The 576,716-nt window shown below is 45.0% G+C and overlaps 5 protein-coding genes and 3 pseudogenes across 23 annotated transcripts in view; 5 read left to right on the top strand and 3 right to left on the bottom strand.

Annotated features, from left to right (window-relative positions):
- The window catches only part of EZR (ezrin), a 54,016-nt gene extending 32,952 nt beyond the window's left edge, over window positions 1-21,064 (top strand). The window contains exons 5-14 of one of the 2 annotated variants that reach the window (XM_034963169.3): window positions 1,244-1,518; window positions 2,104-2,187; window positions 3,160-3,306; window positions 10,338-10,434; window positions 15,415-15,578; window positions 15,927-16,057; window positions 16,877-17,037; window positions 17,403-17,495; window positions 19,303-19,554; window positions 19,737-21,064. In XM_034963169.3, coding sequence (XP_034819060.1) covers window positions 1,244-1,518; window positions 2,104-2,187; window positions 3,160-3,306; window positions 10,338-10,434; window positions 15,415-15,578; window positions 15,927-16,057; window positions 16,877-17,037; window positions 17,403-17,495; window positions 19,303-19,554; window positions 19,737-19,901 — 1,569 coding nt within the window. In that variant the 3' untranslated portion in view covers window positions 19,902-21,064. The remainder of the gene's footprint in view (window positions 1-1,243; window positions 1,519-2,103; window positions 2,188-3,159; window positions 3,307-10,337; window positions 10,435-15,414; window positions 15,579-15,926; window positions 16,058-16,876; window positions 17,038-17,402; window positions 17,496-19,302; window positions 19,555-19,736) is intronic. The other variant, XM_008959500.4, reaches the window with a different exon arrangement.
- Window positions 21,065-21,942: 878 nt separating this feature from the next.
- On the bottom strand, window positions 21,943-139,135 carry SYTL3 (synaptotagmin like 3). Of its 9 annotated transcripts, XM_055114285.2 has the most exons (20): window positions 137,925-138,344; window positions 131,318-131,407; window positions 126,795-126,930; window positions 121,785-121,901; window positions 120,358-120,420; window positions 119,792-120,197; window positions 117,556-117,774; window positions 100,280-100,344; window positions 79,392-79,443; window positions 78,285-78,354; window positions 72,801-72,879; window positions 68,444-68,568; window positions 61,013-61,147; window positions 41,086-41,264; window positions 34,752-34,854; window positions 29,414-29,584; window positions 26,066-26,171; window positions 24,635-24,737; window positions 23,305-23,510; window positions 21,943-22,319 (listed from the first exon to the last, which is right to left on the bottom strand). In XM_055114285.2, exons 6-20 carry the CDS (start codon window positions 119,899-119,901, stop codon window positions 22,210-22,212), a joined length of 1,833 nt encoding a protein of 610 aa, XP_054970260.1. In that variant the 5' UTR covers window positions 119,902-120,197; window positions 120,358-120,420; window positions 121,785-121,901; window positions 126,795-126,930; window positions 131,318-131,407; window positions 137,925-138,344; the 3' UTR covers window positions 21,943-22,209. The 9 variants fall into 9 exon arrangements, with proteins under 9 accessions (XP_054970260.1, XP_054970259.1, XP_054970258.1 ...); XM_055114284.2 differs by lacking the exon at window positions 126,795-126,930 and having other exon boundaries at window positions 137,925-138,372; XM_055114283.2 differs by lacking the exon at window positions 126,795-126,930 and having other exon boundaries at window positions 138,016-138,369.
- Window positions 56,516-60,911, top strand: LOC106634923 (archaemetzincin-2-like; annotated as a pseudogene).
- DYNLT1 (dynein light chain Tctex-type 1) lies at window positions 138,382-146,639 on the top strand. 2 transcript variants are annotated; one of them, XM_008959498.4, is made up of 5 exons: window positions 138,382-138,478; window positions 141,795-141,836; window positions 145,213-145,336; window positions 145,904-145,981; window positions 146,211-146,639. In XM_008959498.4, exons 1-5 carry the CDS (start codon window positions 138,452-138,454, stop codon window positions 146,279-146,281), a joined length of 342 nt encoding a protein of 113 aa, XP_008957746.1. In that variant the 5' UTR covers window positions 138,382-138,451; the 3' UTR covers window positions 146,282-146,639. The 2 variants fall into 2 exon arrangements, with proteins under 2 accessions (XP_008957746.1, XP_008957747.1); XM_008959499.4 differs by lacking the exon at window positions 146,211-146,639 and having other exon boundaries at window positions 145,924-145,979.
- A 1,057-nt stretch (window positions 146,640-147,696) lies between these two features.
- On the bottom strand, window positions 147,697-245,820 carry TMEM181 (transmembrane protein 181). 4 transcript variants are annotated; one of them, XM_034963157.3, is made up of 18 exons: window positions 245,083-245,217; window positions 228,987-229,769; window positions 208,691-208,794; window positions 202,386-202,441; window positions 199,312-199,402; window positions 197,919-198,040; window positions 193,556-193,666; window positions 177,963-178,043; window positions 175,840-175,939; window positions 174,720-174,850; window positions 174,433-174,524; window positions 159,539-159,596; window positions 157,944-158,046; window positions 157,396-157,447; window positions 154,628-154,710; window positions 153,299-153,388; window positions 151,734-151,800; window positions 147,697-151,313 (listed from the first exon to the last, which is right to left on the bottom strand). In XM_034963157.3, exons 2-18 carry the CDS (start codon window positions 229,223-229,225, stop codon window positions 151,235-151,237), a joined length of 1,659 nt encoding a protein of 552 aa, XP_034819048.1. In that variant the 5' UTR covers window positions 229,226-229,769; window positions 245,083-245,217; the 3' UTR covers window positions 147,697-151,234. The 4 variants fall into 4 exon arrangements, with proteins under 4 accessions (XP_034819048.1, XP_034819049.1, XP_008957742.1 ...); XM_034963158.3 differs by lacking the exon at window positions 228,987-229,769 and having other exon boundaries at window positions 245,083-245,820; XM_008959494.6 differs by lacking the exons at window positions 228,987-229,769; window positions 245,083-245,217 and adding an exon at window positions 221,747-221,914.
- On the top strand, window positions 160,588-173,824 carry LOC103784215 (putative deoxyribonuclease TATDN2; annotated as a pseudogene).
- A 23,993-nt stretch (window positions 245,821-269,813) lies between the features above and the next one.
- On the bottom strand, window positions 269,814-542,183 carry TULP4 (TUB like protein 4). 6 transcript variants are annotated; one of them, XM_034963152.3, is made up of 16 exons: window positions 542,026-542,183; window positions 530,314-530,467; window positions 465,252-467,470; window positions 367,883-368,011; window positions 351,186-351,347; window positions 332,007-332,187; window positions 328,928-329,062; window positions 319,793-319,959; window positions 301,584-301,808; window positions 300,273-300,507; window positions 291,826-291,970; window positions 287,927-288,071; window positions 286,799-286,892; window positions 282,832-282,975; window positions 277,455-279,955; window positions 269,814-275,047 (listed from the first exon to the last, which is right to left on the bottom strand). In XM_034963152.3, exons 3-16 carry the CDS (start codon window positions 465,501-465,503, stop codon window positions 274,931-274,933), a joined length of 4,632 nt encoding a protein of 1,543 aa, XP_034819043.2. In that variant the 5' UTR covers window positions 465,504-467,470; window positions 530,314-530,467; window positions 542,026-542,183; the 3' UTR covers window positions 269,814-274,930. The 6 variants fall into 6 exon arrangements, with proteins under 6 accessions (XP_034819043.2, XP_054970256.2, XP_034819042.2 ...); XM_055114281.2 differs by lacking the exon at window positions 530,314-530,467 and adding an exon at window positions 469,037-469,154 and having other exon boundaries at window positions 542,026-542,181; XM_034963151.3 differs by lacking the exon at window positions 530,314-530,467 and having other exon boundaries at window positions 542,026-542,181.
- LOC100994674 (signal recognition particle subunit SRP72-like) lies at window positions 471,635-541,166 on the top strand (annotated as a pseudogene).
- Window positions 542,184-576,716: the final 34,533 nt, after the last annotated feature.

Genomic DNA, 576,716 nt, shown 5'->3' with positions numbered 1-576,716 from the left:
TGTGAATCATCCACCATCTTGTAAGAACCTGTTATTGCTTTGTTTGAACCTGTGACAGATTATCTTCCAACTTTAAAGATTGGATAATTCCATTAACCAACCAAAAAGAAAAGTAGTAAGATAAACATTTTCTTCAAACTCTGAAAATTATCTTTTTTTTTTTGAAACCCCCACTGTCCTCCCAAGTCACAGCAACAAGTTAAAAAGATGATGGGAGGTGGGGAAGAGTGGAGGAGCAGGAGGAATTCTTAACAGTAAGTTTTGGGGTCCAGGGCCCGATTGGCATGTGGCCCCATTCCAGGTCACTGGGGTCATTTCCAAATTTGAGTTCTCCAGGATTGATAGCATCATCCCATGAGGACTGGGGCTTAGTGAGGCAGTAGCTTTGATTTCCAGCTGAGCACAAGAGTGTGATAGTACTTGTTTGTTTTTTGTTGTTGTTGTTTTGAGATGGAGTCTTGCTCTGTCACCCAGGCTGGGGTGCAGTGGCACGATCTTGGCTCACTGCAACCTCCACCTCCCGGGTTCAAGCGATTCTCCTGCCTCAGCCTCCCAAGTAGCTGGGACTACACAGCTGCATGCCATCATGCCCGGCTAATTTTTTTGTATTTTTAGTAGAGATGGGGTTTCACCATGTTGGTCAGGCTAGTCTCGAACTCCTGACCTCGTGGTCCGCCCACCTCAGCCTCCCAAAGTGCTGGGATTACAGTCGTGAGCCACCATGCCCGGCCTGTTTTTTTGTTTTTGTTTGTTTGTTTGTTGTTTTTTAAGAAGAGACAGGGTCTTGCTCTGTCACCCAGGCTGGAGTGCAGTGGCGCCATCATAGCTCACTGCAGTCTCGAACTCCTGAGCTCCAGGGTTCCTCCTGCTCAGCTTCTTGAGTAACTGGGACTATAAGCATGCATCACCATCCCCAGCTAACTTTTTTTTTTTTTTAATGTTGTAGAGATGGGATCTCTTCTACGTTGCCCAGGCTGGTCTTAAACTCCTGGGCTCAAGTGATCCTCCTGCCTTGGCCTCCCAAAGCACTGGGATTATAGGCATGAGCCACCATGTCTGGCCTGTGGTAGCACTTTTGACTAACCTTTTTTTGTCTGGAGTGCTAAAAAGATGACTTTAAGAATAAACATCTCCTGAAAACTGGCTTGAGGGGCCCCATTGAGTCTTGGTTAGAAGCCTGTGTTGGAGACAGTGGGCCTTCGTCTTCCGGATTTGTGTGGAGAGTGTGGCTTGTTTTGTGCAGGTGTCTGCCCAGGAGGTCAGGAAGGAGAATCCCCTCCAGTTCAAGTTCCGGGCCAAGTTCTACCCTGAAGATGTGGCTGAGGAGCTCATCCAGGACATCACCCAGAAACTTTTCTTCCTCCAAGTGAAGGAGGGAATCCTTAGCGATGAGATCTACTGCCCCCCTGAGACTGCCGTGCTCTTGGGGTCCTACGCTGTGCAGGCCAAGTTTGGGGACTACAACAAAGAAGTGCACAAGTCTGGGTACCTCAGCTCTGAGCGGCTGATCCCTCAAAGGTGAGCACAGGATGACCCGGCCTGGGCAGGAGCGGTCATGCCGTCCTCGGCAGGGAGAAGTGATTGCCTTAGAAGCACAGTTTAAAAACACAAGGACTTCGCCAGTGTCAAGTGCTCCTTCATGCTAGTCATTAAGTCACTGACCAGCGACCTGAAACATAGCCAGGGAAGGCGAGCTGCCATTCCTCATGGAAACTAAAGTGTGGCCGTGTCCTGTGGGAACGCAGCAGCATAGCAAACTTCTCGACCTGACTGCTCAGCTCCTCCTGGGGTATGATAGGTTGCCCCTGTGAAATCTGTTTTTATTTAGTAATGGTCACAAAAATTACCCCATTTGGAAGAAGAGGCCACTTAAAATACCTCTTAGTTTTTCCAGCAGAACTGAGTTCTTGTTCAAAATGCTAAGTCTTCCAGATTAACTGTCATAAATAGAAATGCTGCACATCAGGAAATAGAAACCAAAGCTCTTTGGGATTGATTGATTTGAATGGAAAGTAACGGTTTGAATGTGGGTGGTAAGTGGGCCTCCTTCCTTGCCTGTCACATTCCTTAAGGATGACAGTGCTGTTTCCTTTTGCATTCCAGAGTGATGGACCAGCACAAACTTACCAGGGACCAGTGGGAGGACCGGATCCAGGTGTGGCATGCGGAACACCGTGGGATGCTCAAGTGAGTGCTGTGCCCTGCTGTTGGGATCTCACCATCTCCGTGCGCTCCAGCGTGTCTTTTCCTGTGACTCTAGTTAATGCTTTAAAGGGCTCTGTGTCAGGCCTTGTGAAGACCTTGAGGGAACCGAGTTAAAAGTGGGGTTTTCTTAGGGAAGAGGTTTTTTTTAAACAAAGCCAGGTGTCTTGCCTGGGGAAAGAAGCAGTTTAGCTCAAGCCTTCAGGTTCTAAAAGCTTACACCCTCCCTTTGTAGAAAGTGTTGTGTCTAAACTTCATCTTAGTCAGAGGGGCATTGTTCACCTGCATTTTATTCTGTCAAAGAGATGCTGGTTTGCTCATTATATGAAGGTACTTGTCTTACAAAGTGTATATAAATGAAAAAGGATCCCAAGTGAGAAATGCTGATGTCAGAGAACCTGGACGTGGGGCTGTTAATGTAAGACGTGGCCGAGCCACCTGATTCTGGGTGTTCTCGTCCTAGAGCCTTGTCTCTGGCCTAGTCTTGCGAGTCTGCATTATTTCAGCCTCTGAAGTTTGTTTGAGGTTTGAGCCTCAGATTTTGTGCTTCAGGGTTTCCTGTCTGGCCCAAGCATCCTTTATGGAAGGAAAACAACTCAAAGCCTATGAGGAGGGTTGTGGGAAGACATGTGTGGGCAAGAGAAAAAGGAGGATTGTGCTGAGTGATAAAACTTAAAAACCTGTCAGAGAAACCAGTGTGAATCAGTTCTTCTTCAAAGTGTGGGGTTTGGTGGTGAGGCTCCAGGGCAGCACGGAGCCCACCCCAGGCATAGCTTCTGGGCTGTATGGGTCCCCTCCTCACCGGTCGGCTGCCCGGCCCCTGCCTGCCTGCACGCAGCACACAGCGTTGAGCCCATCCTACACAAGGCGCCTTAATTTAAAAATACTGGAAAGGTTTTACTGTTCTAGATATTGAGTGCTACCAGTGACTCTGCCTGTTTCACTCTCCCCAATTAGAGATAATGCTATGTTGGAATACCTGAAGATTGCTCAGGACCTGGAAATGTATGGAATCAACTATTTCGAGATAAAAAACAAGAAAGGAACAGACCTTTGGCTTGGAGTTGATGCCCTTGGACTGAATATTTATGAGAAAGATGATAAGTGAGTTGAAGTTCACAGTTATCTTCAGTAGGTAGGGTGGTGGGCCTGGAAACAATGGCAAAATGGCAAATTTGTGGGTTATTTTTGAAGTATTTATTTAGCAACTTACTATCCCAAAGTAGGAATCTTTTTAAAGGGCTTTTGGACTGCTGTGGCCCTCTCAAAGGGTGGTCCAGAGGTGTGAGTTATCCTCTCTCATGGTGGGCGGGGCCAATAGTGGGCTCAGGCCTGGTAGAGGAAGGCAGAATAGAGCAGAGGCTGCTTCTCCTCCCCCTGCCTCTGAGATTCCACCCCAGCTGCCTGCAGGTACCAGCACATCCATCCATAGCTACTTCGCAGGCAGCCCAGCCAGTGCTCGACTCCTGGCTCGAGGTTTGTGCTAATCCAACCAAGAATATTGATGGTGTGATGAGAGACTTGAAAAGCTGTAAACAATAGCCTGTATGTGTAGACACTTGAGCTAAATGCTGGGAGTCTGCAGGAGATATCTTAATTGCCTCGCATTAGTTACGTTGTTTGTTGAGTGAGGGCCTGTAAGCAAGCTGGGTAGAGCAGCAGAGCCAGGCCTCTCCACAGGGACAGACAGTTCCGCTTTCAGATACAGGGCATTTGCCTTCTTTCTGCTGAGGATAAACAGGGAAAGTCATCCTAGTTCATGAGGGCAAGTTTCCCATGGTGAGTCCGCGACATCAGCATAATCCTAGATTCTGGATTGATCTGATCAGAAGCTACCTGAATTTAAGAGGCAGAAGGAAACTACCTCTGGAAAGAGAAGGGAGAGGCTCCTGACTGCCTCCTGACTACCGTCTCTGCCCTGATTGTCCACAGTCAGCCTGATTGCTCTGCAGGGCTCCCCGAAACAAATCATCTGATGGCCACCAGGTTCAGGGGCCTGGCAGAGAAGGTGCCAGGGCAAGAATGCTCCTGGGGTCTTTTTGCCAAGCCCTGCCTTTTGGCCTGGGTTCCTGCTTTCCACGTAAAGAGCAGAGTGGCCCAGAGTTCCTGGATGTACCGGTTTCCTTCCCAGCCTCATGCTGTTCCTTGAAATGACAGCTCTCCCCATTTCCCACTTGAGGCTCACCCATCTCATCTGTTCTCAGATGTTTTTGTTCTCAGCATCCCCACATCTCAGGTTCCCCAAAAATCCTCTCTGGAGTTCTCAAAGGGAGTGGTGCTGCTTTCCACAAATAACCTGCACAAGTCCATCTCCATTTGCAACCACGCGGATTCCTGCCAGACCCCAGGGCACAGATCTATTTCACTTGGGCAAGTCAGGGACCTGTGCCAGCCGTGCCCAACCTCCTCTCACCTCCGGGGCCCACGTGGTGATACTGCACAGGGAGGGAGGCAGGCGCTGTCACAGGAGCTCCTCAGAGAACCTGGAAATGAGATATTGAGGACTCTCGGTTCGCTCCTACTCCAAGTGTGCTGGATGCAGCATTGGTAAAGAAGCACGGAAAAGCCAGGCACAGCGGCTCACACCTGGAATCCCAGCACTCTGGGAGGCCGAGGCAGGCGAATCCCTTGAGCTCAGGAGTCTCGCCCAGCCTGGGGAACATGGCGAAACCCCGTCTCTACCAAAATTTAAAAAATTAGCTGGCTATGGTGGTGCATGCCTGTGGTCTCAGTCAGGTGGCTGAGGGGAGGATCACTTGAGCCTGGGAGGCAGAGGTTGTAGTAAGCCGAGATTGCGCCACTGCACTCTAGCCTGGGTGACAGAGCGAGACCGTGTCTCAAAAAAAATTTTAAAGAAGTGGGGAAAGTGAGTAGATACAGGAACTTGGAACCAGGACACCATCTTTCCGGGAGACCCTAGAGCTGAAGCCGTGGCTATTAAGACAGCCATGCCAAGGAGCAGTGCACAAAGTCCTCGTGGGAACGTATGTGGGAAACTGCCTCTGCCTTGGAAATCTCTTCAATGACCAGATTTTGTAACGTGGCCAGGCCAGGGCTGTCCAAACAGGTTTTTCAACCTGCAGGAAAACAGCCATGGGCAGGAACTTGCTGATGTCAGCTTGTAACTGCCCCAGCCCACGTAAGTGTCCATTTCTTCCAAGTAAAAATGTGAGCTGTGTGCCCTATTTAGTACTGTTTTTGCGCTCTGCTCCCCCTCCCCCACCATTGAGCGATGAACCTGGCAACTCTCTCAGATGGTTCTTTCCCCACAGAGCATGCTGGGGTGTTGGGCAGGCTCACTTTCTGCCTCTCTTCTCCCCATTCCTGAAGGCACACCCCTCTCTTCATGAAAAAAGCATTTATGTAGATATTCAGTCATTTAATAGGCCCAAATTCTTTCCCTTTTGAACAAATATTGACAACTTGGTAGCAGCATAAGCAGGAGACTGTCCTGAAGTCTGAGGAGTGCTGAGAACTCGCCAGTTGTTGCGCTGTTACCTCTCTCGGTAGAACTAGAATTAGATATGCCTGAAACATTGTTCAGGTGAGAAAGCTGATCTATTGAATATGGAAATTGAGCTCTAAGAGATTTATACTCTGCAAGTAAAGTCTCTATTAAAACACCTGTTTTAGTATTAAATAGGGTCTGGCTGGGAAATCTGTCTCTTGGGGTTCCCTTTTCATTGTACACATAAGTATTAAGTGGGAGCATGTAGGACTATTTGTCATCTTTCTTTAAACCCTTAGCTTGGAATAGGTGGGAGTATAAAGAGGGCAAAAACAGGTAAGCGCCCTCCTGACAGGCATTGTAAGCTTGTGAACAGAGAAAGTTCAGTTTAGCTGGGTTACAATTTGAAACCTGACACTCGGACCAAAAACAAAAACTAACAAAAACTAGAGGAACCTGATCTTTAGTCCTGTAAAAGCACTTTTTTCCCCTTAGCTTCATCCCTCTTTGGGCAGATTTCATCATAGAAGTCCTTCTGTAGGTAGGAGTTTCTGGAAGTGCACTAGGTCCAGGGCTTCCACCTTAAAGGGAAAGGGTGCACGGGGAGCTTGGGAACTGAAACAGGAACCACAGAACATGTCTCTTCTTTAAATTCCTTGCGGATAGGTACTCAGGGCTTCGCTTGCTTTCTCACGTCTCTTTCCGTATGCACTCCACTGTCACCCTCTGGCCCTCTAACACATTTCCAAGAAAATTGCAGGCATCCATATCCTTCCTCAAAATGAAAGTGCATATGATATACTAGACGTTGGTTATGTTTTGTTCTTTTGATGTAAAATTTAAATACAATGAAATGTAATCTTAAGTGTTCATTTGTTGAGTTCTGACAAATATGCCTGAAAAATGCAAAATCTTAAGACATGTAGAACATTATCACACTCAGCTACATATTTTGGATTTACATTTTTTAATCATTCTTGCTTTTTTTTTTTTTTTTTTGAGATGGAATCTCACTGTGTCACCCAGGGTGGAGTGCAATGGCACATTCTCAGCTCACTGTAACCTCTGCCTCCTGGGTTCAAGCGGTTCTCCTGCCTCAGCCTCCCGAGTAGCCAGGATTACAGGCACATGCCACCACTCCTGGCTAATTTTTGTATTTTTAGTAGAGACGGGGGCGTTTCACTGTGTTGGCCAGGCTGGTCTCAAACTCCTGACCTCAAATGATCTGCCCACCTTGGCTTCCCAAAGTGCTGGGATTACAGGTGTAAGCCACCATGCCTGGCCCATTCTTGCATTTTAAAGTCATTTCAGGCTGGGCATGGTGGCTCATACCTGTAATCCCAGCACTTTGGGAGGCTAAAACAGGTAGATCCCTTGAGCTCAGGAGTTCAAGACCAGCCTGGGCTGGTCTTTGCCAACATGGCAAAACCCCGTCTCCACCAAAAGTACAAAAAATTAGCTGGGCGTGGTGGTGCATGCCTGTGGTCCTAGCTACTTGGGAGGCTGAGGTGGGAGGATCACTTGAGCCCGGGAGGTGGAGGCTGCAGTGAGCCAAGATTGTGCCACTGCACTCTAGCCTGGGTGACAGAGTAAGACCCCATCTCAATTTAAAATATATATATTATTTCAAACTTTAAAAAGATTCTAAAAATAGTACAAATAATTCCCATATACCCTTCACTTAGCTTCCTCAAACATTAACACCTTATGTAACCGTAGTCCAAATACCAAGATAAGAAAATTAACAGTAGTAGTCTCTAGACCTCATTCCCATTTTAATCAGTTGTCTCACTGATGTCCTATTTCTGCCCCGGGACCCTCTCTGGAGCCACACAGTTAGTTGTTAGACCTCCCTGTCTCCTTCGATGTGGGATAGTTCCAGTCTTTTTTTGTCATGACCTTGGTATTTTTGAACAGTACTGGCCGTTGACTTTGGAAAGCCCTTCAGCTTGGATTGTCTGGTGTTTTCTCATTATTTGGAGTTTTACATTTTTGGTGAGAATAAAGTGCTGTTTTGCCCTTCCAGGACCTCTTTCAAGGTGGCACATGTGGTCGGTATATCTTATCTTAGGTGGTGCTAATTTTGATTATTAGTTAAGGTGGTGTCTGCCAGGTTTCTCCACTGTAAAATCACTATCCTTCCCTTTACAATTGGTCAGTATATTTGGGGGAGATAATTTTAAACTATGTAGATGTCCTAGTTCTAGCTACCATTGATGAGATTACTGTGGTATTTGAGAAATTGTGATTTTTAAAAACTTTTTACGTGTATTAATTGGAATTCTATAAGGAGCCAATTTCTGTTCTCCATTTATTCAGTTATATTAATATGGACTCATGGATATGTGTTTCGGTCTTTGGGTTATGATCTATGAGTATGTATCTTCTTGCTCAGGTTGTTTGAGATTTGGCCTTTAGGAGCACCTTGAAGTGTGAGCCCTGCGTTCTTTGCAGGCTTCCTTACTCTCTGGCTCCTCGAGATGCACCAGGTTCATCCTTTGTGTTCCCTGTTCTAGTCCTGGAATCAGCCATTTCTCCAAAGGCCTCTGTCTGGTCCCTGTTATTGGAGAATCACGCTTTTTTAATGTGTGGCCTAAGCAAGGACACTTATAAACCCTGTGGCCACCTTCTTTGTAGACCCTGTTCATGTCCTATATGTGATCTCTTAGGAAAAAGGAAATCCTTGGGCTTTAATTTTCCAACTTTGGTCAAGAATTAAAAGTTCTTTAACTCAAAAGTGAGTCATAATTTTCATGTTTAACCTTTTTGTTTTGATACTGCAATTATGCTTATGAGTGGCTATGAATTGTTATATGAGGTTTCAAAGTCCTAAGAGGAAAAACTTTCTAGGCACACCAGAGAGCCAGAAGCCTAAATTTTCTAAGGTCAGAACCTGTTTTGAGAGTCCTGTGTAGAGACAGGAGCCGGAGACGGGATCCCAGCCCCTTGAAGTTTCAGGATGCGGCACGCTGGCTCACAGTGCTGTGTGCTGTGGGCGGAGCCTCCGGAGCTTGGATCCTAGCTCCTCTGTTGGTGCCAGCAGGCTGCTCTTGTGTTTTGGGAGAAAGTGCTCCAGAAGCAACACATGCCTACCTGATGCCACTGTCAACAGCCTTTCAGTGTAAGGAGGACATAGGCTGAAGTCAGTAGCAGGGCAAGGTGGTATCTGGAGTTCCCCTTTAATGCTCTGAAACCTGTAAAGAAAATTACATCTCGAAGATCAAAGAACAAACTCATTGCATGTTTGTTTGAATGCCAGGTGTGTTTTTTTTTAATGGGGATTGGTGATTCTAGAGCATAGCACTGTAAAAGAAAGTATGTATACAAAAGCTTTGACATTTAGAACCATGGTCTGGCCAGTGTCCTGCCATCATTCCTGCAGGCACACCATGACTGACTGCGCTATTCCCCAGAAGGGCCATGTCAGGCTTACATGTTTGCCCTCAGCCTACAGAGTCCACCCCACTGCCTTGATCTAGTTGATGTGGTCATAACGAAACCTGTATTGCTCGTCAGTATTGAAGCTGTTGGTAGGCCATAGATTGCTTGACCTTCCTGCTACTTCTAAAATGAAGGTTTTTGTGGGATGTTGGAAAGGACTGCTTTGGAGGGCAGCATTGTTGGATGGTGGTTTTGAGGATTTGTCGTTATTTCCAGAATGGCATTATCCCTGGTAAAATGTGTTGGAAGAATAGGGTGGGAAGTGTCAGGTGAGCCGAGCAATGTGGTCTTGAAGTCACATGATGAACTTGGGAATGCTAATAAAAGCCAGAGTCTGGCCAGTCATGGCATTGCATTGGTTAAGTAGGATTAGCCCTGTGGGGCCTTCATTAGGGCCGTTAGTTTGAAGGCTGTCCTGGAAGTTAGAGAGTGACATGGGAAGATGTCTGTCCAGCCAGGAGAACACACACTGGAATGAGAACCAGAGGAGCAGAATGCATAGCAAGGCCTTTGTCCGTTTCTCTTGGCAAGCTCTGTTGAGTATGGCACGTCTAGGAACGTGATGGGATCTTGGCCCTCCCTGTTGGTTTCATAGAACTAAATGATCAGTAACTTAAATAACATTCAGCGAACAGTCTGTAGCAGAAGAGCCTGTATGTTAAGAGAGGCCTCAAGGGAAAGGGAGGCAGCCCCGGGGAACTGTGTGTTTTGAAAGGTGGGTCTGAACCGTGGAGTTTGGGGCTGGATTTGACAGCTCTTGGATGCGGAGTTAAGGACTGTGTTGACATGGGAGGAGAGGAAATTAATCAGATCAGCAGACTGAAAGTAGGGCTGCTCCAGCACACAGCTTGAGAGTGGGCTCTGGCAGGATGAGAGGTAGGTGAGTGTGGTGATGTGATGTGGGAATGAACAGCAGAAGATACCTGAGGGGGAGGGTCAAGGTACCTGGGTAGGAATTTCAGTTGACCTCGAGATCACCAGCCTGGGTAATCATAGGTGCCCTAGACTGAGGAAAAACCAAAGGAAATGGGAACAGATTAAGGTTGCAGATGCCTTGCAGCCAACCACTTGGCTTAACCTAGGACAGGTGGGAACTATTTGATAATAGCATATAACACATTGTGCCTCTTGGGTTAGCTTCATATTATTTTAATTGAACTAATAAGAATTGATTTGCGAATCTCTTTTAGCCAATCCAAGAACGTATGTATACATCTAACCATCCACTTTTTCTTTTTAACCTCAGGTTAACCCCAAAGATTGGCTTTCCTTGGAGTGAAATCAGGAACATCTCTTTCAATGACAAAAAGTTTGTCATTAAACCCATCGACAAGAAGGCACCTGTAAGTTCCAAAGGATTCTATTCAGGGGCTACTGTTTTTCATTCTTATACTTGTCAGGGTAATGGACAAGTTATACTGTGACGAGTAGCCAGTGATAGTCCAAACTCCTCATGAGGTTACATTGAGGGCCAGAGATCCTGTGGGCCAGGCAATTGCTGCAGGGGAGACCACTTAACTTTTCAAATGATTCTCATTCCTTATGAAGAAAAGGGCAGTTCTGAGCCATTGGCCAAATGATAAGCATTTCCCAAAATGCTGTGTTTTTGGTGTGGAGAGCCAGCCTGTCTCCTTGACCACCTGGGTGCAGGGACTCTCCCCAGCACCTGACGGACAGTGGGACCTGCGAGTCTCAAGGGCCAGATTTGCCTTTCAGAGCTGTCCTGGAACTTATCCAAGATAGGGACAGTCAGACTTGCACCCAAGCATTGCTGGTCCCCAAGGTTTCATCGGGGCTTCACCCACTTCTGTTGTCAGAGGTGTGCATCCTCACACAGGTGACACTGGCAGGCAGTCATTTTGGGAGGACATGGTAAGAAGGTGACACTTCATGTCCTGAAATCTGATAGTATTGATTGTAATAGCTGCAAAGACCAGTGCATTATGTAAATTTGGTTTTATTTATTCTGCTGACATTTAAACTTTTGTTAACTCAGAATATTTGAGACATACGCACATAACTGTAGCATTGTAGAATGGGTAAGGATTCTGTTATCTAATCAGAAATCTGGTTCTCTAAAAAATTGCCACCTGAAGAAATTCTGTTACCACCTTAGAGCCTGTTCTGAATTTTACGAAAATTATAGATTGGAAAGGACTTTGTGTTCTCATGTAATTTTTGTTCCTTAGTTACAGTGTTAAGCTTGGAGAGGCAAACATGGGCTGTGGTCCATACCTTGGTTGTCTTATTAACCCTTTTGGGACTAGGTACTGCTTAGCAATGGTAAATCCACTTAGAACAGTATGTGGTGTTACTTGGGGTGAAGATGACTTCACCCCACATACTTCTCCCCACATACAGGTTTGTCTAGCATAATTTAAAATCAGCAGGTCTTGACAATTTTGTGAAAGTATTTTCTTCTTTGTTAAAAACGTCTTGGCCAGGCGCAGTGGCTCACGCCTGTAATCCCAGGACCTTGGGAGGCTGAGATGGCCGAATCACGAGGTCAGGAATTCGAGACCAGCCTGGCCAACACAGTGAAACCCCCATCTCTACTAAAAATACAAAAATTATCTGGGCGTGGTGGTGGGCGCCTGTAATCTCAGCTACTCGGGAGGCTGAGGCAGGAGAATCGCTTGAACCCAGGAAGTGGAGGTTGCAGTGAGCTGAGATCGCCACTGCACTCCAGCCTGGGTGACAGAGCTAGACTCCGTCTCAAAAAAAAAAAAAAAAAAAAAAAAGGGCTCCTGCTGTTTGCAAACTCTTGGCTGCTACTCTGTGGGTAGTTGCACAGTTATTTAAAATTAAACACGTATTGAATGCAGACTCTAAGGCTCCATGGCAGCAGTTCATATTATGCAACAGCATGAATGGAGGGTCATAGCATCTTCATGTCACTTGGGTAGTAAGATTGGCACAATTTAGAAGAGCAAGAAAATGCTGAAATCTCTTCATCAGTAGGCTACTACGTACTCTGTGACACTACTGCCTTTTCAGAACACTTTTATTAAAAATTTGACTAGAGCAGAAGCTCTGGACTAGACTGTTTCAGAATGTTTGTGCGTGTGTGTGTGTGTGTTTGATGATAAGTCCATCTCTTGAAAAGCTGAAGAATATTTTCATAATAAGCCCCAAGCAGAAGCCATTGTAACACATCTCGTGCATGTGCCTTTATTATAGAGTAGCCTCATGTGAAGCTATCTTGTAAGCAAAAGAAACATTCGCTGGTGGCACGCTGTCCCAGGCACTCTTCCAGGGCTGTGTGCACCATCAACAAGGCAAAGCTCCTGCCCTGGTGAGCCTACGTTTACGTGAAGGAAAGGGTTAAAAAGGCAACTGAGATGCTTCCTGGTAGTAAATTTAACAGTACAGCTGTGATTAAAAACTAAGCCGGATCAGAAGATGGGGGTGAGATTCCTTTAGGCAGGTTGGGCAGGAGCCACACTGAGGAGGCAGCATTTGCCTTGAGTGGGCACTGCTGGTTTGAGGAGGTGGAGTTCTGTCACCCCCACAGCACCCCAGGGATGCTCGAGGCACTGCCCCACCTCAGTCTGTAAACTTTGGGCAGAAGAAGTTCAAGTTTTCAACATTGAACTTTCATGTAAAAAAGAAGAGGCCCAAAGTTTGAGGCGGTGGGATTCCTTATGTTGTGTTGACTTTCACGGGTCATCTTCACCCCAGGCGGTTTCTGCTGTGAACTCACAAATGAGTCTTTGTCCAGTTCTCACCCAACAACTGGCGTCTCCTTTTTAAAAGCCAGCTTCTCTTCCCTGCCAAGGTGCATACAGCAGTTTCGGGCCACACTTTGGCTCTTTAGATGGGACCTCGTATACAGCTGACACGGCCTGCCCAGGTGACACTATGAGGGGCTGAGGCGGCTGCCTTTTCCCTTTCAAAAGGGCGTTTTGTTTCTGTGGCCTTGTGGAAAAGGCAGAAGGCTCTCAGGCATCTGAAATTTGGAGAAAGTAAGCAGCGTTTCCGCTCTGACTCCTCGGCCGCTTCCCCCACGTGACCTTCCCAGGAGCCCCGCTGCCTTTTTGCCTCCCGCGGCTGCCTCCTGCCATCTCTGCGGCCAGATGAGCCTTGGGATTGGCCTCTTGTGGGAGAGTTTCCTGGCATCCTGGGGACTTGAAAAGGGGCTCTTTTACCTTCTCTCCTTCTGTATTTGTAGGGTCTTGGGTTTATTTTTCTTGAACTTTCCTTGTGCCTGGTTTGCATTTTTACCTTGCTGGTCCTCGGCCAGTTTAAAAACCCTGTTCCAGGTCTTGTCGTGTTGTGGTTCTGCATCAGGTTAGGGACTTGGATTTAGAAACATTTCAATATGAGTCTTTGTTTTAACTTGAAGTGAGAAACCGGCTTCCTTCAAAGGCACTGGGAGAGATTTCCTGCCAGGCACCGTCCTCCCTCACCCACTGGCAGTGGACTCCCCGAATTCTGGTTCCCGTTGCTGGCAGGACCCGTCTTCTGCAGGGAAAGGGAGAGAGGGAGACATTGTTATGTTAACCTGAAGTTACCATTGAGGTTTTTCATTGATCCCCCCACTCATGCACCCCCACAACCCCATAAAGGGGAGTTGGTGCTAATCAGCGTTTTCTGAGTCAGGGCCTATTTGGTAGAGTCCTCCGAAGCTGTAATGCAGGATTGTTTCCTCTTGTGTAATAAGGGATAGGTGGGTCATAAAAATGCCGATTGCTCCCAGCTCCACAGACTCCTCCCTGGGAAACCCAGTGACTTAACAGCAAGGGTGTGAAACCCCAAAGACAGCCCCACCCAGGAAGTTCATGGGCTCTCAGGGCTTGGCATCACCTCTCACCCCAGGATTTCTGGAACAGATGAAAAGACTGAAGCTAAATAGATTCTTCTCGGATGTGTTGATGATCCCGCTCAGCCGGTTCCTCGTTAGGTCTCAGAAGTTGCTGTGGGATATATCGCACTGTGTTTTTGTTGTAGCCACCCTGTCCCTCTGTTCCAAATGGTCAGAAGCTGGATGCTAGGGGCCCTGAGGTTAAGAGGAAGCTGACAGAGTCACTGAAAAATAACTTTTCATGGGAGTTTCTAAACCATATTCTTCTGTCTTGTAAGCTAATCACAGCAGTAGCAAGGAGTTGGGACCAAGATTGTCAGCTGTGTCCCAAATGTTTCCAGTCATGGTCACGAGTTTCCCGAAGGCTGTGATTCTGCCTTGTTTTCCAGGAGGCTCCTCTGGTTGCGGTCTTGCAAGGCACTAGCAATTGGAGTGACTGCTGTGTGTGTCAGCCAGCTCTTCCTGCGCCGAGTACCTCCTGAACGTCACCGATAAGGCGGGGACGCCAGCATCTAATGGGACTGCTGGGAGGATTGAGTCCCATATCTGAAGTCCCTTGAGATACCGGCATCCCCGCCTTATGGTTGAAGGCGCTGAGCCTGGTGAAGGGATGTGCTCAAGGCTGTGGAGCTCGCACGTGGCTGTCTGTGCTGCACGAGCTGGCAGTGCCTGGCAGGTACTGCACACCTCAAATACCCTGGGAAGATAAGAGATGAGTGAATGTGTGGCCCCTGCCCTTGGGAGCTGATGGCCTCATAGGAGTGAGATGCTGAAAGGAGTCACCGGAGTGAAGTGACAGTGCCACTGCGGCGAGTACCTGTAGCTGGTGTGGCAGGAGCAGGGCTGGACAGCTTTGAGGAGAGAGAACCGAGTGCACAGCGGAGGCTGGGCCCAGAGCTGGAAGGTCTCTGTGTGGGTTGGGCCCAGGCCCTGGAGCTCCCAGGCTGGCAGTGATGGGTCGGGGTGGTGACCCAGTCAGTGTAGCAAGAACACTGTGGGAGGGGAGGCTGTGGCAGAGGAGACAGGAAGCCCAAATAGAAGCAGAGGCAGTCCAGGCAAGCATCGGGGATGGGGAGCAGCAGTGAGGCTGGAGAGGACATCATGAAAGGTGGCTACCTGGAAGAGCAGGCAGCTCTGAGACTTGAAAGGTTTCCCAAGGCTGAGAGTTCTCGCCTTGGAAAAGCTTTGCAGTTAACGTGCAGTGGCATTTCAGTGTGCATGCAGCATGTCCCTACCCACACATAACTGCACACACACGCGGCACCTGCCCTTCCTCCACCCGTCCCAGAGAATGCACTTTCCCAGTGCTACATACCCACACATAACCGCACACACACGCAGCACGTGCCCTTCCTCCATCTGTCCTGGAGAATGCACATTCCCAGTGCCGAGATGCTGCCATCCCTGTTCTGCTACATTTGTTCTTTTAGAAAAGTTCCGGACCTTTGTGAAGGATGGTTTGGGAGAAGAAAACCAAACGAAGGAGCTTGAGTCCAGGTGGCCCTGTTCTGTTTTGTAGGACTTTGTGTTTTATGCCCCACGTCTGAGAATCAACAAGCGGATCCTGCAGCTCTGCATGGGCAACCATGAGCTGTATATGCGCCGCAGGAAGCCTGACACCATCGAGGTGCAGCAGATGAAGGCCCAGGCCCGGGAGGAGAAGCATCAGAAGCAGCTGGAGCGGTGAGCGCGGGAGGCCAGAGTTGGGGGGCCTGTGTTCTCCCAACTCGGCCACTGGCAGCCAGTGCCTGTCAGGTGACTGTGGAGCTGATGGGGAGAGAGTGGTGGAATGGAACCCAGTCACCACGCTGGGATCTTCAAGGCCTTTGTCTCTGGGCGGTTGCTGTGGTGCTGAGCCTGGTGTCAGCCCTGGAGCGGCTGCTCTGTCAGGCAGCTCAGGCTGGCAGTAGGCCAGGGTGGCCCTCAGGATACCAAGTCCATCCTGGAGCTTCAAGTACCCATGAAGTGTGTTGACCCCTCACTTTCCTGCCAGAGTCTAAATCTCCCTGTGCCTCTTTTTCCCTGCACCAGGCAACAGCTGGAAACAGAGAAGAAAAGGAGAGAAACCGTGGAGAGAGAGAAAGAGCAGATGATGCGCGAGAAGGAGGAGCTGATGCTGCGGCTGCAGGACTATGAGGAGAAGACAAAGAAGGCAGAGAGAGGTCAGGCGCCCTGGGGCTGGCACTCTACACTGGGTCATGCATTTCCACCGAGGGGCAGGGGCCACACCCACCCACCCACTCACCGTGAAGGAAACCAAGAACGTGTCCCACAGCGCAGACTCACAACCGAAATGATAAAATGGTTATTTGGTTTGGAAAACAGTTCTGTACTTATTTAACTTTGGTGCTAATTGTTCTAAGACTTTGTATTTTAAAATTTCCCTAGTCTTTTGCGGTAAGTGCTCAATCACCCAGTTTCCCCGATGAGGACAGTAAGGTTTGGTGCGGTACAGTGATTTGCCCACAGTCCCCCAGCCCATGAATGACAGGGCCATGCTGCACTGCCCTCGACCTCTAGACTAAAACCCAAAGGCGTGTTCAGAGCCAGACTTCCCAGCACAGCTCCAGTCAACAACCCCAGCAGCTGGGCCGATTACACAAGGCGCCACAGATGCTGTATTCACTGGCAGCCCTTATAGCACACATGGGAAGGGTGTTCTGTGTTCTGAGTGGAGTGTGGACCACCAGCACAGCGGGCGGCTGACCTGGGGAGAGTAGCGCCAAGAGGGTTGAGTCAGGCATGCCAGAGAGAGGGCGCCTGGCTGGCGTTGGACGGGTTTCTAGCCATCTTGAGGAAGTTGTCATGGATACAGCAGCAATGAGCTCCGTGAAGTGCTTTCCTCCAGGGTCACTGGAAGACATCCCCTCAACCTGTGACTTGGTCTAGGGCTCTGTGGCTTTGGGGGTGGGAATGGAAAGCGAGGGCTCCTAGGTCCCTGGGCTGAGGGCTTGAGTGGCTCTGGCTTTGTGTGTCTGCAGAGCTCTCGGAGCAGATTCAGAGGGCCCTGCAGCTGGAGGAGGAGAGGAAGCGGGCACAGGAGGAGGCCGAGCGCCTAGAGGCTGACCGTATGGCTGCACTGCGGGCTAAGGAGGAGCTGGAGAGACAGGCGGTGGATCAGATAAAGAGCCAGGAGCAGCTGGTAGGAATGGCCTGAGTTTCAAGATGCTGAATTATAGAGAGGCTGCTTCTGAGGATGGAAAATGTGACACCTGCCTTGTAATAATTGTCATGACTGGAAGCTGTAAACTGATCTGCTGGGGGGCTGAAGGCAGCTGGTGGGGAAGGGGCTGGGCTGTTGCCAGGGTCACCCATTGAAGGTGGGTGTGGGCATCCAGGAAGAGATGCCAGGGGTGCACAATGGACCCTGCTGGCCATGGAGTGGGGGTGGCGGGGACTCAGGTGTCACGTTGGAGACTGCTTGCCAACACACATGAACACTCATTCACAACTGGACTCTGTTGAAAGGATATCAGAACTGACGTGAGCTTGGCATTCCCTTCCCAGGCTGCGGAGCTTGCAGAATACACTGCCAAGATTGCCCTCCTGGAAGAGGCGCGGAGGCGCAAGGAGGATGAAGTTGAAGAGTGGCAGCACAGGGTGAGTCTGCACGGGGGACACCTCCGCACGGCCACAGCACCTGTTGCCCAGTTGCCTGCAGTGGGGCCCTTCTGCAGGTTGGGTGGGTTGGGGGAGAGGTCTGGCTCAAGCTCAGACCACTGGAAGCTTCTGGGATGTCTCATGATCCTCTGCCAATACCAGCTGTACTATTGAAGTAGACATCCCCAAAGAGATGGGTTTGACTTTGTACACGAGTCAGTGCAGCTGCTGGATTCATAGAGGGAGGACCTCTGATTGACTTTCACCCACTTTGCTCCCTCCACCCCGAACTGTTCAGTGCTGATCTGACAGCCCCCGGTCAGGAACTGGTTTTAAATCTAATTATATATGTGCCCCTTGCAATGGGGTCGCAGTGCCTGAAACATGACCTCCTGCAGCTAGTATATACAGCGGGCACCATGGAAAGATCCAGCTCCTTGGACGTCTCCAGGCTGGAGTGAGAGCTGGGCTCTGCTGCTCATCAGCTATTTGGGGGCTAGTAGCATCACTTCTTCAAGCTTCATTTTCCTCATTGTAGAATGGGGGCAATACCCAACTCATAAGGTTGCTCTGCAGATGCGAGGTCCCATGCCCAGGACCTAGCACAGAGGTTTAGTCAGCTGTAGCTCTCATTGTGGGATGCACACAGAGCTTGTCGCTCCGTCTGGGATCCCCTGTGCCCTCCAGGAAGGCACAGCCCCTGAGAAGATCTGGGGATGGTTCCCATTGGAGACTGCACACCAGGCTTTAAGCAGCTCCTCTCCTTCACAGACCCGCTGGCCCGTCCTTCCCCCACTGTGGCTTCTCCATCTGTGGAGGTGCCTTCTGGGGACGTGTCTCCCGGCTGTCCAGGGCCGCTTCTACCTAGTACCTCCTTGCCTCTGTTCCAGCCCCCATTCCTGCTGCCGATCTGTATTAGGCTGTTCTCACACGGCTATAAAGAACAACCTGAGACTGGGTAGTTAAAGAAAAGAGGTTTAATTGACTCACAGTCCCACATGGCTGGGGGAGGCCTCAGGAAATTTACAATCGTGGCAGAAGGCGAAGGGGAAGCAGGCACCTCTTACATGAGGGCAGAAGAGAGAAAAGCAAAGGGGGGTAATGCCAAACACTGAAACCATCAGCTCTTGCTCAGAACCCACCCACTAGCACGAGAACAGCATAGGGGAAACCACCCCGTAATCCAGTCACCTCCCACCAGGTAATGCCCCCCACCCCCAGCATGTGGGGATTACAGTTGGAGATGAGATTTGGGTGGGGACACAGCCATATCACCATCCCAAGTTGCAAGCGGAAGACTTTGGTTCTTAGGTTTTTGGAGAAAGTACCTGTTAAGTGAGGAGAGCTGGCTACAAAGCAGATCCACACTAAGCTCGACTCTAGGGCTGGGATGGAGGCGGGTGGGACTGGGTGTGTGTGAAGCTGTTGGAAGGACTGCAAGTGGCGAGCAGGAGAGCACTTGATAATGACTGTGGCATGAAGGGAGGCTAGGAACAGAGCCCGTTACTCATGCTAACAGGATTTTTTTTCTAAAAATTATATAATGTCTAGAGTTACAGGTAAAAAAAGAAATGGTAGTTTTAAAACTGCCCAGGTTCCAGCATCACAGTTCCTCTTCCTGTCTTGGATGCAGAGGGTTGTAAACCCCCCATGCACCCTGAGGGTGCTCCTCTTCGAAGCCACAGCCCAGCACAGTTCAGTGCTGCCTTAGCCTGGCAGGACAGAGGGAGGCGACAGTCTGTTCTCATAGCCAGGAGGATAGGACTTCTGGGTGAGAAGTCCTCTCTTATTAATTTGCTTTCCAAAGGCCAAAGAAGCCCAGGATGACCTGGTGAAGACCAAGGAGGAGCTGCACCTGGTGATGACAGCACCCCCGCCCCCACCGCCCCCTGTGTACGAGCCGGTGAGCTACCATGTCCAGGAGAGCTTGCAGGATGAGGGCGCAGAGCCCACGGGCTACAGCGCGGAGCTGTCTAGTGAGGGCATCCGGGATGACCGCAATGAGGAGAAGCGCATCACTGAGGCAGAGAAGAACGAGCGTGTGCAGCGGCAGCTGCTGGTGAGGCCCAAGGGGCTCTGTCTTCAGGGAGCCTGCCTCGCTTTTGGAGCAGACAGGCTTGGGGAGGGCAGTGATGTGAGCCAGCCCCACCCAGCACCCCTCTTGCCCTTCCTGTTTTCCTAGGGGACGGGCCGGGCCATATGGGGAGGAAGGGACTTGACCAATGCTGCTTAATGTTACAGACGCTGAGCAGTGAGCTGTCCCAGGCCCGAGATGAGAATAAGAGGACCCACAATGACATCATCCACAACGAGAACATGAGGCAAGGCCGGGACAAGTACAAGACGCTGCGGCAGATCCGGCAGGGCAACACCAAGCAGCGCATCGACGAGTTCGAGGCCCTGTAACGGCCAGGCCAGGACCAAGGGCAGAGGGGCGCTCATAGCGGGCGCTGCCAGCCCTGCCACGCTTGTGTCTTTAGTGCTCCAAGTCTAGGAACTCCCTCAGATCCCAGTTCCTTTAAAAAGCAGTTACCCAACAGAAACATTCTGGGCTGGGAACCAGGGAGGCGCCCTGGTTTGTTTTCCCCAGTTGTATCATAGTGCCAAGCAGGCCTGATTCTCGCGATTATTCTCGAATCACCTCCTGTGTTGTGCTGGGAGCAGGACTGATTGAATTACGGAAAATGCCTGTAAAGTCTGAGTAAGAAACTTCATGCTGGCCTGTGTGATACAAGAGTCAGCATCATTAAAGGAAACGTGGCAGGACTTCCATCTGTGCCATACTTGTTCTGTATTTGAAATGAGCTCAAATTGATTTTTTAATTTCTATGAAGGATCCATCTTTGTATATTTACATGCTTAGAGGGGTGAAAATTATTTTGGAAATTGAGTCTGAAGCACTCTCGCACACACAGTGATTCCCTCCTCCCGTCACTCCACGCAGCTGGCAGAGAGCACAGTGATCACCAGCGTGAGTGGTGGAGGAGGACACTTGGATTTTTTTTTAGTTTTTTTTTTTTTTTTTTTTTTTGCTTAACAGAATACATTGTTGTACTTATACACCTTATTAATGATCAGCTATATACTATTTATATACAAGTGATAATACAGATTTGTAACATTAGTTTTAAAAAGGGAAAGTTTTGTTCTGTATATTTTGTTACCTTTTACAGAATAAAAGAATTACGTATGAAAAACCCTCTAAACCATGGCACTTGATGTGATGTGGCAGGAGGGCAGTGGTGAAGCTGGACCTGCCTGCTGCAGTCACGTGTAAACAGGATTATTATTAGTGTTTTATACATGTAATGGACTATGCACACTTTTAAATTTGTCAGATTCACACATGCCACTATGAGCTTTCAGACTCCAGCTGTGAAGAGACTGCTTGTGTTTGTTTGCAGTCTCTGCCATGGCCTTGGCAGGCTGCTGGAAGGCAGCTTGTGGAGGCCATTGGTTCTGCCCACTCATTCTTTCTCGTGCACTGCTTTCTCCTTCACAGCTAAGATGCCATGTGCAGGTGGATTCCATGCCGCAGACATGAAATAAAAGCTTTGCAAAGGCACGAAGCAGCACGGGTGTGTGCTTGTGTGTGGGGTGGGAGGGCTACCGCCGACTCGCCTGGGCTCTATGCTGTCCTCTGGCCAGGTTTTGTGAGGGGCCGTGGTGTCCCTGGGGGTACACTGGTAAGTTGTACTTACCAACCCAAGACATGGTGCTCCATGGGTCACCTAACCTCCTCGAGATGGTTTCCACAGGAGAGAAAGACTGCTCCAACACTCATCAGGCTCCTCTAAAATGCTCCTCATGGCCGGGCACAGTGGCTCACACCTGTAATCCCAGCACTTTGGGAGGCCGAGGTGGTCGGATCACGAGGTCAGGAGATCGAGACCATCCTGGCCAACATGGTGAAACCCCATCTTTACTAAAAATACGAAAATTAGCCTGGTGTGGTGGTGCATGCCTATAATCCCAGCTACTTGGGAGGCTGGGGCAGGAGAATTGCTAGAACCCGGGAGGCGGAGCTTGCAGCAAGCCAAGATCGTGCCACCGCACTCCAACCTGGTGACGGGGAGACTCTGTCTCAAAAAATAAAGTGCTGCTCACAGCAAAGCTGTGACTCCCCCCCCCCCCCCCCCCCCTTGAGACAGGGTCTTCCTTTGGCCCAGGCTGGAGCACAGTTGCATGGTCGGGGCTTACTGCAGCCTCAACCTCCTGGGCTCAATCCTCCCAGCTCAGCCTCCTGAGTAACTGGGACTACAGGTGTGCACCACCACACCTGGATAATTTTTGGTTTTTTTGTAGATAGGGTATCTATGTTGCCTGGGCTGATCTCACACTTCTGAGCTCAAGCCATCCACTGCAGCCTCCCAAAGTTGCTGGGATTACAGGGGGGAGTTACCATGCCCACCAGCCGGCCTTTTACCTCATTTGATAAGCACTGGAGGACATGGATAACAACGTTTATTAAAATCTGGCCATTTTCTACATCTCAAAGAGGAGATAACCCACCAGAGGCTTAGGTAACATAATTGTGTTTAACGTAAATATACACACATACCAATAGGCGGTTAAGCCATGGGACAGGGCCACAGACGGAGACTGCTCAAGGTCAAAGGGGTCTCCAGCTGGGACCCTGCACCTGGTTCGTAGCCCCTCTGCAGACGCACAGTGCCTCACGCCTGCTGCAACCTGGAACCTTGAGGCCTTCATGTCAGTGCAGGACAAGGGTCATGTCTGTCCATAGATTGGGGCTGGAAAGGACTTTCTGCCACTGGAGCTTCGATTGTGAGCATGCATCCCCGCCAACAGCTGTGTCTCCCTCTGTAAGAGAGGAAGACAATTTAGCCATGGTCGGGGAGGGCACCACTTCATCCCCTCTCAGCCCTTTAAAAATGATGACCAGCCAGAAGTTTTTCACCTCAAGTCCACATTAAAAGGCCAACCACTGATGACAGACGCCGCCACCACCACTCCCACCCCAACAAAGCTGGTGTTGAGACTGGGATTCACCCAGGCACCCTCTGCTCTGCGAGGCTCTAACAGCCCGGAGTTCTGTAGTTTGAAAGTGAGGCGAGGACTCTGGTTTGGTGGGCTGGGTCTTCACCAAGGGAGTGGATAGTTGCACACCAGCATGGCTAGCTGGGTGGGGCCATCTCAGACTGGGGGCTGGGCTTGCCCATGGGAAGGGATTCTTAGAGGAAGACAGTATGCTTTGGACAAAATATCTCTGAAAAGCAATGGAGCAGTGAAGCTTATTTCTCTTCAGTCACTGGTTCTCAGTTGGAGGTCCTTGGAGATGTGTGCAGGTGTTTTTGGTTGTCATCATGTCAGGGACACTGCTGGCAGCCAGAAGCAGTGCCAGGCACAGAACCTCACAGCAGAGGGCTGTCCACCTACCATGCCGGAGGCGCCCTGCCGAGCGGCTCTGGACAGCATTGCTGTTTTGACCACTTTTGATGAAGTACTTTCTGAATTGCCATTTGTTTAAGAAGATATTTTCATTTAAGAAAATAATCCTTTTATGATTGACGCCAGAAACAAAAGCAAATACTGTACCTAGCCCGTTTGGAGGCCTATAATTTTTGTTTCTTTAGCAGATCTAAATCTGATTTAAATTGTCAAAATACTTGGCTGTATTATGGCTCAGCTGTAGAGTAAAAACTAGACTTAGGCATTTCCAATTAAGGCAGGCTAGGCAATTTCAAAACCAGTTAAGTCACTGCCCTGGTGGAAGCATTTTCTTTGCACGGTACCCATTAGGATAATCACAAAGTATAAACGTTTGGGCTCAATGTCTCAGACTTACTTGAACCAAGTCTGGTTCCTCCAAGCAAGCGGTCGTTCATTCCAAAGAGGGCCTGGTCCCAGACGGTTAACTCCAAGCTCGACTGCCTCAGCTGAGCTGGGGTTACGCCACTGAAGACAAATGAGTGTTTCCACTGGGGGCAAGCCTGCTTCCTCAGGACTGGTGACTTCAGTCTCAGTTTTTGTTGGTCTGGCAGAGTGAGACAGCTGAAGAGGGAACACAAACCCTGCAATCACTGCCATCCACACGGCCTTCTCTCCTGAGGCCTGTGCGTCAGTGCAGACCGGAAGCACTAAGAAAAGTGCCAAGTCCACAACATCCACACCCTCCCCAGTGAAGCAGGGTGGGAACCACAGGACTCGGCACATTTCCCTTAGGGCCGAATTCTGCATCAGGCATGAAGGGCGAGCTGCATGCTGAGGCCTCGTGGCCCTCATCTTCATCTTTCCTCCTTGGGGTGCCTCCCACCATGACTGCAGATACACGTTATCTCCTTTTAACCCTGTTCTCAGGCAAATCAACTCAGACAAGCTTGTCCAAGGCCATGCAGATAAGCAACAAGATTAGAACATAAGCTCAGTTCTTTTTTTGAGACGGAGTTTTGCTCTGTCGCCCAGGCTGGAGTGAAGTGGCGCGATCTCAGCTCACTGCAACCTCCTCCCCCCAGGTTCAAGGAAGACTCCTATCTCAGCCTCCAGAGCAGCTGGGATTATAGGTGCCCGCCACCACACCCAGCTAATTTTTGTATTTTTAGTAGAGATGGGGTTTCATCATGTTGGCCAGGCTAGTTTTGAACTCCTGACCTCGGGTGATCCACCTGCCTCAGCCTCCCAAATTGCTGGGATTACAGGCACGAGCCACTGCGTCCAGCCTGAGTTCTATCTTGACCGTCATTTTTCTCTATGTCACTGACGGGGAGTTTGCAATTCAATGTAATAATGGTATTTGCCTTACTTTTAGAGGGGCCAATGCACCTGTACTGAATGAGAATGAAATGTGGACAGTCATGCGTTTTACTGTTGGTCCAAGAGGAGATGTTAAGCTCAGGAAATATTTACTGACCACACTACATTTTCATGCTTGATTTCAAAACTGGCTTCCTGATATCACAGAACTGAGAAGATTAGGGTTTCGAGTACTCCAGCATGTACACATCCCGTGAATTTTTGGAAATCAGGGTCTTTAATATGTGTTATGTTAGATTTTCATAGGAAAGCTAAAATAAGACATTTTAAGTGGCTTACGTTTTTTAGTGTTTGCTGCAGGTTCTGGGCCATGTTGTGATGTATACTAGATCATCAATAAATATTTGATTACATCGAATACCTACCCCTTAACAAATGAGTTCAAGGTGCCATCTGGCCGCACAGGTAAATTCTTGGCTCCTAGCACTACCAAACAAAGTTGACCATGAAGTGATGGCTGATCTGTCCCTGGAAGGAAAGCCAGTATTCACTGTCAAACCATGTCTCCTGATATGTTAGTATGCAGTACCACCACCCCAAAACCGAGAGCTCAGCTAGAGAATCTGCTACAGCCCTCAGACCCCGAGAGAGCAGATGGGAGTGGTGCAGTGGGCTCTGCTGGCCCTGCCCACAGGCTGTGGCGCTGCCCACACCGTGCCACTCTGTGGTCAGGTGGAGGACAGGATGGAGGGATTACTAAGATCCTAGCAAAGAGTAAAGAGGAACGCAAGGAGAGGGAAGATGCCGAAGTTTGAGTCTAGTTGTAGCCAGAAGTTTGGGGGAAAGTGAGAGCCCCGAGACCCTGTCTAGGAGGTTGGGATGGCCATGGGGCACTTGCTGCTGGTCTGCTGGTGACCCCGTGAACTTGGGTAGCAGAATTTCCTTTTCTAGCCAAATAAGGAGTCAGCAAAATACACAACAGAAATGTGCATTCTGGGCCGGGCGCGGTGGCTCACGCCTGTAATCCCAGCACTTTGGGAGGCCAAGGTGGGCGGATCACGAGGTCAGGAGATCGAGACCATCCTGGCTAACATGGTGAAACCCCGTCTCTACTTAAAGAAAAAAAACAAAAAATTAGCCGGGCATGGTGGCAGGTGCCTGTAGTCCCAGGTACTCGGGAGGCTGAGGCAGGAGAATGGCATGAATCAGGGAGGCGAAGCTTGCAGTGAGCCAAGATCGGGCCACTGCACTCCAGCCTGGGTGACAGCGCAAAACTCCGTCTCAAAAAAAAAAAAAAAAGAAATGTGCATTCTCCCAGTCCTCCTTCCCCGCCCTCCTCCTCCTCCACCCTCCTGCTTTCCACATGCCCCACGTTATTGAAGGAGTAAAATCTCCATAGGGTCCCTGAGGACCCTCCTTCCTGACCTACTTCTTTTGCTGGGCAGCGGCTACCCACATGCCTGGGGGCGGGGATTTATCTCGTCTGAGCCCTGCAGGTACCAGTGCTCTTGGCTCCACATTGTCATGGAGCCTCTGCTCTTCAGGAGGGGCCACGGTTTCCCCAGAGACCATCCAATCTGCCCCTGGGAGGAAGGCCTAGGGCAGCATCCTTAGAGGAGCGTAGAGAGGGCATCAGAGGCCTCGTCTGCTTCTGGTCACCCGTTTCCCCCACTACGGGCTCCAGAGAACCTCTCCCGGGCTCACTGCATCGCTCAGAAAGAAGAGCTGCTGGAGCTGGGCACGGGGGCCGTAGAAAGGAAATGCTAGAAAACCTTCATCCCACCTCAGTCTGCCTGCAGCACCAGGCTCTGCAGACAATGACACAGACAATGTCCAGGGAGCTGGAGGCCACTGACCTTCTTGAGCCTCTTGGAGTTTTCTGGGCCGTGAAGGGAGAACCAGCTTAGCCCGGACTGTGAGCTCTCCATTACTCTGAGGAACGCTGTCTTCGTATTTCTCCGCCTGGGGACAAGAGGCAGAGCTTAGGGACAGGATTCCCCAAGTCCCAAGAACCTTCTGGGTTCCTCTGGTTGTCTCAGCTTCGTCCACAGATGCTTCCCCCTGGCCCCTGCAAGGCCCTGGGTGGAGCAGGTGTGTCCGTGGCAGGACTGGTCTTCCTTCCATCTATGGTTTCACTCCCACCCTCCCCAACCCCAGCATGGGGAGGAACAGCTTGGCCACCCCAGCGAACCAGAGCCAGATGAGCCTGAGGAAGTGAAGGGACTCAAGGGCACTGCACACTCCCTAAGACATTTCTACGAAAACCCAGACACAGCCTGAGTTTGAAAAACAGAAATGAACTCAAGCCTCCACCCCATCCACCCCACCCAGGTCAGTAGAGATTCACGCTGCCCTTCCATGCCAAGGACTGGCACAGACACTGGGGACAGCATGGGGTGTAGTCTCTGTCCAGAGCCACAGGGGGTGGCCCCTCAGGGTGTGGTGAGTCTGAGGACACCTCCCTGCCCACCAAGGCACTTCTGTCATGAGTGGTTTTACCAGAAAGTGAGTGAAGAGAGGGCCGGGAAAGAGATGAGCCTGAAATCCACACCATCCTTCTCCCAGTGGGGTGGGAGGAGAGTATTGGGAAGAGTCTAGAGCAGGGTGTGTCCAGTCTTTTGGCTTCCCTGGGCCACACTGGAAGAATTGTCTTGGGCCACACATAAAATACACTAACAACAGCTGATGAGCTTAAAAAAAAATCACAAAAAAACTCATGTTTTAAGGAAGTTTATGAATTTGTGTTGGGTTGCATTCAATGCCATCCTGAGGCCAAGCATGGTGACTCATGCCTGTAATCCCAGCACTTTGGAAGGCCAAGGTGGGTGGATCACCTGAGGTCAGGAGTTCAAGACCAGCCTGGCCAACATGATGAAACCCCATGTCTACCAAAAATACAAAAAAATTAGCCGGGTGTGGTGACGGGCGCCTATAATCCCAGCTACTAGGGAGGCTGAGGCAGAGAATCACTTGAACCCAGGGGACAGAGGTTGCAGTGAGCCAAGATCACGCCACTTCACTCCAGCCTGGACGACAGAGCAAAACTCCGTCTCAAAACAAACAACAACAACCAAAAAACAGAGCCGTCCCGGGCTGCAGGTTGGACAAGTTTGGTCTTGACACATCCGGTCCACCATGGCTCCTGCCAGCACTGAGAAGCAGCCCTCTCAGTTACCCTCAGAGGCCTCAGGACTCCTGGGAGCCCGCGTGGGCCAGCCCCTGTCTTCCTGGCCCTCGGGTGCCAGATGAGATATGGCTGCCTCCAGCCTCAGCGGCCAGAAACCGAGGCAGAACAGAACCCAGGGGCAGGCCTGTGGGCGGACTCCCCACCCTACTGGCTTTAGGAGGGATGCCTTTCAGCTCTGTGCCATCTGCTCCTCACCCACTCGCCAGAGCAGGCTCAGTCTGATGAGGCCTGGTGGCCGCCTGTCCTATGCCAAGCCCTGTGCTTGTTCCAGGCCTTGTCTTCGAGCTGATGACAGAGGTGTGGGAGAGGCAGGGTGCACGGGGGATTCAGCCTCGGACAGAAGGAGTTCAGGCTGGAAACTCAGGGCGTCCCGGAGGAGCCAATGCTGTTCTGAGAGATGACAGAGTGGGGGTGAGAGGAAGGCACGGAAGGCATGGAAGCCAGATGCTTCACCCACCCGCAACGTGGCTGGGGCAGGAGCAAAGGGACACTGAGGCTAAAGATCAGGCCCAGAGACGGCAGGCGTCCTGAGCTCCGGGTCCTGGAAGGGAGGCCACTTCTGGTAGGGGTAATCAGGAATGGCTTCCTGGAGGAGGTGGGTTTTGGGTCGTCTTGGGCTGACCTTGGATAGGGGATGCATTCTAGGTAGGCACTGGGAAGGGGAGGTCTAAGCCCGGACTCTAGCTTGGGGGAGTCAGCACAGGCAGTGGGAGAGTGGGCATTGCCTGGAGGAGCAGGGAGGGGGCAGGTGGCTCACCAGGAGGCCTCAGCTGAAACCTGAGAAGCTTCCAGGCAGAGATAATGCGAATCCCAGCTGCGCTGGCTCCGGAGAGGAAAAGAAGCCAGATGGCCCTTGTGCCTTATGTCCAGGTCGGAGCAGAAGGCTGGGCCTGCTGTGGGCCCTTGGCTGAGGGGAATAAGTCCATCCCGCTGGGTTTTTTTTTTTTTTTTTTTTTTTTTTGAGACAGAGTCTCACTCTGTTGCCAGGCTGAAGTGCAGTGGTGCAATCTCGACTCATTGCAACCTCTGCCTCCCAGATTCAAGTGATTCTTCTGCCTCAGCCTCCAGAGTAGCTGGGACTACAGGCGTGCACCACCACACCCAGCTAATTTTTGTATTTTTAGAGAGACGGGGTTTCACTGTGTTAGCCAGGATGGTCTCAATCTCCTGACCTGTGATCTGCCCGCCTCGGCCTCCCAAAGTGCTGGGATTACAGGCAAGAGCCACCGTGCCTAGCCTCCCCACTGGGGTTTTTAAAGAGATGGCAGAAGCCCACGTTTTTCATCCCTCGTGGTCTCACATGAACTCTCTTCCAGTCCGGGATCTGGACACAGCAAAGTACAAAGCAGCGTCTCCAAGAAATGCTAACCTCTCTCCCAGGCCTCTCCTCCTACCTGCATAGCCTGGGGGACACGGATCCTAAATGGAGTCCATCAGCTCCTCTGACCCACCCCCAGCCCATGTGCTATCTATCTCCCGCTGTGCAATTCCAAACCAGGAGCTGGAGCCCCACATCCCAGCCAGGGCGGCCTCTGCCTTCCTCACAGCATCGGGTCCAGCCATTTGTCACCTATTACTGTTAGTTATTGTCACCTATTATTGAGAGTGCCTGGGGTTGAAAGGTTAGAAACAACACACTGTAGCCCCCTGGGGGACCGCATAGCTGCGGGCGGTGCCCCCAGGGAAAGGCATGGCCAGCTTCCAGCAGGTCAGCCACCAACAAAGGGAGGCCTCTGCCAGGGGAAGCCACAGGACCTGATCCAGTCTGGTCTGTGTATGATGCTGAGGCGGGGGCTGTTCGGGTACCTCAACAGAGCTGAGCCAGTTAAAACAAACCCTCCGCCCACCCCACCCACAAGAAAGTAACTATTTCAAAGTCACAGCGCCAGGCCGGCGAACACACACTGTCTTGGGTCCAAGTCTTGCCAGGTACGTTTTCTCTTCTGGGATCTCTCTGAAAAGTTATTTATTTATCACAGTGGGGATGGAGGGCACTCAGTCCAAAACCAGACATCACCTTGGCCCGGAGTGGATGCCAGCGGAAGGACTGTGTTGTGCTGTCTTCAAAGTCCCACGTGGCCAGAGGAATGATCACTTCTCCAAGAAACACTCTCCGGGCCAGAGTGCCCAGATGCCACACCGAGACCTGCAGCTGCCGGGTCACCAGCTGGGCAGGGGCCACCTGATACTGCAGAGGCAAAGAAGAGATGGTCAGCTGGGCTACCGGGGCCCGCACTCCTAGGATCCCCATCTCTGGACCCCACCTCCCAGGGCCCCACTTCCCGGGGCCTGGCGCAGGCCTCCCTCCCACAGGCTGAGTCCAAGATGCGGATGCAGCCAGGGACCTGATGTGGTTAGGGTGGGTCAAGGTGCTTACAGCCAGGGTGGGGCGGGGGGGTCCTCTCTCTGCTCAAAAACCCCTCCCCCTACTCCCCAGGTGCCCAGTGCTCTGCCTGGGGACAGGCAAGGGTAGCCCTGGTAGCCTCCCACCCCCAATTCTTAGAACAAGACAAGGATGAAAGTCCTTGTCCAGCTCACGCCTACTAGAAATCAAGCCAAAGTCTATGCTCACACAGGATTTGAACTTGCATCTAAACACTGCACCCAGCCAGGCTTGGCCAAAAATAATGATAACAGGCCCAAAAATACTAAAAAAAAAAAAAAAAAATTTTTTTTTGAGACAGGATCTCGCTCTGTCACCAGGCTGGAGTGCAGTGGCACGATCTTGGCTCACTGCAACCTCTGCCTCCTGGGTTCAAGCGATTCTCCTGTCTTAGCCTCCTGAGTAGCTGGGACTATAGACGCCCAACACCACGCCCGGCTCGTTTTTTTGTATTTTTAGTAGAGACAGGGTTTCACCACGTTGGCCAGGTTGGTCTCGAACTCCTGACCTCAAATGATCCACCTGCCTCGGCCTCCCAAATTGCTGGGATTACAGGCGTGAGCCACTGCACCAGCCTGTATTTATTTATTTTTTTTTTAAAGCAAAGCATGAACTCCCCCCTCCTCCATTCCCCGCAACACCACGTGTTTGCCCTGGAGGGACGGTGCCTGTGTTCAGGCATGCAGGGCCTGTGCTGGCTTGGCAGAGGCCAACACGATGTTCTTACTGTCCACACAGGGGGCTCCCAACACACCCAAGAGTGACGAGGGAACCCCTTCCCCAGCCAAGCATGGGTTCTGCCCCATAGAGACTAGAGGCCGAAGGCCCCTGAGTGGCACCCAGCCCTTCCCAAGGTGTGGCTGACTCCACCTCAGCCTCTGAGGGCCTCACTTTAAGCTTATTAGTTGGATTTTCTCAATAATGAACAAACCCTACAAGTTATTGAACACTTATTTATTTCATACCAGGCTTTTCAGATGCATTGATCTTTTTAGCTTTCACACGCACCCTATGAGGTCAGTATAATTCAAACCATGTTGCAGATGAAAAAAAAGAAGCTTGGAAATTCAGTGACCCTCCCTCCCTTGGTCTGGTAGCCAACACTGCAGGCCAGATTCACGTGCACTGACTGTGTCCAGGCCCGAGTCTCGCTGCTGACCTCTGTGGCCCATGCTGCCCTCACTCCGGCGCTTGTTTGGGGTTTGAATGGTGACTCCTCGTGACACGGCTGTTGCTGTGAGGCTGGACACTTGCACCCATTTGCAGCAGCTGTGGCGGTTTGTTTGCTTTGGGGTTCATCTCCTCATGCCCACCTTTACCCATCTTTCCAATCGAGGAACGAGATGGAATAAAACAGGAACTGAGACACGGTAATTTCCCTCCTTCAGCCTCTGCAAACAGAGGGGAGGCGCAGCAGGGCCGTCCCCTGCTCTGTTGGGGGCTGCCTGTAGGCTCTGTCCACACTTCTGACGTCTGCAGGCCAGGCACACATGGCTTGGCTGGCCAGGTTAGCTTCCTCAGTTCATTCCTCCTTTTCCTCCCCGCTGGGGTGGCTTGTGGCCATGGAGATGGGCATTTCTTGGGTCACATTCCCTTTTCTCCTGCCTTTGGGTAACTTTTAGCCAGTTTTCCCTCAAGTCTATGGGTCCATATCTTTTTTGGGGGGACAGGATCTCACTCTGTCACCTAGACTGGAGTGCAGCAGTGCCATCTCAGCTCACTGCAGCCTGCACCTCCCAGGCTCAAGCGATCCTCTCACCTCAGCTTCCCAAGTAGTTGGGACTACAGGTAGGCGTCGCCATGCCCGGCTAATCTTTTAATTTCTTGTAGAGATGGGGTCTCTCTACATTGCCCAGGCTGGCCTCGAACTCCTGGGCTCAGGCCCTCCACCCGTCTCAGCCTCTCAAAGTTCTGGGATTACAAGCGTGAGCCTCCACACCCAGCCCATGGGTCCATTTCCGACTCTGCCCCACATTCAATCTCTGTCTATAAACTCTGGATTGATGTGATTATTCCCCATATTCCAGCTACACTCCTTATCAGTTAGTCCAGGCAGCTGGCCAGCTGCATCTGCTGCCCTCTGAGAAATGAAGCGGTTACTGGAACGCCACGCCACTTAGCAGGGTCGGGCTTGGGCCCCCCGGCAGCTCTCTCATCTCCAGCTGTGTGTGGGCGACGCTCAGCCACTTCTCCTGGGTCCTTACCCATTGCTCGCCCCTTTCTATCAATAGGACTACTCCCTGCTACATACAGAATCTACCTTTGCTTTGTTTTGTTTTGTTTGTTGAGACAGAGTCTCGCTCTGTTGCCCAGGCTGGAGTGCAGTGGTGCGATCTCGGCTCACTGCAAGCTCCGCCTTCCAGGTTCACGCCATTCTCCTGCCTCAGCCTCCCGAGTAGCTGGGACTACAGGTGCCCGCCACTGTGCCCAGCTAATTTTTTGTATTTTTAGTAGAGACGGGGTTTCACCGTGTTAGCCAGGATGGTCTCGATCTCCTGACCTCGTGATCCGCCTGCCTCGGCCTCCCAAAGTGCTGGGATTACAGGCGTGAGCCACCGCACCCGGCCTAGAATCTACCTTTTCAAACCAGACCTATTTTCCATAGCCCTGTTAGGTCCACAAGGCTTGCTCCAGGCTCAGCTGGGAATGAGGTGTAAGGATCACTTGAGAGCAGGGCCAGGCAATGACCAATGTCACCGAGTGAGATCACTTCATCCTCTCCAGGCCCCCAGGACAGTGGTGTCAAATGGGGTACAAGTCTCCCTGGGTCCAGAAAGGCTTGCTAAGAAGTACTCTGCTCAGAAAAATTTGAGGATCAATTTCTAGATCCTCACATTTGATGTGCACTTCTCTCAAAACTGGCTGGAGACAGTCCTCACAGCCTCATCCACCCGAATCGTACTCTGATGGCTCACCCCAGGTCGCACAAAGCCTGGGTGCCGCACAAAGGTGTGATTGTGATTGGAAATACTGGCTTTTAGCGAGACTTTTAATGCTGGATCGGCCTCCCCGGCTTCCCATCCTTCGCTTCTTATGCGTATTTCTATTAAGGATGAGGCTGGCCGGTGTTGGGATATTTTGCATTTAGGATCAATTAGAGATGCCGATTATTTTAATTGTAACTGGAAAGTTTCCCAGGACTATAAAATATTCACAATATACTAGATAAGACCCAGGGATAAAAATTTTAAGTGATATCTTTGAGATTCTGTGTACATTTTAAGGTAGGTAACCTTTTAACTCCAATTATATAACCACATTTTTTTTTTTTTTTTGAGACGGAGTCTCGCTCTGTCACCCAGGCTGGAGTGTAGTGGCGCTATCTCAGCTCACTGCAAGCTCTGCCTCCCAGGTTCACGCCATTCTCCTGCCTCAGTCTCCCAAGTAGCTGGGACTACAGGCGCCCGCCACCACGCCCGGCTAATTTTTTGTATTTTTAGTAGAGACGGGGTTTCACCGTGTTAGCCACGATGGTCTCGATCTCCTGACCTCATGATCCACCCGCCTCAGCCTCCCAAGGTGCTGGGATTACAGGTGTGAGCCACGGCACCCAGCCCAGAATCTGCATTTTAAAAAAATCCCCAGGTCCAAGTACAGCTGCATCTTAGAAAATAAGAAATTTAGGCCTGGCGTGGTGGCTCAGGCCTGTAATCTCAGCATTTTGGGAGGCCGGGGTGGGCAGATTACCTGAGGTCAGGAGTTCAAGACCAGCCTGGTCAACATGGTGAAACCCCATCTCTACTAAAAACACAAAAAAATTTGCCGGCCATCGTGGTGGGTACCTTTAATCCCAGCTACTCAGGAGGCTGAGGCAGGAGAATCGCTTGAACCTGGGAGGTGGAGGTTGCAGTGAGCCAAGATAATACACTGCACTCCAGCCTGGGCGACCAAGAGTGAAACTCCATCTCAAAAAAAAAAAAAGAAAATAAGAAATGTTTTAAAAATGTAAATCCCCATGGGATGTTATGCACACAAATTTTGAGAACCGCCAGTCCTTTGTGGCTTTGAGCTGTATTTCTAAGGACTCTGTAGGTCTCAGTTTCCCCATGGGTAAATGAGGATTCTAATAATTACCCCAGGCTGTATATAAAGCACTTGGCCACAGTAGGGACCCAGGAAACAAGGGCTATTATTATTTAATGAACTCAAGGCTCTGTGCCAGCTGCCCAGATGGCCCCTGGCTGGCAGCTCACAGACACCCCCTACTTGCCAAGAAAGGCAAACAAAGCCCTCTCCTGTCACAGGCATGAGACGAGGGGACCTCTGGCTGCCCAGCCCCGGCGGGGTAGCCTCTGCAGCTCTGGGCTACCCCCCTCACCCTGCACCAAGATTGGGGCCACCACAGCCAGCTAGCTCTCTGCAGATACCAGACCTCAGCTGCAGCCTTCCACCCGACATCAGAGCGCGTGGCCCCATCTCTGCCCTCAACCATCAATCACATTTCTTAGTATCATAGAAAGTGAAAATCCAAACAATTCCTTTGTAAGATTTTTCATAAAAGGATTCATTTAAAAAAAATAAAATTAGAAGAAACCTGAGTTTGTCAGAAATACAATAAACGGGCACTTTTACAAAGACAGTAACTCAGGAGTTTAATTTTCAGGGCACTCTGTCTGAGAGCACCTCTTTGATAGAAACATTCACTAAGACAAACTAATTTTTTAAATTATCCTGTGCCCCGGTGTTAGCCCGAGACAAAGAGGCAGCCAGGTTCTTTTTCACCATCTTCTCAGAAATCATTAATCAAAAGCCATTCCTGAGTCTGGCAGACTCTGCACTTTTCCTGTACAAAGGCTGACATTTATTTTCTACCAACTTAGCACTGATTGACAGAGCCGCAAAGAAACATATAGGTGTCTGTATTATATCTAACTGAGTCAAGAGTTTGAAAGCACCATCCACTGGACTCTGCCCCAGGCGCTCCACCCGGGCTGGGGAGGACTCTGCACAGGAATATCTGTCCAGCAAGTACCTTCAAGGTCTCCTGAAAGGTCGGGTCCACCGTGTTCCTTTGGACTCCAGTCTTGCGCTTTCCCTGGGAGGATCTGTCGGGCAACAGGTAGGTCTTCACATACCTAGGGGCCAAACACAGCGGGGACAGAGTGAGAACTCAGGGAAAGGGGTGGATAAAGAGTTTGGGGGCAGCAGAGAACCCACATGCCAGCGTTTTCTTTACCAGGCTTCCTGCTGGAATTTTTGGGTTGATAGAAAGGACTTAATAGCCTAATAGTGAGCAACGTTAGTGCTGGGTGGGCAGCTTCTGATCCATGCAGTCTATGGTCAAATGCTAGCCACATAACCCTCTGGAATATTCCTGGGGGTGTGAAGCTCGTCCTGCCTTCCTCAGGCCCTACTCCATTTGGCAAAGACCATGGAACCAGAGATTCTCTCGCCTGCCTGGATGTCAAGGCCATGAGCCGGATTCCCGTCCCTTCTGCCACCCACCACCTGCAAAAGAAAAAAAAGTGGAAGTAGAAAGCATATGCCTCGCACTGTGCTGTTTCCTTGCAGGGGCCTCAAAGACTCTGCTCCTCCCAACCGCTGAGAAGTGGGATTCTGCTGAGTCTAGAGGTCGCACGCAGCATGACAGATGTCTCCATCTGCACTCACCCAGCCCCTGAAATCCAGGCGGAGAGGAAGACATGTCCTGTCCTGTTCTAGGCTGACCCCTCCATACAGGCCCCTATGCTGCCCTTCATGGCTCCTCTGGCAGCCCCAGTGATGGCAATGACCCCCCGCCCCCCACCAGCAGCAGCCCAAGCCCCCTCTCCACAGGCTAGAAACAGGCTCTACTTTCCAAAGTAAAAAATCACAGTGAGCCTCCTCTATCTGTGCCCTTCTTTAGCCCCAGTCTTGGGTCTCTTCTTCCCCTTAGGTTAAGCTTTTTGTGAAAATACTCGAAATCGGCCAGGAGGCCAGGCGCAGAAGCTCACACCTATAATCCCAGCACTTTGGGAGGAGGAAGTGGACGGATCACCTGAGGTCAGGAGTTCCAGACCAGCCTGGCCAGCATGGTGAAACCCTGTCTCTACTAAAAATACAAAAATTAGCCAGGCATGATGCCATGCACCTGTAATCCCAGCTACTCAGGAGGCTGAGGCAGGAGAATCACTTGTACCTGGTAGATGGAGGTTGCAGTGAGCCGAGATCGCGCCACTGCACTCCAGCCTGGGCAATAAAGCAAAATTCCATCTCAAAAAAGAAAAACAAAACAACCCAAAAACTGGCCAGGCACCTGGCTCAGGGAGGATTCCATAAGCCAGGAATTTGAGACCAGCGTGGGCAATACACAGGGAGAACTCATCTCCACGAAAAATTTAAAAGTCAACTGGGTGTGGTGGTGTGCACCTGTAGTCCCAGCCACTCGATGCCCGAAGTTGGAGGATCACCTGAGCCCAGGAGGTCAAGGCTGAAGTGAGCCATGATAACATCACTGCATTCCAGCCTAGACAGCAAAGCAAGACTCTGTCTCAAAAAATCAAACCAAAACAAAAAATCCCTCAAAACTCCATCTCTAATTCTTCACAGTTCATTTACTCTTAAGTTACTGAGCATTACACATTCATGCAATCTCATATATGTAAAACAGAATATATAAAATATACCTATACGGCTGGAAGCATTATAATAAAGTGCACACCCATGTACCCGCCCCCCCAGCTTAGGAAACAGAACATAACCAGTGACTTCCCTATCATAATCCTGCCTGTAACCAGGTAATAACCATATTGGATTTTATATTTATCACCCCCTTGGTTTTCTTTATGGTTTCACCATTTTGATGTGTCTCCTTAAACAATGTACTGCTTAGTTTTCCCTGTTTTTGAACTTTTATATAAATGGGATCATTCTGTATACATTCTTCCATAATTTGCTTCTTTTCACTCAATATTATGTTTGGGATTCATCTATGTTGCTGTAACTGCCGCTCATTCATCTCTAATCCTACGTATCATTCCATTGAATGAATACACAAGTCATTTATCCTGTTGATGAACATTTGTCTTATGCCCTAGTTTTTCCCTCTGCTCATGGTGCACATGTGCAAGCACTTCTCTTGGCATATAACCAGGAGTGATAGGGTATATGCCCCTTCAACTCTTCTAGATGATGCCAAATTACCAATTCAATCTCTTTAATAGATATAGAGTTATTCAGGTTTTCTATTTCATTTCATGTCAGTTTTGGCAATTTGTGTCTCTTGAGAATGTGTCGATTTCATTTCAGCCAGGTGTGGTGGCTCATGCCTGTAATCCCAGCATTTTGGGAGGCCAAGGTGGAAGGATTGCATGAGCCCAGGAGTTTGAGACCAGCTTGGGCAACATAGTGGGACCTCATCACTACTGAAAATTTTTTTTAATTGGCTGGGCACGGTGGTGTGCACCTGTGATCCCAGCTACTTGGGAGGCTAAGGCAGTAGGACCAGTTGAGCTCAGGAGTTTGAGACCAGCCTGGGCAACATAGTGAGACCTCGTTTCTAACAAAAAAAAAAAGAGAAAGAAAAGAAGGTGTTCATTTCATCTAAGTTGTTAAATTTATTAGCACAAAGTTTTACATAATATCCCCTTATTATATATTTTTTCTTTTTTTTTTTTTTTTTTTCCAGACAGAGTCTCACTTGGTTGCCCAGGCTGGAGTACAGTGGCACAATCTTAGCTCACAATCACAGCCCTCCCGGGCTGAGGTGATTCTCCCACCTCAGCCTCCCAAGTAGCTGGGACTACAGGTGTGTGCCACCACACCTGGCTAATTTCTATTTTTTATTATTATTTAATGAGAGGGAGTCTCACTCTGTCACCCAGGCTGGAGTGCAGTGGCATGATCTTGGCTCACTGCAACCTCTGCCTCCTGGGTTCAAACAATTCTCCTGCCTCAGCCTCCTGTGTAGCTGGGATTACAGGCACATGCCACCATGCCTGGCTGATTTTCTCTGTATTTTTAGTAGAGACGGGGTTTCACCATGTTGGCAAGGCTGGTCTTGAACTCCTGACCCTCAGGTGATCCACCCTTCTCGGCTTCCCAAAGTGCTGGGCTTGCAGCCATGAGCCCCCAGCCTGACCCCCTTATTATACTTGAATGTCTGCAAGTGCTGTCATGTTGTCTCTTCTTTCATTCCTATACTGGTATTTGAGTATTCTCTATTTTTTTTTTTTCAGGCGGAGTTTTGCTCTTGTTGCCAAGGCTGGAGTGCAATGGTGTGACCTCAGCTCACCGCAACGTCCACCTCCCTGGTTCAAGGGATTCTCCTGCCTCAGCCTCCCTAGTAGCTGGGATTACAGGTGCCTACCACCATGCCCGGCTAATTTTTGTATTTTTAGTAAAGATGGGGTTTCACCATGTTGGCCAGGCTGTTCTCAAACTCCTGACCTCAGGTGATTCACCTGCCTTGGCCTCCCAGAGTGCTGGGATTATAGTTGTGAGCCACAGCATCCAGCCTTTTTCTAGCATTTTAAGGTGGAGGTTTAAATAATTCATTTTAAGTCTTTTTCTTTTAAATATAAGCACTGCTTTAACTGCATTCCTCAAATTTTGAAATTTAAAAGTCAGGAAATACTTTTGGGGCAAAGACTATTCCAGTTTTCCTGAGGTAGACGGTACAGGAAGAGTAATAATAAAAGCTAAGACTAGAACAATAGGAGAGATTCTGTTACAAAGGAACCACAAGTGCTATAGAAATGTGTACTTAATTTGGTACTAAAGAGCTACTAAAAATTTCAGAGCAGAAGAGAGTTTGATTAAATTAACAATTGATTTCTTTTCCCATCATCACTCTTTAGCTGGTAATTAAAACAGTATGCCAGAAGTTCCCCATGTAAGAAAAAAGAAAGGCAAAACTGAGGCCCCTGCCTTAAACTATATATAGAAAATCAATTCCACTTGTAATGTGAACAGATCTAAGTGTGGGAAAAAAAGAAAACAAAAAACGATAAGAAGAAACCAGAGAACGTATTTAAACCCTTGGGTGCCACAGGAATTCTTCTACAGACACAAAAAGCAGAGAGTTTAAAGGAAAAGCTTGATACATTTGATATTAAACTTTCTACAAGAAAAGTCATAATAAACAAGTTAGAAAACAAGTTACAGCTAGGATGGATAAAATATGTACAATACATATAACTAATAAATAATTTTTAAACCTTTTTAAATTAGGTTTAACAAAAAACCTCTGGTAAATAAATAAAACAATAAACAATCCAATAGAAAAATGGGAGGCCAGGTGCAGTGGCTCATGGCTGTAATCCCAGAGCTTTGGGAGGCTGAGGTGTGAGGATGGCTTGAGCCCAGGAGTTTGAGACCAGCCTTGGCAACAGAACAAAACCCTGTCTCTACAAAAATAAGTTAAAAAATCTAGCTGGAAAAAAAAAGTTACAAGTTTAGCCTCCTACATAGCTGAGACTACAGGCATGTGCCTCCCAGCTACTCAGGAGGCTAAGGCAGGGAGATCGCTTGAGCCCGCAGTGAACTGTGATTGTGCCATTGCACTCCACTCCTGTAGTCCCAGCTACTCAGGAGGCTGAAGTGAGAGGATTCCTTGAGCCTACTAGGACTTTGAGGCTGCAGTGAGCTATAGTGGCACCACTGCGCTCCAAGCTGGGTGACAAAGCAAGACCCTGTCTCTTAAAAAAAAATTAATTTTAATTAACTTTTAAAAAGAAAAATGGGCAAAAGATATGAATAGAAAACTCACAAAAGAATAAGCCTGGCCAGGCACAGTGGTTCATGCCTGTAATCCCAGCACTCTGGGAGGCCAAGGCGGGTGGATCACTTCAGGTCAGGAGTTCAAGACCAGCCTGGCCAACACGGGGAAACCCCGTCTCTACTAAAGATACAAAAATTAGCCAGGTGTGGTGGCAGGCACCTGTAATCCCAGCTACTCAGGAGGCTGAGGCAGGAGAATTGCTTGAACCCAGGAGGCAGAGGTTGCAGTGAGCTGACATTGTGCCAATACACTCCAGCCTGGGCAACAGAGCAAGACTCCGTCTCAAAAAAATAAAATAAAATAAACCTAAGTGGCAAATGCATATATAAAAAGTGGCTCAAAAGGCTGGGCTCACACCTGTAATCTCAGCATTTTGGGAGGCTGAGGTGGGAGAACTGCTTGAGTCCGAGAGTTCAAGATCAGGTTGAGCAACATAGTGAGACCCTGTCTCTCTTTTTTTTTTTTTTTAAACAAGTTGCTCATCTTTGTTAGTAATAAGGGAAATGCACATTAAAATAATAGTGCTGGCCGGGTGTGGTGGCTCATGCCTGTAATCCCAGCACTTTGGGAGGCCAAGGTGGGTGGATCACGAGGTCAGGAATTCGAGACCAGCCTGGCCAATATGGTGAAACCCCGTCTCTACTAAAAATACAAAAATTAGCTGGGCGTGGTGGTGTGTGCCTGTAGTCCCAGATGCTCAGGAGACTGAGGCAGGAGAATCACTTGAACCCGGGAGGCGGAGGTTGCAGTGAGCCGAGATTGTGCCACCGCACTCCAGTCTGGGTGACAGAGCAAGACTCCACCTCAAAATAATAATATTATTATTATTATTATTATAATGGTGCCACACCTTTTCATATCTGTCAGTGAGAATAACATTTTAAATCTCTTTATGGATTGTGTGAGTCAAGATTTTAATTTTGTATTTCCTGCGTGGAAAGCCAAATTTTTCAACATCATTTATTGAAGTCCACTTTTCCCCACTGATCTGTAATAGCTCCACAACTGAATGTTTATGTCCACCCCGCTCACCAATTCATAGTTGAAGCCTGACCTACAATGTGATGGTATTAGGAGGTAGGGTCTCTGGGAAGTGATTAGGTCATGAGGGTGCAGCCCTCATGAACAAGATTAGTGCCCTCGTAAAAGAGGCCCGAGAGAGCTGCCTCGTCCCTTCTACCATGTGGGGACACGAGAAAACAGTCATCTAAGAACCAGAAAGGGGGCCCTCACTAGATACCAAATCTACCAGCAGCTTGAGCTTTGACTTCCCAGCCTCCAGAACTGTGAGATATGTATTTGTCTTGTTTATAAGCCACCTGGTCTATGGTATTCTGTCACAGCAGCCGAAATGGACTAAGACACTCCTTGATCATGTAAGTTTTCATATACACTAAGGTCTGTATCTGGACTTTTGATTCTACTGTCCTGACTTGTTCTGTCCTTGTATCAATGACACATTGTTTGCATTGCTACAGCTTTATAATAATTCTTGAAGTGAGCCTTTTCATTTTTTTTTTAATAATTGTCTTGGTTATTCTTAGACTTTTTCATATACATTTTGGAATCAATATGTCTTATGTTAAACTTAAAAAAAACAACTTACGGATTGCACTTTTTCTTCTTTTCTTCTCCATAGGCAAGGTTCTTACAGGCCTTGATGCGTATTTCTAAAGAATGGGTTTTGAAGCAATAACGAATGGCAAATTCTATTTCTCCAGTGACATTAGCATTGTCAAAATTGCCCATCTCTGTACAGGTGCTATCAATGCTAATTAAACTTCCCTGAAATCAAGAATAACAGATATAATAAGTTACTTCAGTTAATTCATTTTTTTGATGTTCTGGTTTCAAGACAGCACATAAATAAAAACTCATACAGCATGTATCCTGACTCACATTAAGTTAATAATGCACCAGCTTGTACTTTGCCAAAATAAGTTGCCACATGTTCTATCTCAAGGAGATAGAGAATCCTCAGAAGGCCCTCTCTTGCCTAGATACAGTTTTTGCCTAGCAATAAAGGTTACACGATCTCATTCTTTAACACAAATTGCTTGGAGCGAAATGGACTAGCTCCTATGCAATTCTGCAAGATCACTCCCAGGAGGCCAAGATAATATCCGTGGCAGGACAGCTATGCGGAAAGCGGCACAGTCTGGGGCTAAGTGGCTGCGACTGGGAATCAGATAGACCTGGACTCAAATGCTAGTGCTGCCACTCATTAGCTGTGGCAAAGTCTAACTGGAAAAAACCATACTGATCTCACAGGGCTATGGTGAGGAATAAATAGAATAAAGCAAGTAAAGTGTGCACCCAATGGTAACAGTAAATTGTATCTAAATTTTTCTGGTTACCTAAAATGAAAAATAAAACTATCATCACAGTCTAGGGTACTCCAAGCTTATACGATGTAGATAAGAAGAGGCTAATGAATGTTATTAATTAGCACAAAATTCCTGGGCCTAAAAGATACAATCAGCCACCTTATCACTATTAAACGTGCTTAAATACTTTGCATGCAACCAATCTCTGTGCTGCCTTTATAGGAAGAGAAGCCTAACTGATTTCTACTTCCAATTCCCAACTAGCTCCTCCACACTATAAAACATCCTGAAAAGAAACTAAGAAACAAGCATGGGAGTGCCGGGTGCGGTGGCTCACGCCTGTAATCCCAGCACTTCGGGAGGCCGAGGCAGGCGGATCACAAGGTCAGGAGATCGAGACCATCCTGGCTAACAAGGTGAAACCCCGTCTCTACTAAAAATACAAAAAAAGAAAAAAAAAATTAGCCAGGCATGGTGGCGTCCCAGCTACTCCAGAGGCTGAGGCAGGAGAATGGCGTGAACCCGGGAGGCGGAGCTTGCAGTGAGTGGAGAGCGCCCCACTGCACTCCAGTCTGGGCGACTGAGCAAGACTCCGTCTAAAAAAAAAAAAAAAAGAAAAGAAAAAGAAAAAAAGAAACAAGCCTGGGGGCAGAAAGTCAGAACCACAAGGGAAAGATAAAATCGAAAAAAAAACAACTGACACCAGGTGCAGTGGCTCACCCTTGTAATCCCAGCACTTTGGGAGGCCAAGGAGGATGGATCACTGGAGGTCAGGAGTTCAAGACCAGCCTGGCCAACATGGTGAAACCCCATCTCTACTAAAATACAAAAATTAGCCAGGCAAGTGGCACGTACCTGTAATCCCAGCTACTTGGGAGGCTGAGGCATAAGAATTGCTTTAACCTGGGAGGCGGAGGTTGCAGTGAACTGAGATTGCATCACTGCACTCCAGCCTGGGCGTCAGAGTGAGGCCCCATCTCAAAACAAACAAATAAACAAAAAACAATACCAACAAGTCATCAGACAGGCTGGAACCTTGAACTGATGAATGCCAAGAACAAAACAAGCTTCACCACATCCAGTCACTGGCTCTGAAAAATCTCACCTGCAAGCACCATTCCACTGTTAAAATGGAAAACAATGTAAAATTTTTACACACTCAAAAAGGCACAGGCCAGGCACAGTGGCTCATGCCTGTAATCCCAGCACTTTGGGAGGCAGAGGCAGGCAGATCACTTGAAGTCAGGAGGTTGAGACCGGCCTGGCCAACATGGTAAAACCCCATCTCTACCAAAAAAAAAAAAAAAAAGCATGGACTGGTGCACCAGCATGAGTGAGTGAGGTATGAGAAGTGAAGATAGAAGAGAATGGATAGAGGAGCTTGGCAAAAGGTGTGAGCAGCCTGAGAGAAGAACCAGGTAGATGAACGGAGAGGCTAATGAATAATAACAGCATTTGTCATGGGACTCAGCTTCAGGCTATGTCAGACTAAATGGTGTTACACACACTTTTCTGCTGAGAACAATTAGAAAGCTGAATTAAACAACCAAACTATTTCAAGACATTGTAGAGCTGCCAAGACCACCAGGATGCAAGGGACCAAGATGCTGAGGAGAAGCACATGGAAGTAAGCCTGACATCCGGAGCTGCCTTTCACTTCAAGGCATAGGTCCCTGTGTAAGCAACACAGGACTTCTGATTCTATTCTACTGACCTGCTTGACTCTCCTTGCATCAGGAGCACATTGAATTATTACCGCTGCACGTCCAAGGGCTGGACGGCCAAGATGTCAATCGAAATGAAATGGCAAAGAAACTCAGAAGCTGAGCAGAGTTTTCAGCAGTCTAACGGGACTGGGGGGCAAAATCAGCATTCAAGGCTACGAAGTCATGGGGAACCTGAGGAGCTAAGGTCCCAGAGACAGGGCAAATCCACGAGTACCCAGATGCTGCCTTTTCCTCAAGGCGTTTGCTGAACTGGAAGCTGTGGCTGAGGGGCCGAGAAGCTTAAGAATGTTTCCAGCTGGCTGGACGCAGTGGCTCACACCTGTAATCCCAGCACTTTGGGAGGCCGAGGCGGGCAGATCATGAGGTCAGCAGATCTAGACTATCCTGGCTAGCACAGTGAAACCCCATCTCTACTAAAAATAAAAAAATTAGCTGGGCATGGTAGCACACACCTGTAGTCCCAGCTACTCAGGAGGCTGAGGCAGGAGAATCACTTGAATCCAGGAGGCGGAGGTTGCAGTGAGCCAAGATCGCACCACTGCACTCCAGCTTGAGTGATAGAGCGAGACTCCATCTCAAAAAAAAAAAAAAAAAAAAAAAAAATGCTTCCAGCAGTTTCATCTTACTAGAGAGGAAAAAACTGGCCTTCAGGCTTATCACAGGGAAGGGGCTTGGTAAATATCCAGACCTTCAGCTGGGATCCTCCAAAGACTTCCTTACTAGGAGGAAGAGTCATCTGGAAATGGACCTGTCTTCATCAATGGAAACCCAGTTTTGAATCAGCTCAGCCCCAGACTAGATAAAGATTCTTTGCCTCCACTCTGTGTGTTAAGAGCAAAAGTAAATTCTCTATGAAGCATAATAAAAGTGCAAAAATAATTGCAGTTTTTGCATTGTTGGAATTTGCCATTTGATATTGGAATACATTCTTGAATAAATGTGGTTATGTTATACATCATTTTAATGGGCATTTCTCGCTTTTTTTTTTTTTGCTAATAATGGATTATTTGCGTTTATGTTTATTTTAGACCATGGAAATGATGTTAGACAAAAAGCAAATTTGAGCAGTTTTCTTATTCGAGTTCAAAATGGATCATAAAGCAGCAGAGACAATCCGCAACATCCACAATGCATTTGGCCCAGCAAAACATACAGTGCAGTGGGGGCTCAAGAAATTTTGCAAAGGCGATGAGAACCTTGAAGATGAGGAGTGTAGTGGCGACCATCGGAAGATGACAACAACCAATTGAGAGCAATCATCGAAGCTGCTCCCACAACTACACGAGAAGTTGCTGAATAACTCAACACTGACCATTCTATGATTGTTCGGCCTTGGAAGCAAATTGGAAAGGTGAAAAAGCTCGATAAGTGGGTGCCTCATGAGCTGAGTAAAAGTCAAAAAAATCATCATTTTGAAGGGTTGTCTTCTCTTATTCTGCACAACAACAAACCATTTCTCAATCAGATTGTGATGTGTGACAAAAAGTAGATTTTATATGACAACCAGCAATGACCAGCTTAGTGGTTGGACTGAGAAGAAACTCCAAAGCACTTCCCAAAGCCAAACTTGCACCAAAGGTCCTGGTCACTGTTTGGTGGTCTGCTGTCAGTCTGATCCACCACAGTTTTCTGAATCCCAGCGAAACCATTACATCTGAGAAGTATGCTCAACAAATTGATGAGATGCACCAAAAATTGAAACGCCTGCAGCCAGCATTGATCAACAGAAGGAGCCCAATTCTTCTCCATGACAACGCCCTACTGCATGTCACACAACCAACAATTCAAAAGTTGAACAAGGCCAGACATGGTGGCTCACGCTTGTAGTCCCAGCACTTTGGGAGGCCAAGGCAGGTGGATCACCTGAGGTCAGGAGTTCGAGACCAGCTGGCCAACATGGTGAAACCCTGTCTCTACTAAAAACACAAAAATTAGCTGAACACGGTGGTGCACACCTGTGTAATCCCAGCTACTTGGGAGGCTGAGGCAGGAGAATCACTTGAACCTAGGAGGCAGAAGTTGCAGTGAGCTGAGATAGCACCACTGCACTCCAGCCTGGGCAACAGAGCGAGACTCCATCTCAAAGCAAAAAACAAAAACAAAAGTTGAACAAATCAGGCTACAAAGTTTTGCCTCATCCGCCATATTCACTTGACCTCTTGCCAACAGACTACTACTTCTTCAAGCATCGTGAGAACTTTGTGCAGGGAAAACACAACCAGAAGGATGCAGAAAATGCTTTCCAAGAGTTCATTGAATCCCAAAGCACAGATTTTTATGGTACAGGAATAAACAAACTCATTTCTCTTTGGCAAAAATGTGTTGATTGTAATGGATCCTACTTTTATTAATAAAGATGTGTTTGAGCCAAGTTATAATTATATAAAATTCACGGTCCAACCACAAGGACTTTTCTAGCAACCTAATATTTTTGAATCTCAAATTATCCCAGTTTTTCATACTCAATGTCCAGCATTCAGTAAGAAATTGCCATGCATATCAGGACTAAAAAGTAAGCAAGTGTCCCAGTTTCCTTAGGACTAAGGAATTTCCTGGGATGCAAGACTTGAACTGCTAAAACCAGGCGAGTCCTGAGTAAACTGGGATGGTTGGTCATCCTAAGTCTAAGATCCAAGAGTAAGTGACCAAAAACAAAGAGGAAAAAATGCACAATAAAAATAGACTCATGGGTGATCCTGATACTGGCACTGAAAGATATAAACTTTAAAATAACTGTAACTAATATGTTCAAGAAAAGATACGAAAAGAATATATTTCTCCAGAGAACCAGAATATATAATAAAGAATCAAATAGAAATTTCTCCAGAGGACTAGAATTTATAATAATTAATCAAATAGAAATTAAGGCCTTGGCTGGGCATGGTGGCTCACACCTGCAATCCCAACACTTTGGGAGACCGAAGCAGGCAGATCATCTGAGGTCAGGAATTTGAGACTAGCCTGGCCAACATGGTGAAACCTGAATCTACTAAAAATACAAAAATTAGCCTGGTGTGATGGTGCACACCTATAATCCCAGCTACTCAGGAGGATGAGGCAGGAGAATTGCTTGAACCCAGGAAGCAGATGTTGCAGTGAGCCGAGATCACACCACTGCCCTCCAGCCTAGGTGACAGAGTGAGACTTCAACTCAAAAAAAAAAAAAAAAAAAAAGTAAGTTGCCTAAAAAGTAAGGCAACTGAAATGAAGAACTCCACAAATTAAATTAACATAAGATCAGACTAAGCTGAAGGGAGGACTGGTAAACTGGAAGATGGGTCAATGGAAAATATTTGGAGTGAAGCACAGAGGAGAAAAAATGAATGAAAAATAAAGAGTATAAGAGACATACAGTGCCAAATACCATGGTTCATGCCTGTAACCCCAGTGCTTTGGGAGGCCAAGGTGGGAGGACTGCTTGAGGCCAGGAGTTCATGACCAGTCTGCACAACATAGTGAGTGGGTGCTCCTGCTAAGCCCAAGAGTTCTGGGATGCAGTGAGCTAGGGCTGTGCCACTGCATTCCAGCCTGGGAAATAGAATGAGACCCCCATCTCAGAAAGATGGGAGAGGGAGAGAAAGAGACAGAGAGACATAGAGGGAGAGAGACATACAGGACATAATGAAAAAGTATATGTTTGGACTCTCATATAGAGAAAAATCGGGCAGAAGGTATATTTGAAGAGATAATGGTTAAGAATTTCTAAAGACTAACAAGAGACAATAAACCACAGATTTAAGAGGAAAAATATTTTTTAAAAAAACTATACATAGGTACATCATAATAAAATTGCTTAAAATCAAAGACAAAGAGAAAATCTTAATGGTAGAGAAAAAAGGATCTGTTACCTATGATAGAATCAACAGTAAGATTTAACCATTTTACTGCCCACCAGAAATGATAGAAGCCAGACTTGTTTAATCCAAAAAGAATGATGAAAAGAAGGGGATAGAGACAGTAACACAGGAGGAAAAAGTAGTTACAATAAACTAGAACAGATTACATACTACAAAAAAAGTCAATGACTGGATTTTTAAAAACATCTGACTGTGCTATTTAGATGAGACACAGCTGAAATATGAATGTACAGAAGGGCAGGAAGAGACGGCGCCTTCTTTTGCAGGGAGCCAGACAGGGAGGGCTGTGTGAGCGGGAGGGGAAAGGTGGGAATGCCAAGTGCAGACAACTAATAAAAGCTTAGCTGAGGGGCTAGGCGCAGTGGCTCACGCCTGTAATCCCAGCACTTTGGGAGGCCAAGGCAGGTGGATCACTAGAGATCAAGAGTTCGAGACCAGCCTGGCCAACATGGCGAAACCCTGTCTCCACTAAAAATACAAAAATTAGCTGGGCACGGTGGCACACACCTGTCATCTCAGCTACTTGGTAGGCTGAGGTGGGAGAATCACTTGAACCCGGGAGGTGGAGGTTGCAGTGAGCTGAGATAGCACCACTGTACTCCAGCCTGGGCAGCTGAGCGAGACTCTATCTCAAAACAAAACAAAACAAAATAAAAAGATTAGCTGAGGTGGGGAGAGAAAAGTGGTAGCTGGAGGGGAATGGAAGGTTTAGTGAAGGTGTTTTATTACAGGAGACTTGAATGTGTTTCAGGGTCCAGGTAAGTAGAGGCTGAATGCGTAAGAGAGAGGAAGGACAAGTAATAGAATAAGGAACAGAGAAGGCAGGGGAGGGCAGGATCCCAAGTATTGCTGCAGGCATCAGCTTCTTCTATTGCGGGTGGGGAAAGGAGAGTCACTTGGGTGCAAATGCGGTTGGTTAATTTTGGTATCAGGAGGATTGGGAAATTTCAAACTGATTCTTTTCTTTCTTGGTAGAGTAAAAAGGGAGATTTGAGAGTGAGGAGGAAGAGCAGGTTTGAAAAGACTGGAGGAGGTGTGAAATGTTTGTTGTGGAGAGCAAAAAAACTGTGTTAATCAGGCAAAGACATCAGGATTGCTGGGCAGTGCTGGGCACAGTGGACTTGGGAACACAACAGGGCAGACCTAATCTCCAGCATGCAGGTGTGAGTGTCCTGGGGTTAGGGCTGCCCTGCCATGCACTTTGCTCCTTGGGTGTGCAGCTGTTGGTGTGCAGGTAGAAAGAAAGGGCACAGCTGGGCTTGTCCAGGTTGGCACCCAGAATTATAAAGCATCCAGGAAGCATTGTCATTACTCATCATTTTATAAGTAGATAAACGAAGGTCAAGGCAGGTTGAGTCATGCCCCAAATTGCATCACACATCAGAAGCGGACCTGGAAGTGGACCAGGGCTCCTAAATCTCTGGGCCATAATGTATGCTCATGTCTCTGAGTAGTTCAGCCGCTGTGTCTGCTGAGCAGGGACGGGGAGGATACACCCTCATAATGAAAGGAGAGCAGAGCACGTCCATCCATCAAATGCGTTCCTTCCCAGGCGACTCATGGCTCCACCACCATCGCCCTGGCAGGGCTCCTGGTTCTGCTCTCTCTGGAGCCAGAACAGAGCCTTTGAGCAGGTTACAAGCTGAATGCAGCAAATGGAGTCAACCAAAAGATTCTGGCCCAGAAGAGCAACCCAAAACTCAGCCTGACTTTTATTAAAGCCATTGGCACAGTCTGGGTTTGAAAGAAAGTCAATCTGGGTAACGGCAAAGGAAAAACTCAAGGCAGGCAGGGAGCCTTCTGCCAGTGACTTTCTCTGAAGGTCACAAATGTATCTCCTGTAACTGCAAGCTAAGTTTCATGCCCTTTTATTTCACAAGGGCAGAAAACTCAGAGTCAACCGAAGCCACAGCTAAATTAAAAATAATAAATCCTGATAAGAACACACTGAGAACATTTTTGCAAAGTGGGTAAGATGGTGAGTGATGAGGCCACACAGCAGCCTTCCAGTGCCTGGCCCTGACACTTAGTGGCTGTGTGATCTTGACCAATTGTCTTACCCTCCAGAGCCTCAGCTTCCTCATCTGTAAAATGGGGATCTATTTCATAGGGTCATGGTGAGGTTCAATTAATTAACACACGGAAAAAGACTTAGAACCATGCCTATGCATGGTAAGCTTAGTGATTATCAGCCTTTTAAAAATGCCACAAAATGTGGATGCCCTTTGTAAGCTAAGCAAATCATTTGATTTTTCGTTGTTTTTTTTTTTTGCCATGAAATGTATAACAAGAGAGTACATATAACATATAGGATTAAACAATTATAAAATTAACATCCACACGCCCACTCTCAGCTTAAGAAAAATAACATCGCCAGGACTTCAGAAGTGCCCCAGAACTCCTCCTCCCTTATCAAATCCCCTCTCATTCCTGTCTCCAGGAAACACTATTTCAAACTGTCTGTTAATCATCCTTGATTTTGATGTTTGGTTTTTTTTAATTTTTTTTTTTTTTTTTTTTGAGACAGAGTCTCGCTCTTGTCACCCAGGCTGGAGTACAATGGCACGATCTTGGCTCACTGCCACCTCTACTTCCCAGGTTCAAGCAATTCTCCTGCCTCAGCCTCCCAAGTAGGTGGGATTACAGGCACCTGCCACCATGCCTGGCTAATGTTTGTATTTTCCGTAGAATGGGGTTTCACCATGTTGGTCAGGCTGGTCTCAAACTCCTGACCTCAGGTGATCTGCCTGCCTTGGCCTCCCAAAGTGCTGGGATTACAGGCATAAGCTACTGCATCCAGCCAATGGTTTTATTATATATGAATATATCCCCCAAACAATCTACTGTTTAGTTTTACCTGATTTTGAAATTTATACAGTTAGAATAATACTGTGTGCACATTCTCCATAATTTAACTTTCTCTTGACATTTTGGTTGTTGACAGTTTTTCTTTTTTTTTTTTTTTGAGACAGGAGTCTCCCTTTGTCGCCCAGGCTGGAGTGCAGTGGCGTGATCTTGGCTCACTGCAAACTCTGCCTCCCGGGTTCACGCCATTCTCCTGCCTCAGCCTCCCGAGTAGCTGGGATTACAGGCACCCGCCACAACGCCCGGATAATTTTTTGTATTTTTAATAGAGATGTGGTTTCGCTATGTTGGCCAGAATGGTCTCGAACTCCTGACCTTGTGATCTACCCGCCTTGACCTCCCAAAGGCTGGGATCACAGGCATGAGCCACCGCGCCCGGCCGTTGTTGACAGTTTTTCAAAATTAAAACAATTATAAACAATGCTGTCTGGGACATCTCTGTATGCACATTTTGGCCAACATTCATGATAATTTTTAAAGAGTAGTTCCTGTGACTGAAGTTCTTCAACTGAAGAGGACAAGTAAAGGCTTTTGACATCTATTGCTAATTGCCCTCTAGAAAAGTTGTAACAGTTTCTGCTCACCCTGCAGTTTGTAAGAACGCCTGCTACCCTACACCTTACCAACACTGAGCTCTATCATTTTTAAAATTTACTAAAGTGGTCCCAAAATAACAGCTTGCTTTAATTTTGCACTGATTTGCCTACTTGGGAGGTTAAATGATTTTCCCTATTTGTTGTCTAGATCTGGCTTTATACTTCTGTAATAAGTGGAATTTTAATAAGCTGGGTTTTTTGTTTTTACTCCAATCCTTGTTTCTCAGAGAATGTAAATATTTCTCAGAAGGGAAGGCAACACCTTTAGCAAGAAGCAATAATCAGTGGTTTGTTTGGTGGGAGTTCAGTTTCCTCAAATAAATGCTGCTTCAGCCTAAAGGGAACAGGTTATGATTAAATGCATAGTAACATGATTATAAATTTTAAGGGCACAAATCAGAGAAAACTTCAGAAAAATGGGTGAGAATAGACAGCCCTACTGAATTTGCACTATGATTTAGTTAGGCATAGTTAATAATTATAAAATTAACATCATCTGTGTGTGTATGTGTAAAATCTGATTAATACTCAAAGTTAATGAGTATATGGGGAATTGCATAATCTCATATGCCACTGATGGGGCTGTTAAAAACAATTTTTTGTTTTCCAACAAAAAGTCCCTAAGCAGCAAAGGGACTAAGGTGGATTTGCTCACCCCACCTCTCCCTAGGCTAGCATCCTGGTTCCCTGCTTCTACGTGTGGACTGGCCCCGAGTGAGTGAGGCTGAACCAGGCAGCATGGGTCAGGAAAACTGCTCAATGTAAGAGTACAAAACGCCTGTGGGATAGTGTGAAAAGCCTGGACTCCCCAGTATGGACTCCCCAGTCCCCTGGTTTGAATCAGAGTTCTACAGTCAGCTCAGGACTTCAGCAAGTCGCTTTAACCTCTGTGAACCTCAGGTTCCTCATTTGTGAAATGGGATAACAGCACCTTCCATAACAAGATCTTTGTGAGAATGACTGAGCTGTGAAGCACCTGCCTTGGGCTTTCAATAAATGGTAACTGTGATTAGGATTAACCCAATCACTCAACAAACATTTATTGAGGCCATTTAAGTGTTGGATACAGCTCTTGGGAATTAGAGTCTAGTGGGGAGGTGACACAGACAATACCCAACAGATGAGCCAACCCTATAGCATGTCGGGGTGGTGAGGACATGGATTAACATAGAGCAGGTGGGGGGAGCGGGGCAGGGGGAGCTCCCTGAGAAGGTGGCTTGGAACAAAGCCTTAAAGGAAGGGACTGCATGACTTGTGATGTCTGGAGAGGGAAGGGTACAGAAATGCCTGGAGGTGGGATGTGTCTGGGGGTCCCAGCACCAGTCAGTGGCCCTGCAGCTGAGTGGAATGAGTGATGGGGTAGGTGAGAGCTGGTGAGGTCGGACCAGAGTGGTGGGCAGGTCACACAGAATCCCACAGGCCGTCACGGGGTGGATCCAAGCTCACGTACTTGGCTATGTGTTGGTTTCTAGGGCTACAAGGATGTGATTCCGGCCCTTGAAGGAGCTTAGAGTCCAATCTAGTGGGACCCTGGGCAGATTAGTAGAAACTGGCCCACTGGCTGTCTATGAAGGCACAGTCTCATCCCAACCCCTCCACCCCTATTATAAGTAAAATGTTTATTTAGAAACAGAATGCATTTAGAAACTATAGCATTTAGACAAACAGGTTTTTTTTAGCAAGGCAATTTTACTTTTTGCAGAAAGGGTGCTTCTTTTTTTTTTTTTTTTGAGACAGGGTCTCGCTCTGTTGCCCAGGCTGGAGTGCAGTGGTGCAATCTTGGCTCACTGCAAGCTCTGCCTCCTGGGTTCACGCCATTCTCCTGCCTCAGCCTCCCGAGTAGCTGGGACTACAGGTGCCCGCCATCACGCCCAGCTAATTTTTTTGTATTTTTAGTAGAGACGGGGTTTCACTGTGTTAGCCAGGATGGTCTCGATCTCCTGACCTCGTGATCCGCCCGCTTCGGCCTCCCAAAGTGCTGGGATTACAGGCGTGAGCCACTGCGCCTGGCTGAAAGGGTGCTTCTTGCAGATGGAACAATGGTGAGAGCACACCTGAACAATGGAGGGAAGCAATTTTTATCCTTTACACAGCTTGGCCTTGCTACGGCGTCTTGTTTCCACTGGCTGGAGCCAGACTTTACAATTTAAATTAAAACCTGACTGGCTAATAACTTAAAACTTTTTAAAACAGGTATAGGTGGCCAGGCATGGTGGCTCACGCCTGTCATCCCAGCACTTTGGGAGGCCGAGGAGGGTGGATCATGAGGTCAGGAGACCGAGACCATCCTGGCTAACACAGTGAAACCCCGTCTCTACTGAAAATACAAAAAAATTAGCTGGGCTTGGTGGCGGGCGCCTGTGGTTCCAGTTACTAGGAAGGCTGAGGCAGGAGAATGGTGTGAACCTGGGAGGCGGAGCTTGCAGTGAGCTGAGGTTGGGCCACTGCACTCGAGCCTGGGTGACAGAGCGAGACTCCGTCTCAAAAAATAAAAAATAAAAAACAAAAAAAGTATAGACAATAGAGAATAAAGGAAAAGAGAAAGTTGCTTGTGAAAGGACTTAGAAAAGTAATAATATTTCCAAATAAGGAAGGGGCATAGGCTGCGAGCTGTATGTGCCTGTGAACATATTCAGCACAAATATCTTCATTAAAGTACAAGAACACAGAACGTACTTATTACTCTATATCTAACAGCTACATAGGATAGGGCTTAACAAAGAGTTATTAGCACAAAGCAAGAAGGCTTGAAGGAAGTTAGTCTTTAAAAGAAATTATTATTTTTAACATTATTATTATTACCAGAAAGGAAACTGAAGAGGAAACTTTTTACTTTCTACAATTCCCTCCTGTTGATTTTATAGTGTTTTTTTCCCTTTTTAAACTTTTTAAAGATGTTTTGGCTTAGCTGTTTTGCTTGAGTTTTTAAAAGAAAGAGTTTTTTTGGTTGATGAAATGCCAGGGTAAAAGGGATAGCCAGTTGAACTACAGCATAAGTACTGCTTTAATTATTTGGCAGAGTGTCTAGTAAAGGTTTTTTACAATACTAACATACGTTCACTTGGGGATGAATAAGGATGGACTGATGGGTTAGCTCTTGGAAGTGCCTGACGTTACTGCATCCTATTAAGTCTTTAAGGTACGCCAAATTTTTCCTTCGTCATTGGAGACATGAGGTAAAACTGGTCTTGGAAGATGGAGGCTGGATGGCCCTTGAGGGCTGACCTGCAGGGTACTGCACTTTAGGAAACAGCAGAGAGAGTCTGGCATAGTTTACTATCCTAGGCTGTGGGATTTTGAAAAGGACCCACTATGCAGTCTACGTCTTGTCGATTAGAGGACTGTCCGAGTGGTAAGGGGACAAGCTGGGCCTCTGGCCTACCATGCGCACACGTGTAACAGTCGCTTTTATTTAGAGTGCGGATGGAATATTTAATCCATTTTAGCCAGGCATTTATATTTTGATACCTTGTCTTCATTGCTATTGTTTGCCTTAGGTTTTTCACCTTTACTATAGAGACTTCAGTCTTGTCCTTGTGCTTGGGAGGAGTGATTGATGGAATGGTTGAAGGAGATTGACAGCTAGAAGGAGTAATTCTTTTGGTGAAATGGATATATGGATTTAAGGACTGACAAAGACCTATGGAAGCAGTCTATTTTAAACCTTTAGTGTTGTATAGGACATTAGACTAAGCAGAACATAGAGATTTTGTTTCAGAAGGACAAGAGTCTGATTTTTACTAATACAGCTACTATTCTCTGGATTACTAGTATTCTTAAAGGAACTTACTATGTCTTCCTAATTTGAGGAAGTCCAAGAGGGACAGAGATATTTTTCTGAAGTAGTAAGCTGTTTTTGGTTATGTAAATCTTTATAAGGCATAATTAAACAGGCATTAAAAGTAATAACTTGAGGTGAGTTAGATTTAGTTATGTTGGCCAGGCGCGGTGGCTCACGCCTGTAATCCCAGCACTTTGGAAGGCCAAGGTGGGTGGATCATGAGGTCAGGAGATCAAGATCATCCCGGCTAACACGGTGAAACCCCGTCTCTACTAAAAATACAAAAAATTAGCCAGGCATGGTGGTGGGCGCCTGTAGTCCCAGCTACTCGGGAGGCTGAGGCAGGAGAATGGCGTGAACCCGGGAGGCAGAACTTGCAGTGAGCTGAGATTGCACCCCTGCACTCCAGCCTGGGTGACAGAGCGAGACACCATCTCAACAACAACAACAACAAAAATTAGTTGTAAGATGGGAAGTAAAGGGAAGAAAAGAAAAGGAGAGATAACTTTGGAACAATGGCCCATGATTCTGAAGGTGATGATGCTTTTTTGACTTGGGTATGATGTGTCCATCCTTTTTTTGCTGTGCAAAGGCAGTCTTGGTGGTTAGCAGCACAAGGTAGGGTCCTTCCTAGGCTGGCTTGAGTTTTTTTTCTTTTTATTTTTTGATGAGGACGTGGTCCCCAGGCTGGTGCTGGTGTGCTGGAAATTCTAGGGGTAGTACCTGTGCTAAAAGACTTTTAGTTTTTTTGTTTTGTTTTTTTTTTTGAGATGGAGTTTTGTTCTGTGGCCCAGGCTGGAGTACAATAGTGTGATCTCAGCTCACTGCAACCTCCGCCTCCCGGGTTCAAGCTATTCTCCTGCCTCAGCCTCCCGAGTAGCTGGGATTACAGGCGCCCGCCACCATGCCCAGCTAATTTTTTGTATTTTTAGTAGAGACATGGTTTCACTATGTTGGCCAGGATGGTCTCGATCTCCTGACCTCGTGATCCACCTGCCTCAGCCTCCCGAAGTGCTGGGATTACAGGCGTGAGCCACCACGCCCGGCCCGAATACCTTTTTTACTACTGGAGGTTTGTGTGATGTTTAATCTCCCCCCTAATGGGGACTTTTCACCTCTTTTTAACCTTTAAGACATCCTGACTAAGGAATACTTCACCGCCCCACCCCGACCCGCCCCCTGGCGGCTTTTCTTTCTTCAGTCCTAAGGAATGCTTTACCGCCCCTGCGGTTTCTCTTACCTTGGTATGTCCTAACCAAGGAATGCTTTACCGTCCCGCGGCTTTTCTTTCCTTAGTCCTGACCACCAAGGAAATATTTTACCAGCTCCTCCGGTATTTCCTTCCTTGTCTTATGCATGAGGTTACCTGGTCCACGTGGTATGTGAGGACCCTTTACTCCAGGTTACTGGCTGCTTTCTTTCCGCGTTGCTGAGAGTCCAGGTTTATTCGTCACACGGGGTGGGTCTCGATTCCTTACCCCAGAGGCCACCGCAACGAGGCAGTGGGGCGCCTCCTCATGAGAGAGCACTAGAGACCGCCCCTGGAGGAGTGTATCCCCGTACGGGCCACCATTTTGTTATAAGTAAAATGTCTATTTAGAAACAGAATGCTTGTTCCTTAGTACTATAAGGAAAAATTAGCATTTAGACAAAAAGTGTTTTTAGCAGGGCAATTTTACTTTCTGCAGAAAGGGTGCTTCTCACAGATGGAACAATGACGACAGTACACCTGAACAATGGAGGGAAGCAATTTTTATCCTTTACGCAGCTTGTCCCTGCTACTGTGTTTTGTCTCCATTGGCTGGAGCCAGACCTTACAACCTAAAACCTGACTGGCTAATAATCTAAAACTTTTAAAAATAGATATAGGCAATAGAGAACAAAGGAAAAGAGGAAGTTGCTTGCAAAAGGACTTAGAAAAGTAGTATTTCCAAATAAGGAAGGGGCATAGGCTGCAAGCTGGAACGTGCCTGTGAGCACATTCAGCACAAATATAAGTACAAGGACATAGAATGTACTTATTCCTTTGTATCTAACAGCTACATAGGATAGGGCTTAACAAAGAGTTATTAGCACAAAGCAAGGAGGCTTGAAGAAAGTCTTTAAAAGAAGTTATTATTTTTAACATTTATTATTATCCTTTAACAAAAAAAAGGAAACTTAAAAAAAAAATGTTGGCCAGGTACAGTAGCTTACATATGTAATCCCAGCACTTTGGGAGGCCAAGGCGAGTGGATCACAAGGTCAGGAGATCAAGACCATCCTGGCTAACATGGTGAAACCCTGTCTCTACTAAAAATACAAAAGATTAGCTGGGCGTGGTGGCGGGCGCCTGTAGTCCCAGCTACTCAGGAGGCTGAGGCAGGAGAATGGCGTGAACCAGAGAGGCGGAGCTTGCAGTGAGCCGAGATGGCACCACTGCACTCCAGCCTAGGTGACAGAGCGAGACTCCGTCTCAAAAAAAAAAAAAAAAAAAAAAGTAAAGTACAGTACAGTATACTTGAAAAGGGGCTAAGCAGGCAGCTTGAAAGATCCAAGTATCCACATGTTGAAATGTAATTGCCAATGTGATAGTATGAAGAGGTGGGGCCTCTGGGAACTGAATAAGTCATGAGGGTGGGGCTCTAGTGAATGGGATTCAGGCCTTTATAAGAGGCTGCACACAGCACTGGACCCTCTTGCCCTTCCATCCTTTTCACCATGTGAGGAAGACACTTAGAGCCATCTATGAGGAACAGACCACCAGACACCAGTCCTGTCCATGCCTTGAGATCCTGAACTTCCCAGTGTCTAGGACCATGAAAAATAAATTTCTATTGTTTATAAATTACCCAGCCTGTGATATTTTGTTATAGCAACATGGATGGACTAACACAAGTGTTAATTGAAGCATTATGGCCCCTCACCCAAGAATCCATCTATTATACCATGCGTCACAATTCTAGGCAAAAAGTAAACACTCAATGTTTTTTGTTTGTTTGTTTTTTGAGACAGAGTCTCGCTCTGTCGCCCAGGCTGGAGTGCAGTGGCGTGATCTTGGTTCACAGAAAGCCCCACCTCCCAGGTTCACTCCAACCTCCTGCCTCAGCCTCCTGCGTAGCTGGGACTACAGGCGCCTGCCATCACGTCTGGCTAATTTTTTGTGTTTTATTTATTTATATTTTTTTAGTAGAGACGAGGTTTCACCATGTTAGCCACCCAGGCTGGAGTGCAGTGGCGCCACCGCGCCCGGCTAATTTTTTGTATTTTTAGTAGAGAAGGGGTTTCACCTTGTTAGCCAGGATGGTCTCGATCTCCTGACCTCATGATCCACCTGCCTTGGCCTCCCAAAGTGCTGGGATTACAGGCATGAGCCACCGTGCCCGGCCTTAATGTTTTTTAATAAACAAATGAATGAACGAATGAATTAAAATGCCTACCTATACACAGAGAATACATTTAAAACATCACAAAGCAATCTTGAAAAAGAAGAACCAAATTGGAAGACTTATAATATCCAACTTCAAGACTTACTACAAAGATACAGTACTCAGGATAGTGTGGTCTTGGCATAAGGACAGACGAAGAGATCACTGGAGTAGAACAGAGAGTCCATAAGGAGATCCACACTTATGTGGACATTTGATTTCCAACCAAGATGCCAAAGTCACTGTGGGATACAACAGTCTTTTTTTTTTTTTTTTAACAAATGGTACTAGGTTGACTAAATACCCATATGGAAAAAAATGAGCCCCAATCTCTACCTTACACCATTCACTCACACACAAAAATAGTAATGAGCTGGAGCACAGCCCTGAAGGTAAAAGCTAAACTTTTCTAAATTTCTAGATGAAAACATGGGAGAATATCTTCATGACTTGCAGTTGGACGAGACACAGACTTAACCGTAAAAGAACATGCTGCCAAATCAGACTTCATCAAAATTATAAACACACAAAATCAAAAGACACCAATATTTATTATTACTCCTATATGTATGAAAATGTTCATCATAAGATGTAAAAAAGAAAACCACTCTCAAAGTATAGCAAGGGTTTCCCCAAATCCCAACCTAAGTAAAATATCACTTCCAAGTTCTATTGTCACATTCCAGTTTCTCTCACAAGGCGACAGCTCATCCCTCCCCTTGTCTACTGATGTCATAACCATGCCGCACATATCAAGAGTAGTTGGGGCTGGGGACAGTGGCTCATGCCTGTAATCCCAGCTACTCGGGAGGCTGAGGCAGGAGAATTGCTTGAACCTGGGAGGCGGAGGTCACAGTGAGCTGAGATCGTGCCACTGCACTCCAGCCTGGGCAACAGAGGGAGACTTCATCTCAAAAAAAAAAAAAGAGTACTTGGATGAGGCACGCACATGAGAACGGCCATGGGAGGTGGGCGGGTGGCCTCGAGGCCTGGTGGGTGAAGATTCCCTCCACAACACTTTTCCGGCCAGGCCCAGCTATGTCCATCCTTATAAGGTAAAAACCTCAGAAGGATGCCTTCTTCCTAATAAAGCCTCATGGCCGAACACCTGTTTGACCCATTTAAAGGGAAGAATGAAAGTTCTAGGCCAGGTGCGGTGGCTCATGCCTGTAATCTCAGCACTTTGGGAGGTCGAGGCAGGCAGATCACTTGAGGTCAAGAGTTCGAGACCAGCCTGGCCAACGTGGTGAAACTCGTCTCTACTAAAAATACAAAAATTAGCCAGACGTGGTGGTGGGCGCCTGTAATCCCAGCTACTCAGGAGACAGGCATGACAATCGTTTGAACCGGGAGGCGGAGGCTGCAGTGAGCTGAGATGGCACCAGCCTGCACTCTGGCCTGTGCAACACAGTAAGACTCCATCTCAAAAAATAACTAAATAAATAAAATTAAAATAAAGAAAGTTCAGCTGGGCACGGTGGCTCACGCCTGTAATCCCAGCACTTTGGGAGGCCGAGGCACGTGGATCACGAGGTCAGGAGATCGAGACCATCCTGGCTAACATGGTGAAACCCCGTCTCTACTAAAAATACAAAAAAATTAGCCGGGTGTGGTGGCGGGCGCCTGTAGTGCCAGCTACTTGGGAGGCTGAGGTAGGAGAATGGCGTGAACCTGGGAGGCGGAGCTTGTAGTGAGCCAAGATCGCGCCACTGCACTCTAGCCTAGGTGACAGAGCAATACTCTGTCTCAAAAAAAAAAAAAAGAAAGTTCAACCTAGGAACACGATGTTAACAGAAGAGATCTGTCATTATGCAAACAGTATGGCACTCTGAACAGACACTGAAAACATCTCCATCTCAAAGAACCCAGGCCTTGTGTCACAGTATGGGAAATTAGATGCTGGGGAAAACAGTGCTGAATGAACGAAGGCTTCCAGCCAGCCAGTGATCTCTTTGGACCCATTACTTTGCATTCCCAATCATATTAGATCACTTCCCATCCAGAGGCTCCCCAAGACTTTGAACAGTTCTTCAGTGGCCCTTACAGAAAGACACTCTCTCCAGACAAATGAGTATTTATATTCAGTCCGCTGGATCTCTAGGAAACACCAGAATTATCAATGAAGAATCTATGAAATGGCTCAAGGCCTATTGGGAGGCATAATTCTATGGCTTGAGAGCAAACCTCCTAGAACTGGTTCCTGTTTCTGCAATGAGGTGTTCCTTTAGAGCCAATGATAATTCACAAACAAAGCCTACAAGTTCATGCAGGGGACATCTTGAAGTTCTTAAAAAAGAAGAAACCTGAAGATGCCTGTGTCATGGGGATAACAATGATTGATCTTTACCCAGAGACTCCTGAAATTTTGCCTTTGGACAGGCCTCTTTCACAGATGGTGTAGGGATATTCAGCTTTGCTAAGTATGGCAGTGATTTTTATAGCTTGTGCTATGAAGGCAAAGGGAGGAAGTGACAGAAAACATCTTCAACTGACTATTCAATTTTTGATAACTATTACATTCTGGAAAGAACTAATGTTTCACTACATTGATCCTGTAAGATTTTAACACATGAGATTGAACACACACGTGGACTGCGACACTGTCAGTGGCTTGCATGCCTAACGCAGCTCCAACCACTTGGAAGAAGCTGACCAGCGCCCTCCTGCCCTATCTGTTTACACGAGTTGCAGAATGCTGCGTTATAGAAAGCTACAGAGCACTGGTGGAGTGGATTGATAATGAATCTGCTGACACACCTGGAGTAACTCCAAAACACAGGCCTGAGGATAACGCAACTTTACTAAAACCTGTGGAAGCCTTTAAGGAATGGAAGGATGGATAATAAAATGCCTTGCTGTTCTCCAAAAATAAGGACCTTCAAATAGGAGTAATTGAAATAAGGACTTGTACATTATGCTTTCCAAAAAAACAAAAAACAAAAAACAAAAAAAGAGCATTGGAATGAGACTCACATGTCTAAAACCTCCAGAGAATATGGTACTAGGTGCCGGACTGGATGGGAGATTCTGTTGCTTCAAAATAGGGTTAGTAGAGCATTTGGGATCCTCTTGATTGAGAGGTTTCAGAATATCTGGTGCACTGACCTTCTGGAGAAGGAAAAACAAAAATTAATATTATAGTCTCCATCCCAGTTTGGTTTTGTTCAAATGTGGTGACTTCAGCAAGCATCTATGACTTGATGTTACTAACATGCAAACTTCTAAGTAGGAGGACACATCTGCATTTGGTAAATGCGTGCACGTGCACACACACACACACGCACACACACACCACACACGCGCATGCACGCACACAGGGCCCAGAGACAGACAACATCCAGCTTTGGGATAGTCATGAACAGTCATGGGTAGATTACTCGTGGATTAGTAAAAGTCTTAAGTCCAAATTTTAGCCTTAATAAATGGTCCTGGCATTTAATCACTTGATATATAATAATTAGCCTGATAAGCAGAGTTTTAGCTCTAAGATGCTTATAAAAAGGGAAAAATCAAAATATGTCTCTAAATTTTCTAAAAATACTTTGCTAACAGTTGATGCTTTTTTAATTTTTTCTTTCTTTTTTTGAGACGGAGTCTTGCTCTGTCACCCACACTGGAGGCTGCAGTGCAGTGGCACAATCTTGGCTCACTGCAGCCTCCATCTCTCAGGTTCAAGCAATTCTCCTGCCTCAACCTCCCAAGTAGCTGGGACTACAGGCATGTGCCACCACACCTGGCTAATTTTTGTATTTTTAGTAGAGATGGGGTTTCACCATGTTGGTCAGGCTGACCTCAAACTCCTGACCTCAAGTGATCCACATGCCTCAGCCTTCCAAAGTGCTGGGATTACAGGCGTGAGCCACCACACACAGCCAAGCTGACATTTCTATGATGTATACAGTTGTGTTTTCCAATATGGTAGTCACTAGCCACACATGACTACTTAAATTAATTGAAATCAAACAAAATTAACTTCTCAGTTGCGCTAGACCCATTTCAAATGCTCCATGGCCACATGCAGCCCTGGGCATTGTGTGGACAGCTCACATAAAGATCATTCCCATCCCTGCAGAAAAGTTCCATTGGAACACAATGGGCAAGGTGGGAAAACCTCTTAATGACTGAAAATATACAGTTTCCAAGTGAAGACTTTAGTTTTTGGTGCTGGGTTGAAAGCTGAACTCAGAAATACAACAGTTGCCCCACAGTCATAATTTTCAGGAAGAAAATACTAAGTGAGAATATGATAGAACAAATATGATAGAACAAATGAAGGAAAGGGATTACCTCCAAATTATTTATGCTTTCCACCCCCAGAATGCCAACTTAATTCCTACAGACATTTATTTATTAAGCAACACTATATTCACGCCACTATGCTAAATTCTGGGGGCTGGAAGAGTAGAAGGGGAGGAAGAGAGAAGAAAGAGGAGAAGATGAAACATCCATCCTCCAAGGGCTCACTAGCTAGTAGGAAGACAGAGACACCATTCAAATGGAAGCACCAGCCAGGTCAATGGGAAAGAGGCCAGGGAGAGTTTCTCCAGCACGCAGGCCTCTGGGATGGTCTTCAGCGAGGCTGCAATCACCCGAGAGGATGCTGAGGCTGGCTGGGGTAAGCCTGAGAGGGAAGGCCTTCCACCTGGAGCAGCTGGTGACGGTTAAACAGAAAGCACATCCTAGACCTACAGACACGTAGACACGTGGACACAGATCGCAAACACACAGGGGATGTGTGATGTTGTCTGAGGGGACACTAAAGGTGTGACAGAAGTGTCAATCAAAGCTACAGCGGAGGAGCCAGAGGCTGGAAGAGCCAGAAGATCCAATGGGAGGGTTCAAGAATGAAGGTGTGCCAGAGGAAAAAGTAGGCGAAAAAGCTTACCTGCAGTTAAAGAAAGGCACATTTTAAATAACTGCCCATTATATTGGCAAATGTTAAAAATTATAAAGTTGAGTTTTACTAGAAGAAAGTCCTGGAGATGGATGGTGGTGACAGGTGCACAACATTAGCAATGTTTTCAATGCCGCGAACTATACACTTAAAACGGCATAGATGGTAAGTCTTATGTGTATTTTACTATAATAAACATTTCAAGGAAAAAAAAGGTACAAAGTTGAATGTTGGCAAGAGTGCTGGAAAACACGTGACTCTGCCTTGCCAGTGGTCAGGTAAACGGAGTCAACGTCAGTGGAGGGCAACTTGGCAGCATGAACTAAAAGCCTTAAAAAGTAGCTGTTAGGCTGGGCGTGGTGGCTCACACCTGTAATCCTAGCACTTTGGGAGGCTGAGGCAGGTGGATCACGAGGTCAGGAGATTGAGACCTGGCTAACACGGTGAAACGCTGTCTCTACTAAAAATATAAAAATTAGCACGTGCCTGTAGTCCTAGCTACACAGGAGGCTGAGGCAGGAGAATCACTTGAACCCAGGAGGCAGAGGTTGCAGTGAGTCGAGATCATGACACTGCACTCCAGCCTGGGCGACAGAGCAAGACTCTGTCTCAAAAAAGAAAAAAAAAAAAAGAGTAGCTGTTAAAAAGAATAACTGGCCAGGCATGGTGGCTCACACTTGTAATCCCGGCACTTTGGGAAGCCGAGGCTGGCAGATCACCTGAGGTTAGAAGTTCAAGACCAGCATGGCCAAAATGGAGAAACCCTGTCTCTACTAAAAATACAAAAATTAGCTGGGTGTGGTGGCAGGCGCCTGTAGTCCTAGCTACTGAGGAGGCTGAGATAGGAGAATGGCTTGAACCTGGGAGGCGGAGGTTGCAGTGAGCCCAGACTGCTCGCTCGCTGTCTGGGTGACAGAGCGAGACTCCATCTTAAAAAAAAAAAAAAAAAAAAAAAAAACCCAGAAAAGAGAGAAAATCTTTTTCCTCCACCTCTGTCCTCAGTTCCCCTCCCCAGAGATAGCCCCTCCTGATGGTTTTTAGGCATCCTTCCTGTTTAACAGGTGCATGTTTTTATGGCCAATATAGGTCAATACCGTACATTCATAACATATACAATAAAATCCCAGTGGAATGCACAGGAGAGGAGAGGTAAGAATTCACTTCTTGAAGAATTCTGGCCCAGATGCTTAAGTCAGCATGTTTGAAGGGGTGTTTTCAGAACATGTGGTTCAAACTTAACAGAGAAGTGGTGTGGAAAAGATCCCGAGCTGTTTTCTCAGTTAACATCCCCGAGTCACCGCGTGATTTTAAGGTGGGAGGATCACTTGAGTCCAGGAATTCAAGACCAGTCTGGGCAACATGGTAAAACCCTATCTCTAGAAAAAATACAAAAATTAGCTGGGCAGAGTGGTGTACTCCTGTAGTCCCAGCTACTCGGGGGTGCTGAAGTGGGAGGATCACCTGAGCCCAGGAGGTAGAAGCTACAATGAGCTGTGTTTGCACCACTACATTCCAGCCTGGGTGACAAAGTAAGACCCTGTCTCGAAAAAACAAACAAACAAACAAACAAAAAACAAAAAAACAAAAAAAGAAAGTTATCTACTACTTCTGTGCCTCAGTGTAGCCACTTGCAAGGTGGGCACCAGCATCCTCTACTTCCAAAGCAGGGCCACCGTGTTCTATAATTAATATTGATGAAATATTAATAATCTGATGAAAATGAGAGGAATTTTGGTGAGCTCCCCAGCTAAGGCATGTGTAATTGCAGTCTGATGAATGTTCTATTTAAAGACGTACTCCTGGGCCAGGCGCAGTGGCTCACACCTGTAATCCCAGCCCTTTGGGAGGCTAAGGCAGGCGGATCGATTGAGCTCAGGAGTTTGAGACTAGCCTAGGCAACACAGCAAAACCCCATTTCTACTAAAAATCCAAAAATTAGCCAGGTGTGGTGGTACATGCCTGTAATCCTATCCACTCAAGAGGCTGAGGCATGAGAATCACTTGAACTGGGGAGGGAGAGGTTGCAGTGAGCCAAGATTGTGCCATCGTACTCCAGCCTGGGCAACAGAATGAGACTCTGTCTCAAAAATAAATAAAAATAAATAAAGTGTACTCCTTATATTTCAACCCAATAGTTATTTAGCATTTATAGATCATACTATCATTGCTGAGTACTTTATAAACATTTGGCTAAATTGTCCCTTATAACAGCCATATCTGGCTGGGCGTGGTGGCTCACACCTGTAATCCTAGCACTTTGGGAGGCCTAGGTGGGAGGATTGCTTGAGTCCAGGAGTTTGAGACCAGCCTGGGCAACATCTCTACTAAAAATAAAAATTAAAAAAAAATCAGCCAGGCATGGTGCCATATCCCTGTAGTCTCAGCTACTTGGGAGGCTGAGGTGGGAGGATCACTTAAGCCTTCGAGATCGAGACTACAGTGACCCACGATAGCACCACTGCACTCCAGCCTGGGCAAGACAGCGAGACTTGGTCTCAAAATGAAACAAAGAAACCACCCCAGCCACAACCTCAATTAAGGTGAGGAGAGAGAAGGCCTGCAGAAAGTTGGAAGCGTTCCTGCCAAGAGCATGGCTGAGAAGTGGACACACGCATAACAATGTCTACTTGGATCGGCTCTCTCCCCACCGTCTCCCCTGCACCCCACCACTTCTATCCCTGAGCTCCCTTAGCCCTTCAGACAACCCTGGCCAGGCTCTGGGCCATGTGCACGTGCAGCAGGGGAGGGGGTGTGCCGAGGACCCACGGGCCATCCTCATGCAGAACGCCACAAGCCCAGCCTGTGGTGCATGGGATGAGCCACCACACAGCACATCACGGTGCAAATGGGAAATGCGTCTCACCTCTGGGGCGTGGACAGGGTGTGGTTGGTCTCTGGAGCAGGTTCCACCTAGCTCTTGGTCATCTCTTTGCCCCAGTGTCCCCGTCTTTAGTAAAGACAGGAACAGTACCAACTTCATAGGGCTGTCTTAAGGATTACAAAGGCTAAATACCTCTGAAGGGCATTACGCTGAGAACAATGCCAGGCATCTGGTTAACCCCAAGTCAATGTTAGCCTCTGAGTGGTTTCCTGTGACTCAAGCAAGCAAGAGAATTACTCATGCTTCCACACGCCCCTTCCTGAACCCTCTTTCTTCAGCGGTCCTCATTTGTCCTTCTTATGGGAACATAGAGTTTAGAATTCAGAGTCAAATCCCAGGTCTGCTCCTGGCTCTAGCTCTCATTCACTATGTGACATTAGGCACGTTGGTCAACCTCTCACTAAAACTCAGGCTTTTTTTTTTTTTTTTTTTTTGAGACAGAGTTTCACTCTTGTCGCCCAGGCTGGAGCGTAACAGTACGATCTCGGCTTACTGCAATCTCTGCCTCCTAGGTTCAAGCAAAGATTCTCCTGCCTCGGCCTCCTGAGTAGTTGGGATTACAGGCACCCGCCATGAGCCTGGCTAATTTGTGTATTTTTAGTAGAGACAGGGTTTTACCATGTTGGCTAGGCTGCTCTCGAACGCCTGACCTCAGGTGATCCACCCACTTCAGCCTCCCAGAGTGCTGGGATTACAGGCATGAGCCATGGTGCCCGGCCAATTTTTAAAATTTTTAATTTATTATTATTTGAGACAGGGTTTCACTCTGTCACCCAGGCTGGAGTGCAGTGGTGCAACCATGGCTCACTGCAGACTTGACCTCCCGGGCTCAAGCGATCCTCCCTCCTCAGTCTCCCTAGTAGCTGGGATTATAGACATGTGACACCACACCCGGCTAATATTTGTATTTTTGTAGAGACAGGGTTTTCTCATGTTGCCCAGGCTGGTCTCCAACTCCTTGGCTCAAGCAATCTGCCCACTTCGGCTTCCCAAAGTGCTGGGATTACCGGCATGAGCCACCAGGCTCGGCCGATCTTTATCATGGGAGTAACAATGTCTACCACGGTATTTTTGTGAGAATTAAATGTGATGAAGTAGGTAAGAAACAATGCTGCCACCACGTGTGGCTCACAGGGCTTCATATGGCTGCTAACCCTCCCCTCCACCTGTTTCACTAGGAGAAGGAGTGATCCCCGGAGGGAGTTCGGAGGGAGCTTCTGTAGACTCCGGGAAGCTGACAGGAGCTGACACTTGTGTTATAGAATTTCAAACACCTGCCAAATACATTTCAAACTGTCTAGACACCTCGCTCCTAAAGTGTGGTCTGAGAACTTCACAGCATAGACTTCGCCAGATCCCAGGAGTTCACCAAAAATGCATCTGCAGTTCCTCATCTCACGTCCACCCCGCAGCTACTGATTTGGAATCTGCATTTTAAGAGCCCCAGTGACCCCTATACTCATAAGAGCTGGGAATCACTGCCTCAGAGTTCAGTCCTCTTTTGGCTATACAACCTTTGGCAGGTGACTTAATCTAAACCTCCATTTCTTTACATGTAAAACGAGGCTGCATGCAATACCTACCCTAGATGGTGGTTATGAAGATAAAATGAGATAGCCTAGTTAAGCTATTAGTACAGAGTCCAGCACATCATAGTCAATGCTGGCAATTTAGATAAAATATTTAGATGACTTAGATAGCAAATCAAGATACTACATTATCTCATTAGATGTTTACAAAACCTTGTGCTGTGGGCAGAACAGGTATTATCATCTTCATTTTACAGAGGGGCACACTGGGCTGGAGCGGGAGGCAGGACATGAACTCTCAAGAGGCTGTGTGCAAGTTCCAGCAGGAGAGGGGGGCTGACCTCACACCCTCGCCTAAAGGACAGTCTGTCTGGGGACAGCCTGAGTGGAGTCCACAGCAGCAGAGAAGGGACACCAGTTCTGTCCAGCCTACCAGGGCAGTCACATCAACACTGCAAGCAACAGCTGGTGGCACCTGCCCAGCCAAGGCACCTCAGCTGAACTAGAATGCGGGTTTTCCCATTCTAAGGTTGGCTCTCTCTCATACCCGAAGCGTTCACTCCAGGCTGGGTTAGTCCTGGTGGGAAGGTGGAATAATTATTTCCCTAGAAGCCTTTACTAAGGGAGCTCTCACTTGTGGTGTGGACAGCGGGGGAAGAGCGCCCCCACAGGCTTGCTCGCGCCTTTACGTTTTCAATAGTTTCCATCCGAGGCCAGGACAGATTTTAACCAAAGGCTGCTGGTCTTGCAGACTCCAGGGCTAACCCGGCAGGTGTGGGCCCTGCAGGAAGCCCTTGGGCTTTGGCGCAGGCTTGAAGCCAGCAGGGAGCTCTGTGGACACAGAGGAGCCTCAGGGGCTTGTGATTAGGTGGAAGCCTTTCCTTGTGCTGAACAGTTTTCCAGACTGACCTTCAATCCTGACCTGCCTTGGGCCAGCCCTGCCCAAATAGAGGCGCTGACTGGTAATTATGTTTTTCTGATGGCTTACTGTTTTTCTATAAAACCAAAGAAAACATAAATCTACAGAGAAGGCAGGCTAGAAAGTTCTGGAAGACAACATGAAGGTGATCAGCGTGGAGGCCTTGTGGGGCTCAGGGTACCCTGGTGGTGACGTTGACCGCAGTGTCAGACTGGCTCCGTCTCTCTGTCTGCCCCGCACACTGCCTGGGGCCCGTGGCAAGAAGATGCTTCTCAGAAGTCATATCATTCTGGGATTTGGAGAGCTCTAAAAGGCAAACACAAGGGTTGATGGGTGGGAACAAGCAGCTTTGCTGAGACTTGTGGGAGCCTCTTCTGGGGTTCACTGAACCCACAGACAGTGGGTCCCAAGGTCTTAAGAGGGCAAAGTGCACGGAGGAGCAAGGGCGGCACATTCCCCCACCAAGTGCAGAGGTGTTGGAAAGGTGAGCAGACAGTGTGCTGGGTCAGGGCAGGAGAGGGCTGGCTTCCTTCAAGGTCCCGCTGTGGCCACCCAGGCCATGGTCAGGGTGAGAGGTGAAGGGAAATCATCCACCCAAGCTCCTCTGCGTTCCAGGTCGCACATATGTGTGTGCACTCATCCAAACACGAAGACGGCAGCCTACCAAACAAGCCGGCTTTCTAGGGGTTCCTTACAAAGATGTTACAACTTAACACCATTTCTTGTGACTTTTTGAAGCGAGGTAAAAATAAGATTTGGGGTGTCCTCATAACAATTATAATAAACAAACCCTGGAAAGATGACTGTAAACAAATTTGTTTCATTTTTACAGTATAATAGTGGTCTAGAATAAAGATGAATAAAGTTTGAAGGAAGGAAGCCACATACAGAAGTGAGAGAACCACCTTGAAGATAGTTTCATCCTCTGAAGATGGTTTCATTTTCCGTTGAGAAACCCACTCCTCCAAATGGGGACCTTAAAACTGTCTCTAGAGCTGTGCTGTCTGGCAGAGAGACAATGCAAGTCACACACACAATTTTAAATTTTATAGTAGCCACATTAAAAAAGTTAAAAAAAAAAAAAAACAGGTAAAATTAACTCTATCTACTTACTTATTTTTGAAATAGAGTCTCACTCTGTTGCCCAGAATGGAGTGCAATGATGTGATCTTGGCTCACTGCAACCTCCGCCTCCTGGGTTCAAGTGATTCTCGTGCATCAGCCTCCCAAGTAGCTGGGATTACAGGTGTGTGTCACCACGCCCGGCTAATTTTTGTATTAGCCATGGTTTCACCATGTTGGCCAGGCTGGTCTCGAACTCCTGAGCTCAACAGATCCACCCACCTTGGCCTCCCAAAGTGCTGGGATTACAGGCTTAAGCCACCATGCCTGGCCAAATTAATTTTAATTCTATATTTAGTTTAACACAATATATCCAAAATATTAAAAAATGTCATCAATATTAAAGTTATCCATGAAATATTTTACTTTTGTTGGATTCCAAGTCTCAGAAACCCAGTGTGTTCACTTTGGTAGTGCATCTTGCAGTCCTATTTCAGGGGCTCAAGAGCAACACGTGGTTAGAGGCCACTGCAATGGACACTGTGGCTCTCAACCCCCCGGCTGGCTTTGGATCCACCTCCTTGGGATGTTATTGCATGAATCCTCTATCCTCTCACTATTTATTCGTTCTCTCCTGCCTACACTGCCCAAGAATGAGTCTTGCAGTATCTCTTTCATCTAGAGAGGGAACGGCTGGGGTGTCCAGCTTTTCCACCAGGATGCCTCCTAGCCTCCTCTGATAGCAATGCCGTCCCCATGTCCTCAAGGTGACCATCAAGAAACACTGGGGGATCTTTCTAAGGCCAGCAGCTCGCAAGGCACTAGTACGCACCAGGTCCTCAAAGTGGACAAAGTAAAGGACACGCTCAGATGGCCCATCCCAGTCTGGACTGTGAGGCTGTGAGGGGCTCTAATTTCTAAGCCCTTAGGAGGAACTGGTCCCCCAGCAATCTTAGTGCCCATCCCAAAGCCTGGGCCTATTTGGGCCATTGAAAGTTCACAGATGAGGGGAGAGGACAAGCCTTCTTGAGAAATTTGGGCTCTAAGAAATAGGCTTATAGGTCAGTATTATTAGGGGACAAAGGATAAGGAAGAGAAAGAAATGCAGATTGCTTCTGGGCAAGACCAGTTTTCTCATTTCCTCTTCCCCTTTCTAAGGGGGACTACAGTGCTGACATCTTCTAGAAACGTACTGATAATAGACAGAGCTGCGGCCACTCATTTCCTCCCGCTGGTTTGACTTCATTGGGCAGCATCAGCAGCTAGAGGTTGTAATTCTGGGTCACCTTTCAAAACCCCTCAGGGGCAAAGCCGCCCTTCAGCACCTGGGCCAGTGAAGAGTCTGGGGCCCTCTACAGTCCCTCCCCGAGGACCTCAGGTGCCAATCTTCCTCCCCTCAGAATGAGGCTTCCCTCTGCACCCACTTCCGTGGGGAAACAGGCAGCCAATAAGATAATAGGAGCACAAGAAGAGGAGCTCAAAATCCAAAGAAATAGGAGTCAGCGCCTACAGGACGCTAAGTGTCCTGTGGCAGAGACGGGAGAAGGGCGTGTGTGTGGTCACGTGTCCTGTTCCTGCAGAACCAGGGGAAGCACTCGGGAAAGGTCAGAGGCCAAGCGCCACTCCCAGCAGCCAGAAAGCTGGGGTTTTCTATCTCTGCCTCTGGGCGGGGGGTGGGGGTGGTGGGGGGGGTATGGGGGGTGCTGGGTGCGTGTGTGTGTATGTGTGTGTGTGTGTGTGTGTGTGTGTGTGTGTTATGCGGTTTCAGTCTGCTTTCCATATCTGAGAAGGGATGCTTGCTGCTTTGCTCTTGTGAATTCCCCCACACCTCGCCCAGGGACTAGCTCTAGTTGTCCACCTGGGTATTACACTGGCTAGCCTCAAGTGCTCAAGTGTGTGAGCAGGTACACAGGCCAGGCTCTGGGGTGGCCACCTGACAGCTATGAGCATATCCAATGAACCTGTGTGCAGGGCTGGGAGCATCTAGGAAGGTGCATGTGTGCTGACGTGTGTGTCCCACCTCTCTGGATTTCGGTGGCTGGGGGATGACAGGGTTGGGGCTAACTCCAAGGCACTGATTCTACAGTGGCAGTGGTGGAAGACAATTCACAGAAGCCACATAGATTTGGAGAAGGGCTGTGCACCTAGAAAGACATACAGGGAAGGTGAACTAGCACCCACCCATACATGACAAATACCAGGGGGTGGGTGGGAAAATAGCACCCACAAGAGAACAAGAGAAGAGGCAGCCGGGACAGCTGGAAAACACGTTCCAGGCCAAGGGGCACACAGCAGGGGTTACTGTCAGAGAGCCCAGCAGGGTGGAAACAGTGATTTTTAAGCCACCAAACGCTCTTGGCAAACAGGCCCATGAAATTCAGCTGCTTCCTCCCTAAGAAAGGAACAGACCATTGCATGAGACGATTGTTTCTGCTCATCTGAAGAGCAGTGCTTTGATGTCCATTGTCATCGTGTGACAGCTGAGACAGGGCTCATGAGGAATACGGACAACTAATTAAAGTCATATAAAGAGACTGTCTCAGAGTCAAGTGCAGCACTGAGACCATCCGCATGCAACTGCAGAAAAGGGGATGATGAAGAGAAGCTGAGCAGAAACACAGTGAAAGAGAAATCCATGCCTAAGGACCCTTGAGCACACTAAGGACATTTTCTAAACACCTGACCAGCCCTGGGCATCTTAGGAGGCATGAAAAGGAGTCTGTCCTCTGGGACTTGAATTTTAAGATAAACAGAGAAAAAGTATCTGAGCAGAAAGAACATCGAAAGACACAAGATTGCAAGTGGAGGTGGTCCTAGGTTACATGCATCTGCAAATCACAGGATTACTGCTAACTGAAGAAAATACATTTACCAAGGAGAAGAGGAGAAAGGCAAGTAATTCCATGCAGACAATAGATAGATAATTGGGCCCTACTGGCCTGAAAGGTTCTGGTTTTAGATTCCCTGAAATTGCATCTTTTTTTTTTTTTCTTTTTCTTTTTTGAGACGGAGTCTTGCTCTGTTGCTCAGGCTGGAGTCCAGTGGCGTGATCTTGGCTCACTGCAACCTCCGCCTCCTGGGTTCAAGTGATTCTCCTGCCTCAGCTTCCCCAGTAGCTGGGATTACAGGCACCCACCACCATGCCTGGCTAATTTTTGTATTTTTAGTGGAGACAGGGTTTCACCATGTTGGCCAGATGGTCTCGAACTCCTGACCTCAAGTGATCCACCCACCTTGGCCTCCCAAAGTGCTTGGATTACAGGTCTGAGCCACCATTTCTCTTCCTATGAGGAACCAGAGGCCTGCTTTGTTGGGAAAGAGATGAAGGGCCAGGTGCTGTGGCTTTCCCCAGGGTCCAGAGACAAAGTGAGTGGCCTAAGGGACAGTGTCAACCGAGGTCACCGGCCAGGCCCTGGCCAGTGGGCTCGGCTGGCCTGGAAGGTAGTGGGAAAACACATCATGAAGCATGCACTTACTTTTCACGTGGGTAGCAAGAGACAGAAACAAATTTTCCACGGACTTATTAAATCCTCTAAACTGACCAAATTCCTGTAACTAAAACAGAGACAGAAGGAGAGAATGAGAATTATGCTTGATGACTTGTGTTTGCCTCAGCAGTGTCCAGGCTGCCAACCCCAAAACACTGGCATGTGGGTGTGTGCGAGTGAGTGTGGGCGTGGTGCTGGGGGTGCAGGTGGGCATGGGTGTGTGCGTGCAGGCCTGGAGGCGGACAGCAGTCTTCCCGAGGGGTAGGCATCTTCTTCATTCAGCGTCTCTCCCTACTTTTGCTATTCACATTGAAGGAGCATTATCAGTGGGTTGTTGACAAGATGACAAGTACCCCTGGGAAATGATGACTGGCATTTCATTGGCTCAAAGACTGTACTCAAGTAAATTACTGCTTGTTTAACCTCTTTTCTCCAATGGCCCCACCCCAACTCCATGCAGAAGTGGCAGAATGTGGGTGGCACAGGGGATGAGGATGGTAAAAGCCACAAGGTGACCAGGCGAGAGCTGAGGGGCTCCACTTCCCAAAGCAGAAGAAAAAAAAGATAAAACAACAGAAAGGAGTTCACTTCCTTCTCCAAGTCTCATTCATTCATCCATCCATCCACTCATCTAGCCACCAAACATCCATCCATCTTACATTACCACCCATCCAATCATCCATCTGTCCAATAAATACATCATGAGCACGTAGGTACTGGAACGACTCTGGATAATTTGAAATTTCCAGGAGAAAGTAGAGCAGGATTTTGAAGGTCACCCAGTCTCAGTTTGAAACTGAAAAAGAGGCCAGACGCGGTGGCTCACGCCTGCAATCCCAGCACTTTGGGAGCCCAAGGCGGGCGGATCACGAGGTCAGGAGATCGAGACCATCCTGGCTAACACGTGAAACCCCGTCTCTACTAAAAATACAAAAAAAAAAATTAGCTGGGCAAGGTGGCGGGCACCTGTAATCCCAGCTACTTGGTAGGCTGAGGCAGGAGAATGGTGTGAACCCGGGAGGCAGAGCTTGCAATGAGTCGAGATCATGCCACTGGTCTCCAGCCTGGGCAATAGAGCGAGACTCTGTCTCAAAAAAAAAAAAAAGAAAGAAAGAAAAGAAAAAGAATGTATGTGATTCTTCTCTCTTATCAGCATTATATATTTTTGGGTTTGGATCATAATCTCAAAGACACAGTCTCAAATGCTATAATCCTAAACGATGAAAGATCAAAATCCCTAAAGTCTAAATCCCTAAAGATGAAAATCCCTGAAGTCCAAATCCCTAACATCTAAAATCCCCAAAATCACAATTATGGGATAGTTGCATCATGTTAGGGAGACCTATTACTTTGTTACTGCCTTTATTAAATTAAGTATGACTTAAGGAGAGCCTGTGGGTACAGGTTGACAAGGGGTGGACTCGTGGACTTAATTAATGACACCTTAATTGTAGGCATCCACTTGATTGGCTTCAGGAATACCTAGAAGCCTGGTAAGGCATTATTCTGGGTGTGTCTGTGAGGGTGTTTCCAGAGGAGATTAGTGTGTGAGTCTGAGTGGATTCGGTTAGAAAGATCTGCCCTCAATATTGGCAGGCACCACCCACTCAACCAGGGGCCCAAGGAGAACAAATACAGCAAATGAATTGGTCTCTGAGAGCTGGAACAGACTTTTCTTCTGCTGCCTTGGACATCAGAACCCAGGCTGATTGGCCATTGGACTCCAGGACTTAGACCAGAGGCTCCCTGGGTCCTGAGGCTTTCAGCTTTGAACTGAGAGTTACATTGTCAGAGGTATGTGAACCAGAGCAACTCCATCTTGAATAGGAGCTGGGTAAAATGAGGCCGAGACCTACTGGGCTGCATTCCCAGATGGTTAAGGCATTCTAAGTCACAGGATGAGATGGGAGGTCAGCCCAATATACAGGTCATAAAGACCTTGCTGATAAAACAGGTTGCAGTAAAGAAGACAGCTAAAATCCACCAAAACCAAGATGGCAACAAGAGTGACCTCTGGTCGTCCTCACTGCTACACTCCCACCAGTGCCATGACAGTTTACAAATGCCATGGCAACATCAGGAAGTTACCCTACATGCTCTAAAAAGGGGAGGCATGAATAATCCACCCCTTGTTGAGCATATCATTGAGAAATAGCCATAAAAATGGGCAACCAGCAGCCCTCAGGGCTGTTCTGTCTATGGAGTAGCCGTTCTTTATGCCTTTACTTTCCTAATAAACTTGCTTTCACTTTACTCTATGGACTCGCCCTGCATTCTTTCTTCCGCGAGATTCAAGAACCGTCTCTTGGGGTCTGTTTCCTGTAACAACACCATCAGCTTTCCTGGTGCCGACACCTTGGGACTTGGACTGAGTCACGCTACTGGTATCCCAGGGTCTGTTTGCAGATGGCTTGTGGAGAGACTTCTCAGCTGCCGTGATCACGTGAGCCAATTCCCCTAGTAAGACTCCTCTCATGTATCTATATACATATCCTATTAGCTGTGTCTATCTGGAGAACCCTAATACAGATTTGGTATTGAGGAAGCCACCTATCATTCCTTCTTATTGTATTCCTTACAACACAACAGAAGAGATCTGTGAAACGGTTCCTTCACCAAAAAGCCTGTGATATGAGTATAAGGTTATTTAATAATGAATGGTAAAAGTTTAAAAGCTAATTAGTATTGGTGTTGCAAAAGTAGGAAATGGCTTAATTGCAACGACTGGAGCAAGAACCAGCCTTTCAAATGGACAGCATGTGCTTACAAAATGCGTGGACCTGGCTGGGCGAGGTGGCTCACGCCTGTAACCCCAGCGCTTTGGGAGGCCGAGGTAGGCAGATCACGAGGTCAGGAGGTCAAAAGCAGCCTGGCCAATAGTGAAACCCCGTCTCTACTGAAGATACAAAACAAATTAGCTGGGCCTGGTGGCACATGCCTGTAATCTCAGCTACTCAGGAGGTTGAGGCAGGAGAATCGCTTGAACCCGGGAGGTGGAGGGTGTGATGAGCCAAGATTGCGCCATTGCACTCCAGCCTGGACAAGAGTGAAACTCCATCTCAAAAAAAGCAAAAAGCAAAAAAAAAAAAAAAGCTTAGACCACAACCACTCTCCAAATACAAGTGCAGAAAGTGTTTCAAAGATCTTAGAAGTAAAAACACAGGCAAAAAAAAAATACAAGAAATCTCCGCTGCCAAATTATTTAGTTTAGTTGTGTATGAATTCTGCCCCTTCACACACAGCACAGTTTGCTATGCTGTGTAGTTCACGTTCTCATCATGTCCCATGCTGGAGGTAAAAATTGCAGAGACTTTTAGAGTTTTAATTTGTGTTATGCATTTTTTTTTTTTTGAAAACTGACTCCATGCTTCAAAGTACGTCATCACACCATGACTCTGACGTGTACATAAAGATGTTGATATTTCCTAAGGGAAGAGATCTCCTTTTTGTACATCTGTATTTGCAAAAGATAAAATTTCTTGAGATCTCAGCTGTTTGGGTGACTGTACATGCAATGGTGACCCATGGCGGTTTTTGATCCATCTCATCAAATGACTGTTTGAAAAATATTGTTGTTCATGACAATATTTCAGTTACAAAGCTGGATGCACACAATACCAGCCATAGTAATGTGTATTTCTACACTTCCCTTTCTGATGTATTTCTTTATGAATATGGTTCATCTGTTCATAATTGTTATACCCATGTGACTGTCATTAGTATATCTGAGTGTTTATGCTTGCAAAAATATGCATGCTGTTTTTGCCTATTTATTGTGTAAAGTGGCCAGTGAAGTGTTCTGTCATGGTTTTTGTTTTTAGTTTGTTTGTTTAGAGACAGTCGCGCTCTGTTGCCCAGGCTGGAATGCACTGGCGCAATCATGGCTCACTGCAGCCTTGGCCTCCTGGGCTCAAGGGATCCTCTTCCCTCAGCCTCCTGAGTAGCTGAGCCTACAGGCATGTGCTACCACATCCAGCTAATTTTTTTATTTTTTGTAGAGATAGGGTCTTGCTATGTTGCCCAGGCTGTTGTCATGTTTTTACATGTTTCTCAAATCCCCTTTAAAATTTTTAAATAAATTTCTTCAAAATCATTTTTAGATTTTCTAGAATTATATTTTTGGGATTTTGATCTTTCAGGATTCCAGCATTCAGGATGATAGCACTCAGGACTATGTCTCCTGGGATTATGATCAGCTCCCATATTCTCCCATATATACCTACCCCCTTTAATTTATAGAATAATGAAGATAACCAAGACATTTCATGGCACTTTACAGTTTTCCAAGTACCAACACACACATTATTTTGTTAATTTCTCACAACAGCCATACAAATATAGACGATATATACAAATATAGACGCTCCCTGACTTACGATGGTTTGACTTACAATTTTCTGACTTGATGATGGTGTGAAAGCAATATATATTCAGTAGAAACCGTACTTTGCATTTTGATCTTTTCTATTTTGTATTATTAATAACATTTTTATTATTATAAAATAGGCTCTGTATTAAATGATTCTGCCCAACTGTAGGCTAACGCAAGTGTTCGGAGCACATTTAAGGCAGGCTAGGCTATGCTATGATGTTTGGTAGGTTAGGTGTGTATTAAATACAATTTATTTTTTTTGAGATGGAGTCTTGCTCTGTTGCCCAGGCTGGAGGGCAGTGGCACTTGGCTCACTGCAACCTCCACCTCTAAGGCTCAAGCAATTCTCCTGCCTCAGCCTCCAGAGTAGCTGGGACTACAGGTGCCTGCCACCATGCCCAGCTAATTTTTGTATTTTTAGTAGAGACAGGGTTTCACCATGTTGGCCAGTCTGGTCTCGAATTCCTATCCTCAAGTGACCCACCTCGGCCTCCCAAAGTGCTGGCGTGAGCCACCGCGCCTAGCTAAATATATTTTTGACTTACAGTATTTTCAATTTACTATGGGCGTATTGGGATATAACCTCATCATAAGTCAAGCAGCACCTGTATAATTATTTCCACCTCTCAGGTGGGAAACCCAGGTAACTGCCCCAAGATTGCACAGCTAATTTCTCTGGACAGAAATAGTGCTGGTCCACTGTACATCAGAGCCTGCAAACACTCAAAAGAGACACTCCCACTCTCGCACACACGTTAACCAATCTTATTTCCCCTTAGACCCCAGAGACTCTACACACACGCCCAGCACACAGCAGAGTTGGGGAAGGGGGCCGATGCCATGCCAAGAGTAAAGAGACCTCGGGTGCAGGCAGAAAGGGTCGCTGATGACACAGAGGGTCCCGCGACCAGAACGAGGAGAGAAGCTCTGCCCAGCCCGAGGGCCCTCGCTCCCCGCCCCGCTTTGTGACCCGCTCCAGGCACAGTCAGATCCCTTTGCTGGGAGGTTCCGTGCCCAGCCTCAGCCTCGAAAGCTCCCCTGCTTCCTCTCCTTCTATTCCCTGACCCCTACTAGAGAAGTGCCCAGAATGGATACGTTACCCTGCCAGGACTGCGGCTGCACTGGCTCTCGCTGACAGGAGGTGGAGTAGGAGGAACCACAGAAATTTTGCTGCCAAGGAAAACACAGGCATAAGAAATGGGTTGTGAACCATGCAAGCCATTAGTTTTACAAATACACAAAATCTGCCATTATTCTATAATTCTAGTTCTCCGCCTTTTTTTAAACTGCCTCACTTTTTGGAAAAATAGCCAGCAGCCCTGCTTGGACCTGCTGCTCTACGAGGGGCATGATTTCCTGGTATCTATATGAGGGCGATGCTGCCTAAAGTCTGGGTACTCCGCCCCGCTCAGTCATGTGTTCTGAAACAGCCTGGGTGCTCCGGCCTGGACCTGCCACCTGGCTGCGGGGAAACCCCTGGTTCCCATCTGCGCTCCCGTGTCCTCTTAGCACAAACCACACCAGCAGAAGTGCCAAAAATGTTGTGGATGTGAGAATCAACCACGAAGCAAACTGGAAGCTTGTGCTAAAAGAAATGGGAAAGAATAGGGGAGGAAAAAAATGAAAAAGTCTCGATACTGGAAAATTTCACCATGGGCCAAACAAAATAGCAGCTGGTGGGGAGCTTTCAGAAACACTTTCATAAATTGAGTGTAATCAGGTGTGTGAATTATGGCCAGCTTCATGACTGCTCAGTTTTTAGAATTTTGTGCAAAGAAGTTCACATCTCTCAGGCCATTATTCAATTCTATCAATGTTTATTTCACCAGTATCTCTAACGTGCCAGGCGCTGGGTAGGGTGTTAGAGATAGGCATGATTAATCAAAGCACATGCTTGCTTTAGAATTTCACTTAAGTGCAATTAAACATAATATTTAGTTTCCTTATAACACTTCAGGAGAATTTAAGAAGTAGAGCTGAATGTCTAGTGAGAAAATACTATGCTAGCTAGAAGGTTTCTCATGAGAATCTGGAAACATCTCTGCTTTAATCTTTTTCAGGAACTTTATCTTTAAAAGAAAAAAAAAAAAGAGTCACATTCCAAAGCAGTGACATGTGAAAGTCAAGAGACCTATAAGTTCTTGCAGAGTGTCCTCTGCGCTCCTGCCCCGGAGGGCCGGGGACGGTCTGTCCTTTGTAACACTCACCTCAGCTTCTGATAAGATTGCAAGAGCTGCCCTCCAACTGTCTCATGTTTGCCTGCGAGAGATATCCATAGAGGGCGTTTATTATTAAGAATAGCACTTAGCTGATGTAAATACAGGAAATAGTAGATTAAAATTATTTTCTCTAGTATCATTTCTTGTGATTAAAAAGTAAGAGATCATTTTGAGGTGATAGAAATGTTCCAAAATTAGAGTGTAGAGATGGTTGTACAACTTTGTAAATTTACTCAAAATCATTGCATTGTAGACTGAAAAGATACATTTTATGTTATGGAAATTATACTCTCCTAAAGTCATTTAAACATACACACACATTATGAAACCGTAATTGTTGGGAATGACTACTTTTATTAAAAGTTGATATTGGATTAGATTTTCTAAATCTTCCATTCGTCCTTTGGAAACATTTCATAATGGAATGAATCTATTCCCGTAAGTTTGCCTTGTGATGAAGATTAAATTAATCTTTTAAAAACTGTAATCTACTTATTTCTAGTTACAGAGGCTAATAATTTCCTAAATAAGACTGCATCTGATATAGTACTCTTTTTGTTTCAAGAAAAGAGGTTTTTATGATGTGTTAAGACGCCAGAAATAAAACTCAGCATGTTCCCAGTTCTGTGAACACAGTGTTCCCTGGCCAAATGCATAGGAAGAGACCAGTCCTCGCCCAGCAGGGGGCTGGGAAGGAAGCAGCATTCTCCTGCTAAGGGAGGTTCCCAGAGGGCTCCACTCTGCCCAATACACAGACCAGAACACCGGGCCTGCCACCCTGGGAGGCAGTCTAGCTCCTGTGCCGAAGCTTGGGGGATTTCAGCCATTCCAAAAAAAACATTTACATATGGAAACATCACTTCCATAAGACCCACTGAAGGACACGGACAGTAAGAAAATCAGATGGGCTGGCCTTTGGGAGGGCAAATAGCATGTGATGTTAAGCTCTCAACACCGAGCCCCAAGCCTCAAAGGAAGAAGGCAGCCCCTAGGTCAGGGTCCTTAGCCAGGCTGGCCATAGCCAGTGCAGGAGTCTTTGAAATCATGGCTAAAGTTCCGAGTCCACCTGCCTGTGTGCATTTTCTGGGGTTCATCTGGGGGACATCTGGCTTTCACAGGATTCTATAAGGCACCTGTGACCCTTCCCCTCCCCATTAAGAAATACTTCCCTAAGACAGAATGAAAAGGTACAACACAGTCTTGCCTGAAGCCCGAGCACTCAACTAGTAGGACCAGCTGGTCAGGGACCAAAGCTGGCACCTGCAGGAGCCCCGAGAGAAAACATCCAGGTCCAAGCAAAAAACAGCCTGACTGCAGTGTGCTGGCCACGGAAGCAAGAGAAAAACAGCCACGCTGCTCATCCTGCCCATCCTGGGGCGAGCACAGACCTGGGAGACAGCTAGCGCACAGCAGTCTGCGGGCGGCGATGTACCACAGGGTGCTCCTGTCTCTGGATCCCCCTGCCCCATGTGGCCTTAGAGCCATCACTGTCACCCTGTTCCTGGGTCCCCCATGCCCTACGTGGCCTTACAGCCCTCACCTATCACCCTGTCCCCAGGTCTATGTGACCTTACAGCCCTCACTGTCACCCTGTCCCCAGGTCTATGTGACCTTACAGCCCTCACTGTCACCCTGTCCCCAGGTCTACGTGACCTTACAGCCCTCACTGTCACCCTGCCCGAGTCCCTCCTGCTCTACATGACCTTCCAGATCTCACCTGTTACCCTGCCCCGAGGTCCCCCCCACTGCTCTATGTGACCTTACAGCCCTCAGTGTTACCCTGCCCCGGGTTCTTCCTGTCCTACGTGGCTTTACAGCCCTGTCAGCCTGTCCCCAGGTCCCTCCTGTCCTTCGTGGCCTTACAGCCCTGTCACCCTGTCCCCAGGTCCCTCCTGCCCTATGTGACCTTACAGCCCTCACTGTCACCCTGTCCCCAGGTCCCTCCTGCTCTATGTGACCTTACAGCCCTCAGTGTTACCCTGCCCCGGGTTCCTCCTGTCCTACGTGGCCTTACAGCCCTGTCAGCCTGTCCCCAGGTCCCTCCTGCCCTATGTGACCTTACGGCCCTCAGTGTTACCCTGCCCCGGGTCCCTCCTGCCCTATGTGGCCTTACAGCCCTCACTGTCACCCTGTCCCCAGGTCCCTCCTGCCCTTCGTGGCCTTACAGCCCTCACTGTCACCCTGCCCCGGGTCCCTCCTGCCCTTCATGACCTTACAGCCCTCACTGTCACCCTGCCCCGGGTCCCTCCTGCCCTATGTGGCCTTACAGCCCTCACTGTCACTCTGTCCCTGGTTGTGGCAACAGTATCCTGAGGCACAGTCACCAAAAAGCCACATCCCTCTTAGAGAATCTGAGGCTATCACACTACCACCTGGAACCCTTCAGTGACTCCCTATGGCGTGGTCTGAAGTCCAGGCCCACGTTGCTTCCGGGGTGCCCCACCCTTCGGGGTCACCCCTCTGCCTGCAGGCCTTGCCCTTTCACTCCAGCAAACCAATTGTCCCTTATTGCCCTGCCTACCCGGTGAGGCCGGCCCTGCCTGCACGATTACTGTCACCCCCACCTCGTCTCCTCGTGCTATCCCCCACGGGCAGTTCTGCCCCAGGTCCACATCTCAGACCCCAGCTAGGAAACCTCCGCTTCGGCCCAGGTCGCAAATCCCCCGCGTCCCTGCTGCAGCTCCTGCACGGACCGGGCGTGCACGTGGCTTTCTGCTGCCCCCTGCCGGCTGCAGCGACGCGGGGCACAGGCGGGGCCTGGGTTAAGGCTGGAGAGGGAACGTTGCACTCTGCTGGCCCTGGGGAGGGGCCCGTCACAGCTGCTCAATTCCGCCCTATGACAGCAGCCACAGATAGTAATAAAGGGCAGGCATGCCCGTTCCCACGAAACTTCATGGGCACTGAAATTTGAATGTGTCACAAAGATTATTCTTTTGTTTTTTTTTTAACCATTTAAAAATGTAAAACCCAGCCAGGTGTGGTGACTCACATCTGTAATCCCAGCACTTTGGGAGGCTGAGGCAGGCGGATCACTTGAGGCCAGAAGTTCGAGACTAGCCTGGCCAACATGATGAAACCTCGTCTCTACTAAAAATACAAAGATTAGCCTAGCCAGGCATGAGGTTACACGCTTGTAATCGCAGCTACTCGGGAGGCTGAACTCAAGAGGCAAAGGTTGCAGTGAGCCCAGATTACACCACTGCACTCCAGCCTGGGAGACAGAACGAGACTCCATCTCAAAATAATAATAATAATAATAATAATAATAATATAAAACCCACTCTTAGTTCACAGGACATATGAAAGCATGCAGGGGGACCCGCAGGTCCCAGTCTGCCCCCTGCCTCACTGCCCCAGTTGTGGGCTGTTGCTCTCAGCAGGGCAGGGGTTGCTAGAGACACAGAGCCCCAGGCAGCCTCCAGCCTGCAGAGCCCCAATCCCATTGGAGCAAGATCCGGGCAGATTTGAGAACTCAAGGAAGTTGGAGCAGCACTGCCCTGTGTGGCTTTTACCAGCCCACTGTTGACTATCATTTCACTTCTTCTCTTTGATTCCTCAGTTGTTTCTTCCTAGAAGCTTCCTTAAAGAGCCCTGAATTTTGACCTCTTGTTAACATGTCAGTATTCGCGCAAGGAGCTGTGAGATGCTCACAGACAGGCATCCCTCGAGAGGCAGGTGTTTTGGACCAAGGGCCCCCACCACCCTGCCCGGTCTGGCTGGCGAGTGACTTTAGCAGGGATACCCGTCTTTGCCAGAGACAGGAACAGCTGCGGGCCAGGGCCCAGGTCTGAGGCTGCCAGGGCTTGTCTCAGGCACACGGCTGGTTGGCAGCCGTGTCTGCCAGGCACGGCGCGGAGCATTTTGCACACATTTGCTGCTCGGGTGGTTGCCAGGTGTCATCCCAATTTTTTTTTTTTTTAAGACAGAGTCTCGCTCTGTCGCCCAGGCTGGAGTGCAGTGGCACGATCTTGGCTCACTGCAACCTCCGCCTCCCGGGTTCGAGTGATTCTCCTGCCTCGGCCTCCCGAGTAGCTGGAACTACAGGCGCCTGCCACCACACCTGGCTAATTTTTTGTATTTTTAGTAGAGATGGGGTTTCACCGTATTAGCCAGGACGGTCTCGATATCCTGACCTTGTGATTCGCCCGCCTCGGCCTCCCAAGGTGCTGGGATTACAGGCGTGAGCCACTGTGCCAGGCCCCCAATTTTATAAATGAAAAGCAAGGCTCAGGGATAAGGTGTCATGGGCCCAAAGTCACAACGTCTACAAGTGACAAAGCGGATTTTGTACCACAACTTGCCTAAAAAGCCTGCAGGAAGTCAGAAAGTGTACAAATATAACTTAGGGTGGGGAGGGGGTGGGGACAAGACCAAAATGGGGATAGCCGAGGGCTGTACAGACACGGGGTCACCACTCTGCTTCTATTCGAACATTTTCCTAATACAAAGCCGGGGGGGGGGAAACGACCACCTGGAAACCAACAACCATGTCCCAGAAAGCTGAGTAACTTCTTTTTCCCCTCTCTTGTTTTTGAGACGGGGTTTTACTCTGTCACTCAGGCTGGAGTGCAGTGCTGTGATCATAGCTCACTGTAGCCTCTCACTCCAGGGCTCAAGTGATCCTCCCACCTCAGCCTCCTCCAGGAGGCAGAAGGGACCACTTGAGGCCAGGAGTTTGAGACCAGCCTGGGTAACTTAGTGAGAATATGTCCTACAAAAAAAAAAAAAAAATTTTTTTTTTTTTTTTTTTTTTTTTTTGAGACAGAGTCTCACTCTTGTTGCCCAGGCTGGAGTACAATAGCGCCATCTTGGTTCACTGCAACCTCCGCCTCCCGGGTTCAAGCGATTCTCCTGCCTCAGCCTCCCAAGTAGCTGGGATTACAGGCGTGAGTTACCACACCCAGCTAATTTTTTTTCTACAAAAAAATTTTTAAATGAGCTGGGCATGGTGGCATGTGCCTGCAGTGATCCTCCCATCCAGCTACTCAGGAGGCTGAGGTGGGAGGATAGCTTGAGCCCAGGAGTGACAGGCTACAGTGAGCTATAATCGCAGCACTGCACTCCAGCCTGAGTGACAGAGTAAAACCCTGTCTCAAAAACAAGAGGGGAAGGGGGAATCTAGACACACAGGCAGATGTGCACAGAGGGGAGACAATGTGGAGACAGCCCCGTGACCATCAGGGCAGAGACTGGGGTAATTGCTGAGATCCACCAGAAGCAGGAAGAGGGAGGCAGCGTTCTACCCTAGCACCAGCAGAGGAAGCATGGCCCCACTGACACCTCAATTTCGGCCTCCCAGCCTCCAGAACTGGGAGATGATACATTTCTGTTGTTGGAGGATCCCCAGGTTGTGGCACTCTGTTACTGCAGCCCCAGGAGGCAAATCCAGAGGCCGCGGGTGCTTGAGTGACTACCTGCCTCTCCACTGTCCCCTTCTGCCACCCCCATCCCCTTCGCTCAGCCCCAGTCAAACAGAGCCTCCCAGCTGCCTGTGCCCACTCCAGGCCTTGTGCCTCTCCCCACGCCTCCTCCCCCCCAGAACAGCTCTTCATCTACACCCCAGCTCACACTCCTTCATGACCCTCTCCCCATGGCTCCTCCCCCCAGACAGCCCTTCATCTACACCCCAGCTCACACTCCTCCATGACCCTCTTCCCACGGCTCCTCCCCCCAGACAGCCCTTCATCTACACCCCAGCTCACACTCCTCCATGACCCTCTCCCCATGGCTCCTCCCCCCAGACAGTCCTTCATCTACACCCCAGCTCACACTCCTTCATCTACACCCCAGCTCACCTCCTTCATCTACACCCCAGCTCACACTCCTCCATGACCCTCTCCCCATGGCTCCTCCCCCCAGACAGTCCTTCATCTACACCCCAGCTCACACTCCTCCATGACCCTCTCCCCACGGCTCCTCCCCCCAGACAGCCTTCATCTACAACCCAGCTCACACTCCTCCATGACCCTCTCCCCACGGCTCCTCCCCCCTAGACAGCCTTCATCTACACCCCAGCTCACACTCCTCCATGACCCTCTTCCCACGGCTCCTCCCCACTAGACAGCCTTCACATCTACACCCCAGCTCACACTCCTTCATCTACACCCCAGCTCACCTCCTTCATCTACACCCCAGCTCACCTCCTTCATCTACACCCCAGCTCACACTCCTCCATGACCCTCTTCCCACGGCTCCTCCCCCCTAGACAGCCCTTCATCTACACCCCAGCTCACACTCCTCCATGACCCTCTTCCCATGGCTCCTCCCCCCTAGACAGCCTTCATCTACACCCCAGCTCACACTCCTCCATGACCCTCTCCCCATGGCTCCTCCCCCCAGACAGTCCTTCATCTACACCCCAGCTCACACTCCTCCATGACCCTCTTCCCACGGCTCCTCCCCCCTAGACAGCCTTCATCTACACCCCAGCTCACACTCCTCCATGACCCTCTTCCCACGGCTCCTCCCCCCTAGACAGCCTTCATCTACACCCCAGCTCACACTCCTCCATGACCCTCTCCCCACGGCTCCTCCCCCCTAGACAGCCTTCATCTACACCCCAGCTCACACTCCTCCATGACCCTCTTCCCATGGCTCCTCCCCCCTAGACAGCCTTCATCTACACCCCAGCTCACACTCCTCCATGACCCTCTCCCCATGGCTCCTCCCCCCAGACAGTCCTTCATCTACACCCCAGTTCACACTCCTTCATCTACACCCCAGCTCACACTCCTTCATCTACACCCCAGCTCACACTCCTTCATCTACACCCCAGCTCACCTCCTCCATGACCCTTCTAAGAGTTCATTCATAGGGATTCCATGACTGTCCTCACCAGGCTGGCCCCATTGTGGTTACTGTGCACGCCTGCACTAAAACTCCTCTGACTCCACTGTAATCAATATGCATCTGTCTCTCCCCTTTTTGAGGACATGGCCTCATCTTCTGCATCTCGCTGTTCCTGGTACCCAGAAGAGGGCTTGCCATATAAGAGGTGGTGGTTATAAATACAACAACAGGCCAGGTGCGGTGGCTCATGCCTGTAATCCCAGCACTTTGGGAGGCCGAGGAGGGTGGATCACGAGGTCAGGAGATCAAGACCATCCTGGCTAACACAGTGAAACCCCGTCTCTGCTAAAAGTACAAAAAATTAGCCGGCCATGGTGGCGGGCACCTGTAGTCCCAGCTACTCAGGAGGCTGAGGCAGGAGAATGGCGTGAACCCGGGAGGCGGAGCTTGCAGTGAGCCAAGATCGCTCCACTGCACTCCAGCCTGGGCGACAGAGCGAGACTCCGTCTCAAAAAAAAAAAAAAAAAAGAAAATATAAAATAAGTGTTATAAAAATAAGTGTTGGCCAGGTGCAGTGGCTCACACCTGTAATCCCAGCACTTTGGGAGGCCGAGGCAGGCAGATCACGAGGTCAGGAGATGGAGACTGTACTGGCCAACATGGTGAAACCCCGTCTCTACTAAAATACAAAAAAAAAAAAAAAAATTAGTCAGGTGTGGTGGCATGCACCTGTAGTCCCAGCTACTCAGGAGGCTGAGACACGGGAATCGCTTGAACCCTGGAGGCAGAAATTGCAGTCAGCCGAGATAGCACCACTGTACTCCAGCCTGGCAACAGAGTGAGACTTCATCTCAAAAAAAAAGTGTTAATAAAATAAGTGTTAGTGTGGTTGTGAAAAAATTGGAACCCTTGTGCATTGCTAGTGGGGAAGTATAATAAAATAGGGCAGCAGATGCTGAAAATTCCATGGCAGTTCCTCAATAAATTAAACATAGAATTACCATTTGATCCAGTAATGCCACTTCTGAGTATAAACACAAAAGGATTTAAAGCAGGAACTCTAATAAATATTTGTACACCAATGTTCCCGGCAGCATTATTCACAATGGTCAAGAGGTGGAAACAACCCAAATGTCCATCAGCGGATGAATGGATAAACAAAGCATGGTATATCCATGACACAGAATACTATTCATCCACAAAAAGGAATGAAATTCTGATACATGCTCTACAACATGAATGAACCCTGAGGACATTTTGCTAAGTGAAATAAGCCAGATACAAAAGAACAAATACATTATGATTCCACTTATATGTGGTACCTAGAGTAGTCAAATTCATACAGACAGAATGTAGGACAGTGGGGGAAGGGGAGGATGGAGAGTTATTGTTTAATGGGTACAGGGTTTCAATATAGCAGAATGAAAAAGCTCTAGAAACAGATGGTGGTGATGTTTGCACAACAATGCAAATATACTTAATGCCAATGAACTTAATGCTTAAAAGTGGCTAAAATGGCAAATTTTATATTGTGCATATTTTGCCACAATTTTAAAAATGAACATGAAGTTATTAAATTCAAAATTATTTCCTATTTAAGTATATATGTGTCTGCTCTTTTAAAAAATTATTCATATGAAGAGGTAGTTTAACAGCAGCAAATTACTCCCTAAAAACTAGTCTAATGAGTAATTTTGTCTAAACATATGAACACATGAATCCTTCATTCAGAAATCCCTTCAGTTCAATTACTTCACCTTGGTTTCCATGCTATTCATTGAAATAGGAAAAATAATGATGGGCATGAAAACGTTGTTGTATTTTATCAACTGATCTTCTAGAGTAGAGGTCAGCAAACTTTTTCTGTAAATTTTTTGGTAGAAAATTTCAGGCTTTGCCGGCCATAAGGTCTCTGTTGCAACTATTCAACCTGTTGCAAAAGCAGCCATGGATATGAGAATGAGTGAACATGGCCTTGTTCCAATAAAACTTTATTTACAAAAGCAGGGTGATGGGCCAGATTTGGCTTGCAGGCTGTTGTTTGCCAACTCCCAAAAGAGCAGGGAGTATTTAGTAAAATAAAATATTGACGAACCTGATAACCAGCCCACCTAATCATGGTTCTTCCTCCATTCCAAAAACAGTGAATCAAAACCCAATGAAGCATGTAAGTAGTGGAGTAGTCGTGACAATTCAGGACCAAGAAGTAGGCTGCCTAAAGTGACCTCATTATCAAGGAGTGATGGACAGGGCTCAGAAGACATCAGGAGACATACAGACAAAGAAGCAGTCCTGGAAGGAACGCAGGTGCTCAGAAAGCATCGGAGAAACTCCAGCCATCCAGTTAAGATACTTGAGATACAAAAAATGTCTAGGTTAAATTCATGTATTCAAAGTGACTTGGACCTTCTAATCAATTCAATTTTTGTGTTGCTACTATGTGCAAAGCCAAAGGCATCATGAAATAAAAAATGAATAAAATCAGCCAGGTGCAGTGGCTCATGCCTGTAACCCCAGCATTTTGGGAGGCCGAGGTGGGCAGATCACTTGAGCCCAGGAGTTCAGGACCAGCCTGGGCAATATGGCAAAACCCCATCTCTACTAAAAATAGAAAAACTAACCAGGCGTGGTGGCGTGCACCTGTGGTCCCAGTTACTTGGGAGGCTGAGAGGGAGGATTGCTTGATCCTAGGAGGCGGAGGTTGTAGCGAGCCAATATCACTCCACTGCACTCCAGCCTGGGTGACAGAGAGAAACTTCATCTCAAAAAAAGAAAAAAAAAAAAAGAATAAAATCAAGAGCCTGTCTCAGGAAGATTATTATCTAGAAACACAGGGAGAAAGCAAAAAATTTTGAAGGGCAAGGTCTTATTACATTAATCATAAAATCTGATTTGATAGTCTTGGCTCTACTTAGTTTAAATGGACCTGTCTAAAAATCTCTGAGACACAACAAGCAATCCAATCTGCTGGGAAAACACTACCAAGACACACACTTCTTTTAGTGGTGATGTGTTTATCTTTCCTCTTAAGGAGAGTAGTAACAAAATATTCAAGAATAGGATCCACCTTTCCTTTAAAATAAAAGCAGGCCAGGCACAGTGGCTTACGCCTACAGTCTTAGCAATTTGGGAGGCCAAGGCAGGTGGATCACTTGAACTCAGGAGTTCGAGACCAGCCTGGGCAACATGGCAAAACCCTGTATCTACAAAAAAAAAAAAGAAAAAAAGAAAAAGAAAGGCTGGATGCAGTGGCACATCTGTAATCCCAGCACTTTTGGAGGCCGGCGCAGGTGGATCACTTGAGCTCAGGAGTTCGAGACCAGCCTGGGCAACACGGCAAAACCCTGTCTCTACCAAAAAGAAAGAAAGAAAGAAAACGAAAAGAAAGAAAGGCTGGATTCAGTGGCACACCTGTAATCCCAGCACTTTTGGAAGCCGAGGCAGGTGGATCATTTGAGGTCAGGAGTTTGACACCAGCTTGGCCAACATAGTGAAACCCCATCTCTACTAAAAATGCAAAAGTCAGCTGGGTGTAGTGGCATGCACCTGTAATCTCCACTACTCAGGAGGCTGAGATAGGAGAATCGCTTGAAGGGAGGCAGAGGTTGCAGTGAGCCAAGATCGCACCACTGCACTCCAGCCTGGGTGACAGAGTGAGACTCCATGTCAGCAGAACAAAACAAAACAAATTAGCCAGGTGTAGTGGTGCATGCCTGTGATCCCAGCTACTTGGGGGGCTGAAGTGGGAGAATTTCTTGAGCCAAAGAACTTGAGGCTGCAGTGAGCCAAGATCCCGCCACTGTGCTCCAGGTTAGGTGACAAAATGAGACGCTGTCTCAAAAAAATAAAACAAAAGTCTATGTAAAATTTTTAAAATTTTTATCTGGGAAATAAACATGACTTCATAAAGACATCCTCTTAGGAGTATAAGCACACATAAACTACGGACTCCATTTGTAATTCAAAGAAAGCTTTACAGAATCATCCTTGTGGAATCCATTTGATGAATTGCAGGGATGAGGGGTGTTTACTGAGCAAACCAACGGAGAGGAGAGGCAGGCAGGGCACTGGGATAGAGTCAGCTACGTATTGACTGGCACCTGCTTCTTTTTTTTTCTTTTTTTTGAGACGGAGTCTCGCTCTGTCGCCCAGGCTGGAGTGCAGTGGCACGATCTCGGCTTACTGCAACCTCCACCTCCCAGGTTCATGCCATTCTCCTGCCTCAGCCTGCCGAGTGGCTGGGACCACAGGCGCCCACCACCACGCCCGTCTCATTTTTTGTATTTTTTTTTTTTTTTTTTTTTAGTAGAGACGGGATTTCACCACGTTAGCCAAGATGGTCTCCATCTCCTGATCTCGTGATCCGCCCTCCTTGGCCTCCCAAAGTGCTGGGATTACAGGCGTGAGCCACCGCGCCCGGCCTGGCACCTGCTTCTTTTAACTCATGAGCCTGAGTGTTTCAAGCCCACACAGCCAATCTGATGCCGTCCTCATAACCCTGTGATGGGACAGATCATGTCTAAACTGCCCAGGCAGAAGAATACAACTTGGAAAAGTCACTTGAAGAACTCAATCACGTTTACTGCTGGGAGGGAGGGATAAAGGTCATTTTCCTTCATAATTATAAGATACAATAATTAACCTGGTTAGTTACATGATGAATCATTGAGAGCGTTATCAAAGGCTATGTTAAGCCTTAGCCTTTCTAAATTATTTTATTTCCCTATTAGAAATACAGTGAAAGTCTGAGTAGACTGCTTATCTGTTACATTTAACCATTTTTTTTTCTTTTTTTCTTTTTTCTTTTTTTTTTTTGAGACAGAGTCTCGCTCTGTCGCCCAGGCTGGAGTGCAGTGACACAATCTGGGCTCACTGCAAGCTCCAGTTCCCAAGTTCCCACCGTTCTCCTGCCTCAGCCTCCCAAGTAGCTGGGACTACAGGCGCCCACCACCACGCCCGGCTAATTTTTGTGTATTTTTAGTAGAGACGGGGTTTCACCGTGTTAGCCAGGATGGTCTCGATCTCCTGACCTCGTGATCCGCCCGCCTCGGCCTCCCAAAGTGCTGGAATTACAGGCATTAAGAAATTACAACTATTTCTTAACTTAAGAAAGTTTAATATTGGCCGGGCGCGGTGGCTCACGCCTGTAATCCCAGCACTTTGGGAGGCCGAGGCGGGCGGATCACGAGGTCAGGAGATCGAGACCATCCTGGCTAACACGGTGAAACCCCGTCTCTACTAAAAATACAAAAAATTAGCCAGGCGTGGTGACAGGTGCCCGTAGTCCCAGCTACTCAGGAGGCTGAGGCAGGAGAATGGCGTGAACCCGGGAGGCGGAGCTTGCAGAGAGCCGAGATCACATCACTGCACTCCAGCCTGGGCGACAGAGCGAGACTCCGTCTCAAAAAAGAAAAAAAAAAGTTTAATATTAATATTGTCATCGTTTGGCTTTTAAGCTTGTACATCAAGTAACAGAATGTCATGGTTGTTAAAAAAAAGAAAAAAAGTAAAAGATGTGCATTTACAGGGAGGAGCCAGAAGAGGGCATCATTTCTATACGCTTAGCAGATGACAAAAGAGGAGGGATGAATTTTCAGCTTGTTTTCTAGTTATTAGTGATCTAAAAAAGTTCTATCATAATTGTTTACTAATTTTGTTACTTTACTTAAAGTACATTAAAAAGTTACTTGGGGAACTGTTAAACAGTCACTTTTTTATTTTTTCTTTTGAGATGGAGTCTCAGTTGCTGCCCAGGCTGGATGCAGTGGCATGATCTTGGCTCACTGCAACCTCCGCCTCCCGGGTTCAAGCGATTCTCCTGCCTCAACCCCCCGAGCAGCTGGGATTACAAGCGTGTGTCACCATGTCCAGCTAATTTTTGTATTTTTATTAGAGACAGCGTTTCACCATGTTGACCAGGCTGGCCTCAAACTCCTGGCCTCAAATGATCCTCCCACCTCATCCTCCCAAAGTGCTGGGATTACAGGCATGAGCCACAGCCCTTAGCCAAACATTCACTCTTGAACCCCATCTGGCCCCACCAAATTAGAACCTGTGTGTGTGAGGCCAGGAAGGTTGAATTTGAATCAGTTTGCAGCTGATCCTGGAGCGTGGGTCCAGGAACCACATTAAAAACCCTCTGCACGGATTGCCAAATGCCCGTGGATGGAGGCACAGAAGGTGATGACGCCAGGTTGTCCTGGGGAGCTTCCTAAAGGCAAGAGAGCCTATGAAGGTCTGGGTGCTTTGATAATTCGAATGCACTACAGATGAACCACCACGGTGGCATCAAAGAAATTATTTTAAGACCACAAAACTAAATATCAAGTTATGAAATTTTAGGGGAAAAAGCCAGCCTATAATCAGAAAAATTTTAAAATAAATCAAAATATTTAAAATTTTTTGTACTATCGCTCTACAAAATGAAGAACTGAGGCTCATTTTTTCTTGTTTTTAAATTGTTTTAATAGTTGAAAAAATAGCACAACACATATTACCACAATTTATTATTCTTCACTGGATTCTTATAGCTTGTCTACTTCCAAGGAAATCTGGGGGGCATTTTATCTTAAATTGCACATATCCAATAAGATCATCAAAAGAGAAATGAGTAAAAGCTAATAAAAAGGAAACTGGGTGCAGAGGGTGTAATGATTCCTGGAATTACTGCAACTGAATGTTACATTTAGCTTTAGGTTTCCCCGTGCCAAAAAGGGAAGGAAGTCTACATTTGTAAGGTGCCTACTCAGTGCTGGGCACTGACAAGGGACACTACTCCCTCTAACAGCACTTTTTGTGGCCAAATGAGCAGATCCCTGCTCAATTTATTTATTCACTTATTCCTTTACTCATAGCTCCTGCTCTCAAACATTCAAAATCTGGCTAGGGCCAAATTGCCAAGAGTTGCAGGTGAAGGAGAGGGCACCGTGTGCCCTCTATGAGACAGCACCCGCTGGAGCGCAGGGCTGGGCACAAGGAGAGTGGTGCCCCACGCTGTGCCAATCAGTGGCCCTGGGTTACAACGCAATGGGAAAGGGAATGGTTATGTAACAAATGGTACCAGGAACATCAAGGATTGGGAGGAAAAAAAATTAGATAGGGCCTCCTGATGATTGTAAAGAGTTAACATGGTGGCTCAGGCCTATAATCCCAGCACTTTGGGAGGCCAAGGCAGGCGAATCACTTGAGGCCAGGAGTTCAAGACCAGGCTGGCCAACATAATGAAACCCCGTCTCTACTAAAAATACAAAAATCAGCCGAGCATGGTGACATGTGCCTATAATCCCAGCTACTTGGGAGGCTGAGGCAGAAGAATCGCTTGAACCCAGGCGGTGGAGGTTGCAGTGAGCCAAGATTGCACCATGGTACTCCAGCCTGGGTGACAGAGTGAGACTCTGTCTCAAGGGGAAAAAAAAAAAAAAAGTTAAGTAAAAATTAGAAGAAAATTAATGTGGATATTTAACCTATCACAGGATAAGGAAGAAGTCTCGAAGCATAAAAGCAAAAGAAATTATACAGGAAAAGGAGATTTGCCTACAAGCAAACAAAAAACTTCTTTGTGTTAAAAACAAAATTATAAAGAAGGCCATGTACTAGGAAGATAACATGCAACTAACATGATTGAAAAGGACTAATCGCCTTCACATACCAAGAACATCTACAGAAGGTTGAAAAGTGGAAGATACTCAATCTTATTCGTGATGAGATGAATTCAAATCAAAACGATGAGAAAACCATTTTGCATGACCAATGTTGTTTTGCCAAACTGATAAAGTTATCTGTTGGTTTGCATGTTGGTTTATTTTTAAGGATAATTCCACACCCTTTCTAAAGGAGGCAACATTCCTAACCTTCATCTTGTTCTCTTTCTAGAAATATTCAGAGATGTGCCAAAGAGATATCTACAAGGATATTCTTTGCATTATTCTCATTTTAATAACATTATAAACTTTCAAAAATGCAACAGAAAACTGGAAATCCCCTAACTATCCAACAATAGTTATTTGGTTAAACAAATGATGACACATTCCTATGACGGGGTGAGATACACTCATCAGAAATCATATAGCCAACGATATTTATGGACACTGAAAATGTTCCTTATAAATTATTACATGAAGAAACATTAGGATAAAACTGTACATACAATTTGATTTCAATTATGTAAATATATTAGCCTGACTCATGTGAAATTGCCTCTACTCAATAATTTTTTGCCTAAAAATACCAATTTCTTATGGTTCAACCTAAATACTTTTAAAAAGTCTATGTATATGTGTGTATACACACACATATATCCACACATACAGATATGCACCCACAAGCATAGATACATACACTCACAAAAGAACAGAAATAATATATACTAAAATGTCAAGAATTGTTCTCTGGGTGAAGCTGCTGTATTTTTAACATTGCTCTTTATGATTTTCTTCATTTTCTAGGTTTTAATTTTTTAATTTCATTTAATTTTTTAAGAGACAGGATCTCACTATGCTGCCCAGGCTGGTCTTGAACTCCTGGGCTCAAGTGATCCTCCTGCCTTGACCTCCAAAAATGCTGGGGTTACAGGCATGAGCCACTGAGCCTAGCATCTAGTTTATTACATGAATGTAATTTGAAATCATGCTTCAAAACTCAGAATGTAATGGGGGCCAGAGTGTGGGAAGAAGGAAATTTGTGTACCCTGCCAGCCTGTTGTAAATAAGCACACACTCCCAGAGGGTAATTTGGCAAAACATCAAAAGCCTTTCAAGTATTCATACACTTGACCAATCATTCTTCTAAGAATTTATCCCCCAAAAATAAACAGACATGTCAAGATACCTGTACAAGACGTTCATCACAGAGTTATCTATAACATGAAAAATCAAATATGGTGATATACTCACAGACACTCGGGAACAGGTTAAATAAACTACAGTGCATATATTTGGTGTATTTTATGGAGTCATCAATACATTTTGGAAGAAGTCTTAATAACATAGGAAAATGTTTATACCAAGTTGAATTGTAAAAGCAAAATAAAACCACATAGAGTCTGATCACAATACATTTGAAATTGGATAAGTCTATCTGTGCACACACATATACACAGGCTCACCTAGAGAGAAGGCTGGGAGTGTGCAGGTGTGTACAAGTGCATGTAATTTACACTAATTTGAGACTGTGGTAGTATTTCCATTGCATCTACATACTATTCTGTGTTTCCCAAATGCTTGCAACGTTTGCATTACTTCTGTAATCAGAAAGTAAGTAACTTCCTTTCAAAGAGAAAAGGAAGCTCCCTCTCTTCACAGAATAGAAGATGGACCAAGGGGGAAGCAGATTGGGTCAGTGGGAACCAGTTAGGAGCTGCTACGTTGGAAGTGAGAATGAAGGGCAGAGGAAGATTCCAGAGACTCAGGAGGCAGAAATGTCAGGATTTGCTGACTGACCAGATGTAGCGGCCGAATGAGGAACAAAGGAGTCCAGTTTGATTCTCAGATCTGTGGATTTGGAGACAGAGTGAGAGGTGTCGCCATTCTCCCAAGACAAGGAACACAGGATTTGGTAGCACACAGACGGTCCCAGTGATTCTTGCTTCCTGATATTCAGACCCTTTGTCCCCTCTGACTAGGGCTGACCTGTGGGACCCATAGGGCATAGCAGAAATGACAGGGTGTGGCTTCTGAAGCTAGACCATAAAAGATATTGTGGGGCTCTGCTTTTCTCTCTCTTGGATCACGTGCCCTGGGAGAAGCCAGCCGCCATGTCATGAGGACACTCAAGCAGCCCTGTGGAGATATCCCCACGGTGAGGAACCAAGTCCTCCTCCCAACACCAGCAGTCACTGGCCAGGTATGAGGGTAAGCCTCAAGAGCACAGATCCCCCAGCCCCAGGCGAGCCTTCCACTGAAGACAGAAACTGTCAAAGAATGTTACTTGATTTATGTCACTAGGTTTGAGGGGAATTTGCTATACAGCAATAGATAACCAGTGCGTGGAAAGAGGCACAGACTGGAGCTGTCTGTACACTTTTGTGGTTTAAACCACCATCTAGTTTTTCTAACTTCTGCTCAGGATATAGAGGGCTGGAAAGAGTATTGCCGGTACCATGACAACAAAAACACTAGAGAACATGCAAAACCACTTTTTCCGGAACACATCAGAGAATTGAGGTTGCAGTTGCCTCCCTATTAGGGTCCAATGGGGGCTTCCAGAGGGAGACCAGGGCCAGGAGGAGGGAGAAGGGGCTCACGCCTTCCTTCCGACCTGTGTCTGGCCAGCATCAGCTCAACAGGGTCGGAGGGTGTCTGCCTCCTGCAGCTGCTAGCTCTGTTCTCTCACTATTCCCTTTTTACCTCCAATTCCTGTCAACCAATCCCTAAAGTAAATTCTTATTCAAATAACCAGACAGTTTCTATTTCCCTAAGTGGATCTTAACTGCTACAGCACAAATTCAATTCAACACCTCAATGACTGCACCTGGTTCTCTTTTAGCGCCACAAATAGGAGCGTGGTGGAATTCCTGCCTGTCCACCTAAACCTCTGTCACCTGATCCTTGTTACCTTTCCTGACTCACCCACTGCAAACTCCACCCAACCTGGTCTGGCTCATAGCACTACTTGTGTGCTCCTAACCTGGCATTTTCCCCCATAGTTCCATGCCTCTTACCCCAACTCTACTGAAACAGGACAATGGGAAAATGAGGCACCTTGGCATTTGAGGAAGCATTGTAGAGAAGGAGGGAAAGTTGGGGCTTTTCTGGTGTTTATTTTGTACATTGATAGAAACGACATCAGCAAAAAAGAGTGACTTATGCTTAGGTTGATCTTCCTGACCCTGGTTTGTTTGTCCTTACTGATGTTTTTATTCTTGAAGTTACAAGGCAAGAAAGAAAACCCTAAGACACCAGTCTCACCTCTTTCCTAATTCCCTTTTTATCTTAAGTCACCTTGATAACATACTTCTCCTACTCACTCAGGAGACATGAAGTGCTGAAAAGATGACAAGATGGTAACGTGTGTGCACACACACACACATACATTCATGCACATATGAAAACTACTTACCTGAAATAATGATGCTAGAACGTCCAACGATGTAGAAAACGTTTTCAGTGAAGCAGATGTCTGCACTGAGTTGGCATTGAGAAATGACAAACTTCACCTCCTACAGCACTACTGTTTATAAGCTAGGAATTGATGTGGAAAAGGGTAGAATCTACCTTCTGAAGAAGGCTCCAGCCCACCAACAAAAAGGTTTTGTTTTTGTTTGTTTGTTTGTTTTTGAGATGGAGTTTCACTCTCGTTGCCCAGGCTGGAGTGCAATGGCATGATCTCGGCTCACAGCAACCTCCGCCTCCCAGGTTTAAGCAATTCTCCTGCCTCAGTCTCCCGAGTAGCTGGGATTACAGGCAGGTGCCACCATGCCCGGCTAATTTTGTATTTTTAGTAGAGACGGGGTTTCTCCATGTTGGTCAGGCTGGTCTCGAACTCCCAATCTCAGGTGATCTGCCCACCTCGGCCTCCCAAAGTGCTGGGATTACAGGTGTGAGCCACCGGGCCCGGTCAAAAAAGTATTTTAAAGAAACACAAAAGTGGCCGAGTGAAGTGTCTCATACCTGTAATCCCAGCACTTTGGGAGGCCAAGGTGGGCAGATCACTTGAGGTCAGGAGTTCAAGACCAGTCAACAAGGTGAAACTCCATCTCTACTAAAAATACAAAAATTAGCCAGACATGGGGCGTGTGCCTGTAATCCCAGCTACTCAGGAGGCTGAGGCAGGAGAATCCCTTGAACCCAGGAGGGGGAGTTTACAGTGAGCTGAGATCATGCTACCGCACTCCAGCCTGGATGACAGAACGAGACTCCATCTAAAAAAAAAAAAAAAAAAAAAAAAAAAGAGAGAGAGAGAGAAACATAAAAGCAATAAAAACAGAAAAAAGTCCTGTGCCGCAGCTGCTTTGCCAAGGTCACACATTCCACATGGGATGATGGCACCCCTAAGGGGACAAAGATTGGTAGCAAATCTTAGCTATTTCAACAGTCTGTGGCTCTCCAAAAGGCCTCAGTACATAGATATATGATATGTGTGATATCAAAATGTTATGGTAGCAACTTTGAAAAAGTCTCTAAAAAGGCTATGTGGGGTAGGGGAGAGGGTGGCGGTAAGAAGCTGTTGAGAAACACTGGCTTAGAGGAAACAGCAACCCTGCTTCATTCCATTGCCTGACATGACACTTAGTATTAGTTTTTTCCTCCAGGTTTCCAATAAACTTGGCAGAAGCAGCATTTTTTTTTTTAAGAAGAGCCAGGAATATAAACCATGGGATAATTTAGTACCAACCAAATCTACACCTGGGCAAATCCACCCTTTATAAAAGCTGAATATCAACCCAAATGAATGGCTTCCTTTACTGCCAACAAACTTTTGGGTGAGGTTCTATGGCTTATTTCCCTACCTGCAAATTGCCACTTTTTCTAGAAAAGAGCCACCGCTGCCCTCTGAGTCAGGCTGTGAGTCTAGGTCCCCATGATCACATCACAGAGGAGGGGTGCTGCCCGCATCCCTGATACAGTCAGATGTGGTTCCCACAGCACCTGCCCGCACTCCACCGTGACGGAGCCTGTGTGCGCCTTTGTCCTGATGCCTCATCACAGCTCTTCCGTGATCAAAGCAAAAATCGTTCTCTCCACAGTTCCAGGTCCCAGCTACTAATTACACCGGCACACCATACATTGCAAATACTTTTGAAAAAGAAAATAAACTTTTAATGTAAAAAACACAAGCCTCCTTTAAAGCATCAGGCCTAGAGAGACACTGAAATGAGCCCGCAATCACGTCCCCCAACTTGGGCTAATCATTTCAAAGCCACTTGCTCTATGGACTCTAGATTGAGTGTCACCACCAATAGCCATACATTATCCTAACAATGCCACACACTGGACACCATCACCCACAGCCTATAGCTCAGCAATGGATAGCCAATCATGAATCAATGGTATTTCCGTAAACCCACGAGAATTCCTGAAAACCAGCTTTTGTAATCGCCCCTCTCCTGATTCACCCTTCTCTCCTTTGTTCTCCAGAGCCCTTGAAAGTGTTTCCTGGGCTGCAGACCTCAGCCTTGGCCCAGATAAACTCTCCAACTATATTAGTTTTGCCTCAGTTTCCTTCTTTAGGTCAACATCTCATTATAAGACATTCACAGTATATGGACAAAATGCTTCCACCCATATTACTGCAACATGCGCTCACTCCACAACCATCAACCTCTGCTCAGTTCAAACGCTCTTCACTCACTGTGGTCCTCACTGATTCAATCATCTTGCTCAAGTATTATAAACAAGGTATTGTGCTTTGGTGCAATACGGGCTAACAAGATTTTAAAATCACAGTTACTGCTTGTAGAGAAACAGAAGTGCACAAACAATGCTACAATATAAGGAACTTTGCAACAATTACAGAAGAGAATTACAAACCCAGCACTGATGGTGTTTCAGAGGAGGGGACATCACGCCTAGAAGCAGGAAGCCAGGCAAACCTTGTGGTGCACGAGCCTTAAAGAATGGGGCCAACCTGGCTGGGCCCAGTGGCTCACGCCTGTAATCCCAGCACCTTGGGAGGCCGAGGCGGGCAGATCACGAGGTCAGGAGATCGAGACCATCCTGGCCAACATGGTGAAACCCCGTCTCTACTAAAAATAGAAAAATTAGCCGACTGTGGTGGCACGTGCCTGTAATCCCAGGTACTCGGGAGGCTGAGGCAGGAGAATCGCTTAAACCTAGGAGATGGAGGTTGCAGTGAGCCGAGATTGTGCCACTGCACTCCAGCCTGGCGACAGAGCAAGACTTCGCCTCAAAAAAAAAAAAAAAAAGGAATAGGGCCAACCTCAGAGGTGGAAATGCAGCGGAGGGAAGAGTAGCGAGCGGAGGGAATGAGCAGCGTGAATTACAGTGAGAGCATCAGCAAATGGAACGGCAAGACATAGGGGCCCGCAGACTACACCCATCATGTTGCTTATATTCCAAAGTCTTAACATCAAATATTTTAAAACTAGGAATAGATCATTTTACTTTACTAAAAAAGTAAAGAGCATTTACCTCCAGTTGGAAATTTCTTGGCTCGTTCCTCATAGAACCATTCTCCAGTTTTTATTTTGACATTCCTGAAAAAATGAGCAGAAAGGAAGCTTCAGAGAGAGAAGATATGAATAGTGCTATATTTACCCCTTTTAAGGGTTAGGTAAGGTCACAAAATATTAGTCTTGCAATGGACCTCAGCAATCAATTTCCTGGCTTAAACACTTAAATTTACAGATTCCCCATAGAGGCGAAGTGATTTCAGTATCAGCAGCAAAGCCGTGCAACTCCCACCGCCATGTGTTTTATCTTGCATGTCATACGTACGTTCAATGTATAATATGTGAATATGGGCCAGGTGTGGTGGCTCATGCCTGTAATCCCAGCACTTTGGGAGGCCGAGGCAGGCGGATCATGAGGTCAGGAGATCAAGACCATCCTGGCTAACACGGTGAAACCCCGTCTGTACTAAAAATACAAAAAATTAGACGGGCATGGTGGCGGGCACCTGTAGTCCCAGCTACTCGGGAGGCTGAGGCAGGAGAATGGCGTGAACCCGGGAGGCGGAGCTTGCAGTGAGCTGAGATCACGCCACTGCACTCCAGCCTGGGCAACAGAGCCAGACTCCGTCTCAAAAAAAAATAAATAAAAGTGAATGTTAAGCATATTAACATATACTTGTGCCCAGCACGAATCCAGTACTTAATATTTTGTGAACAAATACAAAAAGAGAAACAAAATTATTATCATCAAAATGACCAATGTATCAGCCAGGCGCGGTGGCTCACGCCTGTAATCCCAGTACTTTGGGAGGCCGAGGTGGGTGGATCACTTGAGGTCAGGACCAGCCTGGCCAACATGGCAAAACCCTGTCTCTACTAAAAACACAAAATTAGCCAGGCATGGTGGCACATGCCTGTAATCCCAGCTACTCCGGAGGCTGAGGCAGGAGAATTTTCGCTTCAACCTGGGAGACGGAAGTTGCAGTGAGCCGAGATTGCACCATTGCACTCCAGCCTGGGTGACAGAGCAGGCCTCCATCTCAACATCACCACAAATGACCAATGTATCATGTCAACTGTGGGACGCTCTTGGCACGAGTGATGGGCTACAGGAAAACTCGATGTTATGCATTGGGCTTGGAGGGAGATCAGCTGTAGGTTAAGCTAAGGTTAGTTTGTGTTTACGACATTCTCCAAGAGCCCACAGAGCAGGGTTACCTGAGAAGATTCTTGGGAGGACCTGAAGTATGGCATATGGGATCAATGTGTGTTGATGGAGATTTGGGGGCTTAAATCTGAGTGGACAACTTGTTTTTGTTGTTGTTGTTGTTGTTGTTTTTCTGGTGGCCCAGGCTGGAGTGCAGTGGCACGATCTCAAGTCACTTCAATCTCCCCCTCGTGGGTTCAAGCGATTCTCCTGCCTCAGCCTCCAGAGTAGCTGGGACTACAGGTGCCCGCCACCACACCCAGCTAATTTTTGTATTTTTAATAGAGATGGGTTTTTGCCATGTCAGCCAAGCTGGTCTCGAACTCCTGACCTCAGGCGATCCACCTGAGCAGACCACTTGTGAATCAGGGGAAAGGAGCCCTGTTTGGCCCACTGGTCTGACAGCAGCTCCCTACGGCAGGACTTTAACTCCTACCATCTTAGTCACATGCATGACAGCACAGAGGGCACTCGAGACGCTAACTGCTCCAAACTGACGTCCTAACATGGGTTTTCCTCTTGGTTTTCTGGGGGAATCCATACTCAACCTCAATCTCAGAAAGGCAGAATTGTTAATATCCTTTTAGGATATAAAAAGGCAAACATGTAAATATTATAAGATCTTCACATCCTTAAAATAATGTGCCACAAAACTGGCCAATTCCTTTGTTATGCAAATTTAAGAAAAAAATTAAAACTTCAACTCATGACTAATTCTCTTCTACAAATTACAGTATTGACTGAAATAAATTCTTCATTAGGTTCTTTCAGGCTATATATGAACTCAAGTGGATTTTTTAAAAAATTAATGCTTGCTAATGTAAGTAAAATCACAAATATATGCCAATCTGCACGTTTTTCAAAATATGCTATCTTTCTCTATGAAGTGCTAGTAATTGTCAGAAGACATCAACTAACTTTCTCTCCTTCATCTGGTTAGACACTACTATTTTCTGATTAGTACATAAATGATTACTACCAATACTTAGTGACCAGAACAAGGAAAATATAGAAAGAGCATTTAAGAATTTCATAATTTTTTTTGAGACAGGGTCTGGCTCTGTTGTTGAGGCTGGAGTGCAGTGGCGCGATCTCGGCTCATTGCAATCCCTGCCTCCCGGGCTCAAGCGATCCTCCCACCTCAGTCTCCTGAGTAGCTGACACTAAAGGCATGTGCCACCACACGTGGCTGATTTTTGTGGGTTTTTTTTTTGTTTTTTTTTGTAGAGACGGGGTTTTGCTATGTTGCCCAGGCTGGTCTCAGACTCCTGAGCTCAAGCGATCCACCTGCCTTGGCCTCCCAAAGTGCTGGGATTACAGGCATGGGCCACAGCATCTGGCCTACAACAGAATTTTGGTAATCAGTCATTACCATTCAGAGCCAAAAATATATAAAGTGTACAACTGTGATATGTCTCTACAGAGACAGGGAAAAGTTTGCATCCATAAAGTCAGAAACTCAATTATCTAATCCCCTACATCAACACAAAACACCTTAAGGCAGTCTCAGCCTCTAGGCAGAAGTTGTCCCCTGGAGCACTTGTGGGAAGCAGAACATAAAAAATCAGGGCAAGTCTAGAGGGAGTCATGGGTGGTAAATTCCCATGCCTTTGAAGGGCTGCACCTCTCCATATTCAATTTCTAAAGATGCCTCTTCAGTCCTGGCAAACAGAACAAGGTCTAATCCTTAGAGGAGGGGACAGGAAAGCAAATCCAAAGGGCAGGAATTACAAGGCCCCCGCCTGATAAACGCACCTTACTTGCAGAATTGCCTTTCTGGTGAGTGACCCATTTCAGCTCATCTCCTCTCTCACATGCTCCAGCCCGTTACCATTGGGCCCAAAATATCCATATCTGAGATGCTACAGTCGACTGAGCTAATCAGACAGAGGGACAACATCGATAAGTAAACACACACACAGGCAGACATACAATCACAGAAAATGAAAAACAGCTAAGGCGAGGGAAGAGCAAAAGGTGAAAGCACCTAAGTGAATGAACATTACAAATCATTGAAAGGACTCCAGCCCTGGTTTCAGAACCTACACAAGTAGTAGACAAATTAAAATCCTAGTCACCCAGCGCGAATCATCTAATAGAACCATCTAATCTCATTTAATTCCAACTGATTACTTGTGCAGTTTAAACAGGAGCTAATTTGGCATATAGAGATTCGGGCACAAACTCGAGGATCTCTTGGGCCTATCTGTGATTAAAGAATAAAGTAAAAATACCACAGTATTTTTATCCCTAAACCATATGACAACCAGCACTTTTTGCATTTGAGGCTGTTTGCTTTGAATACTAGGTTTGGCCCGGGTGTCCATTACCCTTTCTTGCAAAATCAGCGGCTTCATAAGCAATTATTCCACAATATCTTTTGTAAGGACTCCCTGTCTGCACTAATCCCAAGACTTTTTTTTTTTTCTTTGAGACAGGGTCTCATTCTATCGCCCAGGCTGGAGTGCAGTGGCATAATCTCGGCTCACTGCAGCCTCAACCTCCCAGGTTCAAGTGATCCTCCCTCCTCAACCTCCCAAGTAGCTGGGACTACAGGCATGCACCACCATGCCTGGCTAAGTTTTGTATTTTTTGTAGAGACAGGGTTTCACTATGTTGGCCAGGCTGGTCTCGAACTCCTGGCCTCAAGTGATCTGCCTGCCTTGGCCTCCCAAAGTGCTGGGATTACAGGTGTGAGCCACCACACCCGGCCTAATCCCAAGTTTACAAAGGAGGACCACTCACTGCCCTTAGAGTCTATGATAGAGGTGATAGATCCTGTAGTCTCTGTCGATGTTAGGGCCAACACAGGGTAGTGTGATTCATTAGTAACCAAAGAAAGCATCTAGCACTTCTTCCCAGGTGATTAAATCAGAATGAGGTTATGAAAGTTTCTTGGAAGATTTATGAGTTCAGCAATAAATTTGTGCCCTTAAACTTTTCAGAATCATGACTTACTTCTTTAAAAATTTTTTCAATCAGCCCATAAATATATCTCAAAAGGCAAAAGCCTAGGGTGGTGGGGAGGGCCGAAGCTATAGAATCAGGAGACCTGACGCATGACTGACCTTCACATTAACTACATGAGGATCACTAGAATTACAAATGCCAAGCACTGGATGCCTTGATGGCTCTTAATAAACTTCTGGGGTTTTCAGCATCCACTTTCACAGCCCTGAATTCTGTTAATGCTGTCATTTCATTATCAAAGGAGAAATAACTGTTGAAAAACACTTTGCAAATTCTAGCACACAAACGTTCAATAAGATTAATGGAGGACCCTACCAGAAAATATTTTGACCTCATTACTAACACCAAGCAGTGAGCCAAACACACGTGTTGTAATGCATTTTGCATCTAAATTGCTTGCATCTGCAGGTGGCTAAGCTACTGCATCTACCCTGTATGTTCCAAGAAAAGTCAGCATGATGTCCCTAGAGTTGCTTAATGTATTTTCACCATTCAACTGACAAGAAGTAGAAAATTGGTCTGCACAGCCAGGATTCTTCAAATCCCTAAAGAAGCACATCTCCTGTGCAGAACTGCTCTCCAACCAGTACCCCAGTGGCAAGGAGGTCTCCAGAGAGTCCTTTAGACACATGAACTACAAAAACTTCAAGAAGTCGCATTGGTGGGACACATCTGTAATCTCAGCACTTTCGGAGGCCGAGGCGAGAGGACTGCTTGGATGCAGGAGTTCCAGACCAGCCTGAGCAACATCCCTACCAAAAATACAAGAATTAGCCAGACATGGTGGTGCACGCCAGTAGTCCCAGCTCCTCAGGAGGCTGAAGCGGGAGGACTGCTTGAGCCCAGGAGGTGGAATTTACAGTGAGCCAAGATTGTACCACTGCACTCCAGTCTGGGCAACAGTGTGAGACTGTATCTCAAATAAAATTAAAACAACAACAACAACAAAAGCAGCAGCAGCAGAAGCTGCATATTGTAAAACTGAGATCAACCTAATTTTTTCATGATAGTTTGTCCAACTGCTCAGTAACTCCCAGCTAAATTAGTCCTATGCAAGCATATAGTTGGATTTTTACTTTTTTATTTCAAATAGTCTTTTTTTTTTTTTTTTTTTTTTTTGAGACAGAGTTTCATTCTTGTCACCCAGGCTGGAGTGCAATGACATGATCTCGGCTCACTGCAACGTCTGCCTCCCAGGTTCAAGTGATTCTCCCGCCTCAGCCTCCCGAGTAGCTGGGGTTACAGGCACCCACCACCACAACCGGCTTTCTTTTTTTTTATTATACTTTAAGTTTTAGGGTACATGTGCACAACGTGCAGATGTGTTACATATGTATACATGTGCCATGATGTTGTGCTGCACCCATTAACTCGTCATTTAGCATTAGGTATATCTCCTAATGCTATCCCTCCCGGCTCCCCACAACATTCCCTGGTGTGTGATGTTCCCCTTCCTGTGTCCATGTGTTCTCATTGTTCAATTCCCACCTATGAGTGAGAAACATGCGGTGTTTGGTTTTTCGTCCTTGAGATAGTTTGCTGAGAATGATGGTTCCCAGCTTCATCCATGTCCCTACAAAGGACATGAACTCATCATTTTTTATGGCTGCATAGTATTCCATGGTGTATATGTGCCACATTTTCTTAATCCAGTCTATCATTGTTGGACATTTGGGTTGGTTCCAAGTCTTTGCTATTGTGAGTAGTGCCGTGATAAACATATGTGTGCATGTGTCTTTATAGCAGCATGATTTATAATCCTTTGGGTATATATCCAGTAATGGGATTGCTGGGTCAAATGGTATTTCTAGTTCTAGATCCTTGAGGAATCGCCACACTGTCTTCCACAATGGTTGAACTAGTTTACAGTCCCACCAACAGTGTAAAAGTGTTCCTATTTCTCCACATCCTCTCCAGCACCTGTTGTTTCCTGACTTTTTAATGATCGCCATTCTAACTGGTGTGAGATGGTATCTCATTGTGGTTTTGATTTGCATTTCTCTGATGGCCAGTGATGATGAGCATTTTTTCATGTGTTTTTTTGGCTGCATAGATGTCTTCTTTTGAGAAGTGTCTGTTCATATCCTTCGCCCACTTGTTGATAGGGTTGTTTGTTTTTTTCTTGTAAATTTGTTCGAGTTCATTGTAGATTCCGGATATTAGCCCTTTGTCAGATGAGTAGGTTGCAAAAATTTTCTCTCATTCTGTAGGTTGCCTGTTCACTCTGATGGTGGTTTCTTTTGCTGTGCAGAAGCTCTTTAGTTTAATTAGATCCCATTTGTCAATTTTGGCTTTTGTTGCCATTGCTTTTGGTGTTTTAGACATGAAGTCCTTGATCATGCCTATATCCTGAATGGTATTGCCTAGGTTTTCTTCTAGGGTTTTTATGATTTTAGGTCTAACATTTAAGTCTTTAATCCATGTTGAATTAATTTTTGTATAAGGTGTAAGGAAGGGATCCAGTTTCAGCTTTCTACATATGGCTAGCCAGTTTTCCCAGCACCATTTATCAAATAGGGAATCCTTTCCCCATTGCTTGTTTTTGTCAGGTTTGTCAAAGATCAGATAGTTGTAGATATGCAGCATTATTTCTGAGGGCTCTGTTCTGTTCCATTGGTCTATATCTCTGTTTTGGTAACAGTACCATGTTGTTTTGGTTACTGTAGCCTTGTAGTATAGTTTGAAGTCAGGTAGCGTGATGCCTCCAGCTTTGTTCTTTTGGCTTAGGATTGACTCGGCAATGCAGGCTCTTTTTTGGTTCCATATGAACTTTAAAGTAGTTTTTTCCAATTCTGTGAAGAAAGTCATTGGTAGCTTGATGGGGATATAAATTACCTTGGGCAGTATGGCCATTTTCACAATACTGATTCTTCCTATCCATGAGATGGAGTCTCGCTCTGTTGCCCAGGCTGGGGTGCAGTGGCGCCATCTTGGCTCATTGCAAGCTCCGCCTCCCGGGTTCAGGCCATTCTCCTGCCTCAGCCTCCTGAGCAGCTGGGACTACAGGTGTCCACCACCGCGCCTGGCTAATTTATTTTTGTATTTTTAGTAGAGACAGGGTTTCACCATGTTAGCCAGGATGGTCTCGATCTCCTGACCTCATGATCCGCCCATCTTGGCCTCCCAAAGTGCTGGGATTACAGGCATGAGCCACTGCGCCCGGCCATTTTTGTGTTTTTAGTAGAGATGGGATTTCATCATGTCAGCCAGGCTGGTCTCGAACTCCCAACCTCAGGTGATCCACCCACCTCGGCCTCCCAAAGTGCTGGGATTATTAGTGTGAGCCACTGTGACCGGCCCTACTTCAACTAGTCTTGCATCTAAAATGGTTCATAGTTACAAAGCAAAATACTCGTTTTTTTCCACCAGCTCAATTGATCTGATTTCCACATCCTTACAGGAAAAAAAAGACTGATCATTGTGATTGAATCCTAGGTAACTATCAAAGGAGTCAGAGAATCAAGATGAAGATAAAGAAAGGGTTTTTATCAAGCTGTTACCAACACTTCTTACAAAACACGAATAACTCTCCCTTGCTTAACCTCAGAGAGAAGGCAGGTGCCCCCCTCTGTCACATCCAGTGCTATATTCACAGCTACAAGCTCTGGCCGGGCACATTACAGCCCCAGTGAATGAATGAATATCCTCCCCTCTGCAGGGGGGCATCCTTAGAATTAAAGAGATAAGGTGGGATCCAAAATAGGTGTAGCCTTGTAGCAGTGTGCACTGAAATTGAGTAGGTGTCACGCCCTCTAACTGTGTCGGGCAGGGCCACACACTGAGGGCCCAAGCAGAAACTATAAATGAGGGAAGGGGGTTGGGAGGGGAGACAACAGGGAGGGGTGGGAACTTGCTTAACCAGAGGATACACACCCATTTTAAAGCACTAAAATGATCAATATTAAACACTGCGCAGGTCAGAACAAACAAGGTCTGTGCCCCGTCTGTCGTCTGTTGATGTCAAGTTTGTGACTCCTGGTCTGTTATATCAGATAACCAGTCAATGAAATTAAGAAAAATTCTACTGCAGCTGGACAGAGCTGTACTCAAGGCCTTGACGATAAAAATGGTTAGATGCTGTGCCCCGACCTGTCCTCTCCCTGTAGACCTAAGAAGGGGGATCCACCACGACAGAGGGGCGACAAGAAGGCCGAAAGCAGGAGCACACGCTGTCTGTGGGCAACCGCTCAACCTGGCTTTCTAAAGAGACAACCAAGAGCTTCCGATAACATGCCATAGTCAGGGTACATGGAGTCCAGAAGACCAGGCCAGCAGCCTCTGTGACCGTGCATCACCGTGGAATCAGAGGGAACTTTCAGAAAGCAGTCAGCCTCCAAAAACATCTAAGACCCACCTCTGAGAAAAAGACACAGCAAGATAGAAGGAAGAGCCAGGATGAAGAGACGGTGGGACTACAATAAGGGAATATTTCATAAACTAACAGAGCCAAAGCAGAATGAACTGTTTCATCAGCAGAAAAGAGCAGAAATGGCAGGCTAGAAAGTTGAATCTGTGAGGCTGACTTGGCAGAGACACTTGCCAGAATGTGAAAGAGAAAGAAAAAGACATTAAATGTTGAGGGAGAAGATTATCATCATCATCATTATTATTATTATTATTTTGAGACACAGTCTCGCTATGTTGCCCAGGGTGGACTGCGGTGGTGCGATCTCGGCTCATTGCAACCTCCAACTCTCAGGTTCCAGCGATTCTCCTGCCTCAGCCTCCGGAGTAGCTGGGATTACAGGCATGTGCCACCACATCCAACTAATTTTTGTATTTTTAGTAGAGACAGGGTTTCACCATGTTGGCCAAGCTGGACTTGAATTCCTGACCTCAAGTGATCCGCCCAGCTCGGCCTCCCAAAGTGCTGGGATAACAGGTGTGAGCCACCACGCCCGGCCCGAGGAAGAAGATTATTAATACAAAGAGAAAAGGAAGCCAATTTATGCCTTCAAAGCTGTTCCTGGTGGGGCGCGGTGGCTCACACCTTTAATCCCAGCACTTTGGGAGGCTGAGGCAGTGGATCACGAGGTCAGGAGATTGGGACCATCCTGGCTAACATGGTGAAACCCCGTCTCTACTAAAAATACAAAAAATTAGGGGGGCGTGGTGGCCAGCGCCTGTAGTCCCAGCTACTCGGGAGCCTGAGACAGGAGAATGGCGGGAACCTGGGAGGTGGAGCTGGCAGTGAGCCGGGATCGCCCCACTGCACTCTAGCCTGGGCAACAGAGCAAGACTCCGTCTCAAAAAAAAAAAAAAAAATGCTGTTCCCAAAGAAGCTGTGTAAGTGGCATGAAAGCATCTTGAGAACAATCAGACTTGACTGAGGAAAGCATGACTGAGTTAAACCGAAATAAAAACCCAGGAGACCCAAGAGGGAGCAGCTCAAAAGAACGGCCCTTAATCCACAAAAACATCATTCCCAGACACATATTAGAAACTGTTTTTAATAAAAAGGATACAGAAAAAAAAAATAACTGGGCATGGTGGCTCACACCTGCAATCCTAGCACTTCGAGAGGCCAAGGCAGGGGGGTCACTTGAAGCTAGGAGTTCAAGACCAGCCCAGACAACATAGTAAGACCTTGTCTTAAAACATATCTATATCAGCCAGATGTGGTGGTGCGTACTTGGAGTCCCAGCTATTTGGGAGGCTGAGGCAGGAAGGTATCTTGAACCCAGGCGTTGGAGGCTTCAGTGAGCTATGATCACGCCCTGTACTCTAGCCTGGGTGACGGAGTGACACCCTGTCTCTAAAAAAACTAACTAGGTGAGGTGAGGTGGCTCACGCCTGAAATTCCAGCAGTTTGAGAGGCCGAGACGGGCAGATCACTTGAGGCCAGGAGTTTGAGACCAGCCTGACCAACAAGGTGAAACCCCTATCTCTACAAAAAAATACAAAAAATTAGCTGGGTGTGGTAACACACACCTGTAATCTCAGCTACTAGGGAAACTGAGGCAGGAGACTCACTTGAACCCAGGAGGCGGAGGTTGCAGTGAGCTGATATCGTGCCACTGCACTCCAGCCTGGGCGACAGAGTGAGACTCAGTCTCAAAAAAAAAATTAAATTAAAAAAATTAAAAACCAACTAAATAAAAAGTTTTAAGAGAGAATAAGGCTGCAGTCTCTGCCAAAAAAAAAAAAAAAAAGAAGAAGAAACGAAAAAACCAGTATGTTTCTTCTACATAAAAATCAGGAGATAAACAATGAAATAAAAATAAAACTAGCATCAGCTGTCTCCATAATGTTAAATTCCAAAAGGCAACATGGCTGCATATACTGAGTAAACAGTGGCAACCCAGGACTTAAAACCCAGTGAAATCATTCCTCATGAAGGAAGACCACGGAAAGCAACTCTCAAATACGCAATGACGTGGAAAATACACCACTCACAGTCCTCTCCTGGGGAAAAACTTCTTTTTTTTTGAGACAGTCTTGCTCTGTCGCCCAGGCTGGAGTGCAGTGGTGCAATCTCGGCTCACTGCAACCTCCGCCTCCCGAGTTCAAGCAATTCTCCTGCCTCAACCTCCCAAGTAGCTGGGATTACAGGTATACATGACCGTGCCCAGCTAATTTTTTGTATTTTAGTAGAGACAGGGTTTCACTGTGTTGCCCAGGCTGGTCATGAACTCCTGAGCTTAGGCAATCTGCCCACCTCGGCCTCCCAAAGTGCTGGGATTACAGGTGTGAGGAAAAACTTCTTAAGGAGGCAATTCAAGTGATTGAAAAATGAATCAAAATAAAGAACTTGCAAACTGGGAATCATGGTCTCCAAAGACTAGTAATGAGCACTTGAATCAGTTATAAAATGCAAAGTTGGTTTAAAATATTGTTGTAAATATAATCAGAAAACACTGAAGGTAACAAAAATAATTATGGAAAGAGATGCTGTATAACATATAGATAATAATTATAAAAATATAGAGGTTTCAAAATGATTGGCTAAATAATTTAAATAATTATCTTCTTTTTTTTTTTTTTTTTAGACTGAGTCTCGCTGTCAGCTCACTGCAACCTCCGCCTCCCAGGTTCCAGAGATTCTCCTGCCTCAGCCTCCTCCAGAGTAGCTGGGATTACAGGCGTGCGCCATCATGCCCGGCTAATTTTTGTATTTTCAGTAGAGATGGGATTTCACCATGTTGGCCAGGCTGGTCTTCAACTCCTGACCTCAAGTGATCTACCCGCCTCAGCCTCCCAAAGTGATGGGATTACAGGCATGAGCCACCGATAAAATTATCTATAAACCATTCTTGGTGTGAACCCTGGATGCTAAACTGTCTTGGCTACCATGCAAAATGCCAACCCAGAAAAACTCTCTTGGGGCTCCCCTCCCTTACAGGGTGACAGGTTTCAGCTGAACTACGTAAGGTGACAACAGAGAATATTAACAAAAGACAATGCGCAGAAAGCTCACTGGTTCTCAAAAAGGTTTTAAAGGCAGGACTTTCCCTAACTAATCAAGTGCTGACTACAGAATACAGTTCAGTTTCAACAAGAAGAATGACACACACACTATTGTCAAAGCATTCTCTTTAGTAAAACACACACACTATTGTCAAAGCATTCCCTTTAGTAAACACAAAAGAAACTTTTTTTTCCTGAAAAGTACTCCATAGGCCGGGCGCGGTGGCTCACGCCTGTAATCTCAGCACTTTGGGAGGCTGAGGTGGGCGGAACACTAGATCAGGAGATCAAGACCATCCTGGCTAACAAGGTGAAACCCCGTCTCTACTAAAAATACAAAAAAATTAGCCGGGCTTGGTGGTGGGCGCCTGTAGTCCCAGCTATTTGGGAGGCTGAGGCAGGAGAATGGCGTGAACCCAGGAGGCGGAGCTTGCAGTGAGCCGAGATCATGCCACTGCACTCCAGCCTGGGCGACAGAGCGAGACTCAGTCTCAAAAAAAAAAAAAAAAAAAAAATACTCTGTACTTTTTTTTTTTTTTTTTTTTTTGAGATTGAGTCTGTCGCCTAGCTTGGAGGGCATTGGTGTGATCTCCGCTCATTGCAACCTTCGCCTCCCGGTTCAAGCGATTCTTGTACCTCAGCCTCCCAAGTAGCTGGGATTACAGGCGCCTGCCACTGTGCCCGGCCTAATTTTTGTATTTTCAGTAGATATGGGGTTTCACCATGTTGGCCAGGCTGGTCTTGAACTCCTGACGTCAAGTGATCCACCCGCCTCGGCCTCCCAAAGTGCTGGGATTACAGGCATGAGCCACCATGCCCGGCCAGCAATGTTAAAAGTAGGATTTAGAGGGAAAAAAAGAAATAAGGTTTTGAAACAGGAAAGAGTCAGTAGACAAATATCATCTTAACCTTGGCACCAGGCTAAAATCTTTCCTTGCCAACTCTCCTGTATCACACTTGGCATTCAATTTCTTTTCAATCTTTTACAGAGTTAGCAGAGTTAGACCTTTTACTCACTTGAAGAGTAGATATATTTTCAAGAGTGAGAGTGAATTATCCCATTCTCATACACTAGTTATTTGCCTCTGTGAATATAAAATGATGATTCAATATTTTATCAAAACATGGGATTATAAAAGTACTGGGAAAACCAGTCTGAAATTTAAAAGATTACATTTTCTAAAATCTGGGAAGTTTACTTTAGGCAGAAACATAATTAGAATAGAACTTCCTTTGAAATGTCACTTGATTTTCAATAAAAATTCTTTCATGCAATGCAGAAAATACAATGCCTCATCCTGTAACAATATCTTTACATCTTAAGTCCTTATCTGAAATGCTGAATGACAACAACAACAACAAAAAAACCTTTTTAAGTTGTTTCAGAGACGAGGTCTCACTATGTTGGCCAGGCTGGCCTCAAACTCCTGGGCTTATGTGATCCTCCCGCTTGGGCATTCCATGAGTAACTGGGACCACAGGCATGCACACCACATCCATGACCTCGTGGATGACCACATCCAGCTCACCTCCCTTTTGATAAATTCCAAGATCTTATTTTAACCACTACTGCTCTGCAGCAATAACTCAAGACCCAACCTGAGAACTAAGGACATAATAATAAAATGCCAAGGTCTGGATCAATTTTTCAACCGAACACACTTAAGCAGCTCTTTGTTGGCATCAGGCGTGGTACAAGAGACAAATTTGAGCAATTCAGGAAAGTACCCTGAAATCAACAGTATCACCTGCTGCAACTTGAAACCTTCTGTTCTAATGATGGTATATAAGCTCTGTTGCACCTTTATCATTGTTAAAATACTTGCAACTTACGGAATTCTCTGTACAAACCAATTTGGTTCTAAAGCACCTGACTGGCAGCAAAATGTTCCTAACGAAACAGGCAGTGTGTCCACAGATACCTGAAGCTGAAGAATCATCGATTTGTTGTGGTCACAGCAATTACAAAGCATGACAAGAAGATCACAGTTTGAAGGAAACAAGTCTGAACAAGAGTAATTCCTCAGCAATCTTAAGGGAGAAGACCAGGTTTCTTTTAGACGTGGAATTTGTTATGACACAGTATATTAGTTTTAATAGAAAAAAATTAATGCAAACATAAATCATCAAGCTTAATCTTATTTTTTTAATGAAGCTAAAACAAACATATACAAAGCATAGTCTCCTCCTTGATATTTCAACATAATTGTTACCATCTGCCATTTCACTGCAGAAAGTGTCAATACATTCCCCGGGAAGAAACATCAGTGGAAAACAAGGATGTTTCTGCTTTTAACTTCTTTGTTTCTCCTCCCAAGTCACCCTCTTCTGATCGGCCCCTGCTGAGGACAACAGGAGCCCCTTCACTACTGAAAACAACTTTCCTTGGTTCTTCTAAGTCCTTTCCAGTGTGCCTTTGATTACTGGGCTCTTTCTGATCCTTCGGTTCTCTGATGCCCCGTGATCCAGTTCAGCATGCCAAGCGACCTGTCTGGCCAGTCCTCAGAATCACTTTTCACCTTTCTCTTTTATCCCCTGTAACCAAGGTCCATCCTCCCCTTTTCCTGTCTCTCCCATTCTCCATCACTATTGCCACCAGCCTCCTCCCTCGGTGCCTCTCATTCACTGCAGCAACTCTCAGATCGCTCTTTTACCTTTACCTTCCGCTCTCCTGATCTTGCCCTGCAAAACCAGGCAGACTTTCGGCATGGTGTTCGCTTGGCAAAGAGCACATGCTCAGGCTCCAGCTCCTACTGTCTTGGAGGCAAGCTCTTCTAAGTGGCTTTTAAGACTCTGCCGGCCGGGCGCAGTGGCTCACGCTTGTAATCCCAGCCCTTTGGGAAGCCCAGGCAGGCGGATCACCTGAGGTCAGGAATTCGAGACCAGCCTGGCCAACATGGTGAAACCCCGTCTCTGCTAAAAATATAAAAATTAGCCAGGCGTGGCAGCAGGTGCCTGCAATCCCAGCTACTTGGGAGGCTGAGGCAGGAGAATCACTTGAACCTGGAGGCAGAGGTTGCAGTGAGCCAAGATCACACCACTGCACTCCAGCCTGGGTGACAAGAGCGAAACTCTGTCTCAAAATAAATAAATAAATAAATAAAAGACTCTGCCCTCCCAGGACAAGGCTCCCAGCAGGCGGGAGAGGACTGGAGATTCAGAAGGAGGCCTGGGGGCCCGGGGGACCTGGGTTGCCATCTTCACTCTGTTCTTACTGATATGACATGGACAAACCATCTTGTGTCTCTAATCCTCCACTTTCTCAACTGTAAAATGAGGATGAAAGTAGTAGCTACCCCACACGATTGTTTTACGCTTTTAATAAAACATTAAAAGACTATTCCAACCATGGATATTCTGGAAGTCGTCTTGAGCCACTCAGCCTGCCTCATCTCTCCCTCTCTGAGCTCCCAGGGCCCTTAGCAACTTGGCACTCAGTTCTCTAAGAGAAAACTTTCCCTGAAGACAGAAACTTTATCTTAAATGTCTTCTGGAACCTCTCAACACAAGGTCAGGGCCAACACCTGCCACAGGCCTCTTGTTCTGCAGCAACCTGCGAGTTGGTTGGTTGGTTTTGGTCATTGCTACCCTAGCACTTCCCCTTTCTTGATTTTAAAAACCAATTTTCCTCATCTTGTTCCTGTCACAGATCCGCTTTTTCTTGAGAAATGAGCCTGAAGCGAAGGAAGAAGCAGGGGAGACAATGATCGGGGTCAAAAACCTTTTCTAGGTCCCCAGATGTGCGACAGTTATGAATGTCAAAGATTCTAAAGTTTTACAAAGTCTCATCTTTCTTTTGGTCCTAAAGAGGAGGAGGACAGCCCAGACTGGATAAAGTTGGAGAGAGGACAGAGGGCTGCGGGGACAGGGAGCAAGGCGAGGGGAAAGAAAATGCACGTCACCACAAACTACTTGGCTCTCTCCCCTCCCGACTTCTCCTGTTAATGCACTCATAGTAATGCAATGACCTTAAGTATTTTGAAAACCATCCTCATTTCAAAATAAGGAAGCTGGGGTTTTAGAAGTCGTATTTCATGTACTTAGAGGGTAAAGTTACAGTGCCTGGGACACAAGGCTCACTAGGGCAGAGATTTCAACACTGTCAGCTTCCTGGGAGATTGCCTCAGACCTTGTCCTCTTGTTTTGATTTTTCATTTACAGTTCATTGTTAGAAGAAGAAAAAATGCTGAGAAATGTAACACCCTGCCCAGCAATGTTTATTATTAGACTTCAAATATATATGGTTGGTTGAAATGGGGAAGAAGATCCTGAGACCTTTCTAGAGATGATTTGGAATTGCTCTCTATGCCGCCAGGGCAGCTCACAGTAATTATTTTTTGCTCTCAAGCAAGGAAAAGCCTGAAGGACAATGGCTTCAGCAAACCAAAGAAACATGAGATGAGAAGGCGAATTCTGCCACCGTCCGTGCGACTTGGCACGCTGTGAGCAAAATCGACGGAATGCAGTTCAAGAGCAAAGAAATCAGGTTGAACCACTTCACCTCTCTGGCTAGATGATTGAAATACAGTAAGCCTTGCAAAGGGACAGGACACTTAAGTAGATGAACGCCAGGGCGTGCGTTAAACACAGCCCTCCGGATTTAGGGGGAAGAAACCCCAGCCACGATGCCCACACTAAGTGCCTCCCACAGTCTTTGTCCCTGGGGCACTCACACATCTGTGGCAATATTTAGAAGTTGTTTTCAAATCTCAGGGTCTCTGATGACTCCCATTCACACCAGCCTAGTATTCCTTCCCTTCTCCGAAGTTCTGTGATGTCCTTGTGCACCGTCTCCCCCAGCAGACGGAGTCACCCCTCTAGTGTTTTCACAGAGCTCATGGCCAGTTCATTCTTGCTTTGAACAGCGGGAGTCTAAGCCAAGTCGGCTCTTTATCGTTTTCAGAATGGGGAGTGCAAAAACACCAATTCCATGTTAAAACTGGTATTAAAACCCCCTAACACCAATTGATAACTATAAAGTAGATTCAGTCTGTCACTAAAGGGAAGCATGTCCATTTCTTTACCTGAGTATTAAAGACAGGTCAGCTTCAGAAAGGCAGTATTTAAAGCCTCAGATGATTACTCCAATATTCCCTAGATTATAATTTACTCCACTGGTACTGAAGGAGATAAATTAAGTGCTAAGAAAATGACAGCACTTAGTTAAGAGACCCAAATGAATCTGAACTCCTGGGTTAGCCCATCCTTAGACTTAACAAACTTTTGTTGTTTAAACAGGTTCTCACTCTGTTGCCCAGGCTGGAGTGCAGTGGTACAATCACAGCTCCCAGGTTCAAATGATCCTCTCATCTCAGCCTCCTGAGTAGCTGGGACCACAGGCATGCACCACCACACTTGGCTAATTTTTGTATTTTTTTGTAGAGACGGGGTCTCACTACGTTGCCCAGGCTGGACTCAAACTCCTGGGCTCCAGCAATCCACCCACCTTGGCCTCCCAAAGTGCTAGGATTACAGTCATCAGCCACCACACTTGGCCCAAACTTCTGTAAATGAAAAGAATGTTGCTATATAAAATTTATTTTTGGATGAAGATAACTTCCAAGGCTAGAAAGGTAGCTCCCTATCAGGCACTCGGTACACATTTACTGGCTGAAGGTGAGGAGTGAGTGCTCTCTTTATGAGCGGTTTGTAAAGAGGCCTCCTCCGAGACCTGAATCAGTGGGAGGGATCCAACCACCGGCCATGCTTACCTGTCCTCAAAGCACACCGTGCACTTCCAGGCATGGGTCCCCCTCAGGAACACTCGGCACTGGGCGCACACGCGGTGGCTGCAGCCCCGGCACACGGCGCCCCGGTGCAGCAGGAACCCCAGCACCTGCTGGCAGCGCGCACAGCACTTCTCTTTGTACTCCCGGTCCGTGTTCTTCGCTCCTTTCCACCGGAGATGCTGCAGGTGTGTTTTCAGTTTCCTGCAGCCCACAGAGTTAAAGAAGATACTGTTAGATGGAACACCTGACCCCAGGCTACAGGGCAAGAGCCCAGGCAGTAACCCCCATGGCAAGGGAAGGGGCTTTGGCATTCGACATCCCTGGGCTCCAACATGGCTGTGTGAACTGGGCTCTCACTCAACATCTCAGAGTCGAGGCTCAAGGGTTTTTTCAACCGTGAAACAGGCGATATGACCTTACCTCCCAGGGTTGCTGTGAGGACTAAATGGCAAAGTATAAATAACATGCCTGGGGCAGAGAAGCTCCCTGCTAGGTCCATCCCTTCCTGCCCAAAGGCTGTTATGATAGTAAGCAAGAATAGTGAAAGGAGAGGAAAAGACACTGAAAGGAGCATCCATTCTAATCTGCAAGGCATGGAATAATCTAGAAACACACAGCATACATCCTGCTATTGGTATAAGTTACCCAATAAAATCAACTGATGCTATGCTTTTGCTACACTTTTTTTTTAAATGAGTGGTCAGCCCACTCCCCTAGACAAATAGCCATAGTGCAAAGAGATACTGTATTGGACCAAAAAGGTGTCATTTACTAGCACGCTCTTTTATGAATGTCTGTGATACCTACTTGTAGAAGAGATGAGCCAATCCCAAGAAACAAGATGACATCAGAAATGCACTTTAAAATTCAACTTTCAGGATCTACCCTAGAATTAGTACCCTTTGAAATACAACTTTGTTATCACTATGTCTATGTCACTTTGTTAATATTCAAAAGGATGTCTCAAATCACTGAAAGATCTTTCATCATCAAATAAAATTTCACTTTTCTCACTGTATTATAGTTTTTGTTTTCGTTTTTTTGTTGTTGGTTTGAGACAGAGTCTTGCTCTATTGCCCAGGCTGGAGTGCAGTGGTGCGATCTCGGCTCACTGCAAACTCCACCTCCCAGGTTCAAGGGATTCTCCTGTCTCAACCTCCTGAGTAGCTGGGATTACAGGCACCTGCCACCGCCCGGCTAATTTTTGTATTTTTAGTAGAGACAGGGTTTCACTATGTTGGCCGGGCTGGTCTCAAACTCCTGACCTCAGGTGATCCGCCCGCCTCAACCTCCCAAAGTGCTGGGATGACAGGTGTGAGCCACCACGCCCAGACTGTATTATAGTTTTTAATGGAAGAAAGTTTACAAGTGCACTTCAAAAGCTTTGAAATAACAGGGAGGATGAAGAATACTATACCAGAAAATTCTCCTCACTCCTCAAGCATTTGGTTGTCCAAAGTTTTGTTTTCTAACGTGTTCTGCCATTAGAAACCAAACCCTCACTTCCTCCATAGACATTGATAAACAAGCGCCAACCTGTTTAAAGATGGATCTTGACAGCTAAGGCGGAACACTGCTCTGCAAGAATTCAGCACGCTTTTCTAAATGCTGACCCATATCAAACGGCCCGTGCAGCTTAGAGACAGACAGGGAAGAGTTCCCTGTTGGCAAAGCGGTCAGGAAACAGGCTAAGCAGGTTCATATTTTATGCTCCCCCTTCCTCAAAGCCAGCTGGGAGGCAAAAGCGAGCAAAGAAAAAAAGACAGGGCTGGATTCCATCAGAGTTGCTGCTTGTGAGCCTCTTTCTTTGCTTTTCTTTACACCTCCCGGCACCGTCAAAAATGAGGTAGGAAAACCCTTAACTGGAGGTCTTTCCTTAAAGAAAGGGTAAACTGGAAGCCTGAAAATGTCCCTTGAATGATTCCCACAAAGTCGGCAAACAGACAAGCAGATGGCAGACAGCAAACTTACCGCCCAAAGGCACCGTTTTAAATGAATAACAAGAGCGGCCTCCCTCCTCCTCCTGAGCGTCCTCTACGTTTAGTTACATAAGGAGGATCATCTCCACCAACAGACCTTCATTAGGACCCTTCTCAGGCACGAAGCCCAGCAGCAGGTGGGTAGTGATTTGTAAGCAAACAGCATTGGCGACGGCGCGGCAGGCCCCAAGCAGAGAAAGCTAAACACCCAAAGTGACCCCCCGGGAAGGGCAGCCTACCGTATCCTCTCCTCCTCTGTGTTTTGAACCGCCTGGTCTCGGTACAGGACCTGGAGAATGGCCTCGCGTTCTAACTCCTTGAGAGCACTCAGATCTACTTCTTGGGCCATTTCTTCTCCGTTTTCGTTGACCCAGGTTGGAAGAGCTTCACTGCACGGACCAAGCGCTCACGCCCTGCAGATGAGCGGCGGAGGCCAGCTGCAGCCAGCCTTGTTTAAAGAGCTCCCTCTCCTATTTCACTGGCAACTGTTTTGCTTGTGGTTCTTTTTTCCTTTTTAACTGTGTCATACTCCTTAGAAGAAGAAAGCCTCAAGAAGTTCTGCGTTTGTCGGAGTTAGGGCTCGCAGAGCCTCGTGCTACCCGGGGGGTGTTTTCACCGGGTTCTGCAGCAGCTGCTGACATCCATCTAAGACAAAAGCATATCTTTTTTCTGAGGCTTCACCAGAGATTGTTATAAATTATCTACAGCTGCAAGCAGATAATTTCTGCAAAGCAGAAGTAATTTTCAAGCCAAGGAAATTTAGAAATAGCAATAAAAAGAGTATCGGTGACTCATAGAAGCTAACCTTCCACTTAAGATGTTTCCAGGTCAGCAGGAACCATCATGAAAAGCTCAGCCCGTTCAACACCTGCAGAAAAGAAAACAAAAAATGGCAACATTTTTCTTGGCTTAAGTATCTCTGCAGCATTACTTCCAAAAAGACAAAATATTCTACACAAACCCTTGCATTTTCTGCTCGCGGTGATAATGTAAAATTTTAAATTTGCTTAAATAACACTTCTCATATTTCTAAAAGCCTCAAACTTCCAAACTTGAATTTTCCTAATATGGATTCCATAACTTTAGTGGTCAGAGGACGTAAAAGTCTGTGTTTAATGTACATTATCCTAATTGAAGATATATTGGAAAAATGACATTCCCAACTGTTGGCTATTATTTTTACAATTAACTTCAACACTCAAAAAATTTTTAATCAATTAAGGAGGTATGAAGCAGCACCACCACAAGCTCAGCCTAGCAATTATTTACGGTCTTGAATAAGTTTCATGAGCTGCCTTATGCATTAGCTCTTGTTTTTGTTTAATGACAGTTGAAGGGTTCTGCATACATCCTTTTATCCAGAAAATGCAGAAGATCAAATCAATATACTTCCTATAGTACCATTTTTGTTATTAAATCTATGGGAATCCCTTAGTGATAAGACGTCCTTTCAATGCTTTAAAAGCTAAACTTCCTTTGCTGGGCTTCAAAAAAATCTGCATTATATTAATTTATGATCTATGGCAAATTAGTGACTGAGAGGCTAACAGAGCTCTAAGGTAGCATTTCCTTTAAGCAAAGGTTCTTAACCTTTTTCTTAATCTTTGGTAGTCTGGTGAAGCCTACGTATTTAAACGCATAAAATAAGGTATGCTGTGTTACATAGGAAATTGATTATACTGAAATATTTAAAAATTGTAATATAGTAATATATGTGTTCCTTGATGCATGAAATATTAAGATCTAGCAGTGATCTAAGGACTCCCAGGATTTCAAAGTAGTGATGAATAGAAACAATGTCTTGAGATAGCTACAACATATCATGTGGTATGAAAATATCTGTGATTTCTGTTGGTGACAAAGTCACAAGTTCTGCTGATTCTACTGTGGTTTCTTGCCTATATCCATATTTTAAGAAAATGCTAAATTTGAGTTGAAGGTTAATAAAAATAAAGATTTAATTTTTTCTCCATTCAAGTTCATGGGCCTACAGGCCAAGATTGCTCAGTTCAGGAATTCAATATTTGTCAGTTTCCCTATTGTAAAATAAAATTAAAATATATTATTCATCCCAACTGCAGAGGTTGCATGAGGAACAGAAAACCCAGAGCTCTGAAAAGGGATGTTCTCGGCTTCTAGTCTCTGACAAAGCACCCACAAGACCTGCTCTCCAAGGGCCTCCTCTCTAGATGAAGGGAAAATCACAAAGCAACAAGGACTTTAGGTTCTTACCTGGCTGGGCTGGTACCTGACTATGCCAGCAGGGGCAACGCCTCTTCCCTCCTTAGATCCAGGTTCCAGATGAACAGGCAGAACTGGCAGCCCTCAGTGCCCCAAGGCTCTGAGTCTCTGGAAAAGAGGAAAGTAATAGAAAACCGTGTGTGACCAAGTGCCAAGTGGCAAGGTGCAAATTAGCCATCAAGTCACCAACTGCAGGAGCCCATTCTTCTCAACTTGCCCCTCAGTTCTTCATGCTGTCTTCTTATTTCCACTCTACTAATCGTACTACTGGGTCCAGAGCTATCTGGTTTGTCTAATTCTTGAGTCTTCATTTATTTATTTTGAGACAGGACCTCATTCTGTCACCCAGGCTGGAGTGCAGTGGCACCATCTTGGCTCACTGCAGCCTTGGCCTCCCAGGCTCAAGCAATCCTTTAGCCTCAGCCTCCCGAGTAGCTGGGACTACAGGTGCGGGCTACCATGCCTAGCTAATGTTTTAATTTTGTAGAGATGGGTTTCACCATGTTGCGCAGGCTGGTCTGGGCTCAAGCAGTCCTCCTGTCTCAGCCTCCCAAAGTGCTAGGTTTACAGGCGTAAGCCACTGCACCTGGCTCTCGAGTGTTTTTAGTGAAGAGTTTTTGCACCTGGCTGCAAACACTTGCTCTGTGCACTGTGCTTTCTTTTCATGTGGCTGTTTGTGCTCCGTTCTCTGGCTCTGGTCTCCAGTACTCCACGTAAGCAGGACCACATAGCTGCAGTACTGGCTGGTAATGATACCACTCAGTGAATCTGGTGGGGGAATCTGAAATACTCAACCGCTCGCTCATACAGGTGGCTATTAGGTCTTCACGCACTTCAGAAATACAGGGTTCAATGATCATTACAAAGCACTACACTTACTTTCCCAAACCCACGCCTGTGGGCCCCAGGTGCAAGTGTGGGAAACGCCCTTTCGACGGCTAAGGGGGAGCTCACTCTCCCCCTAGTGGCCATTCACTCCGCGTTACAGAAAAATGAAATTCAGTTCATTTCCTGGATCCATTCATCCAATCATTCAGTAAATATTTATTGAACACCCCAGGCGCTGTTCCTGGTTTTTTTGGTTTTTGTTGTTGTTGTTGTTGTTTTTGTTGTTTTTGAGATGGAGTATTGCTCTGTTGCCCAGGCTGGAGTGCAGTGGTGCGATCTCAGCTCACTGCAACCTCCGCCTCCTGGGTTCAAGCAATTCTCCTGCCTCAGCCTTCCAAGTAGCTGGGATTACAGGTGCCCGCCACCATGCCTGGCTAATTTTTGTATTTTTAGTAGAGACGGGGTTTCACCATGTTGGTCAGGCTGGTCTCGAACTCCTGACCTTGGGCCCTCGGCATCCCAAAGTGTTGGGATTATAGGCATGAGCCACCACGCCCAGCCTGTTCAAGGTTCTTAAGGTTCATGACTTGACTGGTCATTTATACCTTATTCTACATCTAACAAAAATATGATGCACCTTACAATAAAAGCATATAGAAGACAGCTAAAATAAAGTCAGAGAGACATCAGCAGCCAGTGAAAAAGGACTGATAATTCTACTAAGAACAGGAAGTAAAACAGTGACCACTTCAACCTTAAATGTATTTCTGACCTTCCTGGTAGCCAAGGCAAAGCAAAACAAAACGAAATGAAAAGTCAAGATGCTGTCTATAGCTTTAATACACTGAAAGAAATACAGAAAGACATCCTCAAAATGCAAATGACTAAGACAATTGCCCAGGCGCAGTGGCTCACGCTTGTAATCCCAGCACTTTGGGAGGCCGAGGCGGACGGATCAACTGAGGTCAGGAGTTGGAGACCAGCCTGACCAACATGGTGAAACCCTGTCTCTACTAAAAATACAAAATTAGCCAGGCTTGGTGGGACATGCCTGTAATCTCAGCTACTCGGGAGGCTGAGGCAGGGGAATCACTTGAACCCGGGAGGCAGAGGTTGCAGTGAGCCAAGATCGCACCATTGCACTCCAGCCTGGGCAACAAGAGTGAAACTCCGTCTCAAGAAGAAAAAAAAGAAAAGACTAAGACAATCAACTCCCTAGACAGACAACTCCTTCTGGCTTGGCAGAAGATGTGCAAAACTGTACTTTCCGTATCACTATATTGAGATCTCAAATTAAAGCCAAGGATATAACACTACATTGTAATTTACTGGAAGTATTTCAAATACAGACCAAAGCAGGAAACCTTCTGGTGTTCCCAGTTGCCTGGGACTGAGCTTAGAGAACTCGAGGTATGTGTATTCCGCATCCATCCCATCATTGTTACTCTTCACTTTTAGAGACTTTGATCCTAGTTTCTCTAAACCTTGATTCTAGCTTCCACAAACCATGTCACTCAAGCACTTGGTTAGCACTTAGAACAACAATCAACCAACCCTATGGTTTAGCAACTACTATGAGTAAAGCCTTCTATTGATAAGATTGAGACATACCCTCTTTTTTTGAGATGGAGTTTCGCTCTTGTCACCCAAGCTGGAGTGCAATGGCATGATCTCTGCTCACTGCAACCTCCGCCTCCCAGGTTCAAGTGATTCTCCTGCCTCAGCCTCCCGAGTAGTAGCGACTACAGGCGTGTGCCTCCATGCCTGGCTAATTTTTTTTGTATTTTTAGTACAGACAGGGTTTCACCATATTGGCCAGGCTGGTCTCAAACTCCTGACTTCAGGTGATCCACCCACCTCGACCTCCCAAAGTGCTGGGATTATAGGCGTAAGCTACCGCGCCCGGCCGACGTATTCTTCTGTTTAACTTTGGAAGGTCCACTCCAAAGAAGGGGTGACTTTTTGCAACGATCCAAGAGTTATAGCATAGAGCATCATCCTATGGTAGCATCAAGATTGACCAGAAAGCTAGGAAGGTCATTTCTCTTTGGTTTCCAGTGTTCCACTGGTGTCCCCACTGGCTTGATGGCGTTGGGCATTCGATTGAACGTTTGAACCACAGTTGCTTCATTTCAGCGGGACTCGCTCCAGCTTTGCAATGAGTGCAGTACCATACCCCCATCTTTAGGAATGTGTGGAGTATATATGATTGTCACAGCGACAAATAACTGTCTTGCATTTTCATATAAATCATACAAGTCATTTAGGCAAAAAAAAAATTTAATTAACAACAGAATTTAACTCATATTTAAAAGTATATTTTGCAGGGTTTTGATATACTCCAAATGTTCTAGAAATGCAACTAGTGGGCCGGGCGTGGTGGCTCACGCCTGTAATCCCAGCACTTTGGGAGGCTGAGGCAGGTGGATCACGAGGTCAGGAGATTGAGACCATCCTGGCTAACACAGTGAAACCCCGTCTCTACTAAAAATACAAAAAATTAGCCGGGTGTGGTGGCGGGCGCCTGTAGTCCCACCTACTTGGGAGGCTGAGACAGGAGAATGGCGTGAACCCAGGAGGCAGAGCTTGCAGTGAGCTGAGATAGCGCCACTGCACTCCAGCCTGGGCGACAGAGCAAGACTCCGTCTCAAAAAATAATAGTAATAAGTTAAAAAAAAAAAAAAAGAAATGCAACGAGTGTGTAAATGGAAGGAAGACTGTACTTTGTTTCATTTCAAACTTTAACAAGAATTTTTTATTGTTTCAGAAAGACATCATGGAGGGCAACATTGCTTATGGTACTGGAATCACTATGCCGTGTATTGATGGCCCGCGTTTGCAGACAATGTCCTCAATATGATTTGATGTATGCAAACATCTGACTATTTCACCTTGTCTTCTCATGCAGTTTACATATACAAGTACATATTATCATTCACTATCCCTTTACTTCTTTTTTTTTTTTGAGACACAGTCATAGTCTATTTTTCCAAGACAAAGTATGCCTAGGTGACAATTTACTCATTTTAAAATTATCTTTCAGGTTTTTTGTTTTGTTTTTTCATAAAGTTTTTCCTAGCCATTAACAGTTTCTCTTTTTTTCTTTTTTCTTTTTGAGCCAGAGTCTCGCTCTGCCACCCAGGCTGGAGTGCAATGGCGCAATCTCGGCTCACTACAACCTCTACCTCCCGGGTTCCAGCGATTCTCCTGACTCAGCCTCCTGAGTAGCTGGGATTACAGGCATGCGCCATCACACACGGCTAATTTTTGTATTTTTAGTAGAGACAGGGTTTCACCATGTTGGCCAGACTGGTCTTCAACTCCTGACCTCAGTTGATCTGCCCGCCTCGGCCTCCCAAAGTACTGGGATTATAGGCATGAGTCACCGTGCCCGGCCACTACTAAGGGTTTTTAAGGTGGCAGATGGAGTTAATTAGTAAACTGAATGAGCCTATAGTAAGTACCAGGAAGATCAGAGATAACTTCCAAACACCTCACAGCATTAGCAAGAAAAAGTGAACCTTTACAGATTTAAATTCTGGTCACTTACACTAGCAAGATATGAAAAACCACATGGAGTTACTTTACATAGTCTTAAAAATGGATAAAACAAATGTAATTCTCTCTTGAATGCTTTTGGTTTTGTGCCATTTTGAAGTAGAACATGAGGTAGTCAAGGAATTCTGTGAAATCTATGAAAATTCGTCTGCATATTTCTCCACACTGTCCCGCCATCGCCACACAACACCAGGTTTGTGCTTCAGGCCCTTCTACAACAATAGAGTAAGGGAGTAAGGTGGATGATTTTTTTTTTTGAGACAGAGTCTCACTCTGTCGCCCAGGCTGGAGTGCAGTGGCACAATCTCCACTCACTGCAAGCTCCACCTCCCGGGTTTACGCCATTCTCCTGCCTCAGCCTCCTGAGTAGCTGGGACTACAGGCGCCTGCCACCATGCCCGGCTAATTTTTTGTACTTTTAGTAGAGATGGGGTTTCACCGTGTCAGCCAGGATGGTCTCGATCTCCTGACCTCGTGATCTGCCCGCCTCAGCCTCCCAAAGTGCTGGGATTACAGGCGTGAGCCATCGCACCCGGCCAAGGATGACATTTTTAACACTCACAAAGCAGGTAACAGGAATAGTTGTCACAGGGGTCCTGAACTGGCTGCACCCACCTGCTTGCAGGCAAACGACCACATGCAACCACCCAGAGCAGCAGTGATGTTGCTGAATGGACCACGAGGAAGAGGAAGACTGACAGGTGACAGGAAAGGACAGGACACCTGCCTGGCTGAGACGCCACCGCCGGGCCTGGGAGAAGAGGGGAGTTGTGTGAGGATTGGAAAGGAGGAGAAGGCATCTCTAGGGTGAGAGACGGCAGATGTGACAATACTGAGGTGGGAATGTGTCACTCTTCCACTCTCCAGTGAAGTCACGCTGGTTTTCCCTTCCCGTAAACACATTCTAAAGCACAGGCATCCCAGTCCTGACCTCCCGATCCAGTTCTCCTGACTCCTCCATCCTCAGTTCCCACAGAATGCTCGCCACTCCCATACTGACCTCATTCAAGACCATTCCCTGACCACATGCACTCTGCATTTCCACGCATCGGCCCCACTCTTCCTTCTGCCCAATGAGGCAAGAGATGGGGACAGTCAGGAGACCAGGGCTGGGGGCTGGCTGTGTGGGTGAGTAGCTACCTCTGCCACCTACTTGCTGTTGAGCTGATGATGGGCAAGTTACTTAAGCCCTCTGGGGCTTCATGTCCTCATCTACGAAGTAGACAGGTGCAGCACCCACTTCATGGAGGTGCTGTGATGATGAAACGTGCTGATGCATGTGGAGACCTCTAGAGCACAGTGCTGAGCTCATAAGTACACTCAGCTAATGCCGGCTGACAGTCGTGGTACTAACAGTAAGAGCAGCCTCACTCTTACTATTAGCCCTTCGAGGGCCAGATCAAGGCTACCTAGTTCAGAAACTTTCTCCTCATTTACAATAAAGATCCATTGCTCCTTCAAATTTAACTGCTTTCTAATTTGTATATTTCGATGGTGACCCTGATTTCATTCTGTCTTGAGTATTTGCCTTCTAGGGACAATATCAGATTTCAGCGATTCCCCCATCACCCAGCCAGGAGGCACTTGATGTTTGGCTTGAATTGAGAAACCTGAAGAATATTGCGACACGGAGATTTACTCCAATGTCAAACTTCCTTCCTAGGGCAGGAAGCCCACATTCAAGTACAGCAGGAAGTAAGGACGGGCAGGGGGCAAGTGAGTCCTCACTGCAGAAAACCTCAGTCTTCAGAAATCCAAAAAGCATAGAAAAATCTGAGTCATTTTGGAATTTAACAGGAATCTTTGAAATTGTATGTTAATCATCTCATGCAGGAATTCACAATCTCATAGCTTGAATACGGAAATCTCCTAGGTCCATTTTCCCAAGATGACATTTATTTGGTCACTCCGTCATTTGCTCCACAAGATCTTAAATGCTCATGATGTCCCAAGCACTGAGTCAGGCACCGTCCTCACCTGCTCGGAGCTTAGATCCAGTCTCCTAACTCCCCTGCTACATTTTTGTAATGGTGCCTGTCTTTGTTTTACAGCACTCCATCGATCAGCCTGATTTTATCTGGCAATTAAAAATGAATAAATCCCACACCACAGCACCACCTGGAAGGAAACATTCTCCTACAGCCATGTGGAGAAGCCCCCCCGACACTCAGCCATCCTGTCTCTGTGTCACTTTTGGAGCCAGACAGTCTGGGCTCATACCCAGCCAGGACTCAGCCACATGCTCTCAGGCCAGCTGCTTCATCTCTGGGAGACTGGCCTTCCTCCTCCGTGACATGGAGCCATCCCTGCTTCACAGGGCTGTTTGGGGAACTCACTGAGTGATCCAGGCACAGCCCTAGAGCAACAGCCAGAACAAAGCAAGCCCGACTCAAAAGGGTTTCTTCTACCCTTCCATCTCCCCTTCAGGAAGGCCCAAGAGTAGGAAGTTAAGCCACTGTTCTGGGATTGGGAGGGACGCAGGCAGCCATGGGGAAAACTTCAATCTAGGTGTTTCTATTGGTCTTTATCTGGTCATGCTGTATCCCAGTGGAACTTCGGCATCCAGACAAACACAGTTTGGTTACAGCATTGAGTGTGTCAGTTCAACACTGATTTTATTGGCCTCTATGTATCAAGCACGTGCCAGATATCGAGGATCTAAAAAGAAGTGAGACTCAATCTCTGCATTTAAGAAGGACCCATCCCAGCCAGAACATGGACACACAGACAAATAACTCATAACATGGTGGGATGAGTACAAAACCCAAGGATCAGAAGGCACGAGTCACTCCACACAGGAGCAGAGAGGGCTGGTGGGACCAGGGAGGGCTTCCCAGGGAGAGACGTGTGGGACAGCTCCGCAAGGGGACTGAAATAGTCAGCCATGCACTAGGAGTTTGAAACAATGCCTGCTTGCTTTCCTCAGCCTAACAGCAAATCTTGATTTTGGCTTTTAAATCTGGTGAAAGGGGAAAAGTACAAGAAAAGTAAAACCAATGAAGAAAAGAGATGAGGAGGATGGGAAAGGGACACATTGTTTATTCTTAGACAGGGGCCCCTATTTCTTTCATCCCATCATCTATTGTCTCTGAGCAGCCAGTCATCAGATCAAAGGAAATAAATGTTCAGCCCTCCCTGGTACAGTGGAAACGTCACCAGAGTGGAAATGCAGAGATCTGCGGTAGCATGAGTGCGTGCGAATGTGACTGTCATCACCACACACGCTTTCAAGGGAAGACTACAGAACGTTCTCAAAGCCCACAAGCCACAGCCCTGCAGGTCATTTCAAGCGGGAGGCAGCTCGCTCCTGTATTGTTTACCACAGCTATTTCCTTGAGAAGTTTCACAGCTTCAGCGTGCAGCCACCATGCTTTCTGTCTCGTACACAGGGGAAAAGTTGAGTGACTGCATTGTCCTTGAAATTTTACCCGAAAACCTCATGACTTTTTTGCTTGCATAGATTCTTTTTTTTTTCTCTGAGACGGAGTTCGCTCTTGTTGCCCAGGCGGGAATGCAATGGCGCGATCTTGGCTCACCACAACCTCCGCCTCCCGGGTTCATGAAATTCTCCTGCCTCAACCTCCCGAGTAGCTGACATTACAGGCATGCACCACCATCCTCCGCTAATTTTGTATTTTTAGTAGAGACGGGGTTTCTTCATGTTGGTCAGGCTGGTCTCGAACTCTCAACCTCAGGTGATCTGCCCACCGTGGCCTCCCAAAGTGCTGGGATTACAGGTGTGAGCCACTGCGACCGGCCTGCTTGCATAGATTCTTTACGGAAGCTGATTACAGCCACAAAGGAAGGTGATGAATAAAGAACAGCTCTCAGCTCAGTTCCCTATTCATAGGCTTAAAAGACTCATTTCTGCAACAATGAGACAGCACGCATGCATATCCATCAGAAAGTCTGACACAGAAATGAAGATGTGCGTTTATAAATTTTCTGTCTATCTTGTTACTCATTCAGAGGTGGGTTTTCTGGGAAGCGAATGACACCTCAACTTCAGAATCCTTTATTTGCACGGCCCTGTCCAAGGCCCTAGATGCCCTGTACCTGGTTCCCTCTTTGTTTTCCCAAAGTCTCCACAAGTTGTATAAGTTTCAGGTCCCTCAGATATCTGTACTTCACATTAGAAGACTCGGCTGGGTGCGGTGGCTCACGCCTGTAATCCCAGCACTTTGGGAAGCTGAGGTGGGTGGATCACGAGGTCAGGAGTTTTGAGACCAGCCTGGCCAACATGGTGAAACCCTGTCTTTACTAAAAATACAAAAATTAGCCGGGCATGGTGGTGGGCACCTGTAATCCCAGCTACTCGGGAAGCTGAGACAGAACTGTTTGAACCTGGGAGGCGGAGGTTGCAGTGAGCTGAGATCGCGCCATTGCACTCCAGCCTGGGTGACAGAGCGAGACTCTGTCTCAAAAAAATAAATAAGGCCAGGCGTGGTGGCTCACGCTTGTAATCCCAGCACTTTGGGAGGACGAGGCAGGTGGATCATGAAGTCAGGAGATGGAGACCATCCTGGCCAACATGTTAAAACCCTGTCTCCACTAAAAATACAAAAAAATTAGCCAGGTGTGGCGGCAGGTGCCTTATAGTCCCAGCTACTTCGGAGGCTGAGGCAGGAGAATGGTGTTAACCCGGGAGGCAGAGCTTGCAGTGAGCTGAAATTGCAGCCACTGCACTCTAGCCTGGGCAACAGAGTGAGACTCTGTCTCAAAAAATAATAATAATAAAATAAGTAAATAAATAAACAGGCTGGGCTCGGTGGCTCACACCTGTAATCCCAACACTTTGGGAGGCCAAGGTGGGTGGATCACCTGAGGTCAGGAGTTTGAGACCAGCCTGGCCAACCTGGTGAAACCTCATCTATACTAAAAATACAAAAATTATCTGGGCATGGTGGCAGGCACCTGTAATCCTAGCTACCAGGGAGGCTGAGGCAGGAGAATCACTTGAACCTGGGAGGCAGGGGTTGCAGTGAACCGAGATCGTGCCATTGCACTCCAGCCTGGGCAACAGAGCGAGACTCCATCTCAAATAAATAAATAAAAATAAAAATACATAAAAATAAATAAATAAATAAAACATTAGAAGACTCACACGTGGGCTTGAATCTATAAAACTTGAAGCCTACCTGAGAGAGGACAAAGTTGAACAGGTGCTTTCTCTGAAAGATCACTGCAATTCACCACTGATTCCGAGTATTCTTTCTCATTCGGGGAGCCTTTTACCACCCAAAAACAACAAAAAATATTACTTTAGAATCAGGAATAGGAATTCATGACTGAAATAGGAAGCCATGGCATTCATACTTTAAACTTGACCTCTTCGTATGGAAGAGCAAAGAAATGAGAATTAATATTATTATTATTTATTTATTTATTTATTTGAGATGGAGTCTCACTCTGTCGCCAGGCTGGAGTGCAGTGGTGCGATCTCAGCTCACTGCAACCTCCACCTCCCGGGTTCAAGCAATTCCCCTGCCTCAGCCTCCCCAGTAGCTGGGACTACAGGCGCCCGCCACCACACCCGGCTAATTTTTTTGTATTTTTTAGTAGAAACAGGGTTTCAGCATGTTGGCCAGGATGATCTCGATCTCTTGACCTCATGATCCATCCGCCTCGGCCTCCCAAAGTGCTGGGATGACAGGCGTGAGCCACCATGCCCGGCCGAGAATTAATATTATTATATCCTTCTAGGTACTACTCACAATTGTTGTTATGCTTTCTGTTGTGCCAACAGCTACTATTTATTTAGCTCTTACTCTGAACCAGATAGTTTAAGTACTTTGCATACCTTATCTCTACTAATCCTTATTGCCACATTATGAAGTAAATGTACCCATTCTACAGATGAGGAGAGTGAGTCTTGGAGTGATTAAGTAACTTACCTAAACTCACACTCTAAACTGGGTCTGTTTAACTCCAAAACCTTATGCTTCATTTAGGCAAAGCAGCTAAGTTAGAATCTCCAACTATCTTGGCTGAATAATCTTTTCTACACCAATTCTAATTTCTTTTTTTCTTTTTTTGAGACGGAGTCTTACTCTGTTGCCCAGGCTGGATTGCAGTGGCAGGATCTTGGCTCACTGCAACCTCCGCCTCCCAGGTTCAAGTGATTCTCGTGCCTCAGCCTCCTGGGCAGCTGGGATTACAGGTGCCTGCCACCACACCCAGCTAATTTTTTTTTTTTTTTTTTTAAGAGATGGGGTTTCATCATGTTGGCCAGGCTGGTCTCAAATTCCTGATCTCAAGGGATCTACCCACCTTGGCCTCCCAAAGTGCTGGGATGACAGGCGTGAGCCACCACACCCAGCCCAATTCTAATTTAATAAATCTTTAATATCTAATGTGCACTTTCCTCTCATAGTCTCTTTCTTACCAAGCAATTTGGAGATTAAGGAAGCTTAATTAAAAGAAATTTAAATTAGACCCTAGCTAACTTTTTTATAATTCCAAACTGATATTTATGTTCCACCTCCAAACTAGAAATTACGGATGATCAAAACAATAAAGTCAATTCAGAGAGAGCAAAACAGTAATAAACTGTAAGTATAAGAATTTGCAAACCAAAGAAGAAAGCAAATGACACTCTACCCTTTAAAAAAAAAAATCACACCATATAGCTTTTGGATAGTGTTTTTCTGTTTTGTTTTGGTTTTTAATTAACTCTGAAGTTACTTCCACCATATCACTTAAATCATTATTATCTCAAATGTTAAATGTATGTTATTCAATAAAATTACAAGATATCTTTTATCTAATTTATTATGTTTTGTTTCCTACCTTTTCAATGTCATAAATTTAAGAAAAGTTATAATAACTATAATCTCTACCCACCCCACTCCTAAAACGACCTGCTGCAACGGCCAGCCATGCCTTCTCATCCTACCTTCGCATCTGCTTCAAGAGAAGAGACCAGAGCCGGCTCTGCAGAGAAGGAAGTCAATTCTTCTTGTTAGAGTAACTGACGTATTTCTCTTCCCTTCCTGTCGGGCACAGGCTGACGCAGTGCACCCTGTGTGGCCAGCCTTACATGCCTCGGTGGCTACTCCCACATCACTAAGGACCCAGGGAGCAAAGCCACCCCAAAACCACACCAAGGAGCTCTTCTATGCCAACATTTTACATTTTTAGCTGGAGGAAAGACCAGGCTGATGCTGGTGAAATGTTTCACCCTTCCTAAGGAAACTCCCTACAGAGACTACAGGCTTCAAATATTCAAATGTTCTCACATTTGTGAAGGGTTTCACATTGACTTCAGTGTAAATGACTAACCACATCTCAAAGGACAGCTATTAACTCAAGAATAATTTACAAGAAAGGGGGACAGCCAGGCCAAGAGCGATGAAGATTGTAATGAAATCACCAAGGGGAACCTTCAAAATGCTGTGCGTGTACTAGGTAGTATTACTCAGCACTGTGAAGTGTCCCTGCCCTGCTAACTCAGGCATGGCCAAGGACTTGCTCTGGAGAGCAATAAGACAATGAAGTGTGTGCAAAGGTGCCACGTGCCACGTAGGCTTGGCACCTACCGAGCCAGTACTGGGGCCACCATTCATTCTCTTTCCCTTCTCTTTCCCTTGATGACTCCAGACACAGGCTGCTCCAGCAACCTGGTCTCAGCATGGAGAAGACATGAAGCAGAGCCATGGAAGATCCTTGATGGTCATGGAGTGTGAGTGGCAAATAAATGTTTGCTGTCATCAACCACTGAGAGTGTAGGGCCATTTGTTTCTGCAGCTAACCTAGCCTATTCTGCTGATGTAGCGTGTAGTGTTTTCACAAACACAGAATTGAGCATCAAACTATTTAATAACTACTATAGCATGAATATTTACCCATTGGAACAAATGCCAGCGGAGGCCCTGCTATACCACGAGTTATCCTTTAGTTATTGGATCTTGGGGATGAGGTCCCAGGGAAGGGGCTGCAGTCACCAGGATTGAGAGGAAGAGGGACCCAAGAAGCTCAGAGCAGCCACTGTTTCATGGGGTACAGAGGTATTTCAGCACAACTGTGCCTCCACTTCCCAGCTCAATAGCAGATCTAAATATAGGCACTTCTTAGCTAATCTCTTTAGCTTTTCTCAGCACAGGACTCTCACTTTAGATATGTGTCAGCCAGAGTTTCTTTTCCTTTACAACATTAAATTCCTCAGCCATGAGTGTTTCAACAGCACCCTCGTCCTCATCGTCTTCTTCTGTTATTATTATTTTGACTCAGCATGATCTCATAGTAACACACTTCTTGGCACAGGGGAAGAAAGGAAAAAATGGAATATCCACAGGATGGCATTTGGACTATGAAGGGCTGCAGATTATAGTAGAACAACACTGCCGGATATTATTATTATTATTATTATTATTATTATTATTATTTTGAGACGGAGTCTCGCTCTTTCACCCAGTCGGGACTGCAGTGGCGCGATCTCGGCTCACTGCAAGCTCCGCCTCCCGGGTTCACGCCATTCTCCTGCCTCAGCCTCCCGAGTAGCTGGGACTACAGGCGCCCGCTACCACGCCCGGCTAATTTTTTGTATTTTTAGTAGATACGGGGTTTCACCATGTTAGCCAGGATGGTCTCGATCTCCTGACCTCGCGATCCGCCCGCCTCGGCCTCCCAAAGTGCTGGGATTACAGGCGTGAGCCACCGCGCCTGGCCTATTATTTTATTTTTTGAGACGGAGTTTCGCTCTTGTTACCCGGGCTGGAGTGCAATGGCGCGATCTCAGCTCACTGCAATCTCTGCCTCCCGGGTTCAAGCGATTCTCCTGCCTCAGCCTCCCGAGTAGCTGGGATTACAGGCATGCACCACCATGCCTGGCTAATTTTGTATTTTTAGTAGAGATAGGGTTTCTCCATGTTGGTCAGGCTAGTCTCGAACTCCCGACCTCTGGTGATCTGCCCACCTCAGCCTCCCAAAGTACTGGGATTACAGGTGTGAGCCACTGCGCCCAGCCACTGCTGGATATTATTGATGTTATTTATTGATGTGACAGTTCGTTGATTGCTATGATTATTAGGCCCACACTTGCTAAATAAAGATATTGGCAGCTCCAGTCCCACAGTCTGTATTCAAGAAATTTGACTCCAGAAAAGAAAGGTGATTGCACGCAAACCTGCCAACCTATCACTAACCTCCAAATTGAAAAACAAACCTAAGATTCACTCCACTGACTTACTGCATAGGAACTAAAACATTATTCTAAAATATGGTGGAATGCCAAAGATTCATGAGCAGTTACGAGTAAAGGTGTCTGAGCTCCAATGCTTCTGATGGACATCCATTCGTGGCAGATGGAAGGTGCTGGAAATGGCATCTGGTGAACTGCCAAATGTCTTAACGATTTTAAATTCCTTAGCCCTACAGACTACATCAGTTGGGCAGAATATAATACCACATCACTGCATTTTTCCAAGCACTACAACATCACATAAGCCTAGAGAATTCAAACCCTCCTATTTACAGATACATCTGTTTAAAAGAAAAAATTCCATAAAGGCCATGTTTTAGTCAACTTTGTAGCCTCAACCCCCAGCTCAGAGCCTGACACAAAGGGAGTGCTCCATATATGTGTATTGAACAAGTGAACAGATAGTTATGAAGATAAACAGACCAGCTCATCCGTTTACTGGCAGCCTCAAAATGTCATACATCATGATCATTTAACAAATGTTCTTTAATAGTTAAAATTGGAGAGTGGTACCCAATGTATAAAAGCTAAAATCATGTAAGCATTTTTAAAATGCACATTTGCATGTTTTCTGTTGATTTATGTGCATGCTGGTGATCCGCAGTTATAACAAGATCCATGCATTAATTATGCACCATCCTAGCAGCCATTCAGGAAATTCATTTAAATTAGGAAGTTCCTAAAAGGTTGTGGGGAAAATTGAAAAGGCTGTCCCAAGTGCCATGTTCTTCCATTGCAGGTGTTTGCTCAGAACCGGTTTACACTTGCTTTGCACATAATTCTGTGACACTTAGCTACTGAACTCCAGGTCCACAACAAAGTAGCAGAAGAAAAAAGATTTCAGAGGCTCCTGATTGGCTCAGGGTCGTGGTGGGGCCAAGAGCTTGGAACCAGATAGGCAGAGAACATCCAAAACGAGATCTCAGGTGATACTGAGAACGGCAGGAAGGCAAAGCAATGTCAGCATCAGAATCACGTGTGGACTGAGGCGCACGACTGAAACACCAGGACAGGGGAGTTGAAGCCAGGTAATAAGAAAGGAATTCAAAAGGTAGATAAAGTTCAGAATCCAAGGAGAGGAAGACCAGGTGTGGCAGAGCAACCAGCCTGCCCAGCAAGTCTCCTTGCTCAGGCCGAACACCCAGGGCCGAGCAGCCTTGGGTCAGTCAGGGCTCTGCCCTCCTCTCGCCAGCCCTGTTTCCCTCAAGGAGGCAGGTAGTTGCATCTTCCTCCACTCCCCAGTTCTCTCCATTTGGGTCTGAGGCAAAGCTAACACCCGTGAGGGAAATGATTCATGCAATAAATTTTAGGCCGGGCATGGTGGCTCACAGCTATAATCCCAGCACTTTGGGAGGCTGAGGCTGGAGGATCCCTTAAGCCCAGGTGTTTGAGACCTGCCTGGGCAACACAGTGAGACCCCATCTCTACAAAAGACATATTAAAAAAATAGGTGGGTGTGGTGGCTAGTGCCTGGAATCCCAGCTGCTCAGGAGGCTAAGGCAGGAGAATACCTTGAGCCCAGGAGTTCAAGCTCTTAGTGGTCTTTGGATGACTAAACTTCAACACATCTTAGCTCAAAATCTCCGATCACACCACTGCATTCCAGCCCGGGGAACAGAATGACACCCTGTCTCTAAATAAATAAATAACTAAATGTTAATTGTGCAGCTATTATGTGCCAGGCACAATGTGGAAGGAAGGGGATACATTAGTGAATAAAACAGATCCTTCCTGCATGGTACTTAGTTTCTAAATGGAGACACACCATCAACAAGCAACCATAAATACGTTCTTGCAAACTGAGAGAAGTGCTATGAGGAAAATGTACAGGATGCAGGGGTGGAGAATGAGGAGGTCGGCTACCTTAGATGCCGTGGTCACAGAATGGCTCTCTGTAGGAGATTTTGAGCTAAGATATGTTAAAAGTTTAGTCATCCAAAGATCACTAACATTAGTCTATAGTCTGACAACTTAGTAACTATTGACTTATGACAGGGCAGAATGGGTGAGGGGAGGGAAGAGTCGTTGGGTTAGGTTCCTCTTGAAGGGCTCTAATAAGACCCTGATAGACCGACCAGGTTACAGTCCGATGGTCATAATCCGGATGAGAGACATCAATCTTTAACTGGGGTCCCGAGCATATGGGGTAGAAATAACAAGGGTTGTTGATGGATTAGATGTGGGATTTGAAGTTTAGGTCTACCAAATCCCTGGGACCCTTGCAGTCAGCTCTTTCTCGGGGAATGGGAAGTGGGTTCCAGCAACCTGAATTCAAGTGCATGACGAAACCAGAAAAAGCAAACGCCAAAATCAAAACTCGGAGCCTCAGAATACCTGCCAATAGATGCATATGCCCCAGCTTTCCGTGGAGGGCAGTTTACCAGAGCCCAGTGCAATTCCTAATTTCCATAAAGAACCCACATACAAATCAAGTCTGTCTAGTTCACTATGGTTAAGGTAGTCAGGAAGTGTGCCACATTTTACAAAATTTTCCACCCAAAATGTTTTTTTTTTTAATGGTGCTTAAAGGAAAAATTCTCATTTACCTGGAAAACTTAACTCCCCAAAGGGAAGTTTCGTTCAGATAGCTAAAGCATGCCAATCCCAGTCCCCAAGGGAACTGCAACAACGTCTCACCGGGCGCAATGCCTTCAGCAGTCACTTTCGAGTTTGTTGCCAGGTGTCCGAGCGGGTTTGAACGTCCGCGTCAATCCACACAGTACAAACCGGAGGAGGGGCCGGGACCACGCTTCCCCTCCAGGACTGCCTTTTGTACGTGTGTTTTGTTTCTGTTGCTAAGGTTTAAGGGAGCTGCCCGGCTACCCTCACGGATTCCCATGGAAACTACCACCTCCCAGAGGACAGGAGGAGAGGCGAATTCAGGGTCCACCCACGGGCCCCGCCCAGGGATGGGGTCACTGAGGGTCCGGGCAGGGAAGGGCGGGGCCCGGGAGCTGGGCATGGGCGAGGCAGGCGCAAGCGGAGAGGGGCGTGGCAGGGCCGGGGCGGGGCCTGAGTGCGCCTGCGCAGTCCGCGCCACTCAGGGAGGCGGAGGCGACGCGCCGGAGGAAAGATGGAAGACTACCAGGCTGCGGAGGAGGTAACCGCCGGGTCGGCGACGGAAGGGTGGAGGCCTAGAGCCCTGGCCGCGGAAGGACACGCGGTCCTGCCCGGAAAGGCCTGGCTGCCCACCTCCTTCAGCTAGGCCAGTCTCGGCAGCCCACGGCCTGAGCTTCCCGGTCGCCGGCGCTCCGCCCGGCCCCATTCTGCCCGGACATTGCCGCCGTTTCCCCGGCGCGGGGGGCGGGATGGGGATTGAGCTTCTTCCCGCGTGGGGAGGCACCGGGCGTGACTCGGAGAGAGCGCCCCGGTGAGCGGTGCCGAGAAACTTTCCCGCAGGGCCTCGCCTCCGGCCCGCAGCCAAGCTCGCCGGGAGGATGACATCACCGCCCCTTGCTCTGCGGGGCTGACCCCAGCCCCAGCCTGGAGCGGGGTGCGGCGGCCGGGCTGGGAGCGCCGAGGCTTGGACGTCTCCCCGCGGAGGTGCGGGTGACGCTCCCGCCCCCAGCCCCTCCGCCCCGGGCTGGCGTCCCGGCCATCCCGCGCCTTTGTCTCGGGCCTCACCTGGTTCTGCAGCGCTGGGAATGAGTAGCACATTTCATTTCCGTTTAAGATGTCTGTAAGAAAGCTCATTGTTGTGGGGAAAAAATCATCTCTTATGCCTCCTTGAGGAAGTAGGATAAAGCCCACGATGTCGCCAAGCAGAAGACACCCATCGGCACCGTGTGCGTTAAATGGCTTTCCTTCAAGCTCACGGTCATTCGGGGAATAGAGCTGATGGGCGCAGCTGAGATACAACACTCATTTTCTTCTTACTGAATAATCCTTGTTGAAATTCAGATAGAGCCCTATGGATTTATTATGCAGCCTGTCAAAAATATAAACTATAGATACATTTGGTAAGGTTGGATATCTTACCATTTATGAAATTTAGTGGCTGGGCGCAGTGGCTCACGCCTGTAATCCCAGCACTTTGGGAGGCCTAGGCGGGCGGATCACCTGAGGTCAGGAGTTCGAGAGCAGCCTGACCAACATGGAGAAACCCCGTCTCTATTAAAAATACAAAATTAGCCGGGCGTGGTGGCGCATGCCTGTAATCCCAGCTATTCGGGAGGCCGAGGCAGGAGAATCACTTGAACCTGGGAGGCAGAGGTTGCCGTGAGCCAAGATCGCGCCATTGCACTCCAGCCTGGGCAACAAGAGCGAAACTCCGTCTCAAAAACCAAAAAAAAAGAAAAAAATTTCGTTTAAGGAGGAATGTTTTCAGGGAAAATAAAACTAAAACTTAAGGACTGATTCTAGAGTTTCAGTTTTGATCTGATTTCCTAACTAGCACACACTTCCTGTGACAGTGGCATAATCAGTGTTTGAATGCTGATGGCAACCAAGTGAATAATGACGAGAAGACCTGGTTCAGGAGCAGTTGGCAAAGAAAAAAGCCTTTCCCCTTAAACTGTTACTAATATAATATTGGAAAATGTCTTGTATTATAGTAATATCGAGTAAAACTTCTAAAAAAGAAATCGCTTTGTAAAGGAAAGCGCTTAATACTGCAGTCCGATTCTGACTCCCACAAATAAGGTGGCTAAGTGGCTTCATTATTCGAGATCTCAATCGCATATGTGTAAAATGAAGGGGCTGGACAGAGTGATGAGTGTTCTACCTGGGATGGAGGCCCTGGGAGGTGGAGACCATGGCTGTCTTGTAGTAGGCATGTCTTAGGTATTTACTGAATGGCACGTTCTGGTCCTCCCACCAGCCTCTTAGCAGCCTTTTCTGCATCTCTTCTAACTTCGTGTAGATGGCTGGGCCTTTGTAACTATTCTCTCAACTCACCATTCATCTTTCTTGGAGAAGTTAAAACTATCCACTGGATTCAATACAACTCTGCTTTCCACTAAAAATTCTTTAAAATGTCCCTCAACCTTTTTCGTACTGTAACCATATGGGAGGTGATACAGTGCCTTTCCTTTGTGATTAAGGTCACTGTAGTCACTTGGAAGGATCCTTTAAGCTTCCAGAAATGACTTAATCTCTAAGATATTGCAAATTGTTATTCACTCAGTGAGTTGGTTTTGTTTCCAAGTCCGACTTCTGAGTACAGCAAGTGAGGTGGCTTCGGGCAGTCAGCTCCTGACCCCCCCTAAAAAGAAAGGGCAGGGCCTGCAGTGGACAGCAGCCAGACAGGGAGGAAGACTCACTGCCAAGTCAGGGTTCTCTGCCTCGATTCCCTCAGGATACACGTTGACTGAGGGCCCCCGGGGTTACTCTCTCGAAGGCATGTCCAGAGCTACGTACCTTTCCTGGGACTCAGCAGTAACTTTAAACGCTTGTGCTCATGTGAAGAGCACATTGGCAGGCAAGTGCCTGACTAATGTTATTTTCAGGATGACCTTTTACCCATTCAGATCTACCATGTGTAAAAGGAAAACTATACTCCTGGCACTAGATTACTGCAGGCAGCCCACCTCCTGAGTCATCCAGACACTGGCAGAGGACAGCCATGCTGGCAGCTGGTGGTTAGACCTGGAGTAGGAGGGCAGCACTGGGAAAGAAAAATAATTACCTGGAGATAATGTAATCATTGTACATTTTACAACTAATGGTGCTTTAAAAAAATCTCCTCAAGGTCAAACTGATCCTCCTAATCAGTTTACATCATGGAAGAGAGAATTACATCTTAAATGGATTGCTTCAGCAGCTTCAGTTAATGTATACAAAAATCAACCAACTCATTAAGCCTCTCTATTGGTTAATGATTCTAGCAGCCAGTTGAAATGGAAGAAGAGAATGAATTCTAGTTTAAAGTGAAGTCTTAGATTGTGGCATGATTAAAACAAAACAGGGCCAGGTGTGGTGGCTCACACCTGTAATCCCAGCATTTTGGGAGGCTGAGGCGGGAGGATCACCTGAGGTCAGGAGTTCGAGACCAGCCTGGCCAACATGATGAAACCCCATCTCTACTAAAAATATGAAAATTAGCCGGGTGTGGTGGAGGGCACCTGTAATCCCAGCTACTTGGGAGGCTGAGGCAGGAGAATCACTTGAACCTGGGAGGCAGAGATTGCAGTGAGCTGAGATTGCGCCACTGCATTCCAGCCTGGGCTACAGAGCGACACTCCGTCTCAAAAATAAATAAATAAAAATAAAACAATACCTTTAAATTATGTGCATGTATTCTAGTCTTCTGGTTTCTGAAGACTGTAATGCCATCCTTGGTAAAGCTGAACAGTCTAGTTAGATTATTTCTAAGGTCTTCATTTCTACATTATGTTCATTACCTACATTTGCATTTATCAATGTAGTGGAAATATCTTTTAAATAAATCAAACTTAACTGAATGTTCTTCCTTACAGACTGCTTTTGTTGTTGATGAAGTGAGCAACATTGTAAAAGAGGTAAGAGGAGAAATGCTCACTTCTTAAATGTTTAATGGCTTACATTAGAGAAAATAATGTGTTTTAAATACTATGTTGGAATTGTTTCGACTGAGTCTGTGTGTTTTGGTGTTTCAAATAACAGTTTTTACTTCAGTAAATAGATAAGAGTTGCTTCTATATTATGTAAATTACATATTTTAAATCAGATAAGGAATTTTATGTACATAGCATTATTACTGCATATCTCCAAGACTTGATTCTATAATCTTTTAAGCATAAAATAATCCTGGTATACAAATAAATGTCTCCAGGGTTGAATGAAGAAAGAGTGAGTATAGGAAAATTGAACAATCAATTTCCAGTTATTCTGGACCTAGTGATCCAGTTTGGGGCCTATTTGCTTACTTTTCTTACATTCCTAAATTTCACACTTTATTGTGTTGTTGATCATGAAGAGGAAGAGAGACAGAAGGGATGTTTGTTACTCATTCAGAAAGTACACACTGAGGGAGCGTGCAGGGCATAGACCCTTTTGGAGTTTACAGCTGAGGGGCGGGCAGGGCAGACACATCAAACAGTCCTGCTGGAAGGTGTCAGCCTGCATTTGCTGTGTGGTAAGTGCCACTAGTGGTGGTGCTGTGAGAGCACTGAACTGGGAATGTGACCCACCCAGGGAGTTCAGGGACCATTTCGAGCTGAAATCTGAAGAATGAGAAGTAGGGGTAATGCAGTAAAAAGAGGGGACAAGGCCCCCTGGGACTGGGAAGTGGGGGCAGTGCATGGCGTGTGAGGGAGTGAAAGGAGGTGGGTGTGGCTGGAGCGGTGCTGAGAGCTAGGGGCTCATTCCTACCTAGGGTAGGAATGAAGCCAGAAAGAGTTTCCTCATCAGCTTCCCTGCCTTCCCTGGGTAAAATGGGGCACAGATACTAAAGCCATTGGCTAAAAGAAAATTATTAGATGATCTGAATTTAATGATACTGTTTGGGGTTTCAGATGTAATTTAGAATTTAATGTAAATTATTGACTAGTGTTTGATAAAAAACCACAACCTATGTTTGTGATCAGTATCCAAAGGCAAAATGATTTTGTTTGACCATTTACATTGTTCAGCATCAGGAGTGACTTTCTGGTTGCTTTGCGGGAGCTGTACATTTGGTTTTCATGGTTTTTCTAAATACACAGTTTCACGTGGAACACAGCAGGGGGCAAGAAAGTGGGTGGATTACACCAGAACTGGGAACAGTGGAGGGGGCTTGTTGGGAAGTCTAGTTCTGCCTCAGTTGTTTTCTGCCTTATCTTTGACTTGATTACCAGCTTTCAATTAGCAAGTGCAATTGAAAGTACACATTTCCATGCTGGGCGCGATGGCTCACGCCTGTCATCCCAGCACGTTGGGAGGCCGAGGCGGGCGGATCATGAGGTCAAGAGATCGAGACCATCCTGTCCAACATGGTGAAACCCCGTCTCTACTAAAAATACAAAAATAAGCCAGGCTTGGTGGCGCATGCCTGTAGTCCCAGCTCCTTGGGAGGCTGAGGCAGGAGAATCGCTTGAACCCGGGAGACGGAGGTTGCAGTAAGCCAAGATCACGCCACTGCACTCCAGTCTGGGCGACAGAGCAAGATTCTGTCTCAAAAAAACAAAACAAACACATTTCCAATCCACATGGAAACATGAGGTGACATTGCAGTGTTACTTGAACTTGTGTCACTGGCCTCAACAGCTTTTTTGCCCCAGCAATAGGTAATTCTGTACTCAAGTGACCCTAAATATTGGGTAGTAGTCAATTTGCGCAGGTCCAAAATTGGTGGAGGGTTCCCTCCTCCTTGAAAAACTGAATTTCAAAGTATGTGCGGAGGGAGAGCTGGCGGAGGGAGAGGTTTACCTTCAACAAAGCCTCCCCCACCCTTTGACGGGAGAGGTTTAGCTTGAACAAAGCCCCCCCTATCCTTTGACAATGCCCAGGTCTAGTAATACTGCTGTTCTCTTAAACCGGGACTTCTGGCCCCCCAGCCCTCTTGTAGCCTCTGAGCTGGGAGGGAGCACAGTGGCCGAGGACAAGAAGTAAGCCAGCCCTATGTGTAACGTGACTACTCAAGAGTCTCAGGGAGATGATCAGCAGGTCTGTAGGTAGAAATCAGAGTGACCTAGGGAGGTTTTAGGTCCTCAAAAGCAAGGTCACCAGATCTAAGCCCCAGGCATCAGATCCCAGTCCATCACCACCATGCACAGCTCAGATCCCTGGACTGCTGGTTTGCTCTGCCTGTCTGAGGACAGACCTTGGCCCTCACTGAATGTTGTTATTTTCACTTTAGGTCATAACTGTCACAGAAACTCAGGTTCCTGGTTTCCAGCACAGCAAGTTAGGGGTAGAGAATAAAGTTGCTGAGATGCAAGCACACTGGCATCCATGTGAAAGGGGAACTGACAGTGAAAAACCCAGAAAATCATACAATGGCAATATCATAATGATAAGCTTAGCAAGAGCAGCGACAGTGAGCCTTGCATTGTCAGATAACCCCCAAAGAATACAGCATAGAAAAAGAAGTAAACGTATAATAAAGAAAAAAAGTTGGGCTGGGTGCTGTGGCTTATGCCTGTAATCCCAGCACTTTAGGAGGCTGAGGCAGGAGGATCACTTGAGCCCAGGCATTTGAGAGCAGCCTGGGCAAGAGAGCAAGACCCCATCTCTACAAAAAACTAGCCAGGCGTGGTGGCACATGCCTGCAGTCCCAGCTACTGGAGAAGCTGAGGTGGGAGGATTGCTTGAGCCCAGGAGGTCAAGGCTGCAGTGAGCCAAGATTGCATCACTGCTCTCCAGCCTGGGTAACAGAAGGACACCCTGCCTCAGAAAAATAAAAATAAAAAAATCTCATCATAAGCCTAAAATAAGTTTTGGAATATAAAGATTTAGGTTATCTGAAAAATGCACTTAATGTGGTAACATGTTCTCAGACAATGCTGGATAAAAGTATTTTTTAATATATGATTATTTGGATAGCTTTGTATATTGTCAGTTGTACAAATACAATTCATCTAATATATAGTATTAGTGTATGTTAGGTAGTAGTAGATAAAAGTAATATACTTTTAAGAAATGAATAGGCAAAATATTTTCTAGCCTCAACAGGAAAAAAAATGTATTAATAGTAGTGAACATTAAATGTGATTATTAGGTCAAAATGTGTAAATAATTTGACTATGAATTTTTAAAGCAAATTTCAAACTTATTTAAATGAAATATAATGCTATTAAAAGTATATTTGCAAAGGCACCCTCATGATTAAAAATAAACTTTTCATAAATCACTTCTTGGGGTGCCGTCAGTTCCTGATTGAAAGGTGGTGTGGGTGCATTTGGTTAACCGGGACGCGCTTTGTGCTTTGTTTTCTAGGCTATAGAAAGCGCAATTGGTGGTAACGCTTATCAACACAGCAAAGTGAACCAGTGGACCACAAATGTAGTAGAACAAACTTTAAGCCAACTCACCAAGCTGGGAAAACCATTTAAATACATCGGTAATGGAGTTTTGTTTCTTGTATATTTGCGGGATGGTTTTTTAACACTGATCAGACGGGCATCCAGTACCAGAAACAACAGCTAACGTGGCTCAACTCAAGGAAGGCTCCTGGTGGGAGTCGGTCGTGTGTGTAGTATACGTTAGCGTACGCTTGACCATTTGGCTGCTGGTACAATTGCAGATCGTATGTGAAGCGGGATCTTACAGGAGGTCTCATCGGATGCTTTTAGAACAAGTGAAGCGTAGAGGAAGTGTGGACAGCCCCCAGCTGACAGTGGCTCAACTTAGAATTTTTCAACTTTGATGGATTTACCAGGGTATTAAGTGCATTTGCAACTTACATTTTCATATATTGTTGATTTATGATGGGTTTATGGGATGTTGTAAGTCAAGGAGCACCTATAATTTGTCAATATAGTGAGACAAGGCAATCTGTCCCTATAATTTTTATCGAGAACATCAACCATGTGGAGCTACATACATTGTATACATTTGCTAAAAGTGGACAGAATGACATTTGTGTTACCCAGTAGACTTCTCTAACAAAAATTTGTTTTAACTTAAGTGACCTGTGTAATTATGCAGAAGAATGGAGCTGGATTACACACAGCAAGTTCCTGCTTCTGGGACAGCTCTACTGACGGTATGATTTTCATTCATGTTTGTGAAGTTTTGTTGTGTGAAATATATGACTGGAAGTTTCCTATCTTTGAATGCAATGCATGTTTATCACCTTTTAAAACATTTAATAATAGACTTGCCAAGGTTCTTTGTGTAGCACAGATATGGTACTTGAATGTTGGCCTTATTGTGAGTAAAACGTCGTCCCCCAGCTTTCCCTGCCTTAAATGCTGCTCTCTTCCCTCCCGCAGGGAGCTGCACTGTGCGATGGGAGAATAAGACCATGTACTGCATCGTCAGTGCCTTCGGACTGTCTATTTGACCTGCAGTCCAGCCTATGGCCTTTCTCCTTTTGTCTCTAGTTCATCCTCTAACCACCAGCCATGAATTCAGTGAACTCTTTTCTCATTCTCTTTGTTTTGTGGCACTTTCACAATGTAGAGGAAAAAACCAAATGACCGCACTGTGATGTGAATGGCACCGAAGTCAGATGAGTATCCCTGTAGGTCACCTGCAGCCTGCGTTGCCACTTGTCTTAACTCTGAATATTTCGCTTCAAAGGTGCTAAAATCTGAAATCTGCTAGTGTGAAACTTGCTCTATTCTCTGAAGTGATTCAAATACACTAATTTTCCATACTTTACTTTATACTTTTGTTAGAATAAATTATTCAAATCTAAAGCCTGTTGTGTTCTTCATAGTCTGCATAGTATCATAAACGATTTCTTCGTATTTAGTGAGTGGCTACACAATCTATACAACCAGACCAGGCGCGGTGGCTCACGCCTGTAATCCCACCACTAATCCCACCACTTTGGGAGGCTGAGGCAGGCGGATCATGAGGTCAGGAGATCAAGACCATCCTGTCTAACACGGTGAAACCCCGTCTCTACTAAAAATACAAAAAATTAATTAGCCAGGTGTGGTGGCGGGCGCCTGTAGTCCCAGCTACTCGGGAGGCTGAGGCAGGAGAATGGCGTGAACCCGGGAGACAAAGGTTGCAGTGAGCCAAGATTGTGAGCCAAGTTCCCGCCACTGCACTCCAGCCTGGGTGACAGAGCAAGAGTCCGCCTCAAAAAAACAACAACAACAAAAAAAAAAATCTATACAACCAAAAAAAAAGTTGCAGTTCTGCTGTGGTCCTCTCCATGAGGTACTCATTTTGCCCATGGGACCAGGATCCTGACGGCTCTGCTGGGTTCTGGTTAGACTCCTACCCCTGGGCATCACACCCCCCAATTCTTAAGCCCTCCTCTTCTAGAGGTGAAGGGGTGGGAGGTGGGCAAACCAATTTCTATTCTCTTATCCAGAGAGCTCTAACTCACACTTGGCCCAAAGCTGTAACACCTTAACTGTTAATCCCGTGTTCTCTGTAGGGCTCACAAATTGTCTTAGTACTTCATAGCTTACAAAATGGCTTTCACAATCATTCATTCTGTGTCTTCAACAATTTGCAGTCATTAAAAAAAAAATCTCAGAAGATGTGTTTGGAGGGTATCTGATTGGTTTAAAGTCACACATCCAAGTTGGGAGTTGGGCCCAAACCCACGCCTTGTCTCCATCTTCAGTGCTCTTCCCCAGGCCACATTAGACATGGCAATAAGGATACCTCCGTGCCTGCCTGCTGAAATGGAAAAGCCCTGCCGTTGTCTCCAAAGCCACTTTATTAAAGCATTTATGTCTGCAAGGCCAAATTAACTCCACACACACAGAGCAAACAAATCAAGACACATAGAAGTGAATATTAAAAATTTATTAACATTTCCCAGAAAGGTAGTGTCAGAATTAAGCCATTCGCAAAAGATGAATTTGCCATAAACAAACATTCACTTTTGCCTGATGACAGCAACACTGTGATGGGGTTGCACTGTGCCCCATGGACAGGTCCACAACTGAACACATGGCTCTACCTCTCCTTTTGGGCTTAAAGTTTAGTGTTATTTTATTTTACAAATATTTACAGTCGTTTTGTAAAAAGGCAGTTTTTAGTAGCAGAAAATTCTTCTGTTTTATCACAGTTACCAGCGTATCTCCAATGTCAAACCAAGATAAACAGCATCACAAGATGTCACAGACTAATACAACTTCCCTTTGGCCAGGGGAAAAGATTTGTATCTTTTTTGTTTTCTTCAAAAGTCTAACCTCTAAGGCAACCGGTTTCTAAAACCCTCAAAATACACAAATACACTTTCATGTTTTAAGTCTCATCTTCACTAAATGTTCAGACACATCCGTTTTAATTATCCCTTTTATGAGGGTCTGTGTTTTTCCTGTGATAAAGGATTCAGGAAATAATTTACCACATTATAATCTATTTAACATAACTACCCTCAGTAAATAGTTCATCAAATACTTGAGGCTGGTGACATTTGTCTTGTAACCTGCTCATTTAGTGGGTTGGGTTTACAAAATGTATCTAAGCTTTTATTGCAATCTGCAATTATGTACATTAACAACCTTACAAACCTTGAACATAGTATATATATCCCCTTCTCTAGCCTTTCAAATGGGGCTGAAGAGAGAGAAAATGGCACCACTTCACTGCTGTAATGATTTAATAATAAATCAAGCAGACTTATTATCCACATGGATAACGAAGCTCTCCCTAGGGAAACTGAAATACCTCTGGTCATCTTCCAGGTTCTCCTAGACTGGACCAGTATTTTAAAAATCCCAAAGATGATGTTACTCAAGCCATTACCATGAAAGAACTAAAGTCAGCCCTTTAAGTTCGCAAAACTTTAACATAACTACCCTCAGTAAATAATTTATTTCTTCTTCAACAATTTTCTTGCTACTGTCAAAAGTTTCTGGCAGACTTTAGTGTTTTAACCTGATACCTATGGTACATATTCTACATGCCAAGTGCTAGAGAGTTTAAGCAAAATTTTACATGGGGTATGTAATATGTCGGTGTTTATGATATACCAGGGAAGACAAGTTGAAAATACATGACTTAGTAAGAACGATTTTCCCCTTAAGTACTTTCTTTCTAACTTTTTTTCTTATTTCCCACTTAGTTACAAAAAGTAAATAAATAAGCCTATATTTTTCATTTCATTGATGCATGAAGACTCAATGTATGAAGATAATAGTCATCAGTTTATACTTACACTATAGGACAAAGTTTTAAAAAGTTCTAGTGTGTGTATGGCTAAATGCCTCAAATATTTTACATTTACTGATAAATAACAGCATTCCAAAATCATGGACAATTATGATTAAAAGTTGTAAACCATATCACAGAATATGTTAATCAGCACATCTTCATCAGTTTACATAAAGTTATAGTAGTCTTATTAGAAGTTGTAAAATTTGGTAACCGAAAATTTTTTTCAATACACAGAATAAAAAAAACACATCATTGCAAATTTAAAAATCATGTAAACTTGAATTACCCTTGCAGTAAGTTGTCTTAAACATTCATATTTACAAGGTTTTTAAAACAAATGTGAATAGAATCCATATTAAAAGTACATTATCATCAAAGTTTAAATTAAAAGGAAAGATATAAAGGAAAGTCATAACAAATAGTTTCTCATGAACATCTCTAAGGTCCTACCTAGCACTACTTAACGTGGATGATAACGTGAAGCTCTGCATGGTAATCTGAGAGTCAATGCATAGATGAAGAAAAAAAGTAGGTACTGCTTGCGTTGCGGAACTATCATCTTCTGGACCTCAATCGCCAAGACGGCATCAGTCAGGTTGCCCACAGTTACCAGATGTTAACAGAAGTGTGACTGTAGAGGTCAAGAGGAAAGCACGGGAGACGTCCACATAAGACATTATATGGAGTCCCTGACTGAAAGGAATGGGGAAGCTCCAGGGCCTTCTATGATGCCACAGATTCAGCAGTGCCAAGGACTTCACAGAACAGGTCATCCGTACCTGACCGCCATGTGACACATGGAGGACAGGGAACCCCTTCCGGAAGCACGAGTTGCCTTCTACCCAAATACGTTTTCCATGAACCATTTAAAACATTTTACTTGCTTTTCATTTTGCTTCCAAATATGAGTTTTAAAAACTTTTGGCCAATAAATAATCTAAAATATTCTATCAATCTTTCATGTAGCTTTATTTATTTATGACATGGGTTCTCGCTCTGACACCCAGGCTGGAGTGCAGTGGTGCAATCATGGCTCACTGCAGCCTTGACCTCCAGGGCTCAAGCAATCCTCCCACCTCAGCCTCCTGAGTAGCTGGGACTATGGGCATGCCCCAGCATGCCCAGCTAACTTTCTAAATGTTTTATAGAGACAGGGTCTCCCTGTGTTGCCCAGGCTGGTCTCAAACTCCTGGGCTCAAGTGATCCTCCCACCTTGGCCTCCCAAAGTGTTGAGATTACAGATGTGAGCCACTGCGCCTGGCCCCTCATTTAGCTTTTACTTACATAAATAAATATAGCTCTATGGCATTTCATATTCAACAGAATTGCAGAAACTGCTATTTACTGGAATGGTAAGGGTTCCTCTCCTACCCATACCTCCCACAGGCAAATCCATTTAATCATGTGTGTACACACAGGCCCCTGAAGAGCACCATGGCAGTAAGACCTTCCCCACAGGAGTTGGTAACCTGTAAATTATCTTAGCCTTTCCTTATTCAACTTATCAAACCCTCCTCAGAACTCCACACTATTACTTCCCCTTTGGTGACGTGAAGGGTTGGAACCCCGGCATCTCCCATTCCCGATGAGTCATAACTCACACACTGCACGAAATGCAGTCCACGTAACTGACCAATCACTTCAGCCACTTGGTTACCCAGGGCACTGGCCACTCAACGAGGAAGGACTGCCCTGAAGCAGCCACAGATAAGGCTTCCCTTTGAGTTTAAAGGGTCAAAAAACAGTACCATGGAAAAGGGAAGAAAGAGGGTGATGCTGTCACGCTGAGGACCTAGTCACAGGCTGCCCGTGAACTTGGAATCAGTGAATGATTACAGGAAAAAAAAGTACATAATTCACTCTACTAAAAACGTGTTAATTTCCTCATCACTGAAAACACGCTCATCTGAAATCTCTGTAAAAAAGGATTTGGCTGTTGAAACTTGTTATCAATGCCTCTCTTTTCGTAGCCACCATGACAATAAATTTGGCTAAACATTTAAATTTGCCCTCAGTTTTGGTTTTCCTTTAAAAAAATATGTAAACAAATGAGGAACAGGAAATCTCTCCTTGTAAGAAAAGTCTGAATATAACGGGAAGGTCAGCAGACGGTCACCGGGGAAAGCATCCAGGCATCTTGTCGCCTCACTGGGCTGGCCGGGGCTCAGTCACTATCTGACTCCTCCTTGTACTTGGCCCGGATGGCCTGGCCGTTCTGCAGCGGCATTTCCTCATAGTCACTCCTGTGAGCAAAGAGACCTTTGAGACCGTCTAACTTCTGACAGCTCTTTATTTTCCTCTTCCACACTGACACACCATTCCAGCAGGAATTAAATCATAGCTTCGCTCTTTCAATTTTCTATCACCAACTGCTACTGCTCACCCCGTCCTCCTCTCCCCGACCCCCAGTTCCCAGGGCCCATCAGTCCAGAAAGCACAGTTCTTCCCATGGCCAGCACGCCCTACAGGTAGCCAGCAGAAAGGACTACTACCACATCTAAGCCTGAATACTGTGAAAACAGAAAACCACGAGCCACTTGACACTCCAAGGTAAATGCCTTCATACCTTGAAAATAATTTTAGAAGAGTAACCCATTCAGAAACATGCAAGGCCGTGCCGGGATGCCCAAGGTGTGCCGGCCTTCTAACGGACAGGGACTTACCCATAAATCACATCATCATCCGAGTCATTCAGCATGGAGAAGGCAGGATTGTCTTTCAGCTGGGACTCTGAAAACCAACAAGAGCATCTGCATCTCAAGCAATTGACGTGATGAGCCTGGACAGGCAGGATGCTGTCCCGGACAAAGGAAGGGAGTTGGAAAGAAGTGGACTCAAATCGCAGACGCTGCCATGTCTGTATAAACCTGAACACATCTCGTGAGGCTATTTTCTCATCTACAAGACAGGGCTGGCCTGGCCTGCCTGGCAGGGACGTCCTGAAGGCTGAGGGAGGCAGCCTGTGGGAAGGAGCAGGCAGGCTGCCATTGCCCACGCACGAGCTGCCTCCTGTTGACACGAGGAGTGGGGAGCTGAACATAGGCCCCAGGAGACATGGCTCTGCCCTGCCTGCCCCCGCCCAGTCCTTGGATGTGCAGCGAGCTGCTGCTTCTGTAAAATGGGCATGATTATATGTTTATCATAAAGTTGTGAAGCTTAAGTGAGACGCCGTTTGTGAAGGTGCTGGGAAAGTGCTAGCCCACTATAAGATGTCAGGGGGTGCGGAGAGCTGCCTATGTTCTAGAGAGTTCCCATCCTTTTCATTCCCTGTGCAAGAGGGTTGTTTTGCTTTCACTATTAGGTGACTTTTTGTATGTTTTGGCTTTTTTTTTAAATGGTAACAACACTACTACAGATGCTCCTTGACTTACGATGGGGTTATGTCCTGATAAACCCATCGTTAGGTTGAAAATATCGCAACCTAACGCATCAACTACAGCTAAGGCACCGAACATTGCAGCTTAGCCTATTCTGCCTTAAGTGTTACTACATTAGCCTATAGTTGGGCAAAATCATCTAATGCAAAGCCTATTTTATTTAATTTTTTTTTTAAGAGACAGGGTCTCATTCTGTCACCGAGGCTGGAGTGCAGTGGTCTTCTCATAGCTCACTGCAGCCTCTCCTCTTGGGCTCAAGCGACCGTCCGTCCTCAGCCAACCGAGTAGCTAGGACTACAGGCACATGTCACCACACCTGTCTAATTTTTAAATTTTTGTAGAGATGGGGTCTCTATTTTGTCCCCCAGGCTGGTTTCAAACTCTCAGCCTCAAACAATCCTCCCGCCTTGGCCTCCAGAAGTGCTGGGATCAAAGGATCAAAGCCTGTTTTGTAATAAATGTTGACTCTCTCATGAATTTACTGAATGCTGTACTGAAAGTGAAAAACAGAATGGTTGTTTGGGTATTCCAAGTGTGATTTCTCCTGAATGTGCATTGCTTTTGCACCACTGTAAAGTCAAAAAATCCCAAACTGAACAGCAAAAGCTGGGGACTGACACTAATAAAATGAGTGTGTCAACTCTGTGGGAATGACACAACGCAGGTTCTACATATGCTGGGCCCCAACTCACCTCAGAGCTCGACATTTCAACTGACTGTCTTTCTGCCAAGAGAAGTCACTGGGAATCACAGCGCCCACATGAATGGGAAACCCGGGAAGTGGGTCGTGGATGAACACAGGCCTCTGTGCCCACTACCTGGCCAGCAGTCCAGACCCCAGGGTGGCTTACCATAGAGGGCATTCTTCGATGGAGAATATACAAAGGCCAAGGTGTAGAGATAGAAGTTCAACAGGCCATAGAAAGATAAGAACTCGGCTGGTGGTGCTGTCAAGGGAAGGAACGCGGCATCTGGACACATCAGTCAGAGGCTCTGCCTACAGCCCGACCACTCCTCCCGCCATCAGCAGCCCCTTCTAGTGCCAAGCACCCGCCAGTGCCCGGAGGTCCATAACCCAGACGTCAGGACTCCACAGTTCAAGCCCACAGCCAGGGGTCACAAGCACTCTTTGAGGTCACAGTAAATAACAGGTGAACTATGGCCTCTCACATCAGTGGAAACCTGGACCCACTGAGCCATCTGGTGGCGCTCCTGTCACCAGCACCGAGGGCAGGGCCAGAAGAGATCAAGTTACATGAAAAGGGCAGGAAGGCCACGGGCATACGGTGAATCAAGGTCTCTAGACACAATAATGAAATAAAGAATTAGAAACAAACTCTCAAACCAATTGCTCTGAACATTTCTGGATTACAGACCCCTATGAAAATCAGATAAAAGCTTAGCGTGAAATTCAGTCACGAAAATTTGAAAAAATCGTATATTAATTCATGCATTAACTGGGACATAAGAAATCCCAAAGAAAGAACCCAGGATTTAAAGGAGTAACTCTTGAAGTGTCCCCAACAAAGAGTGGAAAGCACATACCTAACCTCTCCGACTTCTGGGCGAGGCCAGGGCTCCCGGGAGGCAACAGCCCTGCGCCACTGGCCTCGGGCACAGCGGGAATCGAAGGGGGTCCCAGTATTTTCTGAGCTCTTCCCTACAGACACAGGCTCAACCTGCCACGACTGTCATACCCTTGGATACATCTCAGTGATGATGAGAGAGATATCCCGGGGGGAGACAGGAGGCTCACGGCAGCCCTCAGCCACCCTGCAGTGCTCTGCTGGAGGGCAGTAGGGGCTTGGAGCCCCGCAGTGTGGAGAGGCAACCGCACCTCATTTACCTCACGGCACCTGCCCCTCTGGGTGGAAAGCAGCGTGGCGTGGGCACGCTCCAGAGCGCCAGCCTCTCTGGGTTTGGAGCTGGGCTCTGCCACCCGAAACCTGACCTGGGGCAACTACTGAGCCAAGCTTCCTGTGTACAGAGGAGGGACAGGCTGCCCCTTCCCACGGCTGCAGCGGGGCCAACTGAGACACCTCTCAGCAGAGACGAGGCCTCCGGAGAACAGGGTGCGAGGAGCTGACCTGTCTTCTCTTGAGAGGGGCAAATCTGAGCCACTAACTGCTGCAATGCTAAGCAGGCCTCCTGCAGCCAGGGCCCTCCAGTGAAAAGGATATAATTCTGGTAGTGAGTTGACAGCTCTGCTACAAAATTGTCTTGTAGTACTTGCGCTCCAAATCTCAAATAAAGGATGGCGATGCTGAACAAGACAGAGGAGCAGAGACAATATGTAAACATGCACGAAAACGGCACTAGCGTCAGAGAATTCTCTACTCACCCCATTCAAGCTTTCCGTCTGTACACTATGATTTCTGCATGGGAACTTCCACACACGTGCACAGATGCACGCACAGATGCACACATGCACACACACACACACAGCCCCTGCTTCTGGTTTCTGGTCTCGGATCTAGGTGGGCTAGACCCACCGGCCGGCTGCAGAGACAGGATGAACCCTGCTGCGGGCCCCATCACACTCTCCCTACTCGGGGCCTTGAAGCCCCCTTGGCACATTTCCTCCCTGCTCTTGCTTTTGTAACTCAGGTTTTCGAGACCATCTCCTGTGACAGAGCCCCTCTCCCGAGGGAAGCCTGCTTCTCCTTCGTCACAGCTCCCCTTTCAGACACAGGGACGCCTCCCCGGTCAGTTCCAGTGACTGCACAGCAGCGAAGGCAACATCTTTGGTTCAGACTCCCAGCCGGTGACAGATGACAACAGAGGCCTCGGGACACAGGTCCACAGGCTCCTCCCCCACCTGCCTTCCACCTCACCTCCCACATGCCACCCTCAGCCAGAAGGCTTCATTAACATGTGCACCAGACCCTTTCACCTCCCAGCTCAAGACCCTCTGGCGGTCTCCCCGCACAGAATGGAAACTGGACTCAAGAGCTCGCTCTGCCTCCTGCCGTGCCCACGCCTGCTCATCTCCAGCCACGCTGGCCTCCAGCGACGCAGCTGTCTCTCCACCTCACCATGCTGATGCCCACCCAGGTTGCCGGTGCCCTGTTCTGCGGCCTGGGGCAGCCACCCCACAGCTTTCAGGGCTCCTCCTCAGGTCCTCAGCCAAACGTCGCCTCTCCAAGAGACACATCCCCAAACCACTCATCTAAAGTGGACCCTTCCCCTCTGCAAGTCACGTCTCCTTGTTTCGTCTGCAGCATGGCACGCAGGGGGAATGTATTTAGTTGTTTGCCACTCGTCTCTCTCTGTGTGAACATAAATCCCGTGACAGAGAGAAGCCTGTCTGCCAGGACAAGCACTCAGTAACTATTTGTAGGATAAATGAGTCCCCTAACATCCATGTGAAGAGAGATCACATGGCAGGGCAACTTCCGAGACGGAGGCCACCAGAAGTAGACAGTAGCTCCCAACTTGGGGACAAGGTAGTTTGAGGGTGAGGGTGTGAGAGTGAAGGTGTAAGGGTGTGAGAATGAGGGTGTGTGTGAGGATGTGTGACAGTGAGGGTGTAAGGTGTGTGAGCAAGGGTGTGTGTGAGGGTGTGAGAGTGAGGGTGAAAATGAGGGTGAGGGTGTGTCAGTGAAGGTGTGAGAATGAGGGTGTGTGTAAGGATGTGTGAGAGTGAGAGGCTGTAAGGGTGTGCTGAGAGTGAGGGTGTGTGAGTGATGATGTGTGAGAGGGTGTGGGTGAGGGTGAGGGTGTGAGGGTGAGAATGAGGGTGAGGGTGAGGGTGTGTGAGTGAAGGTGTGGGGGTGTGAGAGTGTGAGTGAGGGTTAAGGGTGTGAGGGTGAAAATGAGGGTGTGTGTGAGGGTGTGAGGATGTGAAAATGAGGGTGTGTGTGAAGGTGTGAGTGTGTGAGGGTGGGTCAGTTGTGAGTGAAGGCATGAGTGAGGTTGTGTGAGTGAGCCTCTATCTGAGGTTGTGAGGTTGTATGGCCATGTGTATGAGACGTCACAGAGACAACGTGCACACCTAGCACTGAAGAGAGACTAATACAACACACATGCAGCATTATTCTGAGTGAATTTTGATGCTGAATGAAATTTGAGTTCAAGTCCAAGTCTGAGCTGAGTTCACACTCCTAGTGGTGGTGGACGACCCTGGATGCCTATCTCAGTCCTCGCCCTCCACAAGGTGGGGACTCCCAGAGCCCACCTGGAAAGCCTGGACAAGGGTTGACCTCCCAGAGGCCCCTTGTCACTCCTATAAAGGAAAAGGGCCAACATCCGCGTATTTGCCATCCAAACAACCTAAAAAGGCAAGCAGCAGCTAGATTTTTTCCTCCTCTGGATTCTGATTTTAGGAGAAACAGACAAACCATAAACCACCAAGCAATTACCTGGAATCGATTCAAATAAACAACTTCCCAGACCGCTCTGTTCCTCTACCAACTGGCCAGCACCGGTCCCCAGGGAGGTCTGGGGCGCTCAGGCCAGGCCGAGCCTGCCCTGGGAGACCTCAGGCTGACCCCACTCCCTGACACAACACGACCAAGCCCACCTCGCCTCCCATCTCCCCCAGTGGCAGCAACGGAGCATGCTGCTCAAGGGTGTTTGCTGTCCTAACTCGCTTAGAGTCCTGTCCCTGGGGCACCCCAAGGATCCCGAGGTCCCCAGTGCCCTTACGTCCAGCTGGTGACTGCACGCTGCACACATAGCAGGTGGCACAGCAAGGACAGAACATGCCCAGCGCGGGCCGAGTGTGCAAGTGAACGTGCTCCAGTCCTCGGCCGCTTACAACAAAAACATGCTCTCCAGGCTGACGGCTGCTCTCGGCTACCCAGCCTTGGTGGGAGGCCCTCTAACCTCATGAGTCTACTGGGCTAGAAGTACCCTGAAATCCACTCCACAAAAGGAGGCAACAGATATTCCTGACAGTAAAGGAAAAATTCCGTTTTGCTGTTTTCAAGAAATAAGTTCTTCTTACCTAATGACAAGTACTACAAAAGTCAATGCAGTCAAAAATTTCAACCTGAGATCTGAAAAAGAAAGAAACTCATTAACAACTCTGGAAGTAAATTCCACTTGCATTTTATTTTGAAAAATAAAAAACAAAAATTAAGCAAAGCTCTTTGGACAAATGCTCCTCCCTCCAGACTTAGCCGGAGTCACCAGCAGCCTAGGAGAACGTTGGTCCCTTCCCAGGGCCAGGATGGTGTCCAGGGAGGCCACAGCCACCATCCTCTGGTGGGGACAGATTCAGGAAAGGATCCCGCAAGCTCAGGGTGACTCGCCCTGCTCTGCAGGGTACAGTCCCGCAGGACCCAGGCCACTCTGATGGTCCCAAATGCCAGAGTAACCTGTAAGGCCTGTTGTGGCTCCCGGGGACCACGTGCCCTGGTCCCCAGCCTGTGGGAATGGACCAGTCCCTGGGCCCTCAAGGAAGGCCCCTGGCTTGGGAGACTCCAACCACTTCTTCCCCCACCGGAGTCACTCCCAAGCCACCCCTGCACTGATTCTAAAAGGAGCACTTACCCACATAAGGCATGTGACGTAGCTCGGAACACGCCCGCACTATCAAGAACAAGAGGTACAGAACATACACCGCTGCCACCACCATGAAGAAGACCTTCATTCCCTAGGAGGACACAAGGCAGCACTTGAGTCAGAACAGGGCGTCTGTGACCTTCTCCTCCCCGCACCACCACAGGCAGGAAAGCCACAGGTTTTTAGAAGGGACTTAAATCCTGAAGGTCCCTCCAGGAAGCAGAACAATGGGTTCCCACCCGGGACCATCTGCTCAGTCCCGCTGCAAGCACAGGCAGCTCCCCTGAGATGGACGACACCCCAGGCCTTGCAAATCAGCGGAGCAGAGCCCAAACCCCTCCCACCAGGGACCTGTCCAGGCACAGTGGGTGCTCAGACTGCAGTGGCCACTATCTGTCTCTCTCGCCCCTGGGGGCGAGGGGCTGGCTCCCCACCCTGCCCCTGCATGTGGGAAGGTGGCAGGTGTCCAAGAAAGGACCCAGGCTTCTGGGAATCCACGCGCCGTCTTAACCATCAACCATTCCGGACCTCTGTTTTCTTATCTGTGACACGAGGGGCTTGAATTAAATGCCCTACAGGACCTAAGGTCTAAAAGTGCACAATTCTGGAATGTCACAGCAAGCCAAAGCCCTTTTCTGAAGATGGAGCTGTGATGGGGAGGGCAGGCCCGTGGGTTCTGACAAGGGCCAGGCCGCGGGGTGGACAGTGTCTTTAGACGCAGTCCCCACTCCTCGATGGCTTCGGCCCACGCCATCCCCCCAGCCCTTTCCTGTCCTCTCAGCGCCAGAGCTCCCCTCTTACAGTCAAGGCTCAGAGCACAGGACAGCACAGCAGGAATCGGGATCATTTTTCTCAAAAGCACCTAAGTGACTTTAGCTGGGACCTTACGTAAAGCAAAGGGACTGGACTAGACCAGCGTGTTTAGCACTGAGAAGGCTCTGCTCTCTGGTGTCTCCTTCAGCAACAGACGTGGGCCCTGGGGTCTGTTCCAGAGCCCACATGGCTGGTTCTCCCCGACACCTGACTGGGAAGGGAAGAGCAGCCGACCAGAACCACAGTGACAGGGCCTCAAACTGCGTCAGCCACAAACCAAAGACTGGGAGTAAAAACATTGTTTTAAAGAGCTTTTCTGCCGGGTACAGTGGCTCACGCCTGTAATCCCAGCACTTTGGGAAGCCGAGATGGGTAGATCACTTGAGATCAGGAGTTTGAGACCAGTCTGGCCAATATGGTGAAACCCCCATCTCTACTAAAAATACAGAAATTACCCAGGTGTGGTGGCGCACGCCTATCGTCCCAGTTACTCAGAAGGCTGAGGCAGGAGAACCACTTGAACCCAGGAGGCGGAGGCTGCAGTAAGCTGAGATTGCACCACCGCACTCCAGCCTGGGCGACAGAGCAAGACTCCATCTCAAAAAAAAAAAAATTTTTCCCCAAATCTTCCACCCTTGAACTTTCTATGTAGTCCTTCCCAAGTAGTCAGTTAGCAAAAAGCTCAACAGAACAATTTAAGTCACAAAATTCAGTAATTTTACAAAACAGCATTAAGAAGAAAAATTGCAGGCTTCATTAACAATCCTTACCTGAAAATTTCCGGTGTCAACTCGATACTGGTACATTGGATCATGTAATTCGTTAACTCTAAAAATTGACATTATAAATAATTATAGATTAATAACTACCTTTACTTTTTATTTTACATTTTTTCTTATTGACTTTTTGTTTTTTTTACTTATTAATATAAACTACTTCCTACCAACAGTGAAGGATTTTTACAAAGCAATCCTAAATTTATGAGAAATCCTGAATTTCATATTTCACATGAAAAAACTATACAATCCTACCAAGGGTCCACATTTATCAGTATTGGAAAGTTACAGTATTTTTTATTAAACAAAACCTTATACTATTTCTCTTGCAGTTTTAAGAGCTGTTTTTCCAGTCACCTTTTTAATGGCACGTATGAGTACTAGGAAATAGACAAGTAAACAAAGAAAGCAATAAAAGCAAATAGAAACTTCCATGAGATTGATTTTCAAAATGAAAATGGGTGGCTGAGATGACAGGGAATTGGGGACAGGGGACTGGAGCAGACGGGGTGACTCACTTGGGTCACTGTGGCATGAAACTAGGCATGCTGGGCTCCGAAGTCACACCTGGAAACGGAGCTACTCCGTGAAAGTTCTATTCATGTGAACCAGGCTGCTACCACACTAGGCTTCTGCTGTGGGGCCATTTTACAGGACAAAAGCACTCATAAAGAGCAAGCGTGGGAGCGGGCATAGGGCTTGAAAGTGTGTGGACACAGCAGAGCATCGGTGGACAGTGGAAAGCCAGGAGCCACCCAAGATTCACTCCTACAACAAGGTCTCCCCTCTCTAAAGGAGAAATCGAAAAGGACGTGGTCTTTTTCATCTTTCATCATAGACCAGTAGAATCGTGGATTCTCCACAACTCATTTAAGCAAAAACGAATGTGTCAGTTCAAGTCATACAGCTGTCCCCACTTACCCATGGTTTCACTTTCTGCAGTTTCAGTTAACTGAGATCAGCTGCAGTCAGAAAACGTTAAATGGACATTCCAGAAAAAAGCATTCCCTAAGTTTTAAATTGCATGCCAATCTGATAGCACGATGACATCCTGCACCATCCCCCCAGGGACGTGTGCCACCCCTTTGTCCCGTGTACCCCGGGCTGCAAACGTGGCTCGCCCGTCAGTCGGCCACATCATCTGCTCCTGACACACAACCACCGACACTGTCATGGCTGCGTGACCCTCCCGACAAATCACAGGAAGCTCAGGAGCAGCCTAGCCCTATGTCACGATGCCTACACCATTCCCCTCACCTATCCCACACACAGGGACTGGGGCATCTCACATCATCATTATCATAATACAGGATATTTTGAAAAAGAGAGAGCACGTCACATAACTTTTATTATAATATATTGTTATAGTTTTTCTATTTTATTGGTTATTATTAGCCTAACAAATAATCTTTATCATAGGTATGTATGTATAGAGAAAAACATACCAGAGGGCAGGCGCTGGGGAGGTCAGAGTGGTGTCATCTTGGGCAGAGGTCGGGCCGGGCAGAACAGTGTGGGCGGCCCAACGGGGCAGGCAGGGCGGGTGTCTGGGCCTCGGCAGCCAGGTGGGCTGTCCGGAGGCAGCCTTCAGGGGTGCGGCTGGCTCTGAGGGGCGCTTGGGCCCCTTCCAGCCCAGGGCAGGTGGGCGAGCTGCGGGAGCCCATGGGTCCAGCAGCCATGTGTGGACCTTAAAGCCCTTTGTGGTCTTCGGAAGCGCTTTGACAGCTCTGGACTTTGTATTGCAAAGTAATCAAAGTGCTCTGTAGCCCCTGAAGCAGTTAGGCATCTGTGAAGTGGCCTGCGCAGACAGAAGCGCTTGGTGATCTCAGAAGCACACTGAGCTTGGAAGCCAAACCAAAGCCTTTAGTAAATATCGGATCATTCTGACTTCTCCGAAGCACGCTGGCATCTCTGAAACTGTGAGAACTGTGATGGGCAGTGGGAGGAAGAGGGAAGGGGGTCCATGGGGCTGGATTGGCACAAGGTGAGGTACCACCGGAGCAGCATGTGGGAAGGTGTCCCAGCAAGTGCAGCTGCCTCCGGGAGTCCGGTGATGTGGCCCCGTCAGCTGGCCAGCTCAGAGCTCTGTGTTGGGTTCAGGACGGGCTGGTAGCCCCAAGCGCCTGAAAACCCAGGAGGAGGATGATGTGGCTTGCTTCGCCGAGGTTATCCTGGGGCTCATCCTGCCGCAGAAGTAACTCCTCCTCGACAGAGCAGGAGCACCTTCATCTTGGACAAACACTGCCACTTTCAGTGCCAGCTCCCTTTCTAACCTCCTGCATTTCAAGGAAATCACTTCTCGAGATTCTAACAAGCAGCAGCCAGAAAGAGCAGATAGTAAAACACAGATAACACAGCTGGGCACAGACAGAGAGGGGAAAGTCTCTTGGGTAAGCACCAAACTTCACACTCATACCATGGGCCCCAGTAGAACAGTGGGTCCTAATAAGCACATTCGTTTCCCTTTAGGTGCACCAAGACAGGAAAGCTAAAAGCAGACGTGGGGACTATGCCTGCAGCTGCAGGAAGATGTATGGGAACAGACACAAAACTCTCCCTCCCAGATAAGCAAGACAAAGAGACACACAGAAACATTTCGAGCCTGTGATAAGCTCTCCCACCCTGAACGCTTAAATACTCTTAGCCTGTAAGAGAGTGCCTCTGACCTAACTTGGCCAGAAGGCCCTCTCAGGTTTATTGTCCAAAATAAACCTATTTTTGACTGTTGAGCTGCTTTTCGTGTTTCTTTCCTCTTTAACACTTACATTTGGTGCTGAAACCCGGGACAGATGTTGGGGACAGAGGCTCTCTTGCAACGTGGGCAGCGGCAGCTTGTCCCGAGTTAACTCCTGGATCCTGAGAGTCTCTGGCCATGCACCCCATCTTTTCTCTCACTTCACTTTTCCAGCAATTTGTGCGAGGACAACTAATCTGAAGGGGACTGCGAGGCTCAGGCGGGGGCTACTCCCCAGTGGGCTCTCAAAACCCTCAGGTCTCAGGAATCCACCTCCAACCACCAGCGATGGGTATTTCGCTCCCTAACCCTTGCTCCCTCTTTCTCCCTCTTCTTTCTCTCTCCCTCTCCCTCTCTCTTCCTTGCGCATGCTGGTTCGGGAGGCCCTTTGCTGATTCCAACTGGAACATCCAACATCAGACACTAATTCAGCTGACTGGTAAGATCTGCCTTCTCCTGGCTTTCTCGTGGTACCTGAGAAAGTTCGGTCTGCCGTCCCAGTCCTCAGAGGACCAGTGGGACTAAGCTAGAGGACATCTTGGGGGCACCCAGTTTCTTCTCAGCTTAACTGTCCTCTTTGGAAAGAAGATTCCAGGTCTCTTGTCTGGGGATGCCTAATAAAAATAGACCCCCTGGGCCTCCTCTCACCAGCCCACATGGTGCCAAACCATCCCACATTCCCACGCCTCCCCTCTGGGCTGTCTCCTTCACAACCTCACCAAACTTGGCTCACAGGGACGCCTAAAGCCGAAGTGTTTAGTTTTTTATTGCAACATGGCCTGGTCCCAATACAAACAAGATAATAACAGCCAATCGCCTGAGAACAGCACCCTTTAACTTTCAGATTCTCAGGGACCTTGACAATTTTATCACCAGGAATGGCAAATGGCAAGAGGTTCCCTATACTCAGCCTTTCCTCTACCCTCTCTATGTCAACCTTGCACCCCTCATGACATCCTTTTTTTTTTTTTTTTTTTGAGACGGAGTCTCGCTGTGTCGCCAGGCTGGAGTGCAGTGGCGCAATCTCAGCTCACTGCAACCTCTGCCTCCCAGGTGCAAGTAATTCTCCTGCCTCAGCCTCCCAAGTAGCTGGGACTACAGGCGTGTACCACCACGCCTGGCTAATTTTTTGTATTTTAGTACAGACGGCATTTCACCATGTTGGCCAGGATGGTCTCAATCTCCTAACCTCATGATCGGCCTGCACTGGCCTCCCAAAGTGCTGGGATTATAGGCGTGAGCCACCACGCCTGGCCAACATCCTTCTCTTACAAAAACAAAACAAAAAACCCTCCCTAGGTCTCTCCTTTCTCCAAAACTCCTTCCTCCGAATGACTTTGACGAGTTGACAGAAGTAGGCTTCAGAAGATCGGTAATAACCAACTTCTCCGAGCTAAAGGAGGATGTTCGAACCCATCGCCAAGAAGCTAAAAACCTTGAAAAAAGATTAGACGAATGGCTAACTAGAATAAACAGCACAGAGAAGACCTTAAACGACCTGATGGAGCTGAAAACCATGGCATAAGGACTACATGACGCATGCACAAGCTTCAGTAGCCGATTCCATCAAGTGGAAGAAAGGGTATCAGTGACTGAAGATCAAATGAATGAAATGAAGCAAGAAGAGAAGTTCAGAGAAAAAAGAGTAAAAAGAAACGAACAAAGCCTCCAAGAAATATGGGACTATGTGAAAAGACCAAATCTATGTTTGACTGTTGTATCTGAAAGTGACAGAGAGAATGGAACCAAGTTGGAAAACACTCTTCAGGATATTATCCCCCAGGAGAACTTCCCCAACCTAGCAAGGCAGGCCAGCATTCAAATTCAGGAAATACAGAGAACGCCACAAAGATACTCCTTGAGAAGAGCAACCCCAAGACACATAATTGTCAGATTCACCAAGGTTGAAATGAACGAAAAAATGTTAAGGGCAGCCAGAGAGAAAGGTCAGGTTACTCACAAAGGGAAGCCCATCAGAATAACAGCTGATCTCTCAGCAGAAACTCTACAAGCCAGAAGAGTGGGGGCCAATATTCAACATTCTTAAAGAAAAGAATTTTCAACCCAGAATTTCGTATCAAGCCAAACTAAGCTTCGTAAGTGAAGGAGAAATAAAATCCTTTACAGACAGCAAATGCTGAGAGATTTTTGTCACCACCAGGCCTGCCTTACAAGAGCTCCTGAAGGAAGCACTAAACATGGAAAGGAACAACGGTACCAGCCACTGCAAAAACATGCCAAACTGTAAAGACCATCAATGCTAGGAAGAAACAGCATCAACTAACAAGCAAAATAACCAGCTAATATCATAATGGCAGGATCAAATTCACACATAACAATATTAACCTTAAACGTAAATGGGCTAAATGCCCCAATTAAAAGACACAGACTGGCAAATTGGATAAAGAGTCAAGACCCATCAGTATGATGTATTCAGGAGACCCATCTCACGTGCAGAGACACACATAGGCTCAAAATAAAGGGATGGATGAATATCTACCAAGCAAATGGAAAACAACAACAACAACAACAACAACAACAACAAAAAAACAGGGGTTGCAATCCTAGTCTCTGATAAAACAGACTTTAAACCAACAAAGATCAAAAGAGACAAAGAAGGCCATTACATAATGGTAAAGGGATCAATTCAACAAGAAGAGCTAACTATCCTAAATATATATGCACCCAATACAGGAGCAACCAGATTCATAAAGCAAGTCCTTAGAGACCTACAAAGAGACTTAGACTTCCACACAATAATAATGGGAGACTTTAACACCCCACTGTCAACATTAGACAGATCAACAAGACAGAAAGCTAACAAGGATATCCAGGACTTGAACTCAGCTCTGTACCAAGCGGGTCTAACAGACATCTACAGAACTCTCCACCCCTAATCAACGGAATATACATTCTTCTCAGCACCACATCACACTTATTCCAAAATTGACCACATAGTTGGAAGTAAAGCACTCCTCAGCAAATGTAAAAGAACAGAAATTATAACAAACTGTCTCTCAGACCACAGTGCAATCAAATTAGAACTCAGGATTAAGAAACTCACTCAAAACCTCACAACTACATGGGAACTGAACAACCTGCTCCTGAATGACTACTGGGTAAATGACGAAATGAAGGCAGAAATAAAGATGTTCTTTGAAACCAATGAGAACAAAGACACAACATACCAGAATCTCTGGGACACATTTAAAGAAGTGTGTAGAGGAAAATTTATAGCACTAAATGCCCACAAGAGAAAGCAGGAAAGATCTAAAATTGACACCCTAACATCACCATTAAAAGAACTAGAGAAGCAAGAGCAAACACATTCAAAAGCTAGCAGAAGGCAAGAAATAACTAAGATCAGAGCAGAACTGAAGGAGACAGAGACACAAAAAAACCCTTCAAAAAAAATCAATGAATCCAGGAGCTGGTTTTTTGAAAAGATCAATAAAATAGACCGCTAGCAAGATTAATAAAGAAGAAAAGAGAGAAGAACCAAATAGATGCAATAAAAAATGATAAAGGGGATATCACCACTGAACCCACAGAAATACAAACTACCATCAGAGAATACTATAAACACCTCTACTCAAATAAACTAGAAAATCTAGAAGAAATAGATAAATTCCTGGACACATACACTCTCCCAAGACGAAACCAGGAAGAAGCTGAATCTCTTAATAGACCAATAACAGCCTCTGAAATTGAGGCAATAATTAATAGCTTACCAACGAAAAAAAGTCCAGGACCAGACGGATTCACAGCCGAATTCTACCAGAGGTACAGGGAGGAGTTGGTATTATTCTTTCTGAAACTACTCCAATCAACAGAAAAAGAAGGAATCCTCCCTAACTCATTTTATGAGGCCAGCATCATCCTGACACCAAAGCCTGGCCAGAGACACAACAAAAGAGAATTTTAGACCAATATCCCTGATGAACATTGATGCAAAAATCCTCAATAAAATACTGGCAAACCGAATCCAGCAGCACATCAAAAAGCTTATCCACCACGATCAAGTTGGCTTCATCCCTGGGATGCAAGGCTGGTTCAACATACGCAAATCTATAAATGTAATCCAGCATATAAACAGAACCAAAGACAAAAACCACATGATTATCTCAATAGATGCAGAAAAGGCCTCTGACAAAATTCAACAACCCTTCATGCTAAAAACTCTCAATAAACTAGGTATTGATGGGACGTATCTCAAAATAATAAGAGCTATTTATGACAAACCCACAGCCAATATCATACTGAATGGGCAAAAATTGGAAGCATTCCCTTTGAAAACTGGCACAAGACAGGAATGCCCTCTCTCACCACTCCTATTCAACATAGTATTGGAAGTTCTGGCCCGGGCAGTCAGGCAGGAGAAAGAAATAAAGGGTATTCAATTGGGAAAAAAGGAAGTCAAATTGTCCCTGTTTGCAGTTGACATGATTGCATATCTAGAAAACCCCATTGTCTCAGCCCAAAATCTCCTTAAGCTGATAAGCAACTTTAGGAAAGTCTCAGGATACAAAATCAATGTGCAAAAATCACAAACATTCCTATACACCAATAACAGACAAACAGAGAGCCAAATCATGAGTGAACTCCCATTCATAATTGCTTCAAAGAGAATAAAATACTTAGGAATCCAACTTACAAGGGATGTGAAGGACCTCTTGAAGGAGAACTACAAACCACTGCTCAACGAAATAAAAGAGGACACAAACAAATGGAAGAACATTCCATGCTCATGGATAGGAAGAATCAATATCGTGAAAATGGCCATACTGCCCAAGGTAATTTATAGATTCAATGCCATCCACATTAAGCTACCAAGGACTTTCTTCACAGCATTGGAAAAAACTACTTTAAAGTTTATATGGAGCCAAAAAAGAGCCCACATTGCCAAGACAATCCTAAGCAAAAAGAACAAAGCTGGAGCATCATGCTACCTGACTTTAAACTATACTACAAGGCTACAGTAACCAAAACAGCATGGTACTGGTAACAAAACAGAGATGTAGAACAAGGGAACAGAACAGAGCCCTCAGAAATAATATCACACATCTACAACCATCTGATCTTTGACAAACCTGACAAAAACAAGAAATGGGGAAAGGATTCCCTATTTGATAAATGGTGCTGGGAAAACTGGCTAGCCATATGTAGAAAGCTGAAATGGGATCTCTTCCTTACACCCTATACAAAAATTAATTCAAGATGGATTAAAGACTTAAATGTTAGACCTAAAACCATAAAAACCCTAGAAGAAAACCTAGGCAATGCCATTCAGGACATGGGCATGGGCAAGGACTTCATGACTAAAACACCAAAAGCAATGGCAACAAAAGCCAAAATAGACATACGGGATCTAATTAAACTAAAGAGCTTCTGCACAGCAAAAGAAATTGCCATCAGAGTGAACAGGCAACCTACAGAATGGGAGAAAATTTTTGCAATCTACTCATCTGATAAAGGGCTAATATCCAGAATCTACAAAGAACTTAAACAAATTTACAAGAAAACATCAAACAATCCCATCAAAAAGTGGGTGAAGGATATGAACAGACACTTCTCAAAAGAAGGCATTTATGCAGCCAAAAGACACATGAAAAAATGCTCATCATCACTGGCCATCAGAGAAATGCAAATCAAAACCACAATGAGAAATCAACTCACACCAGTTAGAATGGCGATCATTAAAACGTCAGGAAACAACAGGTCCTGGAGAGGATGTAGAGAAAGAGGAACACTTTTACACTGTTGGTGGGAGTGTAAACTAGTTCAACCATTGTGGAAGACAGTGTGGCAATTCCTCAAGGATCTAGAACTAGAAATAACATTTGACCTAGCCATCCCATTACTGGGTATATACCCAAAGGACGACAAATCATGCTACTATAAAGACACATGCACACACACGTATGTTTATTGCAGCACTATTCCCAACAGCAAAGACTTGGAACCAACCCAAATGTTCAATGATAGACTGGATTAAGAAAATGTGACACATATACACCATGGAATACTATGCAGCCATAAAAAAGGATGAGTTCATGTCCTTTGCAGGGACATGGATGAAGCTGGAAACCATCATTCTGAGCAAACTATCGCCAAGGACAGAAAACCAAACACCACATACTCTCACTCATAGGTGGGAATTGAACAACGAGAACACTTGGACACAGGGTGGGGAACATCACACAACAGGGCCTGTCGTAGGGTGGGGAGAGGTTGGAGGGACAGCATTAGGAGATATACCTAATGTAAATGATGAGTTAATGGGTGCAGCACACCAACATGGCACATGTATACATATGTAACAAACCTGCACGTTGTGCATATGTACCCTAGAACTTAAAGTGTAATTTAAAAAAAATTTTTTTTAATTAAATAGGATTGTCTATAAGGTTTCATTAAAAATTAGGGTTAATATTAATAGCAAACAAATGCAAGGATAAAATTTAACTTTCTCTCTTAAACAGGATTTTTATGTAATAAAAAGGATGAGGAATGGTTTTTGCTTTCAAATGTTTAACTCATCATTTTGGCGAAGCAAAAACTTAATGGTAATCTAAAGTTCTATTTCATACTATCAAGTGTTTCAAATTTTCAACATATTTAACAGGCTTCCCCAAATCAAACTTTAGTCTCAAGGTTGTCTTTCCTAACCCCCGGCCTTTGGGTGCTGCAGAAGGCCCCTGGAGCATCCGGAAAAGAGGTAAACAGGATTATTTAACATGTTTAGGTACATGAAATTGTCAAGATAATGTCCAATAGGTTTTATTTGAGGGAATAATATTAACATATGTTCCAAAACTGTATGGGATGTCTAAGGTTCTAGTATCTAAATATGTGCTATTAATCACAAGTAAGGTTATGTTGGGTTACTGTAAACCACAGAAATAACCAAATTTATTTGTCAATTGTGTTTCTGATTGTATCCAAACAGGACACTGCCAATCCTTATTTTATTTTCCAGATTCAAGGAAACTTGTCTTAAACTAAATATACTCCTGTAAATATTAGGATTTAAAGATGTTTGTTTCTCTCTGCCTAGTTCCTCTAGAATTTGAAAACTAGTTATAAGTATTCTTAAACCACAACAATATAGTTGTTTGCATCAGTGCGGTAAGAATATATTTTCTTGCATAACAGAACAAATTGGAGAAACTGGTTATTCTGCCAAGGCTTTCACTGGAATGGTGTGCTCTCCTTTAAGGAATCGAACTTGACTTAGGAAGCCAAGAAAGCCCTTGGAAACTGGTCTCATATTCTGTGTACACAGTCCCTGTACAGAGTTTCTGACCTGTGCTAAGCAAAGCATGTCACTTTCTGACAGGCCAGGAACCCCAAGTTCTCTTGAAACCTCAAGAGGAAAGGAATTCATCCAACTCATAGGTATTTAATGGCACAAATCCATGGCTGGGTTTGGCTTTGGAAAGTCTTATCTGATTCCTTCTATGGAAAAAAGTTCCATCAAAGCCAATTTAAAAGGCGTATGTAGCAAATAATTACTCTTGCTGCACTGTATACAAATAAATAAGCCAAGTATAATAAAGCAAACCAGTCCTATTATGATTTGTCTTTTAATAAAAATGGGAAACTGGAGAGAGAAAATTAGGTTTCAAAAACTATAGCACACCTGTTTTAAATTCTAGTCTTGACTGATGTTTTTCAGTTTTTATGGTTTTCGACAGTTTACATTACATCTGTTACAGGAATCAACCCCTGCATACATCACACTCAAGTCAAAGCCTGAAAAGCTGAGGAAGCAATCCCAACAGCCCAGAGGAACGTCCTAAATATCAATGTAAAGAAATAAGAAATCTTAAGCTGAAAATCATAAAAAATAAGTGACAATTGTTACTGTTACTGTAACAGTGACAATTACTCATCTGACTCAGTCTCAGTCTTACCTCACCAAGTACTTTTTGTCATTTCTACCTCTCCTTTTAAGCCAAATATTAAAGCTTTTTTATGGAAATTATTTACCATGCCACCCTTGCGGGAACTGCTTTACTGGACTATTTGCAGTAGGACTATATACTGCAGCACCCTGAGGGTAGGATATCAGACAGACAGTCTCAATTACCGTAGCATTTTGCTTAATTACTATCCTTACAGCAGGAATAACAGTTACTAATAAATAACACACGGGTCTTTCCAAACATGTGCCTCTGCCTCTCATTGGGAAAGAAATGTTGCTTCTATCTCAACCAATCAGGTCTCGTAAGAGAGGCTGCTAAAAATCTCAAACAAAGGGCTAAAAGGCTAAGCGAATACCAAAACAACCAAATGAATTATTGGTTTGGGAACAAAAAGCATACCATGGGTCATCCCATTCCTGGGCCCTCTCCTAATAATAAGCCTAGGACTAATGTTTTTACCCTGCCTGCCTAATTAACCTTTTTCAAAGATTCTTAACTGACAGGAGCATGGCTATTTCACAGACAACTATCCAAAACATCTACAGACGGCATTGCTCCCGCAGTCAATCCGAGACCAAGGGACTCTCTACCTCTCCCGCCCAGCAGGAAGTAACCAGAAAGAACACATCACCCCTGGTCCTTTTATAACTATAGGGTCTGGAATGACAGAGCAGGAGCACCGTCATCTTGGACAAACACCACCACTTTCAGTTCCAGCTCCCTTTCTAACTTCTTGCGTTTCAAGGAAATCACTTCTAACAAAAAGCAGCCGGAAAGAGTAGACAGTAAAACACAGATAAGACAGCTGCGCACAGCTGGGCACCCAAGTCTCTTGGGTAACCACCAAACTTCACACTCATGTTTTGGGAGTGTAAATGGGCCCCATAAAAATGGGCCCCAGTAAAAAAGTAGGACCTAATAAGCACATTCCTTTCCCTTTAAATGCGCTAAGATAGACAAGCTAAAAGCAGACTAGGAGGTGGGGGGGTATCCCTGCAGCTGCAGGGAGTTGTATGGGAACAGACACAAAAACTCCCCCTCCCAGATAAGCAAGGCGAAGAGATACAGAAACATTCCAAGCCTGTGATAACCTCTTCTGCCCTGAACCCTTAAATACTCTTAGCCTGTAAGAGACAGTGACTCTGACCTAACTCGGCCAGAAGGCCCTCTCAGGTTTATTGTCCAAAACAAACCTGTCTTTGACTGTTGAGCCGCTTTTCCTGTTTCTTTCCTTTCTTTAACTCTTACACTCCTCCCCGGCATTCCTCGGGCACAGGTGTGGGCGGGGCCGCCACCAAAGGCTGCCTGATTCAGAGCACTCAGGGATTCCTTCCGTCAGGGGGAACCCCTCCACATCCTACCAATCCCTTTCTAGAAGAAATAGCTTCTCTAGAAAAGGAAGCCTGCAGCTTTAAGGCTGATTCCAAAGATAGTTCTCGTAACTCCATGAACTCTTAATTTGCAGCTGAAGCTGAGAGTCAGAGTGATACGACTGAGGAACCCAACAAGGTCCAGAAAAGGAAGACGGATAGACTTCGACATCAGGGCTCCACAATGATCTACCTGGAGGCTAATCAGGGCATCCAGGGGAAATCAATGCTGAAAAGGAAGGGAGAGGCTGTCACTAGTTCAAAACCAAGCATAGCAGAGTGTCCCAGTTGTGGAGAAGGACCAGCCAGGAGTGAAGGACCAGCCAAGACTGAGAAGGAACAGCCAGGAGTGTCACAGTCACCCCTGCTTGGAAGGATAGAGAGTCAATCCCAGAGGTCAGTGGAGAAGGACAAGACAGTGCCAGAGAGGAGCAGCTTCTGTGACAGGAGAGTAGTCACAGACCCTCAGGAGAAACCCACTGAGGAGCCCCTTGGGGACCAAAGGACAGTCACTGACAAATGCTCTCCACCCCTCGAGTTTCTGGATGACTCTCTCATTTAGAAATCTGAAAGCATAAAGATAGGGAGGTGGTGATGGAGCACCCCTCTTCAGGAAGCAACTAGTCTGATGTGGAGATCTCCACGGTCAGATTCTCTCAGGAGGAACCCGTCCCACTGAAACCCTCAGCCATTCCAGAGCCTTCTTCCTTCACTACTATGTCATGTACCTGCCTCATTTTTACAGTAGTCCTTGGCGTGAGTATGTCAGCTAGTGCACCAGCAGCCCCAAGCCTGCCGGCTACCTGTCTGTGAGCAGCAGCAGCAATGACGCAGCCCAGGCTGGGAGGAGCAGCCCGAGTGCCTGAGTGATTCTTCCCCCAACTCTGCAGTGAGCGCCCATAACATCTCCAGAGATGTGGAGGCCTCAGAGGAAGGCAGCTCCCAGAATTCTCACTCATTTCACTTCTCCAGAAGCTTGGGAGGAAAAGAGGTGAAGCAAAAAAGAACATTCCAAGAGGAGATGCCTCTGTGTCCTTGTGGAGGACACACATCCAGCTCCCTGCCAAAGAGCCACTGGGAGCCAAGCCTAGAGCAGGGCTTCACTGATACCCACTGTCATTTGGATATGCTGTATTCCAAGTTGTCTTTCAAAGGGACCTTGACTAAGTTCAGAAGAATTTACAGCAGCTCCTTCTCTAAGGAATTTCAGGGTTGCATCTCTGACCTCTGCCACCCTCACCCTGACAAATTGCCTATGGGGGGAGCTGTTGAAAGAGAATCTGGTCTGGGGGGCCTTTGGCTGTCACCCTCATTTTCCATGTTACTACAATAAGAGTCAGGAAAGAAATCTTTTACAAGCCTTAAGGCACCCCACGACTGTGGCATTTGGAGAAATAGGCTTCAATTACTCCTACAAGTGCACCATGCCTGTCCCAGAACATCTCAAGGTATTTAAGAGACAGCTTGAGCTGGCTGCGTCTCTAGAGAAGCTTTGGTGATCCTCTGCCAGCAAGCTGACGAGGATCTGCTGGACACCATGAGAAAATGTGTGTTCTCTGACTACAAGATACACAAGCATTGCTTCACTGCAGCTACCTGGCCATCGAACCCCTGCTGAAGTACTTTCCCAATGTCGGGGCCTCATGGCAGTCCTGACGTACTCCTCCACCTGAGAAGCCCAGGAAGTGCTGAGGCAGATCCCACTGGAGAGAATCATCATGGAAACGGATGCTCCCTACTTCCTCCCTAGCTGGGTTCCCAAAAGCCTTTGCCAGTATGCCCACCTGGGCCTGGCCTTGCATACAGTCCTAGAGACTGCCAGAGTCAAAGATCTAGTCTCCCACACCCTGGCCACTTTGCGTGAGAACACCAGTTGCCTCTACAGTCTTTAAGCAGAGAGGGTACAGTCATTGGGAGTCTCCCAGAAAAGGGCAACTAGCAACCTGACGTAATACAGGCTGGCCTGAAGTCTGTGTCCCAGTGGGAGAATGTGTTTGGAAGGCCGACTGGAACACAGAAAACCAGGACGGGATATTTTTCCTCAAAGCGGGTCATGAGGCTTCAGTTTCTGGGTAGTGGGTGTGGAATGAGGGGTAAGGGGACTGCCCGTAATAGCACTGGGGTTTTGCCTCCCAGCCAAAATGCTCCAAGGTAGGAGCAAAGAAGGAGTGTGACATGAGGGTACAATGAGTTTGCCAATCCAAATCCTGTTCTCTGCAGCCTGTGTTTTTGAGCAGCCTGTGACTAAAGTCACCCTCCTATTCGTCTAAAAAAAAAAAAAAAAAAGAAAAACATAGTATGGGTATACATAGGGCATAAACAGCTATATATAAGGATCAGTACTATCCAAGACCGCAGATAGTTAATGGGGGTCTGGGAACAAATCCCCCAAAAATAAGGGGCGTCTACTGTGTCACCAAGTTAGATAAACTGAAAGCTGATTCTTTTCTGGATGAGTTCACAAAACACAGTTTGATTGTAAGCCTTTTCACCTTTTTTTTTTTTTTTTGAGACAAGGTCTCACTCTGTTGCCCAGGCTGGAGTGCAGTGGTGCAATCTCGGCTCATTGCAACCTGTGCCTCGCAGGCTCAAGAGATCCTCCCACCTCAGCCTCCCAGGGAGCTGGGACTACAGGCAGGCGCCACCACGGCCAGCTAATTTTTGTATTTTTGGTAGAGACGGGGTTTCACCATGTTGCCCAGGCTGGTCTTGAACTCCTGAGCTCAAGTGACTTGCCTGCCTCAGCCTCTCAAAGTGCCGGGATTACAGGCGTGAGCCACTACGCCTGGCCTGGCCTTTCCACTTTTGTCAAATGCTTTTCATGACTGACGTTTCACACATAATAGAATTACTCACGTTTGCCATATTCCTAGCGTAACAGAAGCCAACCACAATAGTCCAACAATGAAGAATTTAGGCAAATAGAAAGTTAAACACTTTCTTTCTCCCTAAAAAGAAAAAAATAAGAAGTAAGAAATAAAGAAAACCAAATTGGTAATTGTACATAACGTGATTTTTCCATTGAGTATGTGCCTGCAGACAGGCTTCCATGGATAAATTCACCTTTCTGGGCTGTCCTCAGAGTTCGGGAGGGAGGACACAGTCTGGAACCTCCCCCGGCAGTGAGGAGGGCTCCGGCTCACCTGGACACGAATCCCGTGGTACACGCACAGCCAGAAGAGCAGCAGGGCGCACAGGAACATGGACTGAAAGAGGTCATCCAGCATCCCTGGGAGCCAGCTGTTGACCAGGAAGGAGAGGGGGAAGAACGGATCTGGAACACAAAGGGCAGAAATGCATGTGGAAAACAGGCCCGCCAGCACCTGGCAGAGAGCACCCCATACCTCTGTGGGGTCAGCACCTAGCAGAGAGCACCCCATACCTCTGTGGGGTCAGCACCTGGCAGACAGCACCCCATACCTCTGCGGGGTCAGCACCTAGCAGAGAGCACCCCATCCCACTGCAGGGTCGGAGCTCACTACCAGCTTTTCTCCCTGGTCAGAGCCAAAGGAAAGGTAGTGAACCAATGGCTATTTTGTTTTCCAAAACACCTAAAAGCCACTGAACAGATTGCTGCACTGATCACCACAGAGCGCCGTATGCCGCTGCCATCAGCTCCTCCCGGAGCCTGGGAGTTCCGACTGCGGCCGCTCGGGAAGCAAACACTTTTGGAGCAGGAAAAGAGGAACAGCCCGCCATGTCTGGCCACCTTCAGCCAAGTTCCAGGACTGCTGTGTCTGTAGCACGTCCAAGTTTTAACTACCGAACAGCCGCCTATTTGTTAGAGAGCCAGGCATCTGCCCCAGCTCGGTGGAACATGGCTCCTGGGGTGCCAGGGAGCACACGGCTACATGTTCCTTCTGGGGCTCCCTACGGGCTCTTCTGGGCCTAGGCCATCTCCAAGATGGCTTCCAGCTTTAATTTTGTTTTGTTTTAAGAGACAGGGTCTTGCTCTGTTATCCAGGCTGGAGTGAAGTGGTGTCATCATGACTCACTGCAGCCTCAGACTCCTGGGCTCAAGCAATCCACCCACCTCAGCCTCCCAAGCAGTTGGGACCACAGGCACGCACCACCATGCCCAGCTAAATTTTACTTTTTGTAGAGTCTTGCTATGTTGCCCAGGCTGGTGTTAAACTCCTGGCTTCAAGTAATCCTCCTGCCCCAGCCTCTCAAAGTGCTGGGATGACAGGCACAACCCTGCACCTGGCCTCCAGCTTTACATTTTAAAGGGAAAAGTTCCTAAGTAAAAATGGAACTACCCACCATTGTAAAGTAGCAGCAGAGGCAGGAGAACAGACATCCACTTCTGCTCGATGCCCCAGTCTCTCATGGAAAATTTCCGGAGGGAATGCGCAAACAGGCACTGCAAACCAAATCAGGCCTCCAGTTACTGCCTTTGCTCACACCTTGCCTGCAGCCTTTGCTCACACCTTGCCTGCAGCCTTTGCTCACACCTTGCCGGCATACCAGGTTGTCTTCTCTAATCAATGGTCTAGGTGCCCCACTAAGAGTCGCTGCCTTAAGCCCTGGCTGAATTGCCTACTGTGTCCTGGAGGCCATCAGTGACAACCAAGACAAGGTTGTTACTTTCTGCAGAGAAGCCACAGCTAAGACAGGTTCCGAGCTGTCCTCACAGGAGCAGGAAAGGAGAAGGAACGTAATCCCTGCAAAAAGAAAGAGGACCCGCCCTCTCACCACCACGGCGAGGAAAACAAGGCCCACTTCCACTGGGCCTGCTCCAGAGAGCCAGCACTCAGACGAACCCACCCAGGACACAGGCCACATCTGTGGGTGTGACAGGAGCCTCATGTTCCCGGCAGCGCAACTGCTACAGATGGCAGCAGCTTCCAAGATGGTGCCAGCGCTCGCCCATGAAAAGCCAAGAGAATGTAGGAGTCTTGTAGCAAAGGTCAGAGGATGTGTTTCTTTTCAAACACCTCCCTGAAGAAGGTGTGTTAGGCCCATGGAATAAGTTTCTTTAAACTGCTTTAAAACATTATGTAACATAATTTTTAGGCCAGGGTTTTGTTGTTGATTGTTTTCGTATAATCTGATATAAGCCAACAGTTTTCTAGGCAATGTGGGTTTCCTTGCCTAGGGACCATCTTCCCTCTTTTTAAGAATATACTTAGGGCCCTGAGTAATAAATAGCTCTTTGGACTCCAGAGTGTGGCAGGAGAATCTCAGGGCATCAGAGAGCCTCTGAGAAGAAGCAAGTGTTTCTGGCTGCCCAGACACAAATAACAGCTTTCTACTTTCATTTATGAAGCTCACTGCGGGAGCCCTGAGATCCTGGGGGCCCTGGGCTGGGCCTAAGCACCACAACCTCCAGCTCCCCGTGGCTCCAGCACCCACACCCCTCCCTCCAGCTCCCCGTGGCTCCAGCGCCCACGCCCTTCCCTCCAGCTCCCTGTGGCTCTGGCGCCCACGCCCCTCCCTCCAGCTCCCCGTGGCTCTAGCGCCCACGCCCCTCCCTCCAGCTCCCCGTGGCTCTGGCGCCCACGCCCCTCCCTCCAGCTCCCTGTGGCTCTAGCGCCCACGCCCCTCCCTCCAGCTCCCTGTGGCTCTGGCGCCCACGCCCCTCCCTCCAGCTCCCTGTGGCTCTAGCGCCCACGCCCTTCGCTCCAGCAGAGCACCCCCTCACATGTGCACGTGCCTGTGTCCTTCCATGCACAGTTCCTCTGAAAAATACCAAGTGTTCCTGGGTGGACACATTTCCTAAATGTCACCTCCCCACCATCCCGCACAAGGACAAGCAGCTGATGCAGGCAGAACGCCACGCTTAGGGCGGCAACAGATCACTAAATGAAGCACACTTTCCCTTCCTCCAATTTACCAATTCTTATCTTCGCAGACTGGGGCTCTGGGGGGCTCCCTTGGGCTTCTCAGGGTAAGCATTTCCCCCAAAGTCATGTGGGTTTGTGGACACAAACCTCAGATCCCAAACGAGCCCAATGCCTGCATTTCCAAAACACTTCTCTTTGGCCTTATTCCTGAAAATGCCCAAAAACGCAAAGGACTGGCACAACTATAAAAATATAAAAACCCAAGAGCATGCTGCATCTGCACTCAGAGAAGCTCATTCAAGTAAGGCAGCTTCCTTCCACACAGGTGAAATGGCACTTTTCACCGCACATGATCAACATTTACTTAAAAGTCAGGGACATGCACTCTACAGAAATCCTGAATACATGATACCACATCATTTTTTCTTGCATGGCAGCATCTCGGCAGACACACAGAGTTGTAATATCAGCACAGCCCACTGGATGGAGCATCTGAGTTCAGATCAATCTCCATGTGGCTTGCACCGAAGATCCTAACTGCATAAACCAGCTTCTTCCTGGCTGGGATCTGCCGCGGTCCATCAGGCGAATGGTACTCACAGTGACGATGAAGGTGAGCACCACAAAGAAAAACCGGAACCAGATTTCCAACCGGGAGAAGGCAGGGTTATAAGTCTTCCACTAGAATAGAAAGTGGAGAAAACAATTTGAAAAAAATATATATGCATCTAAGAGAAAATACACCAGATTACTAATAGTTATCTCTAGATGAGACAATATATATACATATACACACACACACACACACACACTTTTTTTTTTTTTTTTTTTTTTGGATATGGAGTCTCGCTCTGTCGCCCAGGCCGGAGTGAAGTGGCGCAATCTTCGCCCACTGCACCCTCCGCCTCCCAGGTTCAAGCACTTCTCCTGCCTCAGCCTCCTGAGTAGCTGGGATTACAGGTGCCTGCCACCATGCAGGTTAAAATTTTGGAACATCCTACATGTTCCAAAATTTTAACATTTAGTACAGTTTACTTTTTTATCAAAGGACACAGACATAAAAAAATCTTAATTACCAAGAGCGAAAAATAATTTCAAATGTTGTTATATGGATGATAAATCCGACAAATTATTTTATAATCATAAAAGCATTTGGATCTTAAATCTCACATCAAAAATCAACCTTGTCAATCTGTTTATTAGAAATAGTCATACTTTCCATCAAAAGAAAGTTTTAAAAGATGTAAAAGTGCGACTAGAATGTTGTAACAAAGTTTAAGTAAAACCTTTAAGTATGAATGTGAAAGCAGAAGAGTGAGCTGCAGTTGAAGGAGACCGTTCTCATGCTGACTGGACAGTCCCACGTGTGCCAAGTGTGCACTGATGGAGCCGAGGACAGGGGCACTGCTGCTGACAGCAGAGCAGAGGCTAGCCACCACCAACCTAAGCACGAGCCAGGTCCATAACCAGACCCCAGAACACTGTGCTCACAGGGCCAGTGAGCCCCATCATTCTGATGCATTGAATTAAAGTCATCTGAGCCATCTAAAAAATCCACTTCAGTACAAATAGAGTTACAGATTTACCTAAAACATCACACACACACACACACACACACACACACACACACGCATGCACGCATGCACAAGGATGATTTAAGACACTGGACCTGAGGAAGCAATGAAGGGTAGTAACCTCTGACTAATGGGAAACAACAAGGGGTGCCCCTGGTGGCCCCACATCATGGAGGGGAACCCAGGCAGAGCCACAGCTGGGAGTCCAGGGAGACAGGGCTGGCCCGAATCCACAGGACAGAGCGCTGGAAAGGAGAGCTGTACAGAGAGAGAACGAACCTCCCAAAAAGCCAGTGCCTGGCACCCACAAGACAGAGAAGAAACTCACCATCAAAGGCCATTGGGTAGCATATGCTGAATGCTTTTGACTCAGCGTTAGGAAAAAATTAGCCTCAGACTTCACGCTGCTTTGGCCCCACCTAGCAATGTTGAAAAGCAAGGCCAGAAAAGATCAAACCATTTCCAAGGAAATTAACAACGTCCCAGAACAAAGCTCAGGGATATTTATAATATATAAAACCTAGCAATCAATAATGTCTGGCATTGAACCAAAAGTACCAGACACACCAAAAAGCAGGAAAATACAAACCATATGAGGAAAAAAACAACCAATCAAAACTGGCCCAGAAATCACAGATGGCAAAATTAGCAGATAAGGAAATAAAGCAGCTAGATGAAAGATTTTTGTGTTAAATAAAGACTTGGAAGATGATCAACAGATTAGACACGACAGAGATTGGTAAATGTGAAGGCACAGCAATAGAAGCTATCTAAAATAAAACTAAAAAAAAAAAAAAAAAACCTGAAAAAAAATCAACATAGCATCGGGAAGCTTTGGACAACTTCAAGTGGCCTAATACAGGGGTCCCCAGGCCACAGACCAATACTGGCCACGTGGCCTGTCAGCAACCGGGCCATACAGCAGCAGGTGAGCAGTGGGCCAAGCGAGCATTACCACCTGAGCTCTTCAGGTCGGCCAGGGCATTCGATTCTCACAGAAGCACGAACCTGCTGTCAACTGTGCAGGCGAGGGATCTAGGCTGCATGCTCCTTACGAGAATCTAATGATAAATGAAATGCCCTTGAGTCGTCCCCAAATCATCCCCAACCAACCCTGGTCCATGGAAAAATTGTCTTCCACAAAACCAGTCCCTGATGCCAAAAAGGCTGGGGACCACTGGCCTAATTTGGGGTCCCTGAATTTGGGAGGTCAGGGGACCAGAAGGACAAAAAAAGTATTTGAAGAGATAATGGCCAAAATGTTTCCGATTTGATGAAAACTATCAACTCACAAATCCAAGAAGCTCAATGGCCAAGCACAAGAAACGAGGAAAAGTACAAGAAGCACCATGAGAGAAAAATCTTAAAAGGGGGTGGGGAGAGGGAAGAACATTGTTACAGAAGACGAAGATAAGGTGGACATCAGATTTCTTGTCAGAAAAATGCAAGCCAGAAGATAGTGACAAACATTTTCAAAATATGTAAATTAGGCCAGGTGCAGTGGCTCACGCCTGTAATCCCAACACTTTGGGAGGCTGAGGTAGGAGGCTAGTTTGAGGCCAGGAGTTTGAGATGAGCCTGGTCAACAGAGCAAGATCCTGTCTCTACAAAAATAAAAAATAAAAAAATTAGCCAGCATGGTGGCGTGCGCCTGTATTCACAGCTACTCAGGAGGCCAGGGTCAGTGAGCCATGATCATCTCAGTGCACTCTAGCCTAGGCGACAGAGCAAGGTCCCATCTCAAAAAAAAAAGTACGTAAATTAAAACCGCAATATAAAACCATTAAATACCATTATACACCTATTAGAACAGCCAAAATTCAAAAGACTGACCATACTGAGCATTGACGGGATATGAAGTAACTGAAACGCTCACACGCTACTGGTGTAACATAAAGTAACACAACCACTCTGCAGAACAGTTTGTGAGTTTCTTAACCACATGGCCCAACCATTCCATTTCTAGCATTTATCCAAGAGAAATGAAAGCATATGTCCACACAAAGCTTTATACACAGATGTTCATCGCTGCTTTCTTTGTAACAGCCCCAAACTGGAAGTAATTCAAATGTCCATCAACAGGTGAATGAATACACAATTTGTTACATTTATACTAGAGTATCACTATGGACACACTCATCATCGATCAAGCTCAAAATAATTATGCTACGTGAAACAACTCATATTGGAGAAGTACATATTGTATAATTCCAGTTACATAAAATTCTAAAAAAAAATGCAAATAAGCGTGTTGTGAAAACAGATCAGTGACTTCCCAGGGATGGGAAAGGACAGGAGGAAGGGGCACAAGAAGATGTTTAGGGGTGATGGCTGGTGAGGGGATGCTTATGATCTTGATTGTGGGAACGGTTTCCCAGGTTTCACTGTGTGTCAACTATACCTCAATAAAGCTGCCAAACAAAAACCAACCACTAACAATAGATGGTAATGGGCAAGTGGAGATCACAGTGATTCAGGTTCAAATTCCAGCTCTTGCCATTAATAGTTGGGCAAATGACTTAATCTCAAGAAACCTCAGATTTTCCTCCATAAAATGGGGATGCTAATAACCTACTTCACATAATTATTGTATCCTTTTAGCCTTGTTTTTGTTTTTTTGTTTTTTTTTCTGAGACGGTCTTGCTCTGCCACCCAGGCTGGGCTGCAGTGGCGGGATCTCGGCTCACTGCAACCTCTGTCTCCCAGGTTCAAGCGATTCTCCTGCCTCAGCCTCCCAAGCAGCTGGGACTACAGGTGCACGCCACCACTCTCAGCTAATTTTTGTATTTTCAGTCGAGACGGGGCTTCATCATATTGGCCAGGCTGGTCTTGAACTCCTGATCTTGTGATCCACCCGCCTCAGCCTCCCGAAGTGCTGGGATTACAGGTGTGAGCCATTGCACCCGGCCCTCTCCTGGGTTCAAGCGATTCTCCTACTTCAGCCCCCTGAGTAGCTGGGATTACAGGCATGTGCCACCATGCCCGGCTAATTCTGATTTTTAGCAGAGACAAAGTTTCACTATGTTGGTCAGGCTGGTCCCGAACTCCTGATCTCAGGTGATCTGCCTGCCTTGGCCTCCCAAAGTGCTGGGATTACAGGCGTGAGCTACCGTGCCTGGCCTATCATAGCATTTTAATGAGATGATGCGTATTAAAAACTAAGCACAATGCCCAGCAAACAGCAAAGGTTCAGTAAACAATAGTTACTACTATAAACCCAAAACATCACATAACTATTATGATTATTGCTACAGCATTTAAATTTTATAACATTATATCATTTACAGAATGATCAAAGTAGCGACGAGCATTTGGGGGGAGTGTTGATATAAACATAATATTGAGATTAAAAACGTTTACTACGTCTTAGTCGAACAAACATACTCTAACGCACAGTCAAGAAGAGAAAAAAGAATTGCTACCATCAGAAAAAAACACAAAATACGTCTGAATTAATAGGTCTGAAAGGCTGGGTGGTTGTTTTTACTCTCAAGGAACCGTAACTCTTAAGAAAGAAAATAATCTCAGACTCCCTGGAGGAGGGGGATTCTAGCTTAAGAGTCTGTTAGAGCAACAGAAAATAATCAACTCACTCTCATTAAAAATTAACACTAGGGCCGGGTGCGGTGGCTCACACCTGTAATCTCAGCACTTTGGAAGGCTGAGGTGGGCAGATCACCTGAGGTCAGGAATTTGAGACCAGCCTGGGCAACATCGCAAAACCCCATCTCTACTAAAAATACAAAAATTAGCCGGGTGTGGTGGTGCATGCCTGTAATCCCAGCTACTTGGGAGGCTGAGGCAGGGAGAAGTGCTTGAACCCAGGAGGTGGAGGTTGCAGTGAGCCAAGATTGCACCACTGCACTCTAGCCTGGGCGACAGAGCAAGATTCCATCTCCAAAAAAAAAAAAAAAAAAAAAATTAACACTAGGCCAGGCACGGTGGCTCACGCCTATAATCCCAGCACTTCGGGAGGCCGATGCGGGTGGATCGCCTGAGGTCAGGAGTTCGAGACCAGCCTGACCAACATGGAGAAACCCTGTCTCTACTAAAAACAGAGACGTGGTGGCACATGTCTGTAATCCCAGCTACTCCTGAGGCAGGAGAAATCACTTGAACCCAGGAGGCAGCGGTTGCAGTGAGCCGAGATCGTACTGCATTCCAGCCTGGGCAAGAAGAGCAAAACTCCATCTCAAAAACAAAAAATTAACACTAGAAAACAATGCTTTATTCAATAAATGTAGCTAATCTAAAACATGCATTTTAGTTCTAAAATGTGAGCTGAGAGCACGCTTTGGTCCAGCTTTCAAATGAGACCCTGCACACCAAACCTGCTATGTGGCCTGCAGGAGGCACGCGGCGCCTTCATCACACTCCATCCGGGCTTCCTTCCTCCTATCATGCGTCCCCATCCTCCTGGTTCCGGGAAAAGCCATTTCCACATATTCTGACTCTCTGGGAGGCCGCCCCTGTCAGCAGCAGCCAAGCAGAATCACCTGCGTGCTCCTCCTGGGCCAGCCCAGCTGACAGCTCAATCTGACATGCGTTTGTGCCAAGGGCCTGAAAGGCTGAGTTTTCCCAAGCAAGCTGCAGGAAGCCCCGAGAGTAGGGCCCTGGCCCCTCCCTGACACACAGCGGCCTCCAGGCGCGCTGGATCCCGTGAGCTGGGGCCAGAAGGTCCACAGGAGCAAGCCCAGCCAGTGCCTCACAGGTGTCCACAAGCAGAGGTCGTGTCGTTCTGTCCCGTCCCGTCCCGTCCCGTGGGCACTGCCAGGTCCACTGTGTGGACCCAACTCTAGGGTACTGGGTTTGGGGGTTTTGTTTGTTCTGTGTTTATTTTTAAACCCCAAAATACATTTTTGAAATTAAAATGTAAAATAAGTAAAATGAAATAAAGAGTACAGTTCCCAGAAAATACTCCGGCTTAGACATTCCTTTTGAAATCTGAAGCACTGTCACTCGGCACTCAAGCTTTTGCGTCAAGGTCCCTTTGGCATTACAAAGCTGCTGTCTTTGTCCTTTCAGAGCCGAGGCTTGCCCTGTGACACCACGAAGTTACCTTTGGAACAAGTGCCCACACCATACCCTGGGCCACTCCTCCCTGATTAAATCTCCCATGCGCCCATCCATCCATCCACATCTGCTGAGCAGAACCTTGTCCTCCGTGCAGGCACAGGTGATGTCAATTCCCATGCAGCACGAAATAAGTGACTTTAACAAAAATATGACCAGTAAAAGGCCTCCAGGAGCTGACTGGCTCTTTGGCACAGAACAAACGTTTCCTCACATCCTCAGAGTCCTCTGAATGGACAACCACAGAAACAGACCGGGGGAGGGACGTGTCACAGCGACCTGTGCAGCACCAAGCAAAGGGCATGGACTGGAGGCCCAGCTTCAGATTCACAGCCTGGGTCCCCATGTTTAAAAACAACATGAAATGGCCGGGTGCGGTGGCTCACGCCTGTAATCCCAGCACTTTGGGAGGCCGAGGCAGGCGGATCACGAGGTCAGGAGATCAAGACCACAGTGAAACCCCGTCTCTACTAAAAATACAAAAAATTAGCTGGGCGTGGTGGCAGGCGCCTGTAGTCCCAGCTACTCGGGAGGCTGAGGCAGGAGAATGGCCTGAACCCGGGAGACAGAGCTTGCAGTGAGCCGAGATTGTGCCACTGCACTCCAGCCTAAGCAACAGAGCAAGACTCCATCTCAAAAAAAAAAAATAAATAAAATAAAAATGAAAATGAAAATAAAAAAATAAAAATAAAAAAAACATGAAACGCACTGTCCAGGAATACTGGGGGGTTGGAAATGACAACGATGTAGCAAGCACAGGTCCGAGAAGCCGGGCAGCGCTCAGGAAAGTACAGTAAGCACAGGTCTCAGAAGCCGGGAGACACTCAGGAAAGTATGGCCAGGCGCGCTCCTTTCAGTTTCCCTGGGAAACTGCAGGGCAGCCTCAGGTAGGAGCCTGAAGGACTCGAGACGTGAGTCGCTGTTTTCATCTCACTCCCCAGTCAAAAGTCATGGCTTAGAAGAAAATGGAGGAAATGAGATGTGAACAGCTGGCCACAGAGTGTCAATCAAAACTCGGCCCGAAAAACACTTAATCAGAGGAAAAAATGCGCAGAATAACCAAGAGGACTCAGGGTGCTGAGGATGACGCATGTGATGTGCCCAGAGAAGGTGCCTGCAAAATCTCAGGAGAAAAGAACAGGAAAGTGAGTACAAGTGATTTTTGTAGTGTCAAAGGTCACTGCATATGCAGAGCATGGCTGATGAAACCAACTTTTTAAAAAACACAGGAGGTAAGCATCATCCCACAAGTGCCAGTGAGACCTAGTGAGTGGTCTCACGGCCTGAACATGGCAACGGGTGTGGGCACGACGTATTCCAAAGAGTAAGAGCTGATACAAGAGGGATACGGAGAAGGATCACCACTTGCTACAGTTGGAATCTGTCCCCTCCAAATTTCATGTTTAAACTTAGCCCCCGTTATGGTGGTATTGTGAGGTGGAGAATTTGGTAAAGTGATTAAGTCATAAGGACTCTGCCCCCATGAATGGATTTGCACCTTATAGAAGGGCTAGAGGGGCACGGTGCAGTGGCTCACACCTGTAATCCCAACACTTTGGGAGGCCAAGGAGGGAGGACTGCTTGAACCCAGGAGTTCGAGCCTGGGCAACACAGTGAGACCCCGTCTCTAGAAAATAAAAAATTAAAAAAATCCAAGCCAGGCATGGTGCTGTGTGCCTGTCTGGTTCCAGCTACTCAGGAGACTGAGGTGGAAGGATCGCTTGAGGCTGGGAGGTTGATACTGCACCGAGATGTGATCGTGCCACTGCACTCTAGATTGAGTGACAGAGCAAAACCCTGTCTCAAAAAAGGGGGGGCTAGCTGAGGCCCCCTTTGTCCTTCCATCCCTTCCACTGAGGGCACAGAATGTGTCCTTTCCAGAGGATACAGCAACAAGGTACCATCCTGGAAGGCAGAGAACAGCCCTCACCAGACACCAAACCTGCCAGTGCCTGGATCCTGGACTTCCCTGCCCTCCAAAACTGTAAGGAATAAATCTCTATTATTTATAAATTACCCAGTGTGTGGTGTACAGTTACAGAAGCATAGACTAAGACACCATTCTATCTACTTAAAAGATAAACATTTAAGTAGAAACAAATGAACCAAATGTTCATGGAAAATGGGGTTGAGAACAAAAGGAGAGAGAAATCAGCTTCTTGAGTTAAAGGGAGACGGCATCAACAACAGTGCCAGATGGAAGACACAGCCCACATGACAGGCTCAGGCAGGAAGGGGCCATCAACCATCTAGACATCTGCTCAGCACAGACACCTTCCACTGAAAACAGAGCCTCATCTGAACACGCTGGGTGCAGGGTGACAATTTCCTCTCAGTACATTAGGGAAGTGATACGGTTTAGCTGTGCCCCCACCCAAATCTCAACTTGAATTATATCTCCCAGAATTCCCATGTGTTGTGGGAGGGACCCGGGGGAGGTCATCAAATCATGGGGACCAGCCTTTCCCGTGCTATTCTCTTGATAGTGAATAAGTCTCATGAGATCTGATGGGTTTATCAGGGTTTCCACTTTTGCTTCTTCCTCATTTTCTCTTGCTGCTCCCATGTAAGAAGAGCCTTTCGCCTCTCGCCATGATTCTGAGACTTCCCCAGCCATGTGGAACTCTATGTCCAATTAAACCCCTTTTTCTTCCCAGTCTTGGGTACGTCTTTGTCAGCAGCACGAAAACAGACTAATACAGGAAGCAATCAGGGTCATTTTTACCTTGAATTTGATTGTCATCAACAAGGAAGAAGAGCTGGTTAGTGAAACAAACAGTGGCACGAGGGGAAGGTGTCTGTGTGATTCTGGTGCTCTTTTATCAGAGCCAAGGGCACCACCAGGCTCGGTGAAATGGAGCCCAGACTCCGGGAATGCAGAACTCAGAACTAAGATTTCCCAAGGAAATGCCAAACAAAAGCAACAGAAACCCTCAAAGGTTGATTGTGTCAGTACAGCCAGCCACACACGGTACTGCTGAAGAAGCAAGAGCTGTCTCAAGAAACGTGCGGCCGTACAGGCGGCAGCTCCAATTTATCAGGCACACTGTATACCGTTAAGTTCCTACTGAAGGTAACGTGTATAAAGAATTGGACAGGTATTGGGCCAGGCGCAGTGGCTCACACTGGTAATCCCAGCACTTTGGGAGACTAGGCGGGCGGATCATGAGGTCAGGAGATCAAGACCATCCTGGCTAACGCAGTGAAACCCCGTCTCTACAAAAATACAAAAAATTAGCCAGGCGTGGTGGTGGGCACCTGTAGTCCCAGCTACTCGGGAGGCTGAGGCAGGAGGATGGCATGAACCCAGGAGGCAGAGCTTGCAGTGAGCCGAGATCGCGCCACTGCACTCCAGCCAGGGTGACAGAGCAAGACTCCGTCTCAAAAAAATAAAAATAAATAAAAATAAATAAAAAGAATTGGACAAGTATCCTAAATTACAGTTGAATGAACGTCACAAATTGAACACACCTGCATAAACAGTACCTGACCAAGACAGAACATCACCAGCACCCCAGAAGCCCCACGCTTGATGCTCCCTTCCAGCCACTAACCTACCCCAGAGGAACACTAACCCTGATTCAACAGCACAGGTTCATTTTGCCTGTCTTTGTAATTTATATAAATGGAATCATACACTCCGTACTGTTTCGTATTTGGCTTATTTCATTCAACATTATGCTTCAGAAAGTCCTCCATGACATTACATGAAGCTATGAAGGTTCATTCTCCTCGCTGTATAGTATTCCATTATATGAATATAGCAGAATTTATGCACTCATTTTGCTGCTAGTATACAGTTTACAGTTTGGCTATTAAGAATTGCGCTGCTGTGAATATCTAAATGCAAGTCTTTTGGTCAATATACGTATGCATTACTGCTGTATCAATTTACACGCTCCCCAGCAGGGGGCAAGGGCTCTGCCTGCCCCACATCCTTGCCAGCTTCAGCATATTCTGTCTTATTTCTGCCATTCTGGTGGGTGTGCAGTTAACACCACTAAAATACCATTAGCGTCTATCTATTCATTATAGCTTGTTTACTTCCAAAAAGAAATGAAAGCAGCTTATAATAAAAAGCCAGATAGAAATAATTTTTAAAGTGTTTTAAAAGGCAAAATAGTGAAGAAAGAATGCAGATAATTATACCAGAAATCCATACCAGGATGTTAGTAATTAGTACAATTCAGCAAAAAACTGATTTCTGAAATATCTGACAGCCAGTACCAAGAGAAAAATGCAATGCATCCCATGGCTTTCACTCTCTAAGAAAAGGCATTATAACAAATAGCCAAAGAAATTCTGTTTTTGCTTTTTGATATTTACCCAAAGAAGTTGAAAACGTAGGGGCCAGGCATGGTGGCTCATGCCTGTAATCCCAGCACTTTGAGAGGCTGGATCACCTGAGGTCAGGAGTTCGAGACCAGCCTAGCAACATGGTGAAACCTCGTCTCTACTAAAAATACAAAAAGTATCCGGGCATGGTGATGGGCATCTGTAATCCCAGCTACTCAGGAGGCTGAGGCAGGAGAATCGCTTGAACCCAGGAGGCAGAGGTTGCAGTGAGCTGAGATTGTGCCATTGCACTCCAGCCTGGGCAACAAGAATGAAACTCCATTTCAAAAGAACAACAACAAAAAAGAAGTTGAGAACTTATGTCCACACAAAAACTTGTATACAGATGTTTATAGTAGCTATGTTCATAATTGTCAAAACTTAAAAACAACCAAGATGATGTCCTTCAGCCAATGGACAAACAAGCTGCAGTACATCCAGACAATGAAATATTATTCCATGATAAAAAGAAATGAGCAATCAAGCCATAGAGAAAACTTAAAATGCATATAACTTAGTGAAATAAGTCAATCTGAAAAAATTACATATTTTATGATTCCAACTAGATGACATTCTGGAAAAAGCAAAACCATGGCCTGGCACAGTGGCTCACGCATGTAATCCCAGCACTTTCGGAGGCCGAGGCAGGCGGATCACCAGAGGTCAGGAGTTCGAGACCAGCCTGGCCAACATGGTGAAACCCCGTCTCTACTAAAAATACAAAAATTAGCCACGCATAGTGGTGCGCACCTGTAATCCCAGCTACCCGGGAGGCTAAGGCATGAGAATCACTTGAACCTGGGAGGCGGACGTTGCAGTGAGCTGAGATCTCACCACTGCACTCCAGCCTGGGCAACAGACTCTGTCTCAGGAAAAAAAAAAAAAAAAAAGGCAAAACCATGGAAACAGTAAAAAGACAAGTGGTTGCCAGGGGTGTGAGGAGGAGGGAGGGATGAATAGGTGGAGCACAAAGGATTTTCAGGGCGCTGAAATGAACTCTACGGTACTACAAATAGTGGATCCTACAGAATGTACAACACCAAGAGGGAATTCTAATGTAAACTGTGGGCTCTGGGTGGTGTGTCAATGTGGGTTCATTAACTGTAACAAATGTACCACTTTGGTGCGAGATGCTGACAATGGGGGAGGCTGTGCATGTGTGGGCGGAGAGAGCATTTAGGAACTCTCTGTACCTTCCTCTCAATTTTGCTGTGAAACTAAAATTGCTCTAAAAAATAGTAATAATGTGGGAAAAAAAAGAATTATATTTGGAGGTTTAAAGTTCACAACACAATGTCTTCAACAGCAATTTTATAAAAGACATACAAACACTTTGCATACAGTTCTCTAATTTCTTAGTGCATCTCTCTACAAGCTGCCAGCACAATGTTGATTATGTGATTCTCCGAGGATACTGAGTCAGACCAGAAGAAACAGCATGCAGGGCTTGCCAGCACCTGAGGTTCTGGGATGGATACTGGCATATGCCCAGGACTTCCCCCTTCAAATATTAGTTGCCTCAGGAGTTTTTGTTTTGTTTTCAAATAATTTTCTTTTCAGGTAATAAAAATAATAAACATTCATTACGGGAAATAAAGGAAAACACAGAAGAAATTAAACATTAATCCCACCACCCAGAGACAGCCTTCTAGACGTCTAGTTTTCTATAATAGAAACACTTCTAATTCATGTGCTTTTCTTGTCTTAAATCAGTATATATAGTTTGTGCTAGCTATCCTATTAACTTATTATTTTAGTAGCTACAGAACTAATTTATTTAACCAGAAATCTACTGCTGAAATACAGATTGCTCCCAACTTCTTACTCTGAGGAATAGGTTTGAACATAAATCACTGTGTATGTTTCTACTTCCTGAGTATAAATTTCTAAAATTAGAATTACTAAGTCAAAAAGAACATGGAAGTAGAGGCTTTTATACATTGCTAAATTACCCCAAAAGTTAAATCAGTTTACACCCCCCACTCATGTGTATGAGAAAACTTGTGTCCTTGCATTTCGCCAACCCTGGATATTATCTTATTTGTTCTTTTTAATATTTGCATTTTTTTTAGACAGGGTCTCACTCTGTCACCCAGGCTGGAGTGTGCAGTGGTGTGATTACAGCTCATTGCAGCCTCAAACTCCCGGGCTCAAGTGATCCTCCTGCCTAAGCCTACCTAGTAGCTGGGACTACAGGTGTGCACCACCATACATGGCTAAGTTTTAAACTTTTGTTTAGAGATGGGGGTCTCAGCTAGGCCGATTACCTGAGTTCAGGAGTTTGAAACTAGCCTGGCCAACATGGTAAAACCCCATCTCTACTAAATATATGAAAATTAGCAGGGCGTGGTGAACTACTACAGCTATTAGTAGCTGTAATCCCAGCTACTAGGGAGACTAAGGCAGGAGAATTGCCTGAACCCGGGAGGCAGATGTTACAGTAAGCCGTGATCGCGCCACTGCACTCCAGCCTGGGCAACACAGTGAGACTCCGTTTCAAAAAAAAAAAAAAGATGGGGTCTCATTATGTTGTCCAGGCTGGTCTCGAACTCCTGGGCTCAAGCAATCCTACTACATTCACTTTCCAAAGTGCTGGGATTACAGGCATAAGCTACTGCCCCCAGCCCAATCTATGAAAATTGATCGGTTGAAAAAAGACATGCATTCTTGAACTCTCTAATCTTTGGTTTAAAGCAAGGATGAACATAATTTCAGAAGTCTGTTGCCACGTGAATTTCTGAATTTGTAAGGTGCTGTACTGCTGTTCTTTCATTCAACCAATACATATCTATTGCAAGCCTAGCAGCTGCTGGGCCCTATGCTGGCTGCTGGGGAAACGAAATGTACAAAAAACGCAGAAAAATCTTTGGTGACATCCCTTACAAATCCCAAGGGTCTCAAGGGCTGTCTTTCCAGATGCTGAAGAGTGCCACCAGAAATGAGGCTCTGGCTGTGGTGTAATTCAAGGTGAGTGGTTCCCATGGTAACGTCTTTTGAACCAATTCCTTTTTGAGCCCCACAGTAACACTGTATCACTTGCCTTCCATCAGCAATGGCAGAATGGCATGTACCTAGTTCACCTAACATATGTACCAAATTCTTCAGGAACAACTTTAAGAGGAAACATAGATACAAAAGATGGAAGGACAAAAACCATAAAGACAAAACAGCGGCCCACACCCATGGAATAGGGTCAGGATGAACTACAGCCTCTGGAGAAAGGTGCTGAGAACCATAAAAGGCTTGTAAGAGATGATGTTCTAATAAAGAAGATGATGAAAGGGAGAGGTCCCTTGTTTGTCTGCACTGTTGAATCAGAATGATTCTGAAATAGCAAAGTCTAAAGCACAGATGATTAACAAAGGACTACATCAAAGTATGCCTAAGCTCAGTGCACCTGCCTCAGACCCCATCTGGAATCCCCCACTGCACCATGAATGGAGGACACAAGCAGAATACTAATCGGATTCTCTGAAGACAAAGATCCAGGAGATCACTCAGACAGCAAAGACCAGACCCCAGATTCAGATCCAAAAGATCTGGAAAGGCTGGCTGAGGCAAAGGGCCGAAAGGAAGAGACCACTAGTGACGTGGCTCCTGAGAGAGCCGGCTCAGCTGTCCCAGCAGCACAGCCCAGGGCCACCTGCTCCTTCCACATCAGCAACACCTGCCCCTGCAGCCAGGTGACTGGGGCAGCTTCAGGAAGGAAACATGGAGCCAGAGGGGTGCAGAGGTCACATCCCCAGCACAATGTGAAAGAAAAGAACATCTCAGAGGGGAGGAGACGGCCGCCTGCAAAGGGCTATAGGGTAGACAGAGAAAAAAACTCATTTTGTGTAGTTCACAACAGCCAAAAAAATGGAAACAACCCAAACGCCTGTCACCTGATGAAGGGATTAACAAAATGTGGTCTAGCAATAAAACAAAATATCACTTAGCAAAATGAAGGAGTGAAGTACTGATCCCACGACAACCTGGATGGACCTTGAGACATCACGCTAAGTGAAAGCAGACAGTCACCAAAGACCACACATTGTGTGACTCCATTCACACGAAATGTCCAGACCAGGCAAATCCACGGGGACAGAGAGAACGTTAGTGATTGCCAAGGACTGTGGGGGAGGGAATGGGAAATGATCACTAACAGGTTTCTTTAAGGGGCAATGAAAATGTTCTGGAACAGAATGACTGGACAGCTCCATGACTGTGCTAAAAACCACTGAATGGGCCGGGCGCAGTGGCTCACGCCTGCAATCCCAGCACTTTGGGAGGCCAAGGTGGGTGGATCACCAGGTCAGGAGATCAAGACCATCCTGGCCAACATGGTGAAACTCTGTCTCTACTAAAAATACAAAAATTAGCTGGGCATGGTGGCACACACTTGTAATCCCAGCTACTTGGGAGGCTTGAGGCAGGAGAATTGCTTGAACCCGGGAGGCGGAGGTTGCAGTGAGCCAAGATCGTGCCACTGCACTCCACACTCCAGCCTGGTGACAGAGTGAGTCTCTGTCTCAAAAAAAAAAACAAAAAACAAACAAAAAAAAAACCACTGAACGTACGCTTTCATTAAAAGGGCAAGCAAACTTTCTACTTTGATAAAGCTGTTTTTTTTTTTTTGAAGGTATCCATTAGTGTCTTCATTTAATATTCACAGCTCTATGAGGCAGCTATTTTACAGATAAGAAAACTGAGGCTCAACAAAATCACGTGAGTCAATGATGGAGGCAGCGTGAGAACCCAGCTCACTGTCCAGTCTAAACCCCCACTCCTCATCACTATGCTGGTTATACTGACTCCTAATGAGTAGAAAGGGGAGATTTCAGCTGGACACAAGAAAGGACAGTCTAACAATTAGAACAGTGCCCTCCCACTCACCGGCAGTTCGGGCAGAGACTGACAACCACTCACAGGGGCCAGAGAAGGGGGTGCTGTGTCTGCTAACCCCTTCACTGCCTTGCAGCTGAACACACTATATACTCTCTATTCTAAATCTCAGACACCTAAGGTTTGCCCAATCTCTATGATATTTCAGCTATTCTTAGTTCTATATACTTAAGAAACTGTAGTTTTCCTATAATTTTTAAAAACTTTACAAGTCCTCCACTGTCCAAATTAACATTATTTAGATGCTGAGATGTATTTCAATCATTGAACAAAGAATGGGAACTAGAACATGAGCCATGGAAACGTGCAGTCAGCTGGTATACTTACTGTGAAGTTCATTCCCTTGATGGGGAGCTTCAGGTGTTCAAATCCCACTATCACTGTATACTGAGTGTAGTTCAGGTAGCCAAGGTGAGCCACAATAATCTCCGCACATTTCTGCAAATACACAGAAAGATTTGCCTTTAAAGAAAGCGAGACTCCCGCTCCCGCCAAATAACCCATGAAGTAACACGTTTCAATAGCAGATGAACAGAACTCATCATCTCCAGGGAACTCGCCAAAAGCCCAGAGAAAGTCAGATGCCAGCCAAACACAGTTCCTAGAAAGAATGAACCAAATGGGTATTTTTGGAAACATAATATATGATTTACACCAATTAGAATCTTTCTACTTTGGATGACTGAAAATAAGTCACCGTGTAGGAAAGTTAACAGTGCAATGCAAGCCTGACATTTCCATAAATATATAACACTAGAGCACCGGGGAAACGTAAGCTAAGACACGTCAATGCAGATGCCGCGGCCTAATTTGTCCTCCCTGACCCAATTTTGCGATTGTTATAATAATGAACAGAGTGAATTACACATTCTTCTTTCTCTCCTTTTAACCTGTCACTCTCTACATGGAGCCCTCTTTCCTCTCCATCCTGCTCTCTCCACCCTCCACTCCGAGTCAAAGCAAAGGCTGTGTGCACAGCACCAAGTGCAGATGTGAGGATATGTGTGCTCCACTGTTGACAAGAGCCCTTCCTTTTGTCCTTTAGAATTAAAAGCCAGGTCTCTTCTGCTTTGTTATCCCCTTCCGGAGTGGCAGGGAGGACAAACCCTCATGCAGGGATACAGAGGTGCACCCACCAGCCATGCACACAGAGCCAGCCACTCCTCCCCAGCAAGCTCTGCCCCGGCCCTGCCTTTCGGAATGTCACTCTCCACCATCCTGCTGCTGCCCAGAGCAAACGGGTGGTTCTCTGGCTTTCTAATAGGGCATCGCTCCAATGACTGGTCAAGCCTCGAATGTCTGAGGTCAGGTAAGAAAACAGGTGTGGGTTTTACACAGCAGGCTTAAAAAAGACAAGAAGGTGGCTGGGCGTGGTGGCTCACGCCTGTAATCCCAGCACTTTGGGAGGCCAAGGCAGGCGGATCACTTGAGGCTAGTTCAAGACCAGCTTGGCCAACATAGTGAAACCCCGTCTCCACTAAAAGTACCAAAAATCAGCCGGGTGTGGTGCCAGGCGCCTGTAATCCCAGCTACTCAGGAGGCTGAGGCAGGAGAATCCCTTGAACCTGGGAGGTGGAGGTTGCAGTGGGCAAGATCACGCCATTGCACTCCAGCCTGGGCAACAAGAGCAAAGCTTCGTCTCAAAAACAAACAAACAAAAACAAACAAAAAGACAAGAGGGCAACTGTCAGGGAGGGGGACAAGGAGTGGGGTTAACACAGTGGGGTGCTGACCTAAGGCAAGGGGGAGAAAGCAGAGAGGAGGGGAGTGTGCAGGGGGCTGAAGGCAGCACCAAGGTCACCATCTCAACTCACCAAACACTTCAGCCCACTAGCAGCCCTGGGTCTGCACTAAAGCCCAAAGTGCTCCGCAGGGAGGGGCTGCCCTGCAAAGGGGCTAAAAGCCCTCTGGCTGGCCACCCACCCACCTCCCATTCTCCTATGCCGGAAGCACAGGTCATCTGCTATTTTCATCACATTGGAAAGGGAAGCCAAGGCTTCCTTTCCACCTGATCAGCTCTCATTGCAATCTGCTGCCTGCCCTCTGGGCTTTAAGTGTGTGGTCCACCTTCTCGACAAAACTAAATTCACCTTTCCCCTCTGGCAGTCGGGTCACAGGATGATGCGCAAAGGCAGGGGTGGCTAAGGACTATACAGGAAGGGATGGCTTAAAATCTGTAAATACATTTTTGCTGGGTAGACAAACATCTCTTGCGAGTTTAAGAATTTGTCTCACTTTTCAGGGATGTTTTAATTAACAAAAGAGCTGTATCTCAGGCTGCATATACTTACGAGTTTAAAAAAACTACACCAGCAGTTCTGGCATCCCAAGTTCAAACCACGGTTCTGCTGCTGACAATGATGTACCTCTGAAAATCACGTGATGGTACCTCAGCTTTCCCACCTGCAAGGCGTGGAAAGCCTTGCTACCTAAGTCAGACAATGGCTTTTCTTTACAGTAGGAAAAAAAAAAAAAAAAAGGAAGCCAGGCACAGTGGTGCACACCTGTCATCCTAGCTACTTGGGAGGCTGAAGCAGGAGGATTGCTTGAGCCCAGGAGTTCAAAGCCAGCCTGGGCAATATAGCAAGACTGTGTGTTTAAAAAAAAAAAAGTAATATAAGAGGGTGGTAAATATCTCTGTAATGTAAAAATTCCATGTTTTTTAAAGCCAGGGCAATGCTCCTTGCAGGGTTAGAGACCTGCGTAGACAAGGAACAGAAGCAAGATATTCCCAAGGGGTAACACAGTGTAAAATGAGGTAGGGCCAACAACGGAAGCGGGAAGAAACCATGAAGATGCGTTGAAGGGCCATTCTCAAGATGCACAGCACGGCGGGCACATCCAAGAAGGAACAGTGCAGACCAGCCAGTACCCTGGCAGCCTGGCCCTGCTTGAAGCAAAGGCTTTAGGTAGGGCAACCCACTTGTCCCGATTTTAAAACAAAGTCCTGTGTGCTGAGCAACCACTCAGTGCAAGCAAACCAGGACGATGGGTCTCAACAGCTCCAAATAAGCAACCCCTGACTAATGGTCCATTGAGCCTCAATCTGAGAGGTGGGCGTCATCAAGCTGTCCAGGTGGGAGTCGCCACCAGGCGCTCGGATAGGAAGAGAGCAGCTTCTTGGGCCATGGTCCTGTCTGACACTCACACCTGTTATCCCTTCAGCAGTACTGATCGCACCCCTCCCGCACACAGGCCTCACTGGGGGATGCAGGGATGCCTCAGGCTGCACACATAAGGCACACTCACACATGTTATTCACCTTGATCTTTACTGCTTTCCTAAGGCAGGCAGGGAAGGCTTGACCCCAACTTTATAGATGGGGAAAATACACTTTGGAAGCTGACTCAGCCCCTGGAAGCAGAATGAGAGGCCAGTCCCATGTGATCCTCCCACCCTACCCTCCCAAAGTGCTGGGATTACAGGCATGAGCCACTGCGCCCAGCCCTTGAATTCTTTCTTGCTAGGAAAAACAGTGCCAGTATATATGTATCACTAGTAACTAGGCAGTATCCATGGTGGTTAAGGCCACAAGCTTCAGAATAAAAGGGCACAGGTTTAAATCCTGGGCCCTCCACTTAATATCTGCGTTACCTTGGGCAATGGTTTAGACCTCTCTAAGCCTCAGTTTCTTCTTCTACAAAATAGGCTCTAACAGTAGTTTCTACTTCATGGACTTGCCATGAGGACTGAATGAGACAATGAGTGGACGGTACTTGGCATGACACCCAGCAGAGAAACTACTTGCCATCTGGCTTCTGACATTACTTTCCTAATCCTATAAGAAAATGCACTGCCCTGTTTTGATGCTCTCCAAATTCTCCACGCTGCCAGTAACCTGTTGTGCCTGAGGTGGACTCCTCGCTGTAGCAGGGATCTGGTTCTGATTCTTTGGACTCTGAACAGAATACAGTGCCAATGAAATCAAGCGTGAGGGCTCATTCCCCACTGTGGACCCCAGGTTTCCTATCCCTTAGCCACACTGTGCTCTGAAGTAGATGCTCAAAAAGGTAGGCCCCTGACGCCCAAGAGGCCCAGGTACTTGGCTTCACACAGACGGATTAGGGCATGCATCACTCGGCTGGGAACAACCCAAAGCCTCAGTCAAGAGTGACCATGGAAAATTAGTCAGGCCTGGTAGCACACGCTTGCAGTCCCAGTTACTTGGGAAGTTACGGCAGGAGAATTGCTTGAGCCCAGGAGTTTGAGGCTGCAGTGAGCTGTGATTGTGCCACTGCACTCCAGCCTGGGTGACAGAGCAAAAACCTGTCTCTAAACAAAATAAAACAAAAAAACCCAGTGACCACAGCCCGTGGCAGACATTCCTATGAGGAGGCAGCCCATAACATTCATTAGGGACACACTGGGCAGAAGGTCACACACACAGTAAAAACAAGTACCGTGTATGCTCAGGGTGGCTGGCAGTACATGTGTGTGCATGCATATGTGCGTACACGTGTGTTTACGGATGTGTGAATGCATGTGTACGTTTATAAGAATTTTTAAGAGTATCCAACTGTAAAAATAAGTAAGTTTTTTCATGCCATCTTTGGTATGACTCCATTTTCTTCACTTAAGAACAATTTCTCAAAGCCTCTTACCATGCTATCTTTTAGACTGGAAAGTGGCTCTGTAATTAAATGTGTACGCAGCCTGAGGACTGACTGTGGGGCTCACCCCACACACTCACCCCTGCACATGTGAGGGTCCTTGTCCGGTTGTGAACTTTGTTATGAATGTACATCGTGGTTCCATCTTGAGCTACACCATCGACTTTAACAGTCATGGGAAAGCTTGTCTTAATAGAAGTTTCTACAAAAGAAAAAAATTCAGTGTTAGAGACCATGCCAGGCACATCACACCTACAAAGGTGCCTTCCTGGCTCTGTAATGACCTTGGAGCCAGGAAAACGCAGAAAGCCCATAAGGTCCTTAGGCCACATTGGCCTCAGCACATTTGAAAATCTCTTAATTGCCCAGCAAAGTAAAAGCCTTTCCATTAGATTCCAACCCAGCACCCAGGGGGTCTATGTCAAAACCTGCACTTCAGACCCATCAGTTTCACTTCACACACAAAAAAAGGGTAAATATTTCATGGCTAATGAACTTATATTTTTAATTTCTCACATACATTTTTAACTTACCAAATTCTATATCAAAAATAGAAATAGATTTCTTATTTCTTCTGATTATAGGTTTTTCTCATTATATTCTCATTTTAAAAAAATCATAACAAAATATAAAGATAGCATTAAATACTGAGAATTTCACCTAGAGATAATCGTAATTCATATTTCATGTCTATCCTTCCAGACCATTTTCTAGACAAATACGTAGTAATATGAATTTTTTGCTTTCTAAAATGTTACAAAGAGGGGATAACTTTTTTGTAATATATATTTGTTTCACTTCATTTACTGTGGTCATGGGGTTATCTTTTCAAATTCTTTCTCAACCAGAGTGTCTCATGTGAAGCACAGAACAGAAAAGGATTTGGTTATCTTCTCAATTCTCCCTAGGATGATATAAAACTAGTGCCACTGTAGACTGACAGAAGCTAATTCATCATAAACAGTGGATGCATTAGGGGAGGGTTTCTCAGCCTCTGCATCACTGACATTTTGGGCCAGATAATTCCTTGTTGTGAAAGTGGGGGAGGTGTCGGCACCTCTGCCCTCTACCCACTAGATGCCAGGAGCACTCCCTCCTCTTCTCCGTGTGTGACGAAATTGTCTCAAGACATTGCTAAGTGTCCCTGGGGGCCAGAACCATTACTTTAGGGCATCAGGTCTTAATTCTCTCCCAGATCCTCACTGAAAAAGGCTGGCAGCTGTAGCGCCGACACCATGCAGCCACTGAGCGGAGCTAACCAGGACTCTACAGAGGACGTCTATCTATCGCAACTTTCTCTCCCACTGGAAGACATTTAAGGGGTTTCCAATTTGTTGCTATGATAAATAATAATGGACATCCTTATACATCTATCTTTGAGCACTTGCTTGTCCGAATATTCTGAAGTCAACATCTAAAATACGATGTTTCTTCGTATAAAGAAAAATCATTCCAAAATGTCAAGCTCCATACCTTTTGATTGATCCAACTCAACAACACATGTCAGCCATAGTTGCTGATTGTATGTAGACAGTGGATTTGAAAGTATTTGAATTGGCTTTAGCTGAAGAAAAAAAAAACAAAGTAATCCATGTGACCTTTTCATTGAGTCTACCAAATACCTCATCGTTTTAACACACAAAGTTTACTTTTAGCAATAAAGGCTTCAGTGTTAGCTTTGAAACAGAAATATGTGAGGTTTTCCTTCTTTTTTTTATTTTGATGGAGTCTCACTCTGTCGCCTAGGCTGGAGTGCAGTGGCGCGATCTCGGCTCACTACAAGCTCTGCCTCCTGGGTTCACGCCATTCTCCTGCCTCAGCCTCCCGAGTAGCTGGGACTACAGGTGCCCGCCACCAAGTCCAGCTAATTTTTTGTATTTCTAGTACAGACGGAGTTTCACCGTGTTAGCCAGGATGGTCTCAATCTCCTGACCTGGTGATCCGCCCACCTCGGCCTCCTAAAGCGCTAGGTTACAGGCATTAGCCACTGCGCCCGGCCATGAGGTTTTCCTTTCAAGAACATAAGTGACATTTTGCCTTTCAGAAGAAGAAACGACTAACTTCCAGCAGCAATTCATGTCTGTCTCTCACAGAAATCTCTAAGCAGACATTTTTCACACTGGGACCCTTGGGGACAATACACTTACTTAAATACCAAGGAAAAAACCATCTTGGAAAAAGAATAAAATGAGCAGAATGATGAGATACATACTAAGACAATAAAGAATACCAAAGGAATGCTTTCATATTTACAAGATAATATATCTCAAGAATTATTATTTTTTGAGACGGGAGTCTAGCTCTGTCACCCAGGCTGGAGAGCAGGGGCGTGATCTCGGCTCACTGCAACCTCCGCCTCCCAGGTTCAAGTGATTCTCCTGCCTCAGCCTCCCAAATAGCTGGGATTACAGGCACCTGCCACCACACCCAGCTAATTTTTCTATTTTTAGTAGAGATGGAGTTTCACTGTGTTGGCCAGACTGGTCTCGAAGTCCTGATCTCATGATCAGCCCACCTCGGCCTCCCAAAGTGCTGGGATTACAAGCATGAGCCACTGCGCCCGGCCAAGAATTATTTCTGTAGTATCCATATGCCAGGCAAATTGCTCTTTGACGTCTGCTATTTTTAGCCTTCTGAAAGAAAATCTTAACACCCCTGGGGAGAAAAATTAGAGGTGATGATGTTGCCAGTGATTCTTCTGCGGTATCTTTTGAAAGACGTAATACTGGTGTTTAATAGCAGCAGGCCACAGAGAGAGTTACTGAAGCAGCCCACCCATGGTTCCAAAGAAAAGCATTATTTGAATGCATCGTCTTTGGAGGTGAATGGGTTTTTTCTTTTTTAAGACAGGGTCGTGCTCTGTCACCCAGGGCTGGAGTGTAGTGGTGCAATCATGGCTTACTGCAGCATCAACCTCTCAGGATCAAGAGATCCTCCCACCTCAGCCTCCCAAGTAGCTGGGACTACAGGTATGCCCCACCACACCCAGCTTATTTTTAAATTTGTTGTAGAGACACAGTCTCCCTATGTTGCCCAGGCTAGTCTCAAGTGAATGTGTTTTTGTTTCTTAATACTTCTGTCAGGGTCTCAATAAAACTCCCTAGGACTAAAGATTTGCCTAAAAACCATCAAGGCAGGAAATCTCTCCAGGAATGAGCTACTGGTCTTAGTGAAGTGAGGATGGTCTCTTGGAAGCAAGTCAGTTCAGTGGAATGGCTGCTGTGTTCAGTGTCAAAGAGAGACTCACACCCTGAGAGACAGAAACTGTAAAAGATGAACTACTATCAGGAAAGCCCACGGCGGCACCTCTTCAAATCAGATCATCACGCCAACAGTGAAAGAAAATAAAGCAATGCAAAAGAAATGTGAAAACAGGCTATGCAGAGGGCCCTTTCAAACTAGCAGTAGCAAAGAGAAAAATCAAATGGTGTAAGTTTTAGTACTTTTTCTTCTTTTGACTTTTTGCAAAATTATAAGGGTAGAAAACTAGCAGGGAAGTGTGAGAACAGAGAGAAGGGGGATTTGGGGTCATACAATCAGATTTAAACTATATATATCATGGTGCCTCGAAGATACAGGGCAACTGTGTTCAGTTTATAGGTAAAGTTATGTTTCACACACAAAAAAAGGTTTAGTTGTCTGGGCTCTCACAGGTTAGTATTTATTCAAGGAAACCAAAATTCTCCAATTGAAAGAACCTCTGTTTTTCTTTAAAGGTGGTAAAAAGTTAAGGCTTTTTTTTTTTTTTTTTTTTTTTTTTTTTTTTTTTTTGAGACAGAGTCTCACTCTGTCACCCAGGCTGGATGCATTGGCACGATCTTGGCTGACGGCAAGCTCCCCCGCCCGGGTTCACACCATTCTCCTGCTTCACACCATTCTCCTGCTTCAGACTCCCGAGTAGCTGGGACTACAGGTGCCCCCCCACCACGCCCAGCTAATTTTTTTGTATTTTCAGTAGAGATGGGGTTTCACCATGTTAGCCAGGATGGTCTCAATCTCTTGACCTCGTGATCAGCTCACCTCAGCTTCCCAAAGTGCTGGGATTACAGGCATGAGCCACCTCACCTGGCCAAGTTAAGGTGTATTTTTAAAAGGATTTTTCATTTAAACTGAGTTCACACAAGGAATACAAAGTAATCATTAGAAAGAAATGTACTATTAGAAATCTGACAGAGGCCAATTCTTAACCTGGGCAAATATAAGATGAGACACCTAAGTGGTATCATTATTAAAAATTACAATCTGATAGGACTTACAGAGGCAAGGAATCAGGATGAGTTAGCCACTCTTTGGAAATGAACAACTGCTCCCTAAGAGGTAACACCACCATCTTCCTAAGTACTGAGGTGTTTATTACAGCAGAAATGGTGACTTTAGCAAACAAGAACCCAGATGCCAGCAGCTGACAATGGAAGAAGAAATGTGCTGCCTGAGAAGCCGCAAGGCAAGGGCAGGCTACCTTAAAGACTCTAAGCAGAACCATTTCTCAGTGACCTGAGGTTTATAATGCACCCCACCACCCAGCTGCCACTCAGACCCAGTCTTACCTTTTTGCTATTATTTAGTGAAAAATTAGCCGCAGAAGTCTGGATCACTTTAGGTCCTAAAGTGTAACAGAAAAGGACAAAAACAGATTATAGCAATATTGATAATTTAGTATTTTTTTCCAAATTCCAAAAAAGACTCACACATTACACGGAGATGACCTTAATTCACCTGGTTTTTCTTTAGAGATTATACAATGTGTAAGTAGAAGATATAAACACACAAACACAGACACAGAATATCCACTCTGCTGTGCTTCACGACTTCCCAACACAAGTCAACCAGCATGACTGGCATACAACACAGAGGGTTTCCACAGGAAACACCCTGCTAGGCTCTCAATGAGAGCACTCTCTACATGCATGGGCCCAAGAAGGCATTAACTATAGAGACTCTGTCTTATATATTCTGTAAAATATAAAGATTTCTTCCAAAACCTAAGACACACTTATCTGCTCATCCAATTAATCCCGTCTTCCAAAAATACTTATTAAGGGCTATAAACATAATATATGCTAATATAAGCAGGAAAGCATAAAGTTTTAACTAATAGGTATACGAACCTCATAGTTTTTTTTCCAATTTTTACTGTGACAAAATATACATAAGATTTGCCATCTTAACCATTTTTTTTTCTATAGATCCAAGAACTTGACACCTTAACTATTTTTTTTCTTTTTGTTCTTGTTGCCCAGGCTGGAGTGCAATAGTGCAGTCTCAGCTCACCACAACCTCCACCTCCCAGGTTCAAGCACTTCTCCTGCCTCAGCCTCCCGAGTAACTGGGATTACAGGCATGCATGCGCCACCACGCCCGGCTAATTTTTTATTTTTAGTAGAGACAGGGTTTCACCAAGTTGGTCAGGCTGGTCTCGAACTCCTGACCTCAGGAGATCCGCCCACCTCAGCCTCCTAAAGTGCTGGGATTACAGGCGTGAGCCACTGCGCCATGCCCGTCTTAACCATTTTTAAGTATACAGTTCAGTGGTAGTAAATACGTTCATACTGTGCAACCGTCACTGCTATCCATCTCCACAATTCAAAACTGAAACACTGTGCCTATCAATTTCCCATTCCCTTCCCCCAGCCCCTGGCTGCCACCATTCTACTTTCTGTCTTGATGATTTTGACTACTCTAAGTACCCCATATAAATGAATCTTATAGTATTTATCTTTTTTCCAATGGCTTTTTTTACTTAGTATAATGTCCTCAAAATTCATCCATATTATAGTTTCTGTATGAATTTCCTTATTTTTGTTTTTTGTTTGTTTGTTTGTTTTTTGAGACAGCGTTTCACTCTTGTTGCCTAGGCTGGACTGCAATGGCAGGATCTCGGCTCACTGCAACCTCTGCCTCCCAGGTTCAAGCGATTCTCCTGCCTCAGCCTCCCAAGTAGCTGGGATTACAGGTGCTCACCACCATGCTCGGCTAATTTTTGCATTTTAGTAGAGATGGGGTTTCATCATGTTGGCCAGGCTGGTCTTGAACTCCTGACCTTGTGATCCACCCACCTCTGCCTCCCAAAGTGCTGGGATTACAGGCGTGAGCCACTGCGCCCGGCCGAATTTCCTTACTTTTTAAGGCTAAATATTCCATTATATGTGTACACCACATTTCATTCCTCTGTCCATTTATCTGTCAATGGATACTGTGGTTGATTCCACAGTTTGTTATTGTGAATAATGCTGCTATGAACATGGGTGTACAAATATCAAGACCCTGCTTTTTTTTTTTTTAATTTTGAGACGGAGTTTCATTGTTGTTGCCCAGGCTGGAGTACAATAGCGCGATCTCGGCTCACTGCAACCTCCGCCTCCTGGGTTCAAGTGTTTCTCCTGCCTCAGCCTCCCAAGTAGCTGGGATTACAGGCATGCACCACCACACCTCGCTAATTTTTGTATTTTTAGTAGAGACGGGGTTTCACCATGTTGGTTAGGCTGGAATCGAACTTCTAACCTCAGGTGATTCACCCGCCTCAGCCTCCCAAAGTGCTGGGATTACAGGGGTGAGCCACTGCACCCGGCCAACAGTTTTCTTTTAGAACTTTGAATGTATCAGCCCACTGACTTCTGGTCTCCAAAGTTTTTGATGAGGTATCTGCTGACAAACTTACTGAGGATCCCTTGTATGTGATGAGTCACTCTCTTACTGCTTTCAAGATTCTGTCTTTGGCTTTCTACAGTTTGATTATATCTTGGTGTGGGTCTCTTTGAGTTCATCCTACTTTGACTTTGTTGAGCTTCTTGGATGTTTATATTCACATTCACCAAATATGGGAAGTTTTCAGTCATCACTGCTTGAAATATTCTCTGACCCATTCTCTGTCTCTTCTCCTTCTCAGACTCCCAGAGTGTGTATGTTGGTCCATTTGATAGTGTCCCAAAGGTCCCTCAGTCTCTGTTCATTTTTCTTCTGTTTTTCTGTTCCTCAGACTCAAAAATTTCCACTGTCCTATCTTCGGATTCACTGATTCTTTCCTCTACCTGTTCAAATCTGCCTTTGAATCACTCTAGCGTACTTTTCATCTCCAGAATTTCTTTTTGGTTTCCTTTTAGGTTTTCTATCTTTTTATTCATACATTGTTTTCTTGACTGTCTCTATGTCTCTTCCTTTAGTTGCCTCAGCACCTTTGAGACAGCTGTTTTAAAGTCTCTGCCTAACAGATCTGTCATATGGTCTTACTCAGAGACAGATTCTGACACTTCATTTTTTTCCCTTCGATGGGTCATACTTCATTGTTTGCCTTGTGACTTTTTTTTTTTTGAGATGGAGTCTTGCTCTATTGCCCAGGCTGGAGTGCAGTGACGCAATCTCGGCTCACTGCAAGCTCTGCCTCCCGGGTTCACACCATTCTCCTGCCTCAGCCTCCCAAGTAGCTGTGGCTACAGGTGCCCACCACCATGCCTGGCTAATTTTTTGTATTTTTAGCAGAGATGGGGTTTCACCATGTTAGCCAGGATGGTCTCGATCTCCTGACGTCGTGATCCACTCACCTTGGCCTCCCAAAGTGCTGGGATTACAGGCATGAGCCACCACGCCCGGCCGCCTTGTGACCTTTTGTTTAAAAGTGGACACTTAAATCTAATAATGTACCTCTGGAAACCAGACTCTCCCCTTCCTCAGAGTTTGCTGTTATTCATTTTTGAATTTTTGTTTTTGTTGTTGTTATAGACTGTCTCTGTGCAGAGGATCAGCCTGAGGTTTAAACTTAAGGTTTTCTCTGAGCCTGTGCCTTCCTCTGGGCAGGTGTGGTGACTTTCTAAATTTCCCTGTATTAGCAGTTTTGAATGTCCTGGTCTTCTATGTCTGACTCCCGAGAAAGGAAAAAGGCAAAAACGTAGGGGTAAAAAAGTGCCAGCCCTTTAAATCCCCTGGAAGTAACGTTAGCCAGCGGGGGAGGGGCTTGCAACAATTGAGGGAGGTACAACAACAGCAGCCACTCTTACTTCGTCAAACTTCTGCAATCAGAAGCAGCATCAGCGATCAGAGCACAGATGCCTACTATCTGGAGGACAGGGTCCTTTTTGCCCACCTTGGTTTCTATAAGCGCTAGGAACACACATTTAGCCGCCTGCTATAGGCCTGCAGTGGAAGATGAGTACCTGCTACTGTGCTAAGAGCTGCGCTGACCAAAATTAGCCACCATCTAATGTACAAGCATTCCCTTCCAAGTGGCAAGCCTTCAACAGACTCTGGAGTTCCAGAACAGTTACACCATACAGATTCTGCCACTGCAGCTGTTGGCTAAGTAGAAGACATCGATTCCTACTCCACCATCTTCCCAGAATCCTCTCCAAGCTTCACAGATTCTTACAATGCATTTCTTTAGAGTTTTGGCCTTAAAAGAAGTAGTCAAAGGAAACACTGTGAATCTGATTTTAATTTAATTTAGAACTAGATTTGTTCCAAAACGTATCACTATCAACTGGTGATGTCAGTTCTTCTGGGCTGCCTCAGTGACCATGCCCAGAAGGATTGTCTGCCAACAATCCTCCACTCAAAAGGAGGAAATACAAGGCAGTAACATTTCTCTGGAATGCACTTAGGAATGCTGGGAAGCATATATCAAATGTAGGAAAGAGGCTTGTGTCCACAATGAGGCCCCTTTTAAACAGATTCACAATCTGAGTGAACACCTAACCCAGGAAGTAAGGCAGTCTAGTTTCCTGGAAAGAATTAAGAACTGGGAATCAGAAAAATCTGGACTTGGCTGGCTGCGGTGACTCACACCTGTAATCCCAGCACTTTGGGAGGTCGAGGCAGGCGGATCATCTGAGGTCAGGAGTTCGAGACCAGCCTGGCCAACATGGTGAAACCCTGTCTCTACTAAAAATACCAACAAAAATTAGCCAGGCGTGGAGGCAGGTGCCTCTAATCCCAGCTACTGGAGAATCATTTGAACTGGGGAGGAAGAGGTTGCAGTGAGCCAAGATTGCACCACTGCACTCTAGCCTGGGCAAAAAAAAAAGAAGAATCTGGACTCCAGTCTTCACTAACAAGGCTTTCTGGGTCTTGATTTCCTCATTTGCAAAATGACAGTTACTAAGCCAATAGTCCCTAAGGTACTCCTAACTCTAAAATAATAATAACCTTATCACATAAAATAATCAGGAGCAGAGTACTTGTGATAATTTTATGTGTCAACATGACTGGGCCACAGGGTGCTGAGACATTTGGTTAAACATTATTCTATTGTGTCTGTGGGTCGTTTCTGGATGAGATTAACATGTGAATCGGTAGACTGAGTCAAGCAGATTGCTCTCTCCAATGTGGGTGGACCTCATCCAATCCATTGAATAAAACAAATTGGCTGAGTAAGGGGGAATTTGCTCTGTGTCCAGCTGGGACACTGCTCTCCTGCTTTCAGACTCGGACCTGGACTCAGCTGGAAATTTACTCCATCAGCTCTCCTAGTTCTCATGCCTTTGGGCTTGGACTGGAACTACACCATGGGCTCTCCTGGCCTCTTACTTGCTGACTGCAGACCTTTGGACTTCTCAGCTTCCATAATCATGTACCAATTCCTTATAATAGACAGGCAGGATAGACAGACAGGATAGACACACAGGATAGACAGGCAGGCAGGCAGGCAGATAGGTAGATATTTCGTATTGATTCTGTTTCTCTGGACAACTCTGACTAATAGAGTACTGTATGGAAAGAAAGAAGGGGATGTAGAAATCCTGAACATCACTTGTATCTCAGCCTTGGTGCACACTTTACATTTCTCATTTCTGCAAGAATGGAGAGGGTTTGATATAATCATGGACGTTTGAGACCGAAGAGTGGCTTAAAATAACAGAAGGTGGCTGAGGTCCCACTGAGACTGGAGACCATGAGAATATTAATGCCTCCCCTACCAATCTTAAAGGATAGCAGTGAAAATCAAGTAAGATCATGGATATATCTTGTGCTGTAATTAATGTAATTTTTATTTCTTGATGACTTAACGGGAAAGAAAAGAAGTTGGCTACAGCTGCTATTATCACCATCACCATCAGATAAACAGCACTCTCCCCCAGCTTCCTCGTCCATTTACCAACCCAGTTTTGGGTAAGAAACTAACCTTTTGAGGCACAAATTGCCTCTGGGACAGGTTAAGCCTAACTGCCATTCACACTTTAGTATTAAGTCAATCAATTAAATAATATCTACCAGAAATCACCCTTATGGAAAAAGATATTTTATTTAAGAGGGAAACAAAGCAATGGAGGAACAGATTCTCTCCAAACAAGTCAGGCTCCTGGTTGCCTGCCCTGTGCACGGGGCTGAAGACACCTGGGTCTCTGGGAACCTTGTGAAAACCACTTGGCTTCTCAGGTTCTCCATCCATGAGAAAGGGGATTGGCCTAGATGATCTCACTGCTCCTACAGCCACCCCGCCCCATGCTCACAGCCATCAGCCCCCCACTCTCCTCTCCACCCCATCAGCTGCATCAGAGCTCTTCCGTGGCCTGTCTCCCCAACCAGGCAGCATGTTCTGGACGCACCAGCGCCCAGCTGGGTCTCGTGCACAGCAGATTAGAAACATTTGCTTGGCCAATGAAGGCATGTGGTCAAGGCTGCCCCTGGCTGCTGCACAGGGCATGGCCAGGGTCACTCGGGGCTACTTACTGCACACCTCCCCCACAAGAGACAGAGCAGCTAGAAGCGCAGGGCTGGGACCCCATCCACCCTGTGGACACTTCTCCCTCCACGCTGGGGCCCTTAGCAGTGGGAGATAGGGGCACAGCTGGGCTGACCGAAAGCAATACGCCAGGGCCACCGCGCATGGCAAAAGATTCACTGAGTAAAAACCGAACCTTACCTCTGATCCCAACGAAGATGGTCAGGCCAAAGCAGATGAAGAAGACGACAAACACGAGGACAAAGTGGCGCTTGGAGAGCGTGTAGAGCCGCATGGGCGCCAGCCTGGGGGCAGAAGCCAGCAGTGAGGGACGGTCAGGGGAAGGCCCGGAGGTCACAGGAAAGCGGCCCTGCAGCAACACCCCTCCCCACACGACACTGCCCACCTCCCCTCCCAGCCCCTCACTTCTGAAGTGGGCCTGCACTGCCACCAGGTAACCTCCTGACAAAACAGCCTCAGCGACCAATTCAGGAGCTGCGCGTTCCTGCACGTTCCGGGTTAGAGGGTCTGTGGACCCACCAGCCACCGCGGTCTGCACGCGGCACACCAACCCCACACTCGAGGAGAATGCACTAGGGGGGCTCCTAGGCCCCCCAGGGGTCACTGCCACAGAGGCAGTGGCCAGATCCCACTACTCACCTCATGCACACACATACATACACACACGCACACACACTGGCACACCCACAAGCACACGGCCTATGGGGGTGACACTGCCAGGCCCCACTCGAAGCTCCAGGTACTGCCAGCACCACACTCCTCCTTCTGCCATTCCCACATGCCCACAACCTCACAACCCACAAGCCCACAAGCCCACTCCTCCCTCTGCCATTCCCACAAGCCCACATCCCAAGTCCTCCACAACTTCAGGTTCCCCTTGTGCCACCCAACACGGACGCTGCCTTGCCGTGCAGGTTTCTGTGATTTACACAGACAGGGAAACTCACTCGCCCTCCCAGGTGTCCGCCCAGTCACAGGAAAACTCTAGGAGACAGGGATCATTTCTTTTAGAACATCCTGTATCAAGGGCCAGCAAACAAAAGAAAACTCTGTAAAGGCCCAGGTAGTACATGTGAGGCTTTGGGAACACTCGGTCTCTGTCGCAAGGCACAGCTCTGCTTCTCTGAGCAGCACGGGATGCACGAGCATGGCTGTGTCCCAGTCAAACCATCGACAAAAGGGGTGTGGCCGGCCCCTGCCCTGTGCCCTGAGGAGGAGACCCACAGACCAGAGGGACGTGCGGCGCTGTCTGTTTTGCTCTCTCTTCTGTGTTCTCTGTTGTCCTCGCATGTTCTGGTCTTGGGAGCCAGACCAGCGGGAAGGAGACCGAGCACCTCACCTCAGGGACAGGCAGCCGCACGCCCACCCAGGGAGATGGACATAGGCTCAGCCTGGCCCGGCAGGAAGGTTACTGGCTTCACGGTCCAAAGCTCACACGGGCCTGCGTGCCCACATCCCCGCAGCACACGCCTGAGAGACTGCAGTTGCAGAGCAGGAAGTCATTGCCAGGCCCGTCCCAGGGCCAGGGTGAGGCCGTGAGTCAACACCTCTGCGACGTGGCTCTGATAAGGCCGGGCCCGCTGCCCCCAGCAGGGCCTGCGTGGCCACCTGGGCAGTGAGCACACAGACCAGGGTCACTGGGTGAAGAAATAAAGAATAGGTGGCTCCACAGCTGCCCCGGGACTCGGTGCAAACACTCACCCACAAACATGAGACAAGAGAGCTGGGGAAGGAGGTGGCCTGGCCCCAACTCAGCTCTGGGGCCTGACAGATCCTCAGAGGCCCAGGAGCCATAGGAATGACCTCAGGGAGCAAACTCAACACCTTCAATTCACAGGTGGGGAAAGTGAGGTCTGGAGAGAGTGCATGTGCCCAAGATGCTGCAGCCCTACCCTCTGCACCTGCACTGACAGAGGTGGCTCTGGGACGGCGCTGCAGGCTCCCACCTACACCAACTCCTCTGGGCAAGCCCTGCAAAGTGTGAAGGCTGGCCCGGAAAGAAGTGTCTCCTCTGACCTTCCGCAGTTAACCCAGGTGTCAAGTCTATTCCTTAGTTTAAGCATGGTGTGTTTAATACGTTAACACTGCAGATGGCCGGGCGTGGTGGCTCATGCCTATAATCCCAGCACTTTGGGGGGCCAAGGTGGGCGGATCACGAGGTCAGGAGATCGAGACCATCCTGCTAACACGGTGAAACCCCGTCTTTACTAAAAAACACAAAAAATTAGCCGGGCGCGGTGGCGGGTGCCTGCAGTCCCAGCTACTTGGGAGGCTGAGGCGGGAGAATGGCACGAGCCCGGGAGGTGGAGCTTGCAGTGAGCCAAGATGGCACCACTGCACTTCAGCCTGGGCGACAGAACGAGACTCCATCTCAAAAAAATTAATTAATTAATTTTTAAAAAATTAGCTGGGTGTGGTGGCACATGCCTGTAATCTCAGCTATTCAGGAGGCTGAAGCAGGAGAATCGCTTGAACCAGGGAGTTGGAGGTTGCAGTGAGCCGAGATCACACCACTGCACTCCAGCCAGGTGACAGAGCGAGACTCCGTCTCAAAAAAAAAAAACCAACCAAACAAACAAACAAAATACTGCAGAATGGAAGATTCCTACAGCTGCTCAGGGCCTTTTCAGTTAAAAAAAAAAAATGACACAAAGCTAAATGGACTAGATGGTGGGGAAATGCAAATAAAGCCTTTAGTTCAGTTAACAGTACTGCACCAAGGTCAACGTCTTCATTTTGATAAATGCGCCAGGTTATGTGAAGTGCCCCCCTGAGGGGAAGCCGCAGGGCTTGCCCAGAGGAGTTGGTGTAGGTTGGAGCCTGCAGCGCTGTCTCAGAGCTACCTCTGCGGAGTGTGGGTGCAGAGGGCAGGGCTGCAGCATCTTGGGCACATATACTGTCTCCAGACCTGTTTCCCCACCTGTGAATTGAAGAAGAGTGTACGGGGCCGGGCGCAGTGGCTCATGCCTGTAATCCCAGCACTTTGGGAGGCCAAGGCGGGCGGATCACGAGGTCAGGAGATCGAGACCATCCTGGCTGACACGGTGAAACCCTGTCTCTACCGAAACTACAAAAAAAAAAAAATTAGCCGGGCTTTGTGGCGGGCACCTGTAGTCCCAGCTACTCGGGAGGCTGAGGCAGGAGAATGGTGTGAACCCGGGAGGCAGAGCTTGCATTGAGCTGAGATTGCACCACTGCACTCCAGCCTGGGCGACAGAGCAAGACTCCATCTCAAAAAAAAAAAAAAAAGTGTACGGAAACACTCTGCTATCTCTGGCCCTCTGCTGTAAAGCTCAAGTAGCTTTTAAACAATGACACTGCTATTTCTGAGTTCCTCCACTATAACGTTCTCGGAGGTCCCATCCCCCAGGGGCAGCCACAGTCCCAAGACTATGGAGCTCCGAGAACTCCCCAAGCAGAGGCTGAAAGCACAAGAGAAATTACTTGGAAGCAGAGAAAACCAGAATAACTATATTTTAAATCTTGATTTCAAAAACACATTATTGACCCCCTACTAGCACAGTTATTTAGCAAATGAGAAGGAACGTTGCAAAAAGAGGCCTTAAGAAAGGGCATGAGAGGCTGAGTGCGGTGGCTCACGCCAGCAATCCCAGAAAGGGCATGGGAGGCCGAGGCAGGCAGATCACCTGAGGTCAGGAATTCGGGACCAGCCTTGGCCAACATGGTGAAACCCCATCTCTACAAAAATACAAAACTTAGCCAGGTGTGATGGCACATGCCTATAATCCCAGCTACTTGGGAGGCTGAAGCAGGAGAATCGCTTGAACCCGGGAGGTGGAGGTTGCAGTGAGCCTAGACCATGCCACTGTACTCCAGCCTGGGCGACAGAGCAAGACCCTGTCTCAATTTAAAAAAAAAAAAAAAAAAGAAAGGGCATGAGGGCACAACCCGCCCCAGGCACCTGCCAGTCTCTCTCAGAAGGCTCAATAAAATCCATTGTCTCCCCTTCCTGAAAACTTCTACTTAAGTCCAACTTATTAGAAATTTTCCTGGTTTAACAATCAAGTCATCCAACTCAAAGGAAAAAAGACACAGAGAAAACAACATAATCTGTCTTCTTAAGCAAGTGTAAGCTGGGTATAACCGCCTGTGCTGCAACAGGCTCGTGGGTGAGAGGGTGGGCGCCAGGCCCTGGCTTCCGCTGTCTTCATTTTCCTGACAAGCAGGCATCCTCACTGGAGGGCCTAGGGTCCTGGGACCCTCTGCAGCCTGCAGGTCTATCATGGGCCAAGGCAGCACCCAGGACAGGATAATTCTGCGTGATGATCAATGCCTTCCCCTCTGCGACTCTTTCCGCTCTCGACTTCCAATCTAAAAGTTCTGAAACAGCCCAGCATGGCTCATGCCTGTAGTCAGTGAGCTAAGACTGCACCACTGCACTCAGCCTGGGTAACAGGGCGAGACCCTGTCACTAAAAAATTAAAATAAAAAAGATTTGAGCCAAAAAAACCAGAGACTTCAGAAACCTCAGAAACAAGACCCCGTTTCAGATCAATCATAGCTCTAAAACTGTTGCTCATGGGCAAAACAACAAAACATTGAGAAGCCAAGGTAAAGATGGGAGAGGGGAGGTGTCTTTGCCAGAACTAACCTAGCCCCCTGCTGTGAGACCAGCTCAGTGACCACAGCGGCTGGAGTCCCCAGTCGCTTCAGAACACGGCTCCTGTTCTGCAACAGAAACCCACTGGCAGCTCTGCCTCCTGCTGAAATGCTCACAGGTCTCTAACATCAAGCCAACCTAGACCAGTGACCGAGTAAGTCTCAGTGACCGAGAGAGCCCATGGCCCTCTCTGATCAGTCCCCCAAGGGAGGATATTTCTAAACACATAGAGGCAAGTCTGTGATGCAGAAAATATGCACAGCCTACGAACAGGAGAGGGTCCCTGGGGGTCCCTGACCCCAGGCCTTCCCTCTCCTCATCTCTGTCGTCCCCGTGTGCTTCCTGAAACCTCTAGTCCTAGACTCCTGCCACCCCTCGCACCAGTCCTCCAACACCAGCTCATCTCCTGCTGCTTCTCTCTCCGTCCTTCCTGCCTTCGGGAGCCATCCTCCCTGCCCACCCTACCCGACTCTGAAGCAGCGTAGCCCAACACGTTTTCACCTAGAAGCCCTACAGTACTTCAAGGTCAAAAGGTTTCAAACTGAGCTAAAAAACAAAATAACATTACTGAAAAGCCCGCTTCCACTGCCCACTTCCTGCCTCCACCCTTTCTCCATTCTCGTACCCTGAAACCTGGCACCATCTCAGATGCCCTTCTCTCGCTCCTTCCACACTTTCAGCCAGCCAGGAAGAGCTGAGTCCTTGCTCCCCAGTTCCTCTTCATCCCCAGCACGCCAGTCCCACTGTTCAGGCCCCAAAAACTCCTGCCAGCTGCTGCCATCACCTCCAAACGCACCTTCCTTTGTGCCATTACAGCACTTTAACAGCCTCGCCCTGCTCAGGAAGCGTACAGTGCCCCGCAGCCAACTCCATCAAGTTTAGACAGGCCTTTCAAAGTCCCCGAGATCCCTCCCCACAATCCCTCTCCAGCCTTCCTGCCACCCTGCACATATCCTATGTGAATTATACGCGCTCCCGCCGTCATCACAGCCCTGAGATAGGTACTACTGCAACCCCTTTCAGATGAGAAAGCTCAGACTCAGGAAGGTTCCATTACTTGCCCTAGATCACAAGGCTGCTAAGTGCAACACTGAAACCCGCGCATCCAACTCCAGAGCTTCAATTCTATGATGCTGCCCAATAGGGTCAAGCCAGACTCCAGGCTGGCCCACTCACACAGCGCTCTGCTGATCTAAGATGCTCTCTCTTCTCCCAGCAAAGCTACCTCAGTCCCACCCAGCATCCAGGGTTCAGCTGTGTCCCACCTTCTCCCTGAAGTGTTCCCTCACCCTCCATCTCTCACGGCGGCCCACAGTTGAAACCATTACAACAGATGCGGTCTGCACTACACAGCAGAGTGCCTGACGGCGAACGGCTTGGCACGTGGGAGGCATACAAAATCATCTACCAAACTCAACTTCCATTCGTTATTCCAAAAGCGTTTGTGTTGTTCCCTCAAGTTGGTGGAGAGATGCTAGGCAATGGGCTCCATGCTTCCCCACCTGCCCAGCCGGGTCGGCATGCCAGCTGAGGAAGTCCTCGGCCCAGCTACCCAGGCCAGGAAGACTTCCTAGAAAACCCCTGCCGGCTCTCAACACTGTCTCTTCTTCTTGCTGGGGCCACATGTCAGTTTCCCCTCCTGGCCCATGCAGCTTTTCACAAGAGGCATCTAATACACTCGCAAATTCTGGCCTGCCTAGAGCCACGGGGCCCTTGGAAGATCTGTCAAAGGCAAGGAAATAAACTGTCCCCTGAAGGTCCCCTTGACTCTTTGGGCCCTTTCTAAATTAATCTCACTTTCACAGGTGCTTTAAAATATCACAGATGTGTTTCCTAGAAAAACTAAACACACCTTTACTGGAATGCCTATCCCCAAAATTGCATCCATAATGCAAATCACCGTGAGCCAGGTCTCCCCTCATTATTCATCTTTTCTTTCCCAAAAGACTGCTTCCAAGCAAGGTGAGGTTTGTGGAGTGTCTAATCCAAATGAGACAGGAGCTGGAAAACTTCCGTCGGTCTCTCCACAGCCTCACCATCACCTCCCTCAACTCCTCACCATCACCTCCCTCACCGTATCACTTCCCTCACCCCATCACCTCCCTCAACTCTTCACCATCATCTCCTTCACCCCATCACCTCCTTCACCCCATCACCTCCCTCACCATCACCTCCCTCATGAGCTCACCATCACCTCCCTCACCGTATCACCTCCCTCCACCCCATCACCTCCCTCAACTCCTCACCATCACCTCCCTCACCGTATCACCTCCCTCCACCCCATCACCTCCCTCAACTCCTCACCATCACCTCCCTCACCGTATCACCTCCCTCTACCCCATCACCTCCCTCAACTCCTCACCATCATCTCCTTCACCCCATCACCTCCCTCACCATCACCTCCCTCATCAACTCCTCGCCATCATCTTCCTCACCCCATCACCTCCCTCACCATCATCATCCTGGGACACACTGCTCTCTGTCCCCTCCCCTTCTCTACTCTCACTCCCTTGGTAATCTCATCCTGTCTCGGGCTTGCGAGAGGATGCAGGTATGAACAATGGCCTGCTCTAGACCTCAGCCCAGTCCTCTCCCCTCAACTCCAGACCCCTACTCAACCACTTGGCATGCCCGTTTGGCTATCAAGCAGGTACCTCACACGTGACCTGCCTCACACCAAACCCCTGGTCCTGTGCCTGTGGCCTGGCCCATCTCAGGACACAACAACTCCAACCGTCCAGGTACACAAGCCAGGAGACTGGGAAGAATCTATTTAGATTCACCTCAGATATTCTACTAAATCCAAAGTTCTCCACCAGTACACACACCCCAGAAATAAAACAAAATTTAGAAGAAAACTCAACATACAAAGTCACATAGGCATAGAAAACCTCCTGTCTCGAGGTGCCGGGAACTGTCCTTTCAGAACACAAGACAGCAGGCATCCCTGCTGTGGAGCACTGCCCATCCTGCGGCCACTGACAGGTCACTCCACCCCCGCCCCCATCGCGAGGCTCTGTGGGGGAAAGCAACTGTCCACTCGCCCGCAGGACACGCTGCACCAGTTTTCAGGATTTCATTGCAGGGGCTCCACTGTGGATCCACCCAACACCCTCCCCACACCTGCAGCTCCCCTCCCACCCCCAGAGGCCAGCACTGAGCCTCAGGAATGGTGCAGGTCCAGTAACTTTCGATGCCTCTCATTTTTACTAACTCACTCTTCCCTGTTTTTTTCTATTTTCCTCCATGTTCTCCTATTTTCCCTGCAATGGTAAATGGTAAGTGAACCACTGAATTGCAACATTGAACTTCCTCCCCCCAGCGTTGTCTCTTCCTGCTGTCTGTGGCTCTGGCTTTGGCCCTCTGCTTCTGTAGCTGGGGCACAGCAGTTCCCGGCAGCCCCATCCAGAAAACCTTCTCCCTGGGACCTGGTCCTTGAGGCCACAATGCTTGCTCAGGCCTGGCCAGCTGTAAAGCCATGTCCCCACTAGATGCACTGAGCACCTCGGGACCACAGCACCAACACAACTTTGCCCACTAAGTGCCTACCCCTCCCACATAGGGCTCATGAGGGGTTCAGAAAGCAGGGCCAGGAGGGCACGGCAGGGGAGGCGAGCAGTCCACAAGCACTCAGCTGCCCTAGGACTGCTGCACAGAACCACAAAACAGATACAATCCGGGTAAGCAGAGGTCGTGAGAACACCTCAAATTGCTGTCCTGCAGCAAGAGGGACAGAGATGTGAGGAAGGCCAGCACCAGCATTCCCACTTCTACAGAACCCAGCAACACCAGCATCCGCAGCAGGGGCCCAAGGGGTGTGAGAGACGCCTTCATCTCGGTCTCCGCAAACCACCACGATGGTAGGCGGGTAAGACTGAGAACTTCTGGTACTACACATCCTGCTGCTTGTTCAACTCATGCCGGGATCTCCCACATGAGAATTGACAAATTAGGATCTGAGCAGTAGTCGGGGACTTTAAATCTCCCAGCCCGTTCTCACACTGTTGTTTTTATTTTTCCAATCTGTATAAAAATAATCTGTTCTCCTTTGGCCCAAAATGCCGGCCTGTTGCCTGACAGCCTGGCTCCCCACTTCCTGACCACAGGACAGCAGGCAAGTAAACAGTTCCCCAGACCCTCAGTTTCCTCATCTGCAAAATGGAGAGAGGCAGAAGATTCATCTCACAGAGTTGCTGGCAGGTGCGAGTAGAATCATAAACACAGTGGTCAGAACAGCGTGGCAAGAACTCAGCCAGGCTAGCTATTAGAAATGATGGCTGTGCTTTTTCTCCTCTACTTTTTCTGTTTGAAAGCATTTTGGATTTCATTCTAACAACATCTTCAAAGACCCCACTGTATGAAGTCTCCCCTCCAGCTGGCTGCCGCAGAGGTGGGAGCTGGCATTTCCTGAGCACCTATTTGGTACCAGGCTGGGAGCTTCCCTGTAGGACAGGCACATCGGCCCATTTCACAGGTGGGAAAACACAGGCTGGGGTGAGAGGATGCAGGCCCACTGAGGCCCCAGGCAGCAGGGTGTGGAGGTGGGACTGGAACCCACAAATGCACACCCAGCATGTGGAGGTTGGGGCAGAAAGAAGGCCCACCACTCCCTCACATTCACTCTTTGGCCCCTCACTAAAATCTTTCCTCTTCAAGTAACCTACCAGCTGATGGGTTTTGAAAAGAAACTTCTCAAAGGGAGCAGGATAGGAACTCTAAAATTTCAATCAGCCAACTTGGGTATCTTATAAGTCATTTCTCTAGCTATTCAAGAGTTAAGTACAAGCCAGGCGCGGTGGCTCATGCCTGTAATCCCAGCACTTTGGGAAGCCAAGGTGGGTGCATCACCTGAGGTCAGGAGTTCAAGACCAGCCTGGCCAACATGGCGAAACCATGTCCCTACTAAAAATACAAAAATTAGCTAGGTGTGGTGGCGTGCACCTGTAGTTCCAGCTTCTTGGGAGGCTGAGGCAGGAGAATTGCTTGAACCTGGGAGGCAAAGGTTGCAGTAAGCTGAGATCGCACCATTGCACTCCAGCCTGAGCAACAGAGTTCGCAAAGCTATTATGTGAACATTCAAGGCCTAACCACCTCAAAACACAATTTAATAAACAATGTGCTAAGCTACCCAAGGACCGGTGAGTTCATGTGTATCCTTTCCAGACTGCAAGCCCAGTGACTCACACACAGGAGCATGTTGGTCAGTTCAGCAAATACCCTGCCCAGGCCACAGGGAACAAGGAAGTAGGTCAAACGCTGGCCAGTGAGCCCCAGTTCAGCACAAGCAGCGCTGGCCCTAGCAGGAGGCTCCAGGCAGTGCGGTCTGGTGGTTAGGAACCTGGGCTGGGGGCCAGCTGCCTGGACCTATCCACTGCAGGGTAACCTGGGGCAGTTACTCTACCTCTCAAGAACCCCAGTTCCTGGCCAAGCGTGGTGGCTCACACCTATAATCCCAGCACTTTGGGAGACTGAGGCAGGTAGATCACCTGAGGTCAGGAGTTCGAAACCAGCCTGGCCAACATGGTGAAACCCCGTCTCTACTAAAAATACAAAAATTAGCCGGGCATGGTGGCACTTGCCTGCAAGCCCAGCTACTCAGGAGGCTGAGGCAGGAGAATCACTTGAACCCGGGAGACAGAGGTTGCAGTGAGCCGAGATCGCACCACTGCTCTCCAGCCTGGGTGACAGAGCGAGACTCTGTCTCAAAATAACAAACAAACAAACAAAACATCCCGTTTCTGAAAATTCAGGAAACTAGGGAACCCACCGCCTAGCAATGCTGTGGCAATTAAATCCGTTGGGACGTGAAAACCCTTGCTAAGTAACCATGAACTGTCAGCTGTTATTGAGAGGAGCAGAGTACAGCAGTCAGGAGTGTGGGCTCTAGAGCCAGGCGGCCCAGGGTTTGGGCTCAGCTCTAAAGCCTTGAAAAACTCACTTGTCTTTTTCATACCTCAGTTTCCTCATCTGCAAAATGGGGAAAAAAGAAACTTCCTCAGGAAAGGTGATAGTGAGGATTCCACGAAACAATGGATGTAAGGTGCTTACGACGGCACCTGCTACATGGTGAACACTCACAGTTATCTTTTACTATTTCTAGAGATCATTTTGGTCAGAACAAAAAACCATTCCATGAGACAAAGTCCTAAATAATTAAATGGTTGCAGGAATAGGATACTGACCCAAGCCTGGTGTGCCCTCAAAAGCACTGGGAGACTCAGGAGGCCCAGGACCCTGAAACCACAGCAGGGCTCCAGGATACTTAATTTGTCTGTGCCACGCTTTGCTGCTAGCCGAAGGTGGTTCTAATTAATACACTTCTACATTGAAATGCCCCCAGGATGAAAAAGACACATAAAATACACACTAAAAAATGGCTTCACGTGCCAAGCAAGACACACACACACACAAAAACAGCCTTATTTAAATTTGCAGAGAAATGCTAAAGTAAGACCAAAGCAACATGTGAGCATGAGAGTCTCAACTCCGTGCAGCCCTGTAGCTGAAACAAGTCAGGTTAGCAAATGAGACGCCCCACACCGTCCTCAGACTCCTAGCACCTCTCCCGTCCCTAGCATCATCAGAGAAGGAATGGAGACTGCAGGAGAGTTCAAGGTAAAACTGTAAGAACTGCTAACCTTTTTTGCTGATGAGTTTTGATGGCAATCTCTCCTACATTTTTAAAGAGCAGGCTGGGCCGAATGAGAGTCAGAGGTCATAGGGCCAGGGTCTGCAGGGGGACGGTCCCCTACACACCGTAAGCAGAGTGGTGGAGCTGCCCCTACTCCTCCAAGCGGCTCTGTTCTCTCCCATTCTTTACCTGGACTTCTCTTCTTTCTCACCTTTCTCACCTCTGGGCTCTCAGGCACACCAGACAAGGACAGAGAACACTCAGTCACCTAAGTCCAGGACGCACTTCGGATTTTCAGGCTTGTTTTTTAGGAGGGTTTTATCTGCTACCAAACTTTTCTCAGTTTCCAGGTAGGTGCCTGGAATGCTGGCCGATGGTGGTGGGCTGATTTCCAGATACCCTCATCCCCCTCCCTCTTCCCTAACCCTCTTAGTGCTCCACAGAGCCTGAGGCACAAAGCGCTTACAGCTGCAGGGGGAGGCCTCAAACTCGCACAAAATTCAAGCTGTGTTTTACTTGTCCTCCTCGGGACCTTTCCTTGGTCAACTGCTTTCTTTGGTCTAGTTCCCTGTCCTGTAACAGCCCAGGACCCTGGCAGAAGATCCCTGTCCTGGCCAAGGCCCTCACCACCTCACGCCCCCGGCCTCTCTCCTACTGAAAAAGCACACCCAGCCCACCTATGCAGCTCCAAGGGGCAGCGCGTGAGAGAACTCCTATAACACGCAGCTGTCACTCTGCTACAAGGCCACAGTTCCACAAGACACCCTTCCAAGCAGTATTATTTACACAGGCCGCACAAGAATCCTGCCCTCTGGAGTTGTGCAGAGGCAATACTGCTAACCTACCTCCACTTGGCTTTTAAAATCTTTAAAACATCCACATAGGTCTGATATTTGATGCCATTCCAGTTTCCCAAGAGGTGCTAAAGCAACATGCCAAAGTCAGAAACTTCTAAGGAAGCAGAAGGAAAAACAGATCTCTCTGTCACAGGCACTTGCGCTGAGGCAACAAGCCTGGGTGTCACTTCTCTGACCACGTCCACAGCCAGAGAAATCAGCAAAGATCCAAAGCAAAACCCTTCTGCCTCAAAAACCGCATATAAGCCAAGAAGCGCGCCCAGGCCCCTCGGAGGCTGCCTTCAGTGCAGGGAGCCGGCCCTGGAAGCCTCCTGCGCCAGGCGCGGCTGCACAGCTGGGCCACTCCTTCTCCCGGACTTTCTGCAACTCCACGCGGCGCTAACCCTCTGGTTAACTCCGTCTCCTTCTTTTCCAGATGCGCCCAGGGGAACACCTAGGCGACTGTTAGGTCAAAAGCAAGCTTTAGGGATGGCGTCCACGAGGCCCCAGACAGGTTTTTCCTCATTAAAAACCCTGGACTTCAAAGAGGTAAAGAAAAAAAAAAGCCCAAAGTCAGCAGATCGTAAAACGCATAAAACTCATAAAACTCGACACCCCGAGTCCAAAGGGGCTGTTGCGGCAGGCTCCCCGGTGCCCACGTCACCAATCGCCTCTGAGAGCCTCGCACCCGGCGCTGGGCGAGACCGCAGGGCAGCGCGGGGCGCTCTCGATACCGAGGGGACGACGGGGCGGGGCCCTTCGGGCAGGAGAGGCTGCCCGGGAGGCGGCGGGACTCCGTGCGGGCGGCCACCCTCCGCCGGGGAAGGGCCGCAGCGCCCCCGGTTCTCTCGGCCCCCCGGTGAGCGCTCTGGCTCGCAGCCCCGTCCCGGAACCCCGACCGCATCCCGGTCTCTAACCGCGGCCGGGCGGGCAGGCAGGAGGGAGCCCCGGCCCCGGTCTACTCTCGCCCCGCGCAAACACCTCCGCCTGACCCGCCCGCGAAGCCCCCTTCAGCGCCCTTTTCCCTGCCCCCAGTTCCACGTGGGCGCCAGGGACCCTGCGGCTCGGCGCCGGGAGCCAGGGAGCCCCAACTTTCGGCCGGAGTGTCCAGAGACCCAGCCAGCCCGCCCGCTCGGCCGGGGACTCACGGCTCCATCTCGGCGCCCAGAGCCCTCGGCCCCGGCCCGCGCGTCCCGAGCCCGCCAGGCGCCGCGCAGCAGCCTCGGCAGCAGCAGCCTCGGCAGCGGCAGCCGCAGCCGGAGCCGGAGCGACAGCGGCTCAGCAGCGGCCGGCCGCGGAAAACTCATCAGAGCGCGACGCCGAGATCACGTGCGCGGAAGCGACTCTCACGGCGGAAGAGGGCGCGGCGCGGTGCGGTGGAAGCGGGGCCGCGGGCGCGCGGCGAGGGGGGTGGCCCCGTGCGAGGGCGGAGCCCCACGGCCGGGAGCACCCAGGCTAGCCCTGAGCTGGGGCTCAAGACAGAAGGAATGAGTGAATGAATGAATGACTTAGTTTACCTCTTGTCCCTAGGGCAGGGAAACAGCGCATTCATTCACTCCTACTTCCCGAGGGTCGGGGCGTAAGGATGGGCCTCGGGAGTCCATGAATGCCCTGCAGTTGTCTGGAAAACGCTATGGGTGTCTGCATTTTTCTAGGGAGAGGAGCTATAGCTGTATATTCATTCCCAAAGGGTCTTGTGACCCCTAAAAAGGTCAAAAGCCAGGACAAACTTCTGCCACCCCGAATGATGACAGGAACCTTCCGGGCTCTTTCTGGTAGCTTCTCCCGCAAGCCGCTTCTAGACTGCAGCTAGACCAGTGGACCAAAAGCACTTTCCTGATTTCTCATCTTGGCTCAGTGTTCCCCCATTTCTGTAATCAAGAATGGATGAGAACCAAGGTTTGGCTATTTCTGAGATTCTCTTTGGAGCATTACTCAAAATGTCCCGTGTTCCCGTGTGCTGTGGGTTTAAAGTCAGTCTGCATGAGTTAAATAAAGGACTTCCAAGCTTCCTTTGCAATGTATCCTCATTCATTCACTAAACTGTAAACAGGCTTACTATTGGCAGAAAAGTGTGGACATGAATAAGGAACAGTTCCTGCCCTCAGTGAAATTACAGGCAAAGAAAATTACCAACAGTAAGTTAGGTACCCTTAGCTCAGGGTGCTACAGTGAGGAAGGGTGCCTAACTCGCCTTGGGGGAGTGGAGAAGGTAGGGGACAGAATGCAGAGTTTGGGCTGAATCTGGAGGGTGAGGTGGATATTAGGAAGAGGGGGGTTAAAAGGGGGAGATACCAAGCAAAGCACACTCTAAGCCAGGACACCAAGGAATAGTTACACAAAATCTCATTCGTGCTCTGAATCCTAAACCGCAACTCTTCAAGGAATAACAAAAGATTATTTCTTAAGTTCTTTTCATACATAAGCAGAGGGAAAGGGTTCTTCATAGCAACAAGACCGGAGAACAGAAACTCGGTACCTGCAGGGACGGACTGTTCACAGGGACGTGGGGCGCGGGAAGGTGAGAGTCGGAGGGAGTTCTATGAGCTAGAGCAGGGGTCCCCAACCCCGGAGCCTGTTAAATTACAGACGTGAGCCACCGCAACCAGCCCAAACATGCGTTTTCATGCAACACCTTCTGTTAAATGTTTAGGCCTGAAGATGCCTCCCTACTTGAGTCCTTACATAAGGAGCTGCAGCCTGGCATAGTTAACATAAAAGAGAAGACACCCTAATTGAGGAGGATGCTTTTGTAACAAACAGCTGAGTCTCAGCCAATCACAGCCAGTGAGCTTCTGTCATTGGCAGGTGGTTAGCTGATTCAAATAAGCTAGAACATAAACCTGTAACCAATCAAGCTGTCTCTGCGCCTCAGTTCCACTTTCTGTCCATAAATGTTGTCTAACCACGTTGCAGCCCCGGAGTCCTTTGAACCTGTTGGTTCTGAGGACTGCCCAATTCTAGAATCATGAAGAAAAGCTACTTAGGATCTTTAAATTTGCTGTCATTTTGTCTTTCGACACTTCTGATTCTAAAATGTTGGAAACTAATTCGAAAAAATATCTTAAACCCTGGGAGGGACTAAACAAAGCACATTTGCTGGCCACATTTGCCTAGACAGCCAGTATCTACCTCCAGCCCAGAGCAGCATGAGATGACGTGGAAATCCCTGCTCTGTGCCAGCTGCCTGGTCTCTCCTGAGGCATCTCCAGCGAGAGGAAACTGTCACCACCCCGAGGACCCCTGGCCCTCACTGTGTGCATTTGGCTCCAAACTACCTCCTGGCAATTCCTTCCTGTCAGATCTCCCTGGATTTGCTGTCCAGCGTCACCCAGGTCAGCGTGAGCCCTCTCCCAACACTCCTTCAAGGATGTGAACAACCACATGGCCCTCAGCTCCTCTTCTCCCGTCATCCTCGTTTTCCCATTTATTTGTTCTTCAAACATTAATGGAGCACTGTGTGTGTGCCAGGAACAACTCTCAACTCTGGAAACACAACACGAATAGACAGATGAGGTCCCTGTCCTTTTCTAGTCAAGAACAAACAATAACCTAAATAATTACTTAATTGACCGGGCATGGGCATGGTGGCTCACGCCTATAATCCCAGCACTTTGGGAGGGTGAGGCGGGGATCACCTGAGCTCAGGAGTTCAAGACCATCTTGGCCAATATGGCGAAATCCGTCTCTACTAAAAATACAAAAATTAGCTGGGCGTGGTGGCGGGTGCCTGTAATCCCAGGTACTTGGGAGGCTGAAGCAGGAGAATTGCTTAAACCCAGGGGGTGGAGATTGCAGTGAGCCAAGATCACGCCACTGCACTCCAGCCTGAGCGACAGAGCAAGACTCTGTCTCAAATAAATAAATAAATAATTACTTAATTACAGCTGTGATAGAAAAGGAACTGAAAGGTGCTATGATCATGTTATGAAAAGGGGAAAGGGACCCAAACTATTCTGGGCTCTCAGAAGCCTGGTGTGATCTATCAGCCATTTCTCACATGACCTGTTTTTGAGACAGAGTCTCCCTCTGTCACCCAGGCTAGAATGCAGTGGCGCAATCTCGGCTCACTGCAGCCTCTGCCTCCCACTCAAAAGATCCTCCGGCCTCAGTCTCCCATGTAGCTGGGACTACAGGTGTGCACTAACACAACCAGCTAATTTTGTATTTTTTGTAGAGACAAGGTTTCACTATGTTGTCCAGGCTGGTCTTGAACTCCTGGGCTCAAGCAGTCTGCCTGCCTCAGCCTCCCAAAGTGCTGGGATCCTAGGAGGTGCACCGCCTTTGGAGATAAGCTACTGTGAAAGTTGTCAGAATTAAAATGGAGTCACTTGTATTAAAAACAAAAAACAGGCCAGGTGCAGTGGCTCATGCCTGTAATCCCAGCACTTTGGGAGGCTGAAGAGCGCGGATCACTTGAGCTCAGGAGTTTGAGACCAGCTTGGCCAACAAAATACAAAAATTACCTGAGTGTGGTGGCAGGTGCCTGTAATCCCAGCTAGTCATGAGGCTGAGGCAAGAGAATCACTTGAACCCAGGAGGCAGAGGTTACAGTGAGCCAAGATGGCGTCACTGCACTCCAGCCTGGGCAACAGAGCGAGACTCCATCTCAAAAAAAAAATACCAAAAACAATCCTGACAAATAGAGCCAGAGAACGCCATGAAGAGGATTCACATGCATAAATGCTTGATAACAAAAACCGTAACAAAAGACTATAAAAACCATAACCTTGCACAAAGACCATCGCAATCTTACACTTTTGCGAGGACATCTGCCCAGTAACTGCCTGTCCAACGTGAGACTGGCATCCCCCTTGTGAGTGATCCTTGTAGCCAAGAATAATTAACTCAAAACAATTACGTAATCCTCCCCCTTGTTCCTTTAAAAACCTTCATCTTTCTATACCTCCCTGAAAAGGCACATAGTTCACTATGGCACATATATTCCCATTGCAATGCCCTATTCCTGGATAAATATCATTTCTTTTAGAGAGCCTCTTTGTTTGTTATTTAGGTTGATGCAAATGTGTCAGAAATGGAATCGGGAAAAAGATCACTACGGGAAGGAAGTGATGATTCTTAGAACGGGTGTGTGGTACTCACTTGAGCCCTCTGAACTCTGCTGGCACAGCTTGCCTTTTTGGCCAAGGCGACTCTTCTCTCAGGCCCACGCTCCCTCTTTTTGGTAGCAGCTTTTTCATATTATTCTGGATTCGTTTTGGTTATAAGGCTGCCTTACATCCCTACTGGGATGATAAAAGACTTTTCTGTCTTTTCTGAAAAGTCCTTGTTGGTATAAAGACATGCTGGTTTGAGTATTCTGGTTTCTGCAGAATTGACATTCTGTCTCTGAGACGTGTCTTTTCTGGTTAATTTACTTTTGCTTCTTTCTGCATGTCTAATTTAATATTTTGTTTGATCTGCATGCTGAGTTAAAGCTTGTGACTACACTGATTTTGGTTTAGTTATGTGTCTATAAATGATTCGTCTTTTTTCCCTTGTTTCTGAAAATCTTCCAAGAGAAAAACAAACATTCTAAACGGTGGGCACACGATGGCTAGTTAAAAGCCACCATCTAAACGTTGTCCAAACTCCTGACATCCGCTGACAGAATTTATAGGGTTTCCTTTGCTCCTGAGAGATTAATAAAAAGCAGAATGGGATTCTCAAGTCAAGTCAATGGGATTCTCTCAAGTCTTCTGGGACTCCAGCTAGCTGTATATTATGACTTCTTTTCACGCACATTTTTAAACTAATAGACAAATTACATCAAGAAGCATTCAGAACTCAAATGATCATTATCTGAATTCTCTAAAAACACCTCTGAAACTATACAGTTAGCATGTAGAGTCTTCTAAATTCTCTATCTCTGTTTTTTTCTGCTTACTTTAAATCTGCTGACTTTTCTACTGGAGTTGAGATAAAACTCACTGCTTGTGGCATTCCAGCCAAGATTTTTTAAACCAAAACCAACAACCTAGGCCTAAGGATCATCTCTTTTAAGGTAAATTTAGTTTTGCCTGACTAATAATTGTTTGGGGTAATGGAAGTTAGTTGAAGGATTGATAAAGAAAAAATTAGATAAATCTTCATAAAAGGCTCACAGATCAAACAAGTCAAAATCTTGAGCTCAGAGCAATAATATAAGGTGTCTCTGTCTGGCATAAAATTGCTTTTTCTGCCACACAGGGGCCAAAAAGAAAAAGCCAAACAAACACAGGAAGGAAACCCTGCTAACATTCTTCCCTGTTCACATTAACCAAGCAAACCAGATGGGCAAACAAAAGATACATTTGTTACTAGTTCAAGGCTCTTTGGAGAGTTTGTTTTCCTTATACAATTCAGCCAGTCCTAGCTAAAATGTAAACATTGAAAATGTAACCCTAAACTCATTGAAAGCTGAAAAAAGCAAAAGAGTGGGAGTAAAAGAGATTTTTAAAAACCAAACTGCTTTGTCCAAAATCTTCGCCCACCATCTTCATTAGATTACCTATCGGGGCAAATAAAGTTCAGACATGTGAACAGGTTTCAATTTTGTCAATAATACAATTTGGATCCAGCTGTGTTTTATCATCTTTTACTGTCTCATGACTAACATTCTAAAATGAAAGCTGTAAGATATTTCGGTGTGTGGGTATTTGTTTCGGTGCATTTACACATGTACGTGTATTATGTTTTATGTTGTGTCTTCATGGTAAGATCTAGCATGGACCCTTAAATTCTATTCAGATTGGCTTAGATAAATGAGCTTTCATATAAAATATAGTAAGTCCTGACTTAATGTTGTGAATAGGTTGTTGGAAACTGTGACTTTGAGCAAAACAATGTATAATGAAACCAATTTTTTTCCTCATCAATGTTAAAATGAAACAGCATTGGCCAGGCGAAGTGGCTTACGCCTATAATCCTAGCACTTTGGGAGGCTGAGGCAGGTGGATCACCTGAGGTCAGGAGTTCGAGACCAGCCTGGCCAACATGGCGAAATCCCATCTCTACTAAAACTACAAAAATGGCCAGGCACGGTGGCTCACGCCTGTAATCCCAGCACTTTGGGAGGCCAAGGTGAGCGGACTACCTGAGGTCAAGAGTTCGAGATCAGCCTGACCGACATGGTGAAACCTCGTCTCTACTAAAAATACAAAAATTAGCCGGGCGTGGTGGCAGGCGCCTGTAATCCCAGCTGCTCGGGAGGCTGAGGCAGGAGAATCACTTGAACCTGGGAGGTGGAAGTTGCAGTGAGCCAAGACCGGGCCATTGTACTCCAGCCTGGGCAACAAAAGCGAAACTCCATCTCAAAAAGTAAAATAAAATAAAAAAATTAGCCAGGCATGGTGGCTGGCACCTGTAATCCCAGCTACTCGGGAGGATGAGGCAGGAGAATCACTTTAACCCGGGAGGTGGGGGTTCTGGCGAGCTGAGATGGTGCCATTACACTCCAGCCTGGGCAACAGAGCAAAACTCCGTCTCAAAAAAAAAATAAAAATAATGAAACAGCATTGAACAAAGTGACATCATTTGAGGACCTGCTGGACGTTGTTTCACCCAGTCACAGTTTCCAAGAACCTACTAATGACATTAAGTGCCAACTTGCTCTCTGTATTAATTAACCCGAATGCATTTTAGTTCATGTGACTTAAGAATGTCTTTAATAAATAAACTAGCTTTTAAATTGTTGAAAAAAATAAAAATGTCTGCACAATTGCCAACATATTAATATACAGTTGCATGGGTTTTGTGGCAGACAGTTTTATATTGGTCTTCATTAGATGTTTTAAGGTATTAGGGTTTAGCACAAAGATTATAAAACTATAAACCCAGCCTAAAATAAAATGATTTTTTGTACAATTCTTTGATAAGTAAGACTAATTTAATATTGTTGGTTTAATAAAAATAGCTGTATCTTCTGAGTTATTGACAAAATAACCATATATTTAAGGTTCTTAGGTGAACACCTGATATGCACAGGCTATAAAAATGGTTAACAGAGAAATAACTGATGACTAGCTTTGTCTAATATCTCAGTTTTAATAAATAATCTAGGTATAATTGTTAAAAATAAATAAATTTTGTAAATGTAAATGGTATATGTGTTTATAAATAAGCTTTTTATGTAATTTAAAATCTTAAAGTTTTATGGTATGTTAAATTAAACAACAGATATTCATTAAATGTCTGGTTCATTTCCAAATTTTTTTTTTTTTTTCGGAGACAGGGACCCCTCTCTGTCACCCAGGCTGGAGTGCAATGGCACAATCACAACTCATAGCAGCTTCGACCTCTCAGGCTCAAACAATCCTCCTGCCTCAGCCACTCATGCAACTGGAACCACAGGCACACACCACCACACCCGGCTAATTTTTTAATTGTTTTGCAGGACTGGGGTCTCACCATGTTGCCCAGGCTGGTCTCAAACTAGGCTCAAGTGATCCTCCCGCATCAGCCTCCGAAAGTGCTGGGATGACAGGCATGAGCCCCTGTGCCTGGCTGACAGTTTCTATTTCTGCCATATTTTTTCCTGAAAGCCACTTAATTTCTCTAGTTTCAAGACAGAAATGTTGTTTTTTCATTCCGAATGGTAATTTCACTTCTTGAGGTAGAGTTTTCATCTTAAAGCTTCTCAGGTTCATCTCTCAGAAGCTCAACTTTGTTTCCATCTCACAGCCCATGACTGGCAGGTTACACATCACTGCCTACAGCTCTTTCTTCCCTGATAAGGCTGAGACGATAACTCTCTCCTTCAACCTTTTTATCAGCTCCTGTAACTTTTCCCTTCAGTTCTAACTCTGCTCTTATGGCCCAATGCTAAAATGTTTATCTTGAAGATCTGAAGCAGCAATCTTTTCCTCCAGTGTAACTTGATTCTGTACTCTTGGCTTTTCTTGATGTGTCTGAATTGTTCTATGTAACAAGGAAAATTCACAGGCTCTCACGTTCTCTAAGATCCATGTATTCCCCGCTCAATGTATTAGTTTTCTTGTGTATATTCCTCTGTGATATAGTGTACACTCAACATCTTGAACACATTCTTCCTGCTTCTGATTAAATGTAAGTACCTTTCATCAGGTTCAACTTCCAAGATATCTAAGTGGGCTTCCCATAAGGAAAAGCAATCACACTGCAGGAGGTGCAATCACACTGCAGGAGGTTTTTCTTCACCTTTTGGTAACTGGCCTAAAAAAAACAAAGGATTTATATTTATTAGGATAACTTCCTGTGTTACCTCAATTGATTTTTGATTACTCAGGAAAACTGAACTTTAAAAGGGTTAAGCTTTTTTAATTTCACATGCCTTTCTGTATTGCTTTTAAAATCTTTCGATTACCACTCTGCTTAAATAAATATTATTTCACGGTGAGCTGTGATCCTGTCTTGAGCAAGGACTGTAAACTTTTTGACATCTTTGGCAGGCCTCCCCAGGATCAAAATTCTAAATTAAATCTTTTGACCTAAAATTAACTTGGGAATTTATCAGTTAGGCCCCTGGAGAGCATAAAAACTGTATCTGTCATATCATCTCATAGTGATAGGAAATGATTAGGCTTACTTGCTCCATGGGAAACTTTGTCAGGTGATCAGTGATAGCAGCTCTTCTTTCAATTACATTTATGGATATGTTATCAATACAAATGTTTCAAAAATTAGATAATACATTATCAATCATATTTTACTTGTTATGTTAAATCTACTTTAAAGCTATATTTTTAGAGATATGTTATTGATGTATCTTAAAGATTATGTAAAATTTGTAAAAGTCTAATGGTCCTGATGTGATGCTGTCAGTCGTGATTCTGGTTGCCATCTTAAAACATTGTGTGTAAAAGAAATAACTACATTTCCTTGGCAATTCCCGATTATAATAAATGTTTGTCAGGTTCTTAACCCTAGCTATCCTGTGTTTTGTCATCCACAGTTATTGTTTTGATTTGTCCCTTAAAACATTTACAATTAGCTATACTCCAAAACGGCTTTTCATGGAAAAGACCCTAACAAGTATTCTTGAACACATTTCTAGTAACTGTAGGACCAGTGGATTAAATAAAATTCCCACAACTCTAATAAATAAACTGACAGGTTTATGAAACTGCTAATTCAAATCAAGCAGAACAAAAATTAATTACATAAAATTAAATAATTGAGCCGGGCACAGTGGCTCACACCTGTAATCCCAGCACTTTGGGAGGCCGAGGCAGGCGGATCACGAGGTCAGGAGATTGAGACCCTCCTGGCCAACATGGTGAAACCCCATCTCTACTAAAAACACAAAAAAATCAGCTGGATGTGGTGGTGCATGCCTGCAGTCCCAGCTACTCGGGAGGCTGAGGCAGGAGAATCACTTGAACCAGGAGTTGGAATTTGTAGTGAGCCGAGATTGCATCACTGCATTCCAGCTTGGCAACAGAGAGAAACTGTCTAAAAAAAAAAAAAAAAGGAATTGATAAAGATAATGTTTGTATGATTTTTATTTAAAACATTATTGGTTCTTTTTTTTTTTTTTTTCCTGAGACAGAGTCTCACTCTCGCCCAGGCTGGAGTGCTATAATACACTATAAAAACTATAAATGGTAGCTCTGTGCATTAGCTTCAAGTTCTAGTTATTTGCCTGTAGACTAGGCTAGGTCCTGAATTCTTCTAGATTTCTCCAATCCAACTTTGTTCCATGAAATTACTAAAATTGGGGACTACTCTGTTCCTAAGACCTATAAGATGAAACTATATACATTTTTTTCTTTTTTTTGAGACGGAGTCTCACTCTATCACGAGGCTAGAGTGCAGTGGCGCCATCTCGGCTCATTGCAACCTCCGCCTCCCAAGTTCAAGCAATTCTCTTGCCTCAGCCTCCCGAGTAGCTGAGACTGCAGATACGCGACACCACGCCCAGCTAATTTTTCTATTTTCAGTAGAGATGGGGCTTCACCGTATTGGTCAGGATGGTCTTGATCTCTTGACCTTGTGATCCGCCAGCCACGGCCTCCCAAAGTGCTGGGATCACAGGCGTGAGCCACCGCGCCCGGCCGAAACTAGATACATTTTAAGAAACAAGTCTCGGCCAGGCGTGGTGGCTCACGCCTGTGATCCCAGCACTTTGGGAGGCCGTGGCGGGCAGATCACCTGAGGTCAGGAGTTCGAGACCAGCCTGACCAACATGGTGAAACCCCGTTTCTTAGCTTCACAGCCAGTCCCTTCAAAGCTCCCTTGTTGCCCAAATGTGGCTGAAAGGGTTTTGACACTGACTCCTGGCCACCATTCACGCCCTCCAACATGGGACCAGACCAGCAACTCAAGACAGGTCCATCCAAGCACGGAGGGACATCAAAACCTAACTATAGGATGATTGATCAGTGACGCTTTTGGAGAAAGATCTTGATCAAAAGAGGGAATGGGAAAATTATCAGAATCAAAGTGGAGTCACTTGTGTTAAAAAAAAAAAAGTCCTGACAAATAGGTTGGGGAAGGCCATGAAGAGGAGTCTTATGCACTTACGCATAAATGCCTAGTAACAAAAACTATCACAAAAGACTCTACAAAAACCACAACGTTGCATAAAGGCCGTCACCACCTTACATACAAAAAATACTCCTGCAACAACACCTGCCCAGCCACTGCCAGTCCAACCTCAAATTGGCATCACCCTTGTTATTGATCCTTGTAGCCAAAAATAATTATCTCAAAGCAATTATGTAATCCTCTTCATTTTTCCTTTAAAAACCTTTGTCTTCCTTTACCGTCCTGACTATGCACAGAGCTTACTGTGGAATGCCTATTCCCACTGCAATGCTTTGCTCCCAAATAAATATTATTTTTGAGAGCCGCTCTCTGTTTGTTATTTAGGCTGACACCACCATAGTCGTGAAGTCTGTAAACAACCATGTTTGCATTCTCTCCTTTCTTCATTTCCAAAGGTGAGATAATCATGCACAGAACATTCTGAATCACTTGAAAGTCTACTACTATATGTTAAGAAGTGTAGGCCGCGCACGGTGGCTCACACCTGTGATCCCAGTACTTTGGGAGGCCAAGGCAGGTGGATCACAAGGTCAGGAGTTCGAGACCAGCCTGGCCAATATGGTGAAACCCCGTCTCTACTAAAAATACAAAAATCAGCTGGGCATAGTGGCGCACCTATAGTCCCAACTACTCAGGAGGCTGAGGCAGAAGAACTGCTTGAACCCGGGAGGCGGAGGTTGCAGTGAGCCGTGATCGCGCCACTGGGCTCCAGCCTGGGCAACAGAGAGAGACCCTGTCTCAAAAAAAAAAAAAAAAAAAAGAAGTGTGCACATATTCCCTCATTTTGTCCCCTTTGCCACCATTAAAGCAAATGCCCTATTTTCTGTGGCCCCTGCTGGTTTCTGGAATTTACAATAACAAAGCCTGGTGAGTAGAGCAGGCCCCTCCCTGCCTCTCTGGCACAGCAAGGCCATCACTCACAAGCCCCGGGTACTGACCAGGAAGGAGGCACCAGCCTCCCAACACCCTTCACCTTCTCTGCCTTGGGTGGTTTTTAAGTATCAGTCCCAAGCTATCGAGCTGAAACATGTATTTTAATTTATTTTCAATGTTTGAGCAGCGCCTCTCCATCATTGTCTCCTACGACTTCACCGTGCAAGCCTTTATTCGTCCTCCTCTTTCCAGGACCTGGCACCCAGCCTGGTAGAGAAAGACACCAAGCCCCTGTGTGTTGAACAAATGACTGCCCTGGGCTTGCTGGTTGCCTCCCAATAAGACACCCATTTCCTCATTGTTTAGAGAATGAGGACACCATCCCTTGGAACAAGGGAAGGGAGCTGGAGGGCCAGTGAGCGCAGGACTGGAGGTGGCAGCTGAGAGCATTCCTGCCACCTGGCCAGAGCAACCGGCTGATTCTGGTTTGCCTGAGACTTTCCAAGTATGAGCACTGAAAGTCCCTGTCCCGAAGACGCCCTCAGTCCCAGACAAACCAGGATCGTTGGCCACCCTCCTTCTGGCCCATGTTTTTCTATGAGTTACCGGGCAAGATTATCTCAACATTTAAAGAATGTCTTAGCAGCTGGGTTCCCTCAAACACAGAACCTAGAGCAACAGTTTCCATGTCAATTTTACTGGGAGTGGTACAATCCCAGGGAAAGAAGGAGAGAGGATGGAGTCAGACAGGAGGTCAGAGAGTACGTTTCAGAGGGTGCACGTGGGCCAGAGCTTCAGGACAAACACGGCTGGTTTATTTCCAAACTACTGTGTTCGGAAACAATCTGTTAGCTCTGTCTAGTCACTGTCACCCTTGGCCAAAGTCTGACCTACACATCCAGGTGATGTTACCTGGCCCTCAAGCAGCCCTGGGGAGCCAGGCCCGTGGCTGCCAGTTCAGTCAGCATGGGGCGAAGGAGCCCCCATGTCAGTCAGCACCAAAGCAGCTCTTTGGTCTGTGGGGTGGAAGGGGCAGAGGCTGGGAACTGCTTCTCTCCATGGCTTTCACTAACTTATTTGTCAGGATTTTTTTTTGTTTGTTTGTTTGTTTGAGACAGAGTTTTGCTCTTGTTGCCCAGGCCGGAGTGCAATGGCGTGATATCGACTCACCGCAACCTCTGGGGCCTGCACCAGGAGGTCAGGTCAGGAGGCAAGGCCAGGGACCAGTGGCCTGGGGGCAGGGTGGGAGACGGGAGGTGGATATGGGCAGGACCAAGGGGGCCTGGGGGGCCTGTCAACTAGATCCAGTGCAAAGAGGTGGAGAAGGTCTGGAATCGTTGTTACAAAGTCTGGAGAAATGAGCAGCCTGGGAAAAGCTAGCAGGATTTCAGGGTTTCGCTGAGGCCCCAGCTGAGGGGGAGACCCTCTGTCAATGGTGACTTCCAGGAGCGCCTGCCTGGTGGCACTTTCCTCCTGCTGAATGGGTGGCGTAAGCATGAGAGTATTTGTACTGATCAGAGACTGGGGGTCCCAGGACAGACGAGACGAAAAGACAGAGAAGCAAACTAGTTTAAGACAGTGGGTCTCAGTATCTGCAGAAGCTAGAATCACCTGGGGAGCTTTAAAAAAAACCCAGTGCTCAGGCTAAACCCCAAACCAACTGAGGCAGATCTGAAGCAGGGCTTAGGCGTCTGTATTTCTGTATTTATTTATTTAGAGACAGGGTCTCACTCTGTTGCCCAGGCTGAAGTACAGTGGCACAATCATGGTTCACTGCAGCCTCGAGTTCCCAGGCTCAGATAACCCTCCCACCTCAGCTTCCTAAGTAGCTGGGACTACAGGCACATGCCACCACGGCCAGCTAATTCCTGTGTTTTTTGTAGAGATGAAGCGTCGCCATGTTGGCCAGGCTGGTCTTGAACTCCTGATCTCAAGTGATCTGCCCACCTCAGCCTCCCAAAGTGCTGGGATTACAGGCGTGTGCCACTGCGCCCAGCTGGCATCAGTATTCTTTGTTTGTTTGTTTTTGTTTTTGAGATGGAGTCTCGCTCTGTCGCCCAGGCTGGAGTGCAGTGGCGCAATCTCGGCTCACTGCAACCTCCACCTCCCGGGTTCAAATGATTCTCCGGCCTCAGCCTCACAAGCAGCTGGGACTACAGGCGCCCACCACCACGCCCTGCTAATTTTTGTATTTTTAGTAGAGATGGGGTTTCACACCATATTGGCCGGGCTGGTCTCGAACTCCTGACCCTTGTGATCCGCCCACCTGGGCCTCCCAAAGTGCTGGGATTACAGGTGTGAGCCATTGCGCCTGGCTGGCATCAGTATTTTTAAAGCTCCCTAAGGGATTCTAGTGTACAGTAAATTTGATAACCCACAGTTCAGGGCATTGGCAAGAGAGATCTAGAAGATGAACCCATGGAATCCATGCCACATCAGCTCCTTCCTGGGGTTCAGTTTCAGCTCCAACTCCTTCCTGGGGTTCAGTTTCAGCTCCAGCTCCTTCCTGGGGTTCAGTTCTATTTTTGCCCTTTGGTCTGTGAATGATCCCTGTATTCTCGTCATGTTTACCCTTTTTGGCTGAAACTAATACTTGCAACCAATGGTCTTAAATGCTGTAGTGCCGTATCTTTATAAAGTGCCTATCAATGCCTCTAGCTGTCCCTGACATAGCTGCCAATGATGAGAACTACAGCAAAGTTCTAATATGTTCTCATTCCTACTGCAGCCTGAGGGGAGGGTATTTGGTTTTGCATTTCCGCTTGCAGAAGCTGAGGACAGTCTCCACTGGAAGAACACGGGTTCTGGAGCTCCCAGCTTGTCACCACGAGGCAGGAGCATGCTCGACCTTTCCAGATGGAATAGGAAGTAATCTCTGTCAGCCTGAATCCTAAACGGGGGGCTCTGTTCACCGAAGAGCATGGGTTTATACATCAGAAACACTGCCCCGGTCATGCCAGATAGATAAGCCAGGGAAACTGGTCATTATCTTCACTTACGAGCAAAACTCCGTCTTTAAGTCCTGACAAGACTTGAAGGCTGAAAGTCAACAGTAAACAACCAAGATTATTTTGCTGGATGTACTCCACCATGAACAAACACAGCACAGAGGGCACTTTCCTAGCCATGGGGGTGTATTAAAAAGAATGGGAAGCCAGAGCCCCAGTTATTCAGGAGGCTGAGGTGGGAGAATCAGAATCACTTGAGCCCAGAAGTTCGAGACTGTAGTGTACCATGACTGCACTATGAGGAGCCACTGCACTCCAACCTGGGCAACGTAGTGAGACCCCGTCTCTAAAAAACAAGACAACCACCACCAAAAAAAAAAAAAACTAAAAAAGAATGGAAAGAGTGCAGCCATGCCCCCTTACAGCATGTTTCCAAGTTCTGTTTGGTTCCTTCATGCCCCAGAAGGCAGAGAAGGCAGGACGACGCCCACCCGCCACGTGCCCCTGCATCCCACAGCAGCTGGAAAAGCGGGCGGCGTTGCTCATCATGAGCCTGCCTCACGCCTTCAGAGCTCTGCTCCCAGAGGCAGGCGATCAGCCCTTCGCTCAAGCTGCTTCCTACGTAGCAAAACAAGCGCTGCTCCAGCGAGATCCGTCATTTGCCACGACTTTCCAAGTCAGGACAAGGCCGGGGAGGCCAGTCCCAGGCACGTGATGATTCTGTGCCGTTGTGGGTCCCAGGGTCACAAATAAATCCTCTGCTATGGCCTTGAACATGCAGAACAATGGGGCTTTGTCCTGATTTCCTAAGTGTGGCCTAAACCTCACAACTCCAGTAAACATAGGGTAAGGAAAAAAGGGGGGTGTAGCGGGAACGCTGGTGCAGAAACGTTCGGAGTAGGCATAGCAGTGCCCTGCAGCCCACGGCTGAGCAAGCCGCAGGGGAACGGGGCCTGGAGAGCTGCCTGGCCCCTGAGCGGTGGGCAGCATCCTCTCCCTGTGCGGCTCTAAGGTGCCAGCTTCCTAAACCGTCACCCTGTGGCGTTTTCATTTTAGGGTAGTCTTGCCAGGGCATTTTCACGTTGAAATGCATGCTATTTCTTATAAATTACTTTTCTTTCATTGCTTGTTTAGAAGACATTTAGGGTAATTCAATTTTTTTAAGTTATGGAAGCATGTATGACGTTCTCAAGGAATTTCATTTTGGGATAGGAAAAGAGGGACTACAACATAGTCCCTGTTATAAAAAGAGCAGGAGGGAGTTCTCCTCTGAGAAGCACAGCCCTGAGGCGTGGGCAGGCCTTACAGGGAGCTGTCCATTGAGCAGGGGAGGGGGTGATGAGGACTGAGCCAAGAAGAGCAAGAGAACCAGCCAGCTGGAAGGAAGGCGGGAAGACCAAGACCCCAGAGCGCAAGAGCTCAGGGGTTTGCCCCGAGACTCATGGAAGGGAATGCCACCGAGGCTGAAGAAATTGGGGAAATAAGCGCCCCATCCCTTTCTGCAGTGTTCAGCTAGCTTTCAGCCGCCTTCTGCCTGCTACCTGACCGTGATACCCCAGCACACACACACTACCCCAGCAGACGGCTCATCTGTCTGAGTCTCCAACCCTGCCTCACCCAGCCTGGCTTAACCTGGAGTGGCTCGTTGTGTCCTGATCCACCTTTAGGTTGACCAACCATCCTGATTTTTCTGGGACGGAGGGGTTTCCTGGAACACTAGACTTTCAAGCCAGGATGCGCTGAGCACCATATCTCTGACCCAACAGCTCCCGAGCTAGGCCAGAGCCTGTTTCCTCTGCCTTCATTGCATACTCTCCCTCACCCCAACACACACACACACACACCCTCACACACACACACACCCTCTCCAATTTGCACCTGAGAAACCTCAGGCAACTCAGGTGACACAGTGAAGGTTTCAGACACCTCTGCCGGGGAGACAGAGCCACCCTGATCCAGACACAGCTGCACTATCAGTCTGCCATCTCCGTTTTAGAGCCAGGAGGGATCTGAGATCATCCTATAAGATGCGCAGACCCGATTTCCAATAAGCACAGCAGCCGATCTAAGCCAGGACCTGCCCAGTCCTCCTGACTCTTGTTCATCAAGCATTCGGCTGCTACACTTAGAAAATATTGGCAGAGAGGAGCCAAAATCCATAGCCCTGTATCAACACATGAGCTGTTCTTTTCAAGGAAAGCCTGTTATGGTGTGGCTTGTGTCCCCAAAAAGAAGTGCCTGTGAACGTGGCCTTATTTGGTGATAAGGCCTTGGCAGACGAGCAAGCTAAAATGAGGTCATTAAGGCAGGCCCTAAATCCAGTGTGACTGATGTCCTTATAAAAAGGGAGATTTGGACACAAACACACGTAGAAGGAAGACGATGTGAAGACACAGGGAGATGACAGACATCTACAAGCCAAGCCTGAAGCTACCAGAAGCCGGAGAAAAGGCCTGGGACAGAATGTCCCTCAGGAGGAGCCAACTCTGCCAACAACTGGATTTCGGACTTCTGGCCTTAGAACCAGGAGACGATACATCCCTGTTGCTTGAGCCCTGCAGGCTGTGGTGTTTTCTTACCGCGGCCCTAGAAGGCGGCTCCAGAGCCCCAGCTTCCATATCTGGGGAGCGAGGTCCACTTCAAGCTTCAGGTGTTCCACTAGACTTGAGGCCTGTCCTCCTCTGGCAAAGGATGGTCTTTCAGTTGCCAGAACTGAGTCATCCTTCCAGCCGGATGATGACCAGGAAGAACAGATGGGATGCTTATACCTGCTCTGCTATCCAGGAAATTATATCTTTATTTTTTCCTCTCAATTCAGAGCGAGATGTGGCTTAAATAAACATACTCTGAGGCCAGGCGAGGTGGCTCACGCCTGTAATCCCAGCACTTTGGGAGGCTGAGGCAAGCAGACCACGAGGTCAGGAGATCGAAACTATCCTGGCTAACACGGTAAAACCTCATCTCTACTAAAAATACAAAAAATTAGCCAGGCGTGGTGGCACGCACCTGTAGTCCCAGCTACTCGGGAGGCTGAAGCAAGAGAATCATTTGAACCTGGGAGGTGGAGGTTGCAGTGAGCTGAGATTGCGCCACTGCACTCCAGCCTGGGTAACTGAGCAAAACTCTGTCTCAAAAAAAAAAAAAAAAAACCACTCTGGAGGCCAAGGCAGGCAGATTCCGAGGTTAGCGGTTCGAGACCAGCCTGGCCAACATGGTGAAACCCCTTCTCTACTAAAAATACAAAAATTAGCCAGGTGTGGTGGTCCACGCATGTAGTCCCAGCTACTCAGGAGGCTGAGGCACAAGAATTGCTTGAACCCAGGAGGTGTAGGTTGTAGTGAGCCAAAGTCACGTCACTGCATTCTAGCCTGGGCAACAGAGCAAGACTCTGCCTCAAAAACAAACAACAAAAAGAAACCCACACTCTGCTGTATGGGCAATAGCTCCGCTTACCCCAAGATACACAAAGAAATAATTAAGCCTAGGTAACCACCAGGAAGAGCTCTGGTAAGTGCATACGATACAGACTTGGGTTTGAATTCTGGTTCTAAAATGCAACCTCGAACAAGTTACTTGGTCTTGCTAGACTTCATTTTCCTCTAAGGGTTGTTGGAAAGATTATATAAGATGATGCATGTAAACACTTGGTCCAGTACTCGGTACACAGTAAGGACTCAATAACAGAGTAGCAACTTTAGTATCTGACAAAATATAATTCAAGAGATGTCCATTATAGACATAAATATGCCCAATACTATATGTGAGATTCAGAATATGTTAGCCTCTGGCTGTGTGATTAAAAGAATATCTAGGCCGGATGCGGTGGCTCACACTTGTAATCCCTGCAATTTGGGAGGCCAAGGTGGGTGGATCACTTGAGGTCAGGAGTTCGAGACCAGCCTGGGCATCATGATGACGCCCCATCTCTACTAAAAAAAACAAAAATTAGCAACGCATAGTGGCGCATGCCTGTAATCTCAGCTACTTGGGAGGCTGAGCCAGGAGAATCGCTTGAACCCGGGAGGTGGAGGTTGCAATGAGCTGAGATCAGGCCACTGCACTCCAGCCTTTGGTAACAGAGCAAGACTCCATCTCAAAAAAAAAAAAAAGATAAAATCCCAGTCTCATCAGGGACACTCACTGTCTCCTCCCACCAAAAAAAGAAACAAAAGACAGAGAGAGTTGTCAGTCAATAGTTACATTGAGGTGTACCCAATAACTTGAAAACAAGGAGAAAAGATGAGGCCCTCTGATATGCTTACATCAAAATCAGTACAGATGCATCAGGAAATAACGTTGGCCTTAAATAAAAAACATGGCTCCCAGACCTTTAAACCTGAATGTAACCTGATCAAAGGTGTCAAAGCAGAAAGGAAGGTTGGCCAGCCTGGAGGCGTGGAAACGGAGCATGAGCCAAGGCGAGCTGACAGCAGTCACTGAGCTTTGTGTGGGGAGAGGGAGACGTGGCGCCTGGCTGCCAATACTGCCACCCATTGGAAAATCCATCAGAGGAGGAGATGGGTGCCCCAGGGTGTCTCCACCTGCTGCTCTAAGATAATTCTTTTGTGTTTTGTTTTTTGTTTTTTTGTTTTTTGAGATGGAGTCTCGCTCTTGTCGCCCAGGCTGGAGTGCAATGGCACGATCTCAACTCACTGCAACCTCTGCCTCCCTGGTTCAAGCGATTCTCCTGCCTCAGCCTCCTGAGTAACTGGGATTACAGGCGCCCGCCATCACGCCCTGCTAATTTTTGTATTTTTTAGTAGAGACGGGGTTTCGCCATGTTGGCCAGGCTGGTCTCGAACTCCTGACCTCACGTGATCCGCCCCCATCAGCCTCCCAAAGTGCTAGAATTACAGGCAAGAGCCACCGCGCCCAGCCTGCTCTAAGATATTTCACTCACCCCTCATGGCTCTCCATCCTGGCAGAGATCCAGCCCAGGTCAATTACATTAGAATCCTCAAGGGTGGGACCTGGGCATCTTTGTTTTTAAAAGCTCCCTCACATCCTTGAGCTCAGAAGTTCAAAACCAGCCTGGGCAACATAGTGAGACCTCGTCTCTACGAAAAAATTCAAATGAACAAAAATATTAGTTGGGTATGGTGGCGCATGCCTGTAGTACCAGCTACCTGGGAGGCTGCGGGAGAGGAGTTGAGGAGGTCAAGGCTGCAGTGAGCCATGACCACACCACTGCACTCCAGCCTTGGTGACAGGGGTGAGACTCTCTCTCTCAAAAAAAAGAAACAGCTCCTTCAGATGATTCTGATGTGCAGCCAGCACTGCGAATCCTGATCTTACCAATTCCCCCAGGGTTCAAGCGATTCTCGTGCCTCAGCCTCCGAAGTAACTGGGATCACAGGCATGCACCACCACGCCCAGCTAAGTTTTGTATTTTTTGTAGAGATGGGCTTTCACTGCGTTGCTCAGGCTGGTCTCCAATTCCTGGGCTCAAGTGATCTGCCTGCCTTGGCCTCCCAAAGTGCTGGGATTACAGGCACGAGCCACCGCGCCCTGCTACCTTTGTCCATTCTACTATTTTTTAGTGTCTGGCTACTTTCCAGTTTAGGAGTATTACAACTTGTGCTGTTATGAACACTTTTTAGTACATGTCTTCTGATGGCCCCATGTATGCATTTCTGCAGGGCATATACCTGACAGCAAATGCTGGGCCTGAGGAAATGTGTATGTTCAACTTTAGTAGCTGCTTGCCAAGTGGTTTTCCATAATGATTATAGCAATTTACCCTCCCATCCGCAGTGCGTGAACATTCCATGTCCTTGTTACCATTTTGGTGGGGTGTAGATACAGAGATTCAAGGAGTTTTCTGTAGACTTCAAGTTATTCTTTTTCTTTTAGAGACAGCCATAGAAAGCCAGCCAGTTTCCCCCATGAATATGAATGAGAAGCAATAGCCCAAATGATTATCAGCAGCCAATTGCTATCAAGTTAAAAAGAAAGAACTTGATTACATCATTAAGCTGCCGAATCAGCAACCCAATTCATTCCCTTATTGTTTAGACTGGTTCGCTGTGGTTTTTCTGTTATGTGTATCTGAAAACATCTTTAGTGCTCTCTTCATAAAGTGTCTGAGTCTTATGAAAATCCGTGTGAAGAGAGTTTCTTTATCCTGATGTGGAAACGGATTGTCCAGTGAAATGCAATTAACTCACCACAAGGCCGGGCAGTTAGCAAGGAGTGGAACTGGGGCTAGAACCAGGATTTCAGATCCCTGGCCTATTGTTTTACCACCTTCCCTCTCCTGACAGGCAGTACAACTGTCACCTCTCATTTTGTGAAAATCGCCATGAGTCCTTTGATCACATAGCTGCAGCTCTTCACTGATGCCAAATTATGTAGCAAATATGCAAACAGCCATGCTGCTGAACAGAGGGGCCAATCATGTTTTGTAAACGGAGCTTTAGCAGCTGTGTTCTTTGCTTTGCCCTCTTATGAGAAAACTGCCAACCACGTGAGGTGAGTCCCCGGTCCTCCAGGGGAAAGAGCTGGTGCGTTTTACTCATAAACCACCAATAAGGAAATGAAGACGGTGAGAAGAGAAGGAGCCAAAATCACAGTAGCAATTTCACCTTCCAGCTAGACAGATGCGGAGCTGTAACTAGCAGCTTCCCAACTTAGAAACCCGAGTATTTCACCTAGTTTTGTACAGCGACAATCCATTGATATAAAAATTCAATGGAGCTACTGAAGATAGTTCAGTGATCTAAAACATCTTCTCACTATAAAACAGACTTTGTGATTCAGCCTAACTGCCCTGTCTGTACAAAATATTGTAAAGTACTCTGCAGTCAACTTGTGCTCATGGCGGGGGGCGGGGCAGAATCCATCACTGATCACTTCCAACCGCTGTGAATCTGTCTTCAAGCTCCAACTCAACTAAGGAAGTGGCTCCTGGAGCAAAGACTCAAATGCTTGCTGTAGTACAGGCAGCCAAATTGCTGATGTCACTTGTCCCGTGTAAAATCCTCTAGTGGCTTCACACTGCAGTCCCAGTGAAATCCACATTCCTTAGTCTGACCTTCAAGGCTCTTCAGGGCCTGGCCCAGCCTCTCTCTCTCTGACTACAGTGCTCCAGGCTCGCTGGTCTTCCATCTGTGCCTTGAACATTTCATGTTTTTATGGCCTCAGGGACTTTGCAATACTCCTTCCCCTTCTGGGACTTTCCTCCCTGCCTCCTTGTCTGGTTCGCTCATCAATTTTCAGTTCTCAGACAAATGTCACCTTCAAGATGAGCCTCACCTGACTACCTTCTGTGTGGCAGCACCCTGTCACTCTCTCATGTCACTTGGTTTATTATCTGTAAGCCCCAGGACAGCAGAGACCCTGTCTTGCTCACCGCTGTATTCACAATGCCTAGAACAACAGCAGGAACATAAAAAATGCTCCGTAACTACCAGGTGAATACATTGGTCAATGAATAAAGATGGAAATTAACCACTGGGGTGTGTTTCTCTTCTCGGCTATTTGCACTGCGATCATTCCACTTTCACTAGCTGTGTTGCCAAAGAAATATTCCCAAGAAAATAAAATACAGAAAAAAAAAAAGGCCAGGCATGGTGGCTGACGCCTGTAATCTCAGTACTCTGGGAGGCCAAGGTGGGAGCATCACTTGAGCCCAGGAGTTTGAGACCAGCCTGGGCAATACAGGGAGATTCCATCTCTAAACAAAATATAAAAATTAGGTGATGGGGCACAGGCCTGTGGTCCCAGCTACTCAGGAGGCTGAGGTAGAAGGATTGCTTGGTTGAGCCAGGGAAGTGGAGGATGCAGTGAGCCAAGATTGCACCACTGCACTCCAGCCTGGGCGACAGGGCAAGACCCTGTCTCAATAAATAAATAAATAAATAAATAGGAAAAAAAAAAAAACAGAGTAGGAGGCGGGGGACGGGGGACTAGTAGAAAAGGAGATTGGAAATAATCTTATTTAACAAGTATGATATGAAACTGTGGGTTCTTTTCCCATACCCTCAGGTCTTCCAGGAGGCTGCATTAGACAGATTTCCAGGCTCGCCCCAAAGCTACATCACATGATTTTTTACATTTGTTTAAAATGGGCTTTTTCACTCAGTAACCATGACCACGGTCCCGCTGCGTTGCTGATCAGCCCGTGGGAGGGCATTAGGTTTTTTAACAGATGTGAGGATAAGTGTGACACGCCTTTTTCTGAGCAGGTACCTATGATGAGCACAGGATGGGTCTTAGGAAAATGACCACCCGTTCCCCATAGCAGTGCGACACCCTCGCCACCCTTAGCACAGAGTGAGTAAATCATGATTAAACCTCAGCTTTCTGAGACCTTCTGGTTCAGACTTCCCATTTAACAGATGGGGAAGGTTGAGGTGGGGGGGTGAGGGAGCTTTCTACCGACTCGCGATAGGGTCCTGTCCCGACACCGCCAAGCCTTTGGGTAAATCGGCCATTGGCGGTGAATAGACTTTCCTTCCCCTCCGAACTGCAGAGCGCAGAGAGGAAGGGGGCGGAGGCCGGCGCCAGGGTCTGCAGTCCCCACCGCTCTCCCCTAGGCCGCTGAAGAGGGAGACAGAGATGAACGCAAACAAGTTCCACACAGCCGCTCCCAGGCGCCGTGTCCCCGCATGGCGCCCCGCGGCGTCTTCCCCGCCGCGCCCATCCGCCCCCAGCCCTTGGCGGCACCCCAGCCTCCGAGGCGTCCTGCAAAGCCTAGCGCGCTCAGAGCTGCGGCCAAGACCCTCCTCCCGATGCCGCAGCGCGCGCGGTCGCCTCCCCAGACTCCGCCGCGTGAGGCCCGAGCGGGGGCGGCGAGGCGGGCGCGGGGGGAGAACGACGCGGGGCGCAGGGAGGAGCCACAACCCGCAGCTCCTTTCCGGGGAGGCGGGAGCCTCGGCTCGGGTTTCAGCTGAACGGAAATCGGCCCTTCGCCCGGGGGCGCCGGGCTGCCCTGAATCCAGGAACCTGCGCGCCGCTGCCAGTATCCTGCTCCCCGTCCCCTTCCTGGTCCCTCCCAGATCCCCGCCCCGACCCCGTCCCCATCCGTAGGCTCCGCGCCCGGCCGGCGGAGGCGGCCGTCGGCGGGACCAGGCCAAGGCCGGGGCGCGCCGGGGTCCCGGAGGGGACTGCGGCCCGGAAGCCTCCGGCCGCCCCGCCGCTGCCCGCGCCGCGCCCACCTGTAGTAGCGGTCATCCTTGAAGGGCGTGAGGTCCTCCTTGAGCTCGCGGTACGCCTCCCGCAGCCGCCGGCACAGGTGCTTGAGCTCGCTGCAGAGCGGGGGCTCAAAGGCAGGGTACTCGGCGTCCATGCCGCGCAGCCTCCCGGGTCCCGGTCCCGCCGCTCCGCCCTTTGTGTCGCCGCCTGCGCCCCCTCTCTTCTCCCAGCACTGGGGATCGGGCTGCTGGCGCGCTGGGCGGGACCGAGGAGGAGGAGCAGGTGCGTGGGAGGTGGTGAGGGGGCGCGCAGGACGCGGACCCAGTGCGCTCAGGGCTCCGCCGCGAGCACGCGAGGAGCCGGACACGGTGCGGGTGGGGGCTGGGGGGCACGGCGCGGGTGGGGACTGGGGGACCCGGCCCCCCGCCCCGTGAAGAGGCCTGAGTGGGGGAGGGAGCCGCGCCCATCCGCCTCCGCGCCCATCCGCCGCCGCCCCGGGAGAGGCAGAAGGCGGGGGAGGAAGTGCAACACAAGGTCGTCTGCCGCCCAGGACAAAAATCTCAGTGCCACCCTCGCCATTGGCAGCGCTAGGAAGGGAAGACACTGGAGGTGGGAGCACGAAGGAAAATGGTGCTTGGGGGCGGACCGAAGGCCCTTTCCTGCTGGGGAGGTCAAAGGCTGAAGCCGGCTACCGCGTTCAGCACCGCGGACAGCTCCCGCGGGCGACTTCTGGCTTCTTGGGCTCCACTTGGCCGAATGCAGAAACATTTAAAACTAAGCCCATTAGGGTTATAGTCATAATAAATATTATTTTTAAATGAAGTGTGTCCAAGTGAGGTGCCTCTTCCCACATGTACTAAAACCACCAAAAAAAGTCTAGGCAGAGGAGTTTCTCACCCTCTACAAGCTCAACACTAGTGTGCAAACTACAGTTAACCAGTTAACACGTCTTCTACGGAATGGCTTCTCCAAAGCGTGCTGTGATCTCCTCTTGTGAATTTTTCCAATAATAGGTGGAAAAACAGTCTTTCCAGACGATGTTAGTGCATTTCCAACTGAACCCAGGGCAGGTTTCCACGCAAGGTTGATCCTGCCTGCACTGGGGGAAACCTCTTACTTTTAGGGACAAAACCTACACAATTGAACCTAAATAATTGTGGAATATCGATCCCAGGAATCTGTATTTGTCCAAACTCCACAGGCAAGTCTAATGACCACTCAGGTGCCAGTGGTCTCAGCATTCCCATGTTTCCTGCTGTCTGTGCCTACTCTGTCACTCCACCCACTCTTCCTTGCTGTGTATTTTTATTCCCTCCCTTTACATTTTGGAACAGCTTTTGTATGCTAGCCAGGCTCCCCATCAGGGCTTGCACATCTTCCCATAACTGCTGATCATCTTGCATTGCGCACAGTTAGGTTTTAGCCTTAATTCATTAACATGAGCATTTGTGTTTAATCATCTCAGTATTTTTTTTTAAAGAGCTCAGGTTTGGTAATATTCAAAATATAGTGCATCAAGAGCCGCACTAAAAAGCAGAACTTCAGAGAACACACATGCAGATTTGTTTTCTGAAATGAGAGAGACTGTGAGTTCAGCATGTGCCATATTTTAAACATTGTATCATTGGCTACAGAGAGCTTATTTTTGGGAGGTATATAGGCCAATCTCCAAGATACATCAAAACACTTAAAAATCCTCCACGGAGCCTTCCTTAGCTTCTCAAGCCTAGTTTTTTTTCCTCCCTCTTTGAAGTACAGTAGCCCCTCGAGGATAATACACATCTGGCTCCAGCACTGTGAGGTACTAATCTATTTTGTCAGCTCTTTTACTACAAATCGCTAGAAATTCGAGATAAAACACACACACACGGCCGGGCACGGTGGCTCATGCCTGTAATCCCAGCACTTTGGGAGGCCGAGGCGGGCAGGTCACGAGGTCAGGAGATCGAGACCATCCTGGCTAACATGGTGAAATCCCGTCTCTACTAAAAATACAAAAAATTAGCCGGGCGAGGTGGCGGACGCCTGTAGTCCCAGCTACTTGGGAGGCTGAGGTAGGAGAATGGCGTGAACCTGGGAGGCAGAGCTTGCAGTGAGCCGAGATTGCGCCACTGCACTCCAGCCTGGGCGACAGAGCGAGACTCCGCCTCAAAAACACACACACACACACACACACACACACAGTGACTGTGCCTGTTATGCACAGCTGAGCCACATACTACAATTTCTTTTTTGTATATTTTATTTCCCATAGAATTAATGGTTGTCATTTTTATTGCTTGATTTTTAAATATACTTATTAATATAACCTCGGGTCCTGCACCAATTGTCTAATTTCTCTTTTAAGATACTCAGGTGCATGAGACATCCTGTCAGCTTCACCTTTGTGAATGACAGCTCTCATGGGCCTTCTGACCAGCTGTAGAAAAAGTTATCTTCACACCCAGTGCATGGGTGCCTGGAAGGATCTCCCCACCATCATCCTGGTAATTATCTCCCCTCTGTTCTGTTTGAATCCCACATTTTCTATTTACTGGTAGAAAATATCTTCTATAAGATTTTGAGAAAAGATGCATGGGATGCAAATTTTTTGAGGTTCTGGATGTAGGAAAATGTCATTCTTTTATACTTTCTTAATAGCTTGGCTAGGAATAAAAAATTTGGTTGGAAATAGATTTTTTTGTTTTGTTTTGTTTTTATTTGTGAGACGGAGTCTCGCTCTTTCGCCTAGGCTGGAGTGCAATGGTGCAATCTCGGCTCACTGCAACCTCTGCCTCCCTGGTTTAAGCAATTCTCCTGCCTCAGCCTCCCAAATAGCTGGGATTACAGGTGCTTGCCACCATGCCCGGCTAATTTTTGTATTTTTAGTAGAGATGGGGTTTCACCATGTTGGCCAGGCTGGTCTTGAACTCCTGACCTCAAGTGATCAGCCTTGGCCTCCCAAAGTGCTGGGATTACAGGCATGAGTCACTGCCCCCAGCAATTGGAAATAATTTACCTCTAAATTTTGTAGGTATTTTTCAATTGCCTCTTGGATTCTAGTATTGCTGTTGAGAAGTCCAAAGTCATTATAAATCCTGATTCACCTTACACAGACCAATTGTTTTTCTCTCTACAAGGGTATAAGAGCTTCATTTTGTCCACAGTGTAATGACATTTCAAGATTATGTTATACATTGGCCTAGACTTTTTTTCCTGACAATCTAAGTATTTCAGCTTGAATAAATTTTCTTGAGTTGTTTTTTTGATAATGTCCTTTCCTCTCATATTGTTGCTTTCATGTTTGTTATTTCTGGAACTCCTATTAATTGAAAGTTGGTCATCCTGAATTTGCCCTCTAATTTTTTTTACTAGTTTTCATTTATTTTTCTGTTTCCTCCACTTTTGTTCATTATTTTTTGTTCATTATTTTCCAGTTCTTCTATTAAGATTTTCATTTCTACTATGATGCATTTTTGTTTGTTTGTTTTTGTTTTTGTTTTTTGAGATGGAGTCTCGCTCTGTCCCCCAGTCTGGAGTGCAGTGGCGCGATCTCGGCTCACTGCAAGCTCTGCCTCCCGGGTTCACACCATTCTTCTGCCCCAGCCTCCCAAGTAGCTGGGACTACAGGCGCCTGCCACCATGCCTGGCTAATTTTGTTTTTGTATTTTTAGTAGAGACGGGGTTTCACCGTGTTAGCCAGGATGGTCTTGATCTCCTGACCTCATGATCTGCCTGCCTTGGCCTCCCAAAGTGCTGGGATTACAGGCATGAGCCACCGCGCCCGGCCACTATGATGCTTTTAATATCCAAGAGTTTTGATTAGTTCTCTGAATGATCCTATTCTTGTTTCATGGATACAATATCTTCTCTCTCAAGACTAATGATAATATTAAAATATTTCCTTCTCTGCCAGGCGCGGTGGCTCATGCTTGTAATCCCAACACTTTGGGAGGCCGAGGCGGGCGAATCACGAGGTCAGGAGTTCAAGACCAGCCTGACCAACATGGTGAAACCTTGTCTCTACTAAAAATAAAAAAATTAGCTGTGTGTGTGGTAGTGCCCACCTGTAATCCCAGCTACTGGGGAGGCTGAGGCAGGAGAATGGCTTGAACCTAGGAGGTGGAGGTTGCAGTGAGCCGAGATCATGCCACTGCACTCCAGCCTGGGTGACAGAGCAAGACTCCGTCTCAAAAAAAAAAAAAAAGTCCTTTTCCCCTTATAATTTATTTCCTCTAACTTGTTCTTTAATGATTGTTTGTGTTTCTATCTTTCATGTTAGAAGTTTTCTTTAGATGTCCAGTATTTTGGTTGAATGCCCTCTTTACAAGTGGAGCACTAAAATCCTTGGAAACTCTGTATGTGTATGTGTGAGTGGGTGGGGGCGGTGGTTGACAGCAGGCTTTGTTGTGGGTAATATGGCTGAGCTAATTCCTTAGGGAACCCCTGGTATCAATATTGTTAGGTCTTTCCTCTTAGACTGGTGTCCAAAGGTCACCCACTTACAATGTGACTGTGCCACTCTTCCCATCAATCGGCAGAATCTTGAATCTGAGCTGGTTTTGTACCTTTCTTGGACAAGTAAAATGGGTTGGAAATTACACTGTATGTCTTCTGGTCCTAGGCTTCACAGGTATTATAACTTCTGTTTTCAGCATCTCAAAAGTCAGCCTCTGTGTAAAGAAGTGTGGATTTTCCTGTTGGAGAGACCATGTGGAGAGAGACCCTGGAGGATGAGAGGCTGTGTGGAGGAGACCAGAGATGTCCCTGTCCATAGCCAGCACCAACTGCTGGACATGTGAGCAAGGCCACTGTGAATGTTCCAGCCTCAGCATGGCTCTCAGCTGAAGGCAAGCATGTGAATCATACTAGGGAGCAACATACAGGGAAGAGGAGATGCTCACTTAGGTCGAACAGACCAACAGAATCATGATGTCGTTGAGGTTTGGGGTGAATAAGTTTGAGAGTGATTTGTTTTTCCACAATAGAAAACTGACACAACTGGCTCAGTTCTGTAGAGGATTCTTCCAGTTCCCACTGGACAGTGAAGGCCTGGTTGCCTGCATTCTGGAAGCAGAATGGAGGAAGACGGATGGCAGTTATCGGGGTGGTATAACATTAGTGACGTGTACAATTTTTTTTTTTTTTTGAGACAGAATTTCACTCTGTCGCCCAGGCTAGAGTGCAGTGGCGCGATCTCGGCTCACTGCAAGCTCCGCTCCTGGGTTCACGCCATTCTCCTGCCTCAGCCTCCTGAGTAGCTGGGACTACAGGTGCCTGTCACCACGCCTGGCTAATTTTTTTGTATTTTTAGTAGAGACAGGGTTTCACCCTGTTAGCCAGGATGGTCTCGATCTCCTGACCTCGTGATCTGCCCGCCTCGGCCTCCCAAAGTGCTGGGATTACAGGTGTCAGCCACTGCACCCGGATTTTTTTTTTTTAGTTTTGAAGACGGAGTCTTGCTCTGTCGCCCAGGCTGGAGTGCAGTGGCATGATCTCGGCTCACTGCAACCTCTGCCTCCCTGGTTCAAGCGATTCTTCTGCCTCAGCCCCCTGAGTAGCTAGGATTATAGTTCGCACCACTACACCTGGCTAATTTTTTTTTTTTTTTTTTTTTTTTTTTGAGATGGAGTTTCGCTCTTGTTGCCCAGGCTGGAGTGCAATGGTGTGATCTCACCTCACCGCAACCTCCGCCTCCCGGGTTCAAGCGATTCTCCTGCCTCAGCCTCCCGAGTAGCTGGGATTACAGGCGTCCACCATTGCGTCCAGCCTTCATTTTTGTATTTTTAGTAGACATGGGGTTTCACCATGTTGGCCAGGCTGGTCTCAAATGCCTGACCTCAGGTGATCCACCTGCCTCGGTCTCCCAAAGTGCTGGGATTACGGGGGTGATCCACAGCGCCTGGCCAATGTGTGCAATTTTTAGAATCTGGGTCTCACTCCGTTGCCCAGGCTGAAATGCAGGGGTGCAATCATAGGGCATTGCAGTCTCGAACTCCTGGGCTCAAGTGGTCCTTCTGCCTCAGCTTCTGGAGTAGCTGGGATTATAGCCACGTGCCACTACACCAGGCTAATTTTAAAATAAAATTTTTGTAGAGACAGAATCTCACTATGTTGCCCAGGCTGGTCTTGAACTTTTGGCGTCAAGCAATTCTCCCAACTCAGCCTCCTAAAATGTTGGGATTACAGGCGTGAGCCACTGTGCCACACTTTAATTTTCTTTTAACCTTGATAAACATTTAATTAAATACCCATTATGTCCTAGGGAATTTTAGGTGCTGACAATTCAGAATTGAGCAAGAATCAGCTCCTGCCTTCTAGGAGTTTGCAGTCTAGTGGGAGACACACATGGTGAACAGATCCAAACAATGTGATTAAGTCTAGAAGACTATTCTGTCATTATGGTAAGATATTTTCACCAGGTTTAACCAAATCAGGGGAGCCACTCAGTTCCCTAGAGTCTTCAAGGCAGCTTTGTGATTGATGATGTCAAAGATTTCTTGTTAGTCCCTGTGGAGACCGTTTGTGTTTGGAGACTGAGGTCTTGTAGCTTACTCAGAAACAGCCCCGTTTCCCTGATTTTACGTAGCATCACACAACCCACTGAAGGGGCATTGTGTGTTTAAAGACATGTGAACTAAGACACCTAGAATCTGTGACAGCTGGAATGGATGGTCATGTTCAGGCATGTGCACTCACATATATGTTCAAGAGAAGGGCTAGCCGTGTCCTCCAGCCTGCCAATCTCATGCCAGTACCTCCCGCTGACCAATCCTGACAGAGCCAGGGATAGAGGGAGCCCAGCGATGCAGCCTCCTGGGACACAGGACTAGACAGAGAAGGGTGGAACGTGGACCCAGGGAGAGCAGGGAAGAGATGGTAACCGGCCCACTGTACTCACAAAACTTTCCTCTGATGTCAGTGAAGTTTGTTGCTTGATGGTAGGGAGTAAATATGACATAAGAGAAAAAACTATCCTCGTTTGCAGTCCCAGGAGTAGTTTTAAGGAGAAGAAAGAGAAGTGGATGAAGCAGGCAGACATGAGTGTCCTGGGCTTCAGCTCAAAGAGAGCACTGCCAGCAAACCATGGAGGGGGGCTCATGGCCTCTTTCATGGATTCATGCTTGAGTGTTTGAAGAAAAGGCTTACAGGCCAGGCCCAGTGGCTCATGGCTGTAACCCCAACACCGTGGGAGGCTGAGGTGGGAGGATTACTTGAGGCCAGGAGTTGGAGACCAGCAACATAGTGAGACCCTGTCTCTTAAAAAAAAAAAAAAAAAAAAAATTAGCTGGGCATGGGGGCACATGCCTGTGGTCCCAGCTCCTGGGGAAGCTGAGGTGGGAGGATCGCTTGAGCCTGGGAAGTCAAGGCTGCAGTGAGCTGTGACCGTGCCACTGCATTCCAGCCTGGGTGACAGTGAGACCCTATGTTTAAAACAAGGAAAGGAAAGGAGAGCGGAAGGGAGGGGAAGGGAGGGGAGGGGAGGGGAGGGGAGGGGAGGCTTACAAATCACAGAATAGAATGCTGGAAGGTCGGCATTGTGAAGATGAGGAAATCGAGGCTGTACGGGACTAAGAGGCTGATGCAGGACAGGGAGCAGAGCAGGGGTTAAATCCAGCTCTGTGGCCCCCAGTGCAGGTTCTTTATAGATTACTGATGCCTCCTCTTTTTCTGAAAAGGACTGGAGGCGTGTCTAGTCCCTTAAACCTTCACATTCTTTTTTTTTTATTTTTTATTTTAAGTTCCAGGATACATGTGCAGGACGTGCAGGTTTGTTACATAGGTAAACGTGTGCCATGATGATTTGCTGCACCTATCAACCCATCACCTAGGTATTAAGCCTCACATGCATTAACTATTTATCCTGATGCTCTCCCTCCCCTCGAATGCCCAATAGGCCCCAGTGTGTGTTGTTCCCCTCCCTGTGTCCATGTGTTCTCATTGTTCTGCTCCCACTTATAAGTGAGAACATGCGGCGTTTGGTTTTCTGTTCCTAAATTAGTTTGCTGAGGATAATGGCTTCTAGCTCCACCCATGTCCCTGCAAAGGACATGATCTCATTCCTTTTTATGGTTGCACAGTATTCCATGGTGTATATGGACCGCACTTTCTTTATCCAGTCTATCGCTGATGGGCATTTAGAGTGATTCCATCTCTCTGCAATTGTGAATAGTGCTGCAATGAACATACTTGTGCATGTATCTTTATAACAGAATGATTTATATCCCTTTGGGTATATACCCAGCAATGGGACTGCTGGGTCAAATCGTATTTCTGGTTCTAGGTCTTTGAGGAAGAATTGCCACATTGTCTTCCACAATGGAAGAATGAACTAATTTACATTCCCACCAACAGTGTAAAAGCGTTCCTATTTCTCCACAGCCTCACCAGCATATGTTGTTCCTTGACTTCTGAATAATTACCATCCTGACTGGCGTGAGATGGTATCTCATTGTGATTTCATGAGATTAAATCTCATTTTGATTTGCATTTCTCTAATGATCAGTGATGTTGAGCTTTCCTGCATATGTTTATTGGCTGCATGTATGTCTTCTTTTGAGAAGTGTCTGTTCATGTCCCTTGCCCATTTTTTAATGGGGTTGTTTGTTTTTTTCTTGTAAATTTGTTTAAGTTCCTTGTAGATTTTGGATATTAGATCTTTGTCAGATGGATAGAGTACAAAAATTTTCTCCCATTCTGTAGGTTGTCTGTTCACTCTGATGATAGTTTCTTTTGCTGTGCAGAAGGTCTTTAGTTAAATTAGATCCCATTTGTCAATTTTTGCTTTCGTTGCAATTGCATTTGACCTTTTTGTCATGAAATCTTTGCCTGTGCCTATGTCATGAATGGTATTGCCTAGATTTTCTTCTAGAGTTTTTATAGTTTTAGGTTTTACATTTAAGTCTTTAATCCATCTTGAGTTAATTTTTGTATAAGGTGTAAGGAAGGGGTCCAGTTTCAATTTTCTGCATATGGCTAGTCAGTTTTCCCAGCATAATGTATTAAATAGGGAATCTTTTCCCCATTGCTTGTTTTTGTCAAGTTTGTCAAAGATCAGATGGTTGTAGATGCGCGGTCTTATGTCTGAGATCTCTATTCCATTCCATTGGTTTATGTGTCTGTTTTTGTACCAGTACCATGCTGTTTTGGTTACTGTAGCCTTGTAGTATAGTTTGAAGTCAGGTAGCATGGTGCCTCCAGCTTTGTTCTTTTTGCTTAGGATTGTCTTGGCTATATGGGCTCTTTTTTGGTTCCATATGAATTTTAAAGTACTTTTTTCTAATTCTGTGAAGAATGTCAATGGTAGTTTAATAGGAATAGAATTGAATTTATAAATTACTTTGGGCAGTGTCATTTTCATGATATTCATTCTTCCTATCCATGAGTATGGAATGTTTTTCCATTTGTTCGTGTCCTTCTTATTTCCTTGAGCAGTGGCTTGTAGTTCTTGAAGAGGTCCTTCACTTTCCTTGTTAGCTATATTCCTAGGTAATTTGTTCTATTTGTAGCAATGGTGAATTCATGATTTGGCTCTCTGCTTGTCTATTTTTGGTGCATAGGAATGCTTGTGATTTTTTGCACATTGATTTTGTATCCTGAGACTTTGCTGAAGTTGATTATCAGTTTAAGAAGCTTTTGGGCTGTGATGATGAGGTTTTCTGGATGTAGGATCATGTTATCTGCAAACAGGAACAGTTTGACTTCCTCTCTTCCTATTTCTTTATTTCTTTCTCTTTCCTGATTGTCCCAGCCAGAAATTCCAATACTATGTTAAATTTGAGTGGTGAGAGAGGGCATCCTTGTCTTGTGCCAGATTTCAAAGGGAATGCTTCCAGTTTTTCCTCATTCAGTATATTGGTTGTGGGTTTGTCATAAATGGCTCTTATTATTTTGAGGTCCATCAATATCTAGTTTATTGAGAGTTTTTAACATGAAGCGATGTTGAATTTTATCAGAGGTCTTTTCTATGTTCATTGACATGATCATGTGGTTTGTCTTTAGTTCTTTTTATGTGATTAGTTACATTTATTGATTTGTGTATGTTGAACCAGCCGTGCATCCTGGGGATGAAGCCAACTTGATCATGGCGGATAAGCTTTTTGATGTGCTGCTGGATTCGGTTTGCCAGTATTTTATTGAGGATTTTTGCATTGATGTTGATCAGGGATATTGGCCTGAGGTTTTTTTGTTGTTTTTGTATCTCTGCCAGGTTTTGGTATCAGGATGATGCTGGCCTCATAAAATGAGTTAGGGAGAATCTCTCTTTCTCAATTGTTCGGAATAGCTTCAGAAGAAAAGGTACCAGCTCCTCTTTGTACCTCTGGTAGAATTCAGCTCTAAATCCGTCTGTGTGAGGATTTAGAGGGCCAGCCTTCACATTCTTCTTCACCATTACTGGACGCTTCTGCAACTATCACACAAAGTCCCAAGTTTCCTACCGTTGCCTTCACATTTAATTTAACACAATTTCAGGAACACACAGCATAAAAGTGGCACCATGTGTCTTAGAATGAAATGCACGGTGGTGCTTTGTGGTGAATTAATCATGTCAGGGAAATTTCACCTACAGCAACTCTCTGGCTTGCAGATGGAATCACTGAGACACACCTGTGGGCAAGAAAATGGTAAGGGCATCGCCAGTGACCAGTAAGCTCTATGGAAGCTTGGTGGCCACCTTGCAGTTAAGGACACTTGTAAGTGTGTGGAGCTGGGATGATCTTCACTGAAAGCATTCAAAGATGACAGAAAACAGCCTTTGTCTAGCTACACCTTGAGTGGTCATTTGTAAGTAACATTTTTGAATAATCTAGAGCAATAAAAATGTCCTTCCGCCAAAGTTTAATTTAAATGATGTCTAGCCACCTGTTCTTACACAGCTGAGACTCAGAGGGATTTGATTCAGGGTGCCTTCAGCTGAGATGTTGGTCAGCAGGACCAGACGCTCTGACTTCCCCAGTTTTAGTGGCAACTCTGGGCTGAGAGCTGAGTTGTGCTCCAGCGTCACGGCCTGCCGCTCAGTTCTCATCAGCCCTTGCCAGCCTCTCCACCATCTCCCGTGTTGAGAGGCCCAGCCACTCTGCAGAATCCACAGGCAGCTGCACCAACATCAGCCAATAGATCTTGATGTTTCAATTGAGACTTGGCGCAGAATCGAGCACTTTAATTTCATTTTGATTTTAATAAACATTTAATATCCATGAAGCCTCAGACAATACTAAGTACTGGAAATTCAAGATCAAGTAAGAATCCATTCCTGCCCACTAGGGATTCCTGGTCTAGCGGGGAGACACAGATCCAAGCCATGTGGTTAAGTCTGCAGTGGAGGTCATTCCAGGGGCCATGGATCTAGGAAGACTTCACTGCAGAGGTAACGCCTGTGCTGAGAGGCGAGGAATGAAGAATTCACGGAGTGGACGGGGGAGGAGAAATTCCAGGCGGCAGGAAGAGTGTGAACATGTGGAGCTCATTAGAGAGGGATTGTTCCAGAAGCAGTGATAGTTCCTCACAGGTGGACCACGTTTGCTCTGGAGGAGGAAGAGCTGAGCCTGGTTAAGGAGGCAGAGGCTGAGCCACGGGGACTTCTGGACAATGATAGGGTTTGGGCTTTGTCTTGAATGAGTGGGAGCCATGGAAGGCTCTGGGCAGAGGCGGACTGGATTCAGTGAGTTTTAGGAGGACAGTTCCTGGGGCAGCAGGACGGGATGGAGGTGAGGAGGGGTTAGGAGACCAGTGTGGTAACCCAGGCAATGAGTGACAGTGGCTAGAGCCAGCACACACTGGCACAGGATAGAACATGGAGACAGTTTGGGAAGACATTTGAGGGTGAGATTTACAAAAGTGGAATATGATATCTTGGGTGACTCAGTTATCTGGCTCTGGTGACTGCTGGTGGTTGGGGATGCTGGTGACTATGGCATGGATACCCCAGGCAGTCAGCACCCATGGCGGCACCATGGGAGATGGAGCGGAGTCTCTGATCCTCATCCTGGGAGCTGCTGCGGGCAGTGTGGCCGGGCACGAGCACCTCTCGCCTCCTGTATGACACATCATATGATTGAGCGATGTTCTTCGAGGGCTGCGCTCTGGTTCTGGTCGTCTTCAAGGATTGGTGAGACGTCTGTCTCTCGTAGGGCTGCCAGTGTCCTCTGCCTGCCTTTGGCTGTCCCTGAACGGAGTGTGGAATGTTTGTCTCCTCTTTGCCCCCTGGGCTGGTTTAGCTCAGCCTCATCTTGGACGCCTGCCTGCTGCATGGGGCATCGGTGAACATCCTCAGAGCCTGCGGAAGGGTAGGCTCAGCTTGTCTGTTCGCCAGACATCCCTATAGGCCGAGCAGTTGGACGAATGTGCTCTCAGGATCCCAACAGAACATGCCAGCGTCCAGCCTGCACCCAGGGCTGCCGGGAAGGGGCCCTGCTCCGCCTCAGCTGTGTTTGCTCATCATAGCCAGTGTGGCTGCTGTTGCCCCTGCCATCTCATCTCAATCTGCCCTTCCTTCCTTTGCCGATTTTTTTTTGGAAAAAAAAAATCCTCCTTTTTGCTTCCCTCTCCCATCTCTTTTTGCATCTTCTTCTCCTCCTTGTACTGTGTGTCTTGGCTTTTGGCCTGGGGGGTTGGCTTTCACAGCAGTTGCTGACTGGTCTCTGTGGCTGTCTCTCTGCTGTGCTCCTGTCGCTCCTGGCTTTGAAGCTGCTTTCTGCTGCACCTGCCACTAGAGCAGGGCACCAGGCTTTCTGTCCATGAGGCAGTGATGCGCCCCTTTCCCGTCAGTCCCACAAGCTGTGCAATACCACGTTCAGATCAGTAGCTCATGGAAGTATTCCATTGAGCCGTGTGGAATTGCCTGCCCATAGTCAACCATTCTGACCCTCAAAAAGGACACTTTGTTCATGTCAACCCAATGGAATTGGTTCATTTCTGATTATTCTCTCCACGCACGATTCATATCACACATTTATCCACCAGGCGCCAATTATTTCATCACAGGAAATGAGACTCAGGAAAATATATCCTTTTCCTTTCTGCTAGTCATACACAACCTAGATTGCTGATTAATTTGCATTATCTCAGCCGGGCGCAGTTACTCACACCTCTAGTCCCAGCACTTTGGGAGCCGAGGTGGGCAGATCACGAGGTCAAGAGATCGAGAGCATACTGGCCAACATGGTGAAACCCTGTCTCTACTAAAAATACAAAAATTAGCTGGGTGTTGTGGTATATGCCTGTAATCCCAGCTACCCGGGAGGCTGAGGCAGGAGAATTGCCTGAACCTGGGAGGCGGAAGTTGCAGTGAGCTCAGATTACGGCATTGCACTCTAGCCTGGCAACAGAGTGAGACTCCATCTCGGAAAAAAAAAAAAAAAAAATTGCATTATCTCTCTGCTGGCACCACTGACACATCGATATTGAATTCCAGATATACATTTTATTTTAGCTACTCTCTCATACCCACTGTCTATTTTTTTTTTTTTTTTTTTTTTTTGCTTTTTTTGAGACGGAGTTTCCTTCTCGTCCAGCTGGAGTGCAATGGTGTGATCTCGGCTCACTGCAGCCTCTGCCTCCCAGGTTCAAGCGACTCCCCCACCTCAGCCTCCCAAGTAGCTGGACTACAGGTGTGTGCCACCATACTCGGCTAATTTTTGTATTTTTTGTAGAGACGGGTTTTCACCATGTTGGTCTCGAACTCCTGGCCTCAAGTAATCTGCCTGCCTCAGCCTCCCGAAGTGCTGGGATTAGAGACGTGAGCCACCGTGCCTGGCCCACTGTGTCTTGTTATTATGGATGGAGAGCCAGTTCATCTCCAGGAGTGCTGGGGCATCCATGCCAGCCACAGCATTGGTACTGGGGGCTTACCTGCCCACTTGACACTTCACCGTCTTGTCCACAAAGTTCTACCCGTGCAAATGCACCCTGACCATTTCCTTTCCACCAGGCCATGTACAGCTTTCCCCAGCCAGGGGGATCACGAGGTCAAGAGATCAAGACCAGCCTCGCCAACATGGTGAAACCCCATCTCTATTAAAAATACAAAAATTAGCTGGGCGTGGTGGCGCATGCCTATAGTCCCAGCTATTCGGGAGGCTGAGGCAGGAGAATCGCTTGAACCCAAGAGGTGGAGGTTGCAGTGAGCTGAGATCACGCCATTGCATTCCAGCCTGGGCAACAGAGCGAGACTCTGTCTCAAAAAAAAAAAAAAAAAAAAACCAACAAAAAAACACAGTCCTTATTGTCCCTTGGGTTTTGTTTCTGATGCAATAGAAGATGGATTTCCAGATGATTGCTAGAAAACAATAAGAAGCATGATCATTTAACGGCTTTACATCTCCCTCCCCATTTCCCCTTTTGGCTTTCATTAAGTAATGAATTTATCAAGATATTGTATTATGTAAAGTAGCTAAGCATTTTTTTCTTTCCAGAAATGTATATTATCTAATTATTTTATAGAAATATAACTTCACCTATGAGTCAGTTTCTCCCAGAGGAGAGAATAAATAAGAACTAATTCTGCCTTGCATTGCATTTATTCAACAAAAGTTTACTGAAACTTGTTAAGTTTGGCACTTTGTAATTGCTGGGAAATGTTCTGGGAGTTGGTATTTGGGCTGTTGAAGTAGTTAGGCCCTTTTGACTTAAGAGGTGTTTGGTATGGGTTGAGCAAGGGTGCCTCCAGCCACTCCAGCCTTGGCAGCCCCAGGCAGGACTAAAGAAGAGGGTAACCAACAACCAAAATTGGTAATTTGTTTCTATCTCTACACAAACTTAGGTTAATTCAACTTATTTCTTTTTTGCTTGAAACTAAGAACAGTGTGAAAAATGGCAATCCAAGAAACATTAATTTATTTAAGTGAAACAGGCCACTGAGACTGAGTTTCTCTGAGTTCACCCCAAAAAAGGACATTCTAAATTAAGTGATTAAATTTTGGCTGATGGAAAATTTGTCTGTTGAAATATCAGGTGCTGGGGGAGGGAGAAAGGGAAATGAACTGAAAGTGCCAGGCTCTCTTCCCCCTCCCCTCCCCTCCCCTCCCCTTCTCTCCCTTCTCCTCCCCTCCCCTCCTCTTCTTTTTCTGAGACAGGGTCTCACTCTATCACCCAGGCTGGAGTACAGTGGCGCAATCACAGCTCACTGCAGCCTCAAACTCACAGGCAAGCAATCCTCCCACCTCAGCCTCCTAAGTAGCTAGGACTACAGGTGCATGACACCATGCCAAGCTAATTTTCATATTTTTTGTAGAGATGGGGTTTCGCCATGATGCCCAGGCTGGTCTTGAACTCCTGGGCTCAAGTGATCGGTCCACCTTGGCCTCCCAAAGTGGTGGGCTGACAGGTGTGAGCTGCTGTACCTGGCCTATGCCAGGCATTTCTTTCTTTCTTTCTTTTTTTTGAGACGGAGTCTTGCTCTGTCGCCCAGCAATCTCTGTTCACTGCAACCTCCGCCTTCTGAGTTCAAGTGATTATCCTGCCTCAGCCTCCTGAGTAGCTGGGATTACAGGTGTGTGCCATCACTCTCGGCTAATTTTTATATTTTTAGTAGAAATGGGGTTTCACCATGTTGGCCAGGCTGTCAGGGTCTTACTCTGTCACCCATGCTGGAATGCAGTGGTGTGATCACTTCAGTGAGATGGCCTGTATTTCCTTTGTGATTGGTCCTTGTCTTGTTTGGGTGTCAATGTCATATTGATATGTTATTTTGAATATTATAACACTTTGCCCTTACAGTGAGGGAGAAGTGTTTCCTCTTTTTAATTTTCTGAAAGTATTTGTATAAGAGTAGAGGAACAAGTTCCTTGAAAGTTGATGGTACTAATAAGTAAAACCATTTGGCTTGAAATTTTCTTTGCAGGAAGATTTTCTACTGATGACTACATTTCCAAGTTTTCAAATCTACAGCATACAATTGTGCATAGTCTTCTTATTTTCTGTCTCTTAAAAAGATCTCTCTCTGAAGTTAGATTCCACTTCTATTCCTCATATCATACTTTTGTGCTTCCTTTTTTCTTCCTACATCATGCCAGATATTTGTCAAATTAATCTTTTCCAAGAACTAACTTTGACATCATGGACCCTCTTGAATGTATTTTCGGTTTTTATGTTCATTAAATTTGATCTGGCCAGTTGTGCTGGCTCATGCCCATAATCCCAGCACTTTGGGAGGCTAAGGTGGGTGGATTGCTTGAGCTCAGGAGTTCAAGACCAGCCTGGGCAACATAAGAGACCCTGTCTCTACAGAAAAATACAAAAATTAGCTGGGCATGGTGGTGCATACCTATAGTACCAGCTATTTGGGAGGCTAAGGTGGGAGGATCTCTTGAGCCCAGGAGGTTGGTCAAAGCTGCAGTAAGCTGTGATCACACCACTGCACTCCAGCATGGGTGACAGAGTGAGACCCTGTCTCAAAAACAAAACAAAACAAAACAAAACAAAAAACACAGGTTTTTTAATCTTAAAAATCAGCCTAGTTGCTGAATGGAGAGTGGCCTGGGGGAAGAGGGAGCTGGAAGTCCGCAGGAGGCTGCTGAAGAGGCAGAAGTGAGAGTGAGTGCGGGCCCAGGTCAGGCAGCAGAGGGAGAGGAGGAGCTCTTGCAGGAGAAGTGGCCGGGACTTGGTAGTGGCTACTGTGAAACAGGAGGAAGGAGAGCGAGGGGTCCAGCGCAGCTCCCTGTCATCTGGAACCGCTGCGCACCCTTCCACAGGGGCCCCAGAACACTACACACTGGGTGGAGAGGATGAATTGGTCTGGGAGACAGGGACTCAGCAGTCTTGGAGATAGAGAACCAGCTGGGACCATACCTTCTGCAGGGCAGGGCTGTTGTCTACTCTACGTAGCTACCCATCTCCTCCAGGCATCACAGTGATTGGCATGCATTAGACACTCCATAAATATTTGCTGATTAATGAAAGAACAACCAAAAAAAATCTGTGTCCTGAAATCTCTAGCTGAGTGCCTCAGCCTGCCTAGACTCAGCAATGCTGTGTAGCCCTCCAATCAGAGTCTGGGCTTATGCTGCCCCCAACACACATCACACACAGCCAGGAGGTGCTGCAGGCGGCTCTCCCTGCCTCGTGACAGCTGAGGGTGACATTTCCAGGAATCTTGAGAGCCAATTTTTAAATACAGTCATTATATAAAATTAAATTGCTACTTAAGGCACATCTCTTTCCAACTCCTCCTTCAGTGAGTCTGGTGGGAATATTTATACCATGGAAATCAGCAAAAGCCACAAATCAGGGTTGATTTCATTTCATTGTTTTAGTCTAGGCTCTAGACTTAAGAATGTGATGAAGGCAGTGTTCATAATGCAATTTAAATTAAAAATGCGTCGTATCTGCACCATCACATTGTAAACAGCACAAAAGAATCGAGGAGATCTGATCTTCAAAAACTATTATCCCATTTAGCAAAGAAATGGCTTATGTCATTAATGTATGAGTAAAGTTCTAACATATGTTTATGGTGTTTCACTGAAGACACATTTTCGTTGTTTCACTTTTGTCTTGCTCAAAAATGTAAATGAAAATAACCAACATTCATGTTGAGGCTACATTTGTTTACCAATTACAATCTTAGGTTGGCTGCAAGACAAACATTTGGCAAAAATCAACAAAAGCATTAGCTATTAAGTCTGGCTATATGGAGTTATAAGAAAAATATTGTGTATTTTGTTATTGTAATTGTGTACTACACATCCTATATAGCAATACAATTTATAATGCTCATGTAAGGTATATTTATTCATTCCAAGTTTGTATGTTTCTGGAGAGCTGGTTGTTAGCTATTTACCAACACACCACTCCACTTGTTTGCCAATTTATAACCTTCAGCTGAAAGTATTGTTCTCCTGAAGAGGGCACCAGAGGGGACGGAGCCCAAACAACAGAGAGCACTGCACGGGGAATTGGGGAGATGCTGTTTACCCAGCAGCAAGGACCTGGCAGGCTGGATAATTTCAGCGTGAACACGAAGAAGGGGGAGTGCTGATCAGGGTGCCGTTTACATTTTATACTCACCACCTTCTATTGCGAGGCTCACTGGCACTGGTTTTGTTTATTTCCATAAACATACAATAAAATGATCCTCCAGATCATCTTCGGGAACCTGGACAAAGTCTGGACAAAATGAACCCATCTTCGGAGTATCATCTCCCTCATGGGAAGGTGACTGCAAAGGAGAAAGGAAGTTAAAAGCAAAGGTCGGGGCAGGCGCAGCCGCGCAGCCTCACCCGGGCTCGTCTGTGACTCATTTCCCTGGAGGGGAGGCTTCTATCTGAGGTGCTGGCTTCTGCTCCCTGGGGAGCCGGCGCTTGTTCTCTGTGGTTCAGGATGCTTCAAGGAGCGATTCCCAAAGAGGGGCTGCGGCCTCATAGCTCTGAGATTTGCTCCTGACTCTTTTTCAACACACACTGCCTGGATTAGAGGAAAGTCACTTACGATTTTCTATCTGAGATTTCCCCATCTTTTAACTGGGACCAAACCTTTGCAGGGGAGGAAACATTTCTTTTCCTCATCCATCACTAGGGTCATGACCAGGGCCCCCATTAACAAGAGAAAACCATACAAATTTTATTTAATACAGCCATGCACCTCATAAAGATGCTTCAGTCAACAACAGACTGAATATGCAATGGTGATCCCGTATGACTATAACACTGGATTTTAGTTGTCCCTTTTCTATGTTTAGATACAAAAATACCTCCCATTGTGTTTCAATTGCCTGCAGTGTTCAACACAGTGACATGCTGTGCGGGTTTGCAGTCCGGAAGCAATCAGCGGCCCCACAGAGACCAAGTGTGCCGCAGGTCATGCCTCTAGGTCTGTGTAAGTGCACTCTGTGAGGTTCCCACAGTGACAAAACAGCCTAGTGACACATTTCTCAGGACATCTCTCATTGTTAAGTGATGCAAGTTTTACATGACATGGGAACCTTCAGAAATGAGGACCCAAAGACACAGACACCTGTTTTTTTGTTTGTCTGTTTTGAGATGGAGTCTCACCTTATTGTCCAGGCTAGAGTGCAATGGCGCAATCTCAGCTCACTGCAACCTCTGCCTCCCGGGTTCCAGAGATTCTCCTGCCTCAGCCTCCTGAGTAGCTGGGATTACAGCTAATTTTTGTATTTTTAGTAGAGATGGGGTTTCACCATGTTGGCCAGGCTGGTGTCAAACTCCTGACCTCAAGTGATCCGCCCACCTCGGCCTCCCAAAGTGCTGGGATTTCAGGCGTGAGCCACTGTGTCTGGCCGACACCTGTGTATTTTTACGCTGCTAAGTCTGATGAAGAAGTCGACAGGTGTGAGGGACAGTGGGACAAAGAGGTGTGATCCCTTGGGAATAAGCTGGGGGACTCCGCAGTGCCCGTTTGTGCAGGTTCTTCTCTGTACCCCTGTGTCTTCAGAGATGGAGACATTCCTCTCCTCTGGGGGCAGGGAGGGCACCTGTGGAACAAGGGTCTTGGGCCTGCTGCAGGGGCCAGGGGATGTGGGGAAGGTGAGAGTGAACTTCCTGCTTCTGCTGTTTTCTCAAATGCCAAGGCGCCACATTCTGGGGTGTGTGTCCTGAACCCCGTCACCTTCCCTGAGAAGGGCTTGTGGGGTCTTCCTGCTGTCAGAACAAGCTATACTGTGGTTTGCGAACCTGCTGTTAGATGGAGTTGGCTCTGGGTGTCATCTTTACCTTTGCCTTATTTTTGGAGACGACAGAGATCCAAATGGTATTTTTGGAGACTACAGATATCCAAATGGAAAGAAAGGAAAGCCATCCGTTCTTGCCATTTAGATGAGAGAAAACCTTCGCTAATGAGATGATGTTCAGCTGTGTCTCTACAGGTACTGAGGATTTTTTTAAAAGTACCAGGCTCGGGCCGGGCGCGGTGGCTCACGCTTGTAATCCCAGCACTTTGGGAGGCCGAAGCGGGCGTACCATGAGGTCAGGAGTTCGAAATCAGCCTGACCAACATGGTGAAACCCCGTCTCTACTAAAAATACAAAAATTAGCCGAGAGTGGTGGCTTATGCCTGTAGTCCCAGCTACTCGGGAGGCTGAGGCAGGAGAATCACTTGAACCCGGGAGGCGGAGGTTGCAATGAGCCGAGATCGGGCCATTGCACTCCAGCCTGGCGACAGAGCAAGACTCCGTCTCCATTCAAAAGTCCCTCGGAGCGCTCGTGGTGCGTGGCGGCGGCCGGGATCGCGCTTACAGCGGGTGCGCGCAGGGCGGGTGCACGCTCAGGACAGGTGCGCGCGCAGGCTGAGGACCCTTGCACTTAGCCCGCAGCCGCGGGGCCTGCGCTCACGTCGAGCGCGCTGGCTTCCTGGAGAGTTTCCTTTCGTGTTCCCTCCCCTGAGCGGCTGCCGCTGGCGCCTTTGGCCTGACCCAGGCCGGCCATGGCCTCAGCTTGGAAGAGCTATAGAAAGATCCAGAAGAGGTAAAAGGTGTTGCTGGAAAAGGCAACTAGGAAAACGGTACGTGATGCCCTTCCAGCTGAAAAATCCAAGACGGAGACGGAAATGAACAGGATGCGGCAGAAATCACAGAGGAAAGCAGAACTCCTTGACAGCGAAAAGCCAGCTGCGGTGTTTGCTCCCATTGCAGGGGACCTACAGTGACACTCGGTGACTATGCACGGGGTCAGCCAGGTGAGGAGACCAAGTTCCCGCTGAGAACGTGCAGATGCGCTCCCCAGAGAGGTCGTGTGATCTCTTGGTGTAGGATCTAACTGGGCAGGGTTATCCGTGAGTGTGAACAATCCATTGACACCCACTCCTGTGGAAGGCAAGGCGGATACAGTTCTTATCTTATGTAGAAGGAAAGCGGAAAACACGGGGTGGGATCACCTGACTCAGGTTGAAAAAGGGTACAAAGAAACAGAAAAGACCCCCTACGACACTGAAACAGACCCCAGGGAGGGGCTGATGAACGTTCTAGGGGAAGTGGATGAGGACGGAGATGAGGCTGTGGAGAGAAAGATTCATAAAGCCTGGCTGGAATCAGGAGAGAAACGAGACGAGGGGGGACAGGGGGGTTTGAGACTTTAAAGTTCTTTTGGGAACTGTGATGCGGACGTGCTGGTGTTCCCAGTACGGGAATACTGGTGAGCTGCACATACGCATTTACAGGTAACTCCTTACACGGCCCTCTTCTAAGCAAAGGCAATGCATTCTCCATTTCCTACTGGAAGATTTATTTAAATAAAATATGCCTATTAAACAAAACAAGCAAACAAAAAAGTCCCATAGCACAGATGCTTTCCCATCTGGTTGGTTTGTTACGTTTTCAACATAGTGTACCAGTCCTTTATCCACATAGATAATTCACTTTTTTCAAGTATACTCTCAAGAGGTCCACATCATGAAAAACAGGTTAAGAAATGAGATAGGCCAAGTTAGCAGAGCCAGGGACATGGCCACCAGCTCGCTGTGGTCCGGTCGGGGTGCCTGTGCTGCTGTCACAGTGAGCGTGGAGGACCAGGTCAAGAATGGGACAGTGGGGCTGGGCTTTTGCCGCTTCTGGCTGCCTAGCAGGTGGACTCTAACCAGCGGGTTACACGGAGGCACTAAGTGGGTCTGGGCAGTGTGGTGTTCTCAAGAGGCTGGTTTGGTCTAGTCTGACCCGTCCACTCTTCCCAGAAGCTGTTTGTGGAGAAACGTGGGCTCTGTCTCCCACAAAGACTGTTGGGCCTATTCTCTTGCCATTCTCCCACGAGCTCAGCTTGGCTTATACCAGCACCTGCTGACAAGTGTGTGTGTTAGAAAAAGAGAATGTTGACAAGCTCATCCTGTGGGAGAGAACCCTGGATGCAAGGGTGAGACCCGCTGGAGTGCAGTGCACAGGAACAGATGGGCTGGGGGCACGAGGCTGACTCCATGTGGCCTAAGATGGGCCAGGGATCCTGAGGGTTCCGTGAGCTGGACGCTCTGTGGCTTTTAGAGAAACTTCCCTTCCCAAGCTGCCTGAATCTATAAGGTCATCAAAGGAACCACTTAGCGAAGAAGAGACTTTTCTTCCACCAGTGCAGGAAATGGGACCTAGGCTGGAGCTGGTTATTCCAAAGGGTGGATGAAGGCAGTCTCTTTCTACTAGAGGAATGTTTCCTCTCAAGTTTTATAACAAAGGAAACTGTTGAGAAACTGGTGAGAAACCACAATCCTGGGACGGAAGAGCCTCCTGCAGTCAGAAGCAGGTACCTGAGGAAGGCAGGAAGTGGGACTCAGAGGACCCCATGGGCTCCAGCACAGAAAGCAGTTCATCACTCGAGGGTGTGTCTTCTCATCATAGGGGTTGGGGGGGTGCATGCGTGTGGCATGCACATACTGTGGTGTCTGGACTGCCTGCCTTTTTACTGGGGAGAGAAAGAAAATATAACACTGGTCAAGCCCCTGTTTCAGTGACCCCAGACACTGAAATAAAAGGAAATGCCCCTGTTACTGGGTGAAAGTGCAAGATTCTGATCAGTGGTTCAAGGTGACACAGGAGACACTGAGTTGATTCATGTGAAAGGAGGAACCACAGATCATTCACATGAGCTGGAGGATGAACCAACAGGAGACATAGAGACCCTTGGTTCCCAGGACAGAAGGGGAATGGTGTCAGGGCTGGGCACTTTTCTACTTTTGGAGAAGAGTGGAGAGAGGAAGCACTAGGTTGTCCATACCATCAGGGTTGAAGACAATGGGAAATGGCTGTCACAACTGGGAGAAGGCAATGTGACTGGTTGCCTTTATCATCCAAGCTCCCCGCTCTTTCCCGGGACAAGAGCTATCTCGTAGCTGTGCCTGCAGTGAGGATGCTGCACCATCACTGGGTGCAGGGGAGAGCCTGGGAGCCAGCCAGAGCTAAGTGGCAAATGGGATGCTGGGATTCATAACAGTGACCTGGAAGAACGCATGGGCAGGTCAGAGGACAAAGAGCAAGATGCTTTGCAAGGTGTCTGCATGCTGTCCTGAGTGGTGGTTGAAGCTTAAGAAATTCCTATGACTGCCGGGCATGGTGGTGGGTGCAGTGGCTCACGCCTGTAATCCCAGCACTTTGGGAGGCCAAGACGGGTGAACCACCTGAGGTCAGGCGTTCGAGACCAGCCTGGCCAACATAGTAAAACCCCATCTCTACTAAAAATACAAAAATTAGCTGGGCATGGTGGTGCGTGCCTGTAATCCCAGCTACTCGGGAGGCTAAGGCAGGAGAATCGCTTCAACCTGGGAGGTAGAAGTTGCAGTGAGCTGAGATCATGCCATTGTACTCCAGCCTAGGCGACAAGAGTGAAACTCCATCTCAAAAAAAAAAAAAAAAAAAATTCCTATGACTTACTATGGGGCGCCTTCTTTACTTGAAGCGATCGCTCAGACAGGAACTCTGAAATGGGTTCAAGAAATGAGCCAGCACTTCCAATGGATGGCTTCTTATTCTTCAGCACATAGAGCAGCTGTTTCTAGGAAGTGTAGGGAAACAAATCCACACAGACTGGCTCCTTTGTGAAGCCTGGGTGAATAATAAAACCGGTCAGCCGAACGTTCACTCTTTCCAGAATTCAATAACAAGGACTTAAATCTCATTCTATAAAGCAGATGAGCTCACCTGATGAGGGGCAGGGGTGGCCCATCTGTAATACTTGTTTTCATGGGAGATGACTAAGTATAAGTAGCTCAGAGCTCATTACAGGCAAATCTTTACGACACACCAGAGTGAGAAGCTGGGAATAAACCAGGTCTATTCATTAATGTGACCCAGAAATCTTGGATTCTGTTTCAGGATTGGTTTTTGTCTATGGAATCCAGAAATCATTTCAACCTCTCACTGCTTCCATTTTCTTCTGAAAGGAGTGGCAAAAGGTATTCACTTCATAATGGAGTTGAGATTTAGCTGTGGTTAAGTATCTTTCATCCTTGAAAAACTGCAATGCAATCTCCATGAGACAGTTATTTCTCTTCTACAGTGAGTTTTGGGAGCTAGGTTCGAGCAAAATTGATTCCTTATTCTTTGAAAAACACCAAAAAGGTAGTTCTGTACATGTACAAATTTATTATCACAGATAAACCTCCCATGCCCCACCTTCCCACCTCCCATGGTCATAGGGAACTTTAGGGCAGAGGAAGGAGGCTCACTAAGCACTTATGAGTAGCAACAATAGTTAATAGTTATATGAGCACCTAGAGTTGAATTGCTTAAAACCTAGGTTTAAGTTTCCTACAAATTAACAAAGGTGTTAATATTTGGCATCTCTGATCTTTAGATGCTATACAGGTGCACTTTTAATCGAGTCCTCTTTTTTTTTTTTGAGACGGAGTCTTGCTCTGTCGCCCAGGCTGGAGTGCAGTGGTGCGATCTCGGCTCACTGCAAGCCCCGCCTCCCGGGTTCATGCCATTCTCCTGCCTCAGCCTCCCGAGTAGCTAGGACTACAGGCTCCCGCCACCACGCCCGGCTAATTTTTTGTATTTTTAGTAGAGACGGGGTTTCACTGTGTTAGCCAGGATGGTCTCGATCTCCTGACCTCGTGATCCGCCCGCCTCGGGCTCCCAAAGTGCTGGGATTACAGGCGTGAGCCATCGTGCCCGGCCAATCGAATCCTCTTTTAAAAAGCCATGAAAAAGCAAATCTAAACCAGATCATCAAGAAGACAGCACAATCTCTGACTTCCCCAAATGGGCAACATGATGACCGGGATCTCAGGGTCTCCAGTAGCTGCTAGCAGTTACCAAGAGACCCAGGAAGCAACTGGAGGGTGGGTAGGTCATGCCAATGGAGCGAGGTGATTTCTCCTCACAAGGCTCAAGAATTCTGCACACAACTTTTTTGATCTGCAAAATTTTATTAAGCAATAGCTGGACAACTCTTACAACTTCAAATCATCAAGAAAAAAATAAGGAGATTAATCCATCTCAGTAATAAAGACAGAAAATAACTTGGACAAACCACATCGTTTTGAATGCAAACCATTAATGCCTTCTAGAATATCTCCTGCACAATCTAATACACAAAATACGTAAGAAGAGAGGCAAATAAGGATGAGCTCATTAAAACGCATTTGGGAATCGCAACAGATCTTGCTTGGAAAGTAAAACAAGCAGGATGCTGAATTAAAAAACAAACAAACCAACACTGGAGGAACTGAGGTGCACAAGCAGTGCACGCCACTGCCAAGGTCTGGACATGAACATGCTGGTGGTCTAGTTTGGTCTGGGGCCTATGCACCTGCATCGCGCACTTACGGTTAAAAAAAAAAAAAAAAAAAGGGAAAAAGAAAATGCCAGTAGTAATAAACTCAGAAATTATGTCCAAATTTACAGTACCAAAATAATGCATTTATAAACAAATGCAAAAACAATACCCCTTTGGTAAATAATACAGTGCCTTTTTCAGTCAAACGCATAACCCATGCTTTTCTACAACACGAAAAAATTTTTATCTACAATAAACAACAAGATCTTAGAACCCTACCCCTCCCCTTAAAAAGAACTGTAAACAGAAAATATAGGTACAAGTAAAGTTACACAAAAATTGCACAAAGCCAAAGAAAATGGAAACAAAGTAAGCCACAACCCATTAGAGTTTTATCAGCCAGAGGTAAGGAATCACACAAATGCTGAAGAGTTCTGAGTTGTGTGCTATTACAGAAATCCCAGGAACTCAAACGACATTTTGGACACATTTTTGTCTCCACTAACTTTGCTTACAACCATTGACTTGGCCAAATGATACAGGCACACAGCGACCCCATGGACTCCTTCTCTAGTTGCTGGGCCAAACTTTCCTTTTCAAGAAACCTTTTCAATTTGAAGACCGTGTAACATGGCAGAGCACACTCAGGAATTTGAGGTGACCTAGGTATATATTCCTGTGGTTTTGGGGACAAGTAGTGACTTATTTCAGGGCTGTTCTCATGGACATCCAGCTGAGCAGGGCACACCCGTGGAGACTCCTTCTTACCTAGAATCAGTACTTTTGTATATTCTATGAGAACAAACACAATTCCAAACACATTTAGAGGTGCACAAAAGATATTACTTTAAATGCACTGGTTTATATTCAGTACATAGCTCATTAACACAGGAAAAGAAATATTTCTCTACACAAAGGCAATGGTGTGAAATATATTTCCCATGAAAAGTGGAATGATGAGGCTGTTCAGTGCTGCGCTCTTAGGCTGAGAGCTGTAAGGGAGTTTAGAGGGCTGTCCAGGCTGATCCTTTCATTTCACAGATGGACAAGTGGAGGCCTAGCCAGCCCCAGGGACTTGCCCAAGGTCACCATCCAACCCTGTGGCAGAGCAGGCTTGACCCTGGGGTTTCCAGACTTTTTGCTATGATTACAAGATGAACATAACACATTCTTCCATGTCCTTGTGGGACACTTGACAAGGGAGCAATGGCTATGGATAAAAAACATTAGCCTGTGAAATTCTTTGATTTATGCTGCCATTAGAGCTTTGAGATTTTCCTGCTTCTTTGGCCCCAATTTTTCTCAGGATATACATTCAATGGGTATATTGTACACAAATCTGTGCCTTTGGTTTGATGAGGTTAGAGCTAAAACAAATTTAGAATTGGTTATATTTGTTAATATATCACACTTCCCTCAAAAAGTCATAGGTTCTTTATACAGTTAACCTTTTACTGGACTGCTTTTAAATTTAGGGATTCAATGAGGTATCTTGATATTCATAAACTATTAATAAACATTAAATTTTTAGAAATCTCCTGCATAAAGTATGAATTTTCATCGTATTTAGTCAACAAAGCCTGACTGAATGAAAGCATAGTTGAAAATAAGACCACCACTATTAACTGAAACGTCACCCTACTAGGACCGCACAGCCCGCAGCTTATGTCTGCCTTGGCGCAGGAGGGCAGCCCCTCTTTTCAGGCCCCTGGGTAGAGGGGAGGTGAGCAGTGGCTGCCGGGGTCACTCCGGTACAAACTCACGTGCGCCAAACATCCGAGACAGAAGCCTGTGCCTCCATCGGGGGAAAGTGCCTTTGGGGGAGTGAGCTAGGAATTTAGAAGCTTAGTTAATTATTTGCTAAAAAATCCATTTTTTTCTTCTCACATGTATTTGTAGCTTTCATTTCAAAGATTTTCCCCTATATTTGCTCTTATTAAACAGGTTCTAAAATGGGCTTTTTCAGGGTCTTTATATCTCAAAAACAATTAGAACACAAAAACTGAAGCTTATTACCTAGTAACTCTTTCCTTGGCTACTCTCATTCTAATAGGTCTCCCCTTTTTATTTCAGATCAACTGTTATTTTCAGATAAAAATAAAATTTTCAAAAGAAGAGAATACTATTTGAGTGTTATCTCAAAAAAAAGTCTCCTTTGTATATAATCAATAACACAAAATACAAAAAAATTTTTTTAAATGATTAATAGGAATTTTTTCCCAATTAGAAAAGTTACAAATTATCCAGCAAAAAACCTTCTATGGGCCGGGAGTGGTGGCTCACGTCTGTAATCCCAGCACTTTGGGAGGCCGAGGCGGGCGGATCACCTGAGCTCAGGAGTTCAAGACCAGCCTGGCCAACATGGCAAAACCCCATCTCTATTAAAAATACAAAAACATTAGCCTGGCATGTTGGCGGGTGTCTATAATCCCAGCTGCTTGGGAGGCTGAGGCAAAATAATCACTTGAACCCTGGAGTCAGAGGTTGTGGTGAGCCGAGATTGCGCCACTACACTCTAGTTGGGCGACAAGAGTGGGACTCCGTCTCAAAAAACAAAAAACAAAAAACAAAAAAAACCCTATCATATCCTCTTTATTTCTTGCAGCAAAATATACTGTGACCATGTAAGTCGTTACAAAGATACTATTTTTCTAAATAAATAAAATGGGTATAACTCACCAAAACGTAACAACAAAATAATTCCTAAGAACACTATGAAAAGCAAGATAAATAATTATCTCCTAAATGACAAAACAGGGGAATTGCATTTAGATTATCTAACAGGCTATAACCATTATTGCACAACCAATAAGCACTGAAACACCATATCAAGCTACATAAACTCATATAAAAGAATTAATTCTGATAACATTGCTGAATTCTTTCTGGAAGAATGCACCCCCTAAAAATATCAGGTCCAATACTTTAAATATAAATGAGAAACTGGTATTAGATGGGAAATATCCTTTGCCACATCAGAAAACTTCGTCAGTATTTCTCTGGGGTTTGGAGAGAATCGGGAGTGATGTCATGTCATCTTGATCTGGGAAAAAAATGGGTCGGTTTCTTTTCCAATTTTTTAACTAAAACAGGGGATTAAAAAAATGTTTAAATTTGAAAATACTTTTCTGTAGCATCTTCTACTTGTCTGTTTCCAAATAAAATGCAAATTTGGAACCCAACACTAGCAGATAGTTCCTGTGCTCCTGCACAGCAGGCCCAGGAGAGGGGCCTGATCCTAAACAACATCACAGGTAAGACTAACTGAGAAAAACAAAAACAAAAACAAAAAACAACAACAAAAAACACTGGGTTTTGTCATCAGGGCTTGAATACTGCCCACAGGTTCTCACAAGGAGGAGGAAGTGGGAAGAGATATTCTAGGTGATTTTTTTTTATACAATTAACAAACTGTGATCAACCAGCTACCTAGGTATTACAATTTTAATAACGTTTTCTCAGTGGTTTAGCTCCTTAGTAAACAGTCTGTACAGTTAATAAACAACTTTTTTTGTTAGAGAAGATCATGAAAATTTTGTCAAAGATTTGACCATACTCCTGTATTTTAATACCCTGGTGAACACTTAACATTTTTTTGGTTACATTTCTAATTTGATAGAAAGCATTTGTAGTCAACTGAATTTTAATGTAGCCAAGAGGAGAAAAGGAGTGGTTTCAAATCAAGCCTTGTCCACACTTTTAGAATGGGAAGGCGTAGAACACGGTATCTCATGGGAAAGATCATGTTTACAGTACTGCGTTCCAGATTAAAAAGTAAAAGGGGCAGAGAGAGTAGAGGCTGTTTCTCAGCATGTGAGGATCTAGTGACTGTCACCACATTATTTGAGAAAACTGCTACCACTACCACAGGCCAGGATCTTTCCATTTTTGTCTCTCACCTTCTCCCAGAACCAGTCATGCTGAATGACCATCACTGATCCTACGGAACTTTGACAAACGATGAAACTAGTGGAGGCTTTCAATGTAGACATCCTCAGCAGAGGAGTGTAGCCCTCGTACTGCTGCTACAAGTCACACGCTGAGTCACATTGCTGTCTGCAGAGTAATGTGAACCTGTGTATATGTGCAGTTTCTTCTTTACCCTTCGTCCCTTCCCCAACATCCTCAATGAGCAAATCGCATTTCTACCTGGTGAGAACACCCCTGTAAAGAGCCTACTTTGTTGGTCCAACACAGTGTGTCTGCCCAAATGCCCTTTATTAATTAAGTCACCTTTTGGGGAGTAACATAATTAGTGTAAATCAAATGCTGTCCCCATCCCATTCCCCAAGAACCTGCATCTTGAGAATTTTTGGCTGTGTTTTGTAAAAGCTTTTTGCTTTTACGCTAGTGGTGATGTTGGAGGAGAATACAGGATAATGCATCCTCCCTATGTCTAAAAGAATAGCAGGCTCTAAGGCAGACTGTCTTCATTCTGAAGGGCCCAGTAGAGCATTACCACAGCCAAGCTGTTTCCTGAAAGAACAGCAGGTGCCTAGCACTCTTTGCTTCCAAATGCCACTGAAATGAAAGAAGAAAAGAAGAACAGACAATAAAAGGTAATAAAACCCAACCAAATAAATGACGACCACAGGTCAGCGCCCTCTCCTGGGCCTGCCAGGCTTTTCCAGTTTCGCTGTTGGCTTCTGGTCCTCCCAGGCATCGGGCCCCTAGAGGGCTCCTCTGGCATCTCCGAAGACCTCTTCCAAAGGCTCTCTGCATCTCTCTCCTCCCTACACCAGTCTCTTCATTTGAGGCGCTGAGTCACGTTGGCCAGGGCAACTGCAAAGGCCTGCACGGCTGAGAACGGATACTGGAAGTCTAGAATGTACGCATTGCCATCAATCCGTCCGAACTGCATCACCTGGAGGAGGGCAGGGGAAGCAAAGACATTAAAGAATAAGGTGAAAAGGCCGGGCGCGGTGGCTCATGCCTGTAATCCCAGCACTTTGGGAGGCCGAGGTGGGCAGATCACGACGTCAGGAGATAGAGACCACCCTGGCTAACACGGTGAAACCCCGTCTCTATTAAAAATACAAAAAATTAGCCGGGCGTGCTGGCGGGCGCCTGTAGTCCCAGCTACTCGGGAGGCTGAGGCAGGAGAATGGTGTAAACCTGGGAGGTGGAGCTTGCAGTGAGCTGAGATTGCGCCACTGCGCTCCAGCCTGGGCGACAGAGGAGACTTCATCTCAAAAAAAAAAAAAAAAAAAAAAAAGAAGAAGGCGAGCAAGGCGACAGCCGGGTCTGCATGGCTCCTTATGGAAGCAGACAGCACCGTCTATGAGATACTTTTGCTAACAAAAAGTGACCCTGAATCTGGTGAAGCTTCTATATCTAACTCCAAGTTTGCAGGAAATAAGGGGACTGAGGAACATGTTAACACAATGGAGACAGTGAGCAAGGTTTGGAATGTGGGGACAATGGCCTCCAGCTCCATCCATGAAAAGTTACCTGTGGGGTACAACATCCAATGTTTGGGTGATGGGCATACTAGAAGCCCACCCCCCATTACGCACGTAAGGCTCACGTAACAAGCACATGTACCCCTGAATCTAAAAGAAAAAAGAAAAAAAAAGAATGGGGTGAATGCTACAGGCCAAATGAAGTGGTTTCTTCACCTAGGAAGTAGAAAGGAGAAAGAAAAGCAGAAAGAAACACAAACAGGCCAGAGGCTCCAGAAGAGAAGTAGCACCGCCACTGTCCAACGCCACTGCCTCAGGGAGGGACTTGCTGGCCACTTCCTCACCAGTTCCTGTGCCTACATCCCATCAGACAGTGGCGCCATGCCCTAGCACACGGGCTGCACTCATCCGCCTCTGGCCCCCAGTCTGCGTGTTCCACAGCGGCGGGGCTCTGTCTTCCTCACTGCCCTGATCCTAGCACTACAGCAGGGGCTGACGCACTTTCTGCGAGGGGCTGATAATAAATATTTTAAGCTTTGTGGGTCACACGGTTTTTACCACAACTCCTCAACTCTGCTGTTGTCCGGCCAACACAGCCAGGGACGACACTCAGGTGAATGAGCGTGGCTGTGCTCCAATAAAACTTTGTTCCAAAAAGAGGCGGCTGGCCAGAATGGCCCAAAGGCCAGTATGCCAACCCCTGGGCTTAGAGGATTGCCAGGCACACGGCAGGTTCTCAATAACATTTATTGAGTGAATTAACGAAAACGTGAATTTAAGTAGAGAGGGGAAGGGACTTTACAGGATGGTGAAGGGGGACGTTGGCAGCAGGACAGAGCAACCCTTCTGGGCTGGAGCAGGGAAGAACTAGGACCCAATGTGTTCAGCTGCACCATGAGATAACATCCGGTTCGAGAACTGGGGAATGACTTCCATATACAGAGAAATAGGCAAATGAGCAAACGGACAGAAAACAGGAAGTTGATATGTCTAGGGGAAGAAAAGTATACAAAAAAGGAAATGTAACTAAGCCGTAATACATGGCTCAGCTGTGGGTCCTATTGACTAGCATAACAAGGTAACCAGTGACCACTGATTTAATGGGGAAGGAAAAGCTGTGTGCATATGTGTGTGTGTGTGTGCATAGGGTGAGCAAAACTAACCCTCACGTTCCTTAGGAAGCCACCATCTGATGCCAAAAACAGAAAAGTCAATGAACAGAAGTAGAAACGTATTCTTTACAAATATGACTGCAGGCCAGGTGCGTTGGCTCACGCCTGTAATCCCAACATCTTGAGAGGCTGAGGCAGGAGGATTGCTTGGAACCCAGGAGTTTGAGACCAATCTAGACAACACAGTGAGACTCCCATTTCTAAAAGAAAAAATTAGGGCTGGGCGTGGTAGCTCACGCCTGTAATCCCAGCACTTTGAGAGGCCAAGGCGGGCAGATCACGAGGTCAGGAGATCGAGACCATCCTGGCTAACACGGTGAAACCCCGTCTCTACTAAAAATACAAAAAAAAAAAAAAAATTAGCCGGGCATGGTGGCGGGCACGTGTAGTCCCAGCTACTCGGGAGGCTGAGGCGGGAGAATGGCGTGAACCCAGGAGGCGTAGCTTGCAGGAAGCCGAGATTGCGCCACTGCACTCCAGCCTCGGCCACAGAGCGAGACTGTCTCAAAAAGAAAAAAAAAAAAAATACAAGACAGCAGTGGGCACACTAAAAACCATAACCCCATGAGCTCCACCTAAGAGGTGTTCGTTGTTTTCCACATTTCCCATTTGGCCTTTTGAAAAATGCTCCTTGAAGGCCGAAGCACTGAAACCCTCGCCTCCTGGGCTCGCAGCGCCACCTGGTCTGAGGTCTTACCTGCCGCCCCTCTAACTCAATCTGGAAGTTCTTGGCGGACTCCTGGGTCACCCGCCCCCCGAAGTCCAGCTGGTAGACCTGGGTGGCCTCGTTCCACAGCGGCTGCTTGTTGGCCATCACGTACACGAAGCCTTGGCTGCCCAGCCGCCCGTCCTCCTTCTCACTGGCCCGCCGGCACTTGGCCTCCTCCAGCTCGCCGGCGGCCCGTGGGGAGCGCTTGCTTTTCCAGCCCTTTCTGCTGCCCTGGCTCTGGTTCATGAGCTCATCCCCGCTGATGAACAGCTCAGGCTCGCTCTCCGAGCTGTCCTGGAACTCGTTTGTCTTATTCAACTTCTTTGACTTCAGTTGGTCTTTCTGACTCTTCACTTTCTTCTTCTCTCTCCCCAGGTGTGGGCTGGAGATAAGGGAATTAAAGTCACTCAAAGTCCTAGCCTCCTTCTTCACTTTGCCCTCAGTGATGGCCTGAACACTGCCTTCTTCTGCTCGGCTGTCCAGGCGCTTCCGGTTCTTCTTTCCAAATTTTTCTGTCCGCTGGGGGACTGGGCTTTCGGTCAGGGAGAGGACTTCCTGGAAGTTGTCTGCAGTCTCTACCATCACCTCTGTGCCCATGTGGCTTTGGAGGTCGGCAGGTGGTGGGGACACAAGGGGCTTCTCCACCACCAAGTGTGGCTTTGGGGGGAGAGTGCCCTGGGGGTTCTGCATGGGCGGGCAGGCGCTGTAGGAACTCCATGGATGCAAGGCGACAGGTGGCAGCTGTAAACTAGAGCACGTGCTGCTTCCTGGGTACATGGGGGGCAGGGTGCAATAGGAGAGGCTGGGTGGGTACACCGGCTGAAGGACCACAGCAGGCTCCTGTTGTGCAAACTGCGTTGGGGACAGGGCATCTTTGGGAGAGCAGGGAGCCTGCACTCCAGGCAAAGGGGGGTTGTTATAGCTTCCTGGATATGGCACTCCCATCCCATAGCCTGTTTGGAAAGTGGCAGTGGGGCTGGCAGGAGACTTGGGGGAGATGAAGGGCAGTCGGGACACGTCCAGGTGCTGGCCCTGACTCAGCATCAGAGGGGACAGTTTTAAGGGGTTGGGCCCTGAAGTCTGTGCTGTCCTTTCTTGAGGAACCCAAATGTCCTCACCCAGCATGGGGTCCCACTGGTAAGGGGGTGGCCGTTTCAGGGTAACAGCAGCTTCAGGCAGGGGAGGGTGCCTCAAGGGCTTCTCAAGCTGACAGTGCTGGGACAGGGCCTCGTCCTCTGTGAAGGCGGAGTTGACGTAGTCGGTGCGGTCGCGGGCGCTGTCGGGTGGGCTCAGGAGGCTGTAGGAGGACTGGGAGGCCAACGGGGAGGCGCTGGCGGTATGGGCCAGGGAGGCTCCGGGCTGTGAGCTGGGCCCTGTGCCACTGCACTGACTGCAGGTGTACAGGGCAGGTGGGGGCCGCGCTGGGAGCTGTGTCACCACCCCCCCGGGCCCGCCCTTGGACTTGGCCAGGGGCTGCAGGGGGGCCCGCGGGCTGTCGGCCAGCTGGGCCATCTTGAGCGTAGCCTCACGGTTGTTCCTCCGCAGGGTAGCGTGGATGAGGCTATTGTCGGACCTCTGGGCAGCCCCCCGCCCCTGGGCCAGCTGGCTGGCAATTTCGGGATACGGGGGTGGGTCCCCGGTGGGGATGGAGTAGCGAGGGACGGTCAGGCGGTTCAGGGTGGCACTGCTGCAGGGCTGAGGGACCTTCTTCTCAGTGGCCGTGAGCCTCAAGGTGGCAGAGCTACCCGGGCCGGGGAGGGTGTAGGTGTTCTGGGAGCACAGCATCCGGGTGCGGGGCCGGCACACCTCCTCCACGTTGCCACTGCTGTCGAAGGTGGTGATCCTCTCATAGCCCAGGGGGGTCTGGTAGTGCACTGACGTGGGGTAGAGGGAGAAGTCGCCCTTCTTCAAGCACACATCCACTGGGGGCTGTGGGGGCGGCAGAGGGGGCGGGGGTGCTGCTGTGGTGGGGGCAGCGGGGATGGTTCCTGGGTACGGGGGTGGAGGGTTTATCTTCGTCACCTGGACCTCCTGGGGGGCACTAAAGACCACCGCGTCCCCCTCAGCTGCCAGCTGCGGTGTTGGCCGCAGGGCCTTGGCTGACTTCTGCAGGTGTTCGTGGTCTCGGTCTCCATGGCCCACCGTGGACAGCTGCATGGGCCCCTGCGGCGGGGGAGGCAGGGACAGTGGAGGGGGGTTCTGAATGATGCGGCCCATTTCCACGCTTCCGAAAATCACCTGTCCAGGATTGGAGTACCGGTTGGAGACTGGGTACTGGGTGGCACTGTCACCTGCATGTTCTGCTGCCCCTACAGCTGTCGTCTGGTTGGTCAGGACATCTAGCTGCACATTCTGATTGGCCAGTAGGGACTGCACCAGCCCTATGCTCTGCGTGGGGGACATAGCCTGAGCCGAGCTGTGGATCGGTGCAATAGGGATGTTCACGGTACAAGGTGGGCTGTTCTCAGGGACACCAGATGCTCCTGTCACTGGAAGAAAATTAGAAAAAGGAACTGCTTACAAAAACACTGCCATTAAACCAGATCAGGATAAGCAATACGTCTGGACTCATCCAGTCTCCTTCCGTAAACAAAATGCAAATTGCCAGAGACAGAGACGTGTCTGCTTGGGGAAAGCTGGCCTGCTCGCACAAGTGAGATGGGTTCTTGAGGGCAGCCTGCTGCTGTCTGTTAGCTAAGGGTACTGTCAGAACTTTTCGACTAACTCACTTTTGAACCTTCTAAACTTGGCACCAGTGCCTCAATGGCACCATCACAGATAATTAAATGTCTGAAGAAGCTTTTTACTGGTGATATTCATAAAATACCCACCCTTTTATGCAAGAAGAGGGCAATGGTACAGGAAAAACCTCCATTGAGGACTTGCAGTGCCTAGGCCTCTGAATACGTCTATTCATGATTATGGGATGGATAGTGTGGAAAGTGTCATGCAACAGATGTGTATAAGAAATGTATGCACATTAGGTTTCTGTAAATAGAACCATGTAAAATGTGGTAGAAAAAACAATGAAAAGAATCTTCTAGTGAATCTGAGTACCACATGAAGGATCATTTCCTAATTTTTTTTTTTTTTTTTTTTTTAAGACAGAGTCTTGCTCTGTCGCCCAGGCGTGCAGTGGCAGGAGTTCAGCTCACTGCAACCTCCACCTCCTGGGTTCAAGTGATTCTCCTGCGTTCAAGTGATTCTCCTGCCTCAGCCTCCCCAGTAGCTGGGACTGCAGGCGAGCACCACCACACCCAGCTATGTATTTTTAGTAGAGATGGGGTTTTGCCATGTTGGCCAGGCTGGTCCCAAACTCCTGACCTCAGGTGATCCACCCACCTCCCCTCCCAAAGGGCTGGGATTACAGGTGTGAGCCACCCTGCCTGGCCTTTATCTGCTTTTTAGCATTTCAAACAGTATGTAAGGTAGAGCCATGCTGAATTAAACCCTATAAATATATCCTATTTGTACACAGTGAGAGTTTAACGGAGCGTGCGTGCGTTTGAACAGCGATCTACAGACAGGTGCTCAGAGCCACTGTCTGCACCACCCTGTTTAAAGTGCCCACTGAGCACTCTGCAGTTGGCTCCCCTAGGCCCACTGTGCTACCCTGTGGCTTTTCCCTTAGAGAAAACTGCCACTGATCCAGAAATCTGAGGCGTGGTGTAAGTATCGTGTGGCAGCTAGTCCATGATTAGGAAATGTGACACTGGCTGACTTCTCATCAAAAGAACTACAGAATCAAGCCAGCTAGTTTATCAAAAGCTAAGCTGGCCCTTCCTTGGGGTCTCCTATTAAGACATAACTCTCCCCTGGCCACACAAATTTGGGTCTGTCTCAGGTTTCCTATGATTCCTGTTCAGATCCCTCTTGGAGAAGCTCTCTTGTCTGTATGAAAGACTGATGGCAGGCATCTTCCCCTTTAAGGAAGAAGAGCCTCTTCGCTGAGTCACCATCATTAAATGTAATCCCTGAGACAATATGTTCCCTCCTCTCATTGAGAACCACAGACAATAACGACAACTGCAGCAACAGCTGAACCTTGGAGAGGGCTGTATTCCTCGCATTTTGGGAGAACAGGGAAAGCGTTAAGGGGAAAGTTTAAAAGATAATTCTAATTCCAAGATTCTGAAGTAGAAGGGGATGCACTAGAAAGCTCAGGTATGGGAGGCTTCACCAAACTACAGGTATTTATGTGGCTGTAAGCTTGGCCTATTAGGACCACATAAGCCTAGGAGATTTGCTCACTCATGCAGGAGAGGTCACCATCAGAGAAGCAAGATGGCTATTGTTGGAAAGTGCAGTAGAAATCATTTTTTTTTCTTTTTTCAGTTAAAAAGACTGGGGTGAGAGAAGGTAAACAACTCTCTCAAGTTCAGAGCCCAGCTGAGGAGGAGGGCCCAAGCTGAAATGGGTGGCCCTCTATGTCCACTGCAAGAACCAGTCCCTCTGGTCACAGACATCTAGATACTGGAGAAGTCACGGTCCATGTCTGGGTTCCTCTAGCTCAGAAACGAGAGACTTCCAGAGCCCGCTTAGTTGGAAGTAGAGGAGTCTGTGTATCTATAAAATCTCAGGTGGCCTTTTACTTAGAAAAGCAAGTTATTTTCAAGTACCCTCTAGTGAAATAGTTACACACAACTAACTGGCCAGACTAATTGGAAGTCATCGTAATCTATTAATCAAAATAGGATCCTTTAAGAATCCCCCCACTGGGAAACACATTAACTTAAGATGCTATGGATATTGATATTTACCATTTGAAAACTGGAATTTAAAAACTGTATACCAGATTTTATCTTGAACTCAGACCAGGCCCCTGTGCACTGAGACACGCGGTTGCGGCAGAAGAGAGGTAGTTCCAGGTAAAGGCTTTTGCGTCCTGGACACAGGGCAGATTTGAGAAACTGGGCTCTGTGCACACCACGGGAATGCTGGAGTGAGACACTATCTCAGCAGGGACTGAAAGGATGAAGGCTGGCCTAGATCAATGAGACTGGGTCTCAGTTCTGATTTTATTTAGTCCCAATCAGTCCCGCAAACTTATCTGAATCCAGACACATGACTAAGAGGATAGCTGTGAGGATAAAGCCAGATGTTAGAACTGTGCTCCGAAAACACAAGGCGCCGCTGCCACTGGAACCATCCGTGCTCCAGCAGCTCCCCTCCTGCCAACACTGGTGCCAACCTGTGACTTTTCCCCTGGGACACGCCATCACATCTACCAACCTTACTGAGGCAGGGATACCTTTTCCAAACCCAGGTAGCAGACTGAAATCCTCAACAACTTGCCACTCTGTCCCCCTTGCATGATCTACTGACAGAGGGACCGTGACAAACACGTTGATGTATGTGAACACACCTGGTAAATCATCTTCATCTTCACTGAAAACATTTGGGTTGAAGACAGGTAAATTAATATAGTCCATGGAAATTTTCCGAACTTCTGGGAGATAAATGGTCATCTGCCGCGGCTGGAGATGCAGGAGGCTGGTTTTATAGATTACTGGTGGGGAAAAAGAAGGGCACAGTTAACAGAGACACACCAGAGCAGAGCCAAAGTGTCAAGAGAGTCACAGGAAGAAGAGCGCGCTGCAGTTTCCCTGCCATCAGAAGACAGATCTGTGTAGGCAGGGCCCAGAGGCTGAGAGGAGCTCTTCATTTCTCCCTAGTACTCAATGCGACCATACTAGCCACAGTTCTGGATTCAGTAATAGCAGATTCCTGGTCTAGCTTGGCCTCCTTGCCAATGGTTTGTCTACAGAACTACAAATTTCAAATGTTAAGAACATTTTAGACACAAATCATTTCTTTTGGAATAAGCTAGGGTATAAAAACATATTTTTTAAAAACCTCATTTGCAATCAGAAGGATGATTGAATGGAAATAGTTGTGACAACCAGACTGCCAAACAAGGGAAGCTTGGGCAACCAAGAAACTGTGTGAAAGCAATGTTGAGACGGGGGTGGCATGGTTTCATGTAGGAATAAAACATAGCCTTCATTTCGGCTGGAACCTTGGTTTACTGGCTTTCAATTTTAATCTAACCATCAGGATAGAGATTTATAGGGAATTTCCACACAGTTGTTTTTTTAAAACCTCAAGATTTAATTTGATTAACAGGGACATGTAGGAGAAGGCCTAGATTGCAACTAAAATATTTAGAGGAGACAAAATAAGTTTAAATATAATGAATCTGAATTTAAGTTTCACAGTAGTTAAAGTCGGGGTGAAACTGCCCTGTGAACTTGCTTTTGTGTTCAGCAGTCTCTCCTGTGAGACAGGTAGCACAAAGCTTCTTTATTCTAGCTCCATGGCGGTCACCTTAACACTTAGCGGCTGACCTGCAGCATGACTGCGGCACAGCAGGCCTCCTTTGTCGAAGCATCTTTGCGGGGCTGGCCATGGACTGGTATGGGCTAAGGTAACTTCTCCTGCCCAATAGCAGGAAAGGCCCTAGGCATGTGTTTCTCTCTCTTGTCCACAAAGGAAAGATAATATGAATTTTGGTTTAAAAATACTGTGTGGTTCCATATGACTTAAGAATGAATGTATTAAAGTGTTATTCTTTGTTGTTCACATTGACAAAGCAATTTTTAAAACAATTCTAGGAGGGATTAGAAAAATACCATCAGTTACCTCCAGGAAAGAAAAGTAGGTGGCTGATGGTGAGAATGACAAGAGATTTTTACTATAGACCCCTCTGAATGCTTTGAATTTTGTAGAATCTACTGTGTATTGTTAAAATGCCAAAAATTCAAAATAAAAAAATTTCATGGGCCAGATCATTCTAATTAAAGAAAACAAATTATCCAAACTGGGGAACAGCACTCACTTTTTAAGTTCACTAGAGTGCCATATACTGTCTTTGAAAAGATTATTTAATGGGGTACCACATATAACATACCTTCTAGTATTCAATAGTTAATTTCTGTTCTCTAGTATTAATATAATCAAGTGGAAAATTCTTTTAGCTTGACAAAGTAGCTCTATGGATCAAAATACTATGTTTAAAAAGGTCAGGATGAGCATGGTAGCTCGCACCTGTAATTCCAGCACTTTGAGATGCCAAGATGGGGGTATGGCTTGAAGCCAGGAGTTTAAGACCAGCCTGGACAAAATAGTGAAGTCCTATCTCAACCAAAAATTTTAAAAAATTAGCTGGGCATGGTGGCATGTGCCTTGTCTACAGTCCTAGCTAGTACAGGCTGAGGTGGGAGAATCACTCGAGCGCAGGAGCTTGAGGCTGCAGTGGGCTGTGGTGGCGCCACTGCACTCTAGCATGGGTGACAGAGCCAGGCCCTATCTCCCTGCACCCCCCAAAAAAGGCCAGCATTTGTCTCAAAGGCTTTCACATGCTCTCTCATTGTAAGATCTTTACTGGCTTATCTGTGGACCTTCTCAACATCCACGAATGAAAAGACCCATTTAGTAAATTCTCACTTCCATTCCCTTTTTCAATATTTACCATAGGCAGATGGCTAAGTTCTCAGCTTACTGATGTGGGAATAATCATGGTAGCTAAACAGTAGTTATTAAAAATCAGCCTTATCTAATCAATAGGGCACTAACGAGTAACTGAACAACAAGCATTTGTGGTCATCAGAGTGTTTCCAGGTTGCTGAAAATGAGAGATTTATTTGCATTATGTACAGGGATGGTCCATTGTGATTCCCTGTCAGTTTTATGTTTAAATTTTATTCCTCTTTTTCTTTGAGCTCAGAAACTTCAAAATGAAAAACTCAAATGCAGCGCTATTTAAAAAATTTCTGAAATGCCTCATAGCAATAGGTCTTCCTAACATCTAATCTGTAAGAATAATTTATTTTAAAGGATCTGTGTATGAGTTGCTTCATACAACTCATACACAGATTCAGAATTTTTCAAAAGCAGTTTTAGTAGGTTACGCACAGCACGCTCAAAATGGAGGGCCACGGCCCCCCTGGCTGAGCTGGCCTTGCAGACAGACGTGTACGACATGCAGTGATTCTGCAACTGGGAAAGATGCGGGGAGCAACACAGCTCCTCAACTCACATAGGGACCTCCCCAACAGAAGAAAGTTGCTCTGGAATGGACCTTCTGCCATTTTCACGTCATTACTGTCTCTGGGGTAAATATAACAAGGTACTGCAACTCATTTGGGCAGGAGGGCAGATCCGAATACATGTTCATGTTCTGGCCTGGCTTTTACTCCCTTGGCTCAGTTTTCCTCTGTTTCAAACTTGCCATGGACAGGGTATTTATCTAGTACTGAGAAATGAAATTCAGAAAAATTTACCACTAAGAATTGTACCAATAGTCAGCTAATCTTTTTTTTTTTTTTTTTTTTTTCTTGAGACATAGTTTCGCTCGTGTTGCCCAGGCTGGAGTGCAGTGGTGTGATCTCGGCTCACAGCAACCTCCGCGCCCTGGGTTCAAGCGATTCTCCTGCCTCAGCCTCCCAAGTAGCTAGGATTACAGGCATGCACCACCATGCCTGGCTAATTTTGTATTTTTAGAAGAGAAAGGTTCTCCATGTTGGTCAGGCTGGTCTCAAACTCCCAAACTCAGGTGATCTGCCAACCTTGTCCTCCCAAAGTGCTGGGATTACAGGCGTGAGCCACTGCACTCAGCCTTAGCTAACTACTTATAGTCTCTAATGCTTTCTTCTCCACTTTCTTCAGGAGTTTACCAAAAATCCGCCCACAGCAAAAGGCCTAGAAGTCAAAGTTTTGAGAAATCTATGAGAGCTGTGATACAAATTTTGGCTATTGCTATCATTTTAATATTTCTATTGTTTTTATGAGTCAGGGCTTATAGCAAAAAATGAAAATCCCGCTGGCGACCAGGCGTGATGGCTCATGCCTGTCATCCCAGCACTTTGGAAGGTTGAGGTGGGCAAATTGCTTGAGCTCAGGAGTTTGAGACCAGCATGGACAATGTGGTGAAACCCTGTCTCTACAAAAAATACAAAAATTAGCCGGGCATGGTGGCGCGAACCTGTAATCCCAGCTACTTTGGGGGCTGAGGCAGGAGGATCACTTGAGCCCAGGTCAAGGCTGCAGTGAGCTGTGATCGTGTCACTATACTCCAGCCTGGGCAAGACACTATCTCAAAAAAAAAGTTAAAAGATTAAAAAAAAAAAAATGCCACTGGCAAAAAGCCAATGTGAGTGAGAATTCTAATTTTTGTGAAACCACTGTGGTGAAGTTAAGGTTTAGAGGTAAAATACATGCTAATCATTTGCTGTCTTAAAAGTTCATCTTCTAGTTTAAGCCACTAAAGGTGGAAACTGGACGTTTTAGTTTGTTCCAACTGGGACAATGAGAGAAGAGGACATGATTTTTACCTGCACCGAGGTTGGTTGGCAGGAAAGCAGCCAAGCCCACAATCTTAAATTTGGTTCCCCAGATATTAGACGTGACCTGAGCAAGATAGTTGTGCTGCGGTGGGAAGAAAAGAAAAAAGAAGAATCACAATCTATTTCCGTATTTTCAACTGGTCACTTAGTAAGAATGTTAATATTTATTACTTAACAAGCCACGAGTGTGCACTGCAAGAAACACCCATTCCCTACCTCATCTACCATTTGCAAGATCAGAAGCTAACGAGGGCAGCCAGGCAGGCAGCAGTGAGTGGGGGCGCATCGAGCTGGGGGAAAGGTGGGGGTGTGTCCCAGTATGTCCACAGGTGTGTGATTTAAAGAGGCGTAGAAAGGGATCTAACTCTGAATCCATTTTTATCGTTGATATTTCTCCTGAAAACATCGGTTGCACTGGTACCAGTATGTCCTGAAACTACCCATCATTTGTTTTCTCATTCAATTAAATTTTTAAAAACTTAAGATATTATTATGCCTAAGGTATGTATGCAAGGGCAAAAATAAAGATGGACAAAATACAGCCCCTTAAGGAGCTTAAACCTGATGGAGAAGATAAAGCTTGTAATGATCTGTATATAAAGAAGTCACTGAGCAATGTCATAAGGTAGTTCTACACCAGGTGTGTCGGCCCCTCCCGGCTAAGCCAGGGTAGGAGGCCATCACAGCAGAGGTGGTGGTGGAGTTCCATCTGGAAGCATGGGGCAGAAACGAGGAGGAGGTGGGGTGGTGACAATCTAGGCAGGGCAAGGCATGGGGCAGGTGAGAACCAGGTGTGGCTGCAGCACCCGGAGGGTGAGGGGCACTGAGGGACCAGGAGGGAAAGGCAGGCAGGGCTGGACGGTGGGAGCTGTGATAGGAAGTGGGAGGTTCTCTCCCACCGTCACTGCAAGATCAGAACTGGCTGAGGGACACAGGTGGAGAAGCCAGAGCTCCACCTGAGGGCTACTCCTGAGGTAGTAGGTGGTGTGCAGGATGTGGAGCAGAGCTCAGGGACCCACGGTGGCAGTGAGCAGTGCAGGCAGCGGGTAGGAAGGGGCCCTCTGGGCATAGCCCCCAGGAGGAGGGGGGCAAGGCAGGGTAACTGGGGGCTCCTACCTGAGTGATGTCTTCAAAAGGAAACTCTCTCCGAGTCAGGCTGGGCGAGCCCACAGAGGGCTTGCGCAGGGGCAACCGTGGGGACCGGGAGAGCTCCTGAGCAGCCCGGGGCAGCTTGGGGGACTTGCGAGCCTCAATGCTGATCCTGGGGAGGCAAGGCCAGGAGGGGTCAGGCACCCGTGGCGGGAACAGTGAGCATGGCCCTGACTCCAGCACTCCTTTCTTTTTCTGGACAGCCAGCCTGGGTGTTGGGCTCTCACCCTGCAGCCAGTGCCCGAATTTAACAAAGCTCTCCCCTTGCTTTTACTTTATGAATATGAGGAAAGAATGACAACTTTACATTGAATAATATACATTTTAAAATATATTGAGAAACTGGGTGTGGTGGCACACACCTGCAGTCCCAGCTGCTTGGGAGGCTGAGGCAGGAGGATCACTTGAGCCCAGGAGTTCAAGGCTGCAATGAGCTACGATTACACAACTCCACTTGAGCCTGGACGACAGAGCAAGACCCCGTCTCAAAATATACTTAGTATACACTGAAATGAGATCCAGCGATCCATTTGTAAGGAACTCAAAGAATTAACTGTCTTTCACTCTCTGTTGCCTTGGAGCAAGCGTGGAAATGGCCTTCTGCCAGGGGCCTGCACAATCAGTCCTGGGAAAATGGCAGGTGGGACAAGTCATTTCTTACCCTAAGGCCAGTGATTCTTATAATTTCTTCTGCAACAGTGTGAATTTCAACAAATTTATCTAGCATTTCACCATCTGCAATATTTAAATCAAATTAGTAAAATTTTTTGGCTGCCTTTTGATCCCATGTTGTATCTCTGCTTCTCAGTCCCTTTATTTGTAACATGGAGACACACATGTTTAATGACAGTCTACCCCAAAGACAGTGTGATTAAAATGAATATGGTAAGGTTTAAAACAGTCTATGAAAAAATGCATTAAGTCTCATATATACTGGTTTTGAGCTTGATGAGAAACTCTGGGCTCCTGAGGAGTGGGAGGATGGCAGATTGAGCTCCCTAAAGCTATGATCTGGGACAATTAGCCTGGCTGCTGTGTGGAGGGTCCAAATGGGGAAAGGACAGCAGGAGGAGGTCCAGCCACAGGAAGACGGCAACCTGAAGAGGACGTTTAAAGGTGAAGGATTTAGCTGCATGCATTAGATGTCCTCTCTGCTTACATAATGGGAAAAAAGCACTTTGGAAATATAGCAAAGTTCATAATGTTACATGCCATTTTAACAAGCTCTGGAACAAAGATGAAAAAAGACATCAATCAGATTGCTAGAGTAACTGGATATCTGCATATTTAAAAAATGAGCATTTACCTCTAATCATACCAAACACAAAAATTAATCCGTAAGCATGAAAGCTAAAACTAGAAAGCTGCTGGAAGAGAACTGAAGAAGGGCTTTATGACCTTAGGTAATCAAAGACATCCCGAACAGGACACAGAAAGCACTAACCACAAAAGAAGAATGCCACGTGCTGGACTATATGGCCATACAGATAGCTGACAAAGGATTCAAATCTAGAAGAAAGAACTCTTGGCTGGGTGCGGTGGCTCACACCTGTAATCCCAGCACTTAGGGAGGCCAAGGCGGGTGGATCACAAGGTCAGGAGTTTGAGACCATCCTGGCCAATATGGTGAAACCCTATCTCTACTAAAAAATACAAAAATTAGCCGGGCGTCGTGGCGCTTGCCTATAGTCCCAGGTACTCAGGAGGCTGAAGCAGGAGAGTCACTTGAACCCAGGAGGTGGAGGTTGCAGTGAGCCAAGATCACGCCACTGCACTCCAGCCTGGGCGACAGAGCAAGACTCCAGGTCGAAAAAACAACAAAAAAGAATGAGACATTCAGATGCCCCTGTAGTGATTGCTCTAAAGGGAGGGGAGGGTACACAGGAGCTTGGGCCAGGTGCAGTGGCTCACACCTGTAATCCCAGCACCTTGGGAGGCCAAGGTAGGCGGATCATGAGGTCAGGAGATTGAGACCATCCTGGCTAACATGGTGAAACCTTGTCTCTACTAAAAATACAAAAAATTAGCCGGTCATGGTGGCACAAGCCTGTAGTCCCAGCTACTTGGGAGGCTGAGGCAGGAGAATCGTTTGAACCCAGGAGGTGGAGGTTGCAGTGAGCCGAGATCGTGCCACTGCACACCAGCCTGGGCAACAGAGCGAGACTCCTTCTCAAAAAAAAAGGAAAGAACTCTTACAACTCAATAAAACATCCCAATAATAAATTGGGCAGAAGACTTGAACAGACACTTCACAAAAGAAGAAGACAGCCAAGTGGCCAAGAAACATGCAAACAAAGCAGCATCCATCACTGGAGATATCAGAATTAAACTGAAATGAGATGCCACTACACCTATCAGAACAAGGTAGAATTATTTCTAAAAAATGACAACAGAGCCGCTGCTGAGGATGGAAGAAACTGGGACTCTCTTGGAAATTGCTGGTGGGGATTTACGTGGGTGCGGCTACCCTGGAATACTGCTCGGCAGTTTCTAATAAACTTTAACATGTATCTAACCCATGACCATGCAACTCCTTTCCCAAGTTTATATCCAAGAGAAATGAGCGCACATGTCCACAAAAAGACTTGTATAAGAATGTTTATCATGGATTTGTTCATAATAGCCTCAAACTGGAAACTACCAAATATCCATTGATTGGTAAACAGAATAAACTAATTGTAGTATAATCATTACAATGGAATACCACGGAGCAATAAAGAAAAACAAACTACTGATACATGCAACAACATGATGACTCTCAAAATCATTACACTGAGCAAAAAAAAAAAAAAGAGCCAGATACAAAGAGAACATATCGTTTGACTCTATTCATATGAAGTTTAAGAACAAGCAAAGCTGATGATGGAAGTCAGAAGAGTGATTACTTCTAGGGAGTGGGTATCAAATGGAGGGAGCACAGGCGGACTTTCCGGGATGATGACATGTCTTTTATCTTGAACTTGGGGGAAGACACTGGGATAGCCCTTGTACGATGAGCTAGGTGTTTACGATTTGGACAGATGTGTATCTGTATGTAACTTATACCTTAGTTTTTCATGGCATCAGAAAAAAAATCACAGAATTAAAACTAGAAATCTTAATGAAGAAAAAGGTTCTACAGTGGATGCGATGTGTTGATGTTTCCCAATTACGGCATTACAGGCATTTATTTATTATTTATTTATTTATTTGAGATGCAGTCTTGCTCTATTGCCGGGCTGAAGTGCAGTGGCACAATCTCGGCTCTGCAACCTCCGCTTCCCGGATTCAAGTGATTCTCCTGCCTCAGCCTCCTGAGTAGCTGGGACTACAGGCACCCGCCACCACGCCTGGCTAATTTTTGTATTTTTAGTAGGGACGGGGTTTCACCATGTTGACCAGGATGGTCCAGATCTCTTGACCTCGTGATCCACCCGCCTCGGCCTCCCAAAGTGCTGGGATTACAGGCGTGAGCCACTGTGCCCGGCTCCGGCATTACAGGCATCTTATCTGGCATTCTCTTCAACATGTTACATCCACAGGTGAACCTTTTTCTTCCTTTTCTCAAACTATAAGAAAAAACATATAAGCCCGGGAACTATGGCCACCCCTCTGCCACCCGCCATCACTGCTAACCCCTAGAGAAGTTCTGAGGGTGTAGCAAACTTCTACTGGGTATCTTTGTCTATCCCGAAGGAAACAAAACAAAACAAAACAAAACAAAACAAATAGAAGTTGTAATTATTCCAGCTGGAATCTTCTGGAAGAAAACGCAGGGAGGTTGCTCTTTGACTCTTCTGGTCAGTTTCAATGGGATTCTGTTGCAGGCACAAACACACATATTCAGAGGCACAAGAAAGGACGATCTCCCCAAAGACTGAGATTACCTTGGGAGTTTGGGTGATTTGCTAGCTCTGGAGATTTTGGGAGATTTCTTGGCAGCCCAGTCATCACTCAGCTCAATGTCACTGGAGTCTGAGCAGTTGCAGCTGTCGATCACAGTAGAAATCAAGCTGTTCCCATAGATTTCATCTGGTAAAACACCAACCAGCAGATTTCAAGGGAAGTTATATCAATTAGCCCCTACCAATGATCATTACTATAAACTAAAAGACAGACGGACTCCACAGGCCATCATTTTAGACCTAGAGGTTGAAACTGAAAAGAAGCTTGGCACTGTTTTTCTCTTTTACATTTTCTAAGCAGAAGTAGGCAATTACTTCTACTGTTGTCAAAATGGGCATGGTATTTTAATGTTTCTAGGAATATACAAAATAGACACCGTTTGCCAAAAGCTGAAACCAAAATCGCTGTGCTGTTGTCTCACAACACACAGGTGCCCACCTGGGTTCATGCGGACTTTCAGGCAGCCACAGAACCTGGGCTGAGGGTCTTGCGGGCTCACTGATTCCCCTGAGAACCTGCTTCTGACCTGAGAAGGCCCTTGCGGATGCCAAGCCTGCTTGAACTACAGTCCTGACAGAGTCAGGTCCGCTCCACTTAGGTCTGGAAAGCCAGAAAGTCCCCTGGAATTGCCACAGGTCTTGCGGTGGGGGCCTGGCTCTCCCGCCTGGTAAAGCTGCTTGCCTGTGTGGAGCAAAGGCTAGGAAACCTGTGCGGTGGGAACTCCCAGGATGGCTCTGGGTTCTTCTGGGGGTACTCCGCATGGGGCCCTCAGGCAGACGGTGAGACGATGTGCAGAGTGGGATGATGGCAAAACTGTGGGGCAAAGTTCCTCTTCGTTGGAATTCCTCTCCCTTGCTGCCCATCCCCACCTGTGCTATCACATCCCCTCACTATCCAAATCCCCCACACACCCCTCTCTACTGCCCCAGGTCTGTCCTCAATGTGAGGACCCCATTCTTCCAGATTACTTTGTTTTTCTGATGAATATCTCATTGCCTCAAGGCTCCAAGTGCCTTGCCAGGTAATAAATAAAAGCTAAATCATTCAATCACAATGAAATAATTCATAATGTGAGTGATCTTACCATCCAAAAAGGCTGTTTATATTTTAAAGGATGAGTTTCTTAATCCAAACCAATCTAGAAGTTTCTGAGCATTTGGAGGTGGCATCTGTGAACAGGGGCCCCTCTGAGGCAGAAAAGCTTGGCAAGCTCCTTGGAAAAGAGGCTGGCCCCAGGTTGTGTCACCCACATCACCCCCTTTTTAAAGCACTCACTGAATCAGGAGGCTCGACGCCCGGACCCAGCGAAAGCCACAGTGAAGCCACAGTGGTATTTGTGTTTAAGCAAATAAAAAGGCTTAATGCACAAGCCCTGAGCAGTGTTTTATATGACTTAATTTAGGAATCACTGGATCAAAGGAATCTCAGCTATGACTCAAGCATGCATGCAAGCCTACAGAATTTGCCTGTGTGTGTGATTCGACTTGAGGAAACCCAGTAAGACATTGCCCACTCAGCCCCTGACTCACTCATCAATGCCAGGAACCCTCAAATACCATGTCCCAGACCATTTCCTCTATCCCTTCACTCAAAACTACTATTTTCTTTTTTATAGAGATGGGGTCTCACTATGTTGCCCAGGCTTGTCTTAAACCCCCGGACTCAAGTGATCCTCCTGCCTCAGCCTCCCAAAGTGCTGGGATTAGAAGAGCTGAGCAACTGCATCTGGCCATAACTATTATTTTATTGTCTGTCTCCCCAACTACTGCAAACTCCACAAGGGAAGGAAAGTAATCTGTCCTGCCTCCTGCTTTAACCCCAGAGACTAGAACAATACCTGAGACTTGATAAATACTTTCTGAAAGAATAAATGACGATTGGCATGAGACAAAGAAAATGGCTTTCTGAAAACATGCCCTCAGCCCTGCTTGTTCAGTGTTATAATTCCACACGTGCAGGCACTGCCACTCTGACGTCTGTCATCAGCATGACTAGCAATTCAGTGCATGACATAAGCTCCACATTTGCAGAGGCTGAGGTGGCGGCTGGGTCTACTTCATACTTCCACAGATTCTGTGTCATCAATTTATCATGGCTGTTCTGGAAAAACATCTAAGTCGTAGAAAAATGTAAGCTGGGACTGGTCTTTGAGAACCTATGGCTTAACTACAATGCCTGGGGCTTTACATCTCAATTCTGTCAGTTTTCAAGAATCTGCTAATTTCTTCTGGGTTGAAGGCTTTGTGGGTTTTTTTGGGAGATGGAGTCTCGCTCTGTCGCCTAGGCTGGAGTGCAATGCAGTGACATTATCTTGGTTCACTGCAACCTCCGCCTCCTGGATTCAAGCGATTCTCCTGCCTCAGCCTCCTGAGTAGCTGGGACTACAGATGCATGCTGCCACGGCTGGCTAATTTTTTGTATTTTCTTTATTTACTTATTTTTTGAGATGGAGTCTTGCTCTGTCACCCAGGCTGGAGTGCAGTGGTGCAATCTCGGCTCACTGCAGCCTCCATCTCCTGGGTTCAAGTGATTCTCCTGCCTCAGCCTCCCGAGTAGCTGGGACTATAGGCACCTGCCACCACACCCAGCTAATTTTTGCATTTTTATTAGAGATGAGGTTTGACCATGTTGGCCAGGCTGCGCTTGAACTCCTGACCTCAGGTGATCTGCCTACCTTGGCCTCCCAAACTGTTGGGATTACAGGCATGAGCCACTGCACCTGGCCATTTTTTTTTGTATTTTAGTAGAGACAGGGTTTCACCGTGTTGCCCAGGCTGGTCTTGAACTACTGAGCTCAGGCAATCCTCCCGCCTTGGCCTCCCAAAGTGCTGGGATTACAGGGGTGAGCCACTGTGCCCAGCTTCCTGAATTAGATATATTTTTAAAATAAAATCTTTAAAAACGGTTTTAATGGCTTTTAAATATACACTCTAAATCTGCTCAAGCTACGATAACAAAATACCATAGACTTGGGTGGCTCCAATAATAGAAATTGTTTCCTCATACTCTGGAGGCTGAAAGTCCAAGACTAGGGTGCCAGAATGATTAGATTCTGGGGAACGCTGTCTTCCTGGCTTGCAGGTGGCCTCTACTCAGTGTATGTACATGAAGAAAGAGCTCTTTCCTTGCCTTTTTTTTTTTGAGACGAGTCTTGCTCTGTCACACAGGCTGGTGTGCAGTGGCGCGATCTCGGCTCACTGCAAGCTCCGCCTCCCAGGTTCACGCCATTCTCCTGCCTCAGCCTCCTGAGTAGCTGGGACTACATGCACCCGCCACCACGCCCGGCTAATTTTTTGTATTTTTAGTAGAGATGGGGTTTCACCTTGTTAGCCAGGATGGTCTTGATCTCCTTGCCTTGTGATTTGGCCTTCCAAAGCACTGGGATCACAGGCGTTAGTTAGTCCTTGTCTCCTTATAAGGCCAACTGTCCTATCAGATTAGGACCTCCCTTAAGATCTCATTTAATTTTAACTCCCCCCTGTAAGTCCTAACTCCAAATACAGTCACATTGGGAGTTAGGACTTCCCAATATGAATTTTGGGGGTGACGTGGGGGCACAATTCAGTCCACAGGATTCTACTCCTGGCCACTCTCAGATTCATGTTCTTCCCCAATGCAAAATATATTCATTCTATTCCCAAAAACCCCAAAGTCTTAACTTATTCCAATATCAACTCTAAAGTCCAGAATCTCATTTAAATTGTCACCTAAATCCAGTATGGATGGGACCTGAGGTACAATTCATCCTGAAGCAAAACTGCTCTCCAGCTGTGAACCTGTGAAACCAGAGAAGTTATGTGCTTCCAAAATACAATTGTGGGACAGGCAAAGAATAGACATTCCCATTCCAAAAAGGAGACACTAGAAGTACGAAAGTGGTGACAGGTTCCAAGCAAATCCCAAATCTCGCAAAGAAAATTCCATTGAATTTTGAGGCTTGAGTGGAGTCTTCTTTGGTTTGATATCCTGTCCTCCAGGCCTACTGGGGTGTCAGCATCACCCTCCTAACTCTGGCAGGGATCCTGACCCCATGGCTCTGCCCACAGGGCTCTGTGCAAAGGCCATCTGGCCTGCTGAAACTGAGGAGGTGGACCTAATGATCTCTGAATCACTTTCAAGGTTATTTTTCTTTCTTCTTGAAGAATAGTGCATGTTAGTGGCCAAACATCTCCATCATCCCAGCTGGTCAAAGCTAAGAAGTCCAACAGCCTCTCTCCTTCCTTTCATCCTGTTTCCATCCACTACAGTTCAAACTGGCAGTGTTTCTGCTCATATAATTTCATAAGCGCTTTATCAAATGAGAGTCCAGCCATAACTTTGGTATTTTCTTCAAAATGTACTTAATACTTATTTTTTGCAATATGAATAGTCTAAATATTTTCTAAATCTAAATCTTCATCTTTTATCTTAACAATTCCTTCTTCCATTCATCTTTCTCCTTTTGCATTTTACTATAAGCCATCAGGAGGAACCAAACTGCTCCTTCAACACTTTGCTTACAAATCTCTTCAGTTACATATCCAGTTTAATCACTTGCAAGTTCTACCTTCCATCAAACAGTAAACACAGTTTACTCAAATCCTTTGCTGCTTTATAGGATCACCTTTCATCCAGTTTTCAGTATGTTCCTCATTTCCAACTAAGACCTCACCAGAATTGCCCTTAACATCCGTATTTCTAGCATCCACCTCAAAACTCTTCTAGCCTATATCCATTACCCAGTTCCAAAGCTTCTTCCACATGTTTAGAGATTTGTTACAGCAATACCCATTTCCTGGATCCAAAATCTGTATTAGTCAGGGTTCTCCAGAAAAACAAAACCAGTATTATGCGTGTGTGTATGCAAGAGCACGTGTGTACGCACAAGCGTGCGTGCACACACACAGGCGCACGCGCTAAATAACTGGTCCATTCGATTATGGAGGCTGAGCAGTCTCAAGGTTAGGGTGACAACGCCTGCTTCCTGGTGAAGGCTTTGCCCCCGGCTTGCAGACAGCTGTCTTCTCGCTGTGTCCTCATATGTCCTCTCCTTGGTGCACGTGCGTGGTGAGAGATCTCTTTCTCCTTCTTTTCTTTAAGGCCAGTAACTAAATCAGATCAGGATCCACCCATATGAACTCCTTTAACCTTAATCTCCCCTAAATGTCCTACCTTCACACTAGGGGTCTGGACTTCAATATATGAATTTTAGGGCAACACAAGTCAGTCTATAGCAAGCTCTGGCTAAAGATTCCTTTAGAAAATGTGTGGGCCAGGTGCAATAGCATGTCTGTAAATCCTAGCACTTTGGCGACCGAGGCAGGAGGATTTCTTGAGATCAGAAGTTTAAGACCAGCCTGGGAAACACGGTGAGACCCTGTCTCTACAAAAAAAAAAAAAAAAAAAAAAAAAGTGCACTATGATCATACCACTGCACTCCAGTCTGGGTGACAGAGTAAGACCCTGCCTCTTTTTAAAAAACAATGGGTGGGGGTGGTGGAGGGAAGCAGCTGGGCATGGTGGCTCACACCTATGATCCCAGCACTATGGGAGGCCAGTGCTGGAGGATCTTGAATCCAGGAGGTGAGACCAGCCTGGGCAACACATGGAGCCCCCACCTCCACAAAAATAAAAAAAAATTAAAAAATTAGCCAGGTGTGGTGGTGCACACCTGCGATCCTAGCTACTTGGAGGCTGAAGTAGGAGGGTTGCTTGAGCCTAGGAGTTCAAGGCTGCAATGAGCCATGATTGTACTACTGCACTCCAGCCTGGGAGACACCGTGAGACCCTGTCTGAAAAAAAAAAAAAAAACTACTGGGACTCATGGTATCTGGTATAAAAATACACACTGGTAATTTTGAGGAACATATCTGCCAAGTCACTTGACAGTGGATCACAAACTTTAGTGCATAAAAATCACCTGGGAAACCCATTAAGTCGCATGTTTGTAGGCCCCACCCCAGCCCTAATGAATCGTAATCTAAGGGTAAGCCTAGGAATGTGTATTTAAATAAGCATCCCAGGTGATTTGCATGGAGGTGGTGGTGCATGGAACACATTTTGAGAAACAATGATATGGCGGCCTCAATGAGTTAATCAGCTTTTAATGATAAGAAATTTGGGGACAGGCACGGTCGTTCCTAGCACTTTGGGAGGCCAAGGTGGAGGACTGCTGGAACCCAGGAGTTTATCAGCCTGGGCAACATGGTAAAACCCTGTCTCTACAAAAAATACAAAAATTAGCAAGTGTGGTGCACACCTGTAGCCCCAGCTGCCCAGGAGGCTGAGGTGGGAGGATCGCTTGAACCTGGGAGGTCAAGGCTGTAGTGAGCTGTAATGGCACCACTGCACTGCAGCCTGGGCATCAGAGCAAGACCCTGTCCCTCCATCCCCCCAATAAAAAGAAAAAAGAAATTCCTGTTTTCTCAATGTCAGGGACTCTTTTCCACCTCTGAAATAGTTTATATATGCCATTCAGGTGGCAATTAGTTATATTGTGCCTTGTGACATATCCTCTATTTTTGTCATCAGGTATTTAAATCTTGACTTTTTAATTAAACTTTTCAAGTGCTTACATTGTCTTATCACCCAAAAGGGTTTAGAAACTCCTTAAAAGCAGAGATGACCTGGTATTACTTAATAATAGCAGGAGACTCAAGTACCCCACACAAGGTAGGCACTGACTAAATATCTGTCAATGTGCTTTGTTTTATAGCTTTTAATTCCTTTAATTATAAAAATACAACATCTTACTCCCTCAAAGGATTGTGCGCAAATGAGTGGGTCTGTGTTTGATACGAGCTGATAAACATGAACCGGAAGGAAGAGCAGGCATTTGGCGTAGTCGGGTCAGATTCAAGCAAGCCTAGTCCTTGGGTACTCCACAGCACAGCCTCCGGTCCGTCCTCTTCTTCAGTGAAGAATTTATGCACACATGAGGAAATAAGCTCTTCACCTAAGTTATCGTCAACATTTAATCTCAATACAGATGTTATAAAATTGTACCCAGGGGAGTAACCTTAGAGGTACTGACATCAGCGAGAACATCTGCTGCAAACCTGGGCTCAGGGCCTGTCCCACGGCCCCCACCCCAGTCATCTCTAACCATTGGTGGCCCTTCTCCTTTTCCCTGAAACCATGTTTCCCTCCCACGTGAACATGCGCTTCTCTCTCTCCTGCTTTTCCCACTGTGCCTTCCTTCCTCCTGAATCTGTCCTCTCCCTCCTTTCAGTCTGCCTCCCTACCAGCCCCAATTCTGCTAGTCGCTTTCTTTGTTCCTGGTACTAGCTTGTCACGAGTCAAAAGACAGAAAAAACGGACTAATATCTAATATTGACAAGTGGTATTGCTGTTTTGCAGGGGTAGTAGAGTGTCACTGCCGATGCTGAACAAATGAAGGCTGGCAGGCAGAGGTGGGGCACCTGTGTACAGCGCTGAGTACAAGTTGAGAGTGAGCAAGCCCACCACACTGTGACTTGGGGTGACTGGTCAGGCCACAGGTCATGCTAGCTCCAGGTCGTAATGAGAGGCAGGGACCAGACTAATGGGCAGGAGAGTAAACTGGAGCGAGGAAGTGGCGAGAGGAAGCATGAACTAATGAAAACAAATCCAAATCCACTGGGGGCACAAAGATGACTCAGTTCTCTCCCCCCAGGCCCACAGGATTCAGCGGGGCAGCGTCTGGAGCACAATGACTAAGCGTGCTGTTCGTTCTGCCATAGGTGATGGGCAAAGTTTCAGAGGGAGGTGGCAGACTGAGCTGGCAGTGACTGATGGGTGCACGGACACTAGCCTAGTACCAAGTGGCACAAAAAAAGAACAAAGTCCCTTCCCTCTGAAGCTTACAATCTAGGATCCCAGAGAGATGTGCAGGGAGCATCTTGAATACATTAACTGAGCAATGAAAATCACTGCAGGGAAAGGTTTTTAGAAGAAAAGGGTGACTCATATCAACATCTTTATGGATGAGCAAAAAATTGTCATTAGCAATCAGGTAAAAAGCAGTTAACAGTAGACTAGGGAGGGGTAGGAGGCTGAAGGTTTGATTTTAATTTTATCATCCACTCTGGGAGGGCAGGGACTGTATCTTGTTATTATTTTCAAGTTGTCTCAATATTACATGAAGGCACTCGATGAATACTCGGTAACTGTGAAGAGGAAACCCTCACTCCCAGGAGGACTGCGCCAACTTCCCCTTGCCTGGTTCATCTATCCACCGCCCAGCTATCCACTGCCCATGGAATATGATTAAAAACCTGTCAAAAAGTACATTTAGAGAACTGTTCATTTCAATGGGATTCTGGAAATGTCGTAGCTTCAAGGATGTTCCACACTAGCCCCCACAGGCTCACATTTCATTAGCAGACATTCTCTTAGCATGGGGTGTAAGGCGTTAACAGCCCATGACCACAGGAGAACAAAGTCCCAGTCCCTCGGGTGAGGGGCCCACCTGGTTTGCTATCTGTCCGCGGGTCCATGATGACGAACTCCGGCCGCAGCTTGCTGATGCGCCGCCCTTTGAGGATGGGCACAAGCCCGCCCAGGTACTCCAGGTAGAGCGTGTAGCACGGGCCGCCCACCTCCGGGTCGTCCTCTGTGCGCTTCATGGTGCAGTGTAGCCGCTCGTTGCCGGCTGATGGGTAGCTGACAAAGTCTCTCATGTTGTTCGGATCTGGAATTGGGGGCTGGAGGATACAGGAAGAAAAGGAAGAGCTGGGACTCCAGAGAGGCAGAGAGAGAGGGAAAGAGAGTGGGCACGGGGGCAGGTCAACTAAAAACGCTACTGTTCCAGACAGAGCACAGGCTGGGGGCCTGGGGAAGAGGGTAACTATGTGGTGTAGAACAGTGGTTTGCAATGGTAGGAGCATGTGAGAATCTCCTGCAAGCTTTCGAAGCATATCTAAACCAGGATCCCATATCAGACAATGAAATCAGGATCCATAGGGGCAGCCTTGGGCACCTATATTTTCCAATGTTATATAATACACCGGTGTTGAGATCTGCTCGTGTAGAATCAATAGTGTAAGGCAACTTAGGAAAAAAAAACAACCCAACAGATTCTAAAACTTTGATGTTTCAGGAAAAAAGTAACCAACAAATGGGTCTGCTACTAAGAAGAGAGACAGAATATAAAAGAGAACCACTTGGGAAAACCCAAGGTTAGGGGGACCCACACTTGAACAGCAACTGGCAGATGCATTCTACATGCTACCTTCTAGAGTTCCCACTGGTATAAAAGGTGGCTGACGCTGAGTGCTGGCTGGAGTGGCCCTCCTCAGCAGTGCTGAGAGCAGGCCCTAGAACTGGGGTGGGTCTAATCCTGACTGTCCCCCTAACCAGCTAGGGAGCAAGTTACTTAACTTCTCTTAACTTGTTTCCTGCTTCCTTAAATGCGAATAATGGCATCTGTCAGGAAGTCAGGACTGAACAAGACAGATTTCTAAAAATTAACTGGTGCAATGCTTAGTATATAGGAAATGCTGAATAATGGTCGCTCCTTTGATCATCAGAGGGACACAGAAGTCCAGGAATACCAGCTTTGCCATGAGAAAGATAACAGCCACCACACAGGGCAAATCTCTCATGGACATGGACCATGATGCTTCGACAGACTGCAGACCTGGCAGCACATGACAGGATCCTGCACAGCTGCACATGGCCCCATGTGCTCACTCTGGTACCCTCACCTGTCTCTGCCCTGGCTCTGTGGGGAGCCAGCATAGGTGAGGGAGGAGGAAGAGGGAGGGGTGGAGGGCTTTACCTTGATGGTGGGGATGAAGGCAGTGGAGAGGTAGGAGCAGAGGCGGGGGGGCAGAGTCAGCTTGCTGACGTCCTTGTCCTCACGCAAGGTGCTGGCGATGGCCTGCTGGCACAGCAGCTGCAGGCTGGACACCCGGTGCTCCACACGCACCACGTACAGGGCTGGTCCTGATGCCATCAACAGCCTCGAGTCCCGGTGACCCCAGCAGATGGAGATGATGGGGCGCTGGCAGGAAGTGAAGGGAAGACAATGCTTAAGCTTTTGCTCTTGTGGGAAGCAAAAAGGGATAATGCACACTTGTCTCGAGCAAAATAAAATAAGCTGTTTTGAGAATACTGGTTTTAAAAGCACAGTAGAGAATGTTAGACACTATATTACGAAAATTCAGTATGTTTATTGAAAATTGGCTAGAGGGCTGGGCATGGTGGCATAAGGCTGTCATCTCAGCATTTTAGAAGGCCAAGGTGGGAAGACTGCATGAGGCCAGGCTGAAAGACCAGCCTGGGCAATACAGTGAGATTCTCATCTTAAAAATAAAACAAAATAAAATAAAAGTAATTAGGTCCCCAGGCCAGAGCATTAAAGCATTGGAATAATTTTATAAAGTTTGTTTACCTGTATTATATTTCATTTAATTTGGGGTCATGAAACCCAACTGAGCTCTGGGTAGTAAGGTTTCTACTAGTAGGGGCAATCACCTTGTGGTGCAGTAACTCACATTCCTTACTGAAGGGCTGTTTTTCTAGATTCCCAAATTACCCAAGGGTGGTTCCCATGGCTTGGGGAGGTGGTGATGAGGTAGACCAGATGGCCCTTCCCTTCTGTCCAGAGTCAGATCAACAATGGACTTGGTCTTACCAGCTGTGTGACCTGGGGACTATCCATAACCCCTAGAAGCCTCCCCCTTTTCTCATGAGTGGGGACCCTGTGAGGATTACAGGAGGTGATGGAGTCACAGCCCTTCTGGGGCCATCACAGTATATAACCCACAGTCACTGCATTTTCAGCCTCCCTTGGCACTGATGGTGCAGGGAAAGAAAGCTCCCTGGAAAGGTGATTGAGGAGAACACGGTTCCTGTGGTAGCCTCGCTAGGGTCATGGCCATCATTATCTTTGAGAAGGCAGGCCAAAATGCAAATATGCAAGTTAGAAAATTCTTATAATAAAAAAAAATCCAAAGCTCAGGGGTGCCATCTAGCCAAGGGAGAAAGAAAGGTGAAGGGTCGTGACGGAGAAGCAGCAAGAGATTTGTTCATTCCGATCCAGACAGATGGAGCTCTGATGATCATTCATCTTCCCTTTCTACCACAGGAGGCCAGGCAGTTGCAGGGTGGGGTGATGGCCACAGTCCCCAGGGGAGGGCCATGTTTGTTGGCCAAGGAGTCTGGAAAACTCAAGTCTAGGGGCTTCTGGGACACTTTCAGGACATGTCTCCATATGAGATGATTCCACACAGGGGGCAGGCCCCACACAAAGGGACCTATTAACTTACAGAAATACATAATCACTGCTGAAGACAGGGCAAACCAACACACAGAAAATGCACAGAAAAATTACTCTGGTATCGTCAACCCCCAAAAGTACAGGTTAGGACAGAGGCTCTATTAGTAACAAAATCATGCTTGATCTTAAAGATACGCTGCTGTCCCTTTACCTCTGAGCCCCCTAAGACAATATTCATAACTTAGAGCTCAAGTCCCCCAAAAAATGGTTTTATTTTTGTTTCTAACTTTTAGGTTCAGGGGTACACAAGCAGGTTATATAGGTAAACTGTGTCACAGGGATTTGGTGTACAGGTAATTTTGTCACCTGGATAATAAGCATAGTACCCGATAGGCATTTTTTCTGATCTTCTCCCTCCTCCCTCCTCCCACTCTCCACCCTCAAGTTGTTCCCCTTCCTGTATCCATGTGTTCTTGTTATTCAGGTCTGGCTTAGAAGTGAGAATATATGGTATTTGGTTTTTTTGTTCCTACGTTAGTTTGCTAAGGATAGTGGCCTCCAACTCTATCCATGTTCCTGTAAAGGACATGATCTTGTTCTTTTTTATGGCTGCATAGTATTCCATGGTGTTTATGTATCACATTTTCTTTATCCAGTCTACTGCTGATGGGCATTTAGGTTGATTCCATGTCTTTGCTATTGTGAATAGTGCTGCAATGAACATATGCATGCATGGGTCTTTATGATAGAACAAATATTCCTTTGGGTATATACCCAGTAATGGGATTGCTGGGTCGAACGTTAGTTCTCAATTCTTTGAGGAAATGCCACACTGTTTTCTACAATGGCCGAACTAATTTACACTCCCACTAGCAGTGTAGAAGCGTTTCCTTTTCTCTGCAACCATGCCGACATCTATTATTCTTTGATTTTTTAATAATGGCCATTCTGACTGGTGTGAGATAGTATCTCATTGTGGTTTTGATTTGCATTTCTCTAATGGTTCATGATGTTGAGCATTTTTCATATGCTTGTTGGCTGCATGTATGTCTTCTTTTGAAAAGTATTTGTTCGTGTCCTTTGCCCACTTTTTAATGAGGTTGTTTGGAAAAACAGTTTTCAATGAGCACAACCTGACTGGCTGCAGAAACATCAGACACTTCTTCCCTCTAATTTCCCATTCCTCTTTAGTCCAGCTATCTGAAAGGCAGACACTCTGTATTTATCCTCTGTCCTCCTCCCTCCTAGTTCTGCTTTTCATAGTAACTATCTCTGTATAACAGTTGATGATATATTTTATATAAAATTATCATAAGTATGTGTCTCTTATATCTTTGTACCAAGAACTTAAACCACTCACACAGACCTTCAACTAGATGAAAATCAGCTTTGTTACCTTTATATATATAATTACCACCCATCATGACAAAAACAACCTTGTCTGCAAAACTACATTCCAACAGCAAGCACATCAAATGCTCACATACCTGAATTCACTGCATCCGTTCTACTCTCCCACATGAATAACATTATTCTCATCTAACATATGAGGTTAGAGAGGCTAAGGCAGGCTAGGTACCTTGTTATAGTAATAAATGGTGGAAGAGCTGTGATTCTCATCCCTCCCCAGCTCCACTGCTGGTCCTTATCTTACTACATGGTGCTGACTCTCTGAAGTGCCAGCATATTGATACCACAGCCTAAAGAATGTGTAATACTCCACTGAAAAATTTAACCATTTGTCCATCACATACAAAATCGTGAGCCCCAAATGGCCCCTTAGTCCATTTGGTCAAAGCTGCTTTACTCAGAAACAAACCAAACATGTCTATAGAAAAGGCAAATAGGAAGAGAAACAGGCTGTTTACACAGCAAATAAATAAATGATCTGCGGGGTTCATCACAGCAGAAAAGAGCCCACAGGTAATTAGCCAGGTAGCATTGTTGGATGAACACGGAACACAGTCGCTGGCACATCTAGAAGGTGAGGGAGGATGGTGTGACTCCAAACCAGGTAGCACATTAGCTCGGACGACTTAGAATTCTCAGCCAAGCAGGAGTGAGAAGACTCGAAAGATTAAAGGATGGAACATTAGAACCTGGGAGAAAAAGGGCTGAAATTATTTAGCCTGGAGAAGTGAGGCCTGCAGGGTCTCAAAGGAATAATTATTATCTAGGGCAATGTTACCAGGAAATCCCCTCTTCTAAGAATGGGACAAGAACACCAACACAGGAATTTATATTAAATTAATTAGGGTGCAGCACTCATTTACTTGCCCAAGTCAGTGAAAACTTACTCTGGGAGAGGGCAGGGCACGGACACACTGCTTTAATTTAATTTAGTTTGTGTAGCATATAGTCCATGTAAGATGATAAAGCAGCAAAATAAACGCTGGTACCTTTGCCATAATAATTTTTAAGGCTGTGCTAGAAAAACGGGGAAGGAGTGACAGATAACAAGAACTGCCCCTCTTGTCTGAAGATTCTGAGTCATCACTGACCTGGGGAAATGAATGACTGTGATGACTGTTTGGTCAGAAGTGAGGCAGCAGGGTATGACTTCTCAGGACCCCTGTAAGTCCACAGAAAGTCCTTAACAGGTCATCTTACTTTTTAAAAGTCACATTTCTGCTAGTGTTAATTTTTCCCTGGCTGTTTACTGGTATTCCAGCCTATAAAGCCCTTGCTACAAATGTTCTGTAGTTTTGGCAAGAACAAGAGTCAAATGGCGCTAACTGCACGTGGCCACAGACACGGGGCGGGGCGTTCACTAATGCTAGTCCTGATTTCGCCACCTCACAGTCATCAATTTCCATCACTCTGTCCTCTAGGTTCATGGGTGATGGCAGAACATGAACACACTGTCCGCAGGCCCACAGACCTCACCCATGCTTAAGGTACCTCCTCCCTAAGAACCTCCACCTACTAGGCCGAGCCGCAGCAGAACAGCACAGCTCTTCAAAGCTCCCAGATTCACGTTGTGTTTGAACAGCTGCTGTCTGCTAGGGAAAAACCCAATTGTAAGTTTGTGGTCTTAATCTCGTTCTCAAATCCCATAAAATGACTATTTTTAGAACTGATGGCTAGAACTGTGAAGCAGATGACATTCAAATCTTAATTTGCATAGGGAGGTTCACATATTTTACACGTCTAAATCTGAGGCAAAAGTGCAAGAAACTGAGCTGCATTTCAGGGAGTGTGGGTCTGGTGGAACAGGGAGAACCACTGCTCAGCTGGAGAGAACAAACTCTAGGCCACAGTGCTGGAGGGGAGTGGCCCATGGAGGGGCAGGCTTCTCCTCTGGCTTCTCCCCCTCAATGCTGAGGCTGAGCCCCGGAAAGGAAAAGGAGCGGGCCAGCCCTGCCTCACCTCCCACCAGGGAGTGTGGCAATCAAGGCCTGGTGCCCGTTCCTTACTCTGCCACCTCTCCTCCTGCTAGTACACAAGACATGCCATGCGTCCAGCCAATCATTTTTTATCTACTGAGCTGTTAGTCATTAGATAAATATTTGCTAAATGTATACAAATGGACAGATCCATGCTAGTTATAAGGGGACTGACAATGAATCAAATACATTCTCTGCCCTTGTGGAGCTTACATCCTGGCGTGGCAGGGAGAGAATAAATACAGGTTAAGTATCCTTAATCTGAAAATCTGAAACCCAAAATGCTCCAAAATCTGACTTTTGGAGTGCCAACAAGATGCTCAAAGGAAATATTCATTGGAGTATTTCGAATTTTCAGATTTGGGATGCTCACCTGATACAATGCAAATATTCTGAAATTAAAAAGAAATCTGAAATCCACAACAATTCTGGTCCTAAGCATTTCAGATAAGGAGTACTCAACCTGTATCTCAGTATCTGTGACAGGAACTACCTGATAATGTGAGGTAGTGAAATTCCATGAAGTAAAAAACAGTGTTGAGGGAGAGCCAGAGCAACAGCAAGGGGGTCTTTTTGAAGAGAGGGAGCAGGGAGGCTGCCCTGGAGGTGGTTTGAGCAGAGGCCTGGCTGAGAGGAGAAATCTATTTAATTGGAATTGAAAGCTTCCTCACTATATTACTATTTTTGTATATAGCAGTGAGTTGGATAGAGTCTTCTGAAAATGTAGGAGGAACAAAAACCAACTATACTGGTCCTGGACAGGGAAAACCAGGCAGTGCCAGCACAGGGTTTCTGGATGACTGAGGGAGGCCTTGGGCTGAGGACTGGCTACCCGGCCACCGAGGAGGCAGATTCCTGGGACAGTCGGAGGCTCTCCAGCCTCCCTCTCCACCCTTTGTTTGTTCTTTCTGTAGCTCTCCCTAAGAAGGATGGGGGATCTGTCTTGAAGAAAATGCACCTAGTAGGATGAAATGTTTTATGTCTGTACAAACATGTGCAAAATAGTTCACTTTAAAACAGATGAAGGGCAAGGTGCAATGGCTCATGCCTATAATCCCAGCACTTTGGGAGGCTGAGGCAGGAGGATTGCTTGAGGCAAGGAATTCAAGACCAGCTTGGGCAACATAGCAAGACCCTGTCTCTACAAAACAAATTTTCAAAATTAGCTGGGTGTGGTGGTGCACACCTGTAGTCCTAGCTACTTGGGAGGCTGAGGCAGGAGGATCGTTTGAGCCCAGGAGGTTGAGGCTACAGTGAGCTATGATCATGCCACTGCACTCCAGCCTGGGAGACAGTGAGACTCTGTTTATAACAAATTTTAAAAAGGCCAGGCATGTTATGGCTCACTCCTGTAATCCCAGCACTTTGGGAGGCTGAGGCAGGAGAATCAGTGAGGTCAGGAGTTTGAGACCAGCCTGACCAACATGGTGAAACCCTGTCTCTACTAAAAATACAAGAAAATTAGCCGGGCGTGGTGGCACATGCCTGTAGTCCCAGCTACTCGGGAGGCTGAGGCAGGAGAATCATTTGAACCCGGGAGGCAGAGGTTGCAGTGAGCTGAGATCGCGCCATTGCACACCAGCCTAAGCAACGAGAGCAAAACTCTGTCTAAAAACAAACAAACAAAAACAGACCAAGTTGGTGATCGGTCACCGTCAAACTACGTTGGTTGGAGCCACAGACAATTTTGAATACAAAGTTATAATGATTTGGCCACCAACTAAATTGTAGTAATAAAAGCTAGTTCAGCGTTCGGTCAACCAAATTTTAGTTTTAAAAGAACACAACCATCCTTGTATTTTGTAAGCAGACAAGACCCATGAAGGACTTTCTCATCTACTTACAAGAAAAAATGGGAAAAGCACAACAGGGGCAACTTCAGCAGAACAGGCAGAGTTAATCCTAAGTGAAAGAATGCAAGTCTATTTTTGCTATAGGATTCGCCTCCAAGAGTACAGAAGTCCACAATCACACATGCAATCTCTTATTTGATTTTTAAATTCCCATACCCATCTTTTTCCACCTTCTCCTCTCTTAATTTTTTACCCAGTATCACATCAACAACTGAACCTTACAGAATATAGGGTGACCTCTCCACTGGCCTTCAATGCCAGAAGTCCATAAAACAAAACAAAAACCTGGGCCTAAATTATTGCAGCCTACAAACTTCAGTCAGTAGTGCTAACTCTAAAAACCTGTTATATTTTCAGATATGCAAGAATATATAGAGAGTCACAGATAACAGCTAATGAGATAAATTACAGAATTTTACATTACAACATGTAGGACAGAAAGGAAAATAAATCATAGCATATTTCCTTAGAAGAGCTCCAGCCATAAGCATTGCTGTTACAAGTAAATCAAGAGAATCAATTTTAAAGCTGATGCTGCTGCTGCAAGTTCGTCCCAGGCAATGGTTTTGTACGCAATAACCTACAATCTAATTAACTTGGAAATACATTATCCAATCTAAATTGCATTTAGTTCTTTTTATAAGCAGTCCAATAAATCGCCTAACTTCCTTCCTGCTATAAAAATGTCCCTGCCTTTGGACTCCTTGAATAGCACAGCATAGATCACATGTGATTTTCGAATCATTAGACAAGAGTTAAACTGGTGCTAAATATAGTTAATATTGTACTTGATTTTTAATGGCATCATTATTTAACTTTCTATTATTGAGGCGATTTTTTCAATGGTTGAAATGGACCCTCAATGAAAAAAAGAATCAATAATTTATTGAAATGCTGAGGTACTGTAGGGATATCTTTCTTCAAAGGAAGATCAGTCAGGGCCTTTTCTCTTATTCCTGAGCTCAAACAGTTTAAATTCAGGATCCATGTTAGTTTCATGTGATGGCTGATGAGAACTTCTGCAATGGTTAAGGCCATAAAACCTTTACTATAGTCTAGGCACTGGTCAGAAAAAGGAAGCCTCTGTCTTCAGGAAAATAAGACAAGTAGACAGAAAAGTGTAATACATGCCAGAGGTGTTAAACACCCCGAGGGTTTACAGAGAAGGGGAGCCTCAACCCACTGGGCAGCTTTAAAAGAAAACGTGACTGAGCTGGCACTGAGGAGGATCCAATTCCTGAGCTAAAACGGCGGGAAGGACATTCCCTGTAGAAGGAACACAATGCCAGCAGGAAGGGGGCCCTAAGTCAGATGAAGTGGGGACAATGCTGAGTGTGTTTCAGCACTTGAATTCACAAATATTCTAACCATAAAAGCCTTATAAAAAGCCAGCATCAGATTGATTATAAATGTGACACAGCCTACAGGTTCAAACAATCAACAGAAAGATGAAAGAAAGCCTATGTTGACACCAGTCCATCCATAAACCCACTGAAGAAAGATTTACTAAGTACCTACTACGTTCTAGGCAATGAACTGGCAGTGGGGACACAAACAGAATCAAGGTAATCTCTCCTTCCTTCAATCCCAAATCCACAGGAACTCTAATATTTATGTTTGTTTTGCCAATGCCCTGGCCTCATACATATGGCCTTAACTCTGTTCTACTTCAGCTCTTTCCTGGGTTAACGCAGAATGACTTCACTTCCAAAACAGAAATTTAAAGTCCCTATCCAACCACAACTTCCCATTTTGTTTGTATCACCTCCTCTTGAACATGTCTTTTTATGACTTTACACTTCCTAGCCTCAGGTCATGAAGTATCTAACCACTGATGCCATGGCTGCCCAATTCCATAGTATCCTTAGCAGTTTCCTAGATTCCTTCGACTCCTTGGCCCTGCTACTACACTCACCTTTCCAGTTCCTAATTTTAGGCAATCGGTACTACTGACTCTAGGATTACAGTGAAGGCATGGACATCACTGACTCTCACTTTATTATCCGGAATGGCAAGTGGATGGCACTCCATGGCACTCCTGCCGAATCTTCCTTGTGCTTTTCATCCTGCCTTTAGCTTATTGAGAAGACAGGCATTGTCCTGTAGTGTGTGTGTGCTTTGGCTCCCTCCTTTACTTAAAAATCCTTTGTCTCTTTCTACAATCTCTCCTTCCTTTCTGTCTCTTCCAGATTAAATCTCCCTACTGCCCTCAAACCCACATCTTCCAACTTGCACTGGGCTCTTGTCCCTTGCTGTACTTTTTCTTGCTTATTTCTTCTTTTTTCCCCAAAGACTTATTAATTGTATATGAACACAGTCATGCCTCTCCATTTCAAGTTACCATCCTCTCTCTGCCTTCCCCTCAAACCCCGTCAAAACAGTAGTTTACATGTGCTGCCTCAACTTCTTCACTAGCTGCTTAGTCGCCAATTCTTTATCTTGGCTGTCACAGCTGTATCTCCAGCACCTAGAACAATGCTTGGCATACATGGCTCAATAAAGATGACTGAATGAACGAAAAATCTTTTACCATGTGACTTCCATCACCATTCTAGTGAGACCATTTTTGACCTTAAAACCTCCAAATCCAATGTTTCATGTCTACTTTCAACTGTTGTTCTCTTGTTTGACATATTTCCTTTAATGGTTCTGAGAGACAGGACTAGCTGGATTTCCTAGGCCGACTAAGAATCCCTAAGCCTAGCTTGGAAGGTGACCGCATCCACCTTTAAACACAGGGCTTGCAACTTAGCTCACACCCAACCAATCAGAGAGCTCATTAAAATGCTAATTAGGCAAAAACAGGAGGTAAAGAAATAGCCAATCATCTCTTGCCTGAGAGCACAGCAGGAGGGACAAGGATCGGGATATAAACCCAGGCATTCGAGCCGGCAACAGCAACCCCCTTTGGGTCCCCTCTTTGTATGGGAGCTCTGTTTTCACTCTATTTCACTCTATTAAATCTTGCAACTGCACTCTTCTGGTCCATGTTTGTTAAGGCTCAAGCTGAGCTTTCGCTCGCTGTCCACCACTGCTGTTTGCCGCCGTCGCAGACCCGCCGCTGACTCCCATCCCTCCGAATCTGGCGGGGTGTCTGCTGTGTTCCTGATCCAGCGAGGTGCCCATTGCCGCTCCCGATCAGGCTAAAGGCTTGCCATTGTTCCCGCACGGCTAAGTGACTGTGTTCACCCTAATCGAGCTGAACACTAGTCACTGGGTTCCACGGTTCTCTTCTGTGACCCACGACTTCTAATAGAGCTATAACACTCACTGCATGGCCCAAGATTCCATTCCTTGGAATCCGTGAGGCCAAGAACCCCAGGTCAGAGAACACAAGGCTTGCCACCATCTTGGAAGTGGCCCGCCGCCATCTTGGAAGCAGCCCACCACCATCTTGGGAGCTCTGGGAGCAAGGACCCCTGGTGACAGTTCTCTATGACATTCCTCTTCCATCTCCTTCCTTCTGCTGCTTGTTAAATGAAGGCTATCACTCCACTACCCAAAGTTCTATGCTTGGTTCTTTCCTCATTTCCCCTCATTCTATTCATTCCTTTGACATTAAATCCATTTCATTTCTCCAACTATGGCCTCCATGTGGATGACTCCAAATCTCTATCTCCACCCCAATCTCTTGCCTCAGTTCTAGTCCCTCATCCCCAAACGCCTTCCACCCTTAGAGATGTGGCTGCAACAGTAACTAAAATGGGCTGCTTTTGGCCAGGTGTGGTGGCTCAGACCTGTAATCCCAGCACTTTGGAAGGCCGAGGCAGACGGATCACTTGAGGTCAGAAAATCAAGACCAGCCTTGGCCAACATGGTGAGACGCTGTCTCTACCAAAAAATACAAAAATTAGCCAGTGTGGTGGCACACACCTGTAGTAGAGGTGGGAGAATCGCTTGAACCCAGGAGGTGGAGGTTGCAGTGAGCTAAGATCATGCCACTGCACTCCAGCCTGAATGACAGAGTGAGATCCTGTCTCGAGAAAAAAAAAAAAAAAAAAGGTCTGTTTTCACTAGTACTGACCTCCTCCTCCTCACAGTCCTCCAGAAGCCAAATCTCTTACAATCTCTCTGAACTCTGTGTCTCTCTTCCACTCTATTTTCACCGTTCTGGATTTTTGTCCTGATTCCGTCTTACTGAGATAATAACACTGACGTCAGTTTAGTCTCCCCAAAGCCCTGTCTCACCTCTCCCTTGCTCATAAAATAAAAATACAAAACAAAAGGCCAAATGAAGTTTAACATCTTGGTCAGTGCTATGTATGGTCTGAATGTGTGTCCCTCCGAAATTCTTTTTGCAATCTAGTTCCCACGGTGGTGGTATTAGGTGGGGCCTTTGGGAAGTGATTAAGTCATAAGGCCTCCACCCTCACGATGGGATTAGTGCCCTTATAAAAGAGATTAAAGGGAGGCGCCTCCCTGCTTTTACTCCTTCTACCATGTGAGGACACAGGCACAAGGCGCCATCTATGGAGCGGACGAGACGCTGAATCTATCAGTGCCTGGATCTTGGACTTCCCAGCCTCCAGAACTGTGAGAATTAAATTTGTATTATTTATAAATCACCCAGTCTAAGGTATTTTCTTATAGCAGCCCAAACAGACTAAGACACATTTGGTCCTAAGACACTTTTCTAGTCTTACTTCCTGTTGTTGCCCCTTACATAAACTATGCTGTAATCAAACTGTATTCTATTTCTAAAAGTGATTTATTATTAATTTTTTAAAAGAAATTATGTTATGATTGCCAGTGGCTAAAGAAACCAAGAGATAATATAAATGGCAAATAAGTTTAAGTTATCTGATCCTTGGAAATTACATAATGCTGGGGTTCAATCAGGCTGGTGGAAAAATATTAGAGATAGTTATAGAAATAGACACAAATCTTGGAAAGCTGAGAAGTTTGTGTAACTTCGGTAATTTATCTGGCTGAAGGCGGCCTGATCCCTTTACCTTTAGTTAAACAAACTAAAATAGTAATAAAGAAAGGCAGCGTAGTTTACCTACCTAGCTTGTTTACTCATATAATCTTAAGACTAACCTTTGATGTACCAGGTGCTTAAGTGCTTTTTACTCGGGAAGTCCACAATGTCAATTACCCTCTAATGGTGTTGACTCAAGCTTTTGTTAATTAATCTTACTGAATGAATGCGAGTGGAGTCGCAACTGTTTACAGGACTCAGCAGGGAGTCTGTAAGCGGCTCCCACACAGCTGGACTGGGAAAGCAGAGTATCTGTGTGTCAGTGTACTTTATTCATCCGTTGCTGGGTCAGGGGTCTGCAAGGGACAGACTCTCTGCAGCTGGTGCCCCCTGGAGAGGATTGCTGCCCCAACATAACTCACCAAGTAATGGGCAGCAGTAAGATACAATGTTAAGGCTCACTGATTCATTCAACCAGTATTTACTGAGACTGCCATGAGCCAAGATCTGTTCCAGGCATGGTGCAAAGCTTGGAAGAAAGGAGGCATCTGGTAAACTGAGAAACAGAAAAATCCAGATTGGCAGGATCAGAGGAGGATGGAGTGGTAAGAGCTAATTCTAGAGGGGATGGAGGGCCAGATTATGGTGATCTTTTTAAGGCACAATGAATTTTTTAACTTTATCCTAAGGATAGTAAGAAGCTACTGATCTGACTTGTGATTTTACAAAGACTGTGGCTGCAAAGTGAAGAACAGTTTAAAAGGGAAAGGCAGGCAGGGCGCGGTGGCTCACGCCTGTAACCCCAGCACTTTGGGAGGCTGAGGCGGGTGGATCACGAGGTCAGGAGTTCAAGACCAGCCTGGCCAACATGGTAAAACCCCATCTCTACTAAAAAAGTACAAAAAATTAGCCGGGTGTGGTGGCACGCACCTGTAATACCAGCTACTCGGGAGGCTGAGGCAGGAGAATCACTTGATTCTGGGAGGCAGAGGTTGCAGTGAACGCTGATCGCAACATTGCACTCCAGCTTGGGCAACAAGAGCGAAACTCTGTCCAAAAAAAAAAAAAAAAAAAGAGGAAGGGAAAGGCGTGGCTCAAACACTGCAGCTAAGATGAGGATGGCTTGGACTAAGGTGGTGGCCAAGGAAAACAAAAGGATGTAGACATGAAGATATCTAGGAGGTAAAAATACCCACTGGGATTCAGTGGACAGGCTGACTGTTGACTTCTGGCTTGAGCAGCTGGACCACAACCTGGAAGAGGAGCATTATTTAAGAGGTGGAGTGTTCCGAGATTTGGGCATGTTGAATGTGCAATGCTTATGAGATGGCTAATGGGTCTGTGAAGTAAGCAGGTGGGTCTATACAGGCCTCTTTCCTTAGGCTTCAGACCTTCATTGAGATTGGAATTAAAGCTGTAAGAGCGGTTGAAATTGTCTGAGGAATACAGAGTGAGAAAAGTGATCAGGCAGAGGTGGAAAAATACCCACAAAGAGCAGGTGCAAGACTCCTTTCCTCCAGGTTATCAAAGCACCAGGTAAACAGTTCTACTTCAAAGTCAAAAGCATTTCTGTGTCATCACTTGTCTGTCTTCCTTAACTAGCTGTGAGCTCCTAGGAGATATGGATCATGTCTTCCTTGTTCAGCCCTGAAACACGAGCACTCAGAGCTCAGTGCCAGCCACACAGTAGCTCCTCAAAATATCTTGGCTGGATGCTTGAACAAATGAGTGAACAAATATGCTTATTTGTTCAAGATATTATACTGCCCAAAGACACAGTTTAATCCTACTTCTTAAAAACAAAAACCCAAATAACCTGATTGAAAAATGGGCAAAGGACTTGAACACACATTTCTCAAAAGAAGATACGCGACAACATCACTAATCAACATTATTAATCCTTAGGGAAATGCAAATCAAAACCACAATGAGATATCACCTAACATCCAAGAGGATGGTTAGTCCAAAAAAAATCCCAGAAAAATGACAATGTTGGCAAGGATGTGGAAAAACTAGAATCCTTGTGTAATGTTAGTGAAAATGTAAAGTGGTGCCGACTGTAAACCAAAAATAAAATCCCAAGCCCCCTATCGACTGAATGGAGCCTCTCTTGGCCAAGGAAACCCCAGAAAAACCTTAAAAACTGAATTCCCAGCCATGACAGGAAGGGAGGCTGGACACACCTCATTATACTCCCTCCCATCTGGAATTTAGGTCCAACTGACCTGAGTAAATGTTAAAATAGAGATCATAAGACTGACAAAAGGCTCTTGATGGCACTAAGATAACAAATTCTAAACAATACCTAAGGCCATGCAAGGCAAGCCTTAAGCCATGCCTACAGGCCATCAATCTCACTAAATGGGTCATAATTTTGGCTGACTCTGACATAGCTTCCGAACGTTTTAACTTAAAATATTCCTTTCTGCTGACTCCCAAGTTCTAGACCAAATTTTGTTGCTTTAACTAACTGTAGATTAAAGAATCTCTGAATCTACCTGACTTGGATACTCCTCTACTTCTTCTGGTTTCAAGATATTCCACATTTTCAAGCTGAGCCAACGTATACCTTCCACATGTTGATTTATGTCTTTGCCTGTAACTCTTGCCTCCCTGAAATGTACAAAACCAGACTGTAATTCAACTGCTTCGGGCGCACTTTCTCAGGACCTCTTGAGACTGTTTTGCTGGGCCAGTGTCACTCATACTGGCTCAAAATAAACCTCTTTAAAATATTTTACAGTTTAGTCTTTCTGTTAACAAGCTGCTATGAAAAAACAGTATGGCAGTTCCTCACAAAACTAAAAATAGAATTACCATATGATCCAGCAAGTCCACTTCTGGGCACAAATCCAGAAGACTCGAAAAGCAGGGTCTCAAAGAGATATCTGTACACCCATGTTCACAGAAGAATTATTCACAACAGCCGAAAGATGGAAGGAACCCAAATGTCCATCAATGGGTAAACAAAATGTGGTATATCCATACAATAAAATATTATTCAGCCTTAAAAAGAAAGAAAATTCTGACACATGGTACAACATGGATGAACCTTAAGGACATTATGCTAAGTGAAATAAGCCAGTCAGAAAAAAATAAACACTTGTAAACCAAAAATAAAATTCTAAGCCACCCAACCTACGGAATGGGCCTGCTGTTGGCCAAGGAGTCTAGAAAACTAGTTCAGGCTGTGACAGGAAGGAAGGTTGGGCATGGTCCTTAAATTGCCCCCATCCCTTTGGGGTTTAGGCACAACTGACCAACATTAACATTAAAATAGAGGAAAGACTGATAAAACTGACTCTTTGTAGCAATAAGATACCAAATTCCAACGTGATTCTGACATAGCACCACGTTTAAAGAAATCAAAGTATTTTACCCCCAAATATAGTTTGTTGATATATTTTGAAATGGCAAAACCTGCAAATGGCAAAACCCTGCAAAACCATCTCTTGTTGGGAAATTTGCATTTTGTAGAGAATCTCCTTCCTTTTCTAGGTCTTTTCCTGATTCAGGAGACATTTAACCAAGAGTCTGATACCTTTTAAGGTATGAAAGGAGACATTTACCATTTATTCACCCTGAAGCCTGTTACTTAAGTGGTTTCATCTGCATAACATGAACCTTGGGGCCAGGCGCAGTGGCTCCTGCCTGTAATTCTAGCACTATAGGAGGCCGAGGAGGGCGGATCACAAGGTCAGGAGTTGGAGACCAGCCTGGTCAACAGGGTGAAAGCAGAACTGCTTAAACCCGGGAGGCAGAGGTTGCAGTGAGCTGAGATCGCGCCACTACACTCCAGCCTGTGGGACAGGGCAAGACCTCCGTCTGGCGGCGGGGGGTGTTGCCGTGGGGAACAAGAACGTTGGCTTCCACAACCCCCTTACCTTAACTCAAGCACTTGTTTCTCCTGACTTCAAGCCTTTAGGCAAAGCTTAACTCTTTCAACCAACTTTCAACCAACCAAAGATTTTCAACCAATCAGAAAATCTTTGAATCCACCCGTGACATGTGTATGGCCTGGTTTGAAGATGTCCTATCTTTCCACAGGCTTAACCAACATGTGCCTTATGGGTATTGATGTATGTCTTTGTCTGTAACTTCTGTCTCCCTAAAATGTACAAAACCAAGCTGTGACCTGACTACCTAAGGCACATCACATATTCTCAGGACCTCTTGAGACTGTGTCCTAGGCCATGGTTGCTCATATTTGGCTCAGAATAAACCTCTTTAAATATTGTACAGAATTTGGTTTGTCAACATATTGCATAATTCCACTTACATGAGGTTTGTAGAGTCAAACTCACAGAAAAGATAGTAAAATGGTGCTTCTCATGGACTGGGAGGAGGGAGAAACAGGGAGTAGTTGTTTAATAGGTAAAGAGTTTTAGTTTTGCAAGATGAAAAGGTGCTGGAAATTGGTTGTATAATAATGTAATACACTCAGCACTACAAAACAGTACACTTACAAATGGTTAAGACGATAAATTTTATGTTATATGTGTTTTACCACAATTAAAAGAAGAAAATATATATTTAAATATTTAATGCCTGCATGTAATTACAGATTTCCCCATATCTGGTATCCCTGCCTCTCTGATGAGCTGAGTAATGTTAGGACACAGATTCTTTTTTTTTTTTTAATGAAGTCTATTCCATTTATTTTTTCTTTTTATATATATATATTTTTATTATACTTTAAGTTCTAGGGTACATGTGCACAATGTGCAGGTTTGTTACATATGTATACATGTGCCATGTTGGCGTGCTGCACCCATTACTCATCATTTACATTAGGTGTATCTCCTAAATGCTATCCCTCCCCCCTACCCCCACCCTACAACAGGCCCCGGTGTGTGATGTTCCCCTTCCTAGGACACAGATTCTTGTTCATTATCACCTCCACTGTCAACTCCCTCCCAGGCATACCTCTATTACGCGCTGCTGATAATTCATCCTCCACTATAACTGACCCAAACATAAGGTGGCCTAAAGATTTCTGGGAAATAAAAACAAATAGAAAGGGGGCCCATCTGTGTATACTTTCTTAAAGACTTTTAAGCTTTTAAAATTACTGCTTAACAACAATTTAGTTTAAATGTAAAGGTTCATCACTGGCATAACAAATATAAAATCAGAGTGTGACAGGGTTCAGGACATGCTTCCCCAAATATGACTGTAGGAGACCAGAATAAGCCACCACAGATCTGCCTCTTTGGCATAAGGATAATTTCGAGATGGTTATTTTGAGATACACACAGGGTAAAGACACAGGGTAGGTAGGCCAGGAGTGGTGGCTCATGCCTGTAATCCCAGCACTTTGGGAGGCTGAGGCAGGTGGATCACCTGAGGTCGGGAGTTCAAGACCAGCCTGGCCAACATGGCAAAAACCCGTCTCTACTAAAAAAAATACAAAAATTAGCTGGGCGTGGTGGCGGGCACCTGTAATCCCAGCTATTTAGGAGGCTGAGGCAGGAGAATTGCTTGAACCCGGGAGGAGGAGGTTGCAGTGAGCCGAGATGGCGCCACTGCACTCCAGCCTGGGCAACAAGAGTGAAACTCCAATTCAAAAAAAAAAAAAGGAAAAAAAAAGACATAGGGTAAACTCTGAAGAGTTACCCTTTTGTAAGAGAAATTACATCTACAAACAAAATCTGGCTGGGCGTGGTGGCTCATGCCTGTAATCCCAGCATCTTGGGAGGCCGAGGCGGGCGGATCATGAGGTCAGGAGATTGAGACCATCCTGGCTAACATGGTGAAACCCCATCTCTAGTAAAAATACAAAAAATTAGCTGGGCGTGGTGGCAGACACCTGTAGTCCCAGCTACTCGGGAGGCTGAGGCAGGAGAACGGTGTGAACCTGGGAGGCAGAGCTTGCAGTGAGCCGAGATTGCGCTACTGCACTCCAGCCTGGGTGAGAAAGCGTCTCAAAAAAAAAAAAAAAAGAAAAGAAAAAAAAGAAAAGAAAATCTACATATGTAAGGGTCTCTCTCTCTGCACCAAGAAGAGAAGGATGACTGGACTTCTGGAGACTTAAAAAAAAAAAGAGAAGACATTGGCTTAAATCTGCAGAATGAACATCACCCTTCTTTCTCTGTTTCCGTGAAGCATTTAAGCCTGTAGTCGAAGACAATTTTTTGAGCTGCTCTAGAGACTTACTCATTTCTTTGGGTTAACTCCCACGTATGCAGGAGATACACATGTTATTAAACTTCTGTTTGTTTTTCTCTTGTTAATCTGTCTTTTGTAATGGGGAGTCCTGCTAAGAACTCACTAAGAGTAGAGAAGAAAATTACTCTTCCTCTCCTACAAGTGAATAAGTGAAGATTCAGCATTCACTTCTGCAATTTTCTGATTTCTGCTTCAGACTGATGATAAACACCAGCTTACTCTGCTTATTCACTATGTGCTCATTTGACTGGGAAATAGAATAAAGCATTCTGGTTAAAAGGCAAAAACTGCTTTCTCCCTTATTTCTCCTGGTTTACCCACCACAACCTAACTAAGGTAAAAAAAAAAGATTAACATAAAATTTGTCAACAATAACTATAATAACCTATTCACTAGTATACTGCTGAAAATGTACTTGTTTCCAGAGAACATCCTTACCTGCACAAGAGTGTCCAGTGTGAAGATGTGCTCCCCACGAACATTGTAGAACTTGACCATGGCACTCTTCAGAAGGGGACCATTGGGAAGCTCACCAAGCTGGGTCTGCTGTTCCATCCCAGCGACTGCCAGCAAGTCCCCCTGTGTGCACCACTGGGCTACCACCTCTGAAACAGAGGAGAGAGGGTCAGCACAAGGACACAGCCCTCCTCAAACTGCCACTCAGCAAGCCTACTGTCTTCAGTAGTTTAAAAAATACAGACACTGAGCAAATACAACAAAAATATATTCATGGTTTTTTCTTTTTCTTTTTTTTTTTTTGAGACGGAGTTTCACTCCTCTTGCCCAGGCTGGAGTGCAATGGCGTGATCTCGGCTCACTGCAACCTCTGCCTCCTGGGTTCAAGCGATTCTCCTGCCTCAGCCTCCCGAGTAGCTGCGACTACAGGCCTGTGCCACCATACCCGGCTAATTTCGTATTTTTAGTAGAGACGGGATTTCTCCATGTTGGTCAGGCTGGTCTCGAACTCCCGACCTCAGGTGATCTGCCTGCCTTGGCCTCCCAAAGTGCTGGGATTACAGGCGTGAGCCACTGCGCCCAGCCCATATATTCATGTTTTAGCTCATGAATACAACCAATTTCTCTGAAGATGATGGATTCTATTAAAAACAGGTGTTTGTCATATGACTGGGGATTGTCGTTTACTGAAACACAACCAAATTAGGTAGAAATCATGATATAATAAAGTTAGCATGTTAAATATGTATCTCCAATTCCAGTATTTCCATGAGACTTGTAGAACTTCCTTTTTTTTTTTTTAAGAGACAGCAAGACAATAAAACCTATGACTGTATATTCATATAAGTACTGGTCCCACTGCCGTGTCCTCCACTCCCAGGGATGACTCAGAGAGTTTATAAATGCCAAAAGTAAAAAGCACATCGAAAACAAAGTCTTAGTTTATATTCATTTGATTTCTGGGCACTACTGGGCAGATAAGGTTCATACAAAGGACACACATGCATATGAGAATGCTGACTCTTGTCATTTGATGATGTTGTGGGGCTTAGAAAAGAAAATAAATACCCCTGCTGGGAGACAGTTTTTTCAGCATAATTTCCACATTGGAAATTCGATGCCTACCTACAAACTACTCAGTGCCTATAAGAAATGGTTATTAAAAGGTTTATCTTATCCCAATGTGAGCAATTTACTTATTTCCTGCTGGTAAAACAAAAGCCATTAGTATTAATAGGATTTATAACGTATTTTTTTCTCCCTCAAGACCCTAAATTCGTAATCTGGTTTATACAGAGATCTCTGAAATCTAAAGTGGCCCACTTTGCAGAGAAGCTGGGTGGAACTTAAAATGCTCTGCCCTGATGGGCACATATTTCAGAGATGGGGCTAGAATTCAGTGGTCCCCGGGCTCTATCAGCACACACATGACAATACCCCTTATTCATGCATGGTCATGATTTTGATGCTGCCACCAGAACATTCTGAGGTTGCTGAAGCTCTTTCACGTCTCTTGAAAACTAGAGTGTGTCTCCTGGGACAAGACAGGTTTCCAGACCCAGGGAACACAGGACTTTCTCATGAAGTTAGCTGCAGGGCAGAAAGTAGGGAGACAAAGGGCTGAGCCAAAGCAGTTACAGATGAATAGAAAATGGAAAAAAACCTGCCACAATCAGGAAATGAAAAATTACATAAAAGAACCAAAAACATCCTGGTGAATCAGATTCTTTTACAAATGCGAGGGGAAGCTAGAGGATTCGTGCACATACTAAATGTGCTCTGGGCATTCAATGCCTGGATCTAACTCAGGGAAAAGCCTGCTTGTGATCAGGAAACTGAGATGACGTTCTCTGGAGAGCAGCTTTGGGCACACAAGGAAACCAAAAGGCGAGGCACTAACATAAACAAAGTAGTAACAAAGATGACGGTGTCTCAAGCTTCTTAGGACAGAAGCATCATTGTAATATTGTAGAAATAAAGATGACGACATGAAATTTCCACAGCTCCTCACCTGAACTGCACCATTCTTGTATTTATTTTTAAAATAATATTTTTTTGAATTGTATTGCAAGGTGGCTTTCCCCAACAGAAAAGTGGGTTGTTGCCCCTGCAGAGCTGACCTATGATGCCTTCGGAAACTGCTCAGGGACTCAGCAAGCAACCTGGGGCACTCCCAGGCTCTGTCTACGAGATGGGCTATCTATCTGAGGCAAGAATGAATCCAAATGTTTACAAGCAAACTCTCAGGGACTTCTTTTTTTTTTTTTTTGAGACAGAGTTTCACTCTTGTTGCCCAGGCTGGAGTACAATGGCGCGATCTCGGCTCACTGCAACCTCCGCCTCCTGGGTTCAAGTGATTCTCCTGCCTCAGCCTCCTGAGTAGCTGGGATTACAGGCATGCGCCACCATGCCCGGCTAATTTTGTATTTTCAGTAGAGACGGGGTTTCTCCATGTTGGTCAGGCTGGTTTCAACTTCCCGACCTCAGGTGATCCACCCGCCTCGGCCTCCCAAAGTGCTGAGATTACAGGCGTGAGCCACCGCGCCCGGCCAGGACTTCTTCTAATGCAGGTGCAAAGTTATAATGAGATGACTGTCATCTGCAAAGGCGAATCACTCTTTCCAAAAAGATTAAATTCCATATAAATAATGCCATTTCTTGTTCCAACGATTATGGAGCTACATGCATCAAGCGATATAGCAACGTATGTGAGCGCCTCTGATGATTTAGCATAAAGCAGTCCTGAGCCACATGACAGGCACAGCCGCGACCAGGGACACAGGCTATCTCATAAAGTACTAGCATGAAGAATTCAGCAGTGGGACTACGAAAGAATAACCCTGAATTGTTCAGTGTCAGCCAGGAGTATGTGAGTTTTCTGCAGGAGTGGAATTCCTAGGGCAAGAGTTTAAAATTTTCAGAAATTAGTGGGAAAATCAAAGTAAAAGAAAATACTCATTCAATTTCTACATGTCATTATGATAAAGAAGAGAAGGATACAGAAGCCTAGATATAGTCAGGACAGAACTTTTTTGTTTCAGAAACTTTTTGTAAACGATGTCTGTCTTATTTAAAAAATAATCCCCAGTATCTTTGCCCAAGACTTGAGTAATAATTTTGTTTGAATCTCCTATTTTTAAATTTGTTTCAGAATACAACCTAAAAGGAACAAACTAATGCTCTACTCAGTAGGCCTCTTTTCCCTTTTCCTAAAGCTCGTGGCCCAGAGTCTCTAATCTCACCCTCACAGGCAATGGGGAGTTCTAGAGCACACAAGAGGTCCGTACTCTGGAAGCATCTATGTTTCTTCTCAATGATTTTGGGGGGTGTGGGTTTTCGGTCTCTGACATGTTTTACACAAAAAAATTCAGCACACCTACACTATTCTCTTTTAGCCAGAAAATCTTATGGATCCTTTTTGGTAAAAGTCTGGAAGGTTATATGAAGTCAGTGAAAATTTAGTTCTTTTGTATTAACAAGAAGCCCTTTGTGTGGTATTACTGGATCAAAAAGAGGCAGCTAAATTTTAACAGAAAAAGAAAGGAGTGCTTATCAAGCACCATATATATTGCAGCTACTGTTTGGAGTCTGAAGTTATCCAGTTCTTTGTCCCTTAGATTACCATGTGCATGATTCACCTCTTTATTAGTCATTAGACATGCATGTTGTGTATGTGCATACACACGTGCATGTGGAGCAGTGGGGGGTGGAGGAAAGAGCAACTAATTAATTAGCAAAGTGTGTGATGATAAAATAACAGGTACATTTTTTTTTTCCTTTAAGAAGTATGTTTCACTGCAAGGACTGAAAAAAAGGGGCACGTACTCAATGAGGACGACGTGGGCAAATCTTATCAGGTCTGCCCGCAGGAGCAGATGGCATCAATGACTGAAACCACCTGCCTCAAAAATTCCCTCCTCATTTTTTCAGTGTGCTTAATTAAATGACAAAAAGAGAAAATTCTGCAAAACAAAAAACACAAACAAAGCTCAGGGGTTGGAGCTTTTAATTTCAAGGCAAGTGTGGGAGGAAATGAGTGCCTCTGGGAGTCTGCTTTGCCACTGAGGGATGAACTGGCTTGGGCAGAAAATTCCTGAACTCCTGATTGAATTATTTCTACTCAGGAAAAGAGTAGAAGTCATAACAATGGGTAAAAACCCCAAGCAAAGTGAATCAATTCCCTGCTTATTGCGTGATGAAGAGAAGTCCCTGTTCTGAAGGAAGAGAATCTGAAGAAGGCAGAACTTCCTCAGCAAACCACGGCCAAGCAAAATCAGTGTCTAACCCTCCCCAGAACCCGGCCTTTGAGCCCACAGACACATCTGCAGTGAAAATGAAGTGTGCTGGCTGATGCAGAAGAGGCCTGGGCAGGGACCAAGAGCTATGTGGAATTCTAGGTTCTTTTGCACAGGTCGTAAATTCCAGTGCTGGTGATACACTAAAACAATAGTGCGAGTTACCTTCCTTCGCTGCCAAAGTTCTTTAGTGATGTTCCTCTGAGACAGTAATAGAGAAAAACCAAGTGGATCGGAGACCTTTTTAATTTCCTCTATGAGACAAGTGGCTGACCTGTCTGTAATAGAACAGATGACCCCAGGCTAAAAACATTGCCATGTGCCGTCTCCAACAGTATTCTGGTTGTCTCATCCCAGTATTTACCAACATAGCCCGTAAGATAGTGGATAAAAAAATAAGTTACAAAACAAAAATGACTGCTCTTCATACCACATGTAAAGGCTAAGTCCTTAAAACATTCTGATCCCAAGAGAGAACAGGTAAATTGCCTACATGTAGCACTGTCGGGGCACAGAGAACGAGATCCCGAGTATGGTGTTTTGGTACACTGGCATTTTTTTTTTTTTTTTTTTTTTTTGAGATGGAGTCTTGCTCTGTCGCCCAGGCTGGAGTGCAGTGGCGTGATCTCAGCTCACTGTAACCTCCACCTCCCAGGTTCAAGCAATTCTCCCACCTCGGCCTCCCAAGTATCTGGGATTACAGGCACACGCCACCATGCCTGGCTAATTTTTGTTGTTTTTTAGTAGAGATGGGGTTTCACCATGTTGGCCAGGCTAGTCTCGAACTCCTGACCTTGTGATACAACCACCTCAGCCTCCCAAAGTGCTGGGATTACAGGCGTGAGCCATCGTGCCCGGCCTGAGCATTTTGAATTAAAGGCAACTGGAAGGCCTTAGAACAGAGGTGTCCAATCTTTTGGCTTCCTTGGGCCACACTGGAAGAAGAAGAATTGTCTTGGGCCACATAAATACATGAATACTAACAAGAGCTGATGAGCTTAAACAAACAAACAAAAAATCTCATAATGTTTTCAGAAAGTTTACAAATTTGTGTTGGGCCACATTCAAAGCTGTCCTGGGCTGCATGTGACCCACAGGCTGCAAGCTGGACAAGCATGCCTTAGAAGCTGCTTCAGAGCCAAGGACTTTCTGATCTCCTGCTTTCCCCAAATACCCAGGAAAGACTTAACCACCAGAGGAGAGAATAAAAGTTGTCGAAACCTTTGGTCACAGGAAGAGTTCTACCCCTCACCTTCCCATAACTTACAAGTCCCGTTCAGTTCCTAAGAATTATTAACAAGGTAACGTCTACCTCCTGGGTCCATTCATTTCCCCTAGAAATCACTTACTACTAATCATGATTGCCTACCCACCTCCCCATTTCCCTCCTTCCCACAGAAAGGGTATAAAAACTTCAACCATGTGGCCTTTCTTTGAGTCTCTTATTTTATGTGGGTCCTATGCTTATTCACATTAATACATTTCTATGCCTTTTCTCCTGTTAATCTGTCTACTGTCAGTCATCTCAGGGAACCTTCAGAGAGGACAGAAGGGAAGCTTTTTCTCTGTCCTTACAGAACCTACTTGATGGCACCAGCTCATTTCGATTTAATCTAACTTTCTGAAACTAGGAAGACACAGAACAAAAGCATCCTGCAAATAATTTTTTTTTTTTTTTTTGAGACGGAGTCTTGCTCTGTTACCCAGGCTAGAGTGCAATGGTGCAATCTCAGCTCATTGCAACCTCTGCCTCCTGGGTTCAAGTGATTCTCCTGCCTCAGCCTCCCAAGTAGCTGGGATTACAGGCATGCACCACCACGCCTGGCTAATTTTTGTATTTTCAGTAGAGACAAGGTTTGGCCATGTTGGCCAGGCTGGTCTCGAACTCCTGACCTCAGGTGATTCATCTGCCTCAGCCTCCCAAAGTGCTGGGATTACAGGCGCTGAGCCACCATACCCTGCTGAAAGCATCCTGTAAATAACTGAAAACATTTTTAGGTTAGATTTAGATATCTAGTTAGGTAATAATTAAAATGTTAAATTTGCCTGTATTTTTAGAAGAAAACTCAAGAAAAAAAATTTCACATTTGGGAGGGCTACTTTGGGTCACCTCCCCAACTTACCTAACATGTGCTTCTACCTATATTGCACATATGGTTGCAAAACATTAGAAATGCTGCTCCAGGATGGGCATGGTGGCTCACGCCTGTAATCCCAGCACTTTGGGAGGCCCAGGCGGGTGGATCACCTGAGGTCAGAAGTTCGAGACCAGCCTGACCAATACGATGAAACCCCATCTCTACTAAAAATACCAAAATTAGCCAGGCGTGGTGGCATGCGCCTGTAATCCCAGCTACTCGGGAGGCTGAGACAGGAGAATCACTTGAAACTGGGAGGCAGAAGACTCAGTGAGCCAAGATCGTGCCACTGCACTCCAGCCTGGGCAACAAGAGCAAAACTCCATCTCAAAAAAAAAAAAAAAGAGAAATGTTGCTCCAATACCTTGGGCATATTCAAGGCATAAAAAATAAAGTTTCCATAAGCAGGGTGGTAAAAAATTGGAAAAATTCCCCCTGTAAAGAATAAAAAGGAACTGAGTGGTAATTATATTATGTTCAGCCTTCACCAGATATTTGGTAGAGAAACCAAGTTCTGGATTCCAGAACTAGAGGAAGGTTCTCAAAAAATTAATAAATTTGGTTTAAAGGTTTAAAAATAGAATTTTGAAGAAAAAAGTTAAGCATGGATTATAAATACATTAGGAATTAATGTTGATCATCCTTGTGTTTTAGCTCCATGAAAGACAGAACATTCAGAAAAAAATTTACAGACAAGCACAGGAATTTAAGTTCATCATCACCACAAAAAATATGTACTCAACTCCTACCAGGGCCTATGTGTGATAAAAAGGACTTCAACGTCATTCATGTCCCTCAGGAGTTTACAGCCTAAGTAATTCCTTATAATTACAGTCCTGAGACAGTAGATTGGGATGCCCAAAAGAGGGTATGTAATATGTTTCTAAAAATATTCTATAGTTTAAAAATAGAGTAATTACTTGGGGGGGTGCAGAGGCAGGTATGATTCTTGCCAACCAACAGTTAAGTACATAGACTTGATTCTTTTTTTTTTTGAGACGGAGTCTCCCTCTGTTGCCCAGGCCGGAATGCAGTGGTGCGGTCTTGGCTCACTGCAACCTCCGCCTCCCAGGTTCAAGCGATTCTCCTGCCTCAGCCTCCCAAGTAGCTGGGACTATAGGCACACGCCACCACACCTGGCTTTTTTTTTTTTTTTTCCTCCGAGACAGGGTCTTGCTCTGTCATCCAGGCTAGAGTGCAGTGGCTTGATCTCAGCTCACTGTAACCTCCGCCTCCCAGGTTCAAGCAATTCTCCTGCCTCAGCCTCCCGAGTAGCTGGGATTACAGGCACCTGCCACCACGCCCAGCTAATTTGTGTATTTTTAATACAGACGGGGTTTCAGGATGTTGGCCAGGCTGGTCTTGAACTCCTGACCTCGTGATCTGCCTGCCTCGGCCTCCCAAAGTGCTGGGATTACAGGCGTGAACTACCGTGCCCGGCTTTTTTTTTTTTGTGAGACAGAGTCTCGCTCTGTCACCCAGGCTGGAGTGCAGTGGCGTGATCTCGGCTTACTGCAAGCTCTGCCTCCCGGGTTCATGCCATTCTCCTGCCTCAGCCTCCCGAGTAGCTGGGACTACAGGCGCCCGCCACCACGCCCGGCTAATTTTTTGTGTTTAGCTAATTTTTGTATTTTTAGTAGAGATGGGGTTTCACCATGTTTGCCAGGCTGGTCTCGAACTGCTGACCTTGTGATCCACCTGCCTTGGCCTCCCAAAGTGCCAGGATTACAGGCATGAGCCACCGCGCCCAGCCTAGACTTGATTCTTTACATCCCTGTGATTGCTGAATAATTCAGGCAAGCAGCAGTAGCACACGGTAATGACTCCCTAGACCAATGGCCAGTTTTGAATGACAGCAGCGAGTTACACCAAAGTTCCTGGCTTGTCTCCTATATCCTCATTCAGATTACAAGAGGTCCCTTAAACATCAAGGGTCAGAGGCAGCCCAGGTATTGAATTTTAAAACCTTTTTACCTTGTACCATTCAACCCTGAAGAGACAGATTGTTTTTCCATAGAACTCACATCAATGGGGTCAACAACATCAACAGTACTCTTGAACTGCAAAATTCACAACACTCCAAATGCCTATGTCCACTGATTTTCTTTTGAGATAACAACACTCATAATATCTATCAGGAAGGTATCAGCACTTGACTGCTGCCCTTCACATCAATGCCTCAGTCTAGTAATTGCAGAACCTCCACAAGTCTTTCAAGGTAACTTTATCGCACAATGATGATCGCACAATGATGATCAGTTCCTTAATAAGCCTGCCAGATTCTTAAAATTACAGGGGCTTCTGTGTAAATGATGTCTTGTGCACCATCTGCTGCCTTAGGGATGGCAGGTGCTGCAGTCCGTTTATTGTGCAGACATGCGTAAGCCAGATGCAAACATACCTGTACACCTGAGAGAGGATCATTCTTGTCATAGTGAGGAAAAGAGCAGGCTAAGACAAAGACTGAATGTCAGGAATCTCCCTTTGAGATAAGACTAGGTATGGACTTGTCAGATAAGCAAAGGAGTGAAGAGGGAGTGGCTTTAGTTAACAGACTCCATGAAGCCCAGAAGGGGTCACCACAGAGGACAGGAATCAGTAAGCACAGGGTGTACAAGACCAGCCTTGAGGCAAGCACACACAGGCCCGGTCTGCAGGTTTGGGGTGTGTGCAGCATTCTGTACCTTTCAGCCCTGAGCGGATGACCGTGGGAGACAAGTCATCGTAGTTGTTCATTAAGCTGATGTCTCCCGAGGTGAAGCTGACGGTGAGCAGAGGCTTGATGTTCTGCACTGGGATGGGATATGCTGCCGGACCATCTGCAGGAACACAAGTGCCAAGTGAAAAGGAGGGAAGCACACCACCCAAATCCAGGTTCCCAAAGCTGCAATCTTGCATGGTGCCTTAGAAATTGCCTGACAATGCAGATCCTACTCTGGATTGGGATGCTACCTGAATGAAGCATTCTATATCATTCAGGAACTACACAAGGGCCATCAGTGGGCACTAACAGAATTCGTGAGTAAAAAGCAGGACACTAGGGACACAGCCCTGGGGGCAATTGGTGAGTGGTGAGAATATGTGTGAAAGTTTACTAACTTGATGTTAATGTGTTACATGGTTCTAATGATATATAGACATAAATTATTTTAATGTCATATAACATCCAAGGATGGTAGGAGGAGGGATAAAAACATTTTCTTAATTCTGGTCTAAGAGAGAAAAAAGTTGCTTTTCAAGTTCCAAATCCTCTTTCTAAATCCTCTTTCGTTGAATGTTACAGGAAATAAGCAGCCACAGAGGCCAGCCCAGATTTGGAGAGAAGGTTGGGCTAAATGTGACTCATAGAGGCTTGCTGCACCTGCGGAGCACAGCCGGCATAAGGAAAACCCTGCTCTGGAGCCTCATGCAGACATTAAGGAAGGGGCCATGATGGACCATGGACTTGGTCTTTCACAGGGTGTTTGAAAAAGCAAAAGTAAGCCCTTCCTAGATAGATCAACGTTTTCAGAAGGCTCCTGTAGGCTTCACAGCCCCACTGGGCTCATCTTAGCAGCCATCGAGGTGGGCCTACCTGCCACTTGTCTGCAGAGGAAGCCCAGTTATTGCTTTGCTTTACATCATGACACTGCACTATACCGACCTCCACACTCAAATTCCCTAGGCCACTAAGAAGAACCCTGTTGCACGTGAAAGGTGAACACCTGTCATCCTCTAAACTGCCCCACTGCTTCTGAGAAGGGCAACTGCCTGGAGGAGCAACCAGGGACTGAATTCTGTTCTTGGATTTACCCTGGACTTGCTTTATAAACTTGGTCTCTGAGTCCTGTTTTTTTTTTTCTTTTCTTTTCTTTTTTCTGTTTTTTCTTTTTTCTTTTTTTTTTGAAATGGAGACTTGCTCTGTCGCCCAGGCTGGAATGCAGTGGCGCGATCTTGGCTCACTGCAGGCTCCGCCTCCCAGGTTCAAGCCATTCTCCTGCCTCAGCCTCCGGAGTAGCTGGGATTACAGGTGCCCACCACCATGCTTGGCTAATTTTTTTTTTTTTTTTTGTATTTTTAGTAGAGATGGGATTTCAGTGTGTTAGCCAGGATGGTCTCGATCTCCTGACCTCATGATCCACCCGCCTCGGCCTCCCAAAGTGCTGGGATTACAGGCCTGAGCCACTGTGCCCAGTCCCTTGTTTTCTTTTTTTTTTTCCAATAATAAAATGGGGGTAAGTAAATCTAGATTTGACCCACTAAAGAGGAGTTCTAAGAGTATGCTGAGTCCATGTGATGAAGACACTGACTTTACTATTATGAGGCTGTAGAAATATGACCAACACTTCTGTCAAGGCTGGTATCCTATTAGGAAAGGGGATGGTTAATTCCTAAATTGCTTTATGGGTGCTAGGAATACCCATAAAAAGCCCCCAAGCCACTGGTCCTAAAACACTACCATTAATTTCAATTGTTTTTCATGTGTGAATGCCTAAAATGAATAAATGAATGAGTATGTGTGTACATACATACGTGTTTGCTGCTGGGAAGCATAACACACTGTGACAGGAAAGAGAAGACAACACGAGAATATTGCAGGTTCTAACGGAGGCAGACAATTTCTCTAATTTCCCCTGGAACAGCCCTTCACAGGACGACATGCCCCACAATGGCAGGAAAGGTTAGAAAGCACCCACTGTGCCCTTTGACTATGAAGGGCACACAGCAGTGTAAGCACAGCTGTGCCAGGCTAAGGATAGAAGCCTGCGGCAGTGTGACCACTTCTAATCAAGAAGCCAGTCCCATTCCCCAAAACGAGGTGGTTACAGCTAGGCAGGAAGGCTAAATTCTAGTGTTCCATACCATGGAGGATGACATGTTAACAATAACATATTATCATATTATATAGTTTCAAATACCTAGAACGAGGATATTGAATGTTCCCAACACAAAGAAATGATAAATGTTTGAGATGATGAATATGTTAACTAAAATGATCTGATCACTATACATTATGTGTATCAAAATATCACAATGTACCTCATAAATATGTACAATTATTGTATCTCAATTTTTTAAAAAGAGATGGGTACAGGGGATGGGATGCTGGTGAAGAGCCAACTGAGTAGGCCAGTGCTGTACACTGATTCTGGAGACCTGCTAGAGGTTAAGGTGGCTGGAATTTGAAGTCATCCCCACCAAGAGTATTCAACACCAAGTGGAGTATACAGAGAGGCAGCAGGTCTTTTAGACCTGAGAAGGAGGAGAGCTTCTGCCTGAAATAAAGAGGACAGACAGAAATGTGGAGTTATCTGCCCAAGGTGCTGGCCTTCATTATGGCGGAACAAATCCTTTTCTCATGCACCTAAAGCCGCGGGCTTTAATAACATTGGGGATTTGGATATATCACATATTAAGTTATAATAATAGCACAGCATTTTTCATCTTTAGCTTTCTTTATTGTCACTAAGCAGCTAAGCCCCACAATACCTCAGGGACACAGGAAGAGCCATGTGTCTCACTTTATATCTAGGAAAAGCTAAGCGAATTAAGTGTAATCAATTCGACCAGTGATTCTGAGAAAAGGGACAACAGCGGGGAGACAGTCACATCTAGATGAGGCCAGCCCTACCTTGCATTTCAGCTTGATAACTCTTCCCAGGAAGCCCGGGTGCCGTAGGTGGGGTGGCCCTTCACCCTCCCTCCTCTACATCAGTCTACTCTGCTCCGATGCCCTTCCTTGTCCTTCTGGTCAGTGACAAGGAAAGTAGGGCCAATGAGTACCTTGGGGAGGGGCATAGTCATCTGAGTCCGTGTCGCTCTCGCTGCTGTCCTCCACCAGGAAGATCGGGTAGTTCCAGGACATGCCGAGGACACCGTCTGACTCGTGCAAGAGGACGTGGGCCAGCATCCTGCCGTGGCAATCCATGACAATCACCTGCCCATCGGCCGTGCCAAACAGCACCTGCAATCCAGACGGGCACCTCTGACCAAGTGGCAGCAAGGGCCAGTTTCTGGCACACCTTGTTGCCTCGATTTGTTTTAGGAAGACAATATACATTTAGAACTAAAAATAGCTAGTTAAGTAACAACAGCACAGTGACACAAAATGTTAAGTAGAACCTCTGCTGGCTATTCCTGCAAGAATTTGAGTCCTTTAATACTGAAATGTGACTAACAGCAGAATGAGTATATTATATTGCATGAACGTTTTCAAATAATACCAGCAAAATCACTGTTATACTATTTGCAGGGGTTTTGCTTTGTATTTTTGATTGGAGGAGTTAGGAAAATATTCATTTACTTTTCTGGAAAACGAAGAAGCAGCAGAGATTTGTTGTTATAATTTTCTCAAATGTAGAAGCAGCAGCTTAGGTTTATGTTTGACCAAAGAGAAAATACATTGGGTTATGTAAGCATGTTATATAACCATATTTGGAAAAGAAGATGCTCCTGAAACAATGTTTTATTTCCAATGTTGAATGTTTTACTTCACTGAGAATAATAATAGTATTAATGTATTAATTTATAATTAATTTAAGGATGTAGTCATGGTATTAAAATATTAAGTACTTACTTTGCACTAAACACTATGCTGAAAGCTCTACCTCATTAATTGTCAAAACCATGAGTTAGGCGCTAGTTTTGCTGGTGTGGCCCAGGTGGGCTTTTGCTACCACAGTGTGCTGAGGGCTGCTCCTCAGACACCTTCCTTGGCCTCACCCGTCTCAGAGCACATACTCAGGAGCATGCTGGGTAATACAGACAGGTACATGGCCAGAGCTAAAGAACAATCTGGATAGAGGAAGGCTGGATGCTCCCCTCCATGACAGCAGCAAAGGAGCACCTCACAGCTGCTGAACATCCCCCCTGCTGCCACCAACCGACCAACAACACTAGTGGTGCCACCAGCGGGACATCCTGAGAGGAATCTTGGGGCCTGGGCAGCAGGACCTCCACCCATTGCATTATCTTCTGCTTTGTGTGATGGTCTCTGCAGTTTCTGCGTTGGTTGCCATTAAAAACTTTACATCTTTTGTGTCTAATGGGATCTGTCTATCCGTCAGCATCTCATTGCAACAATCATGCAAGTTATCTCCATTTTACAAACACACGAGCAACTTAAGAGAGGCCAAGTAGGCTGACAAAGGCATTAAGTGATCAAGCCACGGCTGTCTGACTAGAAAGCCTAGAATTTACCCAAAGGGAGAGCTGGTTAAGGCTTTTTCAATTTTTGCTTCTTTCTGCTTGAGATTTTAATGTGAAGCTCCTTGGGGGAGAGGCAGTCCATAGCTATATCCCTGGCACCTAACAGAGCTTTGTGTACAATGCAGGCACTCAATAAATATTTATTGCTAAATGAATGCACTAAAGTCAGTGACAAGCAAAAGGCAATTTTAGGATATAAATACTGATGACTAAGAGACTGCCTGCAGAAAGTTCACAGAATTCAGTTATTTTAGAATAAATTGTTCATCAAATATTCCTTTAAATATGATCTATATTTTAATGAATGAACACTAAAAAAGGCTAAAACAATTTGCCTCCAGACGCAGCAATTAATTCATTACTATATGCTGTTTTCAGGAAAGACATAACTACTAGGAACACCATGAAATTCATTTTAGAAAAAGGTGAAATTTTAGCTGTCAACAAAAAAAATTACTATCTGATAGCGTGTCTACAAAGCCTTCATGTGACACAGGCATAGGGATCAAGACACTGGAGCATGGGTCACGGACCTGCTGAAGTCCTGGAAGAGGCAGATGTTTAATGTACTTGGTGAGCAATTTTCAATAACAATAAATATGAAACATGACTTCTTATAACTTTAACTAAGCTGTACCCATTGCCACATTTATCACTATTCTCATCCCTTTACTGTGGGATTGTGTGATTTCTGTCTGACCCCTAGTTACACTATAAACTTTTGAGGCGATGGACTATTATGGACTGAATGTTTATGAGCTCCCCGCCTCCCCAATTTATGTTGATGGTATTTGGAGGTAAGGTCTTTGGGGGATGATTCAGTTTAGACAAGGTCGTGAGGGTGGGGTGTCCACAATAGGATTAGCGCCCATATAAGAAGAGTATCAGAGACCCCAGCTTGCAAGCACTCTTGCTACACCCAAGCACTGAGGAAAGGCCATGTGAGGACCCAGGGAGAACGCAAGCCAGGAGTCAGCCTCCACCAGGAACCAAATTGGCTGGCACTTTGATCTGAGGCTGGCCAGCCTCCAGAATTGTGAGAACTCAATGTCTGTTGTGGTATTTTATTATAGCAGCCCAAGCTGAGACCTGAACCACATCAGCTTTGCTCAACAGTACCTCCCCAGGCCCTGTCATGATGTACAACACACAGGAGTATTTGCAAAAGGGAGGAAATGACTCTGCATTGAAAGGTCTTTTGAATTAATACTCATTTTTCCATTTTAGAGAAGAAAGGACAGATGAAAGAACATACATATAATTCCTGAATAAGGACTGATTAAGTTATCAGAGTTTAGTATCACGCTAAAGAAAAACAGAACAAAAAGGGCAGGCCCCAAATCCACTACCATTAATGAATTACAACTACAGTTCCCACAGGAAGACAAAAACACTATTAAGATTGGAAAAAATGGGAAACGCAGCACTGACAGTTTAATTGTCAAGCAATGATGGAAGAAGTTACTCTGTTTTGGAACAAGTATGTCACAGATTACTGAAGAACAGTGATACAACATGAAATCAGATTTTAAAAAATCTCTTCCATTACAAGTTCTTTTCATGCCTAATCACTTTCAATGAGATAAAGCTTATGTGAGCAAAGGACTTCAGAAGAACAAGATTGAGAGCCTAATAATAACGAATACACATATGGCAAGTGCATCAATCTCCGCTGCTTCTGCTCCCTAATGTTGGTCAAGTAATGAATGTGTTCTGAGTGGGCTCATGCTCCTGTTTGTAGAATTCTCCGTGCTAGTGCTCCCCAGGCTTGGCTCTAGGCCCTCTTCTCTCTAGGAAACCACAATCATGCCTGTAGCCTCAAGGATCCCATTCATAGCTGACTCCCTGCCCAGGCCTCTGTCCTGAGCCCCAGACTCTCACATCCAACTGCATTCCTGCCATCTCCCCAAGATGTGCAAAAGGCCCTCAGTGTCAACATGTCTAAGATGAAACGCATGACTGCATCCTTTCCTGAGCAACACACACACAACCAGACTCCATCAAGCAAGGACTGAGGCTTGTGCTTTATCTCCAATGTCTAGTACATCAGCTGGTTCATGGCAGGTGCTCAGACATCATGTGTGAAGGCTTCTGGGCCCCACCACACGGAATTAATCTTGCTCTAACCACGGCCCCCACAGCATTCTGAACTTGGTTCTGGTTTTGCATGCCTGTCTCCCAGTAAACCACAAGCATCTCAAGGGCAGGTCTGCACTCCCAGGTTCTCATTCACTCAGTGACTCAATGAATATAAATAAATTTCTGTCCAAATCTTTGCCCAAGTTTTCCTACAAATGAAGGCGCAATCTCCTTCCATTCTTCTTTATAAACCAATTCTCAAATCCTCCCATAAAACTACCCCCCAAAAACACTTTCAAGGATGAATCATGTACATTTCTGTCCCATATTTTCCTGCTGTTTCCTGTGACGAACTGTAGGCTTCAGGTATGGGCAGGGCCAGTGCTCCCTCTGTAATGCATATACCAGGACCAAATAAGCAGTAGAGACATACAGGTCAAGTCATACTAGTTCAATGGCTGCCTCGCTGGGTTTGGTTTACTTTGCAGCCTCGTATATACTCACTGCAGGGCAGTTTCTAATAGCAACACGGCCAGGCACCATGGCTCACACCTGTAATCCCAGCACTTTGAGAACCTGAGATGGGAGGATCACTTGAAGCCAGGAGTTTGAAACCAGCCTGGTCAACAAGGTGAGACCCTGTCCTCTACAAAAAAACAAAAAAATGTATCAGGCCATGGTGGTGAGCACCTGTAGTCCTAGCTCCTGGGGAGGCTGAGGCGGGAGGATCACTGGAGCCCAGGAGTTGGAGGCTGCAGTGAGCCATGATTGCGCCAATGCACTCCAGCCTGGGTGACTGAGCGAGACTCTGACACACACACATACACACAAAGCAATGCAATAATGATATCCACATATAATCTCTTTATTTCAATGTACTCCATTCTAAACTATTTTTAGGTGCAATTATTTAAAAATAAACACAATTATTATCAATAGTTCAAAATAAACCAAGCCACAACCAAAGGAGGAGAAGACAGGATATAAAATCATTCAAAAGATTTCTATTTTGGAAGCCGTAGTATCTCATCAGTACCTTTGTCTTTGGACCCTACACATCTAAATTGTTGAATAAAACCATGTTGGGAAATGTCAACTTCAATAATACATGCTTCCAAAAATGTTCACTCTTTTGTAAGAGTTTAATTTGTAGTATTGGAACTAGTTCCTGAAGGAGGTGACTTTTTCCCACTTATTTGCTTTTATGACTGAAGGCTGGGGGAATACATTAAAAAACTGATTACAAATCCCTCCTAGTAACCTTAGCACCTCTGGTGGCACGCATGTGTAGCTGCAGATAGAGAAATGAAAAAATAGCCATGATGCCCCTCCTTTTCTTTGGAAGGAACTCTTTTTGTTCTGAGATGCGGCAAAAGTAAAAAAAAAAAAAAAATTTTTTTTTTTTTTTTTTTTTTTTTTTTTGAGACAGAGTCTTGCTCTGTCACCCAGGCTGGAGTACAGTGGTGCAATCTCGGCTCACTGCAACCTCCGCCTCCCAGGTTCATGCCATTCTCCTGCCTCAGCCTCCCGAGTAGCTGGGACTACAGGCTTGCGCCACCACGCCAGGCTAATTTTTTGTATTTTTTAGTAGAGACGGGGTTTCACCGTGTTAGCCAGGATGGTCTCAATCTCCTGACCTCGTGATCCGCCCACCTTGGCCCCCCAAAGTGCTGGGATTACAGGCGTGAGCCACCGCACCCGGCCAAAAAATTTTTTAAGACCTCCCTGTTGGGTTTCAGAATACTGGCCTTCAGATGTGCTTCAAGGCCAGACTTGAATATTTTGCAATTAAATAAACAGTCACTGAAATCAGACAGTTGTAAATGACAGAACTGCTCAATTGATTAACAGAATATTTCCTGTTTTTTGTTTTTTTTTTTAAAGATGAAATGTAATTTCACAGTTGACTATAACAATCACTCCTAAATCTGTATCTTCAGGCTAAACATGTAATTTGGAAGTCATCTCATCTCTTCACTGAAGAAAAGACCACTTGTAAACTAACCTATTAAGATGAGAGACTCTCCCATGTCTAAAGATTTTCCGAGAAGAAGATATTCTGCCTCAGGCCTCAAATTTAATGTTAAATGATTCCCATTACCAGAATATTCTTCTCCAAATCTTTCAGGCTCCATTTTTAAGTTTATTCACCCTTCTAAGACATACCCATATAACAATTTCTAGGAGTAGAGAATAGTCTGACTACAGAACCAATATAAAAATGCATTTACGGCCAGGCATGGTAGCTCATGCCTGTAATCCCAGCACTTTGGGAGGCCAAGACGGGCAGATCATTTGAGGTCAGGAGTTCAAAACCAGCCCGGTCAACATGGTGAAACCCCATCTCTACTAAAAATACAAAAATTGGCTGGGTGCGGTGGCTCACGTCTATAATCCCAGCACTTTGGGAGGCCGAGGCGGGCAGATCACAAGGTCAGGAGATCGAGACCATCCTGACCAACATGGTGAAAACCGGTCTCTACTAAAAATACAAAAGTTAGCTGGGCTTGGTGGTGCACGCCTGTAGTCCCAGCTATTTGGGAGGCTGAGGCAGGAGAATTGCTTGAACCCAGGAGGCGGAGGTTGCAGTGAGCCAAGATTGCGCCACTGCATTCCAGTCTGGTGACAGAGTGAGACTCCATCTCAAAAAACAAACAAACAAACAAGCCGAGGATGGTGGTGAACGCCTGTAATCCCAACTACTTGGTTGGGAGGCTGAGGCAGGAGAATTGCTTGAGCCCAGGAGGTGGAGGTTGCAGTGAGCAGAGATAGCGCCATTGCACTCTAGGAGCCTGGGGGACAAGAGCAAAACTCCATTTAAAAAAAAAAAAAAAAACCATTTAATTGGAATATCTCCAGAACGGTACACAAGTAACTGAAAACACATTACCTCTGGTCAGCTTGGGGATAGAAGGAGGGGCCTTTTCATCATATGTCCTGTGGAACATTTAGTATTTTATACCATGTGAATATACCATTAAAAATACATTTAAATATACATTGAATGAGGAAGAAAGGCACACTTCAGGAATATAGCCCTATATCGGCTCTTTGAAGTAAGGCATAACTGCCCAGGGTAGCCACTCACCAAGAGGCCTGGGAAGGTGCATGTGTACTTTGATCAGAAGACCGCGAGTGATGCTGGAATCTGCTTGGCCTGTTGGTGTGTAGTCAGAGCCTGTTGGGGGAACATCCTATCCTTTGCAAAGAATCGGGCCTGGGGGTCAGCTAGTGGGGCTCATCCTACTTTGAGTCCTAGTGCCATAGTAAGGTTCATCATTCTGCCTCCCAAGTGTCAGCCTGAAATCCTTTCCCATTTCAAAATTTTACAACTCTTCAAAACACACTGAAATATATTTCTAAACATGATGAAAACAGTAATTTCTTCCCACGGCTACTGATAAACTTCTCAACAAATGAGCTGAGAGGAAAGGATTTGCTGATTTGTGCTACCAGTCGCAGCTGGGGAATAGCGGTGCAAGCAGACCCAACAGCACTTGTGACTGGTGCCAAAGACAAGCCAAGCTGGACCTGAGTTAATGCAGGAAGGACAAAATTTAATCCATAATAACTGCTGCAGCAGGGAGAATGAGGGAGGAGGAGGGAGGCATAGGCAGTATTCAGGGAAGCAGAAATAACTGAAAAGCAGGAAGGGGGCTGTCAACGTGATTAGGCTCTCTGGCTTTACTAACTGGAGCTTTACAAAATTAGGCCCCTACTATCTCACAAAGCCTGGGAGATGGGCCCTATCAAACAGTTGATTCTCTTGGCAGCCTCTCAGGCAGGAACGTAAGAGAGCTGGAGCAGTCATCCTCGGGACACAGCCTTGAGTTGTTAGAAACGGTGCCAGTGTTTGCTCCAGGGTGTGTGTGTGGGAAGGGAAGATGATGTGGATGAAACAATTTATGTCCGAGAGTCTGCAGTATTTAGAGGCCAAGGTTGAGGTCCAGCTGAGAAGAGGGCCCAGAGAGGCCTGACCAGAAGGAGCGAGCCTTTGTCCTGGTGGTGAACACATGTGAAACAATACATCTCACCCCTCCTAACACATAGAAGGACATATTCAATGCCAAGGGCAGGGGCTGTAGAGCAGCAATGCCATGTGGAACCCCAGGAAGATCAATTTTGTAGTTCACCATCTGGCTAAACGCTGGCATTTAGGCAAGATCCCTGTGTCAAAACCAAGGCCATCATCATGCTGTGGTATTGATAAAGATAAATGAAGAAAATCTAACATTGCATTAACAAAAAACTGACTGTAAGAAGGTATATGGGACAAGAGCCAGTGTATATTAATAAATTCCTCTCATCTTTTATTCTTAACCTAATATTTTTTTTAGATGGAGTTTCACTCTTGTCACCTGGGCTGGAGTGCAGTGGTGTGATCTCGGCTCACTGTAACCTCTGCCTTCGGGTTCAAGCAATTCTCCTACCTCAGCCTCCCGACTAGCTGGGATTACAGCCGTGCGCCATCATGCCCGGGTAATTTTGTATTTTAATAGATACGGGGTTTCACCACGTTGGCTGGGCTGGTCTCGAACTCCTGACCTCAGGTGATCCACCGCCTCAGCCTCCCAAAGTGCTGAGATTACAGGCATGAGCCACTGCGCCTGGCTTATTCAATGTAAATCTCAAGAAAGATTTTTATTTAGCGTATTTTATAATTCATCAATACTGAGTGCTCTATCTGGTGATTCATCGCCTGAGTCCAGAGATAACAAAGGGCGACTTAATTTCTAGACATCTTAACTGTCATGTCAGTCAACCAAAACACTGACAAAATGAAAAAGTACAAACATAGTAGCTGCACCTGTTTCTGCTAAAGAAACATATTTTATTCCACAAAGTGCTCAACAGAATTTCTCAAATACACGCAAAAAGAAATAACTAAAAACGAACCAGTACCAATCGTTGGATAAAGATAGCCCTGAAGGGTGGGAGGCTGTCTCCCAACTTCTTTCCTGAGCAATTCATTCTCCTAACTGTGATTCCTGTGCTCCTTGCTGATTTTGACAAGAACCATTCCTATATATGTTTAGTTCAGGGCTTAAAATAAAGATGGGCTTCCCTTGTGTGGTATTCACACTACTAAAAAGTCATGGGCAGATCTGATGGGAAAGAAGAAAAAGGATCACTCTTTGCGTTGGCTTAGACTAAATTTCATTGCAAAGTTGAGTCCTCAGGAGCTATGAGCAGCAGCTCCACTCTTACCAGCCCTTTAACCTACTTACAGCACACTCACCAGTCACCAGCAAGGGTTTCCAGTGTAGGAGCTGACCATTGAGATTTTACTTTAGTAGGTTTGTGGATTTTTTTTTTTTTTTTTTTTTTGAGACAGGGACTCACTCTGTCATCCAGGCTGGAGTGCAGTGACACAATCATGGCTCACTGTGGTCTCAACCTCCTGGGCTCAAGCAATCCTCCCACCTCAGCCTTCCCAGTAGCTGAGACTATATGTGTGCCCCCACACCCAGATAATTTTTGTATTTTTTGTAGAGACAGGGTTTTGTCATGTTGCTGGTCTTGAACTCCTGGACTCCAGTGATCCTCCCGCCTCGGTCTCCCAAAGTGCTGGAATTAGAGGTGTGAGCCACCGCGCCAGGTCAGATTTATTTTTTTTAAAAAAGAAACACTCTAGGCCGGGCATGGTGGCTCACGCCTGTAATCCCAGCACTTTGGGAGGCTGAGGCGGGCAGATCACGAGGTCAGGAGATCGAGACCATCCTGGCTAACACAGTGAAACCCCGCCTCTACAAAAAATACAAAAAATTAGCCGGGCATGGTGGCGGGCGCCTGTAGTCCCAGCTACTCGGGAGGCTGAGGCAGGAGAATGGCGTGAACCCAGGAGGCGGAGCTTGCAGTGAGCCAAGATCGCGCCACTGCACTCCAGCCTGGGCAACAGAGCAAGACTCCGTCTCAAAAAAAAAAAAAAAGAAAGAAAAAAAGAAACTCTAGTACAAGAGCTTACATGAGAGAGATTATCATGTTCTTTTCTTGTATTGAGCACAGTGACTTTTAAGTCTTTGCAGGGAAACTAAAATCTATGCAGTGCCTATAATCACAATCTTAAAAGACCAGGTGCATCAGGATTCAAAACCAGCAGGCTCCTGGAAGGAGGTGAGAGCTGCTCTTTGAGGAAGTGAGGGCTGCTCTGGGTGGGTGGAGGGAGAGAGTTGCTCTGGGAGGAGGTGAGAACTGCTTAGGGAGGAAGAGAGAGCTGCTCTGTGCCCTGTGTAGGAGTGAGAGCTGCTCTGGGAGGGCAGTTGTTGAGGCTGAATTCTGCTTACAGCCAGCCTTAAAGGGACAGCAGAGGAAAATGTTTTCTTAGGGCAAATAGAAAGCTCCTTGCAAATAATGAATTGTGACTTTTTGCTTTTGTGAAGTTTGACTTTTTTCTATCAAAGAACAGACCTCTTCTATGTGTTAGTTGATATTTATACACCAAATATCGGTAAATTACTTTTTTTTTTTTTGAGACGGAGTCTTGCTCTGTCACCCAGGCTGGAATGCAGTGGTGCGATCTTGGCTCACTGCAACTTCCGCCTCCTGGGTTCAAGCGATTCTCTTGCCTCAGCCTCCTGAGTAGCTGGGACTACAGGCACAAATCCTGACCTTGTGATTCCCCCGCCTCGGCCTCCCAAAGTGCTGGGATTACAGGCATGAGCCACTGTGCCCAACCTGTAAATTACTTTTCATTATAAATCTGTGGGCCAGGTGCAGTTTTGGGAGGCCTAGGTGGGCAGATCACCTGAAGTCAGGAGTTCAAGATCAGCCTGGCCAACATGGTGAAACCCTGTCTCTACTAAAAATACAAAAATTAGCCAGGTATGGTGGTGCGTGCCTGTAATCCCAGCTACTCAGGAGGCTGAGGTAGGAGAATCACTTGAACCCAGGAGATGGAGGTTGCAGTGAGCTGAGATCACGCCACTGCACTCTAGCCTGGGCAACAGAGCGAGACTCTGTCTCAAACAAACAAACAAACAAACAGTGGTGTTTTTAGCTGAGAAAGCAAAGCGTTATACTACTCTTTTAAAGTTCCCTTTATACATCCTTTCCTTTCTGACTATGCCGACAAAGGAAGCCCTCAGCAGGAACACGTGCCTCTCCGGTGCTGCAGGTGCGCTCCTCCAGAGCCATGAGCAGAGCTAGCCCCAAACTACATGCTTCAATCCAACAAGAACCTCCCTCCAAGTAAGGAACAGATGAGGTGTGATAATGGCACTGTGGTTATGGAAGGAAATGCCACGTTTTGAGGAGATTTACACTAAAGTATGTACTGGTGAAATGATATGCTATCTGGGATTCGCTTTAAATACAACAAAGAAGAAGAAAAAGAAAGGATAAAAAAGCAAATGTAAAATATGTGGATTCCTTATTTTTCATGTTACTGAAAATTTTCATAATCAAATTTAAAAATTATATAATTAAAAATCCCTACAGAGTCATTTACTTTTTATGATTTTTACAGATGGGGTTTCACTATGTTGCCCAGGCTGAAGTGTGGTGGCTATTCACAGGTGCAATCCCACTCCTGATCAGCACGGGAGTTTTAACCTGTTTTAATGGGAGTTTCTGACTTGAGCCGGTTCACCCCTCATTAGACAATCTGGTAGTCCCCTGCACCCAGGAAGTAAACTGTATTGTAGACACCTGAATGACATAGCAAACCACAGCCCACAACTCCTGGGCTCAAGGGATCCTCCCACCTTAGCCTCCTGAGTAGCTGGAACTACAGGCACATGCCACCATGCCCAGCCAGAATCACTTATTACTTGGATACTCTGGGGAGTTACGAAATCTCCTTGAGTTCTAAATTGTACTTCAGTCATGACTTTATCTTTTAAAAGTGAATGAATTATTCTTTTCAACTGACCAATGTTTTAACGTTTACCTGCATATGAGTATCTATAACAGTTCATTTTTCATCCCTTAATATCTCTGAAAAGACATCTGCATACTAATTATTTTTTTAAATATTATTTTTATTTTATTTGAGACCGGATCTTGCTCTGTTCCCCAGGCTGGAGTGCAGTGAGCTATCACAGCTCACTGCAGCCTCGACCTCCCAGGCTCAAGCAGTCCTCCCACCTCAGCCTCCTGAGTAGCTGGGACCACTGGAATGTGCCACTGCACCTGGCTGGTTTTTGATTTTTTGTAGAGATGGGGTCTTGCTACATTACCCTGGTTGGTCTTGAACTCTTGGCCTCAAGCAATTCTCCTGCTCTGGCCTCCCAAAGTGCTAAGATTACAGGCATGATTTTAAGCCTGACCTAAAATTTATTTTTAAACCATTTGAAATAAATGAATTAAAAATTCTGTACTAAAATATTCTTTTAAATAATCCTGTTACACTAACTACTCAAGTCCTGATTCCACTCTGCTCCAAATAGCAAATAAAGGTCATATTTCTTGCAAAACATGTATATGAAAAAGCCTTCATCTCACAGATGTCCCAGAGGTGCACAGGCATTCAGTGACAATGTTACTGCTTCTCTCCCCAAATGATCTGACAGTGCTTAGCTGCTGTGAAGACACAGTGGCCTCAGGGACACGACCACACCAGCACACAACAGACTACACAGGGTGCAAAACCTCCTTAGCAGATGAGAAGGGACTTGGGACCTACCTTTTGTATCCCAAAGCAAAAAGGATAAACCTTCCCACTTTCTAGGTTTAAAAAACACAAAACTAAATGCAACCAGCACTGAGGCTAGAGAATAAAATGCCACCTACTAGTACTGCATGTGCCAAGACCTGAAAAGCTAAAAGCTTTACCATGGTGACTATTTAATACTTACCAGCCCGGACTCTTTCTACTTTATTTGAAATCGTGCTTTAAGAGCGTCTAAGAAAATACCAGATTTAAGACTCCCTCCTTTTAAAAAGGTTTAGTATTTATAAAGAAATATTACCTCTACTCCCGGAAAACTAAAATCTGGATATTGCTAGCAAAAACATGTATGAGGTGAAGAATTCTCATTTCAAAAACAACTGCCTTCTAAACAAGGGCAATTTCTATAGAATATTCTTTAAATAGGGAGATTCCTGTAGGTGGGTAGTTAAAATATAATCATGTTTTCAAAAACTCACTTTACCTACATTCTTTCATCCACTATATAAAGGGAAGTATACCTGTACCTGTATTTCAGGAGAACCATTAACCTCCCTTCAAGTGATACATTCTGGTCAAGTTACATGAAACCTTAAATACTTTCAGTTAAGCTGGTTTGAGCACAATCATCTATAAACTTTAAGTATAAATAAATAGTCTCAGATAGAAACATAGGAAGTGGAATCAACAGGACCTGGTGATTAAGTGAAGGTTGGAGGTACAGAAAAGAGAGTCCAGGCTGGGCATGGTGGCTCACACCTGTAGTCCCAGCACTTTAGGAGGCTGAGGCAGGCGGATCACTTGAGGTTAGCGGTTCAAGACCAGCCTAGCCAACCCCGTCTTTACTAAAAATACAAAAATTAGCCAGGCATGGTGGCGCATGCCTGTGTGGTCCCAGCTACTTGGGAGGGTGAGGCACAAGAATTGCTTGAACCCGGGAGGCAGAGGTTGCAGTGAGCCGAGATCGTGCCACTGGGCGACAGAGCGAGACTCCACCTCAAAAAAAAAAAAAAAAAAAAAAAAAAAAATCCCAGTTTAGGGCATAAAGGATTCCCAGTTGAGGGCACAAACGATGAGCAATTCCCAGTTTAGGGCATAAATGATAAGCAAGACAAGAGTGCAGATGAGGGGCCGGAGGGAGGAGAGGCAGGGGGGAGAGGATGCTAAGTTCAGACCACAGTGGACTTGAGCAACGTCTACGTCTATCCGGAGTTGCTCTGCAAGCATGGTGGTGTTGGTGACAGTGGTGGTGACGGTGATGGTGTCGCAGTGTGAAGGACAAGAGCAATGAGCGCGGGATAGGTGTGGGGAGCCAGCAGCGAACAGATGGGAGCTGATGCAGCTGTGGCAATGGAGGAAATCACCCAAAGGACGGAAAAAAGGGGAGAGGTCTGAGGTTGGAACCTAGGAAGGGGGACCGAGTTGGATGGAAAGGCATGCCATGTAAGAGCCGGGGAGGGAGATGACAGCAATGGGAGGAGGAGGCAAGATCCAGCTGGGAGAGGCACTGCAGAAAGGACGTGCCTGGGTGTGCTGACAGGGTCCAGAAGACGCCAACCAAGGTAGCCAAGCAGAGGATGGAAGCACCAGGCTGCCAAGGAGACCGCATCTGAGGCCAAGAGCCCAGAGAGAAGCATGCTCTATGGCTCCTGGGGCAAGAAACAGGAACCACTGACTGGGGAGGGAAGCTGCAAATGCCTGGAAGACATACACAAGATACACATCTTTGCTTGACCCAGGACAGGGGGCTACCCTGACTGTGGGGGGAAATGGGTGTCACTAACTTCCATAAGCTTTAACGCCTTGAAATTGTCTTAAGATGATTTTAAAAATGGTTCATGCACCCATATTATGTATGTGCCTCATTGCAGGAGCTCTCTGGAGATGGGGTATCAGAGATGACACAGGGACAAAGCCGCAGCCTGGGAAGAGTTCTGGGCAGAGCCCGTTGTCTCCCACAGCAGAGAAACGTGTGGGGGCTGCTTCTTGGAGCTCCCCCAGACTGGCAGGAACAAGGAGAGAGTCTTCTTCCCATGCCATTTTATGTATGTGGTAACTTTCATTCAGAAGTTACCACAAAATTCTTCCACATTTAAACTGGAGTCTCAAATTGAGGTTTGGGGCTCTTCTTTTGACCTTTCCTCAGTGGCCTCAGTCACATCAGCTGGTCACCGCCCTAGGAGGACCACACTCAGCCTGGAAATGCTGGGTGGCATATCAGCATGTCAACCTTTTTCATGGAAACACAGCTCAGGTTCTCATTGCATTCTCTAGTTGAAAGTCTTTCCAAGTGAATTGACAGCTAAGATCCAAAACATGCTGGAAGAATATTTCAAAATGTCAACGTCTCAAATAACTTTCACACATCAAGGGGCAAGGTATTCTCCTAAACCCAAGGAGAACACAGACAATGAAACATTCGCTCTGGCAGACCCTGCTGTGATGCTGGATGTTTCCAGAACTGCAAAAGCTTCACTGTTGCAGCATTACTCTGGGTCACCTTAGGACCCAGATATTTTTCCCAGTCATACTTACATTTATTTGACATTTTCTCTTTGTGTCATTCTGGTTTGCTCCCAAGCCCTATAAAACCTGTTCTATTTATAAATATATCCTAAGTTTATCAAACTGAGTTTATATCATTATTTCTTCTGTAACTTTTATATTCTCCAAAATATTTTCTATCAGTCTATTATGGACTGAATTGTGTGCCCCAAAACTCATATGTTGAATTTTGTTGAACAAATGTGTTGAACCCCAAATGTGACTATTTTTGGAGATGGGGCCTGTAAAGAGGTAACTACAGTTAAATGAGGTAATATGGGTGGGAACCTAATCCAACAGGACTGGTGTCCTTACAGGAAGAGGAAGAAACACCAGAAACGTGGGTGCACAGAGAAAAGTCCACGTGAGAACACAATAAGAAGGCAGGTGTCTGTAAGCCAAGGAGGCAGGCCTCAGGAGAAATGAGACCTGCCAACACCTTGACCTTGGACTTCCAGCCTCCAGAACTGTGAGAAATACATTTCTGTTGTTGAAACCGCCCAGTCTGTGATATTCTGTCATGGCAGCCCAAGCAAACTAATACAGAGTCCTCACCCACTAAATAAATTCCAGGTAGGATTACATTCCCTTCTTGCAATTTAATGGAAGATGAATTTTAGCCTGAAGTAAAACACATCCTTTGAACAAATTAGCTGTTTAAGTGTAGATGACATTAACAACATGCTGTGAAAAATAACTTTTTTTTGAGACAGAGTTTCCCTCTTGTTACCAGGCTGGAGTGCAATGGCGCCATCTCGGTTCACTGCAATGCCTCCTGGGTTCAAGTAATTCTCCCGCCTCAGCCTCCGGAGTAGCTGGGACTACAGGCACGTGCCACCACACCTGGCTAATTTTTTGTATTTTTAGTAGACGGGGTTTCACCGTGTTAGCCAGGATGGTCTCGATCTCCTGACCTCGTGATCTACCTGCCTCAGCCTCCCAAAGTGTTGGGATTACAGGTGTGAGCCACTGCGCCCAGCAACTTTTGTTTTTACAAAGGTTCCATTAAACTCAGCAACCCTCAGACTAGGATGAGACATTATACACTTTTTAGTGTGGTTCAGAGTAAAGAATATGTTACCTTTAAAGTATTCTTACCAAAATTGTTTACTCCAACTCTAGTCTAGACTTAACTTCCAGTTTATAGGAAATACAAGGGCCGGAAGGAAAATGATACTATAAGTAAACACAATCAGACAAATCTAGAGTGTGGGGACAGCGTGTAAGGTGGCCACACTGACCTCATGAAAAAGTCAATTTAAAAAAAGGGAAACTGTTCTAGACTAAAAGACTGTAGAGACAGAACAACCAACTGCTGTACATGAATTAAACTGGATCCTGGTTCCAAAAAACCAAAAAAGACTATGAAATACATTCCTGTAACAATTAGGGAAATAAAAAGGTAGCCTAGATACCAGATAATGTCATTGCTAATTTCTTAGGGTTGCCTGTGCAGGTGAAAGGCTTTATTCTCAGGAAACACACGTTGAAATACATAAGGGTGATGTGCCACGATGTCTACCACTTACTTTCAAAAACAAGAACTACAAAAAAGTGGGGAGTGGTGAGGAAAAAGTGCAAATATGGCAAAATGTTTCAGGAAGGTTTATTTTCTCAACTTTTCGTACATTTGAACACATTCATAATAGAAAGTTGGCAAAATAGCGCACAATACAGGCACACGCCACTATGCCCAGCTAATTTTTGTATTTTTAGTACAGACGGGGTTTCACCATGTTGGCCAGGATGGTCTCAATCTCCTGACCTCATGATCCACCCGCCTTGGCCTCCCAAAGTGCTGGGATTACAGGCGTGAGCCACCGTGCCCAGCCATGCACTGCTTATATTTTTTAAAGTTGACAGGAAGTAGCCTAAAATCCCACTATAATCCAATATAGCTCAACATGTGAGGAAGAGGTTTACTCTTGGAAGCTATTTTAACTCACATTAAAGGCAGAAAGTTCTCAGGGAAGCAGGAAGAGACTCAGCCGGCTTCCTGCAGCTCTACCTTCATGTCCACTGTTCAGAGCCCCTGAGCTGCAGGGGTGCGCTTTCCACATCCAACTCCTGACATTACAGACATTAGGCTGGCGCACAACCTGTCTATGGACTCTTTTTTCATTGATAAAATCAAACCAAGCAAGAGATGTGAATGAGTGGTAGAGACAGGAGGAGGAGTATTACTGCTCTACGTCTCAGTTCAAACAAGACTGACAGAGTGCCTGATACACATGTTCTCTGTGGTAAATTTTTCCCAGGGTCCTTATTGCTTCAGTGACCTGCAAATCCTTTTATTTATTTTTATTTTTTATTTTTTATTTTTTTAGAGATGGGGGTCCTGCTATGTTGCCTAGGCTGGTCTCGAGAACTCTTGGGCTCAAGTGAGCCTCCCGCCTCAGCCTCCTGACTAGCTGAGACAACAGGCACCCTGCTGCAACCATTTTATTTAAAGGCAGTGGGGGCGCTTTCCTAGAACAAAATCCCACCTGTTAGTAAAAGCAGTCATCAGGACAGAGGCTGCGGCCACGTGCCCAATTGCTTGCCACATCAGCTCTTTCCTCACGCCAAGGTCTACAGAGTCAAGGCCAGGCACGTCAGCATGGCCTCCATGCTTCCCATGGCCGTTGTCCTACCGATTCCTCCAGCCCCAGGAGTCCCCCTTCACGTTCCACGGCAGCAGGAAACCACTCCCTGTGGTACGTGCACACCATGGTGTCAATACCCTGGAACTCTGCTCGGGCTGCCTGGAACAACGTACCCCAGATTCGACTTGGGAGTCACAGCCAGCCCTTCCTGGGAAGTCCTCCTCCACACGTTGCCAAGCCACGGCAGCAGATTCTGTGTAAGGAGAGGTCTGTCTCCTCAACAGGTCCAATTGTACCTCAAAGGCAAGAGCCACGTCTCTCTCACTGCTGTATCCCCAGCGGGTCCCCTGCCTGTCCTACATGTGCACAGTCTGCTGGGGACACTGGCTGGCACAACTCATCAGAGGACCATGAGATGAGCCTCACAGATGGCTCATGGGTTCCATCACTCTAGGCGAGGAAAGAATGTGAAGCCAAGACATCCACTCCTGGATTTTTAAGGGCTTTCACATCTGTTCCTTCATTTGATCATTAAAAAGCCCTGGGGATTAGGCAGGAAATAATACACAGTCCTTGTCACACAGGAGAAACTGATACAGGAGAGATCAGGTGCCTCGGGCAAGGTCACTTAATGCAACGCACTTCTGAGACTCGGGGGTAGTAAAAACCCATAAAAATGCAGCTTTATAATAAAGGATCTAAGCATTTCATATAAATACACACAAATACTAAGGGATAATTGGAAGCCTCTGGGGAAAGCAAGGGAAGAAACATGGAGTTGAAAATACCTTTTCATAAATCTCATAATACCAATTTTGAGAAGAGAAAAAATATTTGTCTTTTTACTTGAAAAATGGAAACATTAAATATATAGTGACTAGAGGAAAGCAATTCAGTTAAAAAAAAAGTGGCTCAAAAATGAAAGTTATGGTTCCATATTATACTGCTTGGTTTTTTACCAATAATAAACTTAAATCTCTGGGATAAAACATTCTGGCATTATATGTATTCTGCTATACATGGAAAACACAAGTTTTATAAAGATTTTAACTAGTCAATCCTTATACTTTAAAAATTTTCATTTCATTTTTGAGATGGAGTATCGCTCTGTCACCCAGGCTGGAGCGCAGTGGCACAATCCTGGCTCACTGCAACCTCCACCTCCCAGTTCAAGCAATTCTCCTGTCTCAGCCTCCAAGCAGCTGGCATTACAGGCACCCGCCATCATGCCTGGCTAATTTTTGTATTTTTTTTTTAGTAGAGACAGGGTTTCACCATATTGGTCAGGCTGGTCTCAAACTCCTGACCTTAGGTGATCCACCCGCCTCCGCCTCCCAAAGTGTTGGGATTACAGGCGTGAGCCACTGTGCCCGGCCTCCAAAATGAATTATCAATATAGAATTTTATTGTTATTATATGTTATTTTCTCATGAAAGTCAAATAGGCACATTAAAGAAAATTTTGAAATTCAATTTTTAAAAAACAAACCAGAGGCTCATTACTATAAAAGAATTGCTTATAATCATTTGATTCACTTCCCTCCAGCTTTTTACCATGTGGATGGGCTTCTTTGTTGTCTTACGATGTAGCAATATACCAAACATCCCATTTCCTATCCTGATTTTTTTTAAGCTTAGTATCAACTTAGTTGATATCTAATATCAACTGCATATTTATACAGATTTTATTAATAAAATTGTATGAACATTTTATATAATTAAAATGTTAATGTTACCATATTGGTGGGAAATGTTGTTTCTCCAATTTATGGTTCATTTAAAATTTTTATTTTAATTTTTACCTGGACAGTTTTATTGTTCTTTTCCATTGTGATTCTTAAAGAGGCTTTTGCACCAGCTCCCCCTCTCCTGCCCCTTTCTTCCCTCCCAGCCCCCATGGTTTTAACATCACACACCCACCACATTTCAGAAGTGTTACCTGTTGGTCATCAGGAGTCCATATGCCACACGTAATTTGACTTTCCAAGTTGATTTCGGATGACCAGTGTCTTTGTCCACTGACAGACCCAACCAGGACAAACCCATCTCGATAGGAAATAAGTGCTTGAGTTCCATCATGGCTCCACGTGAAATCACTCACCTTGGGGACACACACAGAAAAGAGTCAATTTGTAATCTGAAAAGGAAAACATTTTATCAAAGTCTAGACATAGTCATTAACTTAGACTTTTGGCTAAGATGGAGATGGCCTTAAAATATAACATATGTTATTTGAAAGCTATAAAAACGTTACTGAGGCCAGCCACAGTGCCTCATGCCTGTAAACCCAGAATGCTGGGAAGCCAAAGTGAGAGGATCACTTGAAGCCAGGAGTTCGAGCCCAGCCTAGACAAAACAGCGAGATACTACCTCTACAAAAATTTTAAGAATTAGTCGGGGCCGGGTAAGGTGGCTCATGACTGTAATCCCAGCACTTCGGGAGGCCGAGACAGGCAGATCACTTGAGGTCAGGAGTTTGAGACCAGCCTGGCTAACATGGTGAAACCCCATCTCTACTAAAAATACAAAAATGAGGCAAGCGTGCTGGCACGTGCCCGTAGTCCTAGCCACTTGGGAGGCAGAGGTGAGAGAATCACTTGAACCTGGGAGGAAGAGGTTGCAGTGAGCCAAGATAGCGCCACTGCACTCCAGCCTGGGCAACAGAGTGAGACTCTGTCTCAAAATAATTAGTCGGGAGCAGTGGCAGACACCTGTGGTCTTAGCTACTCAGGAGGCTGAGGTGGGAGGATTCCTTGAGCCTAGGAGGTTGAGGCCTTAGTGAGCGATCATGGTGCCTCTGTACTCCAGCCTGGGTGACAGAACAAGGTATTGTCTCTAAAGAAAATTTTTTAAGAAAAATGATTGAAACTGACTTCAGTGCATACTGTGCGTCACCAGTGTTCTGTATGTTTCATGTACATTAATTCATTAAGCCTCAAGTCAACAGTCTGCGGAAGGTATTATTGTTCTCATCTACAGAGAAGACTCAGTCAACACAGCAGGCAAGAGACAGAAACAGGAAAAATCCCAGGAATATCTGGCTACAGGGTCTTTCCTTTCAACCACTGTTACACTGCCTCTCACTTATGGTTAGTAATAGATTCTCCATCAGAGTCTGTTGGTCCCTTACCAAAACAGTAAAGCTCTAAGTTTCTGATTATATTCCCCCTCAGTCTTGCTAACAATACCCCCTCAATCAGAATGAAGAAAAAAAAAAAATCTAACTGAAAAACATTACTTACACTTGAGTGTTAAGTTTATCAAATGCTATTGCATCTATTCAAATGACCACATTTTTCCCTCTATTAATCTATTGTGGTAAGTTATTTGTATGGATTTTTACATATCATACTATTCTTGCATACCTACCAGAGTCCAATTTAGAGGTATTGTCTTTTATATGCACAGTTGAAGCTGATTTGCTAGTGTCTTTAGATTTTCTGCATCTGCATTCATGAATGTAGTAGACCTGTGATTTTGTTTTGGTAATGTGCGTCTCTGGATTTAGCAGGGTTACGTTACCCTCTCAAGATGAGCTGAAGTAGTCCCTCTTTCTTCAATGCCCAGAAGAATTTGTATAAACAGATGATTTGTTGCTTGAAAGTTTGGTAGACAAGCCTGCCAAATCATCTGACTATGTATTTTTGTAATGGGAAGATTATTAACCACTTCTTCAATTTAATAGTCCTAGTACTAAACTTTCACGTTTTCTTTTGAGACAGAGTCCTGCTCTGTTGCCCAGGCTGGAATGCAGTGGCATGATCTTGGCTCAGTGCAACCTCCACCTCCCGGGTCCAAGCGATTCTCTTGCCTCAGTCTCCTGAGTAGCTGGGATTACAGGCACGCACCACCACACCCACCTAATTTTTGTGTTTTTAGTAGAGATGGGGTTTTTGCCATGTTGGCCAGGCTGGTCTCCAACTCCTGACCTCAAGTGATCTGTCTGCCTTGGTCTCCCGAAGTGTTGGAATTACAGGCATGAGCCACTGTGCCCAGTCTAAACTTTCAACCTTTTTACTTCTTGAGTCAGTTCTGGCAATTTTAGGGCTGGGTGTGGTGGCTCACGCCTGTAATCCCAGCACTTTGGGAGGCTGAGGCAGGCAGATCACGAGGTCAAGAGATCGAGACCATCTGGCCAACATGGTGAAACCCTGTTTCTACTAAAAATACAAAAATTAGCTGGGCATGGTGGCACGCGCCTGTAGTCCCAGCTACTCAGGAGACTGAGGCAGGAGAATCGCTTGAACCTGGGAGGTGGAGGTTGCAGTGAGACGAGATCATGCCACTGCACTCCAGCCTGGCGACAGAGCGAGACTCCGTCTCAAAAAAAAAAAAAAAAAAAAAAAAAAAGGTCTGATAATTTTGAAAAGGAATTTGTCCATTTCATGTAAGTTTTCAAAACTGCTGGCAAGTAGTTGTTAATATTTTCCTTTTAAAAATCAACTTTATTAAGGTATAATTTACATGCAGTAAAGTCCCTCCTCGCCCCAGAAGTCAATCCCCAACCCTAGTCCTAGGCAAACAGTGATCTGATTTCTGTCACTGGTTGTTCATTCTAGAATTTTGCACGAATGGTACCATATAGTATGTTCAACTTCTCTGTCTGACTACTTTTACTCAGTATAAAGATGTTGAGTGTCATCTGAATTCCATGTGTCAGTAGTTCATTCCTTTTTATACATATTATTCCGTTGTATGAATATACCATAATTTGTCTATCCAAATTGCTATTCAGCAAAGTCTCAGGATACGAAATCAACATACAAAAATCACTAGCATTCCTACACACAAACAACAGCCAAACCAAGAGCCAAATCAGGAACAAACTCTCATTCACAACTGAAACAAAAAGAATAAAATGCCTAGGAATACAGACAACCAGTGAGGTGAAGGATCTCTACAAAGAGAACTACAAAACACTGCTCAAAGAAATCAGAGATGAAACAAACAAATGGAAACATACTACATGCTCACGGATAGGAAGAATCAATATCACTAAAAGGGCCATACTACCCAAAACAGTTTACAGATGTAATGCTATTCCTATCAAACTACCAATGACACTCTTCATAGAACCAGAAAAAAACTATTTTTAAATTCATATGGAACCAAAAAAGAGCCCAAAGATCCAAGGCAATCCTAAGCAAAAAGAACAAAGCTGGAGGCATCATGCTACCTGACTTCAAACTATACTACAGGGCTACAGTAACCAAAACAGCATGGTACTGGTACAAAAACGACACACAGACCAATGGAACAGAACAGAGAACCCAGAAATAAGGCTGCATATTTACAACCATCTGATCTTTGACAAAGCTGACAAAAACAAACAACGGGGAAAGGACTCCCTATTCAATAAATGGTGCTGGGATAACTGGGTAGCCATATGCAGAATATTGAAACTGGACCCCTTTCTTATACAATATACAAAAATCAACTCAAGATTAAAGACTTAAATGTAAAAACCCAAACAATAAAAACCTCTGAAGACAATCTAGGCAATACCATTCTGGACATAGGAACGGGCAAAGATTTCATGATGAAGATACCAAAAGCAATAGCAACAAAAGCAAAAATTGATAAACAAGATCTAGTTGAACTAAAGAGCCTTAGAACAGCAAAAGACACTATCAATAAAGTAAATAGACAATCTACAGAATGGGAGAAAAATTTTACAAAGTACGCATCTGACAAAGGTCTAATATACAGCATCTATAAGGATACTTAAACGAATTTACAAGAAAACAACCCCATTAAAAAGTGGACAAAAAATAAGAACTGACACTTTTCAAAAGAAATCATACATGCAGCCAACAAGCATATTTAAAAAGGCTCAACATCACTGATTAGAGAAATGCAAACCAAAAACACAATGAGACACCATCTCACATCAGTTGGAATGGCTACGATTAAAAAGTCAAAAAACAGGGCAGGGCAAGGTGGCTCACGCCTATAATCCCAACACTTTGGGAGGCCAAAATGGGTGGACACCTTGAGCTCAGGAGTTCGAGACCAGAGATGGGTTTCCCATCTCTACTTAAAATACAAAAACTAGCCTGGGGTTGTGTCAGGTGCCTGTAATCCTAGCTACTCAGAAGGCTAAAATAGGAGAATCGCTTGAACCCGGGAGGTGGAGGTTGCAGAGAGCCAAGATTGCGCACTCCAGCCTGGGCAACAGAGTGGGACTCCGTCTCAAAAAAACAAAACAAAACAAAACAAAACCTAAAACAGAAACAAAAAAACTAAGTGGTTATGTCATTTTACACTTGCGTCGGCTGCCTTTTTTTTTTTTTTTTTTTTTTTTTTTGAGACGGAGTTTTGCTCTTCTTTTCCAGGCTGGAGTGCAATGGCACGATCACAGCTCACCACAACCTCCACCTCTCAGGTTCAAGTGATTCTCCGGCTGCAGCCTCCCGAGTAGCTGGGATTACAGGCGCCTGCTACCATACCTGGCTAATTTTGTATTTTTAGTCGAGACGAGGTTTCACCACGTTGGTCAGGCTGATCTCGAACTCCCGACCTCAGGTGATCGGCCCTCCTCGGCTTCCCAAAGTGCTGGGATTACATGTGTGAGCCACTGCACCCAGCCTGTTGTCAGTCATTTTAATTTTAACTATTCTAGTAGGTGTATGACATTGCCTTTTTTTTTTTTTTTTTTTTGAGATGGAGTCTCACTCTGCCACCCAGGCTGGAGTCCAGTGGCGCGATCTCAGCTCACTGCAAGCTCCGCCTACCGAGTTCAAACAATTCTCCTGCCTCAGCCTCCCCAGTAGCTGGGAATACAGGCGCCCACTATCACGCCCGGCTAATTTTTTTGTATTTTTAGTAGAGACGGGATTTCACCATGTTAGCCAGGATGGTCTCGATCTCCTGACCTCGTGATCCACCCACCTCGGCCTCCCAAAGTGCTGGGATTACCGGTATGAGCCACCGCGCCCAGCCGACATTGTCTAACTTGCATTTCCATAATGACTAATATGTTGGGCATCATTTCATGTGTTGATTGATCATCTACACATCTTTTGGGGTATATCTGTTCAAATCTCTTTCCATATACAGTTTGTCATCTGTATCCATGGATTCTGTATCCATGAATTCAACCAACTTTGAATAAAAATTGGAAAAAAATTACATTTGTATTGAACATGTATGCTTTTTTCTCCCCTTGTCATTACCCCTAAATAATACAACAACTATTTATTTAGCATTTACATTGTATTAGGTATTATAAGTAATCTAGAAATGATTTGAAGTATACAAGATGGGCTGAGCGCAGTGGCTCACACCTGTAACCCCAGCACTTTGGGAGGCCAAGGCAGGCAGATCACTTGAGGTCAGGAGTTCAAGACCAGCCTGTCCAACATGGTGAAACCCTGTTTCTACTCAAAATGCAAAAATTAGCCAGGTGTGGTAGTGCGCATCTGTAGTCCCAGCTACTCAGGAGGCTGAGTCGGGAGAATCACTTGAATCTGGGAGGCGGAGGTTGCAGTGAGCCGATATCAAGCTACTGCACTCCAGCACAGAGCGAGACTCCATCTCAAAATAAGTAAATAAGTAAGCATACAAGATGATGTGCATAGCTTATATACAAATATACCGTTTTACATCATATACGTGTGCATCCATGAATTTCGGTATCTGTGGGAAGTCCTGGAACCAATCCGCTATGGATACCAAGGGATGACTGTATGAACACGGGCAAATATATTTTAAAAATATATAGTAAATATCAGTTTTCACCTTCTTACTGTCATAAAATTTCTCTATAAATTCTAGATATAATCCTTTATCAGATATGTGTACTTCAAATATTTTCTCCAGTCTTTGGCTTGCCTTTTCATTTTTTTAATGGTATCTTCCAAAGAGAAGAAGTTGGCCAGGCGCGGTGGCTCACACCTGTAATCCCAGCACTTTGGGAGGCTGAGGTGGGCGGATCACGAGGTCAGGAGATCGAGACCATCCTGGCTAACACGGTGAAACCCCGTCTCTACTAAAAATACAAAAAATTAGCCGGGTGTGGTGGCAGGCACCTGTAGTCCCAGCTACTTGGGAGGCTGAGGCAGGAGAATGGCATGAACCCAGTAGGCAGAGCTTGCAGTGAGCCAAGATTGCGCCACTGCACTCCAGCCTGCGTGGCAGGGTGAGACTCCATCTCAAAACAACAACAACAACAACAAAAAACAAACAACAACAAACAGAAGTTTAAATTAAGAAAAAATTTAATTTATAATTGGCCCATAATAACTGTATATATGTATAGAGTACAATGTGATGTTTCAATGCATGAATACATAGTATAATGATCAAATCAGAGTTAATACCATATCATGTTAAACATTTATCATTTCTTTGTGGTGACAATACTTAACATTTTCTCTTCTAGCAATCTTGAAATATGCTCTACATTGTTATTTGCTATACTTACTCTACTGTGTAACAGAACACCAAAACTTATTTTCCTGTCTAACTGTAACTTCGTATCATTAAATTTCGATGAAGTCTAATATCAAGTTTTTTCTTTTATGGATCACGTTTTCTGCATCCAGTCTAAGAAATCTTTATTTAGCCCCAGGCTGCAAAGACTTCTAGAGGTTTAGCTTTTACATTTACGTTGCAGGAGTTATTATTGTAGGCAGATAGAGAGGAAAAGGGGTCCTGGGAAGGTTTCTTTTTTCCCCCCCTCTTTTTTGTGGAGGAAGGGGTCTTGCTGTATTGCCCAGGCAGGTCTCCACTTCCTGGGCTCAAGCTATCCTCCGGCCTCTGCCTCCCTGAGAGCTTGGATTACAGGCGTGAGCCTGTAAGTTTCTTAGAGCCAGGCTAGCAACCTTTGATATGCAAATGAAGACCATTAGAAACTGGGTCCACCCAACATGGTGATTCGGGCGCCTTCCTGCCCTTGTCCCAGGTGTTCCTGGCAACATGGCCGCCCCCACATATCCCCACGTGTGTGCAACATCCTTGGCGTCCTGCATTTGCATACTTAAAGGCTGGGGTGGGAGGGCCAGCGTTTTCCGCGGGCTACATGGTGAATCACATGCCTGGTCAAACCAATCCCCTGAGCCCTATGCAAATCTGACATCGCCTCCTTCAGCCTCTGCATATAGACCTGGCTGGTATCCACCGCACTTGGGGACCTCCTCTTTCGGCTTTGGAGCCTCCTCTCCCTCTATCTCTGTATGGGGGAGCCTCTTCCTTCTGCCTTCCGCTTCCTTCTTGTCTATTAAACTCTCCGCTCCTTAAAACCACTCCACATGTGTCCGTGTTTTGTCTAAACTGGCCTGAGAATTAAGAACCGTGGTGTTCCTCCACTCACTGGAGCCGTTATCACTTATCTCTATGATTCATCTGGAGTTAATTTTTATGCACGGTGTGAAGTAAGAATCAAGGTTTTCTTTTTAAAAAATACAGATATTCAGTTGTTTCAGCACCATTTGTTGAAAAGATTTACCTTTCCCCCATTGAACTACCTGCATCTTATAATTTACGTTTGGTTACCTTGTAATCTCTATTTATAGCTATGCCCAACTTTTCATTCATAAAATTGTTTATTTCTGTGTTCTTTTCTTCTCTTGATCAGTTTTGCAAGACATTTGTCTATTTTGTTGATTTGTTTCCAAAGAACTAATTTTTGGATTTGTTGATCTCTACCTTATCATTTTTCCCTATTGTACTAATTTTCACTTTCATTTTTATTATTTCTTACTTTTTCTTTCATTGGATTTACTCTCCTGTTCAATTAATAATATTTTAAGATAAATACCTATCTGACCAATGATCACAGTTTTATTGCTAATATAATTAAGGATATACATTTCTCTCACAGCACCACTTTAATCATATCTCACAAATTCCGGTATACAATTAAGGACTAAATTCTTATTCTTTTACCTTGCCCAAATTCCTATCTAAGGGGTCTGGGGAGTCATGCCCTACAAATCATAAATTCTCATCACATAGGTTGGGTTTTATTTAACACTATATATCATGATTTACTTTCCAACCTCACTCTGGCATAACATTACAAGACAAGAAAATAAAAATATTTTACCCCAAAACGTGCTTCTTTGCCATATTTTGAAATGGCCCTACAAAGCTGTTCTTTGTGGGGAAAAATTTGCATCTGTAAAGAATCTCTATTAACATCGCTAGATCTTTTTCTTCCAGACCCTCCCAATTCTAAAGAGACTACCTAAAATCTGAATAGGAAACATTTGTCATCCTACTGTCTCTAAGGACAGCCACTATAAGACTGCAAAAGAACTTTGGGCTGCACAAAATTTTATTTTAACCTGAACATTATCTTTCTATCAATCCCGGGTCTTCAGACAAACTCAACCAATTGTCAACTAGAAAATATTTAAATTCACCATAGCCTGGAACCTCCCGGACCCCTTTGAGTTGTTCTGCCTTTCTGGACAAAACCAATGTATTTCTTTTTTTTTTTTGAGACGGAGCCTCGCTCTGTGGCCCAGGCTGGAGTGCAGTGGCGCGATCTCGGCTCACTGCAAGCTCCACCTCCCGGGTTCACGCCATTCTCCTGCCTCAGCCTCCCGAGTAGCTGGGACTACAGGCGCGTGCCACCACGCCTGGCTAATTTTTTTGTATTTTTAGTAGACACGGGGTTTCACCGTGTTAGCCAGGATGGTCTTGATCTCTTGACCTCGTGATCCGCCCACCCCAGCCTCCCAAAGTGCTGGGATTACAGGCGTGAGCCACCGCGCCCGGCCACCAATGCATTTCTCAAGTGTATTTGATTAATGTCTCACGCCTCTCCAAAGTGTATAAAAACCAAACTGCGGCCCGACCACTTTGGGCACATGTTCTCAGGACTTCCTGAGGGCTGTGTCACGGGCCACGGTCACTCATGCTTGGCTCAGAATAAATCTCTTCAAATATTTTACAGAGTTCGACTCTTTGTTGACATAATGTTTTCATTATAATTTAGATCTAGGATTTTATAAATGTCTATTAAACATATTCTGTAAACCATGAGCTATTTAACAATATATTTTAAAATGCCTAAACAGGCCGGGCGAGGTGGCTCACGCCTGTAGTCCCAGCACTTTGGGAGGATGTGGCAGGTGGATCACCTGAGGTCAGGAGTTTGAGACCCACCCGGCCAACATGGTGAAACCTCGTCTCTACTAAAAAAAAACAAAAATTAGCCAGGTGTAGTGGCGGGTGCCTGTAATCCCAGCTACTCTGGAGGCTGAGACAGGAGAATCGCTTGAACCCGGGAGGCAAGGATTGCAGTGAGCCGAGATGGCGCCATTGCACTCCAGCCTAGGCAACAAGAATGAAACTAGGTCAGAAAACAAAACAAAACAAAAAACAGACAGGGATCTCTTATCTTGTCGTTATTAACTTCTAACCCAGTTGCACTGTGTTCAGAGATCGTCGTCTATAATCATCATGCCTGACACTGGAAATCTGTTTTTTATTTAAGTCGTAGAACAGGGATTGGCAAGCTATGGCCTGTGAGCCAAATCTGACCTGTCACCTATTTTTGTATGGCCCACAAACTGAGAATGGTTTTAAGTGGTTGAGAAGAAAAAAATCAAAAGAAGAATGATATTTTGTTATTTGAAATTACATAAAATTCAAATTTCAGTGTTCATAAATCAAATTTTAAATTTTGTCAATAAAAATCTTTTGGAAATCTGATTTTCCTCTTGTTATATGATACCTATATAATATCTTCAATTTTGGCTCCTTGTCCCCAAAACCTAAAATATTTACTATCTGACCCTTCACAGAAAAGGTTTGCAGAATCCTGCCCTAGAATATGATTTTTATAACCCTTCTGTGTTTGAGAAAAAAGTATGTTGTCTAATTGGTGAATTAAGAACCTATAAATGTCCTTTAGGTCAAGCTCGTTAATTGTGTTGCTCAGATCATCTACATCTTTGCTGACTGTCGTTAAAATGTCTGAGTATGTCAATGGATTTATCAATTTTTCCTTTCAGTTCTATTAGTTTCCTTCACTTATTGTGATGCTATTAATAAGTGTATACATATTTAAAATATGCTCTTGGTAAACTACAGCTTACCAAATAATCCTTTCTGTCTTCTACGAGCCAAATAATACTTTCTGTCTTCAAATCTACTTTATCTGATACTAACATACAGCTACATCAGCTTTATTTTTTTTCTTGGTATTTGCAAGGTACATCTTTCTCATCCTTTAAATGTGTTTATGTCCTTAAGTTTGAGGTATGGCTCTAAACAAGATATACTGTTATCTAGATTTTTACAAATGTAATCTGCTAAGCTGTATCTTTTGATTGGTAAATTTAATCCATTTACATTTATTCTAATTAGCATTCTATTTGTTCCTGTTTTCTACCACCTTGGTTTACTTTTTCAATTTGTCCTACATTGTGTTTCTTTTTAATCTTATCTAACAAAACAAATGCTATCTATAATCTTCACTGTTGCTTATAGCTACAAACATTTAGCTTTTTAAAAAATCTATGGTATTAATGGATATATTACATTTCAGGTAATGAGAAAATAAATGAACAAACACCAAAATAACATGAACTTCTTGCTGTTTTTCAAGTAGGGGTTATGGGTTTATGTTGTGTTATCAGCAATGTCTCTATCATGACAATGGCATGGTTTGTGAGATAGCTCTTGAATAGCTGGTCTGAGATTACTGAAAAAAGTTGTTTCCTCAGATAAACTCAGAACCTTGGCTTTACTGACTTTATGTTCCAACCAATTATACTGTCTGGTTTTTCTCATTAACATAAAACAATGTTTTTCAGAAACAATGCATTACATTCTGGAATAAAATTAAAAAGCTCTTTCATTTTGCAAAGATAATGCTATTTACTTATATGCATTTTAACTATGTATTTTAAAAAAGATTTGTACTAAAAGAGAAAACTATTTTGGGAAATCTCCTTAATCCATAGCCAAAACACATAGCCAGTAAAATGAAGCTTCTTAGAGATACCAGCAATTTTACATCACACAAAAAAACTGGTAATAGAGGATGTTCACATGGACTAATTGGGTTTCTGTTTATTTGTCTAGAGACTTGGTCTTGCTTTGTTGCCCAGGCTGGAGTGCAGTGGCACAGTCATAGTTCACTGCAGCCTCAAATGGCTGGGCTCAAGCAATCCTCCCATTGCCGCCTTCCGAGTAGCTGGGACTACAGGGTTGTGCTACCATACCAAGCTAATTTTAAAACTATTTTTGTCAAGATGAGGTCTTGCTATATTGTCCAGGCTGATCTTGAACTCTAGTCACAAGAGATCCTCTTGACTCAGTCTCCCAACTAGCCACTTGGCCCAATTTGGGTTTATTAGGTCAACATAATGTGATAAGACTGTATCACAACTGGAAAAACAAAACCAGAGAAAACCAAGTATCGAATTGCTTAAAAAAAAAAAAAAGTGGTGGCTCATGCCTGTAATTCCAGCACTTTGGAAGGCCAAGACGGGTGGATCACCTGAGCCCAGGAGTTCAAGAACAGCCTGGGCAACATGGTGAAACCCTGTCTCTACTAAAAGTATAAAAAATTAGCCGGGTGTGGTGATGCATGCCTGTAATCCCAGCTACTTAGGAGGCTGGGGCAAAAGAATTGCTTCAACCCGGGAGGTGGAGGTTGCAGTGAGCCGAAGATGCGCCACTGCACTCCAGCCTGGGTGACAGAGAGACCCTGTCTCCCCTCCCCCCGCCCAAAACACACACACACACACAAAAAGGCAGAAACTCCAGTTCTTTTAGTTTTTCAACTGCAGAAGGTTGCAATGCTCTTGCTTTACTAAAGAGTTCTCAGGCATGGATTAATTGAAGCTGAGCAGCAGGCTGACCATGCCATTGACCCAGGCAGCTTTTCATCAGACTGTCTCAGAGTGTGTGTGCCTGGTACAGCCGCCCCTGGTGACTAATACTGTAAAATAATGCATGTACTGTTCCAAACTCATTTTTGAAATAAAGGACTCTTAATCATTTCCTGAAAAAGAAATTGTTAAAGCATCTCTTAGCTTTTGCCAAATGTTTGATTACTTTGTGACAATGAAAAGCATGCTATATAATGAAAATAATCTGTCATTTCTTCTAAAAAGTAGTCTTTTTCTCTGAGCTGGTTTCAAGGACACTCCTCTTCTAAGCCACAGAACTTTTCCAGGTGCACAAAGCCACCAGTTCCTTGACCAGTGATCCATCGTCACCAGTGTGTGGTGTCCTTTTTAGTCAGGTAAGATCTGACCCCAACACGATTAAAGGCAACCAAGCCTCCCCCAGAATGCCACTGTTTAATGATGACAGTTGCTCAGTGGGTTCTAAGATTTGAAAAATCTGAGTTCCAAATGGCAAAAGTAAACAAAACTCTAAAATGAGATCACAACATACAGTAATTACTTTAGTCAAACCTGGTAGGGCAGGCATTTATGAGATTCTGGGTGCTTCCAGATGTTCTGTGGCCCAGGGAAGCTCATTTGCCTCCAGGGCTGAACTCATTCTCCCTTTCTTGTTTCTAATATCTGCTCCAAACCCTCAATGGAAAGAAACACAAGGGAAGTGTCGGATGGTGGTGACTGCACAGCTGCTATGGAGATGATAGAGGGCCCCTGCTCACAGAGGCTACTGCTGGGAGAATCCATGTGCTGGTGGCACTGCTTGGCTGGTAGGGTGGGCCTTTTAATGGTAATGAAGCCTGAGCTCCTTGGGGTATACAGTCATGTCGATTAACAATGGGGATACATTCTAACAAGTATGTCATTAGGCAATTCCCTTGTTGTGTGATCATCACAGGGTGCACTTACTCAAACTTGGACAGTAGAGCCTGCTCCACACCTAGGCTGTATGGGACAGCCTACTACTCCTAGGCTACAGACCTGTACACATGTGATTGTGTTGAACACTGTAGGCAACTGTAATACAATGGCAAGTATTCATGTATCTAAAGCTATCTAAACATAGACAACATACAGTAAGAATACAGTATAAAAGATAAAAAGTGGTTCACCTATAAAAGGGCACTTACCATGAATGGAGCTTGCAGGACTAGAAGTTGCTCTGGGTGAGCCAGAGAGTGAGTGGAGAGTGACTGAAGGCCTAGGACATTACCTTGTAGCTACTGTAGATTATCAACACTGGATGCTTAGGCTGCACTCATTTTATTAAAAAAATGGTTCTTTCCTCAATAATGAATTAACCTTAGCTTATTGTAACTGTTTTACTTTTTAAACTTTTCAGTTTTTCAAGAAGTTTGATACTTTTTTTGATCCTTTTGTAATAACACTTAAAACACAAACATATAGCTGTACCAAATGATTTTTTTCTTTATATCCTTATGCTGTAAGCTTTTTCTATTAATTATTTTTTTCTTTTTAAATGTTTTCGTTAAAAACTAAGACACACATTAGCCTAGGCCTACACCGGGTCAGGATCATTCATATCACTGTCTTCTGCCTCCACACCTTGTCCCACTGGAAGGTCTTCAGGGGTGTGATGGTTAATACTGAGTGTCAAACTTGACTGGACTGAAGAATGCAGAGTATTGTTCCTGGTGTGTCTGTGAGGGTGTTGCCAAAGGAGATTAACATTTGAGTCAGTGGACTGGGAGAGGCAGACCCCTCCTCAATCTGGGTGGGCACCATCTAATCAGCTGCCAGCGCAGCTAGAATAAAGCAGGCAGGAGAAGATGGAAGAATGACTTGCAGAGTCTTCCAGCCTTCATCTCTCTCCCGTGCTGGATGCCTCCTGCCCTCAACATCAGACTCCAAGTTCCTCAGCTTTTGGACTCTTGGACTTACACCAGTGGTTTGCCAGGGGCTCTTGGGCCTTTGGCCACAGACTCAAGGCTGCACTGTCAACTTCCCAACTTTTGTGGTTTTGGGACTCAGACGGATCCACCACTGGCTTCCTTGCCCCTCAACTTGCAGACGGCCTATCGTGGGAGTTTACCTCGTGATCGTGTGAGTCAGTTCTCCTTCAAAAACTTTCATATATACATCTACCGCATTAGTTCCACCCCTCTAGAGAACCCTAACACAAGGGGCAGTAACATATCCATGGAGCTGTCATCTCCTATGATAACAATGCCTTCTTCAGGAATACCTCCTGAAGGACCTGCCTGAGACTGCTAACTTTTTTTTTTTTTTTTAATAAGTAGAAGCAGCCGGGCGCAGTGGCTCATGCCTGTAATCCCAGCACTTTGGGAGGCTGACGCGGGTGGATCATGAGGTCAGGAGATCGAGACCATCCTGGCTAACGTGGTGAAACCCCATCTCTACTAAAAAAAAAAAATACAAAAAAAAATTAGCCGGGCGTGGTGGCGGGTGTCTGTAGTCCCAGCTACTCGGGAGGCTGAAGCAGGAGAATGGCGTGAACCCGGGAGGCGGAGCTTGCAGTGAGTTGAGATCGTGCCCCTGCACTCCAGCCTGGGCGACAGAGCGAGACTCCGTCTCAAAAAAAAAAAAAAAGAAGCACACTCTAAAATAATAAAAAGTACAGTAAATACCAGTAACATAGTCATTTGTTATTATCAAGCATTATGGACTGTACTAATGGCATGTGCTATACTTTTATACAGCTGGCATCACAGTAGGTTTGTTCACACCAGTAACACCACAAACACGAGTCATGTGTCATGCTGCAGTGTCACTAGGTGATAGAAATTTTTCAGCTCCATTACAACCTTATGAGATCACCGTCGTATATGCAGTCTGTGTTAACTGAAACGTCATTATGCAGCATGTAACTACACTGTGAATACACGCATCTCTGCCAAAAGAGAAAATCATTTCTTGTTTGGGAACATGACAGTGTGGTGGAGCATTACAGACTCAAACAAACTAGGGTTTGAGTTCTGGCTTACCACCCATGAACTTCCTTGGACAAGTTACTCAACTCCTGACCTGGATTCTTCTCTTCTATTAACTGAGAATAATGATATTTTTGGAACAGGGTTCCTGGAGACTGAAAGATATAACGCATGAAAAAATCAAGCACTCATTTGGCATTTATCCTTGCTCCCCTTCCATTTCCTTTTCTGAGCAATGATTTCAAGTCCTCTGGCCACCCTAAATCTGAAGACATGTCTCACCTCATCACTGGGCCTTTCTAGGGAAGAGAATCCCATGCTTTAGTTAATGGAAGAATGACAGCATTTTAGAACCTTTACAGGCCAACTCGGAGAGGCGGTCATTTCACAGAAACCAAGAAAAGCTGCTACCTCAAGGCCTGAAACTCATCTTTGGTGATGACCCATGGCTACTGCTTCAAGGCAGGGCAGTTCCATGCCAGACAAGGTGGTAGAACCTCCACATGCTACAGGCACTGTGATAAGATGCAAGCGGTGCCATGGGCACTTTTCATATACAGTCTTATGTAATCCTCTGTGATCCTGAGGCAGGTACGTTACAGCCCCTACATTACAAATACGAAAACTGAGGCACAGGCAAGTATCTCCCACACAGAAGTCATGGGGTGGGATTTCTGGCCTACATTGTCTGATTCCAGAGCTCATGCTCTTAATCACATGTCCACTCACATGAAGATGTCTACATCTGTGGCTCTCCTTCAAGAAGGCCAGTTAATGGTCAAGGGGCAGGCTCTGAAGGAGCCTGAAGGAAACTGGTAAGGCCTTATCAGTCAGTCAATATTATTACATTTACTCTACCAAATCAACTCAGAAAAAAATGCTGTTTTCACACAGGGTCTTCTGTGATGTTATCTTACAGAAATCCTCGGCCTGCTAATAGCCGCTGACAATAATGTCTTCATTCATTGTAATTTTATGTCACTTGACTGATCTGTAGCTTAGGAAGCTCACAGCTTATTTAAGCAACAGGTGGGCGAGGGAAGGATGAGAATCCAAGTACCTTAGAAGTGTATAGAAAGGCAGCCACAGGGAAATCATTCTGAGAGTTAAAATAGTCCAAGAAACCCCTCATTAATTATTAATTGACACCCCCTGAGGACTCAGGTTCTTAAGTCCCAGTTTTGTACAATCCCCAGGATGGGAGCTGCCTGCTCCAATGTGTGTCCTTAAACCCATACAAAAGGTGCACCATGAAGCCGTCCTGTAAACCAGAACAATCTATGGAGCAGTTCTAGAAACAGCGCAGCTCAGCAGGCTGTCCTGGGTGCAACTGTTTCCTGAGAGCAGAGACAAACTGTGTCAGAAAGGAAGAGCTGGAGGATGACAACAGGAGGCCGTGCTGATTGAAGCCTGTGGAAGAGATTGTAGCACCCTTCCCTTGTTGAGCAGGTTGTGAGAAGTCACGTGAAGCTCTCCATGAGACCGCTGAGATGACAACACAGGGAAGATACTTTTCGAAGGGGGCACCAAACAGTGATATGCCAGAGGCCCCACATTTAACATGGAATCACAACACTGAAGGGTAAAAAATGACTTCACAGATCTGATTAAAGTTTGAAAGTTGGAGAGTTCTCACAACAGCAGCATGGTTGAAAAGGGGGCATGATCCTGTACTCTTTTTATCCAGTGACATATGTGAGAGAAATGAAAAGTAGGATTCTAATTTGATTGATTTCTCTTCCCCCAGCTCTGGAGCACGTGGCGCTGTGTGGTGCTAACGCACTGGCTCCGGAATGCCTGTCTGGGAGTCCTCTACCCCGCAGCCCTTCACTGGCAGAGCTGCGCCTGCCACTCACCTGCGCCCCGCGGTCGTTGACCAGCTCCACAGACCACCTGCCTTCGTACTGAATCCACACGAATATGCCTCCGTCCGCATCGCACGTGGCCAGTTTCTGGTAGGGCTCATTCCACCTCACCAGCACAACCTAGAAAACCACCAAGAAGACATTTACCACAGGAAATAAATCTGTGGGCCAGGATTATTTCTGTGATGTGATCAGACTTGAACTAATTAGAATGCAGTCAATAAAGGGAGAAGACTGGGGGCGAATGCAGGGATCAGGGCAGGGAACAGACAGAGCTCACATGAGAGTCCACAGGGAACCAGCCCCACTGACACGGCTTCCTAACAATGAGAGACAGTGCGAACATGCCCACTACTACAAAAACAAAGAGGCGACCTGGGGCCCATCCGCACCCAGCACCTGCCTCTCAGATGGTCCTTCATCTGCTAGTCCTGTGCTGTGGGGAAACTATTTTAACAACATTTACTATGGATTTGAATCAGGGTATTATTTATTTAGTATGGAAAGAGGAAAGGGTGAGTACTATTTAGGTTCATTTTCCTCCAGAAGCAAAATTTTCCGTATCTAACTTATTTCTGAATAGTTTAGCATCTAAATGTGGTTAATTTGGAAAAAAAAATACATACTTGAAAAATCTAAGTTGTTTACGATTTATCACAGAGGAAATAACAAGAAATTATAAGCTTCAAATTTTCTGAGTATAAGAACTTTGTTTTTTAATTTGAAAAATTCTGATCACTTATCTAAAAAGGTAGCAACTCGGCTAGGTGGCTTTTGAGAATAGGTGAGTGCCGGAGGAGTCTGAGGGAAGCCTCACAGGGCCCAGTAAAAGTAGCGAGGGACTGAGGGTTATGGAATGGTCCCCGGACACCATGAGCCACCAAACCAACATGGCAGGGCTCACCCTGGAGAATGTTCCCTGAGGCTGTTCCTGATTGGCCCATCCCGGTAATCATGAATTAATTCAGTCTGACACATTCAGCACACATTTTTTACATTCATGCTATGTGACTAATACTGAGTTGGTGGCTATGAAACACACCTGTTGTTCTCAGGTAAGTTTCAGCTGGGAAGTCAGAACCTCCAGACATGCAGCTAGATACTGACATATATCAATAAAATGACAGCTATTACTAACCAGGCAAGAGTACTCTTGCTATGAATAAAAAAAGATTTGAACCCTTGTCTACTCCCAGCATTTTGTGCCTAATAGCTAATTATAATAGTTGTGAACATGTGGCACTGGTGTTAATGGTTTCCAAATTCTAATTTATATCTGAAAATAAAAAGGACTGATAGTTAAAGACTTCCGCAGTGCCCAGGACCCTCCTCACACCCTCCGTCCAAAGTACAATTTCTGCTTTCAGACCAACACATAAACCCCGGGACTTCTCAAAGCGATGCCATGGACACACCTGATTTTAGGTCTTTAAACTTGTGTCTAGGGCACCAGAGGGCTAGGAGGAACCCCCAGGAATCACCTGATTTAGTGTGCCTTGAGCAGCCTTGGTTGGCCACACTTGGTGTTATCTGCACTTGTTGTAAAATGTATAATAAAATCAAAATTTGCAAGAGAAATTATTACCCACTTAAAGTGTGAAGAATATCATAGCTCTTTTTTAAAACTGCAAAAATCAGAGGCAGCTGTGAGGTTGTAATCTTTTGAGACCTGGTGATCACTAGAAAAACTGAATCCAGTTGATGGCTCACCTTGCATGGATGTGGACACTGAGAACTCCCAGGTGGCCCCATCTAGTGGAATCCTCTCTGTTGAGACCCTCTTCCTTGCTCTAGTCATAGCTCTGTGGATGCAGTGCTTACAGAACTATCAGCTTGTGAACACCACCCACCCCCCACAGGTCTGTGCTGCTTGAGGAAAAGGACAGAGGCATGTTCACCTTTGAATACTGACACACAGCAATTATGAATATATTGTGCAAACAATAATATATCATTAGAAGTTGTAATCCTTGTTAACTTATATCTTTGAACTATATAGAAAGCATTGGAAACTATTTCAAGTAGTTTACTTTTTTTTTTTTCACTTTTACCTAAGTTGGCCTCGACCGCATAGCCTCGCCTCCTTGTACGCCAGGACAACCGGCTGGAGCCACCACAGCTCCCTCAAGTAGTTTACTTTCAATTCCCAAAGGCATTTGAACAACAGCATATACTGCCTGCCTGCCTATGATAAACCAGACATTGTTAGGTGCTAAGGACAGCGATTAGGACATCTTGTCTCCCTGGAGTTCAGTTTCCTAAACAGACATTAATACAGTCCTTTGTACACAGAAAACGGAGGGGGCTCAACTCATGTGGGGAGCAGGGCAACAAACCCAGATTCATTTTTTTAGCTTAGTTTAAAAAATCCTGTATTAGAATTACTGATTTTTTTTTAAGTTAGACCAACATCAACAAAAGTCCTTAAATGACATTGAACATGTCATAAAATTTAGGATTTCCAAATGGTAAATAAAAGCCCACTTCACAGACATCTTTCAGATCTGCCAATGATTTGACCCAAGCACTAGAATCCACAAATGTGCATGTGGCTACAATTTGGTCCCTAACACATTAGTTATTTAAGCCCATAGTCATTCATGTACTTCAGAATGGCCACTGTGGAATAGAACATGACAAATTAAGAACACGATGTTCATGACTGATCAATTTTTAAATTATTTCCTTATTTAAATGTAATACCAATGAATACTCATCCACTATGACCCTCTCTGTAAAATAATACTTGATGACAAGATGTCATACTCCAGAGGAGAGAGGCTAGCCACATTATTTACATTTTTGCCTTTAACATCCATCAAAAACAAACCTCTCCATGAAAAAGGCTGCACAGTCATAGCATGACACAAACACAAAAGAGTGGAGGCAAAACATATTTTTAAATGATTTCTAATGTGAAATTAAAGATTTTTTGGTCTTATGACAACACAGTTGCCATTGTTGGATAAACGAAATGTTCACAGACTCAATTTCATCTTTTATAAATTCTTAATCAGTGGCCAGGTGCGGTGGCTCACGCCTGTAATCCCAACACTTTGGGAGGCAGAGGAGGGCAGATGACGAGGTCAGGAGATTGAGATCATCCTGGCTAACACGGTGAAACCCCGTCTCTACTAAAAATACAAAAACTAGCTGGGCGTGGTGGCGGGCACCTGTAGTCCCAGCTACTCGGGAGGCTGAGGCAGGAGAATGGCATCAACCCGGGAGGCGGAGCTTGCAGTGAGCCGAGATCATGCCACTGCACTCCAGCCTGGGCGACAGAGCAAGACTCCACCTCTAAAAAAAAAAAAAAAAGATTCTTAATCAGTTGAGATGCAGCAGTACATGGAAACATAGTCCCATTTACATACTTTGCTAAGAGTTCCAACTAGTATAAACGAAAAGGTGAGTAACACCCTTAAATTAGAGACAGAAATCTTTCCAGTGATTTTTGGTTTAAAAATAAAGCCAAACTGCTAATGCTGTTATTCTCATTTCCTCCCCTGTCTATAATTCACAGCTGCAGCCTTATCTCCCAGTAGCTTACTTCCTGTTCTCTAAATCCTTCCAGCCTATTTGGCAATGTTAGGACATACCAGAATGTTGAGGAATTACCAGCTGAGGGCCAGCTGGGTTCTCAGTTGCCCAAATTTTGTGCTATGGGGCCATGGATCTGCGCAGTTATCCAGGTATAGAGCTTCCCTTCCCTTTTCAAGGAGAACGTGACTCTCGTTGACTCTCAGCACCAAAGAACTTCTGTCTTGGGGTATTAGCTAAAGTGTATGTTCTTTGACTAAGAAGTCAGAGGAAAGGGTTAGTTTTGACCTAGGCCTTTGATGGTTCAAAAAAATACCAACCTATTACCCTCTCCAATATAAGACATGTTCTCTCATTTTAGAGTGTTACTATTATCAGTGAAGTTATTAAAGGCAGGAAAATCTACACAAAAAAACATAGGGCAGAACTGCGGAAAGCCTACATTTGGGCCATAATCTAAGGCCCTAAGTCAGTCACATCACTTCTTACACCTAGAACTGCTTTTAGGGAAGGCAAAACAAGCATCACTTTGCCCATCCCAAGGACGTTCATCTTCTGAGTCAGCAGCCCTCCAAAGGGTGTTGATAGATTTACACAAGAAGCCATCTCAGGGAACAACCAATGTCATCACTATTCAGAAGGATTTCTCTCAACCTAAAACAAATGTAATTTGAATGAACACTAAATACACACAGCTCAAGGAAGAAATCCCTGTGATTATCACCACTCTGTTCTTATTCTGCAATTTATTAAGTGAACCAGCAACAACTACAATTGTGCAAGAAAAACAAAGTGATTGCCAATTTAATTGTAGACACATGTGGTCATTTTAACGAACCAAAAGCACCCTGAAAAAGAGGCTGGAAGAAATTCAACTAGAACAATGGTTCTGCAGACTGCTGCCCCCAGAGATGTCACCGGGAGGTCAGTGGTGAGGAAGTCGGGCTCTGGAGTCTGGCTGCCTGGCTCTGACTCCGGGCCTCGTCATTCACTCCCCAGCTGCACAGCTGTGGCCACCAGGACCCTCTTGCTGCCCCTTTCCTCGTCTGCTTGACGCAAGCCATGGTAGCACACCCCTCACGGAGTTGTGAGGAGCATCTTAAGAAAGGACCTCAGACCGGGGCCAGGCACACCGCAAACATTCAGCAAATGAGAGCTCTGTGTTATTAATTCACAAACTCAAAACTCCAGAAGATAAAGACTGCTTCAGCACAGTATTTACATATACAGTTTCCTCTTTAATAAAAGATAAATGTTTTGAAAGGTAATCTCCCTTTCCAGACCTGTCTCCCACCACTTGCACCCCCTACCCAACTCTGTAACTTAAAAAGCAACATCACCACATGCTTCGTGCCACCCTTGGCCAGGAACACCCTTCTGCCCCTTGCTGCCTGGTGAGTAAAGCCTTCCCTGAAGTTCCAAGCACTCCCGCTTGCTCTGCGTGCAGCACCTTCTGCACAGTCCCGGCCCATACGGTACACTGCGCTCCGTCACGCAAATGTTCCACACCAGACTGAGAACTTTGTAGCTTTTGTTCTATTAAACTATTCTTGAAAGATGATTAACCGTTATCTGTTCCCTCTCTCTCTCTCAAGAGTAAGATGTTAAAACTGATTCAAATGATAAGGGGGTGGATAACAGCTTTATTGAGACAAAATTCACATATGTAATTCACCCATTGTGAGTGTACAATGCAATGGTTATTAGTATATTCACAGAGTTGTACAACCTTTAAAATATGTTTTAGAACATCTACCTCAACCCTCAAAGCCCTGTACTTTTTAGCTACCACCAACCAACCCCACGATATTTCCCTCCAGCCCTAAGCAACCAATTCTCTGTTGTTACAGATTTGCCTACTCTGGACATTTCATATAAAAGGAATCATATGATATGTGCTCTTTTGTGACCGGCTTCCTTCTCTTAGCATGTTTTCAGGGTTTATCCATGTTGTAGCATGTATCGGTGTTTACCTTTTAAATATAGCCCAGTAACATTCCACTGTATTGAGAGACCACATTTTGTTGATCTGTTCATCAACTTTTAGCTATTATGAATACTGCTATGAACTTTTGTGTGCAAGTTTTTTTTTTTGTATAAACATGTTTCATTTTTCTTGGGTCTATACCTAGGAGTGGAGTTGCTGGGTCAAATGATAATTCTATGTTCAACTTTTTGAGGAACTACAGGACTGGTTTCCAAAATGATGCACCAATTTACATCCCCACTAGCAATGGCTGAGGTTCCCAGTTTCTCCAAATTCTAATACTTGCTATTGCCTGTCTTCTAAAAAATGACAGCCACCCTGGTGAGTGTGCAGCAGTTTGATTTGCATTTCCCTGATGGTTAATGATGCTGAGGATCTTCTCATGTGCTTGGTGGCCATTTGTGTGTTTTTTGAGAAATGTCTATTCAGATTCTTTGCCCATTTTTAGTTGGGTAGTCTTTACTATTACTGAGTTTCTCTTAAGCCCTCTGAAACACTAACTACATGTGAAGAAAACTTTAGATTTTACTTTCAGATAGCCAAATTTATTTCTGTCATTTGAATGTTCACAAATCCAGTTCTCATTCAAACACAATTCAATTAATCTCAGTTGGCTGGCAAGAATCTGTGAATGAAATGGCCTAGAGATAATAAAGGAACTCAGAAAACAGATCTGTGGTCAAAGCCCTGGAATCTGGGGACCGCCGTGCCTCTAATCAGTTCTGAACCTGCATGTGCTGGGGGGTGACCTTCTAGTCCCAGCTTCCTTAGGACATGTACCAGGAAACACAGTTACACATTCCTTCCTGTATTTTCCAAACTTTTTTGTCAGAAAATAATATATCTTCTTATTGGATAGAGTTTATATTATTAGCCAGGCCTGAATTAGGAAAAAGAGAACTCCACACCAAATCTGATATGAATGCGAAACTACCATTCCATGCTTCTCATCTATTAAGTGGCAGCAAGATTCTTCCATTAAAGCAAGATAAAACAATGCTGAAGAGCTACATTATAATTACGGTCTGGAGGAAACCCAACAGTTAATACTTTCATCTTTTGACCATATTCAGGCATTCATCTGCCTCAAAATCCTGTGGAATAGTACCCCCTATGACTCTAACTTCTATTCTTTTCCACTCATCATAGCTGCAAACTCCTGAGTAAAAATTCTACTGGAAAATATGTTCAATCACATGCACTATTCATTGAGGTTGCAAATCACTTTGAAAACTTGTGAAATTCACATTTTTCCTCATCACTTCTTTTCACTCACTCTCAACTAAATACCCTTGGTGTATCTAATAGTTATTAGTATTAATAGTTAATTTAGAGCTAAAACAGACATCTGTTTAGCTCTAAACATAAATGTTTAGCGCTCTGGCTCACAGATGAGGAAAGGTAGGCTAATGAGGTGAATAAGCTTTCCTAAGGTCACAAAGCAAGTTCAAGGTTAGGTCAGGGTCCAAGAGGCTCTGTCTTCTCTCTCTTGTTCAGAGCACCTGTTAACCAAGCTGTCACCTGTGGCCGTCAATCACTCAGCCAATGAGTATTCAGGAAGCACCAAACAGGTGCATTCAGGGAGGACACACAGAGGGGAGAGACGCCTGCCCAAGGAGCACCTGGTGGAACACTCAGAGGAGCCACTTCATTCTTTGCTTTTTAAGCATGTGTTCTTGCTGTCATACTTCTACAATGCAAAAATGTCCTAGAAAACAACTGTACCAATTAGTTCTGGTTCTGAGGAAAGAAAATAAAATCACACTAAAGAGAAATAAACTAAGACGTTCCTGGTGGTATGTGTTGGGAGAAAAGCTGAGTGTTGGGAGACGCCGAGGGAAGGCTTGTACGTCTGACATAATGTAAAAGATTCTTGGAACATGTCCGGGATCCAGGGTCTAAAACTCCTTGTGGCCTTTGGAACGCCAAGCTCTGTGCTAAAGGGTGGAAGGCTACCCTGACGCACCATAATCTCAGCCCAGGGCATAAAACCCCTTGTGGCTTGGATAGAATCCAGGGCTCGTGGCTCTGGAATGTGTCTAGACTTGCTGGCTCCTTGCTCCTTGCTCTCCCAGGATCGATCGTATCTTGAGTTAAAAGAACCTGCTCTCCATTATCTCAAGTAGCAGAGCATATGCTAAACCGTCACAGCTGTAAACCATGTGCTTAATGCAACGGTGCCCTTTTGACCCCCACATTCTCAACACCTGTTTGATCACCAATAAATAGTCTGGGCTCCCAGAGCTCGGGGCCTTCGCAGCCTCTATACACTAGCGATGGCCCCCTGGACCTACTTTCTCTTTCAAACTGTCTTTTCTAATTCCTTTGACTCCGCTGGACTTCATCACCCCCACGACCTGGTGTTGGGTCTGATCACCCCAACAGGTGTGTTATAAATGATTTTTAAACTTTTCCTTATTTTCTGATTTTCCCACAATGACCATATTTTACTTCCATCTTCTCATACATCTGAAAAAACTATCTTGTTAGACAGTGAATTTAAACAATGTATTTCAGCAACAATAAGTTTAAGTAATTTTTACATACATTATTTTACATAGCTTATTTTAGCTCCACAAACATCTTAGAAGGAGGTACTGCCATGACTATTACCTTGTTTCAGGTAAGTGAAGCTGAAAGAAGGTTAAACTCTCTCCATAAACTTTTTTTTTAACTTAAAAATCTTAGGCAATATTTATGACATATATAACAGTTTAAAGAAAAATTTACTATGAAATGTTCTCATTCGGCTTAAAATATCACCAGTACTATCCAGAGCCCTGTGTATTCCTCTCAGACCTCAATCTTTTCTTGTCTGAGGAAAAAAATGACCTTATGGACATTTCATGTTTTTAATTCACAGGCATTTTTTTTTTTTTTGAGACAGAGTCTCCTCTGTCGCTCAGGCTGGAGTGCAGTGGTGCAATCTCGGCTTGCTGCAACCTCCACCTCCTGGATTCAAGCAATTCTCCTGCCTCAGCCTCCTGAGTAGCTGGGATTACAGGCGTGCACCACCACGCCCGGCTAACTTTTGAATTTTTAGTAGAGACGGGGTTTCACCATGTTGGTCAGGCTGGTCTCAAACTCCTGACCTTGTGATCCACCCGCCTTGGCCTCCCAAAGTGCTGGGATTACAGGTCTGAGCCACCGCACCTGGCCAATTCACAGGCATTTTTATACCTTAATTATACATGTACATATCCTCAATACATTATTCTTAAGGGTTTTATTTTATATGTTACAGAAAAAATGTAACATACACCAAAGAGATCCCGGGCCTAACATCTTCCAAGCATCTCCATGGAACACTTCAAACCTAAGAAGCAGGTATGGTTAGAAACTATCACTCAATACTTACGAAAGGGCTATGGAACTTTCTACCATCTTTCTGCAGAAGTCAGGATCTTTTAACACCACAGGAGATGCTGCTAGGAAGAAAAATCTAAATGAAAGCTGATCTGTATTGCAGTAGACATTCTGGTCTTCAAGGACATCCAATATCCTAAAAGTACAATGAACTCACCATAAGAAAGGTTCCAGCAAACTGAAGAGAGCCGGAGCATGAGTGGAGATTGACATTTCCACATCAGACATTAGGAGAGTGTGGTGGGTCAGAGCTTTTGATTCTCCTAACTACCATATGATGCAAATGTTGCCATTCTTATCTTCCAAAATAGGAAACTGAGACTTAGGGAGGTTAGGTGTTTTGTCCAACATCCCATAGCCACACGGTGGTGGCACCAACCACTCAAACCTAGATGCAGTTCCTAAGTTTACATGTAAAGACGCCACACACGCACACGAGTGAATTCTAATGAGAAAAGTTGTTGTTGTTTTAGCTAGAAACCTAAACTAGCTGACTGACTACAAGATATCTAGGTGACTAAGGCAAAAGGAACATACCTGAGCAATGAGACGCCCGAATTAAAATACTAGTTAAGCAGGGCTAATTAGAAATGTCTCAGGGTTTCCATAGCGTAGTAATTATCAAGTTTGCCTAACACGCGAAATGTCCCCGGTTCAAAACCGGGCGGAAACAGCTCCTTCTACTTTTTGGGAGGCCGAGGCGGGCGGATCACCTGAGGTCAGGAGTTCAAGACCAGCCTGACCAACATGGAGAAACCCCGTCTCTACTAAAAATACAAAAATTAGCCGGGCATAGGGGCGCATGCCTGTAATCCCAGCTACTCGGGACGCTAAGGCAGGAGAATCGCTTGAACCCGAGAGGTGGAGGTTGTGGTGAGCCAAGATCACGCCATTGCACTCCAGCCTGGGCAACAAGAGCGAAACTCCATCTCAAAAAGAAAAAGTGTCTCTGGAGACACTCACTGTAGAAAAAGGGCCACGACAAGGAACTTATCCTGGTAGGACAGACTGCAGCTTGGGAAGGGGAACAGTAGAATAGAAGACCAAGTAGGGAATGAGCAAGGGTCCTCACCTGCTTTCAAGCAGAGCTCGGGAGCTCAGTGGATGGGGTGGGCTGCAGAAAGCTGGTCTAGCTCAAGCAGCACATAGCAAACCACTGGGAAGATTTTTAATGACTTAAATTTCCAGTTAACCATCAGCTTTCCGGCAATTGCTGGATATTCATTCCCACAAGTTTTCCAGTAATCACTTTTACTGTTCATGTCAGCCACTTGAGAACAAGACTATAAATATATAAACTTGTTTTAAGTAAACACAAAACAAATCATCGAGATGTTTATTGTGTGCTGTTATCGGTTGTTATTCTCCCAACATAAGTTGTCAAAAAAAAAAAAAAAAAACTCCCAAAGCCAGCATTCTGGCACAGAGATAATTTGCTTTCTAATAACTCCAATAGTCATCATTTATTTTTAGATATAGCTACAAAAATAACCTGAAGACCTTTTACAAAATCAACTGCCACTTCAAAATGTACACTGTATACTTTCTAAACTTAAGGCTTGAAAGCTAACAGCTTAGTTCAGACCTTTAATATGGCATTATCTTCCAAATAAACATGTCTTTAAAAAACTGATCTACAACAAAATGTACAATGTTTTTGAGTTATCAAAGATATTCCAACAATGTCTAAAATGCTTTAATTTAATTACCCCCTTTAATTGGGAAGTGAGAAAGTCCAGTTAATTTTAATATGAGTATGATTCTCTATTCAGAACACCAGTCTTCATTTGTTTTCTCAGACAGTCTGCACTTCCCTCAATTCATACAAATAATTTTGTAACAGTAATGACAGTCAACGCTATCTCCCAATTGAATTAAAAGAAAAACCAATCTGTGACTCCATCCACATCCTCTCTAAACTCTAATTCAGATAACAGCTGAGCATTAACCTTGTGCCAGGCACTGGAGATACTGAAAGTTGCAGTCCAGTGTTGCCACACTGGGAATATGACAAAGCTGAAGGGTAACTGAGGGGTGGGGAAGGGGTGGGAGTAGGGTGTGGGGGCATGGGATGCCAGGACAGGAAAAGCTCCCTATGGTGAGTAAAGGAAGAGCTAGGTTTAGGCAATGTTTTGTTTTTTGGTTTTCTTTTAGACTTCTGAGAAGCTCAAAGCAGCTCAAAAGAATTTTATTTAACTTGTCCTCATAATATCCATGGAAACCTTCACAACTTTCTCATAAATCAGGGGGCATTTTGCATACAGAAAAATATACACCGAAGTTTTGTTTAAGACCTTTCCAGCACTTATTTGTAGAGCTAGTGCCAACATTCAGAATCCAAAACATCAGTTTAGAATACCACACTGGTTTTGACTGTTTAATTTTCAACCATATTGAGATACAGATGGAAACACTCTTACAAAAACCAATGATCACTCAAAATTATAAAGTCCTATATATTTTTTTAAATGAAAAAAAAAAAAAAGTGAGGAGGTGTTGTATCCATTTACTAGAGAGCAATTCCAAAAGTACAGAGCTAGTCACAACACTAGCACCTGAGAGGAAATGAATGCAGAGCCAGCGCTCAGATGCACTACAGACGGAGATGAGCTCCTTCATGTCCAGAGCTGACTCTACCTGCCACATGCTTAGAAGGGCTTGACCACACCCTGGGCCCACAGCTTGACTCTGCACGGGTTTTCTGCAGTGCTTCCAGATGAAAGAGGCTCGGCACAACTCCATTTTTCATCACTAACTATTGTCTAACATTCACATTTTACTTCTTGAGTTGTGGGTCACTTCACACTTCTGACACACAATATGTTCCACAGATAAAAGCAAACAGTGCGTGCACACATATGCACTATGTTTTATACAGTTCTTGTTAGTTGCCAGGGAAAAACAGCTTCATAAAAGAGGGCTGGCCAGGTGCGGTGGCTCATGCCTGTAATTCTACCACTTTGGGAGGCCGAGGCTGACAGCTCGCTTGAGCCCAGGAGTTCGAGACCAGCCTGGGCAACATGGTGAAACCCCGTCTCTACAAAAAATACCAAAATTAGTTGGGCATGGTGGTGCGTGCCTGTAATCCCAGCTACTTGGGAGGCTGAGGTGGGAGGATGACTTGAGCTCGTGATGTCCAGGCTGCAGTGAGCCGTGATCATGCCACTTCACTACAGCCCAGGTACAAGAGAACCTGTCTCACAACAACAACAACAACAACAAACCCAAACAAACATAAAAGGCGGCCAACCTGGAAATACCTGCAGGTTTTATCTTCTTAATCCAGAAAAGCTATTTTCTGCTTACTTACTTCAGTACATAGCCTAGAACACCTGTATCAACGGTTCTCTGCTAAGAACTGAAATGTCATCATTCTTTTACATTATACAGTACATTGTACTGTATAATGTTTGGTTTCCCTACCTCAGGCAGGTACACAGGGGCCAGGCACCATCTATAACACACACCTCGGGTAGCTTACTGAGCTCTGTTGCACACATCCACCCAGGTAGGTGTGCGTCTGAGTTGTGAATCTAGCTCAACTAACTGCAGGAAATGAACAAGTAGTTTTAAAACATCACTGCCAAAAAACCAAAGAGTGAAAATAAAACAAATTAAGCATTAGCAAAAACAAGAAAATGGCAGAGGTGACATTTTTTCTACTCCCAGAATGGATTCTTCACCAGCCATATATGGAGTAAATGCAAAGATGATCTGATCAGATCTGACAAGACATTGGCCAAAAAAATAAAATTATCAAGAAAGAAATGACCAAAATGACCATTTTAGATATGGATCTACACACACACACTACACCTTGAGATGTTACTGTATAATAGAATGAATCCATCTGATTGACAAGACATTAAAAATACTGTACTTCACTGACATCTCATGCTTTCACAATTTCTTTTGGGTTGACTGTAATGTATATACTTTTATTGGCACAGTAGTATATAACATATAAATATGGCATTTATTGGGGTGCCTGTTCAACTTTTTTTAACCGACAGGTACTTATTCAAGAAAAGCCTATAAATCATGCCAATGTATAAAAATATCTTTACAATAATGCACTTCAGTAAATTTTTAAACAATTTACAGAAAATGTTTTTTTAATTTGGTAAACTTTATCAAAATGGTAAATCTCAATAAACTGATCACACAGTTAATTCCAAGTTTATTAGTAAACACTTTATCTGGTTAAATGTGATTTGTGTTATGCAATTTTGAGGCAAAACAGACTATTAGACAACAGCCTACAATGGTAGCTAGCACCTTCTCTTGCCTGAACACTGGGATCTGAACAGCTAAGTTAGAATTACCTGAGTGTCATGGGTGACTGGGAAGTTGGAGGCAGAGAGAAGTAAAGTTCTCAAGCTCTTTTAGAGTGTTCTTTCGTCAAAATCCACATGAATGCTAAAGAACTTTGAGTACAGTGTAAGAGTTCCAAGGATGGGGTCTGATGTCAGACAAATGCGTATGAATTCTGGCTGCGGAACTACTAACTTGGGACTTTGAGCAAGTCTCACCCACAAATAGAGAGGTTGTGAGAAATAAAACAAAAACTGTCTGGCACAGAGAAAGATTCAATAAGCGTTATGTATGATTATTTTTTACGTAAAGGTACACATATATGAAGTGCCTGATCTCCCAGCAGCTGGACTTGAAATATGCTCTCAGGCAGTATGGTCTGAGGCCAGCATTTACCACCACCAGTAAGTACACTTCACTGATTCTAATTCAAGTGTGGTCCTTGGACTAGCAGCAGCACCTGCGAGCTTGTTAAAATGCAGAACTTCAGGCTCTACTCCAGTTCCAGTGAATCAGGACCTGCATGTGAACAGGTATTTCACATACACATTGAAGTTTTCAAGGCAATGAACTAAAGGAGAACTAAAAGTCCAAATCATTGGCTGTAACATCATGTAAAATGCTGAAACAGAACTCAGCTGAGGATGAATGGCAAGTGCTTCCTTCCTCAGGTCACTGGATTAGCTGTTCAGCATCTGTAAAAACAAGTGAGATGAAAACTGCCAAGGGTTAGCAAGATAAGCCCATAAGGTCATTCACTGCCTAGAAATAACACTTCTTGCCTCTGCCCTTTTTTCTATTACTTCAAAAGTCCTAAAATAAACTACCAATCTTCAGACTCCTCACTACATTAGGATTTAATCTATACAGCTGCAAAACTGAGGCAGAGAAAAGCATCTATTTTATAAGTGAAAACATCAATCCCTGTAAAAGGAAGTTACTGGCAGTTGCATACACCTGTATCCACACAACGTTCACACACATACACACACAAATCCAGGCTCTTTCTCCCTCAGAAAATGTCTGACAACTCTAAGAGAAAAATAACCCGAGCCTCAGACTAATACACTGGCTTGTCACTTAGGGAGTGGCAAAGTCATTTTACCAAAACAAAGCAAATACCAGTACACTGAGAGGTCACATTGGTTTTGTAATTTTGTCAAGGCATTTAAAGATAAGAAAATTCTATTAATGGAAAACAATTTTATTGAATCTATAGTGGTGGTTCTTACAGAAGAACAATTGAATTTTGTACAAATTGCCTTTCCACCTTAACTAATTATACTAAGCTGCTGTCTCCTATGACCACCTCCTCCACCTCAGAAAGTCTTTTTTAAAAATTAGTAAGAAGGGAAAGGCTGGCATTTGCAGCAATGCAGGCCAGTGCTAAACAGAAGCATCCTCTGACTTCATCGTGAGGTGGAGGCCTTCAAAACCCCAGTGGACACAGTAAGTGCCCATGCTCCTTCCTCATAGGGCTCACTCCTTAAGGGTAGTGAACTGGGTGAGGGCTGGAGCTTACTCCAGAGATCACAGTGGGTGGGTGAGGAGGAGGGGGAAAGGGGGGACATTGTGAACTAGCCAACAGGAGCCTGCTTGCTCTGGTTGGTAGCTTGGTTTGGAGAACTGCTAAATCTCTTCCCACACCTTGTATGTACTAGGGGATTTATAGTGCACAGATAGACTAATGACTGTGGGTTCCAAAAGTATCAGCCACAGTACCCGCTGAAAGAGGCAAAAGGCCTATGGCTGGTATGCTGGGGGCACCAGGTACCTGAGGCATCAGCCCTGCACTGCTAGTGTCTATGGGAGAAAGGCCCAGCACAGACCTATTGTTTTATGGTGCTGTCCTCACTGCCTTACAAAACATCTGTATCTATCCTGTTTTCAGCCTTTTTACTTTCAAATTTCCATAATATATGAAAAAATAGGAGGCCATTAATATATTTTATATACCAAAATAAACCTACTATTTTCAATTAGGTAGGAGCTTAAGATTGCCAATCTACAGAAGCTACATCAGAATTTCACCTTGGCCCAGCTCACCTGTAACTCATACCAGCCCCAGGAACAGGTAAATTGGTTTTGCAGGGTTGAGGCTAAAGGATGACACCACTATCAATCCCGAAGAGGCTATGTTTTGCTGCAATGACAAACAATGCCCCAGATCTCACTGGCTTAAAATAGCCAAGGCTTATTTTTTAATCATGCTTCATGGCCACGTGGGCCGGCTGAGGCTCTGTTCTACACTATCTTCACTCAGGCACATGAGTGGGAGAGCCTTTAGTACAGGGGTGTCCAATCTTTTGGTTTCCCTGGGCCACACATCAAAAACAATAGCTGATGACAAAAAACAAACAAACAAACAAAACACCTAACAATTGCTGATGACCTAAAAAAAAAAATTGCAAAAAAAACTCAATGTTTTAAGAAAGTTTACGAATTTGTGTTGGGCTGCATGAGGCCCACAGGTTGGACAGACTTGCTCTAGTACCTCTTCTGCAGTACCAGGAAGAGGGAGAATGGACACTCAGGCAGAGATTTACAAGGTCTCCACGCATACTCTATTGGACAAGGCCAATTAGCTAAAAACATCTAACCTGACAGGAAAGGAGAAGTGTGATGGTATCCTGTGCCTGGATAGGGGAGAACTAGACAAGTCAGAGTAACAGCACAAGTGACCACATGCTTCCATCCCAGATTCCAGCAGGTACCTGTGACCCTGGCCAGGACTGACCCTTGCCCCTCACTCAAGGGAGTTTCCATAAACTGCTGTCAGATGGACAGACACTTGCTGGTGGTGGTCTTCCAGGGCCATTTCCCATGGATTCCCTCTGGTTGCTCACTACCTGGTTGTCTGTTTCTGCCTAAAATTCACCTTACTATTGAAAATCTCTCTCCTGCTGAGCAAACCTTCTCACCTTCCATAACTGCATCAGCTATTCAATCTCATCATGATCCACTTCCCCACATCCCTAGTTAATGTCACGTAAAACCACGCAGCCTGCCTCTTCCAGCTGCACTCTCATCAGATTACACAGAACAGCCTCCACCGATTTCTCGGGATTCCGAGTGCCAGAACTTGGGGGGAAAGTACATACATTTCTTTAGGGAAGTTAAACCTTTCCTCCTTGTGACTATTTAAATGAAATATCTTAAGTTATATTACAATGTGTATGTATCTGTATAGAAAGCAGCCTAAGAGACATCAATTTGTAAACACTGGTTATTTCTAGGAAGTGGGGTTATGATGGAGTTTTACTTTCTTTTTATGCATTTTACACTTTAAAAATATATATTATTTATATGCTTTCATATATGTAATTACATAAAAATTAGAGAATGCTACATTAAATTCTGTCCATTTGGTATATTTTCTGAGGATCAACTTCATACTAATTAATTCCTTGTATATATATTATTTCCTCCACACTATCTTCTTAAAGTACTGCACCTGAGGTAAGGAAACCAAAAGTTGATTATGTTACTTATTTGATTTGATAAAATGGACCACTGCCTCAAAGAAAACACGCATGGTTTAAGCTCTGTGTAAATATTTCTTCATTGCCTGACTGAATTGCTTTTACGCAAGGGTGATACTAGCCGAGAGAATGCAAGTGACAAGCTGACAAAGAAAGCAGGACAAAAAAGAAGAGCCAACCTGGGTTCTGCCCTCGACATGAGAGAATAGAGGTTGGGGAGAGGAAATACAAAGAACAACAATAATAATAATGGCAGCTAATATTTACTAGGTACAAACACTCTGCTTGGTTCTCTACTAACATTATTGCATATATTTTCTCATTGAACTACGAAGATTATTCAAAATAGCAGAACTATTTTCCCTACTTTTAGCACTGAGAAAACTGAGGCACAGGAAAATTTCATAATCACAGCTGTTAAATGGTGGAGCCAGGCAATCTGGGTCAAGAGCTCATGGCCCTTAGCATTACACTAACTCACTCGACATCGTATTTCATATTAACTCTAGGAGGACTGTGCAACGTATAAAAATACCAAACCATAGCAAAATCCAGCATAAAACAGAATTGTAGTACATCTTTGAAAAATGACAGACTTCTAAACTTTGAGGCAACGGAAAAAAAATCAAAGAAAAACAGGCTCAACTAGAACTGCATAAATTTAGGTCTGTGGTAGACACTCGTTGTTTCCACATGTTCCCACTCTTGGCTTCCACAACAGAAACAGTGACCCCTAGTCCATCCCAGGTGCTTCTGCCATGACCCCCCCACCCCGCCCATCACTTTACTTCAGGGCCAGCCAGCTACATGGAGGACTATGACTCAGGCCAGCCAATCAGGTCTTCCTTTTTTTTTTTTTTTTTTAGACAGAGTTTTGCTCTTGTTGCCCAGGCTGGAGTGAAATGGCACGCTCTCAGCTCACCACAACCTCCGCCTCCCAGGTTCAAGCAATTCTCCTGCCTCAGCCTCCTGAGTAGCTGGGATTACAGGCAAGTACCACCATGCCCAGCTAATTTTTGTATTTTTAGTAGAGACGGGGTTTCTCCATGCTGGTCAGGCTGGTCTCAAACTCCCGACCTTAGGTGATCCACCTTCCTCAGCCTCCTAAAGTGCTGGGATTACAGGCATGAGCCACCGTGCCCGGCCAGGTCTTCCATACTTCTACTGACAGTGACTGTTCCAAGGAGTGAGCCACTGGAATCACTGCTGAAATTTTACAGATCAACCCAGGGAAACATGGGATGGGATGGTTTGAATATTTGTCCCCTCCAAAACTCATGATGAAATGTAATCCCCTGATATGATTTGGATTTGTGTCCCCGCCCAAATCTCATGTCAAATTGGAGGAGGGACCTGGTGGGAGGTGACTGGATCATGGGGGCGGATTTCCCTCTTGCTGTTCCCATGACAGTGAGTGAGTTCTCACGAGATCTGATGATTTAAATGTGTGTGGCACTTCCTGCTTGGCTCTCTCTCTTCTACCACGTGAAGAACCTTCCTTCCCCTTTGCCTTCCAACTGCATGATTTCAAGTATCCTGAGGCCTCCCAGTCATCCTTCCTATTAAGCCTGTGGAATTGTGAGGCAATTAAATCTCTTTTCCTCATAAATTACCCTGCCTCAGGTAGTTCCTTTTTTTTTTTTTTTTTTTTTTTGAGACAGAGCCTTGCTCAGTTGCCCAGGCTGGAGTGCAGCAGCACAATCTGGGTTCACTGCAAGCTCCGCCTCCCGGGTTCACGCCATTCTCCTGCCTCAGCCTCCCGAGCAGCTGGGACTAGAGGCGCCTGCCACCACGTCCAGCTAATTTTTTTTTTGTATTTTTAGTAGAGACAGGGTTTCACCATGTTAGCCAGGATGGTCTTGATCTCCTGACTTCGTGATCTGCCCGCCTCAGCCTTCCAAAGTGCTGGGATTACAGGTGTGAGCCACCGCGCCCAGCCATGCAGGTAGTTCTTTATAGCAGTATAACAATGGAAGTAATACAGAAAATCAGTACCAGGAGTGGGGCATTGCTATGAAGATACCTGAAAATGTGGAAGCGACTTCGAAACTGGGTAATAGGCAGAGGTTAGAACAGTTTGGAGGGCTCAGAAGACAGGAGGATTGTGGGAAAGTTTGGAACTTCCTAGAGACTTGCTCAACAGTTTTAACCAAAATGCTGATAGTGATACCGACAATAAAATCCAGGCTGAGGTTGTCTCAGATGGAGATGAAGAACTTACTGGGAAATGGAGCAAAGGTAACTCTTGCTATGCTTTAGCAAAGAGACTGGAGGCATTGTGCCTCTGCTCTAGGGAACTGTGGAACTTTGAATTTGAGAGAGATGATTAGGGTATCTGCCAGAAGAAATTTCTAAGCAGCAAAGCAGTCAAGATGTAGCCTGGCTGCTCCTAACAGCATGAAGTCATATGTGTTCATAAAAAGATGGTCTGAAAATGGAACTTATGTTTAAAAGGGAAGCAGAGCATAAAAGTTTGGAAAATTGCAGTCTGGCCATGTGGTAGAAAGGAAAAACCCATTTTCTGGGGAGAAATTCAAGATGCCAGCTATAGAAATTTGCATAAGTAAAGAGGAGCTGAATGTTAATCGCCAAGACGATGGGGAAAATGTCTCCAGGTCATTTCAGATATTTTCCCTGCAGCCTGTCCTATCACAGCTCTGGAGGCCTAGGAAGAAAAAATGAATTAGTGGGCTGGGCCCAGGGTCCCTGCTGCTCTGTGCAGCCTTACGACATGGCACCCTGTGTCCCAGCCGCTCTAGCTCCAGTTATAGCTAAAAGGGGCCAAGGTACAGCTCAGGCTGTTGCTTCAGAGGGAACAAGCCCCAAGCCTCAGTAGCTTCTATATGATGTTGGGCCTATGGGTGCACAGAAGCCAATAGCTGAGGTCTGGAAACCTCTGCCTAGATTTCAGAGGATGTATGGAAATGCCTGGATGTCCAGGGAGAAGTCTGCTGCAGGAGTGGAGCCCTTATGGAGAACCTTTACTAAGGCAATGTGAGGGGAAATGTGGGGTTGGAGCCCACACAGAGTCCCCACTGGGGCACTGCCTGGTGAAGCTGTGAGAAGAGGGCCACCATCCTCTAGACCCCAGAATGGTAGGTCCACCGACAGCTTGTACCATGTACCTGAAAAAGCCACAGACACTCAACACCAGTCCATGAAAGCAGCCATGGGGGCTGTACCCTACAGAGCCACAGGGGCAGACCTGCCCAAAGCCTTGGGAGCCCACCTCTTGCATCAGCATGCCCTGGATATGAGACATGGAGTCAAAGGAGATTATTTTGGAGCTTTAAGATTTAATGGCTGTTCTGCTGGGTTTCAGTCTTGCATGGGGCCTGTAGCCCCTTTGTTTTGGCCAATTTTTCCCATTTGGATCAAGAGCATTTACCCAATAAATGTACCCCCACTGTATCTTGGAAGTAACTCACTTGTTGTTGATTTTTTTTTTTTAATACAGACAGAGTCTCACTCTGTCACCCCAGCTGGAGTGCCTGTAATCCTAGCTATTCAGGAGGCTGAGGCAGGAGAATCGCTTGAACCCAGAAGGTGGAGGTTGCAGCAAGCCGAGATCACGCCACTGCACTGCAGCCTGGCAATGGAGCGAGACTCCATCTCCAAAAAAAAAAAAAGAAATACAAATTTAAACAATAGGTACAGTGGCAGTGTAGGAAGGTGGCGGTGTACCCAGCATTCAATCCCAAAATGCTTCACCACTCAGCCACCATAGTCCCCTCAAAATCCCCTTCGTCTGCCTCTGCTGATTTCCACCCCTTGTAGTCAGCATCAGCTGTGTGACCTGAGGCTGGCCCCTGAGATGTGAGCAGATATCTGCTGACACCACCCTATCCTGCTTTCTCCTGCCTTTAACACTATGGTCGAGCTATGGCAGTCATCTTGTGATTATGAGAAAAAAGCCGGGAGAATCAGAGATGCTGCCTCGAGCTTATGACAAATGGTAGCAGCCACCTGCCTCTGGGCTTCCTATTATGTGATTCAAATTCCTATTTGCATAAGCTACAGGTAGGCAAATATTCTGTTACTTCATGATATGGTTTGGCTGTGTCTCCACCCAAATCTCATCTTGAATTCCCATGTGTTGTGGGAGGGACCTAGTGGGAGGTAACAGAATCATGGGGGCAGAATCATGGGGGCAGTTCTTTCCCATGCTGTTGTCGTGATAGTGAATAAGTCTCATGAGATCTGATGGTTTTAAAAAGATTAGTTCCCCTGCACAAGCTCTCTCTCTTTGCTTGCTGCCATCCATGTAAGACATGACTTGCTCCTCCTTGCCTTCTGCTGTGATTGTGAGGCCTCCCTAGCCATGTGGAATTGTAAGTCCATTAAACCTTTCTTTTGTAAACTGCCCAGTCTAGGGTATGTCTTTCGTTTTCAGCAGCATGAGAACGAACTAATACATTTCATTCATTTAACAGCGTGAAAATGGACTAATATACTTCATAACATTTAACATTATTTACTAAGTGCCTGCCACATTCCAGGCACTAAGAAAAAAGAAGTGAGCAAAGCAGAAAAGACCAGCTCTGGTGTGGCTTCCTTACATCTCAGAGGAAAGCATGCTTAGCCACTACAGGTAACATTAGGTGGCTCTCCATAAGTAAAATGAATGACAATAACAACACAAAGTTATTGTAAGATATAACAGCCATATCTGATGCTAGCAAAGACATGATAAAACTTCTGTCTTCAAATACAGCAGTAAGCAAACAGGTGGCATGTACCAAAGTAGCCCGTCCCTATTCACAATTCATTCTCCTTAATTGAGGGATTCCATGTTTATTACACTAGGTATGAAAAGTCATTTGAAAGCCCCTGCCACTCAGACTGCCCAGTCTATTTTAAATTTTGTCTTAGTGAAAAATGTCACTGCTAAGAGAAAAATACTTTAAAAATTAGTCACCAACTTTGCCTTTGTAGGTTTGAATTCACTAAGAGCACCCTCATACACTACAGTTGACAATAAACCATGGTTAACAATGAACTGGCCTAAGTCATGGCTCCCTGCCTTTGCCTGGGTGACACGATGCACTCTACACATACAATTATTAAAACAAAAGACAAGAACAGCTAATGACCTTGCTATATACAATGGCTGGTTATTCAGTTTTTCAAGATACACACATGCTACTCCACTTCATAAAGTATTTCCTTATGGCTTTTATTTGAAATTTTACAAAAGGAAATAAATAACACCCATCCCTTACCTGCCCCCCAAACACTACACTGTATAAGAAAGAAATCCTTATGACATTAAAGTTGTGTCATTCTACTATTATTTCAAATGTTTTCATTTTATTTCTTCATTTTCATCTTATTATTATTATTTTTTAGAGTTGGAGTCTCACTCTGTTGCCCAGGCTGAAGTGCAGTGGCACAATCATAGCTCAGTGCAGCCTCAAACCCTTGGGCTCAAGCAATTCTCCCGCCTCAGCCTTCCAGACTACAGGTTCAGACCCCCACATCTAATTTTTTTACTTTTTATAGAGACAGAGTCTTACTATGCTGTCCAGGCTGGCCTCAAGCTATGCTCCCACCTTGGTGGCCCAAAGTGTTGGGATTACAGGCGTGAGCCACTGTGCCTGGCCTTTATTCCTATTTTAAAACAAACATAGGGCCCATGCAAAATAAGCAAATATGTTCATTGAGTAAAATTCTTTGTTCTTGAGACTTCAATTTCCATGACACCACTGAAGAGTGCTTTTCTCCTTCACGTCATATGACTCTTCAATTATTTGGTACACAGGCTTCGTTCGATCTTAGCATTGTTCACTCCTTTTCCTGTTGTGATTTGCTTGTCCTATCTGTTGAGCAAAGTAATAACTTCCTTATCTAGGAGACTCTTGTATGGACCACGCTCTATAAATGGCCTCTGAAAATACTTCTAGTTACAAATTGGAATCCAGTTTTTCTTTTTTAATTCGAAGATGCTAACAAATCACTAAAAACAAAACGTTGTAAATATCTATCAATATATGGCTGAATAATTAAATAATGATATATCCATTCATCTGAATAACACTCTTTTTCTTTTTTTTTTTTTAAGATCTGCTAAGAAAGTAGTTCGCATACAATTAGGTAGAGGTAAAAAAGCAAGCTACAGACCAGATATACTATGATTCAGTTTCATTTTTTAAAAAAGCTGGATACATTTATGTACATAATTGTGTTTTCTGCCCGTTTTTATATGTGCAAAATAGTTCATAGAGAATACCAAACTGTTAATGGCTGATTCTTTGGATACTAGAGAAGTTATATCATTTTATATACTTTTTTATCCTTTGACTTTCTCACTGTGCACATAAATGACTTACGTAATTTAAATTTTTTTTTTTTTTTTTGAGACGGAATCTCACTCTGTCGTCCAGGCTGGAGTGCAATGGTGCAATCTCGGCTCACTGCAACCTCCGCCTCCTGGCAGGAGAATCACTTGAACCCACACCCGGCTAACTTTTATATTTTTAGTAGAGATAGGGTTTCACCATGTTAGCCAGGGTGGTCTTGAACTCCTGACCTCAGGTGACCCACCCGCCATCAAATAAAACTACCTAGCATAACTGCTGGCTCATATGACATAAATTTGATTAACCAGGCTTTACTTTACAATAGATATTCTAACCTCAAACCAAAGGGTCTCTCTGCAAATGATGTCTGGGAGGAATGACTGGGCCAGGTCCACAATGAGAACACAGGAGCTGTGTCAAAAGCCCTCTTTGCCAGCTCAAAGGAAAAAGGCACACCACATGATTCACATGCCCTTTCACAGCATTTTGCAATAAATTAATTAAAACCTTAGAAAAAAATTGTACAAAATCCTGAAATCCACTTCTATTGATCTCCACATCAAAATACAAATTTTAAACGTATATGATTAAAAAAAAAAGTATGCTGTCTCACTTTTATCTCAGAGAAAAGTTGCCTTTTATGAATTTTTGTTTGTTTGTTTGTTTTGAGAGAGAGAGAGAGAGAGAGAGAAAGTCTTACTCTGTCACCCAGGATGTGGAGTGCAGTGATGCAATCTCGGCTCACTGCAACATCCACCTCCCAGGCTCAAGCAGTCCTACCACTTCAGCCTCCCAAGTAGCTGGGAACATAAGATGCATACCACCACGCCCGGCTAATTTTTGTATTTTTTGTAGAGAAGGGGTTTCACCCATTTTTCCCAGGGTGGTCTCAAACTCCTGAGCTTAAGCAATCCATCTGCCTCAGCCTCCCAAAGTGCTGGGATTACAGGCATGAGCCACCATACCTGGTGCCTTTTATAAATTTTGTGATAAAATTAAATCCTTTGCCTATCAAGATACTTTAAGCAAAAACATATACCTGGCAAAATTATGAAACTGTTCTTTATTCTGGTTTGTAGTTCCACTATAAATCAGTACACCACATCACATTGAGTTGGGACAGTCATTTTCAAAACTCAGACAAGGAATCAGAGAGAAATGAAACCTGGACAGACTAACAACGGTAAATCACTGTGTCCACCATGGCAGCTACCCGTGGTGGGAGGTGCCATCTCTGCTGTCACCACAGAGTGCTTCTGCAGAACCCAGGGACACACTGGGATCCACTCTGGTCTGTGTCATATTCTTCTGTGAGATTTCAATTATGCCACTAATTGGCCATAATTTAAGGTTAACTTACTTTGATGTCTTCAAAAAGTTATATTTTTAAACAGTAAGTTTATTTTTCAAGTGATTGATTTGTTAAACAATAATATAACTATACCTGTGCAGGATACCTATGATGCAGGCATTTTTTTTTTTTCCATTAGAAAATGAGCAGATTATTAGGCCGGGCACGGTGGCTCACGCCTGTAATCCCAGCACTTTGGGAGGCCAAAGCAGGTGGATCATGAGGTCAGGAGATCAAGACCATCCTGGCTAACACGGTGAAACCCCATCTCTACTAAAACTACAAAAAATTAGCCAGGCGTTGTGATGGGCGCCTCTAGTCTCAGCTACTCAGGAAGCTGAGGCAGGAGAATGGTCTGAACCCGGGAGGCGGAGCTTGCAGTGCGTTGAGATCACCCCACTGCACTCCAGCCCGGGCGACAGAGCGAGACTCCGTCTCAAAAAAAAAAAAAAGAAAAAGAAAAAGAAAAAGAAAAACGAGCAGATTATTTTTCTCTAAACAATGTATGTAAGTTCAATTTTATTACCAATCTTCTATAGAAACAAAATTACATGGTTAATTATTTGCTAGTTAAGCATAGAAATTACTTTCTTGTGCTATATGAATTAGAGCCTGGCAATCTGCTAAAATAAAAATAAAATAGAAAAAGATGAGATTACTCTGGCTAAACCATTTTAGATACTTGAATCTCTTAAAGCACACTTTTCTCTCAGTAACTATGTTAATATGTACTAAATAAGACAGTAGAACTGATTAGCTGTTCTACTGTCTTATTTGCAATTAGAATTCACTTGTTGGAGAAGTCTGAGTTACACTTACTTTCACAAATATGAATTTAGCTATGAAAACTAAGTTAAATTTGCAAAGACTCATTGAAGGCAAGTCACTAAAAAGGTTTCACTTGAATTAAGAGAGGAAATGTAAAAAATTAGAGATAATAATCTTAAGAGGCAGTGCACACTACTTAGCTTCCATTTCCAGGTGGCTTTAGAGTCTTGCTCATCAGAAACAGTTGTAACCATTTAAATTGTACACAAAAACTTGACACAGGTGAATTGCATAATGTGAATTAGCTTTAAGTTAAGAAAAAAAAGAAGCCACAATGTATGTGTGTGTGCATGCACATGCAAAAAAAGACAACCTGAAATCCCATGAGAACCTTTAGTAAAATATTGGCAGTGTCATGTTTTACAGCAAGTAGAACATGCCTTGGATGATGGAAAACACACCATGGTATCCATGAAGTCAGCATAAGAAAAAACTATTTACTGATCAGGCTGCTACTTAAATTATGCTTTAAGTTAAAGTAAAACGTATAAGGTGTTTATGCATTATTTTAAAATGATTTCCTATTATAATCAATTTTTCTTCTTTTTTTAGATTAATCAGCCACTGTACAGTCCCAATTTCCTCAAATTAGGACATTTATTACAGCACGTTGTGTTGTAGAACGTCATGAAATTTTAAGATAGATATACGGGACTGACAGATCGTCATCTAATACTTAAGGCCTCTACCAGTTTGGATGTTCCTGACCAGCAGTGGTCTCAAGTTTAGATCTGCACTTTGACATTAATACAAGAAGCTTGTATTGAGAGCTTTAATTGACAGATCTATAAAAACAGCCATCACACTTACAGTGCTGCTGTGGTCCCTGGGCCACAGCTTCTCTTTTCTGAGGACTGGGGAGCAGCACTGTGGGCCCACACACTCACCCACTCTCTCAACTGCATGGTATGCAGTTTCCCCCCTAATTTTATCATCTATTTTTATGTTTTTCCATTTTGACTACTTTATCCTAATTTTTCTCACCTGTTTATTTCTGTCAATCGCTTTGACAGAAATAAACAGAAAATATACTAATTCTCTGACAATTTTCAAAGTTCTAGAAACAGCTAACACTGTGTACTAGATAGACATTCTAACAACTTCCCAGGCATGAATTCATTCAGTTCTCACAATTACCTTATGAGATAGAAGCTATTATTGTCCCCATTTTACAAATATAGATAGAGAAAACAGAGAGGTTTAGTAACTTAGCTAAAGTTGTTCAGCTAGCAAGTGGTAAAGTCATATTTCTAATCCAGGCAGTCTGTTTTATGCCTCTGTACTTAAACACTATGGTATACTGCCTTTCTAGTTAAGGAAAATCTGATCTGAATTCTGTGACTATATTAAATTACAGTCAAGGAATTAAAGAGTCCTTCTTACATATAACAGTTACAATTATAACATTATTTTGTAAAAAAAATAGATATATAGTAAGGAGTAAAAAGAAAATTTATTACATTGCCTCTATTAGCACCTTATGCAAGTTTTATTCTTTGAAACAGGGCTACAGTATATATCTATTAGTACTCTATAAATTTCATTTTGTCACCATGAAAGACTGGATGTCCTTCAAATTATTTTAAATTAATATGGCTTTACTTGTTAAATTTTGAGTAATGACCCCTTTATTAAGGTTTCAGTACTGAAATTTCAAATGTATTATTCTAATTCAGAAACCAACCTTACCTGAAATTTGTAATAAAACATATAATTAATAGGAGTCTGATCTGAGAGTTATGAATAGGTTTAAATAAAAAAAATTTAGGGTGAGTATCTCAGCTAGCCAATTGCAGTCTTTAAAATCAAGATATTATATGATGTGGCAAGGCATAGTGGCTCACACTTGTAATCATAGCACTTTGGGAGGCTGAGGTGTGAGGATCACTTGAGTCCAAGAGTTCAAGATCAGCCTGAGCAACAAAGTGAGACCCTGTCTCTACAAAAAATTTAAAAATTATCTGGGTGTGGTGGTGCACACTTGTAGTCCCAGTTATTCAGGAGGCGGATGCAGGAGGATTGCTTGAGCTTAGGAGTTCAAGGCCGCAGTGCACTATGATCACACTACTGTGCTCCAGCCTGGGTGACAAAGTGAGACTTTTTCTCAAAAAAAAAAAAAAAAAAAAAAAAAAGATATTCCACATTTGTAGACTTTTCCTGACATAAGCTGAGCTGCATGTCATCATATCTGATGGCAAGACTATTTTGGAGAAGAGACGGTAAAAGTTATAAGGAACTTAAAAAAAAAAAACCCAGGAAACTTACATACCACACACTGTAATAAATTATATGTATATAAAACATGTATATTTGTATATATTGTACATGTATAATTATATTTTATATATATGTATATAATTATATGTGTACATATGTACATACTGCGTATAATACTGGTTGAATCCTCACAACCCCTTGACACAGATAGTATCACCACTTCACCGAAGAATCTGAGGTTCAAAGAGTAGCCTGACAAAGGTGACGCATTTATTCGCCTGAAAGCCAGGATGTGCAGCCAGAGTCTGCTGACTCCAGAGCTCTTTCTGCCACAAAATGCTGCTTATTGGGACCAAAATGCTTCTCTGTGGACTATCATCTATGGTACAACCTAACTAAAGGGCACCACGCTGGACGCCCTGACTGCAGAGAAATTATACATAATAGTAGCCCGATGTAAAAGAAAGTCAGCAAGATGAGTCTTTGAATGTTTTACTTGTAATAAATTGTCATCATAAGCTCCTGATATTTTGATATTTTTATCAAGATGGTACTTTCGGTGAGTGTGGAGGGAGAAAGCCAATAGGTGACCATGCACTCTTTCTATTTTTCTTGGTAATTACTGAATGGTATACTCAGTAACGGGAACCTACATTCACGGCATCAACACACTGACGTGGGCGAGGATAACTTCTTTCCAGATAAAAGCATCAGGTCATTTGCCTTAGTCGACTAACTCTTAACTTAATTAAAAGCCCGACTTTGGGATTGGGAGATAGAATCTGACATTTCTTTGGAACTTCTAAAGCTACCTCTGGGAAGTTTTCCAAGCAGATCATTTGATTTTGCAGTCACTTTGTGTTACAGCCAATCCAGATATTTATGAGATAAGCCCTTCACACTATCCTCTGAACCAACAATCTCCTTGTCCCACAAGTCCCTCAATATCTTGCTCCTAGAGTCTTTCAGCTGTTACCAGCAAGGGCGAGTTCAGGTCTGAGGCCTCTGACTAACACGGAGTCACTCCTCATGCCTAGTTGGGGTTATAATGTCACCTCAAACCCAATTTAGACAGCTGGCTAATCACCTGTCAAACAAATTCAAATACTTGGCCTCAGGAAAGGATCAACCACTGCCAACTAATAAAAAGATACAAAAACAAATGCTGGCTGGGCATGGTGGCTCACGCCTGTAATCCTAGCACTTTGGGAGGCTGAGGAGGGTGGATCATGAGGTCAGGAGATCAAGATCATCCTGGCTAACACAGTGAAACCCTGTCTCTACTAAAAATACAAAAAAATTAGCCGGGTGGGGTGGTGGGTGCCTGTAGTCCCAGCTAGTCGGGAGGCTGAGGCAGGAGAATGGCGTGAACCCAGGAGGTGGAGCTTGCAGTGAGCTGAAATAGCGCCACTACACTCCAGCCTGGGTCGCAGAGCGAGACTCTGTCTCAGGAAAAAAAAAAAAAAAGCTAAACAGGCATGTGGTTCTCACACAAAGTCAAATTTTCTAAATTAAATTACCTTGTCATAACGTATACTACATTATGGTAATAAAAATGAATAAAAGAATTGGCTTTACATGCTAGAGAAATTTCCATTTGGAATATTCGAGATGCCATATTGCAAAGAAACAAAATATTACTGTAATTAAAGGCTAAGAAAGAGCTCACAGAGCTTCACTAATGTTTCCCCCATCCCACCAACCTGACTGGGCAGTCACAGATAGACTCACCTCCTCCAGCCACAGTCTTGGGATAATGTTACACTCTTTGGTATAAAGTCTGTACTATTAACTTCCTGCCAAATCCAACTACTTTACTCTCATTTTCTTCCAAAACCTTATCCAAGCCACATTCAACTCCTGGAAGACAGTCATCCCTAGCCTAACAAGTGTGTCCATCTAATCAGCCCTGCTGAAAGTCATCATTTAATCGCAAAGACCAAATACAAATTCCCTTTGGTGGTCTGCAGTCACCACACTACCTCCCATTATGCCCAGCTGGCAAGTGACCACAGACCATGTGCCCCGAGAAGCTGGCCCAGGTTTTTAGCCAGGCTCAGCCTTCACACTGAGAATGGCCTGACTCGCTCTCCTGCATCCCTCAAGCTCTTTCAAGTCCAGTTTAATGCCAGCTCCCAATCGCTGTGGACTCACCTGGGGTGGGCTAGTTTTCTGTCCATTCTAGAATCCTAAGGGCACATTTCTATTCCCTTTATAAGGTTCATCTCCTTATAGTTATCCACAACCTTGAAAATAGGCAACTACCTCAACTTGAATGATGTAAATCCATACCTTGATAGTATTAGCTAAAAAATGCGTGACACTAATTGTTGTGTGTGCCACTTTTACTTTTATCATTGCATTATAATTCTCACAACAGTACCACAGAAGTAGATATAATCATCCCATGTTACAGCAGAGAAACTGAATGTAAGATTTCATAACATTTACCAACTATTACTCTCCTCACCTCTTGACACCTCTAGGAATGTGTACTGGGCAGGTGGAGCTTTGTGAGAGCAGGGAGGCATACAGTAGTGAGAAGCACCCCAGTCTGAAGTCAAAAGGCTGAATTTCAAGTCCAGGCCCCGCATCTTAATGGCCATGGGACTTTGAGGAGGATGCACAGCAGAATGGTCTAAGGCAAGAGGGGTTGCATTCTGGTGCCAGGTTCAACAAGATTTGTCAAACTGCTCCAGCAAATGCTTCTTATGACCCACAGCTAAATTGGCTGTGACCTTGATCCTTGAACCTGAGTTCTCATTCCATTTTTGGCACAGCACTAATTCGCCTCTCAGGATCTCCTTTTTGACTTTCCAAGATTAATGGCATTTATTATGATATTTGACTCAGTTATGTGAAAAGGGCATTGCTCTAATTAATATGTCAACCCTTGCTGTAATGACAACTAAATTTCTCAAATAAATGCCAGAGTTAACTATCTACAAGTCTCATGGCTTACAAAGAGATTACCAAAGCTGAGACAGGAAATTACCATTTCTCCAGGCTTACTAAGTGGCTCATCCCCTGAGTTATTTAAAGTACCTCATTTAAAGACACATGATTTAAGGTATCTCATTTCATCCTTACTACACACCTGTGAGGTCAACCTTATCTATTAATCACCATCCTTTCAAAGGTGAGAACCTGACTCAGTGATTGAAGGTAATTTCACCAAAATGAACTAGCAAATAGGCAAGCCAAGGATTCAATCCCAGTCTGCTGGACTCCAAAGTTTTCTCACCCTCGCTGCTGCTTGGAGGAGCATGGCAAATGGCAAAAAAGCAAAGAGGACACAGCTCATTATCCACTTGGAGGAAGATATCTATAATGTTGGAAGGTTTGTTTTCCCGCTCAATTATGAAGCAATTACAACGATGAGAAAAAGTCTTCCTAATGTCACAGGGTACCAAAACCCATTCCTTGCCCTCTACTTCTCAAGGAGGTAAAGGATGATGTCAGCAGGCACAGGGACCCTGGATAAAGCCCAAAACAAAATAGACAGATACAGACACAGATCAGTTTTTCCCAATCGCAGAGCAGTCGGTCAGTCAGATGCAGTCCCAGAAATCTGTTTCTTAAGGTTTTACTCATGACAGTTAGTTTAATACAAGTGATCATAATGACTCCTCTGGGAGACCATCATGCCAAACCTCAAGCCAAAGCAATGCACCTACCTCCTCCCCATACTCCTGGCTGCTTTTTCTAGAAACAGGTCAACATGAATGTTTATTACGCCAGATGTCAAAGATAATGAAAACAGCATGTTCCCTCCCTAAAAGAGCTCACTGTCTAGTAAGAGAGACATACCTGGAAAAAACAACAACAACAATAACAAAAAAACAATAACAACTGCATTGCACACAATTAAATGTGATGGTCCCAAATCCAAGTAAACACAAATGATTAAGAGAAAATTCATTTACCTGAGGTTTCATTAAGAGAAGCTATGTATTCATAATTTGAGCTTTCAGAAAAATAAATGAAACTATTGTCATTACTGAAGAATAAATACACCTGAATTGGTCTTCTTAGCTAGGTAGCCATTTACTTCTATAGTTCATAATGCAAAATCCACCCTACACAGCCAGTCATTTCTCCTCCACACTCTAAAACACAATCCGCAATTCTAATGACCATCAAGCCTACAAAGGAGAAGAAAATAAAAGCAGAGCCCTATGACTGGAATATGGGTCCATAATGAATTCTCCAGAATTCTGAAATCTAAACATCTCTGAAAACCAATTGTTTTTCACTAATTCATTTGATGACAAAACTTGAGCTGACTCATTTGGCTATAAAATCTGTCCTGAACTGCCATAAGGCTCTATTAAGCCTTTAATCATCCCATTTAATGAGCTTTGCTGAAATATTACGTTTGATTACAGGGTGATGCCCCAGCCCTGTTTGGAGTCTTTCATACTCTATGGTATGTGTAGCATACACCTTCTAAAATCCAAAATACTCAGAATTCAAGAACAGACGCTCAGATGATATTATGGTGCTGTATTTACTTTGTGGAGGCACAGAAGAAGTCAGAATCAAAGAAACACTACTTTGAAGAAAAAACTCAGTGTTAAGTTAAAAAAAAAAAAACTATAAAGCACCTATCTTCTTGCCTGCAGTCGTTTCTCCCAAAATCACCAAGAATCAGAGCCAAATGTACAAATAAATTACAACCCACCCACCTTCAGGAAGCCTTGCTAACTTACATATGCCATCATGGGACTCGGAAGGGCTCCCCTTCCAAGTTGGCAGAACCAGCATGCCACCACTGTCCGTGTCAGGACAAGAGCCTTAGGCAAAGATGGCTGTTTGAAACCTTTTTCTTCTTCTTCTTCTTCTTTTTTTTTTTTGAGACAGTCTTGCTCTGTCGCCCAGGCTGGAGTGCAGTGGCGTGGTCTCGGCTCACTGCAACCTCTGCCTCCTGGGTTCCAGCAATTCTCTTGCCTCAGCCTTCTGAGTAGCTGGGACTACAGGCGTGTTCCACCATGCCTGGCTAATTTCTGTATTTTTAGTAGAGGCAGGGTTTCACCGTGTTGGCCAGGCTGGTCTCGAACTCCTGACCTCAGGTAATCCACCCGCCTCAACCTCCCAAAGTGCTGGGATACAGGTGTGAGCCACCATGCCTGGCCTCCTGTCTTTTTATCTGAAGCCTGGCATATTGCATCTGGGCTCTTATTAAATAGAAAGTCATCTGTGTAAGCCCCCAAGTCTACACAATCTCCCCAACTTTCTATGCAAATAACCTTTACCACATTGCCCGGCCCTTCAGTACACACAAAACCCAGGTCAAGAACATTTCTTCTAGCCTTTTGTTTTACTTGAAAGTTGTTGTGAGAGAGAACCAACTGAGCTACTGAGGACATGGCTGCTAAGCACAGAAAGGCCATTTAAGGGCTGAGAAACATTGATTCAGCATAATACGTTATTGCCAAAGCAAAGGGAACTGTATAGTTTGGATGCCGGCAAGGGGCTGTCCATAGTTCTTGCTGAACCCTTGTGGAGAGCCTCAAAGTATACTCAAATCTCAACTGATCACAGTTTTAATGTATAAAATATTAAAATAAAAACTGTGGACAAGACCCTAAAGTAAATGAAACCAGGAAGCTTGTCCACTTTTATTTTCAAACTCTTTGTAGGACCTAGGCAGCATCTTTAGTTCCTCCTTTCCCTTCAGACCTTAAATCAAGTCTACCACCAAGTCCTTTTCATTGTTCTTTTAAACAACTCTTGAAATTCTCACTCTCTATTCCTGCTGCTACCAGCCTATCCCAGCCCTAATCATCCACTAGGGCAACCACTGGGTGACTTCATCCAGTCTGATGCCCCGGTTTTTAATCTTCAGCCTGTATCTCCTCCCTAACTCCAGACTCCTTTGTCAAACTGCCCACTTACCATCTCCATTTCAATGTCAAACAGGGATCTCAAACTTCACAAGTTCAAAGCAGAGCTCTGGAATGCCTGTCCCAAACACTGTAGGGTCTCCCAGGTCCCCCTCCCCTCACTTTCTTTCTTTGTCCTGATCGAGAAGCACGGAGTACCTGGACCCTCTGTCTCTGGCAGCTGCATATTTTTCCCTGTAGGTCTGAACCCAAGCCGGAATCTTGAATACTCCCAAGCACTGATACAGTTGTTGAGGTTATCGCTTGAAACACTGAAAGATCAACCACAAGGCTAAACACGTAGAAACTAGCTCCCACTCCCTGAGCCACATTCTTTAAACCATCATGAAACATTACACTCTGCCCCATCGTTGTGGACATGCCCAGGTAGAACCTCTTTTTACTATCAGTCCAGTCTCAAGAACTGCTGCAGCACTCTGTCCATAAGTCCCCTAATAACTGCTCTGGACTGAGCACTCTAGCGTTTAGTGCTTCTTTCTCTGGAATCCTCACTGGCCCTACCTCAAGAGAGTTGGGGCAATCCCTTGAGAAAACTTCCCTACCACTGCTTTTGGGGCAACTCTGGCCACAGGTTCATATGAGGAGAACTACCTCAGTAAATGGCAACTCCATCATCCAACTCATTAGACCAGGAAGTTTGAGTCTTCTCACACCTCAACTGTGATTCACTGGTAAGTCCTGTCAACTCTACCTTCAGAATACATCCCGAATCCAGCCAGTTTCACATCACACCTAGGCCGCCAGCCTGGACTCTCTCCCAGACGGCTCCAGCAGCCTCCTAACTGGTCTCTCTGTTCACTCTGGACCTCCTAAGGACAGGCTGCTTCCCAAACAAAACTTAGATTTCTGCCCTTCTTGCTCTAAAGTGGCATCATTCTCATGAATCTACCCACCAGTCCTGGGAAGATGATTCCAAAATGCTCTCTCTTGAGCCCTGACTTCTCCAGGTCCAAATTTTCAATTAAATACAAGTTCACTTCTATGTGGATAACCTACTGTCGCCTCAAACTCAACATTTCCAAACTGAATTTATCTTCCCCTCAAAACTGGCTCCCCCGGCCAGGCGCGGTAGCTCATGCCTGTAATCCCAGCACTTTGGGAGGCGGAGGCAGGCAGATCACCTGAGGTCAGGAGATCAAGACCAGCCTGGCCAACATGGTGAAACCCTGTCTCTACTAAAAATAAAAAAATCAGCCGGGCACAGTGGCACATGCCTGTAATCCCAGCTACTCGGGAGGCTGGAGAATCGCTTGAACCTGGAGAGGTGGGGGAGAGGTTGCAGTGAGCTGAGATCACACCACTGCACTCCAGTCTGGGCAACAGAGCGAGATTCCATCTCCCACCCCCACCCCCACCAAAAAAAAAAAAAAAAAAAAAAACAACTGGCTCCCCCATCCTAACTGCTCAATTTTTATATATAATATCACCATGCTCCCAAGATAGAAACCCTAAAATTATTCTTTCCTTTTAAGTCTTAATATGCTTGGTATACATTATTATAATAAAATTTGGTATACAATTTTGCAGATTGCAAAAATGGTCACAATTCATCTTCTTCCCGCCTTGCAATGTGACTTTGCAGCTCCTTCCTTCAAGAGGTCAGGGCTATTTCTTTATCCTTTGAATCTGGGCTCATCCTGTGACTTTGGCCAACGGAATGCTGCAGAAGAGAGGATGTGCCAGTTCCAAGCCTAGGCCTTCAGAGAACTTAATGGGCTTCTCTTCTGTCTCAGAACCCTGTTTTCCCAGCAGACTGAAAGCAAGCCCAGGCTAGCCTACTGGACAAAGAGAGACATGTGGCCTAGCTGCCTCTGACATTCCAGCTGAGAGCCTATCAGCCCTCAGAGAAGAACTGTTTTGCTGAATGCAGCTGACCAGACACATAACTGAGTCTAGCTGAGAGTGTAAGAACCGCCTAGCTCAGCCCAGGCCAACTGCTGACCCACGGAATCCTGAGCTAAATAAACAGTTGTTTTAAGTACTGTGTTTTGGAATGGTTTCTCATACTACAATATATAACCATTACAAAATTTAACTCAGTGCATTAAAACATTATATTCCTAGTACTTGAGTCTCTGAGCACAGTGAAAATAAAAGAAAAAAAAAAGTCCTAGTACGTGGTAGACCCTCAATAAATGTCTTGTTCCATCCCAAATGTGGTCACACAGAAGTCAGCCTCCCGCTAGACTTGGCTCTTCAAAGGCAGGAGCCCTATCATGCTCATCTCCATATTCTCAACACTCAGCATAGTGTCTAGCACAAATTAGAGCCTCAATGTATGTGTTAAATAATTGTCAAGTGAAGATTTGAAATGTCTGCAATTCTACGGCAAATTACGTTTACATTACAATTAATGCATTGCATTACACAAAATGGATTACCTTTAAACTTAGGCAAGCTACTCAACTTTTCTAAATATCTGTTTCCTCATTATAAAAGCAATGGGGATAAGAGTGTCTTCCTCATGTAATACTCCTAAGGTTTAAATGCAATAGTTCATGCCACATCTGTAGCATAATACCTGGCACATATAAAATCATACCTACGTGGTGGGTGTTATCACTCACCTGTTTTTCTCTTTCCAAGTAAACTGTAAGTTACTTAGCCACAGAGATGTTACTGTGTGTGTAAGACAGTGCTGGCCACGTGGCAGGCGTGCTGGGTGCTTCATAAGCACATGGACTGCTCTCTGTACAGAAATCTCAATGGCTTCCCACTGCCCATTAAAATTTTAACTACTTTTACACAGCAATAATTTAAAAATCTTACCACCTCACCTATCCCATATTATGTAATATCACATACCAGATCAATGAGAAAGACATCCAGGTATAAGCAACAGAAACGCAAGTAACAGTGTCTCAGACAAGCAGTTTTACTTTTCCATCAAACAGCCTCGAGGTAGGCAGTTGCTGTCAATTCTCCAGTGGCTGTCACAAGTGTCAGAGACAGCTGCCCTGAGTCCCTCAGCTGCTCCCTGTGGTCATGGGATGGCTGCCGCAGCTACTGGCCTGACAGCCACATTCAACAGGGTAAGCATGAGACAGAGACTGCCACATCTGCTCCTGTTATGTGGAAAAGTTTTCCCAGGGCTCCAGCCAACTTCTCCTATGTCTCATTGATATCCCACAAGAGAGGCTGAGAAAGCATGCAGGCAGCCCTTCCAGCCTCTGAGGCTGTGGCAGATGGCATTTCCCAAAGACGCCCACACTAACAGATCTCACTCCACACGCTCTTCTTCAACTATGACACTGAAACCTCCCTCTTGAGAGGTGGGATCTAAGTTCTTTCCTCTTGAATCTGGTGGGCTTCTGACTACAATGGAGGAGATGCTGTGTGACTTTCAGGGTGACGTAGAAGAGGTGGTGCTCCTTCCTCCCATATTTCTCTCCCCCCGGACATACGCCTTTGGAGCCGGGGATGCGGAAGAGGCCACGTGGATGGGCCACAAAGAGAGAGGCAGAGGTGCTCAGCAGGAGGCTTTGTCCAGTGTAGGCACCAGACATGGGACGAAGAGCCTTCCACATGCCCAGCAACACCCACCCACCATTCGACTGTGGCCTCATGACAGATGCTAAGCCGGAAGTGCCCAGTAGGATGCTCCCAAGTTCCTGATCCAGAACCCATGAGAGAGAAATGGTTACCGCTGTTTTAAGTAACTGAGTCTGGAGTGACGTGCTATCCAATAGACAACTGCAACATGAGTGGAGGCAGGTGAGAGGAGGTGCAGGGAAAAGGTGGCTGGGTCAGCAGGTGACAGCCACTAATGCTCTGCCCCTCCAGCTGCTGTCCTCACTTCCCCCATCGTCCACAGTTTCCGGCCTTCATGCCCCTGCTCTTCCCTGACCTGAAATCCCAGCCCTAGCTAGCAAAGCAGAGCCATCCCGCAGGTCGTGAGCCTGTCTCCTCACTTCCATCAAGCCACAGTGATCTCCCTTGTTTCTGCCCATGACAAAATATTTTTAAGTTTAATTACTTTCAGTCACACTATTCTTTGCCCCCACTACTCTGGCTTCTTAAATCTAGCCTGGATTCTTGTTCATGGGGATCCCTACATATTTCTGTATTATATATATTAGTTTACTCCAAACACCATCCAAGGTCAGGAGTAGCTGTTTAATAAGCACTTGCTAATGAAACTAAGCAGCGTGCATTTTACCCTACAGTGTTTCTTACAAACTCCTTCTCAAGATAAAGCTAGCCGCCTTCTTACCACTCAGTGATGGTCTGTGTCTTTTCCTCCTTCAAAACTCAGATGAAATGTAACTTTCCCTGTACACTTTTCCCTGATTAACTTCTTCCATCCCCAGAGGAAACGACTCTCACTCCTGTTCTTCTGCACCTTGCACACCCTTCTCATCCTCCTCACCTGTCTGGTTACACTGGAACTGTGTGTCCTGTCTCCTCACCAAACCACTCCATCACTGAGGGAAAGACCACCTCTCATTTATCGTTTTATTCACAGTGGCAAATGTTAATATGCAGGAGAAACTCAACAAGTGGTTGATGAGTGGACAAAAAAGGAACACGCTGAATTGCCAACAAAAAAGAACATACTAAATTAAAAATTCCAACTTCATTACTTAACTTCTTTTTTGTTTCTGAGATGGAGTCTCACTCTGTCTGCCCAGGCTGGAGTGCCATGGTGGGATCTCGGTTCACTGCAACCTCTGCCTCTTGGGTTCAAGCAATTCTCCTGTCTCAGCCTCCCGAGTAGCTGGGACTACAGGCACCCACCACCACGTCTGGCTAATTTTTGTATTTTTAGTAGAGACAGAGTTTCTGCATGTTGGCCAGGCTGATCTCAAACTCCTGACCTCAAGTGACCCGCCCGCCTCGGCCTCCCAAAGTGCTGGGATTACAGGTGTGAGCCACCATGCCCAGCCTTAACTTCTTTAACACTTGGCTTAGGTAAGCATAGCAAGTCCACAATGTTAAAGAAAAAATAACACCTTGATAACTATGAAAATAAATTTTGAAATGTCCTTAATAAGCTACTTTGGAAAAATGTTACATTTCAAACCTGTTTTAAAACAAAAATATGAGTCCCAGGAGGTACCATTCATGAGTAAATTCACGGCTGAAAAGCTGAAACCAGGAACTCTTCTCTAATGGCAGCTGGTGCTAGTATGGTATTTCCTATGTTCATTGTTACTGCTATTGGAAAAGGATACTGCTCTTATAAAAACAGCTTTGTCCACTTCTAAGACCTTAAGAAGTAAAACAGTGAGTTTTTGAAATTACATGGGAAAAAAGGAATAAGCTGTGTTGCCTAAGTCAGTAGCAGGCTAGAAGCAAAACCCCTGCACTCTTCTATTCCTGTGACAAGTCTCCTCCCTGATCCGGCAGAGCGCCCATCAGAGAATACAAAAGAAGACTAAAGAAGTAGCTTCTCAGAGTTTCATAACTCTTCCCCAATTTCTTCCCATTTTGGAAAACCAATAAAGCCCAGAAAATACCACCCATATTTGCAATATATCCACACTACCAATTCCTGGAAAATGTCTGCTATTTACTTCTTGTTTTTTTTTTTCTTTAAAGACAAGGTCTCACTCTGTCATTCAGGCTGGAATGCGGTGGCGCAATCATAGTGCACTGCAGGCTTGAACTCCTGGCCTCAAGCAATCCTCCTGTCTCAGCCTCCCAAGTAGCTGGGGCTATAGGGGCACTACTGTGCTTGGCTGCTGTTTACTTCTGATGAAGATCTGCATCTGAGCAGGACTTTGCATCATTATGTTATTAATAGTATCCTAACAGCACTATTAAAATAAGTCAAGATACAGTCTGTGTAATCAAGATTTCCAACTAGCAGGACATGTCAACATAGAGATTCATAGTTTCCTAGTTTGAAGCTAAGAAAATTAAGCCTTTCTCACACTCATCTCAAGACAACTGCACACCCTATTCTCATTAGTAAGGTCTCCTGTCTCCCCGTCCATATGAAACCTACCGAGTTTTCAAGGACCCAGTTTGTCCTAAATCCATGTCTTCAACCACCAGAACACAGCAAGGACTCAATATTAACATTTGCTGAATATATTAACATGGAAAGAATGCTACAAACACACTATATGACAAGGTAGTTGATGAATGAGTATTATAAATAAGTTCTGGGGAAAAATCTTTGTGGACTCAGGAGAACAAAGGCAGCTTCTTGGAGGAGTTAGCCTTTCAGATACCTAAGGTCACCATAACCTGTTTAATCCAAATGTCTTCTCCTTGGAAAGTATTAATTTCATTAAGACAGTATTACCACGTGGAGATAAACTCCACAATTTGTAAGTGGAACTGAACAAATTGTTTTTCAATTCTGGTCCAAGTGCAAAGCCATCCACGATGACGACGATGACTGATTCGACTGCCACACTCTAACTGTTCACTCAGTCTCCCTGGCAGCAGTCACGTTGGCTTCTTCAACCGGTGGCTTGTCAAAGGAATGCTCCAGAAGGAGACAGGACAAGAGGTGGTGAACAGCGCCAGCTCCTCCACTTTCCAAGTGCAGTGGGAGCAAGTCACTTAACCCCTGCCTCTGCTTCCTGATGAAGTCCCTGCCTTGAAGGGTTGACTGAACAGGTTAATGCAGGTAAAGTGCCTAGAACGTAGCCATGTAAGAGCTACATGGGCATAAGCTATTATTGCTGTTGTTGAAACTCCTATTAGCATCATTAGTAGACTACATTTTCACTGATGTTTAAGAACCTTCTCTCCAAGAACCTGACTTAGCCTTTATTTACAGTTCAACTCCCATCCCACTCTACTCATGACCTACTTTAATCTTCAAGTTTTCTGTCTGAGCAGTGTTAAGCTGGTGAGACCTTGTTCGATATTAGTAGCACATGCTGATACACAATGCTAAAAGTTTCCGTTACTGTTGCATAAAAACAAGCTAAATATCAACTCGATTTCCTAGTTCTTTATATGCCTAACGTTTGCTGATTTGCTATAGTGTGTGCTATTTTTTCAGAATATGAAAGTAATGAAGCAACAAAAACAAAACCATATATTGCAGATTACATTTCCTGGTAATAAAAGATGACACTTTAGAAATATGGTGGAGCTGGGATGAGATCATCATATGAAAGTCCTGAGGGGAAAAGTCAAGATGATTGCCAATGGGGGCCATGAGCTCCAGTGCATTAGAAACATTATTACTTTAAAGATAGGTTAGCCAGAGTATATAAAATGCTTGGGATTTCAGAGTTCACTTCTATTATTAAGAACAATGATTCTCAACCATTACTGAAACACTCCGGGGCCTTTCCAATTATCTCACACTACTCAAATTCTTAAAATAGAAATTGATTTTTAATTCAATTTAATCTTTAAAAAATATGCCACACTGCACTTTTAGGAAAGCACTGACATGTCACAAAATCAACAATGATATTTCTGCTATTACATAACTCAGTAAGTCTTGTGGTTCAATGTTAAATGCTTTACTTAAAAAAAAAATCCATTTCCATCTCTCTAGTTGCTTTTCTGATTTTCTGCCTTGGAGGGTCTGGAGAAGAAGGAAGGTAGTTAAAATCATCATGCAGTCATAGACTGTCCTCTTCAGAGAGCCTGATCAGTCCTTTCCTGTTTTGCTATTGTTGAATTCCTACTGTTTTTGTTTTTTTTGAAGTCACCCAAATAGCTTTTTCTTTTTAAAAAAAAAAAAAAAAAAGCAGATAGAATGGAATTGTATTAAAAAAAAAAAAAAAAAAACTAGAAAATGGCTTGGCATGGTGGCTTATGCCTGTAATCCCAGCACTTTGAGAGGCCGAGGTGGGCAGATCGCTTGAGCCTAGGAGTTTGAGACCAGCCTGGGCGACATGGAGAAACCCCATCTCTATAGAAAATACAGAAATTAGCCAGGCATGGTGGCATGTGCCTGTAGTGCCAGCTACTCAGGTGGCTGAGGTGGGAGGATCACCTGAACCCTGGAGGTTGAGGCTGCAGTGAGCTGAAATCGTGCCACTGCACTCCAGTCTGGCTGACAGAAAGAGACCTTGTCTCAAACATACAAACATAAACCTAGAAAACAACAGGGGATTCAAATCTATTCTCAAATGAATACTTTCAAATGGCCTCTACTCTGAACCTATACAGATCTAGTGCTTCTTGGCTGTAAAATACCAAAAAAGACTTATTTTGACTTATTTTATCTTAAAGTATTTGGCCTTACTTCTACCACTTTAAGGAACAAAAGACGCTGTTATAATCTCTCTTGTCAGCCTCCACTTCACTTTAGAATAAGTTATTAGTGAAATGTGAGGTGGACTTCTCACTAAATTTTCTAAAAATGACCACTGAGTGCTTTCCATATGACAGGCAGTGCACTTCATAAACACGTCATTTAATGATCAAATAATACTAATATTTAACTGATATCACCCTGTATCAGTTGGGATTTTGATTTCTAACACATATGACAGAAACTAGAGCCAAAAAGTGAACTGGCTCCTGAAGTAGGGAGGCTAATCATCTCCAGGGGCCGAATGAGCTTCAGCTGTGGCTCAAGCCAGCCCAGCCAGTGTCACTAGGGCCCCATCTCACTCCATGCTCCCAGCTCTCCTCCGTGTGGGCTTTGTCTCCAGTTTCTACTGTTAGAATTGTGGAAGAATGTTACTCAAACCTCTCACTCTCCTCTCATTTAAGTCCAGTGGGAAAGAACGATATTTTTTTCCTCATGTGCTATCTAAAGTGTCTCTGTATCTCACTGTTCTGAGAAGGTCATGATCCCACTCCATGATTCCATTTTGCTGTTTCCAGGAAAACGTAAAGCTTAGGCAAGGTCATCAGCCATCCACAGCTGAACTGGACCTCTGGCAGGAGCCTGTAAGGGAGCTAGAACTGGCACGAGGGGTCAGTGGATGCAGGATGCAGGAGTGCAGTGGCACGATTTCAGCTCACTTGCAGGATGTCAAAAACAGTGGATGTCTACCACATTTGCCCTGTTTTCTAGAAGAGAAAATGGAGAAACAGAGACTTCAAATAAACTGCCTAATGTCAGAGCTACTATCTGACTCCACCCACATTTTGTCACCTCTGCACAATTTACCCCAACAATCTAGTGAGGGTACCCCTGCTTAAACTTGGGTATCTGGGTTTTCTGTCCTAATATACCACTTTGAATCAATTCTCTGATGAACAGTTTCAAGATTATCTTCCATATGCAGTTCATAATAATGTTCCCTAATAATACCTCTCAAGTAAAAGAAACAAGAAATACAAACAGATTTCATTATGTTTGAATAAGTCCACTCTGAAGACTTATGTAATTTGGGTATTTTTATTATTTATTATTTTTGCTTTTTGAGACAGAGGCTTGCTCTGTCATTCAGGCTGGAGTGCAGTGCCACAATCTTTTTTTTTTTTTTTTTTTGAGATGGAGTTTTGCTCTTGTTGTCCAGGCTGGAGTGCAATGGCATGATCTTGGCTCACTGCAGCCTCTGTTTCCTGGGTTCAAGTGATTCTCCTGCCTCGGCCTCCTGAGTAGCTGGGATTACAGGTGCCTGCCACCACACCCGTCTAATTTTTGTATTTTTAGTAGAGATGGGGTTTCGCCATGTTGGCCAGGCTGGTCTCGAACTCCTGACCTCAGGTGATCCACCCGCCTCAGCCTCCCAAAGTGCTGGGATTACAGGCGTGAGCCACCATGCCGGGCCAGTGGCATGACCTTGACTCACTGCAGCCTCGACCTCCAGGGCTCAAGTGATCTTCCTGCGTCAGCCTCCCAAGTAGCCAGGACCACTGGCATGCGCCACGATGCCCAGCTATGCCCAGCTAGTTTTTGTATTTTTTATAGAGATGGGGTTTCTCCATGCTGCCCTAGTTTGAGACCATGGCTGGTCTCAAACTCCTGGGGCTCAAGCTATCTGCCTGCCTCGGCCTCCTGAAGTGCTGGAATTATAGGCTTGAGCCACTGCAACCAGACTGTTATTTATTTTTTGAATGTGCATCTCACGTACATGGTACAAAAGTCAAAGATGGAAAAGGGATGCAGAGAAAGCAAATCTCCCTCCCCCTGTCTGCTTGCCACCTAGTTCTCTTCCCAGAGGCAACCACTATTACCAGTTTCTTGCATATCCTTCCAGAGATATTCCATGCATGTAGAAGCAAACACGTATAGATTTTCTAAAACCAAATGATAGCATTGTCTGTTCTGTATCTTGCTTTTAAAAACACACCACTTCAGCTCCCGCCTTTGAAAATCTCAAGTGAAAATGTCCCAGTGCAAAATATAACAAGGTTTTCCACCCAAATGAATGCTCTGCGTCTCAGGATCCCATTTCTGCCTCATTGTGCATCAGAGGCTAACTTAAAGCCTCCTTTTATTTTGAGACCAGGTCTCACTCTGTTGCCCAAGGATGAAGTGCAGTGACATAATCAAGGCTCACTTTAGCTGTGATGTCCCTGGCTTAAGTGATGATCTCACCTCAATCTTCCAAGTAGCTGGCACTACAGGCATGCCACCATATCCAGCTATTATTTTATTTTTTAATTTTTTGTAGAGACAGGGTCTCACTATGTTGCCTAGTCTGGTCTCACACTCCTAGGCTCAAGCGATCCTCCCAGTCTGGCCTCCCAAAGTTCTGGAATTTCTAGGTGTGAGCCACTGAGCCCAGTCACTCAAAGCAGCTTGATACTCAATTTTCCTCCCTTGTAAAATGACATTCCCTGTAAGACACTAAACAAAATAAAAGCTGCATAAAATAAAGGTTCTTTTGAAGTTATAATCATGACCTTTGCATGAAAATCTATTTGTATTTTTAAATGAATTCTAATAAGATATAAATAGAGACACTTCTTGAAATTTGGCACATTTCTGTGGCACTATAAAATAAAATAACTCCAACAAACACCTTCAAGACAGGTTAAACTACATCATAGCACATTTTTCTGTGAGGTTATAGCTGCACAGAGACCTAGACCACATGATAAAATAATCTACTAAGTACTATGCAATTACTACAAAGATTAAAAATGTTAAATTTCTTGCTTGTCCCACCATAGGCAACAACTGTATGTAATTTTTATGTATTTAAAAAAGAAAAAGAGAATATGTGTGTATATTTTAATGAAAATGGTACTGACATACATTCCATCCCCAGGCTGTATACCCTGAAATTGCTTTCATAACTGGGATGGATCTGTGAGGATCCATTCCTCTTTTAAGACGAAGGCTCTGTGTGCAGAAAACTGAAAGAAATGAACCAGTCAATCCAGGGGCTGAAGCTCCAACAGAGGGGTTTAACCAACTGAATTAACTACCCCAGTTCACAAATGCCGTGAAACACTACTAGAGATAGATTCCTGATATGCTTTATAAGACAAATAGCCTGTCACATGCTGTTCAAAAGGGCTAAGAACATTTTGCTGAATTAAGAAGTTAAACTACCCAGCTACTTGGGAGGCTGAGGCATGAGAATCGCTGGAACCGTGGAGGTGGAGGCTGTAGTGAGCCAAAATCACGCCACTGCACTCCAGCCTGGGTGACAGCGAGACTCTGTCTCAAATAAACAAATAAATAAATAAATAAATGAAGTTAAAATGAAGAAAACAACTCAATTCTGATACAAATCATTTTACCATTAATGATAATTTTTTATGCAAAAATTCAAATCATACTTTTAGATAATTACTCTTCAGATAATGATAATCTTTTACAGACAAACCAATCAAGAGGAATCACAGAAAGAAAATTTACGGAAAGCTCAAATGTCCACGTACAACTCAATCTGTCAGATTCAGGAAGCTCCTTTTTTTTTTTTTTTTTTTTTTTTTTGGAGACAGGGTCACCCAGGCTGGAGTGACTCACTGCAGCCTCGATCTATGGGCTTGGGTGATCCTCATACCTCGCCTCCCGAGTAGCTGGGACTACAGGCACATCCCACCATGCCCAGATTTGATTTTTTTTTTTTTTTTGTATTATTTGTAGAGACAGGGTTTCACCATGTTGCCCAGGCTGGTCTCAAACTCCTGCAGTTCCTGAAGTGGGATATTAGGACGGAAAACCCAGAACTTCAGTGATCTTCCCACCTCAACCTCCCAAAGTGCTGGGATTGTAGGTGTGAGCCACCGCACTGGCCTTACAATTCTTTCTTCTACTTAGAAAGTTCACAATAAAAGAATCTTTGAGAACCACCTGACGGAATCAAATTCATTCTTCCTCAGAATTTCTACTTGCCAAATTTAATGTACTAGCTGTAAAAGTTTTAAATTCATACATCTTTAAAAAAATTAACCATGAATTATTTTTATTAAGGTGGAAGGGTTTTTGGTTTGTGTTCAGTCTTTTTGTAGGTCTATTTTTGAAAACAGATTCTGCACTTCCAGTTCTAAACAGATACCATATGGCTGCTTCTTTACTAAGTTATTTATTTTTCAAAAAATGCTAACTGCAGTTTTGGCAGTTCTTTATTAAACATCATTCGTAAAACACAAACAAACAAACAGTTCCAGCAATCACCCATGAAGAGACTTTAGAAGCTTGTAAAAAAGTGAATTCTACCTCCTTCTGGCTGACGACTCCTCTCTCCTACCCTCTTGAGTCCCCTCTGGGCCACATTAAAATAGCTTGCTGAACAATATGTTATAACTTCCTAAGAGAAAGTACAAATGAGTCCTCAGTGCCCAAGAAGCTGTTTCCGGGAGCATCCAGGTCTCTGAAGCCAGGCCAGAGGAAAGCAGGTGGGTACTGAGAAAGAAAAGAGGTGACAGTGGCCAACTCCATTCCCATGGATGTGGTCTTGGAGCCAACAGGACCCAAAGCGTTATTCAGATTTTTTTTTCAATCCAAAAGCAAAGTCCAGCTTAGAAAATAAGAATTGGGAAGGCAAATAAAACTGGAAAAGCTTCTGCAGAGGCCGCAATACTTTGGACATCTTCTGCAATCAATAATTCATGAGACTGTTTGGCCCAGACGCATAAGGACAGGAAAGTGATTGGTCATAGGTAAATTCTCTTGCTGTGTATACGGCAACTTAGAATTTTTGGAGCTGGACGGGACCTTGAGATTATTTAGTAAAGACCAAGAAGCTAAGACAATTTCTGGGCAAAATGCCTTGTGAGTTCAGGTTTTACGTATCACTCACTATGGCAAATGGTAGCAATGATAGATGGGAGGATGGAAGGAAGCAAGGAAGGCAGGCATGTTTACCAACAGAACAAACAAGACACATGGTACAACAACGGAGCCTGGAGATAAGGCTGAGGCCACAGCTCTACTGTTCAGAAACAGGAAGAGGCCAAAGGCACACCCCAGTTAGGAAGGATGGGGGCAGAGGCAAATGGCTCCGAGTATGACGCAGCACGAAACCACTGTGGAAAGAAACTGAAAAGAGGTCTGTGGCCACTACCCGAGGCTATGGCTGAGATAAAGCCCATCCCTGGGGCAGCAGGAGGAAGCTTAAGAGCCTGCAGCCTTCGAAGGGAACAGATTGGCCCTCTACTCACTACTGAGAAGGGCAGGAGCCTGAACTTCCAAAATAAGATCAGGTACTAAACTAGGATCCTGGGGAGGACAATAGCAAAACCACTCCAGAAAGGTGAGGGCACAGAGGGGGACAAAGAAGTCCACTTAAGACAGGCTTCTAAACTAAAAGCCCAAAGCTTGTGAGGGAAACCAACTTCAAGAAAGACTGACGGCCAGGCGCGGTGGCCCATGCCTGTAATCCCAGCACTTTGGGAGGTCAAGGTGGGCAGATCACGACATCAGGAGATCGAGACCATCCTGGCTAACATGGTGAAACCCCGTTTCTACTAAAAATACAAAAAAATTAGCCGGGTGTGGTGGCAGGCACCTGTAGTCCCAGCTATTAGGGAGGCTGAGGCAGGAGAATGGCGTGAACCTGGGAGGTGGAGCTTGCAGTGAGCCGAGATGGCGCCACTGCACTCCAGACTGGGCGACAGAGCGAGACTCCATCTCAAAAAAAAAAAAAAAAGAAAAAGAAAGAAAAAGAAAAAAAAAAAAAAAAGAAAAACGAACCAAAACTCAACCATCAAAACATAAATTTTCTCCTGACAAAATAAAAACATGGCAAATTGAAAACAACTTTAATATAAATGTGTTAAAACTTCCAGGCCAGGCGTGGTAGCTCATGCCTGTAATCCCAGCATTTTGGGAGGCCAAGGTGGGCGGATCACAAGGTCAGGAGATCGAGACCCTCCTGGCTAACACGGTGAAACCCACTCTCTACTAACAAAAAATTAGCTGGGCATGGTGGCGGGCACCTGTAGTCCCAGCTACTCAGGAGGCTGAGGCAGGAGAATGGCGTGAACCTGCGAGGCGGAGCTTGCAGTGAGCTGAGATTGCACCACTGCACTCCAGCATGGGCAACAGAGCAAGACTCTGTCTCAAAAAAAAAAAAAAGAAAAAAGAAAAAAGAAAAAAAGAAAAAAAAAACTTCCAAAGAGATACACAAGAAAAATAACCAGAAAAAAAAATTTTTTTAGAAACAAAATCAGGCAGTAGTTATGAAAACAAAAACCTATTCAAAATCCTGAAAATTAAATATATGGTCAGTAGATGGGGAGAAACAACACCAGGCACAGTAAACGAGAGAATTAGTAAATTAAATTCACTCTGTGTATAGAATAGAGATAAAACACTTCTCTCTATGAGAAGTGAAGTAACATAACAGGTAGAGTGAAAAGAAACACATCTAGTAGGATTTCCAGAAATAAAGCTAGAAGGAGTGGTGGGGAGGCAATACTAGAACTAACGCTAAAAATGTGCCATAATTGAAGACTTGAATCTCAATTCTGAAAGCTCGCAATGAGTGCCAAGCAGAGACTGGATAAAAACAAATCTAGGGGCCGGGCGCGGTGGCTCACGCCTGTAATCCCAGCACTTTGGGAGGCCGAGGAAGGTGGATCACAAGGTCAGGAGATCGAGACCATCCTGACTAACATGGTGAAACCCCATCTCTACTAAAAATACAAAAAATTAGCCAGGCGTGGTGGCAGGCGCCTGTAGTCCCACTACTCGGGAGGCTGAGTCAGGAGAATGGCGTCAACCTGGGAGGCAGAGCTTGCAGTGAGCCAAGATCACGCCACTGCACTCCAGCCTGGGTGACAGAATGAGACTCTGTCTTAAAAAACAAACAAACAAACAAAAAACAAATCTAGGTAGATTGCTGTGAGGCTGCAAAACATTAAGGATAAAGAGAAAACCTTGAAAACTAGCAGACTGAAAAAACAGTTAAAAGGGAATGATAATTAGACTGGCAGCAGACTTCTTAACAGTAACAATGAATAACAGAAGGCAATAACATCATATTTTCAAAGTTCTAAGACAAAACCAGCTAACCCAGAATTCCAAACCCAGGAAGAGTAAAGATGAAACAAAAGATATTTCTGAAATACAAAGACTAGGTTTACCTTCTATAGATAGTTACTCTAAGAACTACTAGAAAATACATGCTTCAATAAAAATAATAAAAACCCAAAGGGAAAGAAGGTGATACAGTAAGCTAAGACAGAATAAAGGACTTGTTTTAGGTTTCTTAATTCATGGCTGAGACCAAAAGAACCTTGGCATGTTGACTCCCAAGTTAGTACTCCTTCCTCTAAACTAACTCTCTGCATCTTCATCTTCATTTTCACACTTTCATATTTTAACTTCTAGTTAGATATAAAACTACACTTGACAGTTCCTAAATATTATAAAATATTTTTCATAGCATTCAAATTATTTTTTTAAATTCAAAAACTTCCTTGAAGTGTGATTAGAATAAGGAAGAGATCCAAGAGAAGTCATTTTATTGACTGTACCTTTCTTTGGTCAAATTACCTGGCTCTCAGTGATACATTCTATTTCCTCCATATTTAACACAAAATTGTGGGTTTTTTTCATTTATTTTGAAAGGTAAAGTGTTGATAAATAATTCATAATTGTCTTTGGTTTACATCTAAATAAAGAGAAATTCTGTGCATCTCTAAACAAAACTAAATTTTTCTTTTCATATGACATTATTTCACTATTTTAATATTTATTTATGAAAGTAAGATTTTGCAAATAGCAACTGTATGCATACACTTAATTAAAAGAAAAAAAAACACACGGCCTTGCGCGGTGGCTCACGCCTGTAATCCCAGCACTTTGGGAGGCCAGGGGGGTGGATCACCTGAGGTCAGGAGTTCAGGACCAGCCTGGCCAACAGGGCAAAACCCCATTTCTACTAAAAATACAAAAAAATTAGCCCAGCGTAGTGATGCGTGCCTGTAGTCCCAGCTACTCAGGAGGCTAAGGCAGGAGAATCACTTGAACCCAGGAGGCAGAGGTTGCGGTGAGCCAAGATCGTGCCACTGCACTCCAGCCTGGGCGACACAGTGAGACTCCGCCTCAAAAGAAAACAAACAAAAACAAAAAAAATGTGACTATCATACCTTCAACTTACATGGAAATAGGCAGCAAAATGACAGTTGAAAAAAATCTAGTTGGTACTCTAAGTGAATTAAAAAATAGGTGCCTTAACCCTCAAAGATGTAACAGTGATTTATACACAAATGTTAGTTCCCTTGCTGCGATCTGTGATATGTTAACACATTCCCCAATAAAGTCATCTCAACCTCCACATCTGGATCCCAGAGCAATTATCTGCCTATTTTTAAGCATTGTAAATTATTGTAACACTGTACACACAGCCAGCAAGAGAAGGTTCTATAGTTTTTTATGTGATAAAACAGGGAATAAAGGAAGTATTAGCTCTAAACAGTGAATAGCTGGACAACACTTCCTGGCCCTAATACAAAGACTGTGACTTTTTTTTTTTTTTTTTTTTTTTGAGATGGAGTCTCGCTCTGTCCCCCCAGGCTAGAGTGCAGACGCGCAATCTTGGCTCACTGCAAACTCCGCCTCCCGGGTTCAAGCGCTTCTCCTGCCTTAGCCTCCCGAGTAGCTGGGATTACAGGCACCTGCCACTGCACCCGGCTAATTTTTGTATTTTTTTAGTAGAGATGGGGTTTCACCAACTTGGCCAGGCTAGTCTCGAACTCCTGACCTCATGATCCACCTGCCTCGGCCTCCCAAAGTGCTGGGATTAAGGGCGTGAGCCACCGCACCCAGCCAAGACTGTGACTTTGCATGGAGTTTCAAGTCAGATTCACTAAACAACACTCTGTGTGCATGGGTTAAGTACAGATGGACACAATCTACAACCCCAGACACCAAAGACCTCAGAGAAGTATAAATATAATTATGAAAATCCCTCTGGCCGGGCACCATGGCTCACATCTGTAACCTCAACACTTTGGGAGTCCAATGCAGGAAGATCACTTGAGGCCAGGAGTTCCAGACCAGCCTGGACAACACAGCAAGACCCTGTCTCTATAAAAAATACAAAAATTAGCTGGGCATGGGAGCACACATCTGTAGTGCCGGCTACTTGAGAAGCTGAGGCGGGAGCATTGCTTGAGCCCAGGAGGTCAAGCTTACAGTGAACTATGACTGCATCACTGCACTCCAGCCTGGGCAACAGAGAGAGACCTCATCTGTTAAGAAAAAAAAAAAATCCTTCAATGTTGGCTAGTCAAACTTGGATGAACAAACACCAAGCGCAGTCTGTTATGCTGTCAGTAACTACAACAGTATCAGACTTCACTGGAACAAGTTTGGTGTTTTCCATAAAGGATCATTTTGCAGGATATATTGGAAGATAGTCTGTGGTCAGAGTCAGTACAAATAACCCAGAGTGTGGGTTCATATCCCTGGGCAAGAGCTGATGCTACTCAGCAGTGTATTTTTAGACACAGGACAGTTATGCAACAGAGCTAGTTCAATGATGCTATGGGTACTTCTGTGTAGAATCCAATAAAAGTAATCGCAAAACAGTCTTTCAACTACTAGAAACATTTCTGAGGTTGAGGAGTTTGAACATTCTTGGGGCAAAATGAATAAGGCACCTAAAATTTTATGCTGATGATCAGAAAATGTTCTAAGCCATAAGGAGAAATAGATGTGGTAGGTAGACTCGTCTACAAATAAGCTAACCTCTAAAACCCAGAGGAAGTTGGTATAATTTAAACCAATATACACTCTTTATTAGAAGGAAAAAGAGCTAGTCAATATAGAAGTAATAATAGACAGCCAGCTCCTCAGATGCCAAGAGATTTTCCTAACATGTTCTCTCTGGAAGGAAAACTAAGACTTTTACTTCTTACAGTTCTGTATAGTTCAGGTCTTTTACAATGAGAAAGTACATATATTAATTTTAAAAAGAAAATATGTGACTTGTATCTCAAAAATTGAAAAATAATTAAAATGCTAAGTGATTTGAGAAATAAGCTATGAGCTAGGGATTCACTTTTGAGCCAATAAAATATAACACAAATCCACTAATTAAGAAAAACATCATAAAAAGGCAATCTGGCACATTGGTTAAACGGGCTTTTGAGATTCTCTTTCAGGGACCCTAAAGCTCATCTCTCTCAATTGTAAGGGACAACACATTGCTATTTTTAAACAGTGAAAACCATGCACTCAAAGTTTTTAAAAACTTGCTAAAAACTAGAATTGAATACTGCTCTATTAGAATAATCAGTGGGTCTGGAGGTACTGCTAACAGGAACAGCTAACAGCAACAGCTGCTCCTGATATCACTCTGCTCAAAACCCACCAGGGGTCCCAATCACAGGCAGAGGCTGAACCTGACAAGGACAGTTCAAAGGACTGGACAGATGGAAGTACACTGTTGCAAGCTTCCTGTATCACCACAGAAGCAATTCTACATCAACTTTAAGTATATTGTGATAAATCCAAGATGAATGTTACAATCTTTAGAGCAATCACTTTAAAAAAGAAATAAAACTAAAAACAGAAAGATACATGGAAAAAAATTGGTTAGCACTAAAGAAGGCAGGAAAGGAGGATCAGGAATAACAAAATAAGGAGATAAACAGAAAACAAAGAGCAAAATTGGAGACCTAAGTTCAACTATATCAATAATTACATTAAAATGTAATTCTGCTAATGGTGGCATTTATGCTAATAGTGGCATAACTGTAGTAACAGGCTATTTTCTGATAGGCACATGCATTATACATGACAGAGCATGAACTGTACTTTTTGCTAGACCTCTTTATTGGGTAGGGTTTCACTTGCGCAGGGCTTCTTACTTGCATACAGCCTATTCCACCTGCTCAGAGCCTGTGGGATTATTCTTATCATCTTCCATGTCTTCCAACATTAAGTAAACATCTCAGCAACAAATACCTGCCAAATAAACATTAACAGATTTTTCTTCCCCTTTTACCTGACTGTCTGGTTTTTGCTACACTCATTTTTTAACGGAACCCAATTCTTCATAAATGCCACATTCTACTTGCTGCCATTGCCTTCCAACAATGGTCTTTCAATTCAATCTTCCAAATCACTTAGAAAAATAGTATCAACTTGAAGACTGATTCTTAAAGCATATGACATATAAGAATACAGCCTCTTGGGCAGACACTGACATGTGCACTCGAGGCTGCCAACCCAAAACAAGATGAGTTAAGGGTCTATCAGTTCCCGACCATTTCCATTTGAGGCCCTGGACCCTGCCAAACCCTCCATGATGGACAGATACCAGGAATGCCCAAGAGTGCATCGTGCTACACCCGGAGTGACACTGTACAGGAGCCATACAGGAGCTATAAGAAGTGCTGCTTCTTGGCCAACAGGCACATTGTACTGGCATGAAATCTGTTAATTTGTGTTATTTATAGTTACTCTAGCCTCACTTTTTTTTTTTTCCTTGTTTGTTTGTTTGGTTTTTTTTGGAGGCATAAAAGGGAAGGGGGGAAGGCTTCAATTGTCTTATTTTACCAACATCAGAAGACTTAACTCTGACCCTTAGCCCAGATGGGCCCTACATTCACCAAGTCCCCCAAGGCCAGAGTCAAGGGCAGGTGCCCTTCAGAGTTACAAAGGATATGAATAAGTGAATGGGCAAGAGCAGAACAGACAGAAAGCCAGTCCACAGGGACAGGCCCACAGAAAAGTCTGTCAAAGAAGCCGTCTAAAATTCGTACCAAGGCCTATTTAACTGGGAAGAGAAGATAAATTCTGGGAGTTTTAAATTTTTTTAATTTACCAGCTTCAGTTGTGTGATGGTTAATATTCAATGTCAACTTGATTGGACTGAAGGATATAAACTATTGTTCCTGGGTGTGTCTGTGAGGGTGCTGCCAAAGGAGATTAACATTTGAGTCAGTGGACTCGGAGAGGCAGACCCACCCTCAATCTGGGTGGGCACCATCTAATCAGCTGCCATCGTGACCAGAATAAAAAGCAGGCAGAAGAACGTGGAGAGATTAGACTGGCTTAGCCTCCAAGCCTCCATCTTTCTCCCGTGCTGGACGCTTCCTGCCCTCAAACATCGTATTCCAAGTTCTTCAGCTTTGGGACTCAGACTGGCTTCCTTGCTCCTTAGCTTGCAGATGGCCTACTGTGAGACCCCACCTTGTGATCGTGTGAGTTAATACTCCTTAATAAACTCCCCTTTAACATACATCTGTCCTATTAATTCTGTCCCTCTAGAGTACCCTAATACAAGATGATATTAGTTTCCTTTGAGAATATAACCAGGAAGGTACACAGCAATAATTGGCAAAGAACAATTTTTTTTTCCTTTCAAAAGGGGGTGTTTCTCCCAAATTCCATCAGTATAGACCACTGTAAACGAAGTGGACACCCATTTCTTTTCTAGGTAAGAGGAAGAGGGGAGGGTGGCTGGCATAGAAAGTCACATAAACAACAAATTAGGGGCAGAATCTTCCTATGAAGGCTATCTTAATGTATTACACATTCCTCCTTATTCAATATAAAAGAACATGTAGTGAAGGGAAGCATGCATGTAATGTACATGGCTGACCACTGCCCAGGAGAAAGCTGAAACGGCTTAGATTGGCACATACTGCCCGGTGTGGCCCAGCCTGTCTCTAATCTCAGCCCTCCAGCCCCACCCACCACCAGCTGCTGGTCTTCTCACACCCTCTACAAATACCCTGGGCAGACAGCACTTGTCTCCTGTTCTTTAGTCAGGAAACCTCGTTACCTATCAAGACTCAAATCAAATGTTACTGCTTTTGAAATGGGTTCTCTGATATCATCAAAACAAGCATTTTCTGCTAAGTTATCACACTAGAGTTTTCCATGATTTGTACATTACTGCCTTACAAGCATGTCTCTGGCCCTCAAGTAAGAGCTCTTTGAGTGCAGAACCGTTTCTCATATGTCTTTTTATACCAATGCTAAATAGATGTGGGATGTAACCAGCCTATAGAGGATACTTGTTTTACTGCAAGAACTAACAAATTCATTTATTATTAATATCTCTGTTATGCACAGTGACACTGAGAAATACTTCACCCTCAAGGGCTAACTGCCCCAAACAAGGCATAAATCCATATGAGTCGGTAAGTTTTCCCAAATGAAGCAATTCAATTAAATAAAGTGCTAAGTAAATATACCACAAGGACTGATGGGTTTGTTTAAATAAATAAAATACCTCAGTAGGGTGAGAATAGAGTATTCTGAGCATAATATCACCAAGTACACTTAAAATTTACACACAGAATCACTTTTCTCTAAGAATAGTTCACAGAGCTGTTTCATTATCTTAACTTAACAAAGTCTGTAAATCTCAGAGGTTCTCAGGTCCAAGGACTCTCTCCCTCCTTCCACTTGCACCCCTGCATGGTTTTGCAGAGAACATTCTGAGAAACCGATCTTGAGAAGCATGAAAAGTCCTGAAAGGTTGAAAGGTCTTCTCTGGATTAGTAACATTAAAAACAACTAATGTGTGTGCTGCTTTAAAATGTTCAGAGTCCCACTTCTGTTCTGAGTTAACCCACAGAGCACTCCTATGTGTCAGGGCAGACACAACCACAATCCTTTGCTCACAGAAGTGGATACTGGGTCCAGAAGAATGAGTGTCACACCCAACCTCACCTCCTTACTAAGTATGTAATGAAGACTCCAAGCCTGATGGATCTTCAGTCATCTATGCTTTCTCAATACAACACGTAACTAAGGTCCTAAATTTTACAAAGAAAAAAAATTAAGAGGTGAGAGGGCGAAGTCAGCAGCAAAGATGAAAGTGAAAATTCTCTGCCTGACAACAAACCAGAGTGACTGAAGAGGGCAAGCCTGGGCCAGCGCTGGTGTAGGGACCTTGGGGCAATCCCTCAGGGAAGGCCAGGCCTCGGCATCAGAGGAACACTTCAAGTTTCAGGAGACGATTCCCTTTCTGGGTATAACATCAGAGCAAAGGTATAGCTTCACCAGCCAGTAAAAACAACAGCAGAAAGCACAGCTCTCTTCCTACTCATCTAATGGAATTGCTGGCCGCCGCAGCGCTGCTGGCTTACTATAGTCATTTTTATGTAGGATCTTAGAGGTGCATCACAAGCCAATACTGACTCCTGGGAAAGAGAATCTTCTCAGGGTGGTCCTCCAACCAGAAGTGAACACTGACATTTCAAAATGACTGTTAGAAGATGGACCACAAACAAATGACTCCGCCTGCAGCTCACATTTAAACCTGACACAGGCCTCTGCCCAGGCCTGCTGGTAACACCAGTGGCAAATCCTGTCACGTTTCATTAAAAAATGCATGTTCTCCTCAGACAAGGCTCTCATTTCTAGACAAATAAAACCTTGACTCGAAGAGTCACAAAATCCACCACAAATACAACTCCTAGCAATAGCATATCCAGAGAGGGTGCTGCAGACGGGAGAAGCTAGGGGCCGCGCTGCCCACCCCATCTGGAGGACGCTCGGGCACTCCCTGGGGCCTGGGGGCTGTGGGCAGAGGTTGTATCCTGAAGCCTCCTAGTCAGCAGATTTAAGAAAATGTCAGCCACTATTATTCTGTGACAGAAATCTATTTTTTTGGAAATGGAAGTGCCTACCCCCATGTTGCTAGGCACAGCTGGGGAAAATTACAGTCTCCAATTAGAGCCACTGCGTGGTTTCTGACCTAACTCCTAACTCTCCTGGGCAACCCCTCTACTCACTCATGGTCAGTCCTCTTTCCCAGTTCCTAAGGAGTTACTTTACAGCTTCAGCTCCTCCTTACACCAGCCTCCAGGTCCCCTCTGTTTCATCACCTTGGCATCTACCTTACAGCACTGCCCTCTGCTTTCTGAGAAGGGATGGATCTCCTTTTGTCCCATGCTCCTGAGCCCCTCCCCGTCAATTACCCTATCTACCATCTGGCTTTTTCTACCAGAGCCCCTCAATGTATAAAAGATAAAAGGATCCTGACGTTGTTAAGAATTGGACCCTGGATGCCCCAACCACCTAACTGCCCATTTTTCTGGCCCCCTACATAGCCAGAATTCCTGAAAGAATGCCAGTATCAGTCTTCCCTACCCTCTCTGGGCTCTCATGCTCAGTATCTGCAATCAACCACAATTTCACTGAAAAACAACGACCTCCAAACTGCTGAATCCAATAGTCCTGATCTTGACATCTTTGCAGTGAGGGAAACTTCTGCACCCTTCCATTTGTGAAATTCTCTTCCCTGGATTCATGTCACTGTCCTCTGGTCAGCTCTAACCACTCCTGTTGTCCTCAAAGGCTCTTATTTCCCTCCCTTCCCCTTAAAGCTTGGGACCCCCTAGGCCACTTTCTTTGGTCCTTTTTTTTATCCTCAATATGTGGCTTGGATGATTTCATCCATTCCTGGAATTTCAGCCACAATTTAAACACCACTAACTCACAAATGTTTACTTATCTCTGGCCCAGACCTAAATTGAATTTTAAAAGTTAACTTTATTGAAGTATAATGTAAACAAATAAGATGCAAACATTAAAGTGGACCTTTCAACGAATTTTGACACATTTATACATCCATGTAACTATCACCACAATCAAGATTTCTCACCCCAAAAATCTTCTTGTACCTCTACCACTCAGTGGCCCCAGGCAATCACTGGTCAGTCTTCTGTCTTTTCTAGAGTTTCATATAAATGAAATAATGTACTATGTGTGGTCACCCATGTCCAGCTTCTGTCACTCAGTATAATGTTCTTGAGATTAATCCATGTTGTTGCATGTATAAATTTGAACTTGAATTTTTAACAGATTTCTCGTTTGTATTGTTCATATGGGTCAATGGCATCCACTCATAAGTTGGGAGTCATTCTGGGCTGTAACCTTCTTACTTGCCACCTACACCAAACCTGTCCATGATCCCACTAATTTTACTCCCTACATATCTTTCAAATTTAACCTCTCCATTCCCATTTCCTGAGCCCACCCTTTTTGCCTAGATTCTTGCAAAAGCCTTTTAACCAAAGTCCCAGCTCCCAGTCCCTCCTCCCCTCCTATTCAGAACCTACACTACACATGAACAGAGCTTTTGTAAATGCAGATAAAACAGGATATCCTTTCCTTGGTACTCAGGGCTCCATCCACTCTTCTGGCTTCCTTGTCTACTACCTGGACTCTTGGACAAACCACTCTCCTCATAAACTTTCACTTACCTTTCAAAACTCTGCTTATAGGCCAGTCACAGTGGCTCATGTCTATAATCCCAGCACTTTGGGAGGCCAAGGCAGGAGGATCACTTAAGGCTAGGAGTTCAAGACCAGCTTGGGTAATAGAACAAGACCCCCACCTCTACAAAATAATTATTTTAATTACCTGGGCATGGGACAGTAGCTGGGACACATTCCTGTAGTCCCAGCTACTCAGGAAGCTGAGGCGGGATGATTGCTTGGGCCCAGGAGTTCTAGGTTACAGTGAGCTATAACTGCGCCACTGTACTCCAGTCTAGGTGACAGAGCAAGACTTTGTCTCAAAAACAACAACAACAAAAACCAACAAAAAACTTCTGCTTATAATTCAGCTGGTCTGAATCATCCCCTGAAGAACTTCCTCAGAATTTCTCACACCACGTACACAACTGTACCCAACTATTATTTTCCTGTATGGCAATTATTTATACTTGACAATGAGCAAATGAGCATCTTGAGGGCTTTCTGGTTTTTTGTTTTTTTTTTTTTTTTTGAGATGGGGTCTTGCTCTGTCACCTAGACTGGAGTACAGTGGCGCAGTTATAGCTCACTGTAACCTAGAACTCCTGGGCCCAAGCAATCATCCCGCCTCAGCTTCCTGAGCAGCCAGGACTACAGGTGTGCACCACTGTACCCAGCCAATGTTGTTTTTTAGAGATGGGGTCTTGCTACATTGCCCAGACTAGACTCAAATCCCTGATCTTAAGTGATCCTCCCGCCTTGGTCTCCTAAAGTACTGGGACTACAGGCATGAGCCACCATGCCCAGCCAAGGGCAAACATTTTATTCTTTATTCACATCTGTCAGCAAGCCATCTCAATACATTTTTTTTCCCTAAAGCAATGAAACAAGAAAAAGTTGATACCGTGTTAAGTATGCCTATTACAAATATTCCACATCTACAAGAAGACAGATGTTTGCATTTGTTCTTGGTGACACCAGTCGGCAAATGTGGTAACATAATGGAAAACGCCAGCCTGTGAGTACGACAGAATGTATGCCCCATGGCTTCACTTGCTCGGTAATGACATCATGTAGCTGGATGCTCTCCAAATGCCTTAGAGATCAACTTAAAAAAACATAAAACACATAAAGGCTATTCATATATTAGCTTCTATCCTTATTAGTTCACTCCTTTGTTTTTCCATCAACCAACAATTACTAAATACCTTCCTCCAAGGAGAAGTACAAATACTAGGGAAAATAAAGACACAATCCTCTAGTAAAATTCCCTAAGGTTACCAGTGGTCACACAATTACTCTGAAGACTCCTTCCAAAGGCACTCCTCAGGAAACGGTGCCAGCTAAGAATCCTGATGGGCCTTCAGGTGAGGACACATGCTAGATGAGAACACCTCCTGTGTCAACAAAATTGCTCCCCGAAGACTCTGGGGCCGATGACCACAGCAACCACTGCAGCTGATTCAGAGAAGATGCTGTTCTCAGACATTTCTCAACAAGTGCCCACATAAAATAAAACCCCTTTAGGGAATGCCCAGGTACTTCTACCTTCCATCAATAAAATCTAAGTCTATTTAAAATATTTTTATTGTTAGAGAATTCACTTTGTTTTAATCTCCAGAAACAATTTCAGTGCTTGCAAGGACTTTAAGAATGATCTATTCACAGAGATTTAAAGATAGAAGATAAAAGTGCATTTGAACATATTAACAAACAAGCAATGCAGTATTTTCAGACTCTGTATCTGTTTCTCCACAAATAGCACTCAATAAAGTGACACCTGAACGAATTAAAGAAGCTGTAAACTTGTAGACAGAAAATAGAAAAGGTATTTTCAGGTAGTGCAGAAAAAAGAACACACTGAGAATTTTACTATGCACACCATCCTCAACTTACAAAGAGTACTGTAATAAATAAATTTAAATATATATAAATGTGTATTGTCCTTGGTTTCAAAATTTCAAAAAATTATACATAGCTACAGGATCTGAAAATAAAATTGCAAAGCAATCACATTTGCAAAACACCAATTTGGGAGAATTAACTTTAAGTAGGATATAAGCAATCTATTTAAAGAAAAATTTAAAACCCTAATGGGAAGAAAGAAAGACAAGTGGAGAGATATATGAGGATTCTATCTGGAATACTAAATACAGCAACAGAGACATCTGCCCAATTCATATGTAGGTTTGAAACATTATCAAAAACTCTGTGGAAAGAGCCACATGGAGGCAGGGACTGGGAGACACAGCACAAATTACTGAAGCCAGGAGGCCTGGGAGGTCGATGGGGACAGCCATGCTACATAGCAATATCAATCCTAAGGAAGGTTTCTAGCTGGTTCACCCTTATTTGGGGCCTCAAAACTTTTTTCATCAGCTGGAGCCTGCTCTCTGCAGGCTTGCCTACTTCGAATAAAAAATGATTGTAAAATTTATCAGAAAAATTAAGTAGACACAAATACGAAAGAATATTTTGAGAGGAAAAACTCATACGCTTTTCCTTTATTACTTAAATCATAATAACATCTTAAAATAAATAGATGTATGTATTTAACTATAAAACAAAGCCAAATGTGATTATTAGAGATACAGAGGGTGTGATTAAAGGAGAAAGGTTTTTTCCAATATTTAAATAAAAAACAATGTTTTAATGGATGGGGAGAACACGCTAAATCCAACATTAAAAAATTTACTATCCTCCCAAAAGTTAAAGAACCAGTATCGGGGCCAGGCGCGGTGGCTCACGCCTATAATCCCAGCACTTTGGGAGGCCAAGATGGGTGGATCACAAGGTCAAGAGATCAAGACCATCCTGGCCAACATGGTGAAACCCCAGCTCTACTAAAAATACAAAAATTAGCCAGGCGTGGTGGTGGGCACCTGTAATCCCAGGTACTCGGGAGGCTGACGCAGGAGAATCACTTGAACCCGGGAGGTGGAGGTTGCAGTGAGCCGAGATCGTGCCACTGCACTCCAGCCTGGCGACGGAGTAAGACTCCGTCTCAAAAAAAAAAAAAAAAAAAAAAAACCAGTGTCAGTCCATATCATGACAAATGGATAATATTTAAAATTTCATCTAATGAATAAATGAAAAAATAGAAACTAAAACTTGATAAACCACTTTATATCCTTTAATTAACAACAAATTAAGACTTCATAAGATCTAGAAATTTTAGACTCCAGAAGTCTCTTCTTAAAAAACCTGGTGCTCATGATTTTGCCAGTCTTTCCAATGGATATCTGGAAATATACAAGAAAAATTTTAAACTATTCAAGTTTTTAATCCTATTCATTCCACTTTTGAGACTGCACCCCCAAAAGAATTTGTACAGACTAACACAGTATTTATTCTAAGGAAAATATAAATATATTTTTAAATGCCCCAATAAGTAATTATTTAAACAAATAATGGGGCTGGGTGTGGTAGCTCACGCCTGTAATCCCAGCACTTTGGGAGGCCGAGGCAGACGCATCATCTGAGGTCAGGGGCTCAAGACCAGCCTGGCCAACATGGTGAAACCCTGTCTCTACTAAAAATACAAAAATTAGCTGGGTGGGGTGGCACATGCCTATAATCCCAGCTACTCAGGAGGCTGAGGCAGGAGAATCGCTTGAACCCAGGATGTGGTGGAGGCTGCAGTGAGCTGAGATGGCGCCACTGCACTCCAACCTGGGCAACAGAGTGAGACTCTGTCTCAAAAAAAAAAAAAAAAAAAGTTTAACAACACAAAAAGATGCTACTTAATTATTACACATCACAAATTCATCAGCTTTGTCAATATAGACAATCCCTGAGTTACATAAGGTGTCTAAGTTTGTAAAGTCCACAAATACAGTTGTAAAAGGGAGCAAATCCACTATGTTTTTCCCAGGAAATGCCACCAGTGCTTTTTCATATCTTAAGAACACAGTATGTATAACTATCACTTGTAAACAGGCAATACAATTTTAATTTAACAACAAGCCTTATTCAGCTTTTGATTAATTTGCAAAAACAGGTTGCTGAAGCCTCTCTATTCAGAAGCTAACACTCTCACCAAGTCTTGCACAGCCTCAGCCTCATAAGCAGACTTCACAGAGAACTGAGGCACAAAAATATATAGTGCAAGGCTAAGAAATGCTCATCTCAGCTACACAGGCTGAGCCACAAGGCAGTTCTGCACTAAAAGAATGGGCTTAATCAAGCATTCATACCTAACATCACTCTGTAGTTTTTCATCAAGGTGCCTACATGAGTGTTAGTATTCGGGGTTCAGTACTGTATAACTCAGGACCATTCATATAAAAATGCAATGCAAAGTATCCAGGGATAAGTTCGCACCCATTTGAACTCTGTGAAAGCATACACAGCCACTGATAAAGACCAAAACAGGGCCAGGCGTGGTATCTCACGCCTGTAATACTAGCACTTTGGGAGGCCGAGGCAGGTGAACTGCCTGAGGTCAGGAGTTCAAGACCAGCCTGGCCAACATGGTGAAACCCTATCTCTACTAAAAATACAAAAGTTAGCCAGGAGTGGTGGCAGTAATCCCAGCCACCAAGGAGTCTGAGGCAAGAGAATCACTGGAAACCGGGAGGCGGAGGCTGCAGTGAGCCGAGATTGCACCACTTCACTCCAGCCTGGGCAACAGAGCAAGACTCTTCTTTAAAAAAAAAAAAAAAAGCTCTCCCCTCTCCCATCTCCCCTCTCCCCTCTTCCTTTCTTTCTACGGTCTCCCTCTCTTGGAAGCCTGGATTGTACTGCCATGATCTCAGCTCGCTGCAACCTCCCTGCCTCGGGCTCCCGTGATTCTCCTGCCTCGGCCTGCCGAGTGCCTGGGATTCCAGGCACGTGCCGCCACTCCTGACTGGTTTTTGTATTTTTGGTGGAGACGGGGTTTCGCCGTGTTGACCAGGCTGGTCTCCAGCTCCTGGCCTCGGGTGATCTGCCTGCCTCGGCCTCCCGAGGTGCTGGGAATGCAGACAGAATCTCACTCACTCAATGCTCAATGTTGCCCAGGCTGGAGTGCAGTGGCGTGATCTCGGCTCGCTACAACCTCCACCTCCCAGCCGCCTGCCTTGGCCTCCCAAAGTGCTAAGATTACAGCCTCTGCCCGCCTGCCACCCCATCTAGGAAGTGAGCAGCGTCTCTGCCTGGCCGCCCATCGTCTGGGATGTGAGGAGCCCCTCTGCCCGGCCGCCCCGTCTGGGAAGTGAAGAGCACCTCTGCCCAGCTGCACCCTGTCTAGGAAGTGAGGAGCATCTCTGCCTGGCCGCCCATCGTCTGGGATGTGAGGAGCGCCTCTGCCCGGCCACCCCGTCTGGGAAGTGAGGAGCGCCTCTGCCCGGCCGCCCCGTCTGGGAGGAAGTGAGGAGCGCCTCTGCTCGGCTGCCCCGAATGGGAAGTGAGGAGCGCCTCTGCCCGGCTGCCCTGTCTGGGAAATGGAGTGCCTCTGCCTCGCTGCCCCGTCTGGGAGGAAGTGAGGAGCGCCTCTGCCCAGCTGCCCCGCCTGGGAAGTGAGGAGCACCTCTGCCCGGCCGCCCCGTTTGGGAGGTGAGGAGTGCCTCTGCCCGGCTGCCACCCCGTCTGGGAAGTGGGGAGCGCCTCTGCCCGGCCGCCCCATCTAGGAGGTGAGGAGCGTCTCTGCCCAGCCGCCCCATCTGGGAGGTGAGGAGCGCCTCTGCCCGGCCGCCCCATCTGGGAGGTGAGGAGCGCCTCTGCCCGGCCGCCCCGTCTGAGAGGTGAGGAGCGTCTCTGCCCGGCCGCCCCATCTGGGAAGTGAGGAGCATCTCTGCCCAGCCACCCCGTCTGGGAGGAAGTGAGGAGTGCCTCTGCCCGGCCGCCCCGTCTGGGAATTGAGGAGCGCCTCTGCCCAGCCGCCCATCGTCTGGGAAGTGAGGAACACCTCTGCCCGGCTGCTCTGTCTGGGATGTGAGGAGCGCCTCTGCCTAGCCACCACCCCGTCTGGGAAGTGAGGGGCGCCTCTGCCCGGCTGCCACCCCATCTGGGAGGTGAGGAGCGCCTCTGCCTGGCCGCCCCATCTGGGAACTGAGGAGCACCTCTGCCCAGTCGCCCTGTCTGAGAGGTGAGGAGCGCCTCTGCCCGGCTGCCCCGTCTGGGAAGTGAGGAGCGCCTCTGCCCAGCCACCCCATCTGGGAGGTGAGGAGCACCTCTGCCCGGCCGCCCTTCGTCTGGGAGGTAAGGAGCGCCTCTGCCCGGCCGCCCCATCCAGGAAGTGAGGAGCGCCTCTGCCTGGCCACCCTTCGTCTGGGAGGTGAGGAGCACCTCTGCCCAGCTGCCACCCCATCTGGGGGGTGAGGAGCGCCTCTGCCCGGCCGCCCTTCGTCTGGGAGGTGAGGAGCGCCTCTGCCCAGCTGCCACCCCATCTGGGAGGTGAGGAGCGCCTCTGCCCGGCCGCCCATCGTCTGGGATGTGAGGAGTGCCTCTGCCCGGCCACCCTTCGTCTGGGAGGTGAGGAGCGCCTCTGCCCAGCTGCCACCCCATCTGGGAGGTGAGGAGCGCCTCTGCCCGGCCGCCCCGTCTGGGATGTGAGGAGCGCCTCTGCCCGGCTGCCACCCCATCTGGGAGGTGAGGAGCACCTCTGCCCGGCCGCCCCATCTGAGAGGTGAGGAGCGCCTCTGCCCGGCCGCCCCATCTGGGATGTGAGGAGCACCTCTGCCCGGCTGCCACCCCATCTGGGAGGTGAGGAGCGCCTCTGCCCGACCGCCCCATCTGGGATGTGAGGAGCACCTCTGCCCGGCCGCCCCGTCTGAGAGGTGAGGAGCACCTCTGCTGGGCAGCCGCCCCGTGTGGGAAGTGAGGAGTGTCTCTGCCCGGCTGCCCCATCTGGGAAGTGAGGAGCACCTCTGCCCAGCTGCCCCATCTGGGAAGTGAGGAGCGCCTCTGCCCAGCTGCCCCATCTGGGAAATGGGGAGCGCCTCTGCCCGGCCGCCCTGTCTGGGAAGTGAGGAGCGCCTCTGTCCGGCCGCCCTTCGTCTGGGAGGTGAGGAGCGCCTCTGCCCGGCCACCCTTCTTCTGGGAGGTGAGGAGCGCCTCTGCCCGGCCGCCCCGTCCGGGAAGTGAGGAGCGCCTCTGCCCGGCCGCCCCGTCTGGGAGGTGAGGAGCGCCTCTGCCCGGCTGCCACCCCATCTGGGATGTGAGGAGCATCTCTGCCTGGCCGCCCCGTCTGGGAAGTGAGGAGTGCCTCTGCCCGGCCGCCCCGTCTGGGAAGTGAGGAGCGCCTCTGCCCGGCCGCCCCGTCTGGGAAATGGGGAGCGCCTCTGCCCGGCCGCCCCGTCTGGGAAGTGAGGAGCACCTCTGCACGGCTGCCCCGTCTGGGAAGTGAGGAGCGCCTCTGCCCGGCTGCCCCGTCTGGGAAATGGGGAGCGCCTCTGCCCGGCTGCCCCGTCTGGGAAATGGGGAGCGCCTCTGCCCGGCCGCCCCGTCTGGGAAGTGAGGAGCGCCTCTGCCCGGCCGCCCTTCGTCTGGGAGGTGAGGAGCGCCTCTGCCCGGCCGCCCTTCGTCTGGGAGGTGAGGAGCGCCTCTGCCCGGCCGCCCCGTCTGGGAAGTGAGGAGCGCCTCTGCCCGGCCACCCCGTCTGGGAAGTGAGGAGCGCCTCTGTCCGGCTGCCCCGTCTGGGAAATGGGGAGCGCCTCTGCCCGGCCGCCCTGTCTGGGAAGTGAGGAGCGCCTCTGCCCGGCCGCCCTTCGTCTGGGAGGTGAGGAGCACCTCTGCCCGGCCGCCCTTCATCTGGGAGGTGAGGAGTGCCTCTGCCCGGCCGCCCCGTCTGGGAAGTGAGGAGCGCCTCTGCCCAGCCGCCCTTCGTCTGGGAGGTGAGGAGCGCCTCTGCCCGGCCGCCCTGTCTAGTAAGTGAGGAGCCCCTCTGCCCAGCCGCCCCATCTGGGAGGTGTACCCAACAGCTCCAAAGAGACAGCGACCATCGAGAACGGGCCATGATGACGATGGCGGTTTTGTCGAAAAGAAAAGGGGGAAATGTGGGGAAAAGAGAGATCAGATTGTTACTGTGTCTGTGTAGAAAGAAGTAGACATAGGAGACTCCATTTTGTTCTTTACTAAGAAATGTTCTTCTGCCTTGGGATGCCGTTAATCTATAACCTTACCCCCAACCCCCTGCTCTCTGAAACATGTGCTGTGTCAACTCAGGGTTAAATGGATTAAGGGCGGTGCAAGATGTGCTTTGTTAAACCGATGCTTGAAGGCAGCATGCTTGTTAAGAGTCATCACCACTCCCTAATCTCAAGTACCCAGGGACACAAACACTGTGGAAGGCCGCAGGGACCTCTGCCTAGGAAAACCAGAGACTTTTGTTCACGTGTTTATCTGCTGACCTTCTCTCCACTATTATCCTATGACCCTGCCACATCCCCCTCTCCGAGAAACACCCAAGAATGATCAATAAATACTAAAAAAAAAAAAAAACCTTAAAAAAAAAAAAGACCAAAACACAAAATAATGCACAGGGCCAGTGGATTTATGGCATTTATCTATTAAGGTTTACGTTGTTTAAGTGATCAATTGCTAGAAATACAGAATCTCAGCAAGGAAAGGGACTCTAAGTATTTTCTTTAAAACATAAATGTTCAAATGAGAAATAAAGATCAAGAAAAAAAAAAAAAACCCAGGTTGGAGAGTTTTCATTTGATGAAATATGCAATTTAGAAAACACTTATAGATTCTTTTTTTTTCTCATCCAAAAACATTCTACCTTATAGATTCTTAAATCAAAGAAGTAAAATAATCCAAGTGTTATTTCAGGAAAAAAAATCTAATAGTGATAAAAAAGGTGGAGAAGGGATAACTTGTGATGCAGTCAGGGAAGGCCGGAGGAAGTCACCTTAAACACAGTAGAATCTAAGTGTCAAGAAGGCACCACCCAGGCAGGGGAGACAGCTGGCACTAAGGGCCTAGGCCCCTAGGAGCAAGCTTGGCTCACTTCAGGAAGGTCAGCAGGCAGGAAGACTTTACCTCAAAGAGATGGCAGGAGATGAAGTCAGAGGCACAAGCGATGAAGAGGGCCTGACAGCACAGTAATGAGTCAAGGGGCCAGTAGAGGGCTAAGCAAGTCAGAGGGTAGATTGGTCTCTGGATGCTTGTAAATACTATTTTGGCCGTTATGTGGACTAAAAGAAAAGTCCAGAAGAGAAGCCTGGTAACCAAGTAGGTCAGTGCACTAATCCAAACAAGGGATGAGGTTAGACCAGGCTTAGCAGTAGAATGGTAGGAAGTGATTGCCTTAGAAACATGTATATATTTCATATTTCTATACTTACAGATTTCTATACATATGTTAATGGATTATGTGCTACTGTTAAATGAAAAGGTTCCCATTTATATGAAATATACAAATTTCTACTTTTCAATTAATTATAATGCAATAAAATGCAATGAACTAAAAAACTATGCTTAAGATAATCTTTCATTAATAATTCAGAAGACACTCTGGAATCCAATAATGCCCTTAAGATCACATTATTAATATCAATTATCCTTAAAGTGCAGGAAAGTACGGATTTCTGTCGCTGAAAGCCCTATAAGAAATATTGCAATGGCTTATTTTAGAAAAAAGCACAACAAAAGTGATTTGCCAGGGAAAAAACCCTCCCTACCATTTCCACATTCTGGGATTGCAGGAGGAACTTCACCTTTCATGTCTGCTGCAGCTATGGTCACATCTTTCATCCAAATTTTGAGTGGCAAAAAAGATGCACACACATATTAACTTGAAATTTAATGCCAAATTAGCAAGTAGCAGATCAGAGAATTACAGAATCATCATCATCAAGTCATGAGGAAAGGAGAAAAATGTCAACCTTCAAGAAGGAAGAAAGGAAAGGAAGAGTGGCTAAAGGGGTTTCATTTTAGCAAAAGCTTCAATCTACACCAGTCTTAAATCATTAAATACTCTGACTAAATGAATCTTTAGAACCCAAAACACTGAACTTTTTGGTGCTAAAAGAAACCCAAGTATAAAGTTACAGATGCTTTTTTTATTTGATAAGCCAAACAAAAGTGATAGGAATAATCCATATGTCAGCATAACTTGTAGATACTGCAGGTTTGGTTCTAGATCACTATAATAAAGCAAAGATCAAAATAAATCGAGTCACACCATTTTTTGGTTTCCCAGTGCATACAAGAGTTATGTTCAGATGAGGCACAGTGGCTCATGCCTGTAATCCTAACACTTTGGTAGTCTATTGCAGGAAGTCAGGGACCCCAAATGGAGGGACCGGCTGGAGCTGTGGCAGAGGAACATAAATTGTGAAGACTTCATGGACATTTATCACTTCCCAAATAATACTTTCATAATTTCTTATGCCTGTCTTACTTTAATCTCTTAATCCTGTTATCTTCGTAAGCTGAGGATGTACGTCACCTCAGGACCCTGTGATAATTGTGTTAACTGTACAAATTGATTGTAAAACATGTGTGTTTGAACAATATGAAATCAGTGCACCTTGAAAAAGAACAGAATAACAGCTATTTTTAGGGAACAAGGGAAGACAACCATAAGATCTGACTGCCTGCGGGGTTGGGCAAAAGGAGCCATATTTTTCTTCTTGAAGAGAGCCTATAAACGGACGTGCCAGTAGGGAAGATATCACTAAATTCTTTTCCTAGCAAGGAATATTGTTATTAATACTCTGGGAAAAGGATTGCATTCCTGGGGGCAGATCTATAAACGTCTGCTTTGCGAGTGTCTGTCTTACGCGGTTGACATAAGGACTGAAATAAGCCCTGGTCTCCTGCAGTACCCTCAGGCTTACTAGGGTAGGGAAAAACCCTGCCCTGGTAAATTTGAGGTCAGACCACTTCTCTGCTCTTGAACCCTGCTTTCTGTTAAGATGTTTATCAAGACAATACATGCACCGCTGAAAATAGATTCTTATCAGTAATTCTGCTTTTGCCCTTTGCCTTGCCATCTTTGTTGGACTCTTACCAGTAGTTCTGTTTTTTGCCCTTTGAAGTATGTGATCTTTGTGACCTACTCCCTGTTCTTACACCCACTCCCCTTTTGAAATCCTTAATAAAACTTGCTGGTTTTGTGGCTCAGGTGGGCATCATGGTCCTACCGATATGTGATGTCACGCCTGGTGGCCCAGCTGTAAAACTCCTCTCTTTGTACTCTTTATTTCTCAGACTGGCTGACACTTAGGGAAAATAGAAAGAACCTACACTGAAATATTGGGGATGGGTTCCCCCAATAGTAGTCTGAGGCAGGAGGATAGCCTGAGGCCAGGAGTCCAAAGCCAGCCTGATGAATGTAGCAACATCTTGTCTATTAGCCAGGCATGGTGGCATGCACCTGTGGTCCCAGCTACTTGGAAGGCTAAGGCAGGGAGGATTGCTTGAATCCAGGAGTTTGAGGCTGCAGTGAGCCATGATTGCACCATTGCACTCACCTTGCACTTTTATGTTATAAAGATGGCTTCTTTCCTTAAACCTCATGAACCAACCTCTGCTAGCTACAAACTTTTCTTCTGCAGCTTCCTCACCTCTCTCAGCCTTCACAGAATTAAAGAGAGTTAGGACATTCTTTGGATTAGTCTTTGGCTTATAGAAATGTTAGAGCTGTTTGATCTTCCATCCAGACCACTAAAACTTTCTCCATATCAGCAATAAGCCTGTTTTGCTTTCTTATCATTCACGTGTTCACTGGAGTAGCACTTTTAATTTCCTTCAAAAACTTTTCCTTTGCATTCACAACTTGGCTAACAGTTTCGCTCAAGAGGCCTGGTTTTCAGCTTGTCTCGGCTTTAGATATGTCTTCCTCATTGAGTTACTCATTTCTAGCTTTTGATTTAAAGTCAGAGACCTGTGATTCTTCCTTTCACTTGAACACTTAGAGATCACCGCAGGGTTATTCACTGGCATAATTTCAATATTGTCATCTCAGGCAACAGCGAGGCTCAAGGAGAAAGGGAAATGGGGGAATGGCCAGCCGGTGGAACAGTCATAACACATACAACATTTACTAAGATCACTGTCTTATATGCGCACAGTTTGTGTCACCCCGAAACAATTACAACAGTAACATCAAAAAGTACTGATCACCATAAAAGATATAATGATGAAAAAGTTTGAAATATTGTGACAATTACCAAAATGTACCACAGAGATATAAAGTGAATATACGCTGTTGAAAACATGGCACCGAAAGACTTGCTTGATGCGGGAACTTCAATTTGTAAAAAACACACTATCTGCAAAGTCCAATAAAGGGAAGCTCAGTAAAACAAAGTCCGCTGTCTCACACGTCTGTGTGAAGAGAGTCCACCACACAGGCTTTGTGTGAGCAACAAGGCTGTTTATTTCACCTGGGTGCAGGTGGGCTGAGTCCGAAAAAGGAGTCAGCAAAGGGTGGTGGCATTATCATTAGTTCTTATAGGTTTTGGGATAGGCGGTGGAGTTAGGAGCAATGTTTTGTGGGCAGGGGGTGGATCTCACAAAGTACATTCTCAAGGGTGGGGAGAATTACAAAGAACCTTCTTAAGGGTGGAGGAGATTACAAAGAAACTTCTTAAGGGTGGGGGAGATTACAAAGTACATTGATCAGTTAGGGTGGGGAAGAAACAAATCACGATGGTGGAATGTCATCAGTTAAGGCTATTTTCACTTCTTTTGTGGATCTTCAGTTGCTTCAGGCCATCTGGATGTATACGTGCAGGTCACAGGGGATATGATGGCTTAGCTTGGGCTCAGGGGCCTGACATCCACATGTACTTAATTTTATTAGTATTTTCTCCATGCACTTCACTTTGTTAGTATTTTCATTTTAAGACAAACTAGTTGTCCCAACAGATTTTTTAAAAGTATTTTAAATCAGTGTGGAGCCATTAGTCTTTTCCTGCCTGTCTTAGTTCAGGCTGCTATAGCAAAGTACCACAGACTAGGCAGCTATGAACCACAGAAATTTATTTCCCACAGTCCTGGGGGCTGGAAGTCTGAGATCAGGGGGCCAGCATGGTGGGGCTGTGACAAGGGCTCTTTTCTGGGCTGCAGGTGGCCACCTTCTCCTTGTATCCTCATGTGAGGGAAAGAGGGTGCGAGCTCTCTAGGGCCTAAGAAGACCATTCGTGATGGCTCCATCCTCATGACCCAAATCACTTCCCAAAGCCTCACTTCCTAACACTATGACTTTGGAGGTTAAGGTTTAAGCTGAATTTAGGAGGGAACACAAATGTTCAGCCCATAACACTCACCATTCCCTTCCCTGCATTACCTTCCGTTGCATTTGGCTTGGTTAGAAACACAAGAAAAGAAAAAGCAGACCAGCAATGAGTTAACTAACCAAGTTTGAAGAATCTAAATCACAACACCATTTTGGACACAGTTTCAACCAGAATCTGAGTTCCAGTCTAGCTCAGCCCTTTGACAGGAACTACAGCAAACCTCCCCTGTGGAGTCAAAGCCCCTCCCCTTCAGAAACAAAGAACACACAGAGCCCAGGCACGCTCACACAGGGCTCCAAGCATGCACAACTCCTACTCCTCCTGGAGGCCCCTGAACACGCCATCACAGGAACCCCCTTTGTCCTCCATTTTCCCTGCTGTGGTGGGTACAGCTTCTCTACACATCACCTGGGGGCTGTCCTGGTGGAGGCAGTGCCTACACACACACACACACACACACACACACACACACACACATTTATTTTTAATCTCATTGTTCACTATAGGAAGCCTAGCAGTGATCATTTATTGAGCCTATTCTTAGGGTCAAACACTGTACCAGATATTTTATATATGAAATAAATATACATTATTCGACTTAATCCTCACAACAGCCCTATATGATTTTTTATCCTTGCTTTACAGCTAAGGGGCCATGTTGAAGATTATACAGCTAGTAGGTGACAGAACTAACAACTGATTCAAGGTCTGAGTCCAAATCCTACATTCTTTATGCCATGGTGCCTTCAATCCACCCTTTCAAGAAGTCAGTAAATATAGGCAACTGAGCACACAGTCTTGCATTTGTATTTAAAGTATCAAATATAAAGTTTAAAACACATATTGTACATTAGTTGTCTCATTATTCTAGGAAACTTATATGCTTAAGCTACCAGGTAGGCTATGCAATTACATCTCTGAATGGATCAGGCACGTGGAACTATTTTTCCTTCCAGAGACAACCGAGGCTATATAAACAAAAACCTAGTTCTCGGCATTTAGATCTAAAGTGTGCAAATGAACAAGAAAGTGAAAATGTGACTCATGTTGATAAATATTACAATCTTATGTAAACTCAACTTTTTAAAGTGCAGCAAGTTCTTAAACATGCTTTCAAAATAGAAAGAGCCTTACAAAGATTTCCTGAGTAAGACCTCAAAAGCACAGGCAACCAAAGCAAAAGTGGACAAATAAGATCACACCAAGCTGGGCTGGGCGCAGTGGCTCACGCCTGTAATCCCAGCACTTTGGGAGGCCGACATGGGCAGATCATGAGGTCAAGAGTTCAAGACCAGCCTGGCCAACATGGTGAAACGCTGTTTCTACTAAGAATACAAAAATTAGTAGGTGTGGTGGCACATGCTTGTAATCCTAGCTACTCAGGAGGCTGAGGCAGGAGAATTGCTTAAACCCGGGAGACAGAGGTTGCAGTGAGCTGAGATTACGCCACTGCACTCCAGCCTGGGCGACAGAGCAAGACTCCAGCTCAGAGGCAGCGGGGAATCACATCAAGCTAAAAAGCTTCTGCACTGCAAAGGACACAATAAACAAAGGGAAAAGACAACTCACAGAATGGGAGAAAGTATCTGCAAACCACCCATCTGACAAGGGATTAATAAACAGAATATATAAGAAATTCAAACAACTCAATAGGAAAAAATAAATAATACAATTAAAATATTGGCAAAAGATCTGAACAGACATTTCTTGGAAGAAGACATACAAATGGCCATCAGGTATATGAAAAAAAAAATGCCCAACATCACTAATCAGAGACATGCAAATCAAAACTACAATGGGATACCATCTCACCCCAATTAAAACAGCTTTTTCCAAGAAGAAAGGCAATAACAGATGCTGGCAAGAATGTGGAGAAAAGGGAACCCTCATACATTGTCGGACGGAATGTTTAGTATGGACAATCTTCATAAAACTAAAAATAGAACTACCATACAATCCAGCAACCCTATTGCTAGGTAAATATCCAAAACAAAGGAAATCAGTTTGTCAAAGAGTTATCTGTACTCCCATGTTTACTGTAGCACCAGTCAAATAACCAAGATATGGAATTAACCTGTGTCCATCAAGAGTTAAATGGATAAAGAAAAGTGTGGCATATACACACATGGGAATATTATTCAGCCATAAAAAAAGTGAACTCCTGTCATTTACAACAACATGGATGGAACTGGAGGACATTATGTTAAATGAAATAAGCCAGGCACAGAAAGACAAATGACGTGTGGTTTTCACTCATACGTAGGAGCTAAAGAAAAAAATTGACCTCATGGAGATTCTGAGTAGAATGACAGTTACTAGAAGCTGGGAAGGGTTGTGGGGAGGAGGGAATAAAGAGAACATGGCTAATGGGCATAAAAATACAGTCAGATAGAAGGAATAAGATCTAGTGTTCAGTAGCATACTAGGAAAATCCATGGCTCTGCAAAGGCTTAAACAAACAAAAAAAAACACACACACAAAAAAACAGAGAGAGCCTTAAAATTCTTTAACTCCTCAGTCTTGCTTCATTTGTGCCCTCTCAAGCAGCTCAGCAATCCCACAAAGGCTCTAACTCAAGCAACCGTTGTTAAACTAGAGATGCAAGATGTGCACACATTCCTAAAAATAACAGAAGGCAGTAAGTTATATGCCCAGCAAGTGGTACAAACAGTAAGGATGAGGGCCTGCGGAGGACTCTCTGGAATCACTGGGTCCAAATGGTCAGGGCGCTTCGTCGAGGAGGTAGGACTCAGCGGAGTCAACTTTTCTCCTCTCAGAAAGAGAGAAGGTGCATCTTGAGGAGGGAACTCCAAGACGGCAGGCTAGGGAAGGACATCAGAACATGTTCTCAGAAGACCCAGGACTCAATGCAGGTGCAGGGCCTGGTTTGGGAGCAGTACGGTCAAGTCTGTGGAACCACCCCTTTCCTCCAGAGGGATAATATCAGCTGACGGGATATGCACACCCACACACGCTCACCCTGTGTGCACACAGAGGGCCCAAGCAGCGTCAGGGCAGGAGGGAAAGACTCACTTAGGCACACTCAGGAACAAACATAAGAAAATAAAGCTAAATTAATGAGGACTTAATTCAATAAATATGATTATACTCAACACTTAGGAGTGGTCCTACAATTTGCATGTCTATACTACTATTTCAGGTTCATTTTAATGGCTAATTAGTTATAAAACAATTCTGATACACTTCTTTCCCCCCAAAAAACCCATTTTTCTCTAGTCACCAAATTATCAAGGTTACTGTACACTCCACCAAATGAAATTACAGATCTCTGAACATGTCCTACTGCCTACAGTAAGGTCAACTCACCTTGCATGAGCAGATCCACATCAACTAAGCTCACCTGGCCAATACAATTAAGGTATCCTGAGCTCCATGGCCTGTTGCGGGAACTCAGGGACCCTGAACAGAGGGACCAGCTGAAGCCATGGCAGAAGAACATAAATTGTGAAGATTTCATGGACATTTATCACTTCTCCAATCAATATTCTTGTGATTTCCTATGCCTGTCTTTAATCTCTTAATCCTGTCATCTTCGTAAGCTGAGGATGTATGTCACTTCAGGGTCCTGTGATGATTGTGTTAACTGCACAAATTGTTTGTAGAGCATGTGTGTTTGAACAATATGAAATCTGGGCACCTTAAGAACAGGATAACATAGATTTTCAGGGAACAAGGGAGATAACCTTAAAGTTTGGCTGCCTGTGGGCCACACAGGACAGAGCCATATTTCTCTTATTACCAAAAATGGGTAAGAGAAATATTGCTGAATTCTTTCCCCAGTAAGGAATATTAATAATTAACAGCCCTGGGAAAAGAATGCATTCCCAGGGTGGGGCCTCTAAAATGGCCGCCCTAGGAGTGTCTGCCTTATGCAGATGTAGATAGGGATGAAGCATATCCTAGTCTCCTGCAGCACCCCCAGGCTTGCTAGGATTAGGAAATTCCAGCCTGGCGAATTCTAGTCAGACCGGTTCTCTGCTCTTGAACGCTGACAACGTGTGCACAGCGGGACACAGAAGTTCTTTAGTGGTTCTAGTTTCGCCCTGACCTTGTGATCCCGCCCTGACCTTCTGCCTTGTGATCTTTTGTCGCCCTTGAAGCATGTGATCTCTGTGACCCACACCCTATTCGTAACACCCTCCCCTTTGAAAACCGCTAATAAAAACTTGCTGGTTTTACGGCTCGGGGGCATCACAGAACCTGCCGACATGTGATGTCTCCCCCGGACACCAACTTTAAAATTTCTCTCTTTTGTACTCTTCCTTTATTTCTCAGACCGGCCGACACTTAGGGAAAATAGAAAAGGACTCACGTTGAATTATTGGGGGCAGGTTCCCCTGATATCTGGCACACCAATGTGTTTTTTTCTTTTTCCCAAGTGCAAGACTTTTTCCCAAGTGTAAGACTCAGTCTTACATGAAAGCACAGGGAATGCCTGCCCGCTCAGGAGGGCTTATACCTGCATGAGAAGAGCTGTCATCAGAGACTCACAGGAAGGGAGTTCTGAAAACAAAGTGAGGCAACATTTCCCAGAGCCAGAGAGAATATTTGTCAATCAAGACTTATCTCAAAAGCAAGGTTCAGGAAATGTGATCATTCCCCACCTGCAGAGTACCCTCTTTACCTGTAACTACCAATCCCACCTGGTCCCTCTCTGGTCCTGGCTCTACCCCAAAGTAGTAATTCAGGTCCCTGGGCCAAGTTTACCTTCCAACCTGCTAGCCTCTCTATTCCCCACTGCAGGTGCAACATAACATGGCTGATTCAATGTCACAAATATCAAACCAGCCTCTAGTATGCGGAAATGTGGAATGCTAAATTCTGCAAAGGATATAGGGTCACTGCCCAGCTTTGGAACGGTTCACACCTCAGCAGCACTCCTTTAGCAGAGACTGGCCCAGAATGAGCTGGCAGGTGCAGACTGAGACATGCACTTCAATAAGCTGGCTGCATAAGAGTGTCCAAAATAAGGTTTAATTGCAATATCATGTTCACTAAATTATGTGTCCTTTACACCTATCATTTTAAATGTCTGTTTTTGATTGTTATTATTCATTACACTTTAAAGTATAATTTGGGCTGGGTGGGGTGGCTCACATCTATAATTCCAGCACTTTGGAAGACTGACTATAATTCCAGCACTTTGGAAGAGGATTACTTGAGGCCAGGAATTCAAGGCTGGAGTGAGCTATGATCACACTACTGCACTCCAGCCTAGGTGACAGAGCAAAGACCCTGTCTCAAAAATAAATAAATACATAAAGTGTGACTTGTATGGAAATGCTTCCATCAGGTGCTCTGAAGACTGTTACCATAGAGACCAGTAACTTGACTGTTTCATGGCCCTAAATTGTACCTACCCTTCAATAACTACGGCCAGAGTCATGAGAATTCACTGTTGGGTGCAGACAGGTTGGGTGAAAGTGTGACTTTACCCACTTGACCTTTCTTCAGCTACTTTCTAGCCTTTAATTTTCTTAATCTTAAAAATGAGATAGTTTCTAAGGCCTTTCCAAGATTCGATATTCCTCTGGTTTCTTCTGTTTCCTACTTTTAGTACCTTTGTTTCAGTCCCAAAAGTGCTTAACTGCTTTAAAAAAAAAAATCAAACATTCACTTCTTTCTAGAAATAATTTTTGAATACTCTTGGTCTTTAGGAGTATTGGTCAGATAAGTCAATTGATTGGTATCCAGTGCACTTGACACTTTGTTGTTTCTATTTGTTTGCACACTGTGGGTGCAGGGACTTGGCTTTGGTGCCTTAAAATAAAAGGTAAATCATGTATTTCTTCTTGTACTCACTTTAATTCCAGGAAGGGAATCAGTGCCAGGGCTTTAGTGACACTGATGGCAGAAAGGTGTTTGAGGACCTATTTTTAGTCCTCCACCTGTTTCACACACAGATGCATTCACTATCCATTGCTTCAGTCTGTATCAGGGAGAAAAGGCTAAAAATTTTTACAGCTGAACGGGAGTGGTGGCTCATGCCTGTAATCCCAGCACTTTGAGAGGCCAAGGCAGGTGGATTTCTTGAGCCCAGGAGTTCAAGACCAGTTTGGGCAACATGGTGAAACCCCATCTCTACAAAAAATACAAAAAAATAGCTGGACAGGGTGGTGTGCACCTGTAGCCCAGCTACTCAGCTGAGGTGGAAGAATCACCTGAGCCCAGGAAATTAAGGCTCTGCAGTGAGCCATGATTGAACCACTGCACTCCAGCCGAGGCAACAGAGAAAGACTCTGTCTCAAAAAAAAAAAAAAAAAAAAAAGAGAGAGAAAAAAAGAGAAGAGAGAGAGAGAGAGAGACAGAGAGACAGACAGACAGACAGACAGACAGACAGAAAGAAAGAAAGAAAATTTTACAGCTCATAACCTTTCCTTTCCAAATAACTTCAGCCCTGCAATAAAATGAACAGAGCTCTAAGACACTAGTGAGACTTGGATTCTATTCTGAGCAAAATGCTCTATGAAATCAGGAAGAAAACATCTTAAACAAAATGACCCGTTTAACAGGCAAGAACCTTAAAAAAAAGAAGTGAATTGGTCGTAGGGACTAATTCAAAATAGACCAAAAAATCAAAGTTTTAAAAAAATGACTTATATTCCCATTTTTGTCCCTAAGTGAAATTCTAACTTTACCTGAATAGTTAGTTATCTCTCTGTTCTTTATCTATTTTTAGAAGGCATTTAAAAACAAATTGCCTGGCAGGTCTCAAAGTGCTTGATTAGTATTTGTCCTGCTATAAGGAAGTCATGAATGAAAAATCCCCTAATGAGGACAAAATACATGTTGATTTTCTTACCAGTAGTATTCTTTTTTCTGAGTCTTTTTCTAAGCTACAAGAAAATATGGGTGAATTCCTCTATCACTTACATGTGGAAAAAGACTTTCCAATTATGACTCAAAATCCAGCGCAATAAGAGACTGACAAATTTGACTAGATAAAAAAAAGTTTTAAACCTTCTGCATGGCAAAAAATACACTAAGCAAAGTCAAAGTTAACAAATTGAGAGAAGACATTTGTAATATACACCACAGATAAAAGACTAATATTACTGTCTCCAATATACATAGACATTTTACAATTTGAAGGTGACCAAAATTTCTATAGAAAAATAGATGAAAGATATAGACAATTCACAAGATTTTTTAAATGGCCCTTAAATGTTTGAAAATATGTTCAACCTTACTCATAATAGGAGATATCCAAATTAAAACCACACTGCAGTGCCATTTTCTTCTACCATACTGGCAACAATGTAAAAGCTTGGTAATATACTATGGGTGAAGCTGTGGGAGAAAATGGTATTCTCATAAATTGCTGCTGGGAATGCAAAATGGTTCATCATTATGGAAAGAAGTTTGGCAATATCTAAGAAAACTATATATGTCTTCACATTACAATGCAGCGATTTCACTTCTAAGAATTTACCCTGAAGATACACGTCTAACATACACACAAATTATTCACTGCAGCATTATCTGTAATTGCAAAATACAGGAACTCCCTAAGCATTCAAACTTGGAGAGTTGTTGGGTAAAATATAGTACTACGATATACAGTAGTATATGTGTATACATAATGGCACACCATGTGCTGTAAAAAAGAAATGAGGAAGATGCACATGAACTGACATGGAATGATCTCCAGATGTTAAACGAAAACAGCAAAGTGCAAAAACAGTCCTTTTGTCAAAGGCAGAGAAGAAAATAAGAAAACATAAATACACACCACACACATCTGCCTATTTTTACAGAAGGAACAAAATAAATCAGAAAATAATGAAGTTAGTATCTACAAGATGGGTGGATGAAGTGGGAGGGATGAATGTAATGTTACTTCTCTGGATATACCTTTTTATGTGGTTTCGACTTTCAAATGCATGTTAATGTTCTATATATTCAAAACATAAAATCAATAAGAATGAAGAGGAAAAAATCAAAAAACTAAAAGCAAACTGAAACAAAAACAACTGTATTTTAAATGAATTACTTAACCACATTAAGTAATTAAGTATAATTACTTAAGTATATGTGTCACTATAACAAAGTACCTGAGACTGGGTACTTACAGAGAACAAAAAAAAATTTTTTTTTTTTTTTTTTTGAGACAGTCTCGCTCTGTTCACCAGGCTGGAGTGCAGTGGCATGATCTCAGCTCACTGCAACCTCTGCCTCCCGGGTTCAAGTGATTCTCCTTCCTCAGCCTCCCAAGTAGCTAAGATTACAGGCACCTGCCACCACACTCTGCTAATTTTTTGTATTTTTAGTAGAGACCGGGTTTCACCATGTTGGCCAGGCTGGTCTCGAACTCCTGACCTTGTGATCCGCCCGCCTCAGCCTCCCAAAGCCCTGGGACTACAGGCCTGAGCCACTGTACCTGACCAAGAACAGAAATTTATTTTTTCATAGTTGTGGAGGTTAGGAAGTCCAAGATCAAGGTGTCAGCAGAGATGGTGTCTGGTGAAGGCCTGTTCCTCATAAATGCCACCTTCTAGGTGTCCTCACACAGCAGAAGAGCAGAACAGAGAAATAAAGCCCTTCCTCAAGCCCTTTTATAAGGAGTCTAATCCCATCCTTGAGGGTTTCACCCTCATGACTTAATCACCTCTTTAAGGCCTCACCTCTAAATATGATGACATTGGCTGTAAAGTTTCAACATGTGAATTTTGAAGGACACATTCAGACCACTGCACACACTGAAAGGGGAGTAGAGGGTAATCAATATAAGCAACTTAGGAGCTTCTGTATTTAACTACAGCTAACCCCTGAACAATGCGGGGGTTATGGGTGCCAACCCCCACACAGTTGAAGATCTGCATATAACTTTTGCCTCCCCTAAAACTTATTTACTCATGTCTATTGCTGATCAGTAGCCTTACCAATAACATAAACAGTAAATTAACATGTATTTTGTTTTATGTATTATATACCATATTCTTACAATAAAGCTAGAAAAAGAAAACATTATTAAGAAAATCATAAGAAAGAGAAAATACATTCACAGTACTGTACTGTATTTATCCATATGGCAAGTTTACACTTCCTGTTTACAAGATGAACTGTCTGTCTGAAATGACAGATGTTGGTTTCTAATACCATTCCCCATTGAAACAGCATTCCTCAGAGAAATTACTGCTTCCAGACCCAGGGCAGGGTAAGTACAAGATGATGCTGAAACATCTTGTTAAGCTAGAAAATAAATAAAGAGGTGCCTACCTACCACTGCCAGTGACTGGGGTGCACCAAAAGGACACGAGCCAACCTAAAGGGGCTCCTGCTGGCCAAATCTGGGACACTTTGACCAAATTTGAATCCAAATAATCAAAGGAAATAATCATTGAAGAAAAAAGTGGAAATCCATGAGTTCACAGATAGGTAGGTGGGTGGATAGGGAACAACAGGAGGCTCTTGATTACATCTGTCAGCTGCCAGTATTCATGGAGGGAGTAGTGGAATTGGAAAATCACCATTTTTGCAACCATCATAGAAAAGACTGGCTCATGGAAGAATCATCAATGGATCATAAATCTAGGGAAGAAATTCTGATAAGGAATAGGATATTTGCATGGTTTTGAAGTGATCTCTCAACAGATTATCAAACACAGGGGGAAAAAACCAATAACAACACAGTTGAGAAAATGGACAGCACTTTGGCCAGGTGATCAAAATTAACATCACCAATGAGGGGCAGATAGCTACTGTGCATCTCCACATGTGACACCCTGAAAAGGACACATCATTTATGTAGCATTCTGGCTTGGGATGATTAATCTAAATTTAATAACAAAAACAAAAGAAAAAAGGGAAAAAAACACAAAATACCAAACATTCTATTAAAAAGAAAGAGGAGCATTCTTCTAAAAGGTCAATGTCATAAAACATAAGGAAAAACTGAAGAGCTATTCCAGATTACAGGGGTCTAAAGATACCTAACAACTAAATGCAGTGTGTGGTCCTAAACTGTATCCTGTGTAGAGGAATAAAGAAAAACTACAGAGGATAGTTCATCAGTTGACAAAAGTGGAGTATGGAGAATAATTTAAGTATTGAATTGACGTTAAATTTCCTGAAGTTGATAACTAACTGTACTATAGTGGTTATGTTCTTGTTCTTAGGAAATACACATTGAAGCATTTTAGAGTAAAGGACCAAGATGTACACTCTCAAATGATCCAGGGGGGGAAGAACACCTTATATATATAACAAGAGAGAGAAAGAGAGAGAGTGTATGCATGCACATGGAAGTGCAAAGGACAGAATAAAGCAAAATGTTCATAGCTGAATTTGAGTAAGAGTATTCTTTGTACTTTATTCCAATTTTTATGTAAGTTTGAAATTATTTCCAAATAAAAGGGTTTTTAAATGCCGTTTATCCAAGGTCCTATTGGACATTCATTAACAAGTTCTCTGGGTAAGCATGGAGCTCTGCCACAGCCCTCAAAAAGAAAGAGACTTGTCTAAAACTACAGTCCAATATGGTAGTTACTAGCCACATGTGGCAACTGGGCACTTGCCAGCGTGGCTAGTCCAAATTGAGATGTGCCAGATTTCAAAGACTTAGTATAAAAAAAGAGTATCGGTTATCAAATTAGTAGTTTGTATATCGATTACATGCTGAAATATTTTAGATATATTGAGTTAAAGTATATTAAAAATTAATTTCACCTGTTTCTTTTTACTTTTAATGTGTCTATTTAAAATTTAATATTACATATGTGGTTAATATTATGTTTCTATTGCACAGTGCTGATTTAAAATATAATAATGCTTTTTTTAAAAAAGAGATATTGATCACTTAAACAAGTGTTTCATTACTAGGGGAAAATTTCAGTTTACATTACAGAGCCTGACTCCCCTAAGGTGTTTTCAATCTTGAAAATAGATAGTTAGGTTTTTCAAAGCACAATTAAAGGAAAACAAAATTTTAAGGCCTAGGAGACAAGCAAAAGCTCTTTGGTCATGTTTAAGTGATTCCCTAATTAGTCACAAATGCCATCTGTAGCGAATTTCCTGAAGAGGTTAAAAAAAAATCTAAAATTGTGAAAAACATCAAGTGAATGGAGAGACAATAGATGGTTTTTACACTCTTGTTTTCTGTATAAAATTAACTTCCCAAGTCCTAAACATTAACTCATACTGCCTTTTTAAACAAAGCCATCAAACATTTATTTCTGCTACCAAGGAGTTTACAAAATAGACCTTTCTGACAAGGATGGTGCTTTTGAGGTTATTCTTTTTTTTTTTTTTTTTTAATGTTAAGGTTCTGATTAATGAACTCTTCCTTAAACTCTAAAAATTTAACCAGCAAAGAAACAACAGAGCTAAAACATACAAATCTCGGTTTTGCCTTAAACGTTGTCACAGGGATTATATACAGGGAGGAAAAAGAAAGGCTGGAAGTGAGCTTGACTAGGAGGATAAAGAAAAGTCCCGAAGATAGAGACAATCTCCTCTGTATTTTAGTAGACCAAATCTAACTAGGCCAAGTGGAAAAAACAACACATGTCAGTAAGAATTCCCTAAAACAGCAACAATGAGGAAGAGAAACCAAATGTAGGTTGCCAGAAGGTACAATAAAAACACCCAGCAATAGAATCTTGGGCAAAATGCACAGGCGTGTTTGTTTTGGAAGTTTGGAGTCAAGGTTGTGGGTGGACCCAACTGGAAACACCAAAGTGTTGCACAGTACAAATTCTCATGTTTTTCCTTGTGGCACCCTTCCCACCCATCCTATACCATATCCCAGAGACATGACCAACTTCTAGACAAAAACCTCCTAGTAAAATACGATACCCACTGCTCAGTGCACTAAGGATTCATTTCTGTGTTTCTGACTAAAACCCTCGCTGTTGAAGGCCCAATAGGTAGCTCCATGCAGAGCTGAGGCCCCAAATCAGGCTCTGCTGGCTTGCGAGGCGGGAAGATGAATGAACTGCACAAGATGCAGTCTAGAATGCCTTACAGATTAGGCACATTAGTGTCCAGTGTCCTAGAATCCCAAACCTGTAACAGAACTAGTGGCAAAAGTCCCTCCTCCCCACACAGCGGGGACACCTCCCACCTGTACTAACCTCTCACCTGCCTCCTGCCTCACATTCCATTCCCACATTTAGCAACCATAAGGGCACTCCTCTCCCCTGCTGAGCCATATGAGATGTAACTAGGCAATTCTTCTCTCCACCAACATCAGGCACTGAAGGGTTATTCTCTGGGTTACCCACAACTCGTTTTGGGAATCTCAGGCACAGCAGAGATGGTGACAAGGATTGAAAACAAGAATGACGTTGTGAAAAGCCAAATACATAGAATCTAGAAGGTTCCTGAGTTCAATTTCAGCTCTGTCAATTAGCAGAGATGCCTTACTTTGGGCAAGCTGCTTAACGTCTCTGTACCTCACTTTCCTCATCTAAAAAAAAAAAAGATGACAATAACAGGTGCAAAGCTGCAGAGCTGATGTGAGGACTGAGTGAGCTATAGCACTTAGGATGGTGTCTGGTACAAAATAAATACTCAATATTAGCTCCTCCTCCTCCCTCCTCCTGCTCCTCCAACTTTCATGTAACTAGGTCTACCTCTTTCCCAGCACACACACACACACACACACACACACCCCAGCTCTCAGAATGCTGGCAACAGGAGTATATTCACAGGTGTGTGACTGGAAGTTTCTTACTGAAAGAAACTGGACCACTATGGAGAAAGCTGCTTGGATGCTGACCTTTGGCAGTCCCAAGAAAACAGCTGGTTCTCCCCCAGGTCATTATATAATACAATAAAGCTCACCAGCTAAACACCCCCTACATATACACACACAAAAGATGCCAAAGAGATTCATGGTGCACTACTCTTACATTTGAATAAATAGTCAAGGATCATTAGACATTTAAAGAAGACCTCAATTATAAAAAATCTGGGTGGTGGTGGGGAGATTCACACAGAACAACCCTTATACACACTCACACACACCTCTTTAAAAAACCTCAAAAAAAGCAGATCTAATGCATGGACAAAAAAAAAATTGTTTAAAACCATAATTTGTATCCTCACAGAAGTATGAGAAAATACAGTGCCCATAAAATAAGAACTGGAGCAGCCAGTAGATTAGAACAAGATGTTAGAAATGAAAACCATCATGGCTCTGAAATAATTTTGATTAGAAAAGCTTAAAAAATAAAGTAAGGAAATCTCTCAGAAAGTCAAACATGTAAAACTTTAAAAGTCAGGAAGTTATTCTAAGAGGTTAAACATCTGACTAGTAGGTTAGAGAAAACAGAGAAAATCCAGGATGCAGGTGGGTAGTAATTCTTAAAGCAACAACAACCAAAAAGCCCTGGAACTGAAGAGCATTGTTTCCACCAAATGGGTCTCTACCTTGTTACGTGAAAAAAGTTACTAAAGCAGACCATTATGAAATTTCAGAATACCTAGGAAAAAGAACAGATGCATAAACTTTTGAATGTTTTTTAGGTCACATATAAAGGACCTAGAGTAATAATAGTCAATTTTAAAAAGCCCTCATCATGTGCCAGCCACTTTTCTAAATGGCTATAGTAACCAACTGAATCCTTACAACAAATCCCATATGAGGAAAGTATTATTTATAAATCCATTTCACAAATGAGAAAATCATAGTACAGTCTGGTACACAAGGGGGATGGTTGCAGGACTGTGCACGTATACCCAAATTCTCACATACTCAAATCCCGCAGTCAGCCCACAAGAACTTGAGCATACAAACGTTGATTTTGTGTATAATCCTCTCCATATAAACATGGATTTTGCATCCCAGAAATACTGTATTTTTGATCCGTATTTGATTGAAAAAATTCCACATATAAGTGGATCCACAAAGTTCAAACCATGATAGTCAAGGGACAACTATAAAGATAAATTAGATAATATATTTAAAGTCATGGCATTACTAAGTGATGGAGCTAGAATGTAAACTGAGTCTAGCTCCGGGGCCTGAGCTCTTAATACTATGCTTCTAAAAACTCTGGAAATGTGAAGACAAAATTCTGAAGAAAACTACCTAGAAATCTGTACCCAGCCAAACTATCAAGTGTGAAAGCAATTAAGACATTTACAGAGATTAAAAGTCTTATACTTTATGACTTACAAATACTTTCTTAGGAAGATACTGGAGATTATGTTCCAACAAAAAGGAGTTTAACCAAAAAAATACAAGATTCCATAAACGACACATGGAATAAATAGGGGGCAAAGAGAATTCCCAAGATGATGATTAAAAGGAAGTTCAGGAAATCACCTGGGCAGCAGGCCCACTGAGCAACCAATCCAGAGAGCAGAAGGATGACAAAGGACTCTCAGATGGAGGTCTTCAGGAAAAAAACAAAAACAAAACAAAACAAAAAAATGAACTGATAAACCATCTAATTGGTTTGAATGTATGAAATTATGCTGAAGATGAAGGAAGGTTTTGCAATAGATAAACTAAACCACTGGGGGGAAAATTTTTATCATGAGGAGAAAAGAGTTAAATAATGAAGGAATACAATCATAGTACCCTACTTGGCTCATCTGGGAATAACAGTGACATAGTTTAAATAGTGTAAACACTGAATAATAACCAATATTTGTGATACAGTAATACTGGAATGATTAGATGATAGGGCAAAGCTGGGTTGAGTGACTATGAAAGAAAGAGAAGAGTGCTAAATCTCAGCCTAACGAGATGGGAATGAAGTCAACAGACAAAATCCTAAAATTGATTCATCAAAAAAATAATAGTATGAGCCTTTGTTAAGTGGCCAGGACAACAGGTGGGGGGAGGGGGGGAGACAGGAGTTAGAACATTGCTATTTTTCATTCTTAGCATTTACCAATATGTATACCTATTACTGTGATAAAAAATTAACTTACACTACTGAGCTTTGGTATAAAAATAGATAAGCCAGTTTAGGTGAAATGAAATTCTGACCTAAATATAAAACAAAAGTTTCATTTCTGCCTCTTTGCTAGAAAGGTTCCTTATTCAAAATAAGAATTCCTAAGACATTTAAAAGAAGAGCTGTTCCTCGGCTGGGCGCGGTGGCTCACGCCTGAAACCCCAGTACTTTGGGAGGCCGAGGCGGGCGGATCACGAGGTCAGGAGATTGAGACCATCCTGGCTAACACGGTGAAACCCCGTCTCTACTAAAAATACAAAAAATTAGCCAGGCGTGGTGATAGGTGCCTGTAGTCCCAGCTACTCGGGAGGCTGAGGCAGGAGAATGGCATGAACCCAAGAGGCAGAGCTTGCAGTGAGCCGAGATTCAACCACTGCACTCCAGCCTGGGAGACAGAGTAAGACTCTGTCTCAAAAAAAAAAAAAAGAAAAGCTGTTCCTCAAATCCCTTCAGTTTACAATAACTGGCTACAATTAAGAGTTAGGCTCATGTGTACATTATCATAGTATCATGGTGACTGATGTCTGTTACTTCTTTAAGACTATTATTTCCATAATTGATTAAGCATAGCCAGTGCTGTCAACTCTCAGTTATCCACATTGGTGAAAAAATGCACTGAATTGAATGGTAATTTTTACACTCACATTTGATTTTTCGACAATTCTGTTTGAATATGAGAGTCTTCTTATGGTCTTGGAATACGGCCCAAACCAAAAGCACTGTCTTCTTTCATGCCACAAACATTTATTACTATTGTTTATTATCATGACTATGTATGTCTGGTCCCACCTGTCCATCCTGCTTTGCTTTCCACTACTCTCCAACACTTCACCAAACTCTTCCATGTCCAAAACACACACATACCACAGTCATTCATAACTCTGTTTAAGGGTGCCTCTTCCCTTCACCTTTTTGAAGCAGTGTCTTATAGATAGAAAAACACACAGACACAAATTCAAATCTCAGATCTGCCATCATCTAGCTCTGCAACCTCAGACAATTTCCTTAACATCTCAGAACCTCAGGTTCCCCAACTGTACAGCAGGGATATTAATACAAAGCTGTAGAGAGATGTTATGAGGGCTACACTAAATAATGGACATAGCACACACACACAAATTACAGGAATATATATGGCAATTGTCATCAGCAAAGACAACATTATATCCATGCAAACAATATCCACCCTCTGACACACGATAGACGATCCATCTGGGCAGGAACAGTGCCTTTTTCACCACTGTAGAGCCAAAGCCCAGCAGAGTCTAGCCTAGAGCGAGCTCTCAAATGTTTACGGAACCGAAACGAACATTAAGGTCCAGCTCACCCCCTGACTCTGCAGGAAGCTTCCCTGACCACACTGGTCCACAGTGCTTCATCCTCTGACCTACTATAGCACTCTGCAGTACATCAGAACAGTACAACATCTGCCACCCATTTCTTCAGACTTGGTCTAAAAAAAGAAGACAGACTCATCAGGACAATGACGTTAATTATGGCTATAGTCAGGGAACGTAAGAATATTTTTTAAATACCTAGTAGACTTCATTCACACACTACTCCACCCTTCCAGTCCCACTATGCAGATCCTTTCTCTCAGTGTTCCCACTGAGGAAATCCTTCGTGATAAAGCTGGCAGATAAAAGCGCAACATCCACCAAATTCTAGTAAGTGCATTTTATCGGTTTAAATTCCTTTCCAGGGTAAAAAACTAGGTAAGTTTCCACTATTCATTTCACTCAATACAGTAAATTTACCTGCAAAAAGTACAGTTAAGTCCTCACTTAACTTCAAGGATAGGTTCTTAGAAGCTGAACTTTAAGCAAAAATGACCTGCATATGAAAACAATTTTACCTTAAGCTAACTGATATAAACAAGAGTAAAGATCCTACGTATATACTACATACTAAGTGTTGTTTCACCTAAAGCTGCAGTTTCCAAGAACTTAACAATATTGAGGACTTACTGTATAGAAAAGTCCGAGGGGTTGTGGTTTTGCAATTCATATCTCTTAACATTATATGGTTTTGAAACCTGCCATGCAGATCACTGAATCCACAAACATTCAACCATGATGTAGCCCTGAGCTTCTCAGCCCCTATTACCAGCTACAGATGATCCCAAGGAGGGCTTTTCTCCACCAACTATGCCCTCTCTGTATTCAATGCACCTCCGGGAGTGGGGCAGCCCTCCTGTAATGGAATATCTAAAGGTACTACCTAGGAAGGAAACAAGGTAGATGTGGTCACCTAGCATGCTACAATATGCTCACATGAACAGAAATGTTGCTTTACCAGAAGGGTTGCATGAGTCATTAATGCTGAGTCACTAATAAATTATCTCTAACTCAGGTCATGAACACATGATTATGTAACTTTTCAAACGACTACAACCACATGCTGAATACATTAAGCACAGGAACAGTCATATCTGAGCACCTGCATAAGTCAAATTATTAAGGCAGCACCCTAGTTTAACCATCTGCCATGGAAACTAATAAAAAGTGTAGCATGCTCAGATGGATAAAATCCCCATTACAAACCACAAACATTTCACAGTATAGTCAAAAGGCGCAGAGAACATCACTGCCTGTCCAACAAGGGCAATTTTGTTCCAGGGCAAGAAAAAATGCATAGGTCCTTGTCCTTGTCAGCCAGGTTCCAACAGCATCTGACAAGGTGAGTACAGTCACATGCTTAGGTTGGGGCTGGGGAACGAAGTGTCCTTCATCTCTCTCAGAAATGCCTCTCTAAAGCCAGAATGTGGCTTAATCTTCTTGCACCACTGAGAAAAGCACGCGCTAAACGTGCTAAATCCTAAGTATTTCTCAAGGCCCTGCTCAAAGATCATCTTCACCACACAATCTCTAGGAAGCCTCATTCTTCATTCTTTGAACAATTCAAAGCTTGCTTTCTCTTCCTAATGGAAATGCAAATAGAGGAAGGCGAAGTCCACGTTTCACCCTCATGCTAGACTGTAGATTCCATGAGGTATAAGCTGGGACTTCTCTTGCCCCCCGACAGTGGCAAATACACGCAGCACCTGGCACACAACAGAGATGCAGTAAATACCTGCTAAAAATTAATGCATGTGTTTTCAAATCTAAACTGAGGAACAAAAATCAACAAACACTCTTTCTAACCTCATGAGTCAGAACAGTAACTGAATTTCCAGGTACTAAGTGGTATTGTAAGGACTGGAAAGTAATATACTTAAGTATATTACTTTAAGTACAAAGGGTATAGAGTACTTTACTATTTCATCACTTATATATCATTTTCACAGCCCTTCCAAAAACATATTATCTCAGGTTCTACAACTCTGATAGAAGAGAATTATTTTCAATTTACTACTGACTTGAGTAAACTAATGAATGACTTGGACAGGTAAAGCTAGAACTTCTTGGAATCAAGATATGGAAAAACAGAAACAGAAAGGAAAAAAGAACAGGCCATCACTAAAGGAAATAAAACAGCCCTCCATTATATCCACCATTATAATACCTTAGCTGGTCACAAATCTACTAAAAGTCACTTTCTATGTAGAATTTATAAGAGAGATAAAAGAGCTGCAGTGAGTTTTTGCTGGCTTTAATCCAAAATGAGTCAACTTTTCCCACTAAAACTGTTGTACAGATTAAGTACGTTAAATACTGTATAAATGTTTCAAAATAAAATGGTTTTCTAACCTCTGCGAATGTTGAGAAAGTTGGTCATCACTATGCACAGTGAGGTGGACACAGAACCTGGCTTGCCAGTCCCCAGTGGCTCTGGGCCTTCTTCAGGAGAGGGTGAATCAGACAATGGTACTAGGAGGATCTTTCAACTGCAAGGGAGACCATTCTTACAATCTAGAAATTCCCATCCTTTTTGGAATTAAGATGTGTCATACAATGTTTTTAGGAAAAAGAAAAGTACTTTAGAAGTAAATTTTTATAATATTTTTAAAACACTTAAAAAACTTAACATAGATTGTTGAGTCCTCCACAATAGAAAAATAGTAGAGTTTAAGTCAAGAGATTCATGAGGAGGTTTATGCTAGGCATGGTGGTGAAGTGAGCACGTTTCAGATATTATCTGGAAGTCAGATACAGTGGGAGGTCTTGCTAATAACAAGACTTGGGGACAAGGGAAGCGCAGGGAGATTCCTGAGTTGAGAGCTGAACTGACTGGCTGGTCTTGGGCCATCTACTAAAATGGGGAAACAGCGCATGGAACTGATCTGAGGTTCAAGGGGCGGGGGGAAATGAGTTCTGTCTGGGTGACCGGTAGTCTGCGAGGCCTGATTGGTGTCCACTTTTGTATCTCATATATCAAGTTGGAGAATGAAGTCTGGAACTAGAAGGAGATGGCAGACAGAGAGAGGTATCTGGAGTCATAGCATGTAGGGAGATTTAAAGCCAACATAGAGAGGAAATACAGAAAAATATGCATGCCTGGTGCCCGTTAACATTTAAAGATGAGGCAAAAAAAAGAAAAAAAGGCAGAGCCAGCAAAGAAAGGCGGAAAGCAGAGGCCAGAACAGTAACAGGAAAACCAGGAGAGCCTGGTGTCCTGGACAACATTTCAATTCTACTGATGCTACTGAGACATCAAGTGCAGTTTAAAAACAAAAACAAAACACCAAAAACCTATAGGTTTAGCAATGTGTGGTCATTGAGGAGATCATTTCAGTAGAATAAGGAAAGAAAGCACACTGAAGTGGGCCAAAAAGTTAAAGAAAATTTTTTAAAAAAATAAATAAATAACTGATATTCTAAACAATGAGAGGTGAGGAAGTTAAGAATGACAGGGTACATTGATCTTCCAATAAGTTTTACCAAACGAGGCAAGCAGATAACTATAATAAAGCATGATCAGCGCAACCAGAGAAGTCTGTTAAGTGTACAACAGGGACAAGGGGCAGGGTCAGAGAAAGCATATCGGAGAAGATGTACCCAATCCAAGAATTCAGGTGAGACCACTGCTACAGTAGTCGTGTCCTTATAACAAAACCAATTCCAGCAACTACACATAGCTGCCTGCTTATTCTCAAGTCAAAAAAATCCTGTTGGCCGGGCATGGTGGCTCAGGCCTGTAATCCCAGCACTTGGGGAGGCTGAGGCGGGTGGATCACCTGAGACCAGGAGTTTGAGACCAGCCTAGTCAACATGGCAAAATCCCGTTTCTACTAAAAATACAATAATTAGCTGGGTGTGGTGGCGGGCACCTGTAATCATAGCTACTCAGGAGGCTGAGGCAGAAAAATGGCTTGAACCTGGGGGGCAGAGGTTGCAGTGAGCCAAGATTACGCCATTGCACTCCAGCCTGGGTAATAAAGTGAGACTCTGTCTAAAAAAAAAAAAAAAAAAAAAAAAAAATATATATATATATATATCCTGTTAAATGACAATCAGTACAAATAACCTTGATTAATTTGCACGACATCTACAATATCTGTAAGAAATTGTTTCATAGAATAAAAACATTCCCAAATAATTATTTTCTGAAATAATCTTCATTATGGAACATAATCATTATTTTGCCTGACATACCTGCCCACCTATTGAGGACTCTTTTAAAAGAAAAACTCATCTTTCTTGAATTACTGCTTCACAGTAAAAGGACAAATAATTCTAAAAAAGCATCACTTCTCAGCCAGCCACGAAGAGTCCCCCTTGGAGTTTCAGTAGGTAAGCACACATCTATTCCTCTTCCATAACACTGCTAATCAAAGGTTTCAAAAGAGATACTGGTAAAAGGATTATTTTGTTTCTGTCCCCAAATGCCATAGAAAGTTGCTTTGGGAAAAGTTGGTTTGGCTGATCATTCATCTTTTGTGGTAGTGGTTCTTTTTTATGAAAGGTGCTTTCAGGATTGAGGGGGGCATATATTTTCACCATCTGATTAGAACCATTAACATATTTACCAAATATGAAGCTATGTATCACAGGATAAGAATTCCTCTACTATATGTTTCACTCTGGCAAATATAGCTAATACCATTTTATCACAAATTTCTAACAACAGAATACACAATGTGAGAAAGGCAAACTAGTCTCAAAGACTAGACAAACATTTATCACAGTATTTAATTTCAGATTTAATTTATCTAACTGAATACATTTATAATTCCAAAACTGTTAAGATTTGTTAAATACTTACATAATATAAAACAGATTTTACATACTAGCTGAGGGTGAAATAAATTATCTTTCATTCAGATTTTTTTCCTTTTTAATTCAGTTGTGAAATTAGCAGACGACTAGATCTGACCCCTTCAATTTAGTTAGTTCCGTGGCCAGAAATAAAATCTTGCAATGGTTCTTTCAGTAGTGTTCTTAAGGGATGGCCGGTGGGGACACAGGGTTTTTCTGCTTCCTGTGGTAGAAGGGAGTGAAGATAAGGTAACTAACTAAGGGCAGAGATGAGTTAAATGTCAGCCTTCCCGGAAATGAAAAACCAAATTAAATAAAACCCAAGGTTTCTTTTGATGATTCCCTTAAATGAAGATACAAGTTCACAACCCCTGATTGAGAATCCTTAGAGACAAGTATTTTGAATTCAGAATTTTTTAAATCTTAGCAAAGTCCTACAAGGGGAGCTCCTGTCAATTATCTAGTGCCACCCACAGGTCTGGGCAGCCCCCATAATAAAACACAGTATTTCTGCAGCTGAAGTGATGGAATAACAACAACCAGCGGCTTCACATCAGTCCAGGTCAGGTCTTGCCATTGAAACAATTATACAAAAACTTGCTATTTTCAGAGCCCTTAGATTTAACAATCGTGAGCTGGGCACAGTGGCTCTCACCTATAATCCCAGCACTTTGGGAGGCTGAGGTGGGCGGATCACTTAAGTTTAGGAGTTTGAGACCAGCCTGGGCAACACAGCAAAACCCTGTCTCTACCAAAAAAAAAAAAGAAAAAAAAAATTTGTAACTAGCTGAACATTGTGGCATATGTCTGTAGTCCCACCTACTTGGCAGGCTGAGGTGGGAAGATCACTCAAACCCAGGAGGCAGAGGCTACGGTGAGCGGTGATTGTGCCACTGCATTCTAGCCTGGGGAAGAGAGCAAAGCTCTGTCTGAAAAAATTAAATAAAAAAAAAAGATATAACAATTGAGGATAAGGGATTGAGGACTTGTATTTAACACAAGTTATAAGAAAATAAAGTTGTAGGAAAATGTTAGACCCCTGGATTCCAGTTCTCCTCCATACAAGCAGCATGAATTTAGGCAGGTTATTTAACATCTTTAAAGCCTGAGTTTTCTTCCCTATAAAATGGAAATAATGATATCTTCCCATGAGTCTGCTGTAAACAACATGAGGTAAGATGTCTGAAACCACGTCAGGCACTGGGCAGTAGGATGACCAACTCAGTTTGCCTGGGATTTTCCAGGTATTAACACCGACAGTCCCACATCCTGGGAAGCTAGGAGAGTTGGTCACTCTACTTGACAGGCATTCAGTAAATGGAACATATTCTTTTCTTTGCGGTGGGTGGGGGAGAGTAGAGACAGGGTCTCACTATGTTACCCAGGCTGGTCTTGAACTCCTAAGCTCAAGCAACCTTCCCGCCTCAGCTTCCCAAAGTGCTGGGATTACAAGCATGTGCCACCGTGCCCAGCCAAATGGAACAGATTCTAATATGAGGAACAGAAATTAACTAAAAGTAAAAATGCATCAGAGTGAACAGGCAACCTATAAAATGGGAGAAAATTTTTGCAATCTACCTATCTGACAAAGGGCTAATATCCAGAATCTACAAAGAACTTAAACAAATTTACATGAAAGAAACAAACAACCCCGTCAAAAAGTGGGCAAAGGATATGAACAGACACTTCTCAAAAGGGGACATTTATGCAGCCAAAAGACACATGAAAAAATGCTCATCATCACTGGTCATCAGAGAAATGCAAATCAAAACCACAATGAGATACCATCTCACACCAGTTAGAATGGTGATCATTAAAAAGTCAGGAAACAACAGGTGCTGGAGAGGATGTGGAGAAATAGGAACGCTTTTACACTGTTGGTGGGAGTGTAGACTAGTTCAACCATTGTGGAAGACAGTGTGGTGATTCCTCAAGGATCTAGAACTAGAAATACCATTTGACCCAGCCATCCCATTACTGGGTATATACCCAAAATCATGCTACTATAAAGACACATGCACACATATGTTTATTGCAGCACTATTCACAATAGCAAAAACTTGGAACCAACCGAAATGTCCATCAGTGATAGACTGGATTAAGAAAATGTGGCACACATACACCATGGAATACTATGCAGCCCTAAAAAAGGATGAGTTCATGTCCTTTGCAGGGACATGAATGAAGCTGGAAACCATCGTTCTCAGCAAACTATCACAAGGACAGAAAACCAAACACCGCATGTTCTCACTCATAGATGGGAACTGAACAATGAGAACACTTGGATACAGGGCGGGGAACATCACACATGGGGGCCTGTCGTGGGGTGGGGGGCAGGGGGAGGAATAGCATTAGAAGAAATACCTAATGTAAATGATGAGTTAATGGGTGCAGCAAACCAACATGGCACATGTATACCTATGTAACAAACCTGCATGTTGTGCACAGGAACCCTTCAAAAAAAACCAAAAAAGTAAAAATGCAATGTGGAAAAATCATGCAAAACAGTTTCAGCAGTGAGAGAGCCAGACTACTGTCTGTGAATTGGAATCTTCTCTTTTGTGGTAGGCAGAATTCTAAAACCACACCCCCTGGTGTGCACACCCAGTGTAATCCCCTCCCCAGGAGTGGAGGTGAGCATGGCCGGCTCAGGGGTGCCATTTTTCAGACACAGAAAGTCAGAAAGATTTGAAGCTACAGCAGATACTCTCCTCCTGGCCTTGAAGAAGCAAACTGCATGCTGTGGAGAGGGCCACATGGCTGGGACTAGTGAGGGCCTCTAAGACCGGAGGTCCTCAGTCCTACAACCACAAGGAACTGATTTCTGCCAACAACCTGAATGAGCTTGGAAGAAGGCCCTGAGCCTCAGAGGAGCTAGCAGTCCTGGCTGGTACCACGCTTCCCAGCCTGGGAGACCTAAGCAGAGGCCCCAGACATACCATAACAGGGCTTCAGAACTACAGAACTGTGAGACTAAAAATGGGTAACGTTTTAAGCCACCAAGTCTGGGGTGATTTGTTACATAAGAATAAAAAAAAAATTTGAAGAGTACAGATATGTGTGTGTGTTGGGGGGGGAATATGTGTGCATGCCTGTATGTATATGCCCAATATATTATTTGTAAAACATAATTTCTTGCATAAAACCACTGTTTTTAATGGAAAAAGTTCAAATTCAAAAGAAGCTTCTTCATAAATTAAACTCAGTGGAAAAATGAATCTCAAAATACTCTTGGCCTTACAACTAAAACTTTCATACATTAATGATGAGGTGTAAATAGTACAACCACTTTGGAAAACAGGCAATTTCTACTAAACCTAAACACATGCAACACTATGACTTAGAAATTCCACCTTCTGAATGCACAGGTCCATACAAAGACACGCACACAAACGTTCATAGCAGCATTAGTCACAACAGCCAAAAACTGGAAGCAATCCAAATACCCAGGAACAGGAGAAGAAAAACACCAGGTATCTTCCTTCAGTGGACAATTCACATCAGTTAAAAAGAACAAACTAATAATATACACAACAGGGATGAATCTCACAGACATCACGTTGAGTGAAAGAAGCCAGACACAGAGAGTATGTAATGAAGGATTCCATTTCCATTAAGCAGTGACAGAAGTCAGAATATGAGTTACTTCTCAGGAGGGGCGTGCTAGGATCTGAATGTTTCCATCCCCACAAAATTCAATGTTGAAACCTAATCCCCATGTGGTGGTATCAAGAGGTGGGGCCTTTGGGAGGTGATCAGGTCTTGAGGACTCTGCCCTCATAAATGGGATTCCTACCCTTGTAAGATAGGCCCAAGGAAGCTTCCCTTGCCCCTTCCACCATGTGAGGACACAGGAACGAGGTGCCATTTATGGAGGAGAGAGCCCTCACCAGACACTGAAACTGCTAACATCTTGATCTTGGACTTCCCAGTCTTCAGAACTGCAAGCAATAAATTTCTGTTGTTTATGGATTACCCAGTCTAAGATATTTTGTTTCAGCAGCAGGAATGGATTAAGACAGAATGTAAAATCTGGGAAGGAGCACCAAGTACCTGTAACTGGTGCTGGAAATGCTCTATATTTTGATATTGTTGGCGCTTACATGGGTGACTGCATATAAAAATAATCGAGAGTTAAGTTTAGTGCACCTTACTGAATGTTTATATTGCTATGATCTCAATGTTTGTGTGCCCCCAAAATTTGTATGGTGAATCTCCCTAGGTGATGGTAATAAGAGGTAGGGTCTTTATAGGAGGTGATTAAGTCATGAGAACGGAGCCCTCATGTATGGGATTAGTGGCCTCATAAAAGAGGCCTCAGAGACACTCTCATCCTCTTTCCACCAAGAAGAAATAAAAAACTCTACCATACTAGCCCCGGATCTTGAGACTTTCAGCCTCCCGAACTGTGAGAAATAAATTTCTACTGTTTATAAGCCACCCTGTCTATATTTTGTTATAGTAGCACAAATGGACTAAGACCTATACTTGAAAAAATTCCTGCTCCTTTACAGTAGCTATTTAATAACCATTTAATGACATTTTTAAGATGCCTGAAATAGTCATGGATTCCTCATTTTAAAAATACCCAAATAAGCTAGTGAAGAGTAAAACATGAATATTGCGAAGGTGCTATACAAGCAAAACTTTGCAAGAAATTACCAGTCACGCTCTTCTTTAAAACACAATGCCTAACACTTAAGTATTGCTCAATAAATGTTGGTTGCATGAATTTCATAATCCCACTGCTTATATTTTACAAGCCCAGAGGAATCTACATGTACAAATATATGGCATAATAGCCTCAATATAATATACCCTATACATGTGAAAAACTATGGTTTTTGTCCATTAACTACTTCTTTACCTCCAAGTACGAAAACATACAAGCCAAGTGTTAAGCCATCACCAAAGGAACGTAGATGTTAACCGTGCAAGGTAAAGGCAGCACCACTTTCATTTTTCACACTGTCAGTGGGACATCAGGGATGGGGGTAACTCTTTGCCATGTAGACTTGGAGCACGAAAAGTTGGTTAGGATCATCTAATTTAACCCCCCACCCTGGTTAGAAAGCGCCCTGGCCTCCCTACTGCTGGGCGTCTTCCCACTGCCTGGACCCTCTAAGAGAGACAGTGCAGGGAGAAGACAGCAGGGGTGCCAGGGACAACTGACCCACTTGGGGAGGGGCAGCCTACTGTGAACTATGTCCATCTTAGCATCTTTTCTGCCAGAGAATAAGAGACAGAACTCACAGCATGGGAAGTCTCACTAGGCAGCAAGTCTATGAAACTGAAATGAAGGAAGTTTCAAGTCCACAAGGGGCTCAAAAACACCACTGGAAGTGACCAAAAAGTGAAACAAAACCACAGCTCACCTCGCTATTGTGGCCCCGGAGGTTGAAATTTATCCTCTGTGGAGTACTCCTGTCCCTGCGACAGTGACTAGAGGTGAAAGTCACCCCAACCACTCCTCGCCCGTTGCCCGTGGCCAGCCAGCCTTCCTCATAGTAGCGTCTCCTGCACACAGGCTTCTCCTTCTCACTCTTGGGGACACGCCCCTTCCAGGACAGGCACAGGATGTTGGAGTCGCTGCAAAGCACAGGCCCATGTTCCACTGCTGCATACATACTTTCTTCAATGAACTGTTTTACTTAAAAAGTAATGTTAATGCTGTGAAATTTAAACCAATTTCTTTCATTGGTATATGTGTTTTTGTGGTTGGCTTGCGTTGCTTTTTTCCCCCTTTAATTAAGACTGACCTGAATCTAATTAGAAGGTCAGTATTTTATAAAGATCCACCGAATGCATAGTGAAAAAATTCCTCTATAAAAGATGATGGCAGTCTTCTAAGAAAAGGTAATGCTTAAAAAAACATGGGGTCCATTTTTATTTTCAAGTTCTCAGAGGAAGAACGTGCTGATCCTTTGGAGAAAGAGCATCGTTAATTAAGTGGTGATCAAGAAACGGTTTTCTTCTTTTTACTCCACTTGGTTATTCTCATTCAGCCTGAGATTCCAGTTTAGTGTAATATGATTCCAGAGACAAAGGGTTGCAAATACATAGATTTCAAGTAACTTAAGGCTTTAAGAATCCCTCTAGCTCGAATTTTTCTCTTCAAAAGTTCGGATGCAGAGACAGAATACACAGGATCATCTTCCTTCTGAAGCCACCCTCTAGCATGTTTCCTGAACTAGACAAATTTCTGCTGCTAAAGCTGAAAAAGATTGCATAAAGGGAAAAAAAGGCACACAAACCGTGCAAAACAGACCAGAGTTTGTGCAGACAAGAGTCCAAATTTTAGGAAGAAAAACAGACTCTCTCCTTGTTGTTTCAGAACCAGAAACTTTCCACCTCAAAGCTTGGCCCTGTGTCCCCGGGGAACGCAGGGCTCCATCGGACTACTCCTCCACCAGCCGGCGCACCCCTCAGTGCCATAGAGGCTAGAAAGAAGGCCCCTTCACTCAAGAGGCAGAATGTTCCAGCGCTCTTACAGTGGTCCCAGTGTTTGCCCTGGGTGAGTCTTAAATCCTCTTGCTGACAAAACAGAGCCACGTCGCAAGATTTTGTTTCTTTTGCTCGTCTCCCTTCTCGCTCCCCCAGTTAGCACTCCCCTTTTCTGCTCCTAAAGATCTTTTTCCATCTTGATGAAAAAAGCTAATCTTAGAATTAAGTCCATCAAGTAATCTTCTCATACGCAAGTCTTCTTGGACTTGACAGGGAAGTTAATCCCTTAAAACAAAAGCAGAAGCCAGAGTCAGATTCCCCTAGCTGTCTCCCTAGAGAGTGATCGTGTTTTGCTGATGGGTGCTTTCCTGTTCACATTCAGAGACTGTCTCCAAACACCACACCACTAGTCCAAAAAAAAGAAAGCTTTGCTTGGATTTTCCTTGATATTTATTTAATAATTATTGGTTTCAATTGCTATTTTACAATATTATCCTATAGATGCAGGAAAAAAAAGGGGGAAATAATAAATTAAAATTTCTCAAATACAGTTAATTAAGATAGGCAAAGGAATCAGTTCATTATTCAAACTTGTCCCATCATACTTGAACTTGCTTTCCTCTAGCCATAACCACAGTAGGAGTTACTTTTCAGTCTAGAGTTTTAATCCGTCCAAATCACCAAACCCACTGAAAAATAAAGTGCAACAAACACTGTGTGAGCCGCTGCAATGTTTGAAATCACACTTCTTTCTCAGTCACCTTCTCACTTAGTTCCTTCTTTAAACTGGAGAATATTTTTGTGGTTTAATCTGCGCAAATTTTTTTTTCTTCTTTTTGCAGACTTTCTTTACCCGTGCAGACCATATGGAAAATTGGCCATTAGTGATGTATTTTTCTCCCCGGGCTCCTGAGCCCAGTGGTGTCAAGTTGCTCCATCTGATTCTTAAATTAATTTTCATCAGTTGTAAAACTCTCAAGTGTGCACAAGAATGAGCCTGTCTTCCCGTGTGAATGTGTAAGTACAGAAAGAAGGTTTTAAATGCACACAGACACACACTCTTCAACTGCCATACGAAGCGTCTGCTTCCCCAGTCATTTCAGGAACCATCAGATTATTCACGGCTGGGAGGCCCTGGAGTCTTACAAATCTGTTTAAAAAAAAAAAAAAAGATATAAAATTTAAAAACTTTAAAACACTGGAAAATAAAAGTTTTAAGAATAATTGCTGAAACTGAAATGAGAGACCCATCTTTACACTTACATCAAATGGAGCTACTGACTGCACTGAATGGTAAAATCCAATAGTGAAAGGATACACCTCACCAGACTCAAGACAACACACAACAAATGAGAGTTCTGCCTGCCACTGATCGTTGTATTCAATTTGTCAGCAGCTGGGCACATCTGAATGAAATCATAACTGCCATTCTTCCACACTGAACTGTACTTTCTAAGACTCTGAACTCCGAATGTGAAACTCTACCCCTCCAGAGACCATGGTCGCTGTTTAAGCAGGCATCCTCAAAAAGGAGACTGAAATGACTCAGGCAAGTTATCTGGATTGATTTTTTCACGATTAATAAAAGATATTCCCTCAAGACACAAAGCAGTAAGGGCCTTTAAAACTCATCCGTCCCTGATGGCTGGCAGGTCTCGGAGCAAAGTGCAGCTGTTTTCTAAGCTTTTAAGTGGTCTACCAGCAATAAAGTTCTAGAGAATCTCTCTCTAGCAAATCCATTCCATCTTCTTCCTACTGCCTGAAGTCCAGGCTGCATCACATCCTCTACAAACACGAGAACACTCTGTCCCTAACTTACTCATCCTCCCTACCCTCCGGCCCCGCCAGTCCTTCCAGAAAGCAGAGTGGCCTTTCTCAAATTCAGCAGACTCTCTCAGTCTGCTGGGGCAGCTGAAGCAGCCCAGCCCCACCCCACAGGAACTGGACACTGCAAGGGAAGGGAAGGGCCCAGGTGTTCGCATTTCTAACAAGCTCCCAAGAGATGCTAATGCTGCTGGGAACCAGGCTTTGAGAACTACTGGCCTGTAGCATCAAGTCCCAGCAAAAGACTCTACTTTCATCATAATACTAGGACATAATCTGCCTTCTTCCGTGTTCACATTTGTATCCATGGTGCAAAATCAACAGTGGGTCAAACTGCAAGCTCTTTAACACCAATCAAGGTAGAGGTACCAACTGCACCAGTAGTCACAGATTAAAAAAAAGAAAGAAAAAAAAAAGCCAGCCTCACTTAAGAACATCTTTGATACGGCAGTAAAAATTATTAATTTTATTAAATATCAGCCCTTGAGTACATGGTTTTTAATACCCTTGTGTCCCAAAATAGTAGGTACACATAAAGTACTTCTGTGGACTACTGAAGCACCATGGTAGTCCCAGGAAAAAGCATGTATTATACAGTTTAAGTTGCAAAATGAACTGCTTGCTTTTTTCATGGAATACCATGTGACATGGTTTGAATGTTTGGCCCCTCCAAATCTCATGCTGAAACGTAACCCCCAGTGTTAGAGGTGGGGCCTGGTGGGAGGTGTTTGGATCATGGGGGCAAGTCCCTCATGAATGTCTTGGTGCTGTCTTCTGACAGTGAGTGAACTCTCACGATACCTGGTTGTTTAAAAGAACGTAGCACCAGGAGTTCGAGACCAGCCTGGCCAACATGGTGAAACCCTGTCTCTACTAAAAATACAAAAATTACCTGAGCATGGTGGTGGGCACCTGTAATCCCAACTACTCAGGAGGCTGAGGCAGAAGAATTGCTTGAAACCGGAAGGCAGAGGTTGCGGTGAGCCAAGATCGCACCACTGCACTCCAGCCTGGGCGAAAGAGAAAAACTCCGTCTCAAAAAAAAAAAAAAAGTGTAGCACCTCCCACCTCTCTTGCTGCTCCCGCTCTAGCTATGTGACACGCTAGTTCCTTGTCACCTTCTGCCATGTTTGTAAGCTTCCTGAGGCCTCGCCAGAAGCAGATGCCAGCACCATGCTTCCTGTAAAGCCTGCAGAGCCATGAGCCAATTAAAACAATTTTCTTTATAAATTACCCAGTCTCAGGTATTCCTTATAGTAATGCAAATGGGCTAATACCCCAAGTTTACTAAAAAGTATGAATGACAAATTATGGTTGTTCCAGCTGGGATATTTGGCCGACATTTTCTTGAACATGAACAAAGTAAGCCTGCCACTTTAAGGAAAACAACTAACAGAATTTGTTGTTGAAAATAAAAACTGAGCTTTCAAGTTAAATTTAGATGTTTGCGAAAATCAGCACTCATCACTATGAGCTTGCGAGCTCCCCATGTAACTGGGGGTGATGTTAATAAATGTGAATTTTTTTATTTTTTATTCCATATTTCATTATATATCAATATTTGGAAGACTCACATACTTGGTAAACAAATATTTTCCAAATGACCAACAAAGATGATAGAAATTATACTTGAGTAAAAGATCCATTCAAGGTACAAGACTTTGGGAGGCCGAGGCGGGGGTCACCAGAGGTTAGGAGTTCGAGACCGGGCTGGCCAACATGGTGAAACCCCATCTCTACTAAAAAATACAAAAATTAGCTGGTTGTGGTGGCAGGTGCCCGTAGTCCCAGCTACTCGGGAGGCTGAGGCAGGACAATCAATTGAACCCAGGAGGCGGAGGTTGCAGTGAGCCGACATCACACCACCGCGCTCTAGTCTGGGTGACAGTGAGACTCCGTCCCAAAAACAAAACAAAACAAAAAAAGTGCAAAGAAGACAAATGAATTTTAATGTAACCAAGGATGAAAAATTCACTGATATATTTCATTCAAATTCTACATTGCAACTAACCTTTGAGAAACTACCACTTGTTGAATTTTAGTGTGGTTATCAAAGAAAAACATCCATGATTATCTGAAGACTATTAAAATCCTCCTTTCTTTTCCAATTATATATGTGTGTGAGGCTGAATTTTCTTCATATACTTCAACAAAAATGACATATTGCAAGATTAAATGTAGAAGCAAATATGAGAACCTAGCCATCTTTAAGTAAGCCAGACATTAGATATTGCTGCCAAAATATAAAACAATACACTCTTATTATTAAATGTTTTAGTTTTAGGACAAGCAGTTGTTTTCATAAAAATATATAACTTATTTAATGGGTTTATGTTTTTAATAAATTAGGGAATATTTTTAAATTTATCAGTTTTATTTTATTTTTTTGAGAGACAGCCTCACTCTGTCGCCCAGGCTGGAGTACAGTGGTGTGATCACAGCTCACTGCAGCCTCAAATTCATGGGCTCAAAAAAATCCTCCCACCTCAGCCTCCTGAGTAGCTAGGACCACAGGTGCATACCACCACATCCAGTTAACTTTTGTATTGTGTGTAGAGACAGGGTTTCGCCATGTTAGCCAGGCTGGTCTCGAACTCCAAGGCTCAAGTGATCCACCCCTGCTCAGCCTCCCGAAGTAGCTGGGATTACAGGTGTCAGCCACTGCACCCAGCCAGTTTTAATTTCTAATATGGTAAATATCAACAGATAACCACAAAAAGAAAAGTTCCTTTGGACCTTCAATAATTTTTATGAATATAAAGGAGCCCTGAAACAATAAAGTTCAAAAATCACAGACATATACTAACTCTCTAAAATGTAAATCTATCTTTCCTTCTTTCTTTATTTTGAAAAGGAGTCTCACTCTCACCCAGACTGCAGTGCAGTGGCGCAATCTTGGCTCACTGCAACCTCCCTCGAACTAGGCTCAAGCAATCCTTCCACCTCAGACTCTTGAGGAGCTGGGACTACAGGCGCACGCCGCCATGCCCGGCTAACTTTTTGTACTTTTTGAAGAGACAGGGTTTCCCAATGTTGCCCAGGTTAGTCTCAAAAACTCCTGGGCACAAGTGATCTGCCTGCCTCAGCCTCCCAAAGTACTGGGATTAAAGGCATGAGCTACAGCACCCAGCCAAATGTAAATCTTAAATAACTATTTTATTAAGGTATATAGGATAAATTTCCACAGTAAAAGCACAGTGTTCCATTTCACATATACTGTTAAGGTTTTTAACCAAACTTTAAAAATATCTTTAAAATCATAAAACGCCATATATGCTAGACAAATATGGCAGTTTTTTAAAATTCCACTTTATTATGATTCAAAATGCATAATGGATACAAAAATCTAACAACAAAAAAGAACAATCAAAGCTTCCGAATTCCTGAAAGGCTGGTGCCAATTTTATCAATACCATTAACAAAAATGAGTGGTGTTGGGCATTTCACTTCCTTTCTTTCTACCTTTTCTCATAAAGATGAGAAAACGAGAATGGTAACTAAACTGATTAAGTTTCCAAGGAATGATAAGAATATGGTCAAATCAACACTAGTAAGGGGGGTTGGTATAAAATGATTAAAAAGCAACTACCAGATTGAAAGCAGAAACTTGAACAGATATTTGTATGCCAATGTTCATGGCGGCATGATTCACAGTAGCCAAAAGGTGAAACCAATATAAATTACTTTTTTTTTTTTTGAGACAGGGTTTCCCTCTGTCTTTCAGGCTGGAGTGCAGAGACGTGATCACAACTCACTGCACCCTTGAACTCCTAGGCTCAAGCTATACTCCCACCTCAGCCTCCCAAATAGCTGAGACTACAGGTGCATACCACCAGGCTAGCTAATTTTTTTTTTTTTAATTTTTGGTACAGACAGGGTCTTATTATATTGCCCAGGCTGGTCTCAAACTCCTGGGCTCAGGCAATCTTCCCACCTCAGCCTCCCAAAGGGCTGGAATTACAGGTGTGAGCCACCACACCCAGCAACAACCCAAATGTCCACTGATGGATCAACGGGTAAACAAAATGTGGTATATGTGTACACACACACACACACACACACACACACACACGCACACACAATGAAATATCATTCAGCCTTAAAAGGGAGAGTAATTCTGGTACATGCTACCAAACGGATGAACTCTGAGGACATTATGCTAGGTGAAATAAGCCAGTCACAAAAAGACCAATACCTTATGACTCCAGTGATACGAGGGACCAAGAGTAGATAGTAGTAGGATTCATAGAAACAGTAAGTAGAAGGGTGAGCGCCAGGGGCTGAGGGGAGGGGAAATAAAAAGTTAGTGTTTAATGGGTATAGAGTTTTAGTTTTGTAAGATGAAAAGAGTTCTGGAGGCAAATGGTTGCAAAATAATGTGAATGTACTTTAATACCACTGAACTGTACACTTTAAAAATGGTAAAAATGGGCTGGGCACAGTGGCTCACACCCATAATCCCAACACATTGGGAGGCTGAGGCAGGAGGATGGCTTGAACCTAGGAGTTTCAGACCAGTATGGACAATATAGCAAGACCCCGTCGTTACAAAAAATAAAAAAATCAGCCAGACATGGAGATGCACACCTGTAGTCCCAGCTACTTGGAAGGCTGAGGTGGGAGGATTGCTTGAGCCCGGGAACTCAAGGCTACAGCGGGCCATGATCACACCACTGTACTTCAGCCTGGGTGACAGAGTGAGACCCCATCTCAAAAAAAAAAAAAAAAAAAGATAAAATTGGTAAATTTAATGGTATATATATTTCCCCTCAATTTAAAAAATGAGATAAGTTGGTTAAAAAGCAACTATTCATATAAAGTCTTTCAATAACAGATTGAAAGTAAATATTACTCTGCTTGTCATTATGATGTTTTTTACCCTGAACACTGTTAACACAGGCCCAAGGGCAATCCTGGGTGTTTTCATTAAGAATAAATAATGCTGACCTCCACAGATATTATTAGAAACAAACCTGTTTCTAATAATTACAGCTTATTTTCAGAACATTCCTGTATATCAGTACAAAACCCATACCTGCTTTTAGGATATTAGAATCTCAAACCAAAGAATACATGTGTCTAATTGAATTAATGACCTGCTAGGGTTCTAGATGCCAGTAATGAAACACATAAGATGCTTCCCACTCTAGCTTCCATACGATCCAGTTCTAATGGCAAAGAAGGAGCCCCAGAACTTGCTTGGAAAGTTCAACCTAGGGACAGGATGGTGTATCAGGTATGTTAGATACCCATAGATTAATCAACCAATAAATCTTCATTAAACAGCTATTAATATTATTAATATTATACACAAGGCCCCTGTGCTGTGTTCTCTCCCTCTCTTGTCCCCAGTTAGATATTCTACTTTCTAACTTATTTTCACTACAATTTATTTTGTGTTATCTGATTCCTATTTTCCACCAACACAGATAAAATTTACCATCGGGAGTGGAGAGGTAAAAAAGCATTTTTGGTTTGTTTTGTTTTCTAAACCGTTTGAATTAACGTTAGAGACTGGAGATAAATTAGGGAAGATATTTTCCACTTACACAATTTTAACAGAAACATATTCATTACAAGTTGTAAGAATGCAACCACTCTGGAAAATAGTTTGGTATTACTAGTATTACTGAAGACGTGAATACCCTGCAAATAGCATTCCCACTCCTGAGTGTGTGCACCAGAACACAATGTCTGTGAGTGCTCAAGGGGAGGTAGATATAAGGTATTCACATACAAAGTATTCACAGCAGCAGGGTTTACATCAGCTCCAAACTGAAAACAACACAGACCCTTACCAGTAGTTCTGCTTTTGCCCTTTGCCTTGTGATCTTTGTTGGACCCTTATCAGTAGTTCTGCTTTTGCCCTTTGTCGTGTTCCCTGAGAAGCATGTGATCTTTATTAGACCCTTATTAGTAGTTATGCTTTTTACCCTTTGAAGCATGTGATCTTTGTACCTACTCCCTGTTCTTACAACCCCCCCCCCTTTTGAAATCCTTAATAAAAACTTGCTGGTTTGAGGCTCAGGCGGGCATCACGGTCCTACCGACATGTGATGTCACGCCCAGAGGCCCAGCTGTAAAATTCCTCTCTTTATACTGCTGTCTTTATTTCTCAGCCGGCCAACACTTACGGAAAATAGAACCTACGTTGAAATTCCTGTTTCCACTCTGGCTGGTGAGTCAATTGCTCAATTACTTTTACTACCTAATATTGTTTTAAACAAAGGAGATAAGACACGGGGTCCTAGGATGGGCTCTGACAGTGAAAAAGCCGCTTATTGGATTAATGTAATTTCTGAACAACAGCCCACCTGCACCATACGCATTCAAGGAAAAAAGTTTAAGGGCCTACTAGATACTGGGTCTGATGTTTCTATTATTTCCTCTAATTTATGGCCTTCCTCCTGGCGTAAACATCCCACTAACATAGAACTAGCAGGGATTGGAAAAGCTGATGAAGTTCACCAGAGCACATTTATCTTGCCTTGCACTGGCCCTGAGGGTCAAAAGGGTAAAATTCAGCCTTATATCATGCCAATCTCCACTAATATTTGGGGTAGAGATTTGCTGACACAGTGGGGGGCTGAAATTAATATTCCACATAACTCTTACAGTGCTCCCAGTCAAAATATAATGGAAAACATGGGGTTTGTTCCCGGACTCGGTCTCGGTCCAAGACATGAAGGAATTACTAAACCTCTTCAAGTTACTGTAGAAGAGGGCTGGTTTAGGTCATCCTTTTCAATGACAGCCACTGCTATGCCTCCCTACAATGAAAATCTGAAACACCTGTTTGGATTGAGCAGCGGCCACTCTCTCAAGAAAAACTGGAGGCTTTAACTCAATTGGTTGCTAAACAGTTACAACTTGGAAATGTGGAACCTTCTCTCTCCCCCTGGAAGTCTCCTGTGTTTCTAGTAAAAAAGAAATCAGGCAAGTGGAGGATGGTAACTGATTTAAGGGCCATTAATGCTGTAATTAAACCTATGGGAGCTGTCCAACCCAGCATGCCTGCCCCTGCTTTAATACCTAAGAATTGGCCTCTCATAGTTATTGATCTTAAAGACTATTTCTTTCATATTGCTTTACATAAATCGAATTGTGAAAAATTTGCTTTTACTGTACCATCTATCAATAATCAGGAGCCTGCAGCTCGTTATCAATGGAAAGTACTTCCTCAGGGAGTGCTGAATAGCCCTACCATCTGCCAGCTTTATGTTGGACAGGTGCTTTCACTAGTTTGAGCTCAATTTCCCCAGGCCTATATTCTTCATTATATTGATGATATATTAATCACTGCCCCCACTGATAAAGAATTGACTGTTAACAATTTTTGAGCCATCGTGTTAAAGAGGCTGGATTACACATCGCTCAGGATAAAATTCAACAGACCACTCCTGTTCAATATTTAGGAATGGTGTTCGATAAAGAATATATTCAACCTCAAAAGGTTCAGATTAGGAGAGATTCTTTGAAAACCTTAAATGATTCCAAAAACTTTTAGATAACATTAATTATTTAAGACCTACTTTAGGCATTTCAACATACGCGCCATCTAACTTGTTTTCTATGCTGTGTGGAGATTCCAATCTCTGCAGTCCCAAGACTTTCACCCCTGAGGCTTCACTAGAACTGGAATTCATGGAGGAAAGAATCCAAACTGCCCAGTTGTCTAGGGTACAGCCGTCTCAGCCTTTTCAGCTTCTGGTTTTCGCTTCATTGCACTCCCCTACTGGGCTAATAGTTCAACATAATGACTTAGCGGAGTGGTGTTTTCTTCCTCATTCTGTGTCAAAAACTTTGTCTGTTTATCTGGACCAAATGGCCACCCTAATTGGACAAGCTCGGTGTAGAATACTTAAATTTTCCAGATTTGATCCGAGTTTAATTGTGGTTCCTTTAAATCAACTCGAAGTTCAGGCCACTTTTCAACATTCCATACTGTGGCAAATTCACTTGGCTGATTTTATCGGTGTTGTTGACAATCATTATCCAAAAAAAAAAAACTGTTTGATTTTATAAAAATGACTTCTTGGGTGGTCACTCGATTGACCAAAGATCAGCCCATTCCTCAGGCCATTACAGTGTTCACTGATGGCTCCAGTAACGGAAATGCTGGTTATGTGGGTCCTACAGACAAGCTTATTTCTAACCCTTATACCTCTGCTCAAAAGGTAGAGTTAATTGCTGTAATTATTGCCTTACAGGATTTCCCCAAACCTTTAAATATTGTCTCTGATTCTGCTTATGTTGTACATGCCACTAAAAATATAGAAACCGCTACTATCAAACATATTGGTAATTCTGAACTGGCTTCTTTATTTTCAAGGTTACAACAGGCGGTTCGCCAACGTAGACACCCTTTCTATATTACACATATTAGATCTCATACCACTCTACTGGGACCCATGTCTGCTGGTAACGATAAGGTCGACTGGTCTCTATTGCAATCCGAGAAGCTCAGGAGTTCCATAATCTCACTCATGTCAATGCTGCTGGATTAAAAGATAAATTTGCTCTCACCTGGAAGGAGGCTAAGCTTATTGTCCACCACTGCCCTCAGTGCCAAGTTTTTGTACTTCCAAATCAGGAACCTGGCATTAATCCCAGAGACCTAACTCCTAATGATTTATGGCAAATGGATGTGACTCATGTTAGCTCCTTTGGCAGAATTTCACATGTACATGTTTCTGTAGACACCTTTTCAGGTTTTATTTGGGCTACTTGCCAAACGGGAAGGCACAGCCAATATTAAAAGACATCTGTATTCTTGCTTTGCAGTTATGGGGCTTCCATATCAAATAAAGACAGACAACGCCCCTGGATATGTTAGTAAGGCTTTTGATTTATTTATGCAACAATGGGGAATTTCCCGTATTACCAGAGTCGCTTACAATCCTCAGGGACAAGCTGTGGCGGAACAGGCCAATTGCACTTTAAAAACTCAATTGTCCAAACAGTCTGAGCAACAAAAGCATAATTTAACCACTCCCCACTCCCAGTTACATTTAGCATTGTTTACTTTAAACTTTCTAAATGTTCCTAAAGACATACTCTGACTGCAGCTGAACAGGCAAAAAATTCTCCCTAAATGAAGGCAAGCCAGTGTTAGGGAAAAACTCCCAGACCAATACCTGGGAAGCTGGAACTATTACAACGTGGGGAAGAGGGTATGCTTGTGTTTCACCAGGAGATCATCAATCCCGTCTGGGTGCCCACTAGGAGACTTAAACTTCGTGTGAATACTGACAATAAAAACCATAGGGAAGAGACGTCCGCGTCAGAGACCGCCTTCATACCTGGTGAGATCTGTGCCGACTCCTCAGAAACTGGCACGCCAAATTAAAATGGGTGTGGTTCAATCCTCCCTAATGGCAACAGAGACCCCTCTAACTAATCCCACTTCTCCTAATTCCCTTTTTCTCCTTAAGAACCTAAAAATCTCACCATTTCTATTAGCCTGAAAATAACATCCCCCTGTTCTTCTCTTCCTCCTTTAGCACTGGATCTCGCTTATAATAGGTTTTATTTAATAATTCTCCCCCTTACACTTTGTCTTACCAGTTTCCCCTCAAACTGATTTACCTGCTACACAAAATTATTCTTATTAGGCTTATGTGCTTTTCCCCCCACTTATTCAATCTCTCACCTGGATGGATGCTCCTGTGGAAATCTATGCTAACGATATTGTGGGTGGCTGCCTGGAGCTACAGATGAACATTGCCCTGCTCAACCAGGAAAAGAAAGCACTGCATTTAATGTTACTATGGGTTATAAATACCCTCCTCTGTGCTTTGGACATGCACCTGGTTGTATCCATCTAGAAACTCAAGTCTGGGCTGCTTACCTTCTGGAGAGATCAGCCACAGGGGAATGAGGACATTTGGTCTCCAGCCTCTCCCTTTCTCCTTTAAGACAAATGAAAGGGGGAGTAATAGGAGATACCCCATACCTTCAATATAAACCTGTAGGAAAACCATGTCCTAAAAATTTTGAGGGCCCATCTAAAACTTTAATTTGGGAAGATTGTGTTAATTCACATGCAGTAGTATTAAAAAAAATGACTCATATGGTTTAGTAATAGACTGGGCACCAAAGGGCTATTTAAAAAATGATTGCTCCTCTGGCAGAAGGGAATGCCTGGAGGCTACTTATTTTATATTTCTTATTGGGATGACGAGGATCATCATCCTACTTTGCATAGGAGGTTCAGCTCGTCCTTTTCCTTAAAACAGGAAGATAAGGGCATTACCCCCCACCCCGATCGAGGCCTAGTATGGATACTCCCCATTCTGAGCCCAGAACACCCAGAACTTTGGAAATTGGCTATTGCCATGTCCAGACCGCAAGTATGGGAAGGGGAAACGTTTCTGTCTGTTGTCCCCACTACCGCCCCTTGCATCCGTGATTCTGAACTCCATGATAAATCCCCTTTGAACCTTTTCCCTCTTTTTGATGCTGATCCTCCTTTATGGGACTCCAATTGGCATTATGATAATTCTTCTTGACCCAGGTATGCTCCTCTACCTCTTCGGCATCCCCGGGCACCTTGGATTGCTTCTTTGTGGCACAGAACATTGGGCATTGCCACTGCCGCTCCTCTCCCTCAGTATCAACGTAGACTCAAACATTCTGCTTTGTTTACCTCCAACCTGACTACTCCTACACAGAGTTGTGTTAAGCCTCCTTACGTGCTGTTAGTGGAAAATGTCAAAATTTGGACGAACAATCAAACTGTCCAATGCATTAATTGTCATTTATACACTTGTGTTAACTCCCGTTTTGACTCCAGGAAAAGTGTAATGTTGGTTCGAGATCAAGAAGGAATCTGGATACCATGTGCCAGACCAGTCAAAGAATCCTGTGTCAAAACTGGGAGAACGAACAAGCCTTCATCGCCATGGCACATTTATATAAAAAGAAGGGGAGAGATGTTGCGGGAAGTCAGGGACCCTGAACGGAGGGACCGGCTGGAGCTGCGGCAGAGGAACATAAATTGTGAAGATTTCATTTTAATATGGACATTTATCAGTTCCCAAATAATACTTTTATAATTTTTTATGCCTGTCTTTAATCTCTTAATCCTGTTATCTTTGTAAGCTGAGGATGTATGTCACCTCAGGACCACTGTGATAATTGTGTTAACTGTACAAATTGATTGTAAAACATGTGTGTTTGAACAATATGAAATCAGTGCACCTTGAAAAAGAACAGAATAACAGAGATTTTTAGGGAACAAGGGAAGACAACCATAAGGTCTGACTGCCTGCGGGGTCAGGCAGAATACAGCCATATTTTTCTTCTTGCAGAGAGCCTATAAATGGATGTGCAAGTAGGAGAGGTATCGCTAAATTATTTTCCTAGCAAGGAATATTACATATTAAGACCCTAGGAAAAGAATTGCATTCCTAGGGGGAGGTCTATAAACGGCCACTCTGGGAACGTCTGTCTTATGCAGTTGAGATAAGGACTGAGATACGTCCTGGTCTCCTACAGTACCCTCAGGCTTACTAGAGTAGGAAAAAACTCCGCCCTGGTAAATTTGTGGTCAGACCAGTTCTCTGCTCTCAAACCCTGTTTTCTGTTGTTTAAGATGTTTATCAAGACAATACGTGCACCGCTAAACATAGAACCTTATCAGTAGTTCTGCTTTTGCCCTTTGCCTTGTGATCTTTGTTGGACCCTTATCTGTTGTGGGAAGTCAGGCACCCCGAACAGAGGGACCAGCTGGAGCCGTGGCAGAGGAACATAAATTATGAAGATTTTGTGGACATATATCAGTTCCTAAAATTAATACTTCTATAATTTCTTAAGCCTGTCTTTACTGCAATCTCTGAACATAAACTGTGAAGATTTCATGGACATTTATCACTTCCCTAATAATACTCTTATAATTTCTTACGCCTGTCTTACTTTAATCTTTTAATCCTGTTATCTTCGTAAGCTGAGGATGTACATCACCTCGGGACCCTGTGATGATTGCGTTAACTGTACAAACTGATTGTAAAACGTGTGTTTGAACAATATGAAATCAGTGCACCTTAAAAAAGAACAGAATAACAGCGATTTTAGGGAACAATGCAAGACAACCCTAAGGTCTGACTGCCTGCGGGGTCAGGCAGAATACAGCCATATTTTTCTTCTTGCAGAGAGCCTATAAATGGACGTGCCAAGTAGGAGAGATACCACTAAATTCTTTTCCTAGCAAGTAATATTAAATATTAAGACCCTAGGAAAAGAAATGCATTCCTAGGGGGAGGTCTATAAACAGCCGCTCTGGGAGTGTCTGTCCTATGCGGTTGAGATAAGGACTGAGATACACCCTGGTCTCCTGCAGTACCCTCAGGCTTACTAGGATTGGGAAACACCAGCCCCGGTAAATTTCAGGTCAGACTGGTTCTCTGCTCTCGAACCCTGTTTTCTGTTAAGATGTTTATCAAGATAATACGTGCACTGCTGAACACAGACCCTTATCAGGAGTTTCTGATTTTGCCTTGTCCTGTTTCCTCAGAAGCATGTGATCTTTGCTCTGCTTTTTTGCCCCTTAAAGCATGTAATCTTTTCCCTGTTCATACACTCCCTCCCCTTTTGAAATCCCTAATAAAAACTTGTTGGTTTTGAGGCTCAGGGGGCATCATGGACCTACCAATATGTGATGTCATCCCCAGCAGCCCAGCTGTAAAATTCCTCTCTTTGTACTCTTTCTCTTTATTTCTCAGACTGGCTGACACTTAGGGAAAATAGAAAGAACCTACGTTGAAATATCGGGGGTGGGTTCCCCCGATACTTATCAGTAGTTCTGCTTTTGCCCTTTGTCCTGTTCCCTCAGAAGCATGTGATCTTTGTTAGACCCTTATCAGTAGTTCTGCTTTTTGCCCTTTGAAGCATGTGATCTTTGTACCTACTACCTGTTCTTACACCCCCTTCCCTTTTGAAACCCTTAATAAAAACTTGCTGGTTTGAGGCTCAGGCAGGCATCACAGTCCTACCAATACGTGATGTCACCTCCGGCGGCCCAGCTGTAAAATTCTTCTCTTTATACTGTCTCTCTTTATTTCTCAGCTGGCCGACACTTATGGAAAATAGAACCTACGTTGAAATATTGGGGGCGGGTTCCCCCAATATGGGAGGATTGCTTGAGCCCAGGAAATCGAGGCTACAGTGAGCCATGAGGAAAAGGGAAGAGAAAAAGGAATGGGAAGGGAAAGGGAAAGGAAAGAAAGGAGAAAATAAGAAAAGGAAAGGAAAAAGAGAAAAAAGGAAGGGGAAGGAAGGATCTTATGAAAGAATACCTATAATATGAATCAATTATATGAAGTTCAGAAACAAGCCAAACTAATTTTATCAGTTAATAGAGAATACATTGGTGGTACGACTAAAAATTAAAAAGAAAAAATATTACAAAAAGCAGCGTGTTGCTTATTTGGGGGGTGGCTACTGTGAGCCGGGAGAGGCACACAAAGGTGTGTTGCTTGTATGCTGGCCGTATTTCTTTTTTTCTTTTGAGACGGAGTCTCATTCTGTTACCCAGGCTGGAGTGCAGTGGTGCAATCTTGGTTCACTGCAAGCTCTGCCTCCCAGGTTCATGCCATTCTCCTGCCTCAGCCTCCCAAGTAGTTGGGACTACAGGCATCCGCCACCAGGCCCGGCTAATTTTTTTGTATTTTTTAGTAGAGATGGAGTTTCACTGTGTTAGCCAGCATGGTCTCGATCTCTCAACCTTGTGATCTGCCCACCTTGGCCTCCCAAAGTGTTGGGATTACAGGAGAAAGCCACCATGCCCGGCCAATGCTGGCCATATTTCTTTACCTGGGTGGTAGTTACGGGGTGTTCACTTTATTCTTTATTACATATATACACTTTATAACATATGCTTCTGTATGTATATCTCATAACAAGTAAGTTGTTTTTTTTTTAATTTGAGAATTTTTTAACTTGAGAAACTTGATATAAACAGGTTTAACAAGCTGTGAACTACATTAGGCATCAGACCTGGGGGACTTTTAGAAAAATTAGTAAGGAAGTTTTTTTCAAATTATTGTATCCAACCATAAGGGGTACTCTCCCAATCTAGAAGATTCCAATAAAGCATAAAGATGCTATTTTAGTTCTCAAGCTAAGGTGTCTACAAAGAAAATGCACATTAACAGTAATGAATGGATATAAAACTTCAGAACAAAGTTCTATTTCTTTCTAAAGGATAACAATGTAAGACAGTGGTTAAACAGAAAAGTAGATTTGGAAAAAAATATACACGTGTCAGATGAACACAAAACAAGACAAAAATATACAGTAGAAAATTTTCAATAAAATATGCAAACACCCTAATGTTTCAGCTTTTGACTACAGGTTTGCTTGGGGGTTGAGGAAAAGAAAGAGAGGAAGCCAGGCAAGGTGGCTCATGCCTGTAATCCCAGCACTTTGGGAGGCCAAGACAGGCAGATCACTTGAGCCCAGGACCTGGGCAACATAGCAAAACCCAGTCTCTACAAAAATTAGCCAGGCATGCTGGCATATGACTGTAGTCCCGGCTACTCAGGAGACTGAGGTGGGAGGATGGCTTGAGCTTGGGAGGTGGAGGTTTCAGTAAGCTGAGATCACGCCACTGTGCTCCAGGCCTGGGCAACAGGAGCCAGACCCTGTCTCAAAAAAAGAAGAAGAAGAAGAAAGAAGAAAAAAGAGGAAGAAGGAAGAGGAAGAAAGGAGGAGGAAGAGAAGGAAGTAGAGGAGGAGGAGGAGAATTTCCTGTTTTATGATTTGAATCAAACACATCCCAGTTTCTCCTCCTGGGAGGCTGACTCTGCTACCTTAGGGACCCATGGAGGATGTGGACACAGGACGTCCTCACAGCTCTACTACCTAGGAACAGGGATCCTGTGCTTTCTGTCCCTTTTCCTCCTCTCCACACCCAGGCCTCCCTTCGTTGCCCTTCTGTCCACAGATGGCAGCAGGTCCTGAACTCTGCATTTCTTTTTAAATAAAGTAACTATGACAACCTGCTTTATTTATTTTTTATTTTTTATTTTTTTTTTGAGATGGAGTCTTGCTCTGTCGCCCAGGCTGGAGTGCAGTGGCACGGTCTCGGCTCATTGCAATCTCTGCCTCTCAGGTTCACGCGATTCTCCTGCCTCAGCCTCCCAAATAGCTGGACTATAGGTGCCCACCACCACGCCCAGCTAATGTTTGTATTTTTAGTAGAGACAGGGTTTCACCATGTTGTCCAGGCTGGTCGCAAACTCTTGACCTCAGGTGATCCACCCGCCTCGGTCTTCCAAAGTGCTGGGATTACAGGAGTGAACCACTGGGCCTGGCCCGATGACCTGCTTCTAATTAGAATCACTCCTTTCCTCTCAGAATTTTCCAGAACCTACAAATACTCACTGAGCATGAGGCAGTTTTGTTTCCTAATTAGTTTTAATGGCTGCCCCGAGGCCGGTTCAAATTTGCACTCAGAGCCTGCCTTTGAAGGCTGGAATACTCTCAGTAGCCACTCGTTATGTGGCTATTGACAAATGCAGGGAAACACATACATCCAGAAGAAACTAACATCCCTGCAAAGGTAATGGGATTTAACAATGATTTTATATATTTATTGTGTTATCATTTTCTACCTCTAATTCTCAAAACGTGCTAGTGAGATAAATAATGTATGACTAGGATTATTCAAAAGATGTGTTTCTACAACTGTGGTAGTCTCAAATCATTTTCCCATTGACTTGCGTTGTAACTTACAGAGGTGGAGTCTATAGAATTCTGTCTTATTCAGAACACAACCATCTCTTTCAGGTGTGGCACACAGAAGCACTGAGCACATAAGCAGACTCATATAGCAAGGGTCTTTCTGCCTGTGGTAGAGGTAATTTTTTATTTAATTAATTATCCCTACCTAAATCATATACTCATAAACAGAGGCTATGTTTTACTCCAATTTTTATGCCACCTGCAATTCCCACCAGTACCCCTGCACTGAATTAAGTGTTCAATAAGGTACTGAGCATGGCACATTGCCTCAGTTTAAGGAAGTGGGAAACAATAAACATGAACTGAATGAGTTTCTGTGTGTGAACCCCAGGTCAACACCAGCCACTTGGAAGCCCAAGGCTGTGGGCATTTCAGCCCTGTGAGCAAAAGCCACAAGGGCCACAGGTCCACTGCCAAGTTCAGAGAATCACAAAGAGGTGTATTTTCAAGGAAAGCTACTCCCTATTTACTTTACATGGCTGATTTCAACAGCCGATTCTGAGAATATGAACATGTAATTATCTGTAGAGAGAGAGAGGGAATGGAGCTTGCAGACAAACCGCTTGATTAGTAGTTTAAAAGAAAGTGGAAGTTAGCTACTTCTTAGAGTGAATCTACACCTGATACTCAGATATTAAAATACTGTGGTACCATATTGGGGCTCACCAGTATCAAAAGTCAGGTGCCTTCATTAAAAAGGGGAGCATTTTATTTATCAAAGCAACAAAGTCTGAAAGAAATACTAGCCTGTGTCACATGTCACACAGGGTACACAGAAATGAGAGAGTACTTTGGTGATATAATTCAAAAAGACTTAAAATGCTGCAAAACCTTTTGATTCATCAATTCCACTTCTGGAAGTTTATCGTAAGGAAATAATCTTACACTGTGCAAAGACTTGGCTACAAGGATTTCTTATAGCGTTTGTATAAGGGAAAAATATGAGATAATCAGTATGTCCAAACAGGATATTGGTTGAATAAACGTTGATAAAGACATAAAACAGAATACTATAAAACCACTAATAATCATATGGTAGAAGACTACAAAACAACATGAAAAGACGTTCTCAGGAAGTAAAAAGTAAAATTACATGTTACACTTCCACAATGCTCTGAAAGGGCCTCTGCACACTACTAGATCTTGAGTAAATTACAACAAATGTAATTTTTAATTGCTGGACTTGCAGGAAAGTATAGGAAATCTCTATGGAAGGCACATACACATAAACATAAGGGAAAGCCAGGGTCATCTGACAGGGGACACAAGAGCGGATACAAAACAAGCACTGGAATCGGAATTAGGGTGACCAATAGTCACAGTTTACCCAGAAATGTCCCAGTGTTAGCAATGAAAGTCCCACATCCCAGGAAACCCCTCAGTCCTGGACTAACCAGACAGTTGGTCATTCCATCAGATATCGAGACTTTGGTCCAACCTCTAGGTACAGAGGCTGAACCTGAGTCACACACATTCAGCAGGACTCACAGGCTAAAGTGTCCCACAATTCTAACATCCTTGTATATCAGAGCAAATACAAATCTTAGCTGCATGCAAACTGTCCCAATTTAGGAAATAAGGATTCCCCCAGATAAGGTTCAACCAAAAATCTGTTTACAATTAAAAATTACTAAACACACAAAATAAGTCACCATGAGTTCTCAGTACAAACAACAAATTTAGATCCCCAAATCTTCAGAAACTGAAATAAACAGAACTTTAAATAATTAGGTTTGAAATGTTTAAAGGAATTAGAAAGCAAAACACTATCTAAAATGCCAGAAAGAACCAAATCTTTTAGAAATGAAAAACCTATTCCTTCAATAAAATGCAGTCTACAATTAAGACATCAGCTAAAAAAGGAATTAATGAACTCAATCTAATAGCTCAAGAAATTACCCAATTTTTTTATAGCACAGAGACACAAGGAGATAGAAATATAAGAGATCAAGAGAAATGAAAGACAGATTAAAAAGGACAAATCTAATTAAAATTCTAAAGGGACAGAACAGAGAAAATGGAAAAGAAATATATGAAGACATAACAACTGAGAATTTGCCAAAACTGATAAAAAAAAATGCACAGACACAAGCAGCACAATATATGCCACGCAGGAGAAATAAAGAAGAAATCCACACCTGGGCACACTTTAGTAAAAGTGCACAATAAAAACACCAAGAGAAGAGTTCAGAAGTAGCCAAAAGGAAAAGACAGGTGCTTACAAAAGAATGACAATTAGATGATAGAGACATCTCAACAGCGGCACTGGCTGCCAAAATCAATGAAATAGTATCTTCAAAGCACTCAAAGAAAACACAATTATATTCCCAGAAAGATTGTCTTTTAAGAATTAGAGTGAAATAAGAAGACCATTTCAAAAGAATAACAGCTGAAATTTAAGGCCAACTGACCTCGCAATATAACATCTAAACAATATTCTTCAGGTAGAAGGAAAATGTCTCAGAAGGAAGGTCTAAGAAACAACGAAAAAAGAAATTGTTAAATATGTAGGTAAAATTAAACAATGTCTGTTCAAAACAGAACAATAAAGCAGAAACAGCAGACTCATATTAATACACAGTACTTATCAACTTCTAGGTATAGCTCTTAATGCTTTATAGGTACTATATTTCTCATTGAAAAGCCTTAGCCTTATGAGAAAGATCCTTTTGTTGTCCATATTTTATAGCTGAGGAAATTGAGGCACAGGCAGGTTAAATGCTTGCCCGACACTATCCGGTAGGCAGCAGAGCTGGGTGTCACACCAGGCTGCCGGTTTCAGTTTCTAGTTTATGTGCTTAACCACTAGACTGTGTCTATGACAAGTGTGGGGGGGAAGGTAGAAAACTAAAAAATAAAAAAAGGACAATTTGATCCAAACAAGGATGATCAGAGCCAAAAGTACTCTAAGGCCTTTATATTGTTTTAGAAGGATAGTTAAAATACTCAACCTTATACTTAATTATCTTAGGTAAGCATGGTAAAATTTAAAGGGCAATCACTAAAAAACTAGAAATAAAGTATAAAACTTCTAAATCACTGGAGGGGTAAAAACAGAAGGGAGGTGGGAGCAGGGGAGACCAAAATCAATCCCCTAGAAAGAGAAAAACAATACAAAAGGAAAAATAAATGAAAATGTACAAAGCTTCTGCACAGCAAAGGAAACAATCAACAAAGTAGACATAATCCACAGAATGGGAGAAAACATTTGCAAAATTATTCATCCAACAAAGGATTAACGACTAGAATATATAAGGAACTCAACAGCAAAAGACATTCTGATTTAAAAATGGGCAAAGGATCTGAAAAGACATTTCTCAAAAGGAGACAACAAATGGAGAGCAGGTACATGAAAAAGTGCTCCACATCACTATCATCAGGGAAATGCAAATCAAAACCACAAGCAGATGTCTTCTCACCCCAGTTAAAATGGCTATTACTAAAAGAGTCAGAAAATAACAAATGCTGATGTGGATGCTTGAGCCCAGGAGATCGAGATCAGCCAGGGCAACACAGTGGGACCCCGTTTCTACAAAAAATTTTAAAATTAGCCAGCATGGTGGCATGCGCCTATGGTCCCAGCTACACAAGAGACTGAGGTGGGAGGATGGCTTAAGTCTAGGAGGTGGGGGCTGCAGTGAGCCATTAATCACGCCACCACACTCCAGTGACAGGGTGAGACCCTGTCTCAAAACAAAACAAAACACTTCTTGGCTATAGCAAAGGCGGTATTTTGAAAGAAAATTCATTGCCTTAAATGCTTATGTTAGTCTGGGCATGGTGGATTACATGTGCAATCCCAACACTTTAGGAGGCCAGGGTGGGAGGACTGCTTGAACCTAGGAGTTCAAGACCATCCTGGGCAACACAGTGAGACCCCGTCTCTACAAAAAATTAAAAAATCAGCCAGGCATGGTGGCACATGCCTGTGGTCCCAGCTTCTCAGAAGGCTGAAGTAGGAGGATCACTTGAGCCCAGGAGGTCAACGCTGAAGTAAGCCATGATTGCACCACCGTACTCCAGCCTGGACCACAAAATGAGACGCTGTCTCAAAAAACAAAACAAAACAAAACAACAACAACAACTTATGTTATAAAAGAAGAAACTGTTATAAAATGTTATAAAACTTATGTTAGAAAAGAAAACTTATGTTATAAATTAAGGAGCTAAACATTCAACTTAAAGAAGTTAGAAAAGTACAGCATAAACCAAAAGAGAGTAAAGGAAGAAGATAATAAAAACAGAAATTAAATAAATAAAAAGAAAAAAAAATTAGACAAGCTAAACAAAGCCAAACACTGATTCTTTGCAAAATGTAATCAAAGACACAAAGCTCTGGCAAGATAGATAAAGACAGAGCAGCACAAATAAATACTGACAATGAAAAGAGGGCTACAACTAACTACAGACACCATGAAACTTAAGATAAAATAATACCATGAACAACTTAATGCTATAAAATTAGATAACATATGAAATGAGTAAATTCCTAAGAAACACAATTTAACAAAACTACCTCAAGAAGAAAGACAGTCTAAATTGTTCTATAACCACTAAAGAAAATGAATCTGTAGTTTAAAATCATCCCACAAAGAAATCAGGCCATATATTTTACAAACGAGTTCTACCAAACATTCAGGAATAGCCTACAGCAGTATTACACAAACTCAATCAGAATATTTAAAAAGTGATAATAGCCACAACTAGTTCTAAGAGGTTATTAGAAAATCTGTTTGTCTACTAATTAGAAATATAATCTATTAGATATAATTCATCATACTAAGAGAGTAAAGAGCAGGGAAAAAGATTATTGCAATACAAGCAAAAAAGTATCCTAAAATTCAACACTCATGGCTGGGCGCGGTGGCTCACGCCTGTAATCCCAGCACTTTGGGAGGTCGAGGAGGGTGGATCACGAGGTCAGGAGATCGAGACCATCCTGGCTAACACGGTGAAACCCCGTCTGTACTAAAAATACAAAAAATTAGCTGGGCGTGGTGGCGGGCGCCTGTAGTCCCAGCTACTCCGGAGGCTGAGGCAGGAGTATGGCGTGAACCCGGGAGGCGGAGCTTGCAGTTAGCCGAGATCGCGCCACTGCACTCCGGCCTGGGCGACAGAACGAGACTCCTTCTTAAAAAAAAAAAAAATTCAACACTCTTTTTTTTTTTAGATTCCAAATTAGGAAGAGAATTTCCTTTTTCTGATAAAGGATATTTACCTAAAATCTATAGCAAACATCATATTTAAGAATTAAGATAAAGATGTCTGTATCATGCTGTACTAGAAATCCCAGACAAAGTAGAAAGATGAGAACCCTACTACCACACAGTACTGGAGGTCCGAGCTACCACAGAAGACAACAAAAATCAATATAAGGTATAGGAAGATTGGAAAGAAAGAAAACAAACCACCTAGGCTGAAATCCCAAACAAACTGGACATGCAAATTATTAAAGGTGATTTCATAAATGTTATGTCATTTAAGACAGCCATATAAAAGGAATCATTATTCCCATTTTCTCTATGAGGAAATAGAGGCTCAGAAAGGTTTTGAGCAACTTGCCTGAAGTTGAATTCCCCCCAGCATATTAAGTGCTGAAGCCAGAATTCAAACCAATTGATAATTTCAGTGCTCTTCACCGTAGACCACATGACCTCCCCTCAGTTAATATTCACCCGTTTTGCCAGTGGGCTAAAGGACAGCTGCAATAGTATCATTTGCCACTTTAAAAACAGTCACTTGGTCACATTCACTGGCTAAGAACACCCTCCTCAGCCTGGCATTCAAGGGCCTTCACAGAAGGGCCATACACCTACCTATTGTGCCAGTCTTGTCTTCCACCAGGGTCCTCTATAAAAATTACTCTCCTTTCAAAGTATGAATATATTTACTGCCTGGACTAAGCTCCAAGCTAATCCATCCAAGTACAATGCTCATCCCAAATTCCCCCAACTTTAGCCATCTTTCATGATGCAGCTTCGACATCACCGATTCCATAAATCCTTGCCAGTTCCTCCCTAGTAAGTATGGTCTTCTACAGCAAATGTTTCTATCTTAAGTTGCTCATTCAATTCTACACCATGTTATAAGTATTTGAGCCCTTATCATCCGTGCTAACTTGGGAATTACTTAAGGGTAAGGACTTTTAAATGTCTATTCATCAAGACATCTAGCAAGCAAAATGTACGTATATATTACGTATTCAATAAATGCATGTTCAGTTGAATAAAAGTGCTTTTATTTGTATATGGTGTTGAAACTGTTCTACTCTAGAAACAAATGACCCTACACAGGAATAAAAATACTTTTCCAATGATGTCGTAAATTATATTATTTTATAGGCCAATAAACTACAGGAGAAGTCTTTTTACTGCCACGACAGAAATAAACACTACACATGCATATGTCTGGCCACGCAAATGCTAGATGGAGCTTAACAACTCCATTCACCCTGTAATTTGAACCCAGATCTGTATGGATCTCAAACCCATATACTCCAGGTTGGCCTCTCCTCTTCACTGTAAACATCCCATTGTGTTCTAAGATTTACTACCTGGTTTATCTTCCCTACTACAATATGAACCTTCTGAGGGCAAGAAATAATGCCTTCATCACTGAATCTCCAGACCTAGAAAAGAACTCAGTAAATATCTGTTGACAAATGACCATTAAATGTAGGAAGAAGCCCAACATGCTGACCGACCCCTTCCAAAAGCATTACAGTGCGTCCTCACAAAAGAATAAAGAGATGAACTCGAGTGGGAAATTACAAGCCCTATTATGTTCACTATCTTCTCATTAAGAAGGAAATAGCATATTTTAGAAAATTTTCCACTGAAAGAGCTGAAATAAAAATTTGGGGTTCTTAAAAAGCTAAATTCTAGTCATCTAAAACACTGCAGTCTTGGATGGCAATAAACCCATAGAGCATAATTAAACAATAAAATTTGTCTTGAATTACTAATAAATACCATTACAATAAGAGTTCCAAGTAGCTAAAAATATCCCCAAGCTCCTGCCAATGTCCCACAGTTACAGTGTTTAAGTGATATCATCATACTGAAATTTACTAGGAATACAAGACCAGTAAGACAAGATCTTTTCACAGACCCATGGTAACACAGAAAATTTCAACTAGTCTATGATCTAGCATGTATACAAGAATAAACAAGTTTAGATGTAATAAAAAGTTTACTCTCGTGGTTACAGGTACAGAGGAAATTACTAAACACAATCCATTTCCTTTATAAAACAGAAGAAACACAGAAATAATTGCGAGAGAAAACAAAGGCTGTGGCAAAACAATTCTGCATTACTTCTACCACCACATTCCATATTCCAGAAAATTATTATATCTGTACAAAGAAAGGTACAATTGATTTTGATAAATCTGAATTTTAGAATGTCTTTTGGATTATTACTTAGAATTCTTAAAGCTTAACTAGCACAAATTTCAGTAAATTTTTTAACTTACAATTTCAAGTTCTTTCCAAAAAAAACTGAATTGAATGAATTGCAACAGATAATGGCAGTTTGTAATTTTCCTAATTTTTTACAGCCAAATATTTTCATGAATACCTATATATTGTTAAACTAAAATGAAAACAAAACACCAATTTATATCATGATGAGTAAATCTGTTTTCACATCTGCTGCCATCTTTTTTACTTGCAAAAATAATCCCCTGGCATTTTCATGTTTTTCATATAGAAAGGACTCAAATGGAGAGCTGAAACGCAGCCAGCAACTGAACAGAGCCCTGGCTATAGCCCAGCCACAGTTGGGTTCTATGGGAGGGATGAATTCCAAGTGATTCCTTCTTGGTTCTGATGGTAAGCGGAAGTGCCTGACCCTCGGCCAACAGATGGACAGGGAAGACACAGAGAGCACACCCACATTGTCCATCTAGGCCAGAGATCAGGGCAGGGCAGGGCAGGGCGACAGGGGAACAAAGCTAACAATGGACCCGTGCCCATACAAATGGATGCACTTCCAATCCTAATACATGTGCTTACAACTACATGGAAGCGGCTGTGAGCTATTCATTCAATGATTTCCAACATACAGAGAGAATCTCAGGGTGGTGAACAGTACTCACAAACAGGCCTGGTACAGAAGGAATGAGCACAGTTTGCCTGTACTGTAAGGCAAACCACAGCAGGAATTCAGGTAGGAATCATCAGTCAGAGACTGAAGGAGCAGAATACAGATGTCAACATCATAAATGGCCAGCAAAAGTGTCTCCTTACGTTGCCAAAACTCTCGCATAATGACTTTTTGGACAGAAATATTCTTGTTTCCTCATTACAATGGAACTACTGTGATTAATCCAGCAACAATAAACAAATAATATGTTGTTTATTGTTATAAACATATTATTTGTTATAAAGAATTGTTTATTGTTGCTTAACAACAACAAAAAATCTACTAACAGACCAGTCCAAGACTAGACAACATAAAGCTAACATAAAAATACAAAATCTGGACCCTGAACGTAAACTGTTCACAATCTGTTAGGAAGGGGAAATTCACATACATGAAATAATCAGAGAACAATTAAGAGTGAGGGTGTGAAGCTCTGTGTAGGGCTTGAACAATCAAAGACCTTGAGAATCATACCAGCAACAGAAAAGTGTTGAACCTGAAAAGCAGGAGAACTGGGTCCTTGTACTATCTGTGATCATTAAAGACGAAGACAAAGGAAGAATAGACATATCTGAGGCAGAAAACATGCTGGTTAACCTTTCATAGCCACAGCAACCCTGTGAGGTAGGTATCATCCCCATTCCACAGGCAAGGAAACTGAGGCTCACACCTCGGGCAAGTTACTTAACCACTGTGGTCTCAGTTTTTTCATTTGTAAAATCCAGGAATTAACATAATCAGCAGTTTTCAAACTGGGACCAGCCAAGCACCAGTTTTCTAGCATTGACTCAGAGCCCTGAAGTGGGCAGGGCTGCAGGCCAAATGTACCAAAGCCTCTGGTCAGCAGCTCAGTACCTATTTCTCCACATAATGTTTTGCCATTATAACCACAGCACTGAGAACAGCACTCAGTATATAATGGGTGGTCAGCTAAAAAGTGAGGAATGAACGAATCAAGCAGATGGCACGTCATCACTGACTTTAAGCTGACTCTCATTCACGGCGGCTCATTTCCTTATATGTCTAGCAATGTTTCTATCGTCAGCATATCCCCAGCTCTTCAGCAGCGGGTGGAGGGTAGCATTCTTCTTGAAAGGATGTGCATTTCTTTCTTTCTGCCAAGCACCCCTGGGCTCTTCCAACTCAGAAGCATTTAGATTCGTTTCTCAGCTTGGGGTTTTCCAGACCATGCAGGTAGCATTAATTCAAATCCCAAGCCAAACAGTCTCAAAAGAGACTTTTTCTTTTTAACTCCATTTGCTGATGGATGTTTTTGTTTTGTTTTCCAGCCTGGTATCCATCTGGCCTGAATGAGTCCCAGGCCCCGGCCTTCAGTGCTCACTTCCCAATTCAGTTTTAGACCTTCTGTCTCCCAAAAACACTCACTCCTCTTTCTCTTTTTCCCCACCTATGGATTTTTCTCACTTTCTTTTGATAAAGACTTTTAACGGATGTTTGCTGTATCTTTTGCAGTATTTCTAAGGGCTTAGAGTAGGAGAGTTTTCCAGAATATATGGTCAGCCTCATTTACAGGAGGGTCCATTATCTACCACTTTTCACTTTGGATGTGGTTTAGAAATCATTCCCTGAGGTTAAATGGGCGCAGAAACTACATAAGCCGTCAAAGGAGAGGAGGACACCCCAGGGGACTCCCAGAGGGTGAAGAAAAACACAAGCAGCCAATACAAGAGAGACGCTGAAGCTGGCTGGGGTGGAGGAGAAGCCTGAGGTGCAAGAAGCAGACCTGCTGAAGCAGAAGGCTGGAGGCAGTTTATTTCCTAGTGAAAGGAGACCAACTTGCACTTTAACAATTAGTTCTGAAGGATGACTGGTAGGTAAGTAAATATAATGATTCTATTTACTGGTACTTCCACCAATAAAGAGGACAGTTTAAGAACACAGTAGTATCACTTGCATATATAATTCTATAAGGACAAGCACACAGATCCAAAGTTGAATCAAATTCAGGCAGGAAACAGCACACAGGAAACCCCAAGTACAAGGAACTAAGATGAATGAAGGGGACGCTGTGCTCTGCCTGCTGTAAAGTGCTAAGATTCAGAGCACAAGCCAAAACCTTACCTTTTATGCAAGAATTTTGTTATACAGAGTGGAAAATAAGTGAACTATCACCAGGGGCTTCGAAACATTTATTATTCTGATTCAATTATTATTGAATGTAGCTAGACACAGTGTTTCAAAATTTCTAAAAATGATTTTCTTTTATTACAACAATAACCATTTATGGAAGATATTAATAGTTACAAGTTGGCAAAATGAGGCTAAAAGAAGCCATAGAGCCATGGTGGCGGCACTGTATCTAGGTTCTTACAGATGAACGTCTTTATAGGGTTTTTTTTTTTTTTTTTTTTGAGACAGAGTCTTGCTCTGTCACCCAGGCTGCAGTGCAGTGGTGGGATGTCAGCTCACTGCAACCTCTGCCTCCTGGATTCAAGAGATTTTCCTGCCTCAGCCTCCTGAGTAGCTGGGACTACAAGTGTGCGCCACCACCATGCTCAACTAATTTTTGTATTTTTAGAGGTGAGGTTTCACCATGTTGGCCAGGCTGGTCTCGAACTGACCTCAAGTGACCCGCCCGCCTCGGCCTCCTAAATTACTGGGATTACAGGTGTGAGCCACCGCACCCAGCCCATAGATTTTCATGTAATATAACGTTCTGTATACGAAATAATTAAAATAATTCTAGACAGAGAAAGGGTTACCATGACATGGGGTTCATCAAGAAAGCATCTGTGGTCCTGGAAGATCCAGATGCCTGCTTTACACAGGTGTTATTACAATTAACACCAACAAGAATAAAAAGTGTCAGGGAAAATTCAGTTGATTCTTGACTACTACCATGCCCTATAGGTGCACAAATATAACATGAGAAAATTAACGGCAGGATTTAAATCTTGTAGCCGTTCTTCCCAGAAACTAGCATTACCTCAAATCAAAGAGTAGACACCGGGTAGCAGGAAAAAAGATAATGATCCAAATGTCCCCTTAACCCACATTTCAGTCAAAGGTTATAATCACAGCTGGACATAATGAACATTAGTTTGGGGTTCAGCAATGATTTATATCATCTAGTTCTTAGAGGGAATTCATATTCACTTATCAAAAGCTTACCTTTTAGAAACAATCAGTTCTATTTCCTTCAAGTTCTTATACCACAAATTTAAGATCTTCACAAAATAGTATTTGTGCACCTAAACGTGGAGATACTCAGCTTGACCCAGGACTAAACGAGAAAGAAAAATTAACTAGGGTTACCGAGAAAAGGTTCCAGAAGCAACAAGCATAAATTCAAAGTACTTAAAAATGAACATGCACTGTTGTTTTAAAGAATCTATTAGAAACATGACTCTTTCCGAGAAGAATATAAAGCACCTAATTAAAAGCACATACAAAATAAGACTGTTTATAATAACTTTTAAAAGGAAAAATAGAGTTAAGAAAAAGAAGACAGCAAAAATGTTAATGCAAACTATAAAAAACTTGGCCTGAAGTATACTCTTCATCAGGGCAAAGAGAGACTCAGGATGGCTTACACAAATCTTATCAGAAATGAGGAAACTGACTAGTTAGCCAGGAAAGATGTTTTTCCCAGTATTAAATTTTGAAGAAATGTCACCAATGAAGCACTACGGAAGAGTCATCAGATGGTGGAAGGGACAAAGACAATAATCTCACACAAATGTAAAAACAGGGTTTACAATTATTTCCTATAGCAAACATGAATAAAAGCTTAACATTAATGGGTAACTCAGTAAAAGCAGTGTTTTAAGGGCTAGGTTAATGTGGTCCAAAACATGCTATGAACAAAATAGAAAAGAGAACCTGTCCTTCCCCTTCTCCCTAAAAATCATGACTCTTAATGAGGCCAGCTAACAAGCTAAGGATTGGTTCTAAGGCTTGGCACTGCATTTACCCACCTCCCTGCTTCGCTGTGAAATGTAACCACCTGCCCCCATCAACCCTTCTGGCTAATGGAAGGATAAAAACCGGAATGGAAATGCCTCACTACATTTAGGCCAGTTCTGTAAATAAATAAATAAATAAAAACTAAGGTGACCAGCTGGCCAACATAGTGAAACCCCATCTCTACTAAAAATACAAAAAATTAGCCAGGCATGGTGGTAGGCGCCTGTAATCCCAGTTACTCGGGAGGCCGAGGCAGGAGAATTGCTTGAACCCAGGAGGCGGAGGTTGCAGTGAGCAGAGATCGTGCCACTGCACTCCAGCCTGGGCAACAAGAGCAAAACTCCGTCTCAACAACAACAAAAAAAATTACGGCAGGAATTTCAACCTAGGATTTAAGTCTGAATTACCTCACTGAGATACCAGTAAAATGCATGGAAACAAATGAGATGTTCTTTCTCCTTCTGCCTTTTTAAATATCCCTCCGATAACACCCACAAAGTGAGGTGGTTCACCCTGGCCCCCGTCATAATCCATTCACCCCAGTCATTTGCCCAAAGAAATGAGAGTGCAAAAGCTACAAGTGAGTTATTACTCCTCACGTTTAATGTAAGGTATCTGCTATTCATTTCTTTTTAAATAAAATATTTTTTTAAAATAAAGATCAACTAAATTTATTTATCCATCCATCTGTCCATTTATTCATTCACTGTGCAAACACTTGAGTGCCGAACATACCAGGCACTGTGCTAAGCAGAATAAAACAGCCTTGACTTTCTAATTTAGATGACAAATTACAGCATTTCTCTCTCCCAATTTAAACAGTTAAAAGAGTGCACCTTTCAAAGACCATTAGAATGTGAAACTTTCTTCTGCATGGGTCCTCAAATACAAAATCATATCTTCAATTAATCACCCAACTATCACCACTCCATAAGGAAAGCTAGGCTTGCAGACTTGTCTCGGCAGCCAACAGTTAGACAGCTGCACAGACACTGAGGCAGGGCCTCATTTAAGTGGAAATCAAACTATGCAGGGACTCCTCCTGACCAGTTTTCTCCTTTGGCATGAGGCACTTCTTAACTTCACTGAAGAATTTCTGTAAGAAACTAATTTTCACAACAAAAATAAAATCTATATTCAGGTAGCCACTTGTCCCAAAACGCTAATAAAATAGATTCCTGGTAAAGAAAAATGAAGAAAAGATAACTTTAAATAACCAGGGAGGAAAAGGTAATAAATGATCAGTTGAAATATCAAAAATAAAAAGGCAATAAAAAAAGATAAAATGGCATGAATGCATAGTATCATGGACTCGGCATGGCTTCAATTATTCATTTTTTAATGTATAAGTTTTTTTAAGTGTATTCATATTACACTGGTCTTGCTACCATGGTAAGATTAATGCTATACTACACTTCTAATTAAAATTCATACTGAGGCCCAACTCTCAACATTCACATTGATAAATAAAAGGAAATGGCGATGGAATACACGAGAAATACGCAACTTTCCTTCTTACCAAACTGTCAACTTTAACTTCCCAGTTATGGATGGAGAAAGTCAAACCCTCACGTCTACCGTGGTGCATCTCGTCTATCCATGCAGTTAGTGGCACACGTTTAGCCGCGCCGTAAAGAAGCATCACCTCACTTCACAACTGTGTTCTCAAATAAGCCCTCTGGTCTAGGGAAAAACCATCTAAGCAGAGGTTCACATGCTGAATTCCAAGCCAAACATGTATCAAGTGTTCACAGCTGTCTGCCGTTTTGAGAACTTCTTGGAAGAGAATGAATAGGTCTGCTGTATATCTCACTAAGAGTGAAGAGGACCTACACCATTCTAGCGGGGAGGAGGAGGAAAGAGGCCAAGGACACGTTCCCAATTACGCTATCGTCAAATGGCTGGCCTGGGAGAGAGAGAGTCTCCATTTTCTTTTCTCTTTTTTTCTTAACATAATTAATCAGATATTAAACACAGATGAAGTAATTTGAAACTAATTTTTGTACCATGTAAGCCATGTGTTAAAGATTTTCCTCATAAATGTACATAGCTATCATAAACTGAGGCTAGAAACTATCTTCTAAATGTATTAGTGTCAAACACAATATTACCGTCTTCCCGTGACATTAAGATCAGAACACAGCAGTGAAGGGAAAAGAACATATTTTCATTCTATCATACTTGAGCTAAAATCATAAAGACGTACTAAAGCAATTTAAGTGTGAATTTAACGGTATCTTTTAAAAGTTTAAACTAGACGGTAGAAAGCATATATAATTTAAGTTCTGAATTCTGAATATCTACTTATTGTTCTACATTTTCAAAAACTATAGCCAGGCCAGGCGCGGTGGCTCACGCCTGTAATCCCAGCACTTTGGGCGGCTGAGGCATGAAGATTGCTTGAGCTCAGGAGTTTGAGACCAGCCTGGGCAAAATGGTGAAAAACTGTCTCTAATAAAAATACAAAAAATTAGCCAGGTGTGGTAGCACGCGCCTGTAGTCCCAGCTACTTGGGAAGCAGAGGTGGGAGGACCACCTGAGCCTGGGAAGTTGAGGCTGCAGTGAGCCATGATTGCACCACTGCACTTAAGCCTGTGCAACAGGAACAAAACCCTATCTCAAAAAAGAAAAACAGAAAAAAGGAAAAAAAGACCAAAAAAAAAGAAGACCAGCAGAGGTCTTGGCAAACAAACAAACATGTGGGTTCTAATAAGTTAGGCCTTCTCTATTTCCATAATACCTTGGTATTATTATTAGCAAATATACTATATATTTATGCAATATACATTTATGTAAATATACTGCTTGCATAACACCTTGGTAGGTCTGCAGAGAAGGCAGTGCTGGTTTGCACCCACCACTTTCCAATTATTCTGAATTTAAAAACAGAGTGCTGGGCAAAGGGACCCTATGACACAAGGGTGTCAAGCTGGCACCACCTATATTGACCTACTGTCACCTAAATAAGTTATGAACTCAGTACAACAGTTCTGAGAGTCATGTTTACCATTCCATTGTCAACTAAGAACACGTTTTTGTTGCTTTAGAAGAAGGAGGAGTTTGTGACCAGTGTGAGACTCCATGTCTACTATATAAAAAAAAAAAATTAGCCAGGGGGTGATTGCACACCTGTAGTCCCAGCTACTTGAGAGACTGAGAGGGGAGGATGACTTGAGCCCAGGAGTTTGAGGCTGCAGTGAGCTATGATCATGCCACTGCACTCCAGCTTGGGTGTCAGAGCAAAACCTTGTCTCAAAAAAAAAAAAAAAAAAAAAAAGAAAGAAGAAGAAAGAAGGAAGAAGAAAAAGTCTCCCAGCCGGGCGCAGTGGCTCACGCCTGTAATCCCAGCACTTTGGGAGGCCAAGGTGGGCAGATCATTCGAGGTCAGGAGTTCGAGACCAGCCTGCCCAACATGGTAAAACCCCGTCTCTACTAAAAACACAAAAACTAGCCGGGCATGGTGGCGCGCACCTGTAATCCCAGCTACTTGGGGGGCTGAGACAGGAGAGTCGCTTAAACTCTTGCAGCGGAGGTTGCAGTGAGTTGAGGTTGCACCACTGTACTCCAGCCTGAGTGACAGAGCAAGACTGCCGTAACAAAAAAAAGAAGAAAAAGTCTCCCTAGTTTATTACAGTCTTTACTCCTGCTCAATATTTAGAAAGTATATGTGAACTGTATACTCCTATATTCACAGCAGGGGCCTACCCTCCCTCAGTACTTTCACAGAATGACACTTCTTTGAAAGTCACAGGGTCTTAAATAAGATGACGAGTTACTGTCCTCCACAGCAGAACTACAAACAAGATCTTAATTTGCTAAGTTATTGTTTATTTACTAATATTACCCCAAATTCTACGTTTTTGCTTACTACAGAAATTCTCATAAGACCTATTTCCTTGGGCTCCATGCTGACAGGTCTGGTTACTGAAGAAAATGAAAGAACTTGCCATTAGTGTAGTTATGTACATCAAGGTGGGTTCAAAGGAATCTCTAGGGACAGTGACAAAGCGCTGCCGTGGGTTAGAATGGGCATTGAGAGCTAAAGAAAGTAGTAACTGTGGCCATCCAGACGGCTAGACTTGTTGCTCAATTTGCAAATCAGTGCCAGGAGAATATGAATTGGTGAGGGTCAGTGTGGGACCTTGAAGATTACCATCTCCCATGGTCTTTCACAGGCAGGAATATGGCCAAACCCTCTCAGGCTCAGCTTCTCTCCCTGTATGTCCCTGGCCAGTTTTCTTCCACTATCCACAGAACCATCAGAATCACCACAGTTTCGACAGCAGCAGCCTCATGAAGTTCAAACACCGTGGCACATGAAGAAGATGGGCAGGACTAAGAGGAAAGCAACAACAACAAAAAAAGCAGCTGCAACTGTGCGGGACACTTGTAGCGCGTGGGTTCCAGACAGTGGCAGAACTATACAAGCACTCCACAACTCGGCACTGGACTGTGTTCCAGTCTAGTAAGATTTGGCTCTTTTGGAACTCAGAACACATTTTCAAAATGGAATGCTGATATAGCCTAAAATTAAACCTGTTCTTATTTCTTACTTATTTCTTTCCACACTGATCAAGCTCTAGCCTTCAGGGAGCTTACATTCTAACAGAGAGAACAACAAAATGGAAGAGATCAATAAAAGGCTAACAAGAGGCAGGAAAGACTCTGGCATGTATGAGGATACAGAAAAGACCAGGACATTGGGGGTTTGCTTAGGAGTGGCCTGTAGGCAACAGAAAGGGGTTTATATTTTATTCGGAGTGCAGTGGGAAGCCACTGGAAGGTTTTGGTCTTTTGTTTTTTGTTTTTGAGATGGAGTCTCGCTCTGTTGCCCAGGCTGGAGTGCAGAGGCGCAATCTCGGCTCACTGCAAGCTCCGCCTCCTGGGTTCAGGCCATTCTCCTGCCTCAGCCTCCCGAGTAGCTGGGACTACAGGCGCCCGCCACCACACCCGGCTGATTTTTTTGTATTTTTAGTAGAGACAGGGTTTCAACGTGTTAGCCGGGATGGTCTCGATCTCCTGACCTCATGATCCGCCCGCCTTGGCCTCCCAAAGTGCTGGGACTATAGGCGTGAGCCACTGCGCCCGGCCGCCACTGGAAGGTTTAAATGAAATGTTCTGGTTTTCATTTCAGGAACAACATTGTTGTGTGGAAGAGGACAGAATGAAGGCAGAAAGCACAGGCAGGAGGCTGCTGCAGTGATCCGGGTACAGCTGGTGGTGGCCAGCACTAAGATGCTCACTAGAGAGAGGGACAAGAGAGCAGCTGGGAGGTAGGCTTTTGGTTTGTGTGTGTGGTTTTTTTGTTTTGTTTTGTTTTTGTTTTTTTGAGAAAGACTCTCACTCTGTCGCCCAGGCTGGAGTGCTGTGGTGTGATCTTGGCTCATTACAACCTCCACCTCCCGGGTTCAAGCAATTCTCCTGCCTCAGCCTCCCAAGTAGCTGGGACTGCAGGTGCCCGCCACCATGCCCAGCTAATTTTTGTATTTTTAGTACAGATGGGGTTTCACTATGTTGGCCAGGCTGGTCTCGAACTCCTGACCTCATGATCCACCCACCTCGGCCTCCCAAAGTGTTGTGATTACAGGTGTGAGCCACTGCACCCAGCCCGGGAGGCAGGTTTTAACTGAGGGACGTGGAGCAAGTAACTTAATCTCTCTGTAGTTCAGTTTTCTTACCTATCAATTAGAGATAATAACAGTATCTACCTCATGAATCTATGATAAGAATTCAATGAGTTAATATCTGTAACATGCTTAAAACTGTGCCTGGTACATACTAGGAGCTATATTAGCTATCACTATTACCACAACCTACCTCATGGTACTATTGTTAGGACCAAACAGATTATTTGTGTTAATTCGTGTAATATTTTTGAGGCAGTGCCGGCACATAATAAACTCTCAGTGTCAGCTATTACAGTTATGAATAATTCCCAATTGGTGGTGGCAGTAATTGAGCTGAAGAAGAATGGGACAGGGCATGGAGTTGCCATGAGCAGATGTGGCATGTTGAGTCTGCAATGTCTAGGAGACATCCAAATGGCAGGGTCAAGTAAATAGCTGGACACTTGCATCTGAACTTCGGAGTCAAGGTATAGACTGGAGATAAGTCAGTGTCATCGACATAAAGGTAAGTTTTAACTACAGAACTACAGAACATACTAAGCCCAGTGAGGGAGGATGAGGATGGAGGAAAGGCTCTAGTGGTGAGCCCTGTGGAACCCCACGTCAGGTAAATAAAGGTAGGGAGCCAGCAGAGGAGGGTGAGAAGGAAGAATGAACAGGGAGGAGGAAACCAACAGAGAGGGGAGTCTCAACACCTGAGCAAAGAGAGGGCCTGCAGAAAGGTCCAGTTCAATGAAGACATTGGATGTGGCTCCTGAAGCTTATCTGTTCTTTTAGCATCTTACCCATTTTGACTTTCCCTAACTTTCACTGGCAACACTGTCTGTGTAAAGAACACACATTCCAAGGACATCATAGTACAATGGGAAAAACTCTGACCTTGGACTCAAGAGACCCAGGCTCAAGCTCCAGTGAAGTGTCGGGTAGGTCCCTCAACAAGGGCCTTCACTTTCGCCAAAGGCAAAACGACAAGATCGGACCAGATTCCCAAAGCCAGGTCATGAGATCTCTATGCATCTACAAACCCAATAATCAAAGTCCATAAGCTCTTTTTCAATATTTAAAACACTATTGATCGTTTCCTTAGCCTTCTGGCTAAGATAAAGTATGTATTGAGAACTACACATCTACTATAGTAAAGTTACACAAACCAAACTGTCACATTTGTTTTTGACTGAAAGACTCTAGAAACTTGGAAAGCAGTAGTGATTAAGAAGGGGAACTCAGGAGGCTGACAGCCTCACTTCAAATCCTGGGTCTGTCAATGACTACTTCCTGCATTAGAGCTATGCTACTTAACTACTCAAGGTCTCAGTTTCCCCAACTGTAAAATGGAGGTATGACAAAACCTATCTCAGGCAGCTGTGGAGGGATTTCAGTGAGTTAATTGTAAGCTCTCTAAAGGAACTTCCTGATAGTTTCCTCCTCCCTTGTGATTCTTTCTGTCTCCTCTGCTTGTTCCTCTGCCTTGGCTGGCCTGGGATGCTGAGGTTCCACAGCACTCACTGCCAGATCCTCTTCTTCACCTCCAGCCTCTCCCTCATTCAGCTCACATTAAGCATAAAAAACAAATACGAGCTATTAATACCATTATCTTGTACTGAACAATAATTCTTGGCTAGTAATAAGATCATAGCCATTGGGGCAGGAAGGGAGGAAGAAAGAAAATATAAAAAGAATCTGATGATAAAAACATTGGTGACCACTGGTAATTCCCAACTGAAAAATTCCACCTCTATATGCTTGAAATGCACCTGTTGCCACATCACATGGTCCTTGGCACCTTGAATTAAAACCTAGTGGATAAGGCTTTCTCCTCTACCTGTCACCTCCCCGAGGACAGTAGCCACATCTGACTTGGTGACAGTGTATGCTCAGCAACTGTGGAACCAATCCCTGGGTACTTAACCAGCCCCTTCCTCCTAAATTCACTCATACATTTCTAATTTAGAAATTAAACGTTCTAAATATTTTTCCGCAAATACTTTTAAACCCTCCACTGCACATGTGTCCCAGTGAGTCCTTTCAATGACTTACCCCATCCTTTGTCTCACCTGAAGCAAATTCTACAGATTTTCAAACGTAGCATTTCAATGTTTTCCCCAAAACAGATTTATTCTCAGTGCTTTCCAACTTTAAACTAAAACTTCTCAGAACATTTTATTTTTCTTTAGGAGGACAGTTACACCTGAATCAAAGCTACCGTTTCAAAATTTTTAATGTGGGGCCAGGCGTGGTGGCTCATGCCTGTAATCCCAGCACTTTGGGAATCCAAGGCAGGAGGATGGCTTGAACCCAGGAGTTTGAGACTAGCCTGGGGAACAGAGTGAGACCCCATCTCTCTGTGATTTTTTGTGAGACCCACAAAAAATTAAAAAATTTGCCAAATGTGGTGACCCACCAGTAGCCCCAGCTACTCAGAGGCTGAGGTGGGAGGATCGCCTGAGCCCAGGAGTTTGAGGCTGCAGCAAGTTATGATGGCACACTGCACTCCAGCCTGGGTGGCAGAGCAAGAACCTATCTCAAAAAAAAAAAAAAATTCTAAAATGGATTAAAGAAACCCTACCTGTGAGAGTTAGATGTCTCCTTGCCCTTCCTCCTCATCAACAAGTCATGACACAACTTGAGGAAGCTGGACCAAAATAGGCACCCACCTAACTTGGCCTTTAAATGCTTTCTTCATTACCACATGAGAAGCAACAATTGAAAATGAAACAAAACACAACAGAGCAGTGACTAACATAAAACTGCTTATATTAAATAAACTCAGTACAGCATCTTTTTTTTTTTTTTTTTTTTTTTTGAGACAGAGTCTCACTTTGTCACCCAGGCTGGAGTACAGTGGCACGATCTCGGCTAACTGCAACCTCCACCTCCTGGGTTCAAGCCATTCTCCTGCCTCAGCCTCCCACGTATCTGGGATTATAGGCACCCGCCACCATGCCCGGGTAATTTTTGTATTTTTAATAGAGACAGGGTTTCACCATGTTGGCCAGGCTGGTCTTGACCTCCTGACCTCAGGTGATCAACCTGCCTCAGCCTCCCAAAGTGCTGGGATTACAGGCATGGGCCACTGTGCCCGGCCCTACAGCATCTATTCACACTAAGCTGCTTTATAAACTCTGAGGCAAAAATGAAGGCAGCCTTGAAAGTTGCCACATTTAAGCACAAGGAAGCCTGGAGTAAATCACCTCTAATTCAGGAGCAATTTCATCTGTGAAGGAAAAACTTCAGGAAGAAATTTTGAAAGCTTGAGAAAAGCTTAAAAGGAGGCAAGCATCACATCAACAGATGATGTGTGTTAATTTTAGCTGCAATAGTCTAAAGTGCAGTGTCAAACAAGGAAAGCAGCCAAGCAACACTCAGGCCAGAGACGCTAACTGAGTGCCCATCACCGGCCCCGGTACCAGAGACACTTAGTGAGTGCCCACCACAGGCCGAACAGGCCGGGTGCTGACAATGCAAAACTCATCGAAGTCCAGTCCCTAGCCCCGAGAAGCACCCTACACAGTGAGAGAAGATGGGCAAAATAAACCAACTTCAATACTACAAGGTAAATCCTGTAATCAAGAGCCAAAAAAGTGCTGTGGAGCAGAGTTGAGAGAATCTTGCTGGAATGACCGGTCCCTGGCAGGATAAAGCCAAGGTAGGGTCTTCAGATGATGATGCAAGAGCAAAACAAAGAAAGAGAGCTCCAAGTTGGACCAAGTAAGGACAATTTGCTGACAAAAATATCTCAATAATGAAGACTTTATAATAATCCAAGAGAAAATTAAGCCAGAGTTCTTAAGATAAATAGAAGGCTATTAAAGATAAATAGAAGATCTAATTATACTGCCTGGATAGGAAAGGGTCTTACTGCTACAGAGTAGAATTAACATATATTTAATAGATATGAATGCTGTACATTTGACACTTACTATTTAACTTTAAAACAATTAGCCTTTTCAAAAACTCAGTGTTTTTGTTTTTTCCTAGATCTAGAAGCAATAAAATGGGCTTAAGGAACACAGAATAAAGGGAGCAACCCTGTGAAGACCACAAAGGCAGCACAGTGACAGCAGCTCAGCAGCAAGACTGCCGGGCACCGGGCCTGGCTCTCCCACCACCTGACTGGGTAACTTTTCAAGCACCTTCATTTCCCAAGAAGTAGGAATGTTGGGAAGACTAAATAAACATATGTAAAGTACTTAATTACCTGCCCACATAGTAAAGTGCTAAATAAATGTTGGACATTGCTTTTGCAATTTCATTTATATTCTACCCATTAAGCAATGTTTAAAATCTGGAATAAAATAGATTATTAAAGAAATATGCAGAGACAATTATCATTGACCCTGATTCCATCTGGAAATCAGGGATGAAGAATCACGGAGAAAAAAAGGTTAAAATTATCTCTGATCAAAATTAAAGTCTATCAAAATCTCAAATGGCAACAATTTCTTGCTGAATGGCCTTGTATGTGAATGCTAATGATTTCTCCATTACTAAGGAAGGGCCCACTTTGCATCTTACTCCATGTTCTCAGTCTCCCAGTGAGACAGGAAAATCCTTTTTTTTTTTTTACAAATGCTGAAACTAAAGTTCAAAGAGTTTAAGTAAGGTTATGAAAAGTCACTAGGCTATTAGTTACATAGCTTAGTTCTGATATCTGGCTCCAAGACCCATACTTTTTTCCACCAAACTATGGTGCTAAAATTAACAACAGTAATTTCCACTCCACAACACTGTTACTTTGGAATAGGAAGAAAAAGTTGTGTAATTATCTGGTGAGAACAAAACAATGTATGAACCTAGGCCAACTCTATTCTCATATTCTCAGACTCGAGAATTTCTAGAAAAAAATAATAAATGGCAAACCCAAATTTAATTTTAAAATGACAAGAGCCACAAATTGGAAAGACCCTTCACAATGCTCTGGTCACTAAGCTTGGGTGTGGACATGGGTGACAAGCACTCTCCAATTCTAGTGCACCTTTCCAAAAAGCAATTTGGCAATATGCAGAAAGTGACTAAAGCCAACAGTGCTAAAGGCTAAAGGGAGGATTAAGCCAAAGATGCTCACCAAAAGTGCTATTCAGTATCATTCTAGAAATTACAAGCAAAATATTACAACAGGGAAAAAAGTCATATAAAAATAGAAAAAAGTCATATAAAAATAGAGCCAAAAATCACCCTGATTTGTAAGTAATATAATTTTCCATCTGGAAAACCCAACAGAATCGAATGAAATCAGAACAATTAAGAGTTCAGTAAAATAGGAAAATGTAATTGCTATGATCCAAATGTTGGTGTCCCCCCAAAATTCCTATGTTGGAACCTAATACCAAATGTAATAGCATTACGAGGTGGGGCCTTTGGGAAGTGATTAAGCAAGCCCTCACCAGACAACAAGTCCACTGGTGCCTTGCTCTTGGACTTCTCAGCTCCCAGGATTGTGAGCAACACATTTCTATTGTTTATAAATTACCCAGTCTAAGGTATTTTGTTATAGCAGCCAAACAGACTAAGACAATAAATAGTACACAAAAATAAATTCAGGATGATGAATGAGCCATCTGTTTACCTATTCCCTCTACCCAAAGTCCCATTAAAATGATCAAACAAGGCCGGGTGCAGTGGCTCACACCTGTAATTCCAGCACTCTGGGAGGCAGAAGTGGCCGGATCACCTGGGGTTGGGAGTTCAAGACCAGCCTGACCAACATGGAGAAACTCCGTCTCCACTAAAAATACAAAAAAAATTAGCCAAGTGTGGTGGTGCATGCCTGTAATCCCAGCTACTCGGGAGGCTGGGGCAGAAGAATCGCTTGAACCCAGGAGGCAGAGGTTGTGGTGAGCCAGGATCGCACCACTGCAATCCAGCCTGGGCAACAAGAGCGAAAGTATGTCTCAAAAAAAAAAAAAAGAAAAAAGAAAAGAAAAGAAAAGATCAAACAAATGTAAAAGAACAAAAAAAATTTTTAAAAACCTGTGGAAAACAGAGTGAGGTACCACTGATAAACCCTTCTCAATTTCTAGAAGACATGGAGGAGAAGGGATTCGACTGATAGAAAAGCACCAAGAGCCTTAATTCAGCCAGGCAAATGCAAGCACACCACCCTTGACTACAGGGCTTTAGGCAATGTCTGGCCAACAAACATGTCTATACCAACCCACGGAGGAAAATGGGAGCCTGACCTTGGCAGGCCTTCTTGCACCACATCCACACGGGAGCAAAATAGAAAAGGGGAGCAACACTCCAGTTAACTTTGGATTGCCACACAATTTGCTAATTGAGAAAGGGTATAAATTGTCCTGACAAAGCAGTGACCCTCCTAATTATTTGGAAGATTTACTATGAGATGGCTGCTAACTGTACACAGAGGCCTAACAGAGCAACAGAAGTGGGAGGGTCAGAAATCTAACTGAAGACCTTCTTCTGGAATCCTCCCAGGTCCTACCCTCCCTCAGTCTAACAACTAGATGAAAGACAAGGACAACCTCCTTTGGTTACTCTGTATGAACCCACACTGACTTCTCACATCACTTAGTTGCTTTCATCTTCTGTGTTTGACATGTTGGCATATCAACTTCAGTATTCTTTGAGGGCAAAAATTGCATCTTCTAGTATGATTTATCTACTTGATGGCCTATTATAGTCTTCAAAAAGTTTAATTACCCGGTGTCCATCAACAGATGAATGGGTTTCAGCACTGTCCTGGATTATAGAAAGAAAAAAAACCAGATGAATGGGTTAACAAAATGTGTATTGACATACAATGAAATATCATTCAGCCCTGAAAGGGAAGGACATTCTGACACATGCTACAACATGGATGAACCTTCAGAACATCATGCTAAGTGAAATAAGCCAGATATAAAAAGACAAATATTTTATGATTCCACTAATATGAGGTATCTAGAGTAGTCAAATTTATAGACACAGAAATAGAATGGTGGTTATCAGAGGCTGGGGAAGGGGTAAAAGGGAAGTGTTTGATGGGCACAGAGTTTCAGTTTGGGAAGATGAACAAAAGTTCTGGAGATGGATAGCGATGATGGCTGTACACCAACAGGAACGTACTTAATGCCACTGAATTATACCGTTGTCCCTCAATATCGATGGGGGTTGGTTCTAGGACCCATGTAGATAAAAAAATCCTTAAATGTTCAAGTCTCTCATATAAAATGGCATATTATTTGCACATAACCCATATGCATCCCTCATATACATCATCTCTAGATTACTTATATTACCTAATACAACGTAAATGCTATTGTTCTACTATATTTTTGTTGTATTTTTTTTCTTTGAATGTTTTCAGTCCTCACATGCAGAACCTGCGGATATGTAGAGCCAACTATATACTTTAAAATGGTTAAAATGGTACATTTTAGCTGGGCACAGTGGCTCACACCTATAATCCCAGCATTTTGGGAGGCCAAGATGGGCAGATTGCTAGAGCCCAGGAGTTCGAAACCAGCCTGGGAACAAGGTGAAACCATGTCTCTACAAAAAATACAAAAATTAGCTGGGCGTGGTGGCACGTGCCTGTAGTCCCAGCTACTGGGAAGGCTGAGGCAGGAGATTCACTGGAACCCGGGACGTCAAGGCTGCAGTGAGTCGTGACTGCATCACCGCCCTCCGGCCTGGATAAGAGTGAGACCCTGTCTCCATAAAAAAAGTAAATTTTTATCACAATAAAAAATTTTTCAAAAAGAAGTATAATTATGAAAACCACTTTAAAACATGAAAAAATGCTTATGCTATGTTAAATTTTAAAAGCTTCCAACAGTGTTTAAAATGTTGCTTAGAATTTTTTGGAAAAAAGTGCCTATGAGGAAAGAATTCAAGAGAATGCTATGCTTAAGAGTTATAACAATGGTGGAAGCTAGGGGTGATTTTCCCCCTTTTACAAATGTACTATTTTACTACTTTTCATGTTTAAACACACAAAAATAGCAAAATATGATACAGTAAGTATAATACCAAAAAGGTAAAGGCAATATGGCTATAACCACGAAGCTCCCTCATGTGTTACTCCTTTCTCCATTCATGGCATCCTGAATTTGGAGTGAAATACAAAAGTTTTATACATGCTTAATATTGGGGGTGCTGTCCAATGATCTAAGAACTGGTGGGGAGGTCTGGGCACACAGGTAAGATTTAAGTTTAATCAAAGAAACAGTTTTCTTCTTATCCTCATTCTCAATGCTTAAGAAAAAAAAAGTATTTGCCTTACTTGAGCCAAAATTTTTTTTTTTTTTTCTTCTGAGATGGAGTCTTGCTCTGTCACCAGGCTGGAGTGCAGTGGCATGATTTTGGCTCCCTGCAACCTCCGCCTCCCAGGTTCAAGCAATTCTCCTGCCTCAGCCTCCCAAGTAGCTGGGACTACAGGTATGCCATCACGCCCAGCTAATTTTCTTTTTTTTTTTTAGTAGGGACGGGGGTTTCACCATGTTGGCCAGGCTGGTCTCGATCTCCTGACCTCGTGATCTGCCCACCTCGGCCTCCCAACGTGCTGGGATTACAGGGGTGAGCCACCCCACCTGGCCAACTTCCTCTTTAGTCACTACATTTAAGCCACCTCAAACGTTTTGTGGGAGAAGGTTAAGCTCTAAATAAGCAAGTAAGTAAAGTTGTCATAAAATAAAATTTATTTTAAAAAGGAGGGGTGGGGAAAGTGAAATGGAAAAAGAATCAGACCAGGAATCAGAAGACAGGTTCTGGCTAACCTGCTATTTCTTGGCTGAGAGACGTGGCATGGGGCTCAGCTCCCCGAAAGTCAGCTTTCCCATCTGCAAGTGAACAGACTATCTGCTCTGCCCTTTCTTAAGAACACTGTAAAGACCAGTGGTGACAGTGCTGGTAAAGAAACACTGAAAAAGTTAAGGTTCTTTCAGAGCTAAAAGGTGTGCCCTGTTAAATGCACAGTAGTAACTTGACTGCTCTGTGTTGTCAGAGGCACCACCTGAAGTTAGTCCCTCACAGATGCTTTTCTGCTTTTACCTTAGTACTTCTAACTTGTCATTTTGAAGGCACAGAGAATCCCCAGTCCTTGGAGCTCCCCTGGCTCCACATTTTTGATGCAGAGGTATGGTTCAAGGCATTCTATTTAAGACAGGACATTTCAGGGGCAGCACTGATGGTCTGTAGGACTTAGAGGCATGGAGAAGAGAGGGCCTCATGGGATAAAGGGTTTGCCACAACCCACATGCGGTGCTCCCAATGTTCATTCAACAGCAGGGCTCTTTCAGCACTATTCTGAAATATCACCGGCTTTTAAATCTTTTAAAGCTGAAAAAATGTTTCCTAGTCCTTTGAAAGTAGGCAATCTAGTAGCGTCAGGGACTTGTCCAGGCAGCCCTCCAGGTGCATCTTCCCCAGATCGATGTTTATTCAGGTGCCCACCAAGCCTTCCCCCAACTCCAGTAAGATGTCATACTACACAAGTCACATTTTCTGGAGAGGGAAAATGGCTTGAGTTTTAATTTTAAACACACAAATAAGCCAAATGGGTAAAACACCTTTATGACTGATGTGCAAATAAAGTAGATTTTGGTGTGAAGATGACAAACCAACATACGTATAAATTCCAAAATTCTCAAATGGCACTAATTCCCAGAAATATCAGAGCAATCTTTCTTCAAATTGAAGTTCATTTAAGCAACAACACACGCCACTGCCCTCACCACCTCAGAGCCCGTAAAAACCTCTGAATGGGCTCCTGCGCTTTTCCTGAACGTGATTCTGTTAAGGTCGCACTTCCTCTGCGCCTGCCCAACCCCACAGGCTGCATAAATTTCACTGAAGTTTTTGTCTTTTACTTCATGAGTAAAATTTTGTTAAGTTTTTTCTTTATTCTGGCTTTTTGTTTTGTTTTTTTGTTTTTGAGACAGAGTCTCACTCTATCCCCCAGGCTGGAGTGCAGTGGTGCAAATCTTGGCTCACTGCAAGCTCTGCCTCCTGGATTCAAACAATTCTGTCTCAGCCTCCCCAGTAGCTGGGATTACAGGCACCTGCCACCACGCCCAGGTAATTTTTGTATTTTTAGTAGAGACAAGATTTCACCATGTTGGCCAGGCTGGTCTCTAACTCCTGACCTCAGGTGATCCGCCCGCCTAGGCCTCCCAAAGTGCTGTGATTACAGGCATGAGCCACCGCGCCCAGCCTGTTGTTGCTGTTGTTGTTGTTGTTGAGACAGGGTCTCCCTCTGTCGCCCAGGCTGAAGTGCAGTGGTGCAAACATGGCTCACTGCAACCTCAACCTCTCAGGCTCAAGCGATCTTCCCACCTTACTCTCCCGGGTAGCTGGGAAAACAGGCACATCCCATCATGCCCAGCTAATTAGTTTTTTCTTTTTGATAGCTTCATTCCACTATAGACCCAAGCCACTACCAAATTTAATACCTATTAATTTAGCCAAAATTTCTATTTTCTGGCTAATAACCCTCAGAATATTTACCTCCATCAATAGCACTAATAATTGCCTTTCTTCTCTAGAGTATTTTTCACAAAGGAATAAAGTCTTTAGCAGCTCAGGAGTTACTATTTATAAATTAAGCAGAGGATAATAAAACCACCTTGAGGTTGAAACGTTAAGTGGTTGGCTAGGCTCACTTAGCCATTCACTCCATGAGTGTCTAGTTCTTAGGAGACAGTCTCCCAGCTTAGGCCCAGTTGTAATTAGTGCTTCAGTCAAGTTACTAACAACCTGTCATGGCCTTTCAGGGGTTGCTGTTAAACAGTTCAAGTCCTGATATTAAATCCAAAAATGCTAAACTGCTGAAAGGCTAAACAAAAGATCTTATGTCAACCTAAAAATATTCTAACAAACTGGCAGCAGGTTTCTGAAGTACCACAGGTAATTTAAATGGGCAGGATGTTCAGTCTGGCACATCAATCATACACAGACACAGGGACACAAAGATCTAGACACATCTGTTTTACTTCCTTGCCCTCAACCTCCACACATATGGTATTATTATGAGTGATGATGACGGGTAAAGATTTTGAAAGATCATCATTTAGCCACACAGGCTCTAACAATATCCTAGGTGGATGTGGCAACTCCCTCCCTCACAGAGGAAACATCTAAGGCCCAGAGAGAAATGACTTGGCTGAAGTGATGTGGCTAGTTAGAGCTACATCTGAAAACCCAGCAGAAGAATGCTTCACCCCAACACCCATTCCAAAAGCAAAACAATTCCAAAATGTCCACAACCGGCTGCACTCCTGAAAAGCAAGGTGACATCGCAGGGTGCCAAATGATGTGGCACAGAGACAGCTGCTTGTCCTGGATGCTCTTCTTCTGCACCTGCCACTTCTGAATCTGCACATGCATCCCATGACACCACCCTCCGGCCTTCCTCCAGCCTTCTCTCAGACTCTTCCGGAATCCTCACTGAAAAGGATAACAGAATGCAGGGAGGGGAAACAGTTCAATTCTTTGCAGAAGAACTAGGAAAATTACTGACCTAAGCTCCTGAATGGGCAGGAGCCTTATCCAGTTTGTGCCCCATTGTGCCCAGCAGCTAGCTGTCCCTGCAAAGAACAATGTGCAGGAAGACTTCAGTGGTCATTGGCCTGGGTGAAGAATACGACCCCTGAGAATGTGCCTCTGAAACTGACCTCTGATTCACACGCTCTCCCAGGGAGCACTCAGCACCGTAGGCGTGTTACCAGTTACTTGAACCTAAGGAGCAGGCAGCCCACAACTAAAGTCTCCAGAAGAGCTTTGAGAACCAAAAGGGATGTTGTCAAAGCTGCGCCAACCTACAAAGGAGCTTGCAGAGAAACCTGCGGAGGCTGAGTGGGAATGATGGTGTGGTGTTTGTGACAGCAGGTGCCTTCAGGGACACGATGTCAGGGAATGAAGGCACTGGTGCTTCTCCCATATGCACGGAGGTGCACCCTTTCCACACCAAGGCAGAGACTGCCAGCACTCTACCCAGTGTCCAGTCTCCCTTTCTTCCTCACCAACAGAATCCCGGTTTTATTTGGGGCAGCAAAATGCCCAGATCAAGGACTCATTTCCCTGCCTCACATGTAGTTGTTGCTGATGAAGCATAACAGAAAGTCAAGTTGTTAGGTGAAGAGGGAGCTTCCAGGAAAGATCTTCAAGGGGGACTAGCTCATCTGGAAGATGAGTCCTTTGCCCTTCCCACCCTCTCTTTTCCTCCTGCCTGGTCATGGTGTGATTATTGAGCTTCAGCAGCCATCATGCACTGTGAGGAACTCTGAGGCTAAAGATGGTGAAAGAGAAAGGCGGAGGAATCCTGGAACCCTGATCAGCAGGAGCCATGCAACCAGCCCACGCCCACCTGCCTCCAGACCGCTACATGAACAGTCAACATTCATCTTGTATGAGCCGCCTGAGTTTTCTGTTACATGCAGCTGAACCCTGCATGTTAAAGAAATTCATATCCCTCGCCTTTATTTTTTAAGACTCTACATCAATCAAATCACTGTCTCATTTTGACATTTATGTTCATTAAGTATTTGAATAATTGGATCTTACCCTTGAAGCCCAAGACATTTACCAGGTCCCAAGAGGTTCCGAGACTGCTCCCAATTACCTAAGTTATCTGTGGGGAATATCCTACAGTCTTAAGCTACTCTAAAACTTCAGCCCTAGAGCGTGATGACTGAAAGGAAAAAGTATACTTGTAGCCCTTATGCTTCTTAACCCACTGACCATGTCCTCAAATCAAACTGCACTGTACAAAATGGTAGTCACTAGCCACATATGGTTAAATTAAGTACAATTAAACAAAAATATAAATTATGTTTCTCAGTTGCCTTAGCTGCATTTCAACTGCTCAACAGCCTCCATGTGCCTGGTAGCTACCTTACTGCACAACAATATAGATGGTTTTTATCATGCCAGAAAATTCTCCTGGAGAGCACTGATCTAGAAATACACTTTTCAGCCGGGCACAGTGGCTCACTCCTATACTCCCAGCGCTCTGGGATGCTGAAGTGGGCAGATCACCTGAGGTCAGAAGTTCAACACCAGCCTGGCCATGGTGAAACCCCATCTCTACTAAAAATACAAAAAATTAGCCGGTCGTGGTGGTGTGCACCTGTAATCCCAGCTACTCGGGAGGCTGAGGCAGGAGAATCACTTGAACCTGGGAGGCGGAGGTTTCAGTGAGCCGAGATCGCGCCATTGCACTCCAGCCTGGGCAACAAGAGCGAAACTCTTGTCTCAAAAAAAAAAGAAAAGAAAAGAAAAGAAATACACTTTTCCCCAGGCGTCGATGACAGCCAGTTCTCCTTGTGTCCCTTCCACCTCCCCAGGCATTCCCCAGCCCCTCATCCTCTACTCACTGCTCAAATGCTGGCATTTCTCAGAACTCTATCTAAATCCCTCTTCTCCCCTCACTCTGCCTAGGCGATCTCCTTCAGCATCAACTGTCATCCTTATGCAGAAGGCTTAAACACTAATGAACATTTTTTTTTTTTTTTTTTTGAGACAGAGTCTCGCTCTGTTGCCCGGGTTGGAGTGCAGTGGCGTGATCTCCACTCACTGCAAGCTCCGCCCCCCGGGTTCATGCCACTCTCCTGCCTCAGCCTCCCGAGTAGCTGGGACTACAGGCGCCCACCACCTCGCCCAGCTAATTTTTTGTATTTTTAGTAGAGACAGGGTTTCACCGTGTTAGCCAGGATGGTCATGAACATCTTAATATCCTCAGAAACTTCCTGCAAGAACCCAAGTTTTATCTAAATCATGGATGTGGTAGAAAGAATATATCTGGGTTTTGCCCTTGTTCCTGGCACAGAACTCCGAAAACTCTTAGAATGTTCTGGGTGACGGGAGTGTCTTTTGTTATCTGTGAAGAGCCACTTCTGACCACATCTGAGTCTGCACTAATGAGGTGACAGAGGGTGGGCCCTTAGAGCATTTCAAGAGATGGGCTGGCCATTCCAGAAAGACCAAGCATATGATTAGAGGGCCAGAACTTCCATTCCCACCCCTGACCTCTGGGAAGAAGAGGGGCTGGAGACTGAGCTCAATCACATGACCAACGATGTCATAAGACCCTGATACGATAAACACCTGAGCTCAAAGAGCTTCCTGGCTGATGAATACATTGATGTGCCAGGAGGGTGATGCCCCTGACTCCATGGCATGGGAGCTCGGCATCCAGGACCCTCCCAGGTCTTGCCCTATGTGTCTCTTCCATTTGGCTGTTCCTGAGTTGTATCCTTTATCATAAAACCATCTTCTGTGAGTTTAGTGAGTTGTTTTAGCAAATTATCAAAACTGACAAGGTGGTGGAATCCCCAAATTTACAGCCAGTTGGTCAGAAGTTCAGGTAGCATGAAGACTTGCAATTGGTATCTGCCATGAGAGCAGCCTTGCAGAACTCATGTCTGACATTCAGTTCAGGTGGTTGGTGTCAGAACCAAGTTGAAGTGACACCAAGCTGGTGTTAGAGCACTGGTGTCAAAGCATTATGACCTCTTAGCCACTGTTCTGATATTTAGTTAATAGTGGTTCAAAACTGCAATAAATAAATGATGCTTTCAATTCACCTTGGATTACTGCATACAGGTTCACAATTCACACAGAATATTCAATCCCAACTGAATTCCATAGAGTTCTCAAAATCACAGAAGATATCTATGTGCATAACCAAACAACCATAAGAGGAAGAGCTATTTTTCATAACCTCAAAGGTCAGTGGAGTATGTGATCTAACAATGAATCAGTGACCCTGATGAGATACAATGACAGCAAGGGAGGACAGATCCACTGGCACACACTAATTTAAGTAAAAATTCAAATTATAATATGAAATTAGTAGATTTTAGAAAAGGGCCTTCTAACAGCAAGCTCTGGCTGAAGTGCAATGGCGCAACCTCGGCTCACTGCAACCTCTGCCTCCCGGGTTCAAGCGATTATCCTGTCTCAGCCTCTCGAGTAGCTGGGATTACAGGCACGCGCCACCACCCTTGGCTAATTTTTGTATTTTCAGTAGAGGTGGGGTTTCACCATATTGGCCAGGCTGTTCTCGAACTCCTGACCTCAGGTGATCCACCCGCCTCAGCCTCCCAAAGTGCTGGGATTACAGGCATGAGCCACTATACCTGGCAAATTTAGAATATTTATATTTATCCTGTTTTTTCAGGTATATATATCCCATGTCAAGCTACCCTGCTTGGTTAAACTTTGGCCACAATTTCTCTAAGCTCAAATAATGCTGACGTGAAAATAAGCTATAATTTATTTTACTAAAAAAGAACTTTGATTTTACAAAAAGCAGCTTCCGAATTTGTTCAGCAGGTTCAAATTTTCAATCTTGAAGGATTTTTTGTTAGCACTGGTGATGGCGGCATTTTGTTTTAATTTAGTTTTTTATTTGATTGTTTTGTTTTGCTTTAAATTTTAATGCAAGGCTTCAGAGCTTTCACAGCCCAGGTCCTTTCCTATTTGTTAACTGTTGGAGTGGTGTCTCTAACATTTTTATAAACTACAGCAAGGACGGACCTTCTGCTGAACCTCAACGACTTCCTTAATGGCTTCCATCCTCCCACCGTTACCATGGAAGTCACTATTTTCTACACCAACTCATCAGCTCTTCCCTGGAAATTCTGGAACACAAAGAAAATAGTCTCTCTCTGGACACCTGGGTCATAATACGAAAAACATGGGGCTGGCAGCCATGTTGTGCCACCTGGACCAAACAGCAGAGACTGCTGGTCCATGACAGAAAAGGAATAACTCAGAAACACTGAGGGAGTGGACAGCTGGAAAAGAGGCAGAAGAGAAGAGAGAGAAAGAAAGAGTGTCCTCCTGGCCCCATCCATGCAGCATCCTAGCCCAATCCCTGGCTCCTGACCTGGATTCCGTAGACAGCCCAGAATCCTTCCAACAAATTCCCTTTTTTTGTGTTAGTTGAGTTAGGTCTCTTTCACCAGTAACCAAGAATCCCCTGACTAATAGAGGGTTCTACAGTCCTTTCCGCTGATTGTTTTGAAAGAGGCAAGATAGAAACCTACAGGTGGTTGACTGAACCCAGCAGAGTCCTAGAGCCAAAAAGAGATCAGCCACCCCTTGGAACCTGCTCCCGTGGCAGGGCTTAGACCACAGAACCCTAACTTGCAGCTCCACACCAGGCCACTGCAGCGCTCCACAGCAACTTTCTGGTAGGCCCTTGGGCCACAGACTTAACTCCTCCAGCCAACCTACCAACTAATGCTAGGTTAAAGGGGAAATGAGTTGTTCTCTATTTCGTACCGCTGCTTTGAGAGTATAATATGGAGGAGACAAAGTAAAGTTTTCAGGATACCATCAGAGACAACATACATGGAGGGTACAGCTTCCCCAGCTGCAAGGGCAGCAAATCAAACCCAGAAGAAATGTGGGCACAGCACCTCCATTCACCTAATCAACTCCTACAGGAAAGAAGTAAATGCAAGCTGCAAAACCAAAGGGACATCACATTAGAGAAAACATGCTGATGATTCATCATACAGAAGAAGCAACCGTTATTTTTAAAGTCCATCAAAGCACCTGGTTGAAACATGACACACCATGGTGGCTGCAGAACAATATAAATGTTGTTTAATGGCCCTGAACTGTACATTGAAAAATGATTACAATAATATATTTTGTTATGTATATTTTACCACACTTTTTTAAAAAGACACATCATAAGAGTTTGAGACAGACTGAATTCCCTCCATTGCAAACACACCACAGGCAGTGTACATGTGACAGCCGTATAAATAACATGTTCCCTGGCCTGAGGCAACTAAGCACAGAGCTGAGGCTGACCTGAGTGGTGAGTCTGGGTGGGCAGAAACGAACAGAGTCCTGGCTTTTTGTTTTTTGGGAGGGAGAGGGGGCAGGGGTTGTCAAACAAAGTAGGCATCTTCTGAAATGAGTAACAACAAAAACTCACTCCACAGTCCATTTTCTCCAACCTACTAACCTGGTTGGAGATCAGGCTACTAAGCCTGATCAGCACGGTCTTAACATTACTAATTTATAAATATTTCAACATAAATGGAACAGTTCCTCACTCCTCAGAAATCACTGCTGGTTTCCTATCAGCCACAAACAGATGGCAGCTCAGGAGAGTCCTGTTCCCATTATGCCAACTTGGCAGGAGGCTCACCTGCTGCCACCTGAAACACTAATCCCTCCCACCTTTACACAGAAGGCTCCCAAACACAACTAAAATCCTGCCTGGATGCCCACTGATCAGCATCCTTAAAAGCATAGGGGGGAAGTCTCATTACAACTCCACTAATTAATAAACATAGGGAGGGACGACATCACGTCCTAATATAATTACAAGAATACTGTAGCTTTTCATTGCAGTTCCACTATATGGTTCAGACAGGTTCCCTGCCTGATTACACTGGGCTGTAATCCAGTTCTGCTAATATATCCGTATGTATAAGAGTGAGAGCAGATCTTATATCAAATCTAAAGGAAAACTTTTGGAAATGCTAAAAAGTTCAATTTCAGACATATTAATACATCCTCAACATTTATTTACAATAAGACCACCAATCTTGTTTTTATAACCGCCAACAGGTTTCTTGGTTTCTCGGCTGCAACTTTTTTATTGAAGTGATCAAAGACTTAGAGAACAACAGGATGTTCACAAGTTACCCTTAAAGTAGAAAACATGAAAGCTGCCTGTGTGTGTGTGGTATATGTGTGTACATGTTAGTATACATACTACGTATACACACACACACAGAAGTTATATATACACATACATACAGAAACACATACACACATGCACGCACTGGCAAAGAAAAAAGAAAACAATCTGGGCTGTTCACTTCATCAGATTCCAAGCAAAGATGCTCTTCTGTGCTTTCTGGACACACCTACTAATCACCAAAGCCTTAACCACTGACTGCTCCTTGCCTGCTCAGCAAATCAAACTCAACTCTGGAATGTTAAGCCAAGGTGTTCTTCAGGAGGAGTAGCTTAAGTAACTAGAGAGTTACTTTAAATAGTAAGAGTTCACTGCATTCATGCCATAGCCCAGTACTTAAACCTGTAACAGGCTCTGCTCTTGTGATAAAGACCAAAATCCTTAAATGTGGCACACAAGGCCCAGCAAGAAAAGGGATCTCTCCCACCAAGTCCTCTGCATTTCCCCAGGGAAGCCACCTCTGACCTTCTGACTAGATCAATTCTGCCTTTATACCCTGTACTTCTTCATGCAATGAGGGAAAGAATGACAGCTATTGCATCAGTTAGCACATCTTCGGTTGCAAATAACAGATAATCCTAACTTAAATTGGCGTAAACAATAAGAAAATTTATTTCACAGAACAAGTCCAAGGTTAGTGGGTGCCAAGCATGGTGCACTGGGGCTCTGTAGAGTTCTCTCTGCTGTTGGCTTGGCTCAGTCCTTACCCTGATGTTGGCTTCATGCTCAGACCAGTAGCAAAACAATTGTAACAGTTCCAGGCACCACACCCAGACATGACAACTTTCAGAGGAAGAAAAGGCCACCATTCCTAGAGTTGTTGCTGTAAGGCTGAGTTTTCCAGAACCTCTGGACAGACCTCCCACCAAACTCACTGACCAGAACTAGGTCTCTGGCTCACCCCTACAGTCATCACCTACAGAGAATGGGACCCATGTGACTAGCTGAAACCAGTCAGGATTTACCCCAGTGCTAGGGATAAGATCACCTTCCCCAGAGTCACACAGGAGACAAGAGGCTCTCTAAACAAAATTCCAATTCTACTTAGAAGGAAGGGAAGAAAGAACATTAGATATGCACTCGACAGGGTCTGCCGGTTATCAATTTAGGGTACATGCTCTGGTCCCCAACAGTGTCTACAACTGCCAAGAGAAAGCCCCCTCCAGCAACACCTGCAGGGGGATCCATAAACATGACAGGATCCATGCAGAGGGAGGCCACAGGGTGGGGGTGAGGGAGTAAGAGAAGGGACACAGAGTTTTTTTGTTGCTTTTGTTTTGTTTTGTTTTTGAGACAGAGTCTCACTCTGTCACCCAGGCTGGAGTGCAGTGGCGCAATCTCAGCTCACTGCAACCTCCACCTCCTGGGTTCAAGTGATTCTCCTGACTCAGCCTCCTGAGTAGCTGGGACTACAGGCACCTGACACCATGCCCAGTTAATTTTTGTACTTTTAGTAGAGACAGGGTTTCGCCATGTTGGCCAGGCTGGTCTGGAACTTCCGGTCTCGGGTGATCCACCCACCTCAGCCTCCCAAAGTGCTGGGATTACAAGCGTGAGCCACGGCACCTGGCCGGAACACAGAGTTTTTAATCAGGAGATGCAGACTCAAGTCTCAAGACTTCTGCTTAACATCTCATGACTACAGGCAAATCTCAGCCTTAGTTTTCTCATAAAATACAAAAATATGTGCTTGACATATTGTGCAAGGTTGCTGTGAAGACCAAATGAAATGGCATATGTGGAAAAATACTTTGTAAACTAGGTGTTAAACATAAGTAAGCAATGATTATCACTTACAGTGGAAAAAGTCACAAACCATTCAGAAAAACTCCTTGGAGAAAAGGCCAACACTCTTATCTGGCCAAACGGAAGTATGTGTAATCTACTAATGGACATCTACCTTAAAAATGGTGTTTCTGGGCTGGGTGTGGTGGCTCACGCTTGTAATCCCAGCACTTTGGGAGGCCAAGGCTGGTAGATCACTTGAGGTCAGGAGTTTGAGACCAGCCTGGCCAACATGGCAAAACCCCATCTCTACTAAAAATACAAAAATTAGCCAGGCATGGTGGCGCATTCCTGTAATCCCAGCTATTCAGGAGGCTGAGTCATGAGAATCATTTAAACCCAGAAGGCGGAGGCTGCAGTGAGCCGAGATCATGCCATTGCACTCCAGCCTGGGCCACAGAGCAAGACTCTGTCTCCACTGATTTACTAATGACTTGGTTGGAGGCCAAAACCAGGATTCCCTTCTCCACTCTTTCCTTGACCCCTCCTCCATAGGCATGCACAATAATCAGATTCTCACTGTTTTCTTTTTTTTTTTTGAGACAGAGTCTTGCTCTGTCACCCAGTACAGTGGGGCAATCTCAGCTCACTGCAACCTCCGACTCCTGGGTTCAAGCAATTCTCCCTGCCTCAGCCTTCCGAGTAGCTCTGATTACAGGTGCCTGCCACCAAGCCCAGCTAATAATTTTTCTATTTTTAGTAGAGACAGAGTTTCGCCATGTTGGCCAGTCTGGTCTCGAACTCCTGATCTCAGGTGATCCGCCCACCTTGGCCTCCCAAAGTGCTGGGATTAAAGGCATGAGCCACCATGCTCGGCAGATTCTGTCTTCTATATGGAAAGGTAGGGCAGTGGCGTTTTGTAGGTCAGAAAATGTTAAGAAAATCAAAAAAAGTGTTTTAGTTAGAAAGAGGGGAGATTATTTGAATGCACAAATAGAAGCTACTACTGGTCACCCATGAGAAAGCTCAGGTCAACTAACATTAACAGGTGTAAGCTGAGAAGCCACAAGATAATAAATCCAGAGGCATCTAAGGCCTCCCTGCTAATGCTCTTTTGACCAGGCAGCCCATCTGACATGAAGCCACTCAACATGCAGCCTGCTCTGCCTAATTCCCTGCCCGCCCTCTCCATCTCTTAGTTTTGTCCATCTGTCTCCACTTACGGCAGGGCAGAGACAGGAGAGCAGGCCACAGAGATTTTCAAACCTATCTGAAGAGTAAGACACGTGTTTATTCAGGCAACATGTCTCGTCTAGGCAATAAAGTTGGAAAACTGGTCATGCCTCGCACCTAGATCCTGGAGGGTGATGTACAGGAATACATTCTTCCTCACAGTGAGGGTGACTTTCTCTCCTAGACTTAAAAATCAGCAACAACATATCCTAATTTTCCACTTAGGTCCAGGCAAAAGAACGAGACAGCAGAGCAAAACATCTTAGGGAATTAAGATGAACAAATAATGGAAAATAGAAGCAGTGACTGACAATTCGCATGGGATTTCTATGCCCAAGTTTCTTGTGGCCTCACACATGCAAAGCAGCATCCCTGCCAACGCGTAAGCTTCATGGAGCAGATGCATCTAATAAGACCAATGCCTAAGATTATTTTCCATCTAAATTACCGTATGTGTGTGAAAGGACTCTGAACTGTAAAGCTGTAAAGTTCTATACAAATGTGGATAGAAAAACCTACCCCATCTAAATCCAATGTGGTAACCTGGAAAAAGTACATTAGTGAAAAAACCGGGCTGCTCTGCCTACGGAGTGGCCATTCTTTTGTTTCTTTACTTTCTTAATAAACTTGCTTTCACTAAAATAAGGGGAAAAAAAGAAAAAACTGGCAAAATCTGAAAGAAGTCTAGTGTTCAATTAATAATAATGTACCAATGTTAATTTCTTAGTTTTGACAAATGCTCTAGTTATGTAAGATGCTGGCTGGGCGCGGTGGCTCACACCTGTAATCCCAGCACTTTGGGAGGCCGAGGCAGGCAGATCATGAGGTCAAGAGATCGAGACCATCCTGGCCAACGTGGTGAAACCTCGTCTCTACTGAAAATACAAAAATTAGCTGGGCATGGTGGTGCGCACGTTTAGTCCCAGCTACTTGGGAGGCTGAGACAGGAGAATCGCTTGAACCCAGGAGGCGAAGGCTGCAGTGAGCTGAGATCATACCACTGCACTCCAGCCTGGGTGACAGAGCGAGACTCCACCTAAAAAAGTAAATAAACAAAAGCTTATAAAAAAATTAAAAATACCCAACATTTGCTCAAGAAAAAAAAAAAAAAGAAAAAACATTCTATGGGAAAAAGACTTTCTAAAAAATCAAGGTAGAAACAATGGAAAAAAGATCGATAGGTTTGACTACACAGAATAAACTTTTACACATCAAAATATGTCATGAACATAGAGTTACAAGGCAACCAACCATGAAAAATACTTATACACCTAAGAGGTAACACAGTAAACTCCATAAACTTAAAAAAAAGAAATGCTACAGGCCTAGATGCTCTATCTGCTACAACTGCTTCACACATTCCAAAACCGTCCAAACTCACATTCAGAATCTCCTTCAACTACATGTTTTGTCCCAACCATCCAAACCCTCTGGGTTCTCTGCAGCCTGAGAGTTCTGCTAGAGAAAGTGGAGCTTCAATGCAGCTAACCTCTGTTTAATCTGACTATTCCTAACCAAAATCTTCTAGAATCTAAAACCTTTCCTCTTTGAGCTCAGTATGTCAAGCTTAGCTACTTGGTGCCTACAATAGTGATCCAGTCAAACCAGAAGTGGGGGTCCTGAGAAAAGACTAAGGAGTGCAAAGACTCTGCACTGTCAAAACTAGACTCAAATTTCAGCACCAGCCAATCAGCACCAGAAGAGGGAAGTGGAAAAGCTTCAATGCATGCAAGCAGTCATTTTCCACCTGGAGCCCCATTTACCTGGATTTTTAGAGAGACTCACATATCCAAAGAAAAAGCATCTTTTAAAATAAAATACAGTTACTCATAACTCAGCAGTTTACATTAGAGCCAGTCTATCTCAGGAATTTTTTGATTGTTGTTTCTGTGTGTTTTTAAATGTACAAAGAGACCAGAGAATTAGAAGAGACAGTGTACTTCTTTCAAATGTCCCTATATATAAAAAATAGTTTATATTAAGTCTAAGTTAGAATCATATTAAAAATATTAGTTATATGAAGAATTAAGAGGCAGAAGCTTGTAAATCTCACATGACAATGAAGTTCCACACATGAATACAGAAGCCAAGAAACAAAATATTTTTCACACAGAAGAGTATGACCGTATTAAACCACCGAACTAAAAATTCAGTAGCTGAAGGTATGCATCCCAGCTGATTAACAATCTTTCAATAACATCAGATAAACCCATGCTATAAAATATTAATAATCTGCTTCTCAAAATAATATTATGTGGTAACAGACAGTACTTAAGGCCAGGCGGACACAAAATGAAGAGAAAGGAATTAACCAAATCTTAACTTCTCAGGGCTCTTTTGTGATCTAATTTGTGAATGAGCCCAGCCTCCCCTGTCTGCCTCCTTCTTGGGACATCTCATCTGGGGTCCACTCTACCACTCAACACCAAAGGAGCGAAACCAATTCTGCTAGTCATTAACAATCTAGTGAAAGGTTTGGTAATAAATAATGAATAAGTGATGAAAATTAAAAGGGGGAAGTCATTGGCTTAAACTGACCTCCATAGATCATTGGTATCACTCACCTGATAGTGCTTCCTTGTATACATCAAGTTTTGGCTGTCTTGTATACATCAGAGTAACAGATCAATTCCCTATTAGTAAAATCACATGCCATTTTTCTCAGTCATGTGGGGGAGAAAGAACTTCACCAACTAAACATGGGTGAAGGACAGCCAAAGAGATTCCATATGACCATCAGTCAGCCAAGGAGACAAGAGGTATTTGCGAAACACAGAAAACAAAGCTAAGAAAGGGAAGAAAAAATGTGGTATCCCAAGGCTCTCAGAATTAAGAACAATACTCCTACCATTTCTGAACCATATGGTCAACCTTGAGACTTCTCTATTTTACAATAAATTTATAGAAAGCTGATTTCAAAGCACCTCATAAACATTATTGCTTCTATATCTCTCTCTAAAGAAAAGCACTTTGGCGCCAGGTATAGTGGCTCATGCCTGTAATCCCAGCACTTTGGGAGGCCAAGGCAGGCAGATCACGAGGTCAAGAGATCGAGATCATCCTGGCCAACATGGTGAAATCCAGTCTCTACTAAAACTACAAAAATTAGCTGGGTGTGGTGGCAGGCGCCTGTAGTCCCAGCTGCTCGGGAGGCTGAGACAGAATAATCGCTTGAACTCGGGAGGCGGAGGCTGCAGTAAGCCAAGATCGTGCCACTGCACTCCAGCCTGGCGACAGAGCGACACTCTGTCTCAAAACAAAAAAAAAAAAAAAAAGAAAAGAAAAGAAACGCATTTTAACTAGGAATGGTGGCTCATGTCTCTAATCCCAGCACTTTGGGAGGCCAAGGTGGAAGGATCACTTGAGTCAGGGAAATCAAGGTGCAGCGAGCTATGATTGTGCCACTGTACTCCAGCCTGGGTGACAGAGGAAGACTCCGTCTCAAAAAAAGCAGCAGTTTTAGCCTAGCAGGGACCAAATGATACTTAATATTACTCTATCAAATTTCTTGCACAAAAATGCACATAAAATACAATTCTCACTATCATTGACTACTTTTTATACTGTATCACAAAATTTTTCAAGGCATTTTAATTAGTCAAAAACTTTAAATAAACATATTCCATATAGCAATGTAATTGAGCAGCTTGTTAATGGTCCAAAAAAGTCTGAAAGTGATAGTTAAAATTAAAGGTTAATGTAATTAAGATAAAACTGAATGAGAGAGAAAATTTGTGGAGTTCCTATCAGCACTTTGCTCTCCACTGATAATACAGACCCGGCTGTCACAGCCATTGAAGTTGTGAGGAGGGAGATGCAAAATCAAACACAAATAGAATGTCATAAATCCAAAAAGGCTGGGAACTGATGCATTAGAGTAAGCTACAATAGATAGATTCTGGGCAGCATCCCAATCCTACACTACCTAATTTATTCCAGAGTCCCTCAGAGGCAAAGCTGGGTAAAAAGACGAAACAGAATGTGTGCCACTTTCATTCTCACTTCTGTCCCAGTATTAAAAATAATTACTAATGGAATAAGATAAGCAAAATGTGAGCTTTCTGTCTTTTATTAAGAGTTATTGTGCATTACCCCCAAACATTTCAAATATTAGATTATTTATTTCATTATTCAGGCAACAGAAAACTAACTCAGAAAAGTGGTTTCTACATATGAAACGTAAGACTGAGTTTCTCATTTCATGGGAAAATATAACAAGAATAAAAATGGAAAAGGCTCAAATCACTTGTAAGGCCTGGAAAAGGTGACCTCAGTGTCAACCGCATTCATCTTATGGGCTTCTCCTATGACCCAACCTCTTTTTTTTTTTTTTTTTTGAGACAGGCTCTCGCTCTGTCACCCAGCCTTGACCTCCCTGGGCTCAAGTGATCTTCCCACCTCAGCCTCCCACCTAGCTGGGACCACAGGCACTTGCCATCACACCGGGCTAATTTTTTACATTAGTTGTAGTGATGAAGTAGGTCTAGCTATGTTGCCCAGGCTGGTCTCCAACTCTTGGGCTCAAGCAATCCTTCCACCTAAACCTGTCAACGTGCTAGGATTACATGTGTGAGCCACCACGCCTGAGCAACCCAACCTCTTTAAACCTCTTTCTCTCAGATACATTAAACCCAGGCATCACTATTTATTTATTTACTTACTTACTTACTTACTTATTTATTTTGGAGACTGGGTCTCGCTCTGTTACCCAGGCTGGAGTGCGGTGGCACAATCATGGCTCACTGCAGCCTCAACCTCCCCAGGCTCAAGCGATCATCCCACCTCAGGCCTCCGAGTAGCGGGGACACAGGTGCACCACCATGCCCAGCTAGTTTTTAAATGATCTGTAAAGAACAGGCGCCGGGCGCAGTGGCTCATGCCTGTAATCCCAGCACTTTGGGAGGCCGAGGTGGGTAGATCACAAGGTCAGGAGATCGAGATCATCCTGGCCAACACAATGAAACCCCGTCTCTACTAAAAATACAAAAAAATTAGCCGGGCGTGGTGGCGGGCGCCTATAGTCCCAGCTACTCGGGAGGCTGAGGCAGGAGAATGGCGTGAACCCAGGAGGCAGAGCTTGCAGTGAGCCAAGATTGCACCACTGCACTCCAGCCTGGGCAACAGAGCAAGACTCCGTCTCAAGAAAAAAAAAAAAAGACCAGGCCTGGCTATGTTGTCCAGGCTGGTCTCCAACTCCTGCATTCAAATGATTCAGCCTCCCAAAATGCTGGGATTACAGGCATGAGCCACCATGCACGGCCAGGCATCACATTTTAATGGCATTCTCTAATCTGTTAACATACAGTTAACAGTTAAATTCTCTGATTATTTAACAACTCTAAACAGTAACTCTGCCGAAAATGTCAGCTTTGGCTGATGGGTTTTGTGGGCACAGCAGAAGCCTAACTTCTTATGATATAGGTCTTGATATTCTAACCACTGGAGCTGAATTTGTGCCTCCGGTTTTGTGGCTAAGAGGGTCATTTGAAGCTTAAGAAACTGATTACGTGTAAAGATAATCCTGTATATTTTCTCAGCCTATGGTAACATCACTGCTGATCAACTTTTCATGAATATTAAACCTGCCCCGGCACTAACAGCTCGGTTTGTTGTCTGAGGATCTCTGACACTACCATTTTGCCATAGCTGTTCGTAACAATGATGTGCATTTCCCCATGGAGGTAAACACACTCTTAATAGCCAAAGATAGTGGAAAGGCACAGTTGCAGGGGAGAACAACATGGTCCTGTAAGAGCTTCCTACACAAAACTCTTGACTTCCCTAACTGGGACTGAAAAACATTCACACACACAAATCAGAGGTATAACTGACTCAAGAAGTTTAAACTAATCTTCCTTTTGTCCTTGACAAGAAACTAATAAAAGAAACATCCAGTAGGATGAAAAAATTCTGAACCTAGTGACAACACTCTATAACATTTAAGTAGAATTCAAAATTGCTGAGCAACAGTTTTGGAAAGCAGATACGAATGAGTCTTTACAATGTAGTGTTCCAACTAATAACTAGCTGGATCAATAGCTGAAACATACAAATAAAAGCTGTAAGACTTCATAGCTTTCTTTCATAAAAATCTTAAAAGATGTTTCATAAACCATGATTGACTTAAAGGATCAAATTCTTAGACTTAACCAGACATTAATAGATTAGACTCTACAAGCACTTTATCCCAGGGAATCTAATATGCCCATTACAAACTGGGATACATGTTAAAACTACAAAAGGAAGAAACAGTAGAAATAATGGTAATAACCTAATACCCCATGTAACATGTTTCCAAATCCTTTCCCATCCATTACAGTCTAAATTGAGTCTTTAATTTTTAAAAAGTGAGAAATCAGTATCTTACATTATAGTGTGTATCTTTTGCAAAGCTCTCTCAAATCCATTTTGACTCTAATTGTGTTTCTGATTAAAAATAATAACAGTGAGAAAGATGTTCAAATAAATCTATATCCTCTGCACAGCACCACTGCACACCTACAGAATAACTTCCTACACTCTATAACCTACCACACCATTACTGTTGGAGCTTTCCATAAATACTACATTTCAATTCTATTCTTAAAATACTCTTTATCTCACGGGTGAGTATCCTTGACACCACATAAGTATAGAGACTGTTATTTCTGCTTACATTAGAAAAAATAACTGATTCTAAATTAGCCATATTTAAAAGGAAAAAGGGCATAAATTTTTAAATCCATGAATTCAAAATTTTAATTTTCACCAATTATATTCTATGAAAGCAAGAAACCAAGTAGAGCTGACTCACTGGTATGGATCCTACCATGGTAAAGAGATGGTTAAAGGGAAAAGAAAGCATTTATTTATCAGAGTTTGCAGTCATTTTATAGAGATGTGATTAATGTTTCTGAGCAAATAATGTATTTAATTTTTTTTTTTTTTTTTTTTGAGATGGAGTCTCACTTTGTCGCCCAGGCTGGAGTGCAGTGGTGCGATCTCAGCTCACTGCAAGCTCCGCCTCCTGGGTTCACGCCATTCTCCTGCCTCAGCCTCCTAGTAGCTGGGACTACAGGCGCCTGCCACCACACCCGGCTAATCCTTTTTTGTATTTTTAGTAGAGACTGGGTTTCACCGTGGTCTCGATCTCCTGACCTCGTAATCCACCCACCTCAGCCTCCCAAAGTGCTGGGATTACAGGCGTGAGCCACCATGCCGGGCCCAGATGTATTTAATTTTAGCTAAATAGGTAGTGAGCATCTATCTCCTTGTCTTCCTGGAATGTCTTCCCCTTTCTTTAGTTAAAATAACCTCAACTCTCCTTGTGAGTCCGTCCCCATTCTATATGGTCTTTATAGAAATCTCAATTGAGAACAATACACACACACACACACACACACACACACACACACACACACACACACACACCCCTAAGGGGTAGGCAAATTACTCAAGGTCAATCATATGCTCAGTCCAGGAAATTTGAATCTTATGACAGGAGAATTAAACCAGTTGGTGCAGTCTTTGAGACCATGGTTACCTAAACAAACATCTATTAGGTGGTTTCTGGAGCTTAGATCCTCTCGGCTCAGCCTTCAAAGCCTAGTTGTTCAGCATCTTCTGTGCCTATATGTTTCCAAGTGCTGTGCCTATGTTTATGTAACCTATCTTTTTCACTCAATATTATGGGTACCTTTCCAGATTGGTTGCTATAAATGCATGTCATCACTTTCAATGGCTGCATGCAAGGAAGGTAATATAATCCATTTAAATAATTCCTTGTCTAAGGTTATTTCCTGTTCTTTACCATATACATATATCTGTTCTAACATTTCCTACTATTTCTTCAGAATAAATTCCTACTAAATGTGGACTTTCTGGGTAGAAGGCTATGCACACTTTGCATTGTGATATCTAACAGCAGCTATCTGGACTGAGTGCATCAATGTCTACATAGGCTATCTGAGAAGACATACCTCCCTTCATCTGCACCAGCACCGAGAATTACCATCATCCTTATCATTCCCTTTCCACACCAGGAGATGCCCAAATAATAAGATCACCAAGAGAAGGAACAGCAGAAGTCATCATAACATGATACTTTATATTAAACTTTACCAAATCATTTCAAATCCATAAAGGACTAAATTGGGTCTAGGCCGGGTGTGGTGGCTCACACCTGTAACCCCAACACTTCGGGAGGGCAAGGCAGGAGGATCCCTTGAGCCCAGGAGTTCAAGACCAGCCTGGACAACATAGTGAGGCTTCATCCCTAAAAAAAAAAAAAAAAAAATTTAATTGACCAGGTGTGGTGATATGTGCCCGTAGTCCCAGCTACTCAGAAGGCTAAGGGAGGAGGATTGCTTGAACCTGGGAGGCCAGGCTGCAGTAAGCATGATCGCACCACTGCACTCCAGCCTGGGTGACAAAGTAAGACCCTGTCTCCAAAAAAATAAAAAAATTGTGTCTAAATTATATTGCCAACATAATCACTGAAAAATGCTGTCTTAAGTCTGCTCAGGCTGCGATAAAACCATAAACTGAGTGGCTTAAACAACAGAAATTTATTTTGTTTCTTTTATGTTTTTAGTTTTTTTATTATTATTTAAATAAAAAATAAATAAATAGAGACAAAGTCTCGCTATGTTGCCCAGGCTGGTCTCAAACTCCTGTGCTCAAGTGATCGTCTCACCTCAGCCTCCCAAAGTGCTAGGACTACAGGCATGAGCCACCATGCCCGGCCACAACAGAAATTTATTTCTCGAAGTTCTGGAGGCTAAAAGTCTAAGATCAAGGTACCAGCAAGGTAGGTTTCATTCTCAGGCTTTTTTTCCTGGCTTGTAGGCAGCTGCCATCCTGCTGTGTGCTCACATGGGGAGAAAAAAAGCAAGCCTCCTGGTGTCTCTTCTTCTAAGGACACTAAGCCCATATGAAGGCCCCACACTCATGACCTCATCTAACCTTAATTACCTCCTACAGACCCCACTTCCAAATACTATCACATTGGGACTTAGGGCTTCAACATATGAAGGGGGGTAGGGGGACTCAAACACTCAGTCCACAACAAATGGTATCTACTTTAGCTCTGAATTCTATTTATTTAATGACTAGTAAAACTGAACATTTTGTTTATTGCACATTTAGGTTTTTTTTCTTTTAAAAATGGTCTGCTCTGATTTCATGTCTGAAACAGAAAGTATACAGGACGAACCTGAAACATCTCATCATACTGTAAAGCAAGGAAGCTATGAGATTACTAGAGACATGTCAGAAGGACTCAGGTGCCAACCTAAATAAGCCTACACTGCCCAAAGAGGGGGCAATTTGAGCATCAAAAGGACAGTAACTGCAATGGACTGAAACACACCACGTATGCTAAAACAGGCGTTCATAATGTTATGCGAAAAAATTTAAAACCCTCAACCATCACCACTGGAGGATGCTAGGGGACCAAATCATAACTTTGAAAACTGGTAAATCAAGGGAAATAATCAAGACACTTTTCAAACCCTTCCTATACACTCTATACCTCAAGGTAACCAAATAATTGACAAAGGAGAATTTCTACACACACACACACACACACACACACACACACACACACACACCTATTTCAGCTAATAACTAAATGACAGGATGTAACCATATTGTAATCCCTCCTGAACTCATAGACCAAGTTAACATTCAAGAATGGTTGCTAGTATCACAAAAAGAAAGAAAGAAGACTTCCTGATGAAAATAATCCTGCCCTCACAAAAAAATAAAATTGGATTCTTTTGATTTAGCCTCTACAATGAACTACCAATGTATAGGAAACACAAGAAATAAAATAACATATTTTACATTACAAGGATGCAAAGAATAAAATTCAGTTTCTTCAATAAAGAGTTGCAAAGAAAAAAAAAGATAGAGAACCTATAGGTTAAAAGAGACTTTAAACCATCCAACTGCAATGTATGGACCTTATTTGCATCTTAATTCAAACAATCATATACATATATATGATATGATATAAACACACACACACGTACACGCCCATACACACACATACATACACACAAATATATACTGCAGTCAATAAGTATTGATTGGATATCTGATGATACTAAGAAAAAATTTTTAAGGTAAGATAATAGTATTGTAATTATTTTAAGGGGTCTTTTTCTTTTAGAGACACATACTAAAATATTTACAGACAAAATTATATGACAGCTTGATTTGCTTTAAAATAATCCAAGTGGAGGGACGTGAGAGGTATTGCTCAAACAAAACTGGTAATGTTTTAAAATTGCCAAAGCTGGGCAAGATACAGTGCTTTATTACACCAGTCTCCACTGTTAGCAATGTTTTAAAATTTCCATGGTAGGCCGGGTACGGTGGCTCACGTCTGCAATCCCAGCACTTTGAGAGGCCGAGGCGGGCGGATCACGAAGTCAGGAGTTCGAGACCAGCCTAGCCAACATAGTGAAACCCTGTCTCTACTAAAAACAACAAAAAAATTAGCCAGGTGTTGTGGTGGGCACCTGTAATCCCAGCTACTTGGGAAGCTGGGGCAAGGAGAATCACTTGAACCCGGGAGGCGAAGGTTGCAGTGAGCCAAGATTGCGCCACTGCACTCCAGCCTGAGCGACAGTGAGCAGCAGGGTGGAGTTTCAGTGCCTGTGCTGTGTGGAGTGAAGTGAACCGGTACGGCCAGAACAGCAACTTCCTGTGTGCTCTCAAGCCTGTCAATAAGATACTGCAGATCCACAAAGATGATGTAACTGGCCTGCATTGTAAAGTGATATGCCTTATCCAGAATGGAAGTTTCAGAGAAGCCTTGAATGTCATCAATACTTGCACCAAACTGTTAGCCAATAACTCTCTCTCCTTTGAAAAGGCATATTGCGAGTACAGGCTCAACAGAATTGAGAATGCCTTGAAGACAGTAGAAAGTACCAACCGGCAGACAGACAAACTGAAGGAGCTTTATGGATAAGTGTTACACCGTTTGGAACGCTATGATGAATGCTTAGTGGCATAAAGAGATCTCGTCTGAAACTCCCACGATGCTTATGATGAGGAGAGGAAAACAAACCCTTCAGCAGTTGTTGCAGCTCAAAGCAATTGGGAAAAAGTGGCTCCAGAGAGCCTGGGCTTCCAAGAAGGCACACATGAGCTGTGCTACAACACTGCATGTGCACTGATAGACCACGGCCAGCTGAACCAGGCCATGAACATCCTACAAAAAGCTGAAGGTCTTTGCCACCATTCATTATCAGAAGACACTGATGAGACTGAGGAAGACCCACAGGCAGGACTGGCCATCACTTATGGTCAGATGGCCTATATTCTGCAGCTTCAGGGTCAAACAGAGGAGGCTCTGCAACTTTACAATCAAATAATAAAACTAAAACCAACGGATGTAGGGTTACTAGATGTAATTGCAAATAACATCATTACCATTAACAAGGACCAAAATGTCTTTGACTCCAAGAAGAAAGTGAAATTAACCAATGCGGAAAGAGTAGAGTTTAAGCTTTCCAAGAAACAACTACAAGCTATAGAATTTAACAAAGCTGGCCTGGCACGGTGGCTCATGCCTGTAATCCCAGCACTTTGGGAGGCGGAGGCAGGCAGATCACAAGGTCAGGAGTTCGAGACCAGCCTGGCCAATATGGTAAAACCCCGTCTCTACTAAAAATACAAAAATTAGCCGGGCGTGATGGTGCGTGCCTGTAGTCCCAGCTACTCGGGAGGCTGAGGCAGAAGAATCGCTTGAACCAGAGACGCAGAGGTTGCGGTGAGCCAAGGTCACGCCACTGCACTCCAGCCTGGGTGACAGAGCGAGACACCATCTCAAAAAAAAAAACAATTTAACAAGGCATTACTTGCTATGTACACAAACCAGGCCGAACAATGCCTCAAAATATCTGCCAGTTTACATTCCCAAAGTCCCGAGCATCTCTCACCTATGTTAACCCAAGCTGCCCAGCTCTGCGTGAAAAGCAGCACACAAAAGCAATAGAGCTGCTTCAGGAATTTTCAGATCAGCATCAAGAAAATGCAATTGAAATTAAGCTGACCATGGCACAGCTGAAAATTTCTCAAGAGAATATTTCTTAGCATGTCTAATATTGAGAAGCAGAGAGGAGTTAAAGCAGAAACCAGGCATGGTGTCTGCATTAGTGACCATGTGTAGCCATGAAGAAGATTTAATAGTACCACTGATGTCTTCACACAAGCTATCTGGTGGTATCAAAACCATCAGCTCAAATCTCCTGCTCATTTGTCCTTGATAAAAGAAGCTGCAAACTTCAAGCTCAAATATGGGCGGGAGGAGGCAATTAGTGACCTAGAACAGCTATGGAAACAAAATCCAAAAGATATTCATACCCTGGCACAGTTGATTTCTGCTTACTCACTTGCAGATCCAGAGAAAGGCACAGCTCTTAGTAAACATTTGCCATCATCAGATAGTATGTCTCTAAAAGTAGATGTTGAGGCTCTTGAAAATTCTCCTGGTGCTACGTACATTTGGAAGGGTGGAAAAGTTACTAGAGATAGTCAACCAAAGGAACAAGGAAAGGGAGATTTGAAAAAGAAAAAGAAGGGAAAATTGCCTAAGAATTATGACCCAAAAGTTATCCCAGATCCAGAAAGATGGCTGCCAATGCAAGAATGTTCTTTCTACCAGGGAAGAAAGAAGGGTAAAAAGAAGGATCAGCCGTCGCCCTCGCCCTCCCCTTCTCCCTCCCCCTCCCTCTCCCTCTCCCCACGGTCTCCCTCTCCCTCTCTTTCCACGGTCTCCCTCTGATGCCGAGCCGAAGCTGGACGGTACTGCTGCCATCTTGGCTCACTGCAACCTCCCTGCCTGATTCTCCTGCCTCAGCCTGCCCAGTGCCTGCGATTGCAGGTGCACGCCGCCACACCTGACTGGTTTTCGTATTTTTTTGGTGGAGACGGGGTTTCGCTGTGTTGGCCGGGCTGGTCTCCAGCTCCTAACCGCGAGTGATCCGTCAGCCTCGGCCTCCCGAGGTGCTGGGATTGCAGACTCCCAGACGGAGTCTCGTTCACTCAGTGCTCAATGGTGCCCAGGCTGGAGTGCAGTGGCGTGATCTCGGCTCGCTACAACCTCCACCTCCCAGCAGCCTGCCTTGGCCTCCCAAAGTGCCGAGATTGCAGCCTCTGCCCGGCCGCCACCCCGTCTGGGAAGTGAGGAGCGTCTCCGCCTGGCCGCCCATTGTCTGGGATGTGAGGAGCCCCTCTGCCTGGCTGCCCAGTCTGGAAAGTGAGGAGCGTCTCTGCCCGGCCGCCATCCCATCTAGGAAGTGAGGAGCGCCTCTTCCCGGCTGCCATCACATCTGGGAAGTGAGGAGCGTCTCTGCCCAGCCGCCCATCATCTGAGAAGTGAGGAGACCCTCTGCCTGGCAACTGCCCCGTCTGAGAAGTGAGGAGCCCCTCCGCCCGGCAGCCGCCCTGTCTGAGAAGTGAGGAGCCCCTCCGCCCAGCAGCCACCCCGTCTGGGAAGTGAGGAGCGTCTCCGCCCGGCAGCCACCTCGTCCGGGAGGGAGGTGGGGGGGGGTCAGCCCCCGGCCCGGCCAGCCGCCCCGTCTGGGAGGGAGGTGGGGGGGTCAGCCCCCCGCCCGGCCAGCCGCCCCGTCCGGGAGGGAGGTGAGGGGATCAGCCCCCCGCCCAGCCAGCCGCCCCGTCCGGGAGGTGAGGGGCGCCTCTGCCCGGCCACCCCTACTGGGAAATGAGGAGCCCCTCTGCCCGGCCAGCCGCTCCGTCTGGGAGGGAGGTGGGGGGGTCAGCCCCCCGCCCGGCCAGCCGCCCCGTCCGGGAGGGAGGTGGGGGGGTCAGCCCCCCGCCCGGCCAGCCGCCCCCTCCGGGAGGGAGGTGGGGGGGTCAGCCCCCGCCCGGCCAGCCGCCCCGTCCGGGAGGGAGGTGGGGGGGTCAGCCCCCCGCCTGGCCAGCCGCCCCGTCCGGGAGGTGAGGGGCGCCTCTGCCCGGCCGACCCTACTGGGAAGTGAGGAGCCCCTCTGCCCGGCCACCACCCCATCTGGGAGGTGTACCCAACAGCTCATTGAGAACGGGCCACGATGACAAAGGCGGTTTTGTGGAATAGAAAGGGGGGAAAGGTGGGGAAAAGATTGAGAAATCGGATGGTTGCCATGTCTGTGTAGAAAGAGGTAGACATGGGAGACTTTTCATTTTGTTCTGTACTAAGAAAAATTCTTCTGCCTTCGGATCCTGTTGATCTGTGACCTTACCCCCAACCCTGTGCTCTCTGAAACATGTGCTGTATCGACTCAGGGTTGAATGGATTAAGGGCGGTGCAAGATGTGCTTTGTTAAACAGATGCTTGAAGGCAGCATGCTCCTTAAGAGTCATCACCACTCCCTAATCTCAAGTACCCAGGGACACAAACACTGCGGAAGGCCGCAGGGTCCTCTGCCTAGGAAAACCAGAGACCTTTGTTCACTTGTTTATCTGCTGACCTTCCCTCCACTATTGTCCTGTGACCCTGCCAAATCCCCCTCTGCGAGAAACACCCAAGAATGATCAATAAAAAAAAAAAAAGAAGGATCAGATGGGAAAAGGGACCCAGGGAGCAACTGCAGGAGCTTCATCTGAACTGGATGCCAGAAAAACTGTGAGTAGCCCACCCACCTCCCCAAGACCTGGCAGTGCAGCGACACTATCTGCCTCTACAAGTAACATCATACCCCCAAGACACCAGAGACCTGCAGGGGCTCCAGCAACAGAAAAAGAAGAAAGGTGGAAAAGGTGGCTGGTGATGACAATATTCTTGTTGAAGGCTGTTTTTAAACTAGTCTCGGTAACATTAGGAATATAATAAAGGTAATACAGCAAGAAGCACAGAACTGCTCCCTCTTCATCTCCATATTTTCATAAATAATTCCTTGTGTTTCAAATGGAAAACATCTTCCTCAAAGTCTGCCTAGTGAGATATGGCCTACTGGTTGCCTCATAGCTTTGTACAGATTATGAGCACTGAAAATATGGCCGGGCATGGTGGCTCACACCTGTAATCCCAGCACTTTGGGAGGCTGAGGTGGGCAGATCACAAGGTCTGGAGTTTGAGACCAGCCTGGCCAACACAGTGAAACCCTGTCTCTACTAAACATACAAAAATTAGCTGGGTGTGGTGGCACGCACCTGTAGTCCCAGCTACTCGGGTGGCTGAGGCAGAATCGCTTGAAACTGGGAGGCGGAGGTTACAGTGAGCCGCGATGGGGCCACTGCACTCCAGCCTGGGTGACAGAGCAAGACCCTATCTCAAAAAAAAAAAAAAAAAAAAGAAAAGAAAAGAATTGGGCATTTACCCATCTTGGTATCTGTTGTATCCTTTATCTGTGTGTGCTGATTTGATCTTTTTTCAGTTTCACAAACCTTATCTAAGGTTTTCCAGGATTTAAACAGAAACTACTTCTACTATTTCAGCTAGAGTCTGAAGACACTTCTTTCTGTTCAAGTTCCACTTTAAATTATGTCTTAGGAGGCCTTAGGTGACTGAAAGTGGAATCTTCTGAGCATTCCAAAATATCTGCTTAGAAATATCATGTGATAAAGAGGAACTTTCTTAATACACTGATGTTCTTCACTTAATTAAATGAATGGCCACAAGAAAAAAAAGAATTCCATGATAAATAGTTGAAATGTAAAGAAAAAAAGATCTGCTCATGTCCTTAGCCCATTTTTCTAATGAACTGTTCATCTTTTTCTTATTGATTTTTAAGGGTCTATATAAATTGAGATGCTTAATATATGTTGCACATATTTTTCCAGTTTGTCATTTGTCTTTTTGCTCATGCCATTCTTCACTATACAGACACTGAAAATAACATATGCTGTAAAAACTGCTGTCAAATCTTTTACTTTATAGGTTTCCATTTGGTGTTAAGCTTAGAAAGACTTTTCCCATACTGGAATTCTATTAACATTTACCTACATTTCCCTTTAAGATTTATTGAATTTTAAAGGAGCCCTATAAATGAATATACCTTTCCATTCAGCAAAATATACCACCACTACAACATTAGCTGGGAAATAAAAACAACATGTGCATCAGCCGCAATTTCAGGAACATGTGCTGGAATGTCATCATCCATATAGAAGGGAAGTGATAGGACCCAGCAAGGATTTAACACACGTACTGGTTTTATCCCCCATGGGTCCTTATTTTAAAGAGTTTCTATGCATTAAACAATAACGAATTTGTTTTAACTAATTTAATTAATTTAATTTGTTTTAATAAAATAAGTGTTCTATAACTTCTAATCAGAGTTCCTGATCATTGCCTCGTGGTCTTTTCACTAAGGTCAAATACAAGGTTCCTGATCATCATGAAGTACCACAGTTACTAACATTTAGTATACAAAAATCTAGAACGTTTATCAACAAAATGTGGTATATACATACAATGGAATATTATTCAGTTTTTAGAAGGACAGGAATTCGGCTGGGCGTGGTGGCTCATGCCTGTAAACCAAGCACTTCAGGAGGCCTAGCTGGGAGGACTGCTTGAGCCCAAGAGTTCAAGACCAGCCTGGGCAACATAGTGAGACCTTGTCTCTAGAAACAACAGCAAGAACAAAAGGATGCAAATGCTGACACATGCTATAACATGGATGAACCCTGAGGATATCACGCTAAGTGAAATAAGCCAGTCATGAAAGGGCAAATACTGTGTGATTGCACTTACATGAGGTACCTAGAGTAGTCAAATTCATAGAGATAGAAAATAGAGGGGTGGTTTCCAGGGGCTGCAGGGAGGGGAAAAGAAAGAGTTGGGGTTTAACAGGTCTGGAGTTTCAGTTTGGGAATCTGAACAAAGTTCTGGACAGAAGTGATAGTTGCATGACAACGTGAATATACTTAATGCTACTGAACTGTACACTGAAAATTTAAGTTTTTTTTTTTTTTTTCTTTGAGACAGAGTTTCACTGTGTCACCCAGGCTGGAGTGCAGTGGTGCAACCTCTGCTCACTGCAACCTTACAGCAACCTCAGCCTCCCGGGTTCAAGCAATTCTTTTGCCTCTGCCTCTCAGGTAGCTGGGATTACAGGTGTGTGCCACAGCAACTGGTTAATTTTTGTATTTTTAGTAGAGACAGGGTTTCACCATGTTGGCCAGGCTGGTCTCGAACTCCTGGCCTAAAGGGATCCATCTGCCTCAGCCTCCCAAAGTACTGGGATTATAGGCGGGAGCCACCACACCCAGCCAGGATGATAAATTTTATGGTATGTACATTTTACCACAAAAAAATAGTATGTTTAGTATGTTACAATTTAGTAACTAAATTAACATTATCTCAGCCAAATTAAAAGACATTTGACATTTTAATTACATATTCCATGAAGTCTCACTAAAGACAAATGTACAATTTCTGTAAGGCTTTTGGTAATATTGAAATGCTGCACAGAATGCTAAACAGAAACCCATGCAGTAACTAAATCACAGCATTTCATAAGAGGTTGTACTCAGTTTTTAAATGCATTTTACAAATCACATGCATAGTTGAGCCACTCTATCTTCACTCTCTCCAGGAGATTGTTAATTGATGTTGCAAATGAGTAGAACAGATGAATAAAAATTCCGACCTAGCTTAGCCATGCACATGGTAGCCACTCCACAAACCTTCCTGAATTCAGATACTGGAATCTATAGCAAAATCAAAAAGAAAACCTGGGCTTCCCACTGTCCTATAAACTATCCAGTGAGAGGGCTGAAATTTGGCCTGAAGGAAGGCTGCTGTCTCTTGACCCTTCTTTCATTACTCGCCATCTCAGCATCAATGTTGGATGATTCCATTTAAAACAGGCTTCAGGTACCACACATTGCTTTATGGGTTAAACATCTTTTTCTACTCAGAGTTTTGGTAGGTAAAAAACTGTCAATAACCAAACTGCCACTCTTAGAGCTCCATATGCAAGGCTGAAAGATAAATATGATTTATACACACAAACTCTTTCTAAATGAAGAGGACATTATTTTAAAATAAACAATAGTAAATGCATAAAGTTCGTATTTCTCAACCACAGGAAGCAATCATGACTTCCTAATCATCTTCCATGTATGAAAGTTCCATTGTGTTGAAAACATTTTTCTCCATATTCCTCCCTCTAATTCAGCACTACGGACTTTAACTCCGGAAGCCAACACCTCCCCACATCATGTAAAAAAACAAAACCAAAAATAAATAAATAAACCTGCTACTTCCACAGCCCTAATATAGAGCTCTTAAAATTCTTAAAGGAAATCCACATCGTCTAACAACTTTCACACAAATTAAGTACTATTCTTTAAACTGAAGAACTAAACATCAAATTTAGCTATTCACAATTTATTCATATCATCACTTCCATGCCAGTTACCTATCAAGGACTTCACTGGAAGACAGGACACTTGTGACTCTCCCATTCAGAACATGGCTATCACTGCACAACGCGAGATGAGTGTGCCCATGGCCTCTCTGGATTGCAGTGTGGCTATGTGCAAGGTGCCCTGTCACTTCTCATCCATCACAACCTCACACCCCAGCAATCTGGCGCTGCGGAGCCCGGGGAGAACTTTCCAGGACCACCGCACCATTCCCAGCGGGTTTGTCTGCAAGAACTTCAACTAAGAAATGGAGAACCCAGACACGGAGGGAGAGGCACAAAGGAAGGGACCCACACCCACACCTGCAACGGGTTTTTACGTCCTTCAAAACCTTAGAAATAACTTCCTCTGTGCTTTTTCATAAACCTGCCTATTGCAATGACTTAAAGGATATCCTTAAGGTGCTGAACTACTGTAAAACAAAAGGGCGTGGGGGAGACCCCAAAGAGATCCAGGAGACAGTTCCTGGCGAGGGGAGCTGATTATCCCCGACAGGAAAGTCTTAAGAGACTTTCTGATGACAAGGGCAGTTCAGCAGGTAGAAGGAATTAGGACCCTAACGGACCTCAACCTCGGAGAGGGCTGTGTCACCCTCGTTTCCTTCCACAAAGCCAGACCACCCTCACCTTCCCATCCCTGAAGCGGTGTCGCCACAGGAAGAAGTAGACACCTCCCAGCTAACTGCCCCAAGCGGGTCAAACTTCGGAATCGGCGCCCTGCTCTGTGTTGTGGAGCGCATGGCAAAGAGGAAGGGTTGGTGCTCGGAGCAGAATCTCCGTGATTTGCCAGAGGAAACAGCACAGACTCCAGACAGCAGAAGCGCCGGGATTTCCATGCAGCTGCCACGACAGGTGACCGGGCCCGCTCTGCAGACACCCGGCTCGCCCGGGGGCTTCGCGGAAGGTGGGGCAGGCGGGCTGGGGAGACTGGCCCGGCAGGGGAGGTGGCGGCGCGGCCGGGGAAGCCGCTCGGGCCCGACGCCGGGGAGGAAGAGGAGGAGCGCAGCCCAGTCTCCCTGGGGAAACCGTTTTCAGGGATTTTCTGTCTCCACAATTAAGAAAAAAAAATGGCTCCAAGCCAAACGCCTCCCGATCTCACACACACACCACACGCACCACCCCACACGCACGCCCGCCCCGCGCTCAGCTTTCGCCCCATTTTCTCACACGCGGAGACAAAAGGCTCCCACAGCCAAGCAGCGGCCACGGCCGCCGGGCCCGGGTCAGACGCCCCCTTGCGCCGCCCCCTCCCAAGACTCCCGCAGCCACCGCCCCGACCCCCGCCCGCCGCGCCCACCAAGCCCGCCGCGCAGACCCTGGGGCCCACCGCAGGGTCACACACGCCCGGCGGGGCAGGGACGACGCTCGGGCCGGCGCCCCCTCCCGCGGGACTGCGCGGCGCCCGGCCCGCCGCGGCGGCGACAGTGGCCCCGCGCCCGCTCACCTCCGGGCGGCCGTGGCGGCAGCCCCAGCGGCTCCTCCGTGCCTCTCCGCCTCCAGCAGCCCCGCGTCGCCGCCGCCGCCGCCGCCGCCTCCCCCCGCGTCTCGGCCGAGTCTCCGCCGAGTCTCCGCCTCCCTTCACCGCCGCCGCCGCCGGCCCGGCTGCGCGCCACGTGACCGCGCCACGTGACCCGGCGCGGCGAGCGGCGCCTCCCCGGCCGGCGCTACCGCCCCGGCCCCCACCGCCGGCCGTTGGCGCCCCCCGGCCGCCCTCCCTCCCCGGCCCAGGGCTCGCGTCCCCCACGCCACCCCGCGGGCCGCCGCGCCGCCCGCCACCGGAGCCGCCGCCTGCCCGGGCCACCTGCTCGCACCCCCGGCGTCGCCACCCCGGGAGACCCCCGCCCCCGGCCCGCACCGCGCCACGGTGCCCAAGATGCCCACAGTGCCGGGCCTAGGCCTCCAGTCTCCTGGCTCGGGACGGCCTCAGCACCCGGGCACCGCGCGGCTTGCGCGCCGTCTGAACTTCGTTTGAGCCGGAAGTGGACGTCCCAGTCCCATTATGTCTTACAGGGAAAGCCGCCGGGAGCACAGAGGCGCTGGCACCACCGACCCGCGCAGCTCCCCGGGAAAACGGTCACCCGAGTGGCCGCGATGGTGACATCCCAGACAGAGGATCTCTTCTTCAGTTGTCCATGGAGAAAGGACCGGATAGCGTCATTTTAACTCAGGGAAGAACAATTCACAGCCTTCCCCCTCCTGTTAAATTTGATGGATGTCCTGCTAACAACGAAACTTGATAATCTCTCCTTTTTCCAGCTTGTGCAAAGAAATAGCATAGCTGATTGTGTGACTCTTCACACGTGTAGTTTAAAAAAAAAGCATTCTTTTTTCCTTGATTTGAAGCATTAGAGGCCCCATATAGTTAGGAATAGCAGCCACTCTTCCGCAAGGGCTCAGCGTTGTTTTCTGTTTTGCCTGTCTGCAAAAGTTTTCGAATCCGTTTCAGACTTAAGAATTACTGATCTGTGAATTTTGTCAAAAAAAAAGTTGGACCGAGTTTGTTAAATCCTGAAATTCCATGAATACTCGCCTCAGCCTCCCGAGTAGCTAGGGACTACAGGTGCCCGCCACCATGCCCAGCTCATTTGTGATTTTTTTTTTTTCAGTGTAGGAGTTTCGCTCTGTTGCCCTGGCTCATTTCGAACTCCTGGCTCCGAGTGATCCTCCTGCCTCTGCCTTCCAAAGTGTTGAGATTACAGGCATGAGCCACCACACTTGACCTAATTTTACAAATTTTGACAAATGCTACCTAGACTTTTTTTTATTTTAAAAAAGGTAAGCCAAGCGTGGCGTGTAGTCCCCAGCTACTCCGGAGGCTGAGGCGGGTGGATCCCTGGAGACCAGGAGCTGGGGGCCGCAGTGAGCTATAATCATGCCTGTGGACTCCAGCCTGAGCATAGCGAAACCCGGCTCTAACACAAGAAAATTAAATATTAATTTAAAAGTAACTGAACCAAGAATAGTTGCCTCATGTTTGAATGCGTATAAATATAATGCATTTAACTGTGGTCCCAGCTACTCCGGAGGCTGAGGCACGAGAATCCTTTGAACCCCGAGAGGCAGAGGTTGCAGGGAGCCGAGATTGCGCCACTGCACTCCAGCCTGGGTGACAGAGTGAGACCCTGTCTCAAAAAGAGTATATATATATATATATATATATATATATATATATATATATATAATATATATGTATAACGCATTTAATAGAAGCATTAAGATCAGCATTATTTGATTATATTTTATAAGCACTCCAAAACTTAATTTTGAAAACTTTAAGAAATAAAACTACATTTACATCTTAGAGTACCTTAAAAGATAATCTTCGCTCAATGTAATTAGTATTGCACTTCAGTTTAGTGCTCAATGTTATGTTAAATACTGTGGAGAGATCAAAGGAAGAATATGATATGGCCCTTGCCTTCAAAATTTACAATTTCTATACAGAATTACTTTAAAATATGTGCATAACTTTTTTGTTTGTTTTTTTGAGACGGAGTCTCACTCTGTCGCCCAGGCTGGGGTGCAGTGGTGTGATCTCTGCTAACTGCAACCTCCGCCTCCCAGGTTCAAGCAATTCTCCTGCCTCAGCCTCCCGAGTAGCTGGGATTGCTGGGATTACAGGCGCTACCACCATGCCCATCTAATTTTGTATTTTTAATAGATACGAGGTTTCACCATGTTGGCCAGGCTGGTCTCAAACTCCTGACCTCAGGTTATCTGCCCACCTCGGCCTCCCAAAGTGCTGGAATTACAGGCATGAGTCACCACTCCTGGCCAAAATATATACATAACATTTTTAAACCCTTCCTCTCTTGCGCGCCCGCGCGCACACACACGGATCAGGGATCAGCATTCATTTGCTTGGCCCTGGCCTGGAGCAAATTATGGAAATTTTGACCCTTGCTGTCAGACTAAAGAGAAGAAGGAATAAAGATGAACTTTCTTGACTTAATAAATACAATCTATGTAACAGTATAAAAATGATACAACAAATACCATCAAGACTGAATGATACAGGTGTTCTTCTGCAAAATGAAAAAAAAAAATACAAACCTTGAAACTACTCTTCTGATAATACCATAGTTTTCCATAAGGCCCACAGGTATAAACTCTCTCTTATCCAGCACTCTTGGGTACAAATACACCCAACTCTCAGCAAAACTGAGAAGTCCCTCAAGTTTGTTTTCTGCCTGTGTCATTTTGCACAGTGTCAGTGGTTTTGCGAATGTCTTTGGAGCAAATATCTTCACTGAAGTCCTGGTTCTACCACTTACTAACAAGTGACAAACAAGAACAATATTCCCAATGCTGTGTCTTTAGCCATACATTCAAAAAACAATATCTCCCTCACAGTGCTGTTGAAATAATCAAATAAAATATGTAAATTATATGCCTGGCACACAAGAGGTGCTCAGTCAAAAAATAATACTTGGGCCGAGCACAGTGGCTCATGCCTGTATTCCCAGTACTTTGGGAGGCCAAGGCAGGTGGATCACCTGTGATCATGAGTTCAAGACCAGCCTGACCAATGTGACAAAACCCCATCTGTACTAAAAATACAAAAATTAGCCGGGCGTGGTGGCACACACCTGTCATCCCAGCTACTTGTGAGGCTGAGGCAGGAGAATCACTTGAACCCAGGAGGCAGAGGTTGCAGTGAGCCGAGATCATGCCACTGCACTCCACCCTGGGTGACACAGCGAGACTCTCTCTCAAATAATAATAGTAATAAGCCAGGTGCGGTGGCTCACGCCTGTAATCTCAGCACTTTGGGAGGCCAAGGTGGGCAGATCACCTGAGGTCGGGAGTTTGAGTCCAGCCTGACCAACATGGAGAAACCCTGTCTCTACTAAAAATACAAAAAATTAGCCGGGCATGGTGGCGCATGCCTGTAATCCCAGCTACTTGGGAGGCTGAGGTAGAAGAATGGCTTGAACCCAGGAGGCGGAGGTTGCAGTGAGCCAAGATTGTGCCATTGCACTCCAGCCTGGGCAAAAAGGGCGAAACTCCGTCTCAAAAAAAAAATACTACCACTACTAACAATAATACCTCCAACCTGAACATGGTGAAACCCCGTCTCTAATAAAAATACAAAAATTAGCTTGGCGTGGTGGCGGCCGCCTGTAGTCCCAGCTCCTCAGCAGGCTGAAGCAGGAGAATTGCTTGAACCTGGGGGGCAGAGTTTGCAGTAAGCCAGGATTGTGCCACTGCACTCCACCCTGGGCGACAGAGTGAGTCTCCATCTCAAAAATAATAATAATAATACCTAAGGACCAGACACGGCGGTGGCACGCACCTGTAGTCCCCTGCTACTCAGTGGCTGAGGTAGGAGGATCACTTAAGCCCAGGAGTTGGAGGTGCAGTGAGCTGTGATCAGGCCACAGCCCTCCAACCTGGGCGACAGAGTGAAACCCTGTTTCTGAAAAATAACAATGATAATAATAGCTAAGTTTTATTAAATGCTTACCGTGGGCCAAACTCTGTGCCTTGTTCGTTCTTATTTTTGCTGTTCTTTCTGTCCCTGTTTCCCTCAGTGTGTGCCTTCTGTCCCCTACCTTACCCCTGCCCCCTTAGGAATCTACTCTCCCTCTGCATGTTCAGAACAAAAGTGATTTAAAACTTTTAAAACTCATTTATAATAATCTATTACATCTGTTATGAATTTTTTTTTGAGACAGGATCTTGCTCTGTTGCTCAGGCTGGAGTGTAGTGGTACAGTCTTGGCTCACTGCAGCCTCAACCTCCCAGGCTCAAGTGACCCTCCCAGCTCAGCCTCCCGAGTAGCTAGGACCACAAGTGCACACCACCACACCAGGCTAATTTTTAAAATTTTTTGTAGAGACGAGATCTCCCTGTATTGCTCCTAGGCTCAAGCCAGTCTTCCTGCCTTGACTTCCCAAAGGGCTGGGGTTACAGGCATGAGCCTCCCAGCCCTTTGGGAGGCCTGCATTTTATGCTTCTCTAAAATCCTTTCTAATTGTGAAATGAAAAATGTTGCTGCTTGTTTAGAAGTCTGTGGCATTTGGGAGCCATTAGGAGGGAGATCTGGTAATGGGGACCCTTCCACTGTCCTTTGAAATACCACATGTCCAATTAGTCCCATTTTGTTGTGTTTAAATACTTTTAAACAGTAGATTTTGGCAACACACTTGAAGAAATTAAAACCGCATAATAATTGCAAAATGATAATTGCTGTAAGAAACAGCATCCCTCATGTGGCATTCGTGATCGTGACTGTCAGCTGGTGGGCCTGTAGCTCTAGAGTCAAGTTTGGGAAAAGCTTCTTACTACCCTGACCAAGCTCCCAAATGTTCTGAGATACGTGACCTTTCTTTGAAAGTTACTCTTCAAATAACTTTGCTTTGCATCTGCCTTGGGTCACACAGTGAGCTCAGAGCCCAACTGAATCTGATAGGCATTCTGGTAACAGTGTATCTTGACCACTTATTAAAACGTGGTTGTGCTCCTGGCGGTGGTTAATCACCACTGTCCTACCCTAAGGCTGGGCCTGGGGGCACAAGGGATCCATAGTCACAGCCAGTCAGGCACCTGGGTTGGCCTCTGTTCCCTTCCCTTCTCTCCACACTTCTTTGCACCCCTCCTTGGCCATCATGTTCCTCTAAGACATCCAGACAATGAAGCTCCAGCAGCTCTTCTTGCAGGCCTCTTCCCTGCCTCCCTGTCACCAAGCAGCCTGCTGGGCAACTCCCCTCCTTCCTGGCTGCGACATAACTCAGAGTCCAAAGTTTCTGCTGTCTCAAGCCCTTCAGCCACCAAGACACTCAGCACAGGGATAGGGAAACTGGATCCTGGACATAAGGAGATAGCAGAGGAGTCAGAGCTTTTGAAGAATAAGATGCAAGCCCCTCCCCTTTCGAGGTGTCCTGAGAGCCAAAAATGCCAGCACCAGCTGAGGCTTCATCACTGGAAACCCAGCGTCCGGCACCAGGTGAAACACCATAGCCCCGCTGTGCTCCGCTCAGCCACGCCACCTGCAGACTGTCCTGCAGTTCTGGAGGCCACCACAGCCACACGTGAAGAAACAGTGATGAGTTGCAGCACATCCTTTGAGGGTGGCCAGGATGGTGAGGACTCCAGAAGCTGTCTTACAATGTCATACAGTTTTATAAACACCTGAAGAAGAAAATAAGAATGTTTAACCTGGGAAGAAACACACTTACAAGCCTCTGCTGGTGAACTTTGTCCCATTGAGAGCAATTGTATGGGAGGGTTGTTCCTTTTTTTGTTGTTTTTTGTTTTTTTTTTTTGAGACGGAGTCTTGCTCTGTCGCCAGGCTGGAGTTCAGTGGCGCGATCTTGGCTCACTGCAACCTCCGCCTCCCGGGTTCTAGCGATTCTCCTGCCTCAGCTTCCCAAGTAGCTGGGACTACAGGTGCGTACCACCATGCCCAGCCAATTTTTGTATTTTTAGTAGAGACAGGGTTTCACCATGTTGGCCAGATGGTCTGGATCTCTTGACCTCGTGATCCACCCGCCTCGGACCCCCAAACTGCTGGGATTACAGGTGTGAGCCATCACGCCCGGCCCGGTTGTTCCCTTTTGATTATTTATTGAGCTTCTACTTTAAACCAGGCAGTGTCCAAATGAGAACAAGTGTGTGGGAACCTATGAAGGGGCTTTGGATCAGAAAAGGAAGGGCCTCTGCTAGGGCAGTCGCCAGGGAGGTGTGTGGCCTTGCAAAGTAGCCTTAGCCCACCCACTTCTATCTTTTGACTCTGATGGCCTGGCCTGGACACACAGAATGCAACCCGGGGTCCTACTCACCCTCTGCCTTAAAGGCTCGAGGCTCTAATCAGCTAACTCGTCCCCTTCCCAGCCTGCTCAGAGCCTCCCAGAGCAAAGTAATACCTGGACCAAGATCTAGAACCAAAAGGCCTGCTTGGTTCACTCTGGAAAGGAGAAGATGGCTTACAAGAAAAGAGAGCTTTTGTCCTTGTCTGCTTCCCCCATTCGGGAGAAGGGAAGAGGTGAGCGGGCTGCGGTACTTTGTACACACTTGAAGCGCCACTCTCCTTCCTCCCGATCCTTTCATTGCTGAGGTGGTCCTTTAGGGCCCTGAATTCTGAGCAGACTCTCAGTAGATGCACATCGTTGGGTACACATTTTCTTTTTTTTTTTTTTTTTGAGACAAGGTCTTGCTCTATTGTCCTGGCTGGAGTGCAGTGGCGTGATTATAGCTCGCTGCAGCCTCAACCTCTCCAGGCTCAGATGATCCTCCTGCTGCAGCCTCCTGAGTAGTGGGACCACAGGTGCACGCCACCACACCTGGCTAATTTTTTTATTTTTTGTAAAGATGGGGGTCTCACCATCCTGGCTAACAGTAGTGAAACCCCGTCTCTACTAAAAATACAAAAAAATTAGCTGGGCATGGTGGCAGGTGCCTGTGGTCCCAGCTACACGGGAGGCTGAGACGGGAGAATGGCGTGAACCTAGGAGGCGGAGCTTGCAGTGAGCCGAGATTGCGCCACTGCACTCCAGCCTGGGTGACAGAGCAAGACTCTGTCTCAAAAAAAAAAAAAAGGGGGGGGTCTCACTATGTTGCCCAGGTTGGTCTCAAACTCCTGGGCTCAAGCAATCCACCCACCTCGGCCTCCCAGAGTATTGGAATTACAGGTGGGAGCTGCTGCACCTCGCCCACACTTTCTTTAAGCAGGATGGTGGACAGTTCAAAAGGCATTGACTTGGGGCCAGAAGCAGTGGCTCACATCTGTAATCCCAGCACTTTGGGAGACCAAGGTTGGTGGATCACCTGAGGTCAGGAGTTTGAGACCAGACTGGCCAACATAGTGAAACCTCATCTTTACTAAAAATTTAAAAATTAGCTGGGTGTGGTGACGCACGCCTGTAAACCCAGCTACTCAGGAGGCTGAGGCAGGAGAATCACTTCAACCCGGGAGGTGGAGGTTGCAGTGAGCTAAGATAGTGCTACTGCACTCCAGCCTGGGGATAGAGCAAGACTCCGTCTCAAAACAAACAAACAGCAACAACAATAAAAAGGCACTGACTTGGTCTTAGGTAAGCAGCTGTTAAGGCAGGTAGCCATGACTCTTTTGGGAACAATTTTTTTCTGGTAGTTTTCGAAAAGCTTCCCCACCTCTTGTGTAGAAGTGTTCCCTGGGGCCGGACACGGTGGCTCATGCCTGTAATCCCAACACTTTGGGAGGCTGAGGTGGGTGGATTACCTGAGGTCAGGAGTTCGAGACCAGCCTGGCCAACATGGTGAAACCCCCATCTCTACTAAAAATACAAAAAAAATTAGCTGGGTGTGGTGGCACGCACCTGTAGTCCCAGCTACTCGGGAGGCTGAGGCACGAGAATTGCTTGAACCTGGGAGGTGGAGGTTGCAGTGAGCTGAGGTCGCACCACTGTACTCCAGCCAGGGTGACAGAGTGAGACTCCATCCCAAAAAAGAAAAAAAAAAGAAAATGTTCTCTGGGACAGAGGAAGAGTGATTTTATAAAAGAAACTCGCGTTCCTCCTGGAGGAAAGGGATCAATGACCCCCACACCTTCCTCTACAAGGCTCAGCATGAAGGGTGTGACAGGCTGGCCCTGTACAAGGCCTGAGGCAGGGGAGGGCTGGAGGCCTTGAAGTTTGGTGACTGAGAGAGCAAAGTGAGATGGAATCCGTGATTTACTTGTGGGGCCACGTGGGAAGGAGCCAGCATGGAGGCCCAGGGCTGGGAGGTGTCCGTGCTGGAGCCAGTTTTGAGCCAAGCCTCAGGAAGCTGGCTGCCTTCTGCAGAGCTGCTGGGTGGGAGAGCCATGGAGCTGGCAGCTGAGGGTTGTCACGTCTGAGCCTGAAGACTACTATAGCTGAAGCATCATTCACTGGACGTGACTTCTCTCAAATAGTGATCCCCTTAAACGCTTTGGTCTTATCTGTCGTGTAGAATCTGTTCTATCTGGTTTTGTGTTTGTGTTCACCACCACTTGGAAGAACTAATTGAGACTTCTGAAGAATAGACGGTCACATGGCCTGGGTTCTCATCTGTGCCGCCACCTGGGCACACCACTACATCTCTCCAGCCTCCATTTCAGAGTCTATGAAATGGGCAGGGGGCATTGTTCCCTGACCCTTCCCAACTCAAAAGCCCTATAGCTCTTTAAATTCACTCATATAAATATATATAGGGCTCTTTTCTGACCCATGATTTTGCTGTAGTTTGGAATATTTATATCAACCTCCCATAAGAAGTATCTTGAAAACATTTTTTTAGGGCCAGGCGTGGTGGTTCCCGCCTGTAATCCCAGCACTTTGGGAGTCCAAGGCGGGTGGATCACCTGAGATCAGGAGTTCGAGACCAGCCTGGCTGATCTGGTGAAACCCTGTCTCTACTAAAAATACAAAAATTAGCTGGGTGTGGTGGTGGCTGCCTGTAATCCCAGCTACTCTGGAGGCTGAGGCAGGAGAATCACTTGAACCCAGGAGGCAGAGGTGGCAGTGAGCCGAGATCGCACCATTGGCCTGGAGCAAGACTCTTGCACCATTGGAGCAAGACTCTGTCTCAAAAAAAGAAAAAAATAAACAAACTTTTTTTTAGAAATAGAGTCTCGTTCTGTCACCTAGGCTGGAGTGCAGTGGCATGCTCTTAGCTCACTGTAGCCTCCAATTCCAGGGCTGAAGGAATCCTCCCGCTTCCGCCTCTTGAGTAGCTAGGACTACAGGCACACACCTCCATGGCCAACTAATTTTTAAATTTTTTGTACAGATGAGGTCTCAGTCTGTAGCCAAGGCTGGTCTTGAACTCTTGGCCTCAAGCAATCCTCCCACCTCGCCCTTGCAAAGTGCTGGGATTATGGGGATGAGCTGCCACACTTGGCTCCCAATAATATTTTGTTTTTCCTCAGCAAGTTCATCCAATGTAAATTTCTCAAGCCAGGAGGGCTATAAAGAGAAAAACAAAATAACAGCAACAACAAAAAAACAAACTGGGACATTTTAAAGTTAAATTTCTTTCTTTCTTTCTTTTTAATAGATAGGGGTCTCAATATGTGGCCCAGGCTGTTCTCAAACTTCTGGGCTCAAGTGATGTTCCTGCCTCCATCTCCTAAAGTGTTGGGATTACAGGTGTGAGCCACGTGTTAGGCCCTAAAGTTAAATTTCTATCTCAATGCCATACTTTCCTTTTTTTCCCTTTCGCCCTCCCCCACCCTTTTCTTCCCTTGACCGTGAATCCAAGATATACTTGATAACCAGTAAAAAGTCACTAACAGGACCATTGTTCAAGCATTTATTTTGGAGGAGTCCACCATAAATTTTCTGAGAATATAAGGATAGCAAATACTGTTGGTTGTACCCGCAGCCATTCTCCCGACTTGCTTGCTAATGAACCCTAGTTTATTAAGATATCCGTGTGTATCCATATCACAGTCCACTCCAGGAAGCCTGGCCACATCCCCACATCCTGATTGAGCTGTGCCAGTGGTTCCCACCATGTGGTCCCTGGCCCAGCAGCAGAAGCAGTCATGGGGATTGTTAAAAATGGACATTTTCAGGCTCCATGCCAAACTTCCTGAATGAGAGCCCTGCTGTTGGGGGCCTGAACAGTCCGTGGTTTAACACACTCCACAGGTGATTCTGATGCACACCGAGTTTGAGAGCCATTGGTATAAGCAAATCCTGCCAATGCTATTCTCTTTCCTTAGAAACAGGCAAATGATCCAGTTCTGGTCACTTACGCTCGGGGGGGTACTGTACTGGGAAAGCCTTTCTGAAACCGTTTCTTAGCCTTTATTTTTTTAATTTTATGTATTTTTTTTTCAGATGGAGTCTAGCTCTGTCACCCAGGCTGGAGTGCAGTGGTGCAATCTCAGCTCACTGTAACCTCTGCCTCCCAAGTTCAAGCGATTCTCCTGCCTCAGCCTCCTGAGTAGCTGGGATTACAGGCACATGCAACCATGCCCGGCTAATTTTGTATTTTTAGTAGAGACTAGAAATGGGGTTTCACCATGTTGGCCAGGCTGGTCTCGAACTCCTGACCTCAAGTGATCCACCCACCTCGGCCTCCCAGAGTGCTGGGATTACAGGCATGAGCCCCCGAGCCCAGCCCGTTTCTTAGCTTTTGAAAGAGGCATAAGGACTCTCCCTTTCAGGGGGTCTTTGGGTCAAATTGTTTTCATAATAATAGTAAGATGTCATTTCCACTCTCACCTCTTGCGAGTGTACGCTGGACTCTTCCAGAGGCTATGTGATGATGTGCAATGTACAACAGATTGCATGAGAAGCAGATAGGAGAAACCGCCTGTCCTCACTGGAGCCCATATCAAAGACATGTAAAAATGTAAAACAGTGCCACCTTCTCACTAAATTTTTTATATAGTTTTTAAATAAATTTTTTATAGTTATATAAATTTATTTGTATAAGTTTATATAGTTATATAAATTTTTTATAGTTATTTTTGTCATAAAAGTGTATGGTGTATGTTAACATGTAATAGATTTATTATTTTTAAAATAATAAATCAATATTTTAAAATTTTCAGTTTATTATTTATAAAATGGTAAATATTTATTAACATTACATATATGTATTATATATATATATATATATATATATATTTTTTTTTTAAAAGCTCTTTGGCGTCTTGGTTTTTAAGCCTGTGATAGGAAGTAGTCCTGAGTCGGAGAACCGCTCCTCCAGGAAGGCTGCGGTGCCCGCGGCTGCTGCTGCCACCTTGTGGCCGTGAGAGGACACAGCCAACACAGTGAGGCCGGAGGACCAGAGACAATGGCCGGGTCACTGTCCCTCTGAAACAGCCAACCTGTGTATGTGCCACATGCCTTCACCATCTTTAAACCTCTTGTTCTCTGAGATGAGAAACTCCCTTGTTCCTTAAACAATTTTAGGTTGGGCTTTGTCGTACATACAAAATCTTCGCAGCTGTTTCAAGTTTGCCCTGAGGACCTCAGTGATTATTTTTTTTTTTGGCAATGTCTCCTTCTGTCACTCAGGCTGGAGTGCAATGGCACGATCTCAGCTCACTGCAACCTCCACCTCCCGGGTTCAAGCGATTCTCCTGCCTCAGCCTTCCGAGTAGCTGGGATTACAGGCGCGCACCACCATGCCCGGCTAATTTTTGTATTTTTAATAGAGACGAGGTTTCACCATGTTGACCAGGCTGATCTCGAAGTCCTGGCCTCATGTGATTTGCCCACCTCGGCTTCCCAAAGTGCTGGGATTACAGGCCTGAGCCATTGCATCCAGTCCTCAATGACTTTTCTATGCACTGTTTGTTACCAGGTCTTTGTGGATGATGACACTATTTTCCAAATGAAGACACTGAAGCCTTAAGACAAAACTTTAAAAAAAAAAGATCATAGATGAAATGTGATAAAGATGTCATTCATGAAATTAATAGAAATCATCAGCACTGTAAAAAAGCAGATGTCAAAAAACAGACAAAACCTAGTGAAAATACACTGGCACTCACATGCTCTTAGGAAGGTAAGCCTTCTAATTAGGACTGTGTGCCATTATCACTTCTATTTTGCAAAATTGTCCATTTTTCTGTAAATGCTAGCCATTTTCAGTTTTACTCAGTAAAAAACTTAGATTTTGTAACTGCAAACTTCATACTCTGCAACTGATGTTTATCAATAGGACCAATGGATACAAATGTCATGTCATAACTTTATACTGTAATTAAGCATTGCTCCAAAGAGAATCACTTAGCAGACACTGAATAAATAAATTTTGTTATATTAAAAAAAAGCCACGCACTGTAGCTCAGCCTTGTAATCCCAGCAATTTGGGAGGCCTAGGTGGAAAGATCGCCTGAACCGAGGAGTTTATATATATATGTATTATATAACATATATAATACATGTTATATATGTTATAACTGGGCAACACAGGGAAACGCCCATCTCTAAAAAAATTTTTAAAAATTAGTCAGGCATGGTGGCACAGGCTTGTAGTCCCAGCTACTCAGGAGGCTGAGGTGGGAGGATTGCTTGAACTTGGGAGGTTGAGGCTACAGTAAGCCATGATCATGCCATGGCACACTCCAGCCTGGGTGACAGAGCAAGACCTTGTATCAGAAAAAAAGAAAAATAAGGTAAACAAAACAAAAAAAATTAGGTGGAGGAAGATAATCTCTGAAAGACTTAAACATTTAAGTATTGTATAAGTATTAGACCACAAAAGTAAGCAATCCCAGCAGTGATTTATCTATGTCGAAATAATCTTACTCACAGCTGCAAAATCATGCAAGGGTTTTGGGTATTGCAGCAGAGACAGCTAATTGTACACCACGAGTCCTCTCATGTGATAGAACTGTAACCAGGAAGTCTCTGCCCAGCAAGAGACTGTATTTCCTAGTACCTCCCTACCTCCAAGTGGAGCCATGTGACTGATACTTGCAATCGGAATGATGTGTCTCACTCCTGGCCAAGGCAGTTAAGAAATGGGTGTGTTCCTCCACATGTTCTCTTCCCCTGCCAGCCAGCTAGGTGTAAAGAACTTGAGGCCCTAGAGAATGAAGCCACCAGATGGAAAGGGCTGGGATTCCTGAATCACCTGTGATGGAGGGCTGACTACCAAGAAACATCTACATGGGACTGCTAAAGGAGTATAAAATAATCCCAGTGAAGTGGGAGCAGAAAAAAAAAGTTAAAAAATAAAGACAAAAAACAGAAGAATAAAAACAATTTTAAAATTCAATTTTGTGAAGTCTCTGAAAACTACAGCTAATATTAACATAGATACTAAGCTATTTTGAAGCACTGAAGCTCTACGTAGGCATCAGGAACATTTTGGGCCTCAGGAGAAAAAAGAGCAAGTTTCATGTTTACTGTTTTTTCCCTATTCCCATGCCGAGCCCAGCAGCAGGTAGTGAGTATGTGATGAATAATTGAATGGATGGTAAATAAACAAATTAACAGATGAATGGATGAGTGAATGGATGGATAAATTAGGAGTTCACATAAAAATTGTCTTATTTCATTTTCTGTTGCTCTAAATGGAATATCACAGATGGGGTAATTTATTAAAAAGATGTTTATTTGGTTCATGGGTTCTGGAGGCTGGGAAGTCCAAGAGCATGGCACCAGCATCTGGTGAGGCTCATCCCATGGCCAAAGCCAGAGATGCAAGGCATCACATGGCAAGCAAGCACATGAAACAGAGTGGGGAATTGGGGTCGAACTTATCCTTGTATTAGGAGCCCACTCCCTCTAAAACTAAGCCACTCCCATAATAATAGCCTTAGTCCATTCAGAGGGCTGAGCCCTCATGGCCTAATTACCTCTTAAAGGCTCCACCTGTCGGCCAGGCACAGTGGCTCACGCCTGTAATCCCAGCACTTTGGGAGGCCGAGGCAGGTGGATCATAAGGTCAGGAGATCGAGACCATCCTGGCTAACACGGTGAAACCCCAACTCTACTAAAAATACAAAAAAATTAGCCGGACATGGTAGCGGGCGCCTGTAATCCCAGCTACTTGGGAGGCTGAGGCAAGAGAATGGCGTGAACCTGGGAGGCAGAGCTTGCAGTGAGCTGAGATAGCACCACTGCACTCCAGCCTGGGTGACAGAGCAAGACTCTGTCTCAAAAAAAAAAAAAAAAAAAAAAAAAAGCTCCACCTGTCAATGTGGTCACAATGGCAATGAAATTTCCTTTTTTTTTTTTTTTTTTAACAGTGTCTTGCTGTGTCACCCAGGCTGGAGTGCAGTGGTGCAATCTCGGCTCACTGCAACCTCCACCTCCCAGATTCAAACGATTATCCTGTCTCAGCCTCCTGAGTAGCTGGGATTACAGGCGCACGCCATCATGCCTGGCTAATTTTTGTATTTTTAGTAGAGATGGGGTTTCACCAATGTTGGTCAGGCTGGTCTTGAACTCCTGACCTCATGATTCGCCCACCTCGGCTTCGCAAAGTGCTGGGATTACGACGTGAGCCACTACACCCAGCCAGCAATGAAATTTCAACATGAGTTTAGAAGGGGACATTCAAATCATAGCAAAAGCTACAATAGTCTCAAACAAAATAATACTAAACATTTGTGGGAAAGGTTCTACAGATTAACTAGTGTTTATTTATGTATATTTTAGGTAAAGAGAGAACTAGAGAAAGCTATGCTAAAAGGTAGTGAGTTTTCCTGGAGATATTAAAGACTAGACCAAGCAACAACTTGGCAGGGGTAGAACATGGGACAGAGAAGGTTCAAGCTTGGAAAGGTGGTTGGACTAGTTTTGCCTTGATATTACCTGACCTTTAAATAAAGTGATGAGGGATACTAGTTAAGGATTCTATCTTTAGCAATTTTAATAATGAGTGCTATTTTTAGGTTTTTAATTATTATTTTAAGAAGTACAAATATGAGATGAAAAATTCATATTTCTAAATGATTTCAGATCACATACCAAATGAATCATCATAAATTGAGTACATTTAATTATAGGCAAGAGTCCCTACACGAAATCATCAACCACTGAAGTTCAGGCCTTGCAGCCCTAAACACATACAGTGACAATAATGCCAGTACTAAAAAGACTTGCCTTTGATATCAGTTTTAAGAAAAACAGATTTTGGCTGGGTGCATTGGCTTACGCCTGTAATCCCAGCACTTTGGGAGGCCAAGGCGGGCGGATCACGAGGTCAGGAGATCGAGACCATCCTGGCTAACACGATGAAACCCCGTCTCTACTAAAAAAAATTCAAAAAATTATCCGGGCGTGGTGGCGGGCGCCTGTAGTCCCAGCTACTCGGGAGGCTGAGGCAGGAGAATGGCGTGAACTCGGGAGGCGGAGCTGGCAGTGAGCTGAGATCGAGCCACTGCACTCCAGCCTGGGCGACAGAGTGAGACTCCATCTCAAAAGAAAAAAAGAAAAAAAAAAAAAATAGCCGGGTATGGTGACACGCGCCTGTAATCCCAGTACTCGGGAGGCTGAGAGGCACGAGAATTGCTTGTACCCGGGAGGCGGAGGTTGCAATGAGCCGAGATCGCACCATTGCACTCCAGCCTGGGCAACACGAGTGAAACTCTGTCTCAAAAACAAAACAAAACAAACAAAAAAGAACAAAACAAAAATTAGCCGGGCATGGTGGCACGTGCCTGTGATCCCAGCTACTCGGGAGGATGAGGCAGGAGAGTCACTTGAACCCAGGAGGCGGAGGGTGCGGTGGGATCGTGCCAGTGCACCCCAGCCTGGGCAACAGAGCGAGACTCCATCTCAAATAATAATAATAATAATAATAGTTGTCTTAGAAATGATTCTATTTTAGAAAAAATTATCTATCTATCTAATATATATTTAACCTAAATAGTACATACTTTCTCCCAACCTTTCTGTATCTCCAGAGCAATAGAAGAGATGTAGTGGAATCGACTACTTGCCTAGCAACCTGAAATTAGTGAGACATCTCCCCTTTCATTGATTTGATTTTAAATCATGCTTTTCTTTCTTTCTTTTTTTTTTTTGAGACAGAGTCTCGCTCTGTTGCCCAGGCTGGAGTGCAGTGGCGCGATCTCGGCTCACTGCAAGCTCCGCCTCCCGGGTTCACGCCATTCTCCTGCCTCAGCCTCCTGAGTAGCTGGGACTACAGGCGCCCGCCACCACGCCCGGCTAATTTTTTGTATTTTTAGTAGAGATGGGGTTTCACCGTGTTAGTCAGGATAGTCTCAATCTCCTGACCTCGTGATCTGCCCGCCTCAGCCTCCCAAAGTGCTGGGATTACAGGCAGGAGCCACAGCGCCTGGCCTAAATCATGCTTTTCAAGGGCGACTATGAAATAAATGACAAACATGTAAAAGCTCAGGATGCCAGCATGGTACAATGAGATTCAGGAACAAGCTACATATGTGGTCCACATGTTAGGATATTGTGGTTTATTTGGAAAATAATTTTAGTCCAGAATCCTCTTTTTCCTGTAATGATTAAAATTATTTAAAATTATTTTTGCTAATGGGGATCTCCAGAGTGTCTGTGTAGCTTTTTATATATACCATGTAATAAAATGCTGCTACAAACTCTATATAACCATATATATATACACTATAGCTATATATATAGTTGTACAGGTTCTTTATAGACTTTTTTATATGGAAACATAACGGTAAATTTGAAGTCTGAGGCCAAGAAAGCCTGGTAAACTTTTTTACATGGGTGGCATAAAAAGAAGAGAGGCTGGGTGCAGTGGCTCAAGCCTGTAATTTCAGCACTTTGGGAGGCCAAGGTGGGCAGATCACGAGGTCAAGAGATTGAGACCATCCTGGCCAACATGGTGAAACCCTGTCTCTACTAAAAATACAAAAATTAGCTGGGCGTGGTGGTGCGCACCTGTAGTCCCAGCTACTCAGGAGGCTGAGGCAGGAGAATCACTTGAACCCGGGAGGTGGAGGTTGCAGTGAGCCGAGATGGCGCCACTGCACTCCAGCGTGGGTGACAGAGTGAGACTCCATCTAAAAAAAAATAAAAATAAAAATAAAAAAAATAGAAGAGAAACATATAAAGAGACTGTAACCTCCAAATATAGAAGTTTATAAGTTAGGAATTCATACTTTTTTTTTTTTTTGAGATGGAGTTTCAATCTTGTTGCCCAGGCTGGAGTGCAATGGCGCGATCTCGGCTCCCGGGTTCAACCTCCACCTCCCGGTTCAAGCAATTTTCCTGCCTCAGCCTCCCAAGTAACTGGGATTACAGGCATGTGCCACCACACCCGGCTTATTTTGTATTTTTAGTTAGAGACAGGGTTTCTCCATGTGGGTCAGGCTGGTCTCGAACTCTTGACTTCAGGTGATCTGCCCTCCTCGGCCTCCCGAAGTGCTGGGATTACAGGCATGAGCCACCACGCCCGGCCCAGCAATTTATACTTTTTTTTTTTTTTTTTTTTTTTTTTACCAATACAACATGAATGCATTATTTCTCTAGTGGAAATTAAGTCTGAAATCTGAAACAAATTCATTTATTCCAATGTACTGCTTCTAAGGGGAAAAAATAGATGATAGATAGATAGATAGACAGATAGATAGATGATAGATAGATAGATAGATAGTTTGTAGCAGCATTTTATTTCCTTATTGCCCTACCATGACACAGAGAGCTAAGTAAGGACAAATTCTAGAGACATGGAAGGTCTGGCTCCCCCAGGGACCTTATCGATGTTTTTGTTTTGTTTTGTTTTGTTTTGTTTTTTTGAGACAGAGTCTCACTATGTTGCCCAGGCTGGAGCAGTGGCTATTCATTGTGCCCTACAGCCTTGAACTGCTGGGCTGAAGCTATCCTCCCACTCTAGCCGCCCAAGTCGCTGAGACTGCAGGTGGGCTGGGCTCTGTGTCTGTGCTTTTAAACTCTTGCTGAGAGCTCCTTCTACTGGAATAACGCATTCAGTACCATGTCATATCAGACTGCATCACGATTCAAAATTTTAATACATGTAACACAGTGTTGCAGACTCACTACACCACAAATTCCTTCTTTGTGGCAGGGAAAAGATTTCACATTAACTGCTGATTTTTAAAAAACGCTTATCACCTCTTCCATTTACCTTATAATTGATCTGTACATTGAGATTTGGCTTAACATTTACATAGGGCTTATGACCTGCCTAGTACTATTCTAAGTGTTTAAATATAACTATTCACTTGATCCTTACAACAACCATGTAAAGGAGGTACTGCTAATCTTCGTTTCACAGGTGAGAAAGTGAGATACAGAAATGAAGTATTTTAAAAACTTGCCCAATGTCACACAGCTGGTAAATGACAGACTCAGAATTTGAGCCAAGGCAGTCTGACTCCAGACTCCAGTGCTCCTAATCACAGGTTATGCTGTCACAACTTGGAGTAACCAAAAAATGTCACCGTATGTATTGAACACATTCTGAAGTGTTAAGAGTCAACGATGTCAAGATGATCTTTTAAAGTAGCTTTCGTTGTTGTTATTGAGATATAATTAACATATAATAAAATGAACAAAACTTAAGTGTTTAGTTGAATGAGTTTCACAAATGTATCCATGTGTGCAAACACCACCCACAATAAGAAATAGTTTATTTCCACCAATTTTGGAAGTTGCTCTATTACAATCAAACCTCACCCCTCTCCCTGCACCCCCACCTCTGAACACTACAGTTCTAATTTCCATCACCATAAATTATTCTTGTCTGTTTCTTGACTTCATATGAATTATACAATATGTATTCTTTTGTATCTGGCTTTGCTTTCTCACTATAATTTTTTTTTTTTTTTTTTTTTTTTGAGGCAGAGTCTTGCTCTGTCGCCCAGGCTGGAGTGCAGTGGTGTTATCTCGGCTCACTGCAAGCTCCGCCTCCCGGGTTCACACCATTCTCCTGCCTCAGCCTCCTGAGTAGCTGGGACTACAGGCGCCCGCCACCGCCTGGCTAATTTTTTGTATTTTTAGTAGAGACAAGGTTTCACCATGTTAGCTAGGATGGTCTCGATCTCTTGACCTCATGATCTGCCCACCTTGGCCTCCTAAAGTGCTGGGATTACAGGCGTGAGCCACTGCGCCTGGCCTCACTATAATGTTTTTGATATGCATCCATGTGTTAATTCAACTTATTGAATTTGCTTCTGCAATTTGCATATTTGCTTCTGCAATTCCTCTGTTGATGGACGTTTTTTATTTTCTTGAGATGGAGACTCACTCTGTCGCCCAGGCTGGAGTGCAGTGGCGCAATTTCAGCTCGCTGCAACCTCCACCTCACGGGTACAAGCAATTCTCCTGTCTCAGCCTCCTGAGTAGCTGGGACTACAGGTGCCCGCCACCACGTGGTCTCGAACTCCTGACATCAGGTGATCCACCTGCCTTGGCCTCCCAAAGTGCTGAGATTGCAGGTGTGAGCCATTGCGCCCAGCCGATGGATGTTTAAGATGCTGCTAGTTTTTCGCTATTATGAATAATGCTGCCATGAACTTTATTGTACAGGTTCTTTGTAGACTTTTTAATTTTTAATTTTTTTTTTTGAGACAGGGTCTCACTCTGTTGCAAAAACTGGGGTACAGTAGCATGGTCTCAGCTCACTGCAGCCTCAGCCTCCCGGGCTCAAGCAATCCTCCCGTCTCAGCCCCCCAAGTAGCTGGGATTATAGGTGCACACCAACATACCCAGCTAATTTTTTTTTTTTTTTTTTTTGTAGACAGGGTCTTACCATTTTGCCCAGGCTGGTCTTGAACTCCTGAGCTCAAGGGATCCACCCACCTCGGCCTCCCAAAGTGCTAGGGTTACAGGTGTGAGCCACCATGCCCAGCCAACATGTGTTTTCATTTCTCCTGAGGTGATACCTAGGAGAGGAATTGTTGGGCCATGGAATAGATGATCATTTAACTTTATAAAAACTGTCAGGCCAGGTGCAGAGGCTCACGCTTGTAATCCCAGCACTTTGGGAGGCAGAGGCCGGTGGATTACGAGGTCAGGAGTTCGAGACCAGCCTGGCCAACACAGGGAAACTCCGTCTCTACTAAAAATACAAAAATTAGCTAGGCGTGGTGGCAGGCGCCTGTAATCCCAGCTACTCGGGAGGCTGAGGCAGGAGAATCGCTTGAACCCAGGAGGTGAAGGTTGCAGTGAGCTGAGATCGCACCACTGCACTCCAGCCTAAGCAACAGAGCTAGACTCCGTCTCAAAAAAAAAAAAAAAAAAAAAAAATGGACAGTCAAATAGCTCTCCAAAGTGGATGCACCACTTCACACAACCAGCAATGTGTGAGTCCCAGCTGCGCCACAACCTCCTCAACACTGGGTACTGTCAGTCTTTTTGCTTTCAGCCATTCCAGCCAGTGTAAAATGGAATTGCATTGTGATTTTAACTTGGATTTCTCTAATGATGTTGAGCAACATTTTACATACTGTTTGGCCATGTGAATATTTTCTCTTGTTGAATGTTGTTAAATCTTGTTAAATGATGAAGTCTCTTGATCATTTTATTTTTGTTTTTGTTTTTGCTCATTTTAGAATTTGAATTGACTTTTTGCTGATTCATGGAGTACTTCATACTCTGAACATGAGTCATTTATCAGATATACATATTGAAAATATTTTTCCTAATCTGTGGCTTCAGTTTTTTAAAATGGTATCTACTGATTAGAAGAAATGTTAGCCTTTACATTCAGTTTATTAATGTTTAATTTTATAGTTATGCCTATCTCAATGCTGTAAAGATATTCTACAACATTCTCTTCCATTAAGTCAGGGGTCCATCACAACTTAATATATAAAGAGAGGCAAACATCTGTTTAAGATTTTCCTTTCCTTATGGTCTTGGCCTGGCTCTTTTGTCAAAACTCAACTGAACAGATATGTGTGGATCTATTTCCTAGGTATGTGATATATTTAATGCTATGGAAATTATATTGTTAAAACTTTATTTTCCAGGGTCGGGCATGGTGGCTCATGCCTGTAATCCCAACACTTCCAGAGGCCAAGGTGGGTGGATCACCTGAGGTCAGGAGTTTGTGAACAGCCTGGCCAACATGATGAAACCCTGTCTCTACTAAAAATACAAAAATTAGCGGGATGTGTTAGCAGGCGCCTGTAATCCCAGCTACCGGGGAGGCTGAGGCACACTGCTTGAACCCTGGAGGCGGATTTTGCAGTGAGCCGAGATTGTGCCACTGCACTCCAGCCTGGGTGACAGAGCGAGACTCTGTCTCAAAACAAAATGAAAGGCTGGGCTGGGCGCGGTGGCTCACGCCTGTAATCCCAGCACTTTGGGAGGCCCAGGCGGGTGGATCAAGAGGTCAGGTGTTCGAGACCATCCTGACTAACACGGTGAAACCCCGCCTCTACTAAAAATACAAAAAATTAGCCAGGCGTGGTGGCGGGTGCCTGTAGTCCCAGCTACTCTGGGAGGATGAGGCAGGAGAATGGCGTGAACCCAGGAGGCAGAGCTTGCAGTGAGCTGAGATCGCCCCACTGCACTCTAGCCTGGGGGACAGAGCGAAACTCTGTCTCAAAAAAAAAAAAAAAAAAAAAAAAAACCAAAAAAAACAAGAAAGGCTGGGCGCAGTAGCTCATGCCTGTAATCCCAGCACTCTGAGAGGCCGAGGAGGGCGGATCACCTCCTGAGTTCAGGAGTTCGAGATCAGCCTCACCAACATGGAGAAACTAAAAATACAAAATTAGCCTGGCGTGGTGGCGCATGCCTGTAATTCCAGCTACTTGAGAGGCTGAGGCAGGAGGATTGCTTGAACCCCGGGAGGTGGAGGTTGGGGTGAGCCGAGATTGCGCCATTGCACTCCAGCCTGAGCAACAAGAGCAAAACTCCATATCAAAACAAAACAAAACCACTTCATTTTCCAATCAATGTTTTTATTGTTAGTATGCAGAAAAATGATTTTTATTTATTATTGAGAGGTGACAGCGTGCTGGCAGTCCTCACAGCCCTTGCTCGCTCTCGGCGCCTCCTCTGCCTGGGCTCCCACTTTGGCGGCACTTGAGGAGCCCTTCAGGCCGCCACTGCACTGTGGGAGTCCCTTTCTGGGCTGGCCAAGGCCGGAGCCGGCTCCCTCAGCTTGCAGGGAGGTGTGGAGCAAGAGGCGGGAGCGGGAACCCGGCCTGTGCGCGGCGCTTGCGGGCCAGCTGGAGTTCCGGGTGGGCGTGGGCTTGGCGGGCCCCGCACTCGGAGCAGCCGGCCGGCCCTGCCGGCCCCGGGCAATGAGGGGCTTAGCACCCGGGCCAGCGGCTGCGGAGGGTGTACTGGGTCCCCCAGCAGTGCCAGCCCACCGGCGCTGCGCTCGATTTCTCACCGGCCTTAGCTGCCTTCCCGCGAGGCAGGGCTCGGGACCTGCAGCCCGCCATGCCTGAGCCTCCCATCCCCTCCACGGGCTCCTGTGCAGCCCGAGCCTCCCACCCCATCCATGGACTCCTGTGCAGCCCGAGCCTCCCCGATGAGCGCCGCCTCCTGCTCCAGGGCACCCAGTCCCATCGACCACCCAAAGGCTGAGGAGTGCGGGCGCACGGCGCGGGACTGGCAGGCAGCTCCACCTGCAGCCCCGGTGCGGGGATCCACTGGGTGAAACCAGCTGGGCTCCTGAGTCTGGTGGAGACATGGAGAACCTTTACGTCTAGCTCAGGGATTGTAAATACACCAATGGGCACTCTGTGTCTAGCTCAAGGTTTGTAAACACACCAGTCAGCACCCTGTGTCTAGCTCAGGGTTTGTGAATGCACCAATGGACACTCTGTATCTAGTTACTCTGGTGGGGCCTTGGAGAACCTTTGTGTCCACACTCCGTATCTAGCTAATCTGGTGGGGACGTGGAGAACCTTTGTGTCTAGCTCAGGGATTGTAAACGCACCAGTCAGCGCCCTGTCAAAACAGACCACTCAGCTCTGCCAATCAGCAGGATGTGAGTGGGGCCAGATAAGAGAATAAAAGCAGGCTGCCCGAGCCAGCAGTGGCAACCCACTCGGGTCCCCTTCCACACTGGAAGCTTTGTTCTTTCGCTCTTTGCAATAAATCTTGCTACTGCTCACTCTTTGGGTCCACGCTGCTTTTATGAGCTGTAACACTCACCGCGAAGGTCTGCAGCTTCACTCCTGAGCCAGCGAGACCACGAACCCACCAGAAGGAAGAAACTCCGGACACATCCGAACATCAGAAGGAACAAACTCCAGACGCACCAACTTAAGAGCTGTACTCTCACTGCGAGGGTCTGCGGCTTCATTCTTGAAGTCAGTGAGACCAAGAACCCACCAATTCCGGACACATTATCACTATAGCATCCTATGACTTAGCTAAATTCTTTTTTTTTTTTTTTTTAAACAGAGTCTTGCTCTATCATGCGGGTTGGAGTGCCGAGGCCCAATCTCGGCTCACTGCAAACTGCACCTCCAGGTTCAAATGATTCTTGTGCCTCAGCCTCCCAAGTAGCTGGGATTACAGGATTGCGCCACCGCACCCAGCTAATTTTTGTTTTGTAAAGATGGGGTTTCACCATGTTGGCCAGGCTGGTCTTGAACTCCTGACCTCAGGTGATCTGCCCACCTTGGCCTCCCAAAGTGCTGGGATTTTTCTAATGACTAATGATGTTGAGCAACAGTTCAGATACTTATTGGCCATGTGGATATTTATCTCTTGACACCAAAGCTCTCTTTTTCCCTCGAAGAGCTCACAAAGAAGAGGTCATATGAGAACATAGTGAGAAGGCTGCAAGCCAGGAAGAGAGCCTTCACCAGGGAACCAAACCAGCTGACACCCTGATCTTGAATTTCCCAGCCTCTAGAACTGTGGAAAATAAATGTTTTTTGAGGAGTCTCCCTCTGTTGCCCAGGCTGGAGTGAAGTGGTGCGATCTCTCTTGGCTTACTGTAACCTCCACCTCCCAGGTTCAAGTGATTCTCCTGCTTCAGCTTCCTGAGTAGCTGGGATTACAGGCACACACCACCATGCCCAGCTAATTTTTGTATTTTTTAGTAGAGATGGGGTTTCACCATGCTGGCCAGGCTGGTATCAAAATCCTGACCTCATGATCTGCCCACCTCAGCCTCCCAAAGTGCTAGGATTACATGTGTGAGCCACCGTACCCGGCAGAGACAACTTCTTAATGAGTTCTGCTTCTGGTCCACTTCCACTCCATTCATTCTTCATACTCCTGCCAATGGCTTTTTGCCTTTATAAAAAGATACCAGAAACAAATCTATATCAGAATCTATAATCAGGGGTAAATGAAGGCAAATCATGAAATTATTTTGCTTAAAATGCTTCCGTGGCTTCCCATTGTCTACAGGATGAAATCCAGACATTTTGTCATGAAAGTACAAACTTCTACAGGATCTCCTCTCCTGCCCTTCTCCCAAACACACCCTATTTGTCTGCAAGCCTAACTGAACAGCTTTTTTGCCGTTCTTGGAACATGACGTGCTATTCACCTCCATTGTTTGGTTCTGCCTGTGTTGTTGTCTCTGCTTGAAAGCCCTCTCTTTTCCTGTTGCCTGGTGAATCACTCATTCTTTCAATTTCAGTATGAATGTCATCTCCTTTGTGAAGTTTCAGGCAGCATTAGATGTTCCCATCTGTCTCATGTAGCATCTGATAAGTACTTATGTGGTGGTATTTTCCATGTTGTTCTCTCTTTCCTGCACTGGAATCTGAGCTCTGCAGCAGCAAGAATTTTGTTTTCATCTCACCAGCCCCTAAGACAGTACCTGTTTGTTGAAGGATGAAAGAAGACATTCTGAGCAATGTGCTGTGAAACCAGTATGCCTAGACATCACTGGTGGCATTTTCAGCTGGTACCGTCATTTTGGAGAGCAATTTGAGAAATATATACCAAGGACCACAAAAATATTGAAATTCTGTAAACCAGTGACTCTACATCTAGGAATGTTTCTTAGGAAAATAATTCAAAATTTTTGGTACAAGTTATTCATCACTGTATTAGTTAGGTATTCAAAATATTGGAAACCACCTCAATTCCAGCAATTGGGAAATGGCTAAGCAAATTATGACATGTTACAAAGATACGTCAGTCATTAAAATTTGATTTTAAAGAATTATCGGGCAACATGGAAAACATTTTATTTTACACCATAGGACACACATTTGCATGCTTACTTGATTGCAAATGCTCCTCTAGGATTGCCTCAGGACCTCGCTGAGAAGAGGTCGGCTTTGGGAATTGTCAAGGGCAGACAGAGCAACGAACTTGACTAACTTGAATCCAAACCAAAACCCTTCCAGGCTGGGCGTGGTGGTTCATGCCTGTAATCCCAGCACTTTGGGAGGCTGAGGCAGGAGGATCACTGGAGGTCAGGAGTTTGAGACCAGCCTGGCCAACATGGTGAAACCTCATCTCTACTAAAATAAAAAAAAATAGCTGGGCATGGTGGCGGGTGCCTGTAATCCCAGCTACTTGGGAGGCTGAGGCACAAGAATCACTTGAACCTGGGAGGTGGAGGTTGCAGTGAGCTGAGATGGCGGCATTGCACTCCAGCCTGGGCGACAGAGCAAGACTCCGTCTCACCATCTCAAAAAAAGAAAAGAAAAGAAAAGAAGAAACCTTTCCAGAGCAGAAAGTCAGAAGTCAGAGAAACTAGGCACAACTCAGGTTACTCAGATTCAAAATAATCTGAGCTGGCCAACTTCTTGTGCATTTGGAATCCCTCCTGCAGGGCTTGTCCATCTGGTGATGTGTGGATCTCAAGATCAGCTGTTAGAACTAATATGATATTTTAAAAACTTGTTTGAAGATTTTTTTAATATTCAAAAAGCCACAATAAGATTTTTCGAAAGAGGATTGGTGGTGCATTAAAGGCCAAATGAGTACAAACAGAAAGGAGGGTTTGGGTACTTGCTGTGAACTCTGTTGATCTCGGGAGGCCCTATAGCTGAAATGACTTAAGGCGTAGGGTCAAGGCAGACAGCAATCAAGTAAGATGATATATGCATATAGGAAAAGGACCCAAATTCCATCCGCTGGGTTCAAGGCGGGAAGGAAATGGTTCTGGACTATACCATTCGGTCAATGTAGAGTTCATAGTTAGCTGGGCTCTGGACTGAGCCAAGTGGGAGCTTTCCCCAGGCCAACTGCCTAAAGAGGCCCTGAGCTATGGAGGAGCAAGCAAATTGGCAACGAGGGGGTGGGGAGAGAAGGAGTGGGCATCACAAGTCAGGAGGGGGCCTAAGGTGCTGACTAACAGATCACCAAACTCAAGATCAGAGACAATGGGAAGACAGCTGCACGGGGAAGGGATGGGAACCAGGAGGGAGAGCTCATATCACTGTGCAGGGGGACTGAAGGCCGGTTCTGACATGAGTTTCTAGAATGTGCTCATCTTCCCTACACGCAGGGCCTGGAATGTGTCACTGGGCCAGGAGATGTCCACAGAGCAGCAGCGCTCACCTGAGGAGATTTGGAGGAAATACACCAAAATGCTAATTTGCATTAGATTAGGGTAGTGAGGTTGTGGCTGACGTTTTTCTTATTTTTCTGTAATATGATGATATTCTTTTTGTAAGGAGAAAATTAACATTTAAAAATAAGAAGTGGGCATTGTCGATAGATTCGAATAAATTCTGTTACCATGCTGGATAAGACCAGCAGATGACGCTGTTTTCTTGACTGACGTAGCTGGAGGGACCCTGAGTGACCTGGCGCACAGGTGTTGGCCGCCCTGCTCTCTGGTCACATGTCTTTTCTGTTCTGTGGGTTTCCAGGTCACAGCTTAGGGCTGTACCCAAGGTATCCTGTTGACAGGGTGCATGGGGGCTGGAACCATGTGGAAGAGGGGCACCTCTTCCTTCACCTAAACGTGCTGTCCAGTAGCAAAGCCGGCTTCTGCCACCTTTTTCTAAGTCACACAAAGACACTGTATGTGGCAGGTGAGTGCTTCCCCTCGGTAAGGTGGGGCATCATGGAATTTATATTGCTTTTACTAATGTAACTTTGGCCCTATTTCTTGTGAAGTAATGAGCCTGGCTTTATTTTGCTAAAGGCGCATTTGCCCCCGGTTGGCATCCTAAAGCTTCTTCACATTAATGCCAGACCTTGTCTATAATCCCTAAGTTTCTCCCCGGAACGGGGGTGGAAGTAGAAAGGAGTTTTAGGTCAGTGTTTGTGAGGCGCTAGGTGGATTGACAGCTAGATAATGAGTGCCGGGGAGACCCTCATCTGACGCCTTAACTTGCCATTTCTGTGGTTCCTGGAGTCAGCTTTCAAATCCTCCCCCTTGCCCCACAGTGGCTCCCTCATGGCCAGATTTAATGTGCATCCGACTCCTCTGGGAAACCCGGTAAGATGCAGATTCTGATTCAGTTAAGTTAGGAATGCGCTCCCAGGTTGGGGCCAGTGCTGCTGGTCTGGAAACCCTCTTGGTTTCTCAGGTCTCTGGAGCCTCCAGACTCCTCTGGCAGTGGCAGAAAAGAAGTTGGGGACTCCCCAGAGAAACCTGGTTAGTGGAAGAAAAGGGTACTTCCTTCACGGGGTCACTGCTCCTCCGAGTGGATTGTGGACTCACGGAGGAACGTTCTAGAACACTCTAGCCTGGCAGCCCAAAATTTGGCTCTCCAGGGAAGAAGAGGCCTCAACTGTGGTGATTCTGAGGCTCTTGGTTTCATAAGAAGAGAGGAAGATGCAGAGGGGACGGGGAAGACCTTTGATCATCACTTGAGGCCATGGAGTTTGTGGGCTTTGGGAGTGCTGAGGCTTCCTATGGACAGCTGTTCTCCTGGAGACCCAAGAGAGAGACCTGGCCCTCCCCTCCTTTAAGGCAAAATGATTTCAACATCACCTCACCTGGCTAACTTCTGGTGCATTTGGAATCCCTTCCGCAGGGCTTGCCCACCTGGCAATGTGTAGATCTCAAGATCAGCTGTTAGAACTAATATTATTTTTAAAAAACTTGTTTGAAGAGTTAATGTGCTCAGCTGCTTTTGTTCTTCCCAAATGGAAGTGTCACATGAGCAAATAACATACTCTATGATTTGGGGATGGCAGAAAAAGAATCACCAAGCAGAATAAACTTCTATTTTTCTTCTGAGCTCTGTTAAGTACCCCATTGGACTGAATCTGGGTTTTAAGGAAACAGAAATCATTACAATCTACAAAGCGGTCGTATTTCCTTCTCATTACTCTTCCTCAGATTACTCCCTCTGCATTAATTCCTCCTGAGGATACGATTCAGAAAATGTGAACTGCTCAGGTCATCATGTTTCAAATCCTATGCCTGTCTTTCTTGCTGTGTTGATTAATATTTTCGGCTGTGCCTGCTTAATTGTCAATCAATAATGTTCCTTTCTGGCTTCTGCCAATATTTTATGTTCATTTTAGAATTTTCAATGCAGAAGTTTAACCCAATATATTAATATCAATTTAGCAGAGAGAGTATATCTCCTAAAACATTACCACTTGTGAAGTATTAGAATGTTTATTTACTTATTTATTTATTTACTGAGACAGAGTCTTACTGTGTCACCCAGGCTGAAGTGCAGTGGTGCAGTATCGGCTCACCACAATGTCTGCCTCCCTGGTTTAAGCGATTCTCCTGCCTCAGCCTCCCAAGTAGCTGGAATTACAGGCGCTTGCCACCATGCCCGGCTAATTTTTGTATTTTTAGTGGAGATGGGGTTTCGCCATGTTGCCCAGGCTGGTCTTGAACTCCTGACCTCAGGTGATCTGCCCACCTCAGCCTCCCAAAGTGCTGGGATTACAGGCGTGAACCACCGTGCCCGGCCTAGAACATTTTATCAAGTATAAGGTTCTAAAACATCTGGTGTGAATATTTGTTATTAAGGACAGTTAACTTTGCCAAGTACTTGGGATTAAATTAAATTTGGAGATTAAATTTAAGTTTTTGTGACCTGAAGATTTTAATAATTTCTAGACACTTGCAGGAACAAGCCTGTCAAGAGAATTTATTGTATATCTTTTCTTCTTAACTAACAATTAAATGATCAATTGATAGATCAATTGGTGTATTTATGCAATACTTATTATCCCTTTCAAAAAAACGGTTTTGGGTTTGGGGAGGGAGACAGTATATATGCCATAAAGCAATCAGTTCAAGAAACTTGACAATCGAATACTTAATCATCATGAGGAGAAAGATATTGATGATAATGAATCTTTTATCTTTTAAAGGGAATCTACTGTCAGTTTTGTTCCACTTAAAACTTTGGGAGACGGATACATATAACACATATAGAATATTATCTATCCATATGGTCATGGTCTCTGCCTCATTAAACATTTTTCTTTTTCTTTTTTTTTGTTTTTTGGAGACAGAGTCTCACTCTGTTACCCAGGCTGGAGTGCAGTGGCATGATCTCGGCTCACTGCAATCTCCGCCTCCCAGATTCAAGTGATTCTCCTGTCTCAGCCTCCTGAGTAACTGGGATTACAAGCATGCACCACAACGCCTGGCTAATTTTTTGTATTTTTAGTAGAGATGGGGTTTCGCCATGTTGCCCAGGCTGGTCTTGAACTCCTGAGCTCGGGTGATCCCCTGCCTTGGCCTCCCAAAATGCTGGGATTACAGGGTTGAGCCACTGCGTCCGGCCTAAACATTTTTCTTTAACTTCTATTTCTCTATGACACCATCACTTTGGGTGTTTGAGCTTAGCTACTCAAAATGTGACCTGCCAGACAGCAGCACTGCCATCCCCTGGAAGCCTTCTAGAAATGCAGAATCTCAGGCCCCAGCCCACACCCACTTAATCGGAATCTGCATTCTAAGGACTTCCAGATGATTTGTAAGTACTTTAAAGTTGAAAAGCACTGATATAGACTAAGAAGCCCTCAAAGGCATATCTGCCTCAGTCAAGACCATAACAACTTTATGCTGGAAAATTTTCAGAGCGGCTTTTGGACCAATTGCCCAGTATAGTCATAGTTAGAGGTTTAAACACCCATAGAACATTTACTTTTAGACATGGTAGCTTCTACTACCATATCCAAAGTGCAATAGTTACAAATTACAGCTGCAAATAGCACCTGATTTAATGTGGTTTTTTTTGTTTGTTTTTTTTCTCTGTTGCCCAGGCTGGAGTGCAGTGGCATGATCTCGGCTCACTGCAACCTCCGCCTCCCGGGTTCAAGCAATTCTCCTGCCTCAGCCTCCTGAGTAGCTGGGATTACAGGTGCCCGCTACCACGCCCAGCTAATTTTTTTGTATTTTTAGTAGAGACGGGGTTTCACCATGTTGGTCAGGCTGGTCTCGAACCCCTGACCTCGTGATCCACCCGCCTTGGCCCCCCAAAGTGCTGGGATTATAGGCATGAGCCACCGCGCCCAGCAGATTTAATGTGTTTGATAAGACTGACATAAGACTAACCCTTCCATTCCATGTCCACAGAAGTTCAAAACCTTCCAAGATTTCTGTGAATTCTTCATGTCACTAAATTAGTTGTGTTTGTTTATCTCTCATGGTCCTGCCTCTGCTCTCCCTGTTTTTGTGTGTCAAACTCAACTTCTGTCCTTAATTTAATAAAATATAAGTCACACATCCAAATACCTTATGTAAGTGCAGATGTTACTGAGGGCTTGAGGGAGCCGGAGGAGTGATGAGAGCTAGGTAAACCAGTTAATACTGAATTAGACATCTACCTCCGAAAGACTCTGCCTGAGAAATGATATGCTGACATAGCTTAAGAGTTTGTTTCACACACACACACACACACACACACACACACACACACACACAAAAGCACGGTAAACAGTAAATAAACACAAGACTAAAATATCGTAGTGAATTTATGTTTTAAAAAAAAAACTTAACCAATTATGAGTGCTGCAATGACTTTCCTCCGTCTAACCAAAGGATCCAACTCAAGCTAGCTACTGTCAATAAATAAGATCCTGCAACGACTTGGGGAATCAGTTATCTAATTAGTGAATTTTAACAAAAGCTGGTTCCTTGCTGGGCAGACTCAGCATTTCCTTGGCAGTAAAAGGAAACAGCTGTGCTGGTAGATTAGCCTACTGGAAACCGAACGAAACCCAAAAACAAAACCTCCTACCCAGAGTCTCCATTGTGCACACACCGGCCCAGGAGTTCTCAGCTCTGAATGCACAGCAGAAGCACCAGGCAGGCCTTTTAAAGATGCTGACGCTTGGGTCATATCCCAGAACACCTAAATTTGAATGACTGGGGGCTGAGGCCAGGCATCAACATTTTTAGAAAGCTCCCCATCTAAAATCAGAAAAAAAAACTTTCCTCTGAAATAGAAATCCTGCTTCAGGTTTTTCACAAAGGAGCATGAAAAATTAAGGGAAAAGGCAAGTGTCAAAGCAGTGTGATCTCATTGGTATAGGGAGTAGAACTCTTTTTTTTTTTTTTTTTTTGAGACAGTCTTGCTCTGTTGCCCGGGTTGGAGTGCAGTGGCGTGATCTCTGCATACTGCAAGCTCTGCCTCCCGGGTTCATGCCATTCTCCTATCTCAGCCTCCCAAGTAGCTGAGACTACAGGCGCCCGCCACCACGCCCGGCTAATTTTTTGTATTTTTAGTAGAGACGGGGTTTCGCCGTGTTAGCCAAGATGGTCTCGATCTCCTGACCTCGTGATCTGCCTGCCTTGGCCTCCCAAAGTGCTGGGATTACAGGCGTGAGCCACCACGCCCAGCCAAAACTCTTTTTATATTCTTTAAAAAAGTGAAGATTGTCATTAGCTTTTAAAATTTTTTTTGAGGCTGGGCGCGGTGCCTCACGCCTGTAATCCCAGCACTTTGGGAGGCCAAGGTGGGTGGATCATGAGGTAAGGAGATCAAGACCATCCTGGCTAACACGGTGAAACCCCGTCTCTACTAAAAATACAAAAAACTAGCCGGGCGTGGTGGCGGGCGCCTGTAGTCCCAGCTACTCCGGAGGCTGAGGCAGGAGAATGGCGTGAACCCGGGAGGCGGAGCTTGCAGTGAGCCGAGATCGTGCCACTGCACTCCAGCCTGGGAGACAGCAAGACTCCGTCTAAAAAAAAAATATTTTTTGACACAGGGTCTCACTTTGTTGCCCAGGCTGAAGTGCAGTGGTGCAATCACGGCTCACTACAGCCTTGACCTCTCGGGCTCAAGCGATCCTCCTGCCTCAGCACCTCCCCCAGCCCCAGTAGCTGGGACTACAGGCATGCATCATCATGCCGGTCTTTTTTTTTTTTTTTTTTTTTGAGGCAGAGTCATGCTCTGTCATCCAGGGTGGAGGGCAGTGGTGCCATCTTAGCCCACTGCAACCTCTGCCTCTTGGGTTCAAGCGATTCTCATGCCTCAGCTTCCCCAGTAGCTGTGTGTGCACACCACCACTTCTGGCTAACTTTCGTATTTTTAGTAGAGATGGGGTTTCGCAATGTTGGCCAGGTGGGTTTCGAACTTCTGGCCTCAAGTATCCACCCGCCTTGGGCTCCCAAAGTTCTGGGATTACAGGTGTGAGACCACGCCTGGCCTAATTTTTTTGATTTTTTTAGTGGAGACAAGGTCTATGTTGCCCAAGCTGTTCTGGAACTCCTAAGCTCAAGGGATCCTCCTGCCTTGGCCTCCCAAAGTGCTAGGATTACAGGTGTGAACCATCATACCCAGCCTGTTATTAACATTTTAACTGTGGCTACTCCTGAGTGGTGGGATTATGGTTGAGTTGTATTTTCTTTTGTTTCCCTTTTTCAATCTGCCTGCAATGAATGTGTATCGCTCATAAAAAGAGAACTTCAATTAAGGCTGTGACAGATATAGTTTTTTTTAAATTTTTATTTTAGATTCAGGGGGTGCATGTACATGCTTGTCCCATGGATATATTGGGTATAGGTGGGGATTGGGCTTCTATTGTACACATTACCCAAAGAGTGAACACTGTACTTAAACGGAGTAATTTTAAAGGGAGTGCAACGTAACCAAAAGCTCAGTAGCCAAGATTAAATCATGTTGGGAGCAGCAGAAACAGGTTTTCAAGAAAGTAAATCAATTTTAGTGACGAATTTGACAAGCATTCCTAAAACAGAGAATTAAAAAGGAATGAAAATAATGAGATAACAACATAAAGGTGTTAATCATGGAGAACTAATAAATTTCTGAAGAAAACAAACAAGACAGGTATTAAAGTTGTTAACAGCTTATTCAAAAACGTCAAAAGAATTCTCCCCAAAACAAAACAAAACAAACCCCGTTTGAAGAGATCAGGAAGACTCATGTATTCCAGGCAACATTAAGAAGTTTTAAAATTTCAAAGAAATAATTAACTGCAGGAAAGGGAGGGAGGGATGAAGAATGATGGCCAACTAGAAAAAGAACAGCTGGGTGAGAAAACAAGAGATGAGCTGAGAGAACGCTCCTGCAATCTAAACAGAAAGAGTTCTTCAGAAGTTAAGTCCAGGCCGGGCGCGCTGGCTCACGCCTGTAATCCCACCACTTTGGGAGGCCAGATTACTTGAGGTTGGGAGTTCGAGACCAGCCTGGCCAACATGGTGCAAACCCCGTCTCTATCAAAAATACAAAATTAGCAAAGTGTGGTGGCGCATGCCTGTAGGGATGGCTGAGGCACGAGAATTGCTTGAACCTGGGAGGATGCAGTGAGCCGAGTTTGCGCTATTGCACTTCAGCCTGAGCAACAGAGCGAGACCTTGTTTCAAAAAAAAAAAATAAAATAAAGTCCAAACTGGACTCAGTAAATGTCTGAGGACAGTGAAAAAATAGCCTAGTTTTTCAATGGATTGTGATCCAAACATTCGAGACTAATTATCATTCAAGAATGAAGGCAAAGATAAAAATGGTTTCAGAAATGTTAACCCTCCAGACAACTTTCCTGGTAGAGTTACTCAGAGACAGTTTTGAGATCAATGAAAGCATCAGACCGCTGGTGGACTAGCTACCCAATGCTCTGTTTTTAGGGATTCTCCTCCTTCATCTGTTAGTTTCTGCACGGCATTGTGAAAGTGGGGAAAACAACGCATATGTGTGTGTTTCTATCTTCCCCTTTATCATTGTGCTCTTCTAGATTCAAGGTAACTCAGTTTCATAACAATCTGCTTTATATCTGAGGTGACTTCAAAAAGTTCATGGAAAAATAGAATTAAAAGATAAAAATAAAATATAATTTCTTTTATTTCTCAACATAAGCTCCATTAAGTTCAAGCAATGATACCAGCCATTCAGTCTATCCCTAAAGAACTGAGGGTCCTGGGAAATTAACCATGTCTTTTTTATTAGCTGAAGAAAAACAGGTGCCCTTTAGGGATTTTTTTAAGATTGGGAAACAAAAAGAAGTCAGAAGGAGCCAAATCAGGACTGGGAGATGGATACCTAATGATTTTTGATAGAAATTCTAGCTAAACTGCCCTTGCTTTATGAGAGGAATGCGCAGGAGAACTGTCACGGTGGAGGACCCTCTGGTGAAGCTTTCCCAGGCGTTTCTCTGCTAAGCTTTGGATTTCTCTCGAAACACTCTCATAATAAGCAGATGATATCTTTATTTGGCCCTCCAAAAAGTCAACAAGCAAAATGACTTGAGGATCCAAAAAACTGTTACCATGACCTTTGCTCTTGATCAATCTGCTCTTGCTGTGACTGGGCCACTTCTACCTCTTGGTAGCCATTGTTTTGTATTTTGTCTTGAGGGTCATACTGGTAAAGCCATGTTTCTGTTACAATTCTTTTTTTTTCTTCTTTTTTTTATGTTTGCAAAATAATTATTTTACAGCTCAGCAAAAGAAATATTATTGGATATTTTGAGCATAACG

The sequence above is a fragment of the Pan paniscus genome, chromosome 5 (genome assembly GCF_029289425.2).
Source record: "Pan paniscus chromosome 5, NHGRI_mPanPan1-v2.0_pri, whole genome shotgun sequence".
In the NCBI taxonomy this organism is placed as follows: Eukaryota; Metazoa; Chordata; class Mammalia; order Primates; family Hominidae; genus Pan; species Pan paniscus.
Note: the sequence above shows the minus strand (reverse complement) of the source record. Positions and strands in the feature narration are given on the sequence as shown.

Excerpts from the sequence above, each read along its gene's own strand:
- SYTL3 (XM_034963163.3), bottom strand. The coding sequence starts at position 119,901 with ATGGCCCAAGAAGTAGATCTGAGTGCTCTCAAGGAGTTAGAACGCGAG. Across the intron at positions 117,775-119,791 it reads ACAGAGGAGGAGAGGATACG|GAAACTGAAAACACACCTGC; the intron begins GTAGGCTGCCCT and ends TGTGGGCTGCAG. Across the intron at positions 79,444-100,279 it reads CAAGAAATTTCCAACTGGAG|GCAAACATGAGACAGTTGGA; the intron begins GTAAATGCTCTT and ends TATCTCTCGCAG.
- DYNLT1 (XM_008959498.4), top strand. The coding sequence starts at position 138,452 with ATGGAAGACTACCAGGCTGCGGAGGAG. Across the intron at positions 141,837-145,212 it reads TGAGCAACATTGTAAAAGAG|GCTATAGAAAGCGCAATTGG; the intron begins GTAAGAGGAGAA and ends TTTGTTTTCTAG. Across the intron at positions 145,982-146,210 it reads CTGGGACAGCTCTACTGACG|GGAGCTGCACTGTGCGATGG; the intron begins GTATGATTTTCA and ends TCCCTCCCGCAG.
- TMEM181 (XM_034963157.3), bottom strand. The coding sequence starts at position 229,225 with ATGAACCTGAGAAGCTTTAAGATGAAAACTCTACCTCAAGAAGTGAAA. Across the intron at positions 154,711-157,395 it reads TTTGTAGTACTTGTCATTAG|CATCGCCATCCTTTATTTGA; the intron begins GTAAGAAGAACT and ends TGTCTTGTTCAG. Across the intron at positions 151,314-151,733 it reads GATGATGATGTGATTTATGG|GAGTGACTATGAGGAAATGC; the intron begins GTAAGTCCCTGT and ends CTTTGCTCACAG.
- TULP4 (XM_034963152.3), bottom strand. The coding sequence starts at position 465,503 with ATGTATGCAGCAGTGGAACATGGGCCTGTGCTTTGCAGCGACTCCAAC. Across the intron at positions 332,188-351,185 it reads GGACTCCTGATGACCAACAG|GTGCTGTTTGGCACGGCCGA; the intron begins GTAACACTTCTG and ends TCTGGATTGCAG. Across the intron at positions 279,956-282,831 it reads AGATGAAGATGATTTACCAG|TGACAGGAGCATCTGGTGTC; the intron begins GTGTGTTCACAT and ends ATTTTCTTCCAG.